The sequence below is a fragment of the Acomys minous genome, assembly GCF_964271855.1.
Source record: "Acomys minous genome assembly, chromosome: 5".
Taxonomy (NCBI): domain Eukaryota; kingdom Metazoa; phylum Chordata; class Mammalia; order Rodentia; family Muridae; genus Acomys; species Acomys minous.
Genome location: NC_140494.1, coordinates 17,594,700 through 18,082,286, shown reverse-complemented (window position 1 = coordinate 18,082,286; position 487,587 = coordinate 17,594,700). Strand labels below are relative to the sequence as shown.

The 487,587-nt window shown below is 41.6% G+C and overlaps 3 protein-coding genes, 2 long non-coding RNA genes and 1 pseudogene across 24 annotated transcripts; 4 read left to right on the top strand and 2 right to left on the bottom strand.

The window, feature by feature from the left end:
- Positions 1-5,085: 5,085 nt before the first annotated feature.
- ARL5B (ARF like GTPase 5B) lies at positions 5,086-35,192 on the bottom strand. The gene is made up of 6 exons (XM_084783512.1): positions 34,394-35,192; positions 20,538-20,598; positions 18,753-18,900; positions 15,255-15,338; positions 12,787-12,938; positions 5,086-11,377 (listed from the first exon to the last, which is right to left on the bottom strand). The coding sequence occupies exons 1-6, from the start codon at positions 34,440-34,442 to the stop codon at positions 11,329-11,331; spliced, it is 543 nt and encodes a 180-aa protein (XP_084639638.1). The 5' UTR covers positions 34,443-35,192; the 3' UTR covers positions 5,086-11,328.
- Positions 35,193-40,733: 5,541 nt separating this feature from the next.
- Positions 40,734-79,004, top strand: NSUN6 (NOP2/Sun RNA methyltransferase 6). Of its 2 annotated transcripts, none has more exons than XM_084782578.1 (11): positions 40,734-41,124; positions 42,615-42,770; positions 45,281-45,360; positions 48,842-48,951; positions 50,396-50,549; positions 52,194-52,275; positions 62,196-62,315; positions 65,960-66,104; positions 72,609-72,757; positions 77,016-77,141; positions 78,747-79,004. In XM_084782578.1, the coding sequence occupies exons 1-11, from the start codon at positions 41,050-41,052 to the stop codon at positions 78,975-78,977; spliced, it is 1,428 nt and encodes a 475-aa protein (XP_084638704.1). In that variant the 5' UTR covers positions 40,734-41,049; the 3' UTR covers positions 78,978-79,004. The 2 variants fall into 2 exon arrangements, with proteins under 2 accessions (XP_084638704.1, XP_084638705.1); XM_084782579.1 differs by having other exon boundaries at positions 72,609-72,767.
- A 2,288-nt stretch (positions 79,005-81,292) lies between these two features.
- On the bottom strand, positions 81,293-421,648 carry CACNB2 (calcium voltage-gated channel auxiliary subunit beta 2). 17 transcript variants are annotated; one of them, XM_084782575.1, is made up of 14 exons: positions 421,236-421,648; positions 410,769-410,861; positions 191,124-191,243; positions 112,380-112,502; positions 110,500-110,636; positions 107,413-107,489; positions 103,456-103,475; positions 99,897-99,977; positions 98,730-98,788; positions 91,772-91,881; positions 88,146-88,297; positions 86,756-86,851; positions 85,278-85,463; positions 81,293-84,485 (listed from the first exon to the last, which is right to left on the bottom strand). In XM_084782575.1, exons 1-14 carry the CDS (start codon positions 421,341-421,343, stop codon positions 84,012-84,014), a joined length of 1,836 nt encoding a protein of 611 aa, XP_084638701.1. In that variant the 5' UTR covers positions 421,344-421,648; the 3' UTR covers positions 81,293-84,011. The 17 variants fall into 17 exon arrangements, with proteins under 17 accessions (XP_084638701.1, XP_084638696.1, XP_084638699.1 ...); XM_084782570.1 differs by lacking the exon at positions 103,456-103,475 and adding an exon at positions 103,620-103,753 and having other exon boundaries at positions 421,236-421,647; XM_084782573.1 differs by having other exon boundaries at positions 85,278-85,466; positions 421,236-421,647.
- LOC311597644 (large ribosomal subunit protein eL20-like) lies at positions 139,394-139,985 on the top strand (annotated as a pseudogene). The gene has a single exon. The product of its transcript is annotated as a large ribosomal subunit protein eL20-like (transcript).
- LOC311597937 lies at positions 171,805-188,167 on the top strand. 2 transcript variants are annotated; one of them, XR_014779408.1, is made up of 3 exons: positions 171,805-171,866; positions 181,507-181,617; positions 187,165-188,167. It is a non-coding gene; the product is annotated as an uncharacterized lncRNA (long non-coding RNA). The 2 variants fall into 2 exon arrangements; XR_014779409.1 differs by lacking the exon at positions 187,165-188,167 and adding an exon at positions 182,778-183,275.
- LOC311597936 lies at positions 302,569-304,350 on the top strand. The gene is made up of 2 exons (XR_014779407.1): positions 302,569-302,695; positions 302,819-304,350. It is a non-coding gene; the product is annotated as an uncharacterized lncRNA (long non-coding RNA).
- Positions 421,649-487,587: the final 65,939 nt, after the last annotated feature.

Below are 487,587 nucleotides of genomic sequence, written 5' to 3'. Positions count from 1 at the left end.
AGGATTTGATAACGACATCCCCTTTGGCACTTACTGTTGCATGCTCCAATGGCCTCTCAGTCTCTGTACTAGCTCCCATCTAAGAGCAAGCTTCTCTGATCACTGAGCCGCGCAGCAGAGTGTCATTAGGAGCCATTATACTGCTAAGATTCCTTTGGAAGAACAACAGGAATTGGCTTTCGCCTAGGTCCATGACCTGTCTATCTAGTCTCAGGTTCAATGCCCTCATTTTAATTTAATTACCTCGATAAAACCCCTACCTCCAAATAAGGTCACATTGAGAATTCAACATATTCTATGTAAGACACAACCCATAGCAGTGGCTCTAAACCCCATCCCCAGCAGACTTCTCACGGGACATCACCACGCAGCTCTACTGGATGTTCCTTAGTAGGGCTCTTGTCTCCATCTTAAATACAGACAGACTTGCCTATTAAAATCAGTCAAATAGTATTCAGCTGTAAATAGGACATCTGCATCACTATCACACTTTCCTTCCCCAAGGCACTGGCAACATTACCAAAGAAAGGAGAGAGTTTACGAACCAGGTAGGAAGTTCCCTGAAATGCTGTCTGCTGGTTGACACGACTGTCAAAGCCATTAGCCCATAGCAGCAGTGGCCATCCCTGTCCCCACAAGATCCCAGTACTGGCCCATCAACTTTCCACTAGGAATGGGGGAGGGGCTCATAAGACCCACCCTTCCCCGAGGAGGCAAAGGTAGTTAGTTAGTTAACTGAGGGAGAAGTCATATTCCTCAGTGGTGTAGCAACTGGCAAGGTGCCCACTCTCTAGTAATTAAGGCCCAGCCATGCTCATACAAGCAATAACTGTAGTGCACTACAAAGAAAAGACATGAAAGTGGGGGAGGGAGGGAGGCGCGAAGAATGGGTTTTGTGGGAGGAGACATAGAAGAAGATAATTGGCTGGATATGATCAAAGCATTTTATTTATATACATATATATGAGACTGTGGGAGAATACATTTCAAAAATCAGTTCAACGACATCTTTTTTTTTCTCTCCTTTATTAATTTATTCTTGTTACATCTCAATGGTTATCCCATCCCTTGTATCCTCCCATTCTTCCCTCCCTCCCATTTTCCCCTTATTCCCCTTCCCTATGACTGTTCCTGAGGGGGATTACCTCCCCCTGTATATGTTCATAGGGTATCAAGTCTTTTCTTGGTAGCCTGCTGTCCTTCCTCTGAGTGCCACCAGGTCTCCCCCTCCAGGGGACATGGTCAAAGGTGAGGCACCAGAGTATGTGAGAAAGTAATATACCACTCTCCACTCTACTGTGGAGATTGTTCAATAGAAGATTGGATAAAGAAACTGTGTTACATATACACTATGGAATACTATTCAGCTATTAAAAACAAGGAATTCCCGAAATTTGTGGATAAATGGATTGAGCTAGAAATGATCATAATGAGTGAGTTAACCCAGAAGCAGAAAGACTCAAATGGTACTCACTTATATCTGCATATTAGCCCAAGGGGCATGTCCCACGAAAGCCTTCACTTACCAGGAAACTGAGACAGAGGGGAGGACATTCTAGTGGGACTCTAGATGAGAGAAGCATGGGAGAAAGGCAAAGTAGAAGGATCCAGAGGGTCCTAGAAGCCTACAAGTAGAACATTATGATAGGCAGGTTTGGGCACAGGGGTCCTGCTCAAACTAAGGCACCAGCCAAGGACAATACAGGCGGTAAACCTTAAACCTCTACCCAGTTCAACGACATCTATTAGTTGCCTACTGGTGTGCTGCTCCTCACTAAGTCTTATTAACTTAAGAATATGATTTTAAACACATCATGTGTCAGAAGTCACAGGTGCTGCAGATAACTGCCATCCTAAACTTCTGAAAAAAGCAAGTCCTCAGCCTCTCTCACTGTGACTTGCACTTATTACAGCCCAGATACTTGGCCCCTGAAAGCAGTTTCCATTTAGTCACACTTCTCTCCACAACTGGGTTGTATGCTCTGTTGGTGTAAATACACAGCTCTCACTTCAAAGGGAGCAGCAGTCTGTTGTGGAGCCCTATGAGTGACCATGGCTCAGAAACAGATGTAGGATCCCCAACACCCTGTTCCAACATGGTAACAATTTTATGAAGGTACTGCACTAGCAGAAGAGAGAAAGTCATGAGTTATTCTTCAACTGCCTAGAGGGAAGCATCTTGTTGGCAGGCACAACGGAATGGGGACACTTCTAAGGTAGGCCTCAGATGGCATTCTTAGCATCTGAGGCGGGAAAAGCTAACTCTATACCTTTCACAAGGCTCTTACCTGACGGTCTCAAGGTTATTAGGTCAAATGCAGAGGTGAGCAGTGAACGGCTATTGAGAAGGCTGAAGATGCCCCAAGATAAATTTGCCTCTGGACCTGGAACACCTCTCTAATTATTTAAATTCCAACCAGCTAAGCAGCTTTGGAGAATGTTTAATACAGGTATGACCCTCCTCCAAACTTTGCTCCGTGAGGAAAAGGTCCATCATGACATTTTTACTATTGCATGGCCAGTGTTTGAGCAGAAATCAAGTTCAATTAGTGGTGCAGATACTTTCTTTTATCCAGGGCTGGTAGCACAGGACCATAATCCCAGACAAATGTAGGAGGTCCAAGTTCAAGTCCTGCCTCCTAGGCAGACTAACATCAAGGCAATCTGGGTTAATTTAGTGAAAACCAAATTAAAGACTAAGGATATAGATATAGCTCAGGGGTAGATCATGTAAGTTCAACACCCACCCCGACCCCCACCCCCGCAACACACACACACACACACACACACACACACACGTAACAAATGGAAAACCTTCCTTGTAAATCACAGATTTCAGAAAATAAGAGATGAATGGGAAATCAAAGCCAAACTCTATCAGATTTCTTCTCATAACAATGTATGTCCTGGGGAATTCTGTGGTTGGAGCACATCTATAACCCCGATTCCATCCTGGACGCACTTGGATGTGGAATGTATTTCTTACTGCTCTGAAGTGAGTCATAAGCATAGGAAGCTATTTATTTCTAGGGAAGATCAGAGTGAGCAGTGGGTACGCAATTCCCTTTGTTGACCTGCGAAAAATTGTTTTATGTGAATTAGGTAGTGATGAATTTACAAATGAGGAAATTTTAACATTGGTGAGAAAATGATAAACATCCAGTGTGTTGAGCTGCTTTCACCACACATAGGAATGGATTGTGTTCTGGGGAGTTGGTGAGCACATCATGGGTTAAAGGGGCATGCTGCTTGAACCAAAGCATCCCCTGCGATCAGTGGCAGCTGCACTGAAGGAGGCACTTGAACAAGATACTTGGAGATCTCTAGTCTGTCTGCTCAGTGGGTGAAGGCTGTAGGAAAGTGCCTGCATTGTTAGCTATGATGGAAACTACGCTTTACTTCAGCAGAGCCTGTTCACAGAGATAGTATTTATACTGATTTCATGGTACACTGGAGCTGTGGTACACCCTCTAATACTAGCATTAGAGGCTGAAGGAAGACCATCAGGTCCAGGCCAGCCTGAGGTACACAGTAAGACTGCTAAACACATAATTAAATTTATTCCCTACCTGTGGCCCATTTTTATTTCGTATTTTGATGAATTAGTATTTTAGCAAGGTAATTTTCTTGATTATCCAAAACTTAGAAATATGACCAAAATATTATTTGAAGGTCATATAAGATACTTCCAAGTTTACTTTTAAGACTGTCTTTCAAAATACACATAATTTTCTTTTATTTACTACAATTAGGCCCCAGAGTCTATATATTCACTGATTCATTCTCTCTCTCCACCCCCCCCCCTCTCTCTCTCTCTCTCACACACACACACACACACACACACACAATCTCTGCATCTGTTTCATCATCTGTGGTTACTTACTGGGTTTATTTTTTGACAGTCTTACAATGTAGACCAGGCTGACCTCCTCCAATCAGGATCCTGCTGCCCCAGCCTCCTGGGTACTGGGGTTACAGAAGTGTGATACAATAAACCTGACAAGTGTTCCATATATATATATATACACATATATACTGTTGAGATAAGTCTCAAGTTGTCCACGCTGGATTGGAACTCCTAATCCTCTTACCTCCATCCATCACCTAAATGATAGGACTACAGGCTTATGTTACCAAGTTACAAGTTAATTTTTAACTTGTAAAAATTGTACTGACACCAGGAGTCTCTTGCTCATGGCAGGGAAATCACTCCTACAAAGCATGGGAATTCCACACAAGTTTACAGCAGTGACCAGAAAACATGGGCATTAAGTAGACTTTATTGGAGGAACCCAGGTTGAGAGGTCAACTCCTCTGCTTCACAGGCTCACCATGAAAACTGGGCTCTCTGAGAGGTCTGCCATGATGGGTTAAACTCTCAAACCAGCACAAGTAACCACTCTCCCTTTTATTGCTTCTCAGGGATTTGGCCACAACTACGCAAAGGTTACTAGTTCAGTAACCTTTGATACCAAGTTTCTACCTCCCTATGTATTTAGGGATCTTTCCTAACAGTCCCAAAGAGTCTGGGAAAGGGTTGCATTAAGAGCCACTAGTTTAAGGAAATCTAAATAACAAATAGGGTATTTTCTGCTTATTCTCCATTCAACTGTGTTGTGTCAACTATTTTATGGGAATGTAGACACAGCATGCAGGCATCCCCTTACAGGCTTCCCTACTCCCAGGGTCCCCTGATCTAAATGTGCCTTCTAATTTAGTCAGCTGTTTGGGGGGGGGGGGCAAATGCCTATACTCAGCCAGTGAAGTTCTCTAGGAAAGAGGGAATTATTTCTGAAACTCCAACAGTGACCTGAGTTTTCTCTCCTGTATAAAGAAACTTAAGACTTGCCATATGGACAGGAAAATAGGAGAAAGATGGGCAGAAGGAAGGTAATTCCCTGGCTCTTCACAATCATTGGTCTGAGAGCTTTGGAGCTGAGTTGTATTTCTCACCTTGGGTTCTGAGGCTCTACCACATCACCATTGTCATAAAATTCCTCTGTTCGCTTATCTGAGTTTCTAGAACTTATAACCAAAAGGACTGTTAAACTACATTCCATCACGAAAAGAAAACACAGGCTACACTTCATATTGGAAAAGTATTTATTATGACAAAAATTAAACTGTGAGCTGAAAACAAGTGGATGTTATGCTGTATTGCACCATGATTGCAAATGAGCCAAAACCTGTCTAAAAGATTAACATTCCAGGGCAAACTGCATCTTTTTACTTGGGTAAGTTGGCATGCACACAATTCATTAGAACATAATTGCAGAAATAAAAAGTCATGAATATGACCTAACATATAAAAACAGCATTTTATGATAGTGAAAAGTATTAAAATTCACAAACTGTATCTTTTAAACATCCTTACAATCAAACAAACTTGGAACCATTTGTGGAGAGTGATGGTGTGAAATGCATTTGGAATTTGCTTTTACATTTTCTGATTAGCACGTAAGTATTAGGGCAATGGCACACATGTCGGTTGCTTACTTAGAGTTCAGAAGCAGTATGTGGCATGAAAGACACTGGTTGCTGCTCTCTAAACACCAGACGGCACACACAGAGATGGAATCCTACCTTGATCTTATTAATAGTATCTTCTATTGGACCAAGCTATGGCAAAGATATTGTCAGAACACTTGCACAAGCCTGAGATGTAATGAATAATGTATATTTAAATCTTATGAAATGAACATACAGGTACATTTAAAGAGTTTTACACTCTGAGCCAGAAGTGCAATGAGTACAGGGCCTGTTTTCTCGTTCGTGTTAGAAAGCACCAAGTTCTATGTGAAGACAAGAATGTATAGTTAAACCATTACACTCCCATTAGAATAAATTCTACAGCAAGGCTGTAACTGGTCTTTTCCTAGTTTAAACTATGTTCTGTGGAACAGACAAGCATGGAGAAGTGGAACACTGTCCCAGAAGTGGAACACTGTCCCCATAACCATCGTTTTATTTCACAATTTCAATTAAACAGCAGCCAAGTTTTTTCAAAGCATTTTCAAAGATGAAAAATGTTCACAACTAGACTGAAAGTTTACCCCAAGAGAAAAAAAAACGGGGCCTCAACATCTCTGAATTTCCTGAGGAAAAAATTTAAGATTAAAATGACTACCACCTTTCATGACTACAGCTAAAACATGCCAACAAATCATTAACTACTGAGATCAAATGATGGCCGCTTGCTGTTCTAGCACACTGTCATTGTCTGACATCAGCAATCATACCGCAGAGTTTTCCCTTCCTTCCCACAGGGAACTAAATACTGACAGAGCGCTTTGCTCAGGTACACTGGACGCAAGGATGCTTTTCACTGTGCAGCTGGGAAACAAAGAAGAAAACAAAAGCCCCACCCAACAATCAGACTCCTTCAGCTGGGAATTCTGCTTCTTCAAAGACTTTTGGGTGAAGGGGGATTTATGGCATTGCAAAACATCCCAGACACTGAAAGCACCTTGTGGACTGAAAAAGGGGGTAATTGTTTTAAAATTAAAATTTGACAAGTTGTGCAAGAAAACATTTTCATTCTTTTAGAAGTTTTATTTTCTATACTCAGTCTACATATTATTACTTCTCCATTCCAGGAGCTCTGTGTGACTAAAGTTCCAGATTCTAACCACAGAATGCTAACCAGTCTTCAGGCTTCTCAGCCATATTAAATGCAATGTACAGTACCTAGCTCTCCCATGTTGCTAGAATTAAATGCAAGGAAGGGGGAAAATCCACACTCTGCCATCCATATTTCCTTACCTAATTTTAGATGTCTTTACTATACCAAATTTGTCTAATTTTGAATTTGTTTCTGAGGATATTTCTAAACTTCTAAATAAACACTGAAGCATTTCACAAAATACACAATTAAAATTGATTTTTAGGCCCAACTGAACACTTTTTTTCTTACTCTAAAATGAAACAGAATCCCTTCCCTGTTTCTATTGACCTTTATTTGGCTTTGGTCATCTAGAATTCTTAAAATGTATCTTTTCATCCCCCTTAAACATGGCTCTTGGGTTTTAAAAGTCTTCACACTGATACTAAATGAATAAAGAGATGACCTGGAAAACATTATAGACATTTTCACACTTACGTGGACTTAAATCTGTAACATACCGATGTCCTAGCCAATGCTACTCTTTCAGTACTGGAAGGTCAAAGTATTTGCAATGTCTTAAAGGCAGGAAACAGAAAAAGCTAACCACTTCTCTTCAATCAGCAGAGCCAGAAAAATGAGCTAAGTTCCCTAGGAGAATTTCCAACACTCATGGGTGCTATTTGTAAGCAACTCAATGCCATTTTCTGATGAATACAACTTCTCTTCTGCCCAGAAGGGGCAATAACCCAGGAGGATTATTAATTTACACTGATTGTATACACACACTAGAGGAAATGACACTGGGAGCAGGGATCAAACAGTGGAAAAAAAAGATTTAAATCTGCTACTAGAAGCAGTTCTATATTATTCTAGACATTATAAGATAGTAATAGTGCTACATAAGGCTTCAGAATATTAAAAACAGAAGATCTATTCGAAACTTAGTTTACTTAAAGGCTCCTCAGTTTGGGAAGAACAAAAAGAAGGCCATGAACAATAGTGTCTTAGGTCAACTAGACCCATGATAAATGGGCAGATTAAAATAGGAATCCACTTTAGACAGGAAGCACAATGTTGGCTAGACAAGACAAGTTGCTTCTTGAGGTGACCCGCCTGACAGAAGATAAAGGATCTTTAGAACTAAAGTTTAGGTGTGTAAGGATTCTGTTCCAAAGCCACAGATAAAAAGTTGGCTCATAAAATTCATTGCCAGAGGTACATGCCAATAAAACTTCATCCTGTAGAGACATAATCCCAGTGTGTTTGCTAATGCACATTTAACACAGAGGAAACAATGAATGCCCTTGGAAACAATTCTACTTACAATATGTTCTGAAATACCAGACTTGGTAGCATCAGAGAATATTGTTTATACATTGTCTGCATCCCTCATTGTTTCCACAGAAAAAGAACTCTTTATGCTACAATGAATTTAATTACAATACCTATGGCAACCCCAGCACTGGTGATGCAGAGAAGGGAACATCATGCATTGGTGCTCACCATGGCTCCTAGTGGCTCTGTCTCTAGCCTTTCCCCACTTAAAAAAAAGGGGGTGGGGGGGGGGGGCGGCTATTACTACCGGAGTTATTTAAATCTTTTTAAAAGAATGAAATGTATATATTGTTTCTCTAGTGAATATAGAATAAAAGTACTATCCCCTTAAGAATGTTAACACAAGAACCTAAAGCAAACATTATATATTCAATCCTCAGTTTTCAATAGATTATATATATTAATAGTTCAGATTTTAAGAAATTAAATCATATTATTAACAATAAAAATATTTAGTGCATTCCCTTACAAAAGCGAGTGCTGCATCTATAGTGATTCTCAAATGTGCTTGTAGGTGAAGATAACATGCTCAGGTAAGAAAATGGCACATGTGATTTGCAAGGGTAGTTTTTTGTATTCTTAGCTGTAACATGTTGAAAAGACTTTAGCTAAAACTTAATTAATTAATTTTTTTAGTTAAAACAACAAGATAACCTTCTGAAGGTGTAAAGTCGGTGTGGGACGTTCTTGTATAATACAAACTTTACTAAATAACATGTGGAGACAAAGGAGAACGTGAAACAAAGACAACTTCCCTCCATCTCATCATGTTAATGTGACTTCGAAAGAACAGAATAAAAATTGAGAACTCGCCTCACAATAACAAAGGCACCCATCACACATTTCCATTTTTCATGAAATAGTATTTTACAGTCATTGATTTACAGCAAACATTCAAGTCAGATGCTTTAGCATTGTATATTTGTTTGGGTCCAAACGTTCTCTTGGAGTACAGGATAACTAGGTTCCTACTGCTGTGAACTGAGAGACTGCTGAGGACAGCTTCCCGGGCCTCCCGGAACCTCCCATGGACCGTATTCCAACCAATGGCACGTTGTCTTCTTGAATGCCGATTTCACTTTCAAATAGCTAACAGACGTGGCTTCTAATCCAAACTAATCATATGCTTTTAAAGGGGGATTTAGAAGGAAAATAAACTGTACTTTTAACAATTAGATAGCAAATCTGCATCTATACTGGTAGCCGTTTAACAAAATACAATCAACTATTAAAAACACTTTCAATATAATGCTGATGTGGTAATATAAAAATAACCATATTATCTGATAGAAGAAAACTGAACAAGCCACTCTTATTACATACAAGGAGGCAATTATTTTATAAGAAACATTGGCTTATGAGAATTTTTATATTATGATAAACAATATAATGAAGTAAACTTGAAGCAAAATGTGCTTTAGGTAACAGGAATTTTCTCAGCTCCCACCCCCACCCCACAGCCACCATGGACATTAATTTATATCTGCTTTTCTCTATCGATTTTGATTATGAGTTATATTTAGCGCGCGCGCGTGCGCGCGCGCACACACACACACACACACACACACACACACACACTCTTAAACTTATCCTCTGGTTGGCATAGAACCACTAAGAAAAAGATTCAAAGTTTGAACAAGTTTCCCAAGTCCAGAAACCTTTTCCTCTGGCTGCTTTCTCAGATCAAGGGTGCAAACACTAAAAATAGTAAGTTCAACTAAATTAACTAAATGTAACAAATGAGTACACCTGAAAAGAGAGCAAAATTTAAGGCAACTTACATACAAAAGACCTGAAATTAAAATACCAATTTTGAGCAGGTATTTATGAACACTGGAGCTTATTTTGATCCAAATAAAAAACACTGCAAAGATGAAGAACCACCCCTTAGTACACATTTTATCCCCTTCACACAGCAAGTGACAAATGTGACATAGACACGGGTAATGACAACACTTGTCTGCCTTTTCCTTAAGAGTTCATTCTCACTTTCAACTTTTGGGAACTGTTAATACCGTCCAGTAAGCCTGGTGCATTAGGGTCTTTTTGTTCATTTCTGTAACCAATAAAACCACTTATGTTGCTAAGAATATGACAGCCTTGTCTACCTAGTGAGTTCCAGGACAAGGAATACTTAGAGAAACCCTATCAAAAAAAAAAAAAAGAAAGAAAGAAAGAAAGAAAGAAAGAAAGAAAGAAAAGAACGAACGGACGAACAAACATGATTGTTGAGTGTCCTGGGAATTTTCTAAGCTAGGGTTAGATTCAGCAGTACCCTATAAGAGTTCAGGACACAAGGCTACCTACACAGAGACTAGGGGGTGGGGACAGGGAGCATTTGAAGATTCTCTCACATCATCCTCAGCCAGATTTATGGAAAGGCCATATTATTTTGCCTTTCAGTAATATACTGCTGGTGATAAAGATGCTCTGACAGATACTACTACAAATCTAACAAATAAAAAGAACTGTTCAGTCTTTGGCTGCTGCCCAAAGCAGGTGTGGTATCTCTGACAAAATAGCTGAGGTTTTGCTGACAATAAAGCAGGCAGTAAACGGATGGAAAACAAACTCCCAGTGTCCTAGCTTTAACTTCATGTTGGTGTGTTTTACTAAATTCTGACCGTTACCCACACACAGAAGGCTCTTCAGCTGTCAGATGGAACCACAATCATTGAAGCTGGGCTTTCAAACTCATGCTTCGCGTTGATTAGCTTCTAACCAAATACTGCTGGTACAAACGAGAACTTAACTCATTCCATAAATAAATGGAGTACTTAATTCCCATGCAAAGAGCAACTTAAAATTATACTATGACATGCAATGAGGTGAGGGAAATTTAAAGGCAAGTATTCATGATGCTTACTCTTACACACACAAAGAGCTTCTAGGTAGATGTTCTTTGTTGTAATTAATTCTGTCTAAAAGATGAGAAGGGTTTGTAGAGAAACAAATGTTTAGCGCTGGAGCAAGAGTACACGACGATTCCTGCTACTGTTCTGTCGCACCAGTAAGTACCTGGGAAGGAGGGAGTGGTGGCCGAGAAGTAAGGGAACTGGTGGTTAAAGGACATAACAAACGTCAGATAACAGGAACCATATGACAAACAGTTTTTACAAGGCAGTCACCGAATAATTAGAACACGCAGTCAGAAGAGCTCTGTTGCTGCAAACATAGCGACATGGTACGCTCATCCAACTGAAGATTAGTGCATTTGAAACAAAGGTAAGAAAACATCTCTATGTTCCAGTACAGCGGCACTTGATTCAAGTGTTGCTCAGAGGTTTGTGTTGTTATAAATTAAACATGCTGCTGCCTCAGCAGCCAAAGGTATTAGGAAAAATGTTCATGTCACGGAATAAATAGAGAAGTCTTTTTCAAGCAAAAAATTATCTCACACCAATCCTGGAGGTCATCCATTCTAGACCTTGGCATAACCTAAACAAAAGACAAAAGTATTTTAGAAATTAGAAACTTTCTGCTGAATGATTGAAGCCATACTTATTAATGTTAAGCCTTACTCAAAAGTTCTTGTTACAGTCAAATGCTATTCCCATGTATTAGTGACAACCTCTTTTTATCCCCGCAAGGAACAGGGTCTCATGCAGCACAAGCGAGCCTCAGATTCTCTATGCAGAGAGAATAAAGCTAAGCTTCTCACTCTGCTGCCTTGACTCCATCTCTGCGTGCTAAGCCTACAGACATATGCCACCATGCTCAGCATGTTCAGCAGTGAGGATGGAACCCAGAGCTCTGTGTATGCTGGCCAAGCAGCTGACCAACTGAGCCAGTTCCCCAGCCTCCATCAGGGACAACCTTCAAATAATGTCCTAAGTGCAATTTTAATGGAAGTGTCACTCAAGCAAAATGATCTTAACCATTTAAACAAAGTGGCAAATTGTTCTGGTCCCATCCTTTAAAAATATTTATTTATTATTTATACAGTATTTACATAGTATGCCTGCATGCCAGAAGAGGGCACCAGATCTCATTATAAATGACTACGAGTCGCCTTGTAGTTGTTAGGAATTGAACTCAGGATCTTTGGAAGAACAGACAGTGCTCTTAATCTCTGAGCCATCTCTCCAGCCCTTTTGTCTCATCTTGAAGGTTCAGTTTGTCCTGTTTTCTCATCAAGATTGTAAACGATACCTACTTCAGTCCTTTAAAAGGAGCTATAATCACTATAAAAAATAGCAGAAACTTTTTATTTACCCAATTTCTAAAGAATGGAAAGTAACAGGGTCTATACCTAGCTGTTACATTGCCAGCTATTTTGAGTATGAGAAAAACCAAGTAGTCAGATTGCTATGAGGATCCTCGGCATGAGCTAAGTAGTCATACATGACACACCAGCCTCTCCTTGACGCAGGATCTACAGTCACATTCAAAGAAAAGCAAGAATAGGCCACAGTGGCACTTGGCAAATCTTCTAGAAGCATGCCTCCTGAAAGGACTCATGATAATTCAGGAGATGCTTTCTTGGAGAAGACTGACTTCGTTAAGTCCTTTCATAAAACATGTAATTTTTTTTAAAGCTTTTTCTTTAATTCGGGTAACATTACAGTTTTGCTTAATAAGTAAATGATGAAAGCAACAGATGAACAAAAAACCTGAATTCTAAACATTTAATTCCAAAGCTACTTTTGCCTTAAGAATATTGCATGTATGTTGAAAATATGAAGAAGTTTTTGGTAAATTGCTCACTAGTATTATTTCAAACTCCCAAGCCTGAGAAACAATATGAAACCCACGTTTAAGGGAAACAGTCAAAGCAATGAGGACCGGGACTTACGGAGGTGGCTGAGAACTGAGAAACACCTTTCAAGAAACCCCAAGACACCTACCCCTCTCCTGTCAGCGCACAGCAAGACTGGATGTGCCATGGATGATCCTTAATTGAACTAAGGGTGAGGTATTTGGAGATTTCAGCTGCCGTCATGCACCCTTTCATGTCCTGTTTATTTGCAAAGATAAGGACTGCAGCTTTCCTTAAATCCTGCAGTTGACACAAAACATTCAAACTTGTGAACAATCAAGAATCAAATTAATGTGTGAACTATCATAAAACAAATTAAACTATGAAGTGAGGGTGTAAAGCATACCCTGCTGGCTAGTTAAAGTAAAACACCACTATTTTCAAATAATCTTGTACTAACATTTAATTTTAAAATAATCTTAATCTCGTTTTAATGATTCATCCTAACAAAGCATATATGTAAGACAGATAATTCAATTATTTTGTTACTTTTGGATAAAAATGGCCAGATTGAAAAGAATACAAACCTCAGAGTAAACACTGACTTAATACTACATGTATGGTACTTTATGCAGGTGGGAACGAGGTATTAAACTTCACAGAACTTTAACTCACCAAATGGTGTTCACTGTGGCTTTTCTTGTTTATTTGTTTTTTGTTTTACTAACAATCACAATGCTGTGACACAACATGACAGAACAGATTAACTGTGACATACTTATACAGTGAAATATTATCACTTCTGAAATCACTTCAGCTATGTGCATATTTTTTAGCTAAGTGAATATTAACATGGGTGAATCTAATGTGTTTCCAGTGCTGGTGAGGGTGAATATCTATGCACCCACAATGGTGGACAGTATGGAATTCCCATAAAAAATAAAAAATATAATACCATATGACCCAGCTATATAGTACTATGTAGTCACTTCAAGAAGTCTCAAGCCAACAGGCCACAGAGATACATGCTGTACTGATCATTAATGGCCCCAAATGGATGTGGTCTAGATGTCCATCAGTAATTGATTAGAAAATGTGGTACACATACGATGAAAATTCTCAGCTATGAAGACAAATGAAATATAACTTTTTAAAGGCAGTGGATAGAACTGAAGATCATTATGCTAAAAGAAATAAGTCAGACTAAGAAAGACAAGTATATTTTCTCTCATACATATGATTTAGCTTTAAACTGGTGTGTGTGTGTGTGTGTGTGTATGTGGGTGTGTGTGTGTGTACATACACGTACATAAGCATAGCAATCATCAAAGCAGAAACGACCAAGTAGAAAGAGAAGGGGGGGGGGCAGATTGTGAGGGAGCAGAAAGGGAGGGAGAGAATACGATGGAACTCATGTGGCATGAAGGCAGAAGGGAGGACTATTTGTAGGGAGGAAGGTGACCAGCAGAAGGAGACAAGGGCCAGTGAAGGCAGGCAGTGGGGGAGGGGGTTATGAACAAAGTAAAATGACACACTGCATGGAAGTACCATTTAGGCCTAGCTTAGCTGTCCTCTGAAAGGCTCCACCCAGCAGCAGATCATAACACTGAGACTCAGCCAAACATTGGGCAAAGCATTGACAGTCTTGTGGGAAGTGGCTTGTAGAGACTCAAGCACCAACCAAGGACCACGCATGGACTAGACCTAGGCCCCCCACACAGATGTAGCCAGCTGGTCTTAATGTGGGTCCCCTAGTAAGGGGAGCTGGGGCTGTCTCTGACATGGACTCCTTTGCCCACTTTTTGATCACTTCCCCTTGGCCACAGGGGAGGAGGATGCACTCGGTCCTGATGAGACTTGGTGTACTGGCATGGGCTGGGGTGGGGGTGGGGCTCCCTTTCTCTGAGGAGAAGGGAAGGAAGATGGGGGAAGAGGGAGGGTGGAACCAGGAGGAGAGGAGGGAGGTGGCTATGATTGGGATGTGAAATGAATAAATAAATGAATAAATTAATTAATTAAGAAAAGAAAATACCATTAAGTACCGACTTATATATGCCAACTTATAAAATTAATTTTAAAACTCAAATGTGAAAAATGTATGTTACAGAAAGATATTCATTTTAAAAACATGGAATTTAATATTGCACATCTATGCACAGGGATAACAATCATTACATTTAAGATTCTAGAAACTTCTGAGAAGCAAAGAAAATCAGACAGCAAAGATCTCATAATGCATTTCATACCTTATGTTAAACAGCACATGCAAGAATATGTTTATTGTCAATTTTTTTATCTCAATTATTCATTAAAGTTATAAACTCTTGGCTGGAAGACATTTAAGTTTTGTTGGTCCCCCACCATATGTCTCTAATTGTAATTTATCATTTTTAAAAAGGCATGAATCAGTAGCTTTAATTCTGAAAAAATAATACTTAACTTTTAATAGTTGTAGCAAGCAAAAATAACAGGCTTAATTTTGACTCAGATTAATATATAGTTTTTGCTTATGATGAAATTAGCAACATTGTTTCACATTAATCATATTCACAGAACAAAACCAATACACAGATAACTTACTCCATCATGTTTTAAAGATTTATTTTCAAAATTTACCTCATGAGCCAACATTCTGTATAATTCTTCTTTTGTAATGGCCAGTCGTTCCCTGTCAATGCTATCGACAACAAGAATGATGAACTAGAAGGCAATTTTAAAATAAAGGAAGAAAATAAGTTGCATGGTCAGTGTTCTGCAAAAATCATTGCAGTGACATTAGCTCACTTGGCGTCGTCACTGCCATACAACAGTAGTGCTTTTCCATCAGGGAGAGCCAAACACGGAAGCACAACCAGAAGGAGATCCAAGTGTTAACAAAAGAGAAACTTGCAACTTCAGCAATTAAAAAGCAAGACCAATCTAACTTTACCAAGCTCCTGACTGTGTGTAATAAAAAGAAATGTTTACCGCAAGACAGGAATTTACATTCTTTCATTAAATTTCATCATCCTTATTCTACCATCCATTGAAGCCATTTGTTTTCAACCTGTGGGTCCAACTATCCTGCATATCAGATACTTACATTACAATTTGTAACAGTAGCAAAATTGCAAGGAAAACAATCTTATGGTGTGGGGGGGGGGGTCACCACAACATAAGTAACTAAATTAAAGGGTTTGGGAGGGTTGAGAACCACTGAATTTTAGACAATCAGTAATTGGCTACTTTATGTATAAGGTCTTTTGCCTTTTAAAGGAAGAGTTATTTTGACAAAAAAAAAAAAAGCTAAGTATGTTTTAAAAAAATAACAAGTATAGCATTTTTCTTAAAGAAAAAAAAATCTCAGCAATAAAAGCTCAAGAAGAAAGTGTGCTGAAGGGCACTAAATTCCATGTACTGACACTAATACGCTAAGATGTAGGTGGAACAGGAAACTGGCAAGGAAACTGGAGACTATCTGTGGATGCAGCCTCGTGTCAGGGTGGGATGAGAGATGTGCATGAGTGCACGTGCACATGTGCGTGAGTGTGTGTGTGTGTGTGTGTGTGTGTATCCAGTGTGTGTGTGTATCTAATGTAGATTTTTTTTTTTTTTTTGGTTTTTCGAGACAAAGTTTCTCTGTGTAGCCTTGGCCATCCTGGACTCACTTTGTAGACCAGGTTGGCCTCGAACTCACAGCGATCCACCTGCCTCTGCCTCCCGAGTGCTGGGATTAAAGGTGTGTACCACCACGCCCGGCCTAAAGTAGATCTTAAACATTAAAAATACAAGCAAATGAAAAACTAAGTAAAAAGAACTTTGTTAAGTACAAACAAGAAAATCGTGAAAAATAGCTACTAAACCAAACTATGCAGAAGAAAGGGTTAAAAACAAGGGTAAATAGTGCCATGCATCATATAAGACATTAAGATAAGCCAAATTACAACAGAGAGGCTGGAATTCATTTACAGGATAACTATAAAATTATGGAGAACAGTAATCTCAATACAAACTAGAAGGATTAGCAAGTGAGGGACCAAGGCAAAGAATAGGCAGAATATTGAGAAATAATTGGATTAATGAGAGGAAGGTATCAGGAATTAACATCTGGAACCGCTTGCATTACAATGGAGATGCTCACTTTGAAAGGCCATCTTAAAACAGCTTTCTCAATGCAAGATTACACAAGATTGCAAGGTGAACAAAGTGATCAGTGAAACATCACGTCATAAAATCTTTCCTGGAATCAAGGTCTGCAAACGTAACGGATCATGGTGGTGTGTTGCAATAAATTCTTTGTGGTAACTGAGATATACTTGTAGTGATGGTTTACTAGAAAAATACTTAATGCTAATAGAATCAGTAGTAAGGCATCTTTGTTTGGACCCAGGCTAAGGCTAGATTGTCAGCAATTTCAAAAAGTACCCTATCCAAGTGCTTTGAGTGCACTTGGATCGGCTTGAATCATCTTTAACCTATTTGTGTGTAAGAACTGCTTTTCTTCACAGCTGGAGTTAACTATACACTTTGACAACAAACTTTGAAAAAGTACTCTTTATCAGAGTATGTTAAAATGCTGCTATTCTTCCAGTAGTAGTTTACTGCACAAATGTGTACTCAGCTGGATTATAACCATATTTACCTACCAACCACTTCTGTCCCTCCCAATCCCCGCAAAGAAAATAATTCAGGGCCATTACAAGGGTTGCATGCTGGCAGCATGCCATTCTGGCTCACGCATCGCACTGGAATAGCACACACACAAAACAATGTGAGTAATACAGGTGCACAAAGTATGTTTTTAAAATGTATGCACCAAACTTGTGCACCAAAAGTTCTTTGCATTATACTCTCTCCCAGATCCAATTTTCTCAAAATGTCATTTTAGAAAACATCGTTTCTTAGCTGTATCTCCTTACAAAGAAGGCTTACATGCACAACTATACAGCACTATTCTAAATGATGAAACTCAAAACCCGCACCTGAGCATCACAGAGACCTGCCGGTAGGCAGGCGTACAAGCACAAGTGAAGACAATGGAGATGCATCCCCCAAATACTGAACTAGTAAGTGACAACAGGACACCATGGCAGCTCCCTGCTTAGACGCTGCTCCTCTGTGGAGGCCTGCAGACATTTCTCAAGGCCCATCATGGCGGGGCACACTCCTCTCTCCGGATGAGGCTCCCTGTGCTCCTTAGTCACTCACTCACAGGCCTGAGCCTTCGACAATCGTGTCAGCAACTGAGCACTGGGGAATTGTTCTCTCATGCAATGGAAGTTTGCGCAAGTTAATATATTCAGAGTGGCTTCTCTTGCCCAACTCCTCTATTTACTTTACTTTTGGTATAAGAATTTCTTCCCATGTTTCAAAACACTCAATAAATATATAGTAGAAATGCTATGTTCTTGGCCATTTTTTAATCCTAGAGAAAAAAGTGTAAAAACCTTTAAAATGATAGTGAAAGCTGGGGATGGCCTGCAAGCCTGAAAATCTGGGATGCAATTTGAAAAAGTATGCTCAAAATATTTTATCCCTTACCAAATCAGATGCTCGTGTAAAGTGCTGAGACTGTAGGAAGATGTGTTAATTTCAGCCAATGTCAGATTTCTCTTGCCTATGGAGCACTGTGAGGATGGCCTGAGCCAGCCAGTGTACACACTCAGCTCAGAGGCACCCTGGTGATGCCCAGCTCCAATCCCAGTCCTCAGAAGGCAGACAATCAAGAACCGAGCAAGCCAGCCTCTCAGGCCAGCCTGCGGTACACAGCGAGTTCTATGCCAGTCAGTCACATTTGCATGTATATAATTTATTTGACTTTAGTAAAATAGGTTTACATTTCAATGTTTTCAGTGACTGTTCTGCCTCTTCATATACCCTCACAGGGGGAAAAGCCCAAGCACATTCTTGGCTCTTACTCCCAAATTCCCCTCTGTGCGAGTCTCAGTCGTGAAACACTGTGTGATCAGAACAGACTCCTTAGCACTTCTTCTATCGGCCTTTTTTTTTTCCATAGTAAAATCTGAGTTTCTTATTAAAGGCAATTGCCATTATATCACATTAGAGCCTAGCCATCTCCTATGCTGATTCCTTGAAAAAAAAATTAAATTAAAATCAAAGGGAATGTTGGCATACCTCTGTGTTTGAATAATAGGTGTTCCAGGATGACCGCAGAGACTCTTGACCACCAATATCCCACATGAGAAAATGAGTGTTCTTCACGACTATTTCCTCAACATTGCTTCCTATGGTTGGAGAAGTATGAACTACTTCATTCATTAAGCTGTTGAAAGACACCATTGAAAGCTCTTTTGTAAATCTTGAGAACCCCAAGCAAGTTTTATCTCTGTTTTTAAGAGAAGTCAACTGTCCTTATTTGTACCAATCATAATAATCAGTAATGCGCAAAAGAGACGCTTAGAGACTTTCTGTACAAATAAAGATGTAGACAGTGCAATCCCTGAGGGCCTTTCTGTTTTTTAATGGGATGAACTGCAGGCCCGACACAAAGAGATGGAAACACTGTGGTGTGAGTTTGCATGCCCGTGGGCAAAATGTCCACATTAGCAGTTATTTTATCAATCAGATGCGAACCAACGCTCCCTCCTGAAAGAGCAGTTTCTGTATAACTGTGAGCACAGTGCTTGCAGAGAGTAGTAATAACTCAGTAATATTCTCTCTGTCACTTTGCTGAGTGTCAATGTAACCAAGGTGAGAGCGCAGCCATAAAAAAACTAGTTTAGGCAAATTATTCTACTGTCTTAAGGCCACAGGCAAATAGAAAGTTTGCTTAAAATAAACTATATTTAGAATTTTGATGCTCATATCACTTGCATTATCTTATTTTACTTAAAATGCACTAAATTTAGAATATTCTCATGTCACTTGTATTATCTTATAGATTATTTAAGTTATATTACTTTATTCAACATGCATGTTTGTTGATAACATTCCATATCATGTATTTGAAGACACTTATATTTTTCTCTTCAGTTTTTAATATGTTATGTATTTGACATTATGTACAAAACTTTTATCAAAGATGAGACGTTTCAGGGAATATTTGAGTTTTGTATTAAAGGCTAAATGATATTAAACACATTTTAATTAATGTATGAAATATAGTAAGGAAAAGTAATGACTGAACTGTGAAACTGTAGCACATAAGAAGGAGCCTGTTCGTAAAGTAACTAAAATTGGCACAGTTAGGCACTGGGAACGTGTGCATCTCTGGCAAGCTGAAGGCTGACAATACAAGACTGTTTTCATGCTCCTTTTGTGGTGCCAGGAATTGAGCCCAGCGTCTCCTGCAGCATACGGAATTGCTCTGCTGACTATAACACAGTCCCTAAATCAGGAGGCTTTAAGTACAAGATGAAGAAGGGAGGGGAAAGATTCGTGTGACTATTTATTAAGTGCTCTGGGTATATAAACCCATTTGCACAGCTTAACATTTCTTTGGCTGTGAAAGAATAATGGGAAATCCTCAGGCAGTGGACTCTTGGGTGTTAACATTTACTGAAGATGAGCCCTAATGTATCTCTGAGAACTTCAAGCCTCTCCCTTCTGATAGCTACTAAAGTAGCATTTGCCCACCATCACTTCAGACAAGTCTGGCTCTGTTTAACAGTCCCAAAGCTCGGCGGGGAGAGCTTCCCAGCACAAGCTCCTTCGGGAAGACTCAGTGGGCATCCTTCCGTCAGCCCGCCCAGCGTAACCTGTACTTTCCTCTCCCTTTCTAAGTCAGAAGGCTAGCACTTGGTGGAGGCTTTAGGGAGGGAAGGACATTTTATTTTACTGTTTTATTTGGTAAAATAGAAAAAGTCACACATTTAAGTCTAATTATTGCATTATTAAAATTGAGAAGAATGGTACCTTATTACTTATAAAAAGAACTAATAAGCACGCACCGATACTTACAATTGATAAAGAATGGTGGTTTTCCCTGCATTATCTAGTCCCACAATGATTACTTTGTGCTCTGAAAGAAAAAAAAGTCATGAACATTTACACTATTGTACAGTACACCATAGGCTTCCCTGTACATTGACAATAATAAATGAGACAGACTCATCCCACAACTGAGGTATCATGGGAGGAATCTTTATACAGTGAGGACCTGCCTGTATACAATCCACCATGGTGTTTTCTATGGCGTCTTCCTGTAAACATGTTTAGACTGGCTAGCTAGAAACAAAGACTTTGGTCACCTCTTGGTGGAGGCAGAGTCACTCAAATAAAACTCTGGCATTTTGACTTAAACTGTGCATGTAAATGTGGGCTCTACACATCTGCTCAAAGTCTGCTATTCAAGTTAACTTTAAGTTGTTTTAGTATAAGCAAAATTTCTGACCTACATGTAACGACATTTTTGCCTTTCATTTAAAAATGACATTTCCTGTTGAAAACCGCACTGCTCTTTCCATTAGCAGACAGATTTTCACTTTACATTAACTGGCAGAGGTAAAAGTAATTACTTAGTCTTCAATGGTTTTTTATTGAAATGTGTTTTCTGTAATTGTTCTAAGTGGATGTTTCTGCTGACACTGTCCAACAAGCCTCTTCCCCTTTCTGATGACAGGCACTAAATAACCAGTTTGTTATAAGCAGTTACTAGGCCCCTCTAATTACTCTGGTACGTGGTACATTTTAAGATCCACTTTGAGAGAATGATAGAAAATCCCCCCAAATCTATTCAGAGTATATTCAAAATTCCTCTAGGTGCATAGTGGGTTCAACAAGCCTCCTCCCCTAGCTGAAAAGGTATTGCTAGTTGGTGCCTTCTGGGGAGAGAGAGAGACTGAGTTCTCCTCAAGGGTGTGGCCCCTGGTAGGTCACCCACACTCTAGTGAGTGGCCCCACATGCAAGACTATATGAGCAGCAGAACTAGAACTTGGTAGGTGAGAGGGCGGGGGTGGGGGTGGGGCAGGGAATGGAGGGAGGGAGGGGTGGGGAGGGAGGGAGGACAGAGGAATAGGAAGGAGAAAAAGAAAGAGGACACAAAGTTGGGAGGCAGTGGAGGGGATTTTGGCGGTGGATCTGGGAGGAATGAGGAGGAGTTATGGGAGGAATGGGAGGAAAATGTGATCAACATACACTGTATGTACGTACGTACGTATGTGTGTATGTATGTTCTTCCATGCATTTGATATTTTCAAAGCAAAAAATAGATGTAAAAATGCCCCTTTCAATGTAAAATGCTTAAGGAGCTGCTACTGTGCTTCAATGGACAGAGAGGGAAGGTGCAGCAAGGACACAGGGAGACACACTTCCTTCTCTAGCCTGGGGCTTTTCTCCCGGGGTGCTGCACTGACAGTGAACTCTTTTCTGCCTTTACCACCACTCCTTTGTTTTGTCAACTGGCCTTTGGGGATGGGTAGCTGTGGGAGCCCTAGGATGGGACCTCTGGCCAGGGACTCCAGGGACATTACTAATTTCACACCAGATTAGAAAATAGTTTAAAGGTTGATGATATCATGTGTGAGCCAAGAACGTAGTCCCATACTATTTAAATACCATCAGATGTGTAACCATCAGTCTAACTTTAAGACAGGGTGGTAAAATTTGTTTTAAAAAAAAAAGCTTTCCTCTCTGAGCTACATCTTCACCTTGACATTAATAGGTGACCATACTTACTTCACAGACAGAAGAACTAGGAAAGAGTCTTTTCTATCAGATACTGTAAAACTTGTATTTACGACAAGGAGTTAAAATCCTTTTGATTTCCCTGACCTTGGCCTTGTAAAACTTTTTTTTTTTTTTTTTTTTTTTTTTTTTTGGCTTTTCGAGACAGGGTTTCTCTATGGTAGCCTAGGCTGTCCTGGACTCACTTTGTAGACCAGGCTGGCCTCAAACTTTCAGAGATCCACCTGCCACTGCCTTCCCAGTGCTGAGATTAAAGGCTTGCACCGCTTTTATGCAGATGTTTTATCCATGCCCCACCCCCATCCTGCCCCAATGTAAACATTTTGTTTGTACCAAGCCACGCTTTTGGATTAGAGTAGCAGCCTTTTCCCTTCATTTTCTTTGCACCAATTCTTTTAAAACTAGCAAATCTGCAAAGACCAAGAGGTCAGATCCCTGCTAATAAGGAAAGACAGAGTCCCCACCCTATCAGAATAGAAGCCAAGTGAACAACAGCTCCTGGCTCTTGCTTTTTGGAGTACACCCTCTTGATCAAGAGTGCAGTTCTGCCTTGTGGAGACACTTCAGTTGGAGCAGCAATATAAGAACATAGCTGGGAGCTGGAGGTGAGATGCCTGGGATAGTATCTAGCACCATGGTGATGTGCTTACAGCTAACTGTCAAGTAAGAAGAACCAGCTGGGCTGACTGTGGCCGAGCCAACCTCAGCACTCAGGAGGGTCCTAAGTTGAAGACCAATCAGGATGACCAACTTCTCTGACTTCTAATGATGTATTTGTTATCGTAAGAACTATCTATAGTATATTACAGGACAAGGAGATGAGACAACGAAGGTTATTTTCATGTTGACAAAAAGTGCTTTGTAGACCAACAACAACAAAACGACTGTAACTGACTTAAGTTTCTTTCTGTTGGCTTGAATTCCTGGGTTCTAATGGAACCAACCCTGCTGTACTGCACTGTTTATTGTTCCTTAAAGAATCAGAACATCAACATTCCTGATCAGCAGAGGAGCTCACACACGGCTTGGCACCAGGCACTCTCAATCTTTTGAACAGCCTAGCTCTACAGACCTCAGTACCTCTGCAGTGGTGAGAGAAAGGCTACTGGAACATCAAAGTTTGGCTGCACAGAACTCCTGCTCAGGGAAGCGGGGGAACAGGGACGGCAGCACCAGATGCTCCACTGGTGAAGCACTCAGGTGAGTGACTGTGACTAACTTTAACCATTCTGCATTACAGTGATGACCATAGTAATAAAGACCTGATGTTTACACTTATGCATAATGCATCATCTTGAAAGGCCAGGCTCCAATGTGAACGGAGGTGGACAGGGTACAGATTTTATTCAAGTTCAGTCACTAGGCTCTTATCTTTCAGATCCCTCTTTCTTCACTTTATAGGTAACTCTGGCAACTAAAACGAAGCACACAATTTTGGCTCTGTCTTAGGGTGAAGGCATGCATAATATCATCTTTCAGATAAAGTAGCCTACTCATAAAAACTGTCATCAACAACCTAAATCTACAGAAACTAACACCAACAAAAAGATTGTCTTTCGCAACAGCATGAAGTGACAAACTGTACTTTGATCTCAGCTCTGAAGAAGTATCAATACTACCTACACAGCTAGAACGAACGCAGGCTCAAAGGCCAGCTACTACAGGCCACATTTAAACAGGCCATTTGCCCTGGTATGTAACTGCAGCTCTCCCTCCAAATGCCTGCTATGCGTAAGAGCTACTGGAGTTTGTCAATGGTGAAACAATTCAACTCACAAATACTAGTTGAAGTTTTGTAAAAGTGATATAAGGGTCTGAATACAGACTTTTCCTTCTAAGGCAAAACAAAAAGACAAAACAAAACAAAGCAAAACCCCTGAATGTATTGCCCTTATGCAATGCTTCCATTAATAAAGTGCAGAGCATCTTAAAGCTGCCCTGGCCAGAGTGGTCTGTTTCCAGTTGACACCCAGGCTGAGCTGCCTCTGGGTAGACCACACAGCATTTATTACGTGATGTCTAAGAGGAACCTCAGGCTCGGAAACACGACAGCACTTGCTCTATACCACTGTCTTTTTGGGTGGGCATAATCAATAGGCCACACACACAAACACAGACAAAAGCAGGCGAGCTCTGTGTCAGAGACACTTCTGTGACACTGCTTCAGTAGAGACTACTTCCCTCACTTGTGCCACGGTAAAGGAAAGCAAAGGCCACAAGGTGCGTATAAATCTGTACTATTTATATTACTCAGCAGTAACTTAATATCTGCTGGCCTGAGAGGTTAAAAAGAAGAAAAAAATAGAAGAAAACAAAACCCTTTAAAAGGTTATCAGGATCAAGGCAGTATCAATTGGAAATGAGGAGAAATCTGTCCTCCAAATCAAATTTGCTACCAATCTAATGGGGCATTAAACATTTAATGTCATTTTGACCTCAGTGTAGAAGTACAGATCACTATATCACTGGACTTTAGGTATCTCATGTTGTGCTGCCATGTTTTAAAACCTCCCCTGGCTCCCAAGGCACGGTGTGCTCACTTCTAAGTCCTTAAGCCACTCTCCAGAAAACTAAACATTCAACCCACTATTTCCAACAGTCTAAAGGCCATTATTTGAACAGATTTTGAAATATCAAATGGACCTTTAACCATTTTAGAAAGCACTGTTAACTTCAACTTGCTGTCACAGAGCACAGGCAGGAAAAGGAGTGATGGAGGTCAGACATCTGCAATTTGAATCTTGGGAAAAGTAGCAGGGCTGGAAGCAGGAGCACGGAAGCCAGTCTGGGCTAAACATAGCAAAACACTGCCACAAATGCAAACAAACAAGGAAAACTAAAAGAAAAACACATTGTGAAGAGTCACATTTTAGGTTTATGGACATGCAAGTATATATGCAAAGTTAGAAAAATAGTTAACAAGAAATATAAGGAAAGGGAGGATTTCAAAAAGTCAAGAAAGATTAAAGTTTTCTCCTGCATTCTTTTCACTTTCACTAACATGAACAAAACTGTTTTAAAGTTTGGGTGCAGAAAAGCTGGGCATGGTGTCATCTGCCTGTAATCCCACCACTTGGGAGGCAGAAAAAAGTGGATCTCTGTGAGTGTGAGGCCAGCCTGGTCTACAAAGTGAGTCTAGGATGGCCAAGGCTACATAGAGGAACCCTATCTCAAAAAACCAAAAAAAAAAAAAAAAGTTTTGGTTCAGAATACCACATTTTACTGACGGAATAATACTATTGGGGAAAAAAGCATCAGAAAAGCACTGTATAAGGACATGATTTTTAAAACTTAAAATTGAAAAATAATGTATGTAAATTTAGGTTATCATATTAAAGTTACATATTGTTAAAAATACTATAAAATGGTAAACTTCTTTTATGTGTACAGTAAATCTCATGACATAAAGCCGCTGGCTACTCTCTACACAGTAATGTTTTGTCCAACACCATGACCACAGAAAGTTTTGCATGTATCAAATACAGAAACCACCATATACCCAAGCTAACTAAAATGTCAGATGTGGTGATGAGCACACGTGGAACCACTAGACCACAGAATATACACAAATTACTACAAAGGCTACAGCTCTTTCACTTCCCTGTCTAGTTCTCCAGCTTCTCCCAGTCCCACTCAGGAGCCACAGCACTGTTCAATGTATAGTCCAACGTTTCCAGTCTATCTGATGATTCAACAGTTACCAGAAGAGACTTCGGGATAAATGTTTCCAATACCATCAGTATAAAATACCATTAGTACAAAGTAACATGTAGGTATACATCAATAGTTTCCAACTCAGAGCTAAGGAAAGAAATATAAGTAATAAAAAAGTAAACTAAGTGTTTATCTTTTGTATTTTAATTTTTAAAAACAGTGTCTCCCTGTATAGCTCCTGCTACCCTGGAACTATGTAGACTAGGCTGTCCTCAAAATCACAGAGACCTGCCTGCCTTTCTGCTTCTAAGTGCTGAGATTAAAGTTGTGTGCCACCATGACCTACTATGTTTTATACATATTTCATATATATTCATAATTATCCTGTGGCAAATGTCATCACTCTTCATTTTACTTATGAGGAAACTATATAGCCTGCCCAACATTATACTACTACTGGGAAGGAAAGATCATCTCGGCTGGCATTTGACTCCAGGATGGGGCTCTAAATAACATTCTGTCTTGCTGGTCGTCTTTGAGCTCTATATAGATATCAGTAGCGGTATGGAGACAAATAAAAGTTTATGACACATTTCTAAAACTTCCTTCATAAATGCTTAAAATGAGGATAGACTCCACGGATATTAAAAATACATAGATTGTCAAGAAGAAGAAGATTATCTAAGGGGAAAGGTAATTATGCTTTGTATCTTACCTGCTCCTTGACATAGTAGTAGAAATACACACTTTAACAATAAACTACAAGCCTGAGTACGCTGCTTCCCCACTTCAGCCAAGACGTAAGTCTTAACCAAACTTTAACAAATATAAAAAATAGTAGTGGAAAGTCAGGTGGAGGAAAACAAGCTTCTGGTAAACCAAAGAACTAAATTCAGGCAAAGCATCCTCCGCAGTAACAAACTGCTTACAACTCAAGTGTCTGCAGACAGAATGGAGATGTGTTTCTTCAACTCACCAAACAGAAGTGATGGTCAGACTTCAGACCTAATCCAGTAGGGTTACCTTGGAAACTTACAAGCTGCCCACTAGAAGGCTGATGTTCAAGGGCACACGCACATCTAACGCATGTGTTCTAACCCAAGCTTGTTCTGGCCAGGCCTACAGTTGAAAACCAATTCACACCTTGACCAGAACACTATCTTTAGCACCTGAAATGACTTCTGAATGTCTGGACTTTAGAAAGTTCATCTTTTTAACCTAACTACACGTCTTCCCTAAATGTGCGTCACTAATGATTCAGGAAGTTGAGAAAACATAGAAATAAAAGTTGAAAAAGTAAACTAGGTGAGTACAGAAATGTGAAAAATAATCAAATTTGAGAAGCTTAGTAAAACTCAAAAAGAAAAATGTCAAAGAAAAAGTAGATTTTAAAAAAGCTGGTTTGTTGTAAAGCAAAAAAGGAAGAAAAACCATGAAAGCAGCAAGGAAAAAAAGTCAGGATACAAGGAGAAGGAAGACAAGAATGTCAGTTGATGTCTCCCTAGGGAGAAAAAATAGCAGTCACAGTCCACACACTGTGAAAAGAGGAACTGGCCAACAATGCTAAATCCATCAAACATACACTTTACAGATATGACCAACATAAAGACACTTTAGTTAAGAGATAGTCGCTAATTCAAATAAGATGGGAAAAAAAATGAGATAAAAGTTTATCCCTCTTGTAAAACTTAGCAGGCAATGAGTTGAGTTTCGTAGCAAAAGCTATGCCACCATATCCTGCCAGGCTTATTAAATATGTAGATATAACAAGAGTCACAACCCAGCAGCACAATGACCAGTGGTGATGAACAAGTGTGTGGATTCTATGGGGAACATGGCATTTGCTCTCCTAGTTGACAGCACTAATCAAAGAAGCTACGCTGCATTCTCTAAGAGGGGGTCGTAAGAATGCTGAAAAAAAAAAGATAAAAGTCAATAAAGAAAGACATTTTAAAGTCACTTAACTCTAAAAGTGGAAAAACAAAACAAAAACAAACAACTGTGAAATACCAGAAACCAAGCAAAGGTAAAACAGCCAACAACTAAGTGGCAAACCTCAGCACACACACAAACAAATCCTACCACATCAGTTCCACCAAGCATTCCAGTCAATTTAAGAGGGCAAATTTCACAATGGGTTCCAAAGACACAGCACTGTGCTCTTGTGTAAGAGATACACATGAAAGCATGATAGGCCTGAACAATACTGAGGCAACCTTAACCTCTAGAACATTCACAAAACATTATACACCTGTGGAATACATGGTTCCTCTCCAAAAGTAAATAGTATATGGACCCAAAGAGATTACAGAAGCGTCATGTGAAACAAAATAGAAATTTTGTGGGTTTTACCACAATCGGAACCAAGACAACATTAGGAACCACAATTAAGCTATCAAGAATAAACAAAAACAAACAGACTCAAAAATCGAAACTAAAATGATTTGCAAACTAGGCAGCAAACACTAATAATCCAGGCAAAAAAGAAATCACAAAAATGTAATACCACTTCAAATTGAATAAATGAAATAAATACAACACATGAAAATGAGCGGCTACATCAGTAACAAAGGGGACATTTTTAACTCTGAAATGCTTACATTTGACGTGTCTTTTAAGTTTATTAATACAAGGAAAAAAACCAAACCTAAAGTGGGTGGAAAGAAGAAAATAAACAGCAGTAGTTTAAGTTTAGAGAACTTTTTTCCCCATTAAAAGATTAAGCAAAGTCCAGACTCCACTGAACTTTAAAAGTCAAAATAGTTGTAAAGCCACCTAAGGCTGTGAGGTTATAACTGAGAATATGGAAACAGCCTACAGACCAATGCAAGAGAAATAACACACAGAAATAAGGCTCCCCCTGCCTTTTTAAAAATGACAATCGGAGTTTCTACAAGGGCCCCAAAGGAATATACTTGGGGGAGAATATCTTCAGAAAAATCATATGGAAGAAGTGGATGTCCATGTGAAAACATGGACACTCAACCCCTAATCACATCATACCATAAGTGAATTGAAGTCTACCACAGCCATCAGCAGAGCAGTTAACGTTTCTGGAGGAAAGGTTATTTCCTTTGTCTTCTACTCTTCCTGCTGAATATTTTGGCTTAGTAAATATTTTCTTACTGTTCTGGTGGCATATTTTAGTGAAGACTGTCACGGGTCTGTTCTTAGGATGTCTCAATAAACATATCTTGAAACTGTCAAAAAGCAAAAAGCCATGCCAAATACTTTGAGAGAGCTGGCTTGATGGCAAAAAGTTTAAAAGTTGTTTTTTTTTTTTTTTAATGGATAAAAGATCAAAACTGTCTACAGATAGCAAGTAAGAACATGAAAAATGGCACAGCCAACCCTCTCCAGAATGACTAAAATTAAAGGCTGACACCGTCAATTGCCGGTAAAGACCCTGGGACACTGCTGCCAAGAGTGTGAAGGGAGTGTAACAACTTTAAAAAACAATACCGGTCTAACCTGTTGTATGACTTAGAAACTGCTCTTCTACATACTAACTCTAAGAGAAAGGAAAATGTCTATGAACGTTCTTATGGGGTAGAGGAGTGCCTTAGCATTACTCAGCCCTCTTGAGGCCATGAGTTCTATGCCCTGTCTGTCTGTCTTTCAACCACTCCATCAATCTAGGGGAAGAGTTATAGAGAATACTCCCAATGTGAAAAGCTGTTCAAAACTACATCAAACAAGAAAAATAGAACATAAGACAATGTCAAAGAAAAGACCAGTGACAGCCTTCACAAAAATACACCACCTGAACAAGAACAAGATATTTGCTGAGCCAAAATATTCAACAGGAAGAACAGAAGACAAAAGAAATAACCTGAGACTAGACCCCACCCCCAATAAGAACATGTTCATGTGCTTCTTTGGCAATCATCTTAGCATATATTGGCCAAAAAAAAAAAAAGTTCAGGAAAAAAATTTTTTAAAGAGGAATAAACCCTGAAAAACAAAAACAAAAAACTTAATAAACTCCCCAATGCCAAAAAAGGGTTCACAGAAATTAAGAAAAAGCAGACATACAAAGAATTTGTATGTTTTTGAAACTTAAAATTACCAAAAATAGAGAAAGTTCTAAAATAAACAAAACTACTAGATAGAGAAAAATAAATCAAGATGCTATAATTTTACTTAGCAATAGCAGAAGTTGGAGATCAAGGCAATGTCTTCAAAATTCTAAAAGAAATGTCCAGTTAAACATCAAAACTGAAGATAGGTGATAGATTTCCAGGAATTTGAAGTTGAAAAAAAGAAAAATAGAATTTATACATGCCTTTTTGGGGGTGGGGCACAGAATCTCTCTCCAAAGCCCTGGCTGACCCTGAACTCAGTATGTAGACCAGGTTGGCCTTAAACTTGAACTTAAATAGATCTGCCTGTCTCTGCCTCCCAAATGCTGAAACTATAAAGGTGTGTGTAACTATGCCCAACTCTACAGATCCCTATGTGGCATCTTTTAAATAATTTGCATAATTTTGTTGTTGTTTTTGTTTCTTTGGGTGTTTTGTTTTGTTTTGTTGGTTAGAGACAGGGTCTGTCTACATAGCCTTGGCTGTCTTAGAACTCACAATGTAGACCAGGTTGGCTTTGAAACTCACACAGATCTGGCTGACTCTGCCTCTCAAGCGCTGGGATTAGGAGTGTACATCACTATGCTTGCCTGAATTTGTATACTTTTAAAGGGAGGCATAGTATAAGTATAGAAAACTCCTAAAATGATAGCAGAACCAAGCTGAGACAGCTATGTACTAAGAATGCTCGGTTACAGCCGAGCTTTGGTACTGCAAAAATCTCTCAGCCAATGTGCAAAGAAAACTAAGATGATGTAACTTTCACTCTAGTAACAAAGGAAAAATCGTACTGGCTGAGAATAGCTGATTTTTGTCATCATAGTAATGAAACAGTGGAGAACAAACCAAAAGTCTGTAGCACTGGGATGGAGGGAGGGAAACAGGCATAAAAGTGCCTTCTCCTCTATCATCTGACAGAGACTGTGATGCTATGGAGCTATCATCTGATGATCACAGCTCAAACCCCCAACTAGACACACTATTCCAAATGAACACAGCACTGGATGAAATGGTAAGAGGAGGAAGACTGATTCACACATTAAGACCTTAGCACTGTTTCATTTTAAAATATAATGCATATGTTACCATGCTACAAAAGTTTATCTTGAGCCAGGCGCGGTGGCGCACGCCTTTAATCCCAGCACTCGGGAGGCAGAGGCAGGCGGATCGCTGTGAATTCGAGGCCAGCCTGGTCTAAAGTGAGTCCAGGACAGCCAAGGCTACACAGAGAAACCCTGTATCAAAAAAACAAAACAAAACAAAAGTTTATCTTGAATAAAATAAAACTCTCCATATGGCAAAAACTGACACCTCTAATAATTTTTTGCCAGGTACTGTGAATAACACAGTGAGTTAAAAAAAAAAAAAAGTCATGCCTCAAGGAGATTCTTTATACTGAGTGAATAAAACAACAAAGAAATTTATAATACAATTACACACAGTGATAAACATTACCCAGAAACCAGTAATTACGCAGACAGCTAATGCTAGCACAAGTGGGCTGCTCTAGTAAATAGTAAGTCTGTGGAGGACCAACTCCCTAGCTACTGAGTCTTGACCAGAAATCTGATGAAATCAAGGCCAGGCTTTTCAAAAGTAGCATACAAATATCCTCCAGAAGACAGGGAACAGATTTTGTTGGGTGTATAGCAAAGCCAAAATCTAGAATTGAGAGCAGATTTCATCCAAACGTAAAGGTTAAGACAAAGGCCAGGAGGGAAAGCAATAGTTAATCAACAGCTGCTGGTGCCCAAGTGGACAACATGAAATCTGCTGGTGAGACTGGGTTAGATGGCAGACTTAGTAAGTTGTTGCTTTTCAGCTATAAAAATCAACTATAATTAAAGCCTTATTTCATTTGTCTTTCTGGCTAGCAGAAAATCTGATGGCAAGTGTGTACAGTCACAACACAGAGAGAAAAAGACCAGGCCTATGAAAGGTAGAGAACTTTTACAACTTAAGTTAAAAAGAAAAAGAAAACCCTTCAAAGGTTTAAGAGGACGTAAACTTGCCACCCAGAAGCACGCAAGCATGCGTGTTTTATATATGCACAACCACATGTTATCTCCTCTAGTGATCAGCTTTCCATTACAAAATTAAACAATACAATACTCCATTAGACAAAGCAGAGCTTAGTAAACTTATCCCCAGGAAGATATCTCACATAAAAGGATGCTTGGAGCTCTTTTAAAAAGTACAAAAAAAATGAGATAAGAGTGAGGACATACTGACAGAAAGATTAGAGAAAGAAGTCTCCAGGTTGCTACCAGCCCTGTCATACTGATGCCACCCTACAACCATCTTGGCACTGGTGTCTGCCCCGCCCAACTCTAAATTAACTGGTACAATGAAGATCTATATTATTCCAATACTCAACTTCAACTGGGCGCCACTGAATAACTGAAATGTACAATGGTTAAAAAAGGAAAACGGCAACACAGGTAGTTAATTTTGTTGCTACAGAATAAAAAATTCCAGACTAATATATGAATCCAATCCCATTATTCCACATCAAGAGAACGCCTAATGGCCACATTCTCCCTTGATTCCTGCTGCTTGCTGTGTTCAGCGTTTACTGTCCTGGTCAGCATGTAAGACCCTCCGTGATCCTGATTACCTGTCCAATCTCAGCAAGCAAACTGTGACTAATACACGCACCCTCACTTTCCTTAAGCGTATCCAACTCCTTCCTCTCTTGTCATGCATTAAGTGTGTCTGCCTATATCAACAAGCCTGATTCTACCCAGTCTACCTTGCATTGACCCCAAACTCCACTCATCGCTAAGTTCAGGTATACCTTACCCTGAAAGGCTTCCGGAAAGCACCTGGGAATGATCCATTGCTTCCCCGGCACCGTCATTCCACTTAAAATATCTGCAAATATGGCTAAAGAATTTCCAACACTAATTCTTGAGTGTTCTAGGAATACAGAGTAGGTATCTTGTTTGTTTTTAATCTCTGTAGCTACTCTGTCTAATCTGGAAGACTGCTTTGCCGACTGTGAGAAATTAAGCATGAATCAGAATAAAGTGACACAACCACTTGTCCCTGAATTTCAGCAGGAAAGATAAAGAAATTCTAAGCAGAAAGAGGGATTTGGAAGCTCAAACAATTATGTAAAGATGGCCATGGGCCACATGAAGGCTTTCATCATCTTCAATGACTGCTCTCCTGCCCCTTCTAGTCTGAATATGGAATCCTCTAATGAACAGAGACAACAGCAATAATCAAACTATAAAGCGAGAACCACACTGATCATTTTTATTGCTTAGGCTGGGAGGGCTTGATAAACAGGTGATGTCATTGCACACTTTATTTGTATTTACACAAGTTAATTGTGTAATCAATGTATTTAACTATATATTAAATATTCCTTGGCACAGTACATCTACAAGCATTAGAAAATGTTAACTTGCTGAAAACGCATTACATTTACGAGTAATATTGCAGGGAGCTGATGGGCACTTCGAAGTTACTTAAAAATAAGTATTCGTGATAATTGCATAAAACACACAAGTCAGTATGCTTGCATGTATTTAGAATCATAAGCTTGAAAAAGGCTTTGTTAAAAACCAAATTACAGAACAAGTGTATTAAGCCCATTTACATCCATTTCCACGATTTAAATTCACAGATAAGGACCTTAACAGCAAAGAACTGTTAGTACCGTCATTAAAAGTAGTTTATAAATCATGCCTTACAAAGTAAAATAAATGGAAAAAAGAAACTGGTCTCAATTCTCGGAAACCATTCTGTTACAAGACTGGCCAAGTCTATCATTGGCCCCTTTCTGCTTCCGTCTGGTACGGACTCTTCTCAAGTCATCGCAGCCCATTCTGACTCCGAACAGGTTTTACAACTTCTAGGTGTTTCCTGACCTGTTCTAGAATAATTACGGCCACGTAACATCTTACACATAACCGAAAGCATTTAGATTTTTTTTTTTCCACGCCTACGGCGGAGGGGGAGAGCTTGTGAGTGTGAGTGAAAATTTCAGAAACCTGTGCACCTGAATACTCATTCCCGAGTCTCAACGACAGGAATGTCGTTACACGTCGGACAACGTGAAGGTGGGTGCCCCGGCTTAGACAAGAGGGAGGTAAACAGTGCAAAACTACTATTTCGTGGGAAGGAAACGGAAAGTTTTGGGTTCTTGGGGAGACACTTACCTAGAGCTAATCAGACCCTAGGATGGTTCACAGAGACGGGAAAGGCCAGCAAACAGAATGCAGGAATCTGTTTCCACCTTGCTTGGCTAAAATCTGCACATCAAGTGCCTCCCCTGCCCGGGCTCCCGGGCTCTCAAAATCTCCAGATCCAAGTTCTACCCCGAGCCCGGTCCAGATCTCAATCTAGACTTCCCGGCACCGCGTCCACCAACCCGCCGGCCTCACCTTGGTTACAGAAAAGGCTCCACAGTTTAGCGAAGATCAGCCCCATCATGAGCCCCGGCGGGACAGGCTCCCTGGGCAGCACTCGGCGGCAGGTGCCGCGGCGCCCGCAGTGGAGCCGAGAGGAAGCCGAGCCGGAGTCGCGGAACCTCAGAGTCCAGCGAAGCTTTTGGTCCTCCGCGGAGCCAGGAGCCGGGAACCGCCGCAGACTCCTTTGTTCGCAGCGCGCTGAGCCCAGCCCCGACCCGTAGTCGCTCCGTCTGCGCCCACCTACCCTGCACAGCCCCGGCCCGCCGCGAGCCCCGCCCCCGGCCCGCCTCCCCACTTCAGCCCGGGACCACCCATCGCCGGAAGGTCCGCACGTGACGTCGGCGCGCTGACGTCATGGCGCCACGGACGTGGCGGGTCCTCCCTGTGCACTTCCTGTATGCCGACCGTGGGCGGACTGGCGTCAGCGGAGGCGGGGAGTGGCTGGTCTGGGGATTTCCTCGGCGCGCGCTCCCTCTCCTGTCACTCTGAAGAAACGCGGACTGGGAGCGCGAGTCCCGTGTTCTTGGGGCCTCGCTGCGGTGTCCCCTCACTGCTAAAAGCCTGCACAGCCTCAGTTTGTGCGGTCCGCTGGCTCCGCCGGGAGGAGTGGCTTTTCATTCCTGCCCGCGGCCGGCCGCCTTGGGATTCTAGCGTGATTCTTAATTCTGAATAGAATTGATGGGGACACGCGCGCTGGAATGCTCTGTAGCCCAGGATTCAGTTAAGTTTCTGAATATACACTGCTACCAATTTGGCCAAGGGTTAGAAGAAGGATTTTAAGGCTGGCAGCCTAACCTTTTAACACGGTAAACTATTCCATGACCTGTTCTAAATAAGACAAGTGAGATGCCCTGTTAGTGCTGCGCTTCAAAAATCAGTGACTTAGATGCAGGGTCGCACTCGCTTATTTCATGATACAAAACCCTAGTTTCATGCAGCCTTCCATACGGAGGAAAAGGATGTACCAATGTCAGCCAAACATAACATTAATGACCATCCGTTGGACTATAAATATAAGCGGGTTTGTGTTTGCATAAGCATGTTTAAAGAGTCATTTCTATTCCTGCCTTCATTATTAAAGCCAACCTGAGATTTTCTGACGCCTTTTTGGGGGGGCGGGTAGGCATTTAGACATTTGAAAATGTTGCTAACCGGAAGGAAAGGAAACCTACCCTGACTAAAACAGATGATCAATGCTGACAAGATAGTTGAATATCTAAACGAATAAAATGTTGATGTGTGTATTAATGTGAGGAAAAAATGGCACGTAAGTTTATGCTGTGCGTTTGTATTAATTACGTCAAATTATAGAAATACTTCTCACAAATCTAGAAAAATCTGAGAATTTACTTCTTAACTGTAGCTCATACAAAATAAATACTTTTTCTTTAAATATTACTTGAAGGTTTGTTTACACTAATTTCAGTGTTGCCTTTGGTATAGAAGAGTTAATGTTCTATAGAATCAAGCCAGTTGAAAATGAATATAGTTTGAACTCATGAGATAAGAATAACTGCATGAAAATATTATGAAATAAGAACTTTTATTAAAATAGAATCCCAGTAAAAACTCTCCAACACAATATTTTAAAAGTATAAGTGCTAGATTAGCATAAAACAAACTGAACTTTCAAAGAAGTACGATGTTAACTCACAAAACACAAAAAAGGAAAAGTACTGGACTTCTTAGGAGGAAGCAAGAGAAACTGACCAGATGATACTAGGAAAAACTTGGTGTCTTTGGCATTGAGTTCAACTTATTAATCAGTTAAGTTGGATCAGTTTGTACAGAGCTTGAAAAAAAAGAGTTGAAGGAACTGCATGTTCTGCCAGCTAAGGGGGAAAGCCACTATACAAACTCCTTAGCCTTTCTCATGTCAGTTGCGATTTAGTCCACTTGGTCGGTTTCCAGATGAGCTGGGATTGACTGATTGCCCATAAGGAAGTTCTTTTCTGCCATATGGTCGAAGAAATCAATACAGTTTCATTCCGTAAATATCTATTAGACACTTTTGGATGCTGTAGGTGATTGATTGATGAAAACAATGTAATATATCATTCTTGGAAGTAGGAAAGAACATACTGATACATTTCTAAGCTGGTTTTTTTTTTTTTAATTCACAAAGAGGTTACAGAAATATTTACTAGGCCAACATATCTTTAAGTTGATGACTCTGCTCATAAGTTAATCAGTGGGACTTATATCTGTCTGTTCTCTGTACTTCAGGGATCACCATAGTTGGACTCCCCAAATTTTTCTCAAATGTTCCTTCCAACAGGTGTTTGGAAGCTGTCATCACATGCAGTGTTATCACCTGGGGGCATGCTTACTGTCCTCCTGGCTCAATGGAAGCCATAGTGGTGTGTAAATTACCATTTGTAGGAGGATTTTGACACCGAGCCATTTTGTGAAATGCTCTTGGCCCTCTCCGGAAACAAGTGTATCTGGCCCTTCGTTACAACCCTGCACCTTAGGGCGGGACCTGTGACACACATTTATAGGCCCTCTCATTAAAAACCGGAAACCTGCACTCCTCCCTTGTGTGGACTAGTTAACTCCTGATCTGTCAGAATTTAGGTCACTTAGTTCTTCTCTGCTGAGTGAAGACTCTAGCATGGGTACAGCAGCTCACACTTAGTGAAGGTTGGCCTTTTCCAACACTCTTGACAGCAGTTTATCTAATGTGTGTAGTCTTTAGTAGCACTATTAATCCATTTAATACATGTGAAAAATGAGGTGTAAGAACTTTAATAATTTGCCCAGTGCTGCAAGAACTGGTATACGAACCAAAGCGATCTAGATCAGTAGTAAAATTCTTAAGAATTAAGATATGACTCACTCAAGAGCCTAACACACTCTGTATATACTTTTAAAGTTAAAGGAGTTTTACTTTCATAATCTCTACTGTTTGTTTCTTTCTCAAGTGTCAAGAATACATTCAGGACAACCAAAACAGCAGGGAATTAGGCTTGTAGTAAGTGGACTGGCAGATCTTCAGAGCGGTCTGGACTGTGGCGAGCTGTGGTATTAATCCTCAATGTTCCATAACCACAGCAGGAGAAATGAAAAGGTCTAGGTAAGTCACAGACTATAATTTATAGAACTAAAGACGAGCCAGTCCAAGGGCTTTTGAGTTTAATCCCGGCAGCATTTTGAACTAGATTATATTCCTACTTTTGCTTTGCAAACACTGGGTCCTAGTGTGTAGTTCCTGGGATGATGCCAGCAATATCTGAAAAGCTGAAATGCTGTATTGACAGGATAAGATGTGAGGTTAAACGGATGCACACAGATGTCATGCTATCTTATAGAACTTTACAGTGATCAGGAAGGGCTGGTGTTGGAAATGGCTGTAATCCATTGAGGCAGGAGGATTGTGAATCAACAAGAGTCTTAGCTAAATAGGTCTGTCTCAAAAATAAACAAATAAATAAATGGGGCTGGAGAGAAATCCCAGTTAGTAAAGCCGTTGCCATGCAGGCATAAGGACCTGCTTTTAGATGCCAAGAAAATAAAATAAAGCTGGGTCAGGAGTGTGTGTGCCTGTAAGTCCAGCATTGGGAAGGCAGAGATCCGACATCAGATCCCTGCAGTTTGCTGGAGCTAAGTCAGCCAGCTCCAGGTTCAGTGAGAGACCTTGTCCCAAAAACAAAGTGGGGAGCAATGGTGACTGCACATTGCCTTCTGGCATCCACATGCATGTGCACACATACATACCTCTGCACCTGCACACATGCAGTCATGCACACAAATGCAAGAGAAACGCCATGAAGGAAAAATGAGCGAGTTCCCTTTAATGCAGAAGACAAGAATCCAGAATTAAGACTATCCCCCAGATCTATCTGAAATAATATCCTCAGGGATTAAATGAGACGAGCTGCTATAGAAGAAATAAAAGGTGACTCTGAAAAAATATAAAGGGAAAATTAGATAGAATTTGTTACCCCCCTTTTTGGGGGGGCACGGAGAGTGCAGAAGCTACTTTGAAAGTAGTATTTCATCACCATTTAAGAGCATCATCCCTGCAAGTAGCCTTTCTAGACCACCCCTTCTCCTTGTGGCCCCTCCTAATGAAATTAAATACGTTTTAAACCTTTCACCACTTTGGAGTGCCGTAAGCAAACTTAAGATGATGATATATTGTAGTTATTCCTCCCACCCGTCCCTGCTTGGTGGCCCTTTAAAGAGCACACAGCCTCCAAGACGTCTACAGGGCTGGGCTCCTATAGGAGTCTTTCTTTGCTTAGACAGTACATGCTCACTCTACCAACTGCAGATTTAGAAGATTTTTTTTTGTTCCAATTGTACAACACCAGCATACCTAGTTACTCATCCATTATACGTAGCCAAGATTAATGTAAGTGTTGGGTCACTACTCAAATGTTCTGAAGTAGCGAACCACTTTAGATCAGATATATGGTTGATGACAATTTCCTTTTCTACTTCACAAAAGTGTCTGTGTTTGATTAGTCATTCCAGGAGGGCCCTTATGAAACAATGAGTACAGTATGTGGAAATGAAATTTCTCCCTCATGGAGTCTATGTTTAGCTTCAGCTTTTCTTCATTTCCTAAAGATTTCAACCACATCTAGTGTCAGGGTTATTACAAAATTGCCTGTCAGAATTCCTTTGTATGGTTAGCCTAGCCCTCTGAACCTTGCCCATGTTGCAGCAAAGATGTCATTTACCTGTTCTCCCTGCCTGACTACAGCAGAACAGGCCCACCCTTCCCAGGCCAGACAGTGTGTGCTGAGCTGAGCAGGATGCCTAGTGACAGCAAGGACAGAATAGATGTAAACACGTAACCTTTCCCAGAGTTTGATTCATCTGTGCCTCACGTTCTTGTCTAAGCATTGCTCACCTCAGCTGCTTTTATACAGGGTAGCTCTCTGAAACCAGTTTTACACTAACTGCTATAGACCATAATATAGCCATATACAATAGTGTGGTGGACAGGGTGGGGGGTGGGATATGGCCTGGGGCAGCTGCCCATGTGGCACCCACACTGCTGTTAAGTAAGCCTAGCAAACTAATGTATTTTTTTCAAGCTGGACTTGTTTCATTTTTCTCATTTGGGGTGCATAGATGTTTACGTTTCCCCAGGAAAGTCATGCAACACTTTCAAAACAGGAGTACCAGATATTTTCTTTATTGATTTCAGGTGATTAGGTCAGGAAAGACTCCCACAAACTGGCCGAAGATACAGGATACTGTGGAATGGCTAATGACTGGGTACTTGTTTTAGAAACTAGCTTACTGGTCCTTAGACTATTTTCTTTTTCCTCTCTTTCCTCCTCCTCCTCCTCCTCCTCCTCCTCCTCCTCCTCCTCCTCCTCTTCTTCTTCTTTCTTTTTTGGTCATGGAAAGCTACTTCAACCCTTGAGCCTTAGTGTACTGTTTATAACCAGTTTGCTGAACTGTGGCAGAGTGCCACTGTCACAGCATTTTCACCATAAAGACTTGCTGGTGCCATAAAAAAGAGCTGATATATATCTTTTAAAGCCAATGTGAAAATAAAGATCTAAGAAAAAAAAAATCACCCTCCCTTTCTAAAGTTACATATGGGATGTGGCCCCAAACAACAAAAAGCACAAAATAAAAAATCCCATCCTACTCAGCAACAGAGAGAACTGTTCGTCATGTTCAGGTGTAAAACAGCCAGTTACTTCGGTTAATTTTAAATCCTTTTCACCTCATTACCATCAGGAAAGCCACATCGAGGCTCTCTTGTGCTCATAAGTACGTTAACTATTAGCCTCGTGACTGGTTATAAATACTATTGGGGATTTTAAGTTTTACCTGAGTGCCTGGGAGAGAACAGTTAAGAGCACTTGTTCTTGCGCAGGACCCAGGTTCCATTACCAGCACCGTATGATGGCTCACAACCATAACTGCAGTTCTAGGGGATCCGACAGGCAAGCACGCGGTGCACATACATTGCACGCAGGCAAAACATTCATACACGTGATGTAAATCTTTTGAAAATGAGAGAGGGTAGTGTTGATTCACAGCTGATGACGGGTTCATATGTCCGGCGGAGGAAAATACTTGCATGAAACCCTAGACCAAATAAACTGGCCTTCACCGCTACCTGTACTGGGGACACTAACCGGAAACCTTCCGGACTCAGGTCAGCGAGGTGCCCTCTTCAATCCAGCATCTCCCTAAACCCGGAGCCCTCAGGAACACCTGGCAAACTCCGTTCTTCCCAGGGCGAAGCACCACCCTCAGGGGGCAGGACTGCAGGAGACTTAACAGTTGCAGATTGGGCGTGCACAGAAGGGTGGGCTTTAGGCGCCGGAAGTGACGAAACCAGGAAGCGCCCTTCGGCACCGAGGTTCTGGGCGCGGTTTTGGAAAATAGCTAGTCACAGATAGCTATCGCTAGCCGCTTTTCCGAGGTACCTCAGGGTACATTTGTTTATTACTAACCCGTTTTTGGCGCAGCCTCGCAATTCGGAGCTTTCTCACAGCATCCGAGAGAACGACAAAGCCCGGACCCTCCTCACTCCTCAACTCAGCTCCAAAAGGCACTCCTGTGCTCGGTCATTGGCCGGCAACGCTGCAAAGAACTGCTTCCCAACATTTTCTTGGGAAACTTAAGTCAGGATTTAAAAAAGAGAGAGAGAGATGCATATATTTCCTAAGATATCTTTGAGACCTGAAGTTGAAAACTATCTCAAAGAGAGCTTTTTGAACAAGGAGGTAGGTCTCATAGACATTTGCAAGATTTCGGATACAACTTCTGGGAAAGCAAAACGAAGACTAAAGGGTAATCTTTACAGCCTTGGTTCTTGTCACTAGTCTGTTGGAATGTTTAAAAATCATCTTTTTGTTGGGATTGATGCTTACTGAGATAAATGAGTATATGTGCTCGCATTTAGGTGTAAGGAAAAGAAAGAAAGAAAGAAAGAAAGAAAAAGTGTTATGTGCCTGTCAGTATCCTTAGTACTATAGGGTTAGGAAAATTAACTAGAAAAGTTCCCTGGCCACAGAGCTCAAGGCTTACATGGTAGATGCATCTGTTCTGTTAAAGTACATGCTCCTGTACTCAGGCGGAAAGGAACACCCTGAGTGCCTCTTTAAATGCTGTCCATTGTTTGTAAACCATTACATTTTAATCTAATAAATCTTGGTAGAGTACTTTGGTTCCATTTTTTTTTTTAAGAACTGAGATCAGAGTCCAAAGAGTCTTGTTACTCATCCAAACTGACATAATTGTCAAACAACGAAAGCTCAGATACAATGAAAGAAAAAGTCAGTTTTAGAGTCTCGAAAGCATAATCTATTTATCATCGGTTTATTACTTATTTATCGAGATAGGGTTTCTCCACATAGTCCTGGCTGTCCTGGAACTCACATAGTAGACCAGGTTGGCCTTGAATTCACTATGATCCACTTGCCTCTGCCTCCTGAGTGCTGGGATTATAGGCGTGCTCCACTGTGCCTTGCTGGAAAGCATAATTTTTGTATGAGTTACCTTGAATTAATTCTCACTGGTAAAGCTTAATTTATTCTGTGAAAATTAAATAGGTTAAAAGTACTTGGCAAGATTGTCGTGGGGTGTCATCAGCCTTAAGTGAAAACAACTGTGTTTGGCAGGCACGTCTTCAAGAGTATCAACTGCTTGTTACTGGCCACACTTAGCACAGATGTTCCACGTGAGCGTTGATTGCCTTCTAATGAAAAATTCCCGCATGTTCTGATCACCTTACCCTGCTACCACTGGGAAACTTGGATTTTTTTTTCTAAATTTTTGGTTTTCCAGCAAAATTAAATCCATTTAAATGCTTTTCATTTTTGAGTGTTTTCAGAGCTGGGATTTAAAAACAGATTTCTACGTCTTCTTTCCAAATCATGTTACAAGGATAAACTAGATGGAAAGAAAAAAGATTTTAAGTTTATCTTAAGGTATCTTATGAAATGTATATTAAGAGAGGAAAGGGTGTTCAGCAGTCATTTTTCAGCAGTTTTAGAACGGTGAACATTATTTTATGAAAGATTGGGGAAATCTTTATGATCATCCCTTTTCAAATCCACCAGGTATATGAGTTAAAAAAAGAAAAGAAAAGAAAAGAAAGGCCATCTCATTTGCGAAAACAGTTTGGAAAGGAAAGAAATAATAACTAAACCCCAAGTATGTTAAGATTGACAGATACACATTGAAATTGAGATGGTGGTTCTGTTGTTTTCAGGTTGTGTCTGCTTCAAGCAAACAGGAAGCTGAAAGGAAGTTTGAAGCACTGCTGACTCAGCTGTCCCACCCTCCGTCATTCACAACTGTCAGGGTGAACACACACTTAGCCTCGGTTCAGTATGTCAGGGGGCTGCTGCTTGAGGAGCTTCAGAAGGTCAGTGTGCACGTGACCTGCTGTGCACTTAGACTTCTTTGCTCTGCCACACTATGTTCCATCAAAGTCCCATGAGTAATAGCAGATTCTATCTTCTTAAACGTCTGAGTCTCCAGAGTTTATTATTCTCACATAATTTTTAAACACACATAGTGAAAGAGCTAGTGAAATAAGGGATATATTTTTAGAAGTAGAAATACTAACTTTTGCATGTCTTTAGTGTTCAGTTAAACCATAATATGGCTATGTGATATGTTGACAGCATTTCAGTGGTCCATGTCAAATAAGTATATGATATAATTCATAATATAGTTACAGTCAAAATAGAACCCTATTGAATAAAGGGACTTAAACACTTGTGGATATTACAGTTGCATAAGTAGGGAAATTAGGTTATGAACGTTAAGCTGTCTCAAGGTTGTATAGTAAGAGATGAGGTTAGATTGAGCCTAAACTCCTGATTCTAAATTTATTAGAATACTAGCATTTAGGTTAATTTTCTAAGCCCTCTTGACTTCATCATTAAAATATATGCACATCCTTTCTGGTCCTTTAACCTAATTGCGTAATGAGCAGCATATAGTGATTAGGGGGACTGATTGTGCATTTGAGTCCAGAGACATAAGGAGTCGTTGTAGAATTACATGTATTTTTATAGTAGGGTTTGTTTTATTTTGTCTTTTGAGTTTTTTTTGTTTTTGTTTTTGGGTTTTTTGTTTTGTTTTGTTTTTGTTTTGTCGTTTTGTCTTTTATTTTGTTTTGTCTGGTGAACCAATGGGTTTATTGAGCATACTTACAGAGCATGGGTGAGAAATCCCTAGAAGGTGGCTGACTCTGCACAGCTGCCTCTTCAGAGTCCCACCCTATCATGTGACTCCACAGAATCTGTATCACAGAGCCACACTTTGAATTCACCATCTGAGGATTTTACTTTTAGTTGTGGCTAATTAAACATACGTGTCTTATAATAAAACCTGAAGATTATGACAATATAAAGTATATGGTTTTAAAGTTTTTAACCAATATGTTTTGTCAGTATTGCTCATGTTCTAAGTGGAAACAGGGTTGTAAAGTGACATCTTATGATTTGTAAGCAGAAAGTTAGTATCTAGTTTTGTTGTTTTTATTGGGATCATATTGTTTATATTGTTACCTAATTGTTTTCAGGAACTTTGTATTTTTAGCTGGGTGGTGGTGGCACAAGTCTTTAATCCCAGCACTTGGGAGGCAGAGGTAGGCGGATCGCTGTGAGTTCGAAGCCAGCCTGGTCTACAAAGTAAGTCCAGGATAGCCAAGCCTACACAGAGAAACCCTGTCTCAAAAAAAAAAAGTATTTTGTGGTTTTAACATTGTACACGGAAGTTTGTCTCCAAAGAAACATACGATTGGAGGGAACTTGTCACTGGAGGATTTACTCAATGCGTTACATGTTGTAGTTATAACTGGTGGGTGTAAGCAGATCTGGTTCCATCTAACACATTTTCAAAGAAAAATAACCCTGATTGATGTTTGATAATTTTACATGGTATAAACAGTGGCACCAAGTTGGGCTCAGAGTTGTAGTGTCTCTATAGAACTGGAAAGAGATGCCATGGTGAGCCCGTGAGCTGTGCCAGTAGCTTCTCGCCCTGCATGGATTTCCAGTCTGACCAGCTAAGTATAATAGCTTTAGATAATTATGAACTTCTAATAAAAGTCCTTTTTGATATTAGCAAAATCCATATGGCATCCTCCACTGTTGGTGGCGTGTGTCATAGTGATTTAAATCTTTAATGTCCTATTCTGAAGCGGTTAAAATGACTCTCCATGTGCACATGAGTTAGGACTTGATCATGTAGCTCAGGCTCACCTGTCACTTACTGAGTAGCCCAGGTTTCTCCGGGAGTCCTGGCCCTCCTTCCTCACCCCGTCCCCCAAGTGCTCGCACTACAGATACACACCACTGTACCCAGGTTAGAAAATGGTGTCTGCACGCAATTATAAATAGGATACATGTTTTCAGAGTAAGCCACTTAAACTAAACATGGTTTGTGTTTTCAAAATTGAATAGTAAGCAGAATTGAATGCTGTAAAGGAGTCCGAGCTGGGTGTGCTGGCCCGTGCCTGTAACTTCAGCTCCTACAGAATCCGAGACAGGAGGATGGAAAGCTTGAGGCAAGTGTGGGCAATATAAGGAGATTCTAACTCAAAACCAAAAATTAAAAAAACGAGCTCAGGGTACAGCTCAGTGGTTCATCACTTGCCTAGTCTGTTCGGCCCCCAAGCACTCTTTCCTGCTGAAGCAGAGGAAATATTTAGAGATGTGTTTACTTCTACAGTATTCCATGAAGTAAAGTGAAGTAGGCCTAAAATGAGCTTCCTGAGTGGGAGGTGGTGGCATGGTGAAACCTGTGTCACTTCCCACGTGTACGGGGTCCTCTGTCATTGTGTGCGTGGTGACATGGAGGAGAGGCCTGTGCGGCTGACCGTGTGCACCGGGAGCTCCATCACTGTGTGTTTGTCGTTAGCAGCAGTTCAGTGGCTTCAGCATCCCTGTTCTCCAGCATCCAGCCCTTCCAGATGTCTTACTCATCCCTGTGACTGGACCGAGGTTAGTGGCTGGTTCATGTTCCTTTTATTCTTCTAAATTAAAGCGTGTCCCAAGGTGTCTGCTTGTCGACAGTATTGTCTGCATTATTAGAAACGCTCTAGGAATTGGGAGCCACAGCTTCCTAAGTTCATGGTCCCTCATGTACTGTGGTGAAGGACCAGGACTGAGAAAGGACCTTGAAAATAGTGTGTCTTATATATGTTTAGTGCAATGATGGACTTCATTCTCATTTTTTTCTTTTTTTTCCAAGACAGGGTTTGTCTGTGTAGCCTTAGCCAAGGACTCACTTTGTAGACCAGGCTGGCCTTGAACTCACAGAGATCTACCTTCCTCTGTCTCAGGCTCAGCCTCTCTATGCTGGGCTACTAGGCATGCCTCAGCACATGCAGGTTCAGTGCGTTGCTGTTAATGAGTAGAATTTAAGTAGGCTTTTTTTTTTCTTTATAAAAGTAAGGCCGTTTCATCATTGTTGTCAAAAGTGACGCAGTGACTATTTGAGAGCTGTGGAAGCAGGTCTGCAGAGTTCGCTCTCATGATGTCAGCTACTCTTCAGAGCTTTGTGCTTGCCTTGGCCATGAGCTCTGTTGTAAAGATGGCCCTTTGCCAGAGTGTATTACACAAGTTGTCTGTCTTCCTGCTTTGCCTCCCTCCTTTCACAGGTGGTAGGCTTCAGTACTGCTTAGAGTAATGCATGATGAAGCACTGAGTATATTCATTAAGAGCCAGCAGCTCTTTCCTGCGTCTACCTACATTTCGTTGCACAAAGTTGGCTACCATTTGTTTCCTAAACTGAAATAGTTTGGTTTTATTATTTGGTATTATTGGTTACTTCTCTCTTTTTTGAGTTTTCTTTAAGTTTATTTGAATATAAACATTTGAGATATTTTACCCTTTGTTCCCCTTTTAATGTGCCTTTTGCTTGTTAAGATTACTCTTGTGGTGCCATGTAGGCACGTGTTCCATGTTGCATGTCTCTCATCTATTCATTTGTCTGTCTGTCTGTCTGTCTGTATCTATCTATCTATCTATTTATCTATCTATCTATCTATCTATCTATCTATCTATCTATCTCTGTCTATCTGCATGTGTGTATGTGTGGACTTGAGAGTGGAAGTCACAGGGTAGCTTGCTGAGTGGGTTCTGTCCTTCTACCTGCTGGGTTCTGGAGATCGAGCACTTTATCCAGAGCCATCTTGCTGCTCTCTCTCCTTAACTCTTATGTAAACGCTCTAGAAGGATCTCATTTTACAAGAGGTTCTGAATTTGTGCTGTACTTAGGGCATGTAGGTGTTGCAAAGATGAGACATAAATTGTTCAGTCTACAGTCAAGGAACCTTGGGGCGAGTCAGACTGTTAGGATTGCTCTGTAGAAGTATAAGGAAAGTGCCATTAGAGGTAGCACAGGAAGGTCTGAGATCACAGGACATGCTAAATGTTGTATTTCGGTTACTTAAAGATGATTAGTAATTAGGCTGATAGGCATAGGGCAAGGGTGTGCTAGAGAGGGAAGAGAGTAAAAGCAAACATGTCAAGGCATGGAAATGTGTGGTGAGCCCTGATGAAAGTGATCGCATTCGGCCACTCAGTTTTCAAAAGGGCAGGTGAAATCACCACCATCTAACGCTGCAAAGACTAGGTGGCACAAACAAAGGCAGAAGTTGGGAAACTGAGTGATGAGTACAGTGGTCCTGTCTCACATCAGAGGATGGACTCAGGAGCCCTGTCAGCACTGCAGGACTCTCAGCTTGCAAAGGAGCTAGGATTGTGCAGTGCCTTAGTCTGTATTATTGCTGCAGTAGCAAATGCTAGACCAGGTAGTCAAGAGCCTGGCAAGTTCAAGGCCAAGGTGCCCTGGCTTTCCTGCTGTAGCATCACGTGATGGAAGTTATGGAGAGCGGGCTAATTTCTGCAAACCCTTCTAGAGTTTTGCAGAACTCGAGAGAGCAGTGTCCCTCCATTCATGAAGGCAGAGATCTTCTACTCCAATACTATTGTAATCAAAATTACAGTTTATAACACGTGAACTTATGGAGACACCTGTAGACCACAGCTCTGAGCCTTCTAGTTTGTTTATCTAGGTATATCTCATTCAGGACTCTACAGAAGAAGGTCTGTCACCATCAGGACTTTAAGGCTTATATAGGCAATACATCTGCTTAGGGTGTGTTGAGCTTGGAGCAACTGTGCCTCATCTCTGTATCGTTAGATCTATGTAACTAGAAATACCAATTCTGAATCTTTGAAAAATTGTGTAGGATATTTTGATTTCGTCTCTCTGGTTTTTGGTGATGGGTTTCATTGTGCTGTTCAGGCTGCTCTTGTAACTAGCTCTGAGTTCGCTTCCTGATTCAGCTTGCTGCTTTGCTGGGTCTCCAAGTTTCATAGCACTGTGACTAAATGTAGGTTAAGATTGCCGGTGGTTAGTGTCTCAGGTGAGTTAATACATCGTGGAGTGTTTAGGATGTGGAGGAAGTAGGTACAGGGTGAGCAGTATAGATAAATGGACATGGGACCAGGACAGTGTGATGTTGACAAGTGTGAGATTCGGTCACCAGATACCTTGAGGCAAAGACGGAAAAGGTTCCGTTTCCTCCACGGTGAGTGGTGACAACAAATGAGAGATATTGTGAAGCACAGAAGCTCATAGAAATTCAGCGCTAAGGACTGTTGTGCAGAGCTGCTCAGGTTAGAACCTTCTTGGTCCTTGAAGAGGTTTCCCTGTTTGGAGTGATGCCAGGATTTTAGTGCTGCGAGAAAAGCGTGATGTGGATATGAGAGTTGGGGAACTTATGGCTGGGCAGTAAATGAAGGAAAGATGATTTATCTTCTATTTAGCTTAAACTGTTCGACAATACAGCACAAGGTTTTGAAGGCAGCACAATCTGTTTAGCTCCTAATGCTGTAATGAAAACAGGACAGCTTGTTAAATGACCTAGCAGCTCCCAGCTCATGCCGAGCTCCTTCCTTCCACCAGAGGGCCTGCCTTCCAGTTTTTTATATCCTCCCCCCTCCCTCCCTCCCTCCCGCCCTCCCTCCCTTCTCTCTCTCTCTGTGTGTGTGTGTGTGTGTGTGTGTGTGTGTGTGTGTGTGTGTACAAATCAGATGTTTCTTAACACATGGATCCAGGAGATAAAATTCAGGACCCCAGCTGTGGCAGCAGCTGCCTTTACCTGCTGAGCCATTTTTCCTGTACTTTTTTTTTTCTTTTTGCAAGTGCCCATTCTTTGCACCTTTCCTTCCCTGCTTTTTCAACTGCTACTTTGTATATATTTCCTTTTAAGCTTTTCCTTTGTGATTTATTCAGGAAAATAAAAATTTAGCAGGCTATGTAAATAATATTTTTATACTTTTAAAGCTTACGTGTTTATTCGGTTTGTATTGATTATAGCTGTCCACTACTATCTGTAATGAAACATTGAAAAGGCTTATGGCACTGGAAGGATCTTGTTTTTAAATTTTTTTTCTTTTTTACCATTCCCAGAAAGAATATAGTAAAACAACAGTGTGAAGTGATTGTTGGAGCACAGTGTGGCAATGCAGTATTAAGAGGCGCTCATGTCTACGTTCCAGGAATTGTGTCAGCTTCAAAATGTAGGTACAAGATTTAGGCACCTCCATACAACTCATGAGCTTGAGCGGTTGGAAATCTACATGCATGAAGTCTCGCTCTGTTAGGTGTTTCCTGATGCTTTCCATGGAGGGTTTTATCCTATAAAAATACGTTTACCTGTTTGCTTGACACACTGTAGAGCCACTTGGGAAGGGACTCAGTGGGGACTGTCCAGGCGCCATGCTGTGGGCGTATCTGCGGTAGACTCTCATGATAATGTTAATCGGGGTGGGAAGGCTTGCCTGGTCCTGGCAACATTCCTTAGGAAGTGGGATCCTGGGTTGTCTAGGGGTGGAGAACACTAACTGTGCATGTATTAATTGTCCTTTGCTGCTCCTGACTGAATGTAATGTGACCAGCAGCTTCAAGTTCTTGCTGCCTCGATTTCCCCTGTGATGGACTGTATCTTGGAACCAAGATGCGGTTGCTTTTGCCATAGCAGTAGGAAGCAGAACTGAAGACAATTAGGGGTCCACATGAAGCTTCCTGTCAATGGTTTTGCTTTTCCACATAAAAACGTGCATGATGTATTTCTCTAGGGAACGGAGAAATACGGAGTGAAAATGGTAGTGGGGAGACTGGGTGTTCAGTGGTTGAAAGCACTTGCTGCTCTTGAAGGGGGCCCGATTTCCTCTGACATCTTCACCATGTCAGATTGCTCACACCTGCCTGCGAGCCTCTGCAGGTACTCTCATACATGGGGCACAAGCATGGATCTCACAGACTTTTTTTTTTTTTTTTAACCAAAAGGTAGTGAAGTTCTATTTTGTACTCCTGACTTTACTGCCTCATAATGTACTCTCAGGACATTATGAGGATGACACCCAGATCCCAGACGGTGGGATAACCTGGGTGTTCTTTGTGGGCTCACACTGGTGGTGGTGACTGCATCACTGCCTCAGTGGATCCTCACTGGGCTTGACTGAGGAAGCTCGCCTGGATCAGTTACAAGTGAGTTCCGTTCCTGCAAATCACCCATCCTGTGTATAATGATCTGGAAAGCGACAGCTTGCTGGCCTCGTAGCCCTGGTTTCTTTTTTAGTGTGCATTTTTATTGAATCCTTTTGTGGGCAACTTAAAATGTTGAGTATTGTCATGATACTGAGGTTTATATAATAACTTTCACAGAATTAGATCTTGAGGAAATAAGTCACATAGATGATGTTTCCTGTTTAGGTGAACATTTAGATAAGATGTTTTGAGTATTATTTCTGTGTTTTCAATGAAAAGAACTTCTCCAGTTAGATGTTAGGGAATATTTAAAAGTTAAGAGTTGAGTTGCTGTTAAGAATTTTGCTGAAGTGAGCCAGTTTGGATTGTGTCTTGTCCATAATTGATGTTTCTATAGATAACCATTTTAGCTTGAAGAGTTTTCACTAGTCTGCCAAAGCATAGGTTAACAGTCTGATTTTCTTGTTTCTCTAGTTATGAAAGCTGGAGATGTTATTTCCGTATATTCTGATATTAAGGGGGAATGTAAGAAAGGAGCCAAGGAATTTGATGGAACTAAAGTATTTCTTGGAAATGGAATTTCAGAACTAAGCCGCAAAGATCTCTTCTGTGGGTTACCTGATCTGAGGTATGTCATGGAGCTTTGTGGGGGAATAGCTTCCTTTCTGTGGGTCTGAAAGTGCAGAACAGTGAAAACTTGTACTTTGTTACACTCTATAAATTTTTCAGTGACTTCAGCTGGAAAAAATGAGCCCATATTTCCATGATTTTTGGAAGGAGCTCTTTTTTTGGTCAAAAATGGGAAATAGATTAAAAACCAAAGCCACAGTATGTGGATGAAGCTCAGTGGCGCGGTGCTTTGCTGACCTGCCCCATAGGCCCTAAGGTCAGTCCAGGTGAGTGACTGACCATGTTGGCGATTGCTTAGAAATTTTACTTGTTCTTTTAGATTTCATTTAAACTTTGAAGAACAATGCTTATTCTAATAGAGAATCTTTTATTTTCAAACATCTTCCTTTTATCAAAGAAAAGTTTAATTTTAATGTAAGTCAAATATACAAAATTATTTTTAATGAAAGTAAGTTAGACCTGAATTGTAGCATGCATATGAATGTTGATGGTCAAAACTGAGTATTTCAATTTCTTCAAGCTAGATTGCTATATAATTACTTCTATATCATATTTGGATATTGGTAATGCTAAGTAGATTAAAGCCGTGGACAAATGAAGGCTCATTGTCCCTGGTTTCTTCAGCTTGTGTTAGGAGTGCTGTAAAGCGTCATTACATTACTCCAATGTTGGCAGCTGACTCACATGAGCTAAGCCCTGTGAATTGAGACATTTAAAAGGGACCAGAGTCCTCATTTCTGCACAGCTTGTCACATTGGAGCAGTTTTCCCATATGAATGAAGTCAGTTCTGCTAAAGAAAAAGACAGTTAGGCTCTCAGGGTCTTAGAAAGAAAAGCTTTCCAAACGGCTAGAACTTGGCTTTATCTGTCTTAGAATGCTTTGGTGATAGAGTTCCAAGTCGATGACTTGACCACCCACCCACTTGAGTTGCTGTGCTTCTCATTCCCACGGGACGCAGTGCTTCTAGTGACTGCGGAACATGCTTGCCTTTCTGCTGCCAGTAGAAGATAGCCATTCCTTAAAAAGCCTGTCGGCCTTCTATGCAGTGCTCGTAAGCTTTCCCGCTTTGATGGTTCTGCAGCGTTTGTCTTTGTGAATCATTGTACAGCATGACTCCTGTGTCCCAGCCTTTCCTGCTCCCAGTAGCTCCACAGCCACTAGTAAATGGGACAGAAGTAGAACAGGTCGGTTGGGGACTGTGTCAGTACTGGGTGTACTAGGTGTACTGGGCAGCTGTTCTATAAAAAGTTGGAACAGGGCTCTGCCTTTGTCAGTGCTCAGTGTCAGCACCAGTCTGGGTATTTTTTTCCCAGTTTTCATTTAAGTATCTAGCAGAGTGCCTTATAAATTCAGCCATGCACAAAATGTTTGTGTTACCAGATTAGAGTGAAGTAATAAGAATTAGGTGTTATTTGCCTTTTAATTTATTGAGCTCTCTAGTATTAAATCAGTTATTAACTTTATTTATTTGAATTAGCCTCTCCTATAAAATTCAAAGCATGGGACTATTCTAGTTTGTTGTTAAATAAAAGAAGTCTTAAATATGCAGAACAGTTTATATTTGGTGTTTCACTGTGGGCATTCCTAGAAATATATACTATATAATTTATATAAACTAATGTTTAATTTCTTATTTTGTAGAGGTATAGGCATAAGAATGACAGAGCCTATATATCTCAGCCCTTCGTTTGACAATGTTCTACCCAGTTACTTATTTTTACAGGTGAGAAAAATGCTGAGTGGTATTGAAATATTCAGATGAAATTAGAAGTTATTTTTCACTTTTATTAATATTCTTGTGGTCTCTTTATATTCTGACCTACCATTGTCAAATATCAAGAAAGTCTTACGAGTACCCTTGTTTTCTCTTCCAGTATTGATTTTAACACACTTATCTGCCCTCCCTGTCCAAAGGTGATTTAGTAGTATGCTGGAGTTACTGTTTCTCATCTCAGAATGCTAATCATAAGTAATGCACATGTTGCTGTGCAGCAGAAGGTTTTGGTACGTGTAATATCCAGTAGTATTCAGATGGTTTGCTGCCGGTGGGGTTTTGTCAGGGTGTAATTAAGTGCTGTGACGTAATGAGCTGTTTTCCCTTTTCTAGCTTCTTGAGTATATTCAGGCATATCAGCTCACTTTAATGCTATTATTGTATGAAATGGAAATACTGAAGACTAGATCTGTTGAGGTTCTTGGTCAAGGTCACACTATTCGTAATTGACAGCATCTGAATGTTCTACCCACATCCAGGAGCTACGCGCTTTCTTCTCTTCCCAGTGTTAAGCCAAGAGATACTTTTGAATTCTGGAGCATATTCTGGGTGACACAGACCGAAAGTGATCTGTGTTTGTCATTACCTAACCGCACCTCAGGGATGATGTAGTGTCAGGACCATAGGTTTCTGCCTATTTGGTTGTGAGTCACTTTGGGTGATTTGGTTTGCTTGGTTTGGTTTCACTTGTGATCATTTGCCAACACCTGACTCATTGTGGGTGTTTTCTGCACACCTTCACATTGCTAACAATGAAAAACTATTTGGTAAGATACAGGACTATAGTGGCTTATATCGTTTAGTTTGGACCTATAGAAGGAGAAATCTGTGCACTGCAAGCTTCTTTGAGATCTCTTACCAACTTCAGCTATCTTTCTCGATTTTGCACTTTACCTTTTTTTTCAGGTATGTGTGTGTGTACACACCAAGTGCAGTTGCCTAAGGAGGCCAGAAGGTGGAGCTGGAGTTACAGGTGACTTTGGGCTGCCTAACATGAAGGTTGGGAGCTGAACTCAGCTCCTCTGCAAGAGCAGTACACTTGCTTAACTGCTGAGCCCCGCCTTGAGCCCCCTGAGTTTCTGACTATAAAACCAACTATCATGAGACAATTTGTGATCCATAATATCCACATATGCCACAAAGCTATTTTTTGTCCCTCCATAACAAAAGACATTAGAGTACTGCTGGACTAAAGCTTTTATATATGAGGGCAGAGTTGAACTTTTTGTCATTTCCTAGTGGAAACTGTTTTGTTACATGTAGTACATGTAACTGGCTATTGATTGGCCTGTGGAGCTGACTGAAAATTATAACAATGGTCACAATTAATTTGTGCTGAGTATTTCACTCTGTCCCACTAGTGGTTTGTATATACTACTCCATGCACCACTTAAAGATCTCTAAGGTCATAGGTAAGGCAGCAGAAGCTGAAAGAAGTAAAATATATAGCAGGAAGTGGGCAGAAGCTACAAAGCTGAAATTTGAACCTGGGTCTTTGCTTCAAACTTGTCTTGAAGCATGGCCATGAGACATGGCTGCTGGAGACCTGCACACACATTAGTGCAAGGCTCATTTAAAATGCAGGTCCTAGCCCAGTGTCAGCTGGTGGCATGTAGGCTCTAAGAACTTTCTGTGCTTCCTAAGTGTTCCAAATACTGTTTTTATAGCTTTGTGGCTAGAGTTTAGTTGGTCTAAAATTTTTTATTGATTTTTTTTTATTAAATTTCTCTTTGTAAACTAGTTCAGATCTGCCAAATTTTTTTGAGTTCAAAAAATTTTTTTTCAAACAGTATTTTTTAATCATGTTTTTCCTCTCCTCTAACTCCCAGTTCTTCCCAGCTCCCTCTCAGCTCTTTACCTCCCCATCTTTATATTCTTTCTCTCTTTCAAACAAAACAAAACACCAAGCAAAACCAAGACCCACCCACCCCCTTCCATCAAACCCGTAAAAATAAGCAAGCAACAGACCAGGAAGACAGAAAAAAAAAATGCCCAAACAAAGCAAAATGAAGCAAAATATTCACAGAAATCCCACTGAGTTGGTTTTGTGTTGGCCAGCTACTCCTGGGCATAGGGCCTGCCCTGGTGTGTGGTTTATAAATACCTAGTAAGACTCTGTTGGAGGAAATTGATTTTTCCCTAACCAGCAATATCAACTGCAAGCAGCTTCTTGGTTAGAAGTGGGAGCCTATGTCCACTTCCCCTCTCAGTGCTGTGCCCGGTCAGTCTTGAGTCTGTGCAGGTCTTATGTGTGTGGGCACAGACTCCTTGAGTTTCTATGTGTATTGTTAGTCCTGTTGTGAAGACATTGTTTCTGTGCAGTCATCCATTACCTCTGGCTCTTACAGTCTTTTTGCTTTCTCTTATGCTTACGTTTTCTTTTTTTTTTATTTAATTAATTTATTCAGATTATATCCCAATTGTTATACCCTCACTTGTATCCTCCGGTTCCTCCCTCCCTCCATCTTTACCCCTATTTGCTCCCCTAGGTGTGTGACAGAAGGGAACTCCTCCCCCACTATATGGTCATAGGCTATCAAGTCTCATCTTGATAGGCTCCTTATCCTTTCTCTGAGTGCCACCAGGCCTCCCCACCAGAGGGAAGTGGTCAAATATGGGGCACCAGAGTTCATGTCAGAGTCAGTCCATGCTCTCCACACAACTACGGATCATGTCCTGTCCATTGACTAGATTTGAGTTGGGGCTCAATGTTTACTGCATGTATTGTCCTTGGTTGGTGCAGTAGTTTGAGCAGACCCCACTGGGTCTAGATCTGCCCATAATGACATTCTTGTGGGTTTCTAGGACCCTCTGGATCCTTCTATTTCCCCATTCTCCCATAATTCTCTCATCTAGAGTCCCAGTAGGTCCCCACATCTATTCCAATCTCCTGGTAAGTGTAGATTTTTATGGGATATCTCTTTTGGGCTCATGTCCAATTATAAGTGTATATATATATATATATATATATATATATATATATATATGTATATGTATATATATATGTATATATATGAGTCTTTCTGGGTCTGGGTTAACTCACTCAGTATGATCTTTTCTAGTTCCATCCAATTGCCCACAAACTTCAGGATTTCCTTGGGTTTTTTTTTTTTTATTATTTTTTTTTTTTGAGACAGGGTCTCTCTGTGTTACCCTGGGCTATCCTGGACTCACTTTATAGACCAGGCTGGCCTCGAACTCACAGCAGTCCACCTGCCTCTGCCTCCCAAGTGCTGGAGGATTTCCTTGTTTTTAATGGCTGAGTGGTATTCCATAGTGTAAATGTACCACAGTTTCTTTATCCATTCTTCGACTAAGGGACATTTAGGTTGTTTTCAGGTTCTGCCTATTATAAATAAGGCTGCTATGAACATGGTTGAGCAAATTTTCTTGTTGTGTGCTGGAGCATCTTCTGGGTATATTCCAAGGAGTGGAATAGCTGGGTCTTAAGGTAGCCCTATTCCCAGTTTTCTGAAAAAGCACCAGATTGATTTCCAAAGTGGTTGTACAAGTTTGCACTCCCACCAGCAATGGAGGAGTGTTCCCCTTTCTCCACATCCTTGCCAGCATGTGCTGTCACTTGAGGTGTTGATCTTTCTGCTTAGGTTCTTAAGCATTGAACAGGCAGGGCTTTGGTGAAGACATCCTATTTAAGAATAAGTGCTCTATAGTCTCTCTGTGTTTTCATATTGTCCAGTGGTGACTCTCTGGTAATTTCCATCTGTGCAAGAAGAAGCTTCTCTGATGAGGGTTGAGTCAGGCACGACCTATGGGTATAGCAGTGTGTCATTAGGAGTCCTTTTATTATCTTGCTCCTTTAGCAGAATAATAGTATTGGGCTTCCCCCTAGGCCCATGATCTGTCTCGTTCGGGTGATTGGGAAGTTTAGTAGTGTCAGGTAGGAGTTCCATCATGTGGAGTAGACCTTATAACCAATAAAAAAGTGGTTGGTCACTCCTGTAACATTTGTGCCACTGTTGCACCAGTATATCTTGTGGGCAGGTCATGCTCTAGGTTGTGGGGTTTGTAGCTGGGTGATATTGATGATTACTTTTCTCCTTCAGTAGCATATAGAGTACCATCCAGCACCATAACTACTAGTCAGTAGGGGTGAAACTTCTGGTGTGTACCAGCTAGCCTTTAAGTGCTTGATGATGTAGGTACGTGTTGTCTTTAGCAATTGGGCTTTACCATCAGGTTGTGGAGAACAGCCAGTATCCTTGGCATTATCCTGTGATGTTTGGGGGTTTCCATAGAGCCCCTTTGTCAAAAGACATGACAAGATTTAACCCATCCCTGGCATTGGAGGTTTAACTTGGTTGCAGAAGCTATCAAGTTGGGGCATTGTCTCCTTTATTATTGGTGACACCATTTAGATTCCTTAAGTGTATATATTTTAGGAAGTTTCTATAGTAGTAGGTTTCCAGTGGTCTTCAGGTACCCTTTTGTGTTCAGCAGCCCCTTCCCTTGTCCTTTACCCTTCTCTCCATCTTCCTCCCTGTTTGTTTTCCTTCCATCTCTCCATCACTCAATACTCTGTTTCTCTCCCTTAGTAAATCCTTCCCCTTCTGCCCAATCCCTTATGAGATATCTAGACCTCTGTGGTTATTTGAATTACAGCATTACACTTCAAAAGCTTAAAAGCTAACATCCACATATAAGAGGAAACATACGATATTTATCTTTTACAGTCTGGGGTTACCTCATTTAGGATTATTTTTTTTCTAGCGTTATTCATTTGTCAGATGAGTATCGAGGCTGTTTCCAATTTCTCGATATTATGGCAATATCCCATTTCTCTTCTATGAGATTCAGGGCATCTGGTCTTATGATAAGTCCTTTGATACATTTGGAGTTGAGTTTGGGCCGGCATGATCAATATGGATTTACAGGCATTCTATATGCATCCATCCAGTTTGGCCAGGAGCATTTGTTGAAGATGCTGTATCTCTCCAGTGTGTATTTTTGGCTTCTTTGTAAAATAGAAGATGTCCATAGGTGTGTAGACTTATGTCTGGGTCTTCAATTCCTTTGTCAAATCCCTTTATGTCGCTAGTATGCTGTTGTTTTTACTATAGCTCTGTAGTCCAATTTGAGATCAGGGATGGTGTTACCTCTAGCAGTTCTTTTATTCATGAATGTTTTAACTATCCTGATGTATGTGTGTGTTTCCATATGAAGTTTAGAATTGTTTTTTTAATTTCTGTAAAGAACTGTGTTGGGATTGCATTTGAATCTTTAGCTTGCTTTTGGTACAATGGCCATTTTTACATTATTAATCCTACTGATTCTTAAGTTTGGTGTGTGTGAGTGTGTGTTAATATTTTTTTCTCTATCATTTGTGATTGGTAGTATTTGATCTGTGTGGTGTCTGGGTCTCTCAGTTTATAGAACATCTGTCCAGGCAGACCCTTTCAGCTTTCAGAGTCTCTACTGAAATGTCAGGCATTATTCTAATGGGCCTACATTACATGATACTGTTTTTCCCCCTTGAAACATTTACTATCTTTTCTTTGTTCTGTACATTTATTGTTTTACTTATTATTTATTGTGGTGAATTTCTTTTCTTGTTCTACTTGCCTATTTTTTGATAGGCACCTTTTTCTTGAGATTGGGGAAATTTTCTTCCATGATTTTGTTAGAAATATTTTCTGTGGCTTTGGCTTGGGTTTCTTCTCATTCCTTTATTTCCATAATTCACAGGTTTTATTTTTTTCATCCTGTCTCAGACTTCATGGATGTTTTGTACCTGTTTTGTTTGTTTGTTTGTATTTGATTTAACGTTTTCTTTCATTGAGCTGTTCATTAGTACTACCTGATCTTCAAGACCTCAAATTCTTTCTTTGACATCTTGTAATCTGCTTTCATGTCTTGAAATGTTTTCATGATTTCATTTAACTGATTGCCTTCATTAAGGCATTTGTTCATATCTTCCTCAAGGTCCTTCAACATGTCATAAGTGTATTTTAAAGTCCTTGTTTGTGGTCAGCTAAATTGCATTTCTCGGGGCCTTCTGCAAGAGGTTACTAGCTCCTGGGGAAGCTCGTAGCTTGAATGTTTATGTTGTCTCTTTGCACTGAGATTTAGGCATCTGGAGTTTTGGTGTTTCAGGTGTTTCTTGGTATAGATGTCGGACCTTGTCTTTGTTGGGTGGGTGTTTGTTCTTTGGTTGTATTTGCTACATGGATCTAGGCAGGTGTGGTGGCAGTGGGGCCCCTGCTAGAGGGTATTGGCAGGTGACAAAAAGCAATGAGAACAGACGAGGAAGAAAGGCTGAGAGGGCAGCAGGAGGGAACCAAGCCACTGAAAATTGTGCTGAGAGGCAGAGTCCCAGGGCGTGGAGGTGATGTGGAGGGAGGAGCGGCTTCTGTAGCCAGGCTGCGTGCAGCAGAACTAAAGAAGTATGGAGACATCAGAATGCAGGGCAGCAAGGAGGACATAGATTGCCTACCTGCGTCTTAGCCCAGTGCGGCTGCTAGAGTTTCTCAGCTGGGGTCTGTTGTAGGAGATTCTGAATAGATTGATTAAATCTGGGCCAGAATCAGATAACAACAGTTTCCTTAGGGAGTTTTGAAAAAGAAAGAAAAATTAGAAAAGTAAGTTTTGTTTAAAATTGTTATAATTACATTTCTATATTTATAATTTTTGGAAGAGACATTCACTTCTCTGGCCCTGTGTGACCGTCAGAGGACAACTCCTCCCACCATGTGGGACTTGAAGATTGACCTCTGGTTAGCAAGTGGTAAGCGCCTTCACCTGCTGAGCCATCTCAGTGGCCCACATTTAACATGTAAAATTTGAAAAAGAAAAAGACCATTATCATCATTGTTGTTGAATTCTTACATATGTTCTAGATGGTCAGAAGTGGAAAAGTTTCCACAGTTGACATAATGGTCCGAGAACACAGATGGCTTTTCAGACAAATGTGAACTTTCTAGTGACTGTGGTGTTTACAGTTGATTAAAGGATAGTCCCTGAAAGTGTAGTAGAGGCACCATGTCTGTCTCAGTGGTTTTATGTTTTTAAACATTATTCTCAGAACTATATTCACAAGCTTCAGATCACCCAGGGAGGCTGAGGCAGAAGGGTGAGATGCACACACTTCAAATGATAGGAGGAGACCGGGACTCCAGTAACAACTTGGAACTCCTTTCTGCTCTTAGGTAGTAGTCGGTATCCTCAGTTCATTTCTTTGAAAGCTAAGAAACTGCTGGGAGCCGTGGCTTGCTGACATCAACCTGGCTTCAAGGATTCACTTGCTATAATACAAGAGATGAGGGCGGCCCTTCCTAGGTCTTAGCCTGCACAGAATCTTGTTTTGCAGTAAGTTTTACAGTGCCTTCACATTGATCAGCAGGACGTGGGTAAATTGCTATATGCCACTTTACTCATAGACCTTCAAACAGCAACCTGGGGTCTGTTCTTGGGAGTTCTTTTCTTAAAAAAAAAAAAATCAGAAACAATTTGTCAATTGGACTTTTCTGAGGCAGCGTCTTGCTTGTTTCTTCCCTGTTGGGTCCCGAGCTGCTGGGTGGTCCTGTCTCCGCTGTCCATCTCTCCTTGGGACATCTGGGGTTATTATTATAGGTGCAGCAGCTTTTTAATGTGATTTCATGGCAGGCTTTACTCTCCGAGCCACTAGACAGAGGAGTGAGGGCCACGGCACTCTGAGCTTAAAATTCACTCTGTAATTTTTCAAAATATCTTTGAAAATAGGAGAAATTTCCTGAACTGTACGTGAATGTTGATGCAAAGTAATAGTCTTTATTCTTTAGTAACCCATGCCAGGAGCTGTTTGTCTTTAAAGTTGGATGTGAAACTGGCACTTTGCCTCTCAAGCTTGCACTGGCTTATAACTTAATAAAATGAATATTGCTCTTATTATTAAATGTGTGTGTATGTGTGTGCGCGCACACCCATGTGCATGCCACAACATGTATGTAGGTCAGAGGACAACTTGTGTATTTCTTTTCCTCCGCCATGTGGGTCCAGGGGATCAAAATCAAGTTGTTGGGTTTGACAGCAGTGCCTTTACTCACTGAGCCATCTTAACAGTCATGTTACAGTTTCCTGACTGATGCTTAGTAGCTAACTTATAAAGTAGTAGTTTGGAGGTGACAGCCAAAGCAGGCACATCTTGAAGCCAGATCAGGCATGCGTAAGAGTTTGATAGAAGCTATCCCTTTTTAGTTCTCAGGATTATTGAAGTCACTGTGGAGAGGATGTGGGAAAATGCTGGTGCCATGCAGGAGGAACAGCAAAACAGCTCTAGAACTCATGGCTGCGGCCCACTGGTTAGCCGTGTCTCGACAAGGCATAACCTTAGAGCTACAAGTCCTGAGGACTTCATACTGTCATGGAGCATAGCTCTGCTCGTTACCCTTACGGTGCTCATAATCCTCCTAATATGTGAACTGTGTGAGTACTATAAAAGGGCCTCCAGCCCCTCACTGGGCAGTATCATTGGCACTCAAGTACCAATGCTGATCTCTTTCAGGCATTGCTACTAGAGCAGATTAATGATTCAACCACCGCCCTTGAAAAGAACCTGCAGATGTATATTGCTAACAGTGACCCTTAGAAAAAATTTGGAAAAATAGATTGATTAACAAAGTTAGGTAATGGTGTTTTTGTTATTGCCTCTGATGCAGAAATCTTAGGGAACAATTTGAAGTTAAGAAAAAGTACAGATTTTGAGGTTGGTGAGCAAAACAATACCTCAATTAGCACTGGCTGACTTGACTCACTGAAGCTGGACTTGATGATGACTACTTTCTTATACTTATTTTTGCCTTTAGCTTCCTGATACGATTTAATGGAAATTGTTAATGAGTAGGTGAACACTTTAAGATTTAAAATAGAAATAACTGACTTTTTTTTATATAGAAGTTTAGATTTGTGATTTTTACAAGATTACTTTTTAAGATAATTGTTTCTTTCTTTGTAACCACAAATTTCAGCCTGCCAGTAAAGAAAAGCTGACTGAGAAATTGCTTTGCTTGCTTATACTCTATTAATATATAACAAGCTGCTTAGGTACAAATGTTTGTGGGTTCTTGGAAATAACTTGTTATTCATGTTTGTTTCTCACCCATAGTATGTAAAACATTGGGTCATGTGAAGGTACTGAGAAACATGTGTTTCTTAGGTAGACTCACTGTAATCATTCACTTAAAGAAAGAATGTAACTACACTGTGAAATTTGTACCGCTTGAAAGTACAAAATCTCGCTGGGATCTATAAACTGTGGGAGAAATTATAAGGTTGCTGAAACTTGCTTTTTGGAGTTTATACTACCCACCAAATGTATATTTGTGCATATATACAATAGCAGGTTAGGTTGGAACTCAGCTTTCATAGTTTGTTCCATCCACCAAGGTGTGTGTGTGCATGTGTGTGTGTGTGTGTGTGCGTGCGTGCGTGCGTGCGTGTGTGTGTGTGTGTGTGTGTGTTTCTCTTCTTTCCTTTCCCTTTTTGTTTTAGACGCTTTGCCACTATCAGTGGAGAGCCCCCACTAGAAGCCATCAGCTCTAATCCCGTTTGCCACCATCAGTGGAAACCATTGCCAGTAATAATCAGTTTTGGCCTGGAAGGTTACCCTCACAGAAAATCTGCAGGGTTACCAGCCAGCCACTGTGGCACCCCACCTCAGTTTCCCCAGTTGATGCTGAAGGTGGTCTTTAATAGGAAAACCTCTAGGGAATTTGTGGTCTTATTCTTTTTGATGCCTCTTCCCTTATCTTTCTTTGAAAGAACCAATCTTCTAAGTCTGTGTCCCTCATTTAACAGTAAATGTGAACGTGTTATGTTCTGTTTGTTTACTGAGTTGAGAGGCTATGTTGTCAAGACCTTTTTTCTTTTCTTAACAGAATTTGCCATCTGCTGTTGTAGCTCATGTTCTGAATCCTCAACCTGGTGAGAAGATTCTAGATTTGTGTGCAGCACCTGGAGGAAAAACTACACACATTGCAGCACTGATGCAGGACCAGGTGAGAATGCCCTCATGGCAGGTTCCTCTAGGTAGCTGCCATGCCGTTGAAGGGAACCTAGGAGGCAAGGGTGTGTGCCCGAGCGACTCCTCAGTGGGGCCGCTTACCGCGTTCAGTTGAGTTGGCAGTTATTTACGAGCACAGTCTCAAGTAGTTCCCAGTTGCTAATACACGTGTAGACTTGTTCCCTTATAACATTATTAAGCCGAAGTATATGAGAGATGTGCTCTTGCTTTTTGTTTTGTTTTGTTTTTGGTTTGGTTGGGGATTTTTTGTTTTGTTTTGTTCTTTGTTTTTGTTTGTTTGTTTTTTGTTTTTTGAGGCAAGGTTTCTCTGTGTAATAGCCTTGGCTGTCCTGGACTCATTTTGTAGAACAAGCTGGCCTCGAACTCACAGAGATCTGCCTGCCTCTGCTGGGATCACAGGCGTGTGCCACCGGGCCTTGCTTTTTCTTGTTCTTAATTTGAGATTTAAAGTTTAAATGAACTACTAGGCTATAGACTGCCACTAAAAATTAATTTCAGAGAATGTTATCACTGTTGCCATCACATGTATGGTCTATATGCCTACACACTTTGTATCAATAAACATGTAAACATCCATGTGAATGTTCACTTGTGTATCTAGAAAAGAATATAGTCCTGATAATGTCTCATTATCACAAATGTAAGTAAGTCTCATCCTAGATAACTTTGACCCAAATTTTACTGCATTTTACTCTGTATGTATGACTGTTCCAAAGAGCTCTCTTTTATCTGGCCTGGTTTTATCTGTGTTCAAAACTCATTAGTGTTGTAATCATTTTCTTCAATTGAAGAAACAGAGCTTTGGTACCATCTTTTTTGTTTCAAGCTTTATAAAACTAAATGCTTGCTTTAATATGCAGAGGATGGACAGTGCAGTGATGTAGCATTTGAGGAGTGTGGATACTTTTTATGGTGTTTGTGTGCTAGTGAGGATATTTACGGTCAGTGAGAAATTGATTACACCAGGGAGAGAGAATAATGACTGACTAGGAGAGACGGACTGGAAATGGATGTGCATGTGGCCTTAAGTTGTAGCATGAAACAGTTTACCCTGGAAATGAGAACGAAGGTCACACGTGGATGTAACTGCTGGTGAGCTGGAACACACGCTGCACTGGGCATTCTCGTTTCCATTTTCTCACTAAAATAAGAAGCAAACTGAACATATGCAAAGAGGATGGGGAGAGAAAGAATTTTTAGGGCTCAAATATCAGTCTAGGAAATTGAGTCCAATAATGAGATGTGGACACACCCAGTGTTTACTAAGTGGCCATGAATGTAGTGAGATTAATTGATGTGATCTTATGCTTTTTAACTGTGTGGGGGATGTGGGTGAGAACTTGACAGAGAACTGCCTGTAAATACGCAACAGGGAAGCATGGTGCATATAAAGTTAAGGATGTGTAGAAGGGAGCGACTTACGTGTTGCAGACCCTAAGACGATTAAAGGGTGTAGCCTGTACATGAAGCACTTGGAGGGCAAAGCATGATGACACCTGGCAGGTCAGAGTTAATTTATGGAGTGTTTAATGTGCACACCTTCTCAGTTTGCTTAGAACTTAAACATGATTACTAATATGCTATGAAAAGGTGATGATCTGCCTGCAGTTTATAATATGTTGGTTGTATTTGTTAAAAGTAGTTTGCTTGGGGTGGGTGCAGTGTTGGGGATTGAAACCAGGGCCTTCATACAAGATAGGCAAGTACACTTAGGAAGTTGTACTTCCTAGATGTAGTAAAACAAGTCTTTCCAAAGACAGCGAATATTTATAAGTAAATTCATTTTCTATGATTTTATGATGCTGTTTAAAAATGCAAAGCCTTGGTGGCATAAAACTAAACTTTTGGTGAGCTGAGGCATTGAGCTGGTCTGAAGGCTCTGGTGCCCTGTGACCCTCCCTCCTTCTCCTGCCCTGGGTTGGGGAAGTCCACAAGGGTGAGGGGAACGGGGGCGGGGGCGGGGGTGGGGGTGGGGGAGGGCTTAGATAGCCATGAGGATGGTGGAATAACATTTCAGGACCAGCTTCAGTGAGACAGCTCAACTTTATTGGGGTGAGCAAAGGCTATATAGTTTCTGGGGAGTGGGTTCCCATGGTAGGTGTACACTTGGCTGGGGTTGAGGTGCCGGGAATGCTTTATTTATATTCCAGGAATTCCAGATGCTTGTCCAGCAGGTTCTTATCTGGATAAAGGAACTTGAACTTGCATTTTGGCCATGGTTATGTGTCCTTTAGCAGCATTTGACTTTATACCTTTCCCAAAGCATTTTGCTATGATGCACAAAGGATTGAGCTCCTGACATCCTCATTTAGGTTACTTGAAACTGTTCAGATGGGGAGAGGATCAGTTTTACAGATACTCGTTTGTATGTAACGCCATGAAGCTGGATGTTTCATAGTGGAAGCTCTTGCTTTTCCGTAGGTGAGCCGTTACTCGAGATGGGTGGTATTATGTTTACCTTCAAGAATGTTTCTAAGTTTCTTGAAAATACACAAACAGTTCTTTTCAGTTTTGATTTCTGTAAATTAAAGGTAGCTAGGGATGTTTTTGTTTAAAGGAAGAAAAGATATTTAAGAAATTAAATCTTCAAAGCTAGGAACTGACTCCAGGACCTTGTGCTGCTAGGAAACCCTCTACAATTAAGCGATACCTCTCGGCCAGTGTAAATTTTTTTTTAAATTTTTTATTAATTTATTCTTGTTACATCTCAATGGTTATCCCATTCCTTCTATCCTCCCATTCTTCCCTCCCTCCCATTTTCCCCTTATTCCCCTCCCCATGACTGTTCCTGAGGGGGATTACCTCCCCCTGTATATGCTCATAAGGTATCAAGTCTCTTCTTGGTAACCTGCTATCCTTCCTTTGAGTGCCACCAGGTCTCCCCCTCCAGGAGACATGGTCAAATATGAGGCACCAGAGTAAGTGTGAAAGTCAGACCCCACTCTCCACTCAACTGTGGAGAATGTTCTGTCCACTGGCTAGATCTGGGTTTAAAGTTTACCGCCTGTATTGTCCTTGGCTGGTGCCATAGTTTGAGCGGGACCCCTGGGCCCAAATCTGCCTTTCATAATGTTCTACTTGTAGGTTTCTAAGACCCTGTGGATCCTTCTATTTTGCTATTCTCCCATGCTTTTCTCATCTAGAGTCTCAATAGGATGTCCTCCCCTGTGTCCCAGATAACAAGAAAATTTGCTCAACCATGTTCATAGCAGCCTTATTCATAATAGCCAGAACATGGAAACAGCCTAAGTGTCCCTCAGTAGAAGAATGGATAAAGAAACTGTGGTACATATACACTATGGAATACTACTCAGCTATTTAAAACAAGGAATTTCCAAAATTTGTGGACAAATGGATTGAGCTAGAAATGATCATAATGAGTGAGTTAACCCATAAGCAGAAAGATTCAAATGGTATATACTCACTTATATCTACATACTAGCCCAAGGGACATGTCCCATGAAAGCCTTCGGCCAGTGTAAATTTGATGTACATTTGGTTAATGAATTCAGCAGGCATGGGGAGGAAAGGAGGAGACCACAGTCTTATACTAGTCTTTTATATTACTGACTTTCATAACTGCTTTGGATTTTTATACTTTATTTTCATTCTTTTTAGGGAGAAGTAATAGCATTGGACAAAATATTGACTAAAGTGGAAAAATTAAAGCAGAATGCCTCATTATTAGGGCTTCAGTCTATCAGGGCATTTTGCTTCGATGCAACAAAGGCTCTTAAACTTGATACAATTGATGGCACAGAAGGTAACCTGGATTTCTTTTTCTTATTCTGTGTTTTCTTCTCATAATTACATGTACTCATTAGAGCTTTATACAAGTATGAATATGGAGTGAGCATAAAGTAATTAAAGCAATATCTTAGTGTTTATGTAATGTTTAATGTAATGTCTGTGTTGATGTGTTAACATTTGAATGGCAAGATGCTCAAAATTTGCCCTTGACACAGCTTTGAAATGCAATATATATTATTACTAAGTATAGAATCCCATCGTGTACTAGGTCTCAAAAACTTACTCTTCCTGTCTAGATGAACTTTGTAACTTTTTCACAGTATCTCTCTGTATTTCCTTGCCAATGCCTGTTAACCACTGTCTCTTTATCTGCTTTTAATTGTCCTACTTTTTAGCTTCCAGATACAATTGTCTCTTGGTACCTGGCTTATTTTCACTTAACATAGTCTTCTTGATTCTTTCATGCTGTTGTATCAGATTTTTTTTTCAAGGCTGAATAATATTTCCTGTGTACATGTACTGCATCCTTTTATACCATGTCTTGTTGGAGTTACTTGAGTTGATTCTGTAGCATTGTTGTTGTAAATAGTGTTGAGTGAACACAGGAGTACAGCTGTCTCTGCCAACAGCTCCCATGCATGTACTCCCACTAGCAAGCATGATTACTGCATCACACAGCACTTTTGGTATTTGTCGTTTGAAGACCATGTCATTTACACTAGTGGTTGTTTTAATCTATGTTCTTACATGGCACACATGTGTCCTTTCTTCCTGCATGCTTTCACCAGATTATCTTCTGCTCTTTTCTTTTGATAACTGACTCCTCCTAGGGGTCAGGTTTTATGTCTTGCAGTTTTCATTGCATTTTCTTGAACATTAGTTGTAGTGAGCATTTTTTTCACATACCTACTGATCATACCTTCTTTTAAAGAGTAACTACTGCCCATCTAAATCTTTCACCCTCTGGGTTATCTATTAGTTGCTATGTTAAAACACCTGGCAAAAGAAACCTAAGGGAAGGTTCTTCTTGCCTCAGTGTGAAGGTGTGTACCCTATTTTACTGACTCCACATCATGATGTGCTCTGTGTTACTGACATCCCATCATGGTGCACCCTGACACCTCATCATGGTGCACTCTGTGTTACTGACCCCCATCATGGTGGACCCTGTTTTACTGACCTCCCATCATGGTGCACCCTGTGTTACTGACCCCCCATCATGGTGCACCCTGTGTTACTGACCCCCCATCATGGTACACCCTGTGTTACTGACCCCCCCATCATGGTGCACCCTGTGTTACTGACCCCCCCATCATGGTGGACCCTGTTTTACTGACCCCCCATCATGGTGCACCCTGTGTTACTGACCCCCCATCATGGTGCACTCTGTTTTACTGACCCCCCCATCATGGTGCACCCTGTTTTACTGACCCCCCATCATGGTGCACCCTGTTTTACTGACCCCCATCATGGTGCACTCTGTGTTACTGACCCCCCATCATGGTGCACCCTGTGTTACTGACCCCCATCATGGTGCACTCTGTGTTACTGACACCCCATCATGGTGGACCCTGTGTTACTGACCCCCATTATGGTGCACCCTGTGTTACTGACCCCCATCATGGTGCACCCTGTGTTACTGACCCCCCCATCATGGTGGACCCTGTTTTACTGACCCCCCATCATGGTGTGATCTGTGTTACTGACCCCCATCATGGTGCACCCTGTGTTACTGACCCCCCCATCATGGTGGACCCTGTTTTACTGACCCCCCATCATGGTGTGATCTGTGTTACTGACCCCCCATCATGGTGTGATCTGTGTTACTGACCCCCCATCATGGTGTGATCTGTGTTACTGACCCCCCATCATGGTGTGATCTGTGTTACTGACCCCCCATCATGGTGTGATCTGTGTTACTGACCCCCATCATGGTGCACCCTGTGTTACTGACCCCCATCATGGTGCACCCTGTGTTACTGACCCCCCATCATGGTGCACCCTGTGTTACTGACCCCCCATCATGGTGCACCCTGTGTTACTGACCCCCATCATGGTGCACCCTGTGTTACTGACCCCCATCATGGTGCACCCTGTGTTACTGACCCCCCATCATGGTGCACCCTGTGTTACTGACCCCCCATCATGGTGCACTCTGTGTTACTGACCCCCATCATGGTGCACCCTGTGTTACTGACCCCCCATCATGGTGCACCCTGTGTTACTGACCCCCCATCATGGTGCACTCTGTGTTACTGACCCCCCATCATGGTGCACTCTGTGTTACTGACCCCCATCATGGTGCACTCTGCGTTAATGTCCTCCCAATCACTTAGGGAAAGTGTGTGTGCTCTCAAGTGCTTCTCCAGCTGTTGTATCAGGAGCTTGAGGAACTGGTCACGTTGCATCATAGTCAGGAAACGGAGAGAGATGAATTCAGCCTTCCACTTTTCTGTCCTCCTTGTTTTCCAGGACTGCAGCCTGTAGAAGAATGCTGCCAGTTTTGGGGTAGGTGCCCTCTTCCGTCAAAGGCCTCTGGAAATACCTCTACAGACATACCCTTTTTTTTTTCTTTTTTTTTTTTCTCCTTTATTAATTTATTCTTGTTACATCTCAATGGTTATCCCATCCCTTGTATCCTCCCATTCTTCCCTCCCTCCCAATTTCCCCTTATTCCCCTCCCCTATGACTGTTCCTGAGGGGGATTACCTCCCCCTCTATATGATCATAGGGTATCAAGTCTCTTCTTGGTAACTTGCTGTCCTTCCTCTGATTGCCACCAGGTCTCCCCGTCCAGGGGACATGGTCAAAGGTGAGGCACCAGAGTATGTGAGAAAGTCATATCCCACTCTCCACTCTACTGTGGAGAGTGTTCTATCCATTGTACAGACATACCCTTACTGACATCTCTTGGGATGTGTCTCTGTCCCCCATCCTCCCTCTCTCAGACAGGGTTTCTCTGTGTAGCCTTGGCTGTCCTGGACTTGCTTTGTAGACCAGGCTGGCCTTGAACTCACAGAGATCTGCCTACCTCTCCCTCCTGAGTGCTGGGGTTACAGGTGTGCATCATCGCTCCCAGCTCTGAGGTGTGTTTTTTAAGTGAGCCATTACAGCCATGAATAGTTGGGTTTTGTTTGTTCTTTAGTATACTTACTCTGTCTTTTGTCTGAAGTATTCAATCCATTTTATTCTAGTAAATAACTGAGTGGCAAAGACTTGCTTGAGCCATTTGTCCCTTATTTCCTTAGTGATGTACAGACAGATGTATTTGCCTCCTGTGTTGCTGTCTTCTTTTGTAATTAGCTGTGTTTCTATTGTGCTATGTTTTTAATTTCCTGTTTATCCACATTCGGTTTTAGTAACCTAACCTACCAACTTTACTGTCAAACATATCCATCATAGGCCATTTGAACATGATCATGACTGAATTTTTCATTAAAAGCCCGATTTTTTTTCTTATTTGCCCATTTTATTTTGATTTTATTGCATAATTTATATATTTCTATATTGTGCACCCCAGAACAAATTATTGTGGTGGTATAAATGAGATGCCCCATTGTCTCAGGCATTTGAGCTTCCTATTTTCCTTTATGCCCTCTGAGAATCTTACTTTTGTTTTGTTCTTTTTTCCTTCTGACTAGATATTTTCAAATAATCCCTCTTTGGATAGAAATTATTTTTCTTCTACTCAATGAATTCTCTCTTTCTGTTCATTGTATTTTTCAGCTCCATTTTTTGGAGAGTCTGTCTTCCATTTTACACCTTTGACAAACACGAGGTGACCACAGCTGTGTGGGTTTAAGACTTGTGCTCTATTCCTTTGGTCTTGTGGTCTGTGTCCCAGTGTCATGCGCTTCTGTTTTCATAACTTTGTGGTGTGTTCTGAAGCTGGGTGTTACTACCATTGGCCTTTTGGCCTAGGGTTGCTTTGATTATTCCGGGTCTTTTGGCTTCTGTATGAAGCTTAGGATTTCATTTTTCTGTGAGGAATGCCATTGGAAATCTGATGGTGATATTGTTGAACCTGTGGTTTTGGCTTTGCAGACTGCAGCCATTTTGACCTTATTATTCTACCAGTCCTTGACAATGTGTGATGGTGTTTCCATCTCCTAGTGCTTTCTCTAGTGTTTTAAAGTCAGGAAAAGCTTCGGGTAAATAGAGCATGCGTATTCTTCCAGTATACTGTAGAAATTTGTATTCCTGTCTGGTTTTAATAAGAGAAATTTCACATGCAGCAAGTGCATTTGGTAATCACTTTTGTGATCTTAATCTTTAATGTTGGTATATGTATCTATACCATTGATTAAGTGTGGTGTCTTCAGTTCATGTTTATTGGTGTAACACAGTGTCTACAGAAACAACTTGAAGAAGTAAAGATTTCATTTGGCTCAAGGGTTTCAGTCTGTAGAGGAAGAGAGGTACAGCAGAACAGTCGTTGTGGCAACCAGGAACCAGAGCGAAAGGGGATTCCATCTAAGGCAAGCTGTCGCCTCCAAAAACATTCTTCTAGTGTCCTCCAACATGCCCTGCCTCTTGTCTTCCACCACCTCCCAACATTAGGAATTAATCAGTGTTTCAGATCAGGGCCCTGATCAGATCTTCTCTGGAAATATTTTCACAAACATACCCACAGGTGTATTTACTAATGCCCATGGCTTTCTTAAGTCAGTCAAATTGGCACAGACTAGCAGCCATCACACACTTTATGAGGAATGGTGAGACAAGACATTGCCACTAACCCTTAACAGGGTATTAGGTGTAGTTGTGCCCTATAACGTGTGAGCCAGTCTGAATTACTACCTGTCATTGGTTACAGTGAAAGACTCTGAAAATATGGAGCTTCAGGATCATAGTCTAGGTTACACAGAAGTTTTCTTTCTTTTTTTTATATTTTAGGCAATTGTTGATAGTTGTGTTTCAGATGAACTCGTATAAATCATATGGTCATAGAGTAAAAAACAAAATGTACAAAGTATTTATTTTTCTTTTCTTGTTTTGTTGTTTTTCAAGATAGGGTTTCTTGATGTAGCCTTGGCTGTCCTAGACAGCCATAGAGATCCGCCTGCCTCTCCCTCCCCGAGTGACAACGTATTTCAGTAGCTAATTTAGTATGAATTTAAGTCAGTAAGAGTCTATTTGTTATAGAAATAAGTGGTAAGAGACACAAGGCTTACACACACCTGCAGGCTGAAAAGCAGCAGGAGAGCTGTGTGGTGGCCTAGAACTGCCAGCTGCTGGGAGGGTCCCTGCTTAGCTGCTGCAGGTGCCTGCACACAGAGCAGGCCCTTCCGAGACCTGCACCTGAAATACCACCCATTGGGGGCTATGGCTACTCTAATGTGTTATTTACAGGAAAGGCTGGAACTCGCTGGTGCAGAGGTAAAAAGGGCTGTGAAGGTGTGACACGGTGTGGTGAGGAGGAGGAAGGCTGCTCTCCACTCCTGTTGCCTTTCCTCTCCGCACCCTGTCACATCGCTTCCGCGCTGCTTCTTGGTGGGTGGTTCTTGCAGCCAGCAGGCAGCATGACAGACAGTATGATGGTCATTTGCACCATGTTAGTATGACTCCACACTGGAGATCACGTGAAAGAATGATATTTATATGTGCAGGTTAAAGAACTAAAGCTAAGAAAATAGATTGTGGGAAATCTTCATAGAATATTATGGGAAAGATTCCTATCTTTTACATACGAGAACTGTTCTGTTCAGTAAGAAAGGCAATGGTTTCAGTAGCAAAAAGCTACACAAAGGATGTACCTGTTTAAAGGAAAAACACAATTAGTCAATGAAATAAAAAGCCATTTTGGTGAGGCTTTTGGGGAAGTGGGTACATGCTGCTGGGTGGGGAGGGTTACCAGCATGCGTCAAAACAAAGATTTCTTTGAAAGGTATTTATACCAAGACAGTAGATGAAGTAGGGGGGGAAAAGGTTCTAGATGGAGGTGGGTTAAATGGATAATGGCTAATTGGACCAGTTTCATGGCTTTCTCCTGTAGCACCAAATACATCAGAAATTACTCATAAGCACATGAGGGAAACTGGATAGACTACTAAATCCAGGGGGCTAATGGATTGTAGTGGACAGTAGCCACACACATTGCTGTAAAACCAGGAGATGAAAGAACTGCAGCTAGAACCAGCATGTTTGACAGACTCTTGACTCTTAGGGAGCTGCCTGCAGGGGTGTTACCAAGCGAGTAATCTCCTTGATGACTGGAATTAGGACCAGGTACTGGCTCCGGGTGGTATAGATTCTAACACGGAGAGGTGGAGGTCTGGTTTGTTTTGGTGTGGTTTGTGTTATACTAACAAAACTTATCTCCAACTACAAAGTCAAAAGTATATGAAATATAAGTCATGCTTAGCCTATACAAGTTCAGAGGGAGAAATGATGTCTGTTTATTTACTATCTTGGATTATGATGATCATTTCTCATTATTATATCTCAATACTATTCTATTCTTGACCAATATGTCATAGATGAGATAACAGATAATGTTTATAATTCTCTTTTATAGGGGCACCTCCATTCTTGCCAGAATCTTTTGACCGAATTCTCCTTGATGCACCCTGCAGTGGGATGGGACAGAGGCCAAACATGGCTTGTACTTGGACTCTGAAGGAAGTGACATCTTATCCGCCACTACAGCGAAAGCTCATGAGTGTGGTATGTGATGGTCAGTGTTTGGTCTACCAGGGCTGTTGTGCAGCAGCAGCATTCACTATGGCCAAACGGTGGACACGTCGGGTTTGTTCTGGCCACATGAAATATTTCTTCAGCCTGAAGGAGTAAAATTCGGTACATGCTATAATATAAATGGCCCTTGGGGACTTCCTGCTAAGTGAAGTAAACCAGACACAAAAGAAAAAAAAGTTGTAGCATCCAAATTACAAAGTAATTAGATGAGGCAAATTCCTAGGAAATTTGTTCTAGAAAGTAAAACAAAGGGAGTATGTAGAGAGAAGGGTGGGTGTGGTTTCATAGCTACAGAGACCCAGCTGGGGTACTTGCATATGAACGCAATGCCACCGGATTGTTCAGGTAACATTTTGTACTACCTATTTTCACTACAAATAAGGAAGAGATTGAGATTACCTGGTGTTTTCTGTGGTCTTAATTTTTCAAGATGCACTCTTGCTGGATATCCTAAGCTGGACTCAAGCTCTCAAGACTCTTCCCTCAGCTTCACAGATGCTGTGATGACTTGTGTACATCATCACACTAGGTACAGCTTTAAACATAGGGACCTTTCCTTTACGATGACTCGTCCTTTGAGATACACAGCCAGTAGCCTCCTTTTCATTGACACATGTTGTTAATTGTAAACATTCTACCCCTCAAGTGAAAATAAAACCAAAACCAAAAACACAGTTCACTAACTAATTCATGCATAGTTGATAATTGACGTAAAGAATATAAAGAAATTGTTCTTTACTGTTCCTGGCTTATTTTAGTTATCTGATTATAAGTCATAAGTCTAATATAGGGTAACACATTGTTAAAAGTAGGCATGATAATGTCCAGAATGTTTAAGGATTACAACAACTGAAAATTTAATTGATCTAGTATATTACAGATAGAATATTTGAGGATTCTTGTCAGTTTTGTTAAACTTAATACATTTCAAAGCATGGGGTACTCATATTTTATTTTAATTTCAAATTTTCTATTTGTAAAATTATGTACAAGTATATTTTTGTCTGTTTATGCACCACCTGCATGCAGGGATCTGAGTAAGCCAGAAAGAGGCCTCTTTAACTGGTGAGCTGAGTTGCCTGTGGGTGCAGTGACCTGAGCCTGCGTCCCCTGCAAGAGCAGTGAGCACTGTTAACTGCAGAGCCATCCTTCCAGACCAATATAATGCTCTTTTGATGAGAGATGAATTCATTATTTTCCCCTTTGCCACAGTGCAAATACATAGACTACAGCAACAATTAGTATGCTATAATTAGTCTGTTAGGTTGCCTCTGAGTCCATTTCTGCTCCTTCTCTCTTGCTGCCTCCTTTCATACACAAACAGAGCACTGGTTGTGTATTATTTAGTTTTCAGAATAGTCATCAAAGAACAAGCCTTCGGCATGAAAGAACCAAGTGGCACAAAGGACTCTTTCCAGACAAAATCCACTTTGGCCTGAGGATAAAACTAATTTACTTCTTTATTGTTTTCTCCTTCTGTTGTTGTTTTTAGGTCATAGTGAAATAGAAATTCAGAAAGGATACTGAGAGTAGATGGATGGCTTCAGTGCAGAGGGCTGGCTGTAAGAGCGAGCTTAGAGAGCAGGTGTGTCCTGTGTCATGGCTAGAGGTTCACCATTAAGGGGAAGCTTAGAGAGCAGGTGTGTCCTGCGTCATGGCTAGACGGTCCCCATTGAGGGGGAGCTTAGAGAGCAGGTGTGTCCTGCGTCATGGCTAAACACTGAGAATGTGAACTTTAGGCTCCTAGTTATCTTTATTTGAGCCATGACTCATCTACATTAGTGGCTTTAGGTACATTGATTTTTTTTTTCAACTGGTGGGGAGTACAGTGTTTGCTATTAGGAATACCTCATTGGAAATCATGATTGGTAAGCATTCTTTGAGAAAATTCATGTTAAAGTCTTTTAGCATAGCACCTGGAACAAAGTCACAACATTCACATTTCTTTAATTAAGGGAGAAGTATGAATTTTGATTTTTGGAAAGATTTTTATTAAAATTTTAAACAAGATTATGAGTTTGTTCCCCCCCCCCAAAAAAAACAAAAACAAAACAAAACAAAAAACCCTCAAAACCAGTTGGCTGGGTAGAGAAGAGGGTGGTGGATTAAGGAAAAGTAAAGAGAAGAACTAAATATGATCAAAATACATTCTATAAAATCCAAAAAGAAGTCATAGAAAATCTGTGAGGTTGGAAACATCAACCTTAGGCATGTAACCCAGTTGGTGGAGTGCTGGCCTAACGTGTGAGTTCCTTCTTGTTGCTGCGACAAAATGCCTGACAAGGCAGCTTACCAGAGAGACTGTTTATTTTGGTTTCCAGTTCTCAGTCCATCACGGGGAGGAAGTCGTGCAGCAGGAGCTTGAGATATTGGTCACATTGCATCAGTAGAGGGGCTAAGAGCAGTAGATGCCAGTGCTCACCTCAGCTGCTGCTTCTCACCTGTTCAGACCTCAGCCTGTGGGATAGTGCTCCCGTACTGAAGGTGGCTCTTCCCACCCCAGTTAGCCTAATATAGACAGTCTGTCACCGGCATGCCCAGAGGCCTGTCTCCTCAGGGATGCATATCCTGTCCAGATGACAGCATTAACCGTTACTCCTCTCATGCATGAAGCACTGGGTTAGATTGCAGCAGCACATAAGCTGACTGAGACAGCATACATAGGGTCCTAGCATTCTGCAGATAGAGGCAGAGGGCCGTAAGTTTAGAGTCATCTTCTGGTAGATGGATAATTTGAGGCCAGCCTCGACTATATGAGAGCCTGTCTAAAAAGACAGAGAAGATAAAACTTAAGATATTTGGGAGAAATGTATTGTAACATGGCAGCACATATTCTGATGCTCATCAAATACCTAAAGCTCTGTCTAGACCATAACTAAGGAAGAGGACAATCCATGGCATTCTCTAAGAGCCTCTTTTCTTAGCGGCAGCTTCTGTAGCATGTGCCATTAATGCTGCTTAGTAAACTATAGAAAGGAAGGAGTGCTGTGAGGCCCATTAGGACGAAGAAGAGCATTTTAGAAAAGGGGACCTGGAAGCAACAGTGGGTGGAACATCACAAAGGAACAAACAATATAAAGAACATTTTCTAATCTGGTGCAAGGATCTGCAAGTAGCAGTGACTTTGGCTGTTGCAGGAACAGCAGGCCAGTGTTGCCAGTGCAGAAGAGCAGGACGGGCAGAATAGGAGGTCAGTACGACAGGAACGCCTGTGTGTAGAGCCTTGAAAGCTCTTTCAGGACTTTGCTTCTGAAGCTGGGAAGCAGCAAGTTGAAAAGCATTGCTCAGACTGGTGTGTGAAGACTGGCTTGTAGGAGGGCGTGGTTAAGTGTTGTATAATCCAGGTAAAGAGGCCTGAGCAGGAATGCTGGCAGTGGATGTTGAGTGCAGTAACCAAAAACTGGCACACTCCTCTCTCGCTGTTCCAGTCTCTCTCTCTCCCCCCTCCCACTCTCACTCTCATTGTGTATGTGTGTGTGTGTGTGTGTGTGTGTGTGTGTGTATGCACACACATTTATTTATTCAATGTGTATACATGTGTGCCTGAGTGTATGTATGTGTACCATGTGCGTGCAGGCATCAGCAGGTGTCAGGGTATCAGCTCACCTGGAGCTGAAGTTATAGGCAGTTGTGAACCACCGAATGGGTGCTTGTATTGGAGCCCTGGTCTTCTGCAAGATCAGTAAACACTTTTCTCCATGAGCCATCTCTCTATTTTATATGGAAAGGAGGGCCAGTAGGGTTAGCTGGTGGATGGGGAAGGTGGAGGAGTGCAGCCATAAATGGTGCTCTGAGGGTCAGTGCTGGAGCCCTGGTAAGCCTAGGAAGGCTTTGCAAGTGGGTGTCAGAGGATGGTGAGTATACATCTGGGGACACATTAGCTGAGATTCCAGGATGTTGACAAGACAACTGAATACATGTATATGGGCTCAGAAGGAGGTCTCCCCTACAACCGTGTTTGTAACATTGAGCATAAAGAGCATGGAAAGGGAGACAAGTGAAGGTCGTGCGTGAGGGCTGAGTCTGTGTTCTCTGAAGCTCTCAGGGAAGGCTGCACGCACTCTGCAGTGAGCACATTGTGCTCTAACTACAGGAGGAGGCCATAGCACACAGGACAGCATTTTATTTCCACCCAATGCTTGCTAGGCACCATGTGCCACTGTCTCAGTTCCTTTGGGGTGTTTATTCGGTCTTACGGCATGTACAGTCTGATCATTGCTTTCTTTAGGCCATTCAGCTGCTGAAGCCAGGGGGAGTGCTGGTTTACAGCACATGCACAATAACTCTGGCAGAAAACGAAGAGCAAGTTGCCTGGGCCCTCAGAACATTCCCCTGCCTTCAGCTGCAGTCCCAGGTGAGAGCACTGACATTTCCAGTCATCAGATAAATCTCAGAGTGGGAAGTACACTGGCACACGCAGGCTGTTAGCGTGTTGGTGTGTTCAGACTGGCCGTGGAGATGAGAAAGCGTCCCCTCTCTCTGCATTGCGCTGAACAGGACTTGAGTATCTTCCTACTTTATTCCACTTCCTGCCATTAACACTACATTTCTAGAGAGTGGCTTTCTTTTTGGCCTTTTTGGTTAGACTTACATATCTGTGAGCAAAATACCCACACACATACGTGCACTCCTGTTGTCCACATAGATTAGAAGAGGCATCTAATCCCTTGTATGTGGAGTACAGGTAGTTGTGAGACACGTATGTACATGCTGAGAATCAAACCAGGTTCTCTGCAAGACTTCACTTCCTTCCTAGTCCTACAGTTTTCTGATTTAGAGAAGAATGAGCATTTTTACCTCCTGCTACATCAGACACACTGTACAACAGTGGCCTCCAGGGTATCAGAAGACCAGCCACAGGGGCAAGCTGCAGCTCAGGAGTGTCTCCCTTCACACTTAGCATATTTTTAAAGCCATTTGCAGTTTGTTTCAGTGTGCATTAGCCTGACTTTTTGCTTGGATATGTATTAAAACTGATTCAGTTTTGAGATCTTTATGTCTACAGAGAGGCTAACATTTGGGGACACTGAGCACCTGTCTGTGTGGCTTCCTGCACAACTCTAACAGGCAGTCAGAACATGAAGATTAAAACCAACCTAAAAATGGTTCCTGCCCAAAAGGGTAACATAGCTACATGCTAATGAAAGCAAGACTTCAGAATTCACATGGAGTCTTTCTGAAGAAGTGATGGGAGACTCCCTCACTGCCAGACGTGATTGGGTTTTCCTGACAGCAGTTTCTTCTGCACCAGTGTTCAAACCCTTGTCTGGGGGATGGTGACTTGTTGGCATTTATGGATCTTCACCACTAGACTTCCGGCACATAGTTTTCAAAAATCACTGGATTCTTTTAGGTTCCTTAAAACCTAGTTAATGTAGCCATGATTTATATCCTTTTCTAATATGTGTTCTCCTAATGAGTGCTAAATAAGAAAACTTCCATCAGAGTTAGTGTAGTTAAAGGCATTTTAGATGTCTCAGGGGCTGGCTCCTTTCATTATTAGAGAATGAGAGGACTGACTATTCATTTATCCACGTTACACCAGGCCCAACAGTTAGTTGCCTTTACTTGGCATAAGGTACCTGCATATTATACCAGTTTTATAAATGGAGTGAGGCAAAGCTGCTGGCTTAGATCATATAGCAGAAATATGTTAGAGCTGCATTTTAAGTCTCCAAGCATGTAATCATAACACTCAGGCCTTTCGTAATGCCATGGTACTTAATATTCATGGAGGATCCTAAATACATATTTAGGTCCTTTATCAGATGACCACTTAGCACTGCTTCTCCATGCTCCTCAAATTGGCTGTGCATCCCTCAGAAGCAAGTATTCTTATTTGTACTTAGGCTTCTGGAAGAGGACACACACAGCCAGTCTGTCTCTTAAAATTAAGCCGGATAGAGGCGACTTACTAATGTAGCACATTCAGCCATATTTGTTCATTTCTTCCCATCAGGAACCACAGATAGGAGGAGAAGGCATGGTGGGAGCAGGCCTGCCACTGGAGCAACTGAAGCAGCTGCAGAGATTTGACCCATCTGCTGTGCCGCTGCAGAAGAGGGACGCCGATTCCCTCGGAGATGCCAGCAGAGAAGACATGGTCTGGCTGGCCAACAAGGATTGTATAGGCTTCTTTATTGCAAAGTTTCTAAAATGTAAAAGCACAGAAGGGGTTTCTGGGAAATGAAAACTCTGTCTGGTGCTTTTGCTTACACCAAGTGTTGTTAAACGAACAGAGTGATGGCATGGTTGCTTAGGAAACAGGAAGATGCTAACAGTTTCCTGGGATCAGAAGGAACAGTGTGCCTGTGATCCTGGGGAGGTGGGGGCTAGGAAAGGAAAGGGGGAGTTGCCTGTGGGGGTCTGGAATATACTTTCGGTTTTAAATCAGAAACATTAGTCTTTCTAATGTGGAAAATAGTTTAAAAACAAAAGAATAAAACTCAGCCTTTCGAGTGGTTATGAAAAACTGTTTTTTTGTTCCCAAGATGGCGGTAGTTTCTTCTTTAGGCATTCAGAGCATGGGCGGTAACCCGACTGCATCATGACTGAGAGAAGTGTTCTTCTTACCTGAGCCTCTGCCTCAGTCTCTCTGATAACTAATTCTAAGTCTGGCTTCTTAATTTCAAGATTTATTTACTGTGTATGATTTGTGCGTGGAAGTACTGCTCATGCCATGACATACGTGTAAGTCAGAGGACAACCTTCAGGAGCCAATTGCCCACCTCTACCCTGGGTTCTGGGGCTCAAACTTATATCACCAGACTTGTGTAGCAAGTGCTTTTGCCTGCTGAGCCATTTCCCCTTCCCTCAGCTCTCTTCTAAATAAATCTTGGGCTTGTAGTCAATAATAACCTAAAAGGTGAAATATAGATATTTATTTTGTAGATAGAAGGACAATTGAAAGTAGTCCACATTTTGGCTGTATTTTATCCCTTTCTGGAATAGAGATCATGCAAAATGATAGAAAAATTCTTGAGGCGAAAGGAAAACAATTCCTGACAGCTGAGGCCTGCCTTGGTACTTTGCACTGGGCCTTGGCCACTGCTCTGGGCAGCAGTATCTGATAGATCAAGACAGAATTAAGAGCTCCTCTTAGCCAAATCTGAACTCAACTTGGACAAAATGAGAACTTGAGCCAGCCGAGCATCCTGCCACTGTGGCCATTCTGCCCTGCCTACCTCTGGCCTCATCCGACCTGCTTTGTAGATAGACTCCAGTAAGATTCCCACTACCCAGCAACATCAAAAGGCTCATGTGTGGACCACACTGGACTGGTTTGTTATCTTTCATTTATATCCTTCCAAATTACTGCACTTTGGGTGTGTCAAGTGGATAACTGAAACCAGTTGCTGATGGGTTTTTTTCTTTGTCGGTTTTCTGTAGGAAGGTCTCACAGTGACTTACCGCATCCATATTGACTACAGCAGCTCCTGGATGAGGTATACCCTTTGGGTGACTTCTTAGAACTGGAGAAAAGCTCTTTGGAACAGCACTGAGTTCTGTACATGTGAGCGCCTGTATCCATGGCTCTCAGCACACTGTGACTCCAGTTTACTGTGTTATCCTGAGCTCACTCCTACACTTGGGAAATGTGCTCCTTGTGGCACTGCTGTTTCTGGGGTTCAGTGTAATCCCTCAGATTGTCAACACTTATTTTAAGCGGCTCCATAATCCCTGTTGCCTTCCCTTCTCTCTGCACATCTTTATGTGCTACGCTGGGTGAGAATGGGAGAGAAACAGCCTAGCAGCAAACCTGCATGCTGTCAACCTTTAGCCATCCTGGTAAATACTAGCGTGCACACAGAGCTAGCAAAAGAGAGCCCTGCATGTGTGTGTGATACAGCAAGGACACAGAACGCTGTTAACACTTTCCCTGTTAACATGTTTGCAGTGGATTTCTTCCCCTCAAATTGGAAGGCAAACCACATATTCTTCAAGGACACGAAACAGTGCAATAGGTGAAAAAAATCAGGGACATGTGGGAGGATATTATCATAGCTTTTAACATGCTTAGTTTTAATATAGATTGTTTCTATGAAAACAGAAAAAGGCATTTATTCAATGGTAAATATATTTTAATTAAAACCCTATGTTAGATTTTAGTTTATATATATATATATATATCAAAGTGAAGTAAAACAGTTAATCAGACTCAGAGCCAGTATGGAACTTGCTGGAATAAGACCAGAGTTCATTAAGGAGAAATGGCGGCCCCTCCCCAAACATACAGGGAAGCTATGGGTCCTCTTAAAAATGAAGTAAGCTTCTAAATATGAGTCTGAATTATACTACAGGTTGAATTAAGGTGGAAAGAAGACTCTTTGGTTTACATTGTAAAAGTCTTTTACCTACCTTGGTGTGTGTTTGTTTTACTTAAATATTGAAGGAAGATTACCAAACAAACATCTGGTTATTGGCATTGGCCAGACGGAGATATTCCTCATGGCAATGTAGAATCTAACATCCTCATTCCTAAGATGGCAATTAATACCACTGGTAAACAGTGCAGAAGCCAGCTCTTTATTTGTTTCCATGAATTACTTTAAACCAAGTTCGTTAAACAGTTCAGTGTCATGACAGCGAGTGAGTGTTTAACAGGAATGCAGAGCAGGCCATGTTAAAATGTGGCATTGTCTGCAGCACAGTATGACTAAGACATCCTACGTTTAGCAGCACCTTTTTTGTAACAGTGAGTGAGCAGTAGAGAAAGCATAGGAAAAACCAGAATGACTGACATGGAAGAATAATACTGTTAACTACATCCCCAGCATTTCCCGGTTGACTACAGAAAAAAAATCAGGATTCGACAACCGAGAGGTTAAGATTGAGCTTTTGCTTGTGAGAAGACTGGCATTGCCTTCCGCCAGTGAGTAAACAACCCATCTTCCATGGGATTATTTCTATATTTCTAGATGCATCGCACACTGCTGGTACAGACCCACTGTGCAGCTTTCACACACAGGTGCCATATGTCAGATCCTTTGGCAGAATGGAGGAATGACTTGATGTGCTCGCAAATGTTCACAGTCAAGGTAGGACTTAAGAATTGGGTCCCAAATTAAACAGATGGACACCATAGGAACTGTTCTTTGAAAGGGATGAAGGGCAGTTGCAGGTAAGAGAACCACCATTCATCCTTCATGAGCCTAAGTGTCTCAGAGTCATTCCTGTGGATGAAACAAACACATAGGAGAGGAGTAGATCACTGCTGAACATCTGGTTGTGATAAATACGGGTCAGAAATTAATGTGTGTAAAGTCTGTAAATCCTGTAATTAGTATAGTGCTGATTCTACGGGAAATTTTTAATTATGCAGGTAAAACACTGGTGCAATAGTATATGCAGCTCAATTTTTAAGTGCTCTCATTTTCTTGGGTATAAGATAAAAGTATTAAATCTAAAACCACTTTAAATGCAAAAGTGCATTAGTTATAAATGCCTAAGAATATTTGGGAAGAACATGGAATTAACAGGAAACAAAAAGTTATTTATTGTAACCATTATTTGTTTTAGTAATATACTGATCTGATTGGGTAATCACAGAGAGGCGTTTTCCTGGGGGGAAAGCTTCAACTGCTAGGGGTTTGTGCAGCTAAACAGTCTTACCTATCCATCAGCACTGGGCTCTTGAGAGACAGATTTTATAGCCTTAGCTAAGAGAGTTGTAAGCTTCCTAACACAGGCAAACTGGGGCGTGAAGAAAGCGTCTTCCAGGTTCTCCTTCAGAGATGTCTTGTATAAGAAAACAGTAACTTTTTCACTTCACATCATCGCATTTTGTCCTGATAACTTGTAAAGCTTTAGCAGAAGCCTTGGTTGTAAGAAGCACTTTCTAGATTTTGACAGATAGGGATGCTGGGAGAACAGTAGGTAACTGAAGATAAAAACAGGAGCAATAGGCAAGGTTAGAAAGTGAAGTGGGACAAGGTATAAAAATTTATTTCCCTACGAAATAATTGCACAAGCTGTGTAAACATTTCTTACTAAAACAAAATACTCTGACACACAAAGATTGTACATCTGCAGTGGAGCACTCACAGTACAAGACGCCCCTTTCCTCTTGCCAGGAGCAAAAGCAAGGGGTCAGCAGCCGAGTGCATCCCGAGTCCCTTTGGCAGCAAGCTTCCTCAGGCTTCCTCACATTCCCTGGCTGCTCAGTGGGTTTTAAAGCAACATACAACACGATTAAAAAACGAAGCCAGGTGGGCAGAAGTCTCAGCCATCAGCCCCGAGTTTCTGCATTAGTCTTTTGCGTTCCACTTCACTTCAGTCACTTACACATTCACACACACACTCATGTGCACATGGCGGGTTCGGCTTAGATACTCCAGTGCAGTGACTATAACAGACACTAGCTGCTAAGAATGTGTTTGTCACAATCAGTGTGGACTGTATGGAGTAGAAAAACCTCTGGAGTTTGGTTATGTTTACCATAATTTATGGTTAAAATTAAAAACTTTTACAAGGATGGGATTACATTCAGAAATCAAACCTCAAGTCAAGCAGTCACACGTATTTACAATATGTACAGGCGCTCTTTTAGAATGGGAGAGGGATCTAGACAATGTTATTAGAAATTTCCTGAATGTGGGCATTTCTAGTCCCTGTGATTCATAAAGCAAATCTGCTGACTTGGCATTAAGACCCTAAAATTGTGTGATCAAACTGATATATATATATATATTATATATAATTATAATAAGGTGTTTGCAGAAATAACATTTACAAACTGTCTATACAGTACACAGTACTAGTACATAGAAAATAGAGTCTAACTTTATAATCCCCTTTGTGTAAGGCAAGACTGAATCTGTCCCCAAATTTAGTCAGCCAGAGGTACAAGCAAGAAACAGTGGTCCATGAAAGAATGACAGGTCAGGTAGCTGGGTATTAAAAATATGGAGAAATTCCACTTGTTATCTGTGCTGCATCTGGCTCACTGGATACATTGACTGCATTTCTGAAGCCACTCTGTTCTGGTGGCAGCCACCCCAAACAGCTTTGAGAGAGTCTAGGACATGGACGGAGGACTGCAGCTGTACTAGGCCAATTTATGTGGTACTCACAAAAGGATGTGTATTAATACTTGGTTGCATGCTATTGCTATTCAAGCAACAGCAATACAGAGTATACAAGACAGATCACAGATGGTTGCAATGTAGCCCCCAAAGATTTTGCCTAAGGATGATGTTACATACGACTCGCGGCAGAAACACGGTCACTGGCGGATGTAGACCTCCCTGTTCCACTCGCCAGCCTCGTCCCTCCTCTTAGGTATGACTTCCCCCTCCTTGCTACAGTAGCGGTCCTTAGATTTATGCCGGCTTCGCTGTTTGTTGCACTCGTTGTGGTCCTGCTCTCGGCCCACGTCCCTAGAGCGGTGGCGAGACTCTCGGTGTCTGTGGGTCTCATCTCTGTGGTTATGTTCTCGGTGCGGGGCATAATGGTCTACGTGGTCATGTGAGTAATCTTCCTTTGGCTCCACATAGGCAGAGTCTCGGCTCTCCTGGGTTTCAGAGTCAAACGTCTCTTGCCTAGAGAGGCCTCGACCCGTCCCACTGCGGTGGTTTTGGTGTGTGGCCGAGGAAGAACGGTGTTGGGATCTCTTGACTGGTTCCAGACAAGGTTCTTCTTCAGCTTGAGAAGTGGACCGGGGAGCAGAGCGATCAGTCCTCTGATCACCTTGAGAACCCTGGAGCGAAGGGGGACACATGTGAAGGTGTTGGCTACGGACATCATCCAAGGAGCTAGAGTGCCTTGAGAACAGCACTGTGTAAGTACATCCTTTGCCAGGTAGCCCAGATGCTGCAATGAAGCCAGCCTGGCTTAGGCTCGCCATCCTTGGAAATACCTGGTGGGTGACACTGCTTAAATTGGACTCGTGTTCCTAAAACCTTTTTTTTTTTTTTCCTTTTTTGAAACAATTTTACCAAAAGGGCAAGGATATTCTTTTGTAGTTTTGTGTGACTCTGGTTACCTGTGTCTTATACGCTAGTCTTAACTAATCTGCTTGAGTAAGTTAAAACTCGTTCAGATGGGGCATTTATATGGGACACATACTGTTCTAGAGCCTTACCAGAGGAGACAATGTCCGTGAGTTGGCTGCTAACTTTCCCTTCTGCCTCAGCCTCCCAGAAAGCTAAGCTTTTAGGCCAGTGGCATAAGATGGGGCAACTACTTATTCAGCCACTCAAGCTAGCCCGCTCACCACCATGGTTTTGGAGTCAGGAACAACCTTGCTGAAGTTAGAAACACAGCAAGAGCTCAGAGGGTTTGACTCGGCCAGCCCCACCTCCTAGTGGGCTTCCGAGGCTGAGGTGTTTGCAGAGTGTTCAGTATACAGCCTTACTGAACTGACAGACTTGATTAAATGGCACACAGGATAGTAGAGCAAGCACGATGTTCCCTCTCTGGCTTCAGTCCCAGGGGTATCCGCTGAGGCAGCTCAATTCCCTATGCAGACCATAAAAGGAAGCGCTCTTACCTGTGAGTTAGAGGCTAGGGTGGGGCTCAGAGGTAAGGTCGACGTGGCTAAAGTCCGGCTAAGGAGAGGGTTGGGGAGGTTACTGCTGGGTGGGTGGGTGGCCTTCCAGTATGCCTCCAGGTAGTCTGCAAGATGCTCACAAGCATCCTCAAGCTGGTTCTCATCCAAGATCACATCAAATGACTCCTGCTAAAGCAAGCATTTCAGACAGCACATTAACACAGCACGGGCCTCGCTTCCTCTGCTCCCAATGTAATGTTTTTGCCCTGTTTTTCTTTCTTTCTTTTTTTTTTTTTAATTTTTTCCTTCCTTTTCTGGTAGCTGACTCTCTTAGATTTGTGAGAGAGAGAGCGAGCGCTCAAATCCGTATCTAAAGCCCTGAATGGTTAACTAACTTCTGGGAAATGAACAACTGTCAGCATGATTTATAAGGGCAATGCAAGGGAGTTACCAGTTGTGGAAAAAAAAAAAACCCACACAGATACTGTGGTAGAACAACATGAAAAATTCAAACAATTCAGAAGGGTGCTTGCTCTTGATATAGACTGTAGAAAGCTCTAGAAGCTAATGAGGCAAGATTAGGTCATGCTCTTTGGCAGAAGTAGCCCAAACTACTGACATTTTGACATGATCCAAACTTAACACTTCAATGTGGGGAGAGGTCAGTGAGGGAAGAGGTCTTTTACTTTTGAAGATTTAAAATTATTGATCAAGAAATTTAACATAACTTTAAATCAATCAAATTCATAAATGTATCTTTTATAGCTTCTGGAATAGTTGAGAGCATTAGATGGGAGCTGCAGTCCCAAAGTTTAATACATAAAAGTAGGATGTGTTTCTAGGAAACAGCGTGTTTCAAAGCTTGGTTTGGGGCTGGTGAGATAGCTCACTGGGGAAAAGTGCTGTGCAACCGTGAGGGCCATGGTGTGAGTCTCCAGAACCCATGTGACTCCAGCCAGATGCATAGCATTGGGTTCCATAGTCCCAGCATTCCTACAGACAAGAGAACCCTGGAAATCAGCCAGCCAGCTAGCCCGGTTTACACAGTGGCCAACAACAGGACACCTTGTCTCAAGATAGAAGGTGGGGACCAACACCCAAGTGTCCTCTAACCTCTACATATGTTGTCCTAGGCCTGCTCACACTGGCATCCCCCTCCCCCCCAAATTAGTATTTCATCTGACATGATCCAAGTCAATTTCTCAGATACTTGTTAAGAGGAGACAAAAACCAAACTCTAAATGAGTCCATCTTACAAGCCATAGGCCTGTGTTAGAAGGTGAGGCCTGCACAGGATGCATGTAACATATTTGGAAGGGTGATCATTACCTGTCCTACACATGCTCAAAATGCATGGTCACACAGGCTGTGGTGGACTCTACTGTAAGTGAGGAGGGGTCTCTTGCACAGGTATGCAGGTTCAGATTTAAAACGCAAGTCTGATCCCGTCAGCTGTTTGCACCATGTAGATAGCTTACCGGAGGGCACTGGGCCAGCTTGTCAGCTGCTACCATCTGGACATTGAGGTGTTTTGCTTGAGATTTCCCTCGAGATTTTATTAGCCTTTGTAAAACCTGGAAAAGGTACAGGTATGTAACAGAGGACTATCTGGACCTGGGTAAGCCACAGAGTACACTGCGGACTATTTTACAAACCACAAATTAACATGTGTACGTCTCTTCAAGCTTTTCACCTAACAGTTCTCAAACTTCCTGCCTCCTCACCTGTTGAAGTTTAAAAACATCATGAACCCCAAAGGGCCACTGTTTTGTAGAAAATATATTTAATATTTATCAGAAATCTTAGCACTTTTCATTAATTTGAAAATAAATCTGGCACATGTTGATATAGCTCACTTTTAAGAAATCTTGAATACCTATTGTATGCAGTCTGCTATGATGTATGGTTTTCTTGATATTTGTAAAAAGATCACTACAGACACACAGTTAAATAAGGGAGTATATGCCAGGTGTGACTCTTCAGAGAGTAGGTGACATTCTTTGATGCTATACTGAAGTCGGGCATGTTTATTCCCGCTAAGGCCTGTGGCCATGAGGACTCAGGAGCCATGTGGAGCAGCTTCATGTACCAGAGTAAAAACGACCTTTCTCTGCGCTGGATTCTGCCTGGACCTTCCCTTTGCATGGCTTGTGAGGCCATGGTGTTCTCTGTCGTCTACACATTTACATTCTTCATTGTTTAGTATCAATATTGTTGGCAAAAAAACCAAAAAAACAAAAAAAAACCAAAAAAACCAAAAACCACTCTTGAAATGTCTGACTGATTTTACTTAAGAAAAGATCTGCAGAGTGCTTAGGTCTGAATGAGCATCGCGTCAGCAGTCCTAAGGACAGGCGCTCATGGCACAGTGGCATCGGTGTTTGTCCTTGCGACAGTCTGCTCTGCACAATAGCTGACGCTTCACTTCACTGCACAGTGTTAAACAGTTGGTTATCCTGCACCAGGACATTCTGAGGTGATTCCAGCTCTTGACTTGTTTGTAACTGAGAACATAAGGATGTGTTTGCGTCTACACTCCACATTCATGCTTGGACTGCCAGCATCTTTACCACCATCTATGCAGATGCCAAGAGTGCGGAAAGGGAAGGACATCTTAATTGGATCAAGAAGCAGCTCCCACATTACACACCCTCTGAAAGCACTGCAGTGACCCCTGAGCCACAATTTAAGGCCACTGCTCAGAGCCACAGCGCTAACCACACTCACACTTCTCTTAGAACTTCTTGAGTGTGGATTTGTTTTTCAAAAATTCTATGATAAAGGCAGAGCCTGTGACTACTGGAAAACAGAGCATAAGACACATGGCAGAAATGTCTGACTGTAGAAAACCAGTGCAACCCCACTTACCTTGGGTGACGAAATCTTTACGTACACTATGATAGGGGCCAAAGAGGTCTTACTGAGTTGAGCTGGGTGATTAATTGTATCCGCATCAAGGACTACCAATTGCAGTGTTCTCGCAAGTTCAAAAATCCTTTCAATTTCACTCTGAACTTCCGCTGTAAGTGTTTAAACAGAGCTCATTTATTTAAATGCACACATCTCTAAACTACAGTAAGCGGGAATGAAATGACACACCATCTCTTCATGCGGAGTGACAGCAGGACAGCTGCAGTTTTAGTTACTCTAGTCAACTAATAAAAGGTGTCCTTTGGCAAAGGCTATTTCCTCACACCTTTAGTGCTGCAGGAATCGTCCTTTCAGCTAGCACCAAATGTACCCTCTTCCCTTGTACATGAGCATATTATGTTGTGCCATCTCTTACATAAAGAAGTACAGCCGAAAAAGAGATAAAGAGCGCCTGTTAGACACGTGGCCTAAACCACACTCCTCATATTTTCAACAATGAAGGCATGGTCCTAAGTATAACCTGTTGAGTGCATTCAGTGCTAACTGTGGATGTCTTCAGGCTGACGTTGGAATGCTCTGCCCTAGAGAAGACCACCTCTCTGGCCCCCAGGTTCTGTAGTTGTTTGTGTAGGGTTGAGGTCTCAGGGGCTTTTCTCTATCCAGTTTGGCATACTCATTCATGTCCTCCTTGCTCAGCTCAGAGTTGAGCAGCCAAGGTGTTCAAGACTTCACAGGTGTTCCTGGGAATATACGCGTCTATGCATATGCGTGCGATAACAGTTCGTAAAGAAAGAGGCCGTGAATTTAAAGGAGAGTAGGGAGGGCTTTGGGGGAGGAAAGGTAAGGGGTGCATGTTGTAATTAAAATCTCAGTTAAAAATGGTTTTATGGTATTCATATTTCAGCAGGCAGTTTTCCCAAAGGTCCCACAACAGTACTCCCCAGTTGAATATCTGTAATGATGGGTAAACTTGTCCACACGACCTCATGTGGTGGCTGCTGACCATGTGTGGGTGGGTACTCAGCACTTAAAAATGTGGCTAGTCTGAATGAAAAAAATGGAATTTTAAAATTTTAATAATTTAGTATTGAACTGCAAAGCACAGCATGTAGCTTCTAGCTCTGACCAGAGGTGAGAGGGTCAAGTCTACTAGACTACTTCACACCAGTCAACCGGGGCCTATGAATGCTTCAGTTTCTTTCATTCATCCATATCAGTGGCATAACATTCTTGGAGATGATTTTAACACATATTCTAGAAAAGGCAAGTCACCAACCATTTGTATCAAATTATTTACTTAGAAGCTTTGGGGAACCACAACCTAGTCACCTGAGATACTAACAGCAAACTAATGTTTGGTCACACAGCACTGTGATACATACGTCTTGATACAATAAATTACTGCATATCCTATCTGATCAAGCTCTTAAGTGTGTAAGAAACATGGGGGACAGAATTGCATCAGTGATAATGTAACAGCAAAAATCAGGCCTTCAGAATAAGTTGCCCAGTTTTTTTTTTCCCCAGAAAAAAATTGTGAAAAGTGAGAGATTTGAGAGACTGAACTACAATATATGGACTGTATCCTGTTCTGGTAGTAGTTTATATATTTGTAATGAATAAAATCGGCAAAATATGTCTGCAATTTGCTTTCCATTACTCTGTGTACGGGACAGTAAAGATTCTATATAAAGCAATATTGGCTACCAATAGGTCTGTATTTGCAGCTATCTGATGAAAGTGTCACTGACTAGAATGTCATTTCCTCCTAGAGGCCTTCCCTGTATCCACTAATGCCCTCCTCAGTTTATTCTCTGCTCCCTGGGTTCATGAGCCACTGACTAGCTATCTGCAATTTTCAGTTTGTTTATATCTGTATTTTGTGTCTCTGTGAGTCTGGCACCTAGAATACTGCCCAGCAACAGTATCTTACCCTAATGCCCTAAGAATAAGCAAAGGAGATTTAACAGTTCCTTAATGCCTTACCCTATACCTCCTTATGGTACAAATTCTACCTCGCCTTCCCTTAAACTATACACTTTAACTAAAATGACATGTTTTCCAGAAGCTTCTTATAATTACCACTGTCTCAAATCTCCTCATCCGCTGCCTCATCCTCTTTCCCTTCTACAGGTTTCCACGCTTCAAGTCTCAGCTCCGGCCGCCCCCTGGGAAAGCTCCTCATGGCCTACCCCTACTTCAGCATCAGCTCCTTGGCACCGTTTTCCCCATAAGAACACTTTCACTCTGCACCCCCAGTGCCTCTTATTTGCCTTAGTACTGTTCTAAGCTCCTGGGTTCCAGGGCTGTATCAAGCCCATCCTTCCACTCTCAGGCTTTGGCGTGTTGTTTGGTACCCAGTCCCTGGCCAGTAAAATACATGGAGTAGCAGAGGCATTCCAAAAACTGCACAACCAATAGTTGTAGAAGCATTGGCAACCTGTACCAGTTTATCCTGCTGTTGATTTAGTGGGTCACTGTAAATAAACTGCTTGACTTCGTTAATTGGTTAAATCCATGAGGTGATCATTTTTGTAACAGTTTCTTTAAGTATCAAATAAAATGAGATTACTATAAATGAAAATGATCACATTTTCCTTCTTTAAAAAAGAACAGTTATAAGATGGCGTGCCATGTTGTGGCCCACTCTGTTTTTGAACTTAGTCTTTCTGCCTCATCCTATGAAGTGCTGCCAAAGCTACATCCCAAATGTACTTCTAGACCCATGTCACTAAATATCATAAGGGTTTATTAGGCAGGAGAAAAAGCAGTTCTATGTGTGGACATGGTGCATGTGCCCCCAGAGGCCGGAAGAGTGTACCAGATTCCTTGTGGCTGGAGTTACAAGTGCTCTTCTGTCAGCTGCCTAATGTGTACTAGGAACTAGACTCCAGTTCTCGGCAGGAAGTGTGCTGTTCATTGAACTATCCCTTCAGACTCCCAAAAACAGTTTAATGAAGTATTACTAAAGGATAAAGTGTTATTATTTATATTGTTCTATTTATATAATTATAGTTCAGGGTAACTGAGAAACCTCTATGCTAAAACCCTGCCTTCCAAAGGCTTTACATATTTAACATAAAGAATTAAGTGAATCTAAACATGTCCCACAACTTTTACAAATGTATAAAACCAGAAACCTAATAATATAAAGGTATACCAGTAATTAAAATACCAGGCACATGTTTCAGCAAGCTATAGCAGCTGCTGGAAGGCCTGAACTTTATCTTATTATACATTAGTGAACAATTTCCAGTCACCTCCCTGTAAATCCACCAATGTCCCCACAAATAAAAATATGGATGCAACTCAGCAGACAGGATTTGACTTCCTCTGTTAACAGTCTTGGTGTATAAAGTATTCTGTTTTGGATATGATTTCGCCACTGATGTAAGTATTCAGTGAACATTACCGAAACAAATCATAACACTGATCGCAAGTGGAATGTTTTGACAAACCGTCTTAATAATCTACATTAGGAAATCATTAGGACTATAGACTAGCTGTTGACCCCAGTTTTTCTTTCGGGTACCTGGACTTACTCTTTAGTCAGATCTGCTCACTGTTACTCTTAGCCGTAGGGTATTTAAGAAGCTTAAGCTCACTGGTATTGGTGGACTTACCTAAGCTTGACCTTGTGTTGGATCTTTCTATTATTGCATGCTTACTGGGATTGTTTAATACTGAGCGTTTGGCGAGGGAGATGTCAGCAGTGACTCTTGTGATGGATATCCTGTTGGAGAAAAGAGAAAACCCTGAGACTGTTAATCTAAGAAAACAGATGTGCCTGTTCTAAATATAAAGGTTGACTGCTATGTAAGTGTACACACAAGAGGCTAGCAAGATGGCTCAGCAGGAAAGAGCACCTGTTCTTGCAGAGAAATCAGGTTTGGTTCCTCACTCCCATGAGGTGGTTCATAACCATCTGTAAGTCTAGTTGCAAGGGATCCAGTGCCCTCTTCTGACCTACAAAGCACCAGGCGCACACATGATGTACATACATACATGCAGACAAAATACTCGCATTCAGTAAATAAGTATAAACTTGAAATATAAGTATAAGCGTACACCTATATTCGTGTGTGTGTGTGTATGTGTGTGTGTGAACACATACATGTTTCAAACCAGGTAATCATTTTTATTTATTTATTTATTTATTTATTTTTGGTTTTTCGAGACAGGGTCTCTCTGTGTTAGCCTTGGCTAACCTGGACTCACTTTGTAGACCAAGCTGGCCTCGAACTCACAGCGATCCACCTGCCTCTGCCTCCCGAGTGCTGCGATTAAAGGCGTGCGCCACCACGCCCGGCTTAAACCAGGTAATCATTTATGTTACACCTGTCTTGCCTAGCAATTAATGTTTGTTTACCAAGTCTGATTAAATTGTCCTTGAAACTTGAAATCCACATTTGATAATGAAAAATCAAAAGGAAACTACAAGCAGACTTATTTAAAGCATTGTATTCTTGTAAAGAAAAGCAAATTAAACTGAGATTCTTAATGGTAGTCTTATTCCCTGTACAGTGCTGCACTACACATGAAGAACAAGGTGGCAGCCCAGCTCCCTTCAGAGAGCCGAGAATAAACATGGGATGATGACAGTATGATACAAAGAGTACATATTGGCTCTGGTGGTAGCAGTGATAAATTGACAGGGCTTCATATGGACAGAAGTAAAGTAAGTAATAATATGTGGAAGCTGACAGTAGGAGGTAGCGTGTACTCAGGAAAGTTGTGTATTTGGGGAATATTCAGATCGGCAATAGGAAAACTGTGAGACAAAGTGAAACACAGTGTTCCTGAAGAAGTTGGTGACAGTAAGACTAAGACCAAGAGGCTTGGTTTGAAGTCAGAGCCATCAATTGGCCTGGTAAGAATGATTTGTTTTTGCTATAAAACTGCAGATTCGTCTATAGGCAGTAAAGCAGAAGACCCCTGACAAGGGGGCTGTAGACAGAAAAGGGGAACACTAGATGGCAAGGGAAAGTGATCCTGAATGTTGAGTTCTCGTTCTGCTTCTCCGCCTTGATCTTTTGGAAGCTCGGCTTCTATTTCTTATGTGTATTTCCTCTAGTTGTGAGAAAGGCCATTCTTTGGACAGACCGCACGGTGATTAAACTATATGTTCTATCAGAGGTTTCCTATATAAAACACTCAGCAAGAATGCCTTACAGGGAACCACGAAGCCAGCATCTTTGTCTTATAGAGAGGCTACAAAAGAAATAATTATTAGTAAATACCCTTGAAGGCGAATGTATATTTGTATAACTAAAACAAAATTTATCTTTAAAAGCTCAGAATGAGAATGCTTTTGGAAATTAGAAAATGACAGTAAAAACAAAATGGTGAAAGGATGAAGGGGCTCCTCTGAAAGAATAAAAGCAAAGACAGAAAATAGGAAACCTTGAAAGTTAAAAAAATTGCCCAGCAGTTCACACCCCAAATAGTTACAAGCTAGAGTTAATTCCAAAATTAGAGTCTAGATTTTTATATTCAAAGCATCTATTGCTGTCCATCCCAGACACAGATCCCATCACACTAGGAACCAAAACCCAGAAAGCTTCCAGAGGAGAAGTGGGCTTTAGACTTCTCAAGAGCCACAGTGGGGCCAGCACATTACAAAGCAAGAGTCTTCAAACCCCCTGGCCGTGGCCAAGTGCCATAGGGAAAACTTGTCTTGAAAAGGTGAAGCAATTGCATTTCCAGTACAAGGCCAGAACCAGCTACATAGTGAGACCCCATCTCAACAGCAACAAAATCCTTAGCCATTTACATCATTAGTTAGTAGGTTGGTTTAAGACCTTTGTAGATGTTTCCAGAAATCATTCTAGGGAGGGTGCATTGGAGAAATAGAAGGGTGAAGATGGAGAGAGGACAAGAGATCAAGAATAGAGGAGCAGCAACCCAAAAGCAAGTGGAAGAAATCCCATGGTGGACAGTATGCCAGGATATTAGCATAAAGTGATCTTGGGAGTGAGATGGTGAGGTGGAGGAGTGGCGTCATTGGGGCAGCTCCAGCTGTACCTCATACAATAGGATTCCCTTTATACTGAGCACAGAGAACACAGCTGCTAAAGATATCATTCCTAAAATACGTATTTGCAGAATGCCAGCTAGATGTTCACATTGGCCAGGCATATTTATCTGGGGAACATGGTGAGATGACTCCTCCACACACCACCCCCCCCCCCCGTCTCATAAAAAGTTAGAGAATTTAAATTTTTATGGAGGAGCAAAGATAGCAGAGATGCACATGGATACCTGATGTCAGCGTGACAAGTACCATTTAAAAATTAAGGCAAGTTAGTGAGGATGGAGATGGAACAGCATCGGCGGGTGTGTGTGTGTGTATAATTCTAGTGTTTAGAAAAATTCAACTGTCCATTAATCTGGCATGCAGACTTGGGAGGAGGAAGTCTTATGGTTACTGAGGGAAGGAGATTACAGGCAGAGAGAAGAGTAAGTACTTAAGTGGTAAGCATCCTAGTACTACATCCAAGTGGGACCCATGTGATGCTGATGACCAAAGATCTAGTTATGAGCCTCCTGAAAGCTCCGGGCACTGACTGGGAAACAGCTGTCCTGAGATGGGCCCATCTTGGGGCTACAGTCGTGACTCATCTCCTACTGCCTGCGTGGTAGCGTTTCTAGGCTACAGAATTGTCATAATTTTATATCTGCCCCCAAGTAGTTGAAAGCCTAAGGGCAAAAATTCTGGGGGATAATTAGGCTTAGGAAAGTAGTCCTCAATACTTGCAGATTATCCAAATCATAAAAGCATCTAGTGATAAGAGGTGCCCATATCTTAGCCTCTGCATTTGGTTCAAGTCAAAGTAGGATATAGGCCCTTAGGAGTGTTGTCCTTTTTTCAAGATATATTCTGTGTCATCTAGGCTGTCATCAAACTTGAGCTCTTCCTGCTGCAGCCTCTTGAGTCCTGGGACTACAGGTGTCACTAGCCTGATCTCTCCCTTGCCTCCGTCACATCTGCTTCAGGTGATTATGTTGTGCGGCCAATATATCAAACCATTAATTTTGAAGGCACCGTTTCACATCTAGGTGAATTTCCTACACCAGAAAATGAAGTGACGTAATGTTTGCCAGGATTATTGATTTCCAATTAAACTTCTTCTCAGAACATTCTGACAGCAGAATAATCATGGAGCAATTCAGGATATATTCTAAACAGTTTGGGGCTGACAACTGATATGTTTTGTAAGTCACCAGAAGGAAACTAGCTTTACCCCAGGTGGTAGTTTGCCCTCTTCACTTGCTTGTTAATACACGTTATTGTCCTGGAAGTTACAAAGATTGCTTTGCTTACATCACAGTATTGGTTATAGTGGTTCCAGCTGCTCTACTATGTGACAGGAAGAAGAGGGACTTAAACAGCTCTTTAATGCTTTGTCAAACTGTTTCACAGCCCACGGGGACTGCTCATCAGCACCCCTCAAATGATGTTAAAAGTAAGAGCTTAATGCCACAATTCTTGATTGCTTAGAACCTTTTCATTGGAAGCATGCCCCATTACATTCCTCCCTTGTGGCCTTATCATTTTTAAAATGTAACTAGTTCAATGGATTTTAAAGAGTACTTCAATTCTCTTTTAGATTGTCCTGTGTACACACACACACACACACACACACACACACACACACACACACACACACACACACACACCCCTAATGATATGCTCCCATGAGTAAAGGTAAATATTTTACACCTTTGGAAATTCTACTTTGTGGGTTCTGACTTCCTTAGGGAGCCCTTACTGCACAGTCGCAGGCCTAGAATATTGAAGTGCAGCACCTGGTTCAAGATGGGCAAGGCAAGTCCATCGGTAACGCAAATGGAAAATACTTTTGTCTAGAAACAACTGATTGACTCAACATTCTATTATTTTGTTTATTTGCTTCCTAGATACAATCAGCCTGGTTATGTGATTCCATAGAATATAGATATGAGATCCAGATTCATGTTTGCTCAGGATTGGACAGTTGGGGAATCTTTCTTGTCCATATTCTGCATTTAGAAAATGGCAATGAGTATTTCATTCATTCATTCATTCATTTATTCATAAACATCATAGTGCCCACTTTAGGGTCTATTTGGGGCTTATGGATATAGCTCCTGAATGTGATAAAGAGCCAAAGAAAGACTGAGAGAGAGAAAGACAGGGGTGGGGGGAGGGGTGAAACTAGGACCATTTGAAGCCTGACTTTCTGGGCGCAAATGATGAAATATTTCATAAAGTCTAGTGCCATTTGGCTCCATAGACCTTTAATATAATGTCTTCTGTACTTTTGATAAACACAGCTGCAATCTTCTGTTTCTTTCAGGACTTTGCTTCATCACACATAGTCTCAATTGTGCTATAAAAGTTTCTTTACTGTGTCAGAAATGATTGCATTGGCACCATCTATACAACACTGAATGAAATCTGTAGAGAGACTGACACCTACAGGCATGGCCAATTGTTGTTGTTGTTGTCAGCGTAGAGCAAGAAGACTATGGCAAGGCACAAGATGTGTCATTTTGGACCGCAGATGTGCACAGTAATGCCGCATGTCTCAGGTCACCTGATACCTAGTCTCAGTCTTAACCTTGAGGTTTTACATTCTGGATTTTGATCATGTCGCTAGCAGGCTGAGCTGGTGTGTTAGGAACACCCATTGATTATTGGATTCAGGTCTGCCTTTCAGGAGTTACACATGCCTTCTCAAATCTCTGTGATGACAGGAAATAATTCCCTTCAGTTCAGTTGGATCCAAGGAGACATTTCTTCTGTCTGTGTCTAGGATACTCTAGTCCCTGTATCAATGTCCATAAACTAAAGTTGGCCTGATCCCTGCTGACCAGCCATACCCCATGTTTATCATCTGCTGGCATACTGCTCCCTGCACAAACTGTGACTTTACTTTACTTTCCCCCTCTTCCAGTAGAATTGCACCATTTCGTCTCTGTAGACCTTTGTCTTTGGTGAAGCCAAGGTCCCTGTCTTTTTTACTTTTTTAAGTCGAGGAGGAAGGAGTTTCTAGATTTGTCCCTGGCTATTAATGCCAATGTGCTATGTAGGTCGTCGGAGCTCTCTAGTGGGCTTGTCTTAGACATGGGGCTGCATCCCTCCTTCCTTGCCTCCCCTTCCTCTCCTGGCCATGCCCTCCTCTGTTTCATTTGGTGAGGTCTTAGCAGAATTAAAATCCATCTGGATGGAACATCCTCAAATCTGGTGGTTTCTCCTTTCTCTGTACTGTCTGTATGTTATCTACACACACATGCTAGGGTGCCCTTTTATTTGTATTCTATTTTTCTGTACAAGTTTCAACTTAAAATTTACATGCATGTTCTTCAGGGGCAGGGACAGTGGCTTCACTGTGTCTATGTGTCTCTAGTAAGAATGCACCACAGACAATGACTCAGGACTTAATCCTCTCTCCATATTGAGCACTTCTTCAGGCATCAAGAGCGCCAGCATTGCCGAGACAGTGAAACACTCTGCTGTCGCATTCTAGTTGGAGAATGATAACAAAAAAGTCATGCACACCAAAGAACCTCGGAAAGATAGATAAGAGAAGTGGGCCACATTACCAGGAGAATACACGGTGGAATCAGCTCCTATCAGAAGCAACAGCAAAGAGCAGCTACTGATGCAGACATGGGCCTGGCTGCCTGGAGCACAAGTAATATTAAGGAAGCCAGTGTCAGGGAAAGTCCAGCTGGAGTGGATATGAAGAGGGAGGGGAGCGAGCCCAGTATGTACAATCCAGTGAGTTCTGCTATGAAGAAAGGGGGGAAGCGAGGCAGCCGGGTGGGAGGTGGGACGGGCATTAGTTAGGTCAAGTGTGAGGTCAGCTACAGCTAAGAGGGTCTGCACTAGGGCAGGAAATACTGAGAAGAAGAGGGGGGAAAGCATGGGTGGTGGGAACAATGTCTGGGTAGTCTGAGTGGGAAGGGAATTGGAATGTGGTCCAGTGCCCAGGTACTTGTAAGCTAACCGTTGCTAAGAAACCCATAGGAAGGGGAAATGCAGAACATCTACGCAGACACGCCCAGTGGGGATGCATGTAGTAGGGGGAACTCATGACCTACGTCTAAGCTATCTGCCTCCAGAGAGAGTCTAGCTATGAGGCCTCGTCTGGCTTTATTCCTCTGCCTCAACTCTGGCATCACGGTTATAGGCATGTGTCAGTCCCGGCTTGCCTGTTTCCTTAATGAATCAAGGTTACAAGTTTACTGGGGGAGAGTGCAGTGAGAAGAGGTTAAGGATCTATGAAGATGATAGGAAAGTCTTGGAAGGGTGGAAAAGTGAATAGAAGAAGCAGCAGCAGTAAGGAACCCTAGGCTCATGAATTGAGGGCAAGACGATGAGCGGAGACGGGCCCACGCTGAGCTTGTAGATGCAGGTACAGGGACCAGAGTATCCTGGGTTGAGGATGTATAACACAAATACTAGATCAGATTGCACTAAATGAGGCCTACTTCCTGTCAGAGCAGACAACAATTTGCTTTGGGGATCTGCCCCATAGACTTTGACTATCTTCAAGACAAAAATACATAGGACCAACATTGTAAAATACTTACCGCCCTTCAAATCTGTGTTTTAAAAAATCAAACAGTGCTTTTTGCATCATATCTGTGACCTGTAATTAAATAATACATTAAAATGTGAGAAAAACCTGAGGATTAAAAAAATTGTTACTCGTTATAAGAACAAATTTTACTTCTTCTTGTTAACACTTCAAAATGTGTGTGTAGGCTCACACATTCCTGTGTCCTCAGGGCAGGGCCCACTCTCACCAGCTCCTGTGTCCTCAGGGCAGGGCCAGCTCCCATGCTCCCGTGTCATTTGGGAGCAGGTGAACTGGCCCTGCCTCGAGGACACGGGAGTGAGTGAGCCGGCCCTGCCCTGAGGACACAGGAGCTGGTGAGATGGCCCTGCCATGATGACACAGGAGTGAGAGCACAGGCTCTGCCCCGAGGACAAGGGAGTGGGCCCTGATCCAGGGCTCTGAGTGAACCTCATCCCAACATCTATTCTGTGTATGACCTACTGGAACACATGAAGGGGCCAGATTTGCAGATTCAAAGATTAAGAATCTTCTTGACACACAGCAACAAGGGCATTCTGACAGCAGCCCCAGTGAGGATCCAGTAATAGTGTGGGCCTCCAACCGGACCCATGACTCGTAGCAATGAACATTTGAAAGTGAACATATGTGGACAAAAGGCTATACTGCATGATAAACTACAGCTTCTGTGACAAGATTTTTTGTTTGTCTGTTTTATTTTACTGAGGGTAGGAGAGGGATTTTGGTGCATACCGTGTAAATCATAGGCATTCAATAAAAGTATATATATATATATATATATATATATATATATATATATATATATATATATATCTGTGCATCACATTTGAAAGAAGTGAGGTTACCACATTTCCTGTTCCTAAGCCCTACTGAAATGACCTTCTGAGCTTATGATGTTTTGGTGACAAGAAATTATTTTTCAAGGGCTTGTGGCTTTCTCCATTTGATTCATTTCCTGGATGGGGTGAATTGTAGCTAGCTGGAGTATCCAACATAACCTCCAGGAAAGCAGAACACTGGACAACATATACCACAGCCTGAAAAACATCATGCTCTGCTGCTGGGAGTCAAGTTCAAATCCAGTACATTGAAGTGGGAGGGGATGGTTATATAGCATTGTTATCCAACTGCACTCCAGAAAGTAGCACCCCAAACTTACCTCATACCCCTTCAAAGAAGGGCCCACCAGGACCACTGGACGCATGGAAGGTACCACATCATAAGGAGGAGTGTGCTCTGTCTGCAGAGAAATGAGACCTTTTTAGACTTCAAAGGCAGTGGATCTGAAGTACTTCATGCATAAGGCCCTCTTTTCTGAACTGTGTAATATGCAAGGTGATGATTTCTCAGATGTTACAATATTTTCATATTTTCCCCTTCTCTAAGTAAATAAACCCAATGAAAGACTGCTGGGCTTATTTTCCTAAGGTTTAAGTTACCGAATAGTCCCTGGTTTCCTTGCATACAAACTTGTTGATAGAACAAACAGAAACATGCCCAAAGCAGACTAGGTGCTTTCGGCTCGACTGTACACTGCTGCAATGCCCCTCAAGCACACTTGGACTTTCTCAAGTCTTGAAAGGATCACGGTTAATTATGAAAGAAAAAGAAATCCTGTATAAACTCTAGTTTCGAAACACTGTGTCTCTCACTACCAAATGCTTGGAATGCCACTGAAATGACACAGAAGCGAAAGCTGGCATGCGTGCTTGCACTGTAACAGTGATCTTCGTCATTGTTCCAGCCTCATGATTAATGCTTTGGGATCTTTGACCTCTGTTTCCTGACATTTATCAATGCCTCGAATCTAGATTTGTGTGTATTAGAAGGAAGATGAATGATTGGCCGTGGCTTTATTTGACTGCCTTACCTATCTAATATGATTCTGAAGCACACATTAGCTCATCCCTGTTACATAAGCGATTTGTGCCTTTCTGTAAATAATTTATTATATTTTAAAGAAGACGAAGACGGGAGCTAAATTTTATTGCCATTTCTAAAACTATCACCTTTCAGCTTGATTTTTTTTTTCAAATAAAAACTTGAAACTTAGGTAACAGAATTTGCTTGATGAAATTTAAGCAAGCTTCCATAATGGGAAATTGTAAAGAGATGCAGAAATAACCTTTCTTAGTCTATAAGGGGAGGGCATAGAGCTTTAGACACTGGATGAACAAACCATTTATTCTCATGACTCATGAGCTATACAAGACACATCCTCCTTTAAGGAGCATATGAAAAATATATTTTAAGCATCACATGCACCAAAAGTAATGTTCTTCATACTACCATAAGATTTTGGTCAACTGAGATGCATGTGATAGTTTCACCATTCTGTCATTAAAAGCCATTTGACTGTTGATTAAAATTCATAAACTTGCTGGATTCCTATGTTTCTGTTGCATATTGGGCTATTTAGACACATCAAATTCAACAGTGTCTATATGAGCTTTCACCAGTCATAGACCATATAATCAAAAGGACAAAGATATTGTGGTAAATGGGCTATTCATCTTTTACTGCCTAACATTTTCTCCAGCACTCAAACTTCCTCTTAATAGACATGATAAAGTAAAATACATTTTGAATGAAATTAAAACAAACAAACAAACAAGAAGACACAGTACAATGATAGCACAAAAGCCAGACAAACAGCAGCCTAAAAGCAACCTAGAACACAGAAGACAGCTAGACTCACAGGCAGAGCCGGCGCTCTTGTTCTGAATTCTACATTATCACAGAATAAGGAACACAAGAACAATGAGCTCAGTGCCGCAGGCATCATAAGCATATCTGTTAAGTGGTTACATTTCATATCATGTGGGTTTGTACTGAAAATGCCAGGAAGCCACAGCCTTTTGATGCTGTATAGTAAGACACCCGCCTCCTTCACCATTATCGGTAGGATTATAAGTCTCAAGCTTTGTAACATCAGCCATAAAGGATCTGGGTGGCCCAGAATTACATAGGACTTTTGTTCCTTCAGTCTGTGCCAGCCAGCTAGCAAAGGATTACCCATGCTGGCCATCAGACAGCTTATCTGTCAGCAAAGGCAACAATAGGTATCACCTTATTGATGGAATTCTGGTACTTCATGCCATATTGTTTTTTTGTTGTTGTTTAAATTTACTTATTAAGTATACAGTGCCTGCATGTACACCTGCAGGCCAGAAGAGGGCACCAGATCTCACTATAGATGGTTGTGAGCCACCATGTGGTTGCTGGGAATTGAACTCAGGACCTTTGGAAGAGCAGTAAGTGCTCTCAACCTCTGAGCCATCTCTCCAGCCCCTCATGCCATATTGCTAATGACAACATTTGTATCTGTCCTTTTTGGCTAAGCCACTTGAAGTCTCTAATGGCACGATTAGGATAAACTTGCTTAAAGTTTTTGAAACTTACAGGCAGGTGAACTGAAGAATACTCTCTGATGAGCATCATACTGATGTTGCTGTGTGGTGAAGTGCAGAGTGGATGATCAGTGTGGACTGTCTAAGAAACACCGGCAATGCAGACAGGCACCTGCAGGCAGCTAGCTGCAAGCTGCAGTTGGGATGACAAGGGTGGACCAGAGAGGTGGCCCACCAAGATCATCACCTTGGGACTTTCTGTGTCGACACAAATGTTCTAGTGTTTAAAATGTGCCTGGAGTTCTCTTCTTAATGATTCTTCAAAAAGAAAAAAAAAAGCTTATTCTTTTGTGTATCACAACTTATTGTTAACTTTTATGGAGCAACTTTTTTTGTGTGTGGTGGTAAGACTTAATTTGCTGAAAGACTAGGACAATAGATTTTAATATATATATGTTAAAAAATACCCATGCTTGTGCCAGACTTGGTGACATTACAGGTTATGGGTCTAAAAGCATTAGTGGGAAAATGGAAATGGGGGCAGTGGGATTTTTTAAAAAATAGTGTTATGAAATAATGAAACATGCTGAGGGAAAACTTGGATAAAGAGGTCCTGGGAATTTCCTGGAGTTTCCAGTCAGGACACAGCACTGATATATGGCATCCTTATTGGCCAATGGCAAAGGCTCTTCATATGGCCAGCAGCCCCATTGTCTAATAGATGAAAGGCTGAAATCTGACTGATGGAGAAGGCAAGAACAATCGGAGAGTGTTTGTATATGACAATAGGAAACTACACAATAATAAGACAATAGGAAAACTGTACAGTAATATGACAATAGGGAAACTGCACAGTTAACTGCCAAAACAAGCCTGCACTTCTCCACTGGTCTTGTTCATCGGCATATTTTTATACCTGATGAATTGGAAGTTTAAATACTGACTGAATTAAAAATTAAATAACCTCTTCTTTTTAAGCACAAGCAACATATCTGGAAATTGTAAATCAATATCCAATAATTATTTTAATATGTTTGGTTATAAGTCATGTTTCTGGCAAAAAGACAGACAGGCAGTAAAAACATGTACAACCGAGGCGCTTTGTATAGCATGCCCAGTGCTGGACATCCTTGAGTGTTTAAACAAGTTCCTTGGTGGCATATATTATTCCATCAAAAAGGAGAAGTATTGTAATGGCATCTCAACAGGTCACTACTCACTGAATTCAGTTGGTATGAGATGCATGGATTCAGCTGGCTACTGGTAGGCTGTCTTAGGACCAGGATGACTGTACTTAATAAAACTGAAGGAACTGATGCTCATGATGCCAGCGGCAGGAAAAACACAGGCACGTCAATGTCAACTTACCGACTTCTGCTTCTGCTTAGCTACAGCAGCATGGAAAAGAAACAAAGAATAACAGAGCATGCGTGTTATTGGCTTGTCAAAGGACGCAGACAATCAACAGGACTGGAAGTATGACGCAGTGCGGTCGAGCAAGTGGACAACAGGAGCTGGGAAGTCTGGGTTACCTTCTTAAAGAAGGGCATTCTTTTCTCTTTGGAGTGGGGTGACGTTACACTGTTTGCACTGGGCTTAGGGGAGCGGTGGTTTGCTGGAATATCATTCTCTTCTGCATCTAAGCCAGTAGCATCTATGTCTACAGCTATATACAGACAAACAATTCAAAAGTCATCAGGTGGATGGCAGAGGAAAAGCAGGTTATAAAGAAAACAAAACAAAAGCAAATAGACTAATCACTGTAGAAGATTTACCATGAATGTGAAGCATATTACACAGAGTAAAATATGTAAGGCATGTTAAACACTCCAGCCAATCAAATCTAACAAGACTGAAAGATACCCTTGTGATAGCTGTTTGCTTACACAAGTCAGTTTTGTGCTAGATCTCCTGAGTGCTTTTATAGAAACATTTTTTTTACTTGTCTCAAATGTTGTTATTCTCCATATTAGCTTATAAATGTATGTACAAAACATTTGGCCTTAGTACAGTAAGCAAGCCCAGGTCTTAGATAAAAGACTGGTGCTTTGGAAACATTTAATAGGCTAGGCCTCAGTCTTTTTTTTTTTTTTTTTATGTTAGTGGAAAGGAAACCACACATAAAAAGTTTCATTAAAATTATAGCAGATATTTAAGGAAAAGAGGATGAAAGCCCTAAATCCAGGCTACACCCAAGAAGTCATAAGGAAAATGATTCCTAGCATGAATAGGACTGAGGTGAGATTTCATGGTATTGTGTGTATCAGAGAGCTTGATTGAAGACCAGTGGGAAACACCAGATAAACACAGGACTATATCAAAGTCACTTAGGATTTGGGTGGTTTCCAAGCCTCTGAGGCAGACCCAAGGACCCCAAAGTATGGGCCTCTTGTTCCCCCATGAGTAAAGGTTCTAGGCTGTTTGCTTGGCAAGTTTTCACTTCTGAACTCCTTTTACCTGAAAATATAGCTATAAAGGCAGTAAATGGAAAAAAAGGATGCATAATTTCACTTTCAATTTTCTGAAATCTTTCTACATGAAATTGCTGTAGAACTTTATCGGCTATGGAATCAAGTAGTAAGTTTTAAAGATTAACTCGAACCCTCTTGTTTTTTAAGACTCAGAAGCTGATCCTGCTGAGTGACAGGGGCTTGTTCTTGACCAAAAGCCCAGCAGAGCCAGGACATAGACCCAGGACTCCTGCCTTCGAGTGGTACCCATCCCTGCACCCGGCTGCCTTGTAGGTGAGGTGCCTTCACCATCTGGATGCATTCTTTCTGTTCCTTTTACTTCCCCATTGTTCATGTCATTGAGGTCAGGGTTCAGAACAATATCAGAGTTGAGTTTGCTAGGTAATTACTTTATGGTTGAGATTAGGTCAAGCAGAAGAAAAGAAAATGTATTCACCCCATAAGGACTCACCCAAAACACGTTAATTTAAAGAATACAATGCATTGATTTAAGGAACAAATAGCCAGTTAGAATAATAGTTTGGTGCTCTACTCTGATATACAAGCTGAGCCACCACTTATAGCAGGCTCTTCCGGCCTTTTCAAAGGACCCCAACTCATCCAGTTAATCAGTTTAGCAGTTACTGTGGTCTGAGAGGTTTCAAATTTGAGAGCCTGGGAGGGGAATCTCCTGCTGAGTTGGTTTTGTTTGTTTAGCTTAAAACTCTGTGAATGGATGAATACCTGGCTGGTCTGCACTGTGTTGCAATTACCAGCTCTGGTATTTTATGGGCAGGGACTTTCTTTTTGTCTAGTCCATGCGTACTAAGTAGTTAAAGGTCCAGACCTTAATCTGCAAAGAAATGTCATAGTCATACACTTTTCAAGTGTTTGGTACCAACCTAGACTTTTACACCACACTACAGCTTTGCTCATGTCAAAAGGTTTCTTCCTGGAGCGACATTATGCTGAAGAAAATGTGAAAGTAGGTCTTGAATCCCAACAGGGAAACATGCTATTAATAACCTCCAGACACGAAGGCAAGGAGGCTACCATTTCACTACTCTCGTAATAGGTCTTAACCAGTATCAAATCTGTTTTCCTTTTGATGGCCTATTCCCATGTACTTTATCCTCCTTACCTTTCACTGGGTTTATGAAAACCTCTTTCAAGGACCAGTACCTACAAGAACTTTATTGGAACCGAGGCTAGAAACCCAGACAAATCCCAGAGCTCATAGGCCCCCAGGATGGTGACATTTCTGAATTGGATTTTAGGATTTGCCACTGACTCTCATCTGCGATGGTCGCTGGATGGATTTGTTTTAAATGGAAATTTTTAATTAAAGGAATTAAAACTGGAAATTCATAAAGAATGGGGATGCACACAGGGTGACAAGGATGAGATGCCGCCCTGCACTGAGCCTGAGTTCCAGATAGAAATTCACCTCCATCTCTGCACTAAGGGCTCAGCATTCCTTTCCAGCTTAGTGCCTGGTGGCTTTGGCTTTAACTCAGGTCTAGAAGTGTCTGGGTTCATTGTAAAACAGAATTCCAAAACTCCACATTCAGAACACATTTAAGAAAGAAGTCTTTCAAGTCTTTCAATTTTCTGCGCACTTCAGTGAACTGTGTAGATTCTTCTGGGAGATGCTTCCCATGTTTAGTCACGTGGTTGTACTCCCTGACCTAAGCAGATATGAACATCGACGTGGGAACAGGACTTCCACATGTTTAAAAATATTTCATTATTCTTCAGGGTCGCTTTCCTTCCTGTCTCATTCCTTACTTACTAGAGGACCTTAGGAACATACATTAGCTTACTCTGAGTGCTTGGGTCCAGTCGAGCCAAGATCAGGGCTGAGGTCTATGCACAGGTGTAGTGTGGGGTGTGTGTTGTGCAATTGGAAACTACCCCATTATGTATACAGGAAGAAGTGATTCCTTGGTCTAGCAGTGAGTTGGGAATTACAGTTAGGACCAGTGGTAAGCAAAGCAGGTGAAAGTCATACTTTCCACATTTGCTGGGGAGCAGCTGGCTGTCCTTGGGAGTAGACTTGGAACCATTTCTCTAGGATTTTCTGAAGATTCCCTTTAGATCCATTGAACTATTGATATAAAATTCATCGCGGAGCTCAGATATTCCGATAGTGCGTCCTTATGTTTGCTTTTTTTTTTTTTTTCCCTCCAGGTCAATCAGTCTCAATGTTTTCTATTTTTAGAAAACATTGAGCAAGGACAAGAGTGGACTCTTTGTCTTGTTTGTACGGGGCTTCCCAACTCCTCCGCATTGGCCCACATATGCCCCTCAATCACAGTGCCAGGCCTTCAGCATCTACTCGGAGCAGACCAGCTTGCTTTAAATTGCTTTGAGTTCTAAATGTATAGTTCTTCCTGCCAATATGGATCCCAAACCAACAGTTCTTTTTAGGCTCAGATTTTGCTCACTTGAACACTACATATACTTTTGCTCTATATTTGATAAAAGGCATCAACTTTCAGGAAGTGCATATAGAACTTGAGCTGTGCACATGATGTTAAAGCTGCCAGATTTGTCAGACAAAATTCAAGAAAATAAACAACAATTTAAACTCACATACAACATTGCTGTCCTTGCCAACATGTCACAGCAGGGACTAGAGTAAGCCATTAAACTGCCCCTGTCACCTCTGTAACAACGTAGAGCAAAGATGGGCTACTTCCTTGCCTGATTTTCGATACCAGGAAAGACACTGTCCATACCATCCCTAATTTCATGGGGGCCTTTTTAATTTCTGGTGCATTTTAACATTTGCAGGTTTGTAGATTCACGCAAGTCAAGAAGTCTGGGGAAGCAGGTGGGGCAAAGACGATGGTCAGCACTATCACGTACTCACCAGATGATGGAGGAGTAGATTTTCTGGAACTAGGAACTATGTCACCCAAACTGGATGATGAATTTCCTCCTGATTTACTGAAGTAAAGCAAAAATTCAGATTAAACCCAACAATTGTCTCAGATGCTGAAACATTGCACTGCTTGATAAATAAATGTTATAATTTATTGTGCTTTCACTGAACTTTTACAAAATGTGTGTTTCTTATAAGGAAGCAAACATTCATGACTCAGTGGAGATTCCTGTGGTACTTGAAACAGTTTTATGATAGTCTCTGTTTTGAAATTCAAGGTTTAATTTTTTTTTTTTAGTCCTCTGAGAAGACAGGAAGGAGCTTGGATAATTTCTGTGGCCCTCAAGTCCTATGCCCCAATCACAGATGGCTACATAGGAGAGACTTCTTTGCTTTTAATTTTATAGGACTTGGAGGCCAGGTGTAAGGCCTCCAGGCTAACAACTAAAATTAATGTCTCCTTCTTGTTAGATCCAGTTCCTTTTGCTTAGCTTAGTATCTTAAGATTAAAAGTATAGCTTTCATGGCAACCTGTGAAAGAAAGACATAGCAGTGCTCCAATTCACCAATATATAAGCCACACGAATAAGCTTAAACACAGATTGCAATGTGTTTTAACCAGAAGACAATAGTAAACATTTTCAAAATAAGAGTAACGAGGATTCAACTTGGTTGACTCCTGAAGATTATTCAGCACTTCTGTACAGGGCGAAGGAGAATCTACTAAAACATGCTTTGTAAGACGATATCATAATGACATCTAATATCTTGTATGCTAATTTTAAAAGTAAAATAAAAATAAAGAAACATTTGCAATGACCAGATTCTAGTGTGATGGAGCATGTGCTTATATGTCTTAGAAACTTGGGAGTTGGTGATAGAATGCATAGTCCACCAGAACATAGGAATGAGTGTCATCCCTTAACACGTAAAGAACCCAGAAACATGCTAACGGAATAAGAATGCCAGGGGAGTCAGGCAAGATAAGTGCAGTGCCCAGTCCTTCTCATCGTGGATGAGCCAGGCTCTACTAGAAAGAATTAGGTACCATACCTCAAGGGATGCTGCTGGCCTATCTAGATACTGATGTCCAGGTAAAGGACCTGCCCCCGCGAGTTGGTTGAATTTTTTTCTACTCTTCTATCATTTTTAATACACAAAGCAAATGTCAAGTACTTTACTAAACAACCAGAAGGTGGGCTCTGTCTCTGTAACAGCTTATATATGTCTGCACACCCAATAGGGACATGAGGGAGTGTCTACAGCTAGTAAAAAGTAGAACTTACAGGACCACTTTTGGCAATTGTGCAACGATGCTTCTTGGGAAGACCAAGCACTTATTTCCAGTGGCTTTTACCTTTTATTTGTATTCCCCCTACAATCCTAAGTTCAAGCACAGTTTTCCTCTTTTTATTTATAAATTTTAATAAGTAATATATTATTATGTTGTATAAAATTGTGAAAGATGCTACTAATACCTAAAACCTTCAGAGGCAGATTTGCCATCCACATGCCAAGTTATTGAGGTGTGCCCCGATATTATTGCCTTTGATATTTGTTAGTCTTTTCAAAATTTTTATTATTATGTGTGTTTTGCCTACATATATGTAAATGTACCACCTGGGTGTGGTGTCCATGGAGGCCTGAAGAGGGCATCTGCTTCCCTGGAACTAGGGTTACAACTGTTAGAGTCCATGTGGGTGGGGGGAACAGAACCTGGGTTCCGTGGAAGAGCAGCCATTACATTACTCTTAACCACAGAGTCATTCCTCTAGTCCCCAGTTTTTGTCAGTCTTTGAAATATATATATATATATATATATATATATATATATATATATATATATATTATGTATAATATATATAAAATATATAATATATAGATAATACAAATAAATATATGTGTGCATATTTACACAAAACTCAGCCTTCTGAAATATCTATGTGTGGTATATATATGTATATATACTGACTGATTGTGTCTTCACAAAATACACAAAATATTGAAAGGGAAATGTAAGCACTTGTGGAAGTAGATGTAGTTAAACATACTAAGGCAAAAGCTTGGTAAAGAGATTCAATAAGGTCAAGAAAGTTGAAGAAAGAATATATAGTGCTAAGAGAAAGTAACCCATCACTGTAGAGTAAATTGCAAGACACTAGGAGTGCGACAATGAGCCAGTGCTGGTGTTTAACAAGGCTGGGTATATTCTATCTCACTCATCTGTTGGCAGTAGGTGAAAACTACTTGCTAACATTACAAGTTCAGCACTAATGATGGAGTTTACATCATACGAATAGGCAAGATGTATTGGAGTGAACAGAACCTCAGCTTTCCATGTGAAGGTAAAGTCCTCCCTCCTTCCCTCCATCTATGTGAGAGCAGGCGTGCTGTGTTCTTCACCTTGCTGTATAGGCTTCAGTATGAAACTCACCCCGTGGGCGAGAAGCCCTCCTAATGAACATCTTGCTGAAGGGAAGACAAGCCGATGCCTCTTAGGAAGCTGTAGCCAGAGTAACAGAACCAGCCTATTATATAACGTCAGCTAACTGCTATTCACGAAGGCGATTTTAACGTGCCTCATACATGGTGTCTTTTTATGTGTTTAACAGCTGGTAGAACTGAAAATTGGATCTCTCTGGTGAAAATGAAACCAAAAGACCACAGGAGCTGCTATTTACCAGTGATACTTGGGACGGATATCCCTAAAGTGTCTCCCAGCAATGTTGGGCAGCTGTAGACAGACACTGGGATTAGTCACCATGGCCACTACGTGCCTGAGTATGTCCAGCAAATGATTAGGACTTTAGAGTTCTCCGTGCCAAGGGGAATGTTTAATGCTTGGTGACCTTAGCTATTCTGACTAATGATAATAATTAATTTGGTTCTCTCTCGGATGAGATGAAGATCAGAAGCTGCAGTGAAGTGTTTTTAGAGGGGACTGTGATGCTACCAATGAACTCCATCAGCATTTGCTTTAATACGTAATAAGGATTGTGACACTCAGCCAGCGACAGGACTAAAACAAGGGCATCATCTGCATTTTTATATAAACAGCTGGTATTTTTCTCATACCTGGAGTAGAATTTCCCTTGCTTGGCTCTCTGCTCATGCTGTAGCCTCGTGTTTTCTAGTTTGACCGGGCTTGGAATAAATCCGATTTCACAGCCTTCTTTAACCAATCGTCCTATCCACCAGTCATTATTAAATTTCTACGCACAAAACCAAAAGTATTAGAATCAGTGCACACAATTGATTTTCCTCTATATCAACTGTTTTCAGTGGAGAGAAACATGGCATCTAATACCAAAATTCAAAGCCCTTGGGTTTCTGGGTTCAGCTCAGAAGAGTGAAGTATGCTTGGCCTGTTCAGCCAACAGTCAAATAAAGACTTTGCATGGCTTGGTTTCCCTTCCCATTGCTTCCCTGAGGAGTAAGCTGAATTCTATGATAAAACTGTCTAGATTCAAAGATCAATATCACTCCTAGCAAGAGACAACTAGGAGATAGGAATTCTTACAGTGCTTTTTACCTTATAAAACTGGATTAATTAGAAGTGTGAATACTGAGAGAGAAATCCTAAAATGTACTCGAAATACTTTGTATCAGCAAGATGTACCTCTGCAGTTTTATGATCACAGGGTTCTGTTCACATATTTTTTTTTTTCATGTTGATGCTGACAGTTTGTCTCTTGCAGGTGAAATATTTATCTTGAATTTTCAGGATCTAATTTTATTTTCTTCAATTAAATCTATTTCCAGACACTTCAAAAAATGTCCATGGCTTTTTTTTTTCTTTCCACAGTAGAAAATGATCCTGCTCAAACTACTGGCATCAGGAAAGGTCCCTGTGTTCGTCTGACTTGCTGTTGTATGTCTATCAGTTCTTGTTGCTCTTCACCATCATTTCTGAACTCTTTGATTTACGTTTCTGCATCTGTTTATTTCACATCTCTCTAAGAGTTACTGCAATTTTGCGCTCTCTTAATGCACAGCCATCACCTCCCTCACTTGCACCCTTTAGCATGCTTGTCAGTTAGATTTCATACACTTTCTGTGAATCCCTTCAACTCTAAATTCCCTCAGGTCCAAGGGGGAAAAAAAAGACTTATGTGCAAATAGGATGTCTTTTAGGAAGAATTATTATCACTATGGTGTCCCATAGAAAAAGGATGTGACATGGGGACACCAAACAAAACTTAATCAAAGGTGATTATTTCCAGTTATAGACTGTGTCCTTGTCAGCTTAAGGTAACAGCAACTTCCTTGGCATCAGCCTCCCCTCTCACTTGCTCTGATTTCACTATTCTTTCTCCACAGCAGAAACAAAGCTTCTCTGATGGAAAGGAACAGCAGAAGCCTGCCCCCCAGAGGCTGGCATGACAGCTCACAATAGTAATCCCAGCACTCAGATGAATGAGGGAGGGTGAGTATGGGGTTGGGGGGTGGGGCGTAGCAAATTTGAGACCAGCCTGGGCTATATAGTGAGTTTCCGAGCCTGGACCACATAAAGGGTTCCAAGCCAACCTGGGCACAGAGTGAAATCTTATCTCATAAAAAACAAAAAAACAAAAAAGAAAAAAGAAACAAGCAAGCAACAAAAATCTTCTTCCTCAGATAACTCCAACTTTAGACATCAGGAAAAAGTGCACATAGTCAATCAAGGGTAATCTTAAGGGAGAAAATAGAGGACACATATTAAATTGGATCACTTAGAAAAATAGTTCCTAATTTCTAGGGCGCAAAGCCCAAAGGGGCCCTGGCATTCCTGCCATGGGCTTCTGACTCCCTTTTACATTAAAAGGTTATTTATAACAGAAAAGGTTGGGAGCCACTGATTGAGCTGTGTGTTACGCAACTGCAGCCAGACCTAAGGCTATCGCACAGCAAGAAGAAATAAGGGAGAGTTGAAGGTGAAAAAAAATCACACGGAAAGAAATGGGGATTTTCCTTACTTCCTTAACATGCAGAAAATCTTTTGCCTCGAATGAGATGGCCATGCCTGGCACTGGAACGTCATCCTCCTGGGCTGCGCTGTACCTGACATTGGTCCGAACTGCAAATGCAACAGGTTTTGTCTAAAAAGAGATGGGAGGAAAGATAGTAAGAAAAGAAGTAACAGTGGCCTCCCTTTCAAGTACAAAGACACTCTCCAAAATTGCTAGAATCACTGTTTCTCCCCATTGGTTCTTTATAACAAAGCATCTTATTTTTGATGACTGTGATAGCTCTCAGCCACATCCACCCACTTCTGAACTAGGGGGAAACTTCTGGGCATGGTGGTGGCTCATGCATGTAATCCCAGCACTCTGGGAGGCACAGGCAGGTGGATCTCTGTGAGTTCAAGGCCACCCTGGTCTGCAAAGTGAGTCCAGGATAACCAAGACTACACTGAGAAACCCTGTTTCATCTTGGGGGAAAAGCTATTCTCTTCAACAGCACTGAAGGAATAAAAGCGAAGATAAATGAATGAAATACAGGTTTGCAACATTACAGCAGGCAACAACCAGAAAGCAGGACACACACACAATGCCTAATTCATTGGTTTGGGGTGGTAAGCAAAAAGACCAAAACATAGAAACATCCTCCCTGCCCTGAACATCCACTTCAGTTAATCAATGATGATGTATTTCCCAATGGTGCAATATTTGGGGTGGAAAAATAACTAGAGAATATATGCTTCAGCCTTAGCAACCACTATTCATGGCCGCAGGGAATTGTGAAAGCACTGACCTTTTTATCCGACCACATTTCCTCCTTGAGTTCACTCAGCCACTAAAGATAACATTAATTTAGTCATCCTTCTCTTTTTGGTGCTTCTGAAAATTCACAGATAAGTCTGTTTCCTATTGCCAATACATACATATTCAAGAGATGGACATATTACGGAGGCTGGTTTTTGTGGCATGCATATTCTGAGACCAGTAGCTCTCTTCCCTTTACTTGTTTTCTCTCTCCTGGGGCCAAGATCAAAGAGAAGCCAACACACCCTGGCCTGATAGCAGGCTCGCGAGAAGGCAGAGCACTGGAGAGTGTGGTTAAATGCAAGTACAAAAATCTGGGACACAGTGGGACCCAAGAGGTGGTCTGGGCCTTGAGGGCAGCAAAGCAGGTCAGCCTTCTAGACTGAAAATCAAGATCATCTCTGAGACTGAGTTCAAGCTGCCTTTTTCTCAGTCTCATGGGCCTCCCAGGCTTATCAAAAGAGCTTTATCAGGGCTCGAGATAAGGTGGCAGAGAAAACAGACTGTGTAGGCGTGGGGGTAGGCGTGGGGAAAGCACACAGTCCTGCCTGTTAAGGCTTCTGTAGGGAGGGTTGGCTGGTGTAGAACTATATTTACATCCATGTTTAGATTCAGGGTCATTACTAGGATACTAGGCTGACTGAGGATTAGTGTGGCTATGACAGTGTCACCGAACCGTTACTGCTCTAAGGATGGTACCCTCAGGCCAGTCTCGCGGCTCCAGCATCCCATTCTATGGGACACCAGGCACCTGAGCTAGCAGTGGACCACTCAGCCTAGTTTTGCTTCCTATGAGCCTGTGCCAAGATGCCATGTGGGCACATGCTACATTGTTTAAGGTCTACTATTAACTTGTCCCTGCTCTGTTGCCCCCTTTATGGCACATAGAATTAAAGCTCATTACAGATTGCCTTGTGGAGTAAACCTAAACAGATTATTGAATTAGTAAACATTACTTCACAAGACAGTAGCACCCCAGTCTTCAGGCAATGAAGTAAAAGTGCTTTAGGAACATAAAAGTAGTTATCGCAGCATCTTTAGTCTATTCCCAATACTTAAGGGGACAAGAAAAAGTTACAAATGGTAAACAATTGCCTTTCTTTCCTTCTTCACCCTGTATGTGGCATGCCTTATAGGAAAATTATAAAAGCAAGAGTTTGGGACGGTCTGCCAGCTGACAAGCAGTGTGCTACGGGTGCCGTGCATCACTTGTTGCATCTAACTCACTGATAGCTGTTTAACCCAGATGAGGAAATAGGCTCCAAAAGATTTCCCAGAATCCTGGCATGGTGGCTCATATGGGTAATCCCAACACATGGAAAGTTTGGGCAAGATGAGAGCATGCTCAAAGTCAACCTGGGCTAAAGTGCAAGACCCACTTCATAGAAACAAAACGCAACACAACAAAAATGTCTTCAGTTGTAAGCAATGGACTAGGTGCTCAAACCCCTCCCTCCAAAGCCCAAGTTCTTTAAAGCAAAGTAAAGCCAAGGCAAGAAAAAAAAATTAATCAATTATTTTTATTGCATGTGCACTGGTGTTCTGCCTGCTTGTATGTGTGTGTGATGGTGTCAGATCCCTTGGAACTGGAGTTACAGACAGCTGTGAGCTGCCATGTGTGTGCTGGGAATTGAACCTGGGTCCTTTGGAAAAGCAGCTTAACCACTGAGCCAACTCTCCAGTCCTAAGCCAAGTAAATTTAAAGTGGTATATTCACGGCAGTTTCAGGCTACTTAGACATCACTGTGGAATTTTGGAGAACTAAAAATTATATTTCACAGTGTCAAAAAATTGACTTATAGCCTCAAAAGGGGGAAAAGCCATGCGTCTACCCTTCCTCATCACAGTAACTGGGTAGGGCCACAGGGGAAAACTACAGGTGTGTGTTAGGGAAACCACACACATATTGTTTTCTTGAATCACCTCAAGGTCTAGTACACCAGCAGCAATGGAAATAATGATTTTCAGTTAGTTAGATATAGCTTTCTTCCTTATCTTTTCTCCCTCAATCTACAAGGCAGAATTTCATGCAATGAGAACTGAGATATTAAAATGCTAGTGACTTCATAACTTCTCAAGGTTCCACGGCTACTTAGGGAGACCATGGAGAAGGACATAGCTACTTCCATTCTCGCAAGGAACAAAAACCAAAACAAGAACAAACAACAAACAAACAAAAACTCCAAAAGCCATGGAAGATGCCTTGGGATAAAGTACTTTGAGGGTTAACTAAGGATTTTTATTAGCCTATAAGTTTTTCCAGGGACAGGCTAGCCTTACTTTGCAAGTTGATTCTTCTCCTCCCCCACCCCCCCCCACCCCCACCCCAAGACTGAATCTGTGTTGTGTTGCTGAGGCAGCCCTGGATGCCTTGACTCCATGCAGGTCCATTAGAACTCTGCATTTCATTCCTATGCTTTGATCCTCATTCCGTCAGCTTGTGGCTTTCATCATGACTTCCTCTGGAGGCGACTACCCCTCATTCTAAGGTGAGCCATGTAGGCACCTGGGCATGCTATTGGGGACCCAAGCCACCTGGTGTCACTACCACCCTCTGGTCCTTCACTCTAACACTAGCCCATCTTGGCCTAGAGACCCAAAAGGATTCCAGAAATAGCTCCTAGCACTACTCCAACTGCCCAATCTTAGATGTGTGTGCTGACTCCATCCCTCCAGCCCTCACCTTAGTCCTACAATCTGTCTAGAGTCAGCCACTGACAGATGTGTACACAGAAAGCTAAATTTGCCCAGCCCCAGAGGACAGTCTCGGATAGCTCTGTAGCCACAAGGATGTTTTCTTATCTCTAATGGACGTTCTTCTGCTCTGCAGAAGCTTCTGTGGAAGCCTGTCAGAGACAAGCTTAAGGCTTGTAGCAGGAGCTACTCTCATGTCCTCATGGCCTCGTGCAGCCACTAGGCTTCACCATCAGCAGGAATCACCAGTAGAAGTTAATTATTTTATCAACACCTTTGTGCAGGAAGTAGAATGAACAGACCATCCTAGCGCCATGATACTAGCTCCAGCTCTCTTCCCAGCGGATGACTCAATGAGTTCATATTGAAATTAAGAATTGCAATGAATATATGATGTTTGTTTTCATTTTAATAAAGCATGCCGCTTGCACAATACTATTATTCAAAGGCCAAAGGGAATTCCTGAAGATTAAACATTTCTAATCATGATTAATAGAATTATGTAGATGTTTGTGTATAGATGTCTTTATTTATTCTTACAAAGATGCCTTATCTTATGCAAAGCATGTATTTTCATTAGGAAGGAGGAAATAGCATACAATGAAATTTATACTTTCTGCTTTAATCGCTATGATAGGCTGTGGGAAGGACTATAAGGTTTGTCACAGGTAAAAACAGTCTTGGCAGGCTTTGCCCTTGGACACTCCCTGAGATTAACCTTGAGATAGACTGGGTGGGCTGGGCGGTGGTGGTGCACGCCTTTAATCCTAGCACTTGGGAGGCCGAGGCTGGTGGATCGCTGTGAGCTCAACGCCAGCCTGGACTACAAAGTGAGTCTAGGCCAGCTAAGGCTGTAATAAACATGTCAGGGCTTGTTTCAAAGCCCAGTGTAGGACATGTCAGGGCTTGTTTCAAAGCCCAGCGAAGAAAATAGCTGACAGCCCAAAAAGCTGACGTCTGACCAGATGTGTGAGTGATAGATAAAACCTTAGTAGTAAGTTCTGACCTAGGAGCAGCCAGGACTGCAAGTTGGTGATAAGAGTGCCGCAGAAAGCTAGATGTGTGAATTAGAGAGGGTAAGGCTAAAGTAAGTATAAAAACCCTGAGAAGAAGCAGCCAGCTCTCTTCGCTAGCTAGCTCTCTCTCTCTCGCTGTCACCATGATTACCTAAAATGCTACCAGCCGATGGGCGCTCTCCCAGGATGGAGCGGACAGACATGCTGTCAGATAACAACCCGAGAACCGATTCAAGTCGCAGCAGCGAACCTGTTCGGCAGAACTTCGCGATATCAGGTCGTATACTCTAATGGCATAAGCTCCCAGAACATTGATATTATAAGATGCTAAATGCTACTCCTATTAGAATTAAGATAGTTTTAAGAGTGTAATGAAATGGTATTGGTGGCTTGGCCTTGAAGCCTAAGCCGCTGCCCTTTGCTGTAGTTGCCTTTGTATTGCTAATAAACCTCTCTTGTTAATCGTACCACTTGCTCTTGGCCTGACTCTTTTGTTCCGGATTCTGAGTGTAAACTCTCTGCTCGCGACAAGGCTACACAGAGAAACCCAGTCTTGAAAAACCAAAAAAAAAAAAAAAAAAAAAAAAAAAGAGATAGACTTGGTGGAGCCATCCTGGGCCTGGAATTCAGGAAGGGGACCAAGGGACTCCACCTGGACTATTGTGTTTCTAATGGACCCTCAATGGGAGAGGGAGACCGCCACTTACTTGTCAGAGACAGGTGAAAAGGACAGAGAGGAACAGCAGGTTCAGACCAGGCTTGAGTGCACTGGATCTGAGAGAGGATCAGCAAAACAGGCCAGGGGCGCAGGCCAGAGATACCTAGGGACCCGTCCCATGGAACGGATACCAGAAGGTTCACTCTTGTTTCCTTTTAACCTTTTCCCCCTTTTGTTTAAGCTAGTTGGGTTGTATAATAAAGTTTAATTGTTAAAAAAACAGAGCCAACAATAGGCTACTCTTAAATATGAACTACTCCAAACTTTCTCTTTTTAAAAATAAATTTAAAAAAATATATAACATAATTCCCATTATATGGAATGATCAAAGAGAGAAGTTAAGGTCTGGAGAGCCACGGCACGGTGGGTAAGAGCACTTGTTGCTTTTGCAGATTTCCCAGGTCTGGTGCCCAGCACCCAGATTATGGCTCACATCCATCTGTAATTCTAGATGTAGAGGATCCAATGCCTTCTTCTGACCTCTATTGACATGAGGTACACACGTGGTGCAGGCTAACACACACAATTAAATAAATACATTTAAATTGTTTTTAAGTAGCTGGTCTTAATCTGGTATAACATTCCAGCAGCAATGATTCCATAAGTAGCACATTTTCAAGAAGTTACTAAAGTTAAATAGAGACACATCAGCATAGAGTAAACATGGGGGGGGGGAAGGCTGGGCAGCCAACATAAAGCAGGTGATAAGAGAGGTTTTCCTTTATTCTCAGTGACCCAATCGCCCTTCTTTGCATTAGAGATTGTTTTGAAGATGAAGGACCATCAGTGAACAGCACTACTAAGAGTATCTGCCCTCCACAGGTTGCAGTCTGCAGAGACAGAGCAGGTGTGTCAGGTTTTCCAATAGGCCAAGAAGGTGAAGACCAGGAACCTCTGCGTGAACTTTAAAACCCCATGGCCAGCTGTTGATAAGCAATTCAGCAACACGATCGGGGTTAAATCCATATAGAAGGAAGAGGATAAAAGGAGATAGATGGCTTAGGGAGAATGCAGTGTCCAGGGAAATACATGATGAGAGAGGAAGAGATGGAATTTGAATGGTACAATTTTGTTTCTCTTTTTGCAGTAGATGTGAATGAAAATATGATAAATGAAAATGAAGAAAAAATTGCCAGTGTGATGTTCCTGCTTAGGTAGGAGGCAGGGAGAGCTAGTGTGTAAACAGGGAGCACAGGCTTAGATAGAAAACACTGAATTCCGTGCCAGACAAAGGCAAGAAGGTGGAGTGACCATGGTCACACACACTAGTGGGAGAGTGTCATCTCAGCTAGTCCCTTCTCAATGGACTAGGCAGGGGAAGAGGCAAGTCAGAGGTTGGGAGAGGGACAGATGGTCTAATGTGCTCATCTAAGATGTGTTGGATGAGTGGAGCGAGCAATTGTGCTGGGCTCTGGGAGGTGTAAAAAGCTCATGTAACTTCCAGGCTATTGGTGCCTAAGCTTTTTGTGAGCGGGTACTGCCACGCTAGAATACAAGGAACATTGGACCATAGGGAACGCAGTGGAAGGATAGCCCCTTAGCAAGATATAATGGCTTTAAAACTGCCTTCACCATCTTGCTTTAAATATTACAGAGAAATTTAGTAGACATGACACACACACACACACACACACACACACACACACACACACACACCATGCATGCGCACACCACTTTTACCCACCTCACATATCTTAGAAATAAGTTGCTACTAATCAGTCTTGTGATTTAAATTCCTATTTTGTTAATTGCCCCATGCGTTTCCCACTATAATGGTTTCATTGCTGCTAGAGAAATGAGGATTTCTTTCTTTTAAGGGAATCAAAGAGTCAGCAGCTACTCTACACAGGACTCTTGTTGGGAATGGCTAAGTCACTACAGACACTGTGTTACAGTCTGATCAGGATTTAGCTTTACTTATACATCTGCAAATGCTAAGTGTTTCTTTATTTATTTAATTTAATTAGGATTAAGTAATATGTGCCCATGCATGAGTGTGTGTGTGTGTGTGTGTGTGTGTGTGTGTGTGTGTGTTATTTAGGATTAACCCTAGGCTCTCATACATGCTAAACAGGCATGACACTGCTGAGGTCTAACTTCAACACCACCACCACCCCCCGACCCCGTTTATTTTTACTTTAAAACAGGGTTTCAGGCAGTTGACTGGGTTAGACTTGAGTGCACTATGTAGCCAAAGTTAGCCTTGAATTTGTGTTCCTCCTGCCTCAGCCTTCTTTGTAGCTGAGGTTACAGACTTGCATCACCAGTCCTAGTGAAGGAGTAAATGTTTTTTAAAAAATATTTTAAATCTTATTGTGCTAAAGCTACTAAACTTTCAGGAGATGAAGTCAATATAGAACATAAATACATGGAATACTTCTTTTATCTTTAAATAGGTGATTAAAAGGTGATGAAGTGTGAATAAGTTCCATGAAATAAATAATGATTCCTAAAATATAATAATCTTAAAGATCTTATATAAAAGTAAAAATAAGGCAACATCCATGAACACAGAAATAGTGGGAGTTCTCAGAATTACAGAATCCTGTTGCTTGTATGATAGTGATGACAGAAATATGCAGAAATGTAGCACATGTCCCTTTTCTTGGAATACTCACCCTGGACCCACAATCTTCTACAAGAGCCATAGTTACTAGTTGCTTGGGGTTGTATGTCTATGCTCCAACAATCAAAGGTTAAATCCTAATCCCAAGGTGATGGTGTGAAGGTGGGACTCTTGGAAGCAGTTGGGACATGAGGGTTGAGCTTTCCTGAATGGACTAATTGAACTCATGAGACTCCTTTCTCAGCCTCTTGAGAGCTAGGATCATAGGTTTGAGTCACCATGTCTGGCCTTATCTATAGTAATCTTATTCCAAAGCATTCAGAGCCAAATATTTCTTTGTTCAAAATTCCTATGTGAGGAGGTCCCACTCAGTCTTAGACCTAGGGGAGGGGAATAGGGTGAAAGCGGGAGGGAGGGAGGAATGGGAGGATACAAGTGATGGGATAACAGAATTGTAATCTGAATAAATTAATAAAATTAAAATAAAAAAACAAAATTCCTATGTGCATTGAAAAAATTGACAAATGTTTAGTCAATAGAAATCTGCTATGTCTTTTGACACCCATGTCTTTAGCAGTCTTTTTTATTTGAATTTCTGTTTTTAACTCAGCATTGCTCCGTTGGCCAGACAGTGCAGTTCAGGACTCAGGGCTTGCTTCTGCCTGCTGCCTGAGACTTCAGTGGGAGAGCTCATGCTGATCCCTGACAGCAGACATAAGCTGAGCATTGGGGAGGCCTGGGTTCCCATGTGGGTAGAATCAGACACAAGTGCTAGCACTCTCCCTGGCTGGCTGCATCTTCTGTGTACTTGTTCCTTCCAACTCTCAAATAAACAGCTTTATTTATATTCTTTGCTTATACTTCACCCACTTGGGTGTCCTATTTCTTTGCTACTTTCTCCCAATATTGCCTCTATCATTTGTCACGTAGAAAAACAAACAAAACGTAAAAAGTGGAATGGTGTGGGGCTATCTCCTGAGACACCAGCAACAACGCTCCCTGAAGGGCCTCAGTTCAGAGTGAGTCCCAGCAAACTCAGGCCTCAGGCACATTTGCCTTCGCCATAGTGGCTCCCACTCACTACTTTTCTCTCTAACAAGGGTGGGAGGGAAGGATATAAGTGGAATCAATAGCAGAGCCTCTTTAAATGACTGCCTGGCATTTAAACTATTATGAACTGTCTACTCTATACTTATTTAGAAAATTACACACTACAAAGAATTTCCAAAGAAGCACTCTAAACAAATGTAAGAAAGGCCCATTTAAAATCCATGCTAACAAGCACAGGCAGCCACATTATGTTTTGTGGTAATTAGCAACTGTCAGTTTCTCCACTTCTCAAAAGCTGTGGTCTTTGCAGAGTTCATAAGTGCTAGAGATCAAGAGGTATGAATATTTTGGGGTGTTTCTTTTCCTATTTCACTTTGAGTGTTTTGTTCTTCTTGAACTGAAAGAATTGAGAAGACCATCTTTATGACCAAACCAAACATTTTGCAGACAATAAACTAGCTCAGAGAATCTGTGGGTAGCCAGTTCCAAATACGAGCATCTGTTCTGTAGCCTACTCTCTAGAAACATCGCGAGCTATTTTGCTAGCCCTGGGTCCCTGTTGTAAGCCTTTCTAAGGTAAGGCTCTGAGGCAGATACCCTGACGGAGAAAGTGGGGTGGGGTCCAGGGAAGTGGATGAAGTGGATGAAGAGGTGTGCAGGAAGGGGAACAATCGCTGTGACCAAGTTATTGTTTAAATGTCTATAATGAGCTCTGAAAACAAAACTTGTAATGTAAGGCCGGAGAGAAGGCCAAATGGTTAAGAGCACCAGTTGCCCTTCCAGAGAATCCAGGTTCAGTTTCTAGACATGACAGCTTACAACCATTTCACCCCTCTTCTGGTTTCCCCAGGCACTAGGAATACACATGGTAAATAGACATGGATGCAGGCAAAAACATTTACACACATGACATTAATGTTTTAAAAACATTATTATCTTTTTAAGGGTTAAAAATGATGTCCCAAATAACCACTCAAGACATCTTTATTGAAGTTCTGAATACTTACAAGCTCATTATGGCCTTCAGAAGGCAAAATGTTAAAAATTAGCAGTTGGGAATGGTAGCACACTCCAGTAATCCCAGCAGTCACAAGTTCAAGACAGGAGGAAACAGGGTTTTAATATATATGTAAACTGTGTGAGTGTGTATATTTTCTATGTATAGGTTGATAGATAGATATGTACACTCCTGTATATATAACCTATGGAGGCCAGTTAGCTTGGCTTGGGTGTGTCCAGCACTGGCCACTTGGAATAGAACAACTTGTATGGGCGTTTGTCCCTGGAGGCAATGCATTCTTCCCTTCTCAGAAGCCACTCACCTTCTGTAGCTGTTCCTCTAAGGGTGGAATCATGGAAGTTAACACACCTGCTGTGTCAACTGGTACTGTCATTTCTGACATTGGTCTTGCTCAGGAGACTGTGTATTTGAGAACTGATGGATGCTGTCTCCCATCTTGTTTAGGGGACACACTCTATCAATGGGTGTCCTGACCTTACAGTTAGTTGTTCGACTCCCTCTTGCATGATTTTTCCTAGGCCCTGGGTTTAGGGGTTGCATTGTAGATCTATCAGTTGGGTCTGGGTACCCCAAAGTCATTTATTCTCTTCCTTTTCATCACTTGTACACCTCTGTTGTGCTCTTTATCTGTTGCAAAAAAAAAAAAAAGGAGCTTCTTTGATGAATGAGAACACATTTATCTGTGTGTATAAGGACAGGTCTTTGGAAAACAGATATTATATTGGCTTAGTAAAATGGCAGAAGTAGATTCTCCTCTAGGATCTATGACTTCCCAGCCACAAGTAGTTGACTAGCTTTTCCAGTCCCAAGCATGACTTCCTTCCTGCTGAGTGGGCCTTTCAGTCCGATTAGACAGCAGCTGTTGGTTACCTTCAAGATAAAAGTGTCACTGTTCCACCACTGCAGGTATCTCACTAGTCCAGTCGTTGTGGTGGGCCACAGACTTTACAGCTCAGTAGGACTCTACTACTGATCATCTCTCGCCCCTTGGCAGCCTGAATTGCACCTTCTGATTCTATGAGAACTTTGAGTCATACGTCCAGGCTCATACGTCCAAGTTCTATGTCTTCAGCAATAGGGAGTCACCTCCAAATTCTGGGAGACAACCAAGGGCAATGATAATAGCCCACATTGTTTGCATGGGTCTCTTGAACTCCCCTGCCCAACAACACAAGAGGAAAGTTCTCCTCCATGGTACTGCCTTTTTGTTAGATAGTCTATTGCTCTTGGAGGGACACATCATCATCCCAAGCAGTGTAACTTATTTTAAGTATATGTTATATGTAATTTTTGGTAAACAAAATATTTTTAAAATAGTTTTAAAAATCTTAATTATAGAATAGACACCTCTCAAGTACCACTACATATCATTTTGGTCCCACCTGCCTCTTGTGCCAAGCATCTTGTTGGCAATGCCCCGGCACAGGCTCTGGAGTGATGTGGGATCCTCTTTATCATGTGTGAGTACAGAGGAGCACAGACATGATGTCCAAGGGGCAGCCCTCAGAACACGCATGATTGAAAGTGATAAGTAGCGTCATCTATCTGACTGTCTTGAGACACGGCTTGTATAGTGCCTCAGAGGACAAGCTAAAGGATTGAGCAACTAGTCAAGGCAGTCAAGTGTGTGGTCACGTTGGTTTTCCCTCCTTCCTCACTTCCCTCTCTTGCTTTGGACTTCTGCCTGTGTTACATCTACACATGAACTCTACTTCTGCCTCTGCTTCTTGGGGAACTAAGAAATTGTCTAGATGGCCAAATAAGCTGTGTTAAGTATTCAGAGGGTAGAGAGAGGCACAGCCAGTAAGAAAAGATACACAAGAGTGCTGTGCCTATTTAAAGGGACCAAGGTTAAAAACTGTATGTCTAATATAACCCTAGTGTTTGTTTGTTTTACAAAAGTGTGTATGTAATCTCTAAGCTGTTGGCTAGATGCTGAGTTCATAGACAATCTTTGCTTCTTGGGGGTTATTGTAATCTAAATAATTTACTTTTGTAGGTAATTTTTAGAGGGAAAACTCAGCTGCATATGCTATGAAAAATTTAACTGGGAGATTGAAGAAATGGCTTGGCAGTTAAGGGTGCTTGCTTGAGCATCTTCTGGATATATTCCAAGGAGTGAAATAGCTGGGTCTTGAGGAAGCCCTATTCCCATTTTTCTGAGATAGCACCAGATAGATTTCCAAAGTGGTTGTACTAGTTTGCATTCCCACCAGCAATGAAGGAGTGTTCCTCTCTCCCCACATCCTCGCCAGCATGTGGTGTCGCTTGAATTTTTGATCTTAGCCATTCTGATGGGTGTAAGATGGAATCTCAGAGTTGTTTTGATTTGCATTTCCCTGATGATTAAGGAGGTTGAGCATTTCTTTAAGTGTTTCTCAGCCATTTGATATTCCTCTGTTGAGAATTCTCTGTTTAGTTCCATGCCCCATTTCTCGATTGGGTTATTTAAAATTTGCTCAACCATGTTCATAGCAGCCTTATTCATAATAGCCAGAACATGGAAACAGCCTAAGTGTCCCTCAATAGAAGAATGGATAAAGGAACTGTGGTACATATACACTATGGAATACTATTCAGCTATTAAAAACAAGGACTTCCCGAAATTTGTGGATAAATGGATTGAGCTAGAAATGATCATAATGAGTGAGTTAACCCAGAAGCAGAAAGACTCAAATGGTATATACTCACTTATATCTGCATATTAGCCCAAGGGGCATGTCCCACGAAAGCCTTCACTTACCAGGAAACTGAGACAGAGGAGAGGACATTCTAGTGGGATTCTAGATGAGAGAATCATGGGAGAAAGACAAAGTAGAAGGACCCAGAGGGTCCAAGAAGCCTACAAGTAGAACATTATGATAGGCAGATTTGGGCACAGGGGTCCCGCTCAAACTAAGGCACCAGCCAAGGACAATACAGGCGGTAAACCTTAAACCCCTACCCAGATCTAGCCAATGGACAGAACACTCTCCACAGTAGAGTGGAGAGTGGGATATTACTTTCTCACATACTCTGGTGCCTCACCTTTGACCATGTCCCCTGGAGGGGGAGACCTGATGGCACTCAGAGGAAGGACAGCAGGTTACCAAGAGGAGACTTGATACCCTATGAACATATAGAGGGGGAGGTAATCCCCCTCAGGAACAGTCATAGGGGAGGGGAGTAAGGGGAAAATGGGAGGGAGGGAAGAATGGGAGGATACAAGGGAGGGGATAACCATTGAGATGTAACAAGAATAAATTAATAAAAAAAAATTAAAAAAAAAAAAAGGGTGCTTGCTGTTCTTTCAGAGGACCTGAGGTCTGTTCCTACTATTCACATCAGACAGCTCACAACTATCTGTAAATTTAGCTTTGAGCAATTTGATCCCCTCTTCTGACCTCCGTGAGCACCTGCACACCTGTCCCTCTGCCCCTCACCCCATAACTAAGAGTAAAAAATCTGAAAAAAAAAATAACTGGGAAGAATAAAGTACTCAGGGCAAAAGCTCTGTGTCCAGTGGATAGTAACTAAAAATAAGTGTTATTTTTAACTAAGAATTAGTAAAACTTTAGGGGAGACCATGAAGTAAACTTGGTATGTCCATGAGATGCTGTGGCACATAATGGCTCTTAAGGAATGAGAGGCTAAGTGAAGATGAATGAAACCTAAACTCTTCCAAAAGAGGCTGTGATCTCTTTTGGTAATGACGAAGAACATGTGCTTTTATAAAACACAAACACACACACACACATACACACTCACACACAAATACACACACACACTCACACAAACATGCATGAGCACACACTCATGCACACAGGCACACTTAAACACTAAAACAAAAGTCTTTGGCTAATTACAATTGCACATACTCACTTGTATGTACGCATGTGTATGGGCTTGTATGTGTGTGGGTGCATGTGACAGTAATCTAAAAACAGAACAGGAAGTGGAGGCAGGGAAAGAGGAGGAGGAGAGCCAGGGATGGGAGGGACTTAGATGCAGTCCTCATGTACACAACTCTCAAAACCGCTTTTTAAAAATCTAAAGTATATTTTCTTGTTTCTTTAGACAAATTCTTAGATCACAAGGTGTTTACATCTGAAAAAGTTTGCTATAAGGCACCACACTAACCCTCAGCAGACTTTGCTAGTTGTTATGGCCACCAGCAGAGGATAAACACGTCCGTATTCTACAGCTCCTCAGCCTTAGGTATGAAAATGACAGAATAGGTGAAATTTGTGGATTCTATTTTCTGTAATTGAGCTTGAAACACTTGGCAGAATCAGGGCAGTTATTAAGTTATTTTCTCTGAACTTCAGAATTTGCTTGTTAAGTGTCTCTTACACACAGGGCACATTCTTGGCAATGGAAACACAGAGCCCTATGAGAAAAGACTGGGTTTTCTCTGACCTGCCAGTACTCCATTGGAGAAAGACAATGAAGTCTGTTCATTCTTTATATATGAGTAAGTTTCCCAAAAGAGATGTTCTAAAAATGCTAACTGTGCACAGTGACAGTAACACACATAGGCTGCCTTCTTGTCCAAGGTCAGGGGTACCAATAATTTAATGAGCAGGCTGGCAGCATAAAAAAAGAGAAAATAAAATCCTACACTTCTAAAAACTCTAATTTTAATAATCTAATATTAAAAATTCACAATCTTCAACTAAACAAGGTATTGTTTAAAATGGCAAATGTACACAAACCTGTTGTGGTTCGTACAACAAGTGTCTTTGGGGCAAAATGTGCCTCTCTTCCAGTTTTGCTGCCATTGCTTAGAAGCTATTTAAAATTCATTGTTGGAACACATCAACAGAACCAAAGGCATAATATTCTCATGCCCTTAACGTCAGTAACTCATTGTCCTTTGAGGACAAGTTACCTTGCTGAAACAACCTGGAGCCATTCAAGGCCAAGTTAAGTAGACAGAGCAAGTAGATGATCAGTTTTGGTAGAAAACTTTTTTTTTTCAGTGACTTTCTATTTGATTTTTAAAATTTAAATAATTTATTCAGAATACACCTCAATTGTTATCCCTTCACTTGTATCATCCCATTCCCCCCTCCTTCCCTCAAAATATTGCTTGAAGGGCTGGAGAGATAACTCAGCAGTTAGGAGCCTGCACTGCTCTTTGCAGAGGACCTGAGTTGTATTCCCAGCACTCAAGTGACAACCCTTTGTAACTTCAGCCACAGGGGGATCCAGTACCCTGGTCAGGACTCCACAGGCATCACACTCAAGTCCACATAGCCTCTGCCTTACACACACATGTAATAAAATATAGGGGAAAAACACTGCTTGACTATAAGTGGCAGGTGTCTTCTTTGTCCACTGAATGTCTCAGAAGATAGTCCTAGCAACTGGTCAACATTTTTTTTTTTTGAGGAAGAATGTAATTTCTATTATGGCAGTCTCAAAGTTTCCTTAACTTCTATGGCTATCATATAACATCTTAATGGAAGTCTTACTAAGATTCTCAGGTATGATCCTCTAACTGCCTTACACAGACTTGTCAAGGGATAAAATCACAAAATCTATAGACTTTTTGTTTACTCTTCACAGAAAAAGATCAGGAATGGTTCTTCAGGACACACACACTCACACACACACACACACACACACACACACACACACACACACACACACCTTGCATACATATACACGCATATAAATAATATCACATAAAGTATATGCATAAATGCCACGTAAAATCAGTAGTATTGATATCAGGCTATTTTGTAAAAGGGGGTTTTGAGGTTGTGTAGTGTTTGGTTCCATTTTGAGTGTAAACAGAAGCAGGCTGCTGCTGCACTTTACTGCATATGTAAACACAACCATCTGTCTAGCATCACTCATAAGGCATAGAGCAATAAATAACGATTTCTAAAAGCAAAAAGGGTGCCACCCTGTACACTTTTCAAAATAGACAGGGATAATATGAGCACGTGGGCATATTAAAACTGTACCAGAGGAAGCAGCCTGAGAATTTAGCAAACACCACGGACTGAGGAGGAGACTCCAGAACTTTTACCCAGACTCTATAAAGAAGAGGAGAGCTAGACCACAGCAGCAATGGCCTCCCTGTCATCTGACCACTCAGTTAATGGCAAATGGCCTGACAGAAAACTGCCCCCTGGCCTGGGGATGTCAGCTTGGCTCAATTGCCACTGCTGATACAGCCTACCTTACTTGCCATCTGTGTGCCCCACTATTGGTTCCTCCGAGATTAGTTTCTACAGCTTTGATGGCCTTGAATTACCATAGTTAGTTTTAATGTCAACTTGCCCCAAATTAGAGTAGGCTGAGTCGGGGGTCTCACTCAAGAAGTGTCCTGACTGCCTTGACTGACGGCGGGCAGGAAAAGCCCACCGTGATTATGGGCAGCACCTTCTGGTAGCACCCCAGATTAGAAAGGGTACTTCAGAAGGAAGTTTATCTTGCCTTTGGCTTACTTGGCCTTCCATCTTGCTGAAGAGTTGATCTACCTCATTGCTGCTGCTGCTACTGTTTCCTTGTGGATAGCAGAACCAGTATTTCCATGCTTCCATTGTGGACAAGGGGCCAGGGGCTATCCAAGAACCCTTGAGCTCCTGGTGCCAGATGAGGATTGCTGATGAATCCTACCTTGTGGGTTCAGTGACTACTGCACATCAACCCCGTTCCCGTGTACCACATGAAAGACAGCTATTTTGGAGCTTTTCCAATTGCTTAAGTACTCAGCCCCTTGGACCAACACCAAGCTTCTCAGTATCTCAGGAGTGGTTTGGCCATTGTTACTATTTTTGGGCTTTCCTAATAAATTGCCAGACAGGAGTACATGCATGAATTCCATCCCCTTGGTTCTGTTCCTTTAGAAAACTTTTGAGTAGAACGCTGACTAAAATGTGCACATTGACTCATGTTTCTGCACTTGACTCAAGCCTGAGGCTCAGCTCAAACCCTCATCCCTGTGGTTTGGCTGCTACAGGCCCTCTAGTTGTTTTCCATACACAATGGGTAAACTAACCCACCACAGAGATTCTTTGTACCTCTGTGAGGCTCCTATCTCTCCCTCTAGGACTCTTTGAGCTCCCCTGTGGTCTCATTAAGCCTGTTGTAGCCATTGTGTTACATACATACATGAATGAATATGTATAGTACATATATGTAAATATGTACAGACAGATATAATTACTACTCAATATGTGTTATATGATTTCAGAGTTAATAGTAGTGGTTAAGATTACAATGGAAAAGTTTGTGTTTGCCAGGGGCCAGCTATAAGAAAGGTAGACTCCTCAAAAAGATTAAATTGAAGAGCTAATGGCCTAAAAACCACAGGTGGGTTAAGATGCTGTGGATGGGAAAGTTGGTTTGACTCATACCACCCATAGAAGCTTCTGGTAAGGAGATACACCTAGAAAACCTGCTAACTGGCTGGTGTCTACCACTCTGAGATTGCAGGAAACTGACTTCCAGATGAATCATCCATTCTACAAGACTCCCTTTTCCAGCCTCTAAAATCCCAAGTCCTCTGTGCCACATCTGCACAGACTTTTCACCCCTTCAGAGACTGCAGCTGAAGGTCCCTGTGCCACATCTGCACAGACTGTACACCCTGCAGAGACTGCAGCTGAAGGCCCCTGTACCACATCTGCACAGACTGTACACCCTGCAGAGACTACAGCTGAAGGCCCCTGTACAACATCTGCATAGACTACCCTGCAGAGACTGCAGCTGAAGCCCCCTGTGCCACATCTGCACAGACTGTACACACTGGAGAGACTGTAGCTCAAGGCCCTTGTGCCACATCTGCACAGACACCCTGGAGACACTGCAGCTCAAGCCCTGTGTGCCACATCTGCACAGACTGTACACCCTGGAGAGAGACTACAGCTCTTTGATTATTCTGATTAGAAGGACAATCCTGCTTCTGGAGAGGCCTGTCTGCTTTCTTCTATTTCCAAGTCATCTGAACCAATCCCAGTTTAACAGTAATGAATGAAGCCCAGATAGCTTGTGGATGTGGCATTTAATAAATTCTGACATTGTAGAAAGAGACAAGCATGTCCATCTACACATATGATAAGAATGCTCATGACACATGGATGTCATACGAAATCCACTTTTCTTCTCTTAAGAAGAAATGTTGAGCCTGGCGTGGTGGCCCAGACCTTTAACCCCAGCACTCTTGGGAGGCAGAAGCAGGCAGATTGCTGTGAGTACAAGGCCAACTGGTCTACAAAGTGAGTCCAGGACAGCCAAGGCTACAGAGAGAAACCCTGTCTCGAAAAACAACCAACAACAACAACAACAACAAAAAAGAAATGCTTTATACTATCACAAAACTTAACCCCTCAGGTAATCTCAGACATCTAGCATTTTCCCATATAATGTATGACAAAGAGTTTAGGAAACAGAGCAAGAAAAGCAGGCTGAAGAATTTAGTCCTCACTCATTTCAAACATCCTGCGACCTGTCAGGCAGGTGTCATCTTGGGGTGCCTCTGATTGTTCAGGCTGATAACCTAAGGAATCTGTGGAGTGTTCAAGCAGGAAAACACTCTGAGGAGCATGCTTTGTTTGTTTGTTTGCTTGTGTGTTTTGTTTTGTTTCTTCCTAACCATCCCTGCCTCATGAGCAGGCCCCGCATGAGCTCCAGCATAGCTATTTTCATGACTAAGATTCCCATTCCAGAGGTGGGACCAAGCATGGGGCCCAGCAAGTGCTCCGCACCTGAATACACTCCCTGTCCCTGAATTGCTGCTGATTATTTAAAAGTCTAATAAAACATTTGACTTCCCTCAGTATTTGTTTATAATTGACTTATAACAACACATACTTATGGAATGCAGCGTGCTGTTTTGATACACATCCACACTGTATAACGATCAAGGTAATCGTACCCATCACCCGGGAGCATTTATTGCATTGTGGAGGAACATTCAAGATTCTCTGCTGCAACTGCTTTGAAATAGACAATACCCTATTGTTAACTATAGTCACCCTACTGTGCAACAAAATCAGATGTAGAGGGAATTTTCAAGGCCGATCTGCAAACAAGAAAAGGATGAAGAAAAATGGAATCTTTGTCACAAGAGAAAATCTGCACAAGCCCTAGTCTGTGGCAGCGTGGGCACGAGTCTGTCAAAGCCAAAGAGAAATGGCTTACTGTAGGCTTTAGCTACAGCTCCAGTGTCCGTTTATCCTTTCTATCTGTGGCGGCTTCAAGCTTCTCCACTCCGATTCAGTATAAACCTTCCTGTGTCACATTTCTAGTTCAGCTGCTATTTGTGTTCCTGTGGTTTGCCTGAAGCTTAAAACTGGCCACATTTCAGACCAGAGTGGTGACACACAACTGTAATCCCAGCACTCAGGGAGGCAGAGGCAGGTAGATCTCTGTGAGTTCGAGGCCAGCCTGGTCTACAAAGCAAGTCCAGGACAGCCAAGGCTACACAGAGAAAAACCTGTCTTGAAAGAACAAAAGAAAAAAAAATAAAACTGGCCCCACATTTGTGTTCAGACTCTGTTCCTCTCGCAGCACACGGGCGGATCAAACACAGGTAACACGGTGACCACCACCACGCTGGCGCTCCAGCGACCGTTGCTTTCCTAGTTTAGGAGCTTTAACAAGTGTGCTAGTAATGGATCACATATGTAAACACCAAGAGGCTACATGAACAGACTATATGTTTTTCACTGTACCCTGCTCCGTTTTTTAAAACTAAGACATCCTGGGAGAGTGCAGTCTTGTTCATGAACTTGATGTTTGAGCAAACCTCTGCCTCTCAACTCCTCTAAGCTACTTGGTAAAAGCGAAACCAGAGGGAATGACGAGCTCTCTCTCTGCTCAGTGCCTGGCTGAGAGGGCATACCCAACAGAGAGTAACCACCAGAACATGAGTGTGGCCTAAGGGTGAGCTGCTGGGCGTTATAAGGAATGCATTTTCGGTACATGCTCCTGCCTCTTCGAATATAATTCCTAAGGTTCTTAGATTCTTCAAAGTGAATAGTCTTCCTGTATGCTAATGAGATAAGCACTGGCTAGTGGCCAGGGCCTGCAGGTTAGCCTCAGGATAAGAGAGTTCAGGGGGATCCAACCAATGACTAGGGGAATAGAGCTTTTGGCCCCACCCAATGATACCCATAGTAAAGTGGACTGATATTACCATAATTACCAGAGATCGATGAGTCAATCATAAGTAAAAACACCACCGCCACAGAACCAAAAGAAGCGTTTAGGTTGGGAAACACCTGGAGGTGAGGCACCCTGAGCGTGGACGCTCTGTCCCTACTCCCTCGCCTTGCTTTGTACACCAATCCCATGTCATTCTTACTAAATTAAATACCTTTTTTTTTTTTCTGATGTTCCTCTTTCCAGTGAGAGGGGGTTGAGTATGAAAACAAATGTGGCCAGTTTTAAGCTTCAGGCAAACCACAGGAACAAATAGCAGCTGAACTAGAAATGTGAGACAGGAAGGTTTATATTGAGTCAGAGCAGAGTAGCTTGTAGCCACCACAGATAGAAAGGATAAACTGATACTGGAGCTCCAGCCTACAGTAAGCCATTTGTCATTATGGTCATCACTGTAGTAAACTGGGTTCTGAAGTTACACGAGTCATTCCTTTTGTTTGTTTGTTTGTTTTTGTTTTCATAAATATTTATTTTTGTTTATTTATACAGGTGCTATGTCTGCATGCACACCTGAAGACCAGAAGCGGGCATAGGATTGTGAGCTGCCATGTGGTTGCTGGGAATTGAACTCAGGAACTCTGGAAGAGCAGCCAGTGAGCTTAACCACCGAGCCATCCCTCCAACTCTCCATGAGCCATTCTGACAAATGAATGCATCCAGGGAGCAGGTATGGCAGTCTCCAATGTATAGCCAAGTCAGATAAATCGTGTCTAAATTGGGGACCCACTGCCTCGGACCAGCATCGGGAGTGGCACTAATCTTGCGGGACTAAGCCTTTTACCAAGAGGATTTGGACAAACCCTAAGTCAAGAACTGTCAGAATTTAATTACATTAGAGGATCCTGAGCTGGCACCTGCAGAAAATGAAAGACTTGCTTGGAATGTAGTAGGAAAAATGATATATCTGGTATTAGAGGTGCTGGAATTGTAGCGGAATACAAAAGGCATTTCCCTGCTAGCACCCTATCATTTAACACAGGCCCCATGTAGTCAGCACTAAATCTGATCTTTCAAAAAGCAAATCACGTGCTTTGCCATGCTTCCCAGCTAACAGCTTATCCGCCCAGGCCTGCTCCATTGTAATGTGAGCTTTTACTAAGAGCAGGAACAAGGAGGTCTCAATTCTTAGGGGGCAGGGCAGGTGCATTGTATATCCCAACAGTCCACACTAATTGATTAATGCCACCTTCACTACCCAACTAGAACCAGGCTTGCTGCCATGCCCCATAAGCCATAAAAGTAGAGTCCGTGGTGCTGGAGAGCCAGCCCTCCTTTGGGACCTTAGCTTTTTTTGTGTACTAGACACATTTTAGTGTCTAGTTATATTCAAATTTGCAAAGTTCCCCTACTCCGTCAATGAACTCTCCTTCTACTCCAGACTATAATTATAATTTTTCAAAAGGCCCATTCCCGTGTAAGCAATCCCTGCAAAGCATCTTGAGCTCTCATGTTTCGTGGTCATATTCGAGCTAGAAGGGCCCTTTGCCAGGGAGAGTAACCCTCTTATTTTAAAGATGAAACACTGAAGGCCAGCAACATTGTGCCTTGCTCAAGGTCACAGAGAGCAGTGTGGCCTGCAGAGAGCTGCACCTGGGCTCCTGGCTCCTCTAGCACTGTCTCGAGTTACAAGCAAGCCCAGTTCTGATACATGCGACACATAACTGAAACCTCAGCAAATGATTTTTACCTTTAGGTGGTAGCTTTTAATTGCTATTTTACAGCCAGAGGAAAAAATATTTTTAAGAAGCAAAAAGAACTATAAAGTAAGTCTCGTTTCCCACTTGGGCTATTTAAAACTGGCTACGTTAATTCTCTGTGTGAATGATAGGGAAAAAGCACACATTTCTGGCATCACTTCCCAACACACCAGTGCGACAGATGAGTATTGACTGATGGCTCCAGACACTAATAAGCCCAGAGTGTGTTCCTAGGAAAATGCTCTGCGTGCGTCATTAAGGCTATTTTCAGCCTTGCTGTCTTGAATTGAATGTCAACCAGCACTGGCGATTCTGAATTTAAATGGGATCTCAGTGAGGGGAGGAGAAAGTGAGCATTATTTTTCAGGGTTTGTATCGTTGACACGCTTTTAAAGGCTGTATTAAATCTATGGCATTTATAAGACTCTTTGTATTTATAATATTACCTTTATACTTACTGATTGAATCATATTTGACTAAGTAGAAACACTGCTGTCTAAACCATTTTTTTTTTTGACTGCCGATGGATTCTACCATTCTATGCTGCTATGCTAAATAAATTAGTGGCCATCAGTCTGTGGTGCTTTCAAGAGATGGTGAAACCTTTAAGATGTGAGATACAGAGGAGAAAGTGAGGTCACCAAGGACATGCCCTTAGAAGAAAGGGACTCCATCCTGTCACATCTCGGCTTCCCAGCTGTCACATAATGAGAACCTTCCTGTGTCCCCACTCTGATACACTGCCTTGCCCTAGCTGCCAAACCAAAGCACCAAAAGACTTTGTATCAGAAACTGAGTCTAGTTACGTCTTTCTTCTCTTCAATTCTCTCAGGTCCTGTTCATGATTACGGCAATAGAAAGTTGACTCATACATACATTAGATAGAATTGGTTTGTGGTATATGTGGAAAGGGTAGTTTGTATATGTGGTACGCACCTTGGTGTACACCACTATGTGTGCACATGCACTCAGGTGTCGTCCTCTCTCACTGCCTGCCTTTTTGCTTTGAAAAAGCATTTTTCCCTGAATTGGAAGATCGCCATTTTGGTTGGACTGCCTGGCTAATGAAATCTTGGGATCTGCCTGTTTACAATGTCAGAGTTACGGCTATACTCAGCCATGCCCGTGTTTTTATGTGGGCTATTGAGATTTAAACTCAGGTGCTTGCGCTTACATAACAAGTGCTCTTACTCACTCACCCCTGTTCTTAGTTGGATGGTACTTCTTTAAAAATAGAGCTGGACCCCACTTGCAAAAAACTGCACTAGAATTGGTGGATGCAAAATCATGGATGCCTGTCACTGGTGGACATTAAAACATCATAGTTGGTTTTCATTGATGCCTGCAAGAACATGATACCACTAACATCCCTGAAAATGCTGCTGGGCCATTTTAACAACCCAAAGAGTTCAGAAATATAGGTCTGCAAGCGAAGTAGTGGGGAGATCGGGGCAGTGTGTATGTTCGTATTCACATATTTTCTCTCTCTCTCTCTGTTTTAATACTCTGCCTCCCCTCTTTTCTTTTTCTTTTCTTTTTCTTTTTGAAACAGAATTGTATATAGTCCAGCCTGTCCTTAAACTCATTACCTAGGCAAGGAAGACCCTGAATTCCTAATGATCTTGCCTAGCACCTCCAGGTGCCAGGACTACAGGCATGCGTTACCACTCTTGGCACAGAACTTACTGTCTAGCAAGGATGCCCAAGTTATGCTTTAAAATACATCTGACCGGTAGGATGAAGCTTGTCAAAAATAAGAAAGCAAGTCCCAGTACAACCTGATAAGCTGAGATTACTACAGACATGTGGACGAAGGTAGCCATATTCTGAACAAAGACGTGTACAAACCTAAATGGCAGAAACTACAAGTGGTTTCCTTATAAGTCTACCCTCTTTCTAAAGACTGAACAAAGGATGTTTAATGGCAGATGTGTTCATGTTAAACACAGGTTTAATCTGGACCCAAGTTTAACCAAGGGCTTCACACTCTCCTATTAGTTCTGCACAGCTCTACTCCTGGGGGTAATGTCAGGGTAGCAGGGGCTGGAGTTTTAGAACCAAGTTAGATACAGGATGGGAAGATGGGTTAGGAAGTCAGCAGAACCGAGGCCTCCCAGTTCAGTTGGTCAAGTGGGGCTAATGAAGCCAGAAAAGAGACGTAAGCCAGGAAGTCACAGGATGAAAGGAGGAGGGGCCTAAGCACGCATGGTCATGAGAGCTCTACAAGAGATGGATGGCATGCTGAGAAAGAGCCAGGAAGGCAGCTAACTGTGAGAGAAGACACTGGGGTCCACCGATTCTGGAGTGTGACATGTTGCTTCAAGTGCTGAGGTTCTTGAAAAGCATCTCAGAGCCTGGTGTGGTGGCACACGCCTATAATCACGGCATTAGGGGAGGCAGAGGCAGGTGGACCTCTGTGAGACTGAGGCTAGCCTGATCTATAAAGCAAGTCGAGGACATTCAAGGCTACACAGAGAAACCCTGTCTAGAAATAAAAACAAAACAAAACAAAACAAAACAAACAAAAAATAAAACAAAACAACAGCAACAAAAAGCAGCTCAGTAGAAAAATCCGTGTGTGGTATTGTGATATTGGGTGGCTCAATAGAGGTTGGTTCATCAGAAAATATCTGTAAGACATTATATAACCATGCACATTTCTCTACCTAGTGGGTCTTTTTCGTTCTTTCCCTCATCCTCTCAGATGTTTTGAGACACAGCCTCACTGTGTACTATCGGGCCAACAGCTTGCTTTTTAGCGCAGGCTGGCTTAGAGTTGGCAACAGCCCTTCTACTTCAGCCTCCTGAGTTTGGGCTTGCAGGCTCCAGCCACCACGCCTGGCTTTAACCATTTCTTCTTTGTGTATATGATAAGGCAAACACTTTAAGGTTCCCTCTGAGTTACAAAGTCAAGCACCTTCTGGTAGGGACATTGAGTGTTATTGTTCCTACTTGGCAAATGAAGAAAATCAGATAGCAGCCCCATAGCAGATGGCCGTATGTGGCTGGGATGCTAGCCCATAATTTCAACTCCCCTACCCCATAATTTCTGCTCCAATTTTGGACTTTGGTTAAACTCGTGGACCAGAGGAAGTGGAAAAAGCTAAAGGCTTAACCACGGGCAGTTTAGCAAAGGCCACTACATCTGCATAATTGGCTTCCTCTCCTGCGGCAAATAATCGTTATAAAAAGAACAAATCCTTAATGTATCAAGGCAGATATCTTAATAAAAGTTTGTGAGGAAAAAGATAATTGGTTTTTATCGTGTACAAATGATTCCTTAGTGTTTAAGAAAATTAAGAAAATTTCCTAAAGAAACCATTTTCTCCCCCTAGAAAGTTATTTGAAGACCCTTTCCATTGGATGCCAGATCTTGACATAAGGGCATGCAGTGTGGGCAGGCCTTGACATGGCACCTGCTATCCCATCGTGGATGTGGTTTGTTTGACTCATGCATTTGTGCCTGCCGGGCTTTGCAGGTGTGCCTCTGTGACAAGCTGTGACAAGCTCCAGGTCCTTTAGGGGAAGAAGATGGCTCCCCTTCATCTTTTTACTTATAAAAGGCTATCCCTTTTATCGTTTTATTCTGCCACCAGAAATACCTTCTATTCTAAAGATTCAACTAGCAAGCATTTAAATGCTGAGCAGCGGGAGACCGGCGAAGGGCAGGTGAAAGGACTGTCCAGACAGGGCGTCCTAAGATTCGGGGAAGGAATGATTCTTGTGTGAACAAAGTGATCCAAGTCCAGGAAATAAGAAAGGCCTGTGCCAAATACTGTAAGCTATATTAAAACACGAGTCTTTGGGACACTGAAGTTAAAGGTTTAATTCATGAAAAATTATAAACATACATTTACTATACATACATGCAGAAGCTGAGGCAGCATTTCAAAACAATGAAACTGAGTAAAGTGATTCCTTTACAAAACAAATCCACTGCCAGTTGCAGTGGCACAGGCCTTTAATCCCAGCACTAAGGAGACAGAGGCAGGTTGATCAGTGTGAGTCCAAAGTCGGCCTGGTCTATATAGGAATTCCAGGCCAGCCAGGTCTACCACATAAGACCCTGTATCAAAAAACAAAACAAAACAAAACAAAAAAACAAAAAACAAAAAAACCCCCAAAAACCTCACTAAATCCATTTATTTATTCAAATTAAAATTCAGCAACTAAGAAGAAGTATGTTGACATAATTATTTGTCCTCTGAGGTCAGTATAGTATTTCAACCCAAGAAGATATTATCTATCTTTCGTTGAAAATCGTAAGCTACTTTCTATATTTATAAAAGTCCATTGGTGATGTTCTGAAGTTCTTTTCCCCAATTCACTTCTTTTTCACCTAGACCCCTGTGGCTGTCTCAGGCATCTGGCTTCCTTGAATGAAGGTGGAAATGCATTTTTATAAGCTTATTTCTAATAAGTAATAACTAAGATGATGCTGTTAGCTTTAAATGTTCGCAGTTTATTTACATGCATGCTATTAATTGAAAAACAGTTATGAGAGGTAATAAGAAAGCAGATTGAGCATGTTTGTACTGTTGGTTTTTTAGCAACAGTGAATGGAACCAGGACCCTCAGCCTCAGGCCTCTGTGGCTTGTCAGAGAGGCACAATCAGGATATTAGTACAGATGTAATGAAATTGAAGAGAGCTGAGTTGGAAAAAAAAATGCAATCATTCATTAAGGTTGTTCTTCTTGGTGGCCATATGCTACTCTCTGGGTTGTAGGTGTGATTTGAAGTGATTCCTGGTGTAAACCAAGTAAGAGTTGCCGAACTTGGTGACCCTGTAAAGTCCACCTCAGGGAAGCCAGCACATCTCTGTGACTCAGGCTGCTTATGTGCAAAGTACGGAGGTAAGGCTCGGACTGCCATTGCTTCTCAGAGGGCATATCATGAGCTTGTCACATGCAGGAGTCATCTATCTAGGTTGAGGAGTGTTATAGGAATTTGCTAGAAGTAAGCAAAAGTAACCTGGGATATCTCAAAAACTTCGTACTAAAGTCATTTAGTCCATTGTCCACAAGGTTAGTTTTGTTTGTGTGTTTTTACTCAGGGCCTTGCTAGGTACCCCAGGCTGGCCTCTAATTCAGATTCTTTGTGCTTCAGTCTACCAAGCACTGGCATTGTAGCCATGCACCGGAACACCCAACTTCATTTACTCTTTTTTATTTCTAATCACCATGTACCTGGCAAGGCCATGTTATTACAGACTTACAAGGGCCGAATTACAGCCATCCTAACTTACCTTATGAACTCAATGATTTATTTCTTTAGTCCTTATAAAAGAAACATGGAAGGGGACATTCTAAGAATGTTCTAGGTCCCTTTTGTGAGTGGCGGCGAAGCAGGACGGACCGCCATGAAGGCGTCGGGCACGCTTCGGGAGTACAAGGTGGTGGCACGGCTTGCCCACCCTGAAGTGCCATACGCCACTGCTGTACCGAATGCGCATCTTTGCGCCCAACCAAGTGGTGGCCAAGTCCCGCTTGTGGTACTTCGTGTCGCAGCTGAAGAAGATGAAGAAGTCGTCCGGGGAGATAGTGTACTGTGAGCAGGTGTTTGAGAAGTCACCACTTCGTGTAAAGAAATTTGGCATCTGGCTGCGCTACGACTCACGCAGTGGCACACATAACATGTACCAAGAGTACCGAGACCTGACCACCGCTGGCGCGCCGTCATCCAGTGCTACCGTGACATGGGTGCCCGGCACCGTGCCCGTGCGCACTCCATCCATCATGAAGGTGGAAATGATTGCAGCTGGCACGTGCTGCTGGCCAGCTGTCAAGCAGTTCCACGACTCCAAGATCAAGTTCCCGCTGCCCCACCGCGTGTTGCAATGCCAGCACAAGCCGCACTGCAGCACCAAGAGGCCCAACACCTTCTTCTAGACCCAGAGACCACGGAATAAAATGGTAGAACGCACGCGCGTGCGTGCACACACACACACACACACACACACACACACACAAAGCATGCTCTCAGAATCACATGAAGCTCTAAAAGGATTCACAGATGAACATACAGGCCATGTGTTGTAGCACATGCTATAATCCCAATACTTAGGAAGTGGAGGCAGGAGAAAAAGCCAGCCTGGGCTAAACTACAACTCCATAGCTCAAAGAATGCAAAAAGGAAACAGGCAAAACTTACAGTCTGAGGGGAGTCAGGATCGTATAGGGGGCACCGTCATACGAACAACCGTAACACACAGCACAGAAGAAGAATTAACGTATCAGAGAGGAGGGCTTCGTGGACTGGGTCAGAGGAAGGAGCTTAGCATAACTGACCACAAAACTGCTCCAAGAGATGGATGGAAAAGAAATGAATAGCTTTCCTTGCTTCTAAACTGCTGCTATGGAGTGAACAGTAATAAATTATTCTGTGGTTTCTGTCCTGCTGCCCTCCCATCCTTCATCCATGAAACACAGGGAGGGCCTCACTTCCGGTGTATGCTTCTCAGTCAGCACACAGTATCTACTGCTTTCTATTACTCTGCACATTTTATGCGGGTCTTATAGCCAGACTTCAAATTCTCCCAACTGTGAACTGTGTGGGGCAGGAGCCATCTTACATGCATCATTGTTTTCTAGAACTTGGTATACATTGGACACGAGTTATTTCTTGACCTCAAAAGTAGATTTAAGGTTTTTCAGAATACCGGTGGATGTTATGTCTGAAAGGTCAGTATTAATGTCTGAACACCAGTGCTGACCCAGATCAGTGAATACTTGAAATGTCATCACAAAAGGAGAATGTGGAACAAACGTAGCGCTTCAGTCACAAGACTCACGACTATCTTCCTTCAAACCCTTCAAAATAGGAGCCCTCTATTTCATCCCTGGCCATTTAAAGCACTGCCTCTATATAACTAGGACGTTAGTTGCACTTTTACCCCGCGCCCCTAGTTGCACTTTCTTTACCCTTGCTTCAATCTGGAAGCTAGTTTATTAACATATATTTCTAACTATTGTTAGGCAACTTTGTCCCAGCACCAGTGAGCTAGGTTTTATAAATGAAGAATTATGAAGTCCTATGGAACATGAGGGCAGTTGGTGACAGTCACAAGGGTTGACACAATGACTGACTTCAAAGGAATCTGACTGTCCTCTGTGCCAAAACACTAGGACACGCCCCCTTGGTAAGACTTTCTTATAACTCCACTTTTAGCAGCCGCAGTTAGAACAACAAACCCCGTTAGAAGGACAGGTAAGGGAGGTACAGTGGATCCCCGCTTCAGTGCTGATGGATTATATCACGTGAGTGGCTAGGAGGTTTTATTTGTCAGTTGGAATTCCTGGCATCCTGCGCTGTCAAGGAGTGTGTGAGCGATAAGTAATGCCCAGGGCGGGCAGGCGGGTGTGATGGAATTTGTCAAGTGTTGTCACTCTCTCACTGGGTTTAGATAATTGAAGATTAAGTGTTCAAATGTTCAACCATGAAACCTTTATAAGGAAAGTGGACGTGTATGCGTATCTGGAGTACAAGACTGGAAGGGACACAGGCACTGTGCTGCTCCCCTCTGTGTGTATCCTGTGAATGCGCCTTATGTGTGGTAGGAGGCAGGGGAGAGACAAGAGATCCATGCCTGGGGCTGGAAGGATAAGAGGCACAAGAGGCCAACCTGAGACCAGTGAGCAGCCATTTTTATTCTTCCATCAAAACATTCTTCTTCACTGCTTGTATGCATTTCCCTGGGTTCGGGTATGATGACATGTCTATGTATTCAGCTGGTGTCTATATATTGAACCCATGTATCTCGGTGCCTGTTGTCTCCACCCAACATATCCTGGCGATCCCACAACTCACATTCAGGAACGTCCTACCGATACCTAGTTTTGGTCTCTTTCCCATTTTGTTCGCCATTGTTATTGTCCACTGAGCGCCAAGGTTCTAGGTCCTACTTGCTACTTGTTTTGAAATACATCTCTTCTTTTCTGGACCCCACTGTCCCTTGACAAAATAGAAACATGGGTCATTTTCTCCAAACTTACTACTTTACCACTTTGCAAAGGGGCAAGAAAACAAGCAGAATTCAGATGAAAGATGCTGGTACCTATAACTAGTATCACATTTTATAGGGAAGAGGATAGGATGTATTCATGCTAGGAATTGAGAAGGGAAAGCCAGGGATGAGCACATTGAGAGTAAATCAAGTGCTGTGGTGTGCACATGATCGTTTTGAGGCCCATTTGACTATAAAGTAAATACCAGGGCCATATAGGCATTAGGGTACAACATCTGAAACCCTGGATGACAAGTACAGCAATAGAGAAAATATATGAGCCATGTTCTAAGTAAGAGTTTAAAGATGTGGAGATTTTAAGCAGAGGTTAAAGAGCTTGTGTCCCTTGACTGTCCTCACTTTTTGTTTTGTTTTTAACTCTGGCAAGGGTTGGCCAGAGAACATGATGTCACAGAAGCCAAGAGCTGAGAACATTTCATGCTGGAGAGAGCAAGCGACTCTTTTGAATGTTGTTGACAGCTTGAGTGAGATCAGGCCCAATTTATGACTTATTTGACGGCCTAGAGACTGTTGGTGACCTTGCTTGGAGCCTTCTGTTGGAGTTTTAGGGTAGAATTTAGACATGAAGAGGCCTGGAAGGGAGAAGTTATACATGCGTCATACTCGTGTGAAAAGTCTAGCTGGGAGGGGGTGGAGGTGCTGAGGACACTTGATAGGGGTTTCATGCTTTTTCAGTGGCTGATATCACACAGTGCATTGTGTTGTGTTGATTGTGCAGGTGAGATGAAACGCCTGGATATGGAAGGGAGGGAGCATGGCAGGAGTAGAAACCTAGGGAGGTGAAGAATGGAGGAGAACATCCTCCCAGGAGGGAAGTCTAACTACAGGAAATGAGGAGAATGGTGGCCCAGAGGAGGACAGTTGGCAGGAGGTGTCTCTGGGGCATGCTGAGAGCATGGCCACCTGCGAATTCCATAGTGTGGGTGGGGGAATCAAACCAATGGAAAACAAGGAGGCATCAGGGAGTTGCTTTTGTGTTTTGAAAGTGAAGAGGCAAAATAACTACAGACAAGAGAATAAGTTTGAAGAAAAAGTACAAAAACCATCTGAGACCACACGGAAGCAAACACTGGTTGTATATACTGTACAAACAGCTCATATTTACTCATTTTTGCCACGTACTGTGAAAGATACTTTTAGACACTTTGGTGACTGCTTATATTCTGTCCTATTCTGTCCTAGGAGCCTTAGAAATTTTGCAAAGAAAAAGACTGGGCAGTCAAGCCTACTGGGAATCTCATATAAATAGCTGTGGGGCGAAGAGGCGCAAGGCAATCTTCCCAATCTGAAGACATGCGTAAGTTCTTGTCCTGTGAGGAGAGAGGAGTGTCTCTTCCTACAGTGAGTATACATCCAAAATGGAGGAAAAAAAGGAAACACCAGACATCTAGAGCTCCAGAAAGATTTTAGTGTATGGTGGCAGCTATGTCTTCTCAGAGACTGGGTGAACCTCTTGCTGAGGTGACAAGGGGGCAGATTGGGAGCCAGTGACAACTCAGGTTTGAACAGTTCCAGACCTCTGGCAGAAATATGATCTCAAAGTATAGAATACGTCTAAGTAGACCCACATTGTGCTTGTGTGGGGGTGGGGAACACAGACCCTGGATTTGAAGGGTGAGAGTGGACGACATCACACAAGTCTGATAAATCCTAGGACAATGTCAGTCCAGACCTTGTCTGTCCGGACTGTCTGTCACAGGTTCACTCTGAACAGAACACAAAACCTCAGTGAGGAGAATCCCAGAAGCATGAGGAGAAGGATCCATATAGCTGACAATAAACACAGAAGGGACATTGGCGTAGAGAGGAGGAGGCATCACATTGCAGTGAGAGGGTTTCAAAATCATTATGCTCTGCCAAAGAGAAAAGACTCCTTGGCATATGTTGAGAGAGGGGGCGGTGTCCAAGGGAAGTGGGAAGGGACAGCTGTGGGTGGTTAGTATGAACATACAGAATACATATGTATGAAGTAAACAAATAAAAAATATAAAACCATTTTATGGGGATTATGTATGTCTGAATTATTGCCTTATGAATATGTCTTAAATTTTCTTTAATTTCATGAAGGAAGTTTAGGACCACACTATGACGTTCATGTAGATACATTCAATACGTAGTAAGTTGCAATAAACAGGATGTACAGTCCCAGCTGTGTAGTTTACACAGTATGTTAGAATCACCACAAGGAGAAATTTCCCAAATGCAAGTGAATTGTGAGCTGTGAAAAAGAATTAGAATCAAATTTTTATAACTTTTCACTTACATGATACCTTATTTTCCAAATTTGTTCCATTTTACAGCTGGGACATCAATATTTTTTTATCTCCAATGAGTATTATATATGGGGAAAACATTGATTCATTTGTTACAAAGCCATCTTGATAGATTTTATTACTTCTTTTCAAACATGCCTCAGTGCTTGCATGTGCTTCTAGAGGGAGTAGTTCACAAATGTCAGGAGATGAAAGACTTATGAGAAGACCTTCCTCAGGGTCACCAGCATGGTTTCAAAATAATGGCTGGAAAAAACAATTTGCATTCAGGACTCGGAACTATCTAAAACAATTAGCCATGCTAAGAGAAAATAAACATATTATGCTACAACATGCTAAAAATAAGTTGCTTTTTCATATTTAGTTCTCTAAATATGCTGCTTACCCTAAAAATAGCTTTTGTGGAAGATTCCTACTCTGTCAGAGAAAGCTTGCACATGATTAAACTGAGTAAGCATTTTAAAGTGAGGCACCACCGTCCAGGAAGAACTCAGTCGATGGTGTGTAATCTAAGACCAGGGTATGATTTCTCAAAATAATTAATAGGGTTTCATCTAAAAATTCTTGGATGGCGTTTGGATAGCCATGCCCACAGAAGCATTCAAAAGGCAGAAGTGAAGTGTTTATCAACAGATGAAGGGATAAACCCAGTATAGTATCCATAAAGCACAGCTCTTAAAAAAAAAAAGAAAAAGAAAAGAAATTTCTGTACTAGCACAAGTACACACAACTAGAATTAGACAATGCTGTGGTAAGTCAAATGAGCTCATCAGAGAAGAAGCAATGTAGGATTCCCCTGACATGACCATAAGCATAGAGAGTAGATCGATGGCTTCTAGGGGCAGAGTTGGTGAAGTCGAGGTCTTGACTGATATGTAGCTCAGTTTGGGGACATGAAAGTGTCCTGGATTGCTGAGCCATAGGTACCGGAGTTATGTGTAGAAATATCAGTTGGACTGCAAGAGCAAGAGGAACAAGGGCCTTGCTGTGAGATTGTATCTCTTAGAAATGTCAGAGAAGTTACATCTCACACACTTTAAGCATCATGGCTGCCTTGGCATGAAGAGAGGAAGGACAACATCAGTAGACACACTAACGTGGAAGAGGGAAAGCGCACAGGGCATCACGTATCGACAAATACCTACAAACATCTAAGCAATGAAGGAATAGTCTTCCCCAGGGACAAGCACAGCAATTGGTTATGCAATACCAAATGGTCTGCCCTGAAAACATATGAACACAAGTAGCATTATACAGATTGAGCGGGCTGTATTTATGTATTTAAACACACACACACACACACACACACACACACACACACACACACACACTTGTAATAATTAAAAAAGCCTGTGAATTTGAAAGAGAGAAGTGGGAGCACATGGGGGTAAAGTGGGGGTAATAGGAGGGTTTGGAAGGAGGAAATGGTGTCGTCTTATTATAGTATCAAAAACACGGTATTTTTGAAGATGGATGGGGATGGTTGCACAGGTGTGTGAATTGCTTACATTGATAAAAGGCTTAAGAACACAGTCTTGTATAATTATATAACTATTATAAAATATATATATACTAGTTATATATTTTGTGGAATGTGTTACACTAAAAACTGCAAAATAAACTCATCACAAAGGTATAAAAATAAGGTTTTAGTGGTAATACATCTTGATAAGAATCCATGAACTTTTTAACAAGAGCAGTGTTTTTCTAAGACACAAACTCTATACATTTATCCAAATAATTGCTATCAAATATATATTTGCATTTATTGTTTTAAAGTGAAATCTATGTAATATCGATTATGCAAATGGCCAGCATTACACTTATCCAGTGTATTAAAGGACATAGTGGCCATAGGAAAATCTGCATTGTTAGATCAGTGGTTGAACAATAAGACATACTAAGTCTTGGATAAATTCTGAGTAATTTATAGCAATGACAGAGAGCTCACCTCTGACTCTCAGCCTGTGGGTGGTGGTGACCCCTTGGGGTCAAATGATCCTTTCAAGGGGCCTCATATCAGATATCCTACATATTAGATATTTACTCTATGATTCATGACAGTAGCAAAATTACAGTTATGAAGTATTAACGAAATAATTGCTTGGTGGACACCTCAACATGAAGAACTGCATTAAAGGATTGCAGTACCAGGACAGCTGAGAACCATTTGTCTAGAGTGAGAGTCCATTGGATTTACTAGGTAAACACCCCGGGTTGAATCATGATCATTCCATACTTGCAGGGTAGTAAGAGGCAGAGGTGAGGGGCACTATAGGAAAGAGAGAACACTAAGCATCAACAGAGGACAGGAAGTGAAGTGGCTGGCTGAAGGGATCAAGAGAACTAAAGAGATTACAGTTCAGAGTTTGTGATTGGAATGAATGATAGCAAAGACAGCTGAATGATGGGTTAGCTAGAAAATAGAGGATGTTAGCAGGCTGGGAGAACACAGAGGTCAGGAAATGCCTTACATGAGAGGCATGAAGAAAGCGATGATTTGCTTTAATTTGCCTTTGAAGTTATTCTTTTTTTTTTTTTTTTTTGGTTTTTTCAAGACAGGGTTTCTCTGTGTAGCCTTGGCTGTCCTGGACTCACTTTGTAGACCAGGCTGGCCTCGAACTCACAGCGATCCACCTGCCTCTGCCTCCCGAGTGCTGGGATTAAAGGCGTGCGCCACCACGCCCGGCTTGAAGTTATTCTTACAGTAATAAAACAAAGGTTTGGCAACAGGTAGTCTGGTTGAGCCTGGCTAAGTGATAAATGGGCGAAGGGCTAAGCACGTGTCTGCCTCTTATTTCTGTGTACCTGCATAAGCTTCCCTCAGTATAAATAGGAGTGTCAGCTTTAACAGGACTAAATGCCACCCTCCCTGAGAGCATCCTTCATGGACCATCAAGCTAGGCCATGCCTGGCTTCGCTGCACATCGCTAATGCTTAGTTCTACTTGGCATTCACTGAGCTTGTGCTCGGAGCACAGAACTGGAAGCCCCACTGCATTTGTGTTGTGCTCTTCCTGTTATCATGAAGTTAGCCATTTGCCACTGTCAAACCCCAGCCATTCTAGTGAACGGAGCCTGTGGAGTTAAAGCAGAGAGCAAAGCTTTGTCTCTTAACCCTCTTAAAATTCCTGAAAGATAAGCAAGTGTTGAGTGATGCACACTGTGCCCTTGGGCTCCGTTCCATTATTGAAAACTCCTTCAGAAGCATTCCCTGCACCCACAGGGAAGGGGCCCTGGGTACTTGTGCAGCTCTGCTTAACTCCAGCCTACAGGCCTGCAGCCCTGCTGGGATATAAGAGTCACTTTCTTTGAAAATGAAAGCGAGAGGGAGGGAGGAATGGGAGGTACAAGTGATGGGATAACAATTGAGCTGTAATCTGAATAAATTAATAAAATTAAAATTAAAAAAGAAAGAAAATGTTTACTTGGCTTCATGAAGCTATAAACTTTCTCCTTCTCCTGCCTCTTGTAGGCTGCTTCCTCAGCACTCCTTTACTTTCCCATATAGTTATCACTTCTAAATCTAAGTCTTAGGCTACACTTTCTTACTAAATTACTTCCCCAAGATAGCGCCAACAACTCTAGGAATCCAGTAGGCCATGTGCGTTCCTTTCCACACCGTGCAGCAATCACCCTGCATTGGCCTGTCATTATTTCTCCTAAAAATACAAAAGCTTGTGGCGCATTACTTAATGCTGTTTTTTGGAGGTCAGTGCCCTATGCCATATTGGAGGATATTTTTATGTGAACTGTGGTAATGACTTTGGCGGTGACTTTTAAATGTAATGAGTGTGACGCCACTTTTCTTAAAACAAGATTCAGTATCATCTCTCTCTCCCTCAGTGCTCTTGTTTTGCTTTAAACATCGCATGTCATTGACATTTGATTGCTTGTTTATATAATGAGTCATTGGTCTAGTGACTCTCTCTGTGAGGTGTGTGTGTGTGTGTGTGTGTGTGTGTGTGTGTGAATATTTACACAGCAAATATTTACCGACTGAGCCATCCTACCCAGTCTCAAGACTAAAACTTAGAAAAGCAAGTACTACAATGGTTATCAACTGCATTTCCTCCGAAGTGTGGTCCTATGAGCTGTATAAAAGCTTAATCTATGAATTTCTACAGGGAAAGCGTCACTCCCAAGAAAACAAAATTTTGATTAAGAGTTAAAAGGCAATGATATGTTTTAATGTATAAAGATCCAAACATAGCACAGCATGACACAAGAGTATAAATGTGTCTACGTCATAAAATGTCTAATGTATAATTAATTAATTAATTATAATTTATTCATACATCATAAAATTTTATGTCAGCCTTCACAAGCACATGCATCTTTGTACTTGTACATATTCAAGTGCATGCACACATATACTCATGCAAAAAGTAGGCAAGTAATATGTAGAACAAACCTACAAACAATAGGCTTATTATCCCTTATCTAAAAATTGAAGGGATTGCTAATGTTTTCTTTCCTGTTGCTATGTTAAAATACCTTGGGGGGGGGGGAGCAACTTAAGAAAAGGATTAGCGCTCTTAGTTTTACTCTCTCTTCCTCTCTTTCTCTCTTCTTCTATTTCTGTCTGTCTCTGTCTCTCTCTCTGGGGTACCCCTCCTCCTTTCCTTCTCCCCTCATGCTCACGTAATAAACTCCTTATCTAGAAAAAAAGAAAATGATTAACTCCACTTACAAGTCCAGGTGACAGGCCATCACTGTGGCGAAGGCAGGTAGGCAGGCACCTCTCAGGCAAAGCGTAGAGAGCCGTGGATTAAAGCACACGTGTCAGTGCTCAGCTTACTTCCTCCACCTTCTTACAGTCCTGGGTCTCAGTCAGGGTTTGGCCCCAGTGAGCGGAGGCCTTCCCACTTCAGTATGCAATGAGGCTAATCTCCCACAGGTATGCATGGAGGCGCATCTCCTAGGTGTTTCTAGATTGCCAGATTGACAGCACCAATTAATCATCATAGGTAGTATTACTGGTCATGGAATTTTCAGTGTTAGGATATGTGCATACATGATGTAATATTTCCAAGATGAGATGTAAACCTAACCACAGGAATCATCTTCTAAAAGTTCACATCCACATAGCATATGAAGGTGGTTTTATACAATATTGGCATGTACCTCTGTTTTCACTGTGCTGCTGCCATGAAGCCAGGTGTGGGATTGTGTTTTTGTTTTTTGTTTTGCCTGTGGCATGTTGGAGGTTGGGGCCCGGAGACTAGTATCTGTATCTATATCTCAAAAAGGTTCTGTGTGAGAAATAAGCTGGTTCTGTGTGGAAATAGGCTTGACAGGGATCAAGAAGAAATCCCTGAGGAGGCGAGAACCAGTTGGCACGTAGATGACAGAAGGCAGCTACACAGTGGCCAGGGAGGTATCTCAAGCCTAAGAGACAAATTGGCAAAGCTCAAGGGAACAGGTCTGTCAATAAAGGGAGAATGAAGCAGGTTATAAGCAATGAGCCCCAGAGGAAATGACAAAGAGAAAGTTCACACACCACCTTCCAAACCACAGGCAGGGCGGATGCATCATCAGTAGAGCACCAAGACTGGCGTGGAGCAAGTTAGAGATAGGACCCAGACACAGAGGAAAATCTCTGTGGATACCCTGAGGAGGAGGATGGAGAGAGTAAGTGTGGATGGGGGAGACAGGCAGGAAGGCTATGAGGTAGGACATTGTGCAGAATGGTGTGGGAAAAGCAAGATAAAGCCAGGTAAACAGATATGAGCACCCTTAGCTGAGGGAGGGGACAGAGGGAAATGGATTGGGTGTCACTCGCCAAGAGGAACAATGAGAAGAATGCATTTATGGCATAATAAACTGAGTCCGTGTAGACCTAGCCTCTGACCATCCAGTCCTGTATATACCTGCCTTCAAATTCAATACTCTGGAGGTTTACACTTTAGCAGCGGGTTTACATTTGTTGCTGCTAGTATAACATTTAGTGACTTTGAGTAATAAAGATGCTCTCCCAGGCAGCACAATAGAGTGAGCCCTACTGTCATGGGAACAGGTGAGCCGCTCGCTTTGAGAGCATTAAGAACAGGAGAGCTGGCTCTGCCCCTTGCCAGCTGTGGCATTAGGTGAGCTAGCTGGGACAGCACTGGAGAGCTCACCCTGGTGGTGTGGGTTTGGGACAGCTGGGGGGCTGCCTAGCTCAGATACCACGCCAGGTCCAGATCCAGGGCTCTGAGTTGGCCCACCCCAACATCTATCTATGAACTGCTGGAGTGTGTGAAGGAGCTGGTCCTGCAGATCCAAAGCTGAGGGATCTCCATGACACAGAGGCAGCAACAGAATGTCCGAGAGGAGTCCTGGTGAGGATCCAGTATTGATAGTGTATCAGAAGCCAGAGGCCTCAAACCGGACCAATGATGCATTGCAAGTGAGAAAGTGTGGACAAAAGGGTGTATTGTGGGACACAATGGGACATACTATAGCTTCTACAATGAGATTCAAAAAAAAATTTTTTTAGAGGGGTGGCAGGAAGTTGGAGTAAAGGTTGCAAGGATGGAGGGTGAGTACGAAGGGATGGGGAGATTAGTGGGACTGGGAGGTGCATGATGGGAAACTCAGAGAATCCTTCCTTTCAGAAAGCCTCTCTTTCTATAGGTGTGGAAGAAAGATGGCAATTCTTCCCTGGAGGGAAACGATTTGCTTTCTGGAAGGAAACAGTCAGAAAAGCCAGTTTGCTTCTTTTGACCCAGGGTCTCACTGTGTATAGTGCAGGCTGGCCTTGAACTTGTGATCATCCTGCCTCCAGCTCCTGAGTGCTGGGACCACGGCACATGCTGTCACATCTAGCTCCAGATACTTCCTCAATATACTGAAGCAGGAAAACTTCACGCTGGGTCACTTCTGCTACCATCCAGTTTAGAACAAGGCAAGGCTGATATATTTGTAAGGCACAGTCTATATCCATGCCTACAGTGTATATGCTATATATGCACAGGATTCAAAGAAAACCACAGGGCAGGGGGGAAACTTTTATATCTACCTGGTTTAGGAATGATAACCGTTTATAATAATTCTAATGTTCTTGGAACCGCAACTGGATATCCTTAAGCTAAAGCACCCAGAAGGCTGCTGCTTTACTTTTTGAATCTTTTATTGAGATGTTGTTCTTCAAGGCTTAGGAGATGGCTCAGTTGGTATGGGGGCTTGCTGAGCAATCACAGGAAACGGAGTTCAGTCCTCACCTATGAAAAAGCTGAGCTTGGTGGCATATGCCAGCACTGGAGGCAGAGAGAGGAGCATCTCCTCTAGCTGAGTCAGCAAGTTCTAGGTTCAGTAGGGAGACCCTGTCTCAAAAACTAGATAGCAAGTGATGGGGAACTTCATTTGAAGTGTATGGAGAGAGAGAAAGAGAGAGAGAGAGAGAGAGAGAGAGAGAGAGAGAGAGAGAGAGAGAGAGAAAGAGAGAGAGAGAGAGAGAGAGAGAAACTCTTCACATCTTAACTGGCTGCGAACAGGAGCTAAACAGAATAATGCAAGGAGGAAATGCATTACCACATCACAGCCACTTTTCAAACGCAGCCCTGCACTACCACCCATCAAGTCCAACACAGGTTGCAAATCAACTCTATGCTCCTAGGTACACGTGACCACTTCATGGTTGGAATTGTAAAAATTTCAAGGTTACTCCAGCTATTTATTATGGTAGCTGTTGAACTGTGTTCCACGAAATATTGTGAAATATCGGCAGTGATTCTTCGTTGTTGAAAAGGACACTGGAACGAGGGAGGGTGACTCTCACGTGCTCTCTCTCCACCCCCCGCCTGCTTGCCCTGGTGTACTTCCTGAAGAGCAAGCATGATGCAGCATCCACCTTCTGCATCTTTTTCACTGCCTACACAATTTCAGTCTTCATCTGAAACCACACATGGTCATCATCACCTCATCATGTTTATTCCTCCTCACCACTTAGGAGCAGCAGTAGTTTGAGATGACGGGATAAAAATATGTATAGAAGGGATGCAGCAAGAAACTGGAAAGGTGCTTTTGCTGAAGGATGCTTCTAGGTCCATGGAATGTCAAAGCAAACATTGTAATCCAGTCCTGGGACACTTTTTATTTTTAAAAGACGAATATAAGAGGAATATAGCACAAGGGTATATTCTAGAAAGCATTTACTTCTTAAGATTGCTGGACCGTGCATTATAGACTATCTTGGTGCTTTACATAAACCCTAGAGAAATACAGAGAAATGACAACATTTGCAAAATCACAATAATGGTACCACAGAGCTTCACACTTCTAGTTCTGTGCCCTACAGCGAGTAAAGATTTGTTCCTTATAAGATCTCTCTCACTCCCCCGCCCCCACCTTCTTTTTAAGGATACAGTTTAAATTTTCATTTCAGGCTGTCTTGGAATTACAATCCTCCTATCTCTGCCTTCCCATTGCCTGTGCTCTGGGAATATTTTTTTCAGCAGATGATGTGATTTCCCTTCCACCTTTCCTTCATTTCTTCCTTCACTCCTTTTTTAAAAATACATTTTAATTTAATAGTTTTTACACAATATATCCCAATCACAGTCTACCCTCCCTCCACTTCTCCCAGCTCTCCCTTACCTTCCCTCCCCCCTATATCTGTTCCCTGCACTTGAGATTCTTTTCCCCCTACTGGGTTGCCTTGTCCAGCCTCAATAGGAGGGCTTTTGCCTTGTCTTATTGTATCTTATTTTATTGTGTTTGGATGCTCTTGGCTTTTTAACACAGGGAGTTGGATACAGTCTTGGCTTCCTCAGCAAGATTCACAAGCATGGAAAATCTCAAGCAAAACCCATCTCACTGCTTCTACGAGCCTGTGGGTGGCGTCAGCACTGCCCTGGACCTCACTCTACCATCACTGTCAGAGCTCCAGTACCCTCAGAGACAGCTTCCTGTATTCTGCTGTGTAACTCATCTCCACAGGCGGCCAGCTTGATTGTATCCCGACTTCAAAAGGGTGTCTTTATCCCATGTTTTTCTTTTTTCGGGTATTTTTTTTAAACAAAGATAAATTTTTTTCCTTATCTTTTCTTTTTCTTTGTCTCCTAAAGCTTTTTCTTTCCCTTCTCGAGAGCAAGGTTCTCAAGTTGTGGCACTCAGATCCACAGTGGCCAGCCAAGGCACCTGGAAGTTTGCTAGAAATGCCACTTACTGCGCTCCCCAGATATATGGAGCAGCAGCACTGGGGCAAGACAGAGCAGCTCTTAAAAACAAGCCTGGGGGCCAGAGACAGGAGAAACCCTAGAACTTCACAGGCCAGTGGGCCTGGCTTAAGCAATCCAGGAAGAAAACGGAGAAACCTGGGTTCAGTTTCCAGCACCTACTTTGAGTGGCTCGTAGCTGCCGACAGCCTGTAATTCCAATTCCTGGGAATCTGAAACTCTTTTCTAAATTATCACATATGAAGTGCATATAAGCGCTCTCTCTCTCTCTCTCTCTCTCTCTCTCTCTCTCTCTCTCTCTCTCTCTCTCTCTCACACACACACACACACACACACACTTATACATAAATACAAATAAACAAATCTTAACCTCTGGCCACAGGAGTTGAGCGTTAAGAAAGCACTGCCCCTCCCCCTCACTTCTTCTTAACCATGCTCTGAAAAGATCTGTATCTTGCTCCTTCTGCAAACTTTCATCAAATATTTGTTTCATAGGCAGCGTTTCTGTAAACGAGGGACATGATGTGTTTTGTTTACATAGTCTCCCTAAGATTCCTTAAGCCGGTTCTCAGCCCTACCCTTTCACATTCTAGTAAAAGTCTTCCTTTCCAGCCCAGCAATGAGCTCTCACGTCCACAGATTTTAAGGCATTCTTGGTCCTCAGCCTCCAGCCGAACACCTGCCTAGTGCGGAAGGCCTGACCTACTTTTCTGATAGCAAAGACATGTCATCTGTCTCCTCAGCCTTTCCACATCCGCTTATTGCACGCCTGTTCCTGAATCAGCCTCGCGGCGTGCCTGCTCTTCTTCTGTGTCACAGAGAGGTTTCCTAACTTCCATCCGCACTACGAACTACAAATTCACGCGCTACCTTTCCCTCTAGACTAAGCTGAAGGTGTAGAACAGGCAAGTGGCTCAGTGCTGCTCGGTGCTTCCAACTCATCCCACAGTACCTCACATTTAATAATTTCTAAAGCTGCCCTACCGTCTTCAGCCCACACCAAATTCTAATTTCAGTCTCTTAGTTTTTAATTATGGACACCATCATTTTTCAAATGTACTGCCGTGTGCTCATAATAATCTTCCAGAGAACCATAGGCGCAAGAGCTTTGTAAAGGACAGTATGTTTGAGAAATGGGCCGTTTTCTTTGACGTTCACTTTGGCTAGAAACAAGCTCTGAGAAATCCTCTGTAGCGAATAACAGTGCTTGGGGGCTGCAGGAGGATTTGGGGAAGGCTAAATCATCTCCCCAGACTATCTACAGAAGCATCCTTCCCATGTACCGTCCTCCTAGATCAGCTACCTGCTGGCTTTCCCTGATTTCTTCTCACAGAGCATCTGTGTCCAGTCCTGTGTGCTCCATCCGGCTTCGGGCGCCGCCCCCTGCCCCACCCCCTGCCCCACCCCCATCGCTTCTTTTCCTTGCCCCAGGATCTCTCTTTCATCCTCTTGAAACTTCAGCCCAGCAAAATTAGTGTCAGGCCAGATTCATCTGCCTCAAGTGCTGCTCAAATCATTCTCACTCCCTGGTTCAAAAGCTTCAATTCAGTGAAAGAATAAGTGTCACCATACAGAAGATAACAGGTGATGTCCTTTCTAAAGCTAGATTGATCCTAGACCACTGCTTCCCTTCCCTTCCTATCCGGGCCCTATATGTCTTCTAAAGAAGATCCATGACCCTTACACACACGCACACGCACATACACGCACACGCACACATGCACACACGCACGCACGCACACGCACGCACGCACGCACGCACACGCGCTTGTGCGCCCAGTTCTAGCTCTCATTGTTGCTTATGCAAAGCTGTCCTTTCTCAGGACTTCACTGTCTCACCTGGTCTCCACAGCTCAGCTGTAATCCCGCCCTTCCTACCCTGCCCCTTGATGTTCTGCTTATAAATTATTACCACCCCCTTGGGAATCCTAGAGCCTTTGTCTTCAGAAAGAGGCATGCTGAGGACACCAACTGTCTCATTCATATTTATGTTGCCAGCTGCACCTCACGTTGCTTCTTGCGCAGAGAGCTCCAGAAACAACCTGGGTAATAAGTGAGACGCTTATCTTGTTGGCTTGTACAGAGAGGAGGGCATGTGTGCCCTTCGATTGAGAATCAGCTATGCTGGAAAACCTGTAAAGGGGGAAGGGAAACTGAGAGGTCTTCCTTAGGTGCAAGCTCCCTTTAATACTGAGTGCTACAATTTGGTTCAACTGATACTTCACGGGGTCGGTATAAACACCAGAGCTCAAGATTAAGCATCTGACATGGTAATTTACACCAGTTCCCAGGATGCCAGCTGCCCCACCAATGTCTCTTCCTTCCAAGAGGCATCAGATGGGTCAAATGTCCAATAAAACTTTGATGCTGAACTGAAGGACCACAGGATGGTTTGAAAGCATTGGTTACTAGCAAAAATATCAAGGGCAGGAGTGGGGCAAGCAGAGGAGACCTGTTGCCGCCCTTGGTATATATCTGCCAAAGAAAAGCCAGACGAGTTCACTTTGTCTTGTAACCAACCAGCTACAGACACTAAGACAAAACCAAACCAAAACAATAGAATTCCTCTCTCAACAAGAGGTTTTCACCTTTCTAGAAAATAAGGGATAAAAATCACTGGACAAAGACCCAAAACAGTACATTTTAAAACATGCTTTTCTTTCTTTTTCTTTCTTTTTCTTTCTTTTATTTTTTTGTCTTTTCATTATGCCATTATTCACTTTTCTACCACCAATTTATAATTCTACATTCTCTAACCCTGCAGCCAGCATGTGCTTTGATCCTTTCTCTATAAGAACAGCAAGGGAAAGCAGGAGCCATTTTACCCTCCTGTCCCGTTTCATACATGCTAGTCATGAAACAGTCTACCACCAAGTCACATCCTGAGACAAAATTATTTCATCACCATAGCAAGCTTTGCTTGATGATGATAATGATGATGATGATTATTACTATTATTATTTACTAATTAACAAAACCTGCTAAGTATAGGGGGCATAAAGGTATAAAAGGAATTACAGTGGAATCAGAACATGAATTCAAATCCTGATTTTTCTTCATTACTCATTGGTCATGAGGCTTTAATTAGTAGCACTCCTTGTCCCCAAACTAGAATACTGAGAGTAACTATTTCCTAAAGTTATTACAAATATTACATTAAATATTAAATCTGTTAAGTGCTTAGAAAACTGTTGGTCACTGTACGTTCTTTATGAGAATATGTTTTAAGATAAGCAAAAGGTGTAATTTACTAGTAAATACTTGAAAAATACAGATAAGTAAATAGTACTATATGGATTTTGTTTTTGGAGGAGGAGCAGCCAGGGATCAAAACCAAGGAGCAATGCTAGGCAAACATCCTCTTGGAGGCTTATTCCTAAACTCTAGAGTACAGACTGTAACCCATGTCTTTCTGCCTCTTTTCTCTCATCGTCCTCAATGGAAACAGTAGCTATATTTTATTTACAAAAAAACCCATAAAGTATTGTAATTATAAATAAATATAAATGTGGGACTATAATCATCTCTCTCTGGGAAGATGTATGCCATAGATTGAACTGTTTCTCTCATTTCTGAGCACTGAAATGCTAAACCAGGGCCACTTAACAATACGGTCTTTATAGTGTGTTATTGTTTGAGTATGAAGTGTGCTCCAGGGGCTCATATTTTCAGTGCTGGCTCACTTTCTTAGGAAGTTCTGAATACTTTGTGGAGGAAGTAAGTCACTGAGGATGTGTTCTTGGATCTCTATTGCACCTGACTCTTCCCTGTATCACTCTCTGCTTCCTTTATCCTGTTAAGAAAGCCCCTCTCTTCTGCCACACGTGCCTGCCATCCTGATATTTCTCTTCGTAAGCACATGGGGACCACATGACCATGGACTGAACTCTCTGAAGTTATGAACCAAAAACAAATCTTTGCCCGCTTGTGTTGCTTGTGGCAGGCACCCAGGCACAGCACTGACTCAAGTGGACCATGGGACCCAGAACGAGGAACTGTTGTCATTAAGAAAAGAGGAAATCTGGAAGTCACTATGAACACAAAAGGAAAAAAATAACCACCCACAGGCAATCCAGAAAGGCCCCCCAAGAGGACCCCTCTCTGTAGGTCCTAGTTTCATATTGCTTTTAGACTTTCACTTCTCAGAAAAGTGAGACCATCATCTGAATCATCAATGTGTTGTTATGACAACTCTGCTGAATACATTCTGTGATGGCAAGCCATGTTAAAACCAAAACCTAGTGCACCGGCATCCTGAAGCTGATTTAAAAGTTCTTCTGTGGGTACCATGTTAGTAAAGCTGCTATAACAAATCACCAGAGGCTGGGTGGTTTAAAAAACAAAAATGTACTGGCCTCTAGTTCTGGCCACTGAAGCTGAAAATCAATGTGCTGGAGATGTGCAGATTTTGCAAGGGGGCCTCCCTTCTCTGTCTTCACAGGGTGGAACGAAAGGGGAGCTCTTGGGGATAAAGATGCTAATCATACTTATGAAAGCTCTATCCTCATGACTATCACCTCCCAGAGACACCACTTTGTAAATTCAGCACCACGAGATTATAATTTTTACTTACAAAGTTGAAGGGGACAGGAGCAGATCACAGTAGGCCATTGCAGACCAAGGAGAATGAGTTTATTAAAATCACCAAGGATGAGAAGAAAATCAGGTTGCAGGGTATGTTCTAATGAGGAGCATACACAAGCTGAATTATATCTGCATGCAGATGAGGGCTCCTGGGAGAACTAGATGTAAAGAGATTCTTATCCATGAGAGAGCAACATTTGCTCAAACAACTTAATGCCCTTTCAGATGACCTGCAGACCTACCTTCCAGTTATTCAGGAAACAACAAAACAGGAAGCAAACAACAGTCAAGGTCCTGCAGTGAAGCACAATGGACTCAGAAGAGTCCTCTGGACTCCCGCTGGCCTCTCACTGACTACCTTCCTGGTCAGCATCCACCATGGCCATCTGGTCAACCTGAATAGGAACCTCAGGGACTCTTGATACAGTGATGACTCCCTTATGCCTTATGCCTGGAAAAAACTTCTCCCTTCTGACATACTTTACTAACTTGCTGTCTATTGTACAGAGTCATTGACTCCATCTACACATCGCACCTATGACTCAGGCAGTGTGCTGGAGATCTCAAAATGCATACAACATGTCACTGCCTTTAATACTCCACAATCAGATAAAATCCCTAAATCTAATAAAGCTGAGTAGAAAAAGAATGGGGTCGTGGAGCCCCTAACTTTCACATAATACTCTTTAATTGTATCCACTTTCATTTATTTCCTGGAGATGTGTGGTCATAGTTTTTGCACAAAGAGACTGATCATATTACTCAACTGTAACTTGTATGCAGAGCCAGGTTCAAACCAGGTGTGCATCTACCAAACACAGGCCCTTTCTTTTCCTTCCTGGTGTCTTTGTTTGCCCATTCCATTCAGAGGACTAGTTTTCTAATTGTGGAACAGTGTAGAAGGAATTATGAGAACAGCTTGAATATACTTTGAAAATAGTGCAAGCTGAATGCCTTGTATGCATATATACAGTACCTATGCAGAGCAAAGGACCACATTCAACATGACAAATATACTTTTCAATGGTCAATAACGCCTCAATAAAGAAGCCAAAGAGATGAACATCTTTTTCAGTAATTGAGAAATGTAGAAATATATAAAGAGAAAAGGGTGGGGGAGGGAGGGAGGAGAGAAAGCACAGAGAGGCAGAAGGGAATTACTAGGAAGACAGAAGATGCTGACAGAAACCAAACTTCATCCTGCTGGCCTTAGCCCCATGTGGCTATTTATAAAGCTGGACCAAGGGATGACGTGGATACCTGGGGCAGGATTCTTATCTGATACACTCTTATACTTTAACACTTGCTTCTAATGATGGCCCTGCCTTAGACATCAAGTGCTTCTCTTCTACTTTCTTTTTTTTTGGGTACCTTTAGGATTTAAGGTGAGTCATGTCATGCAAACTCAACATCGAAAGGCTCTACTTGGTATATATAAATCTGTCTTGTCTTCAACTTGCTTCCCTTTCCCCTGAGCCCTGCACTCAGACATGCTGGTTGGTTTCTGGACCCCTGACAGAATACACATTAGGACCTTTGTCCTTGTCACCCATACTGCCTGGGATACTGCATTCCATCTTCTAAACAGTCCACATACTCATCCCTTTGCCTCCTCTCTCTCCCTTCCCCTTCTCCTTCCCTCTCCATCCATTTAGGAGCCCGCTCAAATGCCACCTGAACAGAGGAGCCCTTCCTGGGATCCTAGTTCCTCCTGCCCTTCTTAATTTGTGCCATGGTCTGCATGTACCACCTTCAAGTTCATCTGTTGAAGCTAAGTTCCCAGCACAACAGTCTTAAGGAGAAGAGCTTTGAGGGGTGATCAGGTCAGGGGAGCAGCCCTATTATGGGGTTAGTGCCTTTCTTTCCAAAGGGCTTGAGGAAGCCCATCACCCCATTTCTCCCCTCTGTCCCTCCTGCTGCATGAGGACACAGCAATGAGATGCCATCTATGAACAAGAGCTTGAACATATAGACGTCGAATTTGCTAGCACCTTGGCCTTCCCAGAACTGCAGAAGAAAGTTTCCACTCTGCACAAGCTCTTCAGAACTTGATGTCCTGTAGCTGCAGGAGCAGACCACTACAGTATGGAGTTCTGCTGTTGGTTGTATCCTTGATACAGGGTTTTATTATGTAGACCAGAGAGGTCTTGAACTCTGGAGTCTCCTGCTTCAGCCCCCACCCACCTCACCCAGTGCTAAAATTATAGGTATGGTGTTACCATGCCCAACAAAATGTTTTTCAACATTTACTTCTATGTTACATTATTAAGACTTGTATATAACCTTTTTCCTTCAACTAGATGATAGTCCTTCTGGGGACAAGGACTTTCTTATTCTGTTGCTGGAAGAAAAGATCAGTCAAAAGGAAAGAAGGGAGGAAAGAAAGGAAGAAAAGATGTATCTGCTTTTCAGCCAAGAATCAAATGAGAGAGAGAGAGACAGAGACAGACAGAGACACAGAGGGATAGACACGCAGAGAGAGACAGAGAGAGTGGCAGAGACACAGAGAGTGAGGAGAGAGAGAGAGAGAGAGAGAGAGAGAGAGAGAGAGAGAGAGAGAGAGAGAGAGAGAGGCAGCAGCAGCAGCAGCAGAAGCTGCATGGATAATCAAGCTGCTTTATAATTTATTTAAAACAACTAATCCCCAAAGATCCTGATTCACACAGGGATAATCTGAGGAGATATCTAGAGCATGGTTTGAAGGTAGTAGCGGGTGGGGTGGGGGAGGTCTGCCTCCAGAGGAGAGCAATCAAGAAGAATGGAGCTAAGGGCACAGGTATCCAAGCATGCTTTGAAGGGATACTCCTGTCTGCCCAAGGTCACCTTGGGAGAAATATTTTGAGCTGAAGCCAAATGAAATCCAACCAATACCAGAAGAGATCTCTGTCATCTCTGCATGTGACTAACACCAGGATACTGATTTATTCTTGGAGTCCCTCCCCACACTCCATCCTGTTCCATTGAACTACTCCTACTGAGCAGGAGAACATCAAGGTCACCGGTATTTGAAAAGCCAACACCAAGAACGCAAACAATCATCTAAGTAAAACAACCCTCACCTCCCATTAGGCTCCTCATATGTTTCTTAGTGAGTGTTCTGCAGTGCAGCATGTCTTAAAGCCCAAGACCATTTCCCTTGCTAAAAATGGTGTCCAAGTCCTAAGTACAACACTTTTTGAGTTGTTTGTGCTATTAGGAGTGTGGTACAACAGCATCTGTGTTCACATGTGTGTGAGCAAATGCATGTTGTGGCCCAAGGTTGACATCACGTGTTTTCCATGATGACTCTCAATTTGGCAAGTGTGACAGGCAGCTCTCTGCTGGAATCCTCTGTCTCTGCCTATGTTGTACTTGGCTTACAGGTGCACCTTGCTTTTCTGGCATTTGCCTGGGTGCTGGCTGCTGGCAATCTAAGTGCTGGTCCTTGCAGTTGCGTGACAAGCGCTTTACTAGCAGAGCTGTCTCCCAAGCCTGAGTTTCTCCTTCTTCCCTATTAATCTCTGTTTTGTTCATTTAACCCAGAGGCCATTCTAAACTAACATTAGAAGGTAGAGAAGGTTTTCCTCCCCAATGAACTGCTTTACCACCGATTCACATGCTTTTCTAGTTAATACTACGCAGTGCTTGGCCAGATCCAACTCCAGTGTTTAATCTGGTATGTGATATACTTTGTTAGAGCTCTATTTATACCACATGCTCCCTGGAAAAGGTAAATTAATGGACACAAAATGATATTACATGAGTACTTGGGCGTTATTAGGCCAAGAATAATAGTAATAAAAAATTTGAAGACAAAAATGATGATCAAGTGCACCAATAGACTCAGAGGGAACAGACCTTGCAAGAAGGAATTGCTGGTACCAAATGGCAAAGCCCTGTCTTTATAACTCAGAAGCAGTTGGCAGAGGCCACAGGCTGCCAGCCAAGTGAGGAAAGTTGGCCTTCCTCGGCAGCTGTGGAGTGTGCATGTAGACATTTTAATAGGTCTGGAACAATACCAGCAATGCTCAGTGTAAACACAGGCAGAGCTCAGGTAGGCGTGGGACCTCACAGACCCAGCTACTACGCACCAGCCACTGAACCTCACCGCCAATGGACAAATTTGGGCATCACGTTGTCAACAAAAGTAAAATGGATTAAACTGGTAGCTGGCTGTGGTGGTTTTAATGAAAATGGCCCACAAAAGGCTCATAAGCAGTGGCGCTATTGGGGGGTATGGCCTTGTAGGGGGAAGTGCGTCACTGGAGGTGAGCTATTGGGTTTCAGAAGTCCAAGCCAAGCCCAGTGGCACTTTCTCTTCCTGCTGCCTGCTAATCCAGATGTAGAACTCTCAGTTATGTCTCCAGTACCATGTCTGCCTGCACGCTGCCATGCTTCCCACCATGATGATAATGGACTAAACCTCTGAAGTATAAGCCAGCCCCAATGAAATGTTTTCCTTCATAAGAGTTGTCATGGTCACGGTGTCTCTTCACAGCAATAAAGCCCTGAATAAGACATGACCAAGCCATTTCCTCATGGGCTGAGGAGATGGCTGAGGAGATCTTACTGGCAGTTAGAAATGAGAACCCAACAGAACCAGGTGTTGTGGACTCCCCAACTCAGGAACACTCCTCTCAATCCACTAATGCAACTGTGTTGTTTTGAAAACTAAATTTTTGCATGTGTCATCTGGGAGGGAAAAAGGAGTACTCTAGTAGGAAGAACTTAAGAAAAACAAAAACTCGTTGGAATAGATGGACACCACTTTCACTTCTGAAGCGTCATTAACCAGACACTCATTTTGAAAGATGAAGAAATGTAAATAGACCTTGAAGTATGACTGGAGAGGTGGCTCAGCCAGTAAAGGACCTGACTTACAAGGCTGAGGACCTGTGTTTGTACCCCCAGCACTCACGTGCAGCTGGACGTGGTAGCTTGCATCTCTATTCCCATACTCCCTTGATGAGATGGGCGGCAGAGTCAGGAGAACTCCCAGCTAGCCTTGTCAGCATAGCAACAAAGGACAAAGAGACTCTGTCCTAAATGAGGTGGAACCTGAATGCAGCACGCAAGCATTGTCCTGTGACAGCCATGAATGTGCAGTGTCATGCATTCACACTCATACATACGAACAGACACATGCAAGCACTGCAAGGAAGTCTTAGAGTAAACAGGCATTTGCCCTTCCCTATTCAATCCAACTGCCTCAGTACATTTCTATGTTCCTTCTGCGTCAACTTCTCTTATTCGGGGAAGAAAAGGGAAGGGAACAATATGGTAATTATAATCTCACAAAATCTAATAGTACACTTCTTCTCTGGCTGGAGATTAGAGGCAAGAGTTTCCCATGTATAAAAAAAAATGAGATTCTGAATACAATGTGGCTATGTATGCTACAAATAAGATGGTAGAAAATGTCAGGTGTGGTGGTGGAAACCTTTAACCCCAGCATCCCCGGAGGAGGTAGAGACAAACAGATGTGTGTGAGTTTAAGATCAGCCTGGTCATCAGAGTTCCAGGACAGCCAGGGCTACACCATGTCTTGATAAACCATGTCAAAATAAAGCAAAATAAAACAAACAGGCAAAAAGATGGTAGAAGATTCTGTGATAGCGACATTCCTTGCTCACAAGCTCCATTTTCCTCCTTGGGCTGTAAATGTTTTTGTTATTTTAGTTTTACTTGAAGGGAGGTTTAGTCCAAGCGACTGGATTTTGGCCACTGAACTTCATACCCACCATCTTTTGGACTGGTAACAGAATGGCACTTGTGGAATTCCTCTGTTTTTTCCCTTCTTTTAGGGCAGCTCGGGAGACCGTGCTAAACATGGAAGAATCACAAAATAGACAGGGCCTGCACTGGCAAGCACTGCTTAGAGAAGTGCCACTCAAAAGGTGTTAGGTTCTGACACGTATGCGAAACAAATTCTTACTGGGACAGGCTAGTCACCATCTAGGATTATTACAACAAATGACATAACTTATCCCAGAATGCACGCCCCCTTAAAATTCACATAAAATCCATTTAAATGTCATGTTGCATAAATATTGCTTTACAAAAGGACACTGTGCAATTGCGTTTTCCCCTCCTTGGACATTAGTAGAGAGGCTAGACCATCTAAACCCTTTCTAAAGGCTACTTCCATCCAACTTGTTGAAACTAACGCTTGTTTGAATAATATTAAGTTAATCAAAGTACCTCGTGTTTAGACCATTGTGAGTCCAAAGTCCCAGAAGTGAATGCTAATTTTCTACTTAAATGTTCAAGATACATTTATCAGGTGGAAAAAATTATATCAGGTGACTTCCATAAACAAATGTGAGATAATTTAGCCAGTGTTACTCTCGGTAAATAGAACATTGTTGTCCAAAAGACAGCAACTGGGAATGTGCTCTCCTTGTACCACTGCAAATTGGTGAGGGTCTGAGAACAGGCTAACTCTCTCTTTTCTAAAGAATACCTTTGAGGGAGAAGAGGAAAAAGATCCTCCTCTGAAATTCAGGCATGTGTGGTAATCTTTGGCAAATTCCTATTTCTGAACATTTACTTCTGCACATTCTCCTTCTAAGGTGCAGATGGAAAAAATAAACATGATTTATTTTTGCTCGGTTGTATAAGCTCGTTTGGGTTGTAAATCCATGTGGAGAGGGAACTGAGGAACACTGTTTTTTCACGTGTTTTGGGGTCATAGTCTATGACATAGTACATAGTCAAATGTACTATGTAGGCAAAAATACTTATTGCAAATAGCAAATAATTGAAGGATAATTAATTGACAGACATGTTCAAGGATAAATGAAATCTAAGTGTTTTCTTATTTTTAAAAATCTGTTAGTAGAGAGCAAGGAAGGGAATATGACAATTAGTAGAGCAAAATGCAGTAGTTTTGACTCAATAGTTTTGAATGTGTTTTTCACTTAAAAAAACACTTGCTGTTTTCAGTTTTGTACTACAGGACAAAATGATTATAGATGTTTCAAGTTTATATTTTCCTGTCAAAACTGCTGGGTTGCCAAAGTACACTTGAAATGCCTTCTAAGATTTTACTGAAATTTGAAATTAAATAAAAGTTTCTAAATTCTTACCAAGAGGGGCAAGCTCTTACTGGTCAACTATTACTGTTCATAAAATATAAGTTAATTCGCTATTGGTTTTATTCTTCTTTCAATGCATATCATAGATACCTAATAACCTTCATCTTCTAGAACATTCTCAGGCTTGTATGGTGCTATGTGTCACTTGGAAGGTGGAGACAGGTGAATAAATCATGTGTTTGAAGCCAGCCAAATCTACATGGTGAGTTCCAGGCCAGCCAGGACTAGATAGTAAGACTGCCTCAGTAAATACATGAGAAAACATTCTTTACAGAAGACATAAATAGTCACGTGTGAAGTCCTCACTTTATTACACTCACACTGTTTAAAAATTAGGTAAACATTGCTCTGTATAATCTTGTAGTTCTCATATGGTTTTAAATAGTTTTTTGCCCAAGGCCAGATATATATTAAACATGCTATTCTGGGTCCCCTGGTGCCAGGAGCCCCACAAGGAGAACCACAGTTTGTCAGCCTCCAAGTAGATAAAAGAAAGTCTGGCTGGTGTGTGTGTGAATGTTTACATGCATAACATTTTAGCATAAACATGTTGAAAGGTTTTGGAGAAAGTAGTCAAAGCTCAAGTTGGTTATTATTTATTTAACTGTTCCCAGATTGACACAAGGAGACAGTTATTGGAAACTGGTATGGAGTTTATAGGATAACTTTCACATTTACATCTATGTACTATTGTCAACTAGGTAGATTTTCATAAGTGTTTAATAAAATGCATAGATTTATTTGTTGCCAGTTCAGTTCTCTATAGATTCCTGGGATATTCTGTGTTTATATAATCTCCGCCAATTGGGCTCAGGTTGGAGGGCTCAATGAGGACTATTGTGTGTGAGACATAGAAGCCAGGAGGGAAGCCAAATTCCTGCCCCATCTCTGGCAGAAGGAAGGCATGCGGGCACCATGAGACGTGAGATCTCTTAGCTGTATTACGACAGAACTACTTAAGCCTGATTCAGGAGCTCCTAGAAAGCAACCGAGACCCTTTTAGGAATGCCCCAAAGTCAAACCCATTATGACTCTACTACCATATCACTCACCCTTCTATATTCTCTTTCTCTCGTGATTAGACAGTGGCGTTTTCCCAAAGCTATAACTGACCTGCAATGAGCTGTTTAATCTCATGGCTGAGGGCATGCCTGCTTATGGTGTCCTAAGGCTCCTGTGTTTCGGTTTTGATTTTTAATGCAATAAAACCAAGAGACATAGTCTACAGAAGCAAAAGGTCTTCAAAGTATTCAGCAATTTTTTTAAACAATATGAAGTGCTTTAAAGACACAGAGTTAGGGAGGGCATTTTTTTTTTTCAGTTATGTCCTAAGAATCACCCTCCCAGAGGTTCAGGCGGATGTGACCATCAACGTTGGGTCACCGCAGTTCTGCCATCTTGAATCTTCAAAGGCTTCTGGCCACTTGAGAACTGAGGTCTTTTCCTGACTTTATTCCTTCAGTCCTTTCTGGTTTTGCCACTTTTATGTTTCCCCGTATTAAGTCATCCTCACCTTGAAATACTTAGAATGGTCTTGTTTTTCTGATGAACTCACAAATAGAGTTGATGATTATGGATTCACTTATAACCTTAAGGTCATCCATGTTGTAAATATCCTTCTAACTTCCACTACCAATTAGAAAAACCTACCCAGCAAACCACTGGCTTTATGCTGATGCACTACACTTTGCATGTTTTGAATGTTTTGAAGTAGCTATTCTACATACAACATGCTATATGCCTTTCAGAGAAAGTTCAAAACTACAAAAGCTTTACCTGAATCCATTCATAGCTCTTGTTGAGGTATATATTACCATTGTAACATTGTTTATTCTGACATGGTATTTGTGTTTCAAGAAAATATAAGCTATTAAATAAATAAGCTGACTAAATATGATATTTTTCATTGTAGAGGGGAAAGTAGCAAAGGCTGAAAATCATCAGTTTTTGAATAAAACAAATATTCCCCATGGTATTTATGTCTTAAGTGTGAAACTACTTGTAAATGTTAATTATAAACTTATAGCTATGTCATGTCATTATAACTAGTGCTTGAACAATCAAAGCTTTTTCTTTATTTTTGATAGGTAAGGATCAAACCAGAGCCCCATGAATGCTGGACAAATACTCCATTTCTGATCTATGGCTGAGCCATTTCTCTTACAGTTCCAGCAAGCACTGGTACCTATGGTTTTTAGATGGGGTGTCATTCTAAGACTCCATTCTAAGACATGACTCCAACAAAGCTGGTGAGTGCCAGAAATGACAGATACTCCTCTTCTGTTCCTGCATGATTATTCTTGGATTCTAAAACCACAATCAAAAGGGCTCTGTAAAATGCTGACCTTGATGCTAAATCAATCACCTGATCACCTGGTTTCCACATTTCTACTAAAAGTGACTTGAGAAATATTAGAACAGAAAGGTTTGTAACTTTACAAGAGAGAAACTGGTTATTTGTGGCCACAAAGCACAAAGGCTCCTTGCTGTTCCTAAAACAAATTCTACCACCTTCTACTCTTGAGGGCATACTGGTCTCTCTCTATCTCACTATGTGTATAGAGGGGTGGGGGAAGAAAGAGAGGAATTGGTGATAAATATCTGATTTTTAAAAAGACAATATCACCTTTTTTAAAAGATAGAATTTTCTGTGCCCCAGGCTGCCTTGAACACAGCCAAGGATAAGTTGGAACTTCTGACCCCTTTTCCACAGTCAAACTACAGGTGTGTGCTACCACACATGCTTTATGAAATGCCAGTGACTAATTCAAGGCTTTATAAAGAGCAGGTAAATGTTGCTACCAAATGAACCACATCCTCAAGCCATATCTATACTTTAATTAATAAACAGCATCATCTCAACTGTAATGCTGTAATGAAGAGGTAAGCACAGCACTATGAAGGGAAGGGTAGTAGAGTGGTGCCACTCATCCATTTCTTATCTCTATATTCTTAATATATTTCCATTGTATCCAATGTTGAATTATTAGGATATGGACTATTGTTTACCTAGAGATATGAACCAACCTATCTACTTCCTTTCTCCTTCTCTCCTTTCCTTTCATTTTTATTGTCTTGGCAGTACAGTGGATTGGTGGAACCTTGGCTCTAAGAAAATTATGCCCAGTTTCCGCTTTGATACGCCATGGAGAAAAACATTGATATTCATATGTAATGTTCTTAGTCAAATGAGGAACAGAAAAAAAAAACATGCTAAACCTGGTCAGCTCCTTGTATTTTCATCATGGGTGTTCAGAGGCAGAGCCTCCATTTACCATGGCATTGTCAGTTAACAACAGGAAATTCTTTCCACATTTAACCATATGAAAAGGCACAAGAACATATTTTGAGCAGAGTTAGGACTTTAGGGAAGAGCTTAGGATTTACTTTAGACACCCATAGAAAAACAGATTTATTCCATAATCCAAAGCAAGTGAGAAAGGATGAGAAGAGCGAACAAACCATAATGTATGGTATGCTATTTTGGGTGTCATGAAATCTCAGATAAAGGAACATTCTCATACAAACATGAATTTCAGAGCATCTGACTAAACTCAAATACAAATGGGAGAGAGTACCTTAAAAGATTTCACTTGGCTGATGACTTTCATGCAAACACATATATGTTTTCAGGAATATTCACAGGAATTGGGTAGGATATGCTTATCGCACCAGAATTATATCTATTTCTCTGAATCCTTTTTTTAAGGGGCACATGTCTCAACGAGACAAATCCAAGGTCAGAACCCATTTGTTTTTATCCAGGGTCACTTCTGGAGACCCTGAATTGTAATGATACATTTTTAGACATTTAATTTACAATGTCTCTCAGAACTCTTGAATACAACTTTCACTTAAAAGGGACAATAATCAGTGTCTTTCCTCCCTCTCTATACACTATTGAAAATTTTTAAATTAAGTCTTTTGTATGACTGTGAAGTTCTTAGGTAGGTTCATATACCTTCACTCAAGTCTAATTCTTTGAGAAGTTCCCTGTTGACATCGTGAGGCAGAATAGATAGATAAACAGGGAAAATTAGAAACACAAGAAGAGAAAAAAGGCCCTCACTAGCTAAGAATTGAGAATTCTACCACAATTAACAGTTCGCTGTGAAGGTTGGCTACCTGGAGATACTTCCTTTGTTCAGAGATATTATCAAATAAGAATGGCATGGGGATAGCCTTGCTCCTTTCCCAGAGATTCTCTGGAAAGCTCACAAGCAGAACTGCACACTTTTGTTGACACTAAAACCATCTTAATTTCCTCTGTGACCTTGGGGATGTAGGTTTTTATCAGCTGTAGTCCCATCCAGGACACACCAGAATCATTTTGGGCTAACACTTCAGAAGACACCAGAATCACATGGGTGGCTTATTGCCAAGACAATTCAGCACCATCCTCTTTCCTGAGATGCTAGGGAGCACGTTCTTCCTAATAACTCCATGCTTAAATAATCACCTGCACAAGGGTCTGCAATCCCCAGCTCAGCTTCACACTGACATTTGTTGAAAATCAAGAATCTTGTCTTCACCTGAGTAGTGATCTCTGAAAAGAAGTCCTGAAGTTTCTGTCCACAGCATGGAGCTGCTAAGCCTTGGCAATTCGTCATGCCCTATTCAGTGAACCAAGTATGTTTCCCTCCTTTTTTTTTTTGGTAAAATGACCCTTTATAACATGTTTCTTTTGTTTGGTAGATATAGTCATGTACCCTCATTAGCCATGAGCATATCTTTTGAGAAATGGGTTGCTAAGCAATTTCACCATTGGACAAACATGGAATATGAAAACCTACACGGTATACATATATGATAACAGGTCTTTTCCCTCAAAGATGGCTGGCCTTCCAAGGGCCAGTGTCCTGTAAACCTCTTGCCTATGGTGCCAGACTCCTAGGTATCCAGCATTTCTAAAACATGACTCAGTCATACCCTTCCCCTTTGCACTGATTGTGAATCAGCCAATCAAGTTGATTGTGAGGTAGAGTGTCCACCAATGGGGTGAGATACAGTCAGCACCTTGCATGAGAGTGCAAACTCAGTGGTCTCCCATTGCTGACTTACATGCTAACATGGCGTGGGTTATTGCAGATTTGTTTGCAACTAAAGATGCTGTCCTGCTGAGTTACGTTTCCTTTGTCCTGGTGTACCTTTGTGCCACACTATGTCACTTCTTTTTTTTTTTCCAACATGTCAGTCATTCTATGAGGCCTTCTGACACAATCTAAGGAAACAGTAAACGTGATATATGTTCCATGCTGCATTAAAAATAGGAAGTAAAGTCTAGTTAACTAATAACAGCCATTTGTCATCAGTATCAAATACTGTAGTATGTTTACATACTTGTTTATACTGCACCTTGGTATGAGTGCCAGCACAATGTCCTCATGTATGAGCTTTTTCTCAGATAATGCCTAGAATATGACAATATAATGGTTATGATGTCACAAGGAATAATTCAGCTTGGCTATAATTTTAGAGGCCCATTGTGGTACATGCAGTCGGTTGCTGACTGAACTGTTATGTGATGTGTGATAATAATTATAAAAAAGGATAACTTCTAAACTTCAGATGAAATAAATCCATATTTAACCCTGTAGGGGGGAGGAGAAGGATAAATGGCTACCAAGCACCCACTAGCCAGCAGGAATGGTAAGTTCATGGTTTACTGAGAAAACATGTCTCAAGAAGCAATTGGGGGTGGGTCTCAAAGGCAACCTCTGGCTTTCACACTCACACGAACAGCTGAACACCTGTCCATGCCTCCCCACTAATAGAAGTCTTTGAAAGATGCAAAAATAGAAACCTAAAATGATTCAATATTGACAATTTAAAAATTCAGCAATTGAGAGCTAAAAATCTTTCCTTACCTCAACAGGTGTGTCTACAGAAAGCTCACCCCAAATATGCTAAATGGTAAAAGTAAGCATGTTTTTAATGTCTCACTCATTAAACCAAGCATGCCTACTGTTACCATGTGAGGCCAACACTGCAATACAAGCTGTGGCCATTACACTCAGATCAAATAAGAGATTTCTATTAGCCACAGACACCTGTGATTGACAGAAAACTTAAAATTTACAGGAAAGTTCTGAGCACTTAATAAGCTTAAGAATATTGACAAATAAAAGATGATAAAACCAAACAACTTTAAAAACAAGCAAATCACTAAACATCTAACAAGTATAAGCAGGACTATTTTGAAGAGAGCAGTGCTGAGGAAGTGGAGACTCATGAATATTTGGTATATGGTCTGCCATTGAGACATAATCCATGGTCATCATGGTTTTTGTTGTAGTTAGGCTATCCTCACCCACGTAATGAGCTCTTTATGAATTTTAATTTTTTATTGAACCACACAGACATAGACAGCTTGGGGGAACATACTCTTGTGACTACAAATCTAATGAAGTAGCCCAAGTCAGTAAAACAGGGAATTTATAAAGGCAAACCCACAGTTGGGAGCACTGTTGATGGGGCGGTGGTTGTTGACAAGCAGGGAATGATATTAAGTTTTCAGAAAAATAGTGCATCGCTGTGTTACCACGGCGTCGCTGTGTTACCACGGCAGCGCTGTGTTACCACGGCGCTGTGTTACCATGGCATCGCTGTTTGATCAGAAGCAGAAAGCCCTGAGGTTATAGAAGCAGAACAACGGCAGGTGAGTTCTGTTCCCATAAAGAACTACACACACGTGAGGGTCAAGGTGACCTTAGTTTTAGCCTGAGGTTGGGTCAGGATTTAGCAAATATGTTTTTTTCTCACTTTAGTTTTTATAGGAAAACTTGCAAAATATTTATGAACAAAATTAATGAAAAACATTTCCTATTCACAAATGAAATGACTCAATGCTGAGACAAAGGCATGTTCCCCAAGTTGATCTAAAGACTTACTGGAATGCCTAAATTTCAGCACAACATACTTGAATCTTCCTTTTTCTTTCTTCTTTCCCCCTCCTTCCTCCTCGTCCTCTCTTTCTCTTTCTCTTTCTCTCTCTCTCTTTGTGAATTAAAAAATACAGTGTCTAAAATTTAAATACAATAGAAACATACAAGAGCCATTGATTCTATTCTCAAAAATAGAGTGGGCTGAGATGTTGGAAACACATCAGGGTTTGTTTTCACACCATAGTGATTAAGGCAGTGTAGCACCAACACAAGAAAAGGAGATGGAAAAGTGTCTTGTGGCACAGTAGGTGTTTCTGGCTGGAGAGAGACAGAGGGGTGGGGGGGGGACCATTAAATACAAATACTCATGAAAGAAACAGGTATCCTGTGTGAAGCACAGTCATACCTTACACCAAGCACAAAAACCAACTTTAGAGAGAGTAAGGAAGACGACATTTTACACTATTACAAATAAACACAGAAGAAGTCTTCATGAACACAGATAGTGAAAACTTCTTTCAAAAAATCCCTAATGCAGACAGACAGAAAAGAGATTCATGTGACTTGACTGAATTGAGCACAATGGAGAGAGAGAGAGAGAGAGAGAGAGAGAGAGAGAGAGAGAGAGAGAGAGAGAGAGAGAGAGAGAGAAGAACAGCTATGACTCAAAATCTTTCTGCAATATGATCAGCAAAAGTAGCAAGAACACGAACACATCAAGCACTGGTATGAATTCTTAGAAAACACAATTTGAATGTCAATTAGCCCAAAGTATGCACAGCAATTTAACTGGGGAAAACAACAAAAGCTAAAAACAAAAGAAGAAAAATGCCTAATTTCACAGATAATCGTGGAAACACAAATTAGACCACAATGAAATTTAAAGTTTACACGTGTGAGATAGGCAAGAAAATTAAGTCTGACACTAAGTGTTGCCAGTGTAGGAGAACACAGGACAGAACAAACATTTTTTATCATGGTATCATGTATATAATTTTCCTAGTAACGGTGTCCTAGTTTTGTTTCTGTTGCTGTGACAATATACCCCAACAAGAGCTACTTTAAGAGGAAAGAATTTCTTTGGCTTATGATTCCAGATTACAACCCCACACTGTGGTCTAGTTCATCCAACAGTGGCTGTCTACCAACAGAAAGTCCAAATAGTCAGTAGTTACTGAGTCTATGAGGCTGAATGTCTCAACTGGTCCACTGGATACAATTAAAATTGATCATCATAAGACATATCAACTTTATTTCACAGCAATTTTGCTGGAAAACACACACACACACACACACACACACACACACAACCATACACAAACTACAATTAGGACTATAATGAAAAGGCTGTTATATTCTTATAAATCATCCCATATATTGTTTAAGTTATTAAAGTAACTCAAATATCCTTGTTTCAATAAATCTTTAATCTGTAACATATTCTCAGTCAACACCTGAAGAAAACACTGCCCAGTGCATACCAGTTTGCAGTGGCAGCTTATATACCAGACATAAGAAAACTCTTTCTTGTAGCCATGAAGTTCCAAAGGGGCATATTGTAGTTCAGCCTGTAGTATTTTTGTCTCTAAACTCAATGGTCTAATGGTTTTCACATGACAGTACAGTCGGTATTATTTATGTCTCATACTTGTGTCCTTTCGAGTACTCTCTTCATTATTCTCTATGACAACAGTCAAACCTCACCTGGATTGAGAATTCAGGATACTTGTTTGTGGAAGAAAATATACAGAAAGAGATCATCTCAGTGGGTCCTTGTGGCAGTGACAGAGGCCTCCGCAGTTGCCAGTGAGGAGTCTGGCAGCCCAGAGGAGGGATTCTCCTTATCCCAGAGGTCACTTCCTCCACCTCCTACAGCTCTGATGTGGGTCTGACCATGCCTTCACTTGCGCACTAGTACAGTGTGAAAGACAGAGGCCACTGCATGGAAGAGAAGGGTTTCTGAAAAGATATCCTTTTGTTACCAGTTTGTTACCAGTGATTCCAGCAACGAGTTTAGCTAAAGGTTGTTCTAGACATGTGGGTGTAGATTAGTTCATAGGCCCAGTGCTGCATAAACTGGGCATGGTGTACACAATCAGTAGGGAGTTGGAGGCAAGAAAATCAATTTGTTCAAGGCCTGCATTGGCTACCTAGTGAGTTCAAGGCCACCCTGGGCTACCTGAAAGTCTGTTTCAAATAAAAATAGTCGGCATATAATCCCTTAGTATAACAGGAAAGAAGAAGGCCTAAATTAACAGTATGTCCTCAGAATCTCCATAGGTCACTTGTAGTGGAGACAAAACATAACCTTAGGACTGGTGAGAGGCCACCACAGGTAATGGCACTTGCTTTGAAACCTGCTGATCTGAGTTTCATCCTTTGAGACTCTTCATGGTACAAGGAAGTTGACTTCTGACTTTCCTATCCATTATATGACATGAGCACACTCATTTATCCACACATAACACACACACACACACACACACACACACACACACACGCGCACACACACTCACTCACAATGGAGGAAGGAGAGAATAAATAGGTGAAATGTTAAAAATCTATAACATCATTATGTTATAAAATAATGATGGCAAAATATGGTTACATTCAAAGTTTGAGTGCTCATGTGTATCTTCCCTATTACTTATAAGATCCCAGAATTCATTTCCTCTCCAATTATATGCTAACATTGAGAAGAGTTAATTACAAGTGTCAGTTGCCGCAAGTTGTGTATGCTTGGGGAGAGAATCAAATTCTCGCATCATAAGAATGGGCGAAGCACAAATTAATTTTCAATAGATGGAAGGGATGGACAGAGAAACCAACCATTTGGTAACAGAACACATAGGTGCCAGGGACCAGGAAATGTGTCCATGGGACATTTAACCTTTAGCCACAAATGTCCCTTGTTGTTATTGTTGAATAAGCCAGAGAACTGTCTATACAACCCAGTGGAAAGGACAACGGGAGCCAGAGGTCCCCAGCCATCCTTCTGTGACTACAGGCACACAGGGCCTCCTTTGTACAGCTAACTCATACAGTTATCTAAGTCAGACAGTTAATCTAGGCAAGGATAAACAGGAAAACTATGGCAATTACGTTTTATGTGAGTTAGCACAAGAGAAAGCAACTCAGAAGCCACAAACCAGTAAACCAGGGCAGGCACGTGGCCAGCCAAAACCACAGGGGAGATTAGTTCCCACCCTCTGCTCAGCTTCGGAAGTTTCCATTTGATTTACTTTCCTACAGACCATTAAAAATCTCAGAACCAAAACACTGAACGTCTAACCCTTGACAACTGTTTAAAGTAGAACGCAACCAACAGCTATAGAACAGAAATGTATTTAGAGTAGTGTGTATTTGCCCAGCCTTCACTTCCATGCTAGACTAAACACTAGAGGTGAAACCAGAGCTTTGGTACATGTGGGGATCTCCTCAAGTATCTGAGGAAAGGAAAGCACCCCACATACTTAGGACAACAACCCATAGTCACTTGGCATCAGCCGTTCTGATTAAAAGATGGCTAGATTACTACCACAAGTGTCTCGTAGTTTATATATATCCTTAGGAGAGCTGTGAAGACCCTGCTGACACAAACCAAGCTGTAGGAATAGAAGCTGGCTGCCTTCAGAGAAACCCATAAAGGTCTCATATATTCAAAGATATTCTTGATACAGATATAGAAAGCATCAATAACACTGTTTCTTAAACAAGAGCATCATTTCTGTGCTAATATGCTATGCATCCCCATGTAGATCATGCTGGCCTTGAACTCACAGAGATCTCCCTGGTTCTGCCTCCTGAGAACTGGAATTAAAGACATGGGCTACCACACCTAGCTTTATTTCTTTTTATGTGTGTTTTTGCTGTGTGTGTATGTACCATGGGCTTGCCTTGTATCCATGAATGTCAGAAGGGAGCATGGAATCCTCAAGAAATGAAGTAACAGGGTTGTGAGCTTCATGTAGGTTCTAGGAATAAAACCTGGGTCCTCTGGAAGAGCACCAACTCAAACTGAGAGTATCTATCTACTTATTTATTTATTTATTTATTTATTTATTTATTTATTTATTATTGTGGGGAGAGGAGGAGGGAAAGAGAGAGAGGAAAAGAGAAAGCATATCAGAATACATACCTGGAAGTCAGAAGATTAACAACTGTCATTTGTGCTGCCAGGTCATCAGTGTTGTACAGTAATCAGTCCCTTTTGAGATACCAACATTATCATGTGGTAATGGCAATATATAGGTATCCCAATGGGATACATAAAAGGCTCACTCTCTCTCTCTCTCTCTCTCTCTCTCTCTCTCTCTCTCTCTCTCTCCCCTCTTCTTCCCCACCTCTGCATATATATATATATATATATATATATATATATATATATATATATATATATACACACACTAGAAATGAATATATATATATTTCATTTCTAGGAAAAAAACAGTATCTTAAAAATTAAATATACTGGTTCTTAAATCTTGGACCACCATTCACAGAGCATGTATGACATGGGCCTTAGTGTCACCTCATTCTCGCACTTATTTTATTTTTCACTGAAGTTACTTTGTGTGTGCTGGGGGAGAGGACCATGTGCCTGCCACGGTGCTCATGTGGAGGGGAGAAGACAACCGGTGGGAGTGGACTCTCTCCTCCTCCTCTGTGGGTCCCGGGGGTGGGACTCATGCTTTCAGACCAGGCGGTGATCACCTTTAGCTGCGGAGATGTGTCGTTGATCTCATTTTATTTTTTAAAAATTGGAGCTGGATGTAGGGGGCAGGGACAGGGTCTTTTGTATTCTAAGCTAGTCTTGACTTTGCTCTGTGGCCAAAGAGGATCTTGAAATCAGGATTGTCCTGCCTTCACCTCCAGAGTTTAGGTGTGGCTGTGGATGGAACACAGGGTCAAGCCAAAGGCTCTACCAAATGACCACATTCCCAGCACACATTTAAAATTAAGGAGTTGAATAAATGGCATTCTACATAATCATATTATTATTTATATTTGCTCTTAGACAGACAGCAGCCAAGACTTGTGTGTGTGTGTGTGTGTTATTTTTGTAAAGCTTCAAAATATAGTCAGTGTGTACAGAGTAAAGATGCACTACAAGTCAGTCTCAAATCTATTTTAATCAAGTCTTAATGATGACTATAGTTCCTCTTGGGAAGAAACGTAATATCCAATTGTTTAAAATTCTACGCAAAACAACTTGAATACTAGGGGCCAGACTGCCCACATTTTTGTCTATCTTCTTTCCCAGCCACTTCCTACTGTGTCTAGAGAGGGCATGATGAGCTTGGTTTCGTCCTCAAGTATACAAGAATTGGCATTAAAAAATAATGTGTGTTAATTTTGCAAATAAACATCTGTACAAAGAACATTTGGTAGGAAATCATGGGAATATAAACACTTTTGATAGCTAATTGTGTGACTCATCATCTTTTGTAAAAACAGGGCTTAAGTTTTTTTTAAGCCATAAATATTTCTTTTAAGATCATCATGACAGTAGTTTCCTAACCTTCCTTTATAATATTTTTCTTCTCTTAATAGTCAGTGGTGAAACAGACTTTCATTTTTATCTGCTATAATTTTAGACTGTTTCTTTCATCTTTTTTACTGTAGAAACAGATACTAATGAAATCTCTTTTCAAATGATTTCATTATAACTTCAATCTTCTTTCCCTTACACACCCAACTTTTTTCCCTCCATTCTTTATAAAATCTAGTTCCCGGGTAGCTGGTTGTAGCTCCATTTCTCCACACACCACCCACAATGGTTTCATGCACTTGACTCTTCTATCTCCATACATCCAAAAATAGACTGTGCATATGCTCCAGTCTCTTTCTTTAACAACTCACTACACAAGAGATTTTAGCACAAGATGCTTGTTTAGAATGTGAAGATGGAGCCTGGAGAGATGTCTCAGAGAGGGAAGGAAGGCACCTGATTCCAAGCCTCCCAACATGCCTTTGATTTCTAAGAGTCAAAGATGGAAGGAGAGAACAGCGCTCCCAAGTTGCCTTCTGACCTCCACACAAGCACCATGGCACATACATATGTGCAAGTGTACTTTCCACACACACATGTGCACATGCATGCACATACATATACAAATATAGCCAACATTTATGGAGTAAAGGTGAACTTCAAGTCAGTCTCAAATATATTTTAGTCAAATCTTAAGATGCATGGGAAAACTCCATTTGTATTACCTATACTCAATAGAAAATGACATGAAAATTATTTTGATGGTTGCTCTGCTTTATTTTCATTTTCATAATTAAACAGAGTATTTACTAAGAAGCAGGTGGGGCCACTGGTTAGTTGTTAGAACTTAGGAACAGAAGATCGAGATCTCACAATAATTTTTTGCCAGTTATACACTCAGTGACCTTGCGCAAGATTTTTCAATATAACAGTCTCTTCACTTATAGGATGGGGATTGCTCTAGATTCCCATTTCCCCGATGGAATAGTTACACAGATCAAGACAGGTTAGTGGGAGGTTAAGCCCAGAGACACTGGTTTAACACAAACTGTAACTGTTACCTGTTGGTGGCTTAGCTGGTAAAGTATTTGCTGCATAAACATCAATACCTGAGTTCTGGTCCCCTGCCCCATGTGAAAATCTGGTTGTACCTGTAACTTAAGCCCTGGGGAGGCAGAAACAGGAAGATTCTAGGAACTCCCTGGACAATCAGCCTACCTTTATCAGTTATCACCAGGTACCAATGAGAGACAAGTCTCAACACCACCACTACCCCCCAATTAAACAAAAGCAAAGGTGGACAGTGTCCTAAGGAAGAATATCAAGGTTGACTTCTGGTCTCTGCACATATAAACACCAATACCCCGTACACAACACACACACACACACACACACACACACACACACACACACACACACACACACACTTGGAGAGTAAAAATAGCACTTCAATTGAAAGCAAACTCGAAGTTAGGTAAGGCTTAACATTAAATAAGAGTACCAGCCTGAGTTGCCTCTTCAATTAGCATCCCTCTTGCTCACCTTACAGATGCACATAGCTGACCAGCAAAGCCTGTTTCCCCGCAGAATAGTTCTTATGACAGGAGGGGTCATCTCTAACCCATAGTGCCCTCTAAACCTTCCTTACCTAGCACAGTGAGAATGAGGTCTACCCATTCAACACCCTTAGGGCATATGGCTTGTAACAAGGCTGTCACTCTCACACTTGCCACGTTACTTAGAACAGTGACACACGCTAACCGAGCCGCAAATGGATTTGCTCTTGTGGAAAGAAGCCACACCTAAGCTTGACTTCCCCCAGCTCTTCTCAACACAGTAGCACCCATCCAGTGTTGGTTAAAACATTCTAATTCCACTCCGGAGAGACAAAACTCAGGAGAACAAAGAGTGGACTACACTTGGCTCTGTATAAGGGTCTTCATGTTGATCCCTGATCATCTGGAAGGGGAAAAGCAGGAGAATAATGCTGTATTTATAGCTCTGTTTACGATACAGCAAAGATGTCCGGCTACAGCTCTTTTAAAAGTCTGGAGCCAGAAAGTTTATAATCCTCTTTCCCCAATCCATTTATGGGTTTGAAATGGCCAGAAGTCTCTATTATGCTAACAGTCCTTATAAGGATTCTTAACCAAGAGTACAGGGTGTTTTGCTTTGCTTGTATACTTGTGTGGTGTATGTGTATTTGCATGTCTGTGTTCGAGTGTTCATGCCAGTGTTTGAATGTGCAGGAGTACACAGGTAGGGGGAGTGCACATGCGCATATGTATGTGTAAAGGCCTTAGGCTGATATGAGACTTTTTCTCACTTTCTACTTTATTCAGTGGGCCAGTGTCTCTTAAGTAAAACTAGAGCTCTCTGCTCTAGGTAGACTTCCTAAACAGTTTGTTCAGGGAATCCCCCTGCCTCGATCTGCATCATTCTGGAATTAACAGGTAGGCTGCCATGCCCGTCTAGCATTAAGTAGAGTTCTTGGGGTTCAAACTGTGGCCACTCAATTAACAAATACTTTACCCACTAAGCCATCTCACCAGCCATTTTTAATATAGGAAAACTTCCCGTCAGTCCTCTTGGTCTTCTGTTAATACAAGTCACCCGTGCATTGTAAAAGACTTCATTGCATTAGATTTTATCTAATTAGATAAAGCACCAGGTTCTTTTTAAAACATGAAACTCTTGCTGGTAAAGAAACTTACCGCATACTTGTAGCAGAAGGCCAAGTAAATATAATCCTAAAGATATCACAAGCCGTGTTTGAGTTTCTTCCCAAATTATGCAGATGCATTCAGAAGAGAGCCTCAGAAAAGGGCATGGGTATTAGACTGCATTTGGTTTCTGGGAGAAGCATTGGCTCTATATGATAAAGTACGGACACATTTTTAGAGGGAACCCAGCACGCAGCACCAAATTAGAACCCAGTGATGCCAACAGGGCAGTGACTGTAGAAAGTACTGTACTGTAGCAGTACTTAACACAGAGGGAACAGGGAGAGCGTGGTAAGGTCGGGCACAAGCTCCCCATTAGACACCAGGCTGAGTGATGAGAGGCATCCCAAACACTAGTTCCCATGCCCATCTTAAGAGGTCCAAGGTGAAGCCGGGCATGGTAGAGCACACCTTAATCCCAGCACTTGGGAGGCAGAGGCAGGCAGATCGTTGAGTTCAAGGCCAGCCTGGTCTACAAAGTGAGTCCAGGACAGTCAAGGCTACACAGAGAAACTCTGTCTTGAAAAACCAAGAAAGAAAGAAAAAGAGGTCCAAGGTGAAAGGAGGTTCAGGAGCCATGTGCTTGTCTCACACAAGGTCATTCAGCAACCACTGTAGTTCTGAGAAGCTAGACTCACTGGCATTTTACAAGTGGGAAAAATGACCTAACCGTGTTGTAGTAATTTTTCATTGCTGTGAAGAGGCACCATGGCCAAGAGAACTTAAAGGAAGCACTTCACTGAGGGAGGCTTGCTTACAGTTTCCGAAGGTGAGCACAGACCATTAAGGCAGCAGGCAGCAGTGGCAGGCAAGCCTGCAGGCCTCTGAATCAATAGCTGAGAGCTTATATCCGATCCACAAGCATGTGATAGAGAGAGGGGGAGAGAGACTGGGCCTGGGGTGGGTTTTTCTAAACCTCAAAGCCCACCCACATAGAAATACCTCCTTAAAGAAAGCCACACCTCCACAGAGAAGGCCACGCCCCTAATCGTTCGTAAACAGTTCACCTATTAGGAATCAAACATTCAAAATTTATAAGTCTATGAAGGGCATTATTATTCAAATCACCACACCATGTAATATATCAGCAGATAAAGCTGCTGGCCCATGGTGGAAATGGAATTTAAAATTCATGTCTCTCTGAGTTGATACAACAGAAATCCAGGGTACCTAAAATATTTCCTATCTGTTCCTTCACAGGAAAACAATTGTTAGCTTCTTGATCCCTGAACCGAGGCTTCCGCCTTAGGAAGATGGAGAGAACAACGATGCGATGAGAAAGTGTGGAGATGAATGAATTTGAAGGAAAGGGTGGGTAGCTCCCCTCTGATGAGTGGCAGGCAATGAAAGAGGCCAAGGACAAGAAGCTCTGAGATAGCCACACATAGGCAGAGACGTCAGAAGCAAAGGCTCAGGCTCATGGATGGCTGAAGCCTTGAGAAGACAAGGCAGCCGCTGCTGAAAACTCATGTGGCTGGACAAACTATATTCAAAGGGAATGGGTAGAGAAATTCCAATCTAATCCTGAGCAGGGGAGAGTTTCTGGATGAACGCCAGGTAGAACAACAGACCACACACTCTGGGCATCCCTTTGATTCTGCAGCAGGTTCTGAAGCTCCATGGATTCCCCTGGTGGCTGGGCAGCAGAAATTAGAACACTGAACACAAACAAACAAACAAACAAACAGCCAAAGAAGTTAAGACCTGACTGAGTATTTAGTAGGATAGTCTTCTATACTTTAGCTAAGGAAAATAAAAGTTGATGTAGAGTAAGAGAGCTCAGGGAACGGTTCAGTGGTTTAGAGTACGGCTTGTGAAAGCAAGAGGACCCAAGTTCGAATCCTTAGCAGCCCCCCCAAAACCTAAGCAAAGTCATGGGTGCTTATAAACCCAGCATGGGGAAAACAAAGATAGTTAGATTCTGAAGTGTCATTGGCCAGCCAGGATTGCTGAAACTCTAAGATTTGGGTTCGGTGAGAGACCATGTCTCAAAACTAAGGTGGAGAGGCAGAGGAAGACTACAGATGTCCTGCTGTTGCTTCTGCGTGTGTGTGTGTGTTTACATATATGCCTGTGCATTCACACATGTAGCATGCCATATATACAAAGACATATGCATACACAAAGAATATCTGAAGAGAAATAGTCAGGTTGTTGGCAACACAGGTAGTGACTTAGGCATTTTTGTATTGTAGTCAGCATCTGTAACATAATAGACTTGCCAGATGTGCTGGCTAGTCTTTATGACCTTGACATAAAAAAAGGAAATCTGAAGAGAGAAACTGCCTCCATTAGATTGTGGGGCATTTTCTTGATTAACAGTTGACGAGGGAGGGCCTAGTTCATTGTGGGTGGTGCTATCCCTGGGCAATTAGTCCTAGGCTGTATCAGAACGTGGGCAGAGCAAGTTGTGGAGAGGAAGCCATTAAACAGCACTCCTCCATGGCTTCTGTTCCTGTTTCAGTTTCCAGGTTTCTGCCTGTAGTTCCTGTCCTGCCCTACCTCAGTGATGGACCTCAAACAAATAAACCCTTTCCTTTCAAGTTGCTTTTGATCACCATTTTTATCACACCAACAAAATCCTAACTAGAATACCAGAGAAGTAAAAATTGTGGTGGCATGCTGAGAAGTCATGGCAAGCTTAATCAAAGGTCAAGAAACATAGTGACAGAAAAACCATGAGAGACCATCAACAAAGAAATGCAGCAATCATGTTCAAGAAGTTAAAGGTTAAGTGGCAAAACAAGTAAAGAAGCTGAGGATAAAGTTTGAGTTAGTACAAGGAAAGGAATGAAAGAGTTAAAAAAAATAAGTGGTATGGAAGATTGGGGGGATGGAAGGACCCAGAGGTCTCAGGAGCTCCACCAGGTGACCATTAAGGCCAGTGGATCTGGACCCAGACAGGCCTGCAAACTGTTGCACCAACCTAGTAAAATACATGCACCCAACCTAGACGCCCCCTGTTCAGATCTAGCCAATGGAATAGGGTGGAAGAGGGAGGGAGGGTGGGAATGGGAAGATACAAAGGAGAGGATTAACATTCAGAATGTAATCTGAATAAATTGTAATACTTTAAAATAAAAAATAAAATAAAATAAAAAAACAAGATGGAAGCGGTGACAGAGCTGTTGATGCTAAAAGGTAAAGACAGTTCTTCTTCCGAAGAGAGGAAGAAAGAAAAGGGGAGCACGGGCAACTGTCTGCATAGATCCATGTGCTAAGCAGCTCCTTGTCTACACTGATCAGAGATCATCCTTGTGACTTGTTTCAGCCAACACAGCACTCGCAAGTGTGACCCAAGAGGAGACTGTAGGTCATCCCTTGAGCTTGCTCCTTCTTGTTTTGTCAAGGTTCAGGGATGCAGCTGTGGGCCATGCATACACTAGGGGTGATGGTTAGAACCAGTATCAACCTGACAGAGTCTAGAATCACCTATGAGACAGGCCTCTGGCAACACCTGTAAGAATCTAACTAGATTAGTTTGCATGTGGGCATGCCTATAAGGGCTTTCCTTGACTAGTTAACTGAAATAGGAAGGCCCCCTGAAGTAGGTGGCACCTTGCTTCTTGAGGTGGCCTAGATATTATAAGGAGGTCTGATGGAAAGGCTTTTACTTCTTGCTGGTGACCTTTGTGGCATTTGGCAAATTCATCTATTCTGCTGCCACTGCTCTCATCCTCTGCCAACAATGGAACCCAGTGCCTTCAACCTTCCAACATGAACTGAAGACCAGTGGCTTTCCAGAATCCTCCAAGCATTGAGTGCCAGATTGAGACTCATCAAGCCTTGAGCCTTAAGAAATTACCAGTTCTTAACCCCTCCAGTGTGAAGCCAGCCACGGTTGGGCTAACAAGACCACGTCATGTAAGCCAATCTAATAAATTCTTCTTGAGTATGTGGTCATTCTATCAGCTCTGCTCCTCTAGGTGAACACGCTCCCACTGAGCCAAATCACCAGATTCCTCTTGATGCAGCTCTGAGGACAACATGTGAAAGGCAGGAGGCCACCATGACAAAAATCAAACCACTGAAGGTGACAGCTGCCTATGATCCAGATCACTTTGTCACCGGCACATCTGCTAGCAAGACAAAGTGGCATGATGTTGGGGCGGTACGGGTGGAGGGGAGATGGCAAAATAATTTTAAAGTACTAAACTGAGATTGTTTCATATTATAGCAAATCTCAAAGGCTTTGCTCATGGGTGGCTTTTTAAAAAAAAAAAAAAGACAATGAGTGAGGATTCTGCTGGCAGAGTAAGAATATGTGCCATATGTTCTGCAAGATCATGGCCATCATACATAAGCTAGGAAGGCATAAAGGCTTTAAGTCTATTTTGTGTGGTGGTTTCACAGCGAAATGTCCCCCATAGGTTCGTGTGTTTGAATACTTGGTCCCTAGCTGGTGGCACTGTTTGGGAAGGTCATGGAACCTTTTGGAGGTGGAACCTTGCTAGAAGAAGTTCCTCCCGGGGGGCAGGGTTTGGGGCTTTATAGCCTGTCTGCAATAGAATGTTCTGTCTGTTTCCTGAGTGAGACTACAATGTGATCAGCCAGCTTCCTACACATGCTGCTTTGTTGCCATGTCTTCTTCCTCGTTGTGATACACTCTACACCTTCTAGACCCATAAGTCAAAACAAACTTCTAAGATATTTTATCACAGGAAAGAAACTAAGAGATTTTTTTTTATTGCTTATCATGATAGTAATCAGGAGTTATCACTGCTGTCATCACTATTACTTGTGACTATCAGTAGAAGTAAATAGAAAAATGATAGTATTGGGGTACATAACTGTGTACCTACCCAGCATGACAGGCCTAGAGGCATTTATCTGTACACGTATTTCTCATGAAGAGAAAAGACAATTTAAGTTAATGTGTCTTCGAATAATAAACAAATTTATGCCAAACAATACGTAGGAAACATATAGCCATCTTTCTAGCTCCTAGAAATTATACGTTTCAATAAAACTTAAGACTTCTACAGTAAGTAAAAGTTTAAGCTCAAAATAACTTTTAAGAAATCAGAACAAAGTGATGAAGAGAAAATTACTGCAGAAGAATTCTTTCCATCAAGCATCTGACCCCAGAAAACCAGAAGATGATAATCAAAGAAAAACCGAGATGATGTCTACATAGAAGTGACTGGCCCTTCTCAACATATGTAGAAAAAGCCAAGCACAGTAAAGAAAAAGACTCACACCAGGGCACATGACACCAAGCTGCCACATCACGCAGGGAATCACGGGCCCTGGCGCACAGGAGAACTGAACAGAAGCACCATACTCACCCGTTGAGCACCACTGTGCTCGGACAGCTCAACTAATAATTGAATGTGAGCGTATAACAAAGACATTTCCAGTTGGCAAGATTTTTAAAAAAATTAACCATTTGCTGCAAGGTTTTATGTCTTCTAGCTGCCTTTAGTTTTACCGTAGGTTATAAACTTTGCACTCCCAGGACCTATGTAGTGTATTTATTGCTTCAGTCTCTATTTGCTTCCTTCTTCAGGCATGAAGCTTTTTCATTTGTCCATCCTGGAAGTTCTAGCTCTAAGCTACTACTACCTCCAAGAAGGCTTTTCTATTCCAGCCATCTGGTTGCAATGTTTCCTTTCTTGCTCATAGACCTTTCTACCCCACCATGTCCTCTATTCTACCTTTATTACATCTCTCCCCAAACAATAGTAGCTTTTAGCAGGCAAAAGACCAGCTCATTTGTTCTTGGGGGCTCTGGCCTTGTGGTCTTTCCTACATACCAAGCATATCAGGAACAGCTCTTTAATATAATAGGTATACATATTGAAAAGAACAGACAAAAGTGAATTTCAGTCTACTCAGAAAATATCACACCCAGAATATTCTCTCTGTGTTCTCCAATCCCTACCACATCTAGATCTCCCAACATATTCTCTATATTAAGAGTAGATGACATCATTTTAACAAGTGTGGAGGGTTAAAAAAAGAAAAGACCATTATTCTTTCAATAAAAAGAAAACCTATGTGACCCAACAATTTCAGTTCTAGATATATACAGGAACTAGATCTATGTCCTAGTTTGCTTTTTTTTTTTTTTTTTTTTTTTTTTTTTTTTTTTTTTGTGGCTGTGATCAAACAGCATGATCAAAAAAACAACTCTGGGAGGAAGTTGGAATTCAATGCAGTACCTTGAAGCATAAACCACAAAGGAACACTACTTCCCTGTGCACTCCCAGGCTTCCATTCCCATCCTTTCCTTCTGCGCAGGACCACCTGCCTAGGGATGTGGCATTAACCAGCAGCCAGAAAATTCCCTATAGGCACCCACAGGCCAGCCCGAGGGAGGCAATTCTTGGGTTGAGGTTTCTTCTTCCCAGGTGCATCAAGTTGACAACAAGATTAAGATGACAGTTGATGAATTAACATATTTCTCATCCATGCAAAAACTTGTAGACAAACGTTCACAACAGGATTATTCACAATGGTGAAAAGTATCAATAATCCCAGTGCCTCCTACTTGATAAAGTTGTTAACTGTGAAATACAGATGTAATGATAGATTCTTTGACAGCAAAAGTGAAGTGATGATAGATGCCATTTCGTGAGCATTAAAAACATTATGTAAGAGAACGTAGGCAGTCACAAAGCACTAGCTACAACCCGATTCCATGGAAATATATTCAACATCCAGAACAGATACCTAGAGAGAAAGCTGACTGACGGCTCTCTAGGACAGTGGGGTTTCAAAGGGTGAGGAATGGCTTAATGGGCTTGGGATTTCATATAAAGCAAATGAAAATGTCCTAAAATTGACTACAGTTAGGACAATACAACTCGAAATAGACTAAAAACCATTCACTTGTTTTCCTATCTTATCTTTTAGAAAGAGTGTCCAAGATGTTGTGCAAACAGGGTTGAACTCACCCTCTCAAGCGCTAAATTTGCAGGCATGAACTACCGTGTGTGATTATCATATACATTTATTCACTTGTCTCTTAGGTTGTTTATTAAATACAGAATATAAATTGATTTCTTATAGTTTTTTAAGATTGGAAAGTGAGAAATCAGAGTCCTTTGTCACTGCAGTTGAGGACTGTGATGCTTACTGTTGTCAGCTTGACAAAATCTAGAGTGACTGGAAGATGGAACTCTGGGTGTTGTCTGTGGGGTTGTTTGGATTGGAATTGTGGTGGGTAAACCCACCCATGGTGGGTGTCACCAATGCCTGGCTGGGATGCTGGGCTACCTAAAATGTAGAGAGAGCACTAAGCATTAGCAGAGCATCCATCACTCTCTGTTCCTGACTGGGGTGTGATACGACCAGACACTTCAAGCTTGTGCCTCTTGGTTTTCCCACCAAGGTGATGAACCATTGGATTCTAAGCCAAAATGAGCTCTTTTTCCCTTAAGTTGCTTTTGTCAGGGTATGTTATATCAGCAACAGAAAAGTAACTAAGACAAAGACACCTCTCTCTCTCTCTCTCTCTCTCTCTCTCTCTCTCTCTCTCTTCACCTCCCTCTCTCTCTTAACAATCCATAGTAGAAAAGCAAAGAAAAGACAAGAAAGCAAAAAGGTCAACCTCTCTTTGATAAGAAACTGACCCCTGAGCTAGGAAACTTACTTAGAGGCAACATTAATACACCCACAATGGTGGAGGCGAAATGACACTTTCCTTTAGGCCCCAACTTCCAACTTCTATAGCATGGATTCAGTTTTCAACATGTGCTCTTTGGGACTAAATTTGAACCATTGTACAAAGTTAAGTCCCAGTGCTATTGTCCAGCAAACAGAACCAGAGATCACTGTAGTTCCTAATTAAAAGATCACTCTTATTACATTCATTCCTTGTGTGACTCATCCAATAAATATTTATTTTTGCATATAGTATATGCCAACCTAACTTTAAATGAGGGATTAGGCCTCAGTATGTCACTTTATAAGGAAAAGACTACTGTAAGAACTAATTAAATTCATATCAATTGTCTTTAAAGCAATTTCAACTATATGAACTTTAGTAAGGCAGCGTATGCAAAGGGTGCCAGAACTGAGCGAGCCAAAACACATCTGGGACCCAAAAGCATCAAGGTAAAAAAACAAGGTCATCCAGTTGACACTAACTTGCCTCAAGAACTGATCTGACCTCTGCCCACTTAATGAGTACTATGTCAGAGAGGCCACAACAAAGTGGTAGGGAGACCTCTGGGCTTCAGGGGCTGCATGCTTGCCTAGTTATATAACCTTTTGTAGGTCGCTTAATTTCAGAAGTCAGTGTTTCCAGTTTCACTACTGATTTGCCAAGTACCTTATTTCACATAGGTACGATTAAGGCAGTTAAAGGATAATGTAGATCCTCTTTATATAGGACCTGGCTCCAAAAACTGAAGTCCAGTCCAGGCATCACCTATACGTACTAATGTCATCTGTTGGCCAAATGAAAACACCAGTTTGTAACACCTTGCTATTTGAGGGATGATTATAAAATAAAGGTAAAAACATTTGATTCTTTCAGAGAAGATATGGCAATGTTTAGATTGCTTTAAGTCAAATCATTAACTCACGTGTTCTTTATTTTTATTTTTCCCAGGCCAGGATTTCTCTGTGTGTAGCCTTGGCTGTCCTAGACTCACTTTGTAGACCAGGCTGGCCTCCAAATCAAAGTGATCTGCCTGCCTGCGCCCCTCTAGTGCTGAGATTAAAGGCATGCACCACCGTGCCTGACTTATGTTCTTATTTTTACTTGATTTTGAGACAGGGTCTCATGGATCTCAGCCTATACTCAAAATCACCATGCAGCTAAGGACAACCTCGAAGTTTTGCTCCTCCTGCCTCTACTTTGAGGTTTATTTGGTGCTGGGGATTGAAATCAGGGCCTTCTGTATGCTAGGCAAACACTCAACCACTTCAACTACACACCCAGCTTTACTATACTCATTTAAAAATGGTCCCATAAAGTCATGATGGTAGACTGATGAACAGGCAAACAAACAAAAAGAACAGGCAAACACAGCCTAAGAAAGAGGTCAATGACTCTAACCCTGCTTTCTATCTTCAAGGAGACTGGACTTCAAAGACAAAACCCACCAACCCATGATTGGAAACAAAAGCTTACATCTCAGTCCTTCTATCTTTAATAAGAACAAATTCAAATTCTCATGTCAGATTCAGTAATTGGACCACATCAAAGGTTTAAGGTATTGACCTACTTTGACAGACAAGTAGCTATAAATAAACCATTTTGATTAAACCTAGGAAAGAAGTTTTCCATTTGCCTTAGAAGCCACACTTTGATGCACACTAGGGCGAAAGACAGACTTTTCTGCAGCGATGTCACTGAGCCCCTGTCTTAACAGGGCACAGCCACAGACAAAAATGCCCCAGTTGCATAATTAAAGATTTCGATGGCCAGATCTATAACGCATTGGGTGAAAGAACAGTACAGCTGACAGTGGAAAACAATTTAAAATTTGTGGGCATTAACCAGCTGCGAATAGAACAGTAATTTTTTTTAAACAAACATTACTAATGTTTCCTTGACTTTTGCTTAAGTTTTGGTGCAAAAGATAGACTGCAGCCCTGGCTTCTGAATTACAAGCATATCTATGACCACGTAGCCTTGTGGCAGATTACACTTATACCAAATATTCATCTCTTGCAGTTCTTTAACTTCAGCTTGGTACTGTTTTCCAGCAGCTAATTTGGGTGGAACAGGTAAGTTGAGGGCATCCAGGTCACACTTAGCTTTTCGGTTTTCAGTGCCAGAAAGCTCTCTCTGCTGCTCTTAAGATGTGTCTAGCAATTAAGGCCATGAGACCTGGAGACCACTTTCCTGCAAGCTGTTAATTCAGAAAAACTGCCCTTTCCAAGTCAAGGTTTCCCAGCAGTAGCTTAGTAACCAGTACAGCAGCTGTGCTAGAGGCAATGACTATTTCACAAGGTCTGTCCATGCATCCAAGCCAAGCCCCATTCCCATAGCAACACGCAGATTCACACTCCTCCTAGAGACAAGGCAGCAGGCAGAAACACTGTGCTAATGCCCTGATCTTGCCAGCAAGATCAATGTCCTACTTACTCCTTTTCATAGTAGTGACTTTTCCCCCCAAGGCAACAGAAACCAAAACCAAACATGTTCACTCAGAAGTCACAAAGCAACACACCTTCAACTTGGACAACAATCTGTGGTTTCAAATTAGCTATTATTCAAATGCCTGCAGGGGATAATAACATTCCAATCATAATGACAATGACTTCTGCCATCTTTGGCTGTGGGAAATCAGGCCTGAGATCAATTCCTGGCCGACTTCAGAACTGATTTGCAGTTTCTCCTTAGGAAACAAAGAGAAAAACTTTCCAGGGGGTGTGGGTTGCGGTTTGCAGAGTAGGGGAGAGCTTAATCAATGAAAGCCTTTGTTGCTTTATTTTTTCAAAAGCAGCATAAACAAACATCCGGGGAGAGCATTATAAAACACCAAAACGGTCTTGATGCTAATGTTTATTCCTCTAGTCCATTAGTCCATTATAAACACCTCACAGGTGTAAACAGAGATGGTTCACTGGCAGGATCAAGTCAAATATTTTGGTGTTACATGCAGTTTTTCCTCTTTGTATACTTGGAGATCCTTTTTATTTGTGTTTAAATTAACCTCCACACCAAGGGAAACAAGTTGCTTAGATCATAAAACAACATTAAAGATGATTATTAATATCACATTTCCTCCTACTTATGCCTGTGGTAAGGCAGCAGATGGAGCACTCCCGTGGAGCAGCCATGAGATTCAGGGGATGCACCCACAGGCAGGCCCTCAGGGACACAGTGCTATTGCCCCCAAAACGTGCTTTTTTACCTTTGCCTTTTCCAACTGGGCCTGGGCCTGGCGCTCAGCTTCTCTGCGTACTGCCTCGCGGTCCTCTTCCAAAGACACATCTGAATCTGATGGGCGGCTGGTGTAGGAGTCTGCCGAACCCTGAAGAGGAGAACGTACATTTTTAAAATAGATCCAGTGTGTGATGGGCGCACTGGAAAAGCCTCAGTGATGTGGTGGTACTTTGCTTCCTGGAACGTGCTGTAAATTCCCGAAAAGAGAAAACAATCCATTTTGCAGCAACCCACCTAGAAAACCACACTTTGCAGAGTCTTCACTGAGGTGTGTGTACCAAGACAGCACTCCTTCCCTGGGCTCATTTGCCAGAAATTATCCTCTCTAGAAGCCTCTCCCAGTTCTCTTATCATTAAACCAACTCCGTGGTGCAGTGCTGAGCTGAAGGGCACTGATGTGTTTCAAGGATAACTCCAAGAACAGCCTGAGGGGCTGGAGCAAGTATTTCCATCCAGAGAGAGCAACTTAACACACCAAAGGGAGTCAAGGATGAGTTACAAACTTGAATGCTCCATAATCTCACTGTGATGTTGCAGCCCGCATTCTCATCTTAAGGGTGCTTTTCTGCATTAGCCTTCACCTGCTACCGGCTCAAACAATATGGTAAGACGCTCCAGCCTGCTTCCCTCCCACCTTCAGGAACATATTGAAAAATACCTGTATGCCGATATTTAGTGAGAGCTGGCTCCAGACAACACCTGCCTGAGAGATTTCCTCTGGTAATAAATCACAACGTAGGAAAGAGAGCTCAGAAAAATGACAGGAATCTCCCTAGCTCCCTCTCATGCAATCAGGAGCGTATTAACTAAATCAAACCACCCTCTCGGCAGGCACTTGCTACAACAGGAAAGCAAAGAAAACAGTGTCTCCCCCCCACCCCCGGAACAAAAGGCCCTCCCGCTTACACAGATGTCCGAATTCTTCAGCCTTCCTCCCTTGGCTCTTTTCAGAAGCCTGATCCAGGTGGCCTTCATGAGCCGGATAGCTCCTTTACCGTCTGCAGCTGCAGCCCTGGGCACAGATCCTCAGAGCGCACTGAGCCCTGAAGAATCCCAGCACCTTTGCTCTCCATGCTCTGGGAAGCCCCTCTCTTCTCAGTCCCCTTCGCCCTCTGGGGCTCTCACTCCCAGCCCCTGTAGACTTCTGAGGAGAATCTTCTTATTTTCCCATCTCAAGCACATACAGAATCTAATAATTTCTATTGCTTTCAAAATAAAGACAGGTCCAAGTGCAGAGACTGGCCTCAACTTGTTTAAATTTAATGCATTACATTACTCTAAATATTCTCTTCCCTGCATTTGGCTTCTTAAAGGAAATTAGTTTCAAGAAGATGTTTAGAAAACCAAAAACAAAAAAGTAAACAAACAAACAAAATCCCAAACTATACCGTGATATTTGCAAGTGGAAAGTTCAAGCCTTATCTTTAGAGATCTGGAGGGGGCTGACGGGGGAGGGAGGATGCACTCCCTGCACTGGGCATGCTCCACATGGAGCATCTTTGCAGATGCTAGTATCACGCTGTTGGTTTATGTCAAACTGCCATTTTCCATCCGAAGGGTAAACAGCTGGAGGGTCTCTCAGCTCCTATAGTAACAGGCACGTGGTGTGTTTGTCAGCTTTCTGTTCCAGATGAAGCCATCTCTCAAAGACAAAACTTACTGTCTTTTATTGAATAACCATTTCCCATTTCCTGCCACAGACAGGATATGCTATGTGATAAATAATAACTCATAAAAATCATAATAAACATCGCACACAGTATTGAGCAGCACAAATTACACAGGGCCCATACATCCTATCTGAAACTAATCTTTATAAACAAGATGCATGACAGAGAGGTGTGGCCATTTAATCAGGACACAGAGTAATCACAGCTTTATAAAGCGATAGATTTAATGGACCTCAAAATGACTCTGCCCTGCTTCTTCCAGGGAGAAACCATCACCCAAACAGGTGTGTGAACCGTTATCTTGATGTATATAAACTTTCAAAGCTTTGCTGATTTATTAACTGGTGCTAACATTCACAGAATACATTGAGTCCATGGTCTTCCTGCAGATAAGGGGTCTTGGGCTTAAGAAGGAAAGATGAATGTTGTCAATTTTCTGGGGGATTGGGGTTACATTTTTAATGTTTCCTTACAAAGAAATGCATATTGTCAGGTTTTATAAAGTAAACACAAAATTTGAAAACAAACTGCATCTATCCGAGTATGGCAATGGATTACTTTGTAGAGCCTCATCCAAATAAAAGAAGATGTGTGTTATTAAGAAAAAATCTAGGTGGCGAAAGTGTCACATACTTTTAACAACATCACTCAGGAGATAGAGGCAGGAGAATCAGGACTTTTATATGGGTTACATAATGGGATGCAGCCTCAAAATACATAGACAAGTTAATTAATTTTTTAAAAGGACCTCTTTACCCACCTGCCCTTCCTTTGGACACTGAGCTAATACTGATTTCCAAAGCCAGAGCTTAGAAAATCTGTAAAACAGGGACAACATAATAATAGAAACTGATTGCATCCAAACTCAATATTGTGACACAAACCAATGGCCTATTCATATTGTTATGAAGTTAATGTAAAGTGTCAGGGGCTTCAAAACTCATTGCAATTGTTTTTGTTCAAGCAAAATATAAAATGGAGAAATTAATCTCTTGGTACAGATGGTGACTTTTTTATGTTTCAATGCTTCTAACAGCTGTAGCACCCAAGTGGGACATAATCAAGCACCATTAGACTCCACAGGAAGGCCTCGGTCCTCATTGTCACCAGTTTGGGCACTCAAACTTAAATGCTGAAGGTTCAATTCACAGCCAGTGCAGACAGAAGGTCTCTGCCATTGGTGCAATGGCCATGCCTATCCAGAATGCCAGTCCCACCATGCTCTTCTCCAAGGCTTACACGCTTTCTGCCCACTCTTCTCCAATGGCCCCAAGCCTTGGGAGAGGTGATACAGATGCTTCAGGATCTTAGAGTCCAGCATCACTTACTGTCTACATTTTGATCAGTTTGGAGTCTCTGCTTTAATCCCAACTCACTGCCAATGACGTCATTGCAGTTATGGGTGCCTGTACAAGAACTGTACAGGAATAAACCCGTCTCTATTTCGTCATGTGTGCGGGAGAGCTTCGTGAGGCTCACAACCACTGAGGGGTCATAGGAAGGTAGTGTGGTCACTGGGGGAGAGAGGTGTCATTCTTGTCAATGGTTAGCTACTGATACGTTGTCCATGTTCCAGTAAATAACCCCGGGCTTATGCTCAATAAAGCAACTCTAATTAAACTCAGAGGAACACACACACACACACACACACACACACACACACATACACCCCACAGGCAGGTGAGGGACATGGGGGAAATGAAAGTATGAGGGAGCCTTGCTGGAAGAAATGCATCAATGACACACACACACACACAAACAGAGAGGGGGCAGGGAGAGAAAAGGGTGTGTATGGAGGAGTGATTGATTATATGCATGAATAATTTCATGCATTAATGATACAAGCTAATATGCTTTATTACTCTATAAAAAGAAGTCATGTTTTTAAAAATAGATGTAGTGAGATGGTTGAGAGCTTAATAACAGTGGTTTTTCTTCCCAGTGTTCTCCCAGTTCAATTTCTAGCACCCACATGACTGTTCACAACCATCTGTAATTCGAGTCCCAGGGGATCTATCTGTTGCCTTCTTTTGGCATCTTTGAGCACAAGGGACACACATAGTACACAGACATACATGCAGACTAAACACCTATAAACATGATAAACAAATAATTTGAAAAATTAAAACAGAGTTTCTGTCATTAAGAACCTCATGACATGAGGAAGAGAGATTTCATGGGACATAAAATCTTGGTTAATTCATTCTCTTTTAAATTAAGTAAGATTGAAAAAATCCATTGCTAGTAACCAGGTTTAACTTTTACACAGAATAATCATTCTTATGGTGTTTCTAGATTTAAAGAGTTCAACTGGCTGGGCAGTGGTGGCTCACACCTTTAATTCCAGCACTCAGGAGGCAGAGGCAAGCAGATCTCTGTGAGTTTGAGGTCAGCCTGGTCTTCAGAGTAAGTTCCAGGACAGGCAAGGCTACACACAGAAAGCATGTCTCCAAAAACCAAACCAAACCAAACCAAACTAAACAACAACAACAACAAAACAAAACAAAACAAAAAACCCAAACAACAACAACAACAAAAAAGAATTTGGAAGTCTTTAAACATCACTTCACCAATCTGTGTCAATGGTCTGTGCTTATTTGCAGCAAATTACTAACCTCTGACTATTTTCTAAAATAAGACCACAAGCTGCTCTGCTCTTCATAGGAGCTCACTCTATGTCTCAGAATATAAACTCAGAAAATAGTTGTTACAGAAGGTATATGTACCCACTGTGGAAAGAGAAACACGGCCATGGCCTTAATTCTCCCATCCAAAGATGGGTTAACATCCAGGTTGCCTTTTTTTTTTTTTTTGAAAGTCACACTTCTAACAGAAGCATTGCGCTTAACCTCCCTTCCTTCTGGGAGTGGAGAATTACGCAAAGAAAGGTGATCTATCCAATTAAGCTTTTGCCTTTTGTGCCATATGGTCTTTCTGGGTCATCGTGCTTGGAGTAGTCCTGAGTTGAGAACATCTGGCATTCCTTTCACTAACTCCTGAACAGGTTCGTTGTAAAATGTGCCCTTGATAAGTTGGTGCTCACAGCATTTGTCCTTGCAGACATACTCCACTTTTCGCTGTGCATGTTCCTCTCCTCCGGCTTCTCATTCATGTGGTGATACCCAGCTACAAAACGCAAGTTGAGCCTAACGTTGACCAACAGGTCATCCCAGGAGCCTCTATACTTATCCTCAGAAGTCTCACTTTTAAATCTGTGTTTCTTGCTTAGAGGAATAGTGAGTTAATGCAGATTGACTTATGACTTTATCCGCTCTTCAATTTTTCTTTCTGATTTTAGGCCAAATATGTACACAACAAAACACTATCCTTTTCCTCCAATGTTTTTTGTTGGTGTAAGCTTTGCCTCTTTTTGAAGCTGTACTCTGTTTCAGAATCTTCAATATCCCCATATACCAGCCCTTCTTGAGTATTCTTGTGCTTTCTTCATTACAACTGAAAGGATAAGAGCTCCCAGCTTATGTGAGAGTAGCATCCTGAATCCCAAAAGGAGCCATCTACTTCTAAGGAATCTTCCTATGAACTCTAAAGCAATGCTCTTCAGAAAAATCCACTTAACCTTTCACTTTTCTATAGGCACCTAGATTCTCCACCTGAAGATTGCAAACCTCCTTCTCACACCTAAGACTATACCAAGTCAATAGCAAATTTGACTAAAATTGTTTGCCTGCTTGGACCAAACACAGGAGGGCTGTAGACAAGAACCAGTGGAGGAAGGGTAGCTTGTACTTGCTGTTTAGCTGCAGCTTTCTCCCAGGGCAGAGAATTCTTTCTTTTCTCATGTTGTCACCATTTCTTTCTGTAGTTTAGAACTGGTTTTGAGTTTGGTTTCCAAAGACGATGTAGTTTTTTGTTTGTTTTTGTACCTACGGGAAGGTCCCTGATTCATGAATTTCTTCACAGATAGAACTCTAAACTATTTACCAATAATGACAGATAATGAATCTAAAAATCAGAATGACAGTAAGGTGATGAAATGAAACATTTTCTTGCTTATCATATACTTTAGTTGCAAATGTCATATAATTACTACTCAAACTCATATGATGAACATCTCAAATCTGATTGGCTCTTATTTGCCCCAATGTTAATACAGTAACAAAAGTGGCCATAAGGGACTCTTGAAAGGTCAACCTTGTGTGATATTTCTATGAATATGTAAAAAGCTAATACATTAACTTCAATTTTCATAAGAGAATATAAAAATTTATAAACACTCTAGAATTATAGTACACACTGATGAAGAGCACAGTTTTTTGTTTGTTGGTTTGATTTGGTGTTTATTTGTTTTGGTTTTTCGAGCTAGGGTTTCTCTATGTCTAATTACTTTGTAGACCAGGTTGGCCTTGAACTCACACTGATCCAAATGCTGGGATTAAAGGCATGCTCCACCATGCCTGGCAAGAGTTCAGTTTTTATAATTAAAGATCTCACAAAACCCCAAGCTATGTGCATTCACTGAACACATATTACTTTGATACTACTGTAGGACCAACCAAACATGGGAGATACAGCTGGAAAAGACTTGTGTCCTGCTGTCATTACACTTGGCAGAATTGTGAAAGGCATTGATTTTTTATTATTATTCAAGAAAATGTTAGTAGAAAAATACCTGATATGGGAGAACATTCAAAAGGCTAGAATGACAGAATCAGGGTGTATAGTACATAGAGAGAGTGATGACACTAAGCCAAAAATCTAAGTGATAAAGGAAACTAATTCAAATTGAGATGTGTTGAGAAAAAAGACAAAATGAATGGCACAAGTGAAGACTCAGAGGACAAGACATACTTGGAGTCTTCGCTGTTGTTTCAGATTGCTTTCTGTTGTGATAAAACACAGACCACAAACAATCTGGGAAGGAAAAGGGTTTGTCTCTGCTCATATGTCTGGGTCATCACTGGAGGGTTTCAGGGCAGGGCAATAGGAGCAGAAACCGAAGTAGAAATCAGAGGACATTTGTTTACAGGCTTACTCCCAGCCTCACATTCATGTCCTTATTGTTTTAAACACCCCAGGCCCACCTTTGTGGAGAAGGGGCTTTCAATAGTTGAAAGGTGCTGTCCACAGCCACCTATGGAGGGAAGGGACTGTCTATAGTGACCTTTGTAGGGAAGATGCTGTCTATAATCATCTATGCAGGGAAGCAACTCTCTACAGTCACTGTTGTAGGGAAAGAACTGTCTACAGTATATCTACTATATGGGGAATGGACTGTCTATAGACACCTATGCAAGGAAGGGGCTTTCTATAGTCACCTATGTAGGGAAGGTGCTGTCTGTAGTCACCTATGGATGGAAAGGATGGTCTACAGTAGGCTTGACCCTCAGACATCAATTAAGAATCAGGAAAATACCCCACAGACATTTGTGAGTCAATAGGATGGAGTTCCTCACTTGAAGTCTCCTCTTTCCAAGTGTGTCAAAGCTGACAACCAAGAACGGCCAGCACAGCTGAAAAGAAGCCTGTGCAGCTGACATGGCATATTCTCAGTAAGACACATCTATAGTCTCTTCCTCTGGCTCATGTGGATTCATACTAAAAATACATGGAATATGTTGAGACTCCTGAATACAGGTTCTCATCCTGCTGAACTTAATTTTAGGAGTGACATTTATTATGCTGCTATCAGAATGCCCCCCCCCATTATTAGAAACATCATTCCTTCCATGACCCTTACAGGGGTCTTGGGTTCTTTTTTCATTTTAAATTCAGCATTGCTTCTTAAAAGTCAATTAGTGTGTTTTTAGACTGTCCTGGGTTGTGCTAGTAGGACAGTCTACCAATGAAGGTTAAGCTTGATAGGTGATTGACAGCGAGACTGTTGATTTATGAATGGTTACATAGCACCGGGCACTCCTCCAGCAACTCTCACCCAATTTAATATATCTTCACTGGTGAGAACACTGAGGCATAGTGAAGCTAAATGACCTGATGTCGCACGGCTCACAGTTGAGTTTGGAATGAACTGTTAGCAAAACAAGTCCAAGTGCCATCAGAGGCCACTTTATGGAAAGTAAGGCAGGACACACCTCTGCATGCAACTGATGGTTCTGCTATCCAAAAGCGGGCTTTTCTGTTCACCAGTCACAGGTTCTGCAGTGTCTAACAGTCAGGAAGTACCATCATGACTTCCAAACTAGTAATTTCATCTTCGTTAAATTTGAGGTGTGTGTCAACTGAGATTACCATTTTCATTGTTTTCAAATTTCACCTTGCCAAAAGGCATGGCTAATATTCAACAGAGGATCCAGCAAAACAGGTACTTTTACATTTATCCATACAATGCTGTTTTGCAGATTTGGCTATGACTCTGAATTTTTCCTCAGAGTATCTCAAATCTGTGACCCATTATTTCGTTACTTATCTATGATAAAAAAAAGGAGATGGTAGAACAGGCGAACAATGGAAGAGAAGAAACCCAGTATTTAAATGTTTTTCTCTTCTCTGGAAATTAATGTAACTTTGGCAAGCTGACCTTCAGAAGCCTCAGTGGCAGCCAGCCTGCCTTGAATGGGCAAGAATTCAAGATCATCAAAGTAACCTTTTGTTTAAACAGGAAATGTTGCTATCTGCTAGCGCTGAAGCTGAAGGTATTATACATTTTTAACGGTGGGCTTCAAGCCCAGAGACATGGCCTCTGGTGTGTTAGTGAAGGAGCTTCATATTTGATTAATGTAGGGGTTAAGACGGACCCTGACTGTGAGTAGCACTATTTCATGCACTGGGGTTTTGATGGAGTTATGAAAGATAAAAGGAGAAGGTGAGCCGGGCATGGTGGCACATGCCTTTAATCCCAGCACTTGGGAGGCAGAGGCAGGTGGATCGTTGTGAGTTCAAGGCCAGCCTGGTCTACAAAGTGAGTCTAGGACAGCCAAAGCTACACAGAGAAACCTTGTCTGAAAAAACCAAAAAAAAAAACCAAAAAAAAAAAACCAAAAAAAAAAAAAAAAAAGAAAAAGAAAAGGTAAGCTGAGTGCCCGCACACTTCTTCTTTCTGGTCCAACAAAGAGCACTGCAAATTCCCACCTCCAAAGATGCCATCCCTCTCCTACCATGGTGGACAGCAAACCCTCAAATGGAGCTGAAATAAAGGTCTTTATTCATGGCAGTGCAAACACAGCTAAGACACGTGGACACTATCATCCCTACCATTCACACTTGATACCACTTGGCTCTTCCTTGGGCTCTATTCTCTCCATTAGCTCCTGTCTATTTTATCCTCCTTTGCAGGAAAAAATTAGTCTAGAAAATGCTGAGCACATGGAATCCAATTCTTCTGCACCACTTCTCTTTTAACCCTCCTTAGGCCCCAACTCCACTGACACTACATATTAAGGTCGCCAGTGACCAAATCCCACTGTCTATTCTTGGACACATCTTTCTCAGCCTCAGGAGCATGTAGTACTTCCAAGGTGGCTGCTAGGCCTCCCTTTCTAGTGTCTTCTCTTCCATCTCTTCCTCCATCTGACCTCTACAGGCTCACTCTTCCTAGGACCTCTCTCCTCATATAAACACATCTTTCCCTTTCAACCTTTAGCCTCATTGGTTAGGATACCAGGAGCCTTCTTCTTCTATTCTTCTACATACAAACATCATCACTTCCTTTTAACCCTTTGCTCAAACATTTTAATGCTGTTTTCTGCAAACATCTCATTGATAAAGCCATGACCTGCCCCTGCTCATCACTGATTCCAATCTTGTTTGTCTTGTTTTACTTACAGAACCGACGCGTCTACTTTTCTACTTACTATATTTTAGTGCATGGTGTCTAATTCTACAAGGTTTTTGTTTTCTTTCTGTTTCATTTGCTCATAGGTCAGAAGTGACTTGAATAGTGGGAGGCATGCTTTATAAATATTTATTAAATGAATAAAATATTTATTAAATGAATAAATGAATAAAAAGAAAGAGAGAGAATTATTCTCCCTTATAATTTAAATTTTCTTTAGAGGGTCTTAACATTCCTAAAACTTTCTCAGCATTACTAAACGTGCTCATGCTTCTTTCCTCATAACCAGTCACCAACAGGAACCTGACTGCCCACGATAAATATTTATAAAAAGTAAAAGACTGAAACAAAGACTCCAACTTGCATTTATCCCTCATGCTTTGCAATAAGACTCAGCAAATACCAAGTCCATTAATTTACTGCAAATGTCAACTACAGTTCAGTTGATAGAATAATCACATTGCATAACCAGCAAACCACTCCAAGTAAGAAAGAAGTTATTTTAATTTTTTAAATTTTAATCTCATCTTCTTTCCAAACATTCCTAGATTTTATATTTTGGCAATGTAACTAAAGCGTATTTGTGTGTAGGTCTTCATTTTACAGAACTTCGCTTTCTCATTTTAGGTATGTAAGGTTCCAACCCTAAAATTGCCAGTGACTCACAGCATACCCAAAGGCAACTCATGGAAACACCTTCCCCTCCCCCAAGGCTAATGTTCCCCCTATGTCTGATGAGTACAATGAACTGGAGTGGCTCAAAAGAGCGTGCTGGGAAGTTTTCTTATAGATGGCTCAAAACACATCATAAATGTCACACTGCAGAACATTCACTGACTGTCGTCCCAAGGTACTGTCGATTGCAACAGAGCTGCACCTTAAGTCCACAGCAGAAAGCGTGTGTTCCCATATAAAATCTAACAAGAGGGAGTATTTGAAAAGCTCAAGTCAGAACTGAGAGTGCTGGACTTGAAAGGTTGAGATGAAAATGAGTTTAAAGCCATCCTGATGGACAGCTTGGACTTTGTCTCAAGACGACAATGACAACGACGACGACGACGACGACGACAACAACAACAACAGCAACAACAACAACAGCAACATCTATAAACCTTAACAGAAAGGCATGAAAGCAGGGTGAGTACTATTTAGGAAGAGGCAGAGCAGCTATGGGAGGGCCAAGCAGAGATAAAATGGGATCCGAGTCTTGACTGCAACCAACTACATGATGCACATGAACACACAGGTCATAATGCCATTATCTTGCATAATTAGTAAATGTGAATGAAACATAGTAAAACTGTGAAGCCCATACATGGAGGAAATCATTTTTCAAATAATTTTGAGCGTGTAATATATATAAACGTATGTTTACATATATGTAATTATACATATCCGTATACTTATTTTTGTAGTGAACCCTAGGGCTCAAGCACACTAAATATGTGTTCTACCACAGAATTAAATCCCTAGGTTCTACGGATGCACTTCACTGGACAAATACCAAGTTCTTGAATGTCTTCATGGGCTCTCTTAGTACAGAACAGTCATGTGGGGGAGATGGCACACGAATACAGAAGGCTTTCTCTTTAGCTGCAAACCAACCAAACTTATTGATCTTGACTCTTAATCCATGAGCACTCCCATGGATACTATTGCACAGCCACCCTGCGGCTGAGGTCCTAACGAGTTCTCCCTACTTACCATTCGCTTGGCACATACCCGAGGCACATTAGTAGGTGGGAAACCAGTAAGAGGTACAGAGACATAAATAGACAAGTGATCCGAATAAAGAATTCATCAAGGATATCAACAGCCCCAGGCATATCTTGTTAACTCATTTTAACTTGTTAACTATCGTTTTCCTTAGTAAGAAACACTCTTGGTTGAGAAAGTACCAATTCACAATGAGGAGAGGCCCCAATAGCACTGATGTCACAAGTCTTGCCAACAGCCTGACCAGAACAACTTTGGGAAATCCCATTTCTTAGTCTCTAGACAGGTATTAATATAATTATACTTTTGAGCCCCAGCTTAACAATATTCCTAAGTTATGGTTCACCTATTTAGACTATTATAAAACCCTAAAAAATTATGAATACTGAAGAGGATTATATAAGGGCAAATATTTGTGAGTACACTAATATAAAAGACTAAAACATCTACACAATGACCACATGTAAATACACTCACATTTTATATATGTAAAAATACTAAAATGACAATAAAAATGAGACATAAGGTTGCATTTTTAAAAATGATAATGTTAACAATTCTGTGAATAAAAATGAAAAGCTCCTCCTACTGATATAACATCTAAAAACCAACTGTCCCCACTATTAGCTTGTGAAGCCAGGGCCTAGCACATGCTAGACAAATGTTTTACCATCGACCTATATCTCAACCAACCCTTTAAAGTAATATTTTACTTGACACTCATTCTCTTTAAGTTACACAGGCTAGCCTTGAATTCATTATGAATTCTAATGCACCCTTGAACTCAGTCTACAGTACCTCCTGGCCTCAAACTTGAGGATCCTCCTACTTAGCTATCCAAGTAGCCAAGGACAGCGGCCTTCACCATAGTGCCAATCTTGAACGTACTTTTGATGTGGCAAAGATGGTATGCACATATATATTTTCTCTCTATGGCTGGTTTAACCTTAATAATGTTTGGCATGTAATGAAAAGAGCAATGAGCAAGGTTCTCAACAATCTTCTGTTCACTTTGAGAACAGGTAACAAATATCAGTGTGGCCATTATGTCAGGTAAGAATTAGAGTCGAAGCAAAGGACTTACCCATAAAATGTCAGTGTTCTAAAATATCATATTTTCTCATTAAAATATATAAATTAATTATTATGCTTGCATTGAAGCACTGGGCTTTTCTTACACGAGCAATTAGGTAGCTTGGTAGTACGGGTGAGGAATTTAAGCAGGCGGAATGACTCAGCAATTCCTTAATACATAGCTAAGACGCTGCTCTAAAAATTCTGACCTTCCAGAAAGATATGACTTTGGTTCTGAGAGATTTTAATATTAAAAATAGGCTACTTGATCAGGGAATTCACTAGAAAGCCACCACCAGTGTGGTGCGGTGGGTAATGAAGAGCCCAGAGCACCCTAGTGACCTAATAGTTTCCTCATCTCTTAAGCAGCTTAGCTACCTCTGGGAGGTGATTTGAGGAGAGACAATCTGGGTCACATGAAGCTAGGTATATTAAAAGGCTCCAAATGCCAGATTCGTCAGCAAGAAATGTGCCACAAGCATGTAACGGTCATGTTAGAAAATCCAGGGTATGCTAAACTGTTTCGTGAAACACAGAATATATACAGTTGGTCAAAATAACTCATGTCTTGTTTTGCCTCACAAATGGCAAAACAACTAATCAATAGATATTCACTACACAGAAATACCTGCCGTTGGTTTATTTTTATTTTTTCAAAAAAGATTTTTTTTTAAAGGAGCCTTTGAAACTAGGTGCCTTAGTTTCCCTTTGCTGTGATAAATATGCTGACAAGAGAAACTCAGGGGAGAAAGGATTTTCTCTGGTTCCCAGGTCAAGAGTGACATGCACCTTGGGGGGATGGGGGAGGGTGGAAGGGAGGCTGGGCTAGGGGCTGGAGGGAGTTGGTAGTGCAGTGCAGTGCAGCAGGAGTTGGAAGCATCTGGCTACACAGCCCAGGAGTTCACCCTGGGAGTGGTGCCACCCACAGGGTAGCAGGTGAGTCTGTTCACCGCAATTAACATAGCCACAATTGTCCCTTGGCACCAGCAGAGGCCCATTTCCCAGGTGACAGTCCAATTCTGTCACCAGCCATCAGAGAGCACTTGCTTTGTCTGTTTCTGTCTCTCTGTCGTTTTAGTCCACTGATGTGAATTTTTAGGTTTCATCTCGGTGAGCTGAGAATCATTAATGTCAGACTCCCATAGGATAGTGTCTTCATTTCATTTCCTGTGGCTGGGATAAAACACTTGGATAGAAGCAATTGCGGGAGAGAGTGTTCATTTGGTTCACAGTCCAAGTTACAGCCCATCACTGCCGGGAGCGCAAGGTGCCAGGAACTGAAGGCAGGTAGTTACACTGCGGCCACAGACAAGAACAGGCAGCAAGGACTGAACAGCAGGCTGGTGTCACTTTGCTCTCTCTCTTTTTCATATGGTTCAAGGCCCATCCCATAAAATGGTACTTGCCACACTCAGGGGGTGGAGTGGGGGTTTCTTTCCATCTCAATAAACCTGATTAATAAAATTCCTCTCAAACATACGCACAGGCCGACCTAATCTAAACATTTCCTCACCAAAGCTTCCACCAATGCCAGGTGATCCTAACTTGTGCCCAGTTGACAGATAAACTATTGTAGATAGCATGAAAGGTTTTGCTTAAAATGGTGGCAAGATGAAAAGACATCCATGTCTCACTCCGCCATATGAGTTCGCTCCTCTTTGAGCTTTTCATGGAAAACTTAGTCAAACAGTGCTACTGCCTAATGTCCAGAGAAGGACCTGAGGTCTGCGGACCCTGTCTGCCTCGTGCCAACAAGATTTCGGAGTTACAGGCAAAGCCCTTGATAAACGAATATCATTAGGAAATTATATATTTCAGGACCCATTTCTGTCTCTAGTTTTCATTACTACAATGCTCACCAATACAGTACTGCTTTTCCACACCCCAAGTTCTGTAACCAATTAAACCATATTAGGATGCACTGTCTGTTATGTAAGAGAGACAGGCCTTCCTGCTTGTTACTGCTGACAACAGAGCCGATGGACAGTGGTCTGGAGTGTAATTTCCCCAGCTGGAACTGCATCTGCAGATTTGCTCTCAGCAATTAGCAGCAACAACGCCATTGATCTTATGGTCTTTCTACTTTTGGAAAACCAGCTGCTCTTATTCTTCAGACCGGCCCCTGGGGGCACTTCCAAGCAAAACAGCCCATCACAGAGGGAGGGCACTACAGTTTTCTTTATGTGGGGGGAAAATGTGCTAATTATCATAAAATTTGAATAGCATGAAGAAAGTTTGTACTTTTTTCTAGGGTAATATCCCAACTTAGTATGTTATGTTCCCATCATTTTATTTTGTAGTGATTGGAAGTGTTTTTAAAATATTTGCAATATTTTTTTCTCTAAACCTAACCCCAAAAATTCAATTTTTAAAATTTAGTCAGAAAGCAGTAGAAAGAGGCCCATTCTCAGGAGATCCTCATCCTTGTGCAGAGAAACCCCCTGGGTTTTCCTAGGCAGTTGATAATACTCAACGATTTCAACAGACTGAATTGTTTCCCTCTCCCTCTCTTTCCCTCTCCCTCTCTCTCTCTCTCTCTTCCTCCCACCTCCGTGTGTGTGTGTGTGTGTGTGTGTGTGTGTGTATGCTCCCGTGAGCACACTCATCTTGGACAGGTGCCCATGCTGTCAAGTGTCATTTTCAATTATAGCTTCATCCTATTTTTTTGAAAAACTGCCTCCCACTCAACCTGTAGCTCACCGCTTAGGCTGGACTGACAGACCAGGAAGACCCTGGGCTCACTCTTCTCTGTCTCTGGTGCTAGGGCAGATGTCACCATGCCCAGAGTCTTGTGTGGCTCTTGGGGGCCTGAGCTCAGGTCTGCAGGCTTCCACAGCAAGCACTTTACCCATTGAGCCTTTGATCTCAGTCCCAAAACTCTCATTTTTAAAAATAAAGGCAAAATTAAAATATTTGTCCGCTGTTTGCACTGACATCCAAAAAATACTTTTAAACAGGATTAGGAATACTATTGATTCTTGAATTAGCAACTTTAACCTGATTTAATCCCAACTTAAAATCTTTTTAAAATTAAAAGTTTCTGATGACCCTTGAGGATGTTATATGGGCTAAAATAGGCCACGACAAGAGGATTAATACATAATAAGGTAGTGTTGCATGAGTGGACAACAAAGCAGACTGCTGCTTGCCTGGGCCTGCTGGGCCATGCGGAGAGAACAGGAAGGTAGTGTTTAATGGGGCAGCAGATTAGGTGGAAAAGGAGAAAAGGTTGGAGAGAAGTCTGGAAACCGATGCCTATACAACAATGTGAATATATTTAATGCCCTGGAATTGTACACTTTAAAATAGTTTAAAAAACACATGGAACTTCAGTGTGCAACTCAGAAATATAGCATTTGTTTAGAATGTGGGAGGCCCTGAGTTCAGTCCCCAGCATCATACACATGAAATAAGTGAAAATGTGAAAGTGTTAAATGTATGGTGCATGTGCGCGCGTGCACACACACACACACACACACACACGGGAGGGAGGGAGAGGGAGAGAGAGAGAGAGAGAGAGAGAGAGAGAGAGAGAGGTGCCTGGTTGGTCTTTTTATATCTGGTGCCTCTGTCCCACACCTGGTGGCAGGTGGCAGATGATAATGTCAGAGGTTGCTAAGCAACCTAGATGCAGCAATCATGTGAACTAACCGCAATCATGATTAAAAAAAAAAAAAAGCCAAAAAACAAACACTGAAATAAAAACTCAATAAAAAGATAGAAAACAGAGTGAGCGTCACCAAGCAGGATGATCATAAAGCAAGCAGCTCTATCAAGCGAGGTGACAAGAGCTTGCTAATCCAGGGCTCCTCTGTGCACTGGGCCTGCCTATTGCTCCAGGCTCCAGCACCCACTTCAGAACAGGCATTGTACCTACTCAAATTGGTTCTGGGGAGCAGAGGGAGCAAGGAAAGTACACTTTCATGTTGACGCTGAAGCGCACAGTGAACAAACTAACCTGGCTTCCTGGCTCTGTGCTGGGGACAGGTGGACAGGTGGACAGGTGGACAGGTGGACAGGTGGACAGGTGGACAGGTGGACAGATGGACAGGTGGACAGGTGGACAGGTGGACCCCGGCTACCAGGAAACTACAAGTCTGACAGTTACTAATGGACTTATATGCTTTGATTCAGGCAATCCAACCTAGAGAAACATATCCTGGATTTGCTATCACATGATACCATTGAGAGAATTCCACATTGTGTGAGTGTTTTAGGTTATAAGTCATTTGTGCACTAAAACATCACATTAACACTCATTCAGAACCTAACTGTTGACACATCACCACATACACAGTCATCAGCTGAGTGTAATAACTCAAAGACAACAGTGACATATTTCAATACTGCATTCAGGCCGAGGGTGCTTATGATGATTACAGGTTGGGTGCTCTTCGTTGCTAGGCCCTGTGACTTGGCCCTCCCAGGTTTCCTGGTCCCCAGGCCTGACACTCTCTATTAGCCTTCCTAATTAGACCACCTCCTTAATGGCAGGACCTGTCACAGCCAAAGCTTGATGCTCCTGGTTAACACAAACACAATGCCCTTTCCAAAGACCCTACGGAAGGATATCTATGATGTTTCCAGTCCATTCCCAGACCTAGGTAGAAATGTAAAAGAAACATTGGGGTAAAGATTAATGTTCCTGTTGGCAAGCAGAGTATGTTTACTGGTATAAAAAAGATCACAGGGGCTCAGCAGTTAAGAGTACTTGTTGCTCTTGCAGAGAGGGGTGCCTGGGTTCTGTTCCCAGGACCTACACCGTGGCTTATAACCACTGGCAGCTTCAGTTCCAGGGAATCCAATGTCTTCTTCTGGCTGTCACAGGCACCAGACATGCTTATGGCTTGCACTCATGAGCACGCGTGCGCGCGCGCGCGCGCGCGCACACACACACACACACACACACACACACACACACACACACACAGAGTAGAAATAAGAGTATTCAGACATTCACTATTCACCCGTCTTCCCTGCTGGTGACCACTCTCAGGCCTGGGGTATCAGTCATCCCTCAGTGTACAGAGTGCTGCATGCTCTCCTTAAGGAAGGGTCCAAGAAAGCTAAAGGTTCAATTGTTTGCTCATTTTGTTTTGTGACAGATACCACCTTTGATTTCTGAGCTATAAAAAAAAAAAAAACAAGCTTATTTAGAGAAACATGAAAGAAGTCTTTTCAATACCCTCTCCTCCTATTATTTGGTTTTTGGCCTGACATTTTCCCCAGAAGCACAGGTCTGAAGACTTGAGTGAAAAGGTAAATGCTACCCGTTAGAAGCACTAAAGAATGACTGACCTAAGGATGCACTTCCTCCTCAGGACCACACCGAGATCATCGTAATGAGAATGCAAGCATCTTTCTCCTTACGGCATTCACCCTGGAGAAGCTGAAGTCACAGGACGAAACAGGACAGAATGAAACACTTCCTAACCCTCAGTTACTGCTGGCCTCCGTGAGATTTTGATTACTGTAACAGTAACACCTAAGGCAAACTCATCTTAAACAGAATAAAGGTTTGTTTGGGCTCAAAATTTTGGCAGTTTCACCCAAGGATACCCATAGATTTCATTGCTTCAGGCCTGTGGTGGAAGAGTCAGGCATCACAAAGAAGGAGTACAGGAGTGCCAGTTAGCAAAGTAAAATTCCCATCTGTACACACCCTCAGTCATTTAAAAGGCCTCCCGTGTGACCCCAGCTCTTAGATCCTTCATCTCTTTACCCGAATGCCAATCCAGAGAGCAAGCCTTAGCGCACTGGCCTTTGAGACCATTCCACAGCAAAACTGAAACAATCTTTAATCCTTTTCTATTTTTTTACCATGCTAAATCTTGAAGAAAAGTCTATCAGCTATTTATTCCTAACTTATTATTTGCATGTGTGTGTGTGTGTGTGTGTGTGTGCATGTTCATGTGTGTATGAATGTATGATATATGCATGTGTACAGGTATAGTTCACTTGTGCTGGCACATGTAGAGGCAGGTTGATGTCAGGTGTCCTATTCAATTGCTTGCTTCTCCAATTTCTCTTTTGATACAGAGTTTCTCGGTGAACCTGGAGCTCACCATTTCAAGTAGACAGGCTGGCCAGCAAGCTGCATGGATCCATCTGTCTTTGCCTCTCAGCACTGGCATGGCACATGCATGCACCACATCTGGCTTTTACATGGCTGACAGCAAGCACTTTACCCAACGAGCCGTCTTCCCAGCCCCTATCTTGTTTTGATACAGACACACAATAAATATACAGTCTGGCACTTCTTAGTTGGGCAGCACTGGCCAAGTCACATAACAGCTGTAAGGCAGTTTGAGCTGGAAAATCACAAAGGGATATATACATAAATAGTACTTAGAGACAAAGATTGTAAGTAACACCCGTGAGGGCCAAGCTGGCAATGTGAGTGGATCAGCCACATTCTATTTGAGGCTACCCTGTTACTGCTCTTGCACAGGACATGGGATTTTAAGCAATATAGGCCGAGAAGCTACTTCAGAGACTAGGGGAAACCTACCTTGGTGACAAAGGTCACTGAAGGATTATTCAGACCCTGTCTCTTTCCAGTGGCTGCCAGTGTACCTCTCCAAACCCCTCCTGCTCTGCAGATTCTGAGCCATTAGGTCCTCTGCAGAAGGAAGGCTGGAGGATCATGCAGCAGTGTTGCTCAGTGAAGAGGAGACCACGGGACCCTTATCAGTAGCGCCCATAAGGACTCAGTGGAGGGAGGGAAGGAGACTTGCTCTGAGCTAGAAGCTCTGTTCAGGTCCATCTCACACAAACTAGTGCAGTGGGCTAGAAAACTGCCACCTGAGGGAAACAGATTGATGTCACACTGGCGTTTGGAAGTTTCTGACAGCTAACAGGGAAAGCAGCTCAAGAGTGTGAAGACAGAAAGCCTGGCTCCCAGGAGGCCAGAACCTGGAACTCTAGGGGGAGGGGACTCTTAGAGACTACAGACCACCAAATATAAACCATGAATAAACACATGCATGTTAATCAGGCAGCAATATCAGCTTTCAGTACTTACTATTGCTCCTATGTGTGCCGCCAAGGTTCTTGTCCCAGGAAAATTTTCCCTTATCCATTCAGAACTAGCTCTTTTGTGCTCTCCTTTAGAGAGCAACAGAGTTCTGCCTGACATTTGTTCAGCAAGTCACTTTCCCCTAAAATCTTCTCTACCTTTCTGGAGATCTCAGAAAGCACACGTCATGTTCAAATCTTCCTTCTCCCATCTACCTGGGTGCCACAGGTAAGATCTTCAGTGTCACTCAAGACCATGTGTTAAAGGCTTGGATCCCACCTGACATCACAACGAGGTAGTGGAAGTGTCAGGAGGTGGAGCCCGGAGGTTAGGTTTAAGGCTTTGGGAGCATGTCCTTGAAGGAAATGGGAGGTCCCAGGCCCCCTCCTTCTTCCCTTCCACAACTGGTCATAAGGTAAATGGGTGTCCTTCACAGTGTGCTCCTACCTTGATGCACTGTACTGCCACAGGCCCAAAGCAATGGCCAACTGGAATTTAAACAGCTGTGATGCAGAATACACACACACACACACACATACTTTTTAGAGGCAAGGTCTCACTATGTTACCTTGGCTGGCCTGGAATTCAGTATGTAGGCCAGGCTACCTTTAAACTTACAGAAACCTGTCTGCTTCTGTCTCCTGAGTACTGGGATTAAAGGCGTGCACCACTGTGCTTGGCTTGTTGTCTTTTTTATAAGTTGACTTATCCCATATATTTTTTACAGTCACTGAAAATTGAGAACTATTTACTGTGGATTTCTGGGTAAGTTCTACAGGCATTCCAATATATAATTTTCTTCTTCTGTGCCATTCTGCATAGCCTTAGTGACATCATGCCCTAAGATACACACACAGGTATGACAATGTAACACAGAGTGAAAAGGAGAGGGGATGATTTACCTATTTTTACATTTGGCTGTATTATTCCTTTATGAATATTTTCACACAACTTTGACTTTGTTTTTATATCTATATCTTTACTTTGTTTTGTAACTGTAGATACGCTCAGGAACCAATATCAAGATCAGTTTGGAAAGACACCTGGTGTAAGTCCAGACCAATGACACCTGGACTTCAGAAGAGACCTACTGAATAAATAGTTCTCTCCAAGTAAATACTGTGTCAGCCGAGGCAATCACTATAGTACTGTGCTCACTGAACAAAAACAAAGCAAACAAAAGCCTGATGGGATCAGAAGTCTGAATTAAATACACTAATATAAAAGCCTTGAAAGAGGAAGTTGGGCAGCTGAACATGGAATCATGAAAAGAGCAGCACGCGGCAACAGAGAATTGGGACTTAGTGGCCAAGTGGCACAAGTGTGGTTATACTACAACAACTGACTATGTAGTCTTGAGACAATTTTCAACATTCTCTATATTTTATAGTGCTTGTATGCAATTTTTCATTATAAAATTATTTTGAATAATGATATATACAAATTTATGTATATGTATGTGTATATATATATGTATGTATGTGTGTATATATATACCTCACCATTATATCCTGCAAAAATGTTTAAGGAACTCCATTGAAATGGAGCATGTTTTAGGATGTTTCTTATTGATATGCAGCTTCCATTTCTGCTGACTAGATCAGTTCTTTGATAGTTTCATATATAAACATGGCACACGGTGTTTCCTTTCACTCTGCACAGTCTCTTCTCTCCCTCCCACCCCTGTCAATCCCCACTCTTCCTCACAGGTCCCGTTCCTACAGTGCCTTTCGTTTGCTTTGAAACCCATTCATTTCACTTAGTATCATTTGTGGGGCCATGAGTTTGGGGTCTGGTAGGCTCACTGTTTGGCACACAGCTGAAGAAAGTGACTCTCTCTCTCCCAGAACCTCTCAGTTACTAACACTTCAGCAGTGGTTAAGGCTGAATGAGCCTCTCCAAGCCTGGCCTGTATGGAACCAGAACAGGACATCAACGCTGACATAAAATCATATTCCCCGCCTCCCCAAAAAATCATGTTTCCCATGGCTGTGTCAAGGTCAGAAGATAGCATTTCACAGACCTTCACCCTATTTTCTAGCTCTTTCATGCTTTCCATTTCTCCAATGTTTCCAGGCCTTAGAAAGTATGGGACAAATGTCCTGTTTAGAGCTGAGTACTCAATCATCAGTTGTTTTAAACATCTTGAATGGCTCTGGTCTCAGCATTCCTTGCATCTAACTGCAAAGAGAGTCTTCTTATTAAGATAAAAGTGGCATTTGTACGTCCTCACTGGATGCTGGCAAGGAACAGAAGTGTCTCTGTATTTCTTATTTAAAATAAGATGTCTCTAGAGGAAAATGATTACCTTTCCACAAAAATGAAAACCCTGATATGGATGTATTAAGAATAACACCTCAGGGCTGGGGAAATGGCTGACAGATAAAGTGCTTGCTGCTTGTGTAAGGATGAGGACCCGAGCAACCTCTCAAAATCCAAATAAAAAGGTACAATGGTGAGAGCCTTAATCTCCATGCCAAGGAGGCAGAGAGACATGTTACCAGCTGCGGCTCTTTGGCCAGATACTATATCTAATCTGTGTGTTCCAGGTTCACAGAGAGGCCCCCAACTCAAAACAGTAAGGTACAGAGAAGGTAAGGCAATATTTGATGTTGACCTTTGGCCTCTACGCACACACAAGTATACATACATATATACACACAAACTTGTCTTCATACAAAAATTAACACTGTACGCACATGCAAAGTATAGGACATTCTAAATCCGCAATAATAGTGACCTGTCAGCACAAAGGATGAGAAGTTGCACACGCAGAATTTTACTCATGGGTATATAATAGAAAAATATTTTTGAACTAGAAGAAATTTTAAAACAATTCACTTTCACATTTTAATTTTTAAAATTTTAATCTCTGAAGCATAAGCCACATGTTTTTCCTGTTAATTCTAAAAGAAATGCCAGATTCAGTTTAAAAGCATTACAATTGCTGATTATAGGAACTAAAGAGAGTCAGACTTCCTAACTCTATGTGTCGTTTGCTTTGATTTTCATGGACTTTATCATATGAATAATTCAAATTTGGTCTCATAACCAGAATGAAAATCAATTCACAGAGACTCTACACTTCAAATAGATGTGAGGTCCTTGTCCTTCCTGCAGTCATGTCAATCAAGGCCAGCACTTTCTTTCCTAAAGTCACTGGGTCTGTAACATACAACATATGTATGCAGTGACTGGGTACAATATGGATGCAGTGACTCAGTCTGTAGCTATATAACATGAGAGCCGACTTTAGGTCCTCCTCCTCCATTATAACCAGAGCATATGGTTTCTCAAATTATGTAAAATAGATGCAAATTATTCATGAGAAACTGGTTCCTGTGCATAATCATAGCAACAGGTGTCTATTTTAAACACGCTAGGGCTAACGAATGAATGTTTGTATTCCTAAAATATTCTTTGGGATGTATTCTAGGAAACCATTTTTGAAGACATTCATGGAATTTATTAAAAAACAATGAGAACTTGGAACTGATTTTCAGGAATGCTCTCTTTGCAACATTGACAGCATTCCTCAGTGTACATTTTTCTGGGCCAGGGAGATGGATCACCAGGTACAGTGCTTGCTGTGCAAACATGAGGACCTGAGTTCAGATTGTCAGCATCTGTGTAAGAAAACAAAACCAACCAACCAACCAATCAAACAAACAAAAAACTGAACTTTTCCACTGTGGAAATCAGTGTGGGAGTTCCACAGAAAACTAGAAATAGATCAACCATATGACCCAATTATACAACTCCTGGGCACATACCCAAGGGACTCTATTTCCTGCTATGGAGACACATGCTCATCCATGTTCATGGCTGTTCTACTCACAATGTCTAGGCCACAGGAACAGCATAGATGCCCATTGACTGAAGAGCAGATAATGAAAATGTGATAGCTATATATAGTGGAATTTTATTCAGCTGTAAATAAAAATGAAATTGTGACATTTTCAGGTAAATTGATGGAGCTGGAAAACATTATAACAACTGAGGTAACCTAGACACAAAGAGAAAAATGATGCCTGTCTCACTCATGTGAATATTAGTGACTTGTAGAACCTTTAATTTGGAGTACCTGTATGATTCAGAAACCTAGAAAGGGACAATTGGTGAGGAGGAGAAAGAACAAATTTCAGAGAGGTGAACTAGTATAACATGGATTATATTAATAGGGAAAAGAGGAATAATAAGGAGGGGAAATGCCAGAGGAGAGTAGGGGAGAGATGGCTAAAAGGAGGATAGTTGAAGAGGCCATACTGATGTGGTCAGAGGTGGTCAGAGACCACCAGAACTTGATACTAAGACTGTATTGCTACAGATTGGTCACACCCATTGCTACCCATTGGTCATAAAACATCAGAATCAAGAAATATAGCTGGTACTAACCAGGAAACTTCCTCCCTGAAGGATATCACCTCAAAAATGTTAAATAGGCTACTGAAGGAAAAAAGCAAGAACAGTTTTACTCCACTGTGAATGCCATGAATTGTAGCAACGGCCAGCGTGGCAATATATGTCCATTGCTGCACTTATGGCATGAATGTCATGGGATAACCAAGTGCTCTGGCTTGTACATTTGATCATCCTTAGTTAGCTTTAAAAAATAGAGCCCAGGACCACCTTCTTGAGGAATAGTGGCACCCACAGTGTGATGGCACATCTTACATTAACTAATAATAGAACAAACCCTAGTAGATGTGCCCATTGATCAACCTGATTATACAATTCGTCAATTATGCAACTCCTGCAATTAGGCAATTAAAACTTCTCTCCGGTGACTCTGGACTGTGTAAGGTTAACAAGTAAGGGTAACCAAAGAAACGGTAATCAATTACTTTTTGGTTGGATGAAAGGCCCATTCCATAGAAGGAAACACATGACTGGTAACAGTATATCTAGCCAAGAAGCCATGTTGAGAAGCTCACAAGACCCAGGCATGTATGGTTATACTATTGTTCTACTAAATGGACACACTATCCAAGTTTCCTCTAAGTTCAGGTCTCTCTACCCAAAGACTAGTGTATCTTTCAAGCCTAGTTATACAAGTTTCTCTTTTGCAGTGGTTGGTGGTCCAATGCAGAAGCTCAGAGCTCCTCAAAGTACAGAGAGTAACTGTCAGTGGGGTGTTTAGCCACAAATTGGACTTCAGTATCACATGGCCACTCCAAAGGCTCAGGCTGAAAGACTATAAGAGTTAGAGGTCACAGAGGACCAGGGCAAAATTGTGTCTTCTGGCCACAATGGGACCGCTGTACTCTTGAACTCATAGCAGCTGTAGTTGCCTGCATAAGACCTGCTCAAGCCAGTCAACCTTTCAGCATGGAGTAGGATGGGACTCATGAGCTCCCACTCCTAACTAAGGAGCTTTGAACAGGTGATGGCTTCTAAAGGAGGGAATGGTGGTTTGGTTTTCTTGAAGGGTGTGGATCCTGGCAGGTTGATCATAATCCAAAGGATGGCTGCATACTTAGATGTGTATAAGCAACTAAATTGGAGTTGATGAGTTAAAAAAAAAAAAGAGGACATAAAATTGAGTGGGAGTAGGGAGATGGGATGGATGGATCTGGGAAGAGTTAAGGGAAAGAGTAGGGAATAAATATAATCAAAATGTTTTGTGTGAAATTCTCAAAGAATTATTTAAAATATTCAACAATAATTCAAACTAACAATAACAACACAACCCCGTGTCTGGCAGCCAGTGCCTGTAACTCTAGTGCTAGATACACCAAGAAAGGGTTACGATTAGAGATGGGAAAACCATAGGGGATCACTGACTAGCCCGCCTAACCAAGACAGTGAGCCCCAGGTTCATTGATAGACCCTACCTCAAAAATTAAGATGGACGGCAACGAAAAGTCAGCCTCTGACACATAAAGTTGTGTGTACCCTCCAACGTGCTTTTTTTTTCTGCTTACAGCAGATGGCTGAATCTCACATAGTTTGAAATTTCTGCATGAGCCACATGTGAACCAGACAAGAACTCAACCAAACAGTTTAAAAACATGGAATAGATGAAAAGAAAAAGATAGAATGCTACTTGTCAATTAAATAGTTTTTTTAAAAGCCACCACAGAATGTTTGCTATTACTGTCATATCTCATGCATTTCCAAGTTAAGCAGTGGCTTTATGAGAGTAAAGAACATTAACACAGAGCCCTTGCTTCCGCAGATGACTTTTAGCCTCCTATGCTTTGCTGTTTTTAAATATAGGCTCTCAGTCCCAGAAATGAATAGGAAAACAAGACAAAACCAATTCCATGTAATATAAATTTTTCTTTCCCTTTTAACAAACAAACAAGCAAGCAAGCAAACAACAACAACAACAACAACCAAATCCCCCAGTTTTCACTGTGTTGTCCAGATAGGGCTTGAATTCATGAGCTCAAGTGATCCTTTAGCCTCAGTCTCCTCCAGGGACTACAAGCATGTGATGTCATAATTGGTTTTAATGTAATATTTTAGCTAATTATTAAAAGGAAGGCCATCTCTCTTCCTACTATAGTGAGCAGTACATCAATCTTACAAGGCATAAGTTACCCAGGACTCTGTGAGCTTAGTCAGTAGTGTGGCCACTCAGGCTAGAAGAAGGAGTCTATCCTCAGAAGCCACATAAAAAGAACTGGGTGTGGTGGCATGGTGCTGGGAAGGTACAGATGGGTAGGTCTTTACAGGTCACTGCCTTATTAGACTTAGCTTCTTCATTAAGTTTTTGTCTCAAAAAACAAGGTGGATGGCATCTAAGGAACAAGACTCAAGGTTGACCTCTGGCCTTCACAGATGCATATGTGCATGTATGTCTTTCTCTCTCTCTCTCTCTCTCTCTCTCTCTCTCTCTCTCTCTCTCTCTCTCTCTCTCTCTCTCTCTCTCTCCCCCCTCTCAGGAAAATCAACTAAAGAAAATGCTGGACCTTAGAATCTTCATCCAAGATCCTACTAAGTAGGCTAATCACACAATCTAGAACTACATGTCAAAAGCTCCCACAACTCAGAGGTAGGAAGATGGCTCAGTGGAAAAGAAGAATTGATGTGAAAGTGTGAGGATCTCAGTTCAAATCCCTAACACCCATATAAAGGTCAGGCACCAATGAGGGGTGGATACAGAAGACCTTGGAAGTGTGACGGTCAGCCAGTCTGGCCCACACAGCAAACGTCTCAGTAAGAGATGCTGTCTCAAAGCAGTAAGGCAGAGAGCAATAGAGAAAGACACCCCAGATCCTCATTAACCCCATATGTGTGTACACACCCCCACCTGCACATACGTCATCCCCATGAACTGTTGTACAATTCCACAGAACTACACAACATTTCAGTAGTCCAGGTAGACAGGAAAATGATCTGAACAAGAAAGAAATATTTCAATGGGTAAAAAGACTGCCCAAGGATTTAAAGGAGCCTGAAGTGTTAGTTTATAAATGTAAACTATTTTATAATTTACTAGTTCTCATAGTTTATAAATGTAAACTATTTTATAATTTACTGGTTCTCATTATCTCCATGAGCCAGATAACCAGATTTCTTTTTAAGGATTAAACAAAGACATGTATTTCTTTCTTGAGCTGTGTCTGTTTCAAATTATGAGTATTTTGTGTGGAAGGCTGTACAAAAAAAAATCCTTGAATAGTTGATACATTGGGCCCTAAATAAGGAGGAATGTGGCTCTGTCAAGTTTCAGGTAGTGTATACCAAGAATGTCACAATATTACATTTTATCTCAACATTATGATACAAAGAAATACTTCAAAAGAAGGCTTTATTTTTCTATAGCCTTAAAAAATTATGACAAAAATCTTGCCAAACATCCTTGTAGTTCAAACACAGGATTTCTTCCAAGGAAGCCATCATGTTTAAATTAGAAATAATTTGGCCAAATATGGCACAGACTCAAGAGTTTGAAGAGATGAAAGTATGGCAGTGTGCAAAAGATGTGCAACCTCACATCCTGTTTGAAGGAAAAAAAGTCAGAGCAAGTTAAGAGAGCCCAAATCCCTTGTACTTATGTACAACTGGCCATCAAATAATTGTGAGATAAAAACAAAGGAAGTTGGAAATTTTTATTAAAAAGTGCCTTAAAGCTAGTCAGAAGGCTCAGTAGGAAAAGACACTTGCTGCCAAGTTTGACAATCTGAGTTTGATCCCTTGGTCCTGGGTGATAAAGGACAGAAATGATGCTGCAAGGTATACTCTGACCTCCATATGTGTACTGTGGCTGTGTTTGCTCACTTATATTCACACCCTCACAAAATAAGTAAGTAAAATGTAATTAAAAGTATTTATCTGATCCCTTATATTCTGGTGAGACTCTCAAGGCCAGATATCTCTGAGTTTGAGGCCAGTCTGGTCTGTATTCCAAGCCAGTCAAGGCTACATAGTAAGTCTTTTAAAGAGGTGAGGGCGGTATCATGGGTAAGAAGTAAAAATATGTTTAAAAAATTTGCTAAAAAAAATCAAGTTCCAATTGAAGATGAACAGGGTAAAATATTCATGGTCCATTGACTAAAAAACAAACTGACCTATATCTGCATAAATCTGTGGTAGCACTACTATGGAAATTAGAAATGGAACTTGGTTTGGGAAAAAGCAGTTAATCATTTTGACTTAGATCTGACAATGGTGGTGGAGCATCCATAGTGAAATGTACTGCAAGGCACTGACGTTCTAGGAATAGGATAGGAGAAAATTTCAGAATATTTAAGGCTTGAGTACATTAAAGGTAAAGGTCGAATGTCACCATACCTTTAAAGAGATAGGTTATCACAGTGGGCAAAAGAAAAGAGGGAGGTTAAGACAAGGCTTTGGGGAATCCCACAGGGACCCAGGGAGATGGCTGAGTTAGTAAAGTGCTTCTCATGTAAACAGGAGGACACGAGTTTGGATCCCCAACACTGACATACAAACACTGAGCACATTTATACCCTGACGGACAGAACCCTGTATTTACTGTTCAGGGCCAGGTCTGGTGAGAGACTGTCTCAAAATTCAGGTAGAGAGCAAATGAGGAAAAAATTGAGTCACCTTCTGGACCACACTACACACTCCCATGTAAGCACATACATGCACACACACACACACACACACACACACACACACGCACACACACACACACACATTGCACAAAAGAAAGTCATCTAAAGCATATTTATACCCTGACAGATAGAACCCTGTATTTACTGTTCAGGGCCAGGTCTGGTGAGAGACTGTCTCAAAATTCAGGTAGAGAGCAAATGACGAAAAAATTGAGTCACCTTCTGGACCACACTACACATCTAAAGCATTTCTGATACTGCCATGCACATTGTGTATGACAGAAAAGATGTGAATTGAAATTTTTGACAAATATAAAGAATCTATAAATAACCAGGCTATTTTCAGGCTCCTATGGCTATTTGTTTCTTAAGCACAATTCCCATCTCTTGCCACAACTCCCCTTTCCTTCTGTTGCTTTGTGTCCCTGGCCAGCTTTCTGCTTCCTAATCAGTTGACTAAACTATATATAGTAAGCATTCTGAACTAAGGAAGACTTTGCATGCCAAGATCATCATCACCTTTTATGGAAATCCAGGTGTCACATTGTAGTCACAAGATTGTTTCCCACAAGGAGGGAGACGAGCTCATTAGGACAGGAATGTGTTTCATTCACTGTTGTATCCTAACAGCACCTGGCACATAGCAGTTTCTCAGTAAATATTTATTGACTGAATGAAAATGCTTGACTGCTCCCATGGATTTCCTTGGGAAATTTCCTCCATTAATGCCTTAAACACGTGACATTCAATACCTTGATGAAGATACTATCCTAGATACTGAGGCTTCTATGGTTGATAAGGCAAATGGGATTCTTGCCCTCAATGATGCTTATATCTGGTAGGGCTAAAAGGTGTGTTTCAGAAGTCGGCTGAAACCTCTGTGCTTATCTCAGCAATAGAAGAGTATTACAGAGTGTTTTCAAACAACAGCAGGGATGCAAACATACCATATGGTATACAATCATCCAATGTAGCTGCAGACTGGCTATATGTACACAAGTCCATTGGGTGTCTCATGAAAAGTAATGAAGATTATACAATTATTGGATTTTAGACTTTAATCTTATTTCATACAAAGGCAGAAAGCCTTTGGCCTAGGTATAACATATACCTAGTTTTCTATAAACAAAATTTCTATGTAAATCAATTGAACATTTATTTAGAATTTGACCAAGAATGGGAAAGTATTGCCACCAACGGCCATATTTGTGTCACAGCATCTGCATGCAGATGCCGCCTTAGAGACAGTCCTTCTGTAGAGAGATGTGTCTGACTACCACATTACCTGATTTGGCCATACCAGCACAATCACACATACAAATACATACATATGAGCAGAATTTACTCTGCTGGGTGGTATGACGGAAAAGCCATCTCAGTGCATGAAAGGTTGGAGGAACAGGAGCTGGAGAGATGGCTCAGCCATTATGAGCTCTTGCTGTTCTTCCAAAGACCTGGGCTTGATTCCCAGGACCCACATAGTGGCTCATAACCATCTATATAACTCCAATTCCAAGGATCTAATAGCTTCTTAAGCACCAAGCACATGCATGGTACACAGACATACATCCAGGCAAAACATCCACACACATACAACAAAATGATTTAAAACAAGATTGGGACATCCAAGCCCAAACCAACAGCAAAAGCTGTGGAAATGCTAAGAACTTGGCTGGTTGGAGGAATTTAAAAAACAGTGTTAATGAGGGAGGTGCAGAGCAGGCGGCACCCTGGGAGGCAGGGGTTGGACTTCCTGGTGGGCGGGTCTATAATGAGCAGTGTAAAGTGAGTGCTAAATAGTTTTTGGAAGATTTAGGTGAAGTAGGCACAGGCATTTCAAAAGAAGTAGGGTGGAGGCTCAAACTTATTGTCCCAAGGGCTCCCACCAGGAAGAATCAGCGTGTCCAAGTAGCATAGCAGCTATGGGGTAGGGCCGACACCTCAGTAGTCACAACTCCTGGGATCTGTGTGGTGCTGACACTCATGACTTCACGTAAGCCTTATACATTTTGTTTTAGGCATACTTAAACTGGCTCTTATTTGAATCAGACACCTCAGAGGAGAGACAGGTCAGTGGTAGGAAGCACGGTCAGCTGGGCTTCCACCATGACCTTTCTGGTTGACTCTGTGAGTTGAACACTTAAGAGAGGCTCTTTCACAGCATTAAAAAAAAAAACCTGAGAGAAATTACATTTATTCAAGTTTTACAATTGTCCATATGACCTCACTTGTTATCCCAAGAATGAGACATGTGTAAAACAACCCTTATGAAACCTCATTTTCAGAAAGAGGTTTTGAGCTTAGAAATGATTTTTTTTTCCTGCCATGGTTTATTTTTGGAAAAGAAAACTTACAAGAAACATTTATGAAATAAAAATCTCCATATTCAACAACTACAGATCTAGAAAGACCACCAAGAGGCATTTGAAATAGGACATTAAGCACCCTGAAAAGTGACTTCTAAAGAAAGAAACCCCACATGGCTCAATAGCTGTGTCATATTTTAATGTGCAGAACCTTGCTGGTCTGCATACCCCGTGCAGCTAATGAACCTATTTTCAGAATGTTCCAGGGCAGGTACCTCTAGCTCCTTACTGCCTTAGTTCTCATCTGTTCCCCATGACTCTGTTCTTGGGCCTTTGCTCTAGTGTGTCACGATACTGTCCTAAAAACGCCCCCCAGCCACCTGTAAAGAAATAAACAGAACAACCACAACAAAATACACAATCACCTTAGCTTCCTTCTAACCTCTCCTGTGTCCTCAGCGGAATCCTAAACAGCTGACTAGGGCACTTCCATCTGGCCTTACGCCTGCACACAAGTGTGTTGGATCAAGCGCTCTTTTTCTCTCCCCAGAAAGACTCCTACAGCCTTCTGAACTGGGGCACTAAGGTGGGAAAGATGACTAGAGTCCAGTCTGCAGCCCATGAGAGCAAGTACTATGGGAGAGCTAGAAATGCATTATATCACAATGGCAAAGGCTGGGCAGCTCTGCATGGGACCTTACTGAGAGTGTTATCGGGAGAAAGGGGGCTATGTCCATGTTATCAAGCTGGCAAGGAAACAGCTCAGATTAGGAGGAAAAGGACAGACACAGGGATCCTTAGCAAGTATTTGCCCAATGATTAACTTTAATATCAGCTAATGTTCTTATTTCAAAGTTTTCATAGTATATTGGACCTTCAAGGTCCACAGCAGACTATTATCACTACTTCAAATTTTAAAATAAAGAACTTGACTCTTATATATGGTGGATAATTGTCCATTCAACTACTTAAGCCTGCTCTAGATTATTATTATTATTATTATTATTATTATTATTATTATTATTATTATTATTATTATTACACTGCTGGGACTGAACCAAGTCTCTTGCCTGTGTAAGGCAAGAGCTCTACCACTTGGGTAGAGCTCTAGACAGCTGCTTATATATTTTTAAGTTTTATTGTGTATGTGTGTATATACATATTTGTATGGGAGTAGACCTTTGGGTTGCTCATGGTGGAAGCCAGAGGATGATGTCAGATGCTTTGCTCTCTCACTCTCCACCTCACTCCCTTAAAACATGGTCTCTCACTGAAACTGTAGCTTGGCTGGTGGCCATCAAGACCACAAAATCTTTATGACTCCATACCCCCCAGTTCTGGGGTTAGAGTTGTGTACAGCCACACTCAGCTTTTTACATGAGTAAAGAGGATTTGAACTCAGATCCTAAGGGTTGCAGAAAGAGCTCAGCCATCTTTCTAGCCCTACACTTGCTCACACTTTTATGTATCAAAAGAATCCCAAAGATAAACTAGAATATAGATTTGAGCTATGCCTAGGAAGCCTGTTATTTACCCTAGAAATACAAAGCTTTGCTCAAAGCATTTTCACATCAAAGAAACAGATATTGACTATCATCGGAGTGAATAGCCTGCCCAGGGATTCTCAGATGCACAAGGTTATCAGTGAGCTCTCTCCTGCCAGAGAGCAGCAAAAGTGTAAGAGCTGAGCTGGAAAGAAAAATTTGTATTCGCAAGCTAGATTTCAATGAATGCAGAATGGTCACTAATCCCCTATACACTGCATTCTCGCTTATCAGATATTTGCTTTCTTCTTTCCTCCAATTAGTTTGGTGGACCGCTTTATTTTGATGTGTATCATATGCTGAATCACCACAGATGAGGAGAAAGGCAACATTTGAATGCGTAGTTTATAAAGATACTGAATCCAGTGGGATGGCTCAGTAAGTGCCAACTGCCAGACCTGATGACCTCAGTTCCAACCAGAGAACCCACACGGTGAAAGAAGGACTTGACCAGAAAGTTGTCTCCTGCCATGACATCACAACGATCAACACACATGTCCACACTCACGCACTCACACACAATATAAATAAATAAATAGACAAATAAATAAATAAACATAAAGATATGATCAACGATAGTGATCTAAGAACACTTGAGAAGATCCATGCTCCTAAGTAAAATTTCTTAAAGTCCATGAAAAGTTTAGATTTTATATAAAAAGCCACATACAATTTTGAAGTTCAAATTTTATTTTAAAATATACCATCATCTAAAATTAAAATAAAAGTCATATTATTGTCTAGAAGTTACATTTTCTACACAAAAAGATTCTAAGGTTTCTCTTTCATTAATTTTATAGAAAATGTCATACTTTCCTATTGCCACACGACTTAAAACATTTCACTAAGAAAAATAAGTTCATTAAAATACCCTATAAATATGGGCTGGAGAGATAGTTCAGTTAGTAGAGTTCATACACAATGTAATCCATGTTAGAGACATACAGGGACAGGCAGTTTCCTAGGGCTCACTGACCAGCCAGCTACTCAGGAAGTTCTAGGCCAATGAAAGACACTGTTTCAAAAGATGAAAAACAAACCAAAATAAAACGAAAACGTGAATGAGCTGTTGTCCTCCTTCCCTCCCTCCCCCCCCTCTCTCTTTCTTTCTCTCTTTCTCTATGTTACACACACACACACACACACACACACACACACACACACACACACACCCCTGTACCTTTTTAACCCATGCCCACACATATTCATGAAAACAGCACACAACATCATACAGTCGTGTAATTCACAACAATGGCAAGGGCATAGGATATCTGATAAATTCAGAGCACACTCTGATATCCCGTCCCGAATGTTTATGATAGCTGGTTATTATCCTTCATTTGGCTTAGTGAGAAAAATCCAATATACTCGCCAGTGACTTCCAGTGTGCCAAATCTTCCTTGTAAAGCCTTCTACCTTAGGTAGACCATCATAGACTATGCAATGCGATAGGCACATTTCATGTATTATGCCTAAAACAATTCTGCAACTGACTCCATGTAGCGTCCTGTATTCCAGCAGTAGACTAAGTAGTATGCATTTTGAAAATCTTTGAATGTAGTAAAACAAAAACTTCTCCAAAGGCACGGCAGGTAGGACATGAAAGTGAGTGGGGCTTCTGAGTTCCGAAGCCCCAGGAATGCTTTTAAACCATGCACTTGCGGCTCAGGCACAGATTACTACTGGTTATTCTCTCCTGTCCCAAGAACCAATCCTACTGTTCCCTACTTCATTGTCCTTCTGTGATATTGGCACTGGCCGAATTCCACTGTGTGAGAGCATTCACTTGACGCTGACATTCTTTATTTCCACAGCCCGGTGAGAGAGAGCAGCCTTGTTCCCTGGTGTTACAACAATAAGCAAGACCAGGTGTCATGTATTTCCTGCTTTACCCAGAAGCCTACAATGGGATGTGTAGAAAGCACCTTGACTATGTCATCTGGAGGCTAACCTGAATATCAAACAAGGACGTGTTACCTTTTATCAGGGAAAGAATAAACTACAATGAGAACTCTATGGCATACTAAAAGGAACAGTCAGCAGGGTATAAAAGCAGCATTGGTCAGAGGCTAGCCCCCAAGGGCACCTATCCTTTTCAGAAAGTTCCAAACTGACCCTGGGAAATCAGGAGAGGAAAAGAGCTGAAATCCCAAGGCAAGACTGGAATTTTCAAGGCATAATCATCTTAATTCTTTAAACTATATGCACGAGTGTTTGCATGTATGTATGTTTACATACCCTGTGTGTGCTCGGTGCCTGAAGAGGCCAGAAGAATGAATGTGTCAGATCCTGTGGAAACGAATTACTAAGTTGCCATGTGGGTGCTGGAAACTGAACCCAGCACCCCTGCAACAGTAGCAAGCATTGCTAGCCTTTTCTCTGGCCCCATCTCCACCTATAGCTTTTAGCTATGTATAAACTGTCAGCGACTTTAATGTGCTGACCTACTGAATGAATCAGCCAAATGCATCTTGCACATTTCCACATTTTAACAGGGGCTTGTGATTCTGAAAGAAATATGACCATCAATTTTTAAATTATATATATTTTTTCATAATTTGGCAATTTAGAATTTGATTTTGTATTAGACTCAAGTTCAGTCATCTTCTTTTCTCTGTGCTACATTAGGGACAGGGGAAATTATGCAACTTTACTGGGTTGCAAATTACTTCTCTCAGCTTGTGAGGACCTTATACAATATGAAAAAATTATAACAGGACAAGATATGTTCTCAAGAAAGTTGTGAAAAATACTTTATATTTTCCCCAGTATGGTTTAAAGTTTATTTTTTTTCATCTAATTAAAAGTGTGAATAAAGAGATTTAAGGAATAAGTCAATGTCCATGTGGACCAATGAGGTATGGCACAGGACACATACAGCAAGGACACTAAAGAAGTGGGCTCTTTAAACATCTTTCCTGTTTAACAATGCTTGCTTTCTCACAGAATTTTCTTTAGATCTACAATCCCCCTGGATACTGGTGGGGTAGAATATATTATGTAGCCCTATCACTGATTATAAACAAAAGCCAAGAAAATAGATTTTGTTGAGAAATCTGATCACTAGAGCCTTTTTCTCCATGTGGGGGAGGGGAAGAGAAGAAACAGAATAGAAGTGATTATTGCAGACATATCTTTACATTTATCCACATTCCCTGTGGGAATGTGTCTATGTTCTTATTTTCTGAAAAACAGATATGTTGTGACAATAAACGAAAGTGATTGGCTCCTTATTTCTGATTGGTCGCCACAGACAATGAAACACAGTGTTACTAATGGCTTGTTAGAGGGGAGTAAAAATAGGTTTCAATTCTGAGTTGATCTTCATATGAGGTTTATTAGGTGATCTGCATTAGCTCTTCCTAAGTAAGGAAACTCTCGGTCTTAAGACCAGCTGTGCAGTCCCCTTGCCTCAGCTGCTTCGAATGCTGGCATCCCCGGCGTGCACAGCCGTGCCTAGCTTTCACATTTGGAATGTCAAGTTTATGTCACAAGATGGGGAAAACTGTCCCAGAGAGGTCAAGTGTTCTACTTGGCTGTAGAAATCAAAACAACATCTATTTGATCCGCCCTAAGCACACACCAAGTTAACAAAAGAGTTGCTGCTATCCACACATGCTTTCTTTTATTAATTTGGGAAGGATTATTAATCCACAGTATGGTAAAAACTGCTTTTGGAGGAGTCTCTTTAAATAAACAGCTCTCCACAATATCTCTGCCAATTAGCTGTCCCAGCGACAATATCCCACCCTCTAAAAGTCACACAGGAACGGTGAACTGGAAGTTCTCATGAGAAGTCCAGACCGCCTAGCTCATAGTCCTGCAAATCAGCATCTTTCCTAGGAACACAAAGAAACAATAGCATTGAGGTCTCTTAAAAGTATCAACTTTTACTAAGCTCAAATTGAGGCCACATAGCCATGTTGGGTTTCTCTCTTTGGCTACAATGAGAAACATATGTGTCTTAATTAAATCATCCTAAAGGGGCGGTTGGCAAATTGACTCAGTAATTGTTGCCACTCGGCAAACATGTTCCATTAAAGTGAATTCTACAACTTCTAAATCTTCAGCTGATTTGTATCCCAAGTGGTCTCTAAATTGTCATGTCTATACTATGAAAATTCATGGCTTTTTGTTCCTTAGTATTTGCGTACTTGTGAATATTTCTTTTTATCTTGTTGGCAAAGCACGAGGTAAGTTTCTCACCTGCAGGAGTGCAGCTAACTTCACTCAGTTGTTGGTATGTGTCATATGCAGGTGATTAATATTCTTGGCCACCACACGAAAGTTACTTTTTTGCACTGTTGTATTTGAGGACTTACACAACCTCTTTTCAAAAATACCCAAAAGTCAAATTAGCATAAATTATTCACAGCCCACTGTAAAAGCCTGGAAGCTAAGCTGGGCTGGGTACACAAAACCTTCCGATGTGGAACTTGGCCTTTGGAGAAGCCTTCCAAGTATTTTTATTGAACATCCAACCTCATTAAACTAAATCACAAAAACAGCCACAAGCCTAAATCTGAGACGGGGATTTCAGTCTCCTGGGGTTGCACGCCACAGAAATGCCTGCTCTGGTATAAAAAACAAAATGGAACAAAAATGATATTTTTTTATTGAATATGCTTTCTTCAAATATTTCCTGGGCCTTAAGGAGAAGCAGCTACGCTGATGGGCTTTAAGAATACTGTCTCTGGTCTTCTTGTGGTACTCAAACAATAGGAGTAGGAGGTGGCTCTGACTCCTTGCCTACTCATTTTAGCTTGACTGTGTTAACTCATCTTAGCTTGAAATGTGGGCTTGTGCCTAGTCTTATTGTAGGTTATGCTGTGTTCGGATGATATCCTTGGAAGGCCTGCTGTTTTCTGAAGGAAACAGGAGGAATGAATCCGGGGGAGAAGGACTTGGGGAATGGGGGGAGGAGAAACTGCTGCTGTTGGGATATAATGTCTGGGAGAAGACACACACACACACACACACACACACACACACACACACACACAGAGAGAGAGAGAGAGAGAGACAGAGAGACAGACAGACAGACAGACAGACAGAGACAGAGAGAGAGACAGAGAGACAGAGAGACAGAGACAGACAGAGAGAGAGACAGAGAGAGAGAGAGACAGAGAGAATGTTGTTTCAACTCTGGGTTTTTTCAACCTCTTAGAGCATTGGAGAGGTTTAAAAATATTAAAATTAAACTAAATTCATTTTCCACGTTTAAAACAAATACACTGGAATTAGAGTGATGGCTCCTCTGTGGGTAAGAGCACGGCTACCTAAGTATGGGGACTTGAGCTTGGATCCTAGTAGGATAAAGCTGGGTGCAGTTGTGTGCCTGTGACCCTGACATTGTGGGGAAATGAGTACAAGAGGGTCACTTGGACTTGCAGCCTGCTAGCCTGGCTTCCTGCTCAGTGAGAAATCCTGTCTTAAGGAAATAAGGGAGGGAGTGATAGGTAGCACAGGATGGATGACCCCTTTACACACACACACACACACACACACACACAACTGCAGCTATGGAATAAATGACTCTCAAGCAACTCATGAGTCAACAATCCTGGAGTGCATGAGAAGCAGCAGGTGCTTGGATCTGAGGGAGCCACATACATTTGTTTGTATTTGGTATTGAAAAGTGTCTCTAAAATTGCACTGATTTACCAATTTGATTTCAGTGGAAGATGAAAACTAAATGACTTTTCCAACATGTTCTCTTGTAGTTGGGATTTGAAATAACTTCAGTTAAAAACAGATATAACATGAAAAGTCATACATGGATTAAAGCAAAAATAAATACCATGTAGTTTATTTGACAGTCTCAAAAGCTATTCTTTAATACATGCACAGAAGCATGTAATGACATACATGTCTACACATCTATCAAAAACTTCTCCATGTAACTGTCTACTCTTGAGAGAAAAAGTGTTGACATCACTAGAGAAAGTTGTGGAAGGCTAGATTAAAAGTGCTAAACAAGACAGAAGAAAGCTTTGATAAGACTCTTTTATGAGTCTTTTTCAAGCACAGGGACAAAGTACATAAGAAAGAAACTAGACATAGACCTTTAATTTCCAGTGCTCAAGCAACTGAGGCAAGGGCGTCATGAGTTTAAGACCAAGGAGCACAAAGCAGTAAGGCCCTGCCTCAAAAATAAGCAAGTGGGGTGTGGTTATGCTTGCCTGTTATCCCAGCATTGGGGAGGCTGCAACATGAAGATAATTAGTTTTAGGCTAGCCTGGACTACATGAAAATATGTTCCCCCCAGCCCACCCCCAACCAAATGACAGAAACCTAAAAAGGGTACTAGCCAGGCAGGACAAAGGGAACAGAAAGCCTGGGATCGGGGAAAGAAGTCTAAAAGAACAAACCTCCTCAATCAGATTCCTCAGTACTTCAAGACAGGAGTAAGATGAACAGAGGATAAACTAGTCATCTAGACTCAGGCAGATTACCACTGCTGTTAAGTAACTACAGCATCATTGTGCCCAGTTTCTCTCCTGAAATGACTCAAAACCATCGGTGGAATGCACTTAGAATTCAGATTGTGGGCTCTACGTGTTCTTAATTAACATCTCTCTGTAGGAAAAAAAAAAAAGCAGCTATTTTACTTCTGATAATACTCTTAGAAAGCAAGCAAACTTACCGGGAGTAATTACCCCAAATTTCACTGAAAACAGGGAGAACTAAACAGGCACCGACCCATTTCTATATCACACACATTTTAAAATTTGACAAATGTGTAGGGGGCCTGGGCCCAGTCCGTACATGGTCCTTGAAGTGCTGGGATGGGTAGTGGGGTAGATGCTCCCTTTTTGTGAGGCGGGGAGGGGGCGGGGGGGGGAGGGAGGGGTGGGAGGGACCAGGGAGGGAGGGAGGATGGGACCAGGAGGAGAGGAAGGAGGTGGCTATGATTGAGATGTAAAGCGAATAAATAAACTAATTTACAAATTGGCAAATGTATCAAGTTTCTAACATCCAGAAACCCTTCGTGATTACTGAGTACGTTGTCAGCCATAACTACAGTTCAGACAATTTTACTTTGAGCCTTGAGGACCAAACCCAGTACCTTGTGCAAGGTAAGCAAAGGATCTACCACTGAGCTACAGTCCCAGCCTGCATGCAAAGCTGAATGTGTGACAACACACGAAGAAAGTTCTGTATCTTTAGAAAACATAAAATGAAATCTAGTCATGAGCCACATGGAATTAAGCCAGGTGCCCTCAGCTTTACTAGTTCTGCTAATAGTCTTACGTGACAGAGTCAGGAACAAATGACTACCACACCACTGTTGTCTTAGTATCTATTTTTCCCTCTCAAGCTAGTAGCACTGTAGGTTGAAACATCCAGGAAATCTAAAAAATACTCTTAAGACACTCTGGATTTAACTAATTATAAAACAGTTGAACATCCCGCTAACATGTATTTATGACCTCAGATTAATATTTATAAGCACTAATTTAATTGTTGGCACTGTTTTTTCTAAAGCTTTCCTCAGAAAAAGAAAAATAATATAATAAATAATATGATTTTCCTGAAAGTTCTCCTTAAACACAGATATCATTATTCCTAATCTTATATTGATGCAGCTGATGCATAACAAATTGATGACTATTATAAAAACATGCTTTAAATGTCATTAATAATATATGATGTTTTCTGTAAATGTTCTCAATCTAAAGATTCTAGCAGTCTTTGGATGGTAAAGCTCTGTTCTTTCAAGTATTTTAAAGGTTAGATTCTCCTGTCTAGACTTCATAAATTCAGAATTAAAAAAAATAATAAACTGCAATACAATCTTAATTTGCAACAATCGAAGCCAAAAAACCCTGATTTATATGGAAAAGTCACAAAAAGAAAGAAGCCAAAAGCACAGTGCCCAAGCTGTCAGAGTGATTTGCAACAAGTGCCTGCTTGCAGCCAGAAAACCAGTCTCCTTCTCTGTCAAGTTTTCCCGACCCTAGTTACCTCCCCTAGCTACTAACGGAATCTCAGCAAGATTGAGATTAAAATGAGAGTTACTGTTTTAACTGCTTAACCCACCTCAGTATTCAAATAAACACAATGCATATGATATTTCTGGCAATGACAACATTTTTTTTAAAACACAATAAAGCAGCTAGCACGATTGTAGCTTGGGTTCATTAAAAATACGGTACATTTCCATTTCTCTCTAAAGCACACAGTTCATATGGAGAGCCCCTTCTTCCCTCCCCCCCCCCCCCCCCCCCGCCCTCACTCCTGCCTGCTTACCCCGGGAATACTGCATTGAGTCTGAGAAGACACCAGGTGCCTGTCAAGCATGCCAGACCAGTTCCAACCGTGTGCAGAACTCCGGGGAAACAGTCTACAGGCTCAAGAACTAGGTACCAGCTAAAGGTGGCCGAGCCGTGCGGAGCAGGAGCACACCACGGGCTACAGTTCTCCCTGCTGCTTTGAAATGTGTAATCTTAGTCAGTATGACTTCATGACTTTCTAAAGTTCTTCAGATGTCAAGGGCTCTCTCTTGATTCCAGGAGTACTTCAGGCGAGGCAGAGGAGCCCATCACAGTCAGTTAGCAAATGCCAAGTGGGAGGGTCTTTTCCTCACTTTGAATTACGTCAGCTGGCTCAGAAGAGAGACGCCTGTAAACTTGTCAAAGCAAAGTAACACTTCATTAATATCATATGCATGCCTTCGGGCAGCACTGGCCACAACAGTACTACTTTCTGCACTATAGAACAATAGGTTGCACAACCGGATATGCTGTTTAGCTGCTCAGGACAGCCAACTACTGTCCTGAAAAGTCTTAGAGAAAAGTGCAAACATTCTGCTACCCCTACCCGATGAAGAAAGACTTTCTTTTGTGTATGCATGAAAGAGATTCTTTTTCTCTCTTGTTCTCTTCCAAGTTCCCCGAGCTCAATAATTACATTTACAGTCAAGTGCTGCTTGGTTAGATTTATTTTATCTAAAATTGAAGATGTCTCTTCAAAAAGACATTTTCAATCCAGGTGTGGCAGCCTAAAGTCCCAGCGCTCAGAGACTGAAGGAGGACTCTGACTATAAAGCAAGCTCGGGATACAAAACCAGACCCTATCTCAAACACCAGCAACAAGAAAAACCAACCAACCGAATAAGAGGCCGCACACACTTAACAAAAGGAAAGCAATTACTGCTGTGCCCTGAGGACATCACTGCAATGTATATTACAAAGGGTTACTCTCTAGGAAATATAAGGCTGAGGTGGCTCCCTGGGTGAAAGTGCTGGCTACACAGCGAGAAGGCCTTCCTTCAAATCTCCTGCCCCTGCCAGTGGCAACGCATGCCTTTAATCCCAGAACAGTTGCCAGGAGAGGTGCAGATAGGCAGATTCCCTGGGGTTTTGTTGGCCACTGGCTTAGATGCACTGAGAAAAGCCAGGCCAAAAAAGTAAGGCAGAGTGTCAAAGCCAAGTGCAACCTACGAGCTAAGAGGAAGTGTTTTCTAGTGGCTTCAATTTTGAATTTAATGGCAGGGTCTCACTAAATTGCTCAGGTTGACCATTTATTCATCCTGCATCCCATTTTGGCCTTATCTGAGCCTCCCAAATAGCTGGAATTACAGGATTGTGTCACCAGATTAGATGTTTTACACTTTGGGAGCCAGGATTCGAGACAGGATTTCTCTGTGTAGCCTTGGGTGTCCTGGAGTTGCTTTGTAGACTATGTTGGCCTCGAACTCACAGAGATCCGCCTGCCTCTGCCTCCCAGAGTGCTGGAATTATAGGTGTGCACCATTGCACCAGCTATGCTTTACATATGTCTGTCTGTCTGTCTGTCTGTCTATCTATCTATCTATCTATCTATCTATCCGCCCATTTATCTATCTAGGTTAACAGTTTTCTTCCAGATCTAAAAATTCTACCCTGCAGGGAAGCTCTTTAAGCAGGGAAACAAGCAACTCAAAATAACATTAGGAAGTCCCTGAATCTGAGAAGATTCACTAGGCTCCTCCCTCCCACAGCAACCCATAAAGCTTCTGAGAGTCACTCTCAGACAAGCCAATCTGTAAAGAAGGCTCTGAGACCACACCACATGCCTAGAAGACGCCCAGACCAGCTGACCTGCCTGTAAAAGGTTTGGATCAGAGTCACTCGGAAGGAACATTCTCCAACATCATCCAGCTGCTTGCAGCCTGCTCAATATGTTCCAGTTTTCTAGTTTTTATGAGCTGTTGCCAATGCTGGGATGGGCCTTGGTTAGGTAGCTGTCTTTGAGTCATTTCTGCTCCTATAAGTAACCTCAATAAAACTCATCAGTTCACCAAGTTGGACTTTGGTGGTATCCATACTTTTGTCTATGGTGGACTCTCTAGACGGGGTCACTAAACATGTTATATCTCTTCAGGAAAAGTTATGTTACAAAGCAACAGTATAGTAATTATCTTTCCAGAGGAATATATTTTGGCCTGGGAGACCAAACTTTATATTATTTAATTATGCCATAGTTATGTGATTGGTTAATATATTATTATATATACTTTGTAGCCTAAAATATTTAATATAGTAAATGGTAGAAAGTTAGAAAACATGGTTAAAAGACTCATGGCATATAAATTGCCAGATCATTAAAATACTCATGAGACTTCCTTTACCTCTCTCCCTCCCTCCTTTTCTTCTTCTCTTCTTTCTCCTGCTCCCCCTTCCTGCCCCTTTCTCCCTCTCCCTCCCCCACCCCTCTCTCTGTAAGGAAAAGTTTTGCTGGGTTTACCAGGCTGCACTGAAACTTTCTAAGTAGCCTAGAACTTCTCAAACTTCTGTCTGCACCCCAGTAGTACTGGTACTAGAGGTGTGATCCACCATTGTGTTAACATTTTAATTAGATAATACTATAAATATGGTAGTAAGAAGAAAACAGGGAAATAGATAATCAATTTTCCTTTTTACAATAAAAATACCACTGTCAAAATTTTAGAAAAAAATGTAAGAAACTATGAATGTTAACTGTTATTGAGATTTGCTTAGTAGTGGTTTGAGGATTTCTTCTCTTTTCTTAAATTTAGCACTTTTCAAAACTTTCTAGGATGGCTTTGTGTTACTTTTTCAACCTCAAAAACAATTCTTCCTAATGTCAAATGGCAAACAGGTAATCAAGGATAATTTTTTAGACAAAGTGTTTAGTTTTGTTCATGTAGTGATGGGTGGAACCCAAGGCTTCATATACTGTATTTTTCAGACCATAAGATGCACCTGACCCTAATTTCCCCCCACTTTTGGAGGGAAAAGCGTGTCTTACAGTCTGAAAAATACAGGTATGCCAGGCAAGGCTCTGTCACTGAGCTAAATGTAACATCTGCTTTTTAAAAGAATATTTTTATATTTTATTTTCCCCTTTTATTAAACAGATACTCTTTGCTCATACAATATAATTGGAATACAGTTTCCCCTCCCTCTACTTCTCCTGTTTCCTCCCTACTTCCTCTCACGTTTGGGTCCACTCCCTTTCTGTCTCTCATTCAAAAAGAACAGGCTTCTAAGATAACAACAAAACATGAAAAAAAATAAAAGATCATAAGATAAAACAGAAAGCCTCATTTTGAAGTTGGAACAGACAAGCCAACAGAAAAATAATGGAGTCCCAAGGGAAGGCACAAGAACCAGAGACCTACTGATTCTCACATTCGGCACTCCCATGAAAGTGCTAACCTGAAAGCTACAGCACAAATGAAGGGGACCTGGTGCCGACCCATGTAGGCCCATGCTTGCTGCTTCAGTCTCTGTGAGTTCACGCGAGCTTTGTTCAGTTTTCACAGCCCCTCCCCTTGCCCCCAGAGGTTAATTCATGCTTCTGTGGAAGCAGACACTAACCTGAAGAGTCTACGGAAATGCAAATGACTTTGGGAGATAGAATGAGTGTGGCCAGTAGAATGCAAATGCCTTCGGGTTTATGTGAAAAACAACCCTCTAAATTATGGTTTTGTTGCCCTGTAGGGTGTTAGCCAGTTCAAATATAATGCTCTTAACCAACTAGTCATTCTTTCAATGATTCTAAGTCTAATATTTCTCTGAAAAAAAAATCTTCACACTAGCTTGATTATTTGGCTGGTTCCCTCAAGGGAACAAAACCAACCAACCAACCAACCAGCCAACCAACCAACCAACACCAAAGCGCATCTGGGAGCCAAGGATCTTGGCAAATAGCCATAATCCCAGTTCTGAGGAGGAGGCAGGAGGTTCATAAATTGAAGGTCAGCCTGATCTACATACCAATAATTATTTTAGAAAACAAAAGCCACAAACCCTTTGACATATATTCATTATAACTTTTGTTTTAAAGAAAGAAATATCCTGAAATTTTGGAAATATTATCCCTGGAGATGAAGCTTAAATATGAAACACAATATCTTTCTTTTGGACAGTGACACATATGGTTGTTAGTTTTCCAGCCGAGCCCATCTTGATTCATAATGCCACTATAATATACAAACAACAGAGAAAAACAATAACTAATAATGGTTTCAAAAGCAAAAACATTTATGGTTTCCTAACGATGAGAGCAGAAGTTATACATGAAATGTCTGAAATTTCAATATATTCCCAAGCTTGTAAATAATTTCTAATACTAACAACAACAATATTATTATTATTATTATTATTATTATTATTATTATTATTATTATTATTTTATGTGTTAGTTGGGTTACTGCTTTTTGCATTGTCCAATGAGATTGAGAGACATTGTGTTGAGTTGGTTGGAAGATCATAAGCCAAAAATCTTAAAGATGTTGTATGAACACAAAGGAATAACAGCAGGAAAGTGGCTATTCAAGGGGCCTGCACGTGAACAAGTGATGGGGGATAGCTGAGAGATGGCCCTCCATGCCTAAAACAAGCAGGAATAAGAAATTCAATATAATTTGGCCCCATTCCAATGTTAGAGGAATAAAAAAGGGAAAAATTCAAGTCAGATAAATAAACCCTAGCCAAATAGTAATTACTGGCTTTTTACACTTCTGTTAAAATTTCAATTTAGATACCTATGATTTAGGGGAAGACGGAAAATATACAGCTACATTATAGAGTAAATACACTAAAAATAAGGATTTTTTTCCCTAGGAATAAGTTCAACTTTCTCATTGTTGGCTATGAGAAAATAAGAAAACAAAATAACCAATAAGAGCAGCAGCAACAAAACTCACCGCCTTTCCCTGGCTTCTAATCTACAGAAATGGGGTCAGACTCCAAAGCATGATTGACAGGTTACACAAAACATCTAGCACACATCTGCCATATCAGAGTTTCCAAATAAATGTTAGTTTCTTTCCTAACAGAGGGATTCTCCACTGGGGGTGAGTTTGCTCCCCGGGAGACATTGAGCAACTTCCAGAACTATTGTTGCTTGCTACAAAGGGGAAGGGTGGGTGGTTTACTGGCATTTAGCTGGGAAAGGCTAAAAAGAGGCTGCTGATGTCTTGATACACAATAGTCCCATAGCAGTGATCCGCCCCAGTGTGCCCACAGTGCTCAGATCAGAGCATCCTGGCAGAAAGAAAGCTGTCCTTTATATCAACTCTGTTAGTGAGAGGTGGTCTCAGTCAGAGGCAAAGGTCACACCTCTTGAAATGCAGAGCAGGAGTGGGAGACAGGAGTGGAGAGGGGCTGTGGAGGATTAAGGAAAGTACAGCGCTGCTGCGGTCTGGAGAGACTGTGAATAGGGAGCAGTGCTCTGTGATTAGAGGTGAAATCTACAGGGTGACATCTCCCGGTGACGCCTACAGGTGACCTCTGCAGCAGTTGGCCATCAGAGTTCAGATGCAAGGACAGAGTGCCTGGATCCCATGAGGAGCTTTCACACCAATAGCACTTTGCCTCTGCTACTGTCCAAATCCCTCTGGCTCCCCACCCCATCTCCCTGCCCCAGCATCAACTCATCTTTGTTAAACCCTGAGGAAGATGGAGCTGATGGTATCCAAACTCCTGGAGGTCTGTCCTCACAAGGAAAGAACCATGCTTTCCCATCTGAGCAGAGAAGCAGTCCTGTTCCTGTCTGTGTAAACAGAGACAGGGAAGGCCTTCAACCATTCTGATTGTTCAAACCCAGACTACTTGGCCATTTGTTGGTTTAAACCCTAAAACAGCAGCAGACCTTTGGGCAGGGATGTGGAAGCCAGAGGACAAATACATGAGGTTGCCAGGAGACAGGAAAAAATGCAGAATTTTGGAGGCCACATATTTCAAGTGGCCAGTTCAGACTTCAAAGTGGAGACTGGTGATCCAATCGGCCAGGATCGTGGCAAGCTTCTTCTGCTCACACCCCAGTCGGGAGTTTCTGCATCAGCCGTGTTGCCTGTGATTGCAGAGACCGTGATACGTGCATGAATGTGGGTAATTATGGTATGCACGAGCCAGACAGTGAATCAGAAAGGCAAAACAGAACACTAGCGTGTGTGCACACGCTAAGGCGCACATGTGGTTTTAGTAAATAACAGCCAAACATGTTATTTTCTCAAGAAATAAAAATAGGAACCAATTTGACATGCCAAGTTAAAAGAAAAAAATGGAAATAGACACATACACACACACACACACACACACACACACACACACACACACTTGAATTTTCTTTCCATTGAACAAACCTAGGCATTCATTAAATAGTAACTGTTTCCTCTCATCTAACATTTCCCATGCTCTTTGCCATCACTGACAAGCTTATTTAGTCCCCCATAAAGCATCCTTTGGAGATGGTATGTTAAGCTCAAGCGTATCGCAATCCAATAAATGAAAGACTTGAAAATACTTCTTCTTCTTCTTCTTTTTTTTTTTTTTTGGTTTTTTGAGACAGGGTTTCTCTGTCTTAGCCTTGGCTGTCCTAGACTCACTTTGTAGACCAGGCTGGCCTCGAACTCACAACGATCCACCTGCCTCTGCCTCCCAAGTGCTGGGATTAAAGGCGTGTGCCACCATGCCCAGCCTCTTCTTCTCTTCTTTGTTTCTTATAACCCATTATTGGATGAAACATACTTAAAGTGAATACTGCAATGAGTATATATATATTCTTATCGTTAAGCAGTTCTAGAAAAAAAAATAAGAGAAGAGGTGAGGGTGAGGGTTCTTTGCCTGGTTATTTCTTCATGAATCTGCTCCCATTGTCAAATTAACTCCTGAAGGCATCTCTCAGAATACCTGATGCTTAGAACCCACCTTTAGCATGTAAAATTTTCCTCCTGGACCAATGAAATTAATTAAATATCTTTCTTGAGCTAACTGTAGAGCCAGTGATGATTTTCTATAATAAGGGACTAGAGTTATGTAATTCAAGACTTTGTATGTAATATCTGACTGTTTCCTTTAATACAACTGACAGTGGAGTATGAGGCGTGTGCTGTGGATTAGAGAAGCCACATAAAGTGTTGGGTTTTATTCACTGTTTTTGAGACATCCTCTCTTGTTCCTTTCCCTGATCTTTTTCCTTTATACAGATCTTTTTGTGTATTCATTTATTTGTTTGATTGTTTAATGTTATAAGAGATTAACACAGGATATATTTTGGAGGTATATTTCTAATGACAATGCAAAATAAGTTAAGTATATTTAATATACTTAATAATTATGTGCAGTTAATGTTCATAAATGTTTATATGATACATGTGTATAAATATTTATCTTCTTTACTTAAAATAAAGGCATTGAAGCTTGTCCACAAGGGTAATTTCAGCTTCAATGCTAGCAATGTAAATGGAATTATTTTTCTGGGAGTAATGCTATTTGATATGTTCCATTAAGTGAAAAGGTACAGTGGATTTAAATTTGGAGATCTGAGTTGGTCCTGGCTTGGCTCCCCATAAACTTCCTAGTTAGGTTGTTTGATCTGCCTGAGCCTTAGAGTTTTCTAGCATATTGACAAGATGTTCCATTGGGGGTGGGGTGGGGGAGATGGAGAGAGAGAGAGACATCCACACATAAGAGAAGTGGGTGATAGCGGGGCGTGGTGGTGCACGCCTCGTATAATCCCAGGCAGAGGCAGGCAGATTGCTGTGAGTCCAAGGCCAGTCTGGTTTACAAATCGAGTCCAGGACAGCCAAGGATACACAGGAATGTGTGTGTGTGTGTGTGTGTGTGTGTGTGTGTGTGTGTGTGTGTGTGTGTGATAAACTTAGGTGCAGGAGAGGAAACAGTTAATGCTACCATCTCACCCACAGTCCACAGTTACAATCTCTAGGATACCTTGGTTAAGGTTGGCATGGGAAAGGGTCAGACTAAGGGAAACTTGCTTGGTTACCTGCATTTCCATTTGGTATTTGTTTACATGAAAGCTTCACAATGTAGAGAACTGTAGAGAGCACACTTGATGACTGCATTGGTACAAATGTGCTGTCTGTTTTCTCTGTAGCTAATGTACTGTGCGCGCCTATTCAGTTGAGTTTTAAGATGTCCTTGGGCTGTATTTGCAGATAACTTCTAAAATGTAGAGACATGAGCTTATAACCTAGATGTAATAGAGTAAAATAAGCATACAGAGAAAATGACAAATGTGTGATAAAGGCATTGTTTTACTGTCTTTATGTATTTGTGTTACTGTATGTACATGGTACATGGACTGCATGCATGCATGCCTGCTGCCAGCAGAGTTTCAGGAGCCCTGTGGAGATCCTTGCAACCCGGCCTACAGATGGTTGTGAGCCACCATGTGGGTGTTGGAAATTAAAGCCAGGGCCGCTTAACCGCTGAGCCATTTCTCCAGCCCTAAAGGAACTAGTTTTAAAAGGACATACAACATCACTAAAAATAAGACCGTGAACTAGGAAAGAGAGAGGTTCCTATCATGTGATTTCATTTTACTGATTTCGCAATGACACAGTGACTCAGTCCTACTTTCTAGATATAAACAGTATAACCACAAAAAATGTGATGGTTTGCTCCCGGATTTGGACCACAGTGATATGTTTTGAAATTTTTTCTTCCCCTTTTTATCTTAAGAGTCGATTTAGGAATCAACTTTGGAAAAAGCATCCATTCATAATCAAAGTTATGAAAACATTACAGGCACGACTGAGCCCTTCCTTTGTTAAGAATACAAACTTGAGACTGCTGTTTTTATTTCTGGTAGAATTTTTGAAATTTACATGAGCAGCAGAACCTTTATTCAGGTTGTAAAAATGTAGTTTACAACTGCTTACCACCTGACCTAGGGGTCATTTTGCTTGTGTGTCTATAATCTTTCTGTGAAATACATTTAAATATCCACATTAAAAAAAGTGCATGCACACATGTGTGCCTGTGTGTGTGATATGTATGTGCTCATTCATATGTAGATATGTAGGTGCACGTCTCTATCTCATGAACTCTAGGATCACAGATGTGCACCACTGTGCTTGACTTTTACATAACTGCTAGGGATCTGAACTCGGGTCTTCATGCTTATGTGAGAAGCATTTTACCAAATAAGCCATCTTTCCAGCCCCAATAGTTTGTTTCCATGTGACCAAGAATGAACACATGTAATCTGAACAATGGCTGAGTGGGGCAAGGATTAGTAGGGCAATTAAAGGTAAAAAAAGTTCTTACAATGACAGCCTATATTTTTTTCTGGGTGTGGTGGCATTGGTTTTTTTATCTCAGTACTTGGAAAGCTGAGGCAGATGGATCTCTGAGTTTGAGGCCAACAAGAGAGAGGAGAGAGAGAGAGAGAGAAAGAGAGAGAGACACACACACAGAGAGACAGAGAGAGAGAGAGAGAGAGAGAGAGAGAGAGAGAGAGAGAGAGAACAAATGAACCCTGAAAAATGCACATATATACCTGTGCACATCCAATCTCTGTCCTGTGGTCTCAGAGTGGCAACATGAGCTCTTGGTTAGAGGTTCCAGGATTTGGTGATGTGCATTGAATCCTTAGAGGGACGCACAACTCCTTGAGTGTCTGCACAAACTCTGTAGTGTAACTTGAGTACAAGCATGCTCAAGTACAACTGCAGTGGGTTGGTGAGTTATTATGAATGTGTGTGTACAATACTTAAGTAGCTAAAATGAGCCAAAAGTACTTCGGTAAACATCTCACTTCAAACCATCCATTCTCAGTCTTGCTGTAAAGTGGCCCCATGGGCAACCTTAAGTTATAGCAATGCCTGAATTCCAACCTGTGAGACACTGCCTTAATTGCTTTGGGATGCGACTTGGGCATGTGGAGTTTTAAAAGTCCCCCCAGGTGAGTCTAACGTGCAGTCGAGGTGCAGAATGATTGCTTTAGGGCGAGTCAACTGTCTCTTTTCTTCTGAAGGTTTCATCATTGCACAGACCTTGAATGCACGCCATGAAACCCAACAGTTGCTAACTGATGCCAGTGGCTGATCTAAAGACGCTGCCTCCATGTATCTTGGGTCTCTTTAGTTGTTCTTCTAGAAGGACCTACAGCATCCCAAGGACCCTGAAGGTAGCTCTCCCTTTAGGTTCCAGTCCAAACTCTATCGGATTTAAACACCTGGCATTTCTGATTTGCTTTCAACCTTTGCTCTGTCTTCACTGATAACTTTATTTCATTCATTCATTCATTCATTCATTCATTCACTTTACATCCTGGTCACAGTCCTGCCCCTCCTCATCTCCCAGCCCCACCCTCCCTCCATCTACCCCATTCCCCTCCCCAATTCCTCAGAAAAGGGGAGCTCCCCCTTTCCCATCCACTCCAGCTTATCAAGTAGCATCAGGACTAAGTGTGTCCTCTTCCCCTGTGGCCTGGTAAGGCAGTCCTATTAGGGGAAGTCTTCACTGATATCTTTTACCAACGTTATTGCTCTAAAGCTTTGGAACAGCCTTGCTGGGGCTCAGCTCAGTCCTAGCTGCAGAGGTCCTCGGATGTCAAACCTTGCCCATCTATCAGGAGAGGATACAGAGGTTCTGTTCCATGCTTCTGCCCTTGGGGGTATATCGTGCACAAGTATGGTCATTAACACTACCACTGGGGCAATTTATTCATAACAGATGTGCTTATTTCCACAAAACAGCATTTTAGGTATATCTGATATTTTTGGAAGCCGAAGAAATGAATCACAGGAGAACTATGCTGTTTTTATTATTAAAAAGTGTAATGGACATACTTAGGAAAAAACATGCCCTTTATGTAATAGGCATGCTCTTTTGTGGCCGCTCTACTTGGCCCCTGAAATCCACAGGTGCTTTGGAATAACATCAAGGCATTATCTCAAACAGAGTGAACGAATCAGGAATGTTCTAGGAAGTTATTCTTTAACATCATAGAACTTGGACTTGCTAGTTTTCCGAGAATGGTAGACTTTGTAAGTACTTTTTAAAAAATCACTACTTTCTCCTTCCCAAATTGACATGAAAAAATTCCCTTAGTTCAGGGATTGAACTGTTATGTTCCCGATGACTGTGAGGCTAGCTGAGGGTGGACCTTCCGCTGCATGGGCTGTGCCTCTGACGCAGTCACTGGAACCCAAGTCAGATGCAGAACTGATATGCGCAGAGGACAGAGCAATTTTGATGAAGCTGTGTCCAGCCCTTCCCCTGCTCCTAGCTCCTGGATAGAGTGAGAGCCCTTTGCTTCTTGTGTAGAAATGACCAAAACAGAGTCAGATCTACAGCAAGTGGCCCTGATGTGAACAAAGCCTGAGGATTCATCTTGAGACACAGTTTTGAGTTCAGGGTAATGTTTGCTTCATGAGAAGACTTTGTGGTGGCCAATAACTCATCTTGGGCTTCCCCATTTAGTTCAAAATCATACTCATGGTTACCAGACTTTATTTATTTTTAAATTACTCATTAAATCTATATCTTTCCTTTTTGTATTGCTTTTTGCCTTTTCTTTCAAATCTAGTATACTAACTCTCATTGCTTTTTTTGTATTCATTTTTTTGTAAGAAAGTCCTGCATACCCCAAGGTGGTTTTGAACCCACTACATAGCAGAGGATGACCTTGAACTCTTGAACCTCCAACCTCTGCCTCCCATGTGGTACATCATACTGCCTATATTTTGACTCTGATGAACTGTAGTGACCCTTGTTATTCACCTTGAATACTGGAGACCAAGACAGGCTTGATCACACACTTTGGTATTGAGAAACATCAGGGCTCCATCTTTCCTACAGAGCCAAGTGCTCTACAACATGCTATTGCTTTGTTCTCTAAGTCCAGATGTCTGCAACAGAGAAATGGAAACACTGGAGCAATGATGAAGCACTAATCCAAGTGTGGGGTCCTCTATGCACAGAAACTGCCCCTCACATGCTAAGATCACATCCGTCACAGACAGTGTGTAAGGAGTAAACAGGCAACCCGTATCAAAGGCTAGCCACAGTGTCCCTTAATAAACAGTGACATTTAAAAGCACCGTGTCTCATTCTGCATTCTGTTTACTGGATTCCCAATGATCTCCCCATGTACATTTCTCTGTCACCATACACTTAATAAACACTGTGACTGGTGATGTCAGGAACATTCTCTATTCTAGCATGGGCATTGTTCTGCTTTTTCACTAATTCCAACTCATATTGAGTCCCTATTGCAGTTTCCCCTCTTTTCAGAAGTTGTCTCTGACCTTCTCAGGGAGAAAGCATCCCTTCATTATCCATGGCTTATTTCTCTGCAGCACTAACCACTTTGGGGACATAAATGTTTGTCTGTGATAGACTTCACTTGCTGTCACTCAGCTCCCCATAAGCAGGTGCTGTGTCCACTCGTCTCTGCATCCCTGGGCTGTAACGAACCGATGGTGCCATATAAATATTTGATGGATGAATGCATGACTTATTAATTCTTTGCAAGTTGAACCATTCAAATTTGATTTACTCTCTTGGCTGTTGTATTCAATCATGTGACTCAGATAGATGTTGCAAATGCTACTTTCCATTTCTCACAATGCTCCATTTGTTAAGATATCTGCAGGCCACTAATGGCCTGCAATGTCGGGTTTTCAACAACTGATTTTCAGACTGAAGCCTGTAGCTTTCACATGCACCCTTATGTACATACATAGATGCACATGCACAGACATGGAAAATTACAATTAAATATTTTTATTAAGAAGAAAAGGAAATGTTTTAGCTTCTTAAAATTTTTCTTTGCACATCATGCAATTTGCAGGCAAATGGATGGAACTAGAAAGATCCTCTTGAGTGAGGTAACCCAGGCCCAGAAAGATACATGGTATATATTCATAAGTGGCTATTAGCCGTAAAGTATGGGATAACCATGTTACAATCCATAGACCCAAGGAAGCTGAGTAACAAGGAGGCCCCAAGGGAGGATGCTTGAATCTCATTCAGAAGGGGTAATAAAATAGGCATTGCATGTGGACGGAAGAAGGGGACTAGGTAGGAGGGGGAGCTGGGGTGGGAATTAGAAATAGAGAAATCAGAAAGGTAGAAGAGAGGGTCAGGTGAGAGAAATAAAAAATAGAAATATAAATCGAGGGGGGCATCTGTGGGGTGTACTTGCCAGAGACCTAGGATAGGGGAGGTCCCAGGAAGTCTATGGGCATCACCCTAGCTGAGACTCCAAGCAACAGGCCACCGTGAAGTTGCCACCTCCTATAGACAGGCAGGACTTATAGTGGAGGGATAAAGACAGCAACCTAGCCACAAAACCTTCGACCCAAATTTTATCCTGACTACAAGGTGTGCAGAGACAAAGATGAAGCAAAGATTGGGGTAATGGCCAACCAAAGACTGGCCCTACTTGAGACCCATTCCATCAGAAAGAACCAATCCCTGACACAATGTTACTCTGCTATGCCTGTAGACAGGAGCCAAGCGTAACTCCTCTGAGAGGTTTCACCCAGCAGTGGATGGAAGCAGATGCAGAGACCCACAGCCCAACATTATGCAGAGCTCTGTGGAAGAGTTGGGGAAAAGATTGAGGGAGCTGGAGAGGTCAAGGACTCCACAACAAGACCTACAGAGTCAACTAACTTGGGCCCATGGAGGCTCACAGAGACTGGACCACCAACCAAAGAGCATACATGGACTGGCCCTAGGCCCCCTGTAGCAGATGCACAGCTTGGTCTTCATGTGGGTCCCCTGACAATTGGAGCAGGGACCCTCTCTAACTCTGATGTCTGCCTTTGGATCCTGTTCTGTTAACTGGGATGCATCGTCTGGCCTCAGTGGGAGAGGATGCTCCTAGTCCAGCAGTGACTTAATGTGCCAGTGTGGGTTGGTACATATGGGAACCTCCCCCTTCTCTGAAGAGAAAGAGAGGGGGAAATGGAGGAGAGAAGAAGTGGGTGCTGGGACTGTAAGGAGAAGGGCGTTAGACTGAAATCATGATGTAAAGTGACGAAAGAAAGAAAGAAAGAAAGAAAGAAAGAAAGAAAGAAAGAAAGAAAAGAAGGAAAGGAGGAAGGAAGGATTGATTTTGCTTTGGTATTCACCATAATTATTGAATGTGATGTTTTTCACTAGATTATAAAGTGATTTAAATTTTGTTCTCCTGAAACTCATCCCCTCTCAGCCAAGCTAAAAAATTCCATAGCATGCATTATGATCGCAATAACCTCTAAATCTACATAATCTTGTGATGAACATATAATTCACACCTATAGTTGTGAACGCTAATTGGGCTATGATTCTGTTAGCTTCTAAACTAGAAAAAGCTCAAATGTTCACAGATAGTAGAGTTAAAAAATTGAGATACGTGCTGCAAAGTCGCATTATACAAAGATCACAGACAAATCTTAGACAGGTGCATAACAGTGAAAAACAGATAAAATCATAACACACACAAAGGCATTCATACACAGGCACACATGCATATATACACACACACAGACACATGCACACAGACACACAGATGCACATACATGAGAGAGACAGAAAGAGAAGGAGAATGTATATGGAGTATCATTTCATTTATATGAAAAGTAAAAGTGGACAAGTGACTACATTGCTTTGAACACACCTGAAATAATTGACAAAGACAAGGAAAGCAATTATCACTAGGAAATCAATGTGACAGTTGGTTATCTACTTATGTTGTGGCTTTTAAAAACCTTTAAAATTTTCTCTGATGCTTTTAGACAAACTGTTAAGTTTTATGCCAATAAATTTATTACTGCTGTGCATTTAGAAACAAGAATAGTTGATTTGTTTTTATTTTTTATAGTTTGGCTACTGAAACACACACACATACACACACACACACACACTTTGCCAATTGGAGAGCTCTGTTTTTTTATACCATTCTAGACCAAAGACCTTAATGTAGGACTTGAGCTTTAGAGACTTCCCATAGATTAAACATATCAATATGCAGACACAGGCAAAGATTTTCTGAGAAGTACTCTGATAGCTTCAGAAATAATATAAAAAATTGACATGTACAGTTGTGTAAAATTAAAAAAAAAAAGTGGTTCCACAAAGAAAATGAAATATTCATCAGAGTTAAATAACAGTCTACACAGTGGGTAAAAATCTTTACAAGTAGTTACCAGATGATATCCAGAATATATAAAGAATTCAATAAATTCAACGTAAAAAAACAAACTATACAATCAACAAATGGGCAAAAGAACAGACAATTATCAAAAGAAGTACAAGCTATCAAAAGAAATAGATGGGGAAATGTCCAGCATCAGTAGATATCCCAAAATGCAAAACAAAATTTCACTGATAGTCTATCTCTCTAAGAACAGTGGCCTCATCAACAGCTGTTAGCAGAGGCCACGAAGGCTGCATGGAGAGCTCAGGGAGAACAAACCCTGAAACTGTTAGTCGGGAGGATTAGCTCTAGTGTTCCAAAGTCTTCCAAAAATTATATAAAATGATAGGTGTTTAAGGAAGAAGAAATGGTAATTATGTTGATTTTTGTCATTATATGTTGTATACAAGTATCAATTTATCATACCATATCTTAAAAATATGTAGAACTATCATGAGTTAATTTTAAAGTTCCTTTTTTTTTTTCTGGGTTTTCTTTTTTTTTTTTTTTTTTTTTTTGGTTTTTCGAGACAGGGTCTCTCTGTGTAGCCTTGGCCATCCTGGACTCACTTTGTAGACCAGGCTGGCCTCGAACTCACAGCGATCCGCCTGCCTCTGCCTCCCAAGTGCTGGGATTAAAGGCGTGCGCCACCACGCCCGAGTTTTCTCTGTGTATCCCTGGGTGTCCTCACACTCACTCTGTAGTCCAGGCTGGCCTTGAACTCATGTAGATCCGCCTGCCTCTACCTTCCAAGTGCTGAGACTAATAATGTGCACTACCATGCCCAGGATGGGCTAATTTTAAAATGTCTGCTAATCTTACTGACTTTGCCTGTAGTACTCGTCCCTAATTTAAAATAAGACATTTAAAGAATTTACTCCTTTGGTGTCATATTTTGATTATCTTCAACTTCAATGGGTCATTTATAGTCAGTATTTCTTTAACAGTAATTTGTTTTGATGTCAGAGCCTAACTCAGTATTAAAGTTCTGTTTTCCTTGGAGGAAATAAAATCTTATGGGAATCTAGTAATCACTCAGTTTCCATGGGCAACTGTTTCTAGGATCCACCTCCTAGACACTAAAAATCCACAAATGCTCAGGTCTCTTACATTCAACGACATATCCTTACACACCTTTTACTTTACCTAATCTTTAGATTAATTATATCCCCCAAGGACAATGTAAAATAAAAAGAACCCCAGTAACCCACAAACACATAGAATATCTGTCCATTAGCTGATCATTTTAAGTCCTGAGATGTTATCCATGAAAGGTGATTGAAATTTTCTTTCAATGTTTTCATGTCTTTGAATTGTTTTTGCAGTTCGCTGTTATCTTGTAGAAAATGGGGCTAATGATCTCTGATTCCTAAGATTTACATTCAAGGGACTTTATCACCTTGAAAACACTTCTCAGTATTAGCAATTGACAACTCTTAAAACAAGTCCAGGGGAGGGGACAGAGAGAAAAATGTGCCTTAGAAGAAAGACCCAGTTGAGGGCAAAGATGCCTGTGACTCTCACTGGAGCAGTGGCGGCACTGCAGCACCAAGCCTTCTGCAAGCTTCTGCCTTCTGCATTATTAGTTTGCCATACTGGCAGGAGCTAGTGAAGAAACCGAATCCTCAAGACACTCTGCTAATTGTGAACGTACGCAAGTGACAGAATGTGTTACTAAGACAGTCTCCCAAACCTAGTTCTATCATTGTATCTATATGCCAAGCTGACCTAGACCACGGATGCCATCAGCTTAGTACCTCCAGTGTTTTGCAGCTCCACATCGTTTTTTAATATTCATTTTATTTTACATGCATTGGTGTTTCACCTGCATGTATTCTTATATGAGGATATCAGATCCCCTAGAACTGGAGTTACAGACAGCTGTGATCTGCCATGTGGGTGCTGGGAATTGAGCCAGGGTCCTCTGGAGGAGCAGCTAGTGCTCTTAACCACCGAGCCATGGCTCCAGCCCCATACCAATTTAAAAAAAAAAAAAGGAGTTTCCAAAAGAGGGTCCCAGTCTGCAGAACTGCAGGCTTCAACCTCATGGTCCTCCTCACTGAGTCTCTTGAATGGCAGGATTATAAATGAGCCATGGTGCTCAGTCTCACTCTTTTAAGCTATCTGGTCTTTACAAAAGAGTGCTGACCTGAAGCACTGGTCCTATTCTCCCAGTTCCCTGTCTCCGAGACTCATGTGCTCTTGGCTTGCTTTAGAAACACTTCATTTTGTGGTATAGAAAGTGAAAAATTTAATAATGGTCTCCTTAGAGCAGTGGTCCTTAACCTTTCTATTGCCGCAACCCTTTAATACAGTTCCTCGTGTTTTGGTGACTCCCCCAACCATAAGATTATTCTTGTTGCTACTTCATAAATATAAATTTGTGACTGTTATGAATCATAATGGAAACATCTGTGTTTCCCATGGTCTTAGGGGTCCCCCCTAAAAAGGTTAACTCCCAAAGGGTTTGCACCCCATAGGCTGAGAACCACTGCCTTAGAGGGCAACCCTTGGCCTTTCCTGATCCTCTTCAGGGATGCAGTCAATATTACAACCTCAAGGAAATTAGGATTACAATCTCTTGCTCTCCCTCTCTTTACTTTCTTTTAGCCAGTCAATAGTCTATTTGCTATTAAATGACATTGGGAACACATTGAAATTTATCATACGCATTGCATGTCCACCACTGACCTTCCACGCCTTCTATACTGGCCATTGTTCATCTGAGTCCAGCTCAAAACACCTCTGCAGGCCCTTGGCAGTTGCCTCTATGCCTCTGTCCATTGTGATGCTTTCCTCATCCAAATCTCACCTCAAAGCACATCTTGTGGGGTCGTCTAGACGGGTCTTTGTTCTGTTGCAAAATTACCTACTTGTCTCCTTAGCTTGTTCATTTGCTTTCTTTATTTATTGTATTTCTTAGTTGAAGCAGATGCTTTAATAGAGGGAAAAGCCTTCCTTCCCTGTGATTAGTTTTCTAGAATCCAGAACATGCCTGGCACAGAGGAGAATTCAATAAATATCTGTTGAATAAATATATTAGCAAATAGGTAGTAGAAGTAGGATAATTTCAAGAAAAAATAGGTTTGCTTAGAGTCAAACAATAAGGAAAAAGTCTGATGGAATGAAGACATGCAACTAAGCTAGTCATCTGTGGCATCTGAGAAGCATCCTTATAAGCCCATGTGCTTGGTCCCAGGCAGTGGCACTGGTGATGTTGTGTAGCCTTCTTGGAACAAGGATACTACTGGGTGTGGGGTCTGAGAGCTGATAGCTTCATCCCACTTCTAATTCGTTCTTGGGCCAGAGATGGGATCTCTGCCTTCCTGTTCCAGCTTTCCACTGCCATGCTTTCCTTGTGGTTATGCACTGTCCTGCTAGAACCAGAGCCCCACACAAACTCTTATATAGGCCTCCTAGGTCATGGTATTTTATCATAGAAATGGAAAGTAAGCAATACAGAGACCTTTAGACTATGCATGCTCCTGGGAAGACTTTGACAAAATATCTGTGATAAGCTTAGCTATGCCAGACATGGACCTCAAATGTGGGCTTTGATTACGCTCACAATACAGGGAGGTAAGACCATGCTCCCTTTTATCAACCCCAGAGAAGAACAAACAGAGGCAAAAAGTAGCATTCTTGCCAAAGGATCATGGCTTCGATTCTCCGTTTCTTTAAGAAGTATGATATTGTTGAAAACAGTTGTTGGGAGAAGTTGGGAAGATCTGCCAGGGCTGAAAGTATCCTTTCATTTAGCATAATTTTTAGTGAGGAAAGGTACCCACTATCTAGAGGGAGTCTTTGTTGATTCTCACAGTGTCCTTATGCGGGCCATGGTGAGTTCTGTTCTTTTAATAGTAATAATAGTAATAGTAATAATAATAATAATTATTTTTTGATTTTTTAAATTTCATTCACTTTACATCCCGATTGTAGCTCCTCCCATATCACTTCCCAGTCCCCTCTCCCTCCATCTTTCCCTCCCCTAGTTTACAGAAAGGGGGACCCCTCCTCCCCTAACATCTGACCTCAGCCTATCATGTCTTCTCTGGAGTACATGCATCCTCTTCCTCTGTGGCCTGAAAAGGCCACCCCACCAGAGGAAAGTAATCCACAAGAGGGCACCAGAGTCCATGTCAGAAGTCAGAAGTAATCCCCACTCCCCATATTGGGGGACCCACAAGGGGACTGTGATGAGCAGAGGGTCTAGGTCACCACCATGCAAGGTCCTTGGTTGGTGCATCAGTCTATGAATGCCCCCCCCATCAGGATTTGTTGACTCCATTGGTCTCTTTGTGGAGCTCCAGACCCCCCAGGTGCTTCTATCTCCCAACTCTTCCATAAGACCCCCTGTGCTCCAGCCAGAAGTTTGGCTGTGAGTCTCAGCATCTGCTTGGGTGGAGTCTTTCAGAGGACCTCCATGGTGGGCTCCAGTCCTGTTCCTTCTCTTCAACTGCTTCCCGTGTCTATTCTATTTGCCTTTCTAAATGAGAATTAAGCACTCTCCCTAGGGTCCTCCTTGTTATTTAGTTTCTTTAGGTTTGTGATTATCCTGTATTATTTGGCTAATATCCGCTTAAAAGTGAGTATGTATCACGGGTCTTTCTGGGTTGGGGTTACCTCCCTCAGGATGATCACCTCTAGTTCCATTCATTTGCCTGCACATTTAAAGATTTTCTTGTTTTTAATAGCTGAGTAGTAGTATTCCATTGTGTAAATGTACCACACATTTCTTTATCTATTCTTCGGTTGAGGGACATCTAGGCTGCTTCCAGATTCTGGCTATTATGAATAGAACTGCTATGAAAATAGTTCAGCAAGGGCTAATATCAAAAAATATATAAATAACTCAGGAAATTAAACATCATCAGCCAAAATAATCCAATTAAAAATGAGGTACAAAACTAAACAGAGAATTCTCAACAAAGGAATATCAAATGGCCGACAAACACTTAAAGAAATGCTCAACATCCCTAGGCATCAGGGCAGTGCAAATCAGTACAACTCTGAGATTCCATCGTACACCTTTCAAAAACTCAAGCGACAGCACATGCTGGAGAGGATGTGGAGAAAGGCGATCACTTCTCCATCGCCGGTGGGCGCGCAAATTTGTATAACCACTTTGGAAATCAATCTGGTGCTTTCTCAGAAAACTGGGAATAGTGCTACCTTAGGACCCAGCTTTACCACTCTTGGGCATATACCTGAAGGATGCTCCACCATACAACAAGGACATTTGCTCAACTGAGTTCCATTCTTTCATAAAGAGTTTCAGTGATGATGACAGCAACAAGCAGCCCTGAACTTCTCTTTGGTTCTATTTCATATTAAGTTATTCACCAAGGTGGCTGGGAAGATGGCTCAGTTGTTATGGATACTGCATTTACAACTCGTCCAGAGGACCTGGGTTTGACTCGCAGCACCGACATGGTATCTCATAACCATCAGTCCCATGGGATCCAGACACGCATGTGGAACACAGATGCATATGCAAGCAAACTATTCATACTCACAAAATAATAAAATATATTTACCGTGGAGTTGGGATGTGAAAGCTCCTATTTTGTTTAGTTGGTTCGCTCTCCCTTCCTTTTCATGCTGGGGATGAAATCCAGGGCCTTGTACATGGTAGACAAGTGCTCTACCACTGACTCACACGCTGAGGTTCTAGCTCCTGTTGGCTCCTTGACCCACAGAAGTGAATGAACAGACACCAATCTAAACAGGAAATTACTTTAAAAAATACTTTGGAAATTGATGTTCCCAATACCTATTAACCTTTCAGGAAGCCTGCATACAAATGAAATACCAGTGGAGTGCTTCTGCAACCAGCTCAGTAGAGGGCAAATCCTTCAGAGCCCACCGACAAGCACAGCCATTACTAAAAGTTGAATGATAAATGTATCACTAGATAAATTGCACTAGTGCAAAAATAACACCAATTTTATTGCTAGTTATTTCATTATTTTCTATTTGCATTCATGCTCATGCTCTTCCAGTCTATAGTGCCTTCATATTGAAAATACTGCATTTGAGCTCACGGCCACTGTCTCTTAGTACTGTCCTCAGTAAGGTCATACTGGAGTACGAGTTTCAGCCATGGTGGGAAATTATGAGGTACACAGAACCTGGGGAACCTTACGAATAAAACTTATCTTCTGCTTATGCTTTATAATAATTAGATATTAAACATTTACCAGGAAATACCCCACTCATTTGTAAGTTACCTTTATGCATACCTTTAAATGCTTTTTTTTCCCCTTTTTATATGAGTTTAAATCCATGGGCATTGAAGTTAGGGCCTTGTTATCCCTAGACAAATGTTCTTCCACTGATATGTATACCCAGCCCTGTGTGTGTGAGTGTGAGTGTGTGTGTGTGTGTGTGTGTGTGTGTGTGTGTGTGTGTGTGTGTGTGTGTTCAGGATGGCCTCAAACTTATTCGTTAGCTCAGATAGGCCTTGGACCTCTAATCCTCCTGGCTCAGCCTTACAACGAGCTAGGATTACAAGTCTGTGCCACTAGGCCTAACTTTTATATAACTGAAGTCTAGATTTAGTGTGGGCATGTCCAATGATGGGAATCATTAGAAAACAAAACAATAAAAAAATTATCTCTCCCAGGAGTTCTTGTGAGTTAATAAGTTTTGAGAGTTTAAGGGTTTTAATCTCTTGAAACAATTTCTAAAGAGTTTCTCAGATTAAACAGAATTCTTTTATTGAATTAGAATTGCTATTATGCTACTATTCTCCTGGCATTGGAGCCTGAGAAGTTATACATACTCATACATACACACACACACACACACACACACACACACACACACACACACAAATTTTACCATATTTGCTGTAGCAGGTACTGAAGGCCTTATGCCTCCAGGTATCTGGTGCTAGACAGTAACCAAAGGCAATGGTAACAGAAGGATTTGGTCATTTTTGTTATATTAGAATGGCTCCACCTCCATCCCATAAACAGATGTAGACAGATGAACTGTCAGGTTTGCATTGGTAAATATGTTCCAACTTCTCTGCAGACATGAATTGGTAGGAAAACCAGTTTTATTGCTATGACAAATCTAGAGTATGTCTTTTACTAGATATCAGTCCCAAACAGTGCAGTCATTTTTGCCTTGTGGGCAAGGAGTTGAACATCCTCCATTATCATCCAAAATAAAGAATTAAACTAATATTCAAATTCATTGATAGAATTGTTATCACATTTATCAACTACCAATATTATCAACAGAAAATTCCTGAGACTTGGTAACACATTGGGAAATTAAATGTTCCTTTGTACCCTGGTCTAATTTTTTTTTACTGTGAATACATCATCATTTGTAACAATTCTCTTTTCTATAAATTTGATAACCACACTGTTGGGATTGCAGTATAGGAATTATAACTAGTGAGTTTCTATATGACAGAACTCCACTTATATTTATGCTCAATTATTCATCTGCACAGCAATCAGCATTTATTAATTTTGAAAGGCCAATGAAAGAGCTGGGGTGGAGCTCAGTAAGAGAGTGAGTACCACGTATGCACACAGCCCTGGATTCCATCCCAGCTCTAATCAAAAGAAAAATAATAATAATATAAGATTACTGTAAAATAACTTAATGTTTCACACAAATTAAATTTAATGTCCAGAAGCCTCTAGTATATTGGTCCCTTTCATCCAAAGCCTAGAACATTTCAGTGCAGAGGAATTAACTTTATCCTAAATAGATGACCTTGGGTCATTGTTTTTGCAGTAGCCACAAATAGCAACAGATCTTTGAAAATGATTAACCAGAAGAATACAGTGTCTTACACTGGTGTGGGAACATACCACTTTTCTCCATGGAATCCATCTGCAATTCTCCTAACCAGAAACAAGTAGAAACAAACGTAAGGCTCTTGGGAGGTATAACAGCTGACCGGTCTTGAATTACATTCTCTCCCTGATAGGTTCCCTGTTAATTTAAATAAAGTGTTAAACTTATTCTCACCCTTAACCTGGGAGGAATGGGACAGCTGGTGTGACATGCAATATATTTAGAGAAAAGGCAGAAAGCCAGACACACATACACATACTAAGTACGCTTAAATGTATATGCAGTTGTGTATGTATTTAAACTCGTCTGGCTTTACAATTGTGCTCACTTTGAAACTCATGCTCTTCTGAAGACAATTACGCTTGCCGTGCTGCAAAGCTCTGAGAGAGCCTGGGCCACGGCACTGGAGAAAGATTCAGAGCCAGGGATGCTGTCAGATAGTCTGTAAGTGCTGCAACAATTAGCCAACCTGCAGTAGCACTGGTGCTGAAGTTGAGCGCTTGCTACAAAACTTAACTCTTTGGAACCTTAGATTAATAAAATATTTATCAGAACAAACGGAAAGATGCTCAAGTATAGATAACACCCAATAACAAATTATGACTACTTTTATTAAATGTATTATTTAGTGACGGTTCTTGGTCCATTACAGCCTAACTAAATGTTGCTAGTCACTGAGTGCTTAATGCTAAGCCCTGGGCTCTGCCTGCATTATCCTGATCCAAATACCTTATGGCCATATGTGTCCTTGACATTCATTATTGAAAATGATTATTTTTTGTGTGTCAACTATCCTCTAGGGGTCAGCATTCACTTTCTCTGTCTCTCAGTAATTGCCAGAATCATGACCTTGGATGCTGGGACACAAAAGAGTCAATATCGTAGGAATGCTCTATAACTCAGAAGAATATGCCATGAGAATGCCCTATGGGTTCTGTAGTATTATCAATCGAGGATATGGGGAGAGGTGCAGGGTTTATCAAAGGTGTTTGAGTTAAACAGGAGAGGAGTACACACATCTGATAAGCTAAAGAAAAGCATCAAAATCTAACCATGGGTAGGTAGAGAGAAGGGAGGATGAGGGCCTTGACTCTACTGGGCCACAGATCATCTGCATCCCATTCAGAACAACCAAACACCTTCAAAAGATAAAGGTGAGTGACATTGATAAGATGACCTTAAAGAGCAAAGCATATCACATCTTTGACCTTGATAAGGATTCATTCAGCATACAAGGCCAGGGTTTCTTCTTGTTATATAATCCTAACTGGACACGTTGATAAGAATTAACCTTTTGTGGGAAAATCCAAGAAGATCTAGACTTTAAGACATAAGTACTCTGACCAATAGACCATAATTACTTTTGAAGTGAAGGAATTTGTTCATATACTATACACTTTAGGTGATTAAGAGAATTTAGTGCAATAAAAGTAGATCAGTCTTTTGATTATAGTTTAAAATATGTAACTGAATCATTGGTTAAAATTGGGAATTTAAATTAGAAAGTATTAAGTTTATGTGCTTTATTGAACGCTTAGAAAGCTTCCAACTGTACCATTTTTATGGAATGCTTTGTTTACTGCATAAGACAGGCTTACCTGGAGGGCCTGGGCTGCATAATGGTTCAACGGTTGGGTAAGTACTTAGCAAGCATTTGGGGGTTCATCCCCAGCACCACCACTATTTTTTCTCTATTTGTGACTATTTGGTCAATGTATCAGCTCCACAGAGATAAAGGTATTAAATATATAAATGTACATTGGAAACGTTCTGGGACAGAAAAAGAAAGCAGTTGGAGGTAAATATTAGCAAATCCGAAGTGCGGGGGTGGGGGGGAAGATTGTGGGGAAGGGAAGGCAGACAAGTGAACCAAACTAAAATGCCGCCTTCCCAAGAGGTACAATCTTCTGAATTCGGGTGGTTATGGGTTGACAAATCATCCTTCAGAGCAGACATGTGAGAAATAAAGCCACCATAAAGAGTAACAGAGGAAAGTACAAACTAGCGAGCAAAACTGATACTTGGGGAGCTAGAAATAAAGGAACGTGTCAAACCTAAATACATTGGGACGATTAGCAACTTCAAGGAGAGTCAAGAAATGGGCTTCATTTATAAAACAAGAAGAACCTATGAAAAAGTCCCAATGGACAGTGATAATGCCTTTAGACATCAAAATGTACTTGCTAACATAAATGCACATGGATAATATTAAAAATGGCTATATTTGAAGACCAAAGAGGAAGTATATACAACAAGACAAAAAGGTGGCAATATAACATAACTAAGAAATACGGATATGTTCAATTGTTCCAATGCTTATCTTTAAGGAAACAGAGAAAGTATACAGAATAAATATATGTTTACATGGGAAATTCTACTTATCAGGAGGATTTGAAAAACAAAGAGTCACCTGAATTTATTCCAATAAAAAAGTGGAAATTCAAGTAAAAATAGGAGTAAGTTAAAAACCAAAGGAATAAATTATCTACAAAGCCATGATCAGGCTATGTTCCTTATCAGTAACTGAGCAAGATGCAAGAAAGATAATGGATAGAACTCTAAGTGCAGAATACATTCTGACAGGGAAACCCATCAGTAGAACTAAGTACAGCATGAGTGACACAAAAAAGAAAAGCAAACATTTAGAGGTTTACTTAACACCATAATATATACACATATATTCACAACACTAAAGTCCCGACAAAACAATAAATGAATCAACTACCTAAACCTTCACGAGAAGCTATAAACCAGTTACATATGAATGAGAAACACAGGAATGTGACAAAAAATAGGAGGCAGAGCTGGGTTGGAGGGATGGAAGCACCACTTTGAGTGTCAAGTTTTAGTGATATCAGAGGCTGTCCCTTCTGCATGGAATTACCTTTTTAATTATATTAAATTATACTATAAGTTGCATCATAGATGTTGATAAGTCAGTTTCAGAATAGAGTGCAATGTACATAAATAAGAAAAACTACTGCTTACCAGAATGTTCCAAAGCCATCATTTTTCATAATATAAAGGTAGTAAGATCCTATGTAGGGGGTTAAATATAATATTCATTTCTGTTCTGATACCTACCATATGATTTAACATGTAAACCCTTTCAAGGGTGATGGGTTTTTTTCCTTAAAAAGTACATCTGTGAAGGAGGGGGACAATTTCCATTTTATATCTGGTTGTTACATTTGCACACTATTTTTCCATGTGCATTTTAATACTTTTTTTATACTTTTTTGACTTTTATACAAAGTCATAATTTCATCTTATTGAAAAAGACATCCTTTAATAAAATAATTATTACAAACTAAAAATAAGAAATAAGTATAGTGAAAACACAGAAAGAAAAAGAAATTAAAAACTTCCAGAAAAGGCTCATTGAACAAATACTCTTCATATTTTATATATATATATATATATATATATATATATATATATATATATATATGTGTGTGTGTGTGTGTGTGTGTGTGTGTGTGTGTGTGTATGTATCTTAAACTTTAAAGATTTTTTTCCATCACATGCTTTCTTTGGCTTTCCAACAGAATAAACTATATCATTACCATCAGAGTAGACCTAATTTTAGAAAGGATAATACATAAGGCTGAGAGATGTCTCGTATGGATGAGCACTTGCTGTACCAGCATGAGAGCCATAGTTTGGCTTCCAGCACCCATGCACACATTGTGGCATGGCTGTGTGTGCCTGTAACCATGGCCTCATAGGAAGTGGATGCAAGAGGCTTCCTGGGGCTCGCTGCATGCCAGCTTAGGTTCAGGTTCAGTGAGAGATCCTGTCTCAAAGGAGTAAGAAGCAAGTGAGAGGGCAGTATACTTGCCATGCCTCTTGAACCTCAGTGTGCACACACAATTACACCCAACACACACATACACACACACACACACACACACACACACACACACACACACACACACACCCCAGGCTGAAGACCTTTAAAATTCAAGCTTAATAGGCAAATTCTAGAATTTCAAAGAGGAAGCATTAAAGAAAAGCTCTATTACCCCAAACAAAAGCAAGCCATTTGGACACCAAGCATAAAGCTGCGTACCTGCAAGCAGGCTTGTAGTAAACAGCCATGCTGTCACTCTGAAAGACCAGAATCATGCATCAAACAACTGCTTTCTAGAACAAATGCTCCTGTCAGGTAAAATGTACCCCCTAGCAAGAGAGGCCCACTCATTCCACCCACAGGAAGCTCTGTCATTTTTCTTTGTCACCTTGCCTCCTTCACTTCTTTTAGTGTCTCTTGCAGTGTGTATTTGTCTTCCCTTTTCTCTAGCTCCTGGGATGTAAATTCTGCCATCCCTCATCCATCCCTCAGTACACACGACAGACTCAATAGTTGTTACATGGATGTATAAAGTAAGGCTTCCCCTATATTTTTTTCTCACATAACTGGTCCCAGAAACTATCTTCATCTTACTTAAAACTGGCGAATCTAATGCCAAATGATTTTATCTATCTCTACTCAATTGTCTAACATACTCAGTTATGTGCATGTTGAAAGATGTACACTTTCCATTCTCGGAGGATTATTAGAAAAATCCATTATAGAGTCAAAAGATACAAGTGGGAACCAATAAAAGAAACGAGCCCTTCCACCTTCCCTCTGTCCATTCTTCCCTCCCTCCATCCCTCCGTCCTTCCCTCCCTCCCTTGCTCCCTCCCTCCCTCCCTCCAGTCTACGTAGCCCTGACTGCGCTTGAACTTAGCATCTTCCTGCCCTGGCTCTTGAGCACTTCTAACAAAGGCATGGGCTGGCATTCCTGATGGATCCATATTGTTTAGGGTCTCTCAATCTTGTCTAATACTGGAATGACAGGATGGGTGAGGAGTACTATATGACTTTGGTCCCCTGCAGTGGGATGATCTGTCTCTCAGACTTTGTTATAAAAATCCATGGCAGCCGGTGCACCTGCTGGCAGGTGTTCGACTCTTCATGTCTCTCTGTTTCTAAGTCATCCCTTGCCCCACACCCATCACTCCAGGCTCCAGTCACGTCTATCTTTCCATATAATAAGCATAATTTACTGAGCCTGGAAGGATACCAATTGCTACTCTAACATTTTAATACCACATCAGACAACTGGGGAGAAAGAGCAACTGGAACAGAAAGATAATGACATCACTTCTAAGGCAACACACAATATACTCAAATATTAACTCATGCCCTTTGTTTTCTGGCTGACATCAGCAAATATACTTCAGTGAGCCAATGGCCTTTTTATGTAATAGGGATAACATATTCACCGGAAAAAGTTGTCAAGTCATATCCTTGACTTATTTTGCCAAGAGCCAAAGGTGTCAAGCATACCTTATGCCTTCCGTTACTTGGCTCTCTACCACTGGCATACTCAGGGCTGTTTTTGGCAGGCGAACTCATATCTAACTTACTATTCATCAGGGCCCCAACATGGCTGAACTTTTGAAAGTGACCTTGTAGGAAGCTAAATGGAAACCCAAGAAATTGCTTCTAGAGTATCATTAAAAAACAAAACAAAACAAAAAAACAAAACAAAAAAACAAAACAAAACAAAAAACCTTGGGTTAGGGATTTAGCCCAGTGGTCTAGCACTTGCTAAAATGTGGCAATCCTGGGTTCAATTTCAAGATCCAAACAAGAATAAAAAAAAAATTCTTGCTATTTTATAATATTATTTTAAGAAGTATAAGACATGCAAATGTTAGTGAGTATTATTTACACTTCATTCATTTTTTGTTTCTTTGTTTATCAGATTGGAGCAGTGCTACTGGCAAACATAATAAATTCACCCCTTTTTCTTCCTGCCTCAAAGGAAAAGTTTTTAATTAGTCATATTATTTTATTATAATCAATTTTAAGGTTTTTATTTTCCATGTCTTTAGTAAGCAACAAGCTTTCTACTAAAAATTCCAGGTGATTTCCTGTTCCTTTGACCTAGGCATTTCACGTTTTACATCCACGGCATCACGCCCCATGTCTTCCCTCTCATTCTTTTCCTGTCGTTTGACTCATGTGACAAATGATTGCCAGGCAGGATACTGTGAGCAGCACTATACTGGAAACAAGTGACAAATTCACTTGTTTGATTCAGTGATAAATGAAACACACAAGATACCGTCAATATGTCAGGCACACAAACTGGTGGAAGATTGCAAATTATGACTGGCATCATCAAGTCTTCTCGCCTTCCCCCCAAGTGGAACAAACACCTCAAATCCCAACACATTTCTCTAATCATGACCTTTCGTCCTTTGCTTCCTGATTTCAATAACTTTCTTTTTGTGTGTGTGAATTTAACATCATGCACCCCAATCCCACTCATCTCCCCATCCCTTTGTATCTACCCTCCACTCTTGCAACCTTCCCCCCCCCCAAAAAAAATCTCATTGTGGAAGCTGTAGTGTGTCTCAGTGTGTCCCACAGTATATGCCCTTTTGTCCACACTTCTTTGTCTGCAAATGCTTGTTGCAATGAGTCATTGGTCTGGTCCGAGGCCTCTGGCTTCTGCTACACCATCAATACTGGATCCTCACCAGGCCTCCTCTCAGGTATCCTATTGTTATATTCTGTGCCATGGAGATCCTGCAGCTTTGCATCTGCAGGGGCAGCCCCTCCACACACTCCAGGAGTTCATAGATGGAGTAGATGCTGGGGTGGGCCAACTCAAAGCCGTGGATCTGGGCATAGGTGGTGGCTGAGCTGGTCAGGCAGCCAGCTTTCCTGAACCCACACCACCACAGCAAGTTTTCCAGTCCTGCCCAGGCTAGTTCACCCGGTGCCACAGCTGACAAGGAGTAGTAGAGCCCAGCTCTCCACACCCATACCATCAGGGCCAACTCTATTGTGCTGCCTAGGCAAGATGCAGGGCCTGCAGCAGCCAAAGGACTGTTCTCATGACCTCGGGACCAGCTCTCCTAACTGCCACAGATGGGGAGGGGTATATGTGCTCCCCCCTTCAAATTTTACTTATGTGCCCATGTGAATGTATACAATAAAGGGGTTGTCAGATCCACATGAACTGGGGTTACGTGTAGTTGTGAATAGCCTGATTTGAGCGCAGTAAACTAAATTCTCACCCTCTAGAAGAGCAGGAAGTACTCTTTAACCACATAGCCATCCTTTTAGCCCCATGATTTTGTTGTTGTTGTTGTTAATGAACCTATGGTTAGTCTTTTCTATGTCCTCCAATGCCTGAACAATGCCTGGTCCTCTAACATCCTTCCAGAACCATCACTTCTTTTACTCTACTTTCCAGTACTTACAAAGCCCTCTCTTTAACACATAAAAATGTGCTCAGCTGCCTTTGGCTCCCACATCTAAAGGAAATTTTGGACATTCCATTACATTATTGGGAAATTTGTCACTAGAAAATTTGAGCCTATGTTCCTTAGTCCAGTTTCACCATTATGCCTAAGACCTTGATTCAGTCAACCTTTCCTGGCCCCTGTCCTCACTATCTCATCTGCCCTGCACTTTTCATTCTTCAAGGACCGCATCTCTGCTTCAGTAAGTCTGATGTGCAGTAAGATAGAATTTAGTCACAGGTCATGTCATTAACCAAAACACTTTACACATTAAGCTAGGCCCTATGGTTTTCCTTAAATCCTCTCAAGCTGCAGACTTTTGCGTTTGGTCTCCTTTTTCTCCCACCTCTAACAGAAAGTTTTTCTTCATCCAGAAATATGCCTCCATCTTTGCTCAACTTCCATCCTCTCAAATCATAAGATTATTCTTCTTTCTTCTGCTCTCCTTCTTGCTTATTTTGACTTCTATCACCCATACATCCCATATTTTATTTTGTTTTTGTTTTGTTTTGGTCCTCATTACACATGTGCTGGGCTCTATTCAACCCTATAAAATTCCTCTTCCAAGACAGCAATAAAGTGCCCCATGGCTGAGATGACATGGGGGAAGGGCACCCTTCTTTCCTGCCTGAAATCCTCCCCATTACAGACACCAACTAGAACCTGGTGTCTTGCTCTTCTTCCCTGAGAGTGCCTTAATTTTTGCAAAGTTTTAATTTACAGGACTTCTTTGGATTTCCCCTTGACACCTTTCTCTCTTTCAAACTGGGATAAGAAATGGAAATCATAACTGTATTCTGACTTCTAGCTGAGTTCTTCTTGGCCTATAGTGTTGAGTGTCCTAGTTTATGATGAAGCCAACGCTTACAAAATAGGAGATCTTACATAAAAACTGAACATCTAGTGTGCCTCAAAGAGCCATATTTTATACCCACTGGGGCATAAAGATAAAATAAAACAGACTGTTTAAATGACTACATGGTGGCAAAGTAGTAATAAAAGATTCGTGTTTTCTATCACATAAAGTCCAAAAGCTATATTGACTGAAGGATCCCAGGACTAATCCTAACAATGAATTTACTGTCTGTGTTTTATTTCTCTCCATACCATAATTTTCACAGTTTTGCTTCAACAGTTCCAGTGATCTGCTTCCTCTTGTATTATTCTCCAAAAGGGTTCATTCAAAGTCCTTTAGGAGACTTAGTTCCTCTAAATAATTAACGCACTTTCAAATAAAGTGGAACTGTGAAACAAATGAAGCATTAAAATAAGAGCTGTAAAATTCAAATTAAAATTTCTGTTCTGGCTGGTGGAGGTGGCACATGCCTTTAGTCCCAGCAATCGGGAGGCAGAGGAAGGCAGATCTCTGGGAGTTTGAGGCCAGCCTGGTCTACAGAGTGAGTTCTAGGACAGTCAAAGCTACACACAGAGAAACTCTATCTCTAAAAAAAGAAAATTCTGTTCTGGTTACAGAGTATATAAATTGCCTGTGAGGCGGACAGTATTGGGCCTTGCTTATTCCTAATGTCAAGGGGACTTCATATGGGAGGAAATTAAGAAAGCTAAGTAGACAAAGATAGGAAGGTGGAGAAATATGAGCACAAGACGTCATTCTCTTCAGTTCCTCTTTCAGTCCCTTGCATAAGATACAAAAACATATGCTCAGCAATAATTAATCCTACAACTTCTATTTCTCAAAGTTGACACATCAATTTCTATTCCATCTTATTCCAGGAATAAGGCATACATCTTTCTGCAGAGGAGATAAAAAGCACAAGTGGAAAGAACAGCATGACCTACAAGCAATAGGAGTACCCTCGCTTTAATTAAGGCAGAGCAGAAAGCAATTTCTTCCTCACTCTTATTCAGCCACATTGAAATGTTACCCAAGCACTGTCACTTTTAAACTTCTAATGGCACTGAGCGAACATCTTTGAAAGATTTAGTTTTGTTTTGAAAAATAAAAAATCCATTCAGAATGCAGAGAGGATGCATGTCTGCATAGGGACAGTGTAAATCAAGGTTGTGTTGGCTGCATTTGATATCTTGCCTTGGTGCCTCTTAACCCACCAAGCTTGGTTGCTAGGCAACCAGGGCAGCTTTTCTGAATATAGATATTAACAGGTTTAGGATGCACTGAAAAAAAAAGAAGAAGAAAAAGAAGAAAACAATATGGAGTGAAAATGAGAACAGATGTATTCCTCACCTGGAAATCTGGGAGAAACAAGCCATCTTAGAAACTAAATATTTGAAAACAAGTGTATTTAATACCTTTTATTATACTTTGCAACTCTTCAGTGGGACAAAGGCAGTTTAGTGTCTCATTTCAGGTAATGCTTTGGCCACAGAATATAGAGAAATATTCTTGTTTAATGTCATCGTGACTTGCAATTCTGTGCTTAAAAACACTGGTATGGTTGGTATGTTATGTTTCTTGTTTTATATGAGTGAATGTTTTAAGTACATAGCAAGCAAATGTGAATGAACAAACAGCAGATATAAAGCAGCAGATAGGGAGCAACACATCACTGGGTCAGCAATTTATAGCATTTGTAGAGATGGCCAGAGTAGCCCTACTGATAGGTCAAATGAATGTGACGTTGACACATCCCCAGATATCAACCAGGGAAGAAAACAATAACGTAAAATTCCTATCTGAGAGCTCTTTCCCCCACAGATAAGCTTCCTGCGTTCTATTCTCATCAGAAGCATGTTTACATTGGGGAATAAAAAATGTAAACTGCTGTTGGTTGGAACTGTTTATATTTTCTACCTATTTTCATGGGAGCAGTGTTTTCTTATTTTACTATTATTTTTGATTTTTAAAATTTTGATATTATATAGACAAGACCCTTCCTGGAGGTTATTTTGTTTGTAATTCACTACCAGGGTATTAATACCTTGGAAGAAAAAAAGAAACCTGACTTTAGAAAAATAAGTAACTAGAGGTACAACTACAGAAATAGAATGTATATCCAAAAAGGACAGCCCATTCCAAAAAGCAGTCGCCTGGCTTCTTATATAGTTCTGCATGGTCACTGATAAAGTGACAGAAAATGAACATAGTTATAGACTCTCTCACCAGAGGTAAGACTTCACCACTGCATCTTATGACATAGTTGTGACACCTGAGGAACATGCAACAAGATGTGTTTCTTTTCCTTCTTTCATCTCAAAAACCATTCCAGTATCTGGCCCTTCAGTCTGCAGTCAAGAAAAAAAATCTCAGAGAAAAAGAAAAGCAAGAATATAGTCTTTTTACTCATTTGTCCTAATAGGTGATGCTAGTGTTAAAGAAGGCTTGAAGTTGACGTTACTCAGTGCAAGATACAATATGGCCCCATACTGTACACAGTCCAAGAGACTAACAACCCAGGAGAGATGCCATGAAGCTTCAGAATAGAAAGTTTGCCTGTTTATAGACATGGAGCTGCATGAGAGATGGTTGTCTCTGTTTAGAGCAGCCCGCGCAATGTCGCACCATACCTGCTAGATTTGAAAAGTCTACCTCACATCTGTCATTCATGTTTAAAAACATATGCTATTTCTGCCACTGCTCAGATATATAGACAGTTAATACAAAGACTGCCAAGATAAACACCTTATTCGCAAACAGTTAGACTCTGGGTGTCATTGGACAGTATCACCAGATCACCACCTCATTTCCGTAACTCCTGGTCTATTCAGCGATTTCACTTAAGTACCCAGTGTCAGGCTAGGATTCCTGATGGGATTCATTTTGAGTATTATATGGCAACACTCTTTCTTTCTTCTACTCTGTTAAATTGGCAGCATTTTTATACCCAGTCCTTCAAACTAAAATAATAACATAACAGGTTATTTTCTTGGGTCCCAGGGATAGCAAGATGGCCAGGTTTTTTTTTTTTCCTGTATTTGAGGAAGATGCTCCATAGGCTCACGGCCTGGGGCTTGGTTAAGTAGGCAGAATAGAACCAAGAACCTTGTCATGCACCCTTTTGTGTGTGTGTGTGTGTGTGTGTGTGTGTGTGTGTGTGTGTGTGTGTGTGTGTGTGCAGGTGCATGCCTTTGAGCTCCCAGAGAACAAACCCAGGTAATCTCACCTTTCTTGGTTTGACAGGGAACATTAATGATGATAATCATAATTTTAAAAGCTAAGAGCCAGAGCTGGCAAACTGTACTAAGATAAAAATATCCAACTTCTGTGGTGACAGGAACTCTGATATGTTTGCAGCCCTGAAGATCTCAGTCCCTTTTCTGAAAGGAGTGGGAGTTTGCTCTGTACCTTGAGAGAGCTGGAGAGTTTCCATCTCACTTAAAAAAAAATCTAGATGGATGAATGTTAAAACCATGCAATTTCAAAATAATTGACTTGTTTTCTTGTGAATTAGCACTCACCACCAAGAAAACTATTTTCTTCTCTAGAAAAATTAAACGTTCTATGTTTGCCTCCCCTGCAAAAGTCATTGCACCTTTGTTTGCTTGCATTATACATGCATGCATGCTAACTTTCAAAGACAAGAAAAAAGAGCTACTATTGTGACATGCATTATAACACGTTCTGTTATTTCTAGTAATTTAAATGTGAATTGACTTTGCACCATGGCTAGAGCTGTACACATGATAAAGGTAACTCCACCAATCTCTTTAATTTCCCACAATTTTGGCCAATAATATTCTGTCTTGACCTTGGCTTAGGAGAAATGGCAGCAACGACATTTGTGAGGTGGAGGAATAAAGTTGGTAGCCGAGGAGAGGGAGCAGAGGTAAATATGAGGCTCAACAGCATGTGTCAGAGAGGCGGAGATTTTCTTTATGGAAACAAGCAGCAGAGTTGAAAGTGTAGGATAACTCTGGGCTGTAGATAGTCCCCATAGAAATCTAGATTGGTACCAAAGGGGCGTATTAGCAGCTTGGCCAGGACAAATATGTGGCATATTCTCTCTGCTGACCCAGGTGTCTGAGGAAGGTAGGCACAGTGCTCTCACAGTCTTCTTACACCAATCCTGAGTTAGTTGAGACAAACCCCCCAAACTAAGCAGTGTCCTGGATCATGATGAACAGTTGTGATTTGTGAACATATTGCAAATTACAGTATCTCTCAAACCAAGGGAATAAGTCGTAACTGGTCTTACCATCCCTAGGCCCTGAAAACTTAAAGGTGACAGGTAAGATGATCTCCCAGGCAGAGATACTGGTCCCAAAGGGAGAATATTAACATCCCAGTGTGAAGATCTCACAGGATTAATAGTGTTTCTCAAAGGCACCTCCATTTCTTTTCCTTAATCTCAGGCACAAGAGCTAGAGATATCACTGCAGACCCATAGAGGACAGACTGACAGGTTGGAGGATTTTCTATTCGAAACACTGAGGTTCTATTATGATTTGAATGTGGTGAAATGCCTCTTAAAGGCACATGTGTCTGAGTGTGTCAGGTAGTGACAACATTTGGGTCAGTAACAAAATCTCTGGAAGGTGAAATGTGGCTGTTGGAGGTGGTTAACTAGGACTAAGTCTTGAGGTTTTATAGCCTTCTATCACTTTCTGTTGCCTCACTTTCCCCATTGCTGGCACCTGACCAGCCTCCTCAAACTCCTGATAACATACTTTCCCCAGCATGATTGACTATATTGTCAACCCATGAAGCCAAATTGACCCTTTCTCCCTTAAGTTGTGTCTTGTCTTGTATCATAACAAGAAGAAAAGACAACCGAGCTAAAAGCCAAGGGGCTGAAATGAGAGTTGGTAAGCAGAGGGGCCCCGGAAGAGCCAGCCTCTAGTCTTGGATGCTTCACTTGTCTGTCCGATGCAGGCAGTTCAGATGGGATGTAAATATTTAATATAGTTGGGGACAGTGAGGAAATCTGAGAGGGGTTTGATCTGCCTAGAGACTGATGAGGATCTAGGCTTAACGACGCCTCCTGGATAGAAGAATCATTTGAAATGGGTGAGGAAAGGGAAGGGTTAGAAATCAGCAATAAATAACAGAGGCTGGCGCACAGCTTACTACATTAGAGGCACTAAAATCCCAAGTCAGGTTCATAGTGGTAGAACTAGAAAAGGGGACAGAGAGAAGCAGATTGCCATGCGCATGTGCTGGTGGTTTTGTGAGGACTTTATACACAGTACTTACAGAAAATATTCCTCCAGGACAAATTTATTGCCCTTACAAAGAGACAGACACATTAAAACTCAAATGGTAAATAGTTTACCCAGGTCACATAGCTGGTGGTAAAATTAGGGAGACCCAGAGTTGGTCTCCAAAGCAGAAGTTCTTAACTATCTTCAGCTCCAATAACAGGGAAGTATTTTTTGTGACAATGTTATTTGTTCACAGAAAATACAGTAAAACTTTGCAGTCACATAGTTTCAGTAACTGTTATTACTGTCTGGAAAACCAGGAAAGCACACGTGCAGTGAAATACACATATGATATGAAGCTAACCCAACAAGAGGAAAACTCGGACCAAGTAAGTCATGGCTTCAAGCCATTCAGTTTGGAATTTGCCAAAACAGACGCTGTCAGCATCGCCTTGGGCCCGAGTGTAGAGTGAAGAGTGCCCCTAGGACCAAGGAAAGAGGAAGATGGTTTTGAGGCAGGAATGACTTGATCCCTTTAAAAATGTCTAAAAACTCTATGAATGTAAACTAGCAGTGTTCTGAAAATATAAATTTAAAGAATAAGTAAGAAAAGTTATTAGTGGCAGGATACGGACAAATACAGGCTCCTTATTATTTTCTTGCTGGCTCCCAAAATGTTACGTTTTCATCTCCACTAATGCCAACCTGGTGTGCAACTGCTCAGACCTCCAAGACTAGAAATAGCTTACATCAACCAAAACAAACCGTTATTGGAGAAAAAAAAATTTCCTCCTTGTGTGAGTGTCTGGACAAAGGTTAGTGGCTGCGTGCTAGCTTTGTCACAAGATTCGCTATAATTTCATCCGTTGTAAATAAAATTTGGAAAAGTTCAATGTTGCATGTATATCTAAAGAGAGTTTACTTTTAATTCATCCTCTTGTTGGTTGTTTGTTTTCCTACTAGGTCCTTTTATGTAGCCGTGGCCAGCCTTGAATTTAAGCTCTTTCTACCCTGACCTCCCTAGTGTTGATATTACAAGCATCCACCATCTCATTTGGCATCTTAATAAGAGAATAGGGGAGAACAGGTAATATTCAGGGAATATATCAATTAATTATTAATATACATACTATAATATAATTATAGATTGATATAAAATATATTATATGAATGGGTATTTTGCCTGCATTTATGCCTGGGTACCATATGCAGGACTAGTGTCCACAGAAGCCAGAACAGCTATCAGATCCCCCTGGAACTTGAGCTACACATGATTGTGAACTACCACATGGGTGCTGGGAATTGAACTTGGGTCTTCTGGAAGAACCGCCAGTGTTCTCAACTATCTTCAGCTCCAATAACAGGGAAGTACTTTTTGTGACAATGTTATATGTTCACAGAAAATACAGTAAAACTCTGCAGTCACGTAGTTTCAGTAACTGTTATTACTGTCTGGAAAACCAGGAAAGCACACGTGCAGTGAAATACACATATGATATGAAGCTAACCCAACAAGAGGAAAACTCTGACCAAGTAAGTCATGGCTTCAAGCCATTCAGTTTGGAATTCGCCAAAACAGACATTGAACACAGGAGTTAGAATAAAAACAAAAACACAAAAGACAGCAATCCTTCAAAATCTGAGTCCTTACTTAGTGTCTTTGCTATGGTAAACATGCCCGCTTGTGTTCTTGACAATTTACTTTCATTTTCTTAAATTAAATAACTGTAATTAGTGTCTTATGGTTTATAACAAAAGGAAAAGACCAGCAGATGACTCAGTATCCTTACAGACATAGACATAAGAATGTCTACTTAAAATACTTGGGCGTTCAGGATGATGGAGTTGAACTCCCGAGAAGATGAAGAACAGCACAGAGACAGTGGAATTGGGAACCCGAGTGGTTCCGTTACTTTTGCACTTCCAAGCCTAAATGACTTTTCCACAGAGTAGGTCACTCTGCCATGAAATCTGAGACACATTGTCATCTGTTCTATAGAGCCGTCACAAGCAAGCGTCGGTAAGACCATAGGTCAAAACGCACAGGACAAAGGTGGCTGCTGGTGTAATTAATGATATCCTCGGCACTGGTGGGAAAAACTGTCTCGGTAAACCTGGACCTTTACCTCTACCATCTTCTTTTCTAACATTATCGTTAATATTATATTAAAAAGTTTTATTCTAATTTCTACTACATACAAAGTATCTTCATTCTGGTTTGAAAGAACATTTTCAATAATATTAAAAATAAAACAATCAATTTCCCCCCTTTTAAGAGCAATCACCAGCTGAATGGGATAACATACATGACTGGCCTCTAAAGGGACCCCATGCTTCCCCCTTACCTTCTTGTCACCTGATTTGTCAAGTTTGCTTAGCTATCCAACTATGATGTCTCTATAATAAAGGATTCTGTGGAGAACGAACAGAAAGATGCACATCTGTCTTTCAAATCCAAAGGGAAAAACCACCAAAGACATATGAGGGCAATTGGTCTGCCTTATTTCATCTTTCCACATGTGTGGATTCAGCCACAGGCCAAAAAAAGAACATAGTCCTCCCTGTGCTGAACACCTACAGACCTTTTCTTGCCTTTTTTCCTATAGCAATACATAACAGAAATGCCCTAGGCAATACTTACACTGTCTTATGTACAATAAGCAATCAAGAGATACTTTAAGTATGTGAGAGGATTTGTAGCAATGGGCTCATACGCCACTTTAGGCATAGCAGCCTACTCTAAAGGATCACGGAGTCAACTCCCTGGAAGTGAGCTGACAGTGCACACAGGACATAAGAAATTGAATGAATGCCACTGCAGCCCATCTACACTGGCCTCCTTGCCATTCCTTACACAATCCAAGCATGCTCCTGCTGTGGAGGTGGGGGGGGGGGGGGAGGAAGACAATTGTCCTTGTACTCAAGCATTTCTTTTGTTCTGTTGCTTTCCTCAGGTCTCTGATCAGATAAGTTTGATCCAATTTTCAGCCCCTCCTCAATCCCTGGCATTCCCTAAGACTTCCTCATTGGCTATCTTAAATACTTCATGGATTGTCTCTTTGTCTCCCCCCTCACTGGAATGGAAACTTCATGGGGTCTTGTATTTTCAAGTATCTGTTCACTGCTATTTGTCTAGACCTACAATATGGGGAAGGCATTTGATGCACATTTGGGGGAATGCTCATGGTGGAATGATGTGACAATCCTTCCCTCACCTAGGAGAACAAGTCAGAACTACTGCTTCTTTGTCATTTGACAGACAAGGTAAGTGTCAGGGAGAGAACGCCCCAATTTCTGACAGGCAATGCACAAGGAAAGGGAAGGGGCCATTGCCCTGGGTCCTTGTGCACCACGACTTGTCCTGTTTAATTCAGGGCCACAACGCTCTGCAGAGACAAGGAGAGCCAGCCCTGTCCTCAGCACTGACATCCAGCTCATGGCTAGGGCCACAGGAGCTGTCACTTTACTCACATCTGCAACTGAGGTTTGATGGGAACTGACCAATGACAAAGCAGAAATGCCAAACAACTTGTGAGAACGCTCAAAGCTCAAACCACCTCAATGGGCTAGGAGCAATCATCTCAAGGGGCAACATCTGGGTGCATGTCTGCACATAAATATTCAAAGTAAGGAACTTTATAATAATAACAAGAGTTATGGGTTCATCCTATAATCAGCACATGTCAGCACAATTGCTGTCCTCCCTGTAAAGCAAAAGGTAATTAAACTCATAAGCTTTACTTTTAACAAATATTCTCTCTCTCTCTCTCTCTCTCTCTCTCTCTCTCTCTCTCTCTCTCTCTCTCTCTCTCTCTCTCTCTTTCTGTGTGTGTGTGTGTGTGTGTGTGTGTGTGTGTGTTGCATGTGCACATACATGTGCAGTGGTCAGAAATTGGCATTGGGCATCTTTCTCAATCACTCTTCATCTTACTTTTGGGATATAGATCTCTCACTGAACCTAAAGCTCACTAATTAAAATAGACTGGCCAGAAAGCTCTAGGGATCCTCCTGTTTTCACCTCGCTAATACAGGGCTGAGGGAAGGGGCATGGGGCCCTACATTTTACATGGGTCATGGGGAGTTAGAACTCATCTTTTCACTGAGGTAGCAAGTGCTTACCAATTAAGCCTTCTCTCCTGCCCTCTATGGAGCAAAGCATTCCAAATGCTGTTTGCAGTAAAAGCAGAGAGTAGCGAGTTTCCCATCACTAAAGGAACTAAAGTAACTATTTGGAATAAGCGATTCTAAATTGTTAGTGAACAACTCGAACTTTTGAAAAAAATTTGCATAAAAAATTGTGCTGAAGTAAAGCAAGACCAAGGACAGTGAAAGCCTGTGAAATGTGCCAAGTTCTGTTCTCAGCGGGGAAACCCCACTGTGGAGCCACTGCCCCGGGAGAATTAATCTTTTAGGAAGATTAAAGTGATGAAGGAGAAGCTCTTCTTTGGAGACTACCCCTTTCTCAGTGAGTGTCTCTGTGCAGGGGAAAATGCTGAAGTGTGTGTGAGCCTGAGAATTAGGCCCCGAGGTCATCCATGCAGGAATGTAAACAAATCTGTTGTTTGGACAGAGGGGCTTTAACCACAGTCCTTCATTATGATAGGAAGGAAGGAAGGAAGAAAGAAAAGAAGAAAGGAAGGAAGGAAGGAAGGAAGGAAAGAAAGATTGAGACAGCAACAGTATTAAGCAAAGATTACAAGGTTTTAGTACGAATAGTATCAAACGTTTTGGCAGTTTGCCTGAAATAATTATGAGAATTGTGTTTTAAATTAAAATATATCTCCTTTAGTTAAGTATTACAGAGAATAGCTCAGCCAGGCCTCCTAGGGTTCCTATATGCACCCTGCACTTGGGAGGCTATGGAAAAAGAATTGTTTTGTTTGAGGCCAACCTGGTTGACATAGTGAGACCACGTCTCAAAATCAATGAAAAGTAGAAAATAATCCAAACACTTTCCATCAGCAGAAAAAAAAAAAAGCCACAACTACCAGTTTCAGACAATCATCAACGCCATTTCACATAAATTAAGAATTGCTGGTAAATCTCAGTTGATGTGGTAAGATTATGTTTTGAATGGAATTGTTTATGCTTCCTGAGCTACCTTAAGAAAACCGTAGTCAACCTCATATGAAGTCTCCATTGAGTGTGGCCATGCTTGTGTGGTGACAAGCTACAAAGGCGGTATTGGAAACCCAACTTGATCTAGAAAGACGAAGAATATGTATTGCCAGTTAAGTTCCAAGTGCACGCTAAACCTAGCAGTTAGGAGCCAAGGCATTTTTTTTTTTTTTAAAGAATTTCAGATAGGACTCATTACTCTGAGCTTAGTCTGACTTATTTTTTTGTCTTTGGTAAGAAACTACCTTAAGACAACATTCCACAGTCAAATTTGATTAGGATTCACATGGCAACGATTCCTGAAATATTCAGTGCTCACTAGGCATACTTGTTACTCACTGATGAGAATTACTTGGGCATATGAAATTAAGAAATATTGTTTGTTAACATGTTTTCCAAGAAAAAAACAAAGGAACGGAATGTATTGACAACAATCTCAGAGAATGCCTCCCAACAGTCTGCCCCTAACATCTGCCATACCCCTGGCCCCACTCAAAATCTGTGCTATCAGGCCTTGGAGCTGAAAACATTTTAAAATCAAAGGCTTAACTTTCTATGAATGCATTCTAAATTCTGCCTGTGTACACTAAGATAAAACAACTTGAAAATGCCAAAAAAAAAAAAAAAAAAAACCCAAAAAACAAACAAACAAAAAAAAAAACCCCAGAGTTCACGTGTCTTCCGGTTCATATTTTAGCAAGTGTGCCACGCTATTTGGCAGAAGCTTGCTAACCCATATTTATACTGTTTTTGAAAGAAATGCTCCCAAGTGCTTTCCATACACTCCTACCACCACGAAAGCCACTAAATGTCATTGCGTGCTCACATTCTGTGCTGGTGCTTAAAATATATTAAGAGATACCAAAACATCATCTACTTACCCAGGAGACATTTTTACTCTTAGGTGTTTTTAGCATGGCAACATGCAGGACAGTTGCGGTGACCAACAGCAGTTTCACCAACATCGAAAATCGAGGGGCATGTATTCCAAATGTCTTTGTTACCCAAATGCAAAGAGTCCCCCGGTTTGCCAGACACAGATGTCATAAGCAACAAGGAAGGTCATTTTCAGAGAACCCATTTTCCTGCTCGAGAGGAAGCCTGTGAAGGCACACATCACAGTCAGATTGCCACGATGGTCAGGCAGTACACCGAGGTAACAGCTGCGCTCTGGGTGTTATTCATATATGCACCAGAGTGGAGAAAAATCCCATAAGGAAAAAAGACTTGAATCTTTGTGGAGGAGCCCCAGATCCTAGTCCTTCTATCAGATGCTTGGTGGCCAGTTCCTCATTACTCTCCAAGATGTGCTTTAAAAACTGGGTGACACCAGTTTGCAGGTTCACTGACAAGACAAAGGATGAGAGCAAAGCAGATCTGAGGGGCCTTGCAGCTCCACTGCTCGTAGCTCCATATTAGAAACACCAGCCTCCGGGGCTAGCCGGAGGTAAAGAAGAAAAGAGGGCTCAGTTTCAATAAATAATACAGAGTCTCAGGTCCAACGCACCTGGAAGTGCCTTCTGTGCAGCCTCAGGAGGTAGGCTCGCCCCCGCTGTCTCCAACTCTCCCAGCCGCTGCAGGGCACCTGTTGTTGATGGAGTCACTCTGGAGTAGGCTGGTATCCTGACAACCAGGAGTGTATTTGTTTTTATAAGGTAAGAGAGAGAATCCCCAAGGAAATCAAATGAGCAGGCTCTAGATGCGGGAGTCAGGCGAGAAGCGAGTGTTGGCTCTGTCCCTCTATTCCTGTGTCCTTGTGTCCCTTTCTCTTACCCTCTGTCGGTCCAGATTAACTAAGCAGATCCGGGCTAAATTTTGCTACTATCAGTAGTGATTAGTGTGGGCTGATGAAATCGGATTAGACAGGCAACGCGGGCCTGCTCTCTCGGCAACACCACACAACCACAAAGCCTTCTGTGCCTCTCAGCACCACACTGATGCTCCATAGACGGGGGTATGCTGACAACAGAAAACCTGGTCACATAAAGCCATGAGGCCACGAGCAGCAGAAGTGGAAAGGACAGTTTCATTTTTTCACTTTACTTCCCTTCCAAATTCTAAGGGCCTCTTGGCTTGGCAGGAAAATCACTACAGAACAAAAACATAGGGTTTTGGTGTCATTAAAATTTTTTTTCTTTTCTTTCTTTCTTTCTTTTTTTCTTTCTTTCTTTCTTTTTTTTTTTAACTGGGATGGCTGCTTTGGTATACAAACTGAGGTCATGGGAAATGACAGAGGGGCTGTGAACTTGTGGCCAGTTTTCTTTAGCCTTTACTTCCTTCCTCACTTTGGTTCTTCCTCTCTTCCTTTCCATTCCCTTCCTCCCTTTATTTTTCTACATTTTAGAGATGAGGGTTTCATGTATCCTGGGTCTATGTAGCCAGGGCTATGAGTGAATTCCTGGTCCTCTGTCTCAGCTACCCAAATGTTGAGACTACTGTTATGTGGCTTCATACCTGGCAGGGGTCCCTTTCCTTAAGCATCTATTATATATGAGGCATTGCACAAACAAATTCACATATATTCAGAACTGAGCAATTCGTATTGATGTCGCAACTTTAAACAGTAGGAAGTTAAGATTCAACTATCTCTTCAGTAATGGATCAAAGCGATGTTTCCTAGATGCCTGTCTGAAATCCAACAGCCTATGGACCTGAGTCTCTCAGTGTAAAGCACTCCCTGCCACACACACATAAGAACACACATAAGCACACTCACACACACACATACACACACACACACACACACACACACACGCACGCACGCACACACACACTATCTAATGGAGCATCTCCTGTTCTAGTATTTCTAAGAACTCGTAGGAATTATTGATTTTATTTGTTTAATATGTTATTTTAGGGTTCCTCATAAGAAATCTTTTAGGATAAAATTTTCTTAAGCATAAAGCAAAGAGGAGTCACAGAGTTCCCTGCATACATATGAACTGTTAACAGAGGATTTGCATCTCTGATGACTCTGGTATGAATTCAACATCTATAAAAAAAAACAAAGAGTAACAGTTAACATGCACTGAAAATATTCTCTGCATTGAATATTTTGTATAATACTCAACACTATGACAATTTCATAAGGTTGATTTTCAATGGTTTTATATTTTTTGTTTTAGGCTGTATTAATCAGCTTTTATTTTAAAAGAGGAAAACCATTATATTATCTAACTTAGAGATATTGATAGGATTTTTATGTTCAAAATTAGAAGAGTAAATAAAATAAACATAAGAAAAGACAGAAAATAATACTTTTTAAAACAAAGATTGGATGAAATCTACATGTGATGTTTTATAGTGTGTGTGTGTGTGTGTGTGTGTGTGTGTGTGTGTGTGTGTGTGTGTGTAGGTATAGTGTGGTATATAGAGATATAGTATGTGGGGGTAGTGGTGAGTATGTGTGGTAGTGTATGTGTGTATGTGGTGGGTGACTGTGTGTGTGTGTGTGTGTGTGTGTGTGTGTGTGTGTGTAGCATATTGTCTAGTTTTGTTCAAGTTCCTGAGGAAATGGCTCATGTTGCCTACACTTTCTCCTTGGGGAATATAATACCTCAGGTTGCTAAATACAACACAATTGTTGACTAATTGGATATGCAATTTCTACAATCCTTTGACTACAATTAATGGCTAACAATTTCACAGTATAATACTATTGAAAATGTATAAAGCAACTTGGATTCTGATGTTTTGGTTAAAATATGAATTTTAGGTATATCTTATTTAGATTTGGATTGGATTCTCATATTTAAAAGTTTCAAAAAGCCACGAAGGGACAGCAACACAAGCTTAATATTCTAGAAGAAATTGTTTTCTATAAAAGATTAGACCTTAGGGCTCCAGAAACAATTTCAGCTGTTCCTTTAAGTTGCGTGGCCTTGGGTTGCTTTGGTCCTGTAAGACTGACTCCTTATAAAAGAGGACATTGGTCACAGTCTCAGAAGGTCAGTGTTGTGGATTCCTCAAGGGAAGGACAAGCACATGGCTCCTGTAGGGCTACATGGATTCTCCCCCCCCCCCCCCCCAGAGAATGCTCAGGATTGCCCCTATCCCAAGGGCTGGGTAGGAAAGTGGCAGGAGTTCTTTGTGGAGCCACTAGTAAGAGCAGTGCCATGGATTTTGCCGTCTTCTAGTCTCTAGGATGACAGCACAATCCATTTCTGTTGCTCAAAGCCTCCTATGTGTGATACCGTCACAGCACCCCGAGCACGTTCCCATGCTTGTCAAGTCTTTCCCCATGCCATAACTTGGGAATATTCAAAGTGTTTTGCTTTTGCTTTTGGTTTTATTCACTAATCTCACCTCAAAATCCAATAGATAAAAAAAAATGTCATTTTTAAATGTGACGATTTAAGCATACTTGTAGTATATACTTGGCTTACATTTTAACCTATCCATGGATTTTTCTACATAGCTTATATATTGGGCATCCATGAAGTGGGAGCTCTCAGACTCTGAAGAGAGTATGCATGTATATGTTTGCGAGCTCAAATAGAAAAAGAAATCATGTCTTTCTTCTCAGAAAACCTTGTGCTATTTTAAATGATTTTAAATTATGAATACTTGCAACAAGCCTTCGCACACTGATACTACTTATGGCAATAAAGGAGCAATCACAGGTATTTTAGCTGTAGATTTTTCTCAGAAATAATGGAATTACAGCCATCTCTGGTTAATGGTATACACAACTATTTAGGGTTTAAATTGAGATTCAGAAAAACACAACAATTACTCAATGATGTTTGGACCAGGCACATCATGGGGAGAATAAAGGGGCTGGACTGAGCACATGTGTGTGCTCCATAAACCTCTATTAGCTCTATTCCGTATTTGAAAATGTTTGTGATAAAGAGTGCTATCATTACTAGTACTGCAGTAATGTCAGAAATTATAGGCATTAGTCTTATCACTTATTGTAGTAATAAGAAGTACATATATTAATACCATGCCAAAGACTTGCCTTTATGCTGGCTTGAAAAGCATATCCTCATATGATAGTTTCACTTATAATGCTACAAAATTTCACATCATCCATGTAAAAATGCTCCAAAGAAGGCTTTTCCTAGGCTTCACCAGAGTCTATCAAAGTCCAAGGCACAATAAATGTAAGAATTTCATCTACCAGATTTTAATAAAAACAACTAGCAATCACCAATCATTTCTCCACAGAACTATGTGAAAGAGGAAAAGAGCCTTTTGTTTACGCTTAGCAAGAGGTAAAATTATTAAAAATGAGATATTTGAATCATCATGCTGCATGATATTTGTATAGTATTAAACCTTTGCCAGCATCTATCAGAAAATCATGTCTTTATTAGCAGGAAATTACATACTATTTAAAATATTTTTAATTATGCAGATGAGTAGCAAGCCTTAATTAGCACATTGATACCACTGATACATGAGCTGAGTTTGATGCCATTTTCCAAGTTCTATGCCAGTTCACTTTGTGACAAGGAGTCCCAAACATAACAGCCTCACAAGGCAGTTATGGTTCTGTGGGTTCTTTGAGCTCAAGTGGGCAGCCTGCACTGGGAACCTGGTGTCTTTGTAGCCAGTGAGCTACCGGAGCTGAGTTTTGGAGCGTTAGTCAAGCTTTGAATGGATGTGCTGGATGTACATCGAAGCAGGCTTGCTCTCCTGCCTAGCAGTGCATGCTACCTATCACTTGGAAACTCAACCACAGCTTGTCACCTCAGGAAAATGTGAGAATTCTCTGTGTGATACTAGTTCTGGCTACATCTCAACTAACCTTCTAGAGACAAATGTTCTCAGATTAAACATGCCCAGAACCCTCTCCTCTGGGGGGGGCAGAGCTGTAAATTTCATCACCAACCTTGAGAGTCATACTGCGTCTGTCAAGTCATGCTTGTTAAGGTGAGTCAGAGGACCAGATCAGAGTCAGAGGGCAAGAAGGGCACTGGCATGTGGCTATCAGTTGTATGCTTTCTGGCAGGCAAGAAGGACATTCAAGGAGACCAGGTCCTACATCCATGCAACTCCCACTCACATGTGTGATAAGCAGAGCATAACCCCGTGACTGGTAAGAGGATTCAGCTGTTTCTTCAACAGTCATTGCATCTCGTTATTTCTCAAAAAGCCCAGGTGAGTCCCCCACTACTCAGTCTCTTAATTTTGCCAGTCAATAAGTAAAATTGGGACCAAGAACTAACTCTCTAGCTCCACATTAACTCTTAAAGTTCAACCACTCTCACCCAAGTCTTCAAATATGGTGACTCTTATTTTTAATGGGATGGGAAGATATGGGATGCAATTTCCCTGTCTATCAAAGGTTGGCCTTGAACTAGTTTTTTCCAGATTCATCTTGAACTATTGATTTCCCCGCTATTTCAGTGTCTTGAGATTCAGGATTGAAGGCAGGTTCCAACATGCCTGGCTAAGGGGGATTCTTTTTTTAAAGATGATAAATGCATGATATATGTACTTTTGGTTTCTCTACCCTTCCTGTTTCTACAAACAAGCAAATGGCCTTATACATAGCAGTTGCTCAAAAATAACCCAAAACTTTTCATCATATTAAAAATAAGATGTGGAAAGCTATCCTGGCTTTTAGAAGTGGGTTGGAGGAACTCAACTCAAGTTCATGTTTATGAGTTTTACCATAGAGAACGTGGCAGCAACCTTTCTGGGCCAAGTTTTTAGACAGTGTATGGAAGTTTTAGACTCCTTCTTAGTGTGATTTGGCATTTTCCTTTTAAAGCACATGGCTTCCTTTTTTCCTTAGTGCTCTCCTTTCCTCCTTCCCTCCCTCCCTCTTTCCTCCCTCCCTCCCTCCTTCCTCACCCTTCCTTCTTTGATCCCTTGCTTTCTTCCTTCCTTCATGTGATTTTGTGGGAGGTATGTGGCTCTTCCTTCCTTCATGTGGCTGTGTACATAGCATGTGGTGCATAGATGTGACTGTGCATATGTACAGAGGCAGAGGCCAAAGCAGGATGACAGTTGTCTTCAATCTCTCTCCCCTATCTTGTCTTGAGACAAGGCCTCACTAAACTAGAAACTCACAGTTTGGACTCGGCTGGCTAGCTGGCAAGCTTCAGCTCTGTGGATCTGCCTGTCTTCACCCCTGCCCCCTACAACACTGTTGGGCTTACTGGCATAATACATTTGTTTTCAATAGAAGAATCGGATTTTATTCCAACCACATATCAAATTGTTCCATCGATCAAGGATATTTCAGCAGAGCTTAATTAACTTTAACCATTTGGTAAGATTTTTAAAAATGTAAACAGATAGCTGTGTGGTGTGGCACACACTTTTAATCTTAGCACCCAGGAGCCTGGAAAGGAGAATAATAGAAACAACCAATCAATGAAACTAACCTAGATTAATTTTAAAAATTTAAAAATAGAAATAAAAAAATCAGGGGAAGCCACGCATAGTGATATACACTTATAAGCCCAGCTTTTAAGGGAGGTGGGAATAAGAAGAACAGGAATTCCAGCCAACCACGGCTACATAGTGAGTCCAGATCACCTTAGGCGATATCAGAGTCAGGTAATTGACAGTTAAATAAAGAAAAATATGCTTAAAAACAGACCCATGTTCAGTCATTATAACCATTTCTGGCATCTGTTTCCCAATGTGTTAAATACCTATTGTATGCTAGACAACAGCCTATGAGGCAGGTACTATTACTGTTTCCATTTAGGGGTGGCAACTCGGAGGGTTTAAATGACCAATGGCCAAACCCAGCTTTGACCTTCTAGTGTCTGGTTTCAGTGCCTACCTGGATGGCTCCTCTGTTTGAAGCTGTAAGGACATGTGTCTAGGGATGCCAGGGGCAAGAGGCCTGAAACAAGGCTGCAGCCACACCTCTGTGGCTTGGCATCACATTGTGGCATGGCACCTCTCATGTCAGCTGCATCTCAGGACACTCTGTGTCTTACTTCAAGTCCAAGCTGTGTGGCCCTCACTCTTCACTCCAGACTCTCACAGCCTATAAAACATTTGCCAGGCCAAGAGTTTGAAGGAGTGACTATCCCTACATACAATTATCAATAAAAAAGGGCACAGGTGCTGGTAAGAAAGTCTCTGCCTGACATCCCTAATATAGGCATTTTTGGGAAAGTTTTGGTAGTGTTTTGCTTTTGAATATATTGGTGTTGGGGGCACTGGTTGAATTCAATTAACTTTATCCATAACCTTGTTAATATTTTATATTGGGTTTTCTTCCTTCGATCTATCAGGAACTATCCTGGCCTAACATCCTGCCTGCACTAAATCCTTGTCTCAGGCTCTGCTTTCAAGGACCAGTGTCCATGAAGAGCAGGGAGCAGACTTTTCCAATCCCAGAGTTTTCCTTCTGTTATCCATCTTCCTTCCAAGTGAGTGTCTCCTGAGGCTGGCCTTCAAAAGGACTAGCTACCTTTTTCCCATTAATGCTTTGGATATCTCACTGATGAGACTAGAATACTCCTGAAGGTCAGGGACTGCGCTGTCATCTCTGTTCCTCCAGTAGCACCTCAGTGGCAAGTCAGCCTTGCAGCTGATCTGTTAGCCAAAGAACCCCTTCTTCCTCTGGATGGTACCGCTTCTATGGGCTCTGTGTTCATTACTTTTCTGTCACTATGATCAAATACCCAACAATAAGTACCTTAAGGAAAGAAGCGTTTATTTTGGCTCACAGTTTGAGGGACCATGGGGACCATGTGGCAGCCGGAGTGCGAGGCAGGGCACATTGCATCTTCAGAGGCAGAGAGTGATGAATGATGGTGCTCTATCCATTGTCTCTTTTTTTATTCAGTTCAGGACCCCAGCCAATGGAGTGGTGCCACCCACAGTTAAAGAATCTTCCCAACTCAGTTAACGGAATCCCACTAACTCCTCTCAGGTAGGTTCAGAGGCTTGTCTCTTCAGTGGTTTTACATCCTGTCAAGGTGACAGTGTCAGCACTAAGCATCACAAGGCATCACCTATTAACAAGGCATACAGGGTCTCCTGGGACAGTTTCTCCATCCATCCAAAGAGTACTTATCCTGCTATGAGTGTCTATCACTCACAATCAGTTATATTTAAATAGAGATAGAGTCAACATGGCAGAAGGCACACAGATTTGAAAACAGTCAGAACAGGACTAAATCCCAACTCATTTACTTAGAAAGGATGGAGACTTAAGGCAATTCACTCCATTTTACAGGCCTGCAAGGGCCTTGTATGAGCTTTAAAAGAAACTGTTTGTGAAGTCCAGTGACTTAGCACCCAGGCTTTCTCTCCACTAGGTTTTATGTGGGCGTTATGGTGTACTTATTCTATAATTGGTACCCAAACCCACTGGAGTCTCAGGCCTCCCTTTTGTAAGAGAGATACAGGAAATGTTCACCTCACATAGTGAAGACAAACAAATGCAAGCATTCAAGTGAACATAACTTGAGATTTGCAAAGGTAGCCATTAGACAACAGAAGCCAATGAAAAACAGGCCTTCCCCTGTCACTGTGCATTCTGAGCATTGCTCAAAAGCTCTAGTCAAGGGATGATCCACATATAAGCGAAAGGCTGGGTTCCCCTAGTGGAGTGCACTGTTCTAATCTGTCCATTCGAAGAGAGGACCTCTGTCTCATATATAGGAAGAGATCCTAATGCCCAGCACAGGTCTTATGTGTGCAAGTCAAACAATAGACTTCAATGGCAAACACACCAATGTCAAGTTCTAGCGATGGCACTTCAGAACCTTAGGCACCTCTGTGCCTCCTTTTTCTTATCAACAGAATAAGAGGCCTTTATGGTCCGCCCAAATAATAGGAATCCCAGAGGCATATAGAATCCTCCGGTTGTCAATATTCAGTCTATGAAGCATATTAGCCTGTGGCCATGGTGATGACACACAGGCAGTGCTAGCATTCCGAAGTAGACTTTGGATCCTTCGAAGCCAATGTCTGTGTGCATGTTTTTGAATGATGTCATCTAGTGATGTGTAAGTTTGTTTTTCTGAAATTTTGGGGGGAACTATAATAGAAACATAGGTGAATTCAGTTCAAGGTACTCCTGAAACTCACAGGTTAGGAAAGCCAAGCCCTAGTAATGATTTGAACAAGCTGCCAGCATTTGTTGTCTTAGACTGGAAATTGTTTGACTCATCTAAAGCTGATGGGTACCAATGATTTGGAGGAGCTCTTCCTTTGTTTAGGTCAATATGTTGCCTGAAAGTCTGTCAATAGGTCATGATACACATGTACGCATGTATGTATGTACATGTGTATATATGTATTCATGCATATGTGTGGAATGTGCATGCGTGTTCACATGTTGAAGGCATATATTTGTACAGGTACATGTGAAGGCTAAAGTATGATTCCCAGGGTGTCATTTCTCAGCAGCTGCCCGTCTTGTTTTTTGAGACTGGGTGACTCACTGGTCAGTAACCTAGGCTGACTGGCCAGAGAGACCCAGTAACCATCCATCTCTGCCTCCTCGGTGCTGGGATCATGTATCTGGGTATTTTTATGTGGGCTCTGGATATTAAATTCATGGCCGTGTCCTTATAATTTGTCCTGGTGCAGGCTGAGCCATCCACCCACCCCCAGCTTCAGTTCACTTCTTTTTTAAAAATTAATTTATTTATTTATTCACTTAATATCTTAGTCCTAGCCCCCTCCCTCCTCTCCCTCTGGTGTCACCCCTCCCTCCTTCTTCCCCACTCCTCAAAGTAGAGGAGCCACCCTCAATCCACCCCAGCTCATCACATCACATGAGGACTGAGTGCGTCCTCTTCTCCTCCTGCCTGGACAAGCAGCCTCTTCTTATGTTGACTTATAATGACTTATCAACAAAATGCTGACCCTTTTTGGATTAGGAACTCCTCAAGGACAAAAAAAAAAAATTCATCACTTTGGTGTCTAGTACCAGGACATACACTGTACAAAGATTGCTGGCTAAAATAACACAAATTAATGCAAATGCCTAATAAGACACATCCCAGTAGAACATGCTGCAGTACTGTAGCCCAGGAAAGACAAGGATCAGGTTATGTTCTTAACCACTAGCTTTTTAAGCAAGAGTCTGACCATATCCTGGGCCTTTGGAGGGAATAAGCCATAATAACTTGCCACTATTAATAACAGTCACAGAGCCCATCTGGTTCCTTTTTGCAGTGACCCCTGGGAACAGGGGTAAGGAGTGGAAAAGGTCAGGAAGCTGGGGGAGGTTCTCTGAACCATTTACACGATGGATAGAACCATTTGTTGGGCCAATTCTGGGACAGCTTTCAAAAAGACAGGCCTGTCCTTCCAGACTTGGTTACTTTCACTGACTAACTAAATGAGAATATTCTTGCTAAGACAGTGGTGACAGAGAGCTTTGCAAATTCCTTAATTTATACTACAGTATCTTTATAAGATTATTTTCACAATCCAAGTGACCCCCAAAGTAGTATAGAAGTGAATGGATTATTTTTGGCTATCCTCAACAGTTTGATTGCTACAGCTTTCATTATGAATGCTTAAGTAAATCACATTTCAGATATAAAACTAGAAAGCTTGCATTAGCATGTTTATTGCCTATGTTCTGCCCTTCTTTCAAGGCTTCCCTTCCCTGGGACTATTCTCATCACTCTGAACTTGGCCTTGGGAACATGTGAGACTCAGTGCTGCCTGATTTCCTGCAGCCAAACAGGAAGCACACGATGACAGAGGGACACTCACAGTGCTCAGGAGAGTGGTTCCTTATTTCTTACCTCATCAACTTTGTGTCTTTGGCCATCATGTATTTGAATTAGTGATGTAGTTGGGCTTGAAATGAACCTGAATAGTAATGTCAATATTAAAAATAACTTTAGCAGGATATGGTGACATGTGCCTCTAATCCAAGGGCTTAGGGAAAGGGGTAGGAAGATAATCTGAGGTCATTCTCAGCTATGCGGTGAATCTCAGGCCAGTCTAGGCTACCTGTGTGGCCACATTACAACAAACAAAAAACAGAACAAAACAAAAACTAAAAATAAAATAAAAACCAAAAGAACAACAAAAAAGTGACTAATCTTTTGATTCCAGAATAAAACCGTTTCTAGATAATACAATGATTACTCACTTAAATCCAAAACCTAAGTCAAAATTAGATGTGAAATACGTCCAGTTATAGCTGGCTACAGGAGATGTGTTCCCGGCTTGCCTATGTGATCTGCTAAGTGGGCCTGACAGTTCCATTCGGGACTCAAAGACAATGGATTGAAAAGAAGATAATCTCCTGGTACAGGGCTCTAATTCCAGCTTTGGGAGGTGGATCTCTGTGAGTTACAGGCTAGCCTGCTCTACAAAGTGAGCTGAGGACATCCACAGCTACATAGTGAGACCCTGTCTCAAGAAAAAGAAAGAGACTAAGGAAAAAAGGATGAAAGAAAGAAAGGAAGAAGGAAGGAACAAAAAAGGAAGAAGGAAGGAAGGAGAGAGAAACACACACACACACACACACACACACACACACACACACACACACACAGAGAGAGAGAGAGAGAGAGAGAGAGAGAGAGAGAGAGAGAGAGAGAGAGAGAATGAACCAGGGGCACTGGCTTCTTAGCTGTGCTTTTCCTGAGGGAGCTATGGCCATTTTTTAAAGTCCCATGAAAAACCGTGTGTCTGGAATTCGTGGGATGCTAAGTATTAATTAAGTGAATAAACATTAACGAGGCCCTTTATTCAAATCCCCAGATCGCATGATGCCCTTGCTCTTGTTGGAAGAGTCTCTCCCCTCATACTTTATCTCAGCCTTGTATGGATTTAACATGCCATACTGTTTAAGTCCATGTTAACGGTGGGCATCCCCTCTCAGCTCCCCAAGTGACTCCCTCCACCACCGCCCCGCCCACCATGCCTTAATAGAGTTTGGCACATTGGTTGAAAAGAATGTAGCTTACTGAACTCCTCAAGTGAGAGAACCTTACTTAGCGATCTGTGAGGCTACAGAAAAGCTTGAAGAGCAGATGTGATAGAAGGCTGCCTGACTGACATTTTCAACAAGACAGACAGCTAGTTATTCATTTCTTCCTATTGCTTATATTGGCTTCACACTTTGCTTCCAAGCTGATATTTTCTCTGTGTGAAATTATTAGAAATCACTGTGGTTTTGCTCAGAATTTACACAGTTGCAGTCTCTTATATTACGTAAAGTTGAAAACAGTGCCTGATACACAGAGAACCTGATTTTTTTTTTTTTTGACTTATCGTTCAAAATCATCCCAAAATAGTTTCTGATACTTTGACACTGAAATGTATGAAGAGCCGGCAAAGAACAAGCGAAAATGGAATCGCAAGCCTCTCGTTTAATCTGAACAAGACCGCACAGTGTTGCTGTAATTAAGTAATTTATTTTGAAACTAGATACACTAATTAACATTACTAATAACATAGCAGATACAACTTTATTCTGAGTTGGGGTTCATTGATCTACCTTGTCACTTAAAAGCTGTTTAAAAAAAAAAGTGCTTATTGAAGTAACCCATGTTTCTGAAAAGAGAGCTATTAGTAAATCATCATGAGTTGCATGGGAGAACACAAACACGGTGTTTGCTTTGCATGTCAACTCTTACTGAGAATACCTCCCCCCGCCCCCCCCCCCCCCGCCCTCACATGCTCATCCTTCTGCCATCATCTAGGGCAGTGGACGTCAGCCTTCCTAATGCAGAGACTGTAATACAGTTCCTTCATAGCTGTAAGCTTAACCCTGTTATGAATCATAACGTAGATATCTGATACATAGATGGTCTTAGGCAGCCACTGTGAAAAGGTGGAGGGTCTCCCAAAAGAGACGCAGCCCACAGGTCGAGAACCACTGATGTAGAGGCTGATATTCAGAAATCATGTCTGCAGTCTGTTGTACCTTCTGCCCTACTATGAAGCTACCTTTCCTTCTTTAGGAAGAAGGGCTGCCCCTCAGAGGAGAGCATTGAGAAATGAATTCTGGGGGCCTAGAGGATGCCTTGTCCATGTGTATGTTTAATTTGTGCCAGGTCCGGTGGGTAAGTACCACCTGAGGCCACAAGTCTAATCATGGATAGAAGCTAGCATGTCCCTGGCCTGGTCACCAGACAGCAGTAGGGCAGAGCTATCAGAGAGAGAGTTTGTATGGCTGCCCAATTGAATGCCTGTATAAAATCCCGCAACGAAGACAGGGTCTCTTCAAAACCTTAAAAAGCCAGGCATACACGAGCACCCAATCAACCAAAAAACTTAGAAGAAAAGAAAAGGCAGCTGGGTCTCTCATTTTCATGAGAAGTGGGGCAAATTAGCGTCTTTCACAAGTTTATCCTTTGATCTGCTTGCACTGCCTATCAACGAGACACAGTTAAGTTTGATAGGGGAAAAAAAGGGGTACAATAAATCTTACAGGGGAGAAAAAGAGAAACGAGAGAAGTACTCTCCAGCAGGCAGGGATGACTTTGCCCCTTGAGCTAGGGATTTGTCTCAAACTGTCAGTGTGGTTTGAGCACAGAGATGAAAATTCTATTGTATTCAAATGGTAAGGAGAAGGTTATAATTAGAGATGGGAATTTTATTAGATTGATTGATTTGCAGAGAATGACCAAGAGTCTTTTTCAGTATACTTGTGACTCCAAAGGAAAGGCCATGATACAGGGAAGTTCTGACCTTGTATCTAGCCCTCTTCAATCAGACAAAATTTCACAGGCTGACCGTGCTTAGAGTCAATACCATATACTAGTGACACTAGTGTCTAGGTTTTTAATTTGTATTGTTGTGTTACCAGATCTGAGCTGCAGGCATAAAGAGGCTGCTTGTGGATTTTATTTATGTTATCAAATCACTATTAGAGGGCCTGCAAGCTGGCTCCGTGAGTAGAGGTGCTTGCTGTAAGCCTGACCACTGGTATTTGAATCCTGAGGTCTACATGGCAGAAGGATAGAACCAACTCTAGTATGCTGTCCACTGATCCTGCAAACAAGGCTCACACACAGACATATACACTAAATACATGTTTTGAAATCAGAATTTAATTAATTTCCATAACTCTCATAATAACACGAGTGCTCAGAGGTGCCGTCAGATATACTGAGAACATTCATAGAGTGTTTTTCATATTTCTATTTTGCCTGCCTTCCTTCTTTTTCCAAGACTGCAATTTATTTTCGTCACTGAGATGACTCTGGATAGCGTGTTTGCCACATAAGCACAGGCCATGAGTTTGATCCACAGAGCCCACAAAAGAGCCTGGCATGGAGCTGTGCATCTGGAATTCTAATTCTGGGGAGCTGGAGGCAAGAAGACCCCTTAGAGCTGGAGAGACAGCTAGTCTTGCCACACTGGTGAGCCTCAAGTTCAGTGTGGGACACTGTACCACAAAAAATTATGTAGAAGCTGGACATGGGAATGAATATTTTTCATCCTACCAGTTGGGAAGTAGAGTCAAGACAATTTCTGTGAGTTCAAGGTTAGCAAGGGCTACATAGTGAGATCCTACTTACAATAAAAAAAAATAGGTAGGACAAATAAGGTAGGAGCAAAAACAAATAAGCAAACAAAATAAGATGGAGAACAATAGAGGGAGATATTGGACACAGGTTCCTGGCCTCCATACATATGCATGCACAGCTACACATAAACAGCACACATTAATGTACCTCAAACATAGGTACAAACAATTTTTAAAAAGTGTGCAAGTCAATAAATTTGAGGCAAAGTTAGTATTGATCTATTGAAAGTTGCCAATCAGCTTTGGGAGAGCACAACCCATCAGATACCTACAAAAGACATCCTATTTATTTTTCACCATCCATAATCACTTTACAGTTGAAGGTTAAGAGGCCATTTTATTCATGAGCTGTCATGGATGCAGTGTCTAGTCTGGACTTTTTCCTGCTGTGCCCATTCACGCCACGGTCCTTGCAAGGAGACTTATAGATCTGAACTAGTAACCGAAGTTGGATCTGGGAAGGAAGTCAGGAGTTCCTAGAGCCTGGGCTCTTATCAACATGTTCCTTTAAGTGTTTTGAGGCTAATTCTATAAAGTTTAAATAGGACTCAGCATCGTAATTCAGTTGGATAGACACACCTTCAGAATATATGAATGAACCCTTTACTGCCATCATAAACCACTAAATTCAATTCAAATGTTCATTGAGTCCTAACTCTATGTTTACCAAGGGTAAACCCCACTGCAGAGGCAGCTCTGAACTCTTTCTGACAAATGCCATTGCTCTTACCTCCCCATTCTTGGAAGCCCATTTATGTAACAGAGAACAAGGTCCAATCCGCACTGCCACCGTGCATGCTGTGAAAGTGTCACTTCCAAGGCCTAACCAATGTGCTGTGCTGCCTAATTTCAACTGCCAGGTCCATGAGCTCTAGAATAGCCTGGGAAATGGGCATCTGGGCACGCCTATGGGGGATTACTATGACAATTAATTGAGGCGGGAGGTCCTACCCACCGTAGGTGGCACCACTCCCTGGGCTGGGATCCGAGATTGTATGAGAAGGAGGAAAGGAGCTGAGTGCAGGCACCCATCTCTCTTTCCCCCTGCTTCCTGAGTGTTACTGTGGGGTGTGACAAGAGCGGCTTCAAGCTTGCTCCCGTGGCTTTGGATACTCCACCATGATGGCCTGCATCTTGAATTGGGAGCCATACTCTTCCTTCCCTGAGTTGCTTTTTGTCAGGAGATTTTATCCCCGGGACTGTCACACTAACCGATCTACGCAGAAAACACATTTGCCTCAGAGGCCCGGCTTCACTGTATCCTAATTCTATGGGAAGAACCTTTGTAGCATGGTGTATTCATTCCTACAGATCATCCTTCCCCGTTTCTGTAAAGAACACTTGGAATTTCCTGTGAGAGGCCACTGACCTCCACTGGAAATAGCATTGGTGAGGGTGTCTCTTAGGTGGCTCTTCCTCTTGGGCCACAGGAACATGTGGCTAGGCCACTCTAATCTAGCCTCCCTTTCCCTGAAAAATGAACTTTGAATAACAAATTGGCTTAAAGTGAGCTCACTGCCCACAGAGGAAGGGCTCCAGGGACACAGCCACAGGATGCTTAGAGTCACTCTGAACCCATCTTCCAGCCTTCTTGTGTTTGTTCAGTTCTCCCACTGTCTAATGGACCTCGAATAATAGGGTACATCCCAACCACACAGGCAGGGCTGGGGAGATGCTGTGTCAGTAACGTATTCGCTTTGTAAGCAGGAGGACCTGAGATTGTTCCTCAGGGACTGTATGAAAAGAAGCCAGGTTTGGTGTGCTTGCTTTCTCGGAGCTGGGGAGGCAGAGCCAGGTGCAGGACGTCTGGCACTTGCTGGCTAGCCAGCCTACTCTACTCAGTGAGGTCCAGTCTAGTGCAAGGCCAAAGGAGACAGCTCCTGAGCAGTGGCAGCTGAGGTTGTCTGTCCTTCACAGGCATGTGAATATGTGCATATGCAGGTATGTGTGCACAAATGCCACAGAAACACACACACACACACACACACACACACGCACACACACACACACGCACACACACACACACACACGGGCATGATATTTGAAACAAATGAATAGGAGCCATCCCTCTGACTCACATTTTGTAGGACTGCACTTCACTTATTTACTTACTGACAAGAATCTAAAAGATTTCCAATGTTAATAATGAGGAATATACTGAAAACAGTGCTACAAGCTACCAATGGATTTTATGCTATTTAAATAGCATCAAAGGTTATTTCTACCACCACCAGGAACCCTTATGATATTTTTTTAGCCTCTGTAAAGCTCCAGAGAAACATGGAACCTGCAGGAGAATACTAAAGAGGATGCCATATCTTCCAGTTGTGTTATAATGGTGGTGGTGGTAGTCATCATGACAGTGGTGGTGATTATGATGATGACGATGACAATGACGGTGGCAATGATGCTGAGGACAACAGTAATGATGACTATGATGAAGATAATGAGAAAGAAAAGGAGGGGTGTTGTGGGGCTGGGGACTGAGGCCAAGCAAGAGCCTGGTGCATGGTGGACAAGCATTCTGCCATTCTATTCTTACCCAGTCATAAGATTCTTTATTACATCCCCCTTCTCCAGCCAGTCCCATTGTGTGTCCCTTAATGAGGACACGTGACAGTCACTAAGGAGTCTATGCTTCTAGCCAGTCTGTACACCACTCACCTCTGCAGGTAAAACACTGAGATCCATTTCTATGAATAGCAATCACTTTGTTTCTTGTCTCTTAATATCAAGGAGGGAGAAAAAAAAAACTGATAATGAAGGGACCATAGAGAAGGCAGTGGGGAATTTAGATGAAGTTTCATGGACTCGCTGTGACACTATTACTAAAGAAAAGGAAGAAAAGGGAAAGGAGGAAAGAAAGAAGAGGGATAAAGGAGAGGGACAGAAAAAGAAAATGAAGAAGGCAAGCGATGGGATGTGCTTTGGGAGCAGGCTGCAGCTGCTCTGCCCCTTTCATGGGGTTTGTGGTTTGGAAGCCTGAGATTACATCAATCATTTATTCCTTTGGTCCTGGGGAGGAGAAGGGTCACATGCATATCACAAAAGTGCAAGGAAGAACAAAGGAGAAGCCAGCCCAGAGGGACGCCGCTCTGATGCTTCACAGACGAGAAGAGGCTGCACTCTCAATGGAAAAGCAGGAAAGACATGGAACACAGGAGTCCTGGGAAGCAGTTCTATTCAGCAGAAATGTCACCCTGCAACTGAAGGCTGCAGACCCATACAGAAGGCAGCTACCTGCCTGAGCTGGGACTTGGAAGCGGGGTGGGTAGGTGGGCTGGTGATGAATGACACAGCTTCTAAAATTGGAGCCACTTGCTTTATGCATGATATAGACTCCAGAGACGCATTTAATATATGTAGCTGTTAAGCCTTTGCTTCAAGGGTTCACAGAGGGAACCTAGTGATTATTTATTCACATATTTGTGTGGGGGCGTGTCTGTGAGTGGGACATGCGGAAGCCAGAAGTGGACTGTCTTCTTAAACTGCTCCCCATCTTGTTGCCGTCAGACAAGGTCTCTCACTGAGCTGAAAGGTGGTTGTTTTAGGATGACTTGTTGGTGAACTCTTGGGATCCTCTTGTCCTTGCCCTCCACTGCTAAGCTTGGGGTACAAGCATCTGTAGCCATGCCTAGTTCTGTGTGCATGCTGGGGATTTGAACTCAGGTCCTCATGCTTGCACAGCAAGTGCTCTTACGTACTGAGCAATCTCTCTGGTCTTGGTGCTTTTATTTTTAAATGGTCATGCTTAGTGATAACTCAAGAAAAAGTTTTTTTTTTTTTTTACAGAAAGTATTTTCCTACTTTGTAAAGTTAGGTTGTCATTTTAGTTTGTTTCATCGATTAGAACTGAAATCTCTCCTGTACTCGAAGGGTTTCTTGTTATTGGGGAGAAACCTCATTCTCTTTATTTAAACGTTTAGAGGAAATCAACCATAAATGGGGGGAAAGAGATCAATTTAAAACTTCAGAAACAAGCTTTTTATACTCCATGCATATTCACAAGAATTGGATACTACACCAAAACTCTTGTGTGTTCACACATATGAATCTCTGATGAACTCTGCACACACCTGCGTGCGCACACACACACACATGCACACGCACACACACACACACATGCACACGCGCACTGAACATTTAATATTATATTGACACATGAGAACAGAGGGTGGCAGTAGAAAAATGAGATTTGCTAGTAACTCCCTGATATTTTATATTTACGCCTTAAGTCTACTGAGCGTGTGTCCAGGACTGAATATTTTTGCTGGGCCACAGGGCTGCAGCAGTGAACAAGACACAGAGAGATTATAGAGTTGAGGGGAGGGGTGGAGGTAAATAAAGGGCCTGTTATGATAAACAGAGCAGGTGCCTTTAAGAGTAAAAGCAACAAGGCTACTTTACCAAGCATGGGCAAAACCTTCCACTGAGGTTGTTCTGAGGGGAAAAAAAATAAGCCAAGGGCCTTGGGACTCTGCCTAGCTCAGGGCCAAGGCCAAGGAAGCTCCCAGGGGCTTCATCACGAAGGGTCCAGGAGTATATTGCTCAGACTGCACTGACACTTTCAGAGAATGAGATGTACATGAGAGGCTTAAGTGGCAGAAACAGAGCAGTGTAGCCCTGGTGTTGTTGGGAGGGTATCCGTGAAGAATGATGAGAAAGATGTAACTACTAGTCAGGAAATCGCTGTGGTCTCTAGGGAGTGAATTATCTGGGGCTGGTAAAGAATTGGAATCACTACAGGTGGACGGGGAAGGGGACTGGATGGGGGAGGGGAGGGAACAGGAGGGATCAGGTGGAGGCGACAGAGGGAGAGACAACTGGAAGAGGAAGGGCATCTTTGGGATGAGCTAGAAACCTAGGGCAATGGAAACTCCCAGGAATCTATGATGACGACCCTAGATAAGACTCCTAGCAATAGGGGATACAGAACCTAAACCAGCCAACTCCTGTAACAGGGCATGACTGCCAGTGCTGGGACCGGGACACCCACCCAGCCACAAAACCTTTGGCTTATAATTTGTCAGGCCTACAAGACATGCTGGGGTAAAGGGGGCACGGAAAGTATGAGAGTGGCCAACCAATGACTGGTCTAGCTTAAGACCCATGCCCTGAGAGGAAGCCTACCCCTGACACTGCCAGGAAGGCCAGGAACTAGAGGCTGGATAGCCCAGAGACCTGGGATAGAACCAAACACGAGCGGGAAAGAGAAAAATCAATGAAATGATTCCTAATGATACTCTGCTATACTCAGAGATTGGTGCCTCGCCCAGTTGTCATCAGAGGGGCTTCACCTAGCAAGTGATGGAAACGGATGCAGAGACCCACAACCCAATGTTAGACAGAACTTTGGGGAATCATGCAGAAGAGGGGGAGGAAGGATTGTACGAGCCTGCAGGGGCAAAGACACCAGGAGAAAACCCACCGAACCAAGTAACCTGGCCCATAGGGGCTCACAGAGACTGAACCACCTACCAGGAAGCCTGCATGGATCTGATGTAGCTTGGTCTTGTAGGCTCCCTGACAGCAGGAGCAGGGGCCACCTCTGACTCTGTTGCCTGCCTTTGAGACCCTTTCCTCCTATTGGGTTGCCTCATGCATCCTAAATAGAAGAGGTATCCAGTCTTACTGCAACTTGATATGCCACTGCTGGCTGATATCCATGGGAGGCCCTGCCCTTTTCTGAAGGAGGGGAGGGTGAGAGGGGGAATGGGAGGGAGGGAGTGGGAGGGAGGTACCTGGAGGAGAGGAGGGAAAGGAAAGTAAGATCAGGATGTAAATAATCATAATAAATTGAAGTCAGAGCACAGAGCTATGTTCTGCCTGGATGGGATCTTCAGGAAAAGGTCAGGGGCAATGACTGTGTGTGTGGATCTGACAGAAGCATGAGTTCAAAGGTGCTGTTCAACCTGCCCAGTGAGGTGGAGGTAGACATGGACGCTGGTGAAAGGAGGACATTGACAAGACAAGCACACCACACGACGGCACAGGTTACCCGTCTTAGGAAGCAAGGCAAAGCATCTGACCTTGCTGTCTGAAGAACACCTGCCTGTAAACACCCCATGAAGCACCAACCACAATAGTCAGCCAAGCCTTGCCCTCCAATGTATCCCAAAAATACATACGTGCCAATTTCTCAAGCAAGGTTATTACCCTGTACAGTTCATGTTAACTGTTTTCTGATGCATTAGTACATTAAAAATAAGTATTAAGCTCATAAGATATCATAATAAACATATTATATTCATTGTATAAAGTTGCATATGCTCTATATTTAATACTTGTGCATATATATTTGTGTGGTACTGAAATGCATAGGCATATTTTTTCCTTGAAAAAGTGAAAAATAAAGTCTTTTCTCACAAAAGAAAACTTACTTATCAAATGTTTGATCCTGTAATAAGTGAGATTTCATCTGTCTCTTTATGACACCACTTCTGTGAGCTGCCCACACATCAGTGTGGACTCTGAGGACTCCTCTCATCTAGACACCAATAGTAACAGAAGTTCTTTTAGGAAAAACATTGTTATACCACAGATATGGTCCTGAAGATTGATTTTCACATAAAACAACCTCAGTGTCTGTGATTCCTTTGTGCCAACTCTAGCTTTCGTAAGGCCTTTAGTGGCATCATGGCATTCTCCCCGACAGGTGGCATTCCGTTAGGCTCTCCAACTGTCAGATTCTGTCAAAGTAAACACTCGTCGGTGTTTCATAAGCACCTACATTTCCACCCCAGGAGTATGCTTTTCTGAGGACAGAGGTCAGAGGTCCACTTCAGCTTAATGTTTATAACTTTCAGAGACACTCAGCGGGAGGGTTGTAAACATGGTAACTGCTTCATGGATGAAGAGATAGATAGGTATGACTCACGCACTTCTGGCTCTGTCTACAAACTTTACAAAGCCTCCTCCCTTCACAGCAGTGAGCACACTTCTCAAAGCAATGGCCTTAATTCAGCAGAGGCGAAGGCGCTCCTTGCAGGGATCGCTGGGAGAAACAAAACAGTTGACACTAGAGTGAAGATGACCAATTCTTTGCCTAGTTCAGCATGCATAATAGTCACAGGTAGTCCTAATTGCAGGAAAAGGACTTTGAGTCCCACAGTGAGGGAACAAGTCTCCATCACTTTTCAGTGTACGAGATCTGCATCCCTGCTTCACAATCTGTTGTCACTCCTGTATGGATCTAACTCTCCCAGGAGAAGAAGAAATGCATAGTGACCCAGGATTTGCTGGGGAGGAGTTAAAACAACTGGAAGCTCCAGTTCCCAGAAAATTCCCCAGCCAGCTTGTCCTCTCAGCTGCACAGAAGTGGATAGCTGCTGCTTAATTCCATTTCCCCATCTCAGTCCCTTAATATTTATGAAATGAAGTGGTTATGAAATATCCACCTATCTTCTTCTCTAGTAATAGGATGCCAGTAGAGAGAAGCTAATAATTAAAGCAAAATCCAAAGCTCGGAAAATTTGAAACCATCCAACAGTAAATGTATCGCAGAGCATTTAAGTGTGCAGGCTTGGTATTTTGGAGGCTGAGACACATCTCTTCCATGTAGGCACATTCCTTCGTAAGGACCGTCTCAACTCCGAGAAAGACGGACACGAGTTCGCAGATAGAAGCGCAGGGCATTATGCCAACTTTAAAACCTGATGGTTCTGGCCAGCTCAGTGGGTAAAGCTGCTACTGCTGAGCCAGACAAGCTCAGCTAAACTCTCGGGACCCACGTGGCGGAAGGAGAAAACCAACTTCCATCCTCTGACGTTCATAGGAGTGTCCATAGTATCTGAGGCTCATGGTATGTGACTGCCCACATATACACAAATAAATAAATGTAATATTTTAAAAAGTAAAGCGTGAAAAAATTTAATAGGGACAGAGTTAAAAGATACTAAAATTCATGTCTCAAATCTGGAAGGTTGGCTATGTTTTATATATAAACGTGACTTATTTTTATTTTAGTTTATATATTTTGTGTGTTTTGTGTGTGGGCATGTGTATCTCGGCACATGTATAGAGGCCAGAGGACAACATGTGGAATTGCTTCTTTCCTTCTGCCATGTGGATTCTGGCCACTGAACAGAGCTCATACAGCTTGGTAGCATGTGCCTTTACCTCTTGGGCCATCCCAATGACCCTAAACACGATTTACAAGTCAAGTACCATCTTTAAGAATGCCTTAGAATTTCCCTAGATTTATATAATTGATAGAAAAGCATGATTCATGAGTGAAAAATTGCAAAGCAAGCTGGACATGACCTGCGGTCCTGCTAACAGCACTCTCTAGCATCTGGCCCACCAGCCCTTCTCAGGTTCAATTACAATTGATTTTTATGCTCCAAAGCATTATAAAATTTTCATGTTAATTAAATTTAATTATAATCCAATTACTTAAACATAGGAATTCATTCCAAGCAAGACGAGCAAAACACTGCACACACAGGAAGTATCATTTCACTTTGGATCTCAGCTCAGCAACCATCCGACCCTGATTCCTTTAGCAAGAGAACTGTCTCTGCCTTGATGGACAGTTTCTCTCCTGCGACATGGTAATTCTTCACTTTGCCTACCTTTTAAGTTATCCAACAAATTATTATTATTAGCATACAAAGAATTAAGCTTTACTCTGGTAGCTTTCGAACAAAACTGGTTTTATTGTTTCTCTTTTCTCCCCCTTTGCTTCTCCTTCCCCTCCATTGCTCTTTTTCCTATTACCTTTTCTCAGACCACCCTTGTCCCCTCTGTTGGACTCATGTTCAGTCCCATAGTCTATACCTACTCTCATACTAGCTTATTCTTACACATAAAAATATTGAAAGCTAGGATCTGTCTGTGAGAGAACATGCAATATTACCTTCTAAGTCATGGTCATCTCATGGAGTATAATGCCTTCCAGACCCATCTGTTTCCTGCAAATTTCACTTTTCTTTACAGCTGAGCAAAATTACATGTGTGAGCATAGTCTGAATTTTTGTTGTCTATTCTTTAACATGACATGGAATAGCAGGCGAAAAATCGAAAAGACTGTTCATGAGGCAAGCGTGTTAGTCATAGACAAAGCTCTGCATGACTAAGTCATACTAAATGCACAAAAGTAACACGTGGTGATCTCAGTTAAATGCTTGGAGCCTAACAAAAATGCCATCTCATCTGAGATTCATAATGTATGGATGAGCTTGATTCAAGCCTTTGGGGGTTATTTGTAATAACCAATGAACACGGGCAGCAACCAAGTCAAGAACAATCACCTGCTACTTTGTTCCCTTTCCTCTCTGCTGCTCTCCTATAGTTCTTGGGTCCTCTTCTAGGTCTGCCAGGTTTTCAAAAGCAACTATACAGTAGTGGGTGTGCAGGTGCAGACAAGCTTTTAAGTGTTTCAGCGTTCTGCTGTGATCCCGATTGTAGAGGGCAACTGCCAGGCTCAAAAAAGAAGAAAACACTCTGCTATGACACAGTAAATAAATCATCTCATCAAGATCCCAACGTACACCACATCTAACTCTAGAGTCTATGAAGTTTTCTTTAAAGCCATTGCCTTCCAATGGTGTGTAATATGCTAACCACAGTTTGCTGCTTGCTTTATCAGTCCTTTTATCCACAATATTGTCTCAAAAGGCAGATGATCTAAAAGAAAACAAGCAAGAGACAGCAACAAGTACTGCACAAAGGCTAGCCAGATGCTCAGACACTTGACTTCATTAGCCATTAAGGAAGTGCAAAGGAAAGCCTTCGGAGCTTGCTGCTGTTACAGACTGGCTCGGGTGCAACAGCCAAGCAAGTCCCTGGCAGAGTAGTGCCAGCTCGGAGGAATTTGAGTTGACTGAATGTTTTGGAAAGCTGTTTTCCAGTACGCATGTAAGATGAACATGAGTGCACCGTAACCTCGGGCTTGACACTTTCACTCTTCGACTGAAATCCAACAGAGCTACGTGCCTAAACATGAACATACCACAATTGTTTAAAACCGTAATGTTTACAATAATTCAAACTGGAGGCTACTTACATGTCCATCAACAGTAGAAGGACTAACTAAATCACCACGGTTTGGCGCACAATGGAGTACTATATAGCTTCAAGAATAAGAAAAGAACCGTAACTACAATGGGGGGGTCTTATCAGTGAAGGGCAAGTGACACAGGTCGATGAGATAAGAAACTATCCTATCTGAGTTTATTTGTATAAGATTCAGAGGCAGGGAAAATGAACCCACGATGCCAGATGCCAGATAAATGGGTTTACTAGGGGAAGTGGGCAATGGTGAACACAAGGGATAGTAGAGGTATTGATAGTGACAAATACAGTTCATGTGTGTGGTTATGTGCACCTGTGAGCGCAGGTGTCTGAAGAGGCCAGACGAGCATCTGCTTTCTGGAGCTGGAGATTCAGGCGGTTGTGACCTGCCTGATGTGGGTGCTGGGAACCGAACTCAGCCCTTCTGGAAGAGCAGTGGACGTTCTTAACTACTGTGCTGTCTCTCCAGGACCAGTGCATGGTTTCTTGACTTGAGAGCTGGTCATGTTCCTCAAACTCAGCAACCTGAAATTTTAGCATCAGCTCTCCTATGTGTTTGACTTGCAGGTTACTCATCCCTATGTTTTATGTTTGGATTTTGAAGTGTTTAAGAATTTTAGATTAAGGATGCTCAGCCAGGGGAAGAAATCTATGAAAATGTTCTCAAACATAAAAAACTTAAGAATCTCAAGTACTTTTACTCCTAAGCATTTCAGTATTAATATCCCTTGTGGGTATCAATATTGGTGGAAGTTTGTCCTCTACATAAAATGGGATGAGATTTAAATATAACCTGAGTCCGTTATCTCACATACTTGAAATCACATCTAGATGATCTAACATGTAGTACAATACAAATGTTGGTGTCTGTTCCACTGTACTGTTGAAGAATGACAAGAGGGCTATGCATGCTCAATACAGATATGACTTTTTTCAAAGACTTTTGAACCTGCTATGAAATCCACAAACGTGGAACCTATGAGCATGGAAGGCCACCTGAACCTCAACTAAATGCTTAGCATAATGGAGACCAATGCCTTCTCCCAAAGGACGCAAGTGTCAGTGTTTTCCATGTTCACAGTAGAGCTCTCCACGTGTAAATTAATAACAGTTATTCAGTTGACAGCTTTTTATATCATTTAGTAAAGCAGCAAGACAGTTATGTAAATATAAAAATTGCCTGTAAGCTATAAAGCCAGAGTCTAAAAAAAAAATACTGTTAGGTATAAACAAAATAATGAAGACTAAATTCCAAAAATAAATAATACCGTCAAAATGAGAGCCTTATGTACTGAGCCTTATAGAGAAAACCAGGACTTCTAGCCTGGAGGCAGGGCTCATTGCTCACAGAACAGGTTTTGGGTAGCAAGCCAAGGCTGAACAGGAAAAGGAGAGTTAAATAAAAGGCACAGCTATGAAAGGTAAAGAGCTAGAAGTGAAGGATGGTGGCACACGCACACAACTTTCTTTGCTGCCCACATCGTGTTCACCATTTTTTCTAAAAGACAATGTTAGAGTAGGAGGAATCCTTAACAAAGCTGTCATCCTAAGGGGGAAAAAAGTTAAAAAAAAAAAAAAAGAAGAAAAGAAAAACTCCCAGAAGATCGAAGACTCACACACACACACACACACACACACACACACACACACACACACACACACACACCACTTAATAAAGGATATCCTGTCTGAAGATGCATTACCAGGCAATCCTGTAGCCAGACATACATTAAGGTATACTTACACAAACTAAGATGTGTAAATCGCCAAGCATCCTAATTGGCCTAGACCTCTGTGATATGTGCACTCCATCACTGACTGAAATGCAGTCATGGAGTGGGTGACTGAGCATCTTACATGTTATTAATTTATAGTGCTTTACATAGCATGTACATATCTATTATATATAATAGATATCTGATTTGTATGTATATACAAATGTTTTAATTTAGTACTGGTATGATCTAAGTTGTCATTTCACAAAACTGAAAACATATTCGAGAAGTGACAATAGGGGAGCCCACCACCAGTCCTGGGATTTGGGCCGTCTTTTGAGGTGCTCTCCACCCAACTGTTCAATGAGCAGCCCCAGCTCCATCAACTTTTCGAGCAAACGAGGTCTCACTCACAGATGTGTGCATCGCTGGCTCTTTGCTGCTGAGGACATAGCATGTGCTTCAGAGGTGACCTGCCTCTGGCTCTGAGCTGGCCTTCTATACAGTGGACTGAAATCCAGAGGTTAAACAGTGGTCAGCTAAATAGCAGAAGTAACTACATGTGGGTAACAGGTCAGAGCACTAAGGCAAAGAATTTTAAAAAGATTTCACACATCAGACCGAGGTACATAAATTTACAATACATACATACATACATATGCTGTATTCTGTTATGGCTTCTTGCTCAAAATATGGGTGAAAAGTTTAATAATAATAAAGAAATGCCACACTTTTTAGTCATGACTCTCCTACCATTCCAATTCCCCCCAAAACAACACCAGATTGTAGTGTTTGTTATTTCTATGTATTTAGATGTGTGACACAGAAAAGGGGTAAAACAAGCAAAATATAAATTACAGCCTTGAGACTATAATTCAGAACTCCCTACACGTTAGGCAAATACAGCAATAGGTTTCTTCTAATTCACAAATAAAGAATAAATAAACAGAAAGACACAAAGCCACAGAAGTCAGAGTTCTCGTTAGCTCATGAGAATAGAGGTTTTTTTTTTTAACACAACATTATTTTAAGATTTTCATGTTTAGACAGCTTCACATGCTAGAAAGTTTATGGCACTTATTTCCAAATCTTACAAAAAAATCAATTTATTTTTCTATTGGAAAAATCCATCCATCTCTGCAGATGTCGTCTTTTGAAAAAAACCCTTGGCTGGCTACCTCACAACTACATTTACTTCCAATGTGTCAGCTGTTGCATTCAAAACACAAATGGCACTGAGTAAATAACAGTTCTAAAACCCTTTCAGTCAGGGGAGCCTTTAAACGTCTTAGCCATTTATTCAATAAAGAGAGATCTTTCTAAATCTTATAAGAATGCAATGATCTCGTCTTCCCCTCCTACCCTTGATCTTCAACTTTATGCTTTAGAACATAGCAGATTTTGACCTTGTTTGTCCTGAGGTCTCAGATGAATCTCCTCTGCTGGCCAAACTCCCAAGGTCACAGATTTCCTTAGTGACACCCTTAAGAATTGATTAGTGTTCACTGTCAATTTTCTATTTGTTTAGGATCCCGGAATCTCCAGTCAGTGTTAAGCCATTCAGCACTGCAGTCTGGCCAGCCTGCATAAATTGCCTGCTCCCTTTCACGCCGTTCTATGAAAATAAAGAGGCTGCACACAGACCGAGTATGAAAATAAAGCCAACGCTTCCTGGGAGCCTGTCCGATCGCGTAGCGGTGCAGTGTATGTCAATTAACATCCAACCCTTGCAAACAGTGATACTTCAGTATCTGTGAGCGTCTGCCTTTTTGAATTTAATACTCAGACAGCCATTTTGCAAAAAAAACCACAGCAGGTCTACGAAATAAGGGCTGTTCCAGAGAAACAGTCAGGGGATGATAAAGCCGTTGGAAACGCTGGCCTTATTGCAACAGCTGTGTCATCCATCAAACGATTATCATCTACTATTTTTCCAAAGCTCTTCTAAATAGGATTTAACGTTAGCCGCCGTGGCTGTCTGTCATTTGACAAACTCCATAGTATTTCATCTCTAGAAAATAATTTCCTTTCCCGTGCTATGATTCAAATATGAAAACTCCAAGCAAAAAGAGTGTATCAACTGGTTTGAACTGATACAGATCCGAGACAATAGATACTGCACCCCCCCACCCCCAGATATACACACCAAACCACAGGTCCCTCTACAAGTTATTTCCAACCTTAGGAAATTAACCTGGCACAAAAGAGAAACACAGAGAAACATCTCCGGAAAGACCTCAGATTCTCCTAGCACTCAGGTGCCTTGACAACCCATGGCACAAATGATTGATTTTTCTGTTTGGTTCAGCACGGAGATTAAAGCATCCGAAAGAAGCAACATAGACCAGACAGACACAAGTTACATTTTCAGCTCCTAGCCACAACTGTACAGCAATAGAAACTTACATAGGACACCCGTACTCGCCGGCGATGTACCAGCCCGCAGCACTGCATGAAGAGGGGGCAGAACGCAGTCAGAGCGTGGCTTCACCAAGCTGCACTGTGCCTCGTCTTTTCGTCACGGCCACTGTCCATTTCTTCCCACCTTCCACTCCCAGGTAAGTGTCATGGGCAAATCAACACTTAGCTTCTGTCTCTAGGTAGTTTTTACAGACACTGCTGTTTCTGCAGGCATGCCAAAACTTTGTTCTTTCTGACTGCCTTAAATTTTTTTCTTACAGGTAATCTGAGATCTTCTTTAAGGGGGCTGCCTACTGGCAGAAACCTACTAAAGGTAGCATTTCTCTTCCCGGAGGAACTATTGTTAACGTGGAGTTTTGCCTGTTCAAATCATCAGGGGTTTTGAGCAAGGCTTTTACAGTAGCCATGCTCAACTCCAGAGATGTTCAGACCTCTGAGCCTTGCATTTCACCAGGCTGCAGTATGCTGCTTCAGAAGGGAGGAGGCCTACCCTGGCTGCTGTTTGTGTGACTGCTTCTGAGAAGAACGCTGCTCCTGCGCTGCTGCTTGGCTGTTACATCGCCCTCTTCACTACGCACCGACTGGCGACAGCATCCTCCTCTCACTGGTACCTCTGTATCATTTTGGGCACATCTGATTTGCTCTTTCTCCCTCCTCCCCTTCCGCTGACAAATGAGTGAGTCTAGACTTTAATTCACTGTGGATTCTTAGGACTAAAGAGCTACCCTCTACACTGTGAGACGCTTTGTCCTGCAGTTTGTATTTCAAAGGAATTGTAAGGAAGATTGCTGAAGTAGCCTCGGGACCTGACTCACTCAACCACTGCAGCTGTACAGGTTTTTTGTTTTGGTTTTGTTTTTTTTCCCTATGTGTTGCCAAAGACTCATTTTCTACATTGAAGCATGTTAAATAAACACAGCTCTGGCAGGCAAATGTGATCAGAGTCAGACCTAATTAATTGGATAAATAATATATCATCTATGATTTAGACACAATAAGCCAAATGTTCCCTAAGTCTGAGAGCTTACAAAGTCAATACTCCATGTAAACGATCACTTATACCATTCCCCAAGGACATAGCTTTCTGACAGAGAGAAGATGTTTACATTCTTTGTCTAAGGCCCTGTACATATCACAGCATGAAAGATGAATCATTAAGGCACCGGGGACTTGGCTATTAATTTGGATGATATCAACCATTCTAATAAAGCAATGATTCATATAACCTTTTAGTACACCACACGTATTGATCCAAATTTGCCCCCACACCCAAGTCTCTCCATATCAGGTACCTTAAGTACCTTAAGTAACTTAAGTAATTTCACACCATAGTCTAAGATCCACAACCATGGTTGTGCTCTTTAGGCCCATGGAAAATGAGAGCGCACTGATTATCTGCCTTTTGCCCAGGTTTTCCTTGCACCTGGGTAGCAATCCTGTATTGCTTTTGTTCTTTCTTAGAGATGACTGAGAACTGGAAGATGCCATTACTTTAATTCAGACTTCTTATATGACTGGTAATATAGCACTAGTATAATTAATAGCCTGGACTTAACACAGTCCTCCAAATCCTATGGTTTATCACATGCTAGCTGTTCATGTTTTTGAAGGATCAAACGGGAAAATGTGACTATATAGAGCAGAGGCCCTCAATCTTCCTAACGCTGTGACCCTTTAAATCAGTTCCTCATGTTGTGATGACTCCAAACCGTACAATTATTTGGTTGTTACTTCATGAATGTAATTTTGCGACTGTCGTGAATCATAATATAAAGATGATATATGTGTGTGACCTCTGTGGAAGATTTGTTTGGCCCCTCAAGTGGGTCATGACCCAATGATTGAGAACCACTGACACAGAGCTTTGATTAAGTCAGAGGCATTTCTAAATTAAATTGGAATTAACTTTTGAATTAAGTCTTATGAAGAAGATTGATAATTTTTGGACTATATAAAATATATTTCTAATATACAGAATTTCGGTTTGATTTTTTAAAAAAATTAGTAAGAAGTATAGTAATATAATAAACATAAAAGTCAAGGTTTTTATTAAAAATTTTATACAATATATTTTAATTATTTTTCTCCCTTCCTCCAACTCCTCTTCGAGAGAGAGAGAGAGAGAGAGAGAGAGAGAGAGAGAGAGAGAGAGAGAGCATGAAGTTGGATGGGTAGGAGATAGGATAGATCAAAGTTTCTAAAAAAGGCTCTTTATCTCACATTTCATAAAAACAAAGAATAAAAATGAAGTCCAAGTTAGAATAAGATGAAAACACTGCTGGAAAGTGTCATCTCTTCTTGGATTCAGAATTTGATACAGAATTCACTTAACTTTTTATTAAGTATGATATTTTTAAACATAATATGTGAGAGATTTCCCCCACTGCATTGGAGATTCCACCCACACTACCACTCAGGAACCCAGGAAAGAATGCTCAGCCCTCTAGGTGGGCTCTGCAAACATCTGCTGGCACCTTCTGTCTTCCTGCCGCTGGGCTCACGTGCTACGGGTGGGAAATAATAAAGCACATTCCATTTGTGGCTCTCTTTTCTTTCTTTTTAACAGAGAGCCCACATCCCTGTCTTCTTTTAAGTATTGACATAAGGCAGGTGCCACCACACCCAAACCAGACCCCAGGATCTTACAACACAACACAGAGACGAGGGGAAATGGGAACACTGGGCAAACTCCTAACCATCCATCCCTTGAAGGTATAGTCAAAGCTCTGTCAAGTCAGGGATATGTGGCCTCCTTTTCCAAGACAGGCAGTGCTGCAGCCAGTGGACAAGAAGCAGAGGAAGGAAGCCAGGAAACGCAGAAGCAAATCCAGCACAAAAAATTTACATGCCGACTAGGTACATGGCACGTGGGCTTCTGTAGAATATACAAGCAAAAAAAAAAAATGTGTGAAGCCTACACATTTATGAGACCCTAGGACAATATAAATATATTTAAAGTATGTTTTGGGATTTATGCTTTTACTTCCTGTCTTGGATTGTCCTGGGCTTGCTCATGTGCCTTTGCCAGTATGCGTGTGTGCATGCACCACATATGCATGGGTGTCTGCAGAAGGCAAAAGCAAGAGTGGGGACTCCCTGGAACTGGAAGTAGAGGCCATTGTGAGTCACGTTGACACAGGTGCTAGGAACCCCAGTTCCATGCTCTGTGGGAGCAACAAGTTCTCTTAGCTACTGAGACATCTCTCCAGCCCCTGGGCCTTTTTGAAACAGGGTCTCACACCACACAGGATGTTCTCAGATTTATTGGGCGCTATGCAGACTAGGATGATGTTGAACCCCTAATCTTCCTGCCTCCACCTCCCACGTGCTAGGGTTTTACCACACCTGGTCCAAAGTCTTCAAACTAAACTTAGTTCTCCCAGAAATTCAGTCCTTTTTTTTTTTATGTATACATGTTTAGCATTGAGTACAGAAAACGACATGTAGAAAAGGAGATATAAATTCACACTTGTACCTTTATCGTTCATTTACCATTGCATCCATAGTAACCAGAATTAACATAGAGAGCTTGTACTAAGACAAATAGATACTCCGGCTTCCCCAGCAACTGTACTTGGGGCATGGGATTAACTTCTGGCCAATGAGAAAAAAAAGTGGAAATGCCCTGAAACAACCTCATAGACATCCTTAGAGAGACTGAGCCTCGCCTTCCTTTTGTCCTTTCCTCTTTTGTGCTGGCCTGAGGTGGATGAGATGCTGAAGGAATACAGGCAAGCCTGTTGCACACTCAGGGCACACAGTAGCAGGGCCCCAGTCTCCCTCTGGGGGCTGCCTGACGAAATGGCTTGTCATGGCATGGTAATATGAAGAGAAACGTGCCCTCACATTGTTTAAGCTACTGATACTTTTACTCCAGTTAAAGCAATGAGACCTATATTAAAAAAAATCTCTCTGAGTGTTTTGGAGTGAGTGATTAACTGATAGAATCCAAGGGAGAATAGGGGGAGGTGGGAAACCGATGGGGCAGAAAAGTGAAGGGGGCAAAAAGCACAGGTCAGGAGTGTAGTCCAGGCCAGACTAGTGACCAAGACTCTGCAAGACAGTTCAGGCTTTATCCAGCAGGAAAGGAGAACCATTAGACCTTTAAAATGAGGAAATAACTGCTATTTTAATTAACAAGTAGGAAAAAACAAGCTTCTTTAGGTAATTTGGTCTAGAAGTATTGAACAATCCTCCTAAACCAGTAGGGAGTCTGGAGCTGCTGGGCTCATGTGCTGGCAATTAATGATAAGTAATCAAATCAAATGAAGCTAATCAAACAGATGATGATTTATGGAGTCCACTACTAACCTAATGAATGGTTATGAGGTATTTTGTAATAATATATGGCATATTTAAATTAAGATATGTATAAAGTGATAACAAAGAAAGGATGATAGAAGCAGTTACAAAGAACTGTAGGTATCTGTGGGTGAAGTCAATGACGGGCATTTAAAAATCTGAGACGTGTGACCCCAAGTATGGCTTATGAAATGTGAGGATTGTTTCTTCATTGTTCAGGTTGTTTGTTACTCCTTGTGAGGAGAGAGAAAGCATGCAGCAACTGAGACAGTGTACCTCCTCAGAAAAGAGTGACACTGGAGAAATAAAGCCAGCTGCGAAAGATGACCTCCCTGCAGCTGGAGAGACTGCAGGGAAAGCAGAAGGGAGGCACTGAACACTGGGGTCTTAGCTATCCCGAGGAGCAAGAAGTCCTGGCAAGGAAGCCTGGGAGATGGCACCAACACCTGAGTTTGCAGTCTTAGTTCTCACATCAGGTGTTGCCATGGTGATGCTCACTCTAACCACAGGATAGGATGAGCAGAAGCAGATAGAGAGGTAGATCTGAGGGGCTTGCTGCCTAGCCAGTCTAGCCAAACCTGTGAGCACTAGGCTCAGTGAGAGATGCTGGCTCAAAAAACACAGCAGAAATGATGGAGAAATACACTGAATGCTGACCTCTGGCCTCCACATGTGCATGCACAGGTGAGCATATATGTGCATACACGGGTGAGCACATCCATATACACATCTGTATAGGCAACCATATACCACACAAACACATACAGAGAGAAACTCTAGCATGCTATTGCATGCACAAAAGGGTGACTACAGATAACTATTATAGCATATTTCAAATATTTACTACTTTGGATGTTTTCACCAAAAACAAATGAGAAATATTCAAGGAGACAGATTAAGCTTTAACCTAATTCAAATATTATACAAGATATACATGCATCAAGATTTTTTTCCAGGTATAACGTGTATACAGGGAACACGAATGTTACATTTATTTATTTCTGTGCACATATGGGCACGCATATGCTACAGGTTATGTGCAGAAGTCTGAGGAGAGCTTGCAGGGTCACCTGTGCCCTCCCACCATGGGGGCCTGGGGATGGAACTTAGCTCATCAGGCATGGTGGTAAATGTCTTGACCTGATGAGTCACCTTGCCAGCACCAATTTCCATAATTTTATACATCAGTTAAGAACAAGTTTTCTTTTAAAATACCCAAAGTCTGCATGATCTTGAGATACTTTCTAGAGCGGAAAGGAAGGTGTTTCATCCAGAGTGGCTCTGCTTGGGCGTTACAGCTCTTTCAGTGGTTAAGGTTTCACAAAGCTGGTCTCCAGCCTCAGAGCCAGGGTAGCCCCTGAGATCGTGTGACACCGATCTATCCTAGTGCACTGTTACAGGTACACATGTTTGAAGCCTAGCGTTCTTAAGTGAACCAAAAATTACTCCTCTGTGTTTCATAAATGCAACAACAACAACAACAACAACAACAACAACAACAACAACAACAACCCAACTATCCATATTATCTATTGAGTCAATATCACCTGAGTTTTTCTGGGTACGTGCATGAGTCTGTCAGGTACTTGTCATAAAATAGGAAATACAATAACCAAGATCCTTAAATATAGGGAGTTCAAGGTCCAGGGACCATCTGAATCTGTTAGACACACAAACACGTTTTTTTTTTTAAACCAACTAGAATATTAGTTGGATGAAAGCATAAAATGTTAAAAAAAAATACAAAGCAGGTAGACATTTGAAATGGCTAATGGCAGGGAAAGCATTTCTAGAGAGTTGTCTTTAAACTAAAGCTGTAAGGCAGGAAGGCGTTAAGATTGAAGTGGGGAGTGTGTGTGTCAGGGGTCGGGGGAGTGTTAGAGCAGAGGAAGAGGCAACTACAAATGTCTCTGTAGAGGAAGGGATGAATCTGTTTGAGTAGCCAGATGACTGAGTACGAGAGGGAGAGGGGCAAGAGTAGGTTTGGAAGGCAAATGGTAGGCACAATACGACCTCTATGCTAGGACTTTCATCTTTGTAGTAAGAGGAATGGGATGGCTTCATTAAGACAGGCACAGGCACAGCTGGACTTTTAACATACATGCTAGTGGTAAGGTTGCAGCAGGGTTGGAAGATGGCTAGAGGAAAGCAGACAGCAGCTAGGAAACTACATTGGGACCATCTAAGTCAAAGACGATGATGGTGTTACCTACTTGAGGACTCCTTCCCCCCTCTTCTTCTCTTCTTCCTCCTCCTCCTCCTCCTCCTTCCCCCCTCCTCCTCTTCTTCTTTCTTCTCTTTCTCCTCCTCCTCCTCCTTCATTGTGTTTATTTATGTGTGAGCATGTTTAGCAGGCCCCAGAGATCCTCCTGTCTCAGCCTCCCAAGAACTAGGATTATAGGTGTTCACCACCACCCCTGGCTTTTCATATGGGTGCTAGGGATCTGAAGTCAGGCTCTCATACTTTCACAGCAAGCAGAGTCACCTTTACTGACCAAGCCATCTCTCCAGACTCAGTCTTTAGCCACCAAAAAGCACAATTCTACTTTACTCAGCTTCTAAGGAAATACTATCATTCTTTTTCAGTTTATTTTTATTTTGCCAAGACTTCTGTATTTCTCTTTGATCTAGTACAATGCTTGTTTATTTCAGAGCAATAACCTTTTTTCCCCTCAGTAATAAGACTACACACAGGTAACAGCAGAAGTTAACAAAATAATGAAGTAGTTAGGAGAGAAGACATCGTATTTCCCAAACTACTAGAAGACATGGTATGGGCACTAAATCAATTTAGGCAGTCCAACTTTTTGAAATGGACTCATTACTGTACTTTACAAAGCTCGTGCTTGAGAACCAAGTAATTGATCCCCTCCCCCCGCCACCCGCGGGGGTGGGGGGGGGGACAGAAAAAACTTCAATGTTTTGGCTAAGAGTATGATTTTGTATAGGGTCACACGCATAGCTACCTTTGGCTACATGCAGCCTTTGGGCCACAGGTGGGTACCTGGAGGACAACTTTGTGGTGCAGCTTATGTAACACATGCTACACTCAAGAGTGTGATGGAACTGGGTAATCCTGATAATCCCCTCTTACCTTGTAATACAATCACATCTAAAGGAGTACAATCCTGCAATGAAAGCCATTTAAATCCAATGCCCTCCTTTTTCTGCGTAGCTCAAGGAACCTTGCAAAATCCACCTCTATCCTTTCTCCTTTGATTCTCTCAAAACTGACCTGAGGGCATGTCCTTACTTTGCAACACAAAGTAGGAAAACACTTAAACATTAAAATTCACCCAGGTTCCCTACTGTCTCCCTCTGCTTTGTATTGAGTTGATTTGGATTTCTAGCTCCATGTATCAGCTTTTAATTTCTGCATATCACTCGTTACTCAGAGTCTGTGCAAGGAAAAGAAGCAACCAAAACTTCCATTTATCTCCTTCTCCTACTCTGACCCAACTCCTTTCTACTCAGATTTCTGGTTACCCTCAACAGACTTCAGGGCACTGAGGTAGCATCAGCACTTTCCAGCTGAAGGAGAAACGCTGTGCAAATGCAGAGGCTCATTATGTTAATCAGAAAGGTAACGATGAAAAACCGAGCCCAAGACCATCCATTGCTTAACATTCACCATGACACATCCTTTATTCCAAAAATGTATTTGACCCCTTCATTTTACTCATTATGGGTGGAAAGAAATACAACCTGCATATAGGAAAGAAAATATTGGTCTTTGGATGGAAAAAGGCATGGTATTCAGATATAATATCTCATGAACAAATCCATGATGACCACAGCACAAAATACTTCCAAGTGGTTATTTTAATTTCCTCTTTGATTGGAATAACCAAGAAAGAGAAATGCACATTTCCTCTTCAGTTGCCACAAAACATTCTTGACAGACTATAAAATTTTCACACACATACACACACACACACACACACACACACACACACACACACACACACACAGAGAGAGAGAGAGAGAGAGAGAGAGAGAGAGAGAGAGAGGCAGAGAGAGAGAAAGACAGACAGACAGACAGACAGACAGAGACAGAGACAGAGACAGACAGACAGAGACAGACAGAGACAGACAGACAGAGACTATGTATTTTTATTAAAATCCTTGTCACAAAGATTCTTGGCCACAGTCATCCTGCTCTAGTGGAATGAGCAATTTCCACTTATTTTACTGATTTTATTTTTTGAGATCAGGATATAATTATATCATTTCCATTTTCTTTTTCTTCAAACCAAACTTACCCTTACAGACTTTCTTGCTCTCTTGCAAATTCCTGTCTCCTTTATCATTAGTTTTTGGAACATGTATATATGCATATATATTCTTAAGTAGACAAATATGACCTATTCAGTCTACATAATGCTATTTTATACATGCTTACAAAAATGGACATTTGGTATTAGACAATTAGTTGATGTATATCCTAGTTAGGGTCACTATTGCTGTGATAAAAACATTATGACCAAAAGAACTTGGGGAACAAAAGGCTTTATTTGGCTTTTCCTTCCATATCACTGTTCCTCATCACTGCAGGAAGTCAGAACAGGAACTCAAGTAGGGCAAGAACTTGGAAGCAGGAGGTGATGGAGAGGCCACTGAGTAGTACTGGTTACTGACTTGCTCCCCATGGCTTTCTCAGCCTGCTTTATTATAAAAGCAGGGACTGCCTGCCCAGGGGTGGCCCCATGCATCATGGGCTAGGACTCATCAATCACTAAGAAAATGCCCTATAGGCTTGCCTACAGTCAAACTTTATTGAGGTATTTTCTCAACTGAGGCTCCCCTCTCTCCAGTGGCTCTACCTTGTGTCAAGTTGACATAAAACTAGGTAGCATAGTCTGCTCATCCTTGGATAAGACTATATTTCAGGTTCTCTACATTCCTTAGTTGCTTGTGGTTCTTTGTGTGTGGTTGAACCCTTGTGGGCTTTCTCCACTACACTTTAGCATGACTATTGTTGTTGTCCTTGTTCGTGATGGTGAAACTTTTTGGGTGTAGCTTCTGACATTACTGGGAGGCACACTTTCGCAGCAATCCTCTGGCTCTTACAAGCCTACACAGCTTTTGATGCCTGTGAACCACAAAATGACCAGCATTTCACTATAACCCTAAGGGTGCAATAGTGGCATGTATACCTTGGTGACAACCAAAGGCTCACTAATGGCTTATATTCCACTCAACAAAAGGGAAATCATGCCTGGTACTGGAAACAGCCAACTACCCAGGGCTAATGAAGTAACGGATCTCTGAGGAGAACCTACAACTACAACCACTTTATTAAACCAGCACAAATGCTATCTACACTCTAAGTATGTGCCTTTATATTCACATATAAGTGTAGTTCTCACCCATCAACAAGAAAACTTTTTGCAACAGATTGAGACCACTACAGGAAACTACAACTATCAAAAGGCAGAGCCCAGTCCCAATGGATATGTCTATTAATCCAACTCCATATGTTCAGGGAACATTGTGGAAGATGGAGTGGAAAGACTGCAGGAGCCAATTCAATGCTTTTTAAAATCCTTTGCTCAGGTCAGGTGTGGTGGTGCATGTCTGTAATCCCAGCACTCAGGAGGCAGAGGTAGGCAGATTGCTGTGAGTTTGAGGCTAGTCTGGTCTACAAAGTGAGTCCAGGACAGCCAAGGCTACACAGAGAAACCCTGTCTCAAAAAAATAAAAAATAAAAAACCAAACCAAAACATAAAATCCTTTGCTCAAGTAGAAAAGAGAAAGAAGAGTGACAGCTGACGTGTCCTGATTCCTACTGAGCTCTAGTCCCTATAGTAGACTAGAAACTTGACACAGATGAGTCTATAGTATAAATTCTAACTTATTTCTAATTTATAAATTAATAAACTGATCAATACCTGAGTAAATCAACTTAAAAGAGTCAATTATTTACTTTGGCTTACAGTTGCAGAGGTTTTGGGCCATCACGTCAAGGAAAACACCAAGGCAGGCTAGATGCTGTCATGGCAGGAGAGAGGGAAAGAAGAAGAGAGAGGGCACGAGAAGCAAGTGGAAGAGAGGGGAAACGGGGGTGGGGAGGGGGAGAGGAAAGAGGGAGATTGGGGTGGGGGAAATTCCTCCTCTCTTAGCTTTTATCCCATTCACATCTCTATGCAGGGGGGTGGAACCTTCCAAATTCTAAGTAGGCCTTCTCTCCTCTCTGGAAATGCTACCAGACACACCCAAAGGAGCACTTTACTAAGTAACTTTCAGGGCTTTCTCAAGCCAGTCAAGTCCACAGTCAAGATTCCCCATCACACCAAGGCGTACCAAAGCAAGGAGTGTTACTTGTGCCAAAACAGGCAGAGTAGGGCTTTCAGAATTCCAAGCCATTGTGTTCTCCATCTTGTTCTGCCCCAGGGGAAAAGCAATTTCACAAGCCAACCCTGGAGGAGCACACAGCTCTTTATTAACCCCTAAATCGACTGGCTGCCACTCTCCCCACAGTGAACAGAGTCAATCTGCTTTTAAGTGGTTCCCTTCTGGTAGTTTCCAAATCACCCTCAAGGTCTATAAACATTCACTCTCCAAACTACTCTCTTTCCCTTTCTTACAAAGTCTAAAATTTTAATCATGGGAAATTTCCTTCTATATCACTAGTACCCTCCCCTCTTAAGAGAGAATTTACTATGTAGACCCAATTAGTATCTTCTTATAAACATTAAGACATCTCTTAACTATAGGAGCTATAACAAGTGCAATTGATATAATCCATATTTTCTCTCCCTCCCTCTCCAACTCCCTTCCCTCCTTTCACCAAACTTGAGAAATAATTTAAGGAAATGTGAAAGAACAGAATTTGGCTTTGGTAGTACTAAAGGCTGAGTTTTGGGCTTACACATGCTAGCCAACTCCCCTACAGTAAGTAAGCTAAGCGCTCACGAATAAATTTTAAAATAATAATGTTTAAATTATACAAAGATTGCGGATCGGTGGAATGAATGCAGAAATAAAGACTGAAACGCACCCTGTGATGACCAATACACTTCCTCTGGAGAAGCCATGAATCTGTCTGCAAGCTTTCTAGCAGGCAACTCCTAAAGGGAAACTCGGTCACTTACATAATTTACTGGCCATAAGCTTAAAATAAACCAATGCTCAGAAGCACCACTCTGCTTGGCACCCAGAGCAGACACCAAATTCTCCTGAAGTCCCATAAAAAGGAACATCGTGTAAAGGCACAGGCAGTGTTCCTGCCGGTCCTGCCGGGAAATGCCACAGCAGGCTTTAAAGGGCTGATTCTCAGACTGACCTTCAGAGGACGCTGAATGTCTCATACCAAATGGCATTTGATGACATACTCGGGGACATCGAGGTAGAGGGAGCTGCACACCATGCTCGCAGGCTTGGTGTGAGCCAAGTGTAAAGGAAAAGTAAGGACAAAAAGAGGGGCTGTGTACTGGCGCAGACAGTGAGCATGATTCCTTCAGGCTGGAGACTGTGACAAGACTAACATTGTTTATCTCTGGATGGCAAATCAGAAAATCAGGGGGTACTCCGTTAACATCGCCTTACTCCCTAGTTGCAGTGGTAGGATTTAAAGGAGGTTGCACAGACTTCACATTATGTATCTCTTCTCTAGGACTCCAGGGTTTCTATGTTGAAGGGAGTCTCTGTCCTTGAAATAGTTCCACTACCAGTTTGAAGGAGGAAGTCATTGCCTGAGTCAATGACCCCACCAGGTTCTCAGGTGCACTCCCAACCCAACGGTTACACAGATGGCCCTGGGTATTCTAAATGGGTCATATGGCAAACCAAAAAGTCATGAACCTAGGAAAAGGACTGGTGGAGAGAGTGGGGTACAGAATAATCAGAATCCATCATATTACATATATGGAATCACCAAACAACAAAGTCAATCAATGAAGAAGACAAAAAATAAGGGAGGAATGAAAGACAGAAACAACTCATCTCAATGAATAGTGACGCATCATGAGCTTCCGATGCACACGAAATGGCAATGATACATTGTCATTCAACATGATGCATATGACTGACAGGGAAGAGGCTGGAGGAAGGAACCGTTACGGGAAAGCCAGATCATACCAGCCTGCCATGGCTGAAGTAGATGGATCCTCCTTGTTCCCCTTTCTGCTTGCCCCCCCTCCCCCACCTACTGGCCTTGAGAAGTTCCAGAGAGTGGGAAGAAGATATTTTGGGTGTTTTTGCAGTAGGACATACTCAGGAAACGGGGGCTGGGGTTGGAGGGGGGACTTACGCACAATGGCACTGCACCTATAGATGAGGGCTGAAGACTGAGCAGAAGGGAAAACGTTTAGAGAGAGAAAGCCCACCAGAAACGTCGTCTGGTTCCAAGTATGCCATCTCAATCTTGGTTCCTACTCACAGCTCCAATGGTGCTCCCAAGTAGCTTGTTATCCTAAATCTTTAACCTCCATTTGGCTAAAGGGAAAAGATTTTCTTCTATACCTACTGCCTGATCACGGAAATGTTCTACAAATCGAGAGGAATCATTTCAAAAGAGATGAGATAAAGGGAGAGGAAATTAGTCAAATCCACTGCTAGCTAAGAGAAGTGTGTGAAGAGAGTCTAACACTACCTTTGCGCGGCAGCCCATTCTCACGCTGGTTTTCCACGGGATTACACGTAAACAGAAGCTAACATGAAACATAAAAGGGCTGGCATGTGTGCCTTCAGTTTACAGTGGAGTGAGGTTAAAGACTGCTAAACTTCCATGTTACAACAGGGGACCTGACTTGCTTAGGAAGGTATCTAAAGAAAGAGAAAATGCATAGATGGGCATTCACATTTTACCTTATAAGCCTAGTCTGCTTGTTTAAAGTCCATATTTCTCTGAAAGGAAATCTTACAGCTCCTATCCTAATACAAAACTAAGTATCTTTAGAATAATTTAAATACTTTAGAAGATTAAAGCCTTCCTTTGCTGGATTACAGTCAATTATGGTTCACTATGTAACTCTTACACACACACACACACACACACACACATACACACACACACACACGGCACTTTCATGGAGCTATTTCCCATATTGCTATACTTCATACTGGGTTCCTCTTTTCAGTAGTCTTGAGTCTGAAAATAACCTTTTTTTTTTTTTTTAAATAACTGCTGTTTTTTTTTTTTTAACACATTTTTATTGAAAATTAAAAATAATTCCTATTACATCTCATTTTCTATCCCATCCCATGCATCCTCCCATTCCTCCCTCCCTCCCACTTTCACCCCAATCCCCCTTCCCTATGACTGTGGCTGTGGGGGACCTCCTCCCCCTGAATATGGTGCTAGGGTACCAAGTCTTTTCTTGGTAGTCCTCTATCCTTCTTCCGAGTGCCATTGGGCCTCCCCCACAAAGGGACATGGCCAAATATGGGGCACCAGAGATCCTGTGAAAGTCAGTCCCCAGTCTCCACTTAGCTGTGGAGAATGTTCTGTCCCTTGGCTAGATCTGGGTAGGGGTTTGATGATGACTGCCCGTTTTGTCCATGGTTGGTGCCTTAGATCAAGCAGAATCCCTGGGCTCAGATCTAGCCATCATTCAATGGAAAAAGGATAGCATCTTCAACAAATGGTGCTGGTCTAACTGGATTTCTACATGTAGAAAAATGCAATTGGACCCATACTTGTCACCATGCACAAAACTCAAGTCCAAATGGATTAAAGACCTCAATATAAAACCAGAGACACTAAATCAGTTAGAAGAAAAGGTGGGGAAGAGCCTGGAACACATCGGCACAGGAGACAACTTCCTGAACAGAACACCAACAGCCCAGGCCTTAAGGTCAACAATTAATAAATGGGACCTCATGAGGCTGAGAAGCTTCTGTAAGGCTGGAGACACTGTCAAAAGAACAAAGCGACAGCCTACAGACTGGGAAAAGATCTTCACCAACCCTGCATCTGACAAAGGTCTAATATCCAAACTTTATAAAGAACTCAAGAAATTAAATGCCACCAAACCAAATAACCCAATTGAGAAATGGGGCTCAGAATTAAACAGAGAATTCTCAACAGAGGAATATCAAATGGCTGAGACACACTTAAAGAAATGCTCAACATCTCTAGTCATCAGAGAAATGCAAATCAAAACAACTCTGAGATTCCATCTTACACCCATCAGAATGGCTAAAATAAAACATTCAAGTGACAACACATGCTGGCGAGGATGTGGAGAGAGAGGAACACTCCTTCATTGCTGGTGGGAATGCAAACTAGTACAGCCACTTTGGAAATCTATCTGGTGCTATCTCAGAAAAATGGGAATAGGGCTTCCTCAAGACCCAGCTATTACACTCCTAGGAGTATACCCAGAAGATGCTCCAGCACACAACAAGAAAATTTGCTCAACCATGTTCATAGCAGCCTTATTCATAATCGCCAGAACATGGAAACAGCCTAAGTGCCCCTCAGTAGAAGAATGGATAAAGAAACTGTGGTACATATACATGATGGAATATTACTCAGCTATTAAAAACAAGGATTTTCCAAAATTTGTGGACAAATGGATTGAACTAGAAATGATCATAATGAGTGAGCTAACCCAGAAGCAGAAAGAGTCAAATGGTATATACTCACTTATTACCGGACACTAGCCCAAGGGACAAGTCCCATGAAAGTCTGCACCTACCAGGAAATGGGGATGGAGGTGAGGACATCCTATTGAGACTCTAGATGAGGAAAATATAGAGGATAGGCAAGTAGGGGGACCCAGAGGGTCCTAGAAACCTACAATAACTGCTGTTTTTTAACCCTTCAAAATACCTTGTTAATGTTTATGAGGTTTCAATAGCTGTTGTCTTGTTAAATAAACATGTGAATACATTCTAACATTCTTCAACATTGAAAATCCATAGCAGGGAGTCAGCAGGAACTGAAATACAAACCACACAGAGACACTGCTTACTGGCTTGCTCTCTGGCTCGTGTTAAACTAGTGTTCCTATACAGGCCAGCTCAGGCATAAGTGAAAGCATTCTGCATAACTCAAAAGCCATTTTGTATGACTTGGGATAATGGGATGCCTGTAAAATAAGAGCTTGTCACCAGGCAGCTCTGATAAGAGCTGGGCATCAAAAGCAAGCCCCAGGCAAGCCTTGATATGCTAATCAACTACCCCCAAGGAGGTGTTGATAAACAGGTGAACCAGACCCAAGCTGTGAGCCCTGATAGTGCAAAGCTACCACCCAATAAAATGATACAAACATTGGGACTTTGGGAGTGGTCTCTAGTGCCACACTGCCAAACTCCAGAATGCAGCTGACCAACACACTTAACAGACTTTCTGGTCCTCCATTTGTGCCTTCCTCCCAGCCTGCCACAGCTGAAGGACAACTGGCGGGGGGGGGGGGTGAGGGGGGGCAAAGGTGGGGGGGGGGTCAGGTGGTGAAGTGTGAAGAATGTGCATCTAGCCTCAAGCTGCAGAAGCATCTTTACTATGGAAGATCCACAAGAAGAACCCTGCAATGTTTCCTGTCCAAGTTCCCCACTTGCTGCCCTGTCTGTTTAACTTGTATATCAGTATGCTATATTATACAGCATGTCAGTGTAAATAAACCAGGCACACTCAGAAGACAAATCTTGTGTGGACATCTTAATTTCTGAGCACCGCACAGCCCATAGGCTATTGTGACCTCTGTATGTATCACATGCCTAGGGATGGCGCCACCCACATCAATCATCAGTCAAGATGAGCTCTCACAGACTGACCAGGCTGACTGAGGCAGTTTTTCACTTCAGGTCCCCGCATTCCTGGTGACACAGGTGGTGCCCAGTTGCCAATAAAAACTAACTGGGACACAAATGCTGGAGATACGCAAGTGAACAAAGAAAGCAGTCTCGGTTCCTGTGGCGTGACGCAGGTAAAGAAACTAGGAACATGTATTTTTAAATGCCAACTTGCAGTTTCTCTGCATTTTGGGAATGACAGACAGAAAACTAAGTTTCTGTTTCATATAAGGCATCTGTGGAGGATAAATGTGGAATATGATAAATGAATAAGAGGAGAAAATGCTAGACAAATGCCAGAGGTGAGGACACACCACTCTCATAGAGAAATGGTCAGTGGGGGCCTGTGATTTCATCTCATCCAATGGCCAGGCTTGGGATCATTTAGGTTCACTCTATCACTATAGCAACAGGACTTTGTCTGTGAGTGAAAGCCATGGGAGGGTTTTGTGAAGGACTCATCACATGACTGACATCTCAGCAGAGGCTGTGTGGGGATCACAAGGAGCTATAAAGGACCAAAAAAAAAAAAAAAAAAAAAAAAAAAAAAAAAGGATGGCATTTAAAACTACCATAATAGCTCGGTTAAGAGAGAAGAACTTAATCTAGGATATTTGTTGGAGAAAAGTCTTGAAAGGCAGTTTGCTTCTGAATACATTTTTATTTTTTTGTAAAGATTTATTTATTTATTTATCATGTATACAGTGTTCTGCCTACATATACACCTGCATGCCAGAAGAGGGCACCAGATCTCACTATAGGTGGTTGTGAGTACATTTTGTAGGCGGAGGTGATAGAACCGCTAGATTCATACTCTGTGGGATAAGAACGTAACCAAGCTGGGGGCTGAAAGAGGACACATGGGCTGTACAACTCTCTGAGTGTCAGCTCCATTTCCTAAAAGGACACTTTATGGGGAAGCAGACATGAGAAGGGAAACTGTTTGTAGTATATATGGCCAGATGTGGTGGCACATGCCTTTAATTCCAGTACCCATAAGGCAGAGACAGGCAGATCTTTATGAGCTGGAGGCTAGCCTGGTCTATGTAGTGAGTTTGAGCCAGCTAGGGTTACTTAATAAGATCCTATCTCAAAAAATTAAATTAAATGTAAAGTCTGTAGAATATCAATGTACTAAAACCAGGTAGATATTTTATTGCATGACTTTAAACTTCCAAAGGGAGCTGTGGGCATAGATGTGAATTTCGAAGGCAGCACACAGAGGTCTTTAAAACCACAAACTTAATGAAACCATTAACAAAGATGTCAATACTGACCCCAACAAAGGAGTGACTGCCACAGACAGGAACCTGATAAGATACAGAAAATGAAAATTGTTGTTTTGTTCAAAGCTAAATATGATTCAGACTATAGGTTAAATATCAGATCTCAACATACAGAGATCAATGATGATCATGGATGAAAGGAATTCATCGAGGGTTTGGGCCAAAAATGTTGAGGACCAGCAGGATGATTCAGCAGGAAAGGATGCTTGCTGCCAAGCTGACCCCTGAGTTTGATCCCAAGAACCCACATGGTGGGAGGAGAAAACCAACTCCTGCAAAGTTTTCCTCTGACCACCACATGCCAGCCTCAGCACACAAGTGCTACCCTCCCCTGCCCGTAAATAAAATAACATTTAAAAAAAAGGTAAGTCTGTTGAAATAGAGTCAACTGATAGAAACAACTTGATGCTGTAGGTACAATTTTTCAGGAAGATTTTATTCAGTGTAGAGTACAAACATGAAAACATGTCTGTAGAAAGCCGTGGAGTCAGGGGTGTTTTCTATTAAGCAGAAGGTGTTACAGGTTAGAGTAAAACAGACGCTTCAAGAGAGATCACAAATAACTGCAGAAGAAAGGTCTTTGGTGATCCAGAGGCGGTGGGCACCATGCACACTGACTGGATTCACCTACTGTAATTATTAAGAAGGAAGGCAGAAAACTGGGCACCCAACTTCACTGCAGCAACTGGAGGAAGGTTTTTTTCAGACAGATGCCCCTTTCTCTGATGAAGTTAGGAGAAAGATCATTAAATGACAGTAGAGAGAGGAAAGTGTTAGACACAGGAGGTCAAAGGAGGCATGCAAGGGGCTTTTTAGAATGGTCCTGTAGACTGGCCAGGTAAACTGGAAAAAAAAAAAAAAAAGGACAGTATTGAGTTCAGTGTCAAGCACATGTTAATGTCTGTGTAAAGCTCTCCCCATGATGGCGTTTCCAACACAACCCCACCGTGCTCATCTGCTGGAGTTCAAGGGCTAAGTCGATGAGAATCAGATCCAGCCTGGTCTGGTGTTTCTCAAGAACACTGGACAGGGGGAGAGAGGAGCAGAGAGCTGAGGAGGTTGAATGAACCGTAGGGCCTAAGTAAGCAGAAGAGTGATGACCTGCTGGCGGCGAGGGGTGAGAAACTGTGAGAAGCAGAATATGCCAAATTGCAGAATTCTTAGAGCAAGAGCAGACATGCCAGATTAGATCAGCCTCCTCCAAGGTAGCTTCCAGAGAAAGACACCGCCTGGTGATGTTGTTCTAGTGCGTCAGTTATCAAAACACAGCACCCAAGAGAACCAACTGCAGGGAGGAACATAGGACTTCAGAGTGCTGTGCCAAGAGAGTGCTGTGCCAAGGGTTTTGGTCCATACATGGTTGACATGGTTGACGTGGTTGCACGTGAGACCTGTGGCAAGGCAGAACTGTCACAGCAGAAGAGCCAGAGTGAAAACAAGAAAGCAAGGAAGAGAGAAGGAGGAGGGGGAGGGGGGAGAGAGGAGAGAGGAGAGGGAGGAAGGTGAGGGAGGAGGGAGAGGCAGAGACAGAAACAGACAAACAAGGAGGCAGAAAGAGACAGACAAAGACAGAGAGAGTCACTTCCTCAAGCTAGGCCCAACCTCCTGCAATTCCTTTGAGTCCCTTCCGCCGTGAGGCCATCAAAGGTAAATCCATTAAGGTTCTAGTCTTTGGGATGGATTACCTTCTGGACTTCGCTGGTCAGGACAAGTTGTTAATACATGTGTCACATGCGAACCGTGTTAACTAGCAGCAGGACAGCCCTGTGGTAAAACAATAGGTAAGAAAATCACATCCCCCTTGTCTGATACAGCCATGTGGACATGCAGTAAGGAAGATCTGTGGAATAGGGAAACATCTCTCCAATTTAAGAGCAAATACAAAATGGCATAACCCAGGGGGAGTCACCTGATTTGGCAGAACCCAGGAGGAGTCACCTGATTAGGTACAAATAATGTCAAAACTTGTCTACTCACCAGCTTTTTTATACTCAGACCACAGGAGGTGGTTATCACTCTCATTGGTGAAGCAGACAGTCACCAAGCCAGATAATTAAACTATGAATCTTCATTTCCTGAAAGATCCAACTCACTGTGCTCGATACAAGCACCTGCAGCGCTTCATAGACAGCGCTCCGTGTGACTTTTGACATCAAGTTAGTTGATTTTGGAACAACAGGATTTTTCTACTGAATTCCAAAGCTGAAGCTGGTAAGTGCTCACAGTGCTGGGAACAGAGTCCAGGTCTCACTACATACACGTTCTTCCACTGAGCTACATCCGCTGCCTGAAGGTTGATATGCAGTTCTACATCACTTCTCTGCTCTGACCAAAGCAGTGGTGTCAGTGTTTAAGCCACGCTCCCATGCCGAAACCTGATCAACACAGCATTGAAACGTACAATCTAAGTGGTGCTGAGGTCATCAGGACCTCTTCCTCGAGAGCTGAATTAGTGCTTTTACATGAGGGTCCCTCCACGCCCCATGTGCAGTAGGGAGTCGCAGCAGCATGCTGCCTGTGAACCAGGAAACAGGGTCCTAACAAGATGCCAGTGCTGCTTTGAGCTCACACTTCCTCCCCAGGCTTCAGATCGGTAAGAAACGTCAGCTGTTTATAAATCCCATTATTCATGACATTTTAAATATAGCAGCCTGGAAGCTCTATGAGAATAGATTTATTTTTGGCATTATCAATGAACATGCCTAAAATCCAAGTATGGCTTTCCTAGAAGGTACCTTGGAAGAACTCGTGATTTGTGCCATTTGAGAGTCTTACAACCCATCAGTTTCATGCCCAGTCAGAGCAATTCTAAAGAAAACTGAGGCATATAGTTCAGCAGCCAGTCTGAAGACCTTTGCTGTCCCACTCCTTGGTTGTATTGGCTTTATATGGACCCCTGCTCATGCCAGCGTGCATTGGCAAGATCGTTTTCTAGGAGGATGGTAAGAGGATGATGTTGGAAAGAGGATGTGGGGGCTCAGAGGGAAGGTGAGGCTGCGGCAGGAAAAAGATATGACCACAAGGTGGCAGTAGCATACAGCTCTTGTGACTGCAAGAATTTACTAGTCCCTTATGGCAGAATCTGTCCACAGGCTCCTCACAGCCTAAGAGGAAAACAGCGAGAAACTTCCAGGGGAGAAAGAAATTGAATGAATGGGCTCCCAAGGGTGCCACTCAGCTACTGCGTGGAGAGTTTCTGGGCCTGACAACCACAGGTCTACATCTCAACCCTGAGTAGGTCACTGGTTGGAGTCCAAACAGTCTGAAGTCTACTTGTGTGGGCCATGTTTAAAATGACTAGATAAAGGAGCTGGATATGGTGGATACCTAGGAGGCAGAAGATAGATCAGAATTCTGGGCTGATCTTAACTACAAGTTTTAGTCAACCTGGACTAAAGGAGACACTATTTAACATTGTACATGTGAATGAAATCCTCAAGAGATAAAGACAGACAGACAGACAGGCAGGCAGGCAGGCAGGCAGGCAGGCAGACAGTCACCCAGGAGGGAGAGGGAGGGATGGGGGTAAACAGGTAGAAAGGGAGAGAATGGAGGAAGAATAAAAATATAAAACTGGAGTCTGATTTCACAAGGACTTTTGAGCCAATAGGATTTTAGTTTAAAAAAGAAAGCATCTTAGAGATGAATACATACCCCATCTTTTTATTATTTAAATAATGAAATAAACAGAAAAAATATATTTGTAACCACACTCCTCATAATTTTTTAAATAAAAAGAAATAGAATAGGCCTTATATGATATCAGTGTGGTCCTAGCACCCTGGTGGCAGAAGCAGAGAGGACTGTGAACTCCAGGGTACTCTGGCCTGTGTCACAGTATCTGGTCTCAACATAAGAAAACACAGGAGGAAGAAGAAGAAAACTAAGGAGTCTCTCTTTCCTTTTTTTCAGAATTATGAGGTCCTCCAAGATTTCTTTTGAGAATGTTGGTCTTGCACTTTACGTTGTTTCTTCTACTTCTCACAACAATTCTTGAAGGTGTGTGTGTGTGTGTGTGTGTGTGTGTGTGTGTGTGTGTGTGTGTATGCACGCCCATGTAGCAGAGGGGAAAATAGCATCGAGTATCACTAATATGCTGATCTCACGCAGCCAAAGGAGCAAACCAGACTTCAATCCTAGGCAGTCGGAAGAGAATGGAGGTGTTAAATCCTGCTGTAGAGTGGACCTTCAGGAGCCCACGAAGATCCCAGTGCTGAAGGCTTCAATTCTATGCTGGCACTGTTTGAACGCTGTTAGGACCTTTAAGGGGTCGGCCCCAATAGGTCTATTTAGTCATTAGAGGTGTTCTTGAAAGGGTTCTTGGGGTCTTATCCCTTTCATTCCACTTTTTTTTTAAGTTTATTTATTTATTATGATGTACACAGTGCTCTGCCTGCATATGCACCTTCAGGCCAGAAGAGGGCACCAGATCACATTATAGATGCTTGTGAGCCACCATGTGGTCACTGGGAATTGAACTCAGGACCTCTGGAAGAGCAGATAGTGCTCTTAACCACTAAGCCATCTCTCCAGCTCCTCATTCCACTTCTTTTGCTTCCTGGAAAAGAGGGAAAGTTTTGTTCTACCTTATGACCCTAGCATGATAACCTGCCTGATCACAAGCCCCAAAGTGAGTGGGATCAACCGATCACAAACCAGAACTTGTGTGTATAGTGTGTTTTGTGTGTGTGTGTGTGTGTGTGTGTGTGTGTGTGTGTGTGTGTGTGTGTGTGGTTTTTTCATTTTAAAAATTTATTTAAGTAATTTATTCAGATTACATGTTATCCCCTCACTTGTATCTTCCCATTCCCCTTGCTCCCTCTTTCATCCTAGTCCTCTCCTCCAGGCCTGTGACAGAAGGGGACCTCCTCTCCCACCACATGATCACAGCCTATCGGGTCTCATAGTGGTAGCCTGTTTACTCTTCCTCTGAGTGCCACCAGGTCTCCCCACCAAGGGGAAGTGGTCAAATAGGGGGCACCAGAGTTCATGTCAGAGTCAATCCCTGTTCTCCACACAACTGTGGAGAATGTGATGTCCATTTGGCTAGATCTGGATAGGGATTCTAGGTTTACTGCATGCACTGTCCTTGGTTGGCACAGCAGTTTAAGCAGCTCCCTGTGGGTCCAGATCTGCCAGCCTTCATGGACTTCTTGTAGGTTCCTAGGACCCTCTGGATCCTTCTATTTCCCCATTCTCCTTTACTTTTCTTACCTGGAGTCCCAGTAGGAAGTCCCAGTATCTATCCCAATCTCCTGCTGAGTGAAAACTTTCAGGGACATCTCTGTTGGGCTAGTGTCCATTTATAAGTGAGTTGCTTCCATTTGACTTGTTGCTACGAAGCATAACATTTTAAAATAGCTACTGCCTTTTCACTGTGTTTTTCTGCATGCGTACGTGCATGTGTGCATTCATACATGTGTGTGTGTACACAACTCAGGAGTTGTTTCTGAAGACTGAACTCTAGCTACCCACTGAGCCATCACACTGGCCGGTGACTACTCTTCTAGAAGCTTTCTAGCCTTCCCTTTATCTTTATAAATCATCATTCCTAGTATTCTCATGAGTCCAACACATGCCGGATGCTGTTTGCAAGTCCTGCTATCTCTGACTCGTTAATTACTTTTGACACAAAGTATAGATCTAATTTTAAGTAGTTAATTAGTTACATCACTATAATTTTATACTGTTTATCAAATAATTAGTGCTACATTTTTCATTATTTACACTTTTATTTTTTACATACAGTGAAGGCCAGATGAGCTTTCAATTTATATAAAAGGGTATTCCATGCTTAGTTTAGAACAATCTGCTTTATTGTTATATGTATAAGCATATATTAATTTAGTATATTAGGTATGCATATTGAATATGGATATTCTTCAGTATATATTTGAATATAGTTTATTCCTGAATATTCCATTTATTGTTATTTTCAGTATTAATACAAAGACCCATCTTCTTGGTAGGATATTTTTATTTCAAAATATAACATAACTCTAAAGGTCATTTTAGTGAACAATGATTGTTTTTACAAACATTTCAAAAGTAATTTCTTTGCTTTCCATTAAATATCCTATAAAGGTGTCTGGGGAGATGGCTCAGGGCAAGGGCATTTACTGCCCTTCCAGAAGAGCCAAGTTCTATTCCTGCCACGCATATCTCCAGCTCCAAGACCCCAATACTATCTTCCGGGCTCCAGGGACATTGACATTAGCACATGCACACACCCACAAACAAACACACATATGCACATACAATTAAAAATAAAAAACAAAAATCTTTTAAAATGTACTATAAAGATTGAATATGCACTGAAACTACATATAAATAAAATAATTAAAATAACATGTAAGTGTTCAGGTTAATAATATTGAAGTAACCATAGAAATGTACACTATTGTTTATGTTTGTTTGTTTGGTTTGGTTTTGGTTTTTTATTTTGTTTTGTTTTGTTTTTCCATTGTTAATCTTTATTGAAGGTTGAGGGTAGTGTGACAATATATTGAAAAAAATGTTCAAGGGCACAAGATCCCAGCTGAACAATTGGTTAGGCTTCAGAGATTAACGAAACAGCTTTGCGATATCACATGTAGTCTCTTCCTCTCCCCAAGGTACTAACACAGGGAGGGACGGAGGGAAAATGAATTTAAGTGCCAGTATCCCAGAGGATTCAGCATCACAGTGTCTCTGAGATGGTTAAATCCTTTGGCAAAGTGTAGTTCTGAAGGCCCACTTACCACCATATGCATTTTTCTGCAAAAAGTCCCTCCATAGGCAGCCATGGCTACATGAGCTTGAAGCCTGGTAACTAGGAATGCTTTTCTCCAATTTCCAATTACATTAGCATAGAAAGATACAATAACAGGGGTTTACTTAGCCCCACTTTATAATAACTCTGACATATTGATGTTAGTATAGCTATTTGCTTGCTAAAATATTATTTTCATTATACTTTTCAATCTATAAAAGTCCATTTTCTCAACCAGAAAGCCCAGATGAAAATAGTCACAGAGTCTGTGGAACAATGACTTAACCTCAGCCATAAAGTCTCTTCTTTGCCTCTCTGCTTTTTCTAAGGGCCAGGATTTCCTGGCACTAATTTTTCACACATAATTGAAGAATTCACTCAAACAGCACAGAAATGCGACAGGTTAGAAATGTACACTAGTGTACGGCAACACATTCCCCTCTGGGATTTAAGCTTGATTATGTATCTCAATGTGTATGTTTTATTGCAAATGATACTGGAGAGCTGGAATGCTAGGGATGGGAGCGAGTCAGGGAGAGGGAAAGAGGATGATTAACCAAAGTGAAGGGTCTGTGAAAAACCACACAGAAGCCTACTACCTTGCAATTCCATTGAAAGCATAAATAGAGGAGATAGCAGAACATATGTGATATGGAAGAAGGGGCATATTTGGTATCAAACGTTTAAGCATAGGTGGAGATGGGATAGAGGGATGGAGGGATGGAGGGTGGAGGATGGAGGGATGGAGGGTGGAGGATGGAGGGATGGAGGGATGGAGGGTGGAGGGATGGAGGGATGGAGGGTGGAGGGATGGAGGGATGGAGGGATGGAGGGATGGAGGGATGGAGGGTGGAGGGATGGAGGGATGGAGGGATGGAGGGTGGAGGGATGGAGGGTGGAGGGATGGAGGGTGGAGGGATGGAGGGATGGAGGGATGGAGGGTGGAGGGTGGAGGGATGGAGGGTGGAGGGATGGAGGGTGGAGGGATGGAGGGTGGAGGGATGGAGGGTGGAGGGATGGAGGGTGGAGGGATGGAGGGTGGAGGGATGGAGGGATGGAGGGATGGAGGATGGAGGGATGGAGGGTGGAGGGATGGAGGGATGGAGGGATGGAGGGATGGAGGGTGGAGGGATGGAGGGTGGAGGGATGGAGGGTAGAGGGATGGAGGGATGGAGGGATGGAGGGATGGAGGGTGGAGGGATGGAGGGATGGAGGGTGGAGGGACGGAGGGACGGAGGGACGGAGGGATGGAGGGACGGAGGGACGGAGAAACGGAGGGACGGAGGGATGGAGGGTGGAGGGACGGAGGGACGGAGGGATGGAGGGTGGAGGGTGGAGGGACGGAGGGATGGAGGGTGGAGGGTGGAGGGATGGAGGGATGGAGGGATGGAGGGATGGAGGGTGGAGGGATGGAGGGATGGAGGGATGGAGGAATGGAGGGATGGAGGGTGGAGGGATGGAGGGATGGAGGGTGGAGGGTGGAGGGTGGAGGTATGGAGGGTGGAGGGATGGAGGGATGGAGGGTGGAGGGATGGAGGGACGGAGGGACGGAGGGACGGAGGGACGGAGAAACGGAGGGACGGAGGGATGGAGGGTGGAGGGACGGAGGGACGGAGGGATGGAGGGTGGAGGGATGGAGGGATGGAGGGTGGAGGGTGGAGGGATGGAGGGATGGAGGGATGGAGGGATGGAGGGTGGAGGGATGGAGGGATGGAGGGATGGAGGGATGGAGGGATGGAGGGTGGAGGGATGGAGGGATGGAGGGTGGAGGGTGGAGGGTGGAGGGATGGAGGGTGGAGGGATGGAGGGATGGAGGGATGGAGGGATGGAGGGTGGAGGGATGGAGGGATGGAGGGATGGAGGGTGGAGGATGGAGGGATGGAGGGATGGAGGGTGGAGGGATGGAGGGATGGAGGGATGGAGGGTGGAGGGATGGAGGGTGGAGGGATGGAGGGATGGAGGGTGGAGGATGGATGGATGGAGGGTGGAGGGATGGAGGGATGGAGGGATGGAGGGTGGAGGATGGAGGGATGGAGGGATGGAGGGTGGAGGGATGGAGGGTGGAGGGATGGAGGGATGGAGGGTGGAGGATGGAGGGATGGAGGGTGGAGGGTGGAGGGTGGAGGGATGGAGGGTGGAGGATGGAGGGATGGAGGGTGGAGGGATGGAGGGATGGAGGGATGGAGGGTGGAGGATGGAGGGATGGAGGGATGGAGGGTGGAGGGATGGAGGGATGGAGGGATGGAGGGATGGAGGGTGGAGGGATGGAGGGTGGAGGGATGGAGGGATGGAGGGATGGAGGGATGGAGGGTGGAGGGATGGAGGAAGGTATGAGTAAGGAGCGATTTAACCAACACTAAGTTTTAATGAACAAGCATTATGGAAACCCACTAGTTTGAAAGATAACTACAAAATGCTTTTAAAAATCTACTTAAAATATTATATTTTTAATTACATGTACATATGTGTGTTTGTGTGTGGGTATGTGCAATTTGGTGCAGGCACCCACAGAAGCCAGAAGACAGTGCTGGATCCCCTAGAGCTGGAGGGAGAGTCAGTTGTAAGCCATCTGGTGAGTGTTCTGGCAACTGAACTGGGGTCCTCTGGAAGAGCATTCCTAAACCACTGAACCATCTGCCCAACTCTAGAAAATGCTTTTACAAAGAAGTTTGACGGAGCATGTTGATGCATTGGTGGACAATGCAAGACAGAGCCATAAAATAAAAATTATAAAATACCTTCATATGACTTATCCATCAAAGAGACCTTAGAGGTTTTCAAAAACAATGCCTGCTGTATCATTTCTCTTAATTGCCCAACACAACTGGACAGTTAAACCCTAGTGCTAAAGATACTACACATGTTGGCTACAAGAAAAAAAAAATCTTGAAGTGATCAGGAAGGTTGCTTCTTTTTGGTTAGCTCACTAGCTTTCATGGTATTAGAAGGAGCCATGCAGGCTACTGGGGAAAGTGCATCAATTGTCTCATCCAGCAGTAGACCTTGTGAGCCACAGTACTGATCTATCATGGAAGAAACATCCACTTTTAGTCAGAATAGTGAGATGACTATTATGGGGTAACTAGCATCTTTTTAAAATGTTTATTTTATGTATGTGAATGTTTTCCTTGCATGGTGTTATGTGGACCACGTGTGCCTGGTACCTGAAAAAGTAAAAAGAAGGCACCAGATCCCTTGGAACAAGAGTTACAGATGGTTGTGAGCCTCCGAGTCTGTGCTGAGAACTGAATCCAGGTCCTCTGCAACAGATCAAGTGCTCTTAAATGCTGAGCCATCTCTTCAATCTTACCATTCATTTTCTGGTTGGATCTAAGGCATGTTCCCTGGGCATTCATGCTTGGACTATATGCTTAGGTTTTTATTTGTTGTTGTTTGGCTATATTTTTTTTAAAGAATTAGATTAATTCCTAGTTACAAGAAGAGAAGACAGTTATCAAGAATGACTTGTAAACTATTGGTTTTTTTCTAACCAGATAGAAGAGAGAAACAACATTTGGGGCAAGACCATGACAGAAGCAAGCCTGTTTGGAACAGGTATGATCACAGGTCAGTTTGGGATGTGTGAAGTCTGAAGTGTCTAGGAAAATCAAGAAACACTAGGATTTGTTCTCAGATGAAAGACTAGTGATTCATCTGCTTTGGCCCTTGCTGCCTTCACTATCTCAGCACAGACAATTTTCTAAAATTTAAAGTTGGGGAGGACTGCCTTGGAGTGCCTCACAGCCTGTGGCACTGCAGGAGCCTTAATCCTCTGTCCACATAAGACTTTAATAAAAGGCTTGGGTATGCTCTACAACAGGGGGAAAAAAAAACCTTAGTTGCTTGAGTCACTTTTTTGCAACACATTATTTGGATTATAGACTAGTATTGTCCAAGAGACAGTCAAGTGGAACCAAACGAAATGTCAGAGAGAATGTGTTTGTAGGCATTTTTTCTAATCTCAACAGAAAGACATGTTTGTTGTGCTCCTTCAAAGCATAAACTATTTCTGTCATTCCAGTCATCCAACCTTTTATGAAAATATTATGAAATATGAACTATGAGGCATGTAGCCTCTCCCACTTGATAATTTTCAACTTGTTTTTCATAAGAGGCTACCCAAAGGCCATGTGAGCTGGCCATGACAGGTTATGCCTGAAATTTCAGTGTTCAGGAGTTAGACACAGGAAAAACACTTCAGCTCGTGCTATGTCATGAGTTCCAGGCCACCCTGGCCTCAGAGTAGAACACTGTCTATTTAAAAAGCCCAAATCACTCACTTACTCACTCAGCGTGAGTCTACTGTTGCAGTCAAGAGGTAGCAGTTAGCTAAAATACAAGAGGAATTTACTATGATCATATGTAGGTTCCAGTAAACATTGCAGGTCTTAGAATCCGAATGCCTTTCTTAGTGATAGAAGAAAATGTTTAGTGTTTTTTCAGATTTAGGAAGGGATGCAAAGTCAAAATTTTCTAGAACAACTAAATTTGAAGATTCATGTGTTTGTCAGAACACTTTTCTCTTTTTAAACTAGTTTAATTTTCTAAAAATGTATCTAGATGGTATTATGATTATATTCAGTCGTACCCTGTCTTTTCAATAGTTTAAAGCCAAGTTCTTTGTTAGTCATTGCTGATGCCACTAGGTGGCAAACTTTGCAAAAGAATACTGCAGTCATTGCCAAGATCTTTTTCTTCCTTCTTTCTCTCTGTCTCCCTCCCTCCCTCCCACCCCCGTCTCTAACCTTCCAGCCCTCCTTTTGAATCAATGTCTAATCAAAGCATTTAGTTCACAGCTGCCATCAAATCTTACAATACTTCCCCAAGATATCACATTGCCTCTGTAATTAAAAAGTGAACTCACAATTTCACAATCATGGGTTTTAGAGACAATCTGATTGAGTCTCTTTCATGTTTGAGCATCCACAGGCCAACTACAGTCGGAGGGTTTTGGTGATACTTGCATTAATAGGGGATAGGTTCATGCTCAGGTCTCTGCCATCTCCCCCCTTAGTCCTTTTCTAAGGACTACAGAGCGGCTATCACTTTTATCTGAATCAAGCTCTTCTGACAATTATTAAAACATTCATGCAGAAATTTGAAATCACTACAATTTCATGTTAGTTCACTAAGGAGACACCATTTAAGCCAACTTACTTTAACTGTCCCCTTAAGATATCTCATTATTGGTCAGGGAGGCAGAGTAGAGGCTGTCATGGTCTTAGCTGCCCTCCGTAACTAGATGTGAAGACCCCATTGCTGAAAACACCACTCACTTTGGTTGCAGGACATAGCGAAACCCAGCTCGAACTAATAAACAAACTCTCTCTGACAGATGCTGTGCAGGCTACTGGTGGAGAAAAGACACAAATGGCCACACCCACAATTGGACCCTGTATCCTTTACTGCCAAGCTTCCAGGTAAGTTGTGTCCACTGGTACATTATAGCATGATGGTCATGGGGGTAACCAACCACTTTTTGATTGGAATTTAGAACTGTCCCACAGGAGGGAATTCATGTATGGTACTATAAGGCTGGTGAAAAGTCTATGGCCAGGGAGGTCATAGACTTTAGTGGGTAACCAGCTGGTATGGTTTCATTAAATGGTCACACTTTTAAAATACCATCTCAGTATTTATTCTTAAACTCATAGATCTGTGTAGATCTCTGCTCTTCCTCTCCCCCAACATTGGCCAGGAAACCTTCTTCTTGCAGTGGGTAGTGGATGATGTGGAGACTCATGACTAGTCAATGTGCTTAGTGATGTGTGTTCACCTACAGGTGAATCATCTATATTAATCTCCAACCATTCAAGCCTGAGGAGCATCATAAAAAAAAGAAGGCAGAAAGATTTTTAAGAGCTAGAGACTTGGTGGTGGTGGTGGTGGTGGTGACTGTTGCAAAACAATGCCTTTTGGACATGATGGAGCCATTGCATGGATGAATTACTGGTTGGCTTTTGTTGCTATCACAGATGTGCAGGATATCAAAATTATCAAATTTTCAGCATGGGTCAGGGAGAAGAATCACAAGAACCTACCTTACATGAGAAGCTACTGGCAGCTGAAGAATGTTAAGGAAAAGAAGTTGCTGTTCTTTGAGGATGCAGCCAGTGGTAGGTTGCCCATGGTCCAGTGGATGGTCCCACACCTATTGTGTGTGGTCAATACTAATTAGACTCGAGGGGGAAAGTAATAATAAGAATAAAAGAGTAAGAGTAAAACTAGGCATGAGGTTGATGAGGTTGATGGGTCCTGGGAGGAATTGGAATGAGTTAGCCAGAGATGAATAAGATTGAAATACATTGTATATGTGTATGAAATTTTCAAGAAAATATTAAAAATAAATAAAACTTTTAAAAGAAGTGTAGCCATTAGGTCATCAAAGTGAACCCACTACCATTACGCTGCTAGATAGAAATAGGATCAGAATAACCACTAAATTAGTATTGCTTTGGCTAAGCCTCAGTAGAGAAGTTTCTTTGTCCAGTGAACAGTTGCTGATGCAGAAATTCACAACTGGTTACAGCGAAGAGAATAAGTATCTTTGGTGTGTTCAGAAGAGAATAAATGTCTTTGGTGTGCTCAGCAACAAAACAAAACAAAACAAAACAAAAAACAACAACAAAAACCAAACAAAAAAAAACGGGGGGTGGTACTGTATTGCACCCCTCTCTAAGGCTTAGGCATAATTTTGGAAGAAGCCAGAAAGATTGTGAAAAACAGAGGTGTGTGTGGAATGGAGCAAAGCCGTGTCTTCGTGACATGATAAAACTGCTCACACATGAGCTGATAGCATCTGTGGTTGCCTACACAAGACTTGTACAAGATCAAGCCAGTAAGTATTCTAGAAAGGAGTAGGAAGGAGTTCATGAGCCTCCACCTCTAACTGAAGAACTACAGACATTGTGGTCCCTGGGATATAGGGGAAGAGTCAGTTTCCTTTAAAGGCATGGCTCTTGGTAGGTTGACTATGATTAAGTGGATTTCCCCATACCCAGGAAATTATTGGCATCACAAATTAGAGTCAAGGGTTTATAAAAACACAAAACAAGAACACAGAGTTGGAGAGGTAGGGGTGAATCTGGGAGGAGACAGGGGAAGGAATCAGGGGTAAATATGATCAACACACATTGTATGAAATTCTCAAATAATTAACTTAAAATAGACCTTTACAGTATTGGGGACTTTTGAGGGGGTTGGTTCACATGAAATGGGAACTATCTTAGAAAACCATAGAAGCATTTTTTAATCACAAAATGAGAAAAGTGAAGTAACTACATAGGTTTGTCATAGGAAATAAAAACTGAAAACCCATGGCAAGGTAGATTCTCATTGTACTTGGAATAGAGGCTATCAGAATTCCTGTTTTTATTAAATGATGCCTAGATTAGAGTTGGAAGGAGTTCATGAAATGATGCCAAGAATTTGGCAATCCAAACAGACTCTAATCATGGTTTGGACTCAAGCATACAATATGCCAATCATGAAGTTGTGTCTGGGGTGGACAGAGTCATAGAATGTCAAATGCAATGAGGAGAGAAGTTGTAGAAAATAGTCTTATATTTTCCATTCCAGAATCAGTGTATATAGCTAGCCCTCTTCCTAGCTGGAAGATTTCCAGAGTGCTAGACGAATTGGGTTCAAACCAGGAGATTCTGCAAGCTACAGAGAGACTGGGGAGCTGAGAGCATATGGGGCTACAGAACACTTCAGCAACTTTCAGCCATGAAAGTCTCTGCTTTGTTGCATAGCATAAGATGGTCTTCTCTGCCTGCCTTTGACTATCATCACCTGTTACAACTCAGAACATCCCAGTACCATAATAACCCAGCACAAATGCTTCAGTAGTGTGGATCTGGACTGGTCCCCAAATGTACATGTTAAAAGCTTGGTCCTAAATAAAATGCCGTTATGATGTAGTGCAATCTCCAAGAAGTAAGATCTAGAGAGACACCCTAAGATCCTTGTGGTGTGTGATCTTAGGGGGAACAGTGGGATCTCAATTCTTCCTCCTCCTTCTTTTCTTTCTTTCCCCAGGCTATAAGGTGAGAAGTTCGGCTCGGCTGTATATTTCTGCTATGATGCATTATCTCAGCATAGGGTCAACAGATCAGACTGAGACCTTCAAAACTGTGAGTCAAAACAAACCTTTTGACTTTATAATGTGATTACCTCTCAGAACTATGATACAGTAACAGAAGGTTGGTTCACATGGGTATAGCACTCTACCGTGGGTCCAGCCTCTTTTATGAGCAGCCCTTGGGTCCCCAGCATCTAGCCTTGACTATCTACTACCTGCATAACTCTTTAAAGGCCAAGCTTTCATTCAGATAAGTAAGTCTACCTGTACTCATTTCCTAGGAAAAACGGCATTAACAAGTTCCATAGGCAATAGAAACATTTTCTCCCATTGTTCTGAAGGTAAAAGTTTCAACATTGACGAGCCATCAGAGCTGTGATCCCTCTGAAGGCACCAGAGAAGTATCTACTTATAGATTTCTTATTTACTCTTGGCTTTTCCAGAAGTCTTCAAAGTCCCTGGGCTGCAAGTCCACTGCCCTTTCTATTCTTACAGGGCCATCTTCTTTGTATCTGTGTCACTATGGGTTTTTTTTCTAATAAAGGCATCAATCATAGTGGACAGGGCCCATCTTAATCAAGAATGACCTCTTTTTAATTAGATTACATTTGCAAAACCCTCCTTCTCCAAAAGGCCAAATTCACAGGTACCTACCATGAGAAGGAATGAACATGTAATTCAACACATCACACTGTCTTACGTCTTTTACTCCTTGCCCCCTGGATCCTCCACCCCTGGTCATTTAGTACTCACTGCTTTCTTTTTGTGTGAAGCCTTTGTCTGTAGATCAATAACAGTGCTGATCACCTTGAAGGCAGGGAGCACACATCTACCTCTGGGCCTGTGGACGAATTTTTTAGTTTTACTCTAGACTTAACCTTCTCCCCAACATTTTCCCTAGACGTGAGCTAGAATGTCTGATGACAACAATGCCCCCAAAGAAGCCCCTCCAGGACAGGAAGGTTCAGGTTGCCAAGTTCTCGATAAGAAATGGTAGAGGAAGAATGACATATGCTTGGATCACTGAAGCAGTCTCCAGGGTGTTGGTGGCTTCAGGGGAATAGTAGAAAGTGGGTTTGCTATGAACAACATCTGTCCTGTGGATATACATATCACATGTGTGTGTGTTTGTGTGTGTATGGTTGAACTAGAAATGACATAAAAACACACTATATAATGAGACATGCTTGTACTATACACACACACACACACACACACACACACACACACACACACACACACACACACATTTGTGTCTCATTAGTCAACTCCAGACTACTACATATTCTCTATAATTTCATTCATTAGGCATGATGCTTCTTTCAAGCTTCTGCAGGAAGAGCACATGCCTTCCTGAGACAGGTAAAATCTATCCATCACTAAATAGACCAGGCTCTGAGACAGAAGCCTCTGTTCCATGGTCTAGCATTGTCTTGGCTCTTTGGTCTATCTTAGTTTTGGAGAATAGGAATCACTGTAGGCTCACAGTCTTATGTTTCCAAAACAGGATCCTTCTAAGCTTTAAGCAGAACGATATTGGCAAGTGGAGGATGTGACAATGAGTAACAATGATGCTCTCCGTGTGCTTGAGACACTTGCTGACTCTCATAAGCACTTGCTGGCCATGCTTAATACGCCAGAGGAGACAGAGAGAAGAGACACAGATGCCTAAGACTGACATTCGTACTAAACTTTACTTTTAAATGTGATTTGTTGTAATAAATGTGGACACGAGTTGATAAATAACATTATCTTAATTTTTGTGTGCTTCAAGAAACCCAGTGTAAAACTTCTCTTACACACAATGGAAACCAAAAGGGTGGCTGTTAATAGGAGAGAACATGCACTACAGTTAGCACAATGCTTTGATTTAGAGCTTAACATGGGTCAGCTCTTCAAATAATGGCACTGAAAGGCCTTCCTTGAACCACAGATTTCTCAGAACTCATGATCAAACTTTGAATTCTCAGTGTAATTCTTTAAGGATCCTGCTCCTTCATAACTCAGTGAAAAGAGAGCTAGCTAATGAGTAATTGGGAAAACAGATGTTTGCACTAGATGGTTGCACTAGCTCTTAAGTCTCGAAAACAATAAACAAGACATTGTAGTAAAGGTCACTAAACACATAAAAGTAGAAACATTGCTAACAAATTGAAAGACTCAAGAACACCGTGCTCAAGTGCAAACTATAGTGCAGGAAGTAAAGGTGGTAATCCTCGGAACTGGAGTCCATGCTGCTAAGATGTCTAGGCTGATGTCAGACCCTCACCAGAGTTTGGGTGGCCAATATCCAGCCAGAGATATATGTGGTTTCCAAAGCTCGCTAAGCTATCTAAAAGAATGGTATTGTGCTGTTAATGTATGCATTAAAAAGAATTTTAACACTGTTTCCAAAAGAGTGAGTAAGATGGCTCAGCAGGTGATGTCAATTGCTTTGCAAATGTGTAACCTGAGTTTATTCTCTGGATTTTATCTTGAAAGGAGAAAATAGACTCCTGAAGGCTGTCCTCTGACCTCATAGGTCCTTCTCTCCCTCCCTCCCTCCCTCCCTCCCTCCCTCCCTCCCTCCCTCTCTCTCTCTCTCTCTCTCTCTCTCTCTCTCTCTCTCTCTCTCTCTCTCCTTCTCTCTCTTTCTCTCCCTCTTATAACCATAACCCAGTATGCAGTCAGGAGGCATTGGCTCTGTGATCTCTAAGATTCCTTCTGGATCCAAGCATCTGGCGTCCTTTAAGAAAGGCATGCTTCTCACAGCCAAACTTTGCAGTGGAGCGCAGGGAGTCTTATGGAAGAGTTGGGGGACAGAAGGACCTGGAGGGGACAGGAGCTCCACTAGGAGACCAACAGAGCCAACAAACCTGGGCTCAGGAGGGCCTGCAGAGACTGATGCACCAACCAAGGCCCTTGCATGGTGAGGATCTAGGCCCTCTGCTTAGATGTAGTGGATAGGCAGCTCAGTCTCCATGTGGGTCTCCTAATACGGGGAGTATGGGGCTACTTCTGACATAGACTCTGGTGCTCACATGTTAATCTCTTCCCCCAGTGGGGTGGCCTTACCAGGCCACAGAGGAAGAGGATGCAGGCAGTCCAGATGACACTTGACAGGCTGAGGGCAGATGACAGGGGAGAAGGATTCCCTTTCTGAAGACTAGAGGTGGGAGAGGGAGGGTATGTAGGTAGGAGGGTGAGGCTGGGAGGAGACAAGGGAGGGGACCACAGTCTGGATGTAAAGTGAATAAATTAAAAAAAAATAAAGAAAAAACAAAAGGCATGCTTCGGTTCACTCATCATTTATAGATGTTGCCAAGAAAAGACAAATCTTACTGACTTGAAGTTTTTGTTCTTATTGAAATTGTCATTTCTCCTGCTAATGTCCTTAAGTCTCAAAAACTTGTCATACTACCCACACATGTCACTGTATGACTTTACTTCCTAGCAACAGTTCTAATCATGCCTTGGTCGGTAAGCCATTATTTAATATGTTCCTTATAATATGCAATTGATATAAATTTGTTTGAATATATATATATATATACAGGGGTACATGGAGAGACAGGGGGAAAGATGGGGATACATGTAGAATAGGACAGAAGCTGTTTTCTCCCCAAGGCAGGGCTCAGATTTACATTGTTTCAGAAATGTTCACTGTTGACTTAAGGTCTTTTAAAATAGTTTCATTGTTTTTTTAATAGCAATTTCATTCTGGAGGTAAGTGTTCATTTGAAAATGAGGCTTCAGGGGTGGGTATATGGCATGTAGTGAATTTTGAACTCCATAAACGGTGATGCCCAAAATTCCCAGTGGTGAGTGTCATGATGAATGCAGTGGCAACACCGTGGGCTACTAGCAGTGAAAGAAGCACCAGAAAGACTCCAGTGATAAATAATTGCTGTGTATAACAAGGTGTGGCAGCTCTTAGGACCCTCCTATACCTTGTGTTTCGTAAATGCATTCCTTGTTTTAATACTAAGGAGATGGGATGTCAAAAACTCATTTTTCCAAATTAATGCTGTTTCTAACTTTATTGAGGTCAATCTAATTTTCATTTTTCTCAACTACAAATATGTGAAACAACCATAACTATCTCTCTAAGGATACTTCAATAACATGGTTGCAACACTGATCATTGCCACTATATTGCCATAGATGCTGCTATAAGGGCACACTCTTATAGCTGGGGATTAAGAAAAGTCCACCATAAAAGACTTCTTAAAAATGTAACAATACCTACTAAAGAATTTATTTTAAAAGCAATTATTAATACTTTGATATTGACTTTTTTCATGTTGCCAAATATTTCAAGTGTCATGATCATAAAAATGTGAATACATTCCTTAAATTCTGTTGATCGCTTACCAAGGAAAACTAGAACATGTTGAAAAGTGCAGTTTCTATTTGCTTTGTAGAGTGCTTCTTTGAACTATTTAACTCTGCGGACTTTCAAAATCCCACATTCAATTTGGCTGGGTACATATCTGTGGTCTAATAAGACTAATTTTAGATCTCTGCTATTTTCCCAAGCAGAAATACAACCGGAGTTTTGAACTTCTGCCTCAACCTCTGATACTGGAATAACTGTCTTGTTTTCTAAGAATATACAAATACAACAGCATAACTGGAATTGTGGTTCGGTCTTCAGGTTGGCAATGTGCAATCTCCTTTTCTTCAGTGATGCACAAGCATTTACCCAGTGAACCTTCAGCAGATGGGTCTCTGGGGAGCACTCCAGATCCTGGGTATAGCTGTATCTTAGCTAAGAGTGCATCTGTGACCATTTTTTTTTTGGTAAGCTTCAAACATTGTAAGCATAAGAGATAAATTATATACTATAAAGTATACAGCTATACTTGGGATCTGAAATGTTTCCCAGGGTTGCGTCTATTAAAGGCTCACTGATAGAAATAGATCACAAGATTCTCCTATGCTTTTTGTTTTGCTAACAGATACTTTGTCTCAATACTAAAGCCGTAAAGTGCTATTGTAGGTGGTAGAACCTTATTAGGTCCCACCTACTTGGAAGATATTCATGGATGGGCTGCAATTAGAATGAATATTATGGTACTCTGATGTTTCTCCTCCTCCCCCTTTGCTTCTTGCTTGCCAAGAGCCAACTGGCTTTATTCTACTATGTTGCCTGCTCACTGGTACAAAAGCAATGAGGCCAAACGGCAATGGGCTGAAAGGTCTGAAACACTTTCTTCTTTTTAAGTTGTCTTACTTAAGGAATTTGTTACAGTAACAGCAAACTAACTGAGCATCCATTCGATTGCTGCTTCATTGTTTTAATTCATTATTGATGATCATTGATAAAATATTGATAGCTCTTAAGGGGAAATGGACAGTATGGCTCCTGAGCAACACATCATACACACACACACACACACACACACACACACACACACACACACACACACACAGAGAGAGAGAGAGGGAGAGAGAGAGAGAGAGAGAGAGAGAGAGAGAGAGAGAGAGAGCACTAGCAGATGATAAAAGAAGATGATACGCCTCATTTCTACAATTTTTTAATGAAGTCAGAGAGGTCAGAAGAGACAGAGAACCAAGGAACTGATTTCTAAGAGACACTGAAACATCAGCAGAAGGCAGGGTGGGGCGATATCTTTGAAATGCTTAGATAGCCAATGAGGCAATCCCTGCTATCAGTAAAAGTCAAAAAGTGCTCCTCATGACTGCCATAGTCTCTGATAACTGTTAAAACACTCGAATGCAAAGCAATGTATACCAAGCCTCTATGGTCACCCAATCTTGGAACAGTGTTGACTCAGGCTATAGTGCTCAGGATCTCAGTTTCCTGTCCTGTAAAATGGGGAGCATATAGTATTAATTTAAAAAAAAACCCCATTACATTATATTTTTTTTTCTGATTCAGATGGCCTCAAAATTTGTAATCTTATTGCTCTCACCTTCCAAGTGCTAGGATCATAGACACAGACAGACCACGAGATCCGCCTCTTCCATGTAATGCACTGTTTGCTTGAAGTATGGACTTGAAATGCTGAAAGCTAGCAAGATAATTTTAAATTGGCTAGCTATATCCCTACTTTCTTCACTCTCCCCTTCTCCTCTGCCAAGGAATTTGTAATGTCCAATATTAAAACAGGCTAATTGATTCCTTCCAAAGCAACAGGAGATCAAAAAGACACAATGAATCACCTTTTTTGAAAAGCTTATTATATACAGCCAGAAGTCTGAGAAATAGCAGGTCATGAATAACGAAGGAAATAAAATGTCTTCACTAAGTAGTCATGCAACCTTGTCCTCGAGCAAACAGAGCATTGGCTGACATCTGAAAGGGACAATGACCTTACAAAAGAGAGAGATGCATGCACATCTTTGGTGCCCACGCTAAGCTCATCTGGTAAAAGTCAGTCAGTGAAAGTTGATGGGTTGGAGTTTATGTCAGGATACAGATGGGATGTGGGAAAGCAGAAGGGCTCGGGCCACTGAATATTTCTGCCCCCACAAACCAGAAACTCTGCAAGATTACAATCTGGCTTGCTCACCATGGAAGCTTGCAACAATGTTATTGCTTCGGAAAAGAGATCCTACATCCAACTGAACTCCAAGGAGTACTGGGCTGGTCCTGGTTGTGGGGCATAAACTTCTGCTCCCAAGCATAACTTTCTATCTTCAGATGCACAAGAGCTGGTGCTTGTTAAGCCTGGCCTGTTAGAAAACCTTTGCCACCTAACCCAAATTTCAGATGAAGTCTCACTAAAATAAGACCATAAACATCTGCACAGTCCCTTCATGGTTTAGAGAAAACGTCTTTGGAATGCAGGAGGCAGCTATAACATGATCAAACAATTTTATCAAATAGAGTGGAATTCCTTTTCATTTTGTACAAAACTCACTTCTCAAAATTGATTTCATATCTAGTTGGGGAAATCTGTTTCCAGTTAGCCTGCTGAGCTCTGAGACCAAACGCAATCAGATACTTCACTTAGGAAAGAGACAGTGGGGAAGCCTGGAAGAAGGTAAGACGTACATGTCAGTATTTAAGGAGGGGATGTGGAGATGGTTCAGTGGCAAAGCGGATGCAGAGTAATTGTGGGGGCTTTAGTTCAGATCCCCAGGAGCCATGTAAGACCAGAAGGGTGTGCCAACCCACCTGTAACCCGGTGCCTGAGAGGAGGATGTGGGGGATTACAGAATTAGCTGGCTAGCTCGCTGCAATAATGAGCTCCGAGTCCAAACACCCTGCCTCAGGAAATAAACTGGAGAGTGATAAGACACCTCAGGCCTCCACACGCACACATGTCATGTGAACTTGTACATACATGTGCAGACATGAGCATGCATAGACACAAGCATGAATACCACACACATGCATACCTATGAAAAATGTGGACAAAACGGATTGTCTTTAAGAGATTTTATGGGGCCAGGATCAGCATGTAAAGGGGCTTCCTGCTAAGTCTAAAGAACTGAGTTCTATACCTAGGACCCACACGGAGGTAGGAGAAAGCTACCTTCTTCAAGTTGTCCTCTGACCTTCACACATGTTCATCGTATATGCACACAAGCACACTCAAGTACATACATATTAACAAAGGTTTAAAATAAGATTCTCGGTGTCAAGTATTTGCTCCACATTCTAGAAGCCATTCTGTGCGAAGACGATAAAACACACTAGACTAGAGGCAAAGAACTTTAGGGAAGAAAACACCACAAAGAAATCATGTGAATTGTGCTTCCCTGATCCAAAAGACCAAGTTTTGAAACCTTCAGCATCCATGTGACTCTACAACTCTAAAGTTTTGACAGGTACCCAAACTTAACCTAATGCAATTATTATTTTTTAAAGCTGCCTCCAGGATGTGGATATAGGTTTATATAAAAAAGTAATTTCAGGCTGAAGAGATGGCTCAGGGGTTAAGAGCACTGGCCGCTCTCCCAGAGGACCCAAGTTTAATTTCCAGCACCCATATGGTGGCTCAAAACCGTAACTACAGTTCCAGGGGACCCGGCACTCTCACACAGACATACAGGCAGGCACATGAAATAAAAATAAGTTATTAAAAGATAATTACATGACAAAGATATTTTCTCCTGAAGATATATTATGAATATGCAAGTATTTTAAAAGCAAAAAAAAAAAAAAATTCAAAATCTGAAGTACTTCCAACCCCACACATTTTACATAAGGTCTGTTTACCTTGTACTTTATTTTGTATCTAACTTGTGGCAGTGCTTACGAAGCCATGCAGATTCTTGTATTTTGTGGGGCAATGGTTTCACACTGCAGTTCTGACTGTCCTGACACTCACCGTGTAGCTCAAAAAGGGCTCAGACTCTCAAAGTCAAAACAATCCACCTCTTTCGCCTTCCCGTGATTGTGGACATTTGCTTCCACATCCAGCTTAAACTTCCTCGCTTCTAGGGAATAACACGCATCCATTGTTCTGGGAGTAAAACAGATGCAGAAACTAGTCTCTCCCTGCTAAACGCAGTGAGTCACCGGCTACTGGATGGAGGACTTTGCTTATTTTCCGTGCATGTACATACTGCACTAGACAAATGAACTCCCATTTTATAAAAAAAAAAACAAACCAAAAAACCTAGAAGTTCATGCTTTGTTAGAAGAAAAGAATTAACACAAAGGAAAATATGTTGGAAAAAATATCTGCAAGAAGATTCCATCTCTTCAATGGAGAGTGAGAACAATTACAGGGTTTTTCAAGAATGAGGTGAAATTTACATGTTAATAGTGGTTGTGTCTGGTGATGGAATAAAACATTTTTTTAATTATCTGAATTCATTAGAGACCATGCTTATAAAGAAAAAAAAATGTCTCTTTTAATAATGAAAAGAAGGTTTGGATACTTTAGGGGATAGTTCTAGGAACAGAACTAAGCATCGCACAGCCTAGGCTGGCCATCCTCACATCAATCAACTTCTCTCTGCCCTTTCTCTTGCCTGACTTCCTCTCTCCGGCACTGTGCCATGGTTTGGGGGTTTGTTTGTTTGTTTGTTTTTAACTTTTCCTTTTGAAGTGTACCTCGTCAGGCTGGTCTCAACTCACACCGTGCTGGCCTCAGTCTCCAGACTACCATAATCACAGGAGTGTGCAGCCTTTCCTAGTACAGAAAGTTGAATGTCAAAACAAAACAAACATAAGCCCAGCAGTACTAACAGCATCCTGCCCCATGGGCTTGTCTGGGTAAGTACTGAAATGAATATATTTTTCAGTAATTGTTCTCGAATCCTGTCAAAACATCAACAAGGTTTGTACAGAACAAGAGTATACCAAGTATTAAACTTCTGTTTTCACAACAAATTAAGTATACTAAATGATATTCCATTTTCTCAGTCAACAAGCCTCAGGTGGATGTTTGTTCCTGGTTAGCCTCTTGGTTGACATGGTATTCTACCGTTCCATGATGCTATCATGTTCAATAGTACATATATAGTGTAGGCTACGTGTCTTAACTCATAATTCATATGTGAAGACCAAATACTTAGGAGTTAAGCAAGACAGCATCAAAATCAAAGACATCTTTCTGAAGTGAAGCTATCTATGCTTAGGATCCAAATTAAACGGTTTCATCTGTCCATGTGGCATGCCTATAACATATTCATATTAATGATTGACAGCAAGCCATCTAGCATTCTTGCATGCGTCAGATGGCATTTCTGAGTCATTTATGCAGCACACAAATTGTTCAAAGGAATTAAGTTCAAGAGTGGGCTGAAAGCCTAATTTCGAGACAAGTTGAACATTATATCCAATGGACTTTTATTTCAATATTACTGTTTTTATTTTATCCATGACTACTCCATTGTTCTTAAGACTTTGGTCCTGGTTGACTACAGCTTGATTGATGAGATGGCTCAGAGGAGTAAGGCATTTGCCACGCAGCATGGCAACCTGAGTTTAATCCCCAGGGCCCAGATGGTGGAAGGAGAAAACCAACTCTGACCTCCCCACACGTGCTGTACCATCTCTCCACTCCCTCATAATAAAGAAATCAATGTGATAAAAAAAATTAAAACAGTAAAAGCCAATTATCACACAAGTTTCGTAATGATTTTCAGTATTAGCTGGGCTTGTGTTGTCCCTATGATCTGACAAATTTTCCCTTCAGCATCCAAGTAAAGTCCAGGCTTCTAATGGGTCTCCACGCCTTCCAATAGGTCGCTGGCCTCTTTACTCTGGTGACTCTATGTCCTTGCTTCCCCCTGCCCCTCTTGTGGAATGGCTGTAACAGAACGGTGGCCATCTGTCCTACGGAGTTCCATGTCATTTAGTACTTACACTCACTGCTGTGACGTCATTGAACACCTATCAGTGCAGTTCGCTATTTAGATACAGTGGTCCAATCAGATTCTGATCTATGATTGCCAGGACACCCATAGCTGTGTTATCACCCACCCAGAGCCCTGTCCACTCATGACAACCATAGCAACTATACCCATTACTGTCTAGAGCCAATCATCCAGTAGGGCTTTAGGGTGGTAAACTTTGAATAATTTGTTTCCTTCTTCAGTTTATCAGCTAAAGTATTTCTATAAAGACACACTATCACAATTACAATTCACCTAATGATGGTTTTCAAATGAGTATTTCTAACAGTCTGAGATTCTGGGTTGGATTCAGTGACGAAGGAAGTAATACATGTCTTTAAATCACTTTTCTTTCTTTTCTTTTGTTTTAAGTAAGTATACTAAGGTCTTTTTAAAATATGTTTAAGTGCTTGAGAGCAAAATCTTCCTTTCACTTAAATTTGTGGACTAGCTTATGCAATTTGACAGAGGAAGCCACAGCTTACTTAGGCTTAGCAGGGGTGGAGGATGTGTAACAGTTGATCTTAAAAGCCTATATTGCTCCATAACATGATATTCCTGGGACTTAGAATTAATTTGTATGTGTCCACTGATTATAAGCAGGTTTTAGACTTTGAATTTTCATTGTTGTTGTTTTGGTTTTTTTTCACCATTTTAAAAATTAAAAATAGAATTTTTTCATATAGCATATTCTGATTATGGGTTCTCGCCTCATTCCCCCAGGTCCTCTTTTTTTCTTTACCCAAATTACTTTCTTTTTCATTAGAGTACAAACAGGTATTTTAAAAAATAAGATGCAAGAAAAACAAGCCAGAATAGGACAAAACAAACTTTAAAAAAAGTAGAAGAAAGACCAAAACACCAAAAATATCAAATACCACTGAGTTCACTTTGTGTTGGCCGTATACAACTGGGTATGGAGTCAATATGGGCTTTTCCTCTGCATGTGGCTATCAATTAGAGAAGTTTCTGGAGTAGGAATGGGGGCTTATGTCTTTTTTCTCTCTCAGCTCTAAGGCCCAATCTGACTTATACCTGTGCAGGCCCTTTATACATACTCACAGTCTCTATGAGTTCATATGTGCACCAATCCTGTTGTGTCCATGGGGCCTTGTTTCTTTTGCGTCTTCTACCCCCATTGGCTCCTATAATCTTTCTGCCTCTTCTTCTGCAGAGTTCCTTGGTGGGAGGGATTTGACAGAGACTCTAATTTAGGACCAAGTGTTCCTCTTGGAACCTATGTGCTCTCTCTGCACATAGTTCAGTTTGTGGGTATTTGTTCCTGTATTCTGCAGGAAGAAGTTTCTCTAATAATGTGTGAGCAAGACACTGATCCATGAGCAGAGCAGAATGTTGTTAACAATCATTTTATGGCTACATTCTTTTAGCCGAACAGCACATTTGGTTTATTCCTATGTCTATGGCCTGTTTAGTCTCAGGTTCTTGGCCACCAGGCTGGCAGTGATGGATTCCATCTTCTGGAGTGGATTTTAGACCCAATCAGATATTGGTTGGCCACTCCCACAAGCTTTGTAACAGTATTGCACTGGCACATCTTGCATATAGTTTACCACTTCAGCTTGAAGAATTTGTAGCTGTATTGGTATTTATCATTCTCTGATAATGTGCTGAGATCTTCCTGTACCGAACACACTAGTCAGTAGGGGAAAGGCTATAGGTAGGCATCAGCTCTACTTCTCCCTCATCACTGAGTTATGTAGGTGTTGTCTTTGACACTAAAGCTGGGTCATCAGTTTGTGGAGAGCAACCAGTAGCCTTGGCAATAGCCTGGATTGTTTGGGGCCCCTTTGGTCAACAAGCTGATTAGATGTAACCAATTTCCAGAGCTGGAAATATCATTTGGTGATGAGAATCATCCAGGGGAGGGACAGCCGGACTGAGAGGCCATTTTAGGGGCTGTATAAAACTTAAGACTGTAGACGTTTCTTAGAATATACAGATAGATGAAAGAAATATAACATGGAGTCACCAAGTAACAGGAGAGACAAAACCCAACCAAGCTTTGGAAATTCTTAAGACTTCATGAGAAGAATGAAGATCTTGGGTAGGAAAGTGTTACGGGGGACCACAGAGCATCCGTCCCACGTCTCCTCTCTTTCCTGAGACTCTCTTTAACCAGATCAGACAGGCCAGCCCGACAAAACTATTCCATCTCAATAATTAAGTTCTCATGCCAGATACTTCGTTCATTGTCATGGTAAAATATCTGATCAACTTTGTAGAGAGAGGCTTATTTTGGCATACAGCTTATACAGTGAAGTCAATCACAGACAGAAAAGCATGGGTGCCCCGTGCAACTTGGTTGGTGGGAGCTCGTGGCAAGGCTGCTTTACAACTTGGCAGACTGGAAATCAGAGAACAGGACCAGAAGTGGGGTAAGACTCTAGTCCTCCAAGGTCCACCCACAGTGGTCTACTACCAGTTGGTCCTGTGTACTAAAACTTTTGTATGGACCCAAAACAGTGCTACTAGGCAGGGACTAAGAGTTCAAATGAATACATCTGTGGGAGACATTTCAAAACCAAATCAGAACATGTTCTATATCATAAGCATGATTATATGCAATGTGCCATGATAGGAGTGATTCAAAGTTCGGCTCTTTGGGATCCTGGAGGACAGGGAAATAAACAGAGATGATGATGTACAGTGAGAACTTTAGAAGAGCCAGCATAAAGGGCAAGGTTGCCAGGGCAACAGTCTACAGGCTACAGAGATGAGCAGCAGCTAGATGGTATTAAATGTTGGAGAAGCAGAACAATTAAAAATGACCAGAATATAATACACAAATTTCCACAGCGTCTCTATATTCTCAAAGAAGGCCCAACAGCTATTTAATCTGTAAATGACAAGCGTAGTTAGGTGGCCTTTCTCATCAGGTCTTCTGTACTTGTTCACTTCCATCCTTGACAACCAGTTCCAGGGTTCTAAGCTTTAATAGAAACACGGACAAGGGCTAAGATGGGAATTCTCTAATAATTATATTTTAAAACTAGTATTTTGAGAATGACCTTTCTGGGGGGTCAAATGTCTGCCAACAGCACCAAGAAACTAAACCATCAAGTCATTTTATTTTTCTCCTGTTTTTCACCACTAGCTGAAGTTGCTTCTTTCCCCACTCTTGAAGAACAAATATTGCTGAAGTATTTTACATTTCAGGAGACTCTGTGGGTAGAAGTTTTTTTTCCATAAAAAATAAACTTCAGACAGATACATAGACAGATAAAGACAAATAAGTGAACAAATGCATGCACAAAAAAAAAAAAGAAAGAAAGAAAGAAAAAAAAAAGAATGGCAGCCCAACACACAGTACCATACCTCCACATGTGTCCTGTCTATGGAATGAGAGAGCTATAAGAGGCTCTTGGAAAATTTGGTCATAGTGATGGCTCAGCAGGCAAAGGCCCTTGCCCTCCAAGCCTACCAAGCCTAAGTTTCATCCCCAGGACACACATGTTGAAAACAGACACCAAATTCTGCATCTCGTTCTCTGACCTTCTTACTGGTACCATAACATACATATATGTATGCATGTGTGCATACAATACAGTCACAGATACGCACACACACAGAGACGCACATACACACAACACACACATGCACACACAAATAATGATAAACACAAATTTAAAAAAAATCTATAAATTCTCTGTTTCAAGCAGATTGAATTAGATTCTATGATGATCAATATAGCAGGAAAAACAAATCTTCCATTTGATGTAATGAATAGACTGACTGTTTGACTGAACTGATTAGTCAAAATGACACATTGTCATACTGTGGGTGACTAAAATAGCTTCATATTTCATAAGACAAAATTTTCCAAAGAACTCTCACTTGGAACAGATTAGTCAAACTAGAAGTGTTTTTATGAAATGGGTAATAGTATGTTAGACACAGTGGCCTGCCTCGGGCAATCGCCAACAAGGAGCTGGTATGGACCATCCATTGCATTTAATTCTCCTGAATGCTTTTAGAGTGTCCTGAAAAACCATACCATGCAGAATGATGTGCAGCAGACATGATTCACTCTATGGAAAATAAACACGTAAAAAAACTGTCCCTAGTATTGAGAGACCATAGAGCCATGGTTCTCAACCTGTAGGTCATGACCCTCACAGGGTCTTATATCAGACATCCTGCATGTCAGATTTATTTATTTTTGTTTATTTTATTTTATTTTTTACTTATTTATTTTATTATGATTTATAACAGTAGCAAAATTAAGGCTATGAAATAGCAACTAAATAATTGTAGGGCTGGGGGGAATCACTGCAGCAATGTAAGGAACTGTATTAGAGGGTCACAGCATTAGGAAGGTTGAGAACCACTGCCCTAGAGAGTTGTGCAGAGACAGGTGGTTTCTGGAGACAGGGAAAGTTTTAGGCGTGAGCTGGCTTTGGTTCCCTGTCTTGACTCATCCCCTTCACTCTTAGGTACAGCCACACTGCCCTCACTGATGGTCTGAACACACTAGGTATGCTTTGCTATGATTTCAATATGAAATATTCCCCTTAGCCTCACGTGGGTCTAAGCTTAGGAGGCTATTTTTGCAGGTTCTGGAAAGATCAGGAGGTACAGCCTCCCAGGAGAAAGTAGGTAGTGGGAATATGCCCTCTCTTATCCTGAGCTCCCTCTGTTATTCTGCTTCCTCTGCTACACGGTAAAGAATTTCTTCTGCCACAGACTCCTGCTGCCTTGATGTTCTAACACAAGTTGAATGCACAGGATCAAACTACATGGTTGGAACCCTCTGAGTTCATAAGGTAATGTAGCCTTCCCTGCATGTGATTTCGGTCAGGTATGTTGGCCACTGTGAAACAAAACTAAAATGAATGAATCTGCGCTCAGTCTGTGGCCTCTGCAATGGCTCTTCCTTCTGCTTGGAAGGTTGTCCTCAAGATTTGCACGGCTCATTGTTCATATCAACCTGTGCTCAAATGGCATTCTGTTAGAGAAGACCCTCTGGACTCCCTCACTTAAGGCTGAGTTCTCTGGCCTCTTAACCTGGTCTCTATCTTCTTACTTTTAATAACACTGATAAACTTTGGACCCACTGAACAATGGACTTATTCATGGTATATGATGTTTCTATAAAGGAGGCGCCCCATGGATAAAGGACATTTTCTCAGATGGCCAGAACAGGGTAATACGGAAGGTACGTTGAACAACTCTTTCTCACGTGCCTGGGTAGTAGAGCGTGCTAAGTAAATATCTGATTAGTGGTTATGCAAAGATGTGAATTAATACGAAGATCCCATGTACAGTCCAGGAAGAATCTTGGGGCTACCTCTGTGCAGCTGGTAGACTTAGTGGGCTATATCAATGGATTGATAGCACCTCCATTCTAATTTGGCTGACTCTGCATTGTAAGTGGGCCTATCATCCAGGCAGAAATCAATGTGTTTGTTTATAGTTGCTTTTAATGAGTAAATTACACAGAACTCTGTCTTGGAGCTTTGAGAGATTAAAGCATGGCTGAGTTTTACAAAATAAATGTATTTAAATTACACGTGGGCCTGTGGGATAGAGGTATATTTATAGCAAAACGGCTCTCTAGCTTTTGTTGCCATTGCCTAATAGCTACTATCAACAGATTTGCATTTGTTATTGATAACCATAGCAGATGTCTATTTTTTAAAAAATACTTTTAAATTTTTAATTTTGGGTTGGTGCCTCTGCCTCTGTATGCCTCCATGAGTCTAGGCCCCCTGTATATATGCGGCTGCTGGGAAATTTGATCTTCATGTGGGTCCACTAGTAAATTGAGCGGGTGCTGTCTATGACATGGAGTCTGTTGCCTGATTTGGTCACTTCCCCCTAACAGGGCTCCCTTGCCTGGCCTCAGTGGATGAAGAGGAGCTCAGTCCTGACGCCACTTGATGTGATGGAGTAGGTTGGTATTGGGGTTCCCCCTTTGCTCAGGAGAAGAGGAGAGGGGAGAGGGGAAGAGGGTGGGAGGGAGGGACTGGGAAGAGAGGAGAGAGGGGACTACGATCAGGATGTAAAAATAAATTTGAAAAATAAATAAATAAGAAAAAAATTAATTTTTTAAAATAACCACTGAGATAGAACTCTCGGCCATTTAAACCATTGAGACATTCTAGAACTGTGTTGCTGTCATGTCTAAATAGCACCAGTGCCCAGAGTGGCAATCATAGGAGCTGTCCACTAAGAAAAATTGGCATTTATTTTTGTTATACTTAAAACAGAAGGGACTAAAGATCTACGGAAGAGTTCTCCCTCTAACAGACTGTGGCAGCCATATGTACATACTGAAGGTGTCGTAGAAGGGTTTTAGATTAACAAGCAAGAACTAGAGAATGACAGTGAGTGAGGACCCCAGAGGCACCTATGCTCACAGCCCAGCTCTATGGGTGTCAAGAATTGACCGAAGGAGCCTTGAAGAGATGGCTCAGTGTATAAGAGCACTTGCTATGCAAGCATGAAGATCTGAGTTCAAATGCCCAGCATCTCAGCAGAACAAAACAAAAAGCACGTGGCTTCAGATGAATCCTAACAGCTTGCTGGCCAGCTAGTCTAGCCAAAATAGCAACGAGAGAACATACTTCAAGGCAATAATGTGGAGAGCAATAGAACAAGACCCACAGTGGCCTACTTTGACTTCTACATGTATGCCCATGAGTGTATATATCTGCACCCTCACATTGATGTACCACACCACATATGCACATGCACATATACATGCACACATGCTCGCACACACACACATATACCACTACCACCACCCACCACTGCCACCACCATCAACAAAGCAAAGAGCACATACTTAGCTCCACCATTGACTAAAGCCCCAAACACAAGCTTCTCTCAAATATTGGTACAGCCTTGGGACTGGACAGTGGAGGCTTAAGACGTAGATAAAATTTACAGGCACCTGGGAAGGGTTTTATTGTTGCTCAAGTGTTGGATTTGGATTCACCAACCAATACAAGTCAGATACGCAGCCACAAAATTCCAAGCATTAGAACAAGTTATCCTAGAAAAGCACAGTCTGTACACATACAACCGGAAAGGAGGTTGGTGAGTTTCATTTCGATTTCTTAAGACCTTTCCAATCACTTCTAATTCAAAATGATCGTTTTTGTCATGGTGCATTAAGAGAAAAAGTCGGGGCTAAGCTTGCCCCCCCCCTTTTTAATTGAAAGTAGCTTTGTGCTCACTTAAAATTCTTTGCAAAGGCTCAGATTGGTCCCAGAAATGCCCGATTCTCAGAGGGCCTTTGAGCTCTGAACTTGCTGGAGGTGGGCCAGAACACAAGAAAAATGGCTGGCCTCCCAGCAGCCCCACTGAGCGGTTATAAAAATCTGGAATGAGCCAGGCTTCCCGACTTAGATGAATGTGATGTGCTTCAAAAACAGTCAAAGTCAGGCCCCGGAAGAAGTAATCAAGTCTGTAGGCTGCTTCTGAAGTAAATCTATTACCTCTGCTCACAGTCGCTGCTATCCTGGGAGGGAACACTAGATGTCACTGCTCCTGTGAAATGCCACATTTCCAATCCATGTGGGCGTGGAGGTACACCCCAATTGTCTTTGTTTGTTTGTTTGTTTTTAACACTGCAGACTTACCAGTTCATAAACAATAAGGACCAAGGAGTTTTAGCTTGTTCTTCTACAAAAAACTACATTCATTTAGGCAAGACATGGTACTGTGATTTTGATCATTCCTGTGAAATTCTACCTTCCTTTTAATCCAATTAGTTATGTTGTTCTCAGAGTGGATAAGACACAGGGGACATGAAGCCACAATACACAAGCTGGACAATGCCAGCTGTTGACACACTGAAACTCATTCTTATTATGCCATTAAAAGCTATCGTTCCCAAATCTCATGCACTTCCCTGAACCCTAACCGTGACATGGTAGCTATTCAGTTGCAGGCTAACCCAGAGGGACGGTGGTAGGTGATCTTAACTAGAATTTTCCATGTTAGATAACTGCTATGTATTCTATTTGCCCTGTGCAAGGGAGCAAATGGGTGCTGAAATAGAGGGCTTTTGATTTTAATCCAGTCCAGGTAGAACCACTTGCTTCAAGTCCACTCTAGGATATTTGGGAAATATTGTGTGGCTGCCTTTCAGCAGAAGGTGGAGTACATCCTGTGAAATAATCAAAAGATCTAAGTTACATGAATAAAAATATGAAGATGAGCAAACAGTACCATTACTCTGTGTGTGGTGTATACATATATATACATACACATATACATATATACACACATACATACATACACACATGCATACATACATACACACACATATGTTCAGGACTCCTTTTTGTTAGGTATATTACAAGAAGTAATTACAAGAGGCACTGTCTTACATTTGCCTGTAGGTCATTCAGCTGCTCATGTTTCCATTCTAAAGTTTTCAAAGCTAAAAGATCTAACAAATTAAGTATTTAAAAGGACGTTTATAGACACTTTGCTATCTAAAAAGAAAATCATCTTTTTAGTTGAAATTCACTTCTATGCACTTAAAAGGGAGATCCATTTCCACACAGCATAAATTCACAACAGGAAAATTTAGATGATATGTATTTCATGAAAGGTTTATATTTCAGAGTTAAAATTTGGGAAGTAAACCAATCTTGCTATGGATCTCGTCTGAGTTTATGGGCATCCACCGTCCAGTCAGTGAATAACATGATATGATGAGGGTGAGTTTAAACACTGTGTGTGTAAGAATGATGATGATGATGATGATGATGATGATGATGATGATGATGATTATTATTATTATCACCCAAGCAGTATTGGGTATAGGTTTTACCTTGTGGAGTGGGGTTAAAATCAAATCCCATGTTGGTTGGTTACTTCCACAGCTTGGTGCCACCTTTGCGCTAGGATAGGTTGCAGGCAGGACAGCATTATAAATCAAATGGCTGGTGGCTGGGTTGGTGTTTACATTTCTACTTTGGTATTTTGCAGAGCACCTTCTCATACCAAGGACACCAGCATGTAGGGGTAAAGACTATGTGGGCACCAGCTCAAGTTCTACAAATTAAGTGAGTTGTGTAGATGTTGTCTTCAGTAATGGGGACTTGTCATCAGTTTATGGAGAGCAACCTATAGTCTTTGCAAGAGCCTGGATTGTTTGGGGGTTCCCAAAGGACTTCTTTGGCTAACAACTCAATAAGATGTAATCTAAGCCCAGTATGAGACGCTTGTCCTGGTGACAACAGATGCCCAGCTGGGGATGTGCTTCCTCCATTATTTGGCGATTTCATTTATATCACTCTCATGGATGTACATGTTTCACAGTCCTGCTGGATTAGGTTTCCATCCTACCCCTCAAATGGTCTTTAACTTCGGATGTCTCTCTCCACATTCTCTCCCTCGTATCCCTTTCTTCCCTCCCTGGCCCCACTTGATCTTCTGTTCCAGCATCCCTACTCTCATCCATCCATAACTTCTATTTCCCTTTCTTAGGGAGATCTGTCTGTCTCCCCTCTCCCGTGCCTTACTCTGTACATACCCTCTGTGGTCCTACTGTAGCTTGCTTATCCGTAAGTTCATAGCGACCATCTATTTATAATCAAATGCATGCCATATTTGTCTTTCTGGTTCTGGGTCACTTCACTCAGGATGATTGTTTTTCTAGTTCCATCCATTTTGTTTTTTAACAGCTGAGTAATATTCAGCGGTGTACCATATTTTCCTTATTATCCGGTCTTCTGTTGAGAGATCTAGGTTGTTTCCAGTTTCCGGCTATTATGAATGAAGTCACTGTGAACATAGTTGAGCATGTGTCCTTGTGGTATGGTGGAGCGTCTTTTGGGTTTATGCCTCAGAGTGGCATAGCTGGATATTGTGGTAGGTCAATTACCATAATCCCGAGGAGCTGCCACACTGATTCCCATAGTGGCTGTCCAAGTTTGCACTCCCATCACCAATGGATAAGTGTTCCCCTTATCCACTTGACATCCGGACCAGCATGAGCTGTCGTCTGTTTTATTGATCTTAGCCATTCTGCTGGATGTAAGCTAAAATCGCAATGTAGTTTTGTTTTACATTTCCCTGATGGCTAAGGATGTTGAACATTTCTTTAAGTGTTTCTCAGCCATTTGAATTTCCTCTTTTTTTTAAAGATATATATTGCATTTTTAATTGAGTTACTTATTTTTTTGATATTTGTTTTTGAGTTCTTTTTACATTTTGGATATGAGCCCTCTATTGAATGTGCAGTTGGCAAAAATATCTTCCCATACTGTAGGCTGCAACTCTGTCCAAGTGCTGGTATACTTTGCTGTACAGAAACTTTCAGTTTCATGAGGTTCCATTTGTTAATTGTTGATTTTAGTGTCTGGGCTAATAGTGTTCTTTTCAGAAAGTCTTCTATGTCAGTGAGTTCAAGGCTCTTGCCTACTCTCTGTTCTATCAATATCAGGATATCTGGGTTTATGTTAAGGTTTTTTTTTAATGCATTTGGGCTTCAGTTTTGTGCAAAGTGATAAATAGGGATCTATTTTGATTCTTCTATATGCAGTCATCCACTTTTACCAGTGCCATTTGTAAAAGATGTCTTTTTTTCCAGTGTGTATTTCCGGTTTCTCTACATTTATATATAATCAGGTATCCATAGGTATGTCTGGGCCATCAATTTGATTCCATTGGTTGACATGTTTATTTCTGTTCCAGTACTATTCTGATTTTATTAATATAGCTCTGTAGTCCAATTTGAGGTTGGGGGTAGTGATACCTCCAGGAGTTATTTTATTATTCAAGATTGATTTCTCTTCTCTTCTCTCTCTCTCTCTCTCTCTCTCTCTCTCTCTCTCTCTCTCTCTCTCTCTCTCTCTGTGAATGTGTGTGTCTGTCTGTCTATCTGTTTGTCTGTTTCCATATGAAAGTAAAATTATCCTTTGAAGATCTGTGAAGAATTGTGTTAGGATTTTAGTGAGGGTTGCATTTGGTAGGATGGTCATTTTTAAAGGCCTACCAATTCATGAGCATGGAAGATCTTTCCATCATCTGATACCTTGTATAATTTCTTTTTTCATTGTTTTTTTTTATCATATAAATCTTTTGCTTGCTTTTTAAAAATTATCTCCAGGATATTTTATATTATTTGAAGCTATTATGAAAAGTGTTGATTCCTTTATATCTTTCTAAGTATGTTTGTTATTTGTATATAGAAATGCTACTTATTTCTGTAAGCTAATTTTGTACCCTGCTACTTTGCTGAAAGTGTTTATAAACTGTAGGAGCTCCCCAGTGGAATTTTTAGAACCACTTATGTATACTATCATATTATCTGCAAATAATATTTTGACTTCTTCCTTTCCAATTTGTGTCACCTTGATCTCCTTCAGTTGCCTTATTACTCTCAATAAGACTGCAAGTACAATATTGAATAGGTACAGATAGCGCAAGACGCAACATCCTGAGGACCCAGGATAAAACCAAATACTACTCTTCTAAAAAATGTAGCAATAAAATGGCTCCTAATGGCACTCTGCTGTCCCCACAGATCAGTGCCACCATCAGAGAAGCTTCCTCCTGTAGCAGATGGGAACAAATATGGAGACCCACAGGCAGACAATAAGCAGGAAGAGACAGACCTTAGGATACTCAGCCCTAAATGAAATGTCTCTGTCAAATCCCTCCCCTCGGTGAACAGAAAACCCTGAGGAAGAAGAGGCAGAAAGAATTTGAAAGCCAGAGGGGATGGTTGACACTGAGAAAAGAAGGTCCTCTAAATCAACGTGAGCATTGTGCATATGCATTCACAGAGACCGAGGCAGCGAGCACAGGGCCTGCACAGGGCTGCACCAGATGGGCTCCTAGAGCTGGGAGAAGTGGACACATGCCCCATCCCTAGTCCAGAAGCTACCTCCAATATGGAAATGGAAAATCAGTTTTCTCCAAGGGAGTGCCACTGGGGAAACAAACTACTCTGAAGGACAAGCTGCACATCCAGTAATAGATGCTAGCAGGAAAAGAACTCAAGGGCACCGCTAGAGGGTCCTTGTCTCCTAATGTCATGGCATCATATTTTTCTTAATTTTTACTTTTACATACACACACACACACACACACACACACACACACACACACACACACATATATATATATATAATTTCTCTCTTTACCATACAGGTCCTTTGCATAAATATGTATTATAAAACTAATATAATATATAATAATTTATATATAATTAATTAGATTATATAAAATGGCTTCCGGTTTAATGTTTTTTACGAGATTCCTAAGGTTTGAACAAATGGTGTCTACATCAATATCTGATTCACGTGCCTTTTCTTGGGCTCTTTTCCTTTGGTTTGTTTGTCTATTCTGATGTATTTGTTTTTGTTTTATTAATTTTTTATTATTATCCTCTAGAAGTGCATTTGTTTTCTAATGAGAGACAGGAAGAGGGTGGGTCCAGATGGACAAGGAGGTGGGAAGGAACTAGGCAGACGAGAGAAAAGGAGCCTTAATCAGTGTGTATTATGTGAGATTAAAAAGCTATTTTCAAAGGAAAAAGGATTGTATTTTTATTAATAGTTTTGAAAAGGAGTATTTTTTTAAAAAAAGGAACAGATAAATTGATGAAATTATTAGAGATTTATTCTTTTTTAAAAACAGAGAGTTATTGCCAGGCAGTGGCGGTACACACCTTTAATACAGGCACTCCCCAGAGTTTTTTATTTTTAATTATTTTTTTGTTTTATTGTTCTTTGATTTTTGAGACGAGGTTTTTCTGTGTAGCTTTGGCTGGCTTGGACTCGCTTTGTAGGCCAGGCTGGCCTTGAACTCACAGAGACCCTCCTGCCTCTTTCTCCCCGAGTGCTGGGATTACAGGTGTGTGCCACCATGTGCCCAGTTTTCTTTTTTTAATCTTCTGTGTATGGGTGTTTTGCTCACATGTATGCATAGTACCACATGTATGCAGTGGCCACAGAAGTCAGAAGAGGGCATCAGACTCTCAGGAACCGAAATTACAGGTAGTTGTGAGGCATTATATATGTTCTGGGAACCAAACCTGGATCCCTTGCAAGAGCAGCTAGTATTTTTTTTTTTTTGTAATTCAAAATAATTTATTAGAAGAAAAGGTGTATCCAAAATGGAAAAGTGATAGAAACATATGGTGAACAGCGCCTGGTAAACTGTGTTTAGTTTTGGAGTGTATTTTTTTTAAACATAACATTTTTGTTTATTCTCTGGGAATTTCACATCATGAAGCCTGACCACACTTACTTCCCAGTCCTTCCAAATCTGAACCCCAACTCTTGTGATTACTCCCCCCAACAAAAAGTAAAAATAAAAATAAAAAAGTCCAATTTGTATTATCTATATAGTTACTGGAACATTGTCAAACTTTCAGAACCGATTCCTTCTCCTCCCGAACTCTGCCAGAAGCCATCCATCAATTGAGGAGAGGTACACTTCAGTATCCTTATGCACTGTTTAAGAGTTCTCACTGGAGGCTTCCTGTCTAGGCTGTTACATCTTGGGAGGAAAGGGTGGGGTGGAGGTAGGGGTTGCCATAGGAACCTTCCATGCCCCTCCCTCTCAGCTCTGCATCTGCAGTCACTGATGTTGCAGCAAAGGCAGCCTCCTTACCCTTCACAGTCAGGGTAGCACTGGGTCGTGGGCCTCCACGTGGCTTCTGGTGACATCACAGACTATGAACACAGCCCCAGGCTACAATGGGACCTCGGACCCAGACAAGGCCCTCAGAGGCAGCCCAGATCAGGGACATCAACATGGCCTCAGGTGGCAACCAGCTAGTGTTCTTAAATGCAGAGTCATCTCTCTAGCCCAGGAACCAATCTGTTGTTCTATTATGCTTCATATTTAATAATAGACTTTTAGGTCTTTTATTTATCCTACTAAGAAAGTTGCCCTACAAAATATTTTTTATGTGCAGAATAAGGTAAAAAAATATGCCAATTTCATGGTAAGGATACTATGCACTTGTTATGTAAATTGAGTACATAACTTACAATTTCGAAAGCAAACATCAAATCATCAATGTCCAGATATGCAAATTGGAGTAGGGGCTAATTCTGACTTGGATTCAGGCCTCCTAATGTTGTTCACATCTACCCTGGTGGGGTGGCCTTCCCAGGTCACAGAGGAAGAGGTTACAGAGGACACTGGATAAGTGGAGGTCAGACGTCAGGAGAGGAGGGCTCCCCTTGCTAAGGACTAGGGGAGGGAGGGAAAGGGGATGAGGGAGGGGCCTTCAATCGGGATGTAAAGAATTCAAACTGCAGAACAGCAGGTAACTAATATTGCTAATCCCACTATATAGGAATAGCTCTGAGCCTGGCTGAGATACGAAGGTTTATGCACAGACAAGGCTTCATGTCGGTCACAGATTCTCTGTGACTTATAATTAGAGTCCATTCTCAGTATGGCGTGAAGGAAGATTTGCAGACGTCTTACTTCTGCTCAATGAGCAGAGAACCAGCCTTAATTGCTCTGTACTTCCCACACACCTCATACCATTGCAATGTTAGAACTGTATAGTGCTTGTGAGAAATTATGTTTTCAGAACAAAAGAACTGGACACCAATGCTGGATCAGACCTGACAGGATTTTGTTCCTCTCAGCAAGCTGGATGCTGACATCCTGCACCCTCCATGTTCTGGCCCCAGGCGCCTCAGTTGCTGTTACCCATCAGAACAAGACAGCTTCCAGGACAGGGTTGTAGAAAGCTTCTGATCCCAATTGGTCCAGCAGTTCAGACTATCCCACACAGGACTCCTATTAAGCCTTGAATTTCACAACGTTTGAAAAATGGACCACAAATACTATCTCTGGCTTACTTAACCATTTTCCCCAATTTGGGGGGGGCTTCAAAGGAATTATTTGCCCTAAATCAGTCTGAAGAAACCTTAAGAGAACGATGTCCCATTTCCTCTAAGGGGTGTTGGATAGGTTTCTGTTTACTCTCTTGGTCTACAGATGCTTATTTTCATTGAGAGTTGGTTATAAGTATTATTGGTCTTTTACAGAGGGGAATCTGGGTTTGACTCGGGGATATAGCTCTTTTCCTTTATCTTTCATCCATAGATAAGGAGATAGGAGCTGAAAAGAAAGGGAGATATAGAAATATAGAGGGAGGATAGAACAAAAGGTAGATTATTGAATCTACTCCTCATCTCAAGGCCGTAATTGTTACTAACAAATAAGATTAGTTTTTAATTCAATGGTATTGAATTTTATATATTGATGCAAATCATGCTCATGTCAAAAATTAGTCTAATTTTATAACAAGGATATATATTCTAGGACTAATAGATAGATATGATTCTATAGATACATGAGGTAAAATAGTTAAATAAGGTCTTCAAAAACCTCAGAGACCTACAGAATATGGCATTTAAAGATGTTTTTTTATTATTCTAAAGATTCTTTGACAATAAGACAAGTTAACTCCTGGCAACACCCAGCCTGCCTCAAAAAAGAAGATGAGCATCAAAGAACCTCCTTATGGAGATGGCTTCAAATGTGGCAAACCAGCCACTGGGCAAAATGGCCTTGTTTCTCCCATAGACAGAATTCTGCCTAAAAATGGACAAACTTAGATGCAGGCAGTCAATGGCCAAACTCTGCAAGTTCTCAATAGTTCCTGCCTTGCAAATATGTCTGTCAGATATATTGGGCCAGAAGGTTTAAGAATATGCTCCAATGTTATGGAGAGTGTTGGGTGACTGTTAAAGCAGTAAAATATCTCAGCCAGTTTTTTATTTTGGAAGCTGCTAACTTGCACTCCAGGTTCACTCAAGTATTTAAATTTTACCTTTTCTCAAGTCTCTAATGGGTTTAAAGACCATATAGTATAGTCTTTCAATTAAGCTTAGTAGGTTAGAGGCTAGAATGTTTTAAGATTAAGATAGATGTTTTAAGTTAATAAGATGAGATATGATAGATATTAATCTCCATTCAGAAATTTAGGCCAAAGAAGATAGGAAAGATGTTTACTTTAAGTTTGCCAAATGCAAAGGGCCAAATCACTATGAATGTAACATTTGTATAATTCCTGATTGTCTCGCAGTTCTTCCTGCTGTATGTTGTGTACTTTACCCATGTGTAATAACATAAATGTATATGTTAAAAAAGAAATATAATAAAAATAGTTTAAAATAATAAAAAATGAAAAATTGGCTAGAGATACCTAATAAAACATGAATTTCATTCATGTAGGGCTGAAAATTCATTCTTCTCTTCAAAAAGGTTGTCTTGCTTCAATATTAGAAAATTTTTGGCTTCTTCATTTTTAAATTATGTTTTAAAAAATTTTGACAGTTTAGCATGTGTATATAATATACAGCAATACTGTATTATCCTTCCAACCACCCTTGCTTTCTCGTATGGCCCTCCCACTCCAGCTGATCCTCTTTTCTTTCCAACTATCCTCACCAATAACGTTTGTGTTTGTTTTTGCTGTTGCTGGTATTGTGAAAGTGACCACAGCTGGTGCATGTTCATGACGGCCATGGCCATGTCACATCTAGAGACAGAGTATTATAGACCTCTCCCCTCTCCTGCAGCCCTTATAATCCTATCGCCCTCTCTTCCACAATATCCTCTATGTTTCTACCTATAAGTTTTGGCTTCTCTTCATTTTATTTTGGTTGTATAATCTGGGGAATGGCTACTTTCCTTACCAAGTTAGTTACAGGAGTCACTGTGTGCTGTCCAGTGGCCTCCACCCTGGTGTCTCTGAGGGTTCTCACACATTCACTCTGGTATGTGGGCTCTGAGCTCCATAAATGAAAATATATATATGTGTGTGTGTGTGTATGTATGCATGTATGTATGTATATGTATGTATGTATGTATGTATGTGAATATATATTCTCTTATAACAATGAAGTTGAAACATGTCTCCAGGATATTTAACCTCTAAAAATAGTTTGTATATATTATATTAAAAAGTAGATATTAGAAAAGCAATTTTACAAAGTTCTCATGTCTTTATAGTCAGGTTTTAGATATACAAATAACATAAAAAGTATGAACTTTTACGAGTAAAATATTCTCCAAGTAGGGTAGGGTGGCTACCTAGAGGCCCAGAGATCTTTGTTCTTGACTTGCTAGTGCTGGTATTACATCACACACCGTCATGTCCGGCTTAAAAAGAAAATAAACAAAACAATTCAACAGCAAGAACATAACTTGGGTTCTGTGGCTCGAACCCTGGTCCTTCTACTTTCACAGCAAGCACTTTATTGACAGCTATCTATTCAACCCTGTAGAATGACTTTTAAGTTTTATTTAATAAAATACAATGTAATAAAACACACCAATGATAGTATTAAGTAAATGGCATGTGCTATTTGGCACTTACCATTTAGTACTTTTTATTTCATTAGAAGTTCAGGGCCACAGGAGGAAGTGACTGTCACCATCTGCACAGCACAGAGGGCAACTAAGGTGTAGAGAAGTCAGCCAACTTCCTGTAAGCCCTCTTCCCAGTTCATCACTACAACTGGCCAGCCTTGGCTGCTTCTCTCAGCTAGGACATTCAGTTTCTTGGTGAGTGTCCTAAAGACTAACTCGCTGCTGAGTATCCCACAGCAATTCAGCCCTCACAGCTGGCCGTGAACAGGAGCATGTCTTGCTGAAAATATGTCAACAATACTCAGAACATTTCTACCTGAGGAGATTCTATTTAAGTGCTTTTGCTCATAGAATAGTTTATATTATAGAGTGAATATGGGAAATTATTGAAAAAATAGTACTTTCTAAGTCTAGAAAATTAATGCAACTTTTATGCTTTATGAAACAAATCAACATCAGCCTTTCACAGAACAAAGGCATGGCCACCTAACAGAATCCAAAAAGCAATCAACAGCTACTTGTTTCATCACACAGGCACGCTCAATTTTACATTTATGTATATGTACATATGTATATGTACAATGTTTACAGCAATGTACAATTATATTCTGCATGCTTCCCCAAATCAGAGGCATGAGAAGTCATTCCTTCTTCAACCCACCAGCAAACCACGGTCGAAGAGATTTAGCACTTGCTTTACTGAGCTGAGTCCCTCCTACTCCAAGTGCCTAGCAGCCACTAGAGCCCTTCTGAGCAGACAACATGACAGGCCCAGCTCTCTCAGTCCAGTTGCCTGGCTCTGCGGCATAGGGCCACCAATGGCAAAGTGAGTCAACTACAACTTGGGTTCTGTATTGCTTGCTTTATTTTTTGGTTTTTAGAATTTTACTATGTCGTTAGACTGGGCACATACTCAGATGGTCCCACCTCAGTCTCCCAAGAGGTGGATCCTCCATCCCCTTAATTTCTTACATGCTTTACCACCGATCTAGAAAATTTGAACTCCTTTGACCCCCTCCCATAGATACCACTGACTGGTGCTAAGGCTCCACCTTCGGGCATGTTCAGGGTCCAGTTCCTCTGATTTTCAATCCAGTAGTTTTTAAATTTGGCAGTGTAGGGCATGGATTACAGGCGTTTACTTTCTTTGCTCCAATTTTATTTTTAACCTTGATAAGAGAACTTAAAAATAAAATTCAAATATGCATTTGATGTTCAGTAGACGTTCCCTGGTCAATTTGTGAAGGGAGAGAAGACCATGTGGTAAAGAATTTCAGAGCAATTTATTATCTAAATAGAAAACAAAATTAGATTCCTCTTTCAGAGCACAAAAAAATAGGCAAATAATTCAGAAAGCTTTATAAGTAAATATAGAAGAATGTTTTTATGGCTTTCTATTATTAGGGAAAGTTTTATTTAAAGATGAGAAATGAAAAAAAGACAGAGGAAAAAATTAAAGTTAACAACATAACAATTTAGCTCATACTCATCAGAAACAGAGTGGACGTAAGAATCATTAACTGACAGTGTATGTTTGCAACACAGACAAGGGGTAATGTGAACCCAATAACCAAAAATTCACTGAGAGCTATAAAGACAAGGTATAAAAACAGAAAAGGGGCCTGGCACTGGTGGTGCATTCAGGAGGTAGAGGCAGAAGGATCTCTGAGTTCAAGGCCAGCCTGGTGTACAGAGTGAGTTCCAGGACATGCAAGAAGTCATAGGAAAGGAAGAAGAAGAGAAAGAAAGGTAAGAGAAAGGAAGGAAGGTGAGAAGAAAGGTAGGAGGGAAGGAAGACAGATCAGATGCATTTTAATCACAGTGATGAGAAACGCAACTAATACAGGCAGCCAACTTCCAGTGCTGCAGGTGCTGCCTCATGCAGTGCTCACAAAAGCCCCATGGGCATGAGCTGTTACTACAGTGATGCTTGTTTGTATGCAGGAATGCAGCAAGCAGCAAAAAGATTTGGCCAGAGGTGTGTGGAAGAAATGCTGGATGCCTGATTCCACCATATATTCTGAGTCCAAAAATTATAGTTTATCAAACCCATTGTTGTATTTTACATACTATCCTTGAAAATGTACATTTTACTCAGAGAGCATTGGCTAACATTGCTGAAAGCCTTAGGGTTGGTCCCGTAGCACTGGCTATTAGGGTATGTGAGAGTGTGTATGTGTGTATAAACATTTGTGTATATATACATGTCAATTATTATTATTATTATTATTATTATTACTTTTGCATCTCAGCTATTTTATGAACATGTAAACCCCTTCATTTAAATGAAGATGAGCTATTGAGTCAGAGGAGAAATTAATGGCTACTTTTTAAGTGTTGGAGCCTTAAAAACAGCATATTGATAATATATGCTGTACCTACTATATTTGATACGAACAACAAATCTGGGAGGAAGAGTTTGTTGATTATAGAGAATTCTCAATCAAGGAAACTGTGTATAAGAAGTGGAGCAACCAAGAAGTTTATTTGAGGAGCAGAAGCAACACACAACCTGGGCTTGTCTATAACCCTTAAGTCCAGATTTCTAAGTCCACACGCCTCTGCAGATTTACATCCAACAGGAACCCCTGCTGATTTCTAAGGTCTGTGGGGGAAAGCATCTTCATCCTTGTTTAGGTGATTATACAGAGATCGGTATGCAGTTTGTAGTCTCAGTCAGCAGACATGAGAGTGATTGTCATGACGAAAGCATTATAAGTATGCACACTCTACCTCTCTCCCTCCCTCTCCATTCCTTCTCCTCTCTCCCTCCCTCTCTCCCTCCCTCCTTTCCCCTCTCTCTCTCTCTCCATCTCCCTCCCTTCCTCTCCCGCCTCTCTCTCATGCATTTCTCTCTATTCGACACAAAATTTCTTAAAACTTAATGCAGTCAGCACCTGGGATGTATTTCACTACAAACTAAAAGCCTGACGCTTGCTTGCCAGGTCCTTTCCCTGTCAAGGTCCCAATTGGAGCCACAGAGATGTAGCATGATAGGAGGGCCTGTCTGCCTTCAAGCTGAGGGCTACAAGAGCTTCTCCTCACAGAGGGGAATCTTTCTTCAGTTTTAGCAAAACTCCCCTGAGAAATGTGATTTGCCTCTGCCAACAGTAAGAAAACTGGCTCTTTCTCCCGTTCATTTCAGGTCCCAGACATAGACTAAAGAGCTTCTACCTTTTGTCCATAACAACATGGTTTTCTCTCATTTGCACATGCAAGGTAGGATAACACTTAAAAATTATTAATTTATTTATCTGCGTGTCTGGAGGTCAGAGGACAACTGGAAAACTGGTTGTTCTCCTTCCACTGTCCTCATCCCAGGGATTGAACTCAGGTTGTCTGGCTTGATGGTAAATGTGAGCCATCTTGGTGGCTCAAACTAATTTAATATTTGTGGCTTTAAAAAAGGTCTGAACAAGGACTAGCTAAAGCCTTAGCCCCAAATGGAAAATTGTTAAAAATATTTTGTCTTCAGATTATGTGTTGTTAACCTTGTTATATTTACCAATGTAACATTCAGCTCAGAAAGAGAGCCAGAAAAATTCATAATTTGGGAAACACTAATTTCTAAAATTATAGAATTATAAAAGGCTATATAGTATGTTGCCCTTAAAAAAAGCTGTTGGAACTATTGCTGTAACTTAGTGTCCAACATGTGTGAGTTCCTGGAACACACACACACATACACACACACACATACACACACACACACACACACACACACACACACCATAAACAGCATTGTGGCCCTAATTAAAGAACACAGAGGTTCAAAATAGAAAATCTGTGCATGCTGTATATAAGTATACAAATAGGTAATGCACTCAGTTCTTTTTAACTAAGGAAAAACAAATACTTCAAAGTTATCAGACAAATTATGTTTACAGTTTCAAATTGTCTCCTTCATTGTCTGTGTAGTAAGTTCAAAACTGCTGGAAATGTAGGTACGAGCTTATGAAACTGCCAAGCTGATGATAAAAAGCAAGCAAGCCATCTGGAAAAGCACATGCCTAACCCCTATTTCCGGCTATAAAATCTGAACACAGGCAGAGTTAAGAAAAGACTTATGCAGAAAAATTGAACAAACACTTGTATGTTAAGACAGGAAGGCCCCAAAGAAACACACCCATCATCCCAAGAACATCTCTAGTCCGTCCTGAATTTGGCCTTGCCATTAAACTGTTTCCTGCCCAGGGCACACAATGATGACAAATTAAGCCACATTTCTTGTGCTTGTAAGAAAGGGTGACTTGCTAGGCAGCTCTTCCTGGACATGGAAATAGGATGCATGTGACCATTTTCCTTCAGGTGAGGTCAAGCCCGGGCAAGGGAATGAGCCTCATGAGCCAGCAGCTAACCTGGAAGACCTTTGAGCCCGTCATTTCATACTTCAGTTACACAGACACCTGCCCATTTTCCAGTTGAGATACAATGATTTTACACTCATCCAAAGAAACACCATGAAATTCTGTTGGGAATTCAACAATACCCCGCATTCCTGCATGAGTGGTCACTTGCCAAGTTGAGAGTTATTTAGAATTAATATTGCCTGTGATTTAGACTGTGTTCTTAAAATGCTGAAAGTGGCTTTTTTTTTAGTAGCAGAGACAACTAGAAGTGCACTTCAGGCTTTCTTCATGCTGGGGCCTTGTCTTTGGAAATTCAGTCACAAATGGAGTGACCGAGCAATAAAGGATGGTGACAGCAACAGAGCCATGAGAACTGTCTTACATTGGCCATTTTGAAGTCCTTATAACAGGAGTTTCCCTTCCCGAGACATACGATTTCTGTTAAGCTGTGATTTTATAGTGCTTCTCAGTAGAAGGATGCACCTCCTACTGACATCGTTTTTTAAAATTTACTTTAAAAAAGATTTATTTATTTATGGTTATGTACAAGTGCTCTGCCTGCATGTACATCTACAGGCCAGAAGAAGGCATCAGATTACATTATAGAAGGTTGTGAGCCACCATGTAGTTGCTGGGAATTCGACTCAGGACCTCTGGAAGAGCAGTCAGTGCCTTTAATCTCTGAGCCATCTCTCCAGCCTGACATAATTTTTTTTTTTAATTCATGACTTTAAAAAGAACCTCAGCTTGGAATAGGGTGAAAGAGGGAGGGAGGAATGGGAGGATACAAGCGATGGGATAACAATTGAGTTTTAATATGAATAAATTAATTAAAAAAAAAAGAACCTCAGGGTTTCAGAAAAGTAGCACACAGAGCAAACATATATCAACTGTACTATATAACATCTGCCACCAAAACTATTCATTTGTTCTCTTCTTTTTGCCAATAGAAAACAACTAATGGTTCTTTTTTAACTTGTAAACTATTTTTAACTAACAGATAACATATGTACATATTTACAATATATAGCATAATGGTCCAAATAACAAGAGCGTTCTCTTTTTTTATGCATACACCTGTGATATATTTGTGTTTGCATATGTGTCGGCACACATGTGGGTTCAGGTAAGCATGTGTGCACGTGCAGAGGCTCGAGGTTGATATCAGGAGTATGTGTGCTCCTTCACTCAGAGAAGTATGTTCTAAGTTCTGCCTAAACACTAAGCAAACTCTGGATGTATAAAAGTAAATCAGGTAAGGTTCCTACTGTCACTCAGCTTACCTCATAAGCTGAAAATGGCACAGCTTCATTAGCTCATTAAATTTAGATGTTAAATGGCTTTTGTAAAGTTGTATATAAAATTTCAGAGTAAACATCACAGAAATGAAATCTTACATCTTCTGGATTCTTAAAACCCCTAAGCAGCATCATAATTGACAGAAACACTATTTCAGTTGATTAAATCATGTTTTATCATACTGTTTCCAGTAACCTGGTGTCTGTGGATAGTCTCAGGCCCCAATATTGTACATCCTAATGGAGAAATAGTAGCCAGATTTTATTGCATTGCATGATGCGTGATTAGCCTGATCTGCTTCATTATAAGGTCAGCAGTGAAAAGCAGACATGACCCTTTAAACAAAAGTTTACATGTGGCTGCCACAAACACACCATAGCAACAGAGAGAGAGATTGATGAAAAAGGTTTGGTTTCTATAGCAACTATCACATGGACCATCTGTAAGCTGAACCGCAGCAATGGAAGCAAGATGAGCACTCTTAAAGCCTGCCATGGACCCCTTGACTATTTAAACATAATGTTAAATTTTCATATTTCTCGTTCTATATGAATAAGCTTCTTTTATTTATTGTTCCACCATCTGATTGCTTTTGTTTGAATGAGCTGGTTTTTATTGAAGCTTATAAATCTAACCTTTATAAAAATGAGTACATTTTCTGTTTCTAACTCCCAGTGCACAAACAAATAAGCCCTAATACAATGGTTAATTGACATAAGCAGAGAAATATGGGTTGTTGAAAAGCTGCATTGTATTTCCAAGGACGGATTCTATAACATGCTATTATAAAACTACAGTCTTTTGTTTATTTAGTGCTTTAAAAAAATTCCAACAACCTGCTTCTCATAATAGCTGTCACTAGCAAGAAGCAGAGGAGGGAAATTACAACACAATGATTTGTTCTTTCTTCATTACCATATATGTCACTGTGCTGCTCACTCTAGTATGTCTGCTAACATAATCAATGCTTACTCACAGGCAATTTAAATCCTCTACACATAAGCCTATAACCTATGCATGCAAATATTTGTTCACGTGTATGTGGTTGCTCATTTATTTATGTTACACCAAAAACTCACCTTTTTATGACAGCCCTACTGAGTATAAGAAAATAATAAAGGGCTTTAACCTTCATGAAATTTCTCTTTAAAGGGAATTTTTTTTCTGGGCTCATTTATGGTGTGGTGGTAGTCAAAGGAAACATGAAGGAAGAAAGAAAGCAGTAAGTAGCAACAAGGAAAAAGGGTGGTTACCATCAGAGAGGCCAAACGCTAATTTGGTTAGATGATCATACCAGCCTGCTGGCCTTGTGCCAGTGCTACTGTTCACTTCCTCCATGGTACCACTGGGTTACAATTTTTTATCTTCCAATCATCTGCACTACCATGCCTAGTTCTGATTGGTTGCATAGAGTGCAGAAGAGACCACCTTTCATGTAAGAATTGGATATAGATAGTGTGACATATTTTCCTTGTGTCTTCTTCATACTCATAAGCTCCTGTGGGCTGTTGCCTGCTTTAACATTGAGGAACCTGGGATCATCTGAGAATGAGTGACAGAAGCATCAAACATCAACTCAGGGCATAGCAACAACTCACTAAAGACCCTGTGACCAGAGGCATCCAAACATAGCCGTCTCCTTGTGGACTAAAAGCTAACGGTAAACAGACTTGAGCATACCATGTCAGTTTGGATCTCAAGATTTACAATTACAATTTAAGTGTAAAAACATCACGGATTACAAAACTCAGTGTCTCCTGAAACAAAGACAGCCAGGGCAAAGAGCTTGCTATTTCTAGAAGCTACAAAATTGCAGATGGAAGTTACTGCACCGACAAAACACAGAACAGATAAACATCCCAAAATAGAACCTTAGAGAGATGCTGAAACTACAGACACTGGTACAACCTTCTCAATTCATTCTGCCTTTTATGGAGCAACAAGTCTATTCCAGGTATGAACTAAATCTTTAATCTATATACTCCATAGTATTTTCCCAAGCACCGCACAGACTGGTATAGCATAGTACGGTGGGCTGTGCAGTTAGGCTGACTGTACTGCTGAGGAAATGAAAGTCTAAAGCAGAGATAACTTAAAGACAGTGGTAGAGGTGACTTGAACCCAAGTCTCTCTGAGTCTCTAAATTCCACCCTCTCACCACCATAATCTTTGTTCAGTATCTCATTTGCAAGATGGAGAGATGGATGCCCAGAGGAAATGGGAACATGTATGCACCCATAGTCAGAAAAGAAACTAGAAGTGAAATCTGTCTAGGCAAGGGCTGCTTGGCTTCTAATAAGTCAAGATGATCTTTATGGCTTCTCTTTGGCTCCATGCAAGGGGGAAATCACTCCCTATATTTTAGCCAGGCTGCATCATGGCGCCTTCCAACTTGACCTTTATTGTGCTTGCCAGTCAAAGCTTTTCCTAGCTTCCTTCATCTAGCCAAAGTCATTTTTGTCTTCTCTTTCAGAGGTCCAAGGCAACCAACGACCATCTCCAAAACAGATGAATAATCTACTACAAATGAATTAACGAGTAAAATGTGGTTCAAAGAGCCTTTTAAACAAAATAGCATTTAAAAAACATTTATTCTTAATTTTATGTGTATGAGAGTTTTATCTGCATGTATGTCTGTGCACCATGTGTGTGTGTCTGGTGCCTGAGGGCAGAAGAGGGCATTGGATACCATGGAACTGGAATTAAAGTCCACTATGAACCACCATGCCATCTCTCCAGGCCCCAAACATCTTAGTCACTCTTTTCAGCTGTGTAATACAAGATTCTGTCACTTGTTTTAAAAAAAATGTTGAGAATCAAAAACAAATGCAAAGATAGACATCCTTGAAATTACTCCCACTTGGGGGGTTTCAAACAGTGTAGGACGTTTGAAAAAACATGACAGTAGTGAATAAGGAGGACTGTGTAGATTAAACCATTCAAACCAATTGGTAAGCACTAAGCATTAAGAGTAACTCTGGTGGAGGGACACCAAACCATGTCCATTCCCTAGCTGGTCACAAAGTTCAGGCCAGTGTGCATCTGTCAGTGTTACACTGTGGACGCTAAGTTCTTACCCTCTTGAATAGAGCCACCATGTATGTCAGGGAGGTGATCTGAGGCAGCAATCACAGATGTGGTACAAAACCCAGTGAGGATGTTCCAGGTGGCATCTGTTGCGGGCATTAGGACACTAGAAAACAACTTCCAGATGTCACTCATCCATTGCCCCATCTGTCCTGTTTATGTTCAATATAACTTGATTTACAAAAATAGGCAGTGAGTAACTCTGTCCTGTGGGCTAGTTTGCCTACCCTTGTCCTTACCCGTTTTATTTACCTATTCGTGTTTGGCTTATCTATTCTCTGAGAGTTTTATACATGTAAACAATGGATTTTGATTACATCCACCCCCAGTCCCAGTTTTCAACTTCTCCCAGGCCTCCCTAACACCTCCTTCCCATCTTCTGAGCATCTCCCTTTTTCCTTTATCATGCCTTATCTGCTAAGCTGTCTATATCTAAGATTTTAGAAAAAAATCAACAATTGTCATTGGAAAAATATAAAATAAAAATAATTGGAAAGTTGTGAATTTAATATTTTTAATTTTTAAAAAATCAGGTATAAGACTAGCAAAGATTTCAGTTAAGGAAAAAAAATTAATAAAAGTAATTAAACAAACTCACCTGAACAGAGAAAACAATGTATAGCCAAATAATATAGAAAACATTCCTAATTAAAAAAAAAAACCAAAGTGTATTTTTTTTCTAGGCTTTTAAATTTCGTTTTGTTTTGCTTCGCTTTAAGGTATTTCTCCTGTTCTATGCACCACTCCAAGCCGGCTTCCCTTTCCTTTTACTGATGGAAGGGCACATGTTCAAACCTCAGTCCAGTTACATGATGCCCCAAGACTATTCACAAGAGTCAGCGTTGTGTGGCAGGCGGGACTTGGTTGAAGGGGGTGAGTTCTGGGCACAGACATCTTGTCCCAGCTCTTCTCTTTACACCTTCACTACCCTTTGCCATGAAGTAAGCAGCTGCCCACTGTGTGCTCCCTGCCAAGGTACTCTGCCATGCCATGGGCTCAAAGCCATGCCACAAGGCGCAGAGCCATGCTATTGCGCATCATGGGCTGAAAACATTGAAACCATAAGCCAAAATAATAAACGCTTTTCCTGAAAGCTTTGTTTTGTTTTGTTTTGCTTTTTAGTTATTTTGTGACAGCAATGGAAAGCTGGTTAATATCAGTATACAGCTTGTGTCCCTGTTACAGACTGAGATACCGAAGAAAGGGACTATCGCAATTCATTATTGTGATGCCCAGGATCCTGAGGAGTCTTTGATTCATCTGTGCTGCTGCTTTGCCAAGAGCTAGAAAGAATCTTCACAGCTTCAATGTTCCTGAAATGTGTACTTGATGCTGTTTTCCTCACGTGGTACAAACAGACAGACAGACAGACGTGTTAACCAAGTACTTAACCAGCTGTGAGACTGTGTGCTCCCAATAGCAGGAAGATAAGGTTGCATCTACTATGAGTTTCATTTTGCCTTCAGGGAAACTAAACAATGATGTCTTTAAACATTTACAAAGCAACAACGTATGTAAAACTCTCTGCTGTGTTAATAAATGCCCAAGTAGTTACGCCAGAGGGAATTGACTCAGAGGAGGCTACTTACAAGGAACAACTTACGGAGGTTCTTGGAGGCAGTTAGGACTTGGGGAAACGGAAGTGGAGAGGGAAAACTAGAGACCTTTAGCCCAAGCCAAGTTTTACTTGTAAGTGAACAGAAGGATGAATCTAGAAGACAGACATGGAGGTATCCTTCACATTTGTCATCCTGTTGTGTCATCCACATCATGCTGCAGTCTAGAAGCAGCGCCTGGACACAGCACGAGCGAGCAGAAGCACACATCAGCAGGGACAGAAAAGAGGAGGCTTTACACAGTATAGAAGTAGTAGCTTTGACGGCCAGCTCTTCCCCACCAAACAGCACCCCAAATTGTGTTCAGGCCTCCCAACACATTCCATAAGACAGCATAGGCTCCAGGACTAGATTTTTACGTCTCAGTGGAATTCCATCTCTAAGTCTTGGTCTGGGACACAAATGCAGCTGTATCTGTCTGAGCGTTGTTTCTTTTCTGGCCTGGAGAATGGATCCCGAACAGAAAAGTGACCCAAATTATACAAACAAAACACAAAGAGACGGTTCCTAGAACTTCTGGGAAAAGAACCTTCTTAAGATAGACTTTGGCTATCACTGCTGAATTTGTGGGTCTGTATTCCTTCCCATCAGGCAGAGGGAGACACAGCCAGGAGAACGACAAGAAGGGCTGCTGGAGCATTTCACGGGAGCCTGTCTCAAGGTCAGCCTCGTCTCTAGATTTGCAGTTCTGTCAGCCAATAAAATCCCTATGGCTTAAGGCAGCCTGAGCTGGTCTTCTCTGTTACATGCAGGCAAAAGCATTCCTGCTGATACACCTTAAGCATGAACTAAGCATAAAGGTCTGGAGTGGCTTATGAGCCGAGGCAGAGCATGAATTCAGGAAGGAAGAGATTTGTCATTCAGCAAACATTTACTAAGTGATCTCATGTGCCAGGTGCAAATGCTCATGCTAAAGGGACAAAAGGAGGAAAGTTACACAGCCCTTGCCGTGAAGAGCCCTGCGTCTGACAACCATCAGCTGAGGTCACGACTCTCTAATGCCCATGAGGTTGAGACATCATGCAGTGCCCTATGGGATGGCAAGTGAGCGGAGGGTGGGATGAAAGAGACAACGTCACCTAGACACCCAAATGTTTTATAGCTCTTGTTGCTTCTGGTGTGTGTAACCAATCCTATAGCTGGGTACAGGACAGAAGTAAGCCCTGGGACCATATTCTGAGGCCAAGTCTCACAATTTACAAGCGGTTTGGCTACACACAATCTACTTAGTCTCTCTGTCACAATCCTACAAGATGATGGGTCTGATCATCGTAGCATTCTCTTGATAGTGATACTGAGGGTCCAATAAGATAATATGTGCAAAGTATACATAAAACAGCCATTGCACTGGAATAGGTGCTAAGCCCTGCCTAGAGCAGCTTTTAATTGAATTGTAAATAAAGGATATAGAAATGAGGAAGTTTTGAAAAGCCCTCTCAGAGGCCCAGATTATTTTTAAGAAAATAGATACATCTTATTATTAGACCACAGAAGATGCTGGGTACCAAAGGGTTGATGCTGAGGATGAATACAGACTCACAGAGGGTCCACAGAATAGCAGTGGGACTCCTGAGTTGATTTTTTGGTTTTTTTTTTGTTTTTGTTTTTGTTTTTTTGAGCATCAGGTTGGGGTGAAACTTGCCAGTCTCACAGTCTACTGTTACACTGAGTGGGCAAAGTACCACAGCTTCTCACCAAGGGCAGAGGTCAAACGGAGAAGGAGCTGCCTCTGCCCATCAGGCTCTCAAAGTCCAGGCACATTACAGTCTTGTAACGCTAGCTTGGGGATTGCCGCACATCCCTCTGGCCAGGAGCCAGCATCTCATAATTCACACTCTTTTGATGAGTGGAATGCATTTATGAGACAGTCACCAATGGATAAGACACATTCTGTAACCACAGAACATAGTCAATTTAGCTCTCCTCCCTGCTCCCCACCCTGAATTTGAACCAGAGATGTGCCTTCCCGCCCTTACTTCATAACCTGAATATATGAATCATCCCAGATCCTATCAGCTGGGGTGGGTCAACTGGTGCCCTTGAACTTGTCCTGGGGAGCCCTTCCTCAGCTGGAATGAGGGATGGTGCCGGGTGCTTCCGTTTGAAGCCCCAAGTCTATTCTGCCCTGTTTACATTGGAACATCTCCTGTGGCATTTAAAGTCTCAAAATATGTAGTTTCATATAAACTTACTAAACAGGCTAACAACTGTTTAATGACTGCCTAAAATAACTGAAGTGAAAAAGAGCAAGCTCCCAAAAGTATTCCCGCGACAGTCTTGAACTCTCCTTCAAAATCGCTGGATATTTAAAGAAGTGTTTTCATTCTACTCAGCTGTATTTTCAAAGGGAAAAATTAGAGACCATATGCGTACCAATAATACACTTAAGTACATTTCTTTAAATGCTAAATAAAAGCTAAAACTTTAAAACCAGAAACTATTCCTGAAACAAACTTCTGACAAATTGGACATCATGATCACCATAAAGTGATCTAAACTGCTTTCTATTCTACCCACTGGAGCTGCTAAGAAGCTTAATAGTGGGTGCTTCGTTTGACAAAACACAGATCTCACAGAACCATCAAAGACCCACTGAGACACCATCCATATCTGACAGACATAAGGGAAGAAAGACTTAGTCTGGATCTCACAATTTAAAAAAGTATATTTCGCCTTCCTGTGGCTTACATCACAAACAAGAAACAAGATAAGTCCAAACGTCCCTCTAGTTGGAGGCTCCTAGGCTCCTGAAGTATTTGTAAAATTCAATTTGGAAGCTGGAAAACTTTACAGCGTAGTTGACATAAGTTTTCTTGGGCATTGCAAATCATAAAATCTTCCAGAGCTCAGACAGAGAGTGTTGAATTTATGTGACATATGGGGTCAGAAACAAGATAACTTGTCTGTCATCTGTTGTGGGAACACATGATGAGAATAAATTCCATTTCATGAGATCAGTCACAGGAGTAAGTTCTGAATTCCCAAGGCTGTCTTGCCCACTCTCCATTATCAAAATCTGAGGTCACAATCACTTTATTGGCACGTGTGCTCGGCCACCCAAATGAAAGAACACACTTACATATTTCCATGTAGTGTGGGTCGGAAAGTTTGAAGAGAATGGTAGCACTGAGTCATGGTAAAGGCATGATGTGAGGGCACTGCCCCATGATGGTCAGTGTGCAACATGCAGTGGTAGCTGTTACAATACTTACGAGAAGTTGGTCTGGTGCCTACCCTGAGCCTTCACTCCCTGTTGACTACTGTTTGTAACACCTGAAGGTAATTTGCAGGCTACCAAGAAAGGTAAACATCATCCCAGCTACAAAGTCTTTGATCTATGATGATGTCCTGCTTGTAAGATGTGCAAAGGCAACAGTGGCACAAAGCTTGTGGGAGTAACCAGCCAATATCTGGTTGGATTCAAGGCCCACTCTATGAGAGGGAACTCATCCTTGCCACATCTGGGGGATGGGTCAAGAACGAGAGACCAAAAGGGTGAGTGGCCTAGGGGAAAACAGAACACAACGATTCTGCTAAAGGAACATAGCAACACAATGGCTCCCGGGGACATTCTGCTACACTAATGCATCAGTTCTCACTCAGCCACCATTGCAGAAGCAATTGCAGTAGATGGGAACAGATGTAGAGGTCCACAGCTGGACAACATGCAGAGCGCGAGAGACCTCGCAACTCTCAGTCCAATAAGCCCTCCAAACAGGGCTCTGAAATATTTTAAGAGCCAGAGGGGCTGGAGGATATCAAGGAAACAAAGCCTCCTAAACACAACAGGACCAACACACATACAAACTCACGGAGACTGTGGCAGTGTGTACAAGGCCTGCTCAGGTCTGCACCTGATGGGCTCTCAGCACTGAGAGAAGTATACACAAGTTCCCATTCCTCACCCGGAAGCCATGACCTCACGAGGTAAGTCTTCACAAACGAAACATCAGTTCTCTCTAATGGAGTGTTACTGAGGAGCCAAAGTGAAATCAATGGCACCACTGCAGCATGTTTCATAAGGTTTTTGACAGGGCTTCCATTTTTTGTGTTTTTAGAGGATTCCTGTGTATATGAACATGTGTTTCCCTGAGCCTACATCTTGTGCTCTTTCTCCAGCAGTTTTTCTTCTGCTTGTTTGTTTTTCTCTTATCATCATCATCATCATCATCATCATTATTATTATTATTATTATTATTTAACTGCCTAGTTGTTTCCTAAAGTGAGAGAGAAAAGGCATAGATTCTGATAGGAGGGAAAGTGGGAGAAATCTAGAAGGAGCCAGGGAAAGAAAAACTGTGATCAGAATATATTGTATGAAGAGCATCTATTTTCAGTAAAATAAAGAAAAAATAAAATATTTACATTTGATGCAGACAGTTCAACTTCTAAAAGAATGCATCACAGGCAGCAACCTCAAGTTCACCACCATGCTGCTTGTGATCCTCTAAGCAAGCCAACTTCCATACATAAAAACCACCTCTTAAAAGCCATGATGAAGTAACTTGCCACTGGAAATGCTAAGAGGGAACTCTGTGGCCAGAACCAGACAAGTGCTCAGGCTATGCTATGAGTTCAAATTTCATAATATGAAACACACACACACACACACACACACACACACACACACACGCACACACACACGCATGCATGTACACACATAGAAATGCACATATGTATAAATGCACTCTCATGAACAGAAACATACACACATGCAAATGCACACACACATATGCCTTCATATGAACACACACAGACACACGAGGGGTGTGATTATATTCTACATTACCTTTCTCCCCCTATATTAAGCAGAAATTATTTTAATCACTAGAAAAAGTGGTACACTATTTTTTTTTATTTATTTTTTTTATTTTTTTATTTTTTGTTTTTTGAGACAGGGTCTCTCTGTGTTAGCCTTGGCTGTCCTGGATTCACTTTGTAGACCAGGCTGGCCTCGAACTCACAGCGATCCGCCCGCCTCTGCCTCCCGAGTGCTGGGATTAAAGGCGTGCGCCACCACGCCCGGCTTGGTACACTATTTTAATTTGAACTATTCCCTTTGGGGCTGGAGAGATGGCTCAGGGGTTGAGAGCACTCACCGTTTTCTTGGAGGACCTGGGTTGGATTCCCAGCACTCACATGGCAGTTCATAACCCTCTATAATTCCAGTCCCAGAGGACTGAATGCTTTTTATTTGTCCTCCCGGGGCACCAGGAATGCAAGTGTTGCACAAACATACATGCAGGAAAACACTGATACATATAAATATTAAGATAAAATATCTTTCACATGATATATGGGAATTATTTATTGTCTCCTTATACCTGTATGTATTTTTCAAGCTGTCCATAGCAGTCATTGTTACTTTCATTACACAGAATTTTAGAAACAGAAGGCTGGTTTTGGGGGTACATACAAAAATTCTAGAACCTAGGAGGTAGAGGGAGGATGATTGATTGTTCTATATACCAATCAAATAAACATTTTTTTTAAATAAAAAAACTAGAAAGTGACAGAAAGTGGTCTTCATTTGCAAAGTGTGGAGTTATGAAGTTCTGGGAATAATTTCAATAATAAACTTGGGTTGTAAAAATGTGTTGCTACTGTTAACAGAAATATGTGTCACCCTATAGTTGTTGCCAAGCAGCCTGCTTCCTGATCATTACCAGACGGAGTCCCAACAGAGCACACCCTTCCTCAGCACCAGAGGCCATTACAACTGGCATCCACCAGCTCCCCATTAAAGACGCTTCCTCAAGCTCATCTGTGCATGCCCAAGCTCATCAGCGCATGCCCAAGACAGCAGGCACCCTAAAAGTCAGGCATTTGGCATTTTGCACCTTTAACAAGCTAAAACCATTTGCCTCCGAGGATGTCATATCAAAACTCTCTTAAAAGATGGTGCTCAGCATTAAGTAACTGAATGTACCAGAGGAAAAGTTTTAAACAGAGACAACTTATTTTATTAGATTAGAAAGCATTTCCGCAGGCTGCTCGGCCTCACAGAGCCATGCTGTACATTTCTTCCAAATGCTTCTTCCAAAATACTGATGTGTCAGGCAGGGAGGAAAAGAAAAGGAAAGAGAAAGAAAGCACGATAAACTTCCATGTCTAGAAGTAAAAAACCATCTTTGTAAAAGAAATTGCTCTTTTTCTTATTTATGCAATCATTTTTAAAGTGTTGCCCCCCGGGCTGTTTCTTCTTACATTCATCTGCTTGTGCAAAGTATTGGGAATTTCCTATGCAGTGGCTCCCTGTAGCATATCTAGAAAAATCTAACATACTTAAATGCAAAAAAGGGACAAAACCCAAAACCAAACAAACAAAGAAACAAACATAAAACCCCAACCAAAAAAAAACAAAAGAAAACAAACCAAACTGAACAACAAAACCAAAGCAAAACAAAAAAAAACCTATGAAAGTGAGTCAACTGGAAGACCCTTTCCTGAGCAGTGCTAGTGATAATAAGGATGTTTATCTACAGAAAACGAATGATTTAGACTCCCTTCCCGCTCTACCTATAGGTGCTCCGCTAGCTGCCGTCTCTTGTTCCTGTAGCTCACCGTCCCATGTCTACCTTCTGTCACACCGATTCCTGGATCTCAGCCTGAGTCACCCATCTCTCCCAGGAAGCCTCCCCAGACTCACCAGCTTGTCTGGCTTCCCATCCCCCACACCGTCCTGGACATTAGCTGTGGAGGCTCTTCCTTCCCAGCTCCTTCCGCAGTGTGCCATTAAAGGCTCTACTTCCACCAACACTCCACTCCTGCTCACGACCTTATGTTCCATGGACACCGAGAGCCTGCAGGGTGCTGTGTTTGATTTTGTTGAGTGTGTGTGTGAAGAGTGTGCATGCACACACCTCATCTGTGTGGGCCCAGATGTGTGTAGGGGAGTGTTCTCTTGTGCATATGGAGGACAGCAGTTCGTATCACCCGCCTTCCTCAGTCACCATCCACTTTACCGAGACCGGTTCTGTTGCTGAACCCAGAACGTGGTGACTCTGCTGGATTAGCTAGCCAGCTTACCCAAGGATCCCATCTGCACAGCCCATCATGCCCAGGAGGCTTGTATAAAGGAGCTGAGGGTGTGAACTCAAGCTTTCATAGCAAGCACTTTACTCAATGAGTTTTGTCCCCATGCCCTTAGACCCTGGATTTTATTAACTTTTAAATCCAAAGGGAACATTATAAGGAAAGTTATATAAAAGCAACCCTATCCATTATGACTTGCATCACTTTTCAATAGATTTCCTCTAAATAAATGCTAGTAAAGACTTCTCCTTCCAAAGACAATGTCCACCTAGGAGACACATTTTGACTAAAACATGTAATGTGTTTCTATCGAATGGCAACTTTGGAGGCTTTTCTGGAACCCCTTCCATTGGCTATTCTCTGTCATCTCACCCTAACAGACCCTTTTTCAAACAAATGAGTGTTCATCTTTTCACTGTGGGCCCACACCATCAGCATATCACACCCAGAGACTGTATTTCTGTCCATTTTGGTTTTTGCTGGATGCCACAGATCTTGAACAGCTCCTAGCAATGGTATGTGCAAAATAAATATTTATGGGATGAATGAATGAAGGTGTATAGCACATATAGAAAGCAATGCAAACAGGAGTCCCACCGGTACATCCCAAAGTCTGCTTTTTGCCCATATCCTATGATCCCTTGCCCATCCTTGTCCATCCCTGACTATCCCTATCTATCCCTCCATATCCCTGCCCATCCCTGCCCATCCCTGCCCATCCCTGCCCATCCCTGCCCATCCCTACCCATCCCTGCCCATCCTTTGCCCGTCTTTCATCGAGGTGAAAGATGTACTTCTACTTTCCTTCCCATCGCCCCAGGCTTCTCTGACGTCAGAACTATTTCAGCTAGTATGTAAAAACAAGCACCCTGCGAAAGGCGGTGTCCAAAACAGTCCAGGATGCCAGAACAAATTCATTCCTCTCAGCATTTCCTGGGCAACAGCAAACCCAAGATGACCTTCCAGCTCTCCTTTGCCAAAATGCATTAAGCCCTGTTCTAATAACACTCGCCAAACCAACTAAGCTCACCATATGAATGGAATTTAAATCACCCATTTCCTACCTGGAAGCATTGTATATGAATTGGGGAGTTCTGGTTCTACTAACAAATTTAACATTTTTGAAGTGGGGCAGAATCAAGCTATGAAAGACCCATTTTAAACGGACTTTGCTATACATTTTAGATTTTATGAAGTTTATGATCTAGCATGTTATTTTCATTTTAAAGAAATACTAGTTGAGGCCTAAGGATATGGCTCAGCTGGTAAAGGGCCTGCTGTGTGAGCAGGAGGACTTAAGTTTGCATTTTGAGCATCTGTATAAGACACAGGCATGGTGGCCCTTATCTGTAACCCCAGCTCTGGAGAGGTGAACACAGGAGGATCTCTGGAGCTCATTGGTCAGGCAATCTAGCTAATTGGTCAACTCCAGGTTCAATGAGAGATTTTGTTTCAAAAAGTAAACTCAGAGTGTCAGAGTGATCAAGGAGGACAGCTGATATCAACTGTCAACCTCTGGCCTACACACACACACACACACACACACACACACACACACACACACACACAGAGACACACACATACACAGAGAGAGAGAGAGACAGACAGAGACAGAGACAGAGGCAAACAGAGACACAGAGACACAGAGAGAGAGAGACAGACACATAGAGGGAGAGGCAGAGACAAAGAGAGAGAGAGACAGAGACAGAAGGGAGGAGATACAGACAGATATACAAGTGCATGCATGTGCACGCACGCGCACACACACACACACATACAAACATACACACACATACATACATCAAGGTCATCAAAAATAGGAAAAGTCTGAGAACTGTCCCAGCAAAGAGGAGTCTAGAAGACAGGAATGTTGGCTCACAGTATCCACCCTGAGACTAAGACAGGGTCTTGGGGAAGGACCACAAAAGCTCAATCAGTTTGCACACTAGCAGTAATAGCACATGGGCCTGGGATGCTCCCTGCAGCAAACTACATTAAGATATCAACAGAAGGAGAAACTGTGCTCAGGTCATATGGGAACTCTTCATAAAACATCTGCAGCAAATCTATAAATGGGAAAAGTATCTGCAAAGCCCCATTAAGGGCAGGCTGGTTGTGTGACGCATGCCTTTAATATCAGCACTTAGGAGACAGGAGCAGGTGGAACCATGTAGGCAACACGGCCTCAGAGTTGTTGTAGAGCCACAAATGACCTTGACTTGCCCAATCCTGCTGCATCTTTGCCATGAGTGCCAGGGTTATTGGCCTGTGCCACCTTGCCCAGCTTATGTAGCACTAGGAAAGCACCTTATCAAGTGAACTCTACCACCAGCCCTCAGACAGTTATAAAGTTTCATTTGAGTGTTTACGGCTCTTATACCCTATTACACAACTAACTAACAGTTTAGCAATGGAGTTCTGTGGCTGAACTTTTGCTGAGACTCTGAGTCCCCTAACACAGCTGAAAAAATAATTTTGACAAACAGGCAACCCAGGCAAGCCAAAGAAGCAGCCCACTGTCTGCTCAGGGGCGGTCAGGCCAAAGGGAGATCTCTCTATGGCCTGTCACTCCTCTGAAGACATACCTTGGTCACTACAACTAATGCCTGCACGCTAGAGCAGAGAGCTAGGATCCCTCCAGCATCTGTAGTACTTCTAGGGTTTGATTGGTTCGACTATGACTTGAAGTTTATCTGAAATTCCAGAACTCTGAGCAGTAGTCCCGCCTTTCAACATCAGGGAGATTATAGAATGTGTGTTATTTTCTCTCAAGGCTAAACCATGGTACCGGGTTCTAAAAGACCAGGCAGTTTACCTGAGACTTCAGCCTTCTGTGCGCTCACTGCACAGATTAAGAGTATTAACTTGGGAGGCTGCCTTTATATTCTCAGATTACCTCAGGGAGGAGGGAAGTTCTGCGGGGGTGAGGGGAGGAGGATTGGAAAAATATCATTTTGGTCAATTTCTCAGATGAAGAATTTCAAGGGGCAGGATAACTGTGGGTCACAGAATACAAGAGGCAGAAACAGAAGGAAATGAAAATGAAAACAGATTTCAGAGATACACCTGATCTTCTGCTTTCATTTTTGGCTAAAAACTTGAGCATGGATCTGCAGGAAAGGCTAGCTAGGATTCCTTCTTTATTTCTTCTCCTGACTTTTCCTAATTTGACCAGCATTGGCTCTGGGCCAGATATTTACAAGTGATTTAGTTTCTCATCTTACAGAGGACACGGAAGACGAGGGAGATGGCCTTCATTCACATCACGCCTGGCCAGGATTACAAACCAGCTTTATGTGATTCACGCTCTGCTTCCTGTGACATCACCCTGCCGGCCCCAGTCTTGGCAGCAGGATGAGAACCCACTGGCCCTGGGGGGTACAATGTGACTGTGATAACCAAAGGTTAAAAAAAAAAAGCAAGGTAACAACTACAACCCAAAGGGGCTGAAGACATCTGCTAGTTCTTCATTTGGGAAGGTGTTTCCACTGCTCAGCCGTCTACAAGTTCACTTGCCCTGCAGACAGCTCCAGCTCCTGCTCACGTGTCCTGGGGGTGTTTGGAGACTTGAGTGTTATGTCTCGTCATTCACCGCATCCTGCTGCATTTCTGCTCTGGCAAATAGAAGATCATTCTTCTCTCTCCAGAGAGTGAAGGCGAAAGAGGCCACTAGGTTTCTAAACTACAGTCTTATATGGCCTCAGAGTTCTCCCTTGCATAAATACTCACTGATATGCTCACTTGGAAGCCAAGAAAAGAAACTATAAATAGCCCCAGCTCCCGCCAGCAGAGGAAGCAGACCCGTAGCTATGCCAACTTGCACATACAAGCATCGGATGGAATCTTTGGGTTATGTCTTTTCTGAAAGCTGCATCTATATCAATCTCATGAAGAACAACAACACCTTTTCTGACTAGAAAGCAAGTGTGTTTTCAGGAAATTCTGTGAATCTGGAAAAGGTAAATTGAGGAGGAAAACTGGCATGAGTTTGTTATCTGAACCGAGGCTTAAAGTCATTCTTGCAGGTTAAAACGGATTCGAAATAAAAAATGCATGTGCTTATTAATACGCAGAAGGAAGTAACCTGTGTGCAGGTGTTCCAAATTTAAAAATGCACTGCCAAACCAAAATACTTGGCAAAAAGTCTGTGAATTTGTTCTTTAAAATCTACTAGAAGCCATTATCTGTACGATGAAAAGAGGTAGACTTATGTCTTTTGGTGTGTTCACAATGACTTGCTTCTAAAGTAAAATCAAGTCAGACCATAAAAGCCATCGTATTCAATGTCAATGACAAGCTGGGTTCCAGACTCAATGGAAAGAAGGTGGTAGTATGGTAGGAAGCAGGGAAAAGTGGAGCACCAGGCCAGGGACTGGGCCCTTGTTGAGGAAACGTGCTTGCTCTTTCTTCACCTGGGGCACAGAGGGCTCCTAGTAAGGATCTTAGGATGCACGGCAGCTCACTACAATTTTCCATACACCATTCCTACCATTTATATAAAGTATTCCTCTGTAGGCTTCCCACACAATTGTTATATTTCTATATTATATTAAAATAGAATAAAAAATAGTATTTCAATGAAAATATTTAGAGTCACTCAATTGCCCAAAGTCTGTTCTATAGCAATGCATTAAAAAAAAAAAAGGAACAGCAGCAGGGAGGTACAGCTGTCTGTCTCTCTGTCTTCACAAAGAGAAACTTAGGGGCCCTACTCAGATTTAGTTCCTGCTTTATATTTCAGTCACCTCTATACCTGCAATTTTTCACATCTGAGATACTCTAGGCTCCCCCAAGAATTCATTACTAGGCATATCTAACACCACGTGCCTGGACCTCAAAGGCTCCCAGAGTTTCAAGCAGATTCACTAATGGCGGCTTCTTCTAACAGTCTGCATCCCCATGGCAACACCAAGGTGAGCCTTAAATGTCAGTACTGAGTGCAAGGAAAACACAAATACTGATTCGGGTTTCCTACTTAGCTTTTGCTGGATCCTCCATCTGAAAGGTATAGCCACCATCAAACTGATATTGTTCTTTTATTTTTACTTTATTCTTTTATTCAACATATTCTGAGCATGGCTTCTCCTCCCTCATCTCCTTCCAGACCATCCCCAACCTCCCACCAATTTGAACTCCATGCCTTCTTTCTCTTTCTTTAGAAAACAACAGGAGGGGGCAGAAAAACAAAAAACAAAAGAAAAAAACAGCCAACCAAATCAAAACCCAAAACAAAGAAACAAAAAACAAAACAACAGCAACAACAAAACAAAAATCAAGAAAGCACATAACCTACAAACAAAAGCCAGAAAGAAACAAAATCAGGAATCATAATATATAAGCAAAGACACGTACATAGACATGTACAACCTAGATGTTAAACACACGTTTCCTGAGTGAGAAATGAGCCAATAGTGCTTGTCATTTAAACTCTCACAAAGCCTACGGAAGTATACTTAAGATTTCAAGTCCATTTTGAGCCACTTTGAAGGTCACCAAAGGCAAGCATTGCCTCCTCCAAAAAACACAGAAAGGGAATAGAAGTAAATAAAAATCAAGTGTGCCAACTACATGGGGCCAAGAAAGCACTGACTGAGTGTTTTGAAGTCATGAGCCCAAGCATATCCTTCCTCCTTTATATTGTTTCTGTCAGATACTTGGTCACAGCAAAGAGAACACTAATGCACATCACTGTCTCGTGACCAGTCTTACTCCTGTATCTTTGTAAAGCTCACTCAGCTTGCTAGGTTGGCCAGGAATCCAGTGTGTGGATATATTTCCTTTAAAAAAAAAACAGCCATTTTCTTTGTGTCAGAGATGTTTATTTAATACTCTCTACACAAGAGGCAGGTGGATCACTGTGAGTTCGAGGCCAGCCTGGTCTACAGAGTGAGTCTAGGACCGCCAACGCTACACAGAGAAACCCTGTTTCAAAAAACTAAATAAATAAATAAATAAATAAATAAATAAAATAAAAATAAAAAAATACTCTCTACACAGTACTGAGAAGTGAATTTGGGCCTTTAAAGTGTACTCCTGCTTCCATGTATTATCTTTGCTAAATGTCTTTACAAGCTTAAGCCCAGATAATGTGAACAAAAGTTTGTCATTACTCAAGACTTTTGTCCTGCAAGTCAGTAAGAATATCATCTTCCAATAATAAATGTGTATAGCCCTTCCCTTACACGAGGAATCTCTCCTCCCACTGAATAGTGGGCTTCCTAGAGGCAGAGCCTGTATAATTTTCAAAGACTCTGTCTTCCCATCCCAAGTCCTGTAGTATATACTGAAAAGTTACTGGTCCCTCACGGTAACTGCTGCTTTTCCTGACTTACTCTGTTTATTCAACACCAAATACACATACACACATGTGACTGTGGAGGGAAACACAACATTAGAGGGCTCATATTTCCTTGGAATGATAAAAATAACACTGAGGAAGGAAAAAAGGTGTTTTCATGTACACATGCTACATCCAAAGTTCAAGCCAGACCAACACCCCAAAAACATCTCCTCTTAACACAAATCCAAAAGCTAGCTTGCTTCAAATTCCTACTGTAAAAACACATCAAATGCTTTCTTCCCACTGGGCGCGCACGCGTGTGTGTGTGTGTGTGTGTGTGTGTGTGTGTCTGTCTGTCTGTCTGTCTGTCTGTCTGTGCATCTGTGTGTCTATGTGTGTTTCTATATGCATGTGCATGTGTGTGAATGTGTACCTGTGTGTATGTGTGTGCACATGTGTATACGTGTCTTTGTGTGCACATGTATATACATGTGCATGTCTTTGTGTGTGCATGTGTATATGTGTGTGTGCGCATTTGTATCTGCATGTGCATGCATGTGTTTGCATGGGTACATGTGTGTATGTGTATATGTGTCTGCCTATGTCTGTGCATGTGGTGTGTGTGTGTGTGTGTGTGTGTGTGTGTGTGTGTGTGTGTGTGTATAAGAGATTCCTTAAGACTTCATGAAGAGAAACCTATACACACAACAAAGGGAAAGCTTCTTGGTTTTGTTCTGAATACAGACAGTAATTCTTAATTCTTTTCTAAACAGAATGATTTTATTTTGATGCACTGTGTGCATTTTTTTACTTGCACACACTTTATTAGTAAGCATCAACTATATGCTCCAGGGGCTTGATCTCCTGCTCCCATTTTTGGATACTTCGCTAAGATCTTTATTCAAAAGAGACACCCCACTCTCAAATGAAAACCACTGTGAAAATGAGACCAGCACTGGCCATTTACCATTTGTTTACTATTTTGTGGTGTGGGAACTGACCCCAGGGTCTAGTCCCTGGTAGGCAAGCACTCTGTCATTAACATCCTGTGTGGTGCCTCAGGCAGGCAAGGCTGTATAAGACACATCTGACAAAGATGTAAGTAAAGCACTTAAAATTCCCATCCTTCCTCCCTCCCTCTCCTCCTCTCTCTTTCTTTCTTTATTCATTTTGGTTTTTCGAAACATGCTTTCTCTGTGTAGCTCTGGCTGTCCGGAAAATTATTCTGTAGACTCAAAGGTTCGCCTGCTTCTGCCTCCTGAGTGCTGGGATTAAAGGAACACACCATTATATCCAGCTTAAAATGTCCATTTTCAAATGTGTTAAGCCATTATTTCCTCCAAATTACAGTAAGATTAAGCAAAGACAAGACCATTTTACCAGTTAGTTAAAGGATGATAACAGGAACTGGGGAGATGAGACAAAGTGCTTAAGGACCCAAGCATTTATTTTTAATTATTTTAGTTTTGTACATATACATTTATACTACTATGCATATATACAATAGATTACCTATGGCAAGAAGAATCGTGACACAATCAAAAATTATATTCTTAGTGTTTTGGCTATTTGTATTTGACAGCCTTGAAGAAGACACTTTTCTTATCTTGGTGCATCAATCTTACATATTGCCATTATCAAATTAGAGCACCTATCTATACCTAAAAACATCTTAACCTCTAAACAATTCATCTTCATTGTAAAACTAAGCTACCTGGTCTTCAACTCCCTCAGAGACTTGAGAAGGAGTAAACTTGATTACCTGAGTATGCCGGGAGTGCAGGTTAGTAGAGTTCCCATATAAAAAGCTAGTGTGACAGTACATTTGTTTAACTTTACTGGAAGGATAGGTAAAGAAAGGGTAATCCTGGGAGTTATGGGCTTGCTGGCCAGCCAATCTAGCTAAAAGAGCCAGCTCAGACTCAATGAGCAATCTTATCTCAAAAAATAGTATTAAGATTGAACATAGTAGAGTAAAACACCCAACTTTGACCTCTAACCTTCATACATGCACTCACAGGAAAGGCCACCTACACACACACACACACACACACACACACACACACCAGGGAAAGAAGGTTAGTTATCCCAGGATTGAGTCTGTTTATCATTTTCCATATGCTTCCTAAGCAGGCTTTTATAATAAACTAGTCACTAAATAAAGGCCTTCTGGGGTTCAGCAGGCGTGGCTTTCTGTGGGCACACTACCCTTACCTCCACCAGTTCCCTCCTCATACCATACTTTGCAGAAGCTATGAGGGTTTCCAATGACATTCCCTAAGCTATATCTAGGACTTAGTGTTTTCTCAAATCATTCCAGGGAAACTGTGAACATACCAACATATTCATTCATCCTCCAAGTAGGAGAGTTCTCAATTCTCTTGCTCTTATCCTGTATCTGTGACCGTCCTCTGAGGAAATGATCCTTTCTTTACATTCAGATCGTGATACTTGTATACCACTGGCTTCTCGGTGAACACACAGCCCAGGCCTGGCTCAAGGGTGGATGAATATCCAAGCATAAGCCGAGACTATGGCTACACAAACCTCAAACTGAGCCTGTGAGCTGGGGCATAAAAAGACCCTGGAGAGCCTAGGTATAAAGCTCTCAGGAACTGTCTGGCCTCTATCTAAAGCCAGCCCAAAAGAAAACACACATACAGAATCCCAGGAGGTGCTCAGTGACATAATCTGAGCCACTCCACTGTTGACCCCTAGGCTTTGCAGCTCAGTGATGCCGTAAGTGTCCTTGTCGCTTAAGCAACCTACAGCCATCTTTGTGGTCTCTGGTAACAGGGGTGTGTCCTCTGTTTTTTTCTCCTTTAAGAATATCAGCATGAAGAATCTTTGAGAGAAGATGCTCAAAGCAACAGGGGTAGTTTTCAGAAATGTGTGAGCATGGAGCCAACATGGCGATAGAAGAGGTAAGACTTGCTCATGAAATATTCATCTGCATCCCACCTTATGCAACATGAACAGTTGTTCAAGGGCCTGAGGCAGTCACATGAAGCACTCGACACTAAAGAGCCACAAAATTAGAACACGATGCTCACAGAGTTCAGACAATAACATCTCCTAGCCCAATTCTCTATATGTTATCTCGAGCTGACCTACACTCTGTTAGAGTAGAAATAACTCCTGGTCAGGAGAATAGCATCTCTCGCCTGGTAGAGGCCTGACTAGAACAACCAGCGAGGCTGGCTAACGGAGCATCCCTGAGAAAGTTGGCTCATCTTAAGCTATGCTAAAGAGACAGGTGGAATAATTAGTGGTTTAATGAGCTTCTGTATTTTCCCTTCTTTAATCCTTGGCCCCTTCAGCAGAAGCTTAAGGCTTGCAGCCATGAGGGGTAGATTCTAAGCCATCTTAGTTTTCTGAGCTCCTGAGAAAAGCCCAACTTTTTCTTGCCTCCATCCCTTTTCTGAGCATGCTTTTTGGAACAGTCAGCTTCCCACTAACAGTTTGGGCTTCCTTACTCCTTGTCTGAAGCCTCCCGCTCTGCCACATGGCTGCTTGCTCACCATGGGTCTGGCCTTCATACCAGCTTACACCAGCACAGTTTTTTCCTCCTCTGCTCCATCTGCCTCCTTCAGGCAGCTGCTGAAGTCTTACAGCGTGTCTGCCCTGAGGTTCTTAAGTGTTAATAAATGTACCGTCGAGCTTCCATTCGAGTCCATTGTGACAGTCCTTTATTAATGATACTAAAAGCCCCCAAAGAGACTCTGATTTTCACTCTATCAATCTAAGTACAAAGGCCATTCACTTTTCTAAACTTTCTTTGATATATATTCATTTCAGAACCATAAAGAAAACTCTATATCTAAACATAAAACAGATACCTGGGTGTAGTAGTGGCAACTTTTAATCCTAGCACTGGGGAGGCAGAAACAGGTGAGTCTCTACAAGTTCAAGGCCAGCTTGGTCCACATATGGAGTTCTGGGCCAGCCAGGGCTACACAGTGAGATCCTGTCTCAGAAACAAACAAAAGCCAACAACAAGGAAACCCCAGAGAATAGTGGCACATATTTTAAGTTGAATAACCTGATAGTGCATAGATGAAGGACTGATTATATACAAGAAACCAATCCAGTTTAGAAAACAATGTATATGCCATTTCTGACCATCTTTAAGTTAAACTTATTCTTAAAATACATGAGAGAGCTGTAATAAAAAGACAAAAACGATTATTAAATTACTACAAAGTGCAATTGTTTTAACATTCCTGATTTTCATTAAAATTCTATAGTATTGCAGCTAGGGTTGGTACAACACAATTATTTGAGGCTAGTGTGGGTACCTATCATTTGTGATGGGCATTTTAAGTGACACTTGGGAATAAACCAACCCCTCCCCCAAAACCCCTGCAGTTGAAAATTGCTCAACTGTGCATTCACTATGGGAGGGGAAAAGAACCTAAGAATAAGCACATTTTGAGGTCTTTGCACTGAAACAAGGCAGCCAAATTACATTATTGTCCTGTGTGAACCTGCCATGGTTAATATTATCCACAAGGACTTTGTATTGTAGAAAATAATACATTTGCCTCTCAAAGTGGATTTCTTTGGATCTAACAACCATCCACTAACTGGCTGAGACCACAATCAACATGCTGTATCAGAAGAGGAAAGCACGTCACATTGACTAAAGGAACCTTATGCTTGCTTTCAAGTCCTATGGAAAAATGAAGCTTTCTGTCTGGACGAAGTGACTCCTTTAGCTCCCAAGGGCACGGAAGGAGAAAATGGCAGTGTAAGGCATGGGAACCTCTGAATTTGGGTCCTTACAACAGGAGATGAGGAAAAAGGGGTAAATGTAGAATAATGCACTTTTTTTTTTAAACAATCAGAGCTGGGCATGAGGCTCATGTTTATAATCCCGATGCTTAGAAGACAGGGCCAAAAGCATTGGATCAGTGACCAATCATGATTTTAAATCAAATCTGGACTGCATATTGGGTAGTCCCAGTTCATCATGAGCTATAGAATGAGATCATTTATAATAATGGTAACAACAGTAATAATTATGTAAGAGGGATAAAGGCCCTATGACCCTGCTCAAATCAGCTCTGGGCAATTGCTTAGTTACATGTTTACTAAGAATTCTTCTGGTGGCTTGTTCCTACACTCTTACTGTCTTTCAGCCTGGCCAATGGCCTCCTACAGCTTTAGTTTGCAGATATAAATAAGTAATCATAAGAACAACTTAAAGCTGACAACTGCAGGTAGGCAGGTAAATAAGACATCTGTGTGATCAATTCTGAAGAAGTAGCACTTTATACATGGTTCGTCCAACCTCCACCGCAGAGGGGCTTAGATGTAGCACAGTATGAGAACAGGGTTAGGTGCAGGTGGCCTGAGGACGTGTGCTGAGAAGCCTCAATGGCTTGTAAAAATAGGTTGGTATGACACTGCAGTGGCCTATGGAATGCTGCTAGTTTCCTTCACCTATACATTTGTTGATGATGACAACAATTAGGAGAGAGCTGACCTGTTCCCATCTGGCTAGCCCCTGTGACATTCTATATTACTGTCCTCACTTCTCAGAGGGGCTGAGAGTTGGTATAGCTATCTCAGGCCCCTTAGGCGCTGAGTAGTAAAGTCGCAAATATCTTTCTCACGGTTGACACAAACTTTCTGAGATAAATTGTAAAACTGAGAAGCCCAGACAGAAAACAGTGGAAGTGCCTCTCACACTTGCATGTACACACATCCTACAAGCTGTATCATGGTACCCACCATAAGAAGCTAAAAACTATGCTAGACGTCTTCCCCTTTATGAACAGGGTAGGTGAGATCTCCCCAGGAATTGCTGGCCAGAGAAACCCTAAAGTTACACAGAACAATATAGGCTCTTTTTTCTTTTTAAAGATTTATTTATCATGTATACAGTGTACACCTGCACGCCAGATGGTTGTGAGCCACCATGTGATTGCTGGGAATTGAACTCAGGACCTCTGGAAAAGCAGACAGTGCTCTTAACCTCTGAGCCATCTCTCCAGCCCCAATATAGGCTCTTGTTGTTCATCATGGTTGCCCACCAGAATTAGATGATAAGATGCTATTGCAGAAGAGGTCACACACCTCGGTTATAAGATATAGAAATATCATTGTGTAAATGAGCTGGAAAATCATGTCCCCTACTGTGGTCTAGAATTTATTGGGAGAGAAGATCCTGTGCAGGATAGAGCACGAAAAAACATCAGGAACAGTTCTACCAAGCTGTAAACCCTAAAAACCATAATACCACCCTGACAAACAAAATGTGCTCACAGGTACAATAATGACACATTGTTATGGGGGGCAAACAGCTGCTCACTGATTGGATTTGGGGCAAACTCCAAAGGAGAAAATCCATGTCCAGCACTGTCAATCTGGTCAAAAACCCATCCTTGGGAGACCATAGGCCCTTGGGAAAACTTAGCATTGTTGGTTGGCCAAATTGTCATGGTGTCGATCTGTCTTATCAATATCCATGTTTCTGCACATAGATAAATGCTGTCTCGGCCTTAAGCTGAGAAGCCTCTTTTTGTAGTGGCCAACAGTGAATGTGGAGATTCACGGGTGCCCAATGTTCTGAGAAAAGATGATCAGTGAGGGCTCAGTCCTAAATGAGACATATACCACCCCTTCTAAAGTTCAAGAAACATCAACGGGGTGGGGGTGGAAAGAATGAAAGAGCCGAAAGGCTGGGAAGAAGGCTGCAAATACTATCTTCAAGGCATGATACAGCCATCGCAAGCATGGTCTTACAGTCAATATGGCGGATTGCATTGTCCTACACAAAACTGAGCCTGTCAACAGTCAACCTGGGATCATGGAGTCGTGAGCAAGTATTATATACATGTACACAATTGAAAAAGAACGTAATTGTTTTAAAGAACAAATGACAACTAACAAAACGAAATGAGTAGATATGACAACAGGGAAAGCTGGAGGCTGCCCACCCATCTCAGAGGCACGAGACTTTCCTGTTTTGCTCTTAATAGCTAGGAGGAAAACCATAGGACCCAGTCGGCTTAGCAACTTGCAAGAGCTTGGTTCTGCACACTTGCCTCTTCTCTAGCCTACAGAGAGCTAGATCCCTCCATACTGTCCTCTTTCCTATCCTGGACCAGACCTCACTTGTCAAAAGAAGTGATGCATGGGTACCTAGTCATACTCAAAAATAACAGGTGTACATAACCTCTTCAGGACGTCTAGGAACATTCATGAGGTCAGAAATTGAAACAATGTAATTAAAAAAAAATACACATGGACTATTAAGCAGTTTAGTAGGTAAATGCCTGGTATACAATCATGGGGACCAGAGTTTGTATCCCCAGAATCCACATAAAAAATCTGAGTGTGATGGTACACCCCTGGCAACCAAGAGCCAGGGAAAAGAGATAGGTAGATACTAAAGGCTTGCTGACCAGCCAGTATAACCCAAAAGTTAATTCAGGGTTCAGTAGGAGACCCCCAACTTAAAAAAAGTGGAGAGTCATAGAGGAAGATCCTTAGTCAAATGCTGACCTTTGTACACACACATACACACACACACACACACACACACACACACACACACACACACCATGATTTTCCACTACTAAGGAGTAAAGAAGTATTATGACATTGATAGTAGTTGCCTGTGGAGGCTGGCACATGCCTGTAACCTCAGCACTCAGAGGGCAGGGGCAGGAAGATGCCCAGGCTACATGGTGAATTCCTAGCCATCCAGGATTCTCAAGGGAGGCTCTGTTCCGAAACAAACAACAACAGCAATAGTGTTAGATCATTAAGCAATCCAAATCCATCCACAACACAAAACTAAAGCCACTCATGGAAGAAAATACACATTTTGGGCTGGGAGACAGTTCTCTCAGTAGTGTTTGCTGTACAAGCTTGAAGACCTGAGTTAGATTTCCAGAAGCCACATGAAAATAAAAACCAATCAGAAAGAAGAGCAGGTGGAGCCTAGAGTCTCCCTGACAAGCCTGCCTAGCCTACACCACAACTTCCAAGCAGGTGAGAGATTCTTTCTTCACAAAAGAAGATGGACAGTATGGACAGCATCTGGGAAATGGCATTTGATGTCATCCTCTGGCCTTTACACATGTGTATGCCACACACACACACATTTACTCATACATACATACATACATACATACATACATACATACATACGCACACTCACACATATACACATGTACACTCGCAGAGGGGAGAGAGAGAGAGAGAGAGAGAGAGAGAGAGAGAGAGAGAGATCTGTGTCCACTTTGACATAAAATCAATTTCTACATAACGCCTGTTTTGTAAGATATGTGAGTTTCTCAATAGACCCTTTTTGATCTAAACTTTAAAATAAAACACAGCATTTTTGACCCAGAAACTTACAGCTCTTCAAACCACAGACACATAAACATCCAAGGTCAATCTGAAGTCAGTGAGAGGGGAAATGTGAAGGCATGTGGTAGTTGTTAATAAACACGCTGCCCTTTCAACTGCGTCAGACTAACAGAGAAAACTCTAAAAACACAGCCTTGTTTGATGTTTTCTGGGACAAAGTCATTCTTGAACAGCTTATTTAGGACCAATATATAATTAGTCTTCTGAACCCGAGATAGAAAATACTTGTAAAGGGTTCAAATATGTCTTTTGTGTACATATATAAAATTCCTCATCACTATTTCCTAAAGACAGGGTCTAGCAATTAGAGACACAGTATCTACATTATGTTAGATACAAATAATAGATGATAAAGCTAATAGAAACGTGCGTGCAGAAATGATAAGCAATGCCACGTTCTATACCACAGAGACCCCGCCCCCTCCCAGGGGAAGTACACATCTCTGAGTATTGTTTTCAAAGATGCATGAGTGTCTTGCCTGATGTGACATGTACTGAGAAGCAAGCAGACTAACCCCCTTGGGTGTATGACCTGCAAGTCCGGAGTACAGTGCCACAGTGCTCTCTGTTTTGATTTCAAACACAGCCCAAATTTGGGTTCCTTATACCTATCTGGCTCTCTCTGTCACCCAATGCAGCTACAGTCACAGTAGGTGAACTGTAAACAACTTTTCCTTCTGCCTTCATGTAAGAGGCATGATCTTGGCCTGGCACTCCTACTGCCAGAGTTTCTTCTCCTATAAAACAGCTCACACCCGGCTTCCCCGAAAGCCTACACACCACTTCCTCATTGTGGGGTTACCTACTCTTCCTGGGTTCCATCTACCTCCATCCCAGAGCTCCTGATACTGGACATCCTACACTGTATACATTGTATCATTTTACCCCATGCCAAGGCTAGTGCCTGGCAAAATCACTTCACAAGGTGGTCACAGGTCTCTAGCCAGCCCGTAGAGCTAACAGGTGAGTGTTGTCTTCAATGGCTGATGTTGTCTAAAACAAAACAAAACAAATCGAAAAGATAGAGGGGCTGGAGAGATGACGCCGAGGTTCAGAGCCCCAGCTGCTCTTATGCAGAACGAAGGTTTGGTTCCCAGCACCCACGTGGCAGCTCATACTATCTGTAACTCCACTTCTAGTGGAGTCAATGCCTTCTTCTGGCTCCCGAAGGCGCACATAAGATACACTTACACACATAAGATACACTTACACACATAAGATACACTTACACACATAAGATACACTTACACACATAAGATACACTTACACACATGCCGGGAAAGCACCCCTACATTTGTAAAATTGATGAGAAGAAACAACATATTGAAGAAAATAAGCAATCTGAGGAAGATATTCAACATGAACCTACCACTTTCATATGTGTGCATACATACATACATATATGTATACACATGCCCAAATACATACATGCACACATGCAAAAACATACTTCTCTATACCTGTACCATTGTTCATATACAACCACACACATATGCATATCTTTCCATGCACATATAAACGCAAGCCTCCCCACATCCGTACACACACACACACACACACACACACACACACACAGATATATGCATACATGCAGAAGATTCAATTACTTCACAATAGACAAAGGCAACCTCAAATCTTGAATCCACAGCCACTCTTCTCCTTGAATAAAAGAGACCAAACCAGAGGTGTAGTTCTGAAACAACAGTGTGAATATCAGAATACCCACCGCTTTTGTCATAGCACCATCCCAGCAGTTTATGACATTGGTACTATAAGTTACATCTCCAGAATGGGGCAGTAGAAAGTAAAAGGGGCTTAGTAGAGTTGCTTTGGTCTGCTTTATAGGAATATTATAAACATATCCTGAAAGAGTATTAACATCGGGGCTGCCTAATAAATACCAAGAAAAGCTTCGAAATGACGGGGAGTATATGTGCCAAAGGTCAGTGTCTCATGGTAACCAAGAAACCTAATTTTCTCAAAGAGAAAGAAACCCCACTCTTCCCCCAAAGAAATGGCCCGAGGCCCAGAGAATGGCCAATTTTCAAATTACAAGACCACTAATGACTACTTCTGTGCAAGGGAAAATGGTCTGCTAGCCTGAGTTCAAAGGGGTTTACACAAATTCACAGAAACATGTCACAGCGGGGCATTAGTATAAGAAGCTGTTTGGGGCCACTAATGTTCAGTTTGAGCTCTCTGAGGGGAAGCCATCAATGAGAGTGCACATGGTTTTATTTTATCTGCTAAAAAGTTTTAGAGGATGTTTTTTAAATTGCCAAACTGGTTAATTAAGTCTCTATACAATGCCAGCTTCCCCAACCTGTCTCTCATCTAGTCAGACCCATCTGCCCTCAGACTTCTATGAAGAGACAAGCAAGGAGGCAGGGGACATCTAAGGAGTCTTTCCACTGCTCTTTTTCTGGACCCACTTTCTCTGTCTACCTCAAAAAAGTGTGAAATTTCTTTCCTTCTATGTCTGGGAGGAGGGATCACTCTTCAGAGAGCACTGGCCCTCAGATCCTACTCTGTCTCTTAGAGCTTTTGACTTGTGTTTGTTTCCCATACTCTGCCCACTTCCACCCATGCCATGGCTTCCCTCTGCATCAAATTAAAAAACAAAACTGTGCTGAAATGATGACCAGGCAATGCAAATGCAAGGACCTTAGTTTGACACCCCCAGGACCCATTTTTAAAAGCTGGCCTGATGGCGTATGGGACCAGGTAGATGCCTCAGGCTCACTGGACAGTCAGACTAATCTATTTGGTAAGCTCTAGGGTGGTGAGGCACCCATTGCAAAATTAATTAATTTATTAGCTAGTCAATTAATCAGTGAAGAGGTAAGCCCCTAAAGTGGTCAGTTGTCCTTTGGCTAACTCTTCTCTCCCCCTGGACTCCACACACACACACACACACACACACACACACACACACACCTGAACCAAGAGAAAAGACAGAATAAATTAATACTTACAGCATCTTCAAACACATTTATTAACTGTGAGCATATTTTTTGTTTGGTATTAAAGATGGAATCCCTGAATTATTCAATAATACTAAGATGTTTGCCTTAGCCATCTTACCTCTTGGCTACAACATGACAAAAAGCATGCCAATTTGGTATAAGAAATGCTATATGCTTTTAGGTAAATGAACTGGGGTAAATAAAACAGCTTATTATGGGAGCAGGAGAGCCAGCCCTGCCCTGACGACATGGGGGCAGCAGAGCCAGCCCTGCTCTGAGGACACAGGAACAGGAGAGCAGGCCCTGACATGATGACATCAGAACAGGAGAGCGGGTCCTGCCCTGTGGACACGGGAGCAGGAGAGCTGGCCCTGCCACAGTGAAATAGAGCAGGCTCTGCCCTGAGGGCAAGGGAACGGGCGCTGATCCAGGGCTCTGAGTGGACCTCACCCCAAAATCTACCGCATGTATGACCTGCTGGAACACATGAAGGGGCCAGACCTGCAGATTCAATTTTTAAGAATCTCCTTGACACATGGCAACAATGGAATATCTGACAGCAGTCCTAGTGAGGATCCGGTAACGACAGTGTAGGCCTCAAATCAGACCCATGACTCATAGCAATGAACATTTGAAAGTAAACATATGTGGCCAAAGGGCTATACTGGGTGATACACTACAGCTTCTGTGACAAGATTGTTTGTTGTATTTTACTGGGGGGGGGGGGGAGGAGAGGGATTTTGGTGCTTGATGTGTAAATCATAGACAATAAAAGTAAAAAATAAAAAACATCTTATCAGCTCTCTATGCATCTTTTTACATGGGGAGACACACAGTGTTCACCTTAGGAAGATATACTGACAACTCAAATACTTACAAAAGCCTGGGCACACTGGAAACATGTAGTGACCATATGTCTTTATCCAAATATTTTCTTTGACACTTGGTTTTCTGGCTTACGGACCTACCTTGGTTTTATTTTTATGTACTCATTTGTTGGTGGTGGTGGTTTGGATTTATTTTTGAGACTGGCTCTCATTATACCACATAGAAAGGTTTCAAACTCTCAACCTTGTCTCAATTTCTACAGTGCTAAGATTATAGGAGGCAACCATTGTGTATTCTTAATGTCCTTCTTGACCTCAGGATATAGCATCAGGAACATGATGCACAGAGACCCTTGAAATTCTAGTGCTATTCCTTAAGCCCCCAGCCTCATCCCCGTCTATTTTCCCATGCTCCCTATTGCCAAGCATACCTGAGTTTATCATCTCAGAATTGCACTGACTACACTTATATTGCTTAAATTATTGTTGGTACGAGTACCCCGGTGTTTCCTGCATCTGCTATTCCAAATACAGCATTCCTTACTTCAAATTCACCCAGGGCCTTTTTTTTTTTCTCCTCTAGCACATAGTTCCTTTAGGAGGTTCACAGCAACAGCTATTTATGTATTGCTCAGCCACACTTTTTGTTTATTACTTTCCTGGGAATTTATTCCTACCTCATTTGCTTTGCGTTATAACCCAGTGTGACCTCCTGAGCCCTTCTAGGTCATAGGACTCAATCATAAGTGGGCATGAGTCCTTCAGGAAGACATTTCAAAGCATACCACTCCAGCCCATGAGACTAGGAATCTATGGGGCTGTGTAACCTTTCATAGAACTATCTAGACTTGACTCCCAAAGCACATTCAACTTAGCAAAAGAACACAACTTAAAATAACAACTTGAAAGGAAACATCGTCAAATAAATCAACAAGAGGTGACATGGGATCTTTTGAGAATTTTCTTTCTTTCTTTCTTTTTTTTTTTTTTTTTTTGTGCTACGAGCAACAAGTACATAGCAGGGCATCTTGACCTAAGATGCAGATTTCTTCCTGATACAGTTTTTCCTGTAACTGTCAGGGGAAAGATTAAATGAGCCTCTCAAGGAAGCCTCCTTTTGGTATTAAATTTCTGCAAGCTCAAAATAATAACTCTAAGGACCCAATCATGAGATATGAAAACTGGAAGCAGGAACATTGCTTTTAAGTAAGTGTTAGAAAGTGGCTCAATAGGCTCAAGTGGCTCTAAGTTCAAATCCCCAGTGCCCATATGACAGTTTGGTGATGCAGGAGCCATCTGTAACCCCAGTGCTAAATGGTGTGAGACAGGAAGATGCCTGGAGCTCAGGGGCCATCAACATAGCTGAAGTGGTGAGCTCCAGATCTAGTGAGAAACTGAGACACTCTGTCTTAAAGGATAGAAAGGAAGGAAGACCTAAATATTGAGTTCTGACCTCCATATTCATGCACACAATTGAGCGCATGCACGCATGCACACACACACACACACACATGTGCACATACATATTCCACATATACATAAAATAATTACCTTTAAATAATTTTATAATACCATGAAGGACATTGGCTTAAGTAAATCTCTACATATTAAAAGAAAACTCTTATTTTAAATATGGGAAATAAATGGAAAACCCAAAAGTAATAGCATATTCACATGTACACATATGTGTAGAAGTGTTGCATACTCAAGGCTTTTATGCAACCACAGTGACTCATATACTGATCACATGCAATGGGTCTGGTGTGTTATCCTGTAAGACAGTATGCTAGGGAGGCAAACAGACTCTCAGTTATATCAGTGAGTTAAATCCTCAAAAGCCCCAGGTCAATCTTTCTGTGCGCTCTTCATTTGTTAGAGACAGAGTCTTGCATAACTTTGTAGCTTAGGCTTGCCTTGAACACTGATCACAAGTGCTAGTATTACAGGTGTGTGTCATCATGTCCAACAAAATTTCTAAGCCTTTTACATGTCTTGCAAATGTATGATGTGCATAAACTACGAGCTATTGAGGCCTTATAAAGATATTTTAAAATGTGGAGAAACAGAATAATGCAAAGCAAAAAATCCATGAGACAAAGGAAATGAGTCTCAATGAAGATACTCATTGAATTTACTAAGTTGATTTCTCTAGACATTTTGTTTGATAAAACTAATAAAAATTCTATGATGTTATTCATTCTTACTGAAGCCATCCAGCATGCCAACTTTATTATAACAGCCCTAACAAATTAACATGACACCTATGCCATGCTTTTCTTTCAAACTGAACATTGCTTGCATGTGTGGATAGTTAAAGGTGTTTACACATGTGGATATGGGGGGGGGGGCTTGCTTGCATGTGTTGGTGGTGATGGGTGCTTAAAAAATGTTGGCTTACCACTTTATGATTTTCAAAGCCAAAGAGAAATTGGCAAGGCTTCCAGTGGCTAGGAAACTTGATCGGGAGTCAAACTCAAGGTTAAATCTAGGAGATAATGACCCCAGGTCAGGAAAGACAGCCTTCCACAAAAGAAAGGCAGCTAAAACGGACAGAGCTGCTAGGGTGGACAGAGATAGCGTGCTCAGAATGCAGTGTCCTTATCAGAATAAGCAGTGCTGTCCTGTGACAAGTGCAGAAGAAAAGAAAGGCAAGCCACCGGAGCTGTCTGTCCTCTGTGCACTAGGAACACAAGGAAAAGAGGGGACACAAAAAGCCAAGGACGGTGGTAAGAGGCTTGTGGACAGGCTTCCCAAAGAGCTATCGCTGTTTTCCCAAGTGACTGCCTGCCTGGAGGACTCAGAGTTTCCTCCTTTATCCAGCGATTTTTCTTTTTTTGTTCTTTCTCCCCCAAATGCTCATAGAAGCAGAAGACAGGGAGCCTGATAAACTGTGGTTCAAGTGGCAAGTGAGGGACAATGACAGGATAAAACCACAACGGCCCCTTGTTGGGGTGGAGGCTCACAAACATTTTCCACACCTGCTCCGAAACCTAAAAGACGACTTCATCATCATCATCCGATAATTATCAAGTGTGACTTCTTCCAGAAACCAATCCACACGGAGAGGAGTCGGCCCTCCTCACGCATGTGAGAGACAGGATCGGGACCCTTTTCTTGATCAGAAGAGACTGTTACCTTAGGCAGGATCCTTGTGAAGAACATGAATAATTAACTTGAAGGGAGTAACTGATCTCCAGCTGGGTTTAACAGAAACATACACGTTTTTTGTTACTTCACTGCTTAATAAAACGACTTCCCTCGTCACAATGACTAGCCATTCCGTATTATATTGTGTGGATAAATTTCAATTGTTCCCATGCAGCTCACTCAGTCTATGTAATTTCCAAAATTTCACATGGCTCTACCCAATCAGGACATGAATAAAAATAGAAGAAAACAGAGAAATTATAATTCAAAACATTTCTGTGAAGCTGAGCACCTGCAAAAATAATTCTTGGCTTAAAGGGGATATATTTATCTCAGTGGGGGAAAAAGGGACTGTGAGAGAATTATTTTCAAGGCCCACATTCACAAAATAGTAATAGATATCTAATCCAGACTAGTTTAGCAAGGTGTTCAAATACACAGCAAAAATAAATTATGAGAGTGAACACACACACACACACACACACACACACACACACACACACACACACATGTTCACATGGGCATGTGAAAAAACTATCAATGTCAACTATCCATAGTGGTATTTAGGCTTGTTTGGGCTGTAGAAAGAACAAGGAAATTTCCAAAGGTAAATAATTTTATATTGACATGCCTCAAAATGGTTTTTAAGAAGACACAAGACAGATTCTGCCATTCACAAAATCCAAGTAAATGTCTCAGAAGATCGAGAGACATTTACAGGAAATCAGAGACGGTAAATCTACTGGTTATATTTATAGCTGTGTTTGTGACGAACGCAGGATAACAAGCCAACAAGCCAGGATTTAAGGGCTGGAAGATTTATCCAACCTTAAACATATCAGTCTCCGCAGGCCTGGAGTCTGTAACCATTATCACAGTTTAATCTGCCTTTGCAAAACAAAACCGAAAAATAGACTGTGTGTCTCTGTGATTAATCATTTATATTTAAAGCCAATCTGAACGAATATAAAAGATCCAGAGAGGCAGAACCAAGAACACTGGTACTGGGAGGAGATGGAATTTGTTTAGAATACCATGTTCTGAAAGTGTCATGCAACCTTCTGTTAAATATTTGCTTCATTCCAGTTTGTCACTCTGATTTGCATTCTGGGAGCCCTTAGAAGCTACAGGATGACTGAATTACAACCACAACATATGTTGGTAAGATGGAAATCCCAGATGAGTGCCTGGGTCCTTCCCTGCCAACCACAGAGGACACTGGTCCTTGAAAATTCCAGGAAAAAAATGGTGTGGATTCATAAGCCTCACCTTCTCACTCAGTGAACAGGAATAAGCACAACTCAAAGCCCTAAGAAAGTTATCAGCACAAAGTTAGTGAGTCTTGGCCAAACATGGCAGGAACCTATTGCTGGGCTCTCATGGCAGAGCATTCTGAATGAAAGGTGGATTCAGTGTGTGCTGAACTGTTAAAGCAAAGCAGATCTGGGAACTGGTCCCCTGAGCATTCGGTGTGCATTCTCGGAAGACTGCACCGATGCAGGCTGGGAGAATAGGTGTATCTAAGAAAGCGGAGAAGGAAAAGAGAGGAAATGTGGGGAGAATAAGAGAAATTAAGAAAGCAAGTGGAGAGAAAGATGGGAGAAATGATAGAGAGAGGGAGTGAGGAGGGCAGGATAAGAAGAGGACAGAGAGATGGGAAAGAAGGAAGAAGGAAGAAGAAGAAGAAGGAGAAAGGAGAAAGGGAGAGAGGGAGAGAGAGAAGGAGGGAGAGAGGGAGGAGCAAAAGTCAACTCTGAAAAATAAGCACGAAGATAGTCTAGTCCACTCCCCAGAGCTGCTTTAATTTCGATGACCACACCTACCTGCAGATGTGCATAGTTTTCCTAACCTTGGCAATATCGGAGAATTTATACAGTTAGGGGTTCTTACACACAAATGTTCTACCCTTTGATATCAGGTAGGCTCAGCTGTTATTCCTACTCCAGCTATTGTTTTGCTTGTTTTTGTTTGGTTGGCTTTTTTTTTTTTGTAAACTAATTTACTCCATATAGTTTCTTGTGTTAAAAGAATTTTTTTTCTAAACAATAGGCTTTTGGAATATCTTCTTTTTGGGGGTTTATAAGAAATCCCGATTTGTGTAATAAATTAAGAAACGACGAGAAATAAAGACCTGTCATCTATGCATCTATCCCAAGCACAGCCAAAAAACACTAAGTTTATATCAGAATCAAAGACAACCCTCACCACCTACAATTATATAACAGCACAAGCTTTGTGTATTCAGTATCTTTTAGTATGTAAACAAGTTGAACAATACTCATTGATTTTACACTCACCGTCTAGAAGTCATGTGTAGCACATTTTGCCCTCTAATCCATTAGAATTAAAGTATTTGTTTTACTTATAAAGCCAAGGTCCCAGCCGACTATAAACTATTTCTGAAGTAGCCTCCCATAAAATGAGGTGTAATGTTTGCCCAGCCTCACCCAGCTTCATGACCTGGATGATTCCTGGGACCACGTCAGCCCTGACAGCTGCCTCCAAACAGACCAGCACAGGCTACCAAAGATCCACAGTCAAGTTCATTTCTGTTTGTTTAACACGGGATGGAAGCTTCCAGAACCCTCAACTTCTACAGTTTGTAGGTTCCTGCAAATTCTTGGAAGGAAGGAAAGAAACAAATGCTCTTCCAACCGTGTCTGTCCTTCTCATTACCAACAGGAATGGCGGGAGGCACTGAAATGTGACACAAACTGAGACCTGAAGCGACTTCTGGTGAAAGAAAAGAAAGGAATGCTGGTATTTAAGAAGTCGTGAGCCAGGCTGGGGGAAAGGTGTAGTGGGGAAGAATGTCAACAGCTTAAGCGGAACAACCTGAGTTCGTAGCTCAAGCTGGCTGTGGTTGCACGCATGCCCAATACTCTCAACTCTCCGTAGGGTGAAGATAGGTTCTCTGGGGGTTTGCTGGCCACAAACCTAGCTCCAGATTCAGTGAGAGACCCTGAATCACAGGATTAAGGAAGAGAGAGAGACTAGGACTGTCTATCCTAGTATCCTCCTTTGGCTCCTCTCTCTCTCTCTCTCTCTCTCTCTCTCTCTCTCTCTCTCTCTCTCTCTCTCTCTCTCTCTCCCACACACACACACACACACACACGAAAATAAAGTCATGACACTCAATGAAAGTTTATAACACTAAAGCCATCCCATTTTCTTCTAAAGAGAGTTCAGATGAACTTAATGTCTTCAAATGCCTTAAGGTTTTTATGTAAAATGCCCCGCTGCTTTGGGAGGTTGGTCAGCCCTTGGAACCAGCAGGGCTAGCCAAAGTGAGTCACTAGGGCCGTGCTTGAAGAGGACATCCCTTTCTGGTCTCAGGCAAAGCCCTATGCTTTTTATCTTCAAAGACCGGTGCAGTCTCTGCCTGCCACCACGATGGCCCGGCATCCCCTGAAACAGTGACCCCATGCTTTGCCACCTCAGATTGCTTCTGTCAGGAGCTCTGTTACAACTACTCTGGGAAAGGGCTCATGCGGTGCCTCATCCTGAACACAACGCTGCTCATTTTCCTATATGTCCTCCTTAGCCAATCAAGTTAAACACTTGTGAAATTTTCACTAGTCTATATCTTTTTGTTACAAGAGAGTATAATCTCACCAAAAGAAAGAGAATAATCTGGAATCAGATGCCTGGATTCAAATTCTCAATCCAGTCTTTCTTATGATGTGACTGTGACTACTTTACTTTATTTCCCTGTGCCTGGGTTTCCTTATATGTAGACACAGTAACATTTGTCCCAAAATGTTCTTATTCGTGCTTTAATAAATGTTATGAATAGACAGTTGCATTCTAAGTCATTAATAGTGAATGGTTAAGTAGTGTTTATTTGCAGATTTCTAATGAGCATACAGGTTTCAACTCTTGTAATGCACGTAGCTAATTTTTTTGGAGGAGGCCTATTTGCAATAAGAAAATGATGAGCTGTCAAAAGGCAGAGTCATTGAGGAATGGATATGGCCTAAATCTGTTGTATTCATGTATGAAATTACCAAAAAATAAACAAAAATTTTAAAAAGCAAGTCATTCAGTGCAAAAGCCAAATATCAGTGGTCGAGGCAACAGTCCAACTCCGCATTTAACTGTTTCATGCTTCTTGGAGTAAATCATTTGGAACAAATCTCACAGTATCATAACTCACGAGAGAAATCTGACAAATTTGAGTTCAGGATACGGTGCCCATAGAGCATACGAAGGTAACATTCTACTCACAACATAAACAAACGAGACAAAATCAACACACATTTAACTTTCTTTCCAATTAAAACTTTACCAAACTACAAGTTAAGACAGGTGCGTTCCTTGAAATGTTCAACGCATAGTATTAGCTGACCCATGACATCACAACAAGAGAAAGGAGAACCCAGAATAAGCTTCGTCTCACCCACTGATGAGATGGGAAATCCCACTGATGTTGGTAACCCACAGCCAACAAGCCTGTGGGCAAAGGCCCCTTCAGGATATACCACCAGGCTCAGCCCTAGCGTCAAACTGATAGACGTGAGACAGAGAGAGAGAGAGAGAGAGAGAGAGAGAGAGAGAGAGAGAGAGAGAGAGAGACAGAGACAGAGACAGAGACAGACAGAGAGAGAGACAGAGAGAGAGAGAGAGACAGAGAGAGAGAGAGACAGAGAGAGAGAGAGAGAGAGAGAGAGAGAGAGAGAGACAGAGAGAGAGAGACAGAGAGAGAGAGACAGAGAGAGAGAGAGAGAGAGAGACACAGACACAGACAGAGACAGAGACAGAGACAGAGAGTTTTCAACAGGGGTGGGAGTGAGTCATCCCTGAATCCCTGATAGGTTCCCAAGGCCACAATGATGGTTGAATGGTTGGGTAATGGGGAAAGAGTAACGGACAAAATGGAACTCACGCCTGGGGCTCCTGCTGCTCTCCATGGCTGCTGTGATTTTGCTTCAAAGTTAAAAGCAGAAACTTACCTATAGGCATTTAATTTCTTCAGAACAAGGATTCTCTTTTAAAATTAAGCTTAGTTAGAGAAACATGCACACACACACACACACACACACACACACACACACACACACACACCTGGGAAACGGTAACAACAATCTGAAAAATTTACCACAGGTAAACTGCACTGGGTCCTTTTATTGCTTAACCTTTCCTCATGGTTCTGACAGATCCTAAAACATTTCACTATATTCCAGCAGTTATAATATAATTTTAATCAAATGTATACAAATCTAGTTATTGTGGCTAATGATGTATTTACCATATAGAGTGACTTAAATAAAAACCCAGAAGATCATTCAGATCGTATGTACTTATATACAGTACTCCTTTGATGTTTCCCAGCTAGAGGGAAATTAGAGCTTAATTATAAGCAAAGCAATGCTAACACCAGAGTGAGCTACCACTCTACTGTCAGAGAGAGAGAGACTGTGATGTAAAACACTGGCATCAAGTGCCAGCTACCTGTGAACAAGGGAAATGGCAGATGCTGCCAGAGCCAATGTGGACTGGAATAGTCACTTTGGAAAGTAGGTCTTCACTACTGATTTTATTGAACATATACACACCATATGATCACATATTTCATCTTAATCCATATGTGCCCATGGTACACCCAAGAATTTACCCAGTGGCATTGTCTTAATAACCGCAAGGAAGAAAACAAGCCAGTGTCTCTCAAGGGTGGCGCATGGAAATTAACTGTGGCACATCCCATGCAATGCAATACTGCACAGCAAAGATCGACTGAGTACTGACGTGGCCACAGTGGATGACCAAAACCAATATGAAGTTGGGTGTGAGAATTTAGACACAAAGCTATTTAGTTTACCTAAAATTTCAAAAAGAGGCAAAATGAATTTCTGTCAGGAAGAACGAACTTGGCTTTCTTTAATTAAGGAGAAGAGAACACAGACGAGGCCTGTGGGTGGTGGGAGGGTGGTGGGTACGGTGACTCTCGGGCCACTGATTGAGCACATGAGCCAAATGCTTCTTGGCAAACATAATCCATTATCAATAAGAGCAAGGAAGGAATGTTTTAGAAGAAAGTCCTCTTTCATGTCTCCCAGTAAGTCTGTCTGTGACGCTCTGTTTCAACAGCCATGGCATATGTCAGAGTGCTTTAAGCAACAGAAACCTATGTTGTAACAATCCCAGGCACTGGGGCTAATGCCTAGGTGTATGGCTATTGTCTTGCTGGGTCCTCAAATGGCCTTCTGCTGTGTATCCAGTCTCTCTTTATATCCTAAGGCCACTGATGCCAAACTAAGACCCCCCCATACTTCTTACCTTATTGACCCCAATGAAGATGCTGTTTCTACATGAGCCACAGCAGGCTTCTATACATGAGTTTTCAGAAGCAAGTAGCCTGAAACAAATGGTCTGCTTTTTCTACCAGTTCTTAAAAAAAATTGAGAAAGATCCTAATGATTCTTTTTTTGCTATCCTAAATTGTCACAGCCTCAGCTTCTAAACCATTTAGATATCAGTTAGTATTATAACTACCTAAAAGCGCTCATTTTCCAGTTTTATTTTTTAATTTTTTATTTATTTTATTAATTTACTCATATTACATATGCCATAATAATATACTATCTAAAAATAAAACAAGAATTCTAAGGTTTTCAAAATTACATAGAAATTATTTTTTTAAATCAAAGACCAAAATGAATATAAATGCATAATTCGGTTAAATAACCTGCACGTAGTTAAACATGCTTGTGGTCCCAGTTACTTAGGAGGCTGAGGGGGGAGAATCATTTGTGCTCATGAGTTCAATACCAGCCTGAGCAATACAGCAAGACTCCTTTAAAGAAATAAAAAGAAGGAAATAAGTTCCAGTTCTAGTGACCAGACATTCTTTTAACACTAATTATTAATGCTCCTAGGCATAGATATATACATAATTAGAATCAACACAAGCCACTTGTTTAGCAAACATATACTGACAATAAAAAAGAACATATTCACATTACATGGTAACCTAACATGCTTGTTCTTATCACTCCCCGTGTGTTTCTGCAAACACCCTCCTATTAGGGATCTAAACATGTCAGAGTAGCTTTTGCTCCTTTTTATATGGCAGCAAAATATGAATGTTGTTGCAGTGGAGATTAAATCCTCCAAACAAAAGTATAATTCCTAACTGCAGGCCCCTGCCAGAACTGCTGGGCTTTACGCTGCGATGATGCGGCAGGTTTCTGATGAACTGTTTGGATAATCACCACTCCGTGCCACACAGTGTGCCTTGTTCCATTGAGATGCTAACAGAAGACACCTGCTCTCTTGACTCTTCTGAGTTGATGTTTGCGGTCTTACCATGCTCGCATGTGTTTTAACAATCTCTAACTACATTTAAACGACTGAGCAGCTGCTTCAGTCACTCCTCCTTGTCTCAAACAAACATGCTTTCCGAAGAACCCAAGGTCAAAAAAAAAAAAAAAAAGACATCTTAGATAAGAAAAACAAATTCTAGTTCATTCACATGCAGTGCAGAAATTTCTTCCCTCCTTGTGAATCGAGCTCTCAAAATTCCATACAAGAGGAACACATGACAAAGGGACAATTGGAAAAGGGGGGGGGGCTGGTGCTTGAATTAAGAGCTTAAATGAGCAGTGGTAGGCCCCACACTATTAATCCTGACTCACTACAATGTGCTTGCTTGAAATACCTCAGCTTCCTTTTTCACCCTCTTTCTACAAAGCTGCTTGCCTTCATCTCCTGGCTCGCTGCAGCTCCTGTTCTGAGGATTCTTACAATTGTCTCCTTTGTGTTATCCAACCCTCAACCCTGAACTCTCCAGATTCAGTCCCATCTCCCCAAGGGCGAAATAAAAGTGAGTGCGTGACATGAAAAAGCCTTTGGGTACCTTCCCTTTAACTGACTCACCCAAGCTCAATAACTACATCCTAGGTTCTTCAGGCATCCTAGGGACTCCAGTACCAGTTCTGTGTGTGCTACCATCAGACTAGTATACACACCATGAGTTTTTCACACTATGCCCAGCTCCCTGATACCAGTGGAACCCTGATCGAGGATGGGCCACACTTGGGGGGGCCACACCTAGCTTGACCTTTTTCTTTCCAAATGTTTCTTTCAAACAAGTTTCCCTCCTTCTTAGCCATTTTTTCCCCCATTTTCTGCAAGTAAAACAATTCCCAATTGGTACAGATCGTACTCTCTTTCCCCTTGCCTAAAAGTTATTTGGAGGCACCTTTGGCGGATTTAAATGGTGCAAGAGGAGACTGGCAGCCAGGCAGGGATCACCTGTGCCTATAAACAAAAGCATATAGAATCAGTAACCATAGGAATAGCAAGCAGGCATGTTTAAGGCCAAACTTGGTTGACTGTGACAAGTAAGCCTGAAGAAAGCTCTAGAGGGCCATGTCACAGAGAGCCAGTCATGAGACTCAACTGGGACAGAGAAAGGGTCAAGTGTTATGACCTCCAACAAAACCAAGAACAAAACACAAAAGATCAAACCAGGATTCAAAGAAGACCAAACACACTTGGGGCAGGAGCAGACGAAAACCAGTGACGTCCGAAGAAGCCAGCGCGTGTTTCCAATAGAATCATGGATGCCGCAGTGAGCTGCACCCACAAGGCATTATACAGAGAACCACGGGCCAGACTGGCCGTCAACCCACCAGGAGAACGCGCTCTCTATTATACCCAGCTCGATCCCCGGCTTCACGGAGAAGTGCTGGATGAAGATGCACGCTCACCCACACACCTCATGAGGCTTTGATCGGCTTACCTCCACCTCATGAGGTATTAACACCGACTCATAACTGTATCCTTCGGAGGGCTATCTACTGTGCGCCTCCTCTGGGACTTGAAGTGCTTTCTGTTGCAACACGTGAGTGTTTATGTTAGGCAGCCTGTTGCTTTTGGCCAGACAGGACTACCCCTCGGCTCATCGCCATGAAGACTTCCTCCAATCTCTAAAAACAGCAGCTAAGTTACACCCCAAAGCCATCATGCAATCTATTTAACCTTAGAAAGGAGAACCACACAATACCAAAGACAGGTTTCTTTTCCTTAATCCAAAGCCAAAGAAACAAAAAGAAGAAGAAGAGAAATAACCACATTGGCAGGTCATAGTTGGGGGTGTGGGTGCCCTGACCCTGAAGATCGCCAAAATCCTAAACTCATCATTTCTGTCTTTCTGTGAGAAGAAATACCCCATCATGAGTTCTGCAGCTGAATTCTCCCCAACTTGCCAGGCAAGGATGCAATTATTATTCAGTGTCGCACTTGAAGCATAAATATTTTCATTAAGACATTAAACTGCACGTGTTTCACTTCGATTGCAAGTAAAAATACTGCATAAATCTTCAGCGAGAGAATTTAAAACCACTTAGATTTAAAAAAAAAAAAAGAATTTCATTCTAAACATACTTCTCCACACCATGGCTCGAGTGCTCTCTTACCTGCCGGACAAAGCTGTTTGAGGTAGTATCTGACGAAGTGCTTCCATCCGAGCCTTTAAACCTGTTTTTCCTCCTGGCTCCTTTTCCATATGACTATGAAAGAGAAAGAGAGGGAGAGATAAAAATATGATAATCATAACCTTCCACAGGAATCTAGCCCTATTCAAGAAAATGTCAGCCCAAACTGGTAGTAAATGTGCTGTTATATGGGCATTATTGAAAAATTGATATTGAGGGACCATTAAAACTTCTCTTAGATCCATAAGTACATAGTCGGGGAGGCAAAGCCTAGACAAGGTGCTTAGTAACTGGTAGGGCTGAGTTAATGTATATTCCCTGAGATAGGCTAGGAGCCGAGAGGAAAACTCACTAAGAGATAAAAATGCCTTTTAGAAAGGCATTTACAAACAAGAAATTAATGGTAAGAACAGGAGAACCAAACAGGGTTTCTTTCAATAACAGAACTGAGGTGAGCACAAACATTTACCAAGAAACTTGCTTTTTCTATTCTATTTTCAACTTTCCAGTTCACATTCAGAGCTCTGGCAATAAGCTATGCCTGATCTGATATGAATTCTAAGCATAGAGAAAGAGGGTCACTGCAAGCATTAGACATTAAAATGCAAGTATCATTCTTATAACTTTGAGGCAAATAAAGTTTATTCTGCCATCTAATGTGTATGTGAAAACAGTTCACATGTGTGTATCTATATATATATGTACATATGTATGTATGTATGTATGTATACATATACATATATATGGGAATCTTCTCTAGCATACTTTGATAAGATTCTTTGTTTTAAGCACCATTGTTATCTTCAAATGTGTTTATAAGCAAAATAATATTTCACAGGTTTGTTTTTAATTATTAAGAGAAATGAAGATTTTCAGAACACATAGAGAGAGGGGGGGAGAGAGAGGGGGAGCACTTTATTTATAGAATTGGCCCATGGCAAATGTTTAAATACTATATAAAAAGTGAAAGCCACATAAGGGCTGGAAAGTAGAAGAGACAGGCTGGGCTAAAACATATGATATCAGTTATTATTGAGTTTATAGAGACTTCATTAAGTGATCAAAAGTTATAAAACCTGCCTTTTTAAAATCACCATATTCAGGTTTTGAAAATGGTACTTGGTTATGTTTGATTATTCATAAGGTTTCCATAACACTAAAAACACCTTGTAGAGCATAATATAAACAGCACTTCTGCTGCCTGGAATCTGCTGTGAGCATTTGTGATCCGAGTCAGTTAAATGGATTTGCCATCAGTGAGAGTGTGGTGCAATATTAAAGAAAAATTCTTAAATATGTTTGTTCTTCTCCAAGTATCTAGGAGCTTTATGTAATGTGAATGTGTTTCCATGGCGTCTGATTAACTTGCAACTTCGTACGAGGAGAAGAGGCACTGAGCTGAGCTTCTGTGTGACATGCGAGGCTCCCCTCACTTCACAGCATATTCCTCTTGCTTATATAAACATTATTGCTAGACTGTTGAAAAACAACATTCTTTTAACAACGTTCTCCCTTTTCCAATTATTATCTAATGGTTTGGAAAAAAACATCTTATCAGGACAAAGAAGGCTAAAATGAAGTATGAAAATCACTGCATTAAAAAAAATTATTCCATATAGAAAATTACTTGCTACTTTGATGGATTTTTATAAAAACTAACATGTTTCTTTAGGGCACTTGGGAGCAGTCTGTGCAAATCACGTTATTTATCTTCATGAAGAATCTGTTATTTGTGAGAACAAAGGCAAAATACAATCTTATTGTTGTTTTTCTTATCCCTTTTGGTAACAGTTGGAAACGGCTAGAAAACAACAATTGTATTATTATTTGTTTCATCCTTTTAAATGACAGCTATACTTGCTCCTCAGTTGCTTGGGTGTGTTAAGATTTTTCCTGCCTATTCACAATTGCACAATCAGCCCTGTGAGGATAGAGGACAAGTGCTGAAGAGAGTCAGCCCCAAACGAGGTTGTGGCTCTTAAAAAGAAAAGAAAAGACAGGGACATATGCTCAACCATGTTCATAGCTGCCTTATTCATAATAGCCAGAACATGGAAACAGCCTGCGTGTCCCTCAGTAGAAGAATGGATAAAGAAACTGTGGTATATTTACACTATGGAATACTACCCAGCTATTAAAAACAAGGAATTCCCTAAATTTGTGGACAAATGGATTGAACTAGAAATTACCATAATGAGTGAGTTCACCCAGAAGCAAAAAGAGTCAAATGGTATATACTCACTTATATAGAGACACTAGTCCAAGGGGTACGCCCCCATGAAAAACTTTACCTACTAGGAAAGTGGGTCAGAGGGGAGGACATCCTATTGAGACTTTAGGTGTGAGAAGCCTGGGAGAATGAGGAAATAGAAGGATCCAGAGGGTCCTGGAAAACTATAGGCGGGTCTGGGCCCTGGGCTCCTCCTCAAACTATGGCACCAGCCAAGGAAAATATAGGCAGTAAACTTCGAACCCCTACCCAGTCTAGCCAATGGACAGGACATTCTCCACCGTTAAGTGGAGAAGGAGATCTGACTTTCACACAAACTATGGTGCCCCATATTGGACCATGTCCCTTGGATGAGGAGGCCTGGTGGCACTCAGAGGAAGGATAATAGGTCACCAAGAAGAGACTTGATACCCTAGGAGCATGTACAGGGGGAGGAGGTCCCCCTCAGTCACAGACATAGGGGAGGGGAGTAGAGGGGGAAGCAGGAGGGAGGGAGGAATGGGTGGATACAAGGGATGGGCTAACAATTGAGGTGTAATATGAATAAATTAATAAAAAAAGACAGACAGATAAACATGTGATAGACAGACACATTCAAAAGTCCAGATTAATCTTTTCCAGTCTCCTGATAATATTGTTCACAAATATGAATATATATATATATTTCAACAGAAGCTATGTGGCATTAAAATTTTCATGTTTCAACTGTTTAATGCTAAAAATGAGTCTTATTGAATTATATGCAAATTGTTATTCTTTTTTAATCTTTGTATATGAACGATGTAGTCTCTGTCTCTCTGTCTCTCTGTCTCTGTCTGTGTGTGTGTGTGTGTGTGTGTGCATGTGTGTGTTTGCCTCTATTTGTATAGACATTAGACAGGAGCACAGGTATGAGTCCTAAACTTCTCTGTCGTTTGGGACAGTGTCTCTTGTGGTATGCAGCAGTGGATACCAAGCTAGCTGGCCCTGGCTTCTGTGAATTCTCCTGCCCCTGCCTCCCTTCTCAGAGTGCTGGGACTACAGCTGTGTGTCACTGTACCCTGTTTTACACAGGTTCTTGTGATTTGAACTCAGAGCCTCAGACTCGCATGGCAAGTGCTCTGTTCACGGAGACATCTCCCCAGGCTCCACTAGTAGGTTTTACATTCTCCCTCAGTCACACATATCTTTAAGGACTGACTAAGAGCATTGAATATTTAAATTTTTAAACTGTTATAGGTGGTTGCTATTCAGGACATGCCATATTTATTAGATCCCAAATAAACACAATATGTTTGCCTATACCTCCATCCTGGTATTTTACTCCTTTCAGCACAGCTGTATTTTTTTTTTTCACTGTCTGAAGGCCCGCTCCACAGGAATTATACTATAAATCTTTCCAGGAACCTGTGTCTGGGGAGCTCATAGCCCCCAGAGGAGAACCTACTACTGCTGTTTTGTTAAATGGAATATGTTTAGACCTAAGAGGGACAACTGTACCACCTCCACCCAAAGAACACCACTGAATTAAAAGCATTTTTTTTTAAAATCTAAGATCCAGGGGTTCGGGAGAAAAGTGTCTTCAGTGCATAGCCCAGTGAAGCATTCCTGAATGCATTACAGATGCGATTCCCTGCCCAAAACCTGCACAAGACTAGGCTCACAAGCATTTCATCTTGTAACTGGAAATACCCGCAATGCCCCAGCCCTCCCTGACGGAGTATTGATTTCTAATGGTGGCTCGAGGAAGGGTGTCATTTTCTCCAGTGTTGTAGCCACTGATAAACTGCCCAAGCTCATTCAGTCAATCCTAATTAAACTCAGTGAGTCATGCACACACACAAAGGCATGAACATAAGATGGAGACTTTGGGGGGGGGTGGTATTATGGAATAGGGCTCATCCAGGAGAAGGTAGAGTGGGACCAAGCAATAAGGGTGAAATCTACCCAAAAGTAAAAATACTTTCCTGTAATCCAATGCATATTTAAAATTAAGCCCATTTTTTTGAAACAGTTAGCTTTTAAAAATTACTCTATACTCTGAAAAATGAGAGCTTAAATGAGGGGAAAAGGAGGGCATGTAATAATTAAACAATAGTTAACTATATTTGGAGAAAAAACATCATTTCCTTAATTCTATGCTTTAGGACTTGCTAGCTGTATAAACTATGATCTCTCAATGCAAATTAGCAGCTAACACCTAATATTTGAGATGGTTGAGCATTAGAGCAGCTTGGGTTAAAAGGAGGAAGAAGAAGAAAAGGAAAGAGTTTGGCAGGTGTGCAAAAGGCTACCCACGTGAACACATGCTGCCCTTACACCCCCTTGGAACACCCTGAACAGTCACTTGTTTCTGCTCCGAATGATGTCAACGGTGGCTACATAAAACAAGTCATATCGTTTTAGTAAGGGAGAGGCACATAATTAAAATTGGAATGAAATTAGGAAACGCACAAAAACATGAGAGATGTTCAAGATACATCATGATCTGAAAATCAGCTTTGTGTGAATAATCTGTGACGCTGCTTAACTTTCAAAAGCAGACTTGTTATGAAATCGGCAGATAAATGCATATGTTTGCAGAGGTAGTTAATGAATGCCTCACTTTTGAATGAGTGAGGGGGAGAGCAGTAGTTAATTATGGAGATTTCTGCAGGGCAAACAAAGTTGTCATGGCAGTCCCTAGGGACAGCTTTAAAAAACATGTGTGTGCTTGATGCTCTCCATGGGCAAAATGCTGATGCCTAAAATTAGTTCGCTTCCCCTCAATTAGTAATTGCTGACATTCATCCCTTTGATTTGCAGACTTTCCTTATCTTTGGGACAATGTCAACAAGACCAAAATGACCCATGAGGAGGAATCCATTAAGCTCTCTTGTTTACAAACATTTAAAAGTAGTCAGGCCCTTTACTAGGTGAGAAGCAGCTCCTTTAGGTGAGACCACCTCCTTAGGAAAAGGGAAATACAGTTGCTTTTCAAATGGATCAGCTCTCACAAAAGCAGACAGAATCGGGTAGGCCATCCCAACACAGCTCTTTGGGATGAGGTCTGGCAGGTGGAGCAAGGGTGGAAGGTTTGTCCTGCAAGGGAAGTTCAACCCAGTGAGAGCCAGAAAGGGCCAGAAACAGGATGTCGCTTCTTCTTCTTCTTCTTCTTCTTCTTCTTCTTCTTCTTCTTCTTCTTCTTCTTCTTCTTCTTCTTCCTCCTCCTCCTCCTCCTCCTCCTCCTCCTCCTCCTCCTCCTCCTCCTCTTCCTCCTCCTCCTCTTCTTCACAATGCCAGTCTTGGAAAGATTTCTGAGAGGGGCTCAATTGCTTTAAATAACCGTGACTCCATAGTTGTAAAAAAATAATGTGCAGTGCTTGCCATACATGGTTAGTAGAACACAGACATGTCTGAGAGCCACAAAATTGAAGAGGACTCCCCGCAGCCCACCCCACCATAGGGTTAACACACTTAGCTAAACTTTACTAGAAAGGTCAAAACTACGTAGCACATATTTCAGTAGAGTCAAAGGCAGCAGTGGGTAAATTGCATAACAGGAAGCAAAGCTAAGGGTGTAGATCTGTAAATGAGTGCTTTCCTAGAGTGCATGAGACTCTAGGGCCCATCCCCAGCTCCACAAACTGGAGGGAGGGGGTTGTCAGGGAGGAGGGGAGAACAGAGGAGGAAGGGCTCAAACTAGCAGAATAAGTAAACCTCACATCACTACTCTAGTATTATATTTGGAATTAAAAAACAAAAACCAAAACCAAAACCCAAAAAAACCACACTCAGAACTTCTGATCAGCACGCTTTTCAATTTCTCCAAAGAAACCTCTGACACTAATACCATTCACCAACAGCACAGGAACCTGGCCACTGCGTTTGGAGACTAGACTTACACCCCTCAGCAAAGGCCTACGTGTGCTTCTGGGAAGCACGGCTACCTTGGTTCAAGAGCAATGGAAGGCAGGCTGCCACTCTTTTCTGATAAAGCCCCTTGCTATATAGCAGGTCAGGGTGTTGCCATGACCAGACTGTTTCTATGCTGTGCTGAAAGGCAGCTGGGGAACTGGCTGGGGCAGAACCAGATGGGATCTGTTGCTAGGAGCAACACAAACAGGCCCTCTGCTTACCATCCTTCATTGGCAGGTGTGACTGGAGATGCTGGCTACCAGCTCGGCTCTTTGAGGCCTAATTTGTCGAGCGCCTGTTCTGTTTCCAGTCCATTTCCTCCTCTGTCACTGTCCCATCTCCAGTCCTTTTCACCTGCTTCCTTCCAGTCCACCCACCCAGCCTTCCCAGGAGCTTTCTCGTTCCTGAAAGAAGGGCCAACTACAATTTTTAGAGTTATGCTGTCCCACAAGAAAATGCATTACCTATGTGGCACACCTTCTGTAGTAGCCTCAGTAACAAGGGAAGTTAGCTACAACAATGGATTCATTGTATTGGATTCATCAAGCCCAAAATACTATCCTTTCAATATGTATTCAGTTTAGAAAATATTAATGGAGACGTGTCCTGTTTATTGTTTTCATAGTGAGTTTTTAAAATATAGTATGTGTTTCATATGCACAACACACCTCAGGTTGGGCTAGCCACATTTCGAGTGACCATTGGCCAGAGGGAGCTAGCACCTAACCTAGTAAGACCATCACCTTTGGAGCTTTGGAGAGCCCTAGGAAAAACTTTCTGGCTTCAGATATGTTCTCATACCATCCAGCGGTTACCTAAAAACCAATGCAGTGTGCTAAAATCAGAACTTGGAAAATTTGCACTGGCACCACCTTATACATAACAAATGCATCCACTTCATTCCTGATGGTACACTTGGGAGCAGGGCTCAAGGGGATGAGGGCATCCTGCCTTCTAAGGCAACATATAAATAAATGGAAGAGTTAGTGAATTGATATCTTTCACTTTGCTCATATGAAAATTGTAATCCTGAGGATTAAAAATAAAAGAAGCGCCTGATTCTTGAAGCCAATGATGACTGAGAAAGTTTATTTGGTAACGGAAGTCCTACTTGTTGTACATTTTGGGGAGAATTACTATTATTTAGTACCTTCAACAAAAGGAATAAGATCCTTTGTTCTCCCCACCACCAAAAAAAAAAAAAAAAAAAAAAAAAAACCAAACCAAAACAACAAAAAACAAAAACAAAACAAAACAAAACAAAACAAAAAGGGAAGAAAAAGAAGTAGAAATAGGAAAGGGCGAGGGGAAGATACACCCAAGGTAGCCTTCTTACTCAGATAGAATTTACAGCCTGTGTATTCTGCCCAAACAAAGACTAAAAGATTATGGTCTTGGCCAAGGTACCCAGGAGCCCAATGATGCCAGACCTTACCAGATAAAACGCAAGCAATGCAACTGTGACCTCATGTAATGCGTGGAAGATAAACACAATTGAAGCAGAACTGCTTTCATTTTTAGGAGCCCCAAAAGGCAGGAGAGGACGGACATCTAAACCTTGGTTGGCATATGTTTATTTATAAACTCCATTCTCCCTTTCCTCTCAATCCAGTGTCAGTGCAGTCATATGCTCATTCCTCTGGCTTGGTCTTTGAAACACCCAACGCGTAGACCTGACACAGCCACGATCTTTTCATCCCCTTTGAGTTTAGACATCTTAGCCCTTTGCCCAAAGTGGTGTGTATCTACAAACCGTCCCTTCTTGCAGCTCTGCGTCGGCTCCCCAAACATCCTCAGTGGATCTGTTCTGGGAACTGTCATGTGTCTTCTTTTCTGAACCCTTTCCACAGATCTCTGTTAGTCAAAGTCTCCAGTTTGTGGCCTCAAGTTGCCTTGCCAACCTGATTCCAGACCTAACCCAAGTTAACCCATTCTCTGCTCTTCACCCTACTACAGGTTACAACTGCATCCTACAGAGAAGAATTCCTATGATGGCTTCACGTGTGGCTCCCAGTATGTCTTCCAAAGTTTCTGTTAGAAATCTAGCTTACCCTCCAAATGTCTTTCCAAATGCCACCTCCCCTGTCATTGCAGGTAACTCAAGACCTGTGACCTTCACTCTTTTTAACTCATTGCATTCTCAGATAGGCCCCCCCCCACACAAAGGTACTGTTTGCCATTCATGCAACTTCAGAGATATAAATTCTTTGAAGGGAGAAAATTGTATCTCTCCACGTTAGATTAATTCCCAAATGCAGTTGTACACTGGGCATTTGCTGTCTTGCATTTAATAAGAAATAATTAGGTAAATTACTATTCTTATGTGAATATGGTCATTTTTTTCTTTTTGTATATCAGCCCTAACTTTGATTGCCAAGATTCCAAAAAAAAAAAAAATTCTATTTTTAGCACAAGAATAAAAATTTTTCTGAAAAAAAAAATCTAAAAACAAAAGTTCAAAGAGAAGAGTCATCTCAATTCCCTTCCTCTCTCAATACTCAAGCCCCTTCATCCCTGCACAGCTGAGGGCTAGGAGAACACCGTTTGCCCTCGTCTCAGCTGGCAAGCAAGTATCATGATAAGATCAGGAGCCTAAAGCAAACGTGAGCCCTATGGGTTCAAATTCAGGGCCTCTGGCGGAATCTGGCAGAGAGTGTTCCAGCTAATTACAGGTCCCCACTAGGCCTGTGCACCAAACAGCCCAGGCAGACTGAAGCCTACCCATTTTACCACCACAAAAGAAATGAACTTCTGATTTGTAAGTCCATATTAACATACTCCTCCCCTACTTCTAATCAATGTGAACTGTGCATTCTAAGTTGGAATGTGCAGTTTCCAGTGGTCAAAGAAAGTTCAATAAACAGTCAGGGAGATGGCTCAGCAGGTGACATTACTAGCCAGGAACCCCCAAGGACCTGAGGTCAGTCCCTGAGATCTGCATGGCTGAAAGAGAGAAGTCACTAGCCTTCTGCAGTATACCCTCTGACGAGGCACAGGCAATCTTTCAGCCTGTACACACATGAGTACACATGCCACTGAGCAGCAGCATTGCAAACACACACACACACACACACACACACACACACACACACACACGGGGTGGGGGGGTTCAAGAGAGCTTGAATTATACTGCATGGGGTTACTTTTGTTACAGTACAGAAATACCATCTACCAGAGCAGCAGCAACCCATATGTGCCCTTTCTCAGAATGCCCCACTCCCACTCCACTACTACACAGTAAGCACTCGTCCCAGTGTATTTTATGTTGTGTATTATTTATGTATACAGACATGAAAGTTTACAACCTGGCAAACGTGGGCTTGAAATAGGCAGGCCAAAGCCATTAAGCAAAGGAGAAACATTCTCCTGGACTCACCCTAACCTCTTTTTCCAGCACACTCCAAGCACAAGTATCAGATTTGAAGGCTTTACCTCAATAAAAGTTGAGGAACTCCTTCCCAACCAGATCTGGGGGTGTCTGAAATGCCTGACTGTACCTGCCAAAGCCTTATGTAAAAGCCACCTTATCACAACCAACGCCTACAACCGACATCTCCTGTTTCACACTGGGCAGCGGAAGAGAATTTTTCCAGAAACCGCTAATACTCATCGGAGAGGGGAACCCGGGAGCAGCTAGAATGACTTGCCACTTCGGGGTAAACAGAAACAAAAACTTTTTCATCCTCAACTCTCTGTTCTCTTCTTAAAACAAGCAAAGGAACAAGGGGTCCAGGCAAACCCAGACAAGGGGACAGCTGAACTGACTGGGTAATACAGCGCCCCAGGTGCCGAGGAGGGGAGAGGCTTCTCTCAGGGACAAGGCAGTGGGTTCCACGCCCACTTCGACCCCCGTATAGCACCCCACCTCTTCGCCCAGCTCCCAGCGGAGACCACCAGAGGCAGCAGGGGAAAACAACGCTGAGGGATGCGGAGCCCTTTCCCGCCCGCCCAGACTCACGATCATAAGCCGGTCCAGTCCGCTCGCCTGGTCCATAGCTCTCCATGTGCTTTTCTCGGGCAGGGGCGCGGACGGCCGAGCTGCGCGGCCCGAGAGAAGCCGGGGCGGAGCGGCAGGTCGTCCTCGCCCCTTCCCAGTGGCTTTTCAGAAAGCAGAGAAAAAAATGGAAGCCGGAGCAAAGCTGGGGGGACGGCGCGCAGGGGCAGGGTCCTGGGCAGCCCTGGGATGGGGGTGGGGGGCGCCTGGGAGGCGGGGAGGTGGCAAAGGAGACCCAAGCAGGAAGGGGAGGCCAGGTCTGCGATCCGGGAGAGGAGGCGACGAGAGGGACGGAGGTCGGCGCCCCCAAGGCTCACAAAGCCAGAAGAAGGCGCGGCGCTGAGGCTACCTGTGCTCCGAGCGCCCCCGCGGGAGTCGCGCTCTCCAGCAGCTCCATCTGGCTCTCCTGCGCCACCGCCGCTATGGGAGGCGACTTGGACGAGTCGCTTTGGACCATCGGCGAAAAGTCGACTCCAAGGCGGTGGGTCCCCTCCTCCACGTCCCGGGTCCCCCGCTCCTTTTCGCCCCACGATCGTCGACTCTCAGTGCGCGGGACGTTGCTGGAGCATGTTGCAAAGCCTGGAGGCGGTGGCGCGGGCACGCGGCTGGATGGCCAGGGAGAGGGACGCCCGCTCTTTGGAGCCTTGGGGCCGGCAAGCGGCCGAGACAGGGACTGCGGGGCGGGCAGGCTCCAGGGAAGGTCCCCGCCAGGAGGGAGGGCGCTCCCGGAGCACGAGCCAGGGGGAGGCGCGTCGGAAAGCGAGAGTGACAAGCCGCCGCCACTCCGAAAAGTTCTTCGCGGGAGGCGCGGGCCGCGTGGGCTCCGTCTCAGCTGCCGCCCGTCTCCGTGGCACTCGGGCTGGAAAGTTTTCGAAGCCACCAAAGCCAGCTGTGGCTCCCTGGGGAGGTAACTGGCCCAGCAGCTCAGCTCAACTCCTCTTTCAGGGGTTCAAGGGAGAGAAAAGACCTACAGGGTTGGTCCCTAAACTGAAAAATCTCCAATTCGGAAAAGGCTGCAGACAGACCCCGAACCTCTGCAAAAACCATCATTGAAAGCACTTGAGCAGCCTTGAGCAAGAGCCATTGATGAATTAAGGTTTCCTCCCACAGGAGCCTGCCCTGACAATTGGCTCAAATCCTCTACACCTGTGCCCTAGCTTTTTGGTTTGTGAGGATCTGTTTTGTTTTTGTTGTCTTTGCTAGTAGAACATCTTTGTTACCGGACTGTATTTTCTCCCTACATGGTTGAGAAGTCTTAGTGTGACTCTTGAGCCAAATTTAAAAAAAAAAAAAAAAATGACGTTTTTAAAGACCCTGATATGCTTGCTAAGCGGCTAAAGCCAGAATGTTTACTCATAACTGGATGAGTGAGGAGGTAGGGAGGAGATGGAGGAGGGGAACCATGATCAGAATATATTGTGTAAATTTTCAGTTATAAACAGAAACTAAAAGGAGGAGGAGGAGGAAGAGGAGGAGGAGATGATGATGGAGATTCTATTCTTGTATTCCTCTTAATATACTTTTTGCTTTGTAAGGTGCCATAGTTTGACAACCCTTTCTGTGCTGGTAATCTACACACAAATTTTCTAGGCAGCAATAACTGTGTAGCAACACAGTATAATAGTGGTTTAGGCTGAAATACACAGGCAGAGCTTTTGCTAAGGTAAACTTTTTACCCTGTGTGTGACTGTGATGATGAAATACTTGCTCTTCTTAAGGATTAAACTGAGCTGTTTTAATTAAGCAGATGTCTTCCATATTCTAGATTAAACCAGACACAAGAAAAAAAAGGGGGTAGGGAACAGATCTGGGTATGTTTAAAGATTTAAGCACATACAAAGTGCCCTTGGATTTCCTAATCGTCAGTCTAAATGCTATTTTAATCACATAGTACCAATGTTAAGTAGACCCCATTCAAAAAGAAGCAAATCTGGGAGCGGAGAGCTTGTGGGTTTAGGGTGTGAGATTCTGCCATGGTCAGAAGCCTGGCCAGCACCCTGGCAGGTTAGGGATTTGTTTGTTTAAGTTCATTTATGACAGCCAGCAACGCTTTTATGTTTATGCCCGTCTGTGCCGTGTGTGTGTGTGTGTGTGTGTGTGTGTGTGTGTGTGTGTATTTCTTTGCAGTTAAAGTCTACCATCAATCTATGGTCTACTGGCAGGATGTTTTCACTCTTCTGACCCTGTTTCTTTAACCAAACTGAATTTTCTTCAGTGTCGGGGAGGGCACTTCATCTACTACACTGGAAGCTGTGTAATGTGGAAACCACACTTGTTCCATGGGGTACACTCACAATCCAGTAACTGCGCTCCAAGTTCTTTTGATGTGTAATTAAGGAAGTATAAATCAAGAGCCTATTTACGCCTCCAAATGACCACAGCCAACACAGATCAGGTCTTTTGGCCCTTTGGAGCTTCCAGCATTGTGCATATTTAAAAGCTAATCAGTGTGATTGTTGAATAATGAATGGTGAATGTGAAAGTAGTTTTATTAAGCTATGGGTTTGTCAGGTGTGTTGGCACACATCTGTAATCCCAGCAAACAAATAGTAAAACACCTCCAGTTTTGATGAGATATAGAGTTTTCCTGTGACAGCAGCCTGATATCTTAGTAGGTACTGGATTATCTGTCATCCTCCTTCAGTCAGGGCAAGCAGAATTTTATCATTTCATCAGAAAATTTTTAAGAGATCACAAAATATTAGACCAACTTTGGAAGTAAATTTACAAGTAAATGTTCCAATGCCAAGCAGTATATTCCTTTCCTGTAATTTGTGATAAGGAGTTCTTTAAGGTCATGTGTCTTTCCAGCAGGAGGCTGGCTCTCCTTGAGGGCAGCAGTTGGGGGTCACCACAGTTTATCCTTAGGCCTAGGACAGTGCTCCATATTTGCAGTACACTGTTGCTAAACAACACTTAGTTCATGGATACATAAGTGAGCGATGCATGGTCTGTCTTCACGGGTTTTAAAACACTGCATAAAAACTCCATGACAACACTTACTTGATCATGAGTCCTGTGAGAAGATTCATTCTTCTTCTGTAACCCAGGCTAATTTAGTTAGCATGTATCGGGCACACAATACAGCTTAATTCAGACTTTTGTCTGAATGGTACAAGTTATGAAATAAAAAGTAACAAAAAAATGACTCCTTTAAATGGAGCAAAATCAGAGTGAAAACAAAATAAGATTTAGAAAGCCCATCCTGGTGGCCATCATTAGATACCTTCTGTTGTGGCCAATTTTCTTATTCTTAGCATACTTTGATTGGTGTGATGTTTAAACGCCAAAGGTGAAAGTAAACATTTTTTTTTTGGTAAGTAAAGCAGAAGGCTTTTCACATTAAAAGTTACAGAAATATAAAAAGCCCCAGAAGTCCTGGACCTATCATTGCACTGGAGGCATTCGAATGCAGATGACTGATTTCTCCAAGCTGCAGCTCGTTAGTCTTCAAAATGGATAATCATATTCTGGGCATGCTCTGAGATGAGAAGAGGGTCACTGGTAAGAACACTGGCTGCCAAGGCAACGAGTAGCCTAAGAGTGAATCTCTCTGTCTTACTATGTGAAAGAAGCCATGATGACAGTCACTTCACCTCTCCTTTTCCAGCTGAAGATTTGTGACTCCATTTAAGACCTTGAAGCTACGTTCTTTGGAGAAGAAACTCACCATGTGTGATTTCTCACTTGACCCAGACCATTTTTCACCTCACAGTTCTGGACTTCTGCCATTTTGAATAGCATCTGCATAAAATAGATCTATGCTGAGCGCAGTCCTAACTTAGTAAGATGGATTCTGTGAAGACAAACTTAGGCTGTTTGTAAAACCACAATATTAAATGAAAGCCCTGAATTATTAAATGTTACATTGAAACAAATCACAGTGCAAGCACTTCAAGTATAAAAGACTTGTGTATGCACAGCAGAAGACCAAAACTAAAATAGGCAAGTGGAAAAGGTAAAGTTTCTTTCTCTCCTTAGAAAAGACTTCCCATAATTTAAATTTCATGAGTTCTTAAATTTATCACTTTCTGAAAGAGAAGGAGAAGAAGAAGAAGAAGAAGAAGAAGAAGAAGAAGAAGAAGAAGAAGAAGAAGAAGAAAGAAAGAAAGAAAGAAAGAAAGAAAGAAAGAAAAGCAAAAAGGATTCTGGGGTATGCAGTATTTGCATAGCACTTCTCAGCTCACAAACACACTGATTTGACATCTGATAGGCTCCACACCGAATCTCATTACTTACACAACAGTTCCTGCTCTTGTTTACAAATGAAGTGTCGAGCTCTGTGTTCAGGACATGTGTTTGTTTTCTTCTGTCTGTGTGGTAGCCACTACTATAATGTATGTTAGTGAGGCAGAGTCAAACTTTGGGAGTGAGCCCCAAATGTCTGAGGCTCTCTAAAGGAATGATTCCTCTAATATTGGGGTGGCTCTCCATCAGAAGTGGTTCTGCTTCTTCCCCTCACGGGAGCACCAAGGCCCGAGTGACGAACTACCAGATGACTTCTAGTCTGGCTTCCAGAATTACCAGTTTTCTTCCCATCTGGCTGAGTGAGAAGGCTGAAAAAGGATGATGGAACATGGCAGGGGTAGACCGTGAGGCATGTAATGCCTTATTTGCCAGATGTGGAGAGTCCATATCACATTAGCTAGAACTTAACCACATGGATAAACTACAGTCCAGTTGTGAGCCTTAGGAAGAGAGGAAGGGTAGGATGAAGAGCTGGCAGCAGCGGCTGACTTCACCAAGGCTCAGGAGATAATTGGTGACAAAGGCAGAAGTCGCCCAACCGCCAGCTCTCAGCTTCTTTCCTGGTCAACCACTGTCTGTCTGCTGCACTTCAAGGGGCCCTGTCCCAGGACATGTGGTGTGAATTGCAACAAATTTGCATATTTTCACTTGCACTCTGTAATGACTATAGCAACGTAATTGGTCAAAATAACATTGAGGGGATGGGAAGATGACTCACTGGAAAAAGTGCTTTCTGCCTAAGCCAAGAGGCTCTGAGCATAGATCTCCAGCCCCAGGTAAAAGCTGAGCATGACAGTGAGTATCTGTAACTTCAGTGCATGTGACAGAGACAGGCAGATTCTAGGACTCTGTGACAAGCCAGTCCAGCTGAAATAGTGAGCCTTAGGTTTAGCGGGGTGCCTGACTCAACTAAAATATAAATATAATACAAAGTGGGTGAAGGACAGGAGAGATGGCTCTGTGTTAAAGATTAAAAGTTGCTGCTCCCCTTGCAGTGGACCCAAGGTCCAGCTCCCTGCAGCCACATAACATCTCAAAACTGACCTTAACTCCAATTTCAGGAATCCAACACCCTCTTCTGGGCTCCTTGGGCACTGGGCACAGATGTGGTACATATAAGCAAATTACTCAGGCAAATATAAAAAAAATATCAAAAACAGAAACAGAAAAAAAAATAAGATGAGTGGGCCAGTGGCTCAGTGGGTAAAGGCACAAACATACCTGGATACCTGACCCCCTAAAACCATGTAAAGGTGCAAAGGAGGTACCTGACTCCACAAAATTATCCTCTGATCTCCATTGCTGATGATGATAACGATGATGATGATGCTACATAAAAATAGGGTGTCCAACAGCCTCTGGCCTATAAATGTGCTCACAGGGGGCCCATGAACCCACACATATGAGAGAAAGAATGGGACTAGTCCCCTAAATAGGTATGAAGTGCAGACACTTTGTCAATATGTATTGTTATATATTTTTACATACAATTATATAGTTGTATGTGTATATATTGAAGAAGGCAGAGAAAGAGAGGGAGAGAAGAAAGGAAGAAGAAGGAGGAAGGAAGAAGAGGAGAGGGAGAGAGAGAGAAAGGAAGAGAGGACATTTTAGTCTCTATAGGCTATTGAGAGAACAATACTGATCAAGGCCTCATGCATGTATAAAGCACTTGGTAAAGCCAAGAAGACACAGTCATAGGATGACAAATGTAAGTGCCTAATACTGTGGGTAAAATTTCGAAGATCGGGGCAAACTGTCTGCAAAATGACAGACAGCATAAAAATGGAAGAAAAAAATTCAGTGCAGCTTAAATGTTGAGTTAGAAGCTAAGGAGACTGACAATTTTGGCTAGAATGGCTTCCCCATGAGCCCCATGGACTACTTTGACAGAGGTAGGGGGTCACGTTCATCTTTTACTTGGGCTCTAAGGATCCACATTCAGGTGTGTGTGTATGTGTGTGTGTGTGTGTGTGTGTGTGTGTGTGTGTGAGAGAGAGAGAGAGAGAGAGAGAGAGAGAGAGAGAGAGAGAGAGAGAGAGGCACTTTACAGGCTGAGCCATCTCCCTGGTCGTGTTTATTTTTAATAGAAGACATCTATTCCCTATTCATATTATCTCTCTGTCCCTCCCTCCTTCCTTCCCTCCCTCCTTCTCTCCCTCCTTCCTTCCCTCCCTCCTTGCTCCCCTCCCTCCTTCTCTATCATAGAACTCTTTGTTGAAAAACACATGCAAATTTATACATTCAAGTAGGTCCTAGAGATATGTATATTTTCTATGTCTTTAATTTCTTTTCCTTTAGGTTCTTAGTTGAGTCTTTTTACAGATTCATCAATTTCACTTTGTGTATTGTATTGGCATAGAGATGTTCGCAATATTTTTCATTCCTTTCGACATTTAATGTGGACACATGGGTTTATTTTTTCTCTATTTTCTTATCCCATATAATGAAAGGGTTGTCCTGTATTTTTTGGATGTTAAAACAACCTAGCTTTCTGAGATAAGGTCTACTTCTTTATGATATATTATCCTTTTAAAGGTAGATTTAGGGTTGAAGAGATGGCTAAATGGTTGAGTACCTGATATGCAAACCTGAGGTCTGAGGTCAAATACGCAGCTCCCGCATAAGACACTGAGAACGGACACACATGTGATCATGGTTCCAGTGCCGTGGGGTGCAGAGGCAGGGGGATCTCTGGGGCCTTCTGGCCACCAGCCTAATTCCAGATTCAGGGTGAAATTCTCTCAAAGGAATAAGAAGAGTAATAGAGCAGGACACCAGACATCATCATCTGGTTTCCTTGTGCTCACAGGCACACACACAACCACACTATACCAGACATTCACATAAAACACACACACACACACACACACACACACACACACACACAGACACAGAAAGAGAGAGAGAGAGAGAGAGAGAGAGAGAGAGAGAGAGAGAGAGAGAGACAGACAGACACACTCATACCCCATAGACAGACTAGACAGACAGACAGACAGACAGACACACACACACACACACACACACACACACACACACAGAGAGAGAGAGAGAGAGAGAGAGAGAGAGAGAGAGAGAGAGAGAGAGAGAGAGAGACAGACAGACAGACAGACAGACAGACAGACAGACACACTCACACCCCATAGACAGACAGACAGGCACACACACACACACACACACACACACACACACACACACACACAGTTTAGATAAATTTGGATTCAGCAATATTAGACTTATTTGATTTTCTGTATAGTTTGTTTATTTATAATCCATAGAATAATCCATAGAATGCTATTCTTATTATTTATTTTCAGATACTTTGGGTGTAAGTTGCTTTTTCTGTGGTTGTTTAAGTATAAATTATTTTAACAATTGATTTTTTAAATCACATAAATGATGAGTGATAGCCAACATTTTATTAAAAGATTAACTAGTAGAATGTACAAAAAAATCAAGTCATTATAAAAGTAAATATTAAAATAAAAAACATAGTTTACTTAATTTTATAAAATATTTTCTCCTAAAATTAAAAGATATATATAAGTAAAATAATTTAGACAAACCTAACTTTTTAAAATTTTGAGATTTAGTGATAAGATATTTCTAATTAAAATTATTTTTAATTTTCATATTTACCATATATCTAGTTTCATTTTATAGACTACACATAGACCCATACACAGGTATACAAATTAAAGAACAAACGGGTTGATTAAGGTTATTAAATGATCACCATAGGCTAGTGTTGCAGTCATCACTCTAAATTTTTCTACCTTTCAGATCAAGAGTTAGAACATAAATAGCTGATAAGATGCCTAATGGGGTAAAGGCACCGAAGCCAAGCCTGATGATCTTAGTTTGGTCGCCAGGCCCCACATGGTGGTTAAAAAAAAAAAAAAAAGAATTGACTCTTGCAAATTGCCCTATGACTTCCATACATGAGTGGTGTGGTACTTGAGCCCTGATACATATCTCCTCTAGAAAACAATACCCCATACAAATAAATCTAATAATTTTTTTAAGAATCAGAATATAGAGAGATGCAAGAAAACAGACCTCCTGTGTTATTGGCCTATAGTTCCCTATTATACAAGAACCTACAGGAGTTCTCTTGAAAGAGAAGGTGTGACAAGTTAATCATGTTCCTTTATTACATAAGTGCTCTCACTAACCAGGTCGTCCACGCATTCCAATACAATGTGTCTCCAGCAACACAGCAGCATGTGAACTTGGGGGTTTCCCCCTTTATAGATACAGAACTGGAGGTGGGGAGAAGTCTTTTCCTTAGCTGCGCATGACAGGAGGTCAGACATTTCAGGTTGTGCTGCAGTACTGAAATGCAGGGTACCTTAAATGAGGTGTCCTCTTTTCTGAGATGAGGGTGTGTCCAAGTTTGTGCCTGCTGTCAGCTCTCAACCTTATCCATCCTAGAGTTACGAGAGAGAGAGAGAGAGAGAGAGAGAGAGAGAGAGAGAGAGAGAGAGAGAGAGAGAGAGAGAGAGAGAGAGTGAGTCTCAACTGAGGGACTGCCGATATCAGACTGGCCAATCACCATGTCTGTGAGAGACTCTCTTGATTGATTTTTAATGTAGGACGGTCCAGACCAATATGAGCAACACCATTCCTAGTATGAGAGGCTGATTGTATAAATGATAGCTGAACACAAGTCAGTAAGGGAAGCCAGAGAGTGAGCTAGCAAAGAGGGTTCCCCTGGGGGTTCCTGTCCTTGAGTCCTCAGTGATGGACTGTGTCCTGAATGTATGGGCCATATAAATGCTTTCTTTCCCAAGTTTCCTTTGGTTACAATGTTTCAGTACCACACCAGAATGTAATAGGGCGTGGTGTTTCTAGCTAGCCATATGGAGTAGTCCTATGGCTGCCAGAAGAAGTACCAGGAAAGCCTATGTACAAGGTCATGGCTTTAATCTAATGGTGTGGCTGCTCTTATGCACAGGGAAAGAAATCACCAGGACGGATAGTCATCAACAGCAAAAGGTGGAATGACCTTCAAGACCTTCATAAAAGGGGATCGTGGCCATCAGTAATCAAATAATCCCATCTCAGTGGCATTTGGCCCTTGAAAGCAGCAAGGCTTAATTCTGACCCTTCTAATTAAAGGATTTCGTAGACAAGGAGGCCTATGATTGAACCCAGCCCTCCTCTTGGGTTTACCTTTTGTGCGTGGTACCTTCAATAGCCAATAATCAGAAAAACTACGCCAATGAGTTGGCTCCGCAGACAAAGGTACCGGTTGCAAATCCTGATGATCTGAGTTCTATCCCTGGGGCCCAAAATGTGGAAGGAGAAAACAGGTTCCTGAAAGCTGTCCTCTGACATTCAGGTGTCGATCCTTGCACACACACACACACACACACACACACACACACACACACACACACACACAGAGAGAGAGAGAGAGAGAGAGAGAGAGAGAGAGAGAGAGAGAGAGAGAGAGAGAGAGAGAGAGAAACTAACCAACCCAATAACTAACTAACTAACTAAATATAAATTTAAAAATCAGAAACCCTCTCCAATCAGCTAATCCTCTAGGGAGCTACAGTTCAGATGTAAGCTGCCTTGACCTGTTATGAAACAGGCTAATGTTCTGCATAAAAGCCATGATGGAGATTAAGTTATGGGACCCAACATGTCACCTTCCCAGGTCGATGACTGATGTCATAAATCTCATTGTTACTGCTTTTCTTAGCAGTAACCGGATGGTTTTATTTAGCTGAGCTGGCAAGCTGGGTTGAAAAGCATTTCACATACAGGTTGTTACTCCAGTCAGTACTTCCAGAATATAACGTTCTAATTTTAAAATCCTATGTCAGCAATGACAGCAAGAGATCCGCATTTAAAAACATGTATTTACTCAAGTACTTTAACAGCAATCACCTCTCACCAAATCTTACAGAACTCCATAAGAAGCTCTTAAGTAGGTTATTTCATTTAATCCACCTACTAATCCTAAAATGACATGCACATGGAAAATGTTGAGAAATTTCATCATATTCCACCATGAGAGGAATATGGGGTAAAAAGATAGAATGCTGTATCTTTTGTTCTGATAAACTTTCATTTCTTTTCTGCTGACAAATATACATTATTTCACACATACAAAAAATAGGTTTAAGATGTTTTTCTTCTGAGCATAGGTAATTCAAGATTTTAAGAAGCACTTACTTACTTACTTGTGTGTGTGCCCACGCGCACGCGTGCATGCGTGTGTCTCTGTGTGTGCACACATGTTCTGTATGTGTGTGTGTTTGATGTGTGTGTACACATGTGTTGTCTGGGCAGGGTGTTGCATGGGCCCATGGATGCAGAAGCCAGACAAACACCATGGCTGTCTTATCCCATGACTCTCCACATTATTCCCTTGAGACCAGGGAATTCACTAAACCTGGAATTAGGCCAGTGGCCAGGAAGCCCTAGCAATCCTTCTGTCTCTGGCTTCCACAGTAACGGGGGTCACAGGTATACAAGGCCATGCCTAGCTCTGTATGCAGATGCTGGGGATTTGAAGTCCGTTCCTAACGCAAGTGCTCTGAGTCCCTGCGATATCTTCCTCACTGGGCTATCTTCCCAGCCCCGGTAACAATATGTCTTTAATCCCTTCATAAATTCTAGTTTCAAAATAGTACAAAAGTCTCCCTTCTTACTTTGCTTTTAGGGGATAACCGAATTGTTCCTTCATTGCACAAATGAAAGGAGAACGAGTCAAGACATAAAGACCTCAAATGAGGAAGGCACAGTCAAGATACAGAACGCGGCATTCCCGGCTTTAGTCCTGAGTCTTTGTAGATGACTAAATAATGAGAACATTATGTCCCTGAGAATCAGTAAGAGGAATGTGGTTATTTGGAGATGACCATTTATGATAATCCCCAACTCCACCACGTTTCATATGGAGTGTGTGCCTGTGTGCAACCCTTGGAGCACAGAAGGGGGTTCACATTTAATTTCTCCTTTTTTTTTTTCCTTTTAACTCTTCATTTTTAAAAAAGGCATTTATCCTTCACTCAAATCCACAAAAAAGTGAAAAAGTATTATTGAACAGAAACCTCATTGAGATAATTTGACCTAGTGTTTAATAATTGCTTTCTTTGTGCCAGGCAATCTGCTTTGCATAAACCATCTCATGCAATCCCCCACCCCTTGTACTGGGAAGAGGGGTGCTGCCTTAAGTTGAGGGAACTGAGGCTCAAAAAAAAAAAAAAACAGATACACCTTGTCTCCAAATATGTAGTGACTAGCCATTGAAATTATTATAAAATTAAGCAAATCTTAATCTCAGTTGCAATACAACTGGAACAAATGCCAGTTTACATAAACAAAACAATGAAACAAACGGTCTTTTAAATTCAGCCTGCTTCTTATTACAGATGTGTTTCTAGCATTTGCTAGCATGCCTTCATCATGCCTAATTTTAATTCTTCCCACTGCTCATATTGGCAAGCCAATCTATGATAAAATGCCATTTGTGCTGTCAGGCTCACTGTGTTAATTTTACAGTTCAGTTCTAACTCTGTGTTGCTACACTTTCTTCCTTCCTTCCCTCCTTCCTTCTTTCCTTCCTTCCTTCCTTCCTTCCCTTCTTTCCTTCTTTCTTTCTTCTTACTTACTGATTTATTTTGCTACATTACTCATACTGATAGTGGATTACTCTTTGGCTCCACAGCCCAAGATTTCTGTTTCTTTATCTCTAATACATATTCACAGAAAAACAACTTTCCTAAAATGTGTACCGTATTTAGTGGAATATTTGTATACATTATTTTGCTTGCTTGTTTGGTTGGTTGGTTTCATTTGGTTTTTGAGGCATGGTTTCTCTATGTAGTCCTAACTATCCTGAAACTTACTAGGTAGACCAGGATGGCCTCAAAATCACAGAGATCTGCCTGCCTCTGCCTCCTAAGTGCTGGGTTTAAAGGCATGCTCTACCATGCACAGCTTTGTATACATTCTTAAAGGTTTATTATGTATAAGTATGTGTGCCTTTGTGACTTATTGTGTACCATATGCATGCAGGTAGCCATGGACTGCAGTGGGCATTGCATTCCCTATGACTGGAATTACAGAGAGAGTTGCCAGATGTGTCTTGGGAACCAAACACAGGTCTGACAAGAGCAGCATGTGCTCTGTAGCCTATGAACTGCTGCAAGTTCAGGACTACAGGTCATCTGTTACCTTATTTTTGGAGGCAACATTCACACAAGGCTATTTTTGCAGTGTACAGTTTGGTGATGTTTGGAATATTACTTCTTACGTAGCCAGAACCTTTATCTTGTTCTGAAATATTTTCAGTATTCCAATCAGAACATTGTTATAAAGTTTAGGTTTGTGAATCTTTTATATTTCACAGGTTTTCAAGATTTTTTAAAATTTCTATTTGTGCTCCCTTGTAATTAATTTCATGCTAATTTTAGGATCATAATTTTGAGCCCCAAAGTTGAGATTTTGATAGGGATTGCACTTAAAACATGAAAAATGGCTTTGGGAAATACACTACTTTGCCCCAGCTAACTTTTCAGCACATCAGTGATAGAACTGTCCCAGACTTCAGTGGAAATAAAGGTGGCTTCTTAGCTACTTATTTCACCCTGACGAAAATGTCTGACAAAACCTACTAAAGGAAGGAAGAGTTTATTTTGGCTTATAATTTTATGGCAGATACAAGCAAGGGATGCTGGTCACAGTGTATCCAGTCAGGACGCAGAGGCTGATGGATGCTGGTGCTTAGGTTACTTTCTTCTGCTTATTAAGTCTAGGATCCCTATGACCGGAATACTAGAAATCACATTTAAGGTAGGTATTCCTATTTCTTTTTTAAAAAATTTTTTCTTTTTTAAAATTTTTTCTCCTTTATTAATTTATTCTTGTTACATCTCACTGGTTATCCCATCCCTTGTATCCTCCCATTCTTCCCTCCATCCCATTTTCCCCTTATTCCCCTCCCCTATGACTGTTCCTGAGGGGGATTACCTCCCCCTGTATATGTTCATAGGGTATCAAGTCTCTTCTTGGTTAGCTGCTATCAGGTATTCCTATTTCAATTAACCTAATCTAGAGAATTCCTTATACACTTGCCTAGAGAGTTGCTTCCATGGTCATTCTAAATCCCATCAAACTGACAAGCCAAGCCTAACCATTAAAAGTTATGTCTTAATTACTTTTCTATTGTTATGGTGAAGGTAACTTACAAAAGAAAGAGTTTATTGGGGGCTCACAGTTACAGAGGGTTAGAGCCCATGACTCTCATGGCAAGGAGCATGGCAGCAGGCAGGAAGGCATGATATTGGGGCAGTAGCTGTGAACATATAACCACAAGCAGGAAACGGGGAGAAGGAGTCAGAATGGGTTGAGTCTTTCTAAGCCTCAAGGTTCACCCCTAGTGACACATGCTTCTAACAAGGACACACCTCCCAATCCTTCCCAAATAATTTCAAAAACTAAGGACCTAGTATTAAAACATAAGAGTCTATGGGAACACTCTCATTCAAATCGTCACAGACAGATCTTCCAAGTGGTAAGAAAACAGATTTTAAGATGACTGACATGACTGTCAGGCCTAATCCTTGCCAATGCTACTCGAGCACTGTCGGTCCAGCTTTCTCAGCCTTCACACTTACTAGCGGGAGCCCAAAGCTGTGGTTCTCTGTAAGTCTTATTTTCTAATATTGAACCCATAGGAAGTATTAGTATGAACACATTTTTTTCTCCTTTATTAATTTATTCTTGTTACATCTCAATGGTTATCCCATCCCTTGTATCCTCCCATTCTTCCCTCCCTCCCATTTTCCCCTTATTCCCCTCCCCTATGACTGTTCCTGAGGGGGATTACCTCCCCCTGTATATAGTATGAACACATCTTAAGGGTAAACGTAAACTAAATTTCAGATCTTATTGAAATAAATTAGTATGAATTGATTCTCTCACTTTCTCATTATTTTCTGCCCTTTCCCACATGTTGAAAATGTTTCTAGTTAATACCAAGCACCAAGATATAATGTATCTAAATCATAAAACAATCTAGGTAGCATCTATAGTGTGGCAATTTGAATGGGAAAATGTTTCCCACAGTTCGTCTGTTTGAACACTTGGTCTCCAATTGACGGTGCTATTTGGAGATGTTGAGGAGGTATGATCTTGCTGGAGAAAGTATAATTGCACAACTTTTAGAGGTTCCACTCTGCTTTAAAGATCTCAATTATATAAAGAGAAGTTAAAAGCAAATAAATAACTTGTGAGGCAGAAAAGCATAGGGAATAGCTTAGCAACCTGGGACTCTGCTTGGTTTGGGCTATGCATATTGCCCCTCTTCATATAATGCACTTGGCAGTCTTAGACCCTTACATACACATTATGTTATACATGCAACAAGCCCATATTATACATGCAACAAGCCCAATCTAGGACCCTTATCTGCATTGAGCTGGGTACAAACCCCACTCTAAACAAGTTTTTCCTACCCTCTTGACCATCACACTTAGACAGATGTCCAGGTATAAGAATGGAAAAGCTGATCTTGCCTGAACTGGTTTGAGATATAAAAGTACTAAGGCAGGCAACCTATCTTCCAAAGTGAACTTCTAGGGAGAACCTCCTAATTGCCGATCTTATACCTATGCATAATTAGGCATGTGTATAATTAAAATAAGATGCATTATGGGAAGGGATATGCACAGTTGAAAGATGGTTATACAATTTAACCTGCCAATCAAAAAAAAAAGAGAACGACACAGACTATACCCATTAGCAAGAAATTTTATCTTGCAGCTCATAAAAAGAAGTCCCAGACGATGACCTTTGAGGGCCTCCATTCATGTGACCTACCACCAATCTTAAACATGCTCTCCTTCCTAAATTGTGCTACTGTTTTGACTTTTCTCGCTGCCTTGCAAATCCATGTGAGCTTTCTTGAATGCTGTGAATGAAGCACCAAGAACCTGGAGTCGCCTGTCCCAGATCCCTTCCATCGGGAAGGCCTCAGTCACCATGTGTTCCGTTCTTTCATCCCACTGTTTGTTTACACCTGTTACAATAGAGTTTCTGAGAAAAGCAATCTAGGTCCTTCATGTAGACCTGATTGCAAATAAAAGAGCAAACTGTCTAAAATCACACCACAATGCTGAGTAAAAAGGAGCATGCATAGAAGTGTCAAAGAGCATTGCCTTCAGCCTGGCAGTTTCTTTCTGCGGCTTATGGTGTGCAAGCACTTCAGGACATTCAGACGCATTCTACGTTCTTCTAATCAGCAACCAGCCGCCGGAATTACTAACTTTCTGACTCCTATATTTAAAGGAAATGTCTAAGTTGTACTTGAAGAGGAACCCTTTAAAAGAGCGTGGTAGTTAGACAGCAATAACCACATAGTCTACAGATAGCAAGCATTGAGTGCACACGTTTCTAAGAACTTTACACTTTGAAGTAGTTTAACATTTTGAGACCTAGGTTCCACACCGCACACTGAAGATGTTGGGAGGACTGGTCTGTGTCCATTGAAGTCACAGAAGTAGAGCAGACACAAATGCAAGATGGCAATGACAAAAAAAAATACCATTCTTCCACCTTGAAACATCTCAAGGGTTTTTATGAATATAAATTAGCAAGCTTACGTACTGCCCTTTCATAGAGAACACAGTGTACCTTTGACCAGACAGAGTAAAATGAGATAACAGTTTGAGAAAGTGTTGTGTTTATGTGAAACTGCTGTAATGCATTCTTCAACAGCATAGGGAGGTAATAACAGCATGGCAATTTGGAGATAATCGTCCACAAAAATAAGCAGACCGAGTTAAACACTAGCAACCGAACATAAGATTCCACAGAATGTGTGCACAACTTGAATTTTGTTAGAGGCCCGCTAGCTTCATACTGTGTACCTGGATGTGTACAAGCCTTTTATAGTCTAAGCCTCACAATTCGGAGACATAGGAAACTCCCAACATTATTTCAACTGCTCAGCTTTCTAGCAATGTGGGGAAAAAAAGCCATACCCAAAGTTAAAAGGAAAACCGGCAGCAAATATTAAAATGTGCATGTTTACATATATGTATATGTACATATATGTTGTAATATAAACATTCCTGTTACTGATGGTGGAGACCTGTGTGCCATCACCTAACTGAAAAATGAAAGAAACCAATTTAAAACTGTGAAAAATTGGCCATAATTGAGCTTCTTAGTTGGATTTTAATTTCTAAAACAAAAGAGCTTGAGAATGAGAGGCAGAGATGGAGACATACAGGGTAGAGGGAAGAGGAAGGGAAAAGAGAGAAGAGAGTAAAGAAAGAGAGACGAGGGACCAAACAGTGGACAAGGTGCAAAAATGGTTTGTTGCCTCCTTGTTGAATGAAGGCAGCTATTTGATTATCTTCATTATGAGTAACTCTGGCTCTAACTAGCTACACCCTCCATGTGAGTTAAAATTAAAGTTTTAAAAGGGTTGCACACATGAGGCAGAGACAGGCAATTAATTCTCTGTGAGTTCCAGAGCAGCTGGAGCTACATAGTGCGTCTCAGAACAGCCTAAGCTAAAACAAAAGAAAACAAAACCACCTAAATGTCCTAGTGCTTCAGGGTTATAGTGTCTATCGCCTGAGTTTTAGGCCCTCAGACATCTCCCTGCTCCCTGCAGTCTCTAGGAACCTCTCTGGGGCTCAAGCTCCTCACCTGCGGATTAGGACAACCACGCCTGTATTTTGAAGCTGCAGGGATACAAGGATGTTAGCAAGTGGTCACTCATAATGAGGATTGATGGTTCTTCCCCTGTATTTTCTTTACTGAGAGAATAACCAGCTTTCAGTTACATGTGGGAACAGTAAAGAGATAAATGAAACTCACAGCCAGCAAGCTCATGTGGTGATTCTGTGTAATTGTCTTTTCTGAAGCCATTTGGCTGGCTGGTAGCTTAAATACTGCATTCTTTATTTTGCTCTTTTTGTGCATTGTGTGTGGGGAGAGTCCGCTCATGCCCTAGCCCGTGTTGTTAGAGGACAATATGGAGAGCCACTTCTTTCCTTCCACCATAGGCATCGCAGTGACTAGACTCAGGTCACTGTCAGGTTTGGTGGCAAGTGTCTTTACCCAATGAGCCATCTTGCTGGCCCCAAATACAGGGACTAATCGCTGTTTGTCAAGGTTGGAACAGTATACCTTTTTTTTGTTTGTTTCAAGTGATCAACAATGGTGACTTCACAGCTTTTTATGTGACAAGAGGACACAGAGATGAGAAACACACACCACACACAAATATACCCATAAGCTACTTCATACACACAAAATACATCTTACACATACCCATCTCACATACAACACACACATATCACACATCCTAAACATATACCACACAACTCACACACAGATACCAAAGGACACAGCCATACTTTCATCTCACACACAACACATACATAGCACACAACACACAACACATATATGATTCATGTGTGCTGCTTCTACAACATATAGTATACAAACTTCTCTCTCTCTCTCTCTCTCTCTCTCTCTCTCTCTCTCTCTCTCTCTCTCTCTCTCACACACACACACACACACACAGATCATATCGCCCACATGATACACACATTCTAATCATATACCACAGTCACTTTACATATATCACACATACAACATACAAGCCTCATAAATACAACTTTGAAACTATGTAAGCACATTATTTTCAACACATATACACTTCACACACTGCTACTAACCACACATGACACAAACACACTTCTACCTCACATACACATTCAGCACACATAGCTCATGCAGATGTCACATATATAATGGAGTGGGGGCACTGGGGTGTGGTGGTGATCATCTAGGGGATCACTGAGTTCATTCCCTGCCTTGGACATACAATTGAGTGTCCAGGAAAGACAGAAGGCCAAACTGTGGAGAAAGGAAAGGCTGTGTCCAGGGTAGAACAGACTCAAATAGATGCAGTTCATTTTATAGTGTCCCTGGGCCTTCCCTTTTCTCTTATTGGTTCTGTTTAGATATGCACCCCTGTGCCTTCCTGCCATTTATCCTCATAATGTGTTCTAGGAACAAGAAGCCAACATCTCAGGCATCTTAGTTGGGGTTTTATTGACATGAATAGACACCATGACCCTGGGAATGCTTACAGAGGAAAACATTTACTTGCGGCTGCCTTACTGGTTCAGAGGTTTGGCCCATTCTTGTCATGGTGGGAAGCATGGCATCATGCAGGCAGACATGGTGCTGGAGGAGTAGCTGAGAGTTCTACATCTGGGTGGGCAGGCAGCAGGAAGAGAAAGTGACACTGGGCGTGGCTTGAGCTTCTGAAACCTGAAGGCCCACCCCAGTGACACACTTTTTTCACCAAGGCCACATAGACTCCAACAAGGTCACACCTCCAATAGTAGTACACTGTATGAGTCTATGGGGGCTATGTTCCTTAAACCCCCGACACCAGGAGGCAAGCTGCTTTGCTTTTCCTGTCTACATATGTCCCTCTAATGCTCCTTCACATACAGCATACAATTCACAGATACCAACTACATGTGATAAAATCATGCCTCTACATTACATACTCCATATCTGACATATAGTAATTACCCAAGGCATATAATATCCATAAATCAATCAGTCACCACACACATGTCATATACCCAATCCTAAAGAATGAGACCAGAGGAAAGGTTATTCATAGACAAATTATTTTTTTCTCTACAGATAGAACAAAGCAGCCACCAGGTGCTTGGGAATGAATGACATTCATGTTAATTATTATCTTAGAGAAGACTGAGATTAAGAACTAAAACACCTTACTTTCTTTTCTCTTGCTTAAAAAGTTGGTGAAAAGCCAGGCATGGGGGCACATGCCTTTAAACCCAGCACTCAGGGAGGCAGAGGCGGCAGATCCCTGTTATTCAAGGCCAGCTTGCTGGTCCAGGACAGCCACGGATACACAGAGAAACCCTGGTTTGAAAAAAACCAAAACAAAAAGAGTTGCTGAAATCAGAACAAAACAACAACAAAACCCACCTGAAAATATCTAAAATAAAGCCTGTTTCCAATTCTCTTGGCTTCCTTCCCCACAATCAGAGCCTGCTCTCTGCTTGTTGGGGGCTTCTCATCCCTCTGAAAAGACAGGAAATTGCATAGCTCTCCATTTGCAGTCTTCTGAGGAATTCTTTTCTTCTTCTCCCGTCACTGCTGAGTCAACAGTAAACCTCCCTTACTTTACAGTGGGAAGATTCTGTTGTGCAGCATTTGGAGCCCTTCTCTTCCCATCCACATCTAAATGCTGTCAACAGAATCCTCTAAAAAAAAAAAATGGGATCTGGGTAAGTCCCTCAGTGGTAGAGCAAGGCACTGGGTTTGGTTTCTTCACCACAGAATACTGCTTGTGCCAAGTCTAAGGTATGTCGTCAACATTTGAACAACTTCTGGATGCTGCGAGTCTCACTTCATCCTGCCATTGCCCCGGCTTCTAATCTAATATCTACTAACCTTGAACTGTGATTCCAATGCCACCTCCCCTCTGCTTGTTTCTGTCACACACCATCCTCATACACGCCGGCTTATCGATGGATGAATGAACCATCTAAAAGGAAAAGCCCTTGACTTTTCCTCTCAGTTTACTCAGGAAAACTCCACATGGAAGCATCTTGCATGTCTGTGCCTGCATGCTTTAATTTAATGAAATGTGAATTATGGGCAATGAGAGAATGACTCAAAAATGTTTTGGGAGGCAAATTAGTTTATGGTTATAATAAGTCATGTTCTATGGGAATCACATTCTGTGTTTTAGGGACTGTTGCAGGAGAATATTGTAAAAATAGATGCATATAAATATGTTACTGATGTCACTTTAGAAGTACTCATTGTTAGGAAATCTTTGGGGATGATAAAGATAAAACCTGGGACAAAAGAACAGAGAGGACATCACAGAGGACATATGATGGAGCTCACAAGCTCCAGCCTCCCACCCCCTGGTTACTTTTCCTGTGTGCTTGTTTGGTTTTTGAGTAGAAGACCTTACCATAAATTGAATATTTTTGTACTGGCTCCCAAATTTGCATGCTTAAATCCTAGTCATCGAGTGATGCTATTTGTAAGTCTTTAGGGGAGATGACTAGGCATAAGAGCGGCACCTTCAGAATGGGATTAATATTATTTCAAGCAGATAGAGAAGACACTTACGGAGTATGAGACTCGGTGGTTTCCCAAAGGCAGCTGTTGAAGTTTACCCATTTCTGCATATCAGACATCTGATTATAATTCCAAAGTTAACTGGTAAAACCATCAATCCTGTTACCTCTTGCACATTACCCAGCTGGTCATTTACTACACAACCCATAGAGACAGCCTGGAGACCTATAACGTGATACTTTGCTCACTTCGCTCACAATAATTTCATATCTTACTTAAAAATCTTCTCAGAAACAGCTGTTCTAGATTGCTTTCTGTGGCTGGGATAAACTCTATGGTCAAAAGCAACTTTGGGAAAGAAAGGGTTTATTTATCTTAAAGGTTAGAGTTTCTTATCAGGGGAAGCCGAGGCAGGAACTAAAGCAAAGACCATAAAGAAACATTGCTTATTGGCTTTCTCAGCTATCTTTCATATGTAGCCAAGATGTAATTGCCCATCAGGGGCTCCATCCACAGTGGGTTGGGCCTTCCTGTATCAATTAGCAATCTAGAAAATGTCCTATAGACATGCCTATAGGCCAATCTGGTGGAGGCAATTTAATTGTGATGCCCTCTTCCCAGGTATGTCAAGTTATCAACTAATATTAGTCATCACACAGAGAGAGAGAGAGAGAGAGAGAGAGAGAGACAGACAGACAGACAGACAGACAGACAGACAGACAGACAGACAGACAGACACAGAGACAGTGAGGCACACCCAGAGGGAATTAGAAACATGTGGACTTTCCTACCACCAAATCTCAAAAACAGAGGGTTCAAAGGAGCATATTAAAACAGTGTGATGAGATATGTTAATTATCCAATTAATTTAATATTATACAAGTAATAATAAGTTCTAGTCTCAACAAATAAGGATTTTCCAATAGTCCAGGCAATCCTGTACTGTGTAGTTTGACAAGCTCGGGCTAACTGGGTTGTTACCTTTGTCTAACAGTTTTAAATGGCAAATGAGTCAGACACAAATGAGCTAGTGTTACGAATCATCACTTCTGAGTCTTGTAGAGAATGTTTTAAAGAAATAGTAGCTGCTTTCATGATTTTTTAAACTTGAAATTCATTTTAAAAATCCCTTTCATGGTGTGCTCTATCGCTTGATAAGATATATTCTAAAGTACTGAACAGCACAGGTGTGGTGCTGTGGTGTGGCTGTGCAGATTTTGAGGACTCTAGAACACCATGGGGTTCTGGACAGTTTGAAGGACGGCCTGGTACCCTTCAGCGGCTGAAGCTGCTTGAATATAGAAAACCCTCAATAAAGGTTATTATTTTTGTGTATTAAGAAATGAAAAAATGGGAGTCAGTGAGATGGCTCCATAGCTGCTCTTACCAAAGACCCAGGCTTCAGTTGCTAGCACGCACATGGATGTTCACAACCATGCGTAAGTCCAGTTCCAGGGCATTTGCAGCCCTCCTCCAGCCTCTGAGGGCAATGCTAGCAGAACTCTAAAAAGCCTCCAAGTTGTGTTGTTGTACTGTGTTGTGTCCATCACTTCCCCTCTCCTCTCCAGGCCCAGGTCATTTCCCTGAAATGCAGTCTACTTACAGCAGAATGCCAGATCACTGCACAGCGTGATGCATTTTCACACAACAAGGAACACAAGTGATGCTCCTGTAGGCTGCAGGACTATAATCCCGGCATTTGTGAGGCTGAGGCAGAAGAATTACCACAAATTTGAGAACAGCCTGGCCCATAGAGTAATTTCCATGTCCACCTGAGTTACAGTATGAGAAAAACAAACAGACAAACACAACAACAACAAAAACAAAACCAGAGAAAATGTATTAACATACTAGGAAGCATTATCACCCCATCAACTGCTATGACCCTGCAAGAAGAAAGTGCCATCAAGACTCCAACATTATTAATTAAGTTCCCTGTTTCTGACTATACTGCAGTGAGGATTTGTTGGCCCATTGCTTTTCCTTGACGCTAAGTCTGGAGTGCCATCCGTGGAGTAGTGTACAGTTGTAGTTACTCCCTCTCATTGCCTTCTCGTGTTCCACGAGGAGTTGCCTGCTGCTTCTACTGATGATAACAGGAGACGGAAACTGGTCAAGTATGACAGGAGCCACAAATTAGGCATTCTGAGAACATCCATGCTCAAGGGCAGGCTGGTCATGAAGAACTTTGGTTCCTGTTTCTGTTTTCTAAGTGAGCACCTCTGCCTAACAGCTATATGTGACTACATGACTGACACTGACAGGGTGTACTTGGGCACTAAGGTGGGACACATACACTGAGCAGCTCATCACCTTCCTTATATCTCACCTACTTGGGGCCATAAAGGCTCCAGACTAGCAGCTCAATGGTACCCTCTTTCCTTGGACCTCTCCTGCTATACAGGAGCTCTGCGTTTCTGATCTGTATTCTGTATTCTGTATTCTGTATTCTATATTCTCTCTGTCTCTCTCTCTCTGTCTCTCTGTCTCTGTCTCTGTCTCTCTGTCTCTGTCTCTGTCTATCTTTGTGTGTGTGTGTGTGTGTGTGTGTGTGTGTGTGTGTGTGTGTGTGTGTATTCCTGTTTCTTTGTGTCTCTCTATCATTCTTGCTCACTCATGACTTCTGTCTCTGTCTTCATTTTTTCTCTTTATCTCCCTATAATAATCTACTATACTTTTTTCCGATGCTTACCCTTTGTGCTCTATGTATTTTACTCTTCATACTCTTGAGAGAATAATTTGAAAGCTACTGGCCACGGGAGGCTCTGGTGGCTGTTCCACTCCTGGGACCCTGGCTCTCTGAGCTAATCCTACCCCAGCTTCCTAAGAAAGTCTATGATTCTCGAGGACGCTTTTCTGTATCGCTACAGCAGAAGAGCATTTGAGACACTGTAAGAGTTGGCTGCCACTGTGACCAGTCTTGAGCATGGTTCTGGTAAACATATGGATAACACTGTCCTGGGGTGTAAGCCTGGAAGAGAAACTTGATAGCTGCTGTGCTCTGCTCTAGGGGAGACTGCCATCTTCTTTTCCATGTGGTGTGTCCCTTTGGACTCCCCAGGCAGGGAGTTTCATCTCATTTGTATCTCTTCCAGCACAGGGTGTCAATCTCTACTTTTAGCTAGTCCAGAGGGCACAGTGTTAAAAAAAAAGCGCTAAAGAGCTTGAGATTCATCCTACACTGAAATTAATTAATATGTTACAGCTTCATGGAGCCTGGAAGACAAAGCATCCCTTGGTAACAGATGAAGGATGGTGCAGTACTTCATAGTGATAACCAGAGTCAACACTTTATGCCATGTCTCCAAGGCCCAGTCCCAACAGGAGAAGCAAGGTAAAGCAAATGGCGCAGCACCGCAACAGAGGAAGCCCGAGTTTAAGGAACTCCAATCTTTTACAGCAGGTGGTGGTAAGCATGCGTACTTTGCTCCAGAGGGAGACGGAAGCTTTATGACCTAAGGCTGTACATGACACAAACATCATTGAGAAGGAAGCTGGAAACAGAAGACAGGCTAGAAGGCACAAGAGTGCCACTGCCTATGAAAAATGCTAAAGAGTTGTGGGGAGGCACCCCTGCAGGGTAGCCACACATTGTGGCTTAAGCTTTGTTTTCCTTGACAGCTAAAGAAGATGGTGACCCAGCCATCATCAGAGAAGCGACCTCCTGAAGCAGATGGTCACACATATAGAGACCCATAGCCAGGCATTTTGCAGAGAATGAGAGACCATGGAACACTCAGCCCTAAATAGGATGTCTCTTTCAAATCCCTCCCTCAGGACTCCAGGACTCCAAGAAAATAGGAGGTGGAAAGAGTGTAAGAGTCAGTGGGTGTGGAGGATACCAAAAACCAAGGCGCTTTAAATCAACATGATCAATGCTCGTAGGAACTCAAAGAAACCAAACCGAGGCAGCATGCACAGGGCCTGCAGGGGTCTGCACCAGGTCCTCTGCATTTATATTGTGACTTCTGTTTTAGTGTTTTTAAAGTATTCCCAAGTGTTTGGATGAGTGGATCTTTGTGTTTCATGTCTTCTCTTGGGCCCTTTTCCTTCTGCTTTTGTAGAGGAATTTTAATTCAGAACATGGTTGTTCTATGTAGAGGTCATATGCAAAAACCTTCTACGGTTGTGTGATCTGGCTAGAATACCAGCATGCCTTTAATCTAGAAGACAGAGGCAAGCAGATCTGAGTTCAAGGCCAGCTTGGTAAGAGCAAGTATCAGGTAAAGACAAGCTTAGGTCCAGGTGTGGTGGTACAAGACTTTAGTCCCAAACAATGAAGGTAAAGTTAGTTTGTAGAAGGAAGCACCCATGTTTGAAAGTGATGTTTAATTGAGTGGCAAAAAAAGAAAATGATGAATCAGAGAAACACTGGGCAGGGTGGGACAGTAGTAGAGAGACAGGTTGCAGAGGGAGACAGAACTCAGGTGAAGGCCAAATGAGCCAGAGAATGAAAAGGAGCCAGAAGTCTAGAGAAGATTACTGGAGTTAGTTTGAGGCCAAACAGAGCAATTCAGAGACCAAGAGAGAAGCCAGATTGAATAAGTCAGCTGGGAGAAGATTTTGAGGCAGAACAGCTGACTTGAACCAGCCAGCTCTGAGCTCAGTAAGAACAAGAAAGGGTGAGCTTGTTCAAGCAGTAAGCCTGAGAGGCTGAAAACAATCTAGGCCTAGGTTAGATTGGATGGAGACTAGAAGCTTCTAAGAGTAGGCCTAAGTTAGCAGGAGGCAGTAAGCCTCTGAGACAACAAATATGACAGGCTAATAAAAGCTCCTATTACATGTTTCTTTGTCCAACTCTGATGTGTTGGTTTTTATCTTATTATTTTATTATTATCCCTTAGAAGCCTGTTTGTTTTCTAATGAAAGTCAAGACGCAATGGATCTGGATGGGAGGGGAGGTATTGGGAGGAGGAGAAGAAGAAAGGGTAACTAATCAGGATATATTTTGTGAGGGAAAAATTATTTTCAATAAATGGAAGAATGAAATAAAATAAAAAGAGGCTAAGCACCATGGTTTTAGCCATTCGTGTAGCCTTTCTTTGAGAATATGTGTTCTCATCTTCTTGTCCATGTTTCTGTTAAGTTTTCTGGTGTTTTTTTCTTAATTCATTAGTCTTCATGAGACTTAATGTGCTAGTATGGGTTGGTAGGGGTTGGCTCCCCTTTTTAAGGACTCGGTGGGGGGGGAGAGGGAGGGAAGAGGGTGGGACAGGAGGAGAGGTCGAAAGGGGCTATGATCATGATGTAAAGTGAATAAATTAATTAAATAAAAGAGACTTTTAGACTATTGCAACATGGTTTTCTCAAAATAAGTATAGGAAAATAGACTTTTAGAAAGAACGATAAATTTAATTTTGTCTATTTAAAATAATAATTTGTAATAATTCTCAGTACCAGTACTGTTTCTCATATTTATTTACAAATATGTTTCTTTTTGCTGCAGTTTCTTAATGTGTCATTTGAGAAATAGGAAACGTGTTCTTCCTCCTATATATAAAACAAGCAACAACAAAAACCAGCCTAGAGACAGATCCACTGCGTTAGTCCACTTGGGTGTCCATAACAAAATACCTTGATCTGGTAATGTGTAGAAAAGTATTCTGCACAGTTCTGGTGCCTGGAAAGTCCACGGTCAATGCATCTTTTGAGGGCATGTTCCTGGCTGGTGGAGTCTTCTATATATTGCACAGTATCCAGGGAATAAAGGGTGGTGCTCCCCTTGGAGGGCATGTGCCTGGCCGTTGGAGTCTTCTAAATACCTCACAGTATGCAGGGTGAAAGGGATGATGCTCCCCGTGGAACCCTTGTTGCCCTTTGCAGTGTCTCATTTATCCCAGCCCCTTCTTGAGCTTACTCTCCTCCTTCCTGACTCCACGGTGCCCAGAGTGCATATCTGTACCACCACAACAGGCTTACCTCCTTCCTAAAGACTCCAATCCACCCATGAGAGCTCAGCAGTGACCACTTAACCCTCCCAAAGGGCCCAGTCTAGAAGATCACAGTGCGTGTTCAATTTCAGTATGGACTTAGGAAATAAAACTTAGACCACAGTACCATCATTTGCATGACTGGTTGAGTGTATGTGGGTACATGCATGTGTTCGTAGCTTGTGCACGTGTCCTCACACGGAGGGCTGAGGACAATCTCAGCTGTCATACTTTATGGAACACCAACTGTTTTATTTTGAGACAAGCTTTCTGGTATTTTGATAAATACTAAGGGTTAATAATCATGCACCAAGAAGTGAATATGGAATTAATCTGGATGCATACCTCACATCATAATATAAATCTGTCCCCAGGGAGACTACTGAACTAAATATAAAAGGAAAAGAATAAGATTTTTAAAATAAAACAAGAAAATATTTATTTTTTACTTTGTGACCTCAATGTATTAACCATAATGAAAAATATAATTTGACCATATTAAAGTATAGTGGTTAATATTGATTATCATTTTTTAACAGGAGTTAACAAGGGTCAAGCCTCTGGAAATGTATGTGAGAATTTATCTTTGAGGTTAACTGAAGTAAGAAGACCTACCTCCTAAGTGGGTGACACCATTCCCTTGGCTCAAGTCCTACACAGCATAAAAAGGGGCAAGTTAGCTGGACATGGCCATCCACCAGTGTCTGCCTCCTTGATATGGATGCAATGTAACTAGCTGTCCAAGGTCTGGCCACCAGAACATGTACAACAAAGTGGACATTGTCCTCAAGTTATGAAACAAAATAAACTCTTCCTCTGTCAGGTTGCTTTTGTCAGGGCATTTTATCACAGTAAACAGCAAAAGTCACTGAGTTATAAAGCTGCAACTTATAATTAGTACACTGTCTCATATAGGCACCAAATTTAAGCATAATGTATGCCTACTGATACTTTTCTTTTTCTCTATTTTTCCTTCTATGCCTCTTTCAATACAATATCAGACAAGTTCCGAGAGAATGTATGATGTAAAAAGAGCAATCCTAAACCTCATAATATAGCATCAATGCCTTTTAGGATATTTTAATAACGGGCACTACCTGCATTCCTTCTTAATGGTAGACAGAAACTAATTTTAATTAGTGAATTCATTAGTGCATTTAATATTTTTTCTTGTTGCCACAATGGTAACAAAAATAATACAATTACCAATCTGCTTGCATTGCGCTCAATATGCTTGATGTGAGAGTATTAGATTCTGTGTGTGTGTGTGTGTGTGTGTGTGTGTGAGAGAGAGAGAGAGAGAGAGAGAGAGAGAGAGAGAGAGAGAGAGAGAGAGAGAGAGAGAATGTGTGTGTGTTGTAGGTGTTCACATGTGTGGGTGCATCTGTATGCACACGAACAGTGAGGTCTGAGAACAACTTCTCTTGTTGTTCTTCATGCACATTCCACCTTTTCTTTGAGACAAGGTCTCTCCTTGGCCTAGAAGTTCACTAAACAGGCAATGTTAGCTAGCAAGCTGTCTCCAGATTCATGAGGATGCTATGTTAGTGAGCCAGCTAGCTCCAGGGATCCTCCTTTCTTCCTTCTTTCCATCATAGAGAGTACAGGCATGAACCATGAACCATGGCTTTTCATGTGGACTCTGGGGATCTGAACTCAAGATTTCACACCCATGGAGCAAGGGACTTAATTTACCAATGGAGCCCTCACCCACTGCCCACATCATGTGTCTTAAGAAAACTCTGCCCTGAAATATCGCATACAGAGCAGATGATATGTATTTTGAGAAAGCTCAGCAAATTGATAGAAACCAATGCTGTTTAGTGATTAAGTGTTAAGTGATTTTCCATCAATCCATAAGGTTAGAGTTTCAGAGTGTATGGCCAATGCGGGCTTAACCTGGAATCTGAGACCATCTTCAGTGCCTTGCATTTACAAAATTATACTCTTTTTCTTATATAAATGCTTGAGGCCCTAAATACTGGATTCTCTCCTGTGGCTAGTTAACACTTTGGCTTCTTTATCTTCATATGAAAGCTTCCTTGCTGTGGCCTTGTGGTCTTCTCTGCCCACGGGTGTTGACATTACTCATAATGTCACTTCCCTGTGAACTTGGTGTCCTTGGCTTAGGTCAGTTTCTCTGGAGACTTACTTTCATGATGACCTCATATTCTTTCATATTAATAAATAATTCTTTCAACATCTTCCTATTAAAATACAAGGCTAAGAAAAAACTTGGCTCAGACTGTCCGGTGTATCAGACCACATCATAACCCCTATGAGACAACTGGTCTTGTGTGTCTTGTCCTGACTTAGTAGGACCCACAGGACATGCCCCAACTAGCTTCTTCTTATAAAGGACTTGAGTTGTCATGTCTAATTCAACAAAGAACCCCAGTGTTGAGTTGAAAGGTCATATTTTGAATCATAGGGCATTTGTGACACTAATGTATAATATACATAAGATCGCGGAAAGAAGAAGCTTCAGTTTTCAAATAAGAGAAAGTTCTAGATCTACCGGTGTTTGCCATTAGCTTCTACTCTCCAGGCTGATTGTTAGATTCAGGGGCCCCAGACTTAGGGAAACCTTAAAATAGCTCAGATAAGCTCCTCTGTGGAATTCCATGGCCTACCCATGGAATGTCACCCTGTGACATGGACAGATGGGGTACCACAGCTTTTCCCACAGTTTGTGCCATTTACCAAGGACTCTGGGTCATCAAAACTCAACTGATTAATAGCAGTTTTATTTACCATTCCTGATAAATTATTCTTCAGGCAGGGTAGCAATGGTCTCACTTGATGCCTTAATTAAAATTCAGGCAAGAAAAAAAAAAGGAATCAATAGTGAAGATATTTATTTGTAGAACAATGCTAGGAAGCAAAGTTTCTATACAGGCTCTATTCTCACCAGTGTTTAGAAGAGGCTATATGGGCATGGGACAGGAAGTGAACTGATTTAGCAACAGGAAACAGATCTAAATTTCATAAGGAAAATAAATTTTGTCCCATAGAAGAAATCAGCTAGAAATCTGCGTGTAGGTAGAAAGACAGTTGGAAACAAAAGAACATAATCAAAGAGAAATAAACATTGCTACATGTGAGGAGTGGGCAGGAGAAAGCCCCGGCCCCTCCACCAGTGATACAGCCACAAGAGGTAAGGACGACCAGTAATTGACAGCTAGGTTAAACTTAAAGCGGGGACCCATCCTGTCAGATGGGCTTGACATCTATCTGTCATATAAGCAAATGATGGTTTCATGAAATTCTTTCCTCTCTGTCCTTGCCCTCCCTCCCTCACCCACCTCGCTTTTCTATACTTAGGCGAATTCTCAGTGACACAGTGGAAAGATCTGTACTATAAATGACATGGATAGAAAGAGAGGGGAAGAGAAAATGTAAGAGTAAACTTTCCTCCTTTTCTTCAGTAATGAAAGAACAAACCATTAACTATACACTCATTTTACATCAATCACGAGTAAAGCTTTTCCTGCTTATGGCAAATAAAGATAAATCTTCATTCTGTTAATAGATAGGCTAATATGGCCAGTGCCTATACAACAAATTCTATGTTCTTTTACCATCTCAGACATGTTGGTCCAGGAGTTTAATTTTTTTTCTGCTTCCTTTTTCTTTGTAAGATGCTGTCTCATTGTGTAGCCCAGTCTGACCTCAAACTCACTCTCCTCCTGCTCCTAGCTCCTGAGTGTTAGAGTCCTAGGTTGCATCACAGTTCCTGGCTGATCCAGGGATTTTCCATTCATATCCCATTTTGATAATGCTCATCCCTTGCCCCGGCCCTCCCCTCTCCCCCACCGTGGCCCATCTCATTAACACACATATTTTCGTCTTAAAACAAATCAGAAGATTGAAACAACAACAACAACAACAAACTTCCCTCAATTCATTAACCTTGGTTTCTAATAATTTTCCTGCTCCTCTCAGCAAAGAACTGTTTATACTCACAGCTTGCAATTTCTTTCCTCCCATGGTCTCTAGAATCCATGTTAATCAGGTTTTCTCTTTCACCATTTCTTGGCAATTATTGTTGGTTCCTTACGGTGACTTTTGTCTTCCAGAACACCATCATCTCTTGGGGTTCCTCACACTTTGCTGGTGGGATTCCTCTAGTTTCTATTCTCTCTCCTCATTCTTCAGTCACCATAGTGATCCTTTCAACAGCTGCACAGCCTTAAATACCATCTATGCACTGATACCCAAGTTTAATCTCCAGTTCAAAGTTCTCTCCCATACTTCCATACCTAAATGTCTACTGAACATACCTTCTCAGATGTTGAAAAGACCCCTCTAATGTATTATGCCCCAAACTGAGATAGATAATGTTACCTCAAGCTAATTTTATTGAATATGTTTCTTTCTCCATTTAATAAAAAGTTGTAGGGTTGTGGAGGTAGCTGGGTAGATAAACTGTAACTACTTAAGGATTCCCAGAACCCCATACTGGGGAGATGTGGTAATAGCTTATAATTCCAGTACTCAGGGAGCCAAGAGAGGGGATTGCTATGGCAATCTGGCTAGCTGGACTAACTACAACCAGTAAGTGCTGGGCTTAGAAAGAGACTCCCTCTTAATAAAAAACATAGTGTGACCAAGGAAGACATTACAAACCAACTTCAGGTGACTGGATGCACATTTGTGCCTGCACACACACGTCCATGCATACATGAGAACACGCATATGTCTATTTACATACACCACACAGACATACGTGAGAGAGAGAGAGAGAGAGAGAGAGAGAGAGAGAGAGAGAGAGAGAGAGAGAGAGTTCTTCCTTGTTGTTCAGACTCAAACTCTGATTGCCCTTGATCCCTCATTCTTAAATTTCTGGTGATGCGGCTATCAATACATATCCAGATTCTGACCACCAGAGCCCACCTGGATTCCTACCACTATGGTCCTAGCAACTACTGTCTCCTCAGAATCATTAAAATGGCCTCCCACAGGCCTCTCTGCCCTGTCTTCTCTCTGTGCATCCCTAGAGTCAGTATTCAATCAGAAGAAAAGGGAATAAGAAATCCCACCATCCTTCCTCCTCCCATCTGTTTTTTTTTTTTTTCTGCTTAGATGCTTAGATTGTATTAAATAGCTCCAACTGTAGTTCCTTATCTGAAGACGTGTGAAGAGGAGGATACCCAGCTGGTGAGAGCCAGGGTGATGACAGGAGGAAGGACCAGAAGTCAAGTCAACAGGAGAAGCTGGAAGAACACTGAACAGCTTCCATGAAGGCTGTGCATCTGGAGAGAAAACAGTTTTGAGTTCTGCCAAGTATTTCTTTATCTACTATAAACCTCCAATCAAGAGAAACAATACAGCCAAGGACTTTTTTTTAAAGTTAGTGTTAAATTTCAACTAACAACTGAGTTGAGCCTGGCCTCTGGGTACATTGTTAATCTGTTTGATGAAGTAAGGTATACACTTATTGCAATTCACACTCATCCAGAGTGAAGATCTGGGTCTACAATGCTAGATGTTTTAAACTGTATCTTCACGGCAGTAAAGGGCCACTTCCATTTGTAAGTGAGAAATTAACAATTAATTAGATTTACATTACATTTGGGGACAATTTGAAGACGTAGATACTGGAGTGTAGCTAAAGAGATGTGTTTTCCATTATTAAGGAAGAGAAATGGTCAAGGTTCTAGACCAAGGAAGAATAAAAGATGGGCAAGAACAGCTTTGCTTGGCATGTTTATTAAAGGACAAGAGAGTCTTGTCACCAACACACTTCAACCCCTAAGAATTTGCAGGAACTGAGTGCTGATTTAGCAATGGAGGCAACAGATGAGGTGACTTACAAAATGACTCTGAACCTGTAATCCCAGCACTTGGGAGGCAGAGGCAAGCGGATCTCTGTGAGTTCGAGGCCAGACAAGCCTACAAACAAGTCCAGGACAGCCAAAGCTACACAGAGAAATCCTGTCTTGAAAAAACAAAACAACAACAACAACAACAACAAAACAAAAATGACTATGAAGTATTAGAGGTTTACAGTAGAAGATGACACTATTGTCCAAGAAAATGGACTTGGGGACATGAGAGTAGAAGCTGGGAAAGAGGTTAAAAAAATATGCTCAGATTTTTAAAAGGTCAGGTTGAAATCTTGGAGGACATTCAAAGCAGATGCCAGCCAAGGCAGCAGAACGTGGATCAGAAGCTCAGGGGAGCTGGGGGTTGAGACTCTGGCGATCTCGTCTAACATGTCAGAACTGAACCCACTCAATGGGTTTGAGCATCCAGGGGCAATGTGGAAGAGGAGACAGGGATGGAAGGACAGACAGATGGGCCACAGGAGAGTGAGTCAGCAAGTCTCTACAGACAGCAGTGTGAAATGGAAAGTATGTTCAAAAGTCGTTCCTTAGAATGTCTGGAGCCATAAAAGGGCAGAGAGGCTTCAGAAGACACGCCATTCTGAGATAGTCACACATGCCTTGTCGGAAGTTAAGCTAGCTCCAGTGTGCCAGCTCCTTCCTGTGGACCGGGAAACAGAACAACAAGAAACATTTCACAAGAGCCAGGTATGACACTGAGGTGTTACAGATAATCGTCACTAACTCTATGTAAGTTTTAAAGTTTCTATTAAATACTATTAAGTAGAGAGTAATACCAAAAAGTCAAAGGTCAAATTGAGTAGTAAGGTAAGAAGAATATTCTGTAAATGATGGCGCCTTCTGCCTTTACCTTGATTTACATTCATTCTCAATGAGTAACTTCAGGTACTCAATTGAATAAATAAGATTAATTTTCACATCATATATATATATATAAGTATTTAAGTATATATATTATATATATGCTTTTATAAGAAAGAAGAACTAAAACAAAGTTTTAAAATCACAGTGATATAAGCAGTCAATGTTGGTGTTTAATAACAAAGTTGAAGGTAATTAAAAAAAGATCTTAGACGAGGAGTCTGATAAATCCAGGGTCGCATAAATCTGCTTATACTTATTTGTTTTATGAGAGACACAGAAACAGAATTTTTCAAAACGTGAAGGAGGAGGAAGGAGGAGGAGAAGAAAGAGGCAGAGCTGGAGAACGCTAGTCTCTGTGCCTATCCTGCAGGTCACTTCTGCACACACAGCCCTTTATTCCAGCCCTTGTTACACTAATCCAGGTACATTTTTAGTCATTTTTGCTCTATCAGGGAATGCCCAAGTGCTGACACTTGAGCCTTCACTCCATTTCCTAAAAAGGCTCCCACTCCCTGAGTCAGGCTGGCAATTCTGATAGGGAATCTTCAGACACCTTCTTCAAAGGTCACAAGAGTTAAGCCTATTTACACTGGGACATTTTCCTGTTGAAATAAACAAAGCAGTTTAACGACATCAGCTATTTCAGATCCTGGGATATATTTTCAGGACTCAAATTGAATATTTTACTTGCTATAATTAAGGGGAAAGATACATGGAAGTCAGAAAAAATACAACAAACAAGTTTAGAACCTAGAGAATGAGTTAAAGCACAGGAATTTCTCTTCTCAATTCACTGAAACTCATTCAGGGCTTTTTTTTTTTTTCCGACTAAGGAAGTTCCACAACCATGTGTGAAAATACAATATGAACTTTTTATTAAAACATGAGCAGAGAGATCTCAGATCCTTACGTATACTAAAACCCACTACACAGCAACAAAAATGGCCATGGTTCAGGCCTATTCTATGGAAGTGTAAGAGAAAAAGAAAAAAATGTCCTACTAATCAATGACTAATGCAAGTGGAGATGAGTGGCAAACACTATGGTGTAGCTAACTTCTTTCTATCTTGCTTTACAGCTTCTTAATTGAAATTTTTGAAAAACTGAATCCTCTTATAGAACAGGTAGAACAGGAACAATTTGAGTAATATCCATTTCATTTTTGTTACTATTGCTGTTGTCATTGTCATCATGATCATTACTGTTATTATTATTATTATTATTATTATTATTATTATTATTATTATTATTATTGTAGCAAGAAAGGGTTTATAATTATGTAGCTCTGGCTGTCCTAAAACTTTCTGTACAGATCTGGCTGATGTCTAACTCACAAAGCCCACCCGCCTCTGCCTCCCAAGTGCTGGGATGTGTGCTCCTCCATAGGCACAGGAAACAACTTCCTGAACAGTACACCAACAGCCCAGGCCTTAATGTCAACAATTAATAAATGGGACCTCATGAGGCTGAGAAGCTTCTGTAAGCAGGAGACACTGTCAAGAGAACAAAGCGACAGCCTACAGACTGGGAAAAGATCTTCACCAACCTTTCATCTGACAAAGGTCTAATATCCAAAATATATAAAGAACTCAAGAAATTAAACACCACAAAACCAAACAACCCAATTGTGAAATGGGGCTTGGAACTTAACAGAGAATTCTCAACAGAGGAATATCAAATGGCCGAGAAACACTTAAAGAAATGCTCGTCCTCGTTAGTCATCAGAGAAATGCAAATCAAAACAACACTGAGATTCCACCTTACACCCATCAGAATGGCTAAGATCAAAAACTCAAATGCCACCACATGTTGGCGAGGATGTGGAGAGAGAGGAACACTCCTTCATTGCTGGTGGGAATGCAAACTAGTACAACCACTTTGGAAAGCTATCTGGCGTTTTCTCAGAAAAATGGGAATAGGGCTTCCTCAAGACCAAGCTATCCCACTCCTTGGAATATACCCAGAAAAATGCCCTACCACACAACAGGGGCATATGCTCAACCATGTTCATAGCTGCTTTATACATAACAGCCAGAACATGGAAACAGCCTAAGTGTCCCTCAGTAGAAGAATGGACTAAGAAACTGTGGTACATTTACACTATGGAGTATTACTCAGCTATTAAAAACAAGGAATTCCCGAAATTTGTGGACAAATGGATTGATCTAGAAATTATCATAATGAGTGAGTTCATCCAGAAGCAAAAAGAGACCAACGGTATATACTTACTTATATCAAAACACTAGTCCAAGTGATACGTCCCATGAAAAACTTTACTTACCAAGAAAGTGAGTCAAAGGAGAGGACATCCTATTGAGACTTTAGGCGAGAGTAGCATGGAAGAATGGGGACATAGTAGGACCTATAGGGTCCTGGAAACCTAAAAGAAGAACTTTATGACAGGCAGATTTGGGTCCTGGGGTCCTCCTCAAACTAAGACACCAGTCAAGGAGAATATAGGCAGTAAACTTCGAACCCCCACCAAGACCCAGCTGACGAACATGATATTCTCCACTGTTGAGTGGAGAGTGAGATCTGACTCTCACATGAACTCTGGTGCCCCTTTTCTGACTACGTCCCCTGGATGGGGAGGCCTGGCTGCACTCAGAGGAAGGATAGCAAGTTACCAAGAAGAGACTCGATATTCTAAGAGCATATATAGGGGAGGAGGTCTCCCTCAATCACAGACATAGGGGAGGGGAGAAGGGGGGAAGTGGGAGGGAGGGAAGAATGGGAGGAAACAGGGGAAGGGCTAACAATCAAGATGTAATATGAACAAATTAATTTTAAAAATTAAAAAAAAAAAGATGTGTGCTCCTCAAGCCCAATCCTATTATTTCTTTCACTCTCTTAATCAAACAAAGATTCCAGGATATGCCAAGTACAATGAGTTTAGAAAAGCAAAATACTGTGGGGGGAGACAGAACAGGGGATAAAACTTGAGCTCTGAAAGCATGAGGACCAGAGTTCGGGTCCCCAGAGCCCAGGAAAAAGTCAGGTGAGCATGGTAACCCATGTATAATTCCAGTCCTAGGAAGACAGAGATGGAGGATCCCCTGAGCTGCCTCGCTAGGCCAGACAATATCAGCCAGCTCTAGACTCAGTCAGGAACCTGTCCCAGTTTATAAGGTGTGAGCAGGTGAGAAAGAATCTTAATGTCACCCTTGGACCTCTGCGTACATCCACACACGTGGAGATGCATGATAGATAGATAGATAGATAGATAGATAGATAGATAGATAGATAGATAGATAAATAGATAGATAGATAGACAGACAGATAGGGGCAAGTGAAACAAGAATGAAAATAAAATAAGCCAGGAAGACACATTACCTCCCTAGGATTCTGAAAAACTCCTCAGTGACCATTTCAGATCATACTTATCTTTCCAGCTTCAGCCTTTAATTTGACCTTATGCAATATATGTCTAGATTATCTTTAAGAACTGCAAGCTAAGATATGGCCATAGTTTTAATATAATTGCAGATGATTAACTTGCTATTAAGTTTTAATTATGCAAGTGTGTCACCAACATAGACTGTTGCAGGAAGGAATACAGGTTAGCCCCCTTTGGCACTGGGCTGCTGGACTAGACATATCTTAATGACTCAGGGTGTCTAACTGTGGGGCACACAATAGGGTTTCACATGTACTCTACAGGGCAAACTTTTTACACAAGTATCTCTATCAGCAAGGCTAGGCCACACCAGCAGAATGCAGCCTGACATATCATAGAGATGTTTTCATGGAAGACCTAACTAAAATACACAATGCAGGCAGGGGAAGCAGAAGAAGAGGTGCCGGATTGCCATTAGCCTGGTGCAGAGCACATGGTTTCTTCTAGCTTTCTTTAACTCAACTTTTATGTTCAGGGTTAGCAGGAGTTAGCTAGTTTCTGGCTGAATGCCCAAGTCAAGGGCAGGCCATCACTTTCCCAAAGTGATATGGGTCCCTCAAGAACATTGGCTGTACAGGGTAACATTGATCACAAACTAAAATATCCTAACACAGCTTTTTAACCAAAGGCATTCTTGGGTTGAGAGGAGAGTCCACACTCCTACAAACAGGACCTAAAATAGATGGAGCTACTTCAAACAATCCCGAAAGATTTAGTGTGTTTCTGACAAAGGGGAAGACAAAGGTCATTTATTCTCCTTGCCATAAACACCAGAAGGGGTTCACATTATTTTTGGCAAAGGGAAGGGAACACAGCCACTGCCTTACCATTCTCCAAGCCCTTCACATTCAAAGGTCATCCTGACAAAATCTGTGTACCTCCAAGTGCTTTTAATTCATGATGATTTCTAATGATGATGCTTTTTAAAATTTTTTCTAACATTCCACTTTAATCATTATGGAAGCATTCTTAACATCTTATATAAGAATGAGGATGAGCCTTCTAGATAGAGCATTTCCTGGCACAGCACAATGATATTTATTCTAATTTGCAGCATGTGTGTATGGTTATCTTTTTTGCATCCATCTTTAAGGATGGAGTACAGAGACAAAAGTCCAACTGGGGCAGAGTAGACTCAATGGTCAAGGACTCAAGCATCGGGTGAGAGTCCCCAGATCCTTCCACAGGATCTAAAACAGGCAAATCATAGACCGTTGATGGACTCTGCTTATCTTTCTCTTCCTTTAGGCTTTTCTTTTGTTCACTTGTTTTATTTATTTGTTTGCATTATTATTTATTTATTGTTGAAACAGCTTCCATTTATGCTGCCTAGCCTGGCCTGCAAATTGATATGTGCCTGGGGATGGCCTTGAACTCATGACCAACCTCTTGAGTTGTTGGTATTATAAGCATGTGTCACCCTGATAAGATGAATTTCAGCAACATTTGTTGACTCTTAACTATGGATACAACATTGTGAAGTCACTACCAGGGCTTATAATTTATTTATCTTGGAAGGAATCCTGAAAATCTAGGGACACACATAAATAGATATATATGATATCTGAAGTCCTTCACACCAGAATGGAGAATATACGTTGGCTGAGGCCACCTACTTCAGAATTGCTCAGAATAAATCTGAGGATTGCAATGAGCTGGCATAGTAAAGGCTATTATGCATTACTTCCCACCACCTCTGGGTTCCAGGAATCAGAGCCACCTGCAAGAGTTCAGCAAAAGGTGAAAGAGATTTTTTTGCTCCATTAAAAATGAAAAGGATCTGAAGTGATGTTAATCGGTCTGACTTTAAGTGTTTTTGAATACTTTGGTTTCCTAAAACAACACAGAAGTTAGCAGGTTGAGGTTCTCAGCTTTTTGTTGAATATAGAAGAGGTTTGGTGGCCTTAGTTCAAGTACTGGGATGGAAGAAAGGAGGGATGAGTGCATTGCGTAAAATCAGCAGACACTCACCCAAATAACTGTGCAAAACATCTCTAGAGATACCACTGAGTTTGTTTTGTATTTCCCATCTACTACTGCACATGGGAACCCCCTGAAATGTGGTTTGTGTAGTCAATGAGGCTATCTTAGAAAATAAAGACTATCTTAGAAAATTGCCCAGTAGTTGTCAGTTGGAGACAGCTTCTGGGTTATGCATCGGGGCTGTGTCTACTTCCCCTCTTAGTGCTGGGGCCCCATCTGTCTTAGACATGTGCAGGTCCTGTGAGATTATTTGTGCACTAGTCCTGGTGTATCTAAAAGGCCTTGGCTTTTTTTTTAGTGTCTTCTATGACCTCTGGCTCTTAGAAACTTTCTACTTCTTCCTCCATATATTTCCCTGATCTATGAGGAGAAGGATTTGATAAGGACATCCCATTTAGGAACGAGTGCCCCAAGATCTCTGATTCCCTAAATATTGTCCAGTTGTGGGTCTCTGTGTTAGTTGTCATTTCCTGCAGGAAGAAGTTTTTCTGATGCTGGCTGAGCAAAACACTTGTATATAGGTATAACATAATGTTGTTAGAAATCATTTTATCATTGTATTCATTTAGCAGAACAATAGTATTTTATGTACCTAGGTCCCTATCAGTCTTGGTCTCTTGGTCACCTGAGCAGTATCAGGCATGGGTTCCATTTCATGGGGTGTGCCTTTAATCCAATCGGATAGTTGTTGATTACTCCTATGACTTTTGTGTCACTATCACAGCAGAGTATCACACAAACAGGTCACCACTATAGGTTGAAGGATTTGCAAACTGGACTGGTGTTTAGCTTTCTCCTCTGGTAACCCCCAGTAGCCAGAAAACTAGTCTGGAGGAGTGAAGGCTCTAACTAGACCCTAGCTCAACTTCCATGTGTTCAGTGAGCTATGTAGATGCTGTCTTCTCATGATAAGGCTGTACCATCAGTTTGTGGAGAACAACAAATAACCCTGACAACAGCCTGGGTGGTTTGGGAGTTTCAGTGGGGCCTCTTTAGCCAACAACTCAATGGAATGGAATGTAGTCGTGGCACTGGAGGTAGGTTTTACTTGGTATCCAGAGAGATCTAGTTGAGGCTTTGTGTTTCTTGTTATTTGGTGATTACATTTAGATTTCTTTCATATGTGTACATATTTTAGGAAGCTTCTACTGTAGTAGCTTTCTATATGGTCCCTCAAATGGCCCTCAGTGCTAGCTGCCCATTTGTTCCCCCATATTCTCTCTTACCCCCCCCCACCCCACCTTCCTTTTCTCCCATGCCAGTCCTATACCTCATCTCTTCATAACTATATATTCTATTTTGCTTACCTTGGGAATTTCTTTCCTTCTCCCTAGTCTCGTACTCTCTATATAACCTCTGTGATTATATGGATAGTACAGTGCCTATCAAAGGCTTAAAATATAACAACATCATATAAGAAAATGTCTTTCTGAGTCTGTGTTACTTCACTCAGAATGATTTTTTTTCTAGGTCCATCTATTTACCTGTGAGTTTTATGATTTTGTTTTTTAACTGCTGAGTAATATTCCATTGTGTAATATACCACATTTTAGTTATCCATTTTTTTGTTGATGAACATATAGGCTATATCCAATTTCTGGCTATTATGAATAGAGCATTAATAAACATGGATGAACAAGTATCTGTGAAATATGTTATAGAGTCTTTTGGATATAGGCCCAAGAGTGATATAGATGGATCTTGCGGTAGACTGATCCATGTCTTCCTGATTTCCATGGCAGCTGTACAAGTTTGTAGTCCCACCAGCAAGAAATGAGTGTCCCTCTTACATCCTCACCAGCATGAGATATCATTTGTTTTATTGATCTTGCTTACTCTGATAACTGTAAGATAAAAATCTCAAAGTTGATTTGAATTCCCTGATGACTAAGGATGTTCGAAAGGGTAGTTTATGTCACGTGACATTTTTCTAGAAACTATCTGTGAGAGGGCATGTGATGTTTTCATGAAAGCAGACACGTGAGAGGGTGTGTGATGTTTGGGAAGAATATGAATAGAGCACCACAGACTTCTGGATGAGGCTTTTTGCCTGGTTACACCATACAACTCTTTGCTGGTCTTCATTTCCATAGAGAAACATCCCAGACAACTTCTCGTGGTACTCGGACTGATTCTGGCCCCTTCCACTGACTTGTGCTAATTTGGTGGAGTCTTGCTGTTTCTGCTGGATTGTGCCACTTCTACAGATTCATGTTGCAATTTGGTGTTGGCTATTGGACTGGACTGCTGGTATCCTGACAGCGCAGAGTAGCACTAGCCCAAGGAACTATGTCTAAACAGGTCCACAACCCCTTTTTCCTACTAATGTTTTTTCTCCCCTTCCTCCAGTCGGTGGGTTAGAAGTGAGATTAAAGTGTTTAAGAACCATAAATAAAGTAGGCTTTAAAAAATCTCAGCCTGCAGATGTTGAACATTTTGTTAAGTGCTTCTTAGCCATTTGAGCTTCATCTTTTGAGAACTGTCTCTTTAGTTCTACACCCATTTTCTTTTAAGTTGGGTCTTTTCCTAATGTCAAGTTTTATTTTAGTTCTTTATATATTTTAGACATTAGCCCTCTATTAGCTGTATAACGGGGAAAGATCATCTCCCATTCTGTAGGCATCCAGTTTGTCCAGATGATGGTGTCCAATGCCACTCCGAAGATTTTCATTTTTATGGGGTCCCATTTATTATTGTAGCTTTTAGGACCTGTACAGTTGGTATCCTGTTCAGAAAATCGTTTCCTGTGCCAGAGTTCAAGATTCCTCCCTCTTTCTCTTCTATCAGATTCTGTGTATCTGGCCTTATGTTGAGGTCCTTATGATGCACTCAGGATTGAGTTTTGTGCAGGGTAATAAGTACGGATCTCTTTAGATTCTTCAACATGTAACTATCCATTTTGGTAACACCATTTGTTGAAGATGCTATCTTTTTTCCCCCAGTGCGTATTTCTTTGCCAAAAGTTAGTTTCCAATAGCTGTGAGGACTTATATTTCCATAGGTCTATATTTTTAGTTCAACCCCTGCCTTTAGGAACTTCTGACTTTCAATTTTTTATTGAAATATCTAAGTATTCTGGTAGCAATTTCTGATTCCACATCATGTGCTCACAATCCTTTTTCTTTTGGGGTAGGTCTTCCTCCACAGCCCAGGCTAGTCTGCAATTTGTTTAAACCATTTACTCTAGAGGAGCAGAGTTCAACTCTATCTTCAGTCTGGGTTTCATTCTCTAGAAGTGGGTTTATAATAGTGCCCTAGAGATGGGTGCAGTGGTGCACGCCTGTAATCCCAGCACTCCGGGAGGTAGGGGCGGGCAGATATCTGAATTCAAGGCCAGCCTGCTATACAAAGTGAATTCAGGACAGCCATGACTACACAAAAATTAAAAAAAAAAAAAAACTTGTCTTGGAAAAAAAATAGTAGCTTGGGGTGTGGCCCTGTGGTGAACTGTTTTTCTACAATTCCTAAGGTTCTGGAGTCCATTGTCAGCACAGGAGAAGCAATAATGTAAACAACAACATGGATTATAGTGGCATCTACCTCACAGGGCTAATAGGTAAAGTTTGAAACAGAGTACCTTGTGTACAACACAGATGTATCTGGTGTTGATGATATCAATGATCTTGCCTATAAAAACCATTTACATTAACAACTGGATATTTTAAAACATCAGGCCCCATAGCATGTGCTATTCCCCAGGATCTCTATGACTTCAGAACTCACACACCACATTCTCAACAATACTTTCACTTGTTTAATACTTTTCTAGCGTAAAAACTATTAGCTTTGGTATGAAAATCTTTGTGAAGTTTATGTTCATTTATATATATAATATATTATATATATATATTCCAATACACCACTTAGTGTTAAAACTATTAAAAGTACTTGCCTGCATTCCATTTGGAACCAGTCCATGTATCCCCAGTGGAACACATTAAATTGAAATATTTGGGGAATAAAGAATTATCAAATATCATCAGGCATAGTGACACAAACCTGCAAACCCAATACTCAGAAGTCTAAGTGAGGAATCTCTTGAGTTAGAGGCCAGTTGGGGCTACATAGTGAGCTCAACCCAGAATGTACAAAGTGATGCACACACACACTCTCTCTCTTTCACATACACACACACAGAGAGAGAGACAGACAGACAGAGACAGAAAGAGAGAGAAACAGAGGGAGACAGAGAGAGAGAGAGAGAGAGAGAGAGAGAGAGAGAGAGAGAGAGAGAGAGAGAGGAGAGACTTAAAAGAGAAAGGAAAAAAGCCAAGAAGCAGCGATAAGTGGCTATAGAAAAAAAATAAAGGAAGGTTTTACATAAAAGTGGGCTCAAACAGAACCTTGTGCATAAAAATCTGAAGACAACTGTACAAGCCAAATCTGAACTGAATGAACAAATCAATATATTGTTAGGTCATTTAGAACTTTTATTCTATTGAGCCAGGGTAACAGAACACAAACACTTGTCAACAGTCTTGATGAATTATGGTCACATAGTTGATCATAAAGATAAATAAGAAGAAAATGGACAAGCATTTTATTGCTTTTTAAATGTGGAAACACTGGAAATTAAAACCAAGCAACACACACAGGCTTTAGTTATTTGTCTAAACACTCTCCGGAATGTTAGCCACCTTCTAGGTGTTTGGCTTGGCCATGTTGCATCTTCTCAGGAAGCCTTTGTTTTCTCATCATAAATGGGGCTAACACTCTCTTCACATGTTACTGTGAGGAATGTTTGATCTCTGTAAGTGTTTCTCCTTGAACTACCAATGACTGCTAGCTATTTTAATCATTACAGGAATTCATTTCAGGGATATGTTTACAACTTAACAAATAAGCACTAAGAAAAAGACAGCAAGGCCCAATCTGGAAAAGAAAATGTTCTTATTGGACAAGACATATTTAGGGATGTCAGAAAAAAAACTTAGCCTTTCCAGAGAGAACAACAACATTCTGGTTTGAGCTCACTATTGGTAAAAATTTTTGATGCATCAATTAAAAAAAAAAAAGAGTTCTTTCTAGAGGAAATGTTACTTAGAAAACAGCATATCATTAGTGTTGCATATCTATAACCCCAGCATTTAAGAGATTGGGGCAGGAAAATTGTGAGTTTTTAAGGCCAATCTAGGTTACATAAAGAGCTTCAGGCCAGACAGGCTAGATAATAAGACCCAAACTCAAAAACCATCTTCCAGTAAAATCTCATTTAACCCCATAAGGGAGAAAAAAAAAAGTGAATAAAGAAAAAGATAAGTGAGATGGCTCCGTGAGTAAAGAGGTGTTTGCTACCAAGCTTGAAGAGCTGAGTTCAATCCCTGGGACTCAAATGGTATAAGGAGAAAACTAAGTCCCACAAGTTGTCTTTTGACTTCCACGCATGTGCGTGCACACAAATATATGTGTATATATACATATATTTACACACACCAACAGATAAATGTTAGAAGAGAGAAAAAGAGAAGAAAAGAGAAAACTGTAATAAAACATGTTCATGTTTTCTAGAAACACACTAAAAAAAAATCTACTTTTTCAGCCATAAAGCAAGGGGTGGGTCTTCAACACTTCCGAGACTAGATGGCCTGTAGGTAATGCAAATGTTTGATGTACGCGCAGGGAACAATGTGTGTGGTTACAATCACTGCTATTGTTCCCACTCACTAGATGTAGCAAACAGAAGTCATGTTTGTAACTGAGCTTTGCTGTTCTTGATGAGCAAATACCACAAAAATGAAAACCCACTTAGAAAGAATAAGACACATAAAGAGTGAGGAAGGATGAGTCTAGAGAGATGTCTCGGTAAGAGCTGCTGGTAGACAGCCTAGCTGCATGACCACTCAGAGACTTTGTCTCAAAAGAAGAAGATGGGACTGGATAGGACTAGAAACCCAGGGGCCTCTAACCCCGCCAAGCCAATGCACTCACATGTGCACATTTGCTATACATAATCATATTTCACATTCATACACACAATATAGTGTCAGATCAATGATGTCACTTCTGCCATCTTTACTTGCCTCAAGAAGTGGATAGTTTGAGAAACATGTAACCTTTAACAACTATTTAAGTTTCAGTAATTTAAAATATTCGTGGGCAGACCGTAGACAAAGGACTTGCCCTCTATTACAAGGTTAGGCTGACTCTTGTGACCTCAGTGGGAAGCTCATGAGAGACCCTCACTGCGTCTTGACTTTCCTTCTTTTTTTTTCAACAGAAAGACCCACTTGGCAAATTCCTGTCATCACACATCAAGTTTTCATGCGTGAATGAAGGGTGCTTCATTAAAGCACTGTTTCACAGTGTTGTTTACAACGACTGGAGGTGGAAATTATACCTTACATATTTTCCTATCTTGTAGCTAGCAAACTACATCACAAGTCTGCAAGGTGAGAGCTACTTGCTGTTTGGTCCTCAATCTACATTATCCAAGCTCTTTAAAATGACAAGTGTCTGGCAAGCAAACCCTTGTGGGAGGACAGACTGGAACAGGATGAGCACTGGTCGACTGGTAACTCATGTCAGGTAGTTTTGCAAATGCAGATGATCCCATGATAGTTGATACCTATTTTTTAGTATGTGAATTCTTGAAACAATCTCCATTTGTGGACTTGGTGTAAGGCTTGGAGTCACCAAACCAAAATGATATATCAGTCATAGCCTCCTTGAACTTTTCAATCTAATGTTTATGTACAAAAGGGTCACTCTTGCTTTGGGAAGCAAATCACAACCTGCTCTAGTTCTCTCCTATAGGCCCAATATCTATGGTCAGAGGCCAAAGCCAATATGGGTTATAGTTAGATGAACTCCATGCCACCTGGACGTCTCTCTGCTTTTGTGAGTCATGTAATGCTAGCAAGGAGTCATATTCAAAACAGACAAACATACTGACATCCCTTGGTGAAGCTGAGAGTGTTTGCATCAAGTGAGTAATCCTCCCAGATGAGCATCTCAGTGCTCAGCTATTAAGGATTGGGAAAGGAGGAATGTCACCTTCTAGCAGTTTCTCTGGGAAGCTGACACACAGAGAAAAATCACATTTAAAAATCTGATGAATTTCCTGGACACAGAAATCAGATTAATTGTAGGTCATCTAAAGTTAAAAAAAAAATGTCACCTAGAAATGACAGGAAGGAGGAGGTTCTTAATTTCATGGGCTGTGACCATGGAGAATCACAGGCTAAATCACACTTATTCCAGGAAACACTGTCATGTTTTCATTCCTATTTTACATTAATTACCTCTTTGGGGCCATTATATATTTCTAATTTTTCAATTTTAGATAGATTTTTATCTTTAGCAACTTATGACAAAAATCCAGATAGTGAAAAACTGGAGTAAAACATTTGTGCTGGTAAAAAGACTTCTACTTAAAGGAAGATCACGGGACACCAAAATGAGCCTTGTGACATCACATCTTCATTCTCATGAACTCCGGCAAAGTAAAATTCATTTTTTAAAAATATTGGTTTTTGTGATTTTTAATTATGTAGAAGTTTGCACACACAAGGGTGTGTGTCAGCCGAGGCTCTGGCCTGGTGCTAGAGTTACAGAAACCAGATGTAGTTGCCGGGAACCAAACTTGGGTCACCAGAGATCTTCTGGAGGAGCAGTGTATGTTTTAAACCACACAGCCAGCTTCTCTAGCCCAAAGTAATAAGCCACTTAAAGTGCTTTATAATTCTATTTTGAAATCTGTGTGACCCAAGAAAAGTCAGCCTTTCTGGGCTTCAGTTTTCAAGCAGAAATGCAGGTATTTCCCATAGGGTTGCCATGTGGACACCCCATACAGTTGCCATGTGGACACCCCATACGGTTGCCATGTGGACACCCCATACGGTTGCCATGTGGACACATGACCAAAGCCTGATATAGACTTCTCAGGCCTACGGTGTGCTAATAAAGTTTTATCACATGGGGGACCATCTTAGCTTTAGAAAAGTTTTGTTTAGAAAAAGGAAACCGTCTCAGAAGTTTTCCTTCCACCATTAGGAGCCCTCACAGTTCAGTACTGTCCCGTCTTTCCCATAGAAGCAGAGCCTGGATGGACTCGCAAAGAATGCTGAAGGGAAGAACACGTGAAATGCAAACCCTGAGTGCTCCCAGCCGTGGCTAGTTTCCTTTTCAAATTCCACCTTCTTCTCACGGACGTTCTGGACATTCTTCTCCTAGCTTTGGCTTTGGGATGCCACTCAACAAAACAGCCATGTGTTTACAGATGGTGCTGTGACGAGAAAGGAATGTTAGCAGAGCTGTCACCTGATGCTACTACATAAGTGGAAGCACCAGAAATCGTCAAGGACAAAAATGTCAGAGCTGAGTCATCCTGTTCATCAGGAGCAAGTATTAGTCCCAGCAGTGCACAGGAGTCAAGCGATGACTTGTCAGAGTGATAAGAGTCTTGAGACAGAGCCTACTGCCAAAGGTAGAAGAAATTCAGGATCCTGATATTGAAGGGTGGGAACAAAAGCAGCAAGTATTTCCTGTGAATCTTTTGTCTAGATGCTTAAAAGCCAGAATCCTGGCAGTTTGGCCCCCTGCCAGTAAATTAGCAATGAACAATGGAAGCAGACTATTGACCAGTCAGGAAGATTTTGACATAGCCTAGAGATAAAGATTAGAATAAAACCAAGTCTTTTGCCACTGCTTCTTTCTTTCTTTCTTTCTTTCTTTCTTTCTTTCTTTCATTCATTCATTCATTCATTCATGTATTTATTCCAGGATATGAAGCTATTGCTGAAAAATAAGAACACCTACACCCCCCAAATCCTTATTCTTTTCTTATCATACCCCTAAACAAGTATGGTTTTGTGATCTCATTGCCTTAGTCCTTCAGGCAGCTGTAACAAAGTACCTGAGGATAGAAAAAGTATCACACCAGAAATAGGCTGCTTACATCTCCAGAAATTGAGAAGTCTCTATTCAAGGCTGGCAGCAGGGGGCAGCCTCTGTAGAGGGGCAGCCTCTGTAGAGTGGCAGACTCTGTAGAGGGGCAGACTCTGTAGAGAGCTGCTCATTGCTTGTAAGAGGCATGAATCTTTGAATTTGGTCTTCTCCCAGCAGAAAAGAAAAATCTTATGCTTCTAAGTCCGTTTATGATGGCCTCAGTCGCATGCTAAAGGCTCTACAGCTTCATGTTGTTGTCTTGGAGGATTAAGTTTCAGCATGAATTTAGGAGACAATGTAAACACTCAAACCATAAGGCTCGGTTTTCCCTTTCTCCAAAATTCCTTTCCACAGACTCAGATCTAGCTCATTCTTTTGAGGTGGCCAAATAGGGAAGCAGAAGTAACACTGAACAATAGCCAAAGTGCCAAGTTCTCTGTGTTATCTTATCTCTCTTATCCACCAACAATCCTCAAGGTTAGCACTTTCATTTACATTTTATGTGTGAGAAATCTCAGGGAAATTAAGAAATTTATTGCAGTTTGAGTAGTTAGAGCAAGAATGAAAAGGCAGGTCTGTTTTGATTTCTTTTACACTTATGATTTTTGGCAGGCTAGAGACACCTCGGAGTTTGGTCTTCGTGTTCAATATCCCTCTAGTAAGGACCTGTGTGATTATAACTGTATAATTGTTACTTTTCTTGTCATTGTGGTCAAACACCTAAGAAGAATCTACCTAAGGAAGAAAGGCTCTGTTTTGACTCACAGTTCAAGGGATAGAGCCCTTTATGGTGACAAAGGCATGCCAACAAGAATAAGCAGCCACGTAGTCACATTTTCATGGACCAAGACACATCAGGAAGGGCCAGAAACAAGACCAGGCTATGAGCCACTTGGCAGTAATTATACATATGCATGATTATCAGTTTTATAAGCAAGAACCATTTGTGTCACTACTACTTTTCTACTCATAGTTATTTTTAAAGGGGGCAGGGCTAGACAGATAGTTCAACAGTTAAGATCATTGACTGTTTATCCACAGGACCTGGGTTTTATTTCCAACAGTCACATGGATATCCTGGTCCACGAGGATGTAACTAAGTGGCTGCTTATTCTTCCTGATATGCCTTTCTCATCATAACCTCATAACCATCTATAGCTCTGATTCTAGGAGATCCAACATCCTTTTCTGGCCTCTGTAGGCACACCAGGCACATGCGTGGGTGCGTGCATGCGTGCGTGAGTGTGTGTGTGTGTGTGTATGTGTTAAAAGAAAAGGTAGTGGGTCCAGGAGACAGCTCAGTGATTAAAGCTTTGACCAGATCAGCCTGACAAACTGAATTCACACCCCAAGACCCCATGTAAAAGGTGGCCCTAGATCGTCCCCTTCCTCTTAGGAAGTCCATCTATTTCTAACCCTCCAACCTCACTGGTCTCCTATGCCACACATTTTCCTTCTCCTATCTAACAGGAGGTGACTCTTTCTTACTCTTTCAAGACTAATACTGAAATTTCTTACTCACACCCAAAGAGTAGTGGGTATTTTCCACATGAAGAGCATGTTTCTATATGAGCAGAATGCCATCTTGCTCAGGATGTCTGTACAAAGCCATCAGCTTTCACAGTAAAACCTTCATCCATTTACTCAAGAATTCAGGCTCTTTGGGAATTCTTAGCCTTGGCACACAGTAAGTCATCAATAAAGTCAATAAATTCCTGTTCTTTAGGAGCTTAGATAAACAAAAGCCACCAACCTTCTTCTTCTCCCTCCCCTTCAGACCTTCATCTTTGCACGTTCCTTGTCTGATTTCTGATTCCCTCTCTAGAGCAGGAGCTGTGTACTTAGCTTTTACCCAGGAGAACTTGCGAAGTGATGAAAGACCTCATTTCCTCCCACCCCATGGCCCTCTCAGGAGTCTGTCTTCTCTTCCTAGCCCACTAGTAGGAAGGGTGAGGCATGTGAAACTTGACTGGGAATTGAAATAATTTCAATCAGAAGACTAAAATGAAATCGAGCCATAATGGTTCTTGGTTTTTTTCAGGCCTAGATATTTAATGTATCCCCCAATGTAGTAAGCCAAACTATCAGGCTTGTGACACCCAAAGCTAAGATGTCTGTTAGAAAAATGAAACTCACTCAGGAAATGAAAAATTATTTACAAGATAGTTGTAGCAAAACCAGAGACATTCTTTATAGGAAAGTCGAGTCTGATGAAAAGAAGAAGCACTAGGAACCAAGGATTGTATTTGCCCCTAGGTGTTGTGGATGTATGTTTCTTGGTGTGTGTGTGTGTGTGTGTGTACATGCATGCATGCACATGCATGAGTGTACATGCATTAGGGGAGGGTTTCCACATGTACACATGAATGGGGAGGCCAGAAGACAACTTCGAGTATTGTTCCTCATGATCCAACTACCCTGCTTTTTAAGACAGAGCCTCTCACTGTGACCTGGTATCACCAATTAGCAATTAGCCTGTCTACCTGGCCAATGAACTTCAGAAATCCACTTGCCTTGTCCTCCCGAGCCCTAGACCTTTATGTGCCCATCACCACACCTGGCTTTGGGTATGGATTCTGATGTCTTTATGCTCCTGCATCCATAACTTTACTCACAGCTATCTTCCCTTGTCCTATTATTTTCTGTTTCTTTATATTGCAAATTCTGCTATCTGTGGAAGGGCCAGACAGAACATGAGATGTATAAAGCAGAGCTGTGGAAATACACCTGCGCAGGTGATTTACGTGGTAGCATGATACTGCAACTATAATAGCAGATGCCTTCTAGAACATCTGCAAATGGCGTTTGTCCATCCATGGTCTGTGACTTGGGGTCAAACGTCTAGTGGGTTCTCCACATTGAAAGAACATGAGAAAAGGTGTCCTCTACCACACATACTTTTTTCTTACAAATACCTTAGAGAGTTAGCTTAACTCTAACTTGAGAATGGTAAAAGCTTTCCTCAGGTTAGACCACTCAAACACGAGAGTGGAATGTGGGTTTCCGGGACAAATGGCCATCCACACTCATTTTGTTTTCTGTGGTAGGTCGTTCAAAATAGATGCAATTTTTAGAAATTCAAAAAACACTAATTTTGCTGGATCTATATTGTACAAATTATATGCAGAAGGAAAAAGATGAAATAATAAATTCAACATGAATTTTTATATTGATTTTTTCCCTTCAAATGTTTTAATGACCTGATTTTATTCTGTGTTCTTATTAATATATGTTGGCTAGCTTTTGCTTTTTAAATTCCAATGGCAAAATATTTAACAAAAACAAAGTAAAGGAGGAAGGCTTGGTTTTGGCTCACAGTTCAGAAAGGACGTGGCTATATAATCATAGCTGAGAAAGTAAAGTGGCTGGAGTGGCCCACATAGTGGTGGAGTATGGGCCGGCAACTTGCTCACTTCTTTATGGATCAAGAAGCCAAAAGAGTCCAGACTAAAGCCAGATTAGATAAAGCCTTCAAAGGATGGCCCCAAGCAATCTACTTCCTCCTGCTAGGGCCTGATTCCCTCCTATCCCACAACCTTCCAAAACAGCATCACTAACTGGGGTCCAAGTGTTCAAACCCATGACCCCGTGAGAAACAAATCACAACCAAACTATAATGTCACCCTCACGCAAGCCTTGATGGGATTGAAATGAATTGCCACAGCAACATCCCTCTAAGCTCCACAGCTGAACAAGAGTCAGCCATTAGCATTCCCACACCATACATACACCACATACCTTATGTGGCTGCGCCATCCTCCGGTCACCAGATACATTCTCACCGCAGTGTCTCTGCCTTTTGTCTGGCTCCTCATGTTACCCATGTACAAGCTCTAGTTTGAACTAGCCCAGCCCTCACACAGGTCATCTTCTTTGAATCCCTGTAACACTTAAGGTTCCCTCTAAGTGGTTATATTTTCTGGATTAAGTGGCATCCTTGTGGAAGAGATGGAGATTTGGGATTTGGTACAGAGGAGGCAATCGAGGCATGCTGATTGGTCGTTCCATTATAAGAAGACAACACGGGCTGGGAAGCCTTTAAACAGCAAATAAAAATGCTTTGGGTGTGGTATAGATAAGAGAAAAATTAGAAATTTAAGAGGACTCCTAGCATTGTACTAATGCATGAAAATGACTTTGGAAAGATTGATTTGGAGCTCGGAGACAATAGAAATCACTCCAGGAAATTCTTCTTTCTAGGTCTGCTTCTCAGACATGCAGTTGAGGCTCCTCGGTGTTTGGTGTTTCTGTACCTCATGAGACCCACTGGACCCTCACAGACCCCTTAGTTTTATAGGAGAATGCCCTGACAATAGATGACTTTCAAGGTTCACATTTTTCATTTGTATGTAGACCTCAGATCCAAACGACACAGAACATCAGTGTCTCGGTTACTTTTTAATTGCTGTGGTAAAATACTCTGACAAAAGCAACTTAAGTACAAAGAGTTTGTTCAGGCTCACGGTTCAAAGGCACACAGTCCGTTACATGAGGGAAGGAGCCCAAGGGACCTGGCCTCTTTGCAACAGCAGTCAAGAAGCAGAGAGTGATGGGTACATGCATTCTACTTAGCCCCTTTCTGTTTTACACATTTCAGGATCCTCTGCCCAGGGAATGGTCCTGCCCACAGTAGGCAGATCTTATTTCAGTGAACGCAGTCAAACACTCCACCCATCAAAAACAGTATGCCCATGGGATTCTAGATTCTGTCCAGTTGACAACACTAATCTATGCACTACCAGCTCACTAAGTTTGAGTGAGGCTAGACACAGGCCCAGATGTGTAGTAAAGATAGACCACCCGAAGCAGGCAGATCCAGATTTGCTTACCAGGTTCATCTCCTGGCATACAGATGGCTAGACAGCACTCAGGTGCTACAAAATGGAGATCCATGCCAGACTGGTGAAGTTCATGTCTGCTTAGAAGTAATTCAATGAGCAAGGTAAAGAAAGAGCAAATGAGAAATTTAAACACAAACAGGACACTGGGGAGGGCACCCTTGGTTAGGGTCTCACAGCTATGTTCATGTGACCCTAGTGCACATTTTCATGCTGTTTTTATAGGGAAGGTCCAAGAAAGTGCGATCTTCTTGATCACAAATGTCTTCTTGTGGGAGTGATCTGTAATTTGCCAAATGTCAGAAGACATGTGACTGCTCTCAACCTAACCTACTTCCCAGGTCCTGTGTAGACTCAATGGGTTTTTCTTCCAATATAATTGTAGGCTTTACCCTTTTACAAACTCACAGCCACATCTCCTACATGTTCAGAGGGCTACTATAAAGTTTCTCCATACATTTCTTCCTGAACTTTCCAAACACACAGAAAATACCAGTGTTTCTTCTTTAAAAACTCAAAAGGATTCTATCTTCTCCAATATGGATCTCTGTCTTGTCTTTCCTTCCTTTCCTCTTTCCTCCCTTCCTTTCTTCCTGTTTTCCCTTCTCCTCCTCACTTCCTTCTTTCATTTTCCCTATTCTCAAGCCTTCCACTTTGAAAACTCTGTTAGGACCTGGCAAAACCATCCAATAAAACACAGGCATTTCCTCAAGAAGTTTATGAGATACTATTCTTGGAAAAACAAAGCTTTCACTTGTCTTATATTCTTTGATCACCGTTGGTATCAAGGACACACTGGCTACCCTCCCACATCACTCCATTGTAGCTCATAAACTTAAAACCAAACACTGAGTGATAACAGATCATTGTTGGATTCTAGTCATCTTTAGAGGAAGATGAAAGTGACAGGGATCAGCTCAGATCTCCTGCTGAGTTTTGATGAAGTTTTATTCTGCCCCACAGAACTTGAAGCATTCCCAAACCCCTAATCCAGTTTGAAATCGGCATATACACCAAGTAAGAATCCTATCATTTAGGGCAACTTACATTACAGGAACTTAAACACAACTGTTCCTTTCTGCAAAAAGCCTTTGTTCTGGCTGCTCTGTAATTTCTACAGCTATTATACTTGGTGAAGGCCACCCCAAATACAGGCTGGCTAAAGCTAACGATTAAAGGCAATAGACAAGAAGAGTAGGTACGGGAAGACTAGCACATTCTGAAACGTTTCAAGATCAGGCTGCCAAGCAAAGCACCCCCAGTCTCTTCTAAAAGGAGGATGGCCTTTTATCTCTTGGTACTCGGAGTCTGTTCAAACAGGAAGCTTTGAATTCTGAGTTGGGCACACTTCCCGGGAGTCCCACATATCTTCCTCTGGCCATTGGCCAGCAAATGACTTCTCAAGGATGAGGCTGGCTTTGTTTTGAAGTGTTCTGTGTATCTTGGCTTCCTGCTCTGGGGCTAGCCACCATGTTTTGAGATCTCTTTTCTGTCCATCTGAGATCTCTCTCCTGGAAAGAGTCTTGGCCCGTAAACCAGAGCTCAGGGTCTATTCCCTACCACCTTCCTGTCCTTAATTGTTATTGAAAGTTCCTAGGAGAGTAACAGCTGGGTTCCCACATAATAGAAACTGCCTGGGATAAGTTGTACTACTCTGGCAAAATATTTCGTTTAAAAACAGCATGTCCTTCACACGAGATCATCAAACCCTACATTTCCAAACTAATGAAGTGTTTCAGACAAGACCAATGTAGAACTAGGGTCTCACTTAAATTCTACATCTCACTTACTTTATAAAAAAATTACATTTTAAAAAACTACATATATAAAATGAGAAGTTGAATGATATTATCTGTCACATAATTAGCATTAAAAATCTCAAGTTAGGACAGAGGAGATGCAGCAGTGAGTAAGAAAATTACCACAAAGCCTGACAGCCTGAGTTCAGTCCCACAAGTTGCCTGCTGACTTCCACATATATACCCTGGCACATGCATATACAAAAAGCATGTTAATCCAACCTCAGTATACTCACACAAATTGTCTTTTACAGAATTTTAAAGAGCATTCCTCACATATCAGCACTTGTCTGACCTTCATCAGGAAAGTATCCACTTGCTGTTACTGTCACGTTAGACTGTGTCCAAAGGAGGCCCACATCCTAAAAGGATTCTCCTCGGTCAGAAAGAGTCCCTCTCTGCAATCTCAGACCCATCATGTGGCTGTATCAACAAGTGAGATAATCTTCCAAATTCAAACAGTCTCTGGGACATGTAAACAGTAAATGTTTACCACCCACAGATTCAATACCTCCAATGGACTCAGTTACTCTAAAGAAAAGAAGGATGTGGTGAAAGGGAGGGGATGGAGAGAATGAAATGAAAAGGTGGTTTTGATTAAGACGTTTTTAGTTGATAGAAATGAGATATGATAGATATTGATTTACATTCAGAATTTTAGACTCACCGGGATAGGAAAGATCTTTTCAAGGTTGCCAAACACAAATAGCCAAAACATTATGAGTGTAACATTAATATAATACCTGATTATTTCATGGTTCTTGTTGTATGTACTTTATTTTATATATGTGTAATAACTTAAATGTATATATAGAAAATGAAAAGAAAAAAAGAAAATGAGACATGTGAGCCCCACCCTCATTTCTTTTCTTACACCCTCTCCTATCCTGTTTTCTCTCTTTAACCACTTCCACTATCTATTCTATTTGCCCTTCTGAGTGAGATTTAAGTATTCTTCCTTGGGTCCTCGTTGTTACTTAGCTTCTTGGGGGGTCTGTATATTATAGTATGGTTATCCTGTACTATATGGATAATATCTGCGTATAAGTGAATATGTATCATGTCTGTCTTTCCGGGTATGGGTTACCACACTCAGGATGATCATATCTAGTTCCATCCATTTGCCTGTAAATTTAAAGATTTATTTGATTTTAATAGCTGAGTAGTATTCCATTTTGTGAATGTACCACAGTTTCTTTATCCATTTTTCGCTTGAGGAACATCTAGATTGTTTTCAGTTTCTGGCTATTACAAATAAGGCTGCTATGAGCATAGTTGAGCAAATGTCCTTGTTGTATGGTGGAGCATCTTTTGGGTATATGCCCAGGAGTGGTATAAGTGGGTCTTGAGGTAGCACTATTCCCAATTTTCTGAGAAAGCTCCAGAATGGTTTCTAAAGTGGTTTTACAAGTTTGCACTCCCAGCAGCAATGGAGGAGTATTCCCCTTTCTCCAAGTGCCGTCACTTGGGTGTTTGATCTTAGCCATTCTGATGTGTGTGTAAGATGGAATCTCAGAGTCATTTTGATTTGCATTTCCTTCATGACTAATGAAATTGCACATTTCCCTAAGTGTTTCTCGGCTATCTGAGATTCTTCTGTTGAGAATTCTGTTTCGCTCTGTACCCCATTTTTAATTGGGTTATTTGGTTTGTTGGTGTTTAATTTCTTGAATGTTATATATTTTGGATAAGAGTCCTTGGTGAGATGTAGGGTTGGTGAAGATCTTTCCCAATCTGTAGGCTGTTGCTTTGTTCTGTTGACAGTGTCTTTCCCTTACAGAAGCTTTTCAGTTTCGTGAGGTCCCATTTAGTAATTGTTGATCTTAGAGTCTGAGCTGCTGGAGAGTTGGGGTAGGAGGACAGAAGGATTGCAGAAAGAAGAGAAACCATGGGTGGGAATATCTCGGGGACAAACTGGAGACTGTGACAGTGTTTGCTCCTGGGAGGCTATGGGAGTGATTCTAGCTGAGACTCCTACTAGTAGGGGTCATGGAGACTAATGAGGCAACTTTCTAACAAGACAGAACTTCTAGTGGAGGGAGGGGAACACCAAACAAGCCTCAAAAACTTCTCCCCCAAATTTACCCTGCCTATAATGTGTGCAGGGATAAAGATAGAGCAAAGATTGAGGCAATGTTCAACCAATACCTGGCCCAAGCTGAGACACACCCCATGAGAGAAAAACAACCCCTGACACTATTAAGGACACTCTGCTATGTTTGTAGACAAGAGCCTAGTGTAGCTGTCCTCTAAGAGGTTCCACCCAGCAGCAGATCGAAATAGATGCTAAGACTCACAGCCAAACATTGGGCAGCACTCAGGGAGTCTTGGGGAAGAATAAGGGGAAGGATAAAAGGACCCAGAGGGGACATAAGCTTGACAAGAAAACCAACAAAGCCAACTAACCTGGGCCCAGGGAGGCTTTTGGAAATTGAAGGAAATGGACTAGACCTAGGCCCCGTTCATGTATGTGCCTGATGGGCAGTTAGGTCTTCATGCAGGCCCTCTAGTAAGGGGAGCAGGGGATGTTTCTGATATGGACTCTGTTGCCTCTTTTCTGATCACTCCCTCCTAGCAGGGATGTCTTGACAGGCCAACAAGGAAAAAGATGTGTTCAGTCCTATGTGACTCCATAGGCTAGGGTGGGTTGGTAGGGAGAGGGCTTCTTTTTTTCTGACAGGTAAGGGAAGGAGGATAGGGGGAAGAGGGTGGGAGGGTGGGACCTGGAGGAGAGGAGAGAGGGGGCTATGATTTGGATGTAAACTGGATAAATAAATAAATAAGTAAATAAATAAATAGTGTGAACTAAAACAAAGAAAACCTTAAAAATGAAAAAATTTTAAAAACTTGGAAAAATGAGAAATGGAAAGAGGAAGTCCCATTATGCAGTACTTCTCGGATGCTGTTGTTTACCTATAGCAAATGGGCTATGAACTCCTCATAGTAGATTACAGACTAAGGAAAACAACATAAGGAGGCAGAAGTAGAGATTGCAGCCATTACAAGGCAATGTCTCTCTGCCTTGAAAAATCCACGTGGTCATCTCCTTAGATGCCAAAAAAGCACTTGATAAAATCCAACATCTGTTCATGTTTAAAGTCTTGGAGAAATCAGGGACACAAGGCTCATATCTACACATAATAAAGTCTATATACAGCAAGCCACTAGCCAACATCAAACTAAATGGAGAGAAATGCAAAGAAATTCCACTAAAATCAGAGACTAGACAAAGTTGCCCGCTCTCTCCATATCTATGTCATATAGTACTTGAAGTTCTAGCTAGAACAATAAGACACCAAAAGGAGATCAAGGCGATCCATATCAGAAAGGAAGAAATCAAAGTATCACTATTTGCAGATGATATGGTAGTATACATAAGTAACCCCCAAAATTCCACCAGAGAACTCCTATAGTTGATAAACACCTTCAGCAAAGTGTCTAGATATAAGATTAATTTTAAAAAATCAGTAGCCCTCCTGTGTATAAATAACAAACAGGCTGAGAAAGAAATTAGGGAAACTACACCATTCACAATAGCCACAAATAATATCAAGTATCTTGCTGTAACTCTAACCAAACAAGTAAAATACTTGTATGAAAAATACTTCAAGTCTCTAAAGTAAGAAATTGAAGAAGATATCAGAAGATGGAAAGATCTCCCCTGCTCATGTATTAGCAGGATCAACATAGTAAAAAATGGCCATCTTACCAAAAGCAATCTGCAGATTCAATGCAATCCCTATCGAAATACATACCCAATTCTTTATAGACCTAGAAAGATTAATTCTCAACTTCGTATGGAAAAACAGAAAGCCCAGAATAGTTAAAACAATCCTTTACAATAAAAGATCGTCTGAAAGAACCTCCATCCTTCATCTCAAGCTGTGCTATAGAGCAACAGTAATAAAGATGGAATGGTACTGGCATAGAAGTTGGCTGATTAATCAATGGAATCAAATTGAAGACCCAGAAATAAAGCCACATACCTATGGACACTTAACGTTTGACAAAGAAGTCAAATCCATACAATGGCAAAAAGATAGCATCTTCAACAAATGGTGCTGCACTGACAGGATGTCTACATGTAGAAAATGCAAATAGATCTGTACTTATCACTTTGCACAAAACTAAAGTCCAAGTGGATTAAAGACCTCAACATAAAACCAGACACACTATATCTATTAGAAGAAAAAGTATGGAAGAGACTTGAACTCATCTACATAGGAGACAATTTCCTGAACAGAACACCAATAGCTCATGCTCTAAGATAAATGGGACCTCATGAAACTGAAAAGCTTCTGTAAGGCAAAGGACACTGTCAACAGAACAAAGTGAAAGCCTATAGACTGAGAAAAGATCTTCACCAACCCTACATCTGACAGAGGCCTAATATCTAAAATCTATAAAGAAATCAAGAAATTAAACACTAACAAACCAAATAACCCAATTAAAAATGGGATACAGAGCTAAACAGAGAATTCTCAACAGAGGAATATTGAATGCCTGAGAAACACTTAAAGAAATATTCAATGTCCTTAGTCATCTGGGAAATGCTAATCAAAATGACTCTGAGATTCCATCTGACACCTACCAAATGATAAAAGTCTCAAGTGATAGCACATGCTGGTGAGGGTGTGGAGAAAGGGAAACACTCCTCCATTGCTACTGGGCAAACTTGTACAACCACTTTGGAAATGAATCTGGTGTTTTCTCAGAGAATTAGGAATAGTACTACCTCAAGAACAAGCTGTATCACTCCTGGGTATATACTGGAAAGATGCTCCACCATAAGAGGACATTTGCTCAACTATGTACATAGCAGCCTTATTCACAATAGCCAGAATCTGTAAACAACCCACATATCCCTCAACTGAAGAATGGATAAAGAAATTGTAGTATGTTTACACAATGGAATGTGACTCAGTTATTAAAATCAATGAAATCCTGAAATTTACAGCCAAATAGATGTAACTATAAATGATCATCCTGAATGAGATAACCTAGATCCAGAAAGACGATCATGGCATATATTCACTTATAAGTGGCTATTAGCCCAATATAGATTTCCTCTGAGAGACTCCACCCTGTGGGGATCGGTACAGATGCTGGGACTTGCTGCTGGACTCTGGGTGGAGTACTGAGAGTGGAAGGACCTGGAGGGTTCAGGAACCCCACAAGGAGACCATCAAGGCAGGCACGTCTGGACCCAGGGAGGCCTGCACAAACTGTTACATCAACCAAGGACAATGTATGCAGTAAACCCAGACTCCATGTTCAGATCTCTAGCCAATGGACAGCCCATTTTCCATGGTTGTGGGGAGAGCGGGAATGCCTCTGACCTGAACACTGGTGCCCCTGATTTGATCACTTCCTCTTGGTGGGGAGGCCTGGTGGCACACAGAGAAGGCAGGCTGATCAACTGTGGTCATATGGTGGGGGAGGAGGTCTCCTTCTGTCAGAGGTATAGGGGAAGAGAATAGGGCAGAAGTGGGAGAAAGGGTAGGAATGGGAAGATACAAGTGAAGGGATAACATTCGGGATGTAATCTGAATAAATTATAATAAATTAAAATTTAAAAATGAAAAAAGAAAAGAAAAGAAAAAAGTTTCTAGCCCAGAGTGTCTGTCAGTGCTTACCTTACATCAGGAGGAGTCCTTCTCCTAGTCTTAGTGGCAGCCCTAGTGCTTCCGATAATCCATATATAAGTTGTCATTGGGTGAAGGAGAATGAAAGGCTCCCTGCAAATGAGCTTTTGAGGCAAATGAAGAAAGTACAGAGCCCTTACAAGGAGCAAGCTTGGTGTGCTTCCAGGGCAGAGGAAGGCAGAGCCATGGTTCTAAAAGTCAGAGTAGGGTTCAGAGAGTACTCAACAGAATGGCCAGGCTTGGATTGTATCAGGATGGGAACATGTGGGGGTTTTGAAGAAAGGAGTATCACACTGTGACATAGATTTTTTTTAAAGAATCCTGGCTGCTGTATTGGCAAGCCTTTCTCAGAGAGCCACTTATTGTAAGGGTCTGTTAACTTTATTAAACCCTAATCATCTCTCTGTGTCTGTGGGCAATGGTATTTTTTAGCAACTCAAAGAATGAATGCTTCAAAGTCAGTTAAAACCAAGAACAAGTCATATTACATAATGTATTTGTATATCTATACTTGTATTAGTTGAGAAATAATATATTTAGGAGAGTTTAGCACTTATCATTTACAAATAAATAAATTATTTATATAATATTGAATTGGCCTACTTTAAAATCTGTTACCAAGGGAAGCATCTAAACTAATACATTTATTTAGTCATTTTATCAAATAATTATCAATACATATTTCTTCTACAAAGTGTCAAGGATCACAGCGGGAAATTTTATTTATTATTGAGGTGTTCCAATTTGACTCTGAAAATCTGTAATGAGTCTGTGAAAATTAAATTTTGGTGGCTCAAATTATTTCTGAATTATGATAAATATATAAAATTATAAAAGAACATAGAAAGAAGCAGCTTTTAAAGAAGATGGGATTCATAGACTCCCAAGAAAGTTGAAAGATGATTCCAGATGACAGGTTCCTTTCTGGTTTAGCTATGATCTATGAAGTTAACAGGGATTTTATGTCATAATGTTACATAAAATCTTCAGTATTGCCTCTGCTATCAGGGATGAGGGTACCTGCTAAGGGTAAGGAAGGTGAGAAAACTGAAAAAAAAAAAAACAACCCAATGAAGTTGACCTTACCACAGCTGACAATGAAAGAATGAGAGTCCAATGATGTAGTGCCTTTTATGATTTGTCTTGCAGAGGATGGACACAAAGAGAGAATACAAGCTGTGCAGTGATACCAGTGTTGGGAAACTGGCTGAGAACCATGGATTTATCTAAAGTATACATCAGTATATGCCCAGTGAAGTACATGGAAACAGGAGATGAATGAAATGGGTACCAAAGGGTTGGCATGAAGAAGTGTTTATTCTTGGCTTAGTAGAGAGGTAAGAGGGACTAAGAGGAGAATAAGGCAGGAGTCAAACTTTGAGGGGTTCCATGGGACCTTATGAGTCAACAGGACAGTCACAGGTAGTAGAACTTCTTAAGAGAGCTGGAACAAGGGCAAATATGTCTGAGAATGCAGCATCTGTACATAAGATATAATGGAGCCAACTGGATTGGTACTATAACCAGAGTAAGATGATAAGGATGAAAAGTAAGAGAATAGGGGAATCATTCTTGAGAAATTGGAGCAGAGAGCTTAGGGCATGGACATAAAATTGGGTATATAGATAGTGAAGGCAGCTGGAATCCCAAAGGATTTAGGGAGAAGAGGTTCACATCTGAGTCCCTCACAGCTTAAATATCATATTGTTTGGATTTAGAAATGGAAGTAACTATAAATTAATGATTTTAGTAATGGTCAGTGTATAACAACTAATGATTGGATAAAAACTCCTTTATTTTATGACAGGTCCTTTCAAACATTGTTTGCCTCACACACCACAGTAGAAGTAAGGATTTGACTCAATGTGATGTGGCCAGCCATTTGTATTAGTGTAGTTTCATGTCTCCAGGAGTCATTGTGTATTAAGTGGATCCTAAGATGACCTGCCTGATCCACTTCTTTCCTTCTTACTTATGTTTTCCCTTCCTTGTAGGCACAGGAGCGAATGGGTGCATTGAAGAGAGATGTACCCATTCGTAGCCTGAGTTGGTCAGTGCTGGGGTGAGTACTGGAAGTGAAGCTGACATAAAGTCCCAGCTGCTTTGCCTTTGGAAAAGGCAGTGCAGTTAATCTTTCTGGCTTAACAGTTCCTGGAGTGTCAACCAAAAGGTGTTAGAATTTTAGGAACTGTAAAGGGGCCAGGAAACTACCTTTCCCTTGAACTGTAGGGCTGAGTCCTCAACCCATCACCAAAAGCAGAGTGCAAAAGCCATCAGGAGATTGTATGTTGCATAGCTGTTTTCTTTTCTTTCTTTCAGATATTGTCACATAGAGGAGGACCTAATCAGCCAAAATGTAATGGCCTGACAGATGGGCATCAACTGGTAGAGGGCTTGCCTAGCATGATTACAGACCTGGGTTCAATCCCAAGCAACACATAAACCAGCTGTGGCCTGCAATCCTAGTATTGAGAGGCTGAAGCAAGAGGGTCAGAGGTTCAAGAGCACCCTCAGATGTACAGAGAGATCAAGGCCAGTTTGGGCTACATGAGACTACACCCCAAAAATAATCCAAGGGGGTTTATTATGCACTAGTCTGAGTATGAATATATGGAGAGGCAGACTTCCTGAGGCAGAGCGAATAACAGGTAGGCGAAGTGAAGAGGCAGGAAAGGCAGGACTAAAAAAATGAGGACATTCTAAATATTCCTGAACATGCCAGAAGAATGAATGCATACATGCAGGACCTGGTCCCTCCTCAGACCAGGACTCATTTCCAACCTTCACCTTGCCTTCCAGTTGAAACACGCAGAGGCTCTTGGGAAGAAACAATGGCTACATCAGGCATCCCCTCTATCCAGAAGGGGAAAAAAAATGAGAAAAGTAACTGGAGATCTGGCACTGAGCCAGAACCACGAGAAGCCAGAAGACGGGGGAGGTGACTGTTCTGAAAAGTGTACCTTAAAATTCAAAAAAAACTTAGTCACCAGACTTTGAGAACAGATAGCAAGAGTGGGAGGAAGTACCGAGGAGCAGCAGCGGGGAAGCATTTAATAAAGATCGGAGGCCTTCAGCATCAATCACTGTTTCTTTTGACAGAATCCACCCTCAGTGAGCTGTCAGAAGAATCAAAGGACAACTTTCAGGATGTGGCACATTGGCCCAAGTTGCACTGGGGAGGTACATACAACTAACTCCGAATGGATAGAAGATTTAAATGCTACAGATTGTTAAAAAAACAAAAACAACAACCCACCACAGGGTATGATTATAGCCAGTCTTGATTCTTAAAAAAGAAAAGAAAAGAAAAGAAAAAAAAAAGACCATTTTCTGTCTAAACAGCCTTTTTTCACACTCCCAATCACCTTTATCATTCTAACCGCAAATTTAAGGGGAAAAATGCATGATTTTTAATTGGGGACAGATAAACACAGTAATAAAATGTGACTTCTCAAACCACCCACACAAATGACAATACATTCAGTAATTCAATACAGGAGCCAATGCTACACCTTTTTACCAAAATAGAGAAAGAAAATGAAAAATGTTTGTAGCTCTAAAAATCTGTCAGCAAACTCTTCAAAGTCTGTGGGCACAAGTTTAGGATTTGGAGAGCCCTTTATAAGTCTTAGAGTACAAACTGTGTCTTGCTGGCATTGTGTGTAGGATGAACTGGTTATGTGTGAGCATTAGAAGAGACAGTTACACTTGGGAACCCATAGCAACTGTTGAGGGAGAGGGTGAAGGGAGTTTGGCTGCAACTGGAAGGGAAGAAAGAATATGTAGACTGAGAAAAAGAAAAAACCCAGGCTTCACAGGTCTTCATGGCTCTATGGGGAGGCAAGAGAAAGAAATATCAACGGTTCTAAGCATAGGCCACTTAAGACACACATAGACTTCAAGAGGTTGGATCACACTGCAATATATTCTAGGCACGGATGTTCCAAAAAAAAAAAAGTCTATTGGAAGAATATTTAGCTCCACTTCAAGTGAGATTTGTAATTAAAAGGCCTGAGCCTTGTAAGAACAAAGGTTGGGCCTGGGAGTCAATATTATTGCCTGCAAAATGGGAGGAAGGGGTGGGATAGTGAACCAGATACTAAAAAAGAAAAAAAAGATCACAGTGTAGGGCTGGAGGGACAGTGCAGAGGGCTAAGCCCTTGTGCCCCATGTTAAAACTCGGGAGTGGTGGCTTGTTCTTGTAATGCCAGAACTGGGGAGGCAGAGCCAGTGGGATCTCTGTGGGCACCTGGCAAACCACTTTAATCTAGTTGGTGAGTTCTGGGATAGAAAGAACCTCGGTCTTAAAACAACAACAACAACAAAACCCAATTGGTAGATGACATCTGAGGTTGTCTTCTGGCCTCTGTGTGTACACACACACACACACACACACACACACACACACACACACACACACGACAGTGGAGACTGAAGAATCCAGGTTTGGGGGTGGGGCAGGGAACACAATGGTACTAGATAAAAAGGAATTGTGGAAATCCATTTATAAGCGGTACTAGCTCCAAAATGACCTTCAGTTTTAAAAGAGGAAAAGATGAAGTCACAGATGAGATTTTTTTTTCAGCAGTAATTTCAAGTAATTACTATATTCTCTCCAAAGAGAAGGAGTAGCTCAGCTTTCGGGATATAAAAAAAAAAGGGGGCCCTTACAGCTGTCCTTTCTCCAAGGGCCCCCTGCACAGCCACCCTGACTGCATGTTGCCATCTGCCCCCCTCCCCAGGTGAAGGCCCTCCCACAGACAGAGAAAGAACTTTAACACAAAAAAGATTTTTCTCTGGGGTTCACCACAACTGAGTCAGCCTGCGATTAAAGAACAGCACATTTATATGGTTGTCACAGAGGCTGAATTCTTCTGTTGGCACAGAGTATTCTAAAAAAGAATGGAAAATTACCCATTTACTTCAAAGAGCCATGCTGATTTCCTCGAAATACGTTGCACTTGGGTGTTGCCAGGGGCAACTGATTAATTCACAGAGATCCTGCCTGTGACTGACAGCTTAAGAAAGGTAAATTTATTTGAACCAGATTTGAGAGTGGGTATAATGGGTATACAGAAAGATATCACGCAGTGTGGAAAACAATAGCAGATTTTAGATATGTCTGTACTTAGTTGACAAAACCTATTGCATAAGTTTGAGTTCTTATGAGAATTTGTGTGTGAGCATGGATAACTTCGAAGAAAAAGATTGACCGGAGGCATCAAAATAACTAAACAAATCCAGCTAGTGCATTTTCATACATTGAACAGATGTTGCCACACAGAATTCAATCCAAAACTTTTTATCAGAAGTCTCTCGGACTAGGTTGGGAGGAGGGCATATAACACAATTCCCAATCTGTAGTGAATTTCAGAGATGCCAGTAAATTGTTCCCATCAACACATTTTATTGCTTCTTGCTTTATATACTTATTTATTTGGTGCTTTGAGGTAAGGTCTTGCTATGTAGTACAGGCTGGCCTTGATCTCATGACTTCTCTGTCTCCTGCCATCTAAATGTTGGGATTACATGTATGCCTTCATGTTTGGCACCAAACACCAAACATCACACACATATGTGTGTGTGTGCATGTGAATGCATGTGTGTGTGTGTGCATGTGAGTGCATGTGTGTGTGTGTTTATAGTGATAAATTACTGGATATGAATGCATAATTTCATTTTCATTGGTTTGTTTCCTTCTGAGGAAAATAAGCAACTGGTAAAACATTCAAAGACATATATTTTCAACCAAAGGAATATCTCCAAATGATCTGTTTATTGAGTGCAGTTTCCGGTGAATACTGATTTGCTGGCAAAGTCTATTGTTTGACAGTAATTACTGTTGAGTCACAGGACTGCTGAACCCAAATCGCATACCAAGTTGGTCAGAAGCCATGGAAAATAACAGCAGCACTCGTATTTTCAGTATGGCATTACTTTTTTTTTTTTTTTTTTGCTTGGATAGAATCAGCATTTTACCCAACTGTGCTCATTTATCCTTTTGCATCAAACACATTCTTACACTGTGGCCTGTTGGCACTACAGTCACTTCATTGGCCTCTACCTCTAATCCTTAGATGCTTGAATACTTCGGAGAGCTATGTGCTCTTACTCAACATGTGTGCACTGGCTGACTGCATACTTGGGTGAGCGCTTCCTTTAAAGCTGACTACCCATCATGCATCAACACCTAGGCTACACTGAGTATGTGGAAGTCTGTAAAATACTTGCTTCACATACTTAGGGTCTGGGTTCAAGTCCTGAAACCACCAAAAACAAACAAACAAACAAACAAACCCACAACAATGGAAAGTAAAACCCTAGTATGTCAAGAAAAGGCATCAAGTTATGCCAACCCCAAATGAAGCCCACTGTGGCATAAGTGATATTTATAGCTAAAGGCAATTGACAGTGAAGAGATCCAGGGAGAACTTCCCATTCTCCCTGTTCCACTTAAAAGTCTAGCATAAATCTCTTTCTGTGGCTGTATCCACTTCCCCACACTGAGGCCAACAGGAGAAATGAAAGAGCAGTTCATATCAATGGAGATCACTAGAAACTGCTCAAGTTGGAACTAAGAGAAATTTGTATAATGACCTATCACCAAGGAGACATTAATTTCCTGTTCGTTCTTCCTGATGGCTTTCAAGTTGTTATTTGTAGACACAGATGCCAAGACGATGGAGGAACAATCTTTGCTCTTTAACACCATTATATTTATTATTATTTCTTTTTATATCAAGGAAATCTTTATTCTGGCTGTTTGTTTCTTTATCCTTTATTTTATTCTTTTATTCCAAACATTTCAAAGTGTCACATAAAAGCAACACAACTCTTGATCTCTTGGAACTCATTTGAAACACATTTTTCTTCTCATTAATATCTCAGTCCAAATATCCGCTGGCCCTGTGTGTTCCAGGCAGTGCTTTGTTGCTTGCTCTGCAAAACCCACTTTAACTTATATGATTCTTATGAAGTGGTACTGTCTTGGAGACTCTTTCAGGTCAGAGTTATAATGGTAATTTTTCCTTATTTCCAAACTATGCCAAATTCTGATCTTTGTATAGGTTTACAGGGACGACTATCTCAAAGGGGGGAGGGAGGAAAGAACCTGTCTGCCCTTTTTCATGGGTTTTC

Excerpts from the sequence above, each read along its gene's own strand:
- ARL5B (XM_084783512.1), bottom strand. The coding sequence starts at position 34,442 with ATGATGGGGCTGATCTTCGCTAAACTGTGGAGCCTTTTCTGTAACCAA. Across the intron at positions 20,599-34,393 it reads GAGCCTTTTCTGTAACCAAG|AGCACAAAGTAATCATTGTG; the intron begins GTGAGGCCGGCG and ends TTTTTCTTTCAG. Across the intron at positions 15,339-18,752 it reads CCTATTATTCAAACACAGAG|TTCATCATTCTTGTTGTCGA; the intron begins GTATGCCAACAT and ends ATTGCCTTCTAG.
- NSUN6 (XM_084782578.1), top strand. The coding sequence starts at position 41,050 with ATGCATATATTTCCTAAGATATCTTTGAGACCTGAAGTTGAAAACTAT. Across the intron at positions 42,771-45,280 it reads TGCTTGAGGAGCTTCAGAAG|CAGTTCAGTGGCTTCAGCAT; the intron begins GTCAGTGTGCAC and ends TGTCGTTAGCAG. Across the intron at positions 50,550-52,193 it reads TGTGGGTTACCTGATCTGAG|AGGTATAGGCATAAGAATGA; the intron begins GTATGTCATGGA and ends CTTATTTTGTAG.
- CACNB2 (XM_084782561.1), bottom strand. The coding sequence starts at position 421,343 with ATGGTCCAAAGCGACTCGTCCAAGTCGCCTCCCATAGCGGCGGTGGCG. Across the intron at positions 410,862-421,235 it reads CGGGGGCGCTCGGAGCACAG|TCATATGGAAAAGGAGCCAG; the intron begins GTAGCCTCAGCG and ends TCTCTTTCATAG. Across the intron at positions 86,852-88,145 it reads TAAAGATTTCGTCACCCAAG|GTTTTACAAAGGCTAATAAA; the intron begins GTAAGTGGGGTT and ends TACCTTTTCCAG.